The sequence below is a fragment of the Oreochromis niloticus genome, linkage group LG9 (assembly GCF_001858045.2).
Source record: "Oreochromis niloticus isolate F11D_XX linkage group LG9, O_niloticus_UMD_NMBU, whole genome shotgun sequence".
In the NCBI taxonomy this organism is placed as follows: domain Eukaryota; kingdom Metazoa; phylum Chordata; class Actinopteri; order Cichliformes; family Cichlidae; genus Oreochromis; species Oreochromis niloticus.
In genome coordinates this window covers 10,946,398-11,485,909 of record NC_031974.2, presented here as the reverse complement: position 1 = coordinate 11,485,909, position 539,512 = coordinate 10,946,398, and the positions used below count along the sequence as shown (strand labels likewise).

General features: G+C 39.1%; 6 protein-coding genes and 5 long non-coding RNA genes across 18 annotated transcripts; 5 read left to right on the top strand and 6 right to left on the bottom strand.

Annotated features, from left to right (window-relative positions):
* The first annotated feature begins 2,259 nt into the window (after positions 1-2,259).
* On the top strand, positions 2,260-30,781 carry LOC109203647 (uncharacterized). Its single transcript, XM_019363294.2, has 20 exons — positions 2,260-2,920; positions 7,152-7,246; positions 7,454-7,779; positions 9,312-9,570; positions 10,746-10,796; positions 11,171-11,212; positions 21,846-21,896; positions 21,977-22,041; positions 23,787-23,882; positions 23,981-24,018; positions 24,105-24,223; positions 26,375-26,486; positions 26,565-26,623; positions 26,711-26,758; positions 27,006-27,073; positions 27,270-27,301; positions 28,102-28,135; positions 28,237-28,271; positions 28,419-28,765; positions 29,367-30,781. Exons 1-19 carry the CDS (start codon positions 2,901-2,903, stop codon positions 28,549-28,551), a joined length of 1,683 nt encoding a protein of 560 aa, XP_019218839.1. The 5' UTR covers positions 2,260-2,900; the 3' UTR covers positions 28,552-28,765; positions 29,367-30,781.
* LOC112847923 (uncharacterized) lies at positions 7,032-9,122 on the bottom strand. The gene is made up of 3 exons (XR_003221761.1): positions 8,865-9,122; positions 7,612-7,740; positions 7,032-7,253 (listed from the first exon to the last, which is right to left on the bottom strand). It is a non-coding gene; the product is annotated as an uncharacterized LOC112847923 (long non-coding RNA).
* A 9-nt stretch (positions 30,782-30,790) lies between the features above and the next one.
* On the top strand, positions 30,791-45,864 carry adgrg2a (adhesion G protein-coupled receptor G2a). Of its 2 annotated transcripts, XM_025910524.1 has the most exons (15): positions 30,791-37,387; positions 37,497-37,594; positions 37,689-37,816; positions 37,920-38,076; positions 38,231-38,386; positions 38,528-38,650; positions 38,784-38,829; positions 38,915-39,018; positions 39,149-39,273; positions 39,360-39,628; positions 39,737-39,836; positions 41,612-41,898; positions 42,042-42,143; positions 43,544-43,663; positions 43,750-45,864. In XM_025910524.1, exons 1-15 carry the CDS (start codon positions 30,820-30,822, stop codon positions 43,851-43,853), a joined length of 8,487 nt encoding a protein of 2,828 aa, XP_025766309.1. In that variant the 5' UTR covers positions 30,791-30,819; the 3' UTR covers positions 43,854-45,864. The 2 variants fall into 2 exon arrangements, with proteins under 2 accessions (XP_025766309.1, XP_019218840.2); XM_019363295.2 differs by lacking the exon at positions 30,791-37,387 and having other exon boundaries at positions 37,411-37,594.
* Positions 45,865-78,047: 32,183 nt separating this feature from the next.
* On the bottom strand, positions 78,048-84,363 carry LOC106098882 (uncharacterized). Its single transcript, XR_002063260.2, has 3 exons — positions 84,174-84,363; positions 78,243-78,487; positions 78,048-78,155 (listed from the first exon to the last, which is right to left on the bottom strand). It is a non-coding gene; the product is annotated as an uncharacterized LOC106098882 (long non-coding RNA).
* Positions 84,364-151,933: 67,570 nt separating this feature from the next.
* Positions 151,934-400,901, top strand: dpp6a (dipeptidyl-peptidase 6a). 6 transcript variants are annotated; one of them, XM_005449089.3, is made up of 27 exons: positions 151,934-152,267; positions 152,361-152,428; positions 324,391-324,505; positions 341,865-341,963; positions 361,049-361,143; positions 361,591-361,665; positions 363,723-363,775; positions 366,035-366,116; positions 371,548-371,668; positions 381,884-382,038; positions 382,188-382,285; positions 383,766-383,889; positions 383,977-384,015; positions 384,311-384,418; positions 384,742-384,833; positions 386,551-386,598; positions 386,712-386,830; positions 389,693-389,764; positions 391,401-391,508; positions 392,658-392,727; positions 393,208-393,402; positions 393,779-393,833; positions 393,938-394,037; positions 394,754-394,812; positions 394,893-394,965; positions 395,056-395,129; positions 398,089-400,901. In XM_005449089.3, exons 2-27 carry the CDS (start codon positions 152,372-152,374, stop codon positions 398,236-398,238), a joined length of 2,436 nt encoding a protein of 811 aa, XP_005449146.1. In that variant the 5' UTR covers positions 151,934-152,267; positions 152,361-152,371; the 3' UTR covers positions 398,239-400,901. The 6 variants fall into 6 exon arrangements, with proteins under 6 accessions (XP_005449146.1, XP_005449147.1, XP_019218544.1 ...); XM_005449090.4 differs by lacking the exons at positions 151,934-152,267; positions 152,361-152,428 and adding an exon at positions 176,060-176,322; XM_019362999.2 differs by lacking the exons at positions 151,934-152,267; positions 152,361-152,428 and adding an exon at positions 209,459-210,004.
* On the bottom strand, positions 204,817-214,065 carry LOC109203543 (uncharacterized). The gene is made up of 3 exons (XR_002063274.2): positions 213,902-214,065; positions 205,588-205,707; positions 204,817-205,099 (listed from the first exon to the last, which is right to left on the bottom strand). It is a non-coding gene; the product is annotated as an uncharacterized LOC109203543 (long non-coding RNA).
* Positions 400,902-401,611: 710 nt separating the features above from the next.
* ggh (gamma-glutamyl hydrolase (conjugase, folylpolygammaglutamyl hydrolase)) lies at positions 401,612-406,001 on the bottom strand. The gene is made up of 9 exons (XM_005449091.4): positions 405,754-406,001; positions 405,444-405,552; positions 405,257-405,307; positions 404,436-404,520; positions 403,375-403,513; positions 402,867-402,970; positions 402,667-402,757; positions 402,434-402,568; positions 401,612-402,332 (listed from the first exon to the last, which is right to left on the bottom strand). Exons 1-9 carry the CDS (start codon positions 405,887-405,889, stop codon positions 402,214-402,216), a joined length of 969 nt encoding a protein of 322 aa, XP_005449148.1. The 5' UTR covers positions 405,890-406,001; the 3' UTR covers positions 401,612-402,213.
* A 547-nt stretch (positions 406,002-406,548) lies between these two features.
* LOC100693849 (apolipoprotein D) lies at positions 406,549-407,921 on the bottom strand. Its single transcript, XM_003439176.5, has 5 exons — positions 407,769-407,921; positions 407,582-407,686; positions 407,257-407,378; positions 407,034-407,122; positions 406,549-406,934 (listed from the first exon to the last, which is right to left on the bottom strand). Exons 1-5 carry the CDS (start codon positions 407,781-407,783, stop codon positions 406,693-406,695), a joined length of 573 nt encoding a protein of 190 aa, XP_003439224.1. The 5' UTR covers positions 407,784-407,921; the 3' UTR covers positions 406,549-406,692.
* Positions 407,922-408,631: 710 nt separating this feature from the next.
* Positions 408,632-471,906, bottom strand: LOC100694123 (collagen alpha-1(XVIII) chain). 2 transcript variants are annotated; one of them, XM_013277039.3, is made up of 44 exons: positions 471,617-471,906; positions 471,443-471,525; positions 438,066-438,313; positions 437,809-437,979; positions 436,997-437,128; positions 429,807-429,881; positions 428,490-428,576; positions 426,872-426,995; positions 426,452-426,495; positions 425,838-426,017; positions 425,622-425,648; positions 425,453-425,506; positions 425,229-425,309; positions 424,657-424,704; positions 424,409-424,543; positions 422,223-422,276; positions 421,801-421,836; positions 418,701-418,835; positions 418,302-418,361; positions 418,048-418,083; positions 417,801-417,845; positions 417,390-417,452; positions 416,968-417,003; positions 416,788-416,871; positions 416,630-416,695; positions 416,309-416,371; positions 416,093-416,182; positions 415,943-415,978; positions 415,789-415,842; positions 415,406-415,462; positions 415,183-415,242; positions 415,050-415,091; positions 414,338-414,365; positions 414,118-414,186; positions 413,905-413,930; positions 412,705-412,794; positions 412,472-412,625; positions 412,259-412,341; positions 412,018-412,146; positions 411,033-411,080; positions 410,870-410,932; positions 410,568-410,765; positions 410,348-410,463; positions 408,632-410,261 (listed from the first exon to the last, which is right to left on the bottom strand). In XM_013277039.3, the coding sequence occupies exons 1-44, from the start codon at positions 471,625-471,627 to the stop codon at positions 410,060-410,062; spliced, it is 3,723 nt and encodes a 1,240-aa protein (XP_013132493.1). In that variant the 5' UTR covers positions 471,628-471,906; the 3' UTR covers positions 408,632-410,059. The 2 variants fall into 2 exon arrangements, with proteins under 2 accessions (XP_013132493.1, XP_005449149.1); XM_005449092.4 differs by having other exon boundaries at positions 425,838-426,008.
* Positions 447,308-450,024, top strand: LOC109203542 (uncharacterized). Its single transcript, XR_003221511.1, has 2 exons — positions 447,308-447,925; positions 448,269-450,024. It is a non-coding gene; the product is annotated as an uncharacterized LOC109203542 (long non-coding RNA).
* A 45,530-nt stretch (positions 471,907-517,436) lies between the features above and the next one.
* On the top strand, positions 517,437-533,267 carry LOC112847762 (uncharacterized). Its single transcript, XR_003221524.1, has 3 exons — positions 517,437-517,694; positions 531,960-532,024; positions 532,305-533,267. It is a non-coding gene; the product is annotated as an uncharacterized LOC112847762 (long non-coding RNA).
* The last annotated feature ends 6,245 nt before the right edge of the window (positions 533,268-539,512 follow it).

The following is a 539,512-nucleotide window of genomic DNA, read 5'->3' as shown; positions in this document are numbered from 1 at the left end:
AATAGTTCAGACACCGTATACCCTGCCCTAATTTTATCTTCCAGCCTCCGGGCAAGGCTTTGTTGTCGAGCTATCAGCCATAAAACATCTTCCGTGCCTTCACTGCCTGTTGCAGTAGACTGGCTGGTATTGTTTTCACTTTGTGAGGGTATGTGTGAGTGTGCAAAATGGACCTGACTGTAGGGGCTTCCACCACAAAGTCATTTTTTTCTACAGACAGATTAGTGAAAATGATAGGGTTGCAAATTTGCAAGACAGAAAACTTTACAGCCACGTTACTTTAAAAATGAAGCAAGAGTTCGTAGATGGGTGAGTCAAACGTGAATTAAATGAACGTTGCATCTATCATATTTACTGAACTTGCATATGTTTATGGACTCTCACACAAAAAGCTTGCTAGCTGGAGCCATCAGCATCGTTTGACTCTGCAACAATACCTGTAAAATCAAAAAGTACTAACCTAGAAGCAAGGATAAGGACTAAATTCAATTCCATCTTCTTTTCAAAAGCAACACAGATAAAGTTATTAACTTTCCAAGAAGCTCTTATTATTAAAAAGAATATAAGTTAATTCAGTCAATTTGGTATTTCTGCTTCATGACCAACTCTGTGAGACTAATGCTAAGTAAATTATAGGTGGAAGGCTCTCAGCGAGGGAGATTTTCCAGAACATTCAGGTACATCTGAAACAAGGCGGGTGCATGGGTGTGTCTCACTGCTGACTGTAGCCTGCTACTGGAGACAGGCACAGGCATATGATATTATCATTATATATCCTCCAACATAGAGAATAATGTAGGTAATTTAACCTCAAGGCAGGAGATATGCCATCAATAAACTGAAGGGAGAATCTCAAAGTTTCTGTTCCTTTTGACTTAGTATTATGAACATTTAAGCATAAATATGTCATTTTTGGACGCTGGCTGAATTCTCCGATGCCTCACATGATCAATAATATCCATCACTTGCATAAAGGTGGAGTTGCTATGTTGTGGGTGGAAGGTGAAACATGTGTAATGTCACATCAAATTCAGATCAGATGGTGCCGACACTACAATTGAATTTTGCACTAAGATTGCAAAATTACAGGAAAGGGCTGATAACATTCAGCAGAACAACATGTAAAGTTTCTCCGGCGTGTGGGGAGGAAAACATGATGCAAAGTTTATGTTCGACTGGCTTGCATTCACGACCAGTCGAATTTCCTGACACAGACACAAAACACATATTTGCATCTTTTCGTATGACTTACACTTCCAAATGCTTTCATTAACACGGAATAAAGACAAAAAATCAGCTTAGACTGTGATATTACTAGAGAATAATTAAACGTTGTTGTTTTCTTCAGTATTAAAGTCATCTTGTGACTTCTCTGTGCATCCATGCCTCTGTTGCAGTCAGGAGCTTCTAATAGTTTGTTCAATATATTTAAAATGACATTATTAAGGCAAAAATCCCAAATAGCTTTTATGATGAATTATCTTCTGCTGGCTTGCATCCTTCTTTTTATCATCAAATTCATTCTCAAACAGTTTTATTTTGTGGGTGTTTGTATCTCACAATAAAGTAGCCAAAAAGGTAAATTTTTACCATGATATAACATTGATTACCTTGGCTGAATATAAATTACAGCAACTACCTAGAGAAGCAGCGGTGTTGGAGTTTGAATATTTGCTGGGGGATTAAAACATTGCCCAGAAGCATGCTCATTATTGAGCAGCTCAGGTGATGTTCCAAGTATGAGCATGTATTGTCTTTGAAGAGGTAAAGAAATGGAATCGATTTAGTGTAGCAGAAGATGAAAACAGAAGAGCTTGCTGGTGGGATTCAGATTCAGTCAAGCCTGAAGTCTGTGCTCACACTCACGTTTGCAACTAGCTTGCCTAAAAATGCCGTGTCACTGAAGACGAGCAGCAGCATGCTGCAGTCATGCTCTGCTCCACTGATCCGATACCGTTTTGTTACCGGTCAGTAAAAATGAACAAAAGCTGACACTTGATCCACTGTGGAAAATAAAGTCGTGGTTGTCTTCATTGCTCTCCTGTGGTCAACGGGTAGCTGCGTTACAGCAGATTCCTCCTCACACTGCAGACCAGGAAAGAACACACTGAGATTTGAAGAACGGTGTCGCCCTGAGGCTGCTCTTGTCTTGTTTGGATTTATTTTACGGCTGACGCCAGATGCCAGTGCTCAAGTTCAAAGCCCCGCCATCATTGTGTGTTTGTGTGTGTGTGAGAGAGAGAGATGTTTGACCGGTTTGTCAACCTGCCCAGCATATAATTTTTGACTGTTGTTGCAATTTTTTGCTCACCTCACGCACTTTGCATTGGCAAATAGAAACATGTGTGCATGCACACAAACACACAAATACACACGCATACCAGATAAAGGATAATACTCTTTGCAGGAACTGTCTGACCCCATATCCTGTATTCCCAGCTGTTACCCAAGAGTCACGCAGAGACAAAGAAATAGACAGATAGATAGAGCTTCACTCCTCCTCCTCTGTGGGGGTGTGTCAAAATTGTGTCTATTACATCCCAGAGGCAGACCTTGCATTTCAGAATTTCTGATTTCCTGAATGCACCTTACCACACGCACATACTGAAACACAAACACACCGGCAAACTATGCCATCTGATGCCATAGATGATGCTCCTGTATAAGAAACAGGTTGCTACTGGAGGAACAACAGAGAGAAACTGAGGACAGAAAGGAAAGAGAAACAACAAGTTGTGAAATAGATGGTAACTGTGGCAATTTTTGGACTTATGAAAGATGGATGAATGAGAATATGGGAATAAGGAAGAAACATGTGCAGAGCAGAATGAAGAGGACAAGTCTCCATAGGACCCTAGGATACATATATAATTGCGCACAAGCGTAAAAAGACTCTACAGATGCTTTTGAGAAGCATCAGGTAAGCCATTTAAAGTTCAAAAAACTTATTTAATGAATCTAAAATATAATGTAAAATGCCCTGTGTAATGCTTGTAAAGGATGCACACAATGTGAATAACAGCACTGTAAATTCTTAAATGAAAGACGAGAAGAATGTGTCATATTTTGATTTCGAGGAAAGCCAGAATGGGGGAAAAGGCAGGCGCAGCCTCTGGGCTTTAGGAAGGATCGTTTCTTTTCCACAAATGACAAATGAGCAAAGATTACAAATATGTGGGGTTTTTAAAGCAAAGAATAGTGCTGTTGGCATTCTTCAGACAGACAAAAAGTGATGATGATTTTATTTGTGCTCCATCTACATGTATAATTTATTCAAACACTCCAGTTGACATTCTGCATATTTCATGCAGCAAACCCCGTAGATTAACTTTTATTTCATCAGATTCGGTCTTATAATGAGACACAGTAAGGTGTAATGACTTACATTTGTGAACTGATTACAGAAGTTTTACTGGAAACATGTAGCTGCATGTCTTTATCCACTGAGGCCTAGTTTGAAATTTTAAAGGAATAACTCACTCATAGTTGCTTTTGTCTAATATATGTTAACAATTAAAAAAAAAAAAAAAAAATATATATATATATATATCCATTTATTTTTTATTTTTAATCTAACATGGTCATTATCCTTAACTTTTCTGTTTGACATTGCAGCTTTAATGTTCCCATTTCCAGAATTAAATAGAAATACCACAGATAAGCTGTTAAACACCTTTAATGGGTTTTCAGAATGGACATCAAGCAGAAAAGTTTGGGTTAGTTTTAGGGAAGAGTCAGGGTTCCGGTAAAATAATAACCGTTAATATAAAGGAATAGTTGTTTGGATGGTTGCAATAATAGAAAGAGTGGCTACAATAAAAGAAAGTGCAAAATCACTAACAATATATACTATTGTGTAAAGAAGGAAAAGTGTCTCGTCAGCCTATTTTCACTAGCAAAGAAAATATATTTTCAAATTGGAAATTAGGTTTTTGCAAAAATCAATGTCTCCCTTTGCTTTAGCAATCATTAGGCAGTAAATTGTAGTAATAGGTGACTGGATGAAACAGCCTAAAAGAAATGATAACAGTGCATATTTTCAGATAAATAATGGGTAACACCGACATCGCTACCTGACTTTGGATAAATGATGGGGGAGGTTTTCCAATGTTATTTGTTATTTCACTTGAATAAATGTAAATACTGTCTTTTGTCAAGTAATTAATATATATATATATATATGATTAATAATGTAAACCCTTCTCTTGTATCTCTGAAATGCTGGGATGCAGTTGTGTTACTTAAGTGCTCGATTATTACATAAGGCTTTTCATGTACAGGTAAAGATTTGTACTTTTTGAGCATACTGAGCAATTATCATTGAGCATTAATTGTTGATGAGGCAGATGGCACATTTAAAAACTACAGGCGTTGGAAACATTTGAGAATAAAACCTGCATATGACTTGAAAAAGCAGAATTAGATGAGTTGATAGTTTGTTTTGCATATTTGCTCCAGCAAGTAGAAGACAGTCATTTTCTATCAGCTATTCTTCACTAAAATGTTCCGTGTCTAGTCTACACTGCATGTAGCTCAAAAGGATTTGATTTTGTATTATGTTTGGGGGGAAATACTTCTATTTTGCATTTTATTAAAGACTAAAAAATTCATTATTCATTCATTATGAATACAAAGAATATGCATATTTTTTTATTTGAGGAGACACACATCACCAATATCAGATAATTTTGCAGTTTGTCAGTTTTTGTGTACCACATCCCTGATAGCAAGAATAGATTGAATTAATTTTGATTTTTCATCTGAATCATCATTATGATCAAGATTGAAATCTCAATGCTAAATAAATGTTGAACCAATACAAAAATACTAACTGATGAATAAAGGTGGATTTATAGTTGACTGGGAAATTAAAGCTATTAATTCCATCACACCCTTCTTTTGCAGTGGTCCACCCCATTTGTTCAGTAGTCATTGATTTATATTTGACCGGGATATTATATTTAAAATCGTGAATTTATGGTTTGATATCACTGCACCCCAGAGAATACATCAGGTAAGCATTCAGTTATTTTCTAATATTTCAATTGTACCAAATGTGTTCTTAACCACTTATATTTATATTTATATATATATATATATATATATATTGCTGAACACTCACTACAGTGATACATATTCTAGATGTTTGACTGTCAAAAAGGTAATCAGCTGAAATTAGCTTAACGTAACTGATTACTTAGATGATCAGATTTTGTTAGCTAAGATGAATTAGAGGATAGAGATATCTTGAGTAGAAAACATCAAATCTAAAGAAAGTATGCTCTTTCCTTATTTTTTTCATTTGCTTTATTCAGTTTTTGGTTTTGTTTTCTTGTGTAGATTGGGCGACTCAACAAATGGAGGAAGTGACAGTCTGTGAGTTCTCCTTTATCTACAGGCAGTTCACAGTTACAGTCAAGACCGGGGCAGGACATCATTCACTGCACGAGAGAATTCACCAAAACTAATTGTGATTCAATAGATTAATTAAAAAAATTTTTTTAATTGATGTGAAGTTGTCTGTTGTCATTTATATGTTAAAGCCTAGTGTTTAATGGTACAGTTAAATTGTTTTAATCAACATCATTGCATCATTTATCATAACATTAGATAAGTAAATTACATTATGCTGATGTATTTTAAGTAATTTTTTTAACATCAGTTGAAATTCCACTTCATGTCCTCTTGATCTTTAGTTGATCATCATCTCAATATTGTTTCAATATAAACTGAGGTGTAAAAATGACCAAGAATTAATGTCAGAATCCAATGTTAAGTCAATGAAATTTAGGTTGACAGTAAAACATTGATTTAACATTCTTTTAGTTATTGTTTTCTGTCTGTGCTGCAGATTGTATTAAGTAATCTGTAACTCCTGGTAGGTGTACAAATGATTTAAATCCTTTTCTGCATTTAAAGAAAATTAGACTGCAGCAGGGTAAAAAAAACAAAAGGTAGTATTTACCAATGAGATGTGGTCTTATTTCTTATTTTGGGCTGACATAATAAATTAACCAGGAATTAAAATGCAGCTTAGCAACCATAAAAATCACATGATCTATCCACTAAAGACTAATCTTGTTAGCATTATCTGACTATAATCAAAAGGAATGGTAATTTAATAGTTGTTAAGGTCAAATTTTGTGCTACATGAAAGACCAGTTATGGTACATTTCTGCTTTAGTTTTTTTTTCTTGGATTAATTCACTATATTTCATATTTGCTCTTTATTGACAGCTGTTCACTAGCGGGACATTGGATCATTTTGTTACTGACTCAACCTGTCAGTTTTACAACAAATAAACAAGTTTAATCAGAGGTTGGTGAGTGAGGGTAAATAAGATTTAGACGAGCAACCTCTTGTTTATCAATGACAGAGAAACCAAAACATTATACAACATTAAAAATACCCCCAACACAAGGATCAGCAGTACTTCTGTGGCTCAAATCAGAGGTAAAAGAGAATTTAATTCACCAGGTTGTGGCGAACAGATTAGAATAGCCTGCTAAATGCTACAAGCATTACACTGCAGCTTCACAAACTCACTTGACATCAGTTTTATAACGTGACAATATGGCACTGTTTTTTTCAGTCTGTCCCACCTTTATACTATGAACATGGCCATGCAAACAAAAAGCAAAACAAAAAAGTCAATAGAGAAGTACAAGAGTGCCACATTAGTATGTTGTTTGGATGTGCTAAATTTGCAGAAGCACTGTGAACTGAAATTTAGCCACAAAATGACTCACACAAATATAACCTATAGGGTTCTTTTAAAGGTGTGAATGTAGTAAGGTGTAACCCAATCTCTATGTGTCCACCCTTGCCCCATTGTCAACCTTTCAGTGCACACAAAGGCACATATAATACAAGATCGTTTCAGTTTACGAGGAGAGGAAAAGAAAGGAGAAATTGAATGTAATCCGACAACTGGAACAAAAACTGACACGAATCTACATTTAGAGAGACACAGATGCAGTGTATTACATAAATACAGTAAGAGGAAGCTGGCAAGCAAGTTGTTCTTGTTTAAAAAAAGTTTGATATTTACTTTGAATAACATGATTGACATATAGAAATTTGCAAAACAAAATAAAAAGGAGAAACGGACGAATAACTGACTGTGGAGTGTGTTGCCTCTTATTCCCAGGAGGATGAATGACCTTTGCTTAGAGGGGAGGTGGAGATGGAAACCTTATTTTCTTCTCACCATCTTGCTTTTGTTGCTGAGAGCTGCTCCTACAGGTAATGACTTACTCACATAAGGACAAAAAAAGGAAATACAGATTTTTATTTAATGGAATATTTTACACCATAACATACTGCTGACTTAAAATAGCACACTTAATTTGAAGTTATTTGGCTCTAAGCCACCACTGAGATTTTATCTGTCTCCACTGTGTTGAAGCGCAATTAAAACTTTTTGCCTGGATTTCTTTTACCCATTTGCAGCACTTGGCTATTTCCTGGGAGACACTAAAGCAGTATTAAATGGTTGTAAAGACCACTGGACCCTGCAAGACAGGGCAGCCGTGCCCCTCCTTTATGAGATGACCATATGTGTGGACATTCGTGTGGTCCTCCCTGGTGCTTGGGTGGCCTTCTCTTACCACTCAGTCTTCGCACCCAGGCCCGAGTTAGGCCTGGAGGGAGATGAAAGGGCACTGTACGGATGGCTACTAGGAGTGCGACACCAATTTCCTCTCCAGCTGTCCCCAACGCATTGGCACAGAGTGTGTCTAAGGAGGGATGTAAAGGGCAACACTTTTAGTCTGGAGGTAACACTGAAAAGTGCTTGACAAAGCATTCAGATATTTTACTTGCATAAAAAGTAATAATGCAACATTGTAAAATCACCCAATATTATTCCAAATTGATGTATTTTGTATGTATATGTGTGTAATTTATTTAGTAGTTACAATAAGAAGCAGCACAAAATGTTACCACAAACCCAAAACAAACAGTGTTTGTAAAAAAAGAAAAACTGTTACATAACTGAAACTTGCAAAAACACTGCACATAATAAGTGGAATGTGAAATAAAATACAAAACAAAATTGGCAGGTACTGATTAGACAAACACAGTTACAGTTTTGCAAGTCTATGTTTAGCCTGCACAGTGGTATGAAAATAGATTCCAAAGAACTGATAAGGTAAATATGTATTTGCTTGGTTATTTTAGGCCAGGTAATGCTAATGACTGCAATCCCTGGCTGTCTCAGTCCTTTTTTTGTAGATACACTGTAATAGTTTTTTTAAAACCATAAATAGCAGGTTAAGACTGTAAATATAAAATAAATAAATATAAAATATAATATATATATATATATATATGTGTGTGGCTCAAAAGTTGGGAGTTCGCCTTGTAATCAGAAGGTTGCCGGTTCGAGCCCCAGCTTGGACAGTCTCGGTTGTTGTGTCCTTGGGCAAAACACTTCACCCGTTGCCTACTGGTGGTGGCCAGAGGGCCCGGTGGCGCCAGTGTTCGGCAGTCTCGCCTCTGTCAGTGCGCCCCAGGGTGGCTGTGGCTACATGTAGCTTGCCGTCACCAGTGTGTGAATGTGTGCGTGAATGGGTGGATGACTGGTTGTGTAAAGCACTTTGCAGTCCTTAGGGACTAGTAAAAAAGCGCTATACAAATACAGGCCATTTATATATAAATTCTTTTTAAACTTAGTCACAGCAATTTAAAGGATAACATACCTTTTCCCCCTTACATTTTGGCCATCATTTCTAGTTCTGATAACATTTTCTTTCCAAATAAAGACTTGACTTAGCAAGCCAGCCATGTATATTAGTGGACAGTCTATTTGGTCTAAGTTTAAAATTCAAGTCATTGCTGCTTTGCCTTACATTTTACCTACTGTGTGGCTTGTTGGCCACTAGTGTGGATGTCCTCAGTGTGCTTCAGCTTCATCTTTACGATCTTTGGGTCTCTTGAATGGATAGACTTGTAGTCCATCAGAATATGCATGTGGTTAGGTTAATGATGATAGTAAATTGACCATAGGCGTGGATGTGAGCAAGAATGGTTGTCTGTCTCTCTGTTAGCCTGGCAACACTTTGGCAACCTCTCCAGGGTGTTGTCTTTCACCCAATGACAGCTGGGATAGGCAACGGTCCCCCCATGACCCTGAATCAGATAAGTGAAAAAAGAACATAAAATCGGTCTGGTTATGGTTATGTGACTAAATTTGGTCTAGTTTTTTTTTTTTTTTTTAAGTTTGCCTGCTTTCAGATCTAAGCAAAAACTAGAAGAACAAAGACAATAAAGACAGACACAGAAACATCCAACTCCTTAATTGTTCCAGGTTGATGGGGACATTATAGCAGAGAGGACCGCCATCGCTCAGGCCATCCCCTCCAACGGCTCTCTGTGGCTGGGCTGTCGTCCCAGAGATCCACCCCCAGGACCTAATCTCGGAAATGTGGAGCTGTACTTGTTCCGCATGTGGGCAGACTTTGGTGCTCATGGGCCCTGCGAGGATGGCACTGTGATTGGCTGGAATGCCAAATACTGGGGAGTGACCAGTCCCAGCGCAAGGCAAATAGACCCCAGCCTTATGTGTGGTGAGCCAGATATGAAAGAATACGTTGTCACGGGTCCTAATTGTTCTAGAGTAGATGTATTAATATTAACCATGAATGGACTGCCAAACTAACAATGGCTGCATTTATAAGAAAATGCAGGGCTGTCTTTTCTGTCACAGAAAAGACCTTAATGTTAGCCAAACCATAGCACAGCATGTTTGAAATATGTTGTAAGCATGTTATTAAGCATTTATCTGCCTCACTAGTTGCTACAGCTTTGCTTTCAGTTTTTTCGTTTAGAAAAAGAGTTTAATACGAGAGATTTTACACCAGAAATTAATTTTCAAGTCTTCCTTAAAGAGTTGAAAAAAAAATACAAGAACTAAAAGTGATTATTGAAAACTGGAAGGCTTTCTTCATTGTTTTACATTTTCAAAATAATTTTTAATCATAAAAAAAGCAGAGCAAACATTTAGACTTATGAATCCAATTAACTTTCAACAATAAGCAACCCAATAAGCAAGGAGTGGCAGTTGAGCCTTTGCACTACTGAGTTTTATGCCTGCAAATTCAAGCTGCCACAATAATCTAAAACTGTTGGACTGTTGGTTTTGTCTGATTCAGTACGCGAATCAGACAAAACATTTCCTGCGAATATTTTAATATTAGTATATCAGTATTATTTGTTAAGCATGCCGATATCTCCAAAAGTTGAATCTGTTCATCTGGACGTAGCGTTTTGTGGGAGAAACGTTTCGTCACTCATCCAAGTGACTTCTTCAGTCTCAGCTGACTGCAGGTTTCCCCAAACCTTATAAATAGTACATTTGCATAATGACTGAAACCAGCCCACTGAAGGAACAATGGGCTGTGAGGTCAGTTCCTTAATCAGTCATTATGCAAATGTACTGTTTATAAGGTTTGGGGAAACCTGCAGTCAGCTGAGACTGAAGAAGTCACTTGGATGAGTGACGAAACGTTTCTCCCACAAAACGCTACGTCCAGATGAACAGATTCAACTTTTGGAGATTTACTTTCCTGGATGATTGAGAATGCATCAAGACATGCCGATATCATTTGCTTAAAATCATAACAGTGCATGCAAAACTTGTTTCTGTTATCTTTATGCCTAGCACTTGTTTCCATACCACTGCAGTGCATGTTTTCCAAGCATGTTGAATGTTGAATGTTGCATGTTTTTATGTGTCTTGTAGACCACAAACAGTTGAAACGTGGGGCTCGTGCTTACAGAAGCATTACTGATGGTGTGTATCCATGCAACTAGTGTGACTTAGACACCAGTATGCATGCTGTGTTTATTTGTCTAAATGTATGAATATAAAAGACTAAATATGTATTTGTCCATTAGAGGATATTTCTATTGTTCGTTTAAGACTGTGTAATTGTGGGTTCTCACCTAAAAACATAAAAATATTATATTATTTTAGTTTTACATAACCAGAGGGCCTATTTTTATGTAAATATGCTTTTCAGGAATGCTATTGCACTGTAATAAATAGGAGTACCTTAACACAAACTGTAACACAATAGTGCAGAAACAACAAAGAAAGAGACTAGAATCTACCTTGCTTTTACAGTGCAAAAGAGAAAAGTTTAAAGAATTCATTCACATTTACAGCAACTATACCGGGAGCTGGCCGGTCCCTGCTGCCTTCATCTGGTAAGCATGACCCTGACAAGAGTACTAAAATATACTTTAATAACAACCCACAGAAACTTCTTGGTGATGATTACTTTGCATATCTTTTCCAACTATCTGTATAGATTCCATTATTTTGGATTAGAGATGGACCGATCCGATATTACGTATCAGTATCGGTCCGATACTGACGTAAATTACTGGATCGGATATCGGAGAGTAATAAAAAATGTAATCCGATCCATTAAATATCAAAAAAGCACCTCGCAAAAATTGCGACAAGGCGCAAGTTTTACGGTCATAACTGTAGCACGTTGGAGCAGTGTGCTCATGTGATAGAGTGGCTGTAACCGGCATTTCATCTCCGAGGAAGTTATCCAAGAGAGAAGTAAAGCAAGTGTGTAAGTTCATCTCTGAATGTTTGTAAAGCATTCCCACGTTAAGCTTAACAACCGATATATGGAGCGACTGCCTCTTCTCTCCCCCTCCCTCTCCTGCTGCTACTTCAATCGTGAAACTGATCAATGATCAGCTGATCGGCTTTTCTGTTGTGAGTCCGTCTCTCTTCTTTGTTTTTGGCCCACTTTGCACCAGAAAGAGGAAACCAGCAGCTGAACAACAGCAGCACGTTTAACCTTGGTAAGCTGTCGTTAGAATTTATTTAATATTACTTTCTAGACCAGGATCCTTTTCCACGTAGCTGACGGCTGGTAACTGTGCAGGGGCGGATCTAGCAAAGTTTAGCCAGGGGGCCCGATAGGGCATTAACAGGGAAAAGGGGGGCACAAAGACATACTTTTCTTTCTTATTCTCATTTAAAATGTCTAGCTTTTAATAAATAATTATCTGAATCTTACACCCAAAGTTTTAATCTGATGTAAAATGTATAGAAGTCCATTACTGTATATAGTAACTGTTAAGTCTAATATATCCTAGTAAGCTATAGTACTTTTTCCTTTGGGAAGATACCATCTGTGCAGTCTGCAATTCTGTTGAAGAAAGATGTTGAATCTATTTAATTATTCTTGAAAAATAATTTATTTCTGTGCATTATTTTTTCACACTGCATCAAATTAAAGTTGATTACGTCGATTAAGCATCATGAGGTGGAGGGTGGGGGGTGGTTCCCTATTTTTTTTGCTGGGAGTTTGCAACCCTATTAGTTAGGTTGCTTAATATTTCTGCTAAGTACTCTTTAAAATACCAGAATAGGAAGGATGGAGTAGGTTTAAGTTTATTAGATTGATCAGTTTTGCTGAACTATGAAATATTTTGGGTGCAGTGTATTTTTTTGCATACAGGTATAACAGAATAGCTTTAGTGTTGTTGCTTATTTAAACTTGAGTATGAACTTGTACAAAATGCAGCAAGATATTAAAAAAAACAGTTTTATTGATTAAAAACACACTATATCGGATTCATATCGGTATCGGCAGATATCCAAATTTATGATATCGGTATCGGACATAAAAAAGTGGTATCGTGCCATCTCTACTACTGATATACTTCAACTACAAGTTACATTAAGTCATACAATTTGGGAAAAACCCACATAATCAGCCATGTAACTGATAAGTTTTTGCAGTCTAATCATGTAGTGCTTCTACAGCAATCATTGTAACTAGCAGCACAGAGGAGGACACTCACTGAGTGGATGTGCCTGTGCAGATCAGACTTGGGGAAGCACCCCTCATGTCTCTTTGAAACTAAAAAAAAGGTTCATAGCTTGTGCAGCTACTTTTAAAGCATGGCCCTACTAGAAAATTGAAAAAAACAAATAGAAATATTTTGAAGATATTGTGACCTCGCAGTCAACTGGCCAAATGTGTGGTGAGGTCATTGGTAGTCTTTTGCACCTAGAGTTAATTTCTCTCATCTCTGTCATCTGATTTGTCATCATGTTATTTGAATTTGGCTCAAGAACCAACTGTCAAACTTGGTTGCCCATCCAATTCATCTTCTCTGGTGCTGACCCTGCACTAGCCACATCAGTTAATAAAAGGCTGAGTGCACCAGATTTATTACACTAGATTCCCCTCTATCTGCGTGTCAGAGCAGAATCTGAGATTCATCACATCAGGCACCCAGACCGCCCTCTCCCAAACCACCTCCTCCAGCATTTTCTACCGGGTCTGCCCCGGGGCGTCCTCCCAGTGGAACATGCTCAGAACACCTCCCCCATGCAGCATCACTGTCAGAGGCCTGAACCACCACAACTGGGTACTTTCAATGTGGAGGATGCAGCTATATTCTGAGCCCTTCTTGGATGGCTGAACTCCTCACCTTATCTCTAAGGGAGAGGCCAGCTACCCTTCAGAGAATGCAAATTTCCCCCGCTTGTATCTGCAATCTTATTCTTTCAATCACTATCCAAAGCTCGTGACCATAAGTGAGGGTAGGGACATAGATCGACCAATAAGTCGAGAACTTGGCTTTTCCATTCAGCTCTCTCTTTGCGGACCAGTACGGCATCTGCATCACTGTAGCTGCAGCACCAATCCGTCTTTGAAATTCTAGAAAAGCGTTATTGGTGGAATGAAGTCAGATGGGTCATCAAGAGATTAGTGCATGTGGTAGTTTACCATCATGTGATACTTCTTTAGAGGGGAGGGAAAAACAAAAGTAGGTTCTTCTTTGGAGTCATCACTTTCATGCTGTTCTCACACTACTAGCATCATTCTCTCAACTCTTAATGTACTTCTGGAAACAGTTCTCCTAACACAGACCCATATGCGCAAAAGACACTAAAATAATTCTTGAAACTCTTTTTGCACACTTCCAGTCTGGCGGGTCATGTGATGGCTGTGTAGGGTAATTGCTCCCGACCTTATTACCTTTTCCCCCCAATTTATCTAACTCGAAACTTAAAAAGCTTGGATTGATAGTGTGGGGTTTTTGTGTTTGGAATAAAAATGCCCAGGAAATTTAAGAAAAAGGACGTAAGAGAACGTAGTGAAGTGGAAGAAGATGCTTCTTCGCAAGCTAGTAGTAATATGGAAGAAGACCAGCAACCCGATGCTAATGCTAGTGCAAAAGACTACCCAGCTACGATGGATATGATATTAAAAGAATTGCGTGCTTTCAGAAAAGACACAAATGAGCAGTTTAATGCCATAAGGGAGAATGTGGACGGCATTGGTAAAAGACTCGAAGAAGCAGAGGGACGCATAGATGTTGTGGAGTCCCGAATTCAGGTTTCAGATGAGCTGCTAATGGAACTAGCAAATCTTCAGTTGCGAAGCGAAACTAAGTTACTGGATTTAGAGGGACAGTCACATCGCAAGAATCTCAGAATATATGGCGTGAAGGAAGGGGAAGAGGACAAATTCCCATCTGTTGTAAACTTTGTAGAGGTTTTATTTGAAAAGACAATGTGTCTCTCTTCTCCCACCGCGTTGGGAATGGAAAGAGCACACCGAGCCGGTGCTGTGAAACCCCCTGAAGGAGCCCCTCCACGCTCAATTGTTGTCAAACTCGCAAGTTACCGTATCAAAGAAGACATTAACAAGAAGGCCTGGCAGGCTAGGGGGTTTGACTTTCAGGACACTAGGATATATGTGGACAATGATTATACAACGAAGAAGAAAAGAATATGCGGCAGCAAAGAAGGTGCTTAAGGAGAATGACATTCGCTTCCAGACGCCTTTCCCAGCCAAGCTAAGAGTGTACTACAGGGATGGAACCGCGATGTACAACACGGCACATGAAGCGACTGTCGACATGGTGAAGAGAGGATTATCGGTAGACGTTGTGAAAGACAGGGATACACTTTTGGATCAAATAAAACAGCAAACTTGGCAAACAAGTACGAAGAAGAAACGTGGAAACACGATCCAAAAGCAGGGTTTCAAGGAGCGCCTCCAGGTATTTAGGCACCAAGAGGACTGTGGATAACCAGGCTGTTTGTGACGGAGCATCATATTAGAGGTAAACTCAAGAGTATAGAGACTTAAAATGAACTGAGACTACGAACTTTATTTTGATAAAGATGTTCTTGTTATATAATTAGGTAATTCCATAAAGCGGGCACATAAAAGTACATTAAAGTCGGGTCATTTATACGCATAGTAAGCTGGACCCTACAGACCACTGGGCTTCCGGCCTGCGTGCCGAAGAGGGCACTCTTCCACAAGTGGACAGAAGAGTTTTTCCCTCACCAATTACAGCTAATATAGCGTTTATGTTTCTGGACTTCAACATGATTGTATGTTTTTGTTGTACAATGTTTTTTTCTATAATGATGGTTTTTTTTGTTGTTGTTGTTGTTTATTTTGTTTTGTTTTCTTGGTTTTTTTTTTTCTCTCCATCGGGATGTACTTTTCGACTTTTGGTTATGTGCAGAGATTAGTTACCTTACAAGGCATTATTGTACGACCTTATTTAAAGTAGTGTCATTTAATGTAAATGGCTTGGGGAATCATATTAAAAGAAGCAAAATTATGTCAAAAATAAAAAGAGAAGGAATAGAAGTTGCCTTTCTACAGGAATCTCACTTATCACAGTTTGAGCATGAAAAACTTAGGAAATGGAAATTCAACCAGTATTCTTCTTCTTGTCCTCAGAGTTCAAAAAGGGGTGTGGTAATTTTAATTTCAAGTAGGTTAAATTTTGAATGCATTCAAGAAATAGGAGATAAGGAGGGGAGGTTTGTGTTAGTAAAGGGGTATCTGGAGGGGATACTGACTACTCTTATAAATGTGTATGCTCCCCCAGGATCAGAGTTAAAATTTTTTAAACAGGTCTTTGAAATGATTGTTGTAGAGGCACAAGGTATTCTAATTTTGGGAGGAGATTTGAATGCTCGACTCAATCCGTCTTTAGACTCATCAAATCCACACGCCCCAGGATTAAATAAAATAACCAAAAATATTAAATTAATTTTAAAGGATTTAGGGCTTATAGATGTTTGGAGAGAGTTAAACCCCATAAAAAAGGACTATACCTTTTTTTCTCACCCACATTCATTTTATTCTAGATTGGACTATTTCTTTATGTTTCAAAAAGACTTTAACAGTGTGGTCAGTTGCAGGATAGGAGTGATGGATTTAGCGGATCATGCCCCACTGTATCTGGAAGTAGTGCTAGGGGACGAAAGAAGAGATACATCTTGGAGATTAAATACAAGTATTCTATGTCCGTTGAAAGAGCAAATTAGCCAAGATATAATAGATTATGTAGCTGAAAATCATAATGAAGAAGTCTCTCCGAGTATTTTATGGGATGCCCTAAAAGCGGTTATACGAGGAAAACTTATAGGCTACAGTAGAGCTGGGCGATATGACCCAAAATTCATATCTCGATATTTTTTAGCTGGATGGCGATATAAGATATATATCTCGATATTTTTTTAAAGCCATAAAGTAAGAACAAAAAGAGAGTTCTTAGTCAAAGCTGTGTCCCAGATGTCACACAGGCACTTTTATTAACATATAGCATAGATGTACATGAAAAAAAAACTACTCAAAAATAAATTATGAGCATTTATTAAATAATGATGCTCTATAAATAAAAGAAAACTATGTTGTTTTGTGCATAACAAAAAGCTCACAATTGTGCAGTTAAAATGTAAACTAAAAGACGCTGAGCATAATAACAAAGACAGATTTCACAGCTGCTCTGTTCCCAACTTCTACTGCGTGACTGACAGCCTGGAGTTTGAAATCCGCTTCGTAACCATGTCTCTGAACAGGTGCCATTTATGGTCCTTATACACACACAATACGGTAATATTACGTTGAAGCACAGTACGTATCACTCCGCGAGGCTCCTCGGTAGCCGTAATGCTCCGACAATCCATCAAGCGGTGCAGCTCCGTAGCTTGCCAAAGTCGAACTAAAACATTTTTTGACAGATTGCTGAGCGCTGTGTATCACATAAAATCGGTTCGCGGTCATCAAGCACAACCAGAATTCATACAAAAGGCGCACAGTCAACTTTTGAGAAAATGAAAGGATTTCAGGCCGTGCATGGCGTTAGCGTGGCTAGCTCGTTAGCGTGGTTAGCTCGTTAACACGTTGACGCCGTCCAGCCCCACGCACAGGGCGATGCGCAGTAACTCATTAACGGAGATTTGCCGTGTCCATCTTGTTGCTGCCTGCAGGTGAAGCGATGGGGGAGGAGGGGGAGTTGTGTTCAGTGAAGGAGAGGCGAGGTGGAGTAACGTTGCGTAAAGACAAAAGTGGACGAAAGAGAGGCAAACTTGCGGCTCCGCAACTATAATTATAACGTAACATAGACTATATCGATATAAAGGATATTGTCACATCTTATATCTCGTATAAAAATATATCGATATTTTTAAAAAACTCGATATATCGTCCAGCTCTAGGCTACAGCACCAACTTAAAAAAAGAAGAGAAATGAGCATTTAAGAAAACTCCAGGTGCAATTACAATATCTTGAAGGTGCCCATAAAATAAGCGCAGACATAAATTTGAAATTAGAAATACAAAAGAAGAAAAATGAAATTGATGAAAGTTTTTCATGTGAAATACAAAAAAATATGGCTTTTTTACAACAAAGATACTATGAGGTAGGAGGCAAATCCACAAAATTATTGGCCTATAAACTAAAAAAACAACAATTAGAAAATATAATTCACAAAATAAAGGATCCTCAAACAAATAATATCGTGTACAAATTGGAAGACATTCAGCTAGCTTTTCTAAAATTCTACAAAGAACTATACTCACAACCTAGAGTGGATGATAAAGGTATGATATCCTTCCTGGACTCACTTTGCTTACCAAAGCTGACTGAAAACCAAAATATAACCTTAATCAAGGACATAACTGAAATTGAAATTAAAAAAGCTATTTCAAAATTAAAACCCAATAAATCTCCAGGCCCGGATGGATATCCATCAGATTGGTATAAGGAAATGAAAGAGTTATTGATCCCTTTGATGAAAACAACATTCAATTATATTTTAAAGACGGGAGTAATTCCCCCATCTTGGAATGAGGCATCTATGTCTTTAATAGCTAAAGAAGGAAAGGACAGGCTTGACTGTGGAAATTACTGCCCTATTAGTGTTCTTAATCAGGACTATAAGATATTTACATACATCCTTGCCAAAAAAATTGAAAATATTCTTGGTCAGATAATTAGCTTGGATCAGACTGGTTTTATTAAGCAGAGACAAACGCAAGATAATGTTCGCCGAACATTACATGTTATTGATTATGTAGTTAAAAATAAAATTCAGATGGTCCTTATGAGCTTAGATGCTGAAAAGGCTTTCGATCGGGTTAATTGGGAATTTCTATACAAAGTTATGGGTAAGTTTGGATTTCATCAATCGTTTATCATGATCATTCAAGCATTATATAAATCACCAAGGGCAAGAATCAAAGTCAACGGGGCGCTTTCTAATGTTTTCAATCTACAGAGAGGGACACGCCAGGGTTGCCCATTTAGCCCTTCACTCTTTGCCCTTTTCATAGAGGCCCTTAGTCAAAGTGTTATACAAAGCATTAATATTACTGGAGTCAAGATCATGGGCCGAGAACATAAGATTTCCTTGTTTGCTGATGATATTTTGATTTACTTGACAAATCCAAATATTACTTTCCCCAAGCTGTTATCACTTCTGGAGACCTTTAGCTCACTATCAGGTTATAAACTAAATATATCGAAGACTCAGATATGAACCTTTAATTATAAGCCAAATCAGGAAATTAAGTCTAAAGTTAATTTGAATTGGGAGTTGGAGCAAATGAAGTATCTTGGAGTAAATATCACTAAAGATCTCTCTAAAATATACCATGCAAATTTTAAACCTTTGTGTTATAAAATAAATGAGGATATTAAAAGATGGAACTTAATACCAATTTTAAATTTTGAGTCACGTATCGATACAGTCAAAATGAACATCTTGCCTAGGATGCTTTATCTGTTCCTAAGACTCCCAGTTGAAATAACTGATAAACAATTTCAGGAGTGGGACAAAATAATCTCTAGGTTCATATGGCAGGGGAAAAGACCACGGATTAAGTACCAAACTATCCAGTTGGCTAAAGATAAAGGGGGGTTGGGGTTCCCATGCTTGAAAGATTACTATATTTCAACTCAACTGAGGATCCTAGTGTGCTGGTGCAATGTAGACTACCAAGCAAGATGGAAAGAAATAGAAACAGTTGCCTCAAGAGATTTTCCGATTCAGGCAAGCTTAGGGGACGTGACACTTATTAAAAAACAAATTAATCAAGGGAACCAATGGATTAACTTACCATTAAAACTCTGGTTACAATTTCTTAATAAGAATGATTGGAATGAAGAGGCCAGGATCTTAAGATGGTGCGCTCATGATCATGATTTCTTACCCAATAAGTTAGATGCAAGATATAAAAAATGGGCAGGGCAAGGCTTAACGGCATATTGTATGTTTTATGATAAGGGAACTCTTAGGGACTTCCAATCAGTAAAAGATCAATACCAGTAAAGCAATTCGGATTTTTTCAGGTTTCTTCAAACCGGGCATCATCTATATAACTTTATACCTAAGAGAACAGATCTTTTCTCTCTTCCCGTTTTGAATATATTTGTCAAGGCTTACCATGCAGATCCTGGCCTCAAGGTCATTTCTAGATTGTACCAGGGTCTACAAGAGGTTAAGAAGTTGAATACTATCTACATTAAACAAAAATGGGAAAGGGAAACAAATATGGTAATTTCAAATGACATCTGGTATCAGCAGTGTGCCTTTCAGTGGAGAATTTCTAGTTCTAATATATGGAGATGTTTTGGTTGGAAGAGTGTCTGTAGGTTTTTTATTACACCTGCACAAAGTAAACACTATTCTAATCACTTTAGCTGCTGGAGAAACTGTGGGGCCCAAGGAATAAAACATTTCCACTTGTTTTGGTCTTGCCCATTGATCAACACTTTTTGGGTATTGATTCACTCTGAGTTACAAACCATTTTTAATATGCAACTCCCCTTTAATTGGGATGAACTTTTGTTTGGATATTTATACTCCGTGAATGTAGATAAAATGTCCAAGCTGTTATATGGTATTCTGAGTCTGGCTGCCCGAAAGACTATTACTAAGAAATGGCTAAGTGTGAAAATTCCATCACTAAATGACTGGCATGAGACTGTTTATGAGGTGTTTAAAATGGAAAGAATTACCTTCTCTAACAGATTTCAATATGGTATATTTATTGAGATTTGGGATAAATGGAAACATTACATTTTGACAAGGAGATCCGATTTTGTTTGAATCTCTGTAATTCTGTATGCCATATTTTTGAACTGCTATGTGCTGTGTATATATGTGTGTATGCATGTATGTATAGGCGTATATATATGTATGTAGGTATGTGTATGTATGTATATATGTGTGTGTATATATATGTGTGTGTGTATATATATATATATATATATATATATATATATATATATATATACACATATATATATATATATATATATATATATATATATATATATATAACTAGATGGTACACCCGTTTGTTTAAGTTCGATTACTTGTTTATTTCGGTTTATTTGTGTTTTTATAGGTTGTTTTGTATTACGTTCCTTATTTAAATTTAAAAAAAAAGTAAATGTAAAAAACGAAACAAAATAAAGGAGTAGAAAGTGTAAAAAAAGAAAGAAACTCTTTTTGCATATATCAAAACATGTGAAGTCTTTAAGACACCTAATGCTTTTAAACTTTAACGGAAGTACAAAAATGTTGGCATTCAGAGACAAAAAAAGAAATGTGAAGGATTTACTCTACAGTTTACTCAGTATGACTGCTAAAACGGAAAAAAAGTAAGATCATACACGCGAAACTATCTTCATCTTCTTATTCTATATTCGGCCGTTCCATTTTGGGGTCGCCACAGCCGACCATCAGCCTCCACTTCCGGCTCTGTCTCCTGTTTTTTTGACTATGCCACTGTCTCCAAACCCTACAAGATAGGAGGTCTCTAAATCTTCCCTTTCACTTTTGCTGCTATCCTTCTTCACAAATCACTCCAGTAAAATATATAAAACATAGAACGCAGCACCAACTACTCTTTGCTACAGTGAAGTCACATATATAATTACAGTATGTGCTTGTGTGTAATTAGCAGTTACATGACATGCACTTGTCTTGATGCAAGACTGAGAACATGTGTTTATCGTTGCTCTCAGTTGACGCATGATTTCACTACTACTACTGACAGCGTGTGACTGGCCTTACTCTTTCTTACATATTAGAAAAAAAAGAGTTTGCTTTGATTTGATGGCAAATGCTAATGCAATGATGGAGAGTATTCAGGTAAGTCAGAGATCTGTAGTTCTGTTTGACAGAGGTGTAACATTTAGATGGCAAATGCATCAACATGTGCAAACAAAATGTGGGTGGGAAAATGCATTCCTGATGTGAAAACTGTATCAAAGCTATCAACAAAACCTAAAAAATGACAGATACTGTCTAAAAACACCCAAAAAGCTAAACCCCCACAAACAACTAATGGGACCAAATAATGGAATGGAGGGTATTCTACATGACAAAAATTAAAACTTGGCACCTGAATATTTGTTATATTTCAGTTTCCTCCATCATGCTCTCAACAAATAGTCTTTCAGCCCCAGCACCAGTTTTGCCTGTCATTACTAATGAGAAGGAACAATTTGTAAAGTTGACATTTTCTTTCAGGATCCACCAGATTAGTTCATTGTGATGTCCGCCAACTCTGTTCCAATAACAGTAAGCAAATATTCACTTCTTGTCCTTTCCTATTTCCTTTTTGCATTTGCATGGCCTCACAGATGTAATGCTTTCTGCAGGTGCTTACTATTGGATGCCCATAAGTGTAGAGGGCAACAAGACTGAAGAAGAGGTCCAAAATTTGGTGAGAATGACAAATTTCACTAGTCCATCCCGTTACGTTTCTCATAAATCTTTCAGTTAACACCCCATCATTGACACATGCTTTTACAAACAAGCCTTGTAAGCACAATGTAAGTTTATGGGAGCAGCGTATTCCAACCCTGTGAATCACCTGAAAATAATTTAGATTTTTTTACGCCAAATATTTGTTGCTTTATTACCACTTTGACCTTTTACAAATGTTGCTCCCACTGTGTTATAAGTATGTTTCTTTAAACGCCTTTTTTTTTTTTGCTTTCTTCAGTGTCTTCTCTTCTCCTTTCCCATCATTCCTAACTTAAATGAACACTTCCTACATAATATTCTTACTGACACTTGATGTGCAGTTCTCAGCCTATGTCAGATAGACCTTTCTACGTTAAGACCATGATTATTAGCTGTCTCTGGTACCTATCTTTGCATTGTAAAGCTAATGATAAAACAAATGTAATAATCAAATAAAATGTAATGGCAACAGCAGTAATAGATATACAAATTATTAGACATTGTAGATATATTCACAGTTATTTCGACTAGTCATTTCCTCCCAATAACCCTTTTTGCTTTGTTGTTTGGTAATGAGTTTCTTTCTGCAAAGCTGAAGGAGAGGAGAAAAAAGGTACAAAGTTATGTGATCAAGATATTGTCCACTATGTTTCTACCCATAAAAGCAACAACCTTACCTGATTTAAATATATACAATGTCCAGTTATGATTCTTTAACCCTTCCTGTCCACTTCCACCTTTGTTTTGAGATTATACTATACGGTGCCATAGTCCCAGCTTCCTTTGATCATTTTTTAAATTATTGTTATGATTATTAATATATATTACTGAAGGAAAAATTGGACATAACCATTACAATTCTCAACACGGATCATAAAGCAATCCTGCTATATTCAGTCTTTGGTTCACTTTTAATGCTTGATCATTTTGACACAAATCTAGTCATATTTTTAAGGTCGATTGCAAGGAAATAGCATGTAAGCAAAGGTTGTTCAGTGAATTCTCATGCAAGGCTGTCTAATAGTGCTGTCTTGATGCACTGACAGCTCAGAGATAAAAGTCTCGGCTCTGAAGTTTTTGTTGCCCAGGAGAGTATGAGTTGTGTCCCACTTGGAACAAAATAACATCCCGGGAATAGCAGTGGGTTGTGTCTTTCTTTTCCCATAAGTTTTTGTCCAGGAAGTAATACACTGTTTACCACAACTGAGCTGACAAATCATCATTTCAAGGCAGAGGAAACCCAATACACAAAGCTACTATAAATTATTCAGTATCCTTAGTTTGCCCATGTGCTTAACATATCTAGAATGCATCAGTAAACATATGAGTCAATATCCAAATTGTATCCTACTGAAGCCACTATATGTAACTGTGGCATTTGTAATCCGATCGATCAAAAAACAAAAAACAGTTTCCATGGGATATTTCGTTATACATCATGGAAACTTTGTGTCAACTTGTACTAATGGCTTAAATTCCTGTATTTACAAACTATAATTTGACTGAAATAAACTATGGTTTCATAATATGTATATAAAAGAACAAAATTCTTTTACAATTAAACCTGAGTGGTCTTTTTAGCTCTCATCCTGACATCTAAGACTGCAGAAACTAACAAAACATGTGCTACTTTCCTTAAACTTAAACTTTATACGTCAAACTCCCATCACCTCTCTCAAAGATCTCTATCTGTCTGCCTCCCTCTCTCCGTCTATCACTCAGGTGTCAAAAGCATTTGGTTGTCACAATGACAGTGTTGGTGCAGCAGAAGGAAAAACAGGCTCTTTAAATTTCTGTCAGGGTGACAGACAACTTCAGGTCAGTACAGAAAACGACAACACCTTATATACTTTACAGAATCAAATTTCTCCTGTAAGCCTGGCTCATGGCTTTAACTCTCCTTTCTCTCTTTGCAGGTAGTTGAAGTGTCCTGTAGTGCAAAAAGGAACATAAGGTAAAAAGGATATGAAGAGCTGCTTTGTACAGCTGTTACATGTGCAGCAGATTGTGCGTCCTCACATGAAACACTTTTGTTTCCAGCCAAACTGCCTGCAATGTGGTGCTGCTGCTCAACCATGCTGTCTCAGTGTGTGAACTTCAACAAGCTGGAGACGCTGCACTGCAGCAAGCGAGAATCATAGGGGAGATGGAGAGAGTCGGTGAGCGCTTGTTTCCTTGCCTTTGCCTTCACTCTGTTTTGTCTGTGAATTAGTTCCCCGGTCTTCTTTGTCCATCTTCCTGTTTTACTTTGGCAACTGCTCTTTCTTGTGTGCTGCTTCCTTCCTTGTTCCCTGACTGCAGTAAAATAGTTAAAAATATGACCTCCTATCTTCTTGATAGAAATCATCATGGTGTCAAGGAAAAGTGTGAAAAGGAAAAGAGGACCACAGTACCCAGGGTATCTGATTGCACTTATTCAGTGCTTGCACAAAGCTCCTGATAATGCTGCTGATGTGGCTTTGTTGTGTTGACAACAGCAGTGTCCTGAAGATGGATTATAAAAAGCTCATCTTAGATGCTTTGCCCAGTGTGTTCTTACAAAGTTGTTTCATGCTGGTCATGTAAAAGAGAACAACTAGTTAAAAATATACTGCCCAGCCAAAAAAAAAAAAAAAAAAGTTTAAAAAACATACAAATTTTAAAATTAATGCTCTTACACTATTTACTTAGGTAAATCCAGGTGGTGACTTAAGTTAATATGTATAAGTTCATTACTAAAAATCAATAAATAGTATCAAATCATAGGGGTGACACATTGAGATATGTGCTCTAATTTTCTCTCCCTGTTAAAGAGATGATCCCTTGTTAATACTTGTGTGACTTAAGTAAAATTTATGCTTGATAATACCTGAGGCTGAAAATACAGCAATAGACCTAGCTAATGAAAAGTGAATTATGGTAAAAGAGGCCTTCCCACCTAACAGATTGAGAGATGTGGTACACTGTGGACAAAAAAGTCTGTCACATGGCTAACATGTGACAGACATTCACACTCACATTCAGACCTACGACCAGTTTAGAAACTATTTGCACATGCAAATTCCACACAGAAAGGCTCCAGTTTCAAGGCTTCAAGTCCAGGACCTTCTAGCTGTGAATCATCAGTGCCACCACTATCCTGTCCCCAAAACTTAATCATATCAAAACAAATATTTAACTCATTAAATGGAATCATGTGAACCATCCTAAAAGTCACTACCAATAATATAACTATTTTTTTTCTAAGTTTCTAAGTTTTTTTTTTCCAGACATGCAGCCTGCATTCATTTTTGAATTAAATGTACACATGGAAATACATATGCAAAGCACCACCATGAATGCACACATACTCATTATGCATAGTTGAGACTTCTTGTCTGAAATACTGTTGGGATTTTAGGCCTGTTGTAATCAGTCAACTTACACAGTGATATTACAGCAAACAGGAGTAGGCTGACAGACCTCTCAGAATCCACTAATCGTCACTGGACTTTTTGACTCTCTTCACACTGTTCACTCACCCACCAAAGATACATTTATCTTCATCTCTGTGTTTTCATAGCTATTCAGGCATACCTGTTCAACTTTACTTACCGATATTTATCAAGATTAACAGAATTGTCATAACCACAGGTACACCTTAGGTACCATAGGTACACCTAGTACTTGGTCGGAGCCCTTTTTGGCTCAGAACGGCCTTAATTCTTTGTGGCACAGATTCAACAAGGTGCTGAAAAGATTCTTCAGAGATTTTGATCCATATTGGCATGATGCCATCATACAGCATCACTCAGCAACTATGTGAATCTCCTGTTCCAAGACATTGTGATTGGTTTTGCCTTCTTATCATCTTGAAATAGTCTGGCTCAATGGATGTTTTCTTTATTATTTTTTTTCAAATTGAAATGATCTGTGAGTGAAAATCCCATTAGATTAGTCATTTCTCAAATACTCACACTAGCCTGTCTGGCACCGACAACCATGCCACATCACAGGGGCCTAAATAAACTTTCTTCCCCATTCTGATGCTCAGATTGAACTCCAGCAGGTTGTCTTGATCATGGCAACGTGCTTTAATTTGTTGGGTTTCTGCCGTGCTATTGGCTGTTTAGATTTTGTTGTTAACAAGCAGATGAACAGGTGTACCTAACAGGTATGTCAGTAAATAGGATTTATGATAATATCTGTGCCTGTCATAGAAAATTTGCATTGTCTGCGTGTGTGATATTTTCAACTCTCTTTTGAAAAAAGTATATTAAATAACCAAAATAAGTGTAAAATCAGACATTGACCGATGCAGTACTCAGCTCTTTGGATTTTCTCCACTTCAGGTCGAAATCTGTGTAAGGATGCAGAGCCCTCTAGTGGCGGTTTTGTGAGATGCAATTCCACGTCTTCTCTTGACGATATCTGTCAGTCAAATAAATCCTCTCCACTAACATGGTGAGCAACACACTTTTTTTTAATGTCCACTGTATGTGTGTCTGTACACCCTATAACTTATACATGTTTAATCTCCAGCTTCCTCTTAGAGTCCAACTCCAACCCGGCTCCTAAATTGAAGAATGACTCTTGTAGCAGTGAGTATCACAAACACAGATGCTTTTTATATTCACCCCTGTTCATCAAGGGTTTTGCTGCTGTAACCATGTTTGTCTGATCCTCAGGGGAAATGCCTCGCTACTGTGATTGCACAGCTTTCTGTAATTCTACACGTAAGAAAAATAATCACAATATTGCACTGACATTTTTAGAATCCAGGCTGCTGCTGCAATATGTGATGAGTGAATGCACCATTTTTATTCAAATTTAAAGAAAATATTTAGGCTTTTGGAAAACATAACGTTGCTTCTATGAAGCAAGCTATCTGAGAAGAGAACTTCTCAGTTAATAAGTATTTTTATGGTGTCTCAGAAACTCCACCCACATACTAACCATCCCTTTTCTTTATCGCTTTCTCAGGCCAATTTTATGCTTTTAGAATCAATGTTACTAGTGAAGCTGTTAACATTCAGTCCCTAAAAAGCTTGGTATGTACCACACTGTATGCTTAAAGTATGACTCATTAATATATAATTAATATACATATATATATACAGTGGCTTGCAAAAGTATTCGTATAATGTGACAAAATGTGGGGCCGAATACTTTTGCAAGCCACTGTATATATATACATATACGTATATATTTTATGCAACTTTGTAACTTTGTAACCCTATTTGACAGTTACTAAGTCCTGCATGTCCCACAAATTCACAGTAAGTCTTGATCCAGTTACATTACATACAGTAAGTGTGGATTGTGTTGATATTTACTATGCATTTGTTAGTATCAGTATGTTGGTCACAACAGCAGACAAAGCAACAGTAAGCAGTAAAAAGTTCTGCTGTTAAACTAAACTGTCCTGGTTCCCATATGGAAAAGAAATAGTAAAAACTTATATGATTTACTCATGAAAGTGGCCACTTTCATGAGTAAATCATATAAGGCTTACATGATTTACTCATGAAAGTGGCCACTTTCTCATTACTTTCATATATTGTTTTAGTAAGTATCCAAAACATACAAGTTTCATTTATATAATTTTTCAAGGGATCTTATATCTGTTTTCACTCTTGTATGCTTTTCATACAAGTTTCACACAAGACAGATACAAACTTTATAAGATTTATATATATCTTTTCCATATGGGTTTTCTGTCTCAGTCATGCAGGCTTAGAAACCCCCTGCCAACCTCTGGTTGATAGGGAAAAATCTATATTGCCCAACCAGTGGTTGCCAGTCCTGGTGACTGTCAGTCACCTCAAGAAGCCACTCACCAACCATTTGGGAAATACACATGTTGCCATGGCAAAAACAACCGGTTGTTGCCATGGCATTGGTCTTTGGGCCTGTGTAACTAAGGCCTACCTGGGAAACATGGTTCTGGGTTTGTCTGTCTGTTTTTACAATAGAGAGAATAAGAATTGTCATTTAAAGGTCTCCAGGATGTTAAATGTGATTGCTTTTATCAAAATCTGATTATAATTTACACATATTAAAAATTCTTTCTTACCAGGTGCAGTAATTATAATATTACAAAGCAATATCAGGTAAATCTTACTGTAAACTTGTATAATGATTACTCGTGTAGCTCTATAATTATTGATCATACTTCTATAATGTGAATCATGTTTTCACTTTCATCACTCAGGGTGCTCATATAGAATGTCATGGGACAAACCAGAGGTAATCATGTTTTGTTTTGGGTTTTTTTTCCTTTTTTGCATTTTACCTGCACGTATGCTAATGGAAGAAAGAAAAAAAATTTTCACTGACAGAGTGTAATGTCAATCCAACTTTTTCCTCTTTACCCTGTTGTCTTTTGGTCTCTAGGTTGTACAGCTGTATGGTGATATTGGAGATGTCTGGACCCGTCAATGTTTGCTCCTTAAAAAACCTTATGCAAAAGATCATTGCGAGGAACAATTTATTTACAGCCGAAAGTTCGCTTACTCGCCTGAGTTAGTTTGCATGCTTATTTTGTTATTTTCCTACCATGCAAACTGCTTTATATGATATAATAATTTGTCACTGTTACTCATGGTACTCTGTGCTTTGTCAGTGGTGTGTGGTGCTCCTGGTTTGCCTGTCCAGAGACTGTTGGAATCCAACCTGACCTGGGTTGCCAGTGACCTGCGGAGCTCAGATGTTTGTCAACCTGACCCTACACTACTTGCATGGTAACAAGAGTATAAAATATAGGCGTATATAAAATACAGCCTTTGAAAATTATACTCACATGGCTTCATAGTCATGTACATTAACTGTAAGTAGGAAATTTAAGAGTGTTTTTTTCATATTTTCTGTAAATACACAAAAAAGTGCAAGGTTATTGGAGATATACTCTGTTTCTTCAACATGACATAACAAATACAACATAACCAAACCATTGTATGTTTATGATAATAATAGGAAGTAATACATTTTTTGTTTCAACAACATTTACACTTTTACATGAGTTTATTTTTATTTTGTCATTCTTCATTTACAAGTTTGCTGAATTACTTTTATTACTCTCCTTCAGTATTAGATTTCTTTCCTATCTACTATTATTTTTTATTTTATTTATTTATTTTTTTGTTTAAGACAGAAGAGCTCTGTGTAAGAAAGTGTTTTATATATATATATATGTTGATGTCACTTACTATATTGTGAAAGTTGTTCATTTTTCCCAAAATTGTTATATCGGGTACAATCTGTTAGAGGAGATGTGTTTTATGTCCAGTAGACTCTAATAGGATATAATTTATAACTTATTTATCATATTTTTTTTTTCCACAGTCAAGCAAGTGAGACACTTGCTGTTCTTCTGACTGACAGCTGCCCTTCAGACACTTCAGCTGTTCCAACCACAACACAACTTTCAACTCTGGCCAACGGCATTACTACAGCTATGCAATCTTTGACTGATACCACCAAATCGTTGACCAATACGAGTGGAGATATTTATGCAACAATTGAAAATACAGTGCAAAAAAAAGAAAACACAACATTTTTTCAAACAACTGCCAGTGCAAAGTCCCCAACACCACAACCTGTTCTTCAGAATAGCTCACAAATAGTTCCTTCAACTGTGTTTAATAAAACAACAGTACAAAATACTTTACCTAATGAAACCCAACTAACCAACACCATAACCAGTGCTTTCATAGCAGTACAAAACACCACAACTGTTATGCCTGATTCAGTGCTTAAGAGTACTACACTCTCTAAAATAACAAATGCATCTACAACATCTCCTAATCAAACTGTACACAATGCAACTACAACAGCAACATCTCCAGATCTCACAACAATATACAATGTAACTACAGCCACGGCATATGCCAAAAATTATACAATAAAAACCAATGTAGTTGCAGTTACACCCTCTCCCATCAACAATGTAACATCTCCAGATCTTGCATACAATGCATATACCAAAAATTATACAACAAAGTTGCAGTTAGTTGCAGTTACACCATTTCCCACTGACAATTTAACATCTCAAGATCCTGCAGCCAATGCATATACTGACAATTATGTAACAAAGACCAATATAGATACAGTTACACCATTTCCCACTGACAATATAACATCTCCAGGTCTTCCAACAGTTACACCATCTCCCAGTGGCACGACAGTGTACAATGTAACCACAACTGGAGCATTTACTCCCACTGGCAAACACACATTTGTTAACAATGTAACCACATCTGACAGTAATGACACAACAGGGACTCTAAACAATGTGTATAATGTAACCACAGAAAGCAACAACAAGGCAGTATATAATAGTTCAGAAACTTCAGCTAGCAGTACTACAATGTACATTTCAAATGCAGTTGCTTACAATAAAACTGCAACCAGCAACATTTACACAACAGCCTACAATTCAGTTGTATCAGGCAATAATTACAATACAACTACAGCTAAAAATAATTCTACAACAGTGTACAGTGAAACCACAGCTGGTAACAGTTACAGAGAAACTGGCAATAGTTACAGTACAACTACAACAAACAACAATTACACAACAGTGCACAGTACAAATACAACTGCCAAAAATGTAACTAAAGCAAACAATACAACTACAGTAAACAATAATTACACAACAGTGAGCCCATTTTTAACATCTCTGAACAATACATTACCATACAATTCAATTACACCCGGCACCAGTGACGGAGAAACTGGCAACAGTTACAACGCAACTACAAACATCAATAATTCTACAACATTGTACAACACAGCTATGTCCAACAATAATTTTACAACAGCGTACAATGCAACTACAGCCAGAAACAATTATACAACAGTCAACAGCGCAACCATAACAGGTGAGAGTCACACAACATACAATACAACTACAACTGGCGACAGTTATTCAACAGCATACAATCAAACTACAACAAGCAAAAATGACAGTACAGCGTATAATACAACTATAGCTGGTAGAAATTACACAACACTGTACAGTGAAACCACAGCTGGTAACAGTTACAGAGAAACTGGCAATATTTCCAATACAACTACAGCCAGCAACAATTACACAACAGTGCACAGTGCAAATACAACTGCCAAAGATTTATCAACAGGATATAATGCAACTTCAGCAAAAAACAATTACCCAACAGTGAGCCCATTTCTAACAACTCTGGACAATACAACAGTGTACAGTTCAATTACATCTGGCACCAATGACAGACAACCTGGCAACAGTTACAACACAGCCACAGCCAACAATAATTCTACAACAGTTTACAGTGCAACTACAGAGAGAAAAACATATACAACAGTCAATACCACAACCACAGCTGGTAACAATTACAAAATACCACAAAAAACAACTATGGGTAGCAATAATTATACAACAGCACACAATGCAACTACAGCCAGCAACATTTACGCAACAACCTACAATTCAGCTATGTCAGACAACAATTACAACACAACTACAAACATCAATAATTCTACAACATTGTACAACACAGCTATGTCCAACAATAATTTTACAACAGCGTACAATGCAACTACAGCCAGAAACAATTATACAACAGTCAACAGCGCAACCATAACAGGTGAGAGTCACACAACATACAATACAACTACAACTGGCGACAGTTATTCAACAGCATACAATCAAACTACAACAAGCAAAAATGACAGTACAGCGTATAATACAACTATAGCTGGTAGAAATTACACAACACTGTACAGTGAAACCACAGCTGGTAACAGTTACAGAGAAACTGGCAATATTTCCAATACAACTACAGCCAGCAACAATTACACAACAGTGCACAGTGCAAATACAACTGCCAAAGATTTATCAACAGGATATAATGCAACTTCAGCAAAAAACAATTACCCAACAGTGAGCCCATTTCTAACAACTCTGGACAATACAACAGTGTACAGTTCAATTACATCTGGCACCAATGACAGACAACCTGGCAACAGTTACAACACAGCCACAGCCAACAATAATTCTACAACAGTTTACAGTGCAACTACAGAGAGAAAAACATATACAACAGTCAATACCACAACCACAGCTGGTAACAATTACAAAATACCACAAAAAACAACTATGGGTAGCAATAATTATACAACAGCACACAATGCAACTACAGCCAGCAACATTTACGCAACAGCCTACAATTCAGCTATATCGGACAACAATTACAACACAACTACAGCCATCAATAATTCTACAACAGTAAGCCCATTTCTAACAACTCTGAACAGTACAACAGTGTACAATTCAGTTACTTCTGGCAATAATGAGAGACAGACTGGCAACAGTTACAATACAACTACAGCTATCAACAATTCTACAAAACTGTACAATACAGCTATGTCCAGCAATAATTTTACAACATCGTACAATGCAACTACAGCCAGAAACAATTATACAACAGTCAACAGTGCAACAACAAGTGGTGACAATTACACAACATACAATACAACTATAGCTGCCGACAGTTATCCAACAGCATACACTCAAACTACAACAAGCAAAAATGACAGTACAGTGTATAATGTAACTATAGCTGGTAGCAATTACACAACAGTGTACAGTGAAACCACAGCTGATAACAGTTATAGAGAAACTGGTAATATTTCCATTACAACTAAAGCCAGCGACAATTATACAACAGTGCTCAGTGCAAATACAAGTGTCAAAAATGTAACAACAGGTTACAGTACAACTACAACAAACAACAATTACACAACAGTGAGCCCATTTCTAACAACTCTGAACAGTACAACAGTGTACAATTCAGTTACTTCTGGCAATAATGAGAAACAAACTGGCAACAGTTACAACACAACTACAGCTATCAACAATTCAACAAAGTTGTACAATACAGCTATGTCCGGGAATAATTTTACAACAGCGTACAATGCAACTACAGCCAGAAACAATTATACAACACTCAACAGCGCAACAACAACTGGTGACAATTACACAACATACAATACAACTTTAGCTGCCGACAGTTATCCAACAGCATACACTCAAACTACAACAAGCAAAAATGACAGTGCAGTGTATAATGCAACTATAGCTGGTAGCAATTACACAACAGTGTACAGTGAAACCACAGCTGGTAACAGTTACAGAGAAACTGGTAATATTTCCATTACAACTACAGCCAGCGACAATTATACAACAGTGCTCAGTGCAAATACAAGTGCCAAAAATTCAGCAACAGCATACAATACAACTACAGCAAACAACAATTACACAACAGTGAGCCCATTTTCAACAACTCTGAACAGTACAACAGTGTACAATTCAATTACCTCTGGCAACAATGACAGAGAAACTGACAACATTTACAACACAACTACAACCAACATTACTTCTACAACAGTGTACAATACAGCTGTGTCCAACAACAATTATACAACAGCGTACAATGCAACTATGTCAGACAACATTTACAACACAACTACAGCCATCAATAATTCTACAACATTGTACAATACAACTATGTCCAGCAATAACCTTAAAACAGCATACAATGCAACTACAGTCAGAAACAATTATACAACAGTCAACAGTGCAACAACAACTGGTGACAATTACACAACATACAATACAACTTTACCTGCCGACAGTTATCCAACAGCATACACTCAAACTACAACAAGCAAAAATGACAGTACAGTGTATAATGCAACTATAGCTGGTAGCAATTACACAACAGTGTACAGTGAAACCACAGCTGATAACAGTTATAGAGAAACTGGTAATATTTCCATTACAACTAAAGCCAGCGACAATTATACAACAGTGCTCAGTGCAAATACAAGTGTCAAAAATGTAACAACAGGTTACAGTACAACTACAACAAACAACAATTACACAACAGTGAGCCCATTTCTAACAACTCTGAACAGTACAACAGTGTACAATTCAGTTACTTCTGGCAATAATGAGAGACAAACTGGCAACAGTTACAACACAACTACAGCTATCAACAATTCAACAAAGTTGTACAATACAGCTATGTCCGGCAATAATTTTACAACAGCGTACAATGCAACTACAGCCAGAAACAATTATACAACAGTCAACAGCGCAACAACAACTGGTGACAATTACACAACATACAATACAACTTTAGCTGCCGACAGTTATCCAACAGCATACACTCAAACTACAACAAGCAAAAACAGTGAAACCACAGCTGGTAACAGTTATAGAGAAACTGGTAATATTTCCATTACAACTAAAGCCAGCGACAATTATACAACAGTGCTCAGTGCAAATACAAGTGTCAAAAATGTAACAACAGGTTACAGTACAACTACAGCAAACAACAATTACACAACAGTGAGCCCATTTCTAACAACTCTGAACAGTACAACAGTGTACAGTTCAATTACATCTGGCACCAATGACAGACAACCTGGCAACAGTTACAACACAGCCACAGCCAACAATAATTCTACAACAGTTCACAGTGCAACTACAGAGAGAAAAACATATACAACAGTCGACAGCACAACCACAGCTGGTAACAATTACAAAATACCACAAAATACAACTACGGGTAGCAATAAATATACAACAGCGCACAATGCAAATACAGCCAGCAACATTTACGCAACAACCTACAATTCAGCTATGTCGGACAACAATTACAACACAACTACAGCCATCAATAATTCTACAACAGTGAGCCCATTTCTAACAACTCTAAACAGTACAACAGTGTACAATTCAGTTACTTCTGGCAATAATGAGAGACAGACTGGCATCAGTTACAACGCAACTACAGCGATCAACAATTCTACAAAACTGTCTAACTTTCTAACAACTCTGAACAATACAACAGTGTACAATTCAGTTACTTCTGGCAATAATGACAGACAAACTAGCAACAGTTACAATACAACTACAGCCAACAATAATTCTACAACACTGTACAATACAGCTATGTCCAGCAATAATTTTACAACAGCGTACAATGCAACTACAGTCAGAAACAATTATACAACAGTCAACAGCGCAACAACAACTGGTGACAATTACACAACATACAATACAACTATAGCTGCCGACAGTTATCCAACAGCATACACTCAAACTACAACAAGCAAAAATGACAGTACAGTGTATAATGTAACTATAGCTGGTAGCAATTACACAACAGTGTACAGTGAAACCACAGCTGGTAACAGTTATAGAGAAACTGGTAATATTTCCATTACAACTACAGCCAGTGACAATTATACAACAGTGCTCAGTGCAAATACAAGTGCCAAAAATTCAACAGCAGCATACAATACAACTACAGCAAACAACAATTACACAACACTTAGCCCATTTCTAACAACTCTGAACAATACAACAGTGTACAATTCAGTTACTTCTGGCAATAATGACAGACAAACTAGCAACATTTACAACACAACTACAGCCAACAATAATTCTACAACACTGTACAATACAGCTATGTCCAGCAATAATTTTACAACAGCGTACAATGCAACTACAGTCAGAAACAATTATACAACAGTCAACAGCGCAACAACAACTGGTGACAATTACACAACATACAATACAACTTTAGCTGCCGACAGTTATCCAACAGCATACACTCAAACTACAACAAGCAAAAATGACAGTACAGTGTATAATGCAACTATAGCTGGTAGCAATTACACAACAGTGTACAGTGAAACCACAGCTGGTAATAGTTACAGAGAAATTGGCTATAGTTACAATACAACTACAGCCAATGACAATTATACAACAGTGCACAGTGCAAATACAAGTGCCAAAAATTCAACAACAACATACAGTACAAGTACAGCAAACAACAATTACACAACAGTGAGCCCATTTTTAACAGCTCTGAACAGTACAACAGTGTACAGTTCAATTACATCTGGCACCAATGACAGACAACCTGGCAACAATTACAACGCAACCACACCCAACAATAATTCTACAACAGTTCACAGTGCAACTATAGAGAGAAACAATTATACAACAGTTGATGGCACAACCATAGCTGGTAACAATTACATAATACCACAAAATACAACTACGGGTAGCAATAAATATACAACAGCGCACAATGCAACTAGAACTAACAAAAATGACTCAGAAGTATATAATGGAATTATATCTGACAGCAATTACATAACAGCGTACAACGCAACTACAGCCAGCAACATTAACACAACAGCCTACAATTCAGCTATGTCACACAACAATTACAACACAATTATAGCCAACAATAATTCTACAGCATTTTACAGTACCACTATGTCCAACAATAATTATACAACAGTATACAATACAACTACAGGCGGGCACAGTTACACAAAGGATTACAATGCAACCACAGTGAACAACAGTGACACAGTAGTTCATAATGCCACTACATCTGGGACCAATTTAAATGAAAATACAACTAACCAAAATTACACAACCCTTAATTATGCAACTACACCTGGCAGTAATTCCACATTAGTGTCCAACAACGTTAGTACAGCTACAACTATGAATAGTCCCACAGCAACTACACCTGGTAATAATTATACAACAATGTATAATGCATCCACAGCTGTCATTAATTATACAGTAGTGTATAATGCGATTACATCTGGCAACAATTTTAATATAACTGCAACTAACAACAACTACACAATAGTTTATAATGCAACTGGATCTGGTAGTAATTACACTCTTGTGTATGCTGCAACCACAGCTGACAACAATTACACAGCAATGTACAATGTAACAACAGCTGGCACAACTTTACACAATGGTGTGGCAACAACCAGTAACAGAACAGTTAGTACAACAACAATATCTCCCAACTACACAATGATAACGAGCACAACTACAGCCTCTAACAATTACACAACACCAGTGATCATTACTCCGACTACTCTATCTCAAAATAAAACAACTGCAATTATTGGAACCACAGAGAAAAGCACAACTGCTGCAGTGTCTCACAGTACTAAACCTACTTCAGCTCCACTGAAGAACCAGACTGCAAAATTCACCACAGTGAGTTTGACTCATGTCACAACAATAAACAAAAATGAAACCATGTCCACCACAACTGCCAGCACTGTCCAAACAAATGACACACCAGAGGCCGGTTTAACGACAACAACAACAACAACAACGACAACAACAACAGAAAATGCCTCTCTTGTTATTACCTCACCCCCAACCACTGCAACTACTATAACAGGTCATGGTTCACAAGATTTAAATGGCAACTCTGCTGAGGTTTCTTTGACACCGCTCACCAAAACTACTACAACCACCACAGTGGCTGGTACGTAGATTCTGTAGTTTAACTTTTTTTTTTTTTTAATTATTACTATCCAGTTTTAAGCTACAGAACAAGAAAATAGATCTACTGATTTGTTGATTTGCTGCTGTAGAGAACACAGGAACTTCCACAACTGATGTACAAACAACTGATGAAGCAATCTACCTGTTGAATCAAACACAGGCTGTATCTCTGCTCAACGCCTCTCAAGTAAATGTCACTCTGCTACTCTGTTGTACAACTAACATTTAAATGGATAACGACTGTGTTTGTTTATTTTAATGTCTCATTTGGGAATTTTAAGGTGTCGCAGTTGGTTGAGACACTGGAGAAACATCTGGACAGTCCCTCTGTTTTACCATCAGTGGTAATCAAAGTTGTCAGTAACTTGATGGACAGTAACCCTGAGGCACTCTCTGAATCTGCAAACAGGTTCAACACACACGTCTGTCTTAAAACAAACAAAGAAAATAACATATGCACATGCAAATGTGATTTTTTCCCCTGATGTTTGTGTTGTATTTCTTGGCGACAGGCTGATTCACTTGGTGGATAATCTGGGTGTTAAACTGGCTGTCACTGGTGGCGATGGAATTCTGTCAACCAGTTCCTTAGTTGTTGCTGTGAAGACAGTGAATGGGAGCAACTTCACAACAATCCTTTTTGATGTTTTTAACACTGATCATGTCCAGGTAGTCATCTGCTCATCAAGAGACATTGGTCCTCACATGAGAGCCTTTTTTTATAAACATATCAATCTTAGTATCTAAGACACGTAAGGGCTCAACCACACCTAAACCTAAACCAAACCTACCACTTATTTATTTATTTATTGCATGTTTTCAGTTCAGTGGCCCAAACAGGACCATGTTGAAAAGCTCCGAGCCTGCTGTGGCGTCTGTATACTTGCCTGCCTCCCTCACATCTGGTATCAGCCCTGAAGAGCAGAAGCAGGCCAACAGCGTCCAGTTTACTTTCTATGCAAAAAATTCATTCTTTAAGGTGCTTTCTCACTGTCATATCAGAATGTGTTTATTTATTTTCTGTTTTATGTAATGATTATGACCTATATGAAAGGGGTTAAATATGAAGCGAATCTCATTCTCCTGTAACTGACCTCTGTATATTTCTTCATTTTTGCAGGATGCATCATTAGATAACAAAACTCTTGTCAGCGCAGTTCTAGGCTCAAGTGTGGCTAATCTGTCAATTAGCAACCTGAGTGAAAACATTGAGTTCACCATACGAAACAGCCACCCAGTTCATGTGAGTGTCATGTGCAGCACGTTAGTAGTTTTGTATTGTTCACTTATGATCATAACATTATATCACTGCAATTATAAACAATATACGCTCACAAAAAGATAAACTGTAATAACAAATTGTTTTTGGTTTGTAGGAAAACTACACAGCCAAGTGTGCATTTTGGGATTTCACGCTGAATAGTGAGTTTACACATTTCAAACAGTGTCTGTGAAGAGCCAGAAAGGCCCAGGTGTAAATATTCCTGCCCTTGATGTTATTTTTCAGGTGATGGAGGAGGCTGGAGCTCTGTTGGCTGCTTTGTGGTCAACAGCACCCCTGAATATACAATCTGCAGCTGCAGCCATCTTACATCCTTTGCAGTACTGCTGGTTAGTGTGAATTTGTGCACCTGTTTCTGTTTCATTTATAATTTAGAATTTATAACAACCGGCAACGGAAACAAATTGTCTCGGTTTGTGTTCACTGTCTGTTTGTTGTGTATGCCACTTCTCCATGCAGGATTTGTCCAGACAGGAACTTCCTGACCCGAAGAACGCACAAATTCTTACTTTCATCACCTACATCGGCTGTGGAATCTCTGCTATTTTTCTTGCTATCACATTGCTGACGTATCTTTCTTTTCCGTAAGGATCCATTTTGGTGCACATCAATCATTACTGTTTAGTCTCATAAATTTCTTAAAGTTCTTTAATAAACTCTGTCTTTGTAGAAAATTGCTAAGGGATATACCAGCCAAGATCTTGGTCCAACTCTGTTCATCCCTGCTCTTCCTGAACTTGGTGTTCCTGCTGGACAGCTGGCTGGCGAGCCACAACAATACAGGCCTCTGTATTTGTACTGCCTTCTTCCTGCACTACTTCCTGCTGACATCATTTACATGGGCGGGGCTTGAGGCCCTGCATATGTATCTCAGCATTGTGCGAGTTTTTACACCCTACCTGAGCCAGTACATGCTGAAGTTCACTCTGATGGGTTGGGGTAGGAATCTTCAAACTTTTACTTGATGATCAATTATCAATTTTTCATTATATCAATATTTGAAACATGTTCATAAATTTCCTTTGATTAACCTTGGGTTTTTTGCAGGTATTCCTCTTGTCATTGTAATTATTGTGATATCCGTGGACAAAAACAACTATGGTGTGATTAATTATGGAAAACACACAAATGGCACTTCAGATAACTTGTGAGTTATTTTTTAATTTTTTTTTTGTATGTCAAAGATTTAGATCCATTTTCTTGATTAAACTCACTTTAACTTTAAGAAGCTATGGCTAAGTACTGTAGATAGAACACTTACTTGGGCAAGATACTGAATTCCGATTGTGTATGTGAATAGTAAATAAGATGAATAAGGCTTGTAGTGTAAAATATTTTGAATGGTTAATAACATTTTGGAAAGTGCAGTCTGTGATTTTCCTAAACGGCATTTAAGAGTAAGCAGCATTCCCATAATGTTGGTCAAAAAGCTTTAAACATATTTCTTGAAAAAATATAATAAAGGTTATCTATTTAAATACCACACGATTTTACACAGTGGCATTATTTAACCAGAATTAAGCCAAAATGTACAAGCACCGTGTGAAAAACTAAGTATACCATTACTGCTTCCATTAGAATTAAGAGGGTAAACAGGAGCCTGGTTCTCTTAATAAAATACACTGAATTAACTAATCATCAGCAAGTGTTGTCAGTTTGCTGCTCTGGAGCATTCAGGTGTGTGTTAACACAATGCCAAGCAGAAAAGACATCTGCAGCAATCATAGAGAAGTCAGCCGTAACATATTAAATGTTGAAGTTCATTAAAGTACAATTAGAAAAAGACTGAGAAAATATAGCTTATTTGGAAGGGCTGCCAGGAGAAAACCTGTTCACTTCAAAAGGACATGGCAGCATGGCTTATATTTGCAAAATTACATCTGAAAAAAACCACAAGAATTCTAGAACAATTCCCTTTGGACAGAGGAGACCAAGGCAGAGATCTTTGGACAAAATGCACAGCTCTATTTTTGGTAAAAACCTAAAACAGTTTGTATGCAGTGTTTATGCTGTTAAACTGTCAAGCACAGTGATTAAAGGCTGATGATTTAGGCTTGTTTTTAAACCATAGGACCTACTAGTATTCTAAAGGCAAATATGTGTCCATCAGTCCCACAGCTAAACCTTGATGAAAATCCCAAAGATCCCAAAAACAGCAGCAAAGGAAAGAATTAAGGTGCTGAACTGACCCAGTCAAAGTCCAGTCCTCATCCCCACTGAAATGTTCTGGTGGGACCTTAAGAGTGTAGTGCATAAATTCATCTGTGCAAACCTCAATGAACTGAAGGAACTTTATAAAGAAGAAAAATCCACATTAGTGCTGAACATTAAAAGTTTTAGCATTTTTTAACCACCCAATGGAACTTTTTTATGCAATGTCAGGAAATCAGCCATTTCCATTTTTCAGAGTATGAAACTGTGCAACAACCAGTTAAACTAATGTCACCTTTCCTAAACAAAAGTATTTCCCAGGAGTGGCAACTGTGGAAAAATGTCTTAACTTGACTCTCCCAGCACTGATCAGAGATTATGATTTAAAAACACTATGCAACTGCTAGGATTTTCACATTCCATGAGGCTGCTTTATGGCATGGATTATTGACGCTGATGCATATATTGAAACAGAGCCATTATGAATGAGCCATTTTAGAGTGATTTTTCCAAGTGAGGAGTCAAAATATCCCTGTGGGAAAAGTCTGTTCAGCTACACTAAGTGGATTTCACAATACACATCAACAAATTAGATGGTCCAGCCACCTTAGCAAAGAACTTAACCTTTGATTAATCACACTGCTTTAGTTTTGTTGCCACAGCATCTAATAATTTCGAAGCAACCTAAATGAAGAGAAAGAAAACAAGTTATCACTGTTTTGAAGCTAAAATGTTCCCTTGGTCATTTCTCCTTTTTTTTTCTTTCTGTAGCTGCTGGCTGAGTAATAACATAGCCTTCTATGTGGGTGTGGTGGCCTATTTCCTCCTGATCTTTATCCTGTGCATGCTGGCCTTCATCGTTGTTATGGTACAGCTTTCACGGATCAAGAAGCAAAACCCCCACAACCAGTCTCCCAAAAGAAGTGTTATGACTGATCTGCGCAGTGTCACTGGCCTAGTCATCATCCTCGGCCTCACCTGGGGGTTTGCTCTGTTTGCATGGGGACCCCTCTACTTACCCTTTGTTTACCTTTTCTCTATATTCAACTCTCTGCAAGGTGAGATATGTATAAACACCCTGAATTTCAAAATAGGATTGATTTTTTTTTATCATAATAACACTAATATATAATAACACAATAATAACACTATAGATGTATGGATGTATACAATAACCTACTTCCTTACTGTTCCTGTGTAGGTTTCTTTGTCTTTGTTTTCCACTGTGCTATAAAGGAGAATGTCCGCAGGCAGTGGAGAACTTATCTTTGCTGTGGAAAACTGCGACTGGCTGAGAACTCAGGTGAAATTCTTAAATGTTCCCGAAAATTTCTTTAAAAGCACTTTATAGTAGTTCAGTTGGTCACAACAGAGTAAACAGTAGTTACTTTAGAACCTTTGTCTTCAAATTTTGGTCTTAATTTCCACCAAAATAAGAACCCCTTTTTAATAATAACTTAAAGTAATCTAAACAAAGATATGATATACATATGTATGGATGCAGTATGCCATTCACATCCATGTGTGAATAGAGCTCAGGTTTAAATCCAAAGCTAAACTTGTTAAATCCACATATTTTGCTGCTTATCATAAACCAGCTAATTACAGTGGAATTCTCTGTCTTTCTGAAACTAACACCCAGACTAATGGGTTGAACTTGCCTCTCACCAACTGCTGAACTCTAGAATTGACATAAAACTAGTAGACCACTCCTACAGTACTTCACAGTACTTGGTTTGTTTTCTTGTTTTCTGGGAAGGCTGTCAGAATTTTTGAGGATTGACTGCTTCAAAGCCAAAAAACATTTGTTAAATATTAGCTAGATACCTGATAGATACCTGCTAATTAGTGCTAATGTTCTAGTACTTTTTTTAAGAAACAAATGCTCGAAAAAGTACCACAACCACAAGGTAGGCTAAGGGCTCCAGTTTTTAGGTAAGGTAAGGCTAGCACCCTTCTAGTGCTTGTATTGCCCTGGCCATCAAACAGTAATACATAACTTAAATGTTGTGTATATTAAAGTTATATTAAAAGAAAAAAAAAAGGCTATTGAAAACAAAATCATTTTTTGTACCCACTTGTAAATATGCTCATAAATTAGGCTATTTAACATATGTATCCTACTTTTAAGCCACCCTCAAGTGGCCATTTAAGGAACTGCAGTTTTTGATACTTCCATGCTAGCTTCAGTTTTCTTTTTTTGTTTAAACTGATGGCTAAGCATCATTGAAAAATACTTTCAAAATAAAAGGTGTCAAGATCCACAACGACTATTCAAGGTAGCTACTTCTTAAAAATTGCCTCTTTGTTAGACTTTCTAGCAAGACAAAGTTTGTGCTCAAGAATTGTTTTCTACTATGTCTTTATTAATCAGAGTAAAGCTAAATAAAATATTCTCAACAGAAATAAAAAAAAGTCACAAGTTGTATTCTGAGGTTTATGATGCTGACACTGTCAACATAGTGACAATAGTTGAAAGAGTCTGACGGCCTTTAGATAAGCATAAATGTGAATGGCTTGAAAGTGTTGCTGGGTTGCTTTGACCTAACAAGAGATTTGGCAGAGATTTTAAAGAATGTGACAGGAAAATCAGAGTGAAATCTTGTCGTATTACCCTGCCTTTTCAAAAAGCAGATAGTTTGAAAGCAAACAAATGTGTCAATTTTCAGCCTATTTTTGGTTAAAAAGTCATGTATTCTACAGATTGGAGTCGGACCTTCACACAAACCAAGAAGAATATCTCTCGCTCCAGTGCAACTACCTTGGATCAAAAGTTCACTTCTCGAAGCTCCTCTGGTGTCAGTTATGGCACCAATAGCAGTGGTATGTGATGCAGTGGCAGATAGTCCTTTTCAAACATCGTATATTTGTATATATTCTTTATAACACATGGTTCTCATTGCCCGCAGGCTCTGTGTTCGCGGACAGCGGAATATCTGACGGCTCCAACAATGATGTCGTTCTCAACGAGATTCACAGGGGAAATCTGACACAAGGCAAAACCACCAAGTGACTCTGCCTGAGCTTTCTTTTGTGATTACAGCCAGTTCCAAGAAAGGATCTCTGGGAGTTTACAAGATGCAAATTGGAGGAGTAGTTTTCCTTTAGAAAGCCTTAATGTTACAAAAATGAAGGTTTGATAAAGGACTAAAGAGGAACAGGGACAAAGGAGACCTTTGTCTAAATACCTTTAGAGAAGAAGAGATCAAAAAGTGGAGAATGTTTTCAATTCTACACTAATAGTATAAATAATGGAAGAGTCTTGTTAGCAGAGATAAGGTGTTTTTATGACTGATAATATGATTAGTTTTATCGTTACAGCTCTGACTCAGTGTTAGTGCTTACTCTCATTGCAAAGCTACTACTGAAACTAAAACATTTCATTGAACTGCATTTACTTGGTAGCCGAGAACAGATGCTGTCAGCATTGTATAGATTAATATCTGGCTATTTCTTTGGGGCTATATTCATTTCTTGAACAGACAAATGAAGGAATTTCCAGTCTTAACTCTACATTTCAGTGCCTTTGCCAAATTCTAAGTTTATTCTGGCAGTGTCAAATAGCACTTTGGGATGGGTTAGCTACCTACAGAGACAAGGTCGATTGATGCAAAATGTGCACATGCCAAACTCAACTGCTTTATCATATCTGATAAAAGATGATATCTGCAAGATTATTTAAGGGTGCAGTTCTGTTTTAAATATTGTATTATTCACTACATTATACATTAGTTTTTTATTCAGTTCAGACATGCTTTTTATGAAAAAAAAAGATGTAAAATATTTTCATGTGGCGAACTGAAGCACAATCAAAATATGGAATTTATGTCCTGTCCTTTTTAACAAGGACACATTTTGCTAAATGTCCTTGGAAGGCCATTTGTATGCAATGAAAGATGAAATAAAAGAGAAAAAACTAACTTCAACTTGTCACCTGCCCAGCTGCTCTCTCTTTTTTTTGCATCAGACTTTCACATCTATTCCACATCTTTACGTCTGTAATCAAATCCTTTCAACAGGAGGGGGAAAAAAACTACAATTATGATCCCAGCAGACAACCCTCTCATCACCGTGTTGAGTAACCTTCAGCAGAGCATCTCACGCCCACCCAGCGCCAGTTCAATCGCAGCCTGTCAAGGTCAGCCTCAGAGGTCGGCAGCAGTTAGCTATTAAAAGTTTTACATGATTTCCAACCTCAGAACAGGGAGACCTCTAATGTGAAGCCCATGAGTGAGAAATGCTGGGAGAAAAATGAAGAGCTGGAGGCACAGATGTTACACCGATGAGCATGAATACCATAAATTAAATTTAATCCTGAATGCCCAATGCCAATCAATCCTAATTCTGCAGTTTAAACAGTCTTTATTTGTGGTATTGGCAGTCATGTTATGCAATGCCATTATACCTTATCACCTTTGTTTTACCTGTTTATGTTTTAATTTTTGACTTTGTGACCCCACTGCGGTCTTAAAGATCCTTGATGTCATATCTTTTGTCTCTGTTTAACCCTCACATGCAGAAATCTCCAAATTGGAGCTTAGGAGTTAATGCCTCCCGCTTCACATGGAATGAGGCAAAAAAGGCTGTCATGCACACTGCCATGCTTTACTGCCAAACAAAATGTATATGTATTTGTGCACATATAACTCATTAAATAAATTAAACAGTTTATATTTTGATATTTTCTATATTAATGGCATTTGTAATTGATAATGGTAACGTAGTTATGGTACCATTTGGGTACTTGGTAAGATTTGTGTTATGGTGCAAAGCTATCTTAGTATCGTAGTTTCAATAATTATTCACATATTGTGGTGTAAAGCACTTTTATTAAGCCTTATGAACCCTGGCTATAATGGATAAAAGTAAAAAATAATAGGGTGTGTGTTCTCACAATGTTCTACAGAGAGTAAAGCTTTTATTTTAAAGCACTTAGATGGGCAAATTTCAGTTTCATTAAATTTCATTAAATCAGATCTGTTTATGTAACTTTTTCTATACACCCACCCACTTGTGCTCTTCAGCCTCAGGCAGTCATCTTGTTTGCATTGACAGTATTAAATGTAAATAAAGACAAATGAAAATCAGTTGGTGTTAAGAGTCATTCAAGCATCTTCTGGGAGCTTGTTTTCCATAAAAACTCTCCAAGCTCTACCATCTTCCACCAGATGTCAGTATAATCCCATCACTTTGCACTACCTTTAAATCTGATATGATGGCCTGTTGGCAAGTGTGCAGTTTTATTACAGCTATTTGGCATATTATTATTACCGAGGCAAATCTTAATTATAGCTTCTAAGTGAAATAAAAATCCCCCAGCTTTAACCAGGATAATATTACAGTTTCAATCCTGTTAAAACCACTATAAAACAATACAATTTCTGAATGACAAAAATTCAGCAAGGACCTCCAAGAACCCTTAAATTCTCATTTCCCGTCATATTATTCATGTATGCACGAGAATCCTTTCTGTCTGGCTGATGTAATTCTGCCAAATTCTGTATTCTGCTTTGCTAAAAAGGTGCCATGGATGCAAAATAAAAGTGGCAGGTTCACTCTGCTAATTTGTTTGCAGATTTAACAAACTAATCACACATCAGCCAAGGGGGCAGTTTTTTCCCCTCATCTGAAGTTTTAATTAGATTTGAAGGTTAATTTTTACTGCTGCTGTGCAAGCATGGCCTACGTGCTTTCACAAACACACTAACAGTAGCAATGTGGGAAAAAGTAAAGGGAGAAGTAAAACTGCTAACACTGATACAACATTTCATTTCTAATTGGATGTTTTATTGTTAATTTCAGGGAAAATATACACAAATCCAATTAATCTACAAAGGCCATCCATATTTCACCCAGCTGAAGAAAGGCCCATGCCTCTCTTACGGTGGCAGCTTGACACTGTAACAGCATTTTCATTCATTCCATACCTGCATTGCTTCATTTGCAGGTATAAAAGCCTACAAGAATGTGAAAATTAAATATAATATAAGAACTGAGACAGCCTGCTTGTGTTTAATAGTGAATAGTTAATCTTTTTGCAGTTTAGGAGATGTAATTCACTCTGATTTTTGGGCTAATGTGAGGGTTCACTCCTTACAAAACTGTACTCTATGCAGCAACTTTCTTTCCCGTCTTTTGCTGTGGTCTTTTGCCCTCAGTGAACAGGTGTAAATGGAGCTAAACCTGCTTATGATGCTTATCAGCAGATAACTAAACATTAGCAACAGAGTTAACAGGAGGGCAAACCTGCATAAAAGAAGCAGCTCATGAGCCCAAAATTGAATTCACTCATGGTACTCGGACATCCTCGTTACTAGCAGAAAGGTATGTTACTACGATTTAAACCTGCAAAAACAAAACCACTCATAGTTCATAATTCACAGGTTATTGCTGCAAAATGACAGATTTGGCCTTGAGCACAGTTTGGGTGAAGCCCTATTAGGTGATGACTGTTTGCAAGTTTCACTAAAGCGGAGGAGGAGTGATTCCAGTGAATTGTGGATGGATGGATGATGGCTGGCTCACCATGGCATGAGCTTATCGGCCCTTTGGCTGAATGAACTACAAATAGAACTGTATGTATTATCTCTGTTCTCTTAAGCCCTCTATCCCTTTCTTTAATTGTACTTTCAAACATGGGAGAGGTGTGCATTACTTTTCACATTTGTAGCTTTTAACTTGACTAACATTGGTCAATCTGAAATGTTGCAGCCTGCAGACTTTAGATTGCAATATCTCAGCTTGCATCACACTTTTCACCTCATACATTGAGATATACAGTGAGATACCCTGAGTTAAGTATTGATTAACATAGCTGTAAATGTCGTAGGGTATATCAATTTTTCCAACTTTGTACCAAATTCAGGTATCCTTGAACCTAAAGTCCTGTATCTGTAAGGCAGTGGGTATTTGGGATGACTGGAAGAAGGCAGATCAAAGTGAAAACCTGGCTGTACCAAAATGGCTGTATTCAACCATTCCTATAATCTGAAAGTACTCCTAATGTTCGATGATAGGATAATTTTCTTCAGGATTTTCAGAAAGTAGCGAAGAATAATACCTTTTTTTAAGTAGTAATGAACATACCTATTAGGGTACAAACTTAAGGTATGGTAAAATGTAAACATACTGCAACAGACTTGACTTATATCTATTTTTTTTCCAGTGATGGCTTGAGCAAATAAATAGAACTATTAAATGTTTTCTGTAGGTGTGGTGAAGATGCAGTTTAAGATAAGAAAACATTCCTCCACAAAGCCCGAGAATTGATTTTTTTTTTTTCATTTAGCGCTAACAGTTACAGCTATAGCAAAACTTAACAAGCCATTGATATTATCAACCTGTATGACTTGTTATACAACTAAAAGGCTTTCTTATAACAAATGTGCTATTTAAAAAAAACACTCTCAGATATTTATGAAAATTTGTACAGCACTCGCTGTCTCAAGAGAGCACGCAGCATCCTACGGGACTGTACACACCCAGGACACCGGGTGTTTAAGCTGCTGCCGTCTGGCAGGAGGTTCAGGCTGCTGAGGTCCCGAACAAATAGACTCAAGGACAGCTTTTACAACAGGGCAATAGCCCTGATCAATGCAAATAGCTGACCTGACTGGCTACCTACCTGGACTTTTTGGGAGGGGAGGTAACAATGGTAAAAACAGTAACAATAATAATATTTATATTTATAACAAGGTGCAATAATAATTAATGTGCAATAATAACAGTGTGCAATACAAATACACTTATTCTTCTTTTTTATTACTAAGTTATTATACTGTGTTGTGTTGTTTGTGTTGCGTTGTGATGTGTCGTATCGTGTCGTGTTGTGTTATATGTAGTGCCGACGTAGGACAGTTTTCCAATTTCATTGTACTATTAATAATAATAATAATGCATTGGATTTATATAGCGCTTTTCAAGGCACCCAAAGCGCTTTACAATGACATTATTCATTCACTCTCACAGTCACACACTGGTGGAGGCAAGTTACGGTTGTAGCCACAGCTGCCCTGGGGCAGACTGACAGAAGCGAGGCTGCCATATCGCGCCATCGGCCCTCTGGCCAACACCAGTAGGCGGTAGGGTAAAGTGTCCTGCCCAAGGACACAACGACCAGGACAGAGAGGCCGGGGATCGAACCGGCGACCTTCCGGTTACAGGTGCCTTTCCCAACCCCCTGAGCCACGGTCGCCCCCTATTGTACTATGTATGACTGTGCAATGACAATAGTTATCTTATCTTATCTTATTTCCACACACTTCAGTGAACAGAAGCAACATTGTAAAGAAGAGTGGGCCAAAATTCCTCCACAAGGACATTGGAGACTGATAAAGTCAAACAGAAAATGAATTCTTCAAACTATTGCTGCTAGAGGCGGTTGTACAAGCTACTGAATCATGGAAGGCACTTAAGGATTGCATAGAGTCCTGTGAATACTGAATTAAAAGGTCAACAATACAACGCAACTGCACTAATAGTATTTTTTGGGGGGGAGTTAAAATAAATGGTGGCTGCAGGAAGCAACATATTTAGTCAATTTTTCCAATTTCTTTTAGTACACTTAGCCATAACAAGAAGTTTTAAAGGGATTTTTAGAACAAAAAAAATCTAAATGTTAGAAGCAGTTTTCCAAAAAGAACCAAAATGCTGCAGATTCTACTGTTTGAAAAACAAACCAACAAACAAAAACATTTCTTATTGTGATTTAAGCACTTTGCGCTTTAACTAATTAAACTGAACTCTAAGTTTAGTGTCTACCAACAGATGCCACTATGCTGAATACAGCACGAATTAATGGTAAAAGTTTGTGTGTGTGTGCAGGGAAATATCTATGATCTAAATAAACATCAAATGGCACATTAAAATGATAAAAATATCATCCTTGTTATTGAAAACGTAGCTGAAAGTAATAATGTGACCTTGATAAAAAGTGGTTCTGATTTCCCAAGCATGTCTTATTATCAAATGTGTGGACACTATCTAAGCATAATAATGGGATATTTGTGTCTGAACTACTGGCTGAGGACTAATCTGAAACTATGTGACCATGGAGGGCAGTAAAACACCAGAATCTGCAGGCTCCAGCAGCTCTCTGTGGGTTTGTGACTCTTTATGCATCCATATATATATATTTTTATACACACACACACACACACACATTTATTATATATATATATATATATATGTATGTCTATATATATATATATATATATATATATCGCTAAAGAGCTCAGGGCCAGCCACAAACAAGCAGTGTCAGTATTACTGTGCTTCATAAGATGCACACTAATATTATAACTGGCACTGTTCCTCGTTTGCATGATGTAAATACAAAATAATATGGACTCTAATCCAGCTTTCATGAGCAGTATTGCTGTATTTGAAAGCAAATATCACCAAAAGCACTCCCCTCAGCATCAGCACAATATAAAAGCCTCCTCGAGGAACCATCAGATCAATGAGGCAAAACTTTCAATCAAATGTTGATTGAGGGAGGTAGCTGAATCTGCAGGATTTTTGCTATTTAGCAAATTGGTGAATTTCAGGCTGTGCTTATTGGCTTTATTGTCCTCCATTTATTAGAAAATAATTCATATTTTAATGTGTGGCAACATTTATTTGGTTTCATTTCCCTTGATGCAGCTGTCAGCGATGTGAAGCAGTTGTAGAGAGTACCAGTCAACTCATTCTTTATTACGAGTAACTGAGTACTGGCATAGCTGAATTCTCTTTTAACCTTTCTAGAAATTCACATCTAGGATGCTGAAAGAGCTACAAAGAAAGACACAGTAGAGTAAGAAAATGTAGTTACACAATATATTATGACACAGGTATTGAATCAACCCTCTCCTGAGGTCTAAGCAACATTTTTCTTCTTTGTCTAGCTTGCATCCAGCATAGGGAAAATGTTCGATCATCACTACACGATTGATGGTTTGCTTCACTTTATTAAGTATGTATTGTTGTGACTTCATATGACCAGAGCAATAAGGATGGATCTGAGTAGTGTGTTTGCTGTATGTCCAGTAAAAGAAGGCTCAAAGAGACCATTATTAGAGTTGGAGGTTTATTTGGTGGTTATTAGCAAGATAAGTCATATTACATTGGTTTCAAGCTGTCTTGTTAATCATGCCTAATCCAGATTAAGCAAACAGCTTCACATTTGCATATGAAAGACTGAATCATGTAAGCAGTGTAAAAAACATGGATATTTAGCCAGACATACAATCTGTTTAAAAAGTACCATCCTATTTCATGTCTTCGGGCAGGAACTGGTATCAGCCCATTTCTAGTGACCAGCCAGTCAGCCTGTCATAGGTAAAGGTAAATAGTCGTGCATACACTTGCAGCCACATACTAACATGTCTTTTGCATGGAAACTCATTTTATAATGACATACTAAAGTGGACATTTTAAATAAACTTACAAAGGCAAAGAGGTGAAAGCTAAAGAGCTCAGAGCCAGCCACAAGCAAGCAGCCTCAGTATGAGCCTCGGTATATGCAATGAAAAGATCAAAGCATGGGAAAATAATGAAGAGAAAAAGATTGATATCCTATTTTGCACTGAATAAAGGTTGATATTTGTTTGGATATGCTGCCTGTTATAGTTCTTAGAAAGAAAACTGGAAAACACAAGACAGAGTCAGCCAAGAAAATTACAAAATACCAAAGCTTTCCGTAAGCTGCAAAAATTAGTCCTGCATTCTTACAATTCTTGTAAAAAAGACCAATTGATTTTTTAATATTTTTTTAATAGGAGATATTTTACTAAATCACCTATTCAGTAAATAGTTTCTTGGTTTTCTTTGCTGATGCCATGACTCATTGAGGAATTCCCACTTATTGACAATGCTGGATGCATCTTTCGTTCAAAATGGTTGTAATATATTTTTCAAGTTCACACATTAGGCTACCAGACTCAACCTAAGCAGAGGCCCAGGATGGGCCATAAGTGAATACCTAATGCAAAACTTCTCAGATGATTTTTACCATTATTTCAGTCTCTCTGCATTCATATGGCTTCCTCAGTTCTCATCATATTATATTATTATAGGAAATGTTGCCATAGCCGTCCTTTTTATAATCTTATTTGCTTCAGATATTTCATAAGAGGGAATTCTGCTTCTTACAAGATTTTTTCCCCTCAGTGGAAATTATTTTTGTCATGAATAAAGAAGCAATATTGGGCAATAAGCAAATACCAAGTTGTTTGCATCTGGCATTCCTCACATACCCCAAAACAACTTCAATATCAGATTTAACATATTGTCTCTGTCTTGTCTCATACATACAAATATAAACAAACATTGTACACATCTGGGTATCCGAAGGCCCCTTTGACCGCTGAACATTATCTCCATTTTTCTCACTACTTCTTCATCCTGTCACCCTCAAGGCACCTGTGACAATAGGGTCCCTTAGGCCTTTGAGTGTCATACCTCTGTTTTGCACTACTTCCATATGTGGTTGCATTCATATTAACACAAACGAACATTAAACAACAAAAACAATAGCAAAACTGCTCTGCAACAACAGTAGATACCCTAGGGCCTCACCCAGCACAAGACTCAACACACACTTGAAGAATGTGTCTACCTGTTTATTTCTGTAACCTGTTGACTCAAATCGCTTCATATAAAAAAAGAGCATAACAAAAAAAACAACAAAAATTTTTACCCTTTGCATGAAGAGATGATAACTGCAGTGGCAGTATTCATTGTTTGGAAGCAAAAGCTATTTCACTTTATGTTGTGGACACACATTCTCAGTAGGCATTGGTTTCAAATTTATCAATAGCTTTATTCACACAAACACAGGGAGTGTGGGGATAATGTGCAGGACATGACAGCTTGCTCCAAGAGACCAGATCCTTTCATACTGTTTGTGGCAATTTCTTTTTATCCTTGAAAATTTCCCAGAATAAGCACTGCTAAGGATATCTTTTTTATCTAAAGCTCCATAAGTCTAAACAAAGGTAGGCATCTTGTTTCTCCACCAAAAACAGGACATACTCAGATGTCCTCACAGTCGTGAAACATGACCATAAAATCGTGCATGAAGTATAGGCATAAAACATACTAAAATTAAGTTGAGTGAATGTAAGTAAATATGAAGTTGCAACTTGTTTGTGAAGAAGTACTCCACTTGAGTTGCAAATGAGAACAAACATCAGGATTTACTATGTATAAAGCCTTATGTGGTTTTACTCTTTCATGTGTAGTTTTGGTGATAAAGAAGGACAAAGCAGCTTTGCTGCAGTTTTTCAAATGTCACTCAGACCTTGTGATGCAGCTAAGGAGATAAATTTAAATTTTTTCCAAGTGTCTTTTATCTATGTTCCAAGGCTGAGGAGCTCTTACCGACATTCTCTGTTTAGCCTCATGTTCAGGGGGTTAAAGTTGCAACCCTTACGATTTTCATTCAAATTTATCCGCAGCAGGTTTTTTCTTAAGTGTGTATTCGGATCTCAGTGGGACTTGTTACCCTTTTCTTCATTTCTCTGAATACTTGGCTGCCAAAGGTACTTCATTGTTTCACTGATTTCTTTAAGTGGGCTTCTTCACCATGAACGAAGACAAAGCAGAGTGCTCTTGTTAAAGACATGTACATGTTCTGGCTAAACACTATTTGAGTAGTAATTAAGCATAGCTTAGATCTGGTGGGCTCTGTGGGTCAAGTTCAGCCAAGAGTCCAAGCAGATCAGCTGATTACCACCAGGTTGCCATGGTGCATCTCTTGCACAGTGAATGCTATAACTGACTCAAAGATACTGCAACTTTCTAGCATCCTGTTACAGTATATCAAACTTAAAACACCCATCAATTCTAAGATTTTTTTTCCAAGGAGCCAGACTTTTTACTTGTACTCTTTTAAAGTGGTCTTGAACAATAGTTCCCTTGGCTTTCTGAAGAACTTCTGAAGTTTTCTTTGGACATTGGCTAATTTTTCACTAATTTTTTTATGCCCATGACCTGACCTAAGAATATTTCCAGCATTAAAAAAGGTATCTAACTCAAAGGCTATACCAGTCGTGTTTATGCGTAATAGACAACTTAGAAACATGTGTTTTTGCAACAGGCCTAAAGAATCAAGTCCCTAAAGATGGAATTTAAAATTGGTTCTTTGCCAAGTTGTTAAATAATGTCAAAGATACCACAGTCTGACAGGTATTAAATAGTATTTTTACACCAACAATGGGACAATGTCCTTGAAAAAAATTCTAATGAAACTGAAGAAGTAAAGGAGAAAAGAAGAGGATGCTGGCCTAAAATCTACAGCAGATGAACAGTATCTGAAAATCACATCCTTCAGAAATATGAAGAAAAAAAAATCCAGTAAAGACCCGAAGACACTCGTTGTTGTACCTCTCTACTGACCTCCTCAGTACATCCTGGTGACAATTTGAATCAAAAATTTTAAATTAGATTCATCACTCCATCAGACCTGCAGCCAATTTTCACTCCAGTTCTTGTGTAATCTGGCATACCTCAGCTGTTTCTCCCTGTTTCCTTTGCTTAAGAATGGCTTCTTGTCAGTCGCCCTTCCACTGAGACCATTTCTGATGAGGCTTCAAAGACCAGTAGCTGAATCAACTAAAGGGACTTATGCATCTCTTAGAGTCCTTGTCAGCCATCTGTAAAATACAATGAAGCATTTGTTGTAGTTTGGGGGTTCATTTCAGCCAGTGCTGTTGGGGAAGTTGTCAAAATCGATGGAAATATGAAGACAGAAAAGTACACTCAGATTTTGATAACTTATGCAATACTATCTGGAAAGCATCTGATTAGGATTGGCTTTTTTTTTTTTTCCAACATGACAATGGTTCTAGATATACTGCCAATGCAGCTGAAGCATACCTGGATAGCAAAACATACAGAAAAACTATTAGTAAGATTGGTTTTTAGTGCTGGTTGTGATTAGAATTGTTTTTCCAGGCACTAGAATACCCGTTCTTCTATATCTGCTTCTCAGTCACCATTCTCACTTCGTCTTGTGTTGGCCAACATACTAGAAGTCACTTGCTACAGCCCAATGTCATACATTATAAATTCTAATGTTAACTAAAGCTATCAACAGAATGTGGAGAAACAACATCTTAATCTTCCAAGGATTTGCATAGTAGGTAAACTACTTTTAAACACAGACATGTTAGTTAGTATTTTTAAGAAGGCTTCGCTATTTTGTGAGTTTTACTAATAGTAGTAGGGGAGATTCACTATTCCAGCATAACTTGGTGTTATGGAACAAAATAATTATATTGGAGATGTTTTGACACTAAAAGGGTACAAATAGCTTTTCCTGTGAATCAGAGCTGAAGTATTCATACTGTTGAGCCACACTGCAAAATGATATGTCCTTTGGTAATTTATGTTATAAATAGTCATGTTTTTGTCTTTTCTACCAGCTGATAAGAGAGAGTCTGAGCTGCAGTGTTTACATGTCTATGAAAACAAGATGCTGAAGTTTTCTAATCACACAGTTGGAGGCCCTTCATGTTTAGTCTCAAGTTAAAAAGCTCCAACTCTTTTCTTCACTAAATGTGACAGTTTCTCAAGCCAAGACACTACAAATAAGGCACACAAAGTGGGACAGCTGGCTGATTGGCACTCCTTGGAAAAGTGCAAACTAATAATCAGAGGACGGTATTTGAATCAAGCAAACAGAAAAGCTGAGTGAGAAAATGCAACCCTCAAAAACAGAAACTGTTACATCATGTATGGGAAGTATTTTTTTTTTTTTTTAATTTTCAAGTGAATTCTTCAGATATACTTCCATCATCTCTAATCTCTTTTTAGATCTCTTTGATAAGATGTGTTTTGAAAGTAGATATCATTTCAAAACAGGCAAACCAATTCGACTGCATGCCGGAAAAGGTCACATGAGTATCTGTAATGGACAAACCACCTTAGCCATTTCAACAAACGATCTTAATTCTCAAACATAAACCTTGTCTTTGCAATAAAGAAAACAAAAATGCATCTTTGCTGGTGATTTGTCAGCGTTTATGTTGTAAACTCAACTGAAATTGCATAATGCACGCTTGAAAGCTTAAAAAAAAATTGTTTACATGAAGGCTAAAGGAAAGAGGCCATTTGTGAAGCATCTACACTAACACATCACTTCTTAGCTGCAGTTTAATACAAATAACTAATCAGCCAATCAAATTACAGCAACTCAATGCATTTAGACATGTGAAGACAACCCAATGAAGTTTAAATCGAGCATTAGAATGGCAAAGAAAGATGATTATTGAGACTCTGAAAGTGGCATGGTTGTTAGTGCCCGGATGGAAATTTCTGAACTTCTTGGACTTTTGCCACACAACCATCTCTAGGGTGACTATACAAATACCTCATTGATACCAGAGGTCAGAGTCGAATGGCCAGACTGCAACCAAGGTATGCAGAATAGTTCCTTCAACACAAAACACATCAAAAAGCAGATGGGCTACAGCAGCAGCAGAAGAAGCCACCAGTTGCCACTTCTGTTAACTAAGAACAGGAAATTGAGGCTGCAAGTCACACAGGCTCACCAAAAGTGGACAACAGAAAACAGGAAAAACTTTGTCTGAACTTGCGAGTCTTGAGTAGCATGTAAGTAGTATGAAAGTAGCAAGTACCATACAAATTTTATTCTTTCTTTATTTTATTTTATACATTCTAATGAACGTACACAGTTCATTAGAACTTAGAACAGTTCAACATCTGCTGTGTGAAGAGATGACGCAAATTGAATAAAAATAAAAGCTCTACAATGTAGGCAACAGTCTACATTGTAGATGGGTGACATCACACCTAAAAGAAAATTAGTATAGTCATGGGTTAATGTGGTATTCAGCAGGCAGCCCTAAAAATCACTAAGAAATAAGTCAGAATAATTTGTAGTGTTACCGCTCTTTTTGGATTTAGCCAAACAAATTCAACAAGATACAAGTAGATGTTATATGAACTTTCATGACTGATTTGGTGACAGTAAAAGGTAGAATTTAGTGAAGAACTATTACACACACACACACACACACACTCACACTATTATATTTTTCTTACAAGTTTTTCGATCTCTGACTGAAGTTATGTCAAATTCTTTTAATCCCTGAGAAATAAAGCAGCTGTACTTTAGCTCACAGACACATTATGTGACAAACTGCTCATGAACAGTTTGTTTGCTGACATTTGTTGAACTATTTGAAACCTTTCATTTGAAATTATCAAAGTATTTGTACTTCGTTGCTTCTCACCTTAAAAAAAAATCTGTAAAATTTTCTGTTCCTTGGGTTATATACAGAAATTACTATAAAGTTAAACTCAATCTTAACTCTTTACTTTCAGCCTTTCAAGACCAAGTCGTTCCTTATTTTTTCCCAATTGGCCCCTCTTCAGTTCTCCTGCTAATCACCCAGCCTGCGCCTCCCTGCACATCTGCCCCTCATTACCTCATCAAGCCACACTTGTTTTTCATCAAGCAACTGTGTATAAATTCAAGCCACTTGCATCACTCCTAAAAACTTGCATTGGTTTTTTCTGTTTCTGACTGCTTTTTTTTTTTTTAATAAAATCTTTGTCCCTCCAATTATTTTTGTTTGCATTTCATCGCTCCCTTCTGTTAACTAGCGTTATACTTTCTATAGTCTCTAGTAAGATGAATTTAATTCGACCTGCTTTGGCTGACTGGCTTGATTTGCTTCTTTTCCTCAAGTTACTTTGCAGCTTATAGCTAGGAACTAAATCATTCTTGCTTGCACCCTTACCAGCACTCTTTTCATATTAGTTTTGCTTAATACTTAATCTGAAATCCAAAAAAATGAAAGAAGGGATTTTTATTCAATTGACACTTTTTAAAATGCATCTTGTTTTCTGACAAGCCAACACTTTTAAGCTTGTACTGGAGATGAAGGAAATTACATCCCTCTTAGGGTTGGCTTTCAGCTGTCCTGGCGATGTGATAAAGAGATATTTGAAATGCAGATATTAAATTGACATCAAATGGCCGTGCAAGAAGCATGTAGTTGCTTGTTTTTGCATTGATCAGCCTTAGAGATCTATGGGATGGTAGCATCTACTGACACCACAGTTTTGACACAGTGGGATGTGTTTTGTGTGCATAACACTACACTGCGAATGCGCTTCAGTAAACAGAACCAGTGGGGTTCCATGAAGGCAAAATTATTAGTTTGTTTGGTGGAGAAGCTGCAGAAAAAGTGATTAAACTTTATCCATTTAAATGTCTAGTAGCCTCCAAAAATTCTGGGGTCAATAATTGGGTGATTGACTGAGTGGGTTGTATATTTTATAAATATTTATTTAAAAAGAGCCTCCAGTGAGGTGGGAAAAACTAAACCATGGCATCCAGAAAAGGACAAGGTGGTTCTAATTTGGAAAAATATGTTTTCTGTTTACGTCCTCAAGCATGAATATATTGGATTAGCTGAATATTCATGTGTTCATGGAAATGTTTTCTCCAACAAAATTCCAAGTGGTTAGAAATATAGATTTAAGATAATTGTACTTTCAGATGTTTCTTAAACTTACATTTCAACAGTAATCCTTTTTAATTCAGTAAAAAATAAGGACCTTTTGTGTTTTGGTTAATTAATTAAAAAAGAAATTGTGGTAACAATTCTTCTTGGCAAGTATTATTTTGTTGGAATGCCTGTTTATTTCCCCTATAAGTACCACATTTGTAAAGAAAATGCATTTGTGGGTTTTAAATGTAGGTTGCACCGATTTAAAAACTTTAAAAATACTACTGACTTTTGTTTCTTCAGAACTAAATCCAATAAATGGCACCAAAGAAGACGTATTGGTAATTTGACAATTTAATAATTTAACAAACAGGTGTAGGAACATCTATAGGAACCATATGTGGCGGGGGCTCCATCAAGCTGAATGGAAGTGTGACAAATTGGTACAAACTGTACGGAGGGAAGAAAGCCGTTTTTTTTTTGCCTTAGACTCTGCAGACAAGGGACTCTGCCAGTAGCCCTTGGTTAAATCCAGTGTCGTGAAAAATTGTGCTGTACCAACCAACCTGTCCAGGAGCTCGTTGACCCAGGGCATGGGGTAGGCGTCAAACCGTGACACTTCATTCACCTTGCGATAGTCTACACAGAACTGTATAGACCCAACTTTCTTCACTACAAGAACTATGGGGCTACGCCAGGCACTGTGTGACTCTTCTATTACTCCCATTTTTCAGCATTACAGTCAATTCGCTCTGAACAATTTTACTTTTATGTTCAGGTAGCCTGTAGGGCCATGAACACACCGTCACGCCAGGCTGCATTTCAAAATGGTCTAAGGAGCTTGGAAAGAAAAGCGTCTGGGCTTCTTTAGGTTGCTTGAAGACGTTTCATCTCTCACCCGAGAAGCTTCTTCAGTTCTAGGGTCAAATGGTGGCGAGTCCCAGATTTAAACCCCGTGGGAGTATCCCCCCACAGAGGGACAAAAGGACCCCCTGATGATCCTCTACCTAATCACATGCGCCAAGGTGTGAAAACGGGTGTGGGTCCCAATCAGCCAGGGTTTCGGGTGAGCTCATTGTGAAACCTAGCCCCACCTTGTCATGTGATTTCCTGAGGTCAGGTGGCCCAGGGTGTGAGTGGGTGTTAAGGCATCTGGGAAGGGATCTCAAAAACTGGATTATAGATGGCAGACAGTTGGTGTTGTAAGCCACCGCCTCTGTTCAAAGATGGTCACTCACAGTGGACATAGATGGCTTCTTTCACTCCTCTTTCAAACCATCTGTCCTCTCTGTCCAAAATGTGAACATCGGCTCGTTGAAAGAGTGACCTTTATCCTTTATATGCAGATGGACTGCTGAGTCTTGTCCCATGGAGGTGGCTCTTCTATGTTGTGCCATGCGCTTGTGAAGTGGCTGTTTGGTCTCTCCGATGTAGAGGTCTGGGCATTCCTCGCTGCACTGTACAGCATACACCACATTGTTAAGTTTGTGTTTTTGGAGTTTTGTCTTTCGGGTGAACCAGTTTTTGTCTGAGTGTGTTGCTGGGTCTGAAATGCACTGGGATGTCGTGCTTGGAGAAAACTCTCCTGAGTTTCTCTGATGCACCGGCTACATAGGGGATGACAATGTTGTAGCGTCTGTCTTTCTTATCCTCCCTAGCTGGTGTCTGAACTTCTTTTCTGTGCATCTTTGCTGACTTTATAAAAGCCCAATTAGGATAACTGCATGTTTTAAGTGCTTCCTTTACATGTGTGTGTGTTCCTTCTTTTTCCCTTCAGGCTTAGAGGCAACATGTTCTGTTGGTGGTGAGAGGTGAAACGTCTTCAAGCAACCTAAAGAAGTCCAGACGCTTTTCTTTCCAAGCTCCTTAGACTATGATGACCTGGATGACTGAGAACCTTCACAGACACATTTCAAAATGGTGCTCAATGAGAGTAATACAGCCAGTAAGGGGGAGAGAACAGCACTATTGCAATGTGGCAACATCTGCTCTCTGGGCCTGTGTGAGATGGCCGTTACAATGGAGGGAGGCAGGAATGGTGGAATTTGGCACCTCCGGCTCCAACTCATCTCTCTCCTTTACCAGATTCACCAGAGAAATGGTTTCAGCCTCTCTACATGCTTTCAGGAAGTATAGGTGATAAATCTGCATAGCCCCTCCCCTGTCTGACCATACAACCCCATAGTCAATGTCCCTCACTCGCCGTGTGCCATGAAGGGCCCTTGCCACTTGGTAAGTAACTTGGAGCTAAAAGAAGGGAGTAATACAAGCACTGTGTCTCCCAGTGAAAATTGCCCCTCTGTTATACAGGCATTGCTGATGCTGCTGAACCTGGAGCAAATTCTCCCGTGACAACCTTCCCAAAGTATGGCGTTTTGCTCTGAGGTCCAGCACATACTGAATCTAATTCTTTGCGGGGCTCGGGCCTTTCTCCCAGTTTTCTTTCATGAGGTCGAGCACCCCACACTGTTTCCTGCTGAATAGCAGTTCAAAGGGAGAAAATCCTGTGGAGGCCTGGGACACCTCCCAAACTGCAAATAACAGAGGGTCTAGCCAGCGATCCCAACTGCGTTCGTCCTCGTGTATGAACTTCCGAATCATGGAAGTCACAAAAGTCTTATTCACCCACTCCACCAGCCCGTCAGTCTGAGGGTGGTAGATGCTGGTCCGAACAGACTTAATGCCCAATAATTCATACAGTTCATTCAGTTTGCATAACACGAGCAACGTGCCCTGGTCAGTCAGTATTTCTTTCAGAATACAAACTTGGGAAATGACCTGAAACAGCACTTGCGCCACACTCTTTGCAGAAATGGTGCGCAGCGGCACTGCTTCCGGGTATTGCGTAGCATAATCCAACAGAACTAATACAAAGCGATAACCGCGTGCACTCTGGTGAAACAGAACGATGAGGTCCATGCCGATGCGCTCAAACGGGACCTCTATTAACGGGAACGGAGCTTTTGGTATGGCCGGCTGATTAACAAGCTGGCACTCCGGGCAACTTGTCGGATGCCCTACCAATAAAATCGGGCCATTATTCACTCCAGAGTCTTGTCATATCCCACATGCCCTGCGATGGGGTTGTAATGAACCGCCTGGAAAATCATTTCCCGGTGGCTTTAGGCTCAAACAACTGGATGTTTGTCTCCTCTATGCGACAGGTGTGGGCTTGATTCCATGTGTTTTGCCCTTGTATTTTAATATCAGCAGTACTATTGGATACTTGTGAGTATCACCATGAACACACTTCACCTCCGCCCACTCTGCTTTGAGCAATGCCCCGGGGTGAACCAAGCTTTGTGGCTGGCTGACTCTCTCCACCCCCTCTGCCCTGGAAGGCAGATGGTCTTCTGCAAGCGTGACTGCAGACTCGCAGGCCGATGGCAATAGACCCATCGCGCCATTTCCACCGCCAGCCGCTCCATGAATTGCTCTAGCACAATTTTGTCCAGGATGGAGCCTCGACCATTGAGGGTCCCGGCCGTAGCCATCTTACTGCTGCCCCTCCCTGAGCTTTATATTAGGAGCACACAGAGAGAAGAAGAAGAAAGTTCTAAATATAGTCCTATACTTAAAAATAGCAAGAATGACAAAGCTAGAGACTCTGACAACCATAGTCAAATGTATTCCAGTAAACTGTAAGGACAAGCATAGATTTAGTAAAAACATACCTGCTGCTCAGTCTTAGAGATGACACGATACCACTTTTTTATGTACGATACCGATACCATAAATTTGGATATCTACCGATATGAATCAAAAATAGTCTATTTAACTGTTTTTGTTTTGTTTGGTTTGTTTTTTTTCAAATTTATTTAATGTCTTGCTAAAGCTATTCTATTATATGCAAGAAATACACTGCACCCAAAATATGGCTCAGTTCAGCAATACTGACTTTTTTATTTAAACTTTAGCACCGTGTAGCTGTCACCAGTATCCAAACATCCATCCTGAAAGTTTATGCAGAACTTTACATCTGAATTTTAAAAGTAATAGTCACGTAATTAAAAGTGCAAATTTCAAAAACCCTTTGGTTCTGAAAAAACAAATGAAGTGCAATATTAGCAGACAAAGCAGTAGCTGCCCAAACCCTAAAAAAAAAACAAACAAAAAAAATGAAACAACATTCTCGTAATAACGCATTTGTTATTGTACAATACCATTGTACAGTCAGACTTAGCAATGACACGGACAAACGTCAGAGCTCCAGATATCAGTTGTTAAGCTTAACGTGGGAATGCTTTCCAAACATTGAGAGATGAACTAACACACCTGCTTGTACTTTTCTGGGATAGCTTGCTCAGAGATGAAATGCCGTTTGGCAGCACGTAGTGAGGCTACAAATGCTCAATTAAGCGTTGAAAACCCACATTTTTCATAACAGAAAGGGGTTTGTTATCAAGCACAACAAATTCAACAATTTTACCCGTTATCAGCTTTGCTTTATTGCTTTCTGGAGGGAGTCTGAATGGTTTCCAAAAGCATTTGTTGATACGGTACACTTTTCTTCTTAACATTGGAGACCTGGATAAATTCTGTGTACTCCTTTCCTTGGTTTTATCTGTTTGTGGTGTTAAAGTTCCCAACACTGCTACCACCTCGCGAAATACTTGCATTGCATAAGTTACATTCAGCAGTCTGGCTTTTTTCTTCTTTCAGTCTGAAGTTAACTCCACAACGCTGACATGACCGCTGACAGATCTCGCACTCGATAAGCGCTCTATCACGTGACGCATACTGCTCTGACGTGCTAAGGTCATGACCTGGGTTATACCATGTTGCAAATTTTGTTAGGTGCTTTTGTGATAAATTATGGATCGGGTTACATATTTTTTTTTTTTTATTTCTCCCCGATATCCGATCCAGTAATTTAGGTCCATCCCTACTCAGACTTAGTGATCAATGCATTGTTGTTGTTCTTGTTTGTTTTTTTTTCTTAATCATTTCTCTTGTTGCTGGGTTTCAAAAATGGCGGTTTTTATTTTCGTGAACGAGATGCTGTAATGACTCATTGAGTGATGCCAGTGACCAGCTAATAGATGACATGCAGTCTGACATTAGGTTTTCGGATTGCTTGGAACCCTGGTGGAGTAGGTACTAAAAAATTACCTGTTACCAGCTACAATGACCTAAACCCTGAAAACCGTGGCGAGCCAACCCAAGTAGGTCCTAATGGAAAAAGGGCTAATATATATCAAGAGTAAAAAGAGGGGCACAAATGGAGAAACAAATCCAAAAGCAGCCTGATTCTAAAGCAGCATAACTATAATAAGGGATCGTCTTGATGCATTCTCAATCATCCAGGAAAGTAAATCTCCAAAAGTTGAACAGATTCAACTTTTGGAGATATAATAAGGGATGGCTCAGGGTCACCTAATCCAGCCCTAACTATGAGTTATATTTTAAAAAAGAAAGCTTTAAACCTTATCTTAAAAGTGGAAAGGGTGTCTGTCTCCTTAACACAAACTCTGTAAGCTGCTTCCACAGCAGCCAGGACTAATAGCTGAGGGCTGTGCCTACCACAAGTAAGCCTGCAACCTTAGAGCACAGCATTGATTTATAATATGGTATTACAAGGTATAATGAGGGAGCTGAATCATTCAGGACAATGTTTATAGAAGAATGCTATTTAGAATAGTAATTTTGCACTAACAAGGTTATTCCCAAAGGACTATTAACTGAAAATTTGGCATATCTTAGCATGATGTGCAGTGTGTTCTTAAAAAAATCAGAGGAAATTAAACAAATGGAGGACATAAAATTTGCAGGCCTGGGGGAAAAAAAAATTCTCTAACCGATGAAACCTATCTGACAGTGATGTCCTTAAGAAATAGGAGGGGAAAACAGACCTGAGAAATGCAAGTGGCCATTCACCTGATCAAACTGCTGTTTACTGAAACCTCATTACAAATGGTCTCAGTGGAGGGAGAAAAGGCTGAAGTATGCCAAACTACACAAGAACTGGACTGAAAATCATTGGCAAGCTGTATGGTGTGTTGAATCCAAATTTGAAAATGTTGCTTCAGTGTTACTAACCACACTGCCAATGCAGTAAAAGCACACCTGGATAGAGAAACATACAATGCAATAGTCACGGACTGGCCTCCCTAAAGATACCAGACCTAAACATGAGGGGAAAATCTTGACAGAGAACAAAAGGCAGCAAACGTTCAAACAAGAGCTTTGAATGTCCCTCAAGGAACCTGGAGAACTTTCTGAAGACTACTCAAAGAAAAGTTTCCTAAGAATTCAGGCTGTGTTGAGAAATAAAGGTGATCAGAACAAACATCATACAATTCTACTCTGTTTTTGTTCCCACATATACTCTATTTTCATTTGTTTGCATATTTTGCTGCGCCTATTTCCTTTTTTTCCTTTTTTGCAAAATATAAAGCAAGGAGGTTGGCTCAATACTTTTTCACAGCACTGTAATTTTTAAATGTTTGAAATGTATAGTTCCATCTGCTACTCCATAATTTTAATGATTTCATTTAAGGAGCAATATGAAAGGTGAAGATCTATATAATCGTAATAGACATTTCTCACCATTTTCCAAAGGCTCACACGCCTGACACAATTTACTGATTTAACTGAGAAAATAAAATAATCAGCAGATTTATCCATAATGTTAATAAGATAACATTAACAAAATGAGCTCAGAGTAAAATGCTGCTTATACTAAATGAGTCAAAAGTAATCTAGTGAGGGATACTGAGTACTTTAAGTTCTCCAGTTTCTATACTTTAATGTTACATTTCCAAAGCAGGACTCTCACATGAAGTATTCAGATCTGTCCTTGACAAATATTCATGGATGTTGATAGCAAACCTGTCACAGTCCTCTCTCAGCATAACTTCCATCCCCACTTAGTTGAAAAGAGCCTCGCTCTGTCATTGCACTGACATCCCAGCCCTGCTGTGAAGGCTTATAAATATTTGACCTGCTCCTTTGGACACCCGGTGTGCTCTTTTTGGAAAACAGAGGGTCATATGAGCCTCAACCTAGGAAAGTTAAGTCTTTCATTCCCAAACTTTATCTATCCATCTTTAGATAGAGATTAGATATAGAGATATCTAATCTCTATCTCTAATTCTAATCTCTATATCTGAAAGAAGAGAAAAAATCTATCCATTTATAATTTTAGAAGAAACATCTTGCATCTAATTTAGGTCTAAAGAAATGTTAATCTCTGCATACAGTGCAGACTTATTCTTCTTGTTTCAAAAAGGAAAAATCAATAAAAGAAGCTCTAAAACATACATGTGGGTGAACCATCTTAGAAGATTTATTGACGTTGCAATAATGAACTGCAGGCAGCTGAGCAGTTCCATTATGACTTCTAACCAAACCATGTCCAAGATACACCAAAGATAACATAAATAAATACATGAAGCTTGCTCAAATCACTTCTATGGCAAACAGCAGCTTTATCTGTCCAATGAAAGGCTTACCAATGAAAGGCAAGGCTTTAAAAAAACTGGACACTATCCCTTCCCTTGCGCTTTTGCGTTTGGGTTATATACAGCCCATCAATTTGACTTGGTTGTCAGTTAGCAGCAGATGTCTTAGTTTTTAACGCAGGGACAGACTGAGCAACAGACAGAGGAAGAAGGAAAAACTGTCCCAAGAAGAGGGTTAATGTTACATTTCTGACTGAAACAAATCCTCTTGTGTAAGGCTGAAGTTGCATCTCCTTATGTAAGCTCCACTCATTCCGACACTAGCTTAAAAAAAAAACAAAAAAAACTGTTCTCACATTTTACTTCTGAACAGACTACACCTTTTGTACTGACAGACACTAAAATATTCTTACAGCTCTGCGCTACAAAGAGTTTTAATATGCATAACACTCATTATTTTCCAAAGAAGAGAGCCTGATGTGACAGACTAAACTCCTGTCTTGAGATGATGCAAGAGTTACATTCTCCTTCCACTCCCTCTTGTGCCATGTTGTGATCCAGTTGGTTTCCCCTGACAACTGCAAGCGCCGTCAAGAAATCAGACTGATGCATTGATTTATTCTCTTCAATCAGCCAAATCTATGCCAAGAATAATGGGGAGCTGTGTCCTTATTGGGGTTATAACACTTCTAATTAAGAAAAAATCAATATGTTAACAGTCAGATTCATAATTATAACTAATGGCATTTTCAGAACACAGAAAAAGGTCATCATTTCAGGTCAGTGTTGCCCCAATAAAATCCACACCTGACAGTCTGCAAGAAACTTTTAATCAATGTCAGAAACGGTAATGAATATAAAATTGGCTGGCGCTCTATTGATTAAGAGCAATTTCTCTTCAGCCCGAAGCCTATTCAAATATTCCATTTCATTAACTCTAGTGGTAAATTACTGTAGTTTCCTAGGTGCCGAAGTGAAGCTGTCATAATACAGCCTGTACAGTAATAGAAAGTCTTGATATTTTGTTCCCTGGAGCAGCTCTTGCAACATCAGCAGGATGTTGCATTGGAAGAGAGCCGGTGATGTGCAGAGAAGTCATGGCTCTGGCTTTAGAAAAAAAAATCAAGCTCTGTGTGACAACGAGGTGGCTTTAATGAGTGCTCTTTTATGCAGAGGACACTGTTATTTACTGCATATTATTGGCCCAAGGCCACAGAAAATATCTTTGACCCTCACATCTCTTCATTTGAACACAGTCTCGCAGCAGTTTGGAATCACTCATGAAATTTAATATATTAATTTGTGTTCCAGGGCACAGCTTTCTTCCTCTTTTATGTGTTCCAGATTTAAAGAGCATAAATGCCACATTTGAAGTTTTGGTGAAGAAAAGGGGAGGAACTATTCAGTCACAGTTAGGAAAAATATGATTTGAGTTCAAATACAATAGTTGTCACCATTTTTAATTCAAAGCTGTGTTTTCTGGATTGTCATGTTGAGCCATCCCCTTAGTAGTCTTTTGCAGTAGCAAGACATTCTTTTGAAGTGCATTTTTTTTCTAAGCCGCACTGTCTGTACATGAAAACATAGCGCTAATAAATTGTATTTTTGTGACCATTTTTAATATTTTGTTATCAGACTAGGCTAACAGTCATGTCACACGAGCCACATGGGGATAGCTGCCAGATAAATGCCAATAGTGTGATCAGTGGGGTATAATAATGCTGAATGTGTTTGATCTTGGCTGTAGCCAGTAACTAACACAGGTATATTACGGCCAACAGGCATGAGAGGAATTGAATGAGCGGTTATGCCTGCTGACAAGAATGGATCCCCCAACGAGGTTCAAAAGAGAATTCGTTTAGGATTTATTATTGTCCTTTTATTATTATTCCAAAATGAAAACACAATGCACACAAATCCTGGCACTTCAAATGAAAATTATGACTGAATTCAACAAGTCTGAAGTTACTGGATAGATTGTAAACAATATTTGATTTTTTTTTTTTTTTTTTTTCAAAAGATAAAATAAGTAAATTAGTAATTGTTGGGCTGGCTCTCAAACTGTGTGTGTGTGTGTGTGTGTGTGTGTGTGTGTGTGTGTGTGTGTGTGTGTGTGTGTGTGTGTGTTTTCTCTTTGCCTACCAGGAACCTTCATACACGGAACATGCAGGGCCAGAGTACTTAGCTCATGGCCACAGCAAACTGCATTTTCACATCCAATACAAATAACAAACATTAACCATATAAAATTGCTTTTGTCATTGATATACTATGTCTTTGTCTTTTGTATTTTAGTTTGCTGCCGTTCCATATGCCAGGTGTAATGTCACCAAAGTCCAGTATCCACTAACAATTTTCAGGCATAACATTATGTGCACTGACAGCTAAAGTGAATAATACTGATTATCTCTTCATCATGGCACTTGTAACTGGGTGGGCTATATTAGGGAGAACTTTTTGTCCTCAAGGTCCATGTGTTAGAAGCAAGAAAATGGATAAGTGTAAGGATTTAAGCAAGTTTGACAAGCGCCAAATTGTGATGGATAGATGACTGGTTCAGAGTATCTCCAAATATGCAGATTTTGTGGGATGTTCCCAGTCTGCATTGGTCAGTATCTCACAAAAGCTGTTCAAAGAAAGAACAGTGGTGAACCAGCGACAAGGTCATGGGTAGCCAAGGCTCATTGATGTACATGGGCTACTGTACTGCAATGAGCTAATGTATCTCAAATTGTTATTGCCGGTTCTGATAGAAAACTGTCAGAGTAAACAGCACATCAGTTTGTTGCATATCGGGCTGCAGAGCAGCCAGGGTGCCCATGTTGAACCCTGGCTACTCCCAAAAGCACCAATAAAAGGACACATGACCAACAAAATATAAACCAGGAGAAATGGAAGATTGTGGTCTGATTTGATGAATCATGTTTTCTTTTATATTACCTGGCTGGCCAAGTGTTTGTACATCGCTTACCTGGGGAACACTTGGCACCACAATGCACTATGAGAAAAAGGTAAGCCAACAGACGCAGTGTGATGCTTTGGGCAATGTTCTGCTGGGAAATCTTGGGTCTTGTTCCCATGTGGATGATACTTTGACCTGTACCAGCTTCCTTCAGACCACACATTGTTTCAGACCACATACATCCTGTGGCTTCTTTCAGCAGGATAATGCGACCTGCCACAAAGCAAAAATGGTTCAAAAGTGGTTTGAGGAGCAAAAAGAGTTTGAGGTACTGATTTGTCTTCCAGATTCCCCAGATATCAATCCAATTGAGCAACTGTGGGATGTGCTGGACAAACACATCAGATTCATGGAGGTCCTAACTTGCAACTTAGAAAACATAAAGGATCTGTTGCTACCATCTTGTTGTCAGATACCAAGACATACCTTCAGGATTGTATGGAGTCCACATCTTGACAGGTCAGGACTGTGACCAAAATAATATTTGTTTTCGTGCCATTGGGACAGACATCTCAGTGTATTCCTATTATTATTTTAGTATACTTTATTTTTCTGTTGTCCTTTTATCTATTGTCCCTTTTGTTTGCACTGGCTGAATCTGTAAAGCACTTTGCTCAACTACAGTTGTTTTAAGTGTGCTATACAATTAAAATAAAGTTGAAATTGGAAATACCTTTGCATCTTAAGATCATAAACCAACTTCTCTCTTCTTCTTCTCACTCTTTCAAGTGAGAACAGCAACAAAGATTATTTTATTGGTGATAAAATAATTTAGACCTTTTCTTACACTCAGCGTTACCTCATTACTTGTTTGATTTTTAGGAACCAAAGAGTTTTTAAACATAAGTTTATTCTTTTATTTATATAAACATGTACAACAGTTATCATATACAATATATTCTTTGACAATGTTTTTATTGGTTAGGTTAGTGGGATAAGTTGTGGTGTTGATTAAGAAGTTTTGAGTAAAAATCCCAAGGTGGAGCATATTAGTACTTTTATTTCTTGTAGTTCTCTTCCCATAGAGCTCCTGCTTTCTACAAAAAACATGAAGGAACTCCAGCTTATATTCATATTCCTTAAGTAGATCCAAAACTTTCACTTTACACTTTTAGTAAGTAATGAATGAACAATGAATGAAAAATAGTGTAAAAGTATACACTTTTAGTAAGTATCAGTTTCAATTTGTTTGAGTTATTTAGAAACTTCTCCCTGTCCTTTTTTGCTATCATATTTGATGTTGCTACGCTTGCATCTTGCTGACCAACTTGTAAAACACTCTGTACATACAGTCTATGTTCTTTGTACTCTTTTTACAGAAGGGTCTAGTACGCTGATCCAGAGTTATAGGAGCCCCCTCAGGGTGCTGATTTACCCTGCAGGGGCCTTATTAGAGCTAAGACTTTTGGCTTTCAGAGGCGTCAGAACTGGATGTCTTTTTCTAAGCTGGAAAAAAGGAGAGTACACATAGGCAGAGGTGAGTGATACTGCAAGGAGGCAATCCATTAATGTCCGTTCATGTTTCGGCTTGTCTGTAGGAGATGACCAAGGTCAGCAAACTGCCAGATTCCATCCTGGACTTTCCTTTAGTACTCCCTCTCACTCTGCAACCTTTTACTTTTGGGTTGCCACACTTGTTATGCAATCACTTCAATCTTGATTTCCCTGGGCACAAAATACTCTTGATGCAAGATGGTAAGATAGGGACACACATGCTTTATGATAAAGGGTTCATCAGTCACACGACAAGAAACATATCAAGACTTATAATCTGAACATGAACAAAAAAACACTGCTGGAGCGATTATCTGGATATGTATGATAATACTCAGGACGGTAAATTAGGTCATCAAAATGTTCATTAACAGTAATTATCTCATCACTGGCTGATTATGACATTACATTGTAGTTGTTTTGTTATCAAGGGGTTCACTAGAGTCCATTATCTGTCTTTCAGCCTGTTAATGCAACTAGTTATGTTTGATTCTGACATCTTACCTCAAAATATTTTAGAAAAGAGAGTCAGTCATCCAAATTAATATTTTTTTTTTTATTTTAACATAAATACCCAAACCTGTATTTATCATGTTGATGAGCAGACTTCTTCCGAAAAGTAGATATTGCAGCATTGGTTATTTCCACACTTTGTATCATACAATATAAGCAGTATCTCTCCTCTTTAATCATTCCTCAAAGATAGATTTAGTGTTTGGTATTATTGCAACTCACCTTGAACACATTTACATTTGAGTTTTACTCCAAACCTCATCAGTCTTAAAGCTACAGTTAAGTGTTTTTCTTCTAACACCAAACACTGATAGTAGTAGATTTATTCTCTTCCAGGTTCCTTATTTCAGACTAAAAAAAAAAAAAGCCTGGAGCTGATGGATGTTGGTAGTAGGTTTCAAAAGTGTCTACTAATGTCTACTCTAAACCTCCCTCTTCAACATATCTGGAAAGAATTATGGATGATGTCCTAAAAGACCATGAAGGCACAATTATAATCGAAAGATGAACAATCACCTGACCTGCTTCTGGCAGATGTCATTGATTACCTTGCAGGCGAAGGGAAAGAACTTGCTAGTTTTATGTAACACATTGACAAAGGAGTGTCAGCTTTTTCTATTAAGAGCAGCACCAAAAAGACAAAGCTCATGGCCAACAATGCTCAAAGCATCAAGTGTGAAATCAGAGTTGGCAGGAAAAGACTGAAAACAGTGAAAACTATAAAGTACTTTGATTCTATCATATCAGATCATGACTTAAAATGTGAAATCTTGCCAACTATAGCACAGATAACAGTGCTTTGAAGAAGAATTGTGGGAACACAGATAAGATGTAACAAAAAGTTCTTGAGGCACTTCATACACTGAACATGTGACAAATGAAGAGTTTAGCAGTAAGATGCAAAGAGTAACTGGACCCTAATTTCCTTATAGCTGTCAAAAAAATGAAGCAAAGATGCAATAGCCAAGTCTCCCATGTATGAGAGAGAATCAAATGGGAAGCCATTATCTGAGAATGGATAGCCACGAACCAGATGCTAACTAGCAAGGTAATTAGGCTAACATTAGTTCCATAATTCACTGACACACAGCAGCAGGGTGGCGCAATAATTAGCACTGTTCATAACAAGAAGGTCCTGATTTCATCTCTACCATATTACCAAAGCATTTCTGTGTGGAGTTTACATGTTTTCCTCATGTTTGTGTGGGTTGTCTTCAGGTACTCCAACTTCCTACCAAAGTCCAAAGTTAGTGGGGTTAGGTTAATTGGTGATTCTAAATTGCCTATAGGTGTGAATCTGAGTGAGAATGGCAATTTTATGGCTGTTAAATGGTCATAGCATCTTCTTGGCTTTAACACATTAGATTTGTTTGTCTTTAATTTTACTTTATGTACCTGCAAACCCATTTAAACATTACTGACATGGTAATGTCTGCAGCAAACTTCAAGGCATACAAACTTTTGTTGTATTGGTTTTTTTGTATGAGTTTGAAGAGTTGATAAAGATCTCCTTAGGTCTGGGTGTAGGTTTACTACAATCACATGTGCACTGTTTCAATGAATGTATTTCAGCAACTTCAAAATAACCAGGCTTTCTTTATGTTAGCTGGTTTGAGAAAACCTAAAAACCAACTCAAATCAGATTACACCGGCCTTCTACTTCAGTGTTTGTTCTTCATTTTACTTGTTGTTTCCATTATACAACAAGTAAAATGGAAAAAGACAATAATGACTGAAGGAAATCATTATGGCTTCCTTGACACCACAGCAGGTAGCTCTACATGTTTGATGTGGGGGAGTTTTACATCAGATGCGCTTCCTGATGCAACCCTTAACAGGACTGGTGTCTCTAGTCATACCAGTGACCTTAAATTCAACGCAAATCGTGTAAACCATTATCCTGTGAAGCCATAGTCGGTGCCACTGTTTAATGGCGGCATGATTTCTATGGTATTTATTTCATTCAGCTCTGCCATTACACCATCCATAGCCTCATGACAGAGATGTGGAAATCATTTTAGTTTTTGGCCAAATCAAAGTGAAACTAATTAAATTTTTTTGAATAGTAAACTGCAAAAAGACTGATCAATTTTAAACTGTTTTCTGATTAGCCTCAATCCCTGTGTAAACTATACTTAGTAACTAGGACCAGGCATAAAACATATTTCTACATTTTTTTGTATCACCATCTAAATTTGTGCAAATATTCATAGCAATGAGTCGCACAATTTACAATGCTGTAACATATGGCTCAAGGGGTTGCATGTATAAAATGTATTCCGTTAGGGGCAGCTCTTTCAATGAAAATATGCTGCTTACAGCCAATTTTCAACTGAAGCTCTGAATATAATCAGCAGTTATGTCTTCAGGCATAAATGACTATGCTGATCCAGGCAAAATAAGCGAAACCTTTGTGACACTGAAAACCCTTATTTCAAGCTTAATACATCTTTCTTTATAGTAAATCCTTCTTTTTCTCCAATAGCAATAAGATAAAACAAGTTGCATCTTCAAGAAAAACAAATGTTTTCTTGTATTTTGAAATCAAAATACAACAATAATCCCAAATTAAAACTTGCATTACAATAGACAGCAGACACATTTGGTTATATTTGAATAATAACTTGCATTCTTCTTTCAGATTCTGATGCTTGCAACATAATGACAAAATAAATGAATTTTAAGAACTGTGCAATTGCATGAACCTCTCATGCTTGGTACTGAATAGGCTGGGAATGAGGTGCACTGGCCACACAAAAAGCAAAGAAGTTTTCCAATGATTGTTGTGTTTGAAGGTCAGTACAAAACCTCTTTGAATATTATCATCATGGTCACCTTCCCAGTTAATCAGTTAATAAATGCTTAATTTCAAACCAGCTTCTATTCAGTTCTCAGCTCTGCAAGCTACACACTCACCTTCTATTTCCCCTTTTCCTCACAACACATCACACACCCCTTTTATTTGTAGCCTCAAATCCCCCGTGAGATTTGCCAAACATTGCTGTCTGCTCCATCTTTTTAATCCACAGTAATGAAATATTGTGCTCTATGACAAAGGAAGGAGAAAGCGGTAAAAGGCCTGCCATTGATTAGACTACAGTCACTGTCTGTGCCATCTCTGCTGCATGTTCAATAACAATGGAGCGTTTCAAATGTGATCCCAAGGTCATTTGGATGGCTCTATAAGTTCAAAGTCTGTCTCATGTTTGATTTGGTGTGAGGTTACAAACAGGGTTCTATATCATCCAGATTGGCTTTCATTTCTAATCTGATCAGTACTATCTGAAATATTTAAACGCATGTTCAAAAGGTCTCTCCATCTTTGTTCTCTGAATCCTTCGCCAAAGGTGTCCTTTTCATTCGAAGTACAATAGTATTCTAGCTGTGTCCTCAAATAATATCTACCTCACACACTAAAAACTGTAACTGAGGTAGGTTTGCCAAGTTCATTCTAATGTTTTCCTTTGTAGTTTTACATGTTGACATTTGTTGACATTTAAACTAAGGGTGTGGATTTGCCTACCCATGTTTTTCATTCTAGGAGCCACCATGTTAGCCCACACATCACCGTAAAGCCCACTAGCTGGGTGTGCTTCAATATATTCTAACTTCTTTGCACAGTTTGCTCTAGTGGTTGGAGTATTTTTATGTATTTTTTTTGTTAATACAAAGTTTTGTGCAAGACTGAAGTTAATGAAACTTCCTAAAAGCAATGTTTACTTCATAATCCCATCTATTTTTTTCAATAAATTAAATTGCATTTTATTTATACAGCACTGATTCACAGAACCAGAAAAACACAGGAAGGAACCTCCAGCAAAACCAGGCTCAGGGAAGGCAGCCATCTGCTTTGAGCAGCTGGGGTAAAGAAAGAGAGACTGGGAGAAAAGGACATGAAGAGACCACAAACTATAAGCAATGTGCACTGAGTTTGGCAGGACTGTCACAGCAGATCAGGAACATGCTGTATCAGAGCAATAGATACCTGTATCTTATGGCGTTATTTTAGTGCTCAGAATAGAAGCACTAAAATAACGCCATATTATCTCTCTGTATCCCATTTATTGAATATTTAAAACTGGCATAAAAAATGTGACCTCATTTTTAAATATGTGATTCAAATAAAAAAAAAAATTGAAATACAGAGCTTACATTTTAATAAACCAGTTGACTTTGACGTTTTTTCCTATTGCTTAGTTTTTCATTGGACATTTTTAAGTCCTCGTTGGTAGGCGGGTTATTGTGTCCCTTCCGATGCTGAGACCAAACTGGTTTCCTTAACTCTTCAGTCCACTAGTCCTTTGAGGTTAATCTTCACATGTACCAAAACCAAAGGATCATCTCTAAAGCTGAACAATAAAGCCAGCACAAAAGCTGCAGTTTCTCTAAGTGCCCCTTGAGGCATGCTCCAAATGGTAGTCAATCCCCATACACTTCCATATTAAAATACCCAACTTTACAGCATAAAAATGTATATATATTTATGGCCCCGTAAAAAGAAATTGTTTGACCTCTTTCCTCCTTCACAACAACTCTGTGAATTTATGATTGATTGACAGGTTTCCTGACAGAGTCAGCTGTCATGCCTGCCAGGTCACCTGCATCAACATGAATACTGATGTCAGAAAATGATACCTGGTTTCTGTTGTTTATAGTAATAATAAGCATTTTTTTTTAGAACATTACAACCTTGAAAAAAGCCTATGAGCATTAGCAACTGAAAAAATATTAAACTGCCATAAACAATGTTTGAAATCAGAACCACATATTATATTATGTGTATACTAACAGATAATTGCCATGGTGGGAATAAAACAAATGGTTTGTGAGTACATTCTGTACATCGCTGACTAGATTCTTAATGTATATTAATAGAAGGGTACTTATTAGACCGAATACATAAGACTCCTTTCAGGTCAACAGCCTTGGAGATATCAGCCTCCGGTAACACCTTCACTCCTGAAAGGATGAAACTTGTTCTGTACAGGCACTACACAAACAGCTCCCACTTAAAGCAGTAGCTTTCATTTAAAAAAAAAAAATAAAATAAATAAATAATAAATAAATATATATATATATATATATATATGTATATATATATATATATATATATATATATGTATGTGTGTGTGTGTGTGTGTGTGTGTGTGTGTGTGTGTGTGTGTATATTTATATAATATACTTTTTTTTCATTTGGCAATGCTGTCCATCTGTGTCTACCTGTGGGTTTTTGCTTAAATGTTTGCCTGTCTACTCTGCACTTGCACTTGTTATGAAGGCTGACAAATGAAAGGATAAACGAGGCTCACGGCTCTGTTATTCTATGTGGACTTTTAGTCAGAAAGAGAAAATCAGTGCAGATTAAATGAGCCACGGTTTTATATTAATAAGAAATATTATTTAGCAAAGGGATAGCATCTGTAAATTATTTTCCCTACCTGATTCATAATTTAAACTGGCTTCATTTTTACCCTGGTTTTTAGTGCCCCACATTAAGTGAATCTATGTCCTCCAGTTTGATAAAAAATTTGTACAGGCATATACACACTTTGTGATTTTAACACTAATAATTTCATTGCAAACCACACCGGGCAACATAGATCTAAAAAACCTGAGTAAGACATTAAATTTGTAAACTGTACAAAGCTGAATTCCTAGTGATTGGTTAGTGGATATAAGTTGCAGCTTCCCAACAGCAACAACCAACTCTCTCACTGTCTTTCATCCCGTCTCATTAAATTATATAGGACTACTTTATCCTATGATGAAACATTTCAATCCTGATAAGAATTCCACCTAAGGTGAGAATGCCCCAGCAACTGGAAAGAGGTGTCAGTGATTCATTAAATAAGTTAGAAAATGATGTGAGCCACACAAAATGGCCTTTACAGCAAAGAGATCTGTGTTAAGAGAGTGTCTGAAGATTTATTTATTTATTTTTTTGTTAAGCAGCATGTTATACCACCATAATCAAAATTTCAAATGAGGGAATAAGCGCTACAAGGATGTTGTTCAATCCTTTCACTGAACTTGCAGAGACCAGAACAAGTTCCAAGCAGCAGTGAAGCTGCTGTGACAGTGCATGGTGGCCCAACCCCTTATCTAGGCACTTTGTCAGTTTTTCTTCTGGGAATGGGGACCCATCACTTTCCCCTCTAAATGTCAGTGAGCCTGTTTGGCATTTTTGAGAAAGACATATGAGGATCTTTGAAGTGAAGGACAAATATATCCTATTTCCAAAGAGATAATTTAGGTTAATTACGGTTTAATGAAGCCAGTGTGTACTAATCATATAGACCTTGCCACTGGCTATAATTTGATTTTGCATGCACAAACAGCTACATAATCTATAGTTTCTTCAGTGCGTTCATTCAATATGTCCTGGAGGTTGAAAACTTTCCCCCAAAGAGCTGTGTTTGCGATTGTGGCTCTTGTATTATACATGATTACTAATGGATTCAGCTCCTGGATGAGCACTCAGCCTGAAATTTGAAGAGGAATTCAGTCTGAGTTAGTTGCTTAGTAAAGAGGTTTGCGTTATATATAGTTGTATAAAGTATGTGTGTCTTAAGTAAGTAAAATTTTATCTATATAGCATCTTTTTTAAATGAATATCGTAGAGTGCATCATAACAGAACATGAAGTTAAAAAAATAAAGTGAAAAAGTTCATGTTTTAAAAATCTCTTGTTGGCTCCTTTTTTAAACGTAACAGTCAGCCTCAGGTGGAGAGAGTCTGGGGGCCACTGTGGCAAAAGCTCTGTCTCCTTTAGTTCTCAGCCTTATATGTTGCACAGCCAGAAGTCCCTAATCACAAGACCTCAGGAACCTGATGGGGATGTATGGATGTAAAATTTGACTGTTGTACACCAGCGCTTGCCCATGCAAAGCTCTAAAAGTCAAACCCAGAATTTGCTCTGAAGTTGATGGGGAGTCAGTCCAACTGAATTAGCAAAGGTGTGACATAAGAGTACTTAATTCGAATCCTCGCCATTCCATTCTGAACAACTTGAAGACATCCCAAGGAGGTTTTGTTAAGATGAGTGAAAAAAGAATATTAAAAATCCAGACAAGATGAAATCGATGTAACAACAATCATTTCTAACTCAGAGTGTATTACTAGGAGAAGAGTGAATCAAAATTTTAACATGATCATCTTAAATCTGAGGCAGAAGTTACCCCGAGATTCCTGATAGTCCCCTTTCAACATCTGCTAAAATCTTCTAAGAGTTTCCATCCCCTTAGGCACCAGTTTGTCAGGGGCACAAACAAGGACCTCTGTTTTCTCTTCATTATACCTGAAAGTCAACGGGGCCCGCAGGCCAGTACGAGACGTGGACCCAAATGCAGAACCAGACACAGACAGCCAAACTCCAAAACCAACAAAATTTTATCGTCGGAATCACTGAAGTATTTACAACTAATAAAAAGGCACAGGGAGTTCTCAGGTGCACAGGGGAAGCCCGTGATAAGTGGAGCTCTGGAACAGAGGGAGATAAGTGTTAAAAGATGCACTGGGAGCTGGTGACGGGAACGAATCTGAACAGTCTGAGCAGATATGACTTACTTTTACAGACGAGAGGTAGTCAGCATGGGAGGGTAGCTGCGGAAGGCCAGGTGAGTGACCGGTGCAAAGTTGGGTGAGCCGGGAGTCCAGATCCAGAGAGCGCTCTGCAGTCTGAGACAGCGTGGGCAGAGGGGCAGGCAGGTGGTGAATGGTGAGCCAGTGCACACAGCCAGTGAGCATAAAATCCAGAATTCTCATGAGGAGGAATCCAACTGCACGACGTGAGTTTGATGGATCCAAAGGTACTGCAAGGAACACAAGAAGAAACACTGGTAAGCATAAACTAGGATAAGCAAGGATAAGCAACTGAGGAGGCCTGTATGACCAACTGGCCAAGGACAGTTGATGACGCAGGTGTTCACGTCAGGTGAACTGCAGAGGAACCTGCCCAGAGGCGGTGCCATGACCAAACATGGTGAGACTCAACCGACCTGACAGAAAGGGTGCCTATTTCACTGTATAGCTCCACAGAGATGTCTTTTATACTCTGCCTAACAAGGCCAACATCATCTCAGAGTTAATAACACTGTCTTCAATGTATTAGTGCTAAGTTTACAAACATTTTCAGGTTATAATACTGTATAAAAGCAAAGTTGCCAAGTGCTCATGTAATTTTGCAGTAAAAGCTTAATCCTGCAGCAACAATGAAAACTTTTGCTTTTATAAAGTTCTTGTTCTGAACTTTGTAAGTGGTTAATGTGAACTTCTGTGTACGTAGATGTTGGCAGATTTGCACTTTTCATCTTTTTTTTTGTTTTTATAGTTAGTCTGCTATCAGTTTGAGACTGAATGGGGCATTGTCACCAACTACATGCAATCTGTTTATGATATAGTTGACTACATTCAGCAGCTGACTGTCTTGTTGCTGTTTTATTACTGGCCTGATGCACGAAAGTCAATTTGAAGATGGCAACTGACCGCAAGTGGTCAAACACCTGATCTTCAAAGCAACCATTTTAAAGGCAATACGACTATAATTTCTCTGCATATAGTCTTATAGTTTTTGCATATAGTCACTGAAATGTGGTCATGTCCAACCCCTTTGTGATTGTAGCATACACCAGCTACATTAGTACAGGGTTGTAACTCATTGGCTGTGCTTTAAAAGGGTTTAAACTTTTCCTGGCTGATCAAATTAATTTAGTTAACTAGATTAAGTTTGATTAACTCATTATATTACACCCCTTTAATTTTGGACATTAAAGGTACTAATTAGTTATCAGTCTGTGGGGCTACTTAATTGTTCAGACATGCTTTCTTTTACTTTTGAGTATTTGAAAAGGAAGAAGAAATAAACTAAACTGTATTGACTGCTTTCTTCTCTTAATAAGTGTTATTAAACTTGGGTATTCATAAAATCCTAAGGTGACGAAATATGTTGAATGCTTATCCCCAGTTTGCCCCTAAAAGAGTTGTTTATGAAGGTATTACTGCTATGGAAATTTTTTTCTTTCCTACTCTTTCAAATGGCTTATTTTGCACATTTCTAGACACAACGGGGATCATCTTTTGTTTGTGTGTTTGCTTTTGAATCTGTCCCATTTCTACTGTCAATCCGTCCATCTCTTTCAGCTTTTATCATTATCTCTTTGCATATCTATTTCTTTCTCCTTTTGTACTGAATAAACCGCTGAAAGAATGAGAAGGTTTGAGTAAGACCTTGTGTGAAATGCAGAGAATCCTGAGAATCAAGTATCCTCAGTCCCTGAGGGAGGCTGCAGGTGACAGCCGCAGGACTGATAGGACAAATGTGAAAGAGGTCAGTGAGAGATAAAAGAAGAGTTCAGGTTTAAATTCCATATGTGTTGTGGAACGTGACAAAACACAAGACAATACAACAAAGCAAAGGTGGAGGCTGAATTATTAAAATCATCCAAAATTTAGTGAAGACGTTTTATAAATAATTATTTGACAGCATCTTATCTCACTGCTTTTTGCTATTTAATTCATTCATTCATTCATTCATTCATTTATTTTTGTTCTACTTGCTTTAATTGAGAAGGATTCTAATGCAGAAGCTTTTAAATCTGGTGGAGGACCTTTGCAATTTTTGTTGTTGTTTTTTTTGTTTGTTTGTTTCATTTTTTTGGGGTGTATGCATATCTGCATATCTTTCATTCAAATAAATAAGGTACCACTTTGTAGCCCAGTATTAAATTCTCTTTAATCGAAGCCATGATCTCTGCAATTAATAACCCAGACAGCACGTAACCCTCTTATAAAGGCATAGCTTGTCACTTACACACTGTGATTTTGCATGTGAATTTCTCTTTTAGGTTGCTGGTACACCTGTTTCAGTTGTTTCAATTGTTAACACCTCATTAGCTCAGTTATTAGTAGTTATCACTCTTATAGTTAATAGTGCCCTCCCACTCTTTTTAAAAATATTTTATCACCTTTATTAATGTGGATGATGCTGTGTTATGGGAATGACACGTGGGATTTTGAGAAAATGAACATTAGGAAACAGATAATCTTTATTAACAGATATGAATATGTAGAAGCTGTAATAAAGGGAAAAGAGTTCTGGAATCTTCTTCTAGAAGTTCTTTTGCTCCCCATTGTTAGTTCAAGTAGTACTAACTAGTTAAATTGGGAGGCTGGATGTGGTACATGACACATTGTACCCATAGGCTATGAACTTATCCATCCACAAGCATATTATATCAATTGCACACTGGGCGGTGCCTTATCCATGCACTCATTCAAAAAAGTACTACAGTTAGCTCATTAACCTGCAAGTACATGTTGTCTTTATTTTCCTTTCAATTGTGTACAGACATCACAGTTGACTTGCTTTTGTCAGCGAAGCCACTTTGAAATGCATTGGGTAAAAAGATGCCCAAAGGAGACTTCCTGCTGGCCTCTTTAAACAGACAACATTAACACTTTGGCTTCCATATTAAAAAGGCCGTTGTAATTCGTCATAGAGAATAGCATCACATTATTTGAAATAGTGACCATTCTTCTTATGGTTTAGCCACGCTGTAGGTAAAGGTCCTCTTTAAGGTATCTCTTTGATTGGCAGTTAAGCTTCGCCTTTTGCCGAGCTGCGTAATCATATGCAAATTAGGGGAAATCGCTGTCAGTTGAACTCATAGGAAGATTGATGATGACTTACAAGATTGGAGTTGGCTATTAATATCCCCCAGACCTGATACTGTGGCAGTTCAATTTCATAGTAAATCAACTAGTAAGTATAAAACTTTTAATAGTCTTCAAGTGACTGACTGTTAAATTCATATCAAGACTACACTTAAAATTGTAGCAGTTTTGAAAATGTACCTAAGGCAATGTTAGCATAATTGCTGGCATATGCTCTAAAAACCAGGAATAGGCTGACTTTCCCCTTTCATTCATGGTGTCAAGTTCATACAAATGCTTGTTGCAAAAGAAATCCCACAAACAGATAAATCTATAGGAGCTATTTCTCATCCATTATTTATGGTCTTTCTATAGGTGTCAGACCAAAGGCCAGCCCATACATATTTAAGTTTCCATCTGCTTGATCTGTCAGACTCTTGATGCATGACTGGAGACAAACACCCCACCCCCCTTGCTTGTTGTATTTTTTTTCTTTTCAGCTGAAAACCCTTGAATCTATTAAGCTGTCATCAGAGAGTTGAAGCATACTTAATGGGGACTGTCTGGCTGTAAAGTTGATAACCTTGAGATCTTAAAAAGGAAATGAAAGAGTTATGAAAAGACACAATATTGACCCAGACAGTTCAGTTCAGCATTTTTCCCCCAGTTCAGAGACATGTTAGTCTTTGTACCACTTTTAGTTTCCATTTTAGAGTTTTGAACACACTGCATGTCAGAAAAGCTGGCAATAACCCAGGTTTTACTATGGTGATTGATTTTTAAGATTGAGGAGTCTCAGCACTGGCTGGTGGAAAGTAGGGCAGGTCACCACGGGCAGTAAACATAAGTTAGAAGTGGAGTGCGTAGGGGTTTCAGCTAATTTAGACACCTGAAGATTTAAACCTATAAGGACTAGCAAACCACACCAGCATACAGTGATTGCCTTGGTTTTGACGGTCAGAAAAACTAACATACGGGATGAGTGAACTCTAACATGATTGATGGCACACTAAATAACAGGTAGATAATAGTCATCGCTAAGCAACATTTCAAATACCAAGAAACCAGTAACTGTGGCATATGATTGTATGGAACAGGAATAGACACCTAAATAATTATGGCTTCTCTTGCTCCAACGCCTTCAATTTGAACAGAAATAACACAGAAAAAGCCAAAAGTATCATGAATCATACACTGAATAGTAAGATGAAACTGAAAAAATCTTAACTCAAACAAAACTTCAGCCAAGCTGGATGAGTTGACCTATAAAATAATTCGCAGAGCATAGAGCGATATTTTTCTGTATGCCTCCCCGCAGAGTTATGTAGATTTTTAGTGTTAAAAGTGGAAACAGCAGACTTCAATAATTTTAGGGGTGACGCAGCTCCCTGCAAAGTAAATGGAGAGACAAGCCGGCATGGGTAGAAACGAAGTTAATGTTTCTACTTTAGTTGAAACTTCATGTCTCCTGGGGCTAAATAACTCAACTTCATTAACATGCTGACAGAAAAGTAAAAAATGAGAGAGAACTGAAAGAAAGCACAAAATAAACACAAACAGCACAAAATGCATCGCAGTCTGCCAGCCTGTTTATGACCAAGTCAAATTGTGGCATCACCACGTTCCCAATGCATGCTTTAGGCTTAAGCAACATAAGATAACAAGTCACTTTTTAGTTTAGCTATTTACCAGGGTATCTATTACATGTCCCTGCCTCTGCTAAATTGTTATTATATTATTATAGTGAAAACTACCATTAACTAAATAAAAGAACCTAATTTAAAGCATCCACTTATCTGACAACGGAATTCTCCACAAAGACGACTTTACTTTACTTTAATTTATTTTATTGATTTATATAGCACTCTTCACAGGATAAAAACCACAAGGTGCTTCACAATAATATAAAACAGATAACATAAAACAGCACAATCAAACATACAACACAAATCTAGTTAAAAGCTAGTCTAAATGAATGAGTCTTAAGATGATGTTTAAAAGAATAAAAACAATCCAGGCAATGTAAAGATGGAGGGAGAGAATTCTGGCAGCCACCGCTCTAAAAGATCTATTACCTCTGGTTTTAAAACAGGTTCGGGGGACTACCAACAGCCTTTGATTAGATGATCTCAGGCTGCGAGAGGGAGCGTGAGGTTCTAAAAGATCAGAAATATAGACAGGAGCGTCACGATTCAAAGCTTTAAAAGTCAGTACTAAGATTTTAAAATGAATTCTAAAATGTACTGGAAGCCAGTGTAATGAGTGTAAAAGTGGTGTAATGTGCTCTCTTTTTCGTGTCTTTGTTAAAAGCCTTGCTGCAGCATTCTGGATTGACTGGAGACGGTCAAGACTCTTTTTGCTCAAACAAAGAAAAAAACTGTTAATCTAAGCGAGAAGAAATAAAAGCATGAATAATCATTTCTAACTCAGATTTAGACAACAAAGTTCGCAGTTTGGAGATATTTCTTAGTTGAAAAAGGTTGTGCAGTTTCTTCTTTCAACTTGTTAATTTGCAGCTATGCACTAGGGCTGCTGTCTAAGACATTATGTTGTTATGAAGGGCATCTCTAAAGGCATTTATGCACATAGTTGGCTTTGGCATATGGCAGAGCTGCTATAATGAGCCGATAGAGAGGAGATTAGCCATAATTTGACCATCATTCACTAAATATTTATTGGGTTTTTTGACTGGATTTTGTGCTGTTGGAAATTGACATTAATTAATAATAAAGTTAAATTGCACAGCTCATCTAACGGAGAACATGGGAAAGGGATTTAAACTGTACTGTTATGTTTGATTGGATAACCTGTGTCTGAAGAGGAAAATGTGAGATGAAGTGTTCTTACCCTTTAAGGATTTGTAAGTTTCTGCAGGTTCCTCTCTTGACTGGTTGAGCCATATGGGGTGACCTTGACATTACAGCTACTGATTGGTCCTCATCACCATCTAGTCATTTCAAAAGCCCTGACTTCAGCAGTTGCTACCAAGTGAGCAACTGGCAGCAACTGGCAGCAACTGACAGCAGCAGCATTTGCAGATCCTGTCCTCAGTCTCCAAACTTTTGCTAGTTCTTTATGTGTGCTTTCCTGAGAGTAACCTGGATTTTATATAGTGTTGCAAATAGCACAGTCCACCCACTGTGTAAATATCTCTGAAGCAGGAAGGGTGAATTTCCTACTTATTTTTGTACAGTTTTGTCTTGTGTTTTGTTGAGGTAGGGAGTTAGGGATAGCACTGGTATTTTGTTTGGTTTTGTTTCACATATTGTTTAGGTTGCACTTTCGCCTGAAAAAAAATGGTTTTGTTTTTTACTTTGGTCTTGGCTTATCTCAGAACCTATACTTTCAGGTTTGGTCTAGTCCTTTCGGAAAAGAGTAGTAATAAACTTCATCTTTAACTGTGAATTACTTCTGGTTTTGCGGACTGAGGAGGGGACACTCTCTTAACCCTTAAATATCTCTAGACAGGGGTATAACAGCATGACTCTGAGGATACTACACACATTAAGCACTTTTTGGTGGATAAACCTGACAAGAGAAAAAAAATCATGTGGAAACAAAATGTACCTTGGTTAAAAAACGTCTGTGATGTACTACATCGCCACCACACCAACCTACTAATGCTGACTTTCTTTGTTATCACTTGGCATCCATTGTTGTTCTGGCTGGTCCATTAGATCATGAGTCCCAAAGGAAACCTTGTGAATATCTTTAAGATGCCACCAGCTTTGACAAAACTGGCACACTGTGTTGAAAACTTGATGAATCCACACAATTAACACCTTTTAAAAATAAATAATTACATTTTGGGAGTAGTGATTTTATAGTGGCATGATTACTAATTGTATGTTTAATAGCTCTTGAAGATTCCAGTGTCATGAAGAAACAAAGATAATCTAAGAGATGATACAACACAAAAAACCAGACAAAAGATTAAATGAAAAGGAATGGAGAACTGACAGCATAAAGAACAAACAAGCAGCTCAAAATTTGTAATAAGCCCTTATTCCTTTTAGTCTGGCCCTCAGCTTTGGATGTTAGGTGTTTTTTTTGTTTTTCTCCCTACTGAGTAATACACAGCTTTAATTTGTTAAAGTGCCCAGTCATGTCATCATCCCACGAATCTGGACTACTTACTTTGATGTCTGAAGTCTGTTTTTAATTTCACTCTTGACTTTTTCTTTTTTCATTTCAGCCTGTCAGTTGAAAAGGTTGACCCACGAGTGGCCTAATTATCAGCTCGCTGTGATTTGGAGCATCCAGTCAACAATTCTAAGTTTGGCAAGAAGCTCCTCAAAAATTGAATCTGTCTATCCAATTTATTTTGTCTGCTGTTCAGTTTCTGAGGGGCTATAACAGAAAGGTAATCAAACCCTCTAATGTGGGTTTACAAAAACACTGATTGTTTAAATGATGAAGTACCAACATGATGGGGCATTTCTGGCTTCACTGCTCCCTGTTTCACTTACTTTGCATCAATAGAGCCTCAACAGAAGCGGTTTGACTGCTTAACATAAAGGCAGCAACTGACTTAAAAGACATTATCCTGTATTTTCATTCTGTCATCATATTATGTTAGTTCAATTAAATTCCACACCTGTGTTAAAATATATTTCCTTTGCTGTTTGTGACAAACAATTACCAAAATCCTTTGAATAAGAACAAAGTAACAGCTTTAAAGGGACATGCTAATTGCATTGTCTGAGGCTGTTCAGTGATACTCTCTGTCGAAGTCAACATTTCTCCACAAAGCTGCAGAAAACAAATCTCTACATATCCTTTCTTTATGGATGAATGAACTAAGAAAGAAAGTGGATAACAAAGAAGCAAGTATTTCTTCCTCAGTGATGTCCTTAAGCTGAAGTTTGCATTTTCTTACAGAAGTACCCACACACTGACTTAATGGACTGCTATAATGGATGTTCATTATCCCCAGAGGCTAAATCTTTTGAACTTTTTATCCCCACTCTTTTTATCTGATACAATCAGAAAGTTAACATTTTGATTCTGCTGTTAACTACTGGATTCGAGGGCTTTTGCATTTCCTTGACAACCATGTTTTCTATCACGACAGTGGTATACCATTTGTTCTATTCATAACACTATTCAATAAGTCCACATGTGTCCACTTGTGAGATATACAGCAAGTCTTGTACTCTTACACCACCCTCCTCTCAGATTTAAATTTATTACTTATTATTAACATGACTCATAAGGACAGTGGGGTTTATCAAAAACATTAAAAGATTACATTTACACAGATAGTCATGTCATTAGGTACACCTTGCTTATAGCAGATTGGACCCATTTTGCTTTCAGAGCCGTCTAATGGATTCCTGAGAGATTTTTCTCTATATTGACACTATAACATTTGATGATGATAGATAGCAAGGTACTGTCCCTACATACTGCTCCCCGGGCACCCCATGGCTGCCCACTGCTTCACTGAGTGAATGGGTTAAAAGCAGAGAGGAATTTCCCCACAGGGATCAATGAGGTATACATTATTATTATTATTATTATTATTATTATTATTATTACCAGTGTTTAAATGATGCTCATTTGGTACTAAGGGCCCCAAAGTATACAAAGAAAATATTCTCAACATCATCACACCACCAAAACAAGGATGAAATGCTCTATCATACTTTGAACAGCTTTCATGTTGTTTATACCGAATTCTGACCCTACCATCCAAACGGCACAGCAGATATTGAGATACACCAGCCCAATGGTTTTCCAGTCTTACTGCTGTCCAACTTTGATGTCCCTGTGAAAAGTGCAGCTTCAGTTTTCTGTTCTTAGCTGAGAGGATTGACACCCAGTGTGGTCTTCTGCTGCTGTAGACCATTTAATCTTAGGTTCGACATAATTCATAATCTTATGCATTCCTTGGTTGTAACAACAGCTATCACTGTTGCCTTCCTATCAACTCAAAGCAGTCTGGGCACTCTCTTTTGGCCTCTGGCATCGACAGCGAGATTCTGAATACTGTACATTGTCTCTTTGGACCAAAATCTATAAACCCTAAACATGGTTGTTTTGGAAAATCCAGTAGATCAGCGGTTTCTGAACAAATCAAACCAATTCATCTGGTACTAACTGGTACTAACATTCAAGCCACGAAAGGTGGCTTGAATGAACTGTAAAATTTATCATGATTTAATTTCAGTTTAACATGTTAGTCATTTTCCTCTGTCGTACTTATCATCAGTTAAAATGTTGTCATTAGTTTTGCAAGTATACCAACATAAACAGTTTGCATAATTATATTGTTGAACTACTTTGCTTTGACTTTCCATTAAAACAGTTTTAATTATGGGACTGGTGAAACCCAGTACTAACTGTAAAAGCTACTGTCTTGTGAGGGTATTCTAACAAATCCATAAAAAATAATATTAGTGGTTTGATTTCATGAAAGATTAAAGGCTCCTTTTTCAATTTGGAGATGTGTTTAACTTCAGTCAGTTATGGGTTCAGAACTGCACTTACCTTGGGCTATATGGATAAGAGAGACTTGAGAATTTTTTTAAAGCATTATGCATCACCAACTAGAGTGTTTTTGGGGGGAAAAGGGAAAAAAAAGTAAGTTGTAAATGATATCTTTAAATGTTATGGGACCTGTTCTGGAAATTGTCAACTTCAACTACACAGACAGAAATGCAACAGCAAAAAAGGGCACATGCTGCATTTATTTTAAAAATGCTTAGCGGGTGGTCTCTTCACTGAATGAGTCACACTCTGCAACCTTTCTCCAGTTGTGTCAGGTTGTGTTTATTTAATGACAGCCTGTTTCCTGTAAATGGAAATTAAATGTGAACACCAAAGTTGGACAGCTTTATTCGGTAGGAACCTTGAACACTGAATCGTCCCATAAATCTTTAAATGTTCAAGTCTCAGGTGTGCATGACTCACACCCAGATCAGGGCTAAGAGTTCCCATCATCTTAAAAGTCCATTTTTATTCAACTTTGTATCTGGGGAAACACATCAACGTGGAACAGTTGAATGAGCAGCTGTGTGATGTTAATTATAATGTATATAAAAGCTTACAGTTTCAAAAAGACAAACTGCCAGTGCACAGGTTTGCTTCTTTAAACTGCTGCAGGATTCAACACGCCATTTCACAATACAAAACCACTGACTGAATGTCACTGGCAACTGCTTTGCGATTCCATGATATGTTCTTGTTTTCCAGACGGTCTTGCTAATTTTATTTCTTCTGCATAATCCATTTCTAAAGTGGGCTAAATGAATTTTCATGAGATTATAGCTCCCTTCCCAAGTGTGTTTAACTCTGTGATACCCCGTTCTCTATGTACTGTTTGCAAATGTGCCTTGTGCCATCACTCATTTCTTATTAATGCCTATTAAGATGGTAATCACAAGCCTCATTATCTGTGTAAAAAAAACAGTGCTGGGCTCCGAAGTGATTCACTGGAGTCTAACGATAAACAACAGACCACAGTTTGAACCAATATTTGACCAATCAAGGCAGTTTGACTCACGCTGAAAGATAAACGGGTCAAAAATGTTAGAAAGAAATTTCCATAATAGCTTCCTAAAAAAAAATATGTCAAGGTCTTTTGAAAGGCAGTCACAACATTTAATGTTTAATTCATGTGGAAAGTTTATTGTGAATGGTTAGCTAGAAACTCAGCAGCTATTACTGTTAAAATGCTATAACTTCTGTATTTTTATTGATGTTACTCTATAGTGTTTGTGACACAAATAATGAGTGCTACTTACCTTTTCTGGGCAGCTTTCTGTGTCGTGTTTAGACTAGAATTAGAATTAATGAAGCAAAATGTGAAGTGTGTTCAAATCGCTGGACCTTCACTGACTTTTGGTCCATTTTGATGTTAGGAATTATAAAAGCATGTGCGTGATACACTCAACATAGTGAAGTGGGAACAGGACACATGTACAGTTCTTAAGCTATCTCCTACATGTCAGTAATATGCAATAATATGATAGCCATTGGCCTGGGCCTTGCTTTCCTTATTGATTGTGCCTTTCAATCTCTCCCAGATAATTGGTGGGTGGAGATGGTCTAGTTAAGGATGCAGCACACCTGGGCAGGTTTGGCTCAGGGCCACAGTTGTTATAGTTCTGTGTCTGTTTCTAATTGGTTTTTATGTTTATGTTTATTTTTCTTTTGACTTTTTGCTTTAGTTTCAGTGTTAGGTTTAGTCTTTTAAAATATTATTCTCTTATTGTTATTCAATTTAATCTTATTTAATTATGATTGTTTTGGCATGTGTTAGAGGCAAGATTAAGGAAAATCAGTACATGTATTGCAATAGAACCACTGTGCATTATAAAAGCAGTTGACTAGACATTCAGTCTCAATAAACACAACAATCAATGCCTCATCAGGCAAAGTTTAATCAAATTTGATATTGCTGATATTTCCTCAGTGTTTTTCTCTTGTTTTAGTTTTTCAAGTTTTCAGTTTTCATCTTGTTCAAAAGATTTCTTTATTTTATTTGAGTTAATTAAATTGTTTTTTCACACCGAGCACCTAAAACTGTCTTTTAAAGATTAATTTAATGAAAATCATCATAATCTATTAGATTCTTCTGAGATGTGATATTCATAAATCTGTTAACTTACACAGTCAGTGTTTTTGTCAGTCCTTCTTTCTTTAAATAGGCTAAACTTTATTAAAATAGCAGCTCTGTTTTGGTCTTTTTGACCAAATGGCTTAAAGAGCACACTTTTAATACGATATTACCGCTCTACAGCACTTTCCCTCCCACACACACACACACACACACACTCTGATTTCTGTTTCTATTTCCACTGAATTATCTGCAGCAGCAGTGTTACACTCTTTGTTCAAGATTTATTAGCTAGTAGCAAACTATTATTAGCTTAAAGCGCCTTGAGGCAACTGTTGTTGTGAGTTGCCGCTATATAAATAAAAAAAACTCTCCTGTATATGGTGTGTTTAATCAATTCATATTTTTCATACGGTAGACTTTCAACTTCCTTTAAAAAATAAGCCCCTCTGTTGCCAAGAGATTTATCCATAATGGTGACTGGTGATTGAAAGATACGATGGGTATGTTGAATTCATAGTGCAGGCCTCTGCATGCAAATTAAACGTAAACAACGACATCGCCTGTAATGGTGTAAGTGCTACTAAGATTTACATGTTGATTACACATTGGTCTGTATTAACCCTGTGATGATAACCTGTCAGTGTGTACCCCGCGTACCACACCACCATATTTCAGTGAAGACAGAGGTGCCTTGGCTGATGCACTATTGCAAAAGGAAAAGCGTTTCAGCTTATGTGAAGATTTGCACTAGCTGTAGAGAAGTATCTACAACCAATTTCATGTGAATTTCAATTCAGTATGTGCCAAAGTGGTCATACATGGAGCCAAGGCATTTATGTGCCTAAAACACCCATAAAAACACCAAGTATCTTGTCAAGAAAATGTTTTACAGCTTTGTTTTACATTAATGTCTGCAACATGCACCAAAAAACACCAAGGGAAATTTAGTTTTGCAGCTTCTTGAGATGCTTTTTAAAGCAATTTCAGAAAAGTTCTGAGCACAAAATGCAATGTTCCAATTGAAAATACATTATAAATAGCTTTGGAGTTTCCCTTTAATGGCTTTATGAAGACGAATGTGCCAATGAAGCTGTCTCTGGTATCATAAAGCGGTCAGGCCTCTTATAGAAAAGCAGTTGGAGTGAAATAGATCCAGCAGCCAGAGTCATGGAAGAGAAAATGAAACGTATTGAACTGAACTCGGGAACTTCGGTCAGCTCCCCTGCTGAACTCCCCTCTTGCATTATTTTTTTCACACATGATCAGTTTACAATAATGTAAGTAATGTAATTGCTCCTCTCCGGGCTACGATATCTATCGCAGTGTTCAATTCTCCCCCACAGCAGTGAGACAGGAGGCGACATTTGCATTTCCTGCAGTATGGATTAGTAAATGAGCAGGGCCCAGTGGCTTAAAAGCTCAGCATTTTCCGATACATCAAGCCCAAGCTATTTAATTACTGAGACCACAATTATCTTTGGGTTCTATATGTTTCCTCCTTTGTTTTAAATAAAGACTGCCGCCTTGGGCTCCGTGCACAGCAGCAGCAGCATTAAGAGCAGGTTAGTTACAGTTGAACTCTATGTGGAGATTTTTCTTGTCTCTTGTAGTGAACTTACAGTAAGGAAATGTATTTTATAATAAACTTGGAAGTTGTGTGTCTGTACAACTTGAACTCTGCTCTTCTTAGTGAGCGCACCAACTGGCACGAGCTGAAGTTGACATGGAAGACCCCCTGACTCAAGCTCACCTTTATGCCTTTAAATAAAAGTTGTCTCTTGGATGGATTGCCTTGACATTTGATACTGACATTCACTCTGGATGATTTGTAATCAGCATCATCAGGTCAACATTTTAATGTGTTCAATACTTTGCTTTATGACTGAATTACAGAAGAACAAACGACATTTTCATCAGCCTGTATTTGGTTTTGAATTTTAAGTAGTTAGTTAGAAAATTTGGCATGCAGACTACTGGTGTTTAAAAAAATGTCATGATTGTTACATATCTGAACGCACAAACATTTAATCCTCTTTGATAGGACCAAAAGATAAGATTAGTGATAGGTGGGAAATTACTAAATTACTGCTAAATTATAAATATATTGAAATATAGGGTTCCACAATTAGTCAAAGTTTAACCTTGATCATGAAATTTTGGCTTCTTACTAAGAAAACATGAAAGAAAAATGCACCGACAGAACATAAAACAAAAGCAAATCATGCTCCCTAAATCACCACGTAACTACATGCCTGCCTCCACCAATCACTGCTTTTTCCTGAACAGCGCAGCTTTAAGTTTTTTGGGCTACTACAACAGATGTGATGTCAACCAAGAAAATCAGACAGTGCTCTATATTTGTATATCCAGCCACAAAGCAAAGCAGCTGAAAACACACCACAAACTGCAGTATAACTAATGCATGAAGGCTAACCCTCAAGAACATGAGCCCTGCTCTTGGAGCAACTGTGACCATATAATTTCCTCTGGAATTACAGTATTCTGATTCTGAAATCATTCACACAATCACATTCCACTGTGAATAAGAACATCGTCTGGAAAACGGCTAAATAAATGGACAAAAGGTATGATATCCTCTTCTGCAATTATTTTTCTAAAGTGGGAAAAACAGTGCTGTATGGAAACCATTGCAGGGGATTTAACAGCTGTTGATTACTTTGCTAAAAGTTGTCTTCACATCCAATGTGCAGCTACAATAATGAAGCGAATCAATTTATATATGAGGAAAAGCACTCCTCAGGTGTATCAACATTTTTCTGCAAACTGTTTTAATTAAAAGGAAGAACAGTTTAAATGTGAAAGCAGTGACCTGTTGATTGACCTGTATTAATTTATCCTGCAGCTCTAATTAAACACACTGTTAATTTGTGGAAAATGTATAATCTGTGCATACACTCTCCACCAGTCTCTTTATTAGTTGACATCCTGTCGCAAGATTTTAAAGCCATTCAAATCGAAGCATTGAGAAGCCTGTTCCACAATTATCCATTTGTTCTTTTTGAGGCACTCCTCCTTCAGCTTCCAGTTTAACTTCAACTGTTTAACAGATATCTGGCAAGCTACCCAGTCCCTTATGCAGCAAAACTATTAAGTTTCCACCACCGTACATTACACTTGGTATGCGGTACTTCTGAAACCTCTTTCCAATATGGAAATCTCATTCTTGATGATCTGCACATTTGATTTTGCAAACCTCTCCATTTAACTGGGCTTGTAACCAGCACTGAGAGTCCACGAGCTTTTGAGCCCCTGTGGCTGCATTTCTGGCAGACCTCTGCAAATCATATTTGTTGATCTGATTCTAGATGCATGCATTTTCTAATATAAATGCAGGAATGATCTGTAGATCCTGTGATAAATGTGTATCTTTTTGCTCTTCGGCTCCATTCGCTGGCAGTCAGTTGTGGAGATGTATTGATGTTGATTGAGATGATTTGCAAGTCACTCTAAGGAAAAATATAAAAACACTTTTGGAAAGATATAAACTCTTCCTGTGTTGAAGATTGATAGAAGTTATTTATGAATCTTAAAAAGCAGCTTTAGTGCTGCCTAACATTTCTCTTTTACAATATTGCTTGGTAGAGACTGAGGTGTACACTTACTCTTCAAATAAACATTAATTTATGAAATGAATAACCTAATTCATTGTTTAGAATGTTCAGTATGCCATTATAGAGTACGCATCACCTACCCTTATTAATCCAGGCATATTTGTTTGGCTACAAAAACTTTGGTATAGAACTGAAGATGCTCTCTTAAATTAGATTGTGTCTGCTGTGCTGAAAACACTAAACAGCATGGCTTTTCCATTTGTCACATATCTCCACAGTGTTTTACTGATAATCTGAAGGAATTGCTGTGCAATAAACACCCCCAGCATTGAAACGATGGGTAAAACAAGCTTGCATTGATCAACCAAAGTGATAATGCCTGCAGAACACATATTTGGATTTTATTTTTATTTTTTTTGTATCGTGGGTAAAAGAGCTCTCTGTTGAGAACAGATTATGATATGTTAATGCCATAAACAACATTTCAGCACAGAGAACTGTGAAATTGCTTCATCTATCCAGGAAACAGTATTCACTCTGTTATTTATTGTTTTCTTGGCACCTAAGATCAGTATCAGTTTCTGGAAGTCAAGGCTTGTGGATAAATTTAAACCTTCCTGAACATTTCAAATGTTTTCTCTTCATGTAAATTCATCTCTCTTCAAGCTGCACTGAAGAAACCCCAAACTGCTGCTGCTCTGTGAAGTACGACTGTTATCCGTTAATTCGTTCAGTGGCATGCTGAGAACGCTCCTACCATAAGATTATTGTTCTTTTATATTGTTTCAAAAAAAACATCCTTGATTTTCTTGCTGCATCTGTTTTTTGAGACCAAAGAAACTTCACTGTTGGACAAATTTGATTTGCATAAGCTTCTGTTTCCTGCTGTTCTGCTGTTTAGATTTTTGCTTCTAACTACAGCCTGGGAGTCTCAAACAATCCAACAGCACCAAGTGGATCACTAAAAAAATATTTATGAAAGATATTACAATACTGTTCATGGAGTGGGGGCTAAAAGTGTAGTAAATATGAGGGCAGCTGTGGCTCAGGATGCAGATTGAGTTGCCCAATAATAACAAGCTAACTAATTAAGATCCACATTGTGTTTTGGGGTAGGGAAACCTAAAAAACTCACCCTGATTTTTCATTGAGTTAAAGGTGCGAGAAAAAATGCTTTCTGTATACTGTAAAAACCTAATAGAAAAGTGCTGTATACTCTACATGAGGTCCATTTATTATTTACATTACTACCATGTTGTGATGGACCAATGGACCTACCTGTCTTCTGGACTAGAACCCCTAGTTCAACGTACAAGTACCAAGAAATATGATGATGCAGAGTTAAGAAACCTACAATTTATAATAACTGCATCTACATCTCCTATTTTGAAACATCATGACTGCTGCTGCATAATATCAAATGGCACCAACCCACAGAAACATGGGCTGTTCTAGTGCCTCTAACTGACCCTGGCACGCAACCACAGAGTTTTCTGGCTGAAAAGTGGAACACTGATTTCCGTAGCAATAGAAGGGGCTACAGCAAGAAACTAACAAATTCTTTGTTTGAAAAGGCACCAAGGTAAAACAGGTGCCATACCAATACCGATAATTAATAATAAACAACAATGAAGAGGTATATGGGGCAATGCTATGGGGTATCACTTACCAGGTGGTTTGCTGTAGATGCTTCAAGAAGTGTACATTTTACTCAGAGTTACAGCAGTTCAAACATCTTCTTGCACATCCCCAACACCGTGTTGCCCGTCCATGATGATGATTTCTTGGTTCAGCATTGGTAGTTATTCAGCCTCAATCTGACACAGTTCACTGGTCTTAACAATTTAGCCCTTGTCAGAGTTGCTCAGGTTTTTATGCCTGTCCATTTCTCCCACCTTCAAATTACTGACATGGAGAAATGACTATTCACTTAGTCTAACATATAGCAATCCCTTTCCTGCATGAGTGTTGTTTACTTCACTGGATAGTGTTCACAATTCCTTAGTACTTTGTTGATCAGCATTGTATCTACATTACAAGGTCTCAGAATTTTTGAATATAATTTGTGGGCTTATTTGATTACACTACACAAAAGAAGGCAGCTGTCAAAGCTATGGCAGAATGAAAACTTTTGCCCTTAAAGATTTACAACTCAATTAAATTTTTTTTAAATTTAATTTCATTTATATAGCACCAAATCAAAAGAACAGTTGCCTCAAGGTGCTTTTAATTGTAAGATACCCTACAAAAACTACAGAGAAAGATAAGACACGTCCTGATTATTCAAGAATTTGTATGTGAGGAGCAGGATTTTAAATTTAATTGTGGATTTGACAGGGGCCCAATGAAGGGAAGCAAGTTTAGGAGAAATGCGCTCTCTTTCTAGTCCTTGTCAGTACTCTTGCTGCAGCATTTCGGATCAACCAATAGATTTTCAGGGAGTTTTTAGGACATCCTGATATTAAAATGAAATGCAGTAGTCCAGCCTAGAAGTAATAAATCCATGAATTAGTTTTTTCAGCGTCACTCTGAGACAGAATATTTCTAATTTTAGAGATATTGCGCAAATGGAAGAAAGCAGTCCTACATATTTGTTTAATATGTGCATTGAAGGACACGTCCTGGTCAAAAATGACTCCAAGATTCCTCACAGTGTTACTGGAGACTAATGTAGTGCTATTCACAGTAAGTATCTGGCTAGATACTGCATTTCTAAGACATTTAGGGCTGAGCACAATAACCTCAGTTTTATCTGAATTTCGAAGCAGAAAATTTGAGGTCATCCAGGTCTTTAAGACAAGAAAAAGCTTACAAGAAGCCTGGAGTTGCAAAAACACACAGTGAGGTAAAAGCAGAGCCAGAGTGACATCTTTTCTGAGTTAAAATGGTGTGACTGCCTTGTTAAAACACCATTTCTTATTTTGTGGCCATGAGGGGATTTTTTTTTTCCCAGACTATGCCATGCTCCACTAAGCTTTTTCCACTTTAGCGCAGCACATTTTTTTCTAATTAGAAAATTGCCCACTAAAAGCCAATTGGTGTAAAGTTAATCTAAGATTTTATGTTGCAGTATTGTTCACAACTTAATTAATTGTAAAACTTTAGTGAAGTGGCTGAAAATTTGCTCCCTCAGCTAAGCTTTAGATTTGGATGCTGCAGTACAATACACAGTTGTCCAAAGATTAGAGGTGAACATGTTGACAAAAGATTTACTTTATAGCCCGTCAAGGAGATTAAGATCCCACCGGCTCATCTGCATCCCAGAGTAGAACAAAAGATTTAACATCCATCCTTTTTATGATGGTGTTACATTCTCTAGTATGTACAATGCAGCATAGTCATAGGCTGGTGTGTCGGTTGTTATTGACAACATAGAAAAAAGCCGTTTCGGTGGGGGCAATGTATTTCATTCATATTCTGTATTAGTGGTAGCTAGACTAGCTCAAAATATTAATGGTAGCTGATTTTTAATAAAAAAAAAAAAAATCAATATGTAAGACTAGGGTGGCAAGAGAATTTTTTTATGGTGGTACATACCACTCCATGCTACCACAGTAGATCTGCCCTGAATGAAGTAATTGTAATGCTTGAAATTTGCCATAGGTTTTGTATGTGTTGAGAAGAAAAGAGGAAGTGCAGTAGAGCACTGTTCAGATTGATTGTGAGACCCAGAAAAGTACTGTATATATTAAAAGTAGGAAAGTGTGAGTGTGTGTGACATCCAGAGGTCAGGCAGTGTGAACCAGGAACACCCCTTTGAATCTAATACTTGGCCCCTTTAAACAGAGAGCCGGGCCAGACTTCCTGTACTAGGGGTAAATGGTCGATCCACAAGCCACGTGCTATCAGTTCATAGTATGTAGTGTGCTTATGTGTTAAGAGAGAACAAAAAGATTAGGTCCATGGTTCATACACCCACAAAGATGCAGAACCAGCTGATAGAAAACTGCCATGGTGGCCAGGCCCCAGCTTTCTTGTCTGTTTTTCTCCTGCTTTCCCAGCGTATTTCGTTTCCCTCTAATCTGATTTCTCTCTGTTTGTCTCTTTCTTTCCTCATATACAGCTGAAGTTGATTCTGAAGTGACCTGCCCCTTGCCTGGAAACAGTGTCTTTCCTGCTGTCTGTGATTCAGCCATCACTACTGGTCATCATTACTGCTGTGGATGTCAAAGATGCACTGTCACCTCCATACACAGGCCGGTTGTTAACACTGGTGTGTTTCTACTCCAGCTAGTGATATGGTAAACCCTTGGTAAAAATCTTAAACTGAAGGAAACACTTACCTGGAAAGGCTCTCACCACATCTTACCTGACATCCTTGGCTCTCTGCTTCAACTACAAATTGATAATTCAGCCCGCCAGTTCCACTCACTTACCTGCCCACTCTCTCCACCCGTGGACATGCCTACTTGGACTTTCCTCAGCTTCCTCACAAATTACACATCAAAACATCTTTCCCATCATATTAAGATATTCACTATGAGGAAGATGCCCATGCTGTGGCAACCCCCGTGACAAGAAGGCAACTTCAGTATTTGAAAGTAGCTTTACTAGTAACCTGTAGTTTTCTCACCAGATTGATGGTGGAAACCGTGGCCCAGCTGTTGGAATTCACTCCGTGTTTAAGTTGCTTATCTTTGAATACCCTTTTGCTACAATTGAGAGTTTTGTACATGTCTTATTTTCTGGGTACTGTATTTCAATTCACCCATTCTAGCAGTGCTGACATTTTAGTGTAAGTTAAATGGAGGTCTTGAGGCTCTTGCATCTTGAATGCTCTTCACTGCTAATTTAGAGTTTGATGTGTAATGTATGTCAGTGTGATGGGGAAACTGCACAATCCAGACGAATGGATGGTTCACTCACTGTCTTCTTAATCTAGGTCACACTTTCTACTGCATTTTCTTTGGGGTGAGGTCTCCAGTGTTTATATAAGGGGTTAACTAACAAGGACAACGCTGAAAAAACATATGGCAAATGCTGATGATGTAAGGTAGGACATAAACTATGGCCTCAAGTGACAATTAACTTAAAGCACACAGTGTATTTCTTATTGTAACCATCTTGAAAGGTACCTAAACAAATGATAAATCCTTTTCTATGTGTTTTCCCTGCATCTTCAGCCTAAAATGGTTTCTTGATTTTTTACCTGTACATGTGGCTATGTTTCCTAACAAGAGGGGTTTTATTTACCTCCAGGCACCCATGGAGAAAATTACTAAAAGTAATTAAAAAAAAAAACATCCACAACACAGCAACACAAACACTCCAATAAGACAAGGCTATATTATCCATTGTAAAATGTATTATTAACTAACAAGAAGTCGATGATAAATTAATTATCCAGTTAGATTGTGTATAATCTAATAGTACATAATTAACCCTGTCTCCTTGAGGTGTTTTTGCAATAAATAATATATTAAATAGTGACACTGTTAATCAGCAAGTCAAAAACTGAGAACATAGTATTAAAATGTGTGACTGTGTATTACCCTTTTGTTTAAATTTCCATTCTTACAGTGTAACTGACATGTTTACTGGTGTATTCAGGCACTTGGTTGGGGTTAAGGAAAGGTCGCTGTTCTCCATTTGCTTATTAATTCAAGGTTACACATAAATCAGCAGCTTGTAGAGGTGGAAGATTCAAATATAAGACTACCTTGGAGTACATGCACGTTTCCTGTTTTCATGTCATGAGATGAAGACTGTGCAAACATGGCAGCATATTAAACAAGAAAAATGATATTACAACCCATTATTATTTTCTCCAAAGATTAAGTTCAGCGTAGGGCATGAGTGATTTCCATCACGATATGTCACGGTCCTTCCATCCTCTTAGTTCGGACATGCCTTCTCTCTGTTCTTTCTTTTTTGTGGTATTAACTCTGCTTGACTCATCTACCATTTCCAGCAGTATATAACCCAGGTTCGCCTCTCAATTCTTTGCGGGACTGTTAAACTACTAAGTGTGTTAGAGTAATTTAGGCCTCCTAGTATGATACCTTGTCTGCTTGCTAACCTGTTGACCCATGCTCTGTATTAGCCTGACCTGACTTCCTCCATCAACTTTAGTAACACATGAAAAGATGCAAATTCTTGCCTGCTGTGAATTCAAATGCAATAATTAAAGTGTTTTCCAGCACATCCAGCTTTTGCACTCACTGTCACATCATAGAGTTGTATTTAATCAGACCGTCTCGGGCTTTAAAATCTTTAAAAGAAAACATTCAGAAAACATTTGGGTGCTAATGATAGAAACGAGAAGGGTTTTTTTGCCATGAGTCAGTGAGGTTTTATTTACAGGACAGCATCTGCAACTTCCACACCTTCATTCTGACTTGCGTTTCCCGGACAAACTCAGCCCAGACTGCTCCTAATATAGCTTCAAACCTTACTCATAAGCACTGCTGGGAGATCCATTGTCTGCAGTCTGGGAAGAATAAAGTGTGTGAAATGAATCAAAGTCTCTTTTTTTTTTGCATGGGTAAAAATATACTGTTATCTGAGTTCTCTGTTGCAGTCTTTGACCTGTGGGATATTTACACTTCAAACACATCTACTTTCCAACAGCCGTTATTCCTGGTGGGGGTAGGTCTTCTGAGCACCTGCTAGACCCTTAAGGAAAATAAGGCAGATCTGTTCGGATCATCCCTCCTCTCTCTAGATGCCTGTTCTGCCAAATAGCCTATCTAAGGTTGGTATTCACATGGTACTTAGGAAAGGTAATTACAGCAGCTGGCAGGCCTTTTAGTTACTGTAATCTAACCAAACACATTTAGCTGCTCACTCAGGAAAAAGTTGAGATTATCCACATTATCTCAACCATGCCTTACAGGTGAGATGTTATTTCTACAGGAATCCTATTCAGACAGAACTCTTTGCAGTGCCTGAAATGTCAGTCCAGGTTCTATAAGTAACAGAGAGATGATAGTATTAGCAGTTGACTGCCCATCTTGGATGCCATTATTGCTCTCAGAGGAGCCATTACTGGATGCAGGGAGAAACAGCAACGGAGGGAAAGACTGCCATTACTCACCTTGTGCAGCAGTAAGTGAAGACCATCAATTACACTGACACAGGTTCAGTTGTCTCAGTGTAATTCAAATAGCTGGGTAACAGGGATGAAATGTTTGCCTATTTGAGACTATTAATGGAAATGAGCTTCACCTTAAAGGGTGTACAATGTAAAAAAGAAAAAGCACATCCTCCTAAAATCCCTGTTTTCCTGTTCTCAACTAGACACATTCGTGTGCTACTAAGGCTTTTTGAGCATTATTCATGCACTAAGCAGTTAGTTCAGTTCACTGGGGACAGTAGCCTAGAAATGTGAAGCATAAAAGTGCTTGTGAAGAGAAGTTTAGCAGCCTGAATCCCAAATTGGCTGTTTAATTTGAATAAGAACCACTGTGACTGCCCCTTAAATGCACTGTAAAACTCATTTTTAGATATTAATTCAGCAAATATGAATGTGTGTCAAACTCTACAAAAAAGTTAAACTTGGAATAGTTTGGTTCAAGTTGGCAGCTTTACTGTAAGTTAACTGTGGGTGGTTGCTGCGAATGGAGTAATGCATTTGTATCAAATTAAAATACATTGCAATAGTCTAAAAGTATGTCGAGAAATTAAATAACTATATCTTTTTTATATAACAATATCTTGACATAAACGCTGACACATTTGCATTTGGTTTCAGTGAAGAAGTGATTCAGACAGAACTATTAACTTCTATGGTAAATGGCCTGTATTTATATAGCGCTTTTCTAGTCCCTAAGGACCCCAAAGCGCTTTACATATCCAGTCATTCACCCATTCACACACACATTCACACACTGGTGATGGCAAGCTACGTTGTAGCCACAGCCACCCTGGGGCGCACTGACAGAGGCGAGGCTGCCGGACACTGGCACCACCAGGCCCTCTGACCACCACCAGTAGGCAACGGGTGAAGTGTCTTGCCCAAGGACACAACGACCGAGACTGTCGGAGCCGGGGCTCGAACCGGTAACCTTCCGATTACAAGGCGAACTCCCAACTCTTGAGCCATGATCGCTCTATGTATATTTTGTATATTTTCCAGCATCTCTGACAACCTTCTAAACTGGCCATAGGTGTGTATGTGAGTGTGAATGGTTGTCTGTCTGTGAATGGTTGAAGGGTGGTAGTAGTAACAACAGGCTATGTATTACACCAACAGTGTCTCCTAGAAATTAATATATAGCACAATTATGACTCCATGTGAAACAAACAGCCAACTTTATGACAGAAAATATACATTTTAAAACTAGCTTTAACATGATTGGGTTATTTTATTGCTCTTTATTATTATTTTTTTATATATTTATCCAAATCAACATTTGGCATTATACACAGTCTCATTTTTTTCTTCTTCTTTATATCAACTTAACTTTTAATTTGGCCTCATCATTTGGCTTTTGTTTCAAATCATGTTTTTGCCTGACTTTTTAAACTGTTTTAAATTGATCGTCTTAAGCACACAGAACACGTGTGTTCCCAGCAAGTAACAAATCATAAACCATAATGTGTTTTACTTGTTATTTATTGCCAAAGTATCCATCGAAGTGATTCAATTTGCTTGTACTCAACTACATTGTGTGACTTGTGATGTAATTGGTCACCATGAATCAAAAACTCTCCTGGGTACTCTCCAGCCTGATAACCTGTTTGCATTTTGTACACAGTACAAGCCACAGAACAAGTCACCAGCCATAACCCACTACGTATCAACCAAACTGTAATGAGCGAAGTGCAAAGAGAGATAAGACTGACCATTACAAGGAGACTGCACATAAACTTGTTTCAAATGTGAAACAATGCGATCCTGAGTAGCCAAGCTACTATAGAAATTTGTGTTTAAAATGTGATTTGCTTGCCTTGACAAGCTGGTTTCACACTATGATGAAATATTAGGGACACATCAACCTTCCTCTTGTGTTAAGCTTGACCCGTTTTTAGGTTTTAAATGCATAAAAGTGCCTTTTAAATTTGTTTATTGCATCAAGGCTTTTTAACTTTGTCAGAAATCTCTATTTAAACAAAACAAAAAAAAATAGCATTTCCCTAAATTATAAAACTATGACCTTTGTGTTTTTGGGATCGGTTTCAACCCTACCACTTTTTCTTGCTCTCCACCTTGGCTCTCTCTCTCTGTCTTGTGTGGGGGTGTGTGTGATAACTGCACCGTACCTTTCAGAGGTGGGAACCTCTTGGTGGCGGTAATCAACTCACCTGGCTCCTCATTTTGTGATCAGTCAACTCCCTTCAAATACTGAGAACATTCCTTCAGTCTGACATTCACATCGCTGCAAATAAATTCACGAAACTGCATTCTGCAGTCCTTCATGCTCTCTGAGCCATAAATGAACTAAGCTGACTCAACTCTGTTTTCCTTGATGTGAGACACGAAGCTCTGCTGCTCGATGTATCAACAAAACAGGACACATTAACCTAGCCATATGCTTCGCTTCAGTGTTCTGCAATGGATGACCAATCATGTGGCCCTCAGTTTGGAAAGAGTTTTGCTCCCCGCTGGCAGCCCAGGTTAGTCCTTGTTCTGGGTTGGACAGACTAACGGCCACGCGGAGAGGACAATCCAGGAGCTGGAGGCCTCTCTTCAGTGCATGGTGTCCATGAATCTATCCACCTGGAACTCCCAGCTAGCATGGGTAGAGCATGTCCTTAACTCCCTGTTATTTTTAGATTAAACTCTAAATAGTATTTTGATTAAAAAAGTCAAAATGTGGAGATTAGAGTTGTCGTTTCAAGTCAAACAACTACCACGGCTCCTATAATCACTACAAAATGCCTTGTGTAGATGACTTATTGAAACAAATTGATGATCTGTCTTATTGTGTCTTGTGATAAAACATACATCGTCTTTATTGCACTAGGCCCTTGGGTATAAACATTGGTATCCTTCCATCTGTCCATTGCCAGTGATTTCACTTTGTACAAACCTGGCCAACTCTTCCAAGTTTGTGTTTTCTTTCTTAGACTTTTTTCTCAAAATAGTATGTCAACTTTTTTTTCAAAATTATATTTAGATTTTATTCCTAAAATGCAGAGGTGGAAAGTAACGAATTACATTTAGTTGCGTTACTGAAATTGAGTAGTTTTTTTGTGTATTTGTACTTTTTAAAGTCATTTTTCAAGTCTGTAATTTTACTTTTACTTAAGTATATTTTTTTTAAAGTATTGTAGTTCGCTACGTTTTCAATCACACCCGTTACTGAGTAAATTAAAAAAACATTGCGCTTCGGAAATACTGCAGGGAATGATGGGTAGTAGAACAAATTGGCGCTAAGGTCACGTTAAAGATGGAGTCTGACATCGGTGTTACGGATCCAGTGAAAAAAGAAGCCCCGTCGAATTCTGCTGACCCTGAACTCGAAGAAACGGATGTGAACCCCTGGCAGTATTTAAGGGACCATTTCGGCTTCAAGTGCAAGAAAGGCAACAGCTTTATTATGCAGTGTAAGCTGTGTTTGCCCAGAGAGACCGAGTTAGCAGCTTTTAAAAATTCCACATCAAACCTGCGCAAGCATGTAGAGGTAAGTTAAATACAACCCGTACCGTCATGGTAGCAAAAAGGCTGTGCTCAAATTAATCACATTAAGTTAAGACATCTGTGAAGAACACAGCTAACGTTGATTGGTACTAGCAACTTGCTGATACGGCTCTCCATCACTAACAACAGACGGATTATGGACTCAAATGTCATGTTTTTCACCGAAACATGGTTGAACAACAGCTGGACAATGCTATCGAGTTAGCAGGACGCCACACACACCGAGCCGACAGGCTAGCAGATGACTCCGGCAAGACCAGAGGTGGAGGTTTGTGCATTTATATTAACAATGCTTGGTGCATGAACTCCACTACTACTGAGAGTCACTGCTCACCTAATGCGGAGTTTTTAATGGTCAAATGCAGACCTTATTATCTCCCCAGAGAACTCACTTCGATCATACTCACTGCCGTGTATATACCCCCTGACGCTAATGCTAGGTTGGCCATGAAAGAACTTTCTGCAGCCATTAACAAACACCAGAATAAACACCCCGAGGCTGCTTTTATTGTTGCTGGCGACTTCAACCACACCAACTTAAAGACAGTCCTCCCCAGATTCCACCAACATGTCTCCTGCCACACCAGAGGAGACAAGACTTTAGACCATGACTTTAGACTCACTTCCGGCGCCCCCCGTGTGCGGCAGCCTGTTACAGCAGCTCTGCTCATTCTGAGTTTCTTTCCTTCTTATCTTTTTTCTTCTAGTAATTTTTATAACTAACGTATTAGTAATTAGACTCTGCAACCATGTTCTACCGTTTTGTGCTAGTTCTGGTTGTTTTTCTTAGTTTTTTTCTATTTTTTTCACCCGTGTCTGGGGACCCAGAGCAGGGATCCTTTGTTTACAGTAGGGATCAGCTGTTAGCGCTGCGTCCCGCAGCGGTACTGCCGGCGGACAGACTCGACATTCCCAGTGAACTGAGGAAGAAAAGACGGGGGTGTCGTGCTGGGAAGGAGCGCCGTCGCCCGAGAAGGAGACGTTATCGACCATCTCTTCCTTCTGTAATTATTGGAAATGTAAGATCTTTGCCCAATAAGATGGATGAGCTAACGTCGCTAACCTGGTCACAGAGGGAGTACCGGCAATGTAGCATCATGATGCTAACGGAGTCGTGGCTAACACCGCTAACTCCGGACACGAGCGTGACACTACCGGGATTCCAGATGCTGCGAGCGGACAGGACGAGAGAGAGCGGTAAGAGGAAAGGAGGGGGACTGGCAGTGTTTGTGAATGACAGATGGTGTAACCCTGGGCACATCACTGTAAAAGAACAACTCTGCAGCAGAGACATTGAGCTGTTAGCCGTTAGCATGCGTCCATACTACCTGCCCCGGGAATTCTCGCATGTTATCGCGATAACAGCGTATGTCCCCCCCTTGGCCAACGCGGATGCAGCCTGTGACTCTCTCCACTCTGTGGTCAGCAGACTGCAAACACAATCTCCGAGAGCCCTTCTCATAATATCAGGGGACTTCAATCATGCCTCACTGGACTCCGCACTGCCCACCTTCACCCAGTATGTGACCTGCCCAACCAGAGATAATAAAACACTGGACTTACTGTATGCCAATGCTGAAGAGGCATACAGTTCATCACCTCTCCCTCCCCTAGGCAGATCTGATCACAACCTGGTGCACCTTGTCCCTGTGTATGAGCCCTTAGTGCGCAGGGAGCCACCAGCCACCCGCACAGTGCAGAGATGGTCGGAGGAGAGCGAGGAGGCTCTTAAGGATTGTTTTGAGTCGACTGTGTGGGAGGTGATCTGTGACGACCACGGAGATGACATCGACAGCCTTACTACATGCATTACTGACTATATTAATTTCTGTGTGGATAACACCGTACCTACCAGGACTGTACGGTGTTTCTCCAACAACAAACCCTGGATTACTTCAGAAATTAAAGCTGTCCTCAAGCAGAAGAGGAGGGCCTTCAAATCCAGAGACAAAGAGGAGTTGAAAAGGGTGCAGAGAGAGCTTAGGGGACTGATAAGGAATGGGAAGGACAGCTACAGGCAGAAGATGGAGAACCAGCTTCAGCAAAACAATGTTGGTGAAGTCTGGAGAGGCCTCAGAACCATCTCAGGCCACAAACATCAGAACTCTCTGCCTGGGAGGGATGTGAGGTGGGCAAATGAACTGAATCATTTCTTCAACAGATTTGATTCAGCCATGAGGCAGTCTCCAACATCGGCTGCAGACTCACCCACCCCCACTGCTGCTGTTCCACCTCTGACACCTCAGACACTTCACACCTCCTCTATTCACCCTGCTCACTCCTCCCCACCCCCAACAACAGCATCCAATACACACTCAACACAAGGCTCCAGCCTGTCTCTCTCAACCACCCAGGTTCGGAGGGAACTGAGGAGGATTAAAGCCAAGAAGGCAGCGGGTCCAGATGGCATCAGCTCGAGGGTCGTCAGGTCCTGCGCGGACCAACTGTGTGGTGTGATGGAGCACCTCTTCAACCTGAGCCTGAGGCTGGGAAGAGTCCCACAGCTCTGGAAAACTTCCTGTGTTGTTCCAGTGCCAAAGACTTCACGCCCCAAGGACCTCAACAGCTACAGGCCGGTGGCTCTGACATCCCACCTGATGAAGACCCTGGAGCGGCTGGTCCTGGCTCAGCTTCGGCGCCTTGTGAGCTCATCACTGGACCCACTTCAGTTTGCCTACCAGCCTGGCATTGGAGCGGATGATGCCATCATTCACCTCCTACATCGTTCCCTCGCTCACCTGGAGACCGCTGGGAGCACTGTGAGAATCATGTTCTTTGATTTCTCCAGTGCCTTCAACACCATTCTTCCCTCGGTTCTGAAGGACAAGCTGGAGAACTCTGGAGTGGACCATCACCTCACTACCTGGATTTTGGACTACCTCACCGACCGACCACAGTATGTGAGGACTCAGGGCTGTGTGTCGGACAGGGTCGTCTGCAGTACGGGGGCCCCACAGGGAACGGTTCTGGCTCCGTTCCTCTTCACCATCTACACTGCAGACTTCTCCCACAACTCCACCCAGTGCTTCCTGCAGAAGTTCTCTGATGACTCTGCAATAGTCGGCCTCATCACTGATGGGGACGACAAGGAGTACAGAGGACTGACTCAAGACTTTGTGGACTGGTGCCAGCTGAACTACCTCCAGATCAACGCCAGTAAAACCAAGGAGCTGGTGGTACACTTCCGCAGGCACAAGCATCCTCCACTGCAACCACTGAACATCCAAGGTATGGACATCGAGGCTGTGGACAGCTACAGGTACCTTGGTGTTCATCTGAACAACAAACTGGACTGGACTCATAACTCAGACGCCCTCTACAGGAAAGGGCAGAGCAGGCTGTACCTGCTTCGGAGACTCAGGTCGTTTGGAGTGGAGGGCCCACTCCTGAAGACCTTCTATGACTCTGTGGTGGCCTCAGCCATCTTTTATGGTGTGGTCTGCTGGGGGGGAAGCATCTCTGCTGGGGACAGGAAGAGACTGAACAGGCTGATCCGAAGGGCCAGCTCTGTTCTAGGATGCCCTCTGGACCCAGTGGAGGTGGTGAGTGACAGGAGAATGGTGGCTAAGCTGTCATCCCTGTTGGACAACATCTCCCACCCCATGCATGAGACTGTGACAGCACTGAGCAGCTCCTTCAGTGGGAGACTGCGGCACCCACGGTGTGGGACGGTGAGATTTCGCAGGTCTTTCCTCCCCACTGCTGTCAGACTCTACAATAAAGACTTTTGCAGCTGATCAAACACACAAACCCACACATGTGCAATAAGACTGCTATACGTGCAATTCTTCTTCTGACGAAGTTGTGTTTTTGTATTTTCCTACTCAGTTGTATATAGTATTTGTATTTCTATTTTATTCTATTGTATATATTATTCTATTCTATTTTATTCTATTGTATATAGTATTTTATTTTATTTTATTGTATTTTATTGCATTCCAGTGTTTTCTAATTTCTGCTACATAACTTTGCACTTTTGCTGTAACAAAACACATTTCCCACCTGTGGGACTAATAAAGGCCATCTTATCTTATCTTATCTTATGTTTATTCCAACCTGGCTGGAGCCTACAAAGCAACACCCCTCCCCCACATTGGACAATCGGACCATCTCTCCCTGTTCCTCACACCTCGGTATTCACCACTCATCCAACGTGTGAAACCTGCTGTGAGGACAATTAAAGTGTGGCCAGAGGGGACAGACGCAGTGCTCCAGGACAGATTTAAAAACACAGACTGGAATATGTTCACCAACACAGACCTGGACCAGTACGCCTCATCTGTACTGGATTACATCTCCAAAACCACAGACAGTGTCACCACCCAGAAACGGATCACCATGTACCCCAACCAGAAGCCTTGGATGAACCGGGATGTTCGTCTCCTTCTGAAGGCCCGCAACACCGCCTTTAGGTCAGGAGATGCACACGCCTACAGTACAGCCAGGGCTAATCTAAAGAAGGGCATCAAAAAAGCCAAACACCATTACAAAAAGAAGGTAGAAGAACACTTCTCCAACTCCAACCCCCGACGCATGTGGCAAGGACTCCAGACCATCACAGACTACAGGACCACCAAACCCTCCCCCGCATCCTCTGATGTCTCCTTCCTCAACGAGCTCAACAACTTTTTTGCTCGTTTTGAGCGAGGGAACCCCACAACCACAACCAAAGCAGATGTGACGCCAGACCACCAACCTCTGACTCTCTCCCCCACCGATGTAGGAGCGGTGCTGAGCAGGATCAATGTCCACAAGGCTGCAGGTCCTGATGGCATCCCCGGTCGTGTTCTCAGAGCGTGTTCTGGGGAGCTTGCAGGAGTGCTGACAGACATATTCAACCTGTCCTTGGCCCACGCTGTGGTACCGGCCTGCTTCAAATCCACCTCCATCGTCCCGATACCCAAAAACTCCAACCCATCTTGCCTCAATGACTACCGCCCAGTAGCACTCACCCCCATCATCACTAAGTGCTTAGAGCAGCTGGTCCTAGCACACTTCAAATCCTGTCTTCCCCCCACCATGGACCCCCACCAATTCGCATACCGCCAGAACAGGAGCACAGAGGATGCAGTCTCCATCGCACTGCACTCTGTCCTCTCACACCTGGACAACAACAACACCTACGCCAGAATGCTGTTTATAGACTTCAGTTCAGCGTTCAATACAATCCACCCCTCACAACTCATCAGGAAACTGACAGACCTGGGCATCAGTTCCCTCATCTGCAAATGGTTACTGGACTTCCTGACCAACCGCCCCCAACATGTCCGGCTGGATAACCGCTGCTCATCAACAATCACAATGAACACCGGTGTACCACAAGGCTGTGTGATGAGCCCTTTCCTCTACTCCCTCTTCACCCACGACTGCAGACCTGCTGATGGTTCCAACACCATCATTAAGTTTGCAGATGACACCACGGTGATTGGCCTCATCAGTGACAACGATGAGGCCGCCTACAGGGAGGAGGTGGATCGTCTGGCTGAGTGGTGCGACACAAACAACCTGCTGCTTAACACCGAGAAGACCAAGGAGCTCATCGTGGACTACAGGAGGAATGCTGACCCACATCCACCCATCCACATTAAGGGGACGGCTGTGGAGCGTGTGAGCAGCTTCAAGTTCCTGGGAGTCCACATCTCCGAGGATCTCACCTGGACGACCAACTGCTCCAAGCTGGTCAAGAAGGCTCACCAGCGCCTCTTCTTCTTGAGGACTCTGAGGAAGAACCACCTTTCCTCAGACATCCTGGTGAACTTCTATCGCTGCACCATCGAGAGCATCCTGACCAACTGTATAACAGTCTGGTACGGGAACTGCTCTACCTCGGACCGGAAGGCGTTGCAGAGGGTCGTGAAAACTGCCCAGCGCATCGCCGGAGCACCACTTCCTGCCATAAAAGACATCTACAGGAAGCGGTGTCTGAAAAGGGCTGGGAAAATCATCAGAGACCCCAGTCATCCATCACATGGACTCTTCACCCTCCTGCCCTCTGGGAGGCGCTACAGGAGCCTCCGGACTAAGACCACCAGGTACCGGAACAGCTTCTTCCCCACAGCTGTCAGACTCCTGAACTCTGCCTCCTGACATCTGACAGCCTCTGTAGAAATTATCCACACCCTCACTTATCTTAACTGCACTACTGTATAGCTCTGTGTAAATAATCATTCTGTACATACAATAATTTTTAACCTTACAACTGTTTACAGAAATATGAGATATACAGTTATACAGAAATGGGAACTATGCAAGTTGTAAAGTTATTTATTTCATATTCTGTATAGTTTTTCATATTTATATCCTGTTCATAGCCTGTACATAGCTTGTACTCACTACAGCCTGTACATACCTATAGTTATAGAATATTCACAACATACTTCATACCGTGTACATTATAACATACCACAATAGACCCATTTCTGTATTATTGCTAATATATATTGTAATATATCTATATCACTAAAGCACTTCTGGATGGATGCAAACTGCATTTCGTTGCCCTGTACCTGTGCATGTGCAATGACAATAAAGTTGAATTCTATTCTATTCTAATCGGGCACGTTGTTGTCCACGCAACTTACATTTTTTTTACTGGGTTGGTAAATTGCCAAAAGAAAATGTGTTTACCTACGTTTTTCCTGTTTGTTAATAATAATAATAATTTATTTTAAAAAAAATAGTTAAATTAAAGACAGAAGCGGCTACTTTCTTACTTAACCCACATATGTTCACACTGCAGGCAAAAGAATAACAGAGCGCTCACTTACCTTAGATTAGTCAAAGACAGCTGACTTCTGTTACTTGTTAATTAGCACTTGCAACCTCCTGTTAACTAGCCTGTTACTGTCCAATAAAAAAAAAAAACACGAGGAATATTGGTATAATTTACCAGCGGTAGCTATGTAATGCATTGATGTCTTATTAGGGACGTCAAAAACCTTCTCTCAAACTTAACACTGGCCTGCCTGCCTCAGCTGCCTTCGAGCGTCTCTTTAGCTGTGCTGGACTACTGTTCACTGCAAAGCGAGCAAGGATGAACTCTACTAACTTTGAAAATCAACTGCTCCTCAAAATTAACAGGAAGTTCAGAGAGTAACACTCTAGGATGGACACAAAGGAACTTTAATCTAGAGGTACAGTAGGGCAGGGCCAAGTTTAAAAAATTAAAAAACATTTTTAAAGCAGCTGCCGTTCAGTTCAGTACTTGTTCTCTTATTTGACAGTTTAGAACACATTCTCATGTGAAAGAATGGTTTTGTATTGAAAACACTGTGATACCTGACAGTTTGGTTGATTGGTTTGGTGACCATTATCCATTTTCATGTATAGACTTGCAGTTTAACTGCCACTGCATTTTAATTTGTAAAGTTTTTCTTTTCATTAAAAAAGAACTACTTTGAGATTTATATCCCACTGTCTTTTTTTGCACTACTCAGAAGAGGCTGTCCTCCTGCTGACAGAAAAGTAACTATGTAACTTTTACTCTGAGTACATTTTAAATGAGCTACTTTTTACTTTTACTTGAGTAAATTTTTAGACAGGTAATTTTACTTGTACTTGAGTAAAATTTCAGCAAAGTAATAGTACTTTTACTTGAGTAAAATATTTTAGTACTCTTTCCACCTCTGCTAAAATGCTTTTTTGACTTTAAAGTCATTCAAAATTTCAACTTTATTTTCAAAATGATCAATATTTTAATGATCAATACTGTTTTACTCGCATATAGCTTATTCATGTAGTTTTGGAGGTCCGTAAGCCTCCAGGTCTTTTCTCTATGGAACACCCAAAGGAGTACTTGTTACTTTAATGGACAGAGCTGCAATAGTGCAGAGACCAGATCCACCAGATCCCTGTCTGGTGTTCAGTAGCCTTCAGCAGGTTCCTTCAATAACACACCCAAGGACAAACTGGGCATGGAGGAGTCATGTTTCGTGCTATAAAATATAAAATAATTCTCTAGTAGCAAGTACAAAAGGTTGGCTTTGGGTAGATTTTTTTTTTTTTTTTTTTTTTTTTGTCAGGGGAGCACCCTTGGGAATTTACGCAAAAGCTTTCATCCATGTACGGAGGCACCAAGTGAGTATCAAGAGAGGTGAAAGGAAAATGAGAACTAAAGGAAGGGGAATCTCAAAGTTTTATTGTGGAATAAGGTGCAGTCCAAATTCGGGAGGTCATTCTTTTTTAATCAAAGGATTGTGTTCATCTGCTATCTGTAGTTCTTGGTGTTTTCATTTATCTGTGTGTCTGTGTGGGAGGTGACTCTTTGATACTGAATAGATCTGAAGCAAGGCTCTCGTAATGCCAAGCCTCCATCGTCCGCAGAGCAGAAGACCCTTGACATTATCACATCAGTCACATTAAAGTCATCATCATCAGAACGAAATGTCAAACTGGAAAAAGCAACAATCCCTGTAAAAATGTGTAACCTTTATGCTGTGCGTACTCTGTGTTCTCTCCGAGTCCCCGCTGAGCCTTTTTCTCTGCAGTCCTTCGGTCACACAGGCACAGTATTGCAAATTTTCCTGACATTTATGAAAGGCGATTAGGTGGGATTTTTGCCATCCGTGCCAAAGATACCTCTAAATCACATTACCCATGACAGCAAACAAGCCTCAATGTTAAACCTGAAGATCAGCATTCGAAAAGAACACTAATGTCTTTTGATGTCCACATCTCACCTGGTTTATTTTTTTCTTTGCAGAAAGTGACAAAGTAGAAAATCAGTCCTTGTTTCTAAAGTGGCCTGCAGTAAACAAATCAGATTGCTCTGAGATTCACACTCTCGCCTCCTTTTGATCAGAGAGACACAATATCAAAGACCACAAGTACTGATGTGCACCACAGTTTAAATAAGACTTGAAAAGAATTCATAAAGTTCAAAGGCAGTGTTCTGAATGTTTTCTTCCCCCCTACTGAAAGCTGTATTTTTGTGGAACCCCAACTTTACCATGCTATAGTTGGTATTCCTATAATTAGACTTAGCCTGCCACTGTTAAACAGAGTAAGGTGTATTTTTGTGCAAATTTAAACCAAATCAAAAGAAATTAAACGGAATTGTCACAGAAGCATAGTTCATTTTGAGCAAGGGAAGGGCAGCTCAGATTATCCACAAATAGGATCACTAATGACAGATGAAGAGATGACTAAATGGATAAATAAAGAAAGAAAAAAAGAAGTAATTAATGTCGGTAATGAAAACGGCCCATTTTTGTTTTATATGCAAGACAAGTCGGCCCAAACCTGAGGAGACAAAAACTTGTTAACTGAAGTCCAGATGTGTATTGGCATTGTTTCCTCTGTGATCCATGTTATTGACAAAGAGTCCACATAAGCCTCTGATGAACTGATCAATTGTTTCCCAGATGAACTAATTAAGAGCTCCCTTTATTCACATATTTACTGCAACAGATGCCAAATTTATTCTAAAGAATCATTGCAGAATAGGATAAAACTGCATACAGGCCCGTGACTACTTCTAGTACACAAGTATAGATTTTTACCCTGTCAGCCCACCACTTACACAATGATACAGTTGCATTGTATGTATATGTAAAAGTCACTTGATTTCTTCATAGCTTGCTTGGAAAATGGGAAACAGCTGCAGCAATTTATTGAAACATGCAAACGAATTTGATACTTGAAATGACCATTTTTTTTCTTTATTCAACACAGCCTGAAGTCACTTAGACAAGCTTTCTTTCTGAGGTGGCATTTAATAATAGCTTTTCAGGCTTTTTGAAGCCCTTCTTTGGATGTTGGATGCCTTTTGTTCAAGGACTGGACCTTTGCACAGTTCAGTATATCAATTAATTTAGTTTTCTGCTCAAAATATACATTTATGTAAAATGCAGTACTGTGCCATAACCACAGATGGATTCCATCAATAAAGGGCATATAAAGAATTGAATGATTTAACATCCATGTTTCATGCATATGTATTTGCCCAGCAGAGAATTGATACTGCACTTCAAACGTGCTGTAAGTGAAAGAAAGAGATTTTGTGAATTTAAACTAAAACTCGGAACATAACATGTTCCTAACCAGGTTATGTGACCAGCTTAAGTTACCACAGGGATTTAGCATGATAAAAAGAGAGCCACAGAAATGGTAAATGGACTGATTCTTATATATCGCTTTTTTACTCTCTCGGAGCACTCAAAGCACTTTATGTAACATGCCACATTTACACACGCACTTTCTTCTATGCTTTTCAGTGCTTCCTAGCTAACATTCACACACCAATGGATGCATCGGAGAGCAACTTCCCACTAACCTTACCTGATTGTAAGGTTAGTGGATCAAACCACTAACCTTACAATCAGGAGATGGCCTGCTCTACCTCCTGAGCTACAGCCACCCCAGGTGACTTTAAGCCATTAATGTGGCTTCATAGTAGAGCCCTTAGCACATGGCAATACCAGTGGCAATAGTGAAAACAGTCATCTTCTTTTCAAGGGTCATACAAAGCAGCTAATTTTAGAGAAAACTGGATTGTTACAGCTGTATCCCACATAGCTAAGTAAAACCCTAAATCAAGCCCTATAAGCAAAACTACAAATACTGATAACACCCTATTATAGCTCGTGTCGATCCCTTTGAGATTTGTAATTTTGGAAAACGGCTCCATTTTTTAGTTTTAAAGTTAGTGATGAACATCTAATTTCTTTGCTCATATTCCTTCTTGATTAAAAGGACTTTAAACCGCATTAGTAGACTTGTTTGCTAGCAACACAACTGCAAACCACTACCATCATATCTTATTCAGAGAATAGATGTGTGAGGTATTAACATTTACAACACGACTTTTGCATTTTAGACCAGTGCACCAACAAGCCAAACGCAGTGTTTTCCATGGCAATGCAGTTTAGACAGTTTTGTATACGTGTATATGTATCATATTAAAGTGATTATAAAATATGCACTAAATATAAAATGTTGAGTCAGACTCCACCTACTCCCGTCTCTTTCAGTCAAGGCTGCAGGTGACGACATGGTTAAATATCGTGGCTGTTTGCTTTAGGAGTATTACAATGATAGCCTCCAAACAGTGTTAGTGTGTATCCTATATATAAAACATGCCCAGCACAGTGAGAAGCCACAGAGCCCAATGAATATATTCCATTTGATATTCTCTGGGCTGCTTGATCTTGATCCTCTGCCTGTTTTCCTCTGCTATGAATATATTACAAGGACACAAAAGAAAATAAATTTATTTGGGGGTGAAAAACACAGGGCTGTATGGAAAGGGAGGGTTGGATAAAAATTGCTGAGGAAGGCCACAGCATTATCAAAGAGTACTTTTCATAAGTAGTTTTTATTGAAAAAAAGTGAAAGTAGGGCACAGTTTTATCATTTTGTGACTAAGCTGGCGGCTGTGACAGCAGTTACTGTTAGTTATCAAGCCAGTGGCAGCTCAATACATATTTGTCCATATTTTCACTGTTGTTTGTGCATATAATGAGCTCGCACAGGAAGCAGGCATCGCCTTGCATCACGTGTCCGTGAGGAGGTGTATGAGGTATTTGTGTAAACATTTAATTTAAGCTCCTACATGTCAGTGAAGACACATCCCTCACACAAGAGTACAATATCTAAAATGGAGTTTTCCACATTCCCTGCCCACAGCTGTACGCTAATCCTATCAAAGTGACTGTGACAAAGGATGTTTTCATGGTGATTAAGGCCATATGAACACAGAAGCTGTCGACAGTAGCTCAGAGGGACAGTCACTGTTACAGTACTGACCAGAAACTCATCAGGGATGGTACTTTATATTCTCATTTTTCTATTTCTCCTAGATGTTATGTGTATATTTGTCTTTCACACTCAGCTAATTAGAATAAAGACTTGTGAAAATATAAATTGTTTGCTGTTTTTCATGCCCTGTGTGTAATCGTCTTAACTGATTTTTCAAGCAACCAATTAATGTGGTTTAATTTAAGAGATTTTAATAATCTAATCTGCCTAAAAGTTTGCCCTTTTTCTTCTTCCTTTTTTTCCTAACATAAAACAAAGTAAAACTGAGTGCTTGCATAACATAATTTAAGACAGACACGTGCAGCAATGGTGGGTTTATTTCAGAATGCTTTATGGAGGTGTTGATTTGACTGTACGTTGATTTTGGTGCTGATGTGTTTGCAATGTCCATATGCAGGGAGCAATGTGAAACAAGGTTATTTAGTTTAAAGGACAAAATATTGTGAATTAACTACTTTCTCTAAATAAATCATCAACCGTTATTTTAAAGAAGAAAGAAACAACACGGCAGATGTGGTCACTTCTCGAACCATTTAGGTTAGGCAGCTTGGCTAAAGGAGACCAAAAGAGTCTAAAGAGACTCTGTTTTGTAAAATCAAAAAGATATAGAACTAGACAAATGTTTGGCATAGGGTATGGCACTGTGGTACACTGGCTGACAGTTTCATCTGACTGAAACAAGCTGCCATTGGTCGAATCTGCTGGTCAGCTTTGTCTTTCTGTGCAGAGTCATTATGTTCTCAGACGTGCATGACAGGTTGATTAGTCAATTTAATTAATTTGGTCATGGAAATAAGCAAATAAAGTGCTTAAAATGCATAGAATAAAGCACCATATGTTGTAGTATAAAGTGGTGTCATTGCTAGAAAGGCTAGAAATGTCAAACTATGGAGAGCGTTGAGGCTGGACCCAATTGTAGAGGCAGAGTTCAGAACAAAAATTGAGCTGTTTATGCACAGACTGATTCAACGTCCACAGACAACAAAATTAAAAAAAATAGGATGATAACAGATATCCAAAATAGGTTCTGTTAGCAGTATAATGCAGTTGTTTCTGCCCTGGCCCTCTGCTTGCATATGATTCTGCTTAATGTTCAAGTAAGGGGCAGACTTTCTTCCTAGAACCTGAACTACTGGGAACCACCAGTTCTTATAGAAAACGGGCTACCATCGCCACATTGCAGTCAACAAAAAATGGTTCAGACATTTTTCAACACAGACATGCATAAAGACAGACATTCAAACAGGCACGCCAAAAGATAAACTACACTCAATAAAACTCAATACACATAAACAGTGGATGTAGAGGAGAGTAAAAGCACTAGATGACAATTGCAAACACCGACTAGATTTTTTATTTAAAAGTAACAGGAAAACAACTCAGAGATGAATCACACCAAAAACAAAGAACCGATGCTACAAAACTCAAAGCCCTGGGCTCAAGAAATGTCCTCCACAAATACCAGTGAATTTCCACTTAATTGTGAGGGACAAGATAACTGACATTTTTTATCTTTAAAAATTCTCCTTTAGAATTCTATTGAAGATGTTCTGAATGCTAACTCTCTCCCTTATGTCTCTGGTATAAATATATAAGTTTAAATAAACAGTGTAGTTAAGGATATGGGTAAAAACATAAAACTGGAAACAAACCTTGTTCTGTGGTTTGTTGACCCATGCATCCTCCTGGACCTCATTCCTATTAGAACTTTGTCTGTGGGTAATACAAAGCTTTAGGCAGTACTTTACAAATATAACAGATAATGAGGTATTATTTTCAAATGCGTGTAGCGTTTCTTCTTAACCAAAAAACCTGCCTTTTTTCCCCAATTCATGTAAACCTCACAACCTTGTTAAAGCCATCCTCTGATATGAGAGATTTGGATTAAAATGCCTGCAGCTCTACAATAATACACAGGATCCTGAGACACTGAAATATCCTATTCTGTTTGGGTGCACTCGGTCACACAGTTTTATGAATAGACTATACCTTCAGTGTTGTAAAATATTCAGAGAAGTGACCTCAAACAGACTCTACTCACAAAGAGAACAGGACCTTTGCAAAATTACATGAAAAACATGGCATAAGTTTGTTTTGCTAAATCAACAAAGGAAATGAGCAAACAAGCAACAACAACAAAGTGTATGTTGAATAAAAGATCCTCAGCTGGTCTGCCTGTGAATTTTTACCATATAATAACAAAAAGATGCATCACATACATTTTAATCTTCATGCAAGGAGAAAGCCTGGCGAGTTATTTCGTTTTTTCAGTGTGTATTGTGTTGATGTTTATTAAAGGTGCAAACACAAGTTGTGCTCAAATAGTCTTTTTTTTATTTATCTCTAATCTGTGGTGTGTTAATTAAAGAATTTTCTTATACAGGTTTGTCAAAAAACTTTTTGTTCTGGAAAAATGTAAAAAGCTTCAACAGCCATTTCACTGGGTTTCTACAGTGAAATTGAAAGTTAAATAACTTTCATAACCAATGAACCTTGAAGTGTGTAACGTTCCCAGAAGTCTCTTTCTGGTGCTCAATGGGGTGGTACTGAGACAAACTGGCATCAGCACATCCAATTTTCTTTACGCACTGATGACTTTAAGGCAATTAAATTTTGGGGGGGGGGAACAGGAAACAAAAATAATTTTGTACATTTGCTTTACAGTAACAAAACTCTAGGTAGTTTTTCCACTATTAGACAGTTAACTAGCATGATAAAGCTTATTGTACCTTGCACAACCTTTTAATGGCAGGTTAACTGTACAGACCCATAAACATTTTTATGCATGTTTACCTTAACTATTCTAGCCAATCAAGTTAACCAGGTAACTTTTAAAATGGCATGCTACAACTTTGAATGTTATATAGACAAGTTGTAAAGCTTTCAGTTTACAACTGCACATACACCTGATCAATCCCACATACCTCATTCTCAGCTTTTCAAAATAAAGATGACCTCATGTTTTTTCATGAACATTTCTAAAGTTTCCTTAAGCTTGTCCTTTTCCTAGAGTAAATCTTATGTTACCTAGTTTGTTTAGCTAACTGTGTCCATATTAGGACTGGGCGATTTGCTCCACGTCCGTGTGTTTGCATCATTGCCATGGTGAGGTTAACATAGCAATGTCAGCAAAATAACAATTACAGTTCCACCCTCTTGCATCAAAGAAGAAAATAAAAAGAGAAACGGTGCACAAGTGAGAGAGAAACACACATACTTGGAGGTTTTTTTTTTTCCTCTTTTCCAGCATGAAGAGATTTTTAAAAGTTGACAGTGAACCCCTTTGAACCAGTGAACACCCAGACACGTGTTGCAAGTGTTGATTGTTTGTGACATTAAACTATAGGATTAAAGATTCATTTTATCATTAATGTTATATTCATTTAGGCATCTGCAGGGGAAATCCTACTATTCTACTTTAAAAACATGAAAAGGTAGAAATGGAGATTACAAGTCTGGTTGCTTTTGTTACCTGCTGAAGATCAGGCTCTGGCTGCTGGGCTGGGGTCGGCATTGAAGCATTAATTAACCGCAGGACTGTTTTGAGCACTATTGTAGGAACGGGATCAAATAGACACATTGATGGTTTGGAGGCAGAAATTACTGAAATTAACTCCGAAAAATGAATTGGTGAGAAACAGTCTAAATAATTACCAGTATTGAAAGTAGCTGTACATAATGATATGTCTGTGAGATGGTTATGAATCATTTGTCTGTAATGGTTAACATTTTAACTGAAGAACCTTTGAAACATAAGTAATGGCACAACTGTAACTGTAATTTAATTCCTGAATTTAGTGCAGAAACCCTTTACATTCCTGTATTACTCAGAAATTGTCGAAGGGCTGCGGAGGCAGACCTTATATTATTTAAATGGACCCAAAAGCAGACAACACGAGGAGACACGAACTTGGTTAAACAAAGGGTGAGCCATTTATTCAGGCTGAAACATGAAGGTACAAAAATGGAGAAACAAAAACCAAGGATTAAACCTAAACTGGGAAAGAACTAAACTAAACAGCGAAGCACTTGGACCATACAAAAACTAGGAACCGGAAACATTTGGGAGACCAACAGACACGGGTAGACAAGCAGATGACCCGACAACGAATGACAGAAAACTCACACACTAAATACACAGAGAGGAGGCAAGGGGAGTGGAAACACATGGGGAACACAGCTGATACAAATAAACGTGACGCCACAGGGAAAGCAAACTAAACAAACTGAACATGGACCATGAGACTATAAAAATAAAATGGGAAACACAGAGATGTAGACTGACAAGCAAGCTCGACACTGGTGGAAAGGCAGATGAGAGAGGGAGCGAGGCAACACGAGAGAGAGAGACATGACGGGCTGGGGAATGGCTGTATCTGCATTCACTTGTCAATCAAACTGGGCTACACCCTAAACAGCTGATCGGATCGGCAAAGTGTGTTTGTGGAATATTATGTTTTTGTTCCTGCAAGCGCTTTTTATGCAATTTTTGCAAAGCTATATGTGGAAGGAAACCGTGACCTAGGGCAAGCTGATGGCATAAGATAGGAGGAGCTTGCCAGGGTGCGGTCAGCCTTTGTCTGGAGGGTAACAACAGAAATCCTCACACAGCTCCTTGAGGCCCTCGTATGTGACACTGTCTTAAATGAGTTGGAGAAAGAATCAATACTGGAGAAGAACCTAGCCAGAGCAGACAAGGCACGCAGCTTCATTGACACAGTGAGGAAAAAAGGAGACACAGCCTGCAAGATAACAATCAAACATCTTCAGATCAAAGATCCTTCTCTTCTCTCTCAGCTGCGTTTATACTCTGATCCATCTGCTCAACAAGGCTCCAGTCTGCTGGAGGATCCTCCAGCAGCCACCAGGCCCAGGATCCTCCAACAACTAAGGAGCTTTTTTTGGTGAGTCGCCACTAACTACTACTTCAGAAATGGGGCCTAAGAAAACACCGACCACTGAGGAAATTGAGGACATTAAAAAGTCACTGGACTTTTTAACTGAAGAAACATCAGCTATCAAGCTACAGCAGAGATATATCCTGGACATTGTCGAGGAGAAAAGGTCGCTTCGCAATCAGAATGCAGAGAAGGAGAAACGGATTGTCTATCTGGAGAGCAGGGTCGCGGACCTGGAGCAATACACCAGAATGAACGATGTGATCATCACAGGGCTACACATAAAACCTCGGTCATATGCTCGGGCTGTGAATGCTGACAGCAAAGAGGAGCATGGAGAACTGGATGTTAGCTCTGCAGAGCAACAGGTGGCTGGTTTCTTGCAGTCAAAAGGGATCGACCTGGACTGTAATAACATCGAGGCATGCCACCCTCTGCCCAGGAGAAACGCTAGTGATAAACCAGCTGTCATCATAAGATTTGTAAACAGGAAACAAGAATGCACTGCTGAAGCAGGGGAGAAAACTAAAGGGATCGAACGTCTACATGAATGACCATCTAACCAAATACAACGCTGACATGGCTAAGAAAGCACGACACCTAAAGAAACTGGGTAAAATTCAAAATACCTGGGCCCGTATCCCTAAAGATTCTGAGAATCCTCTCAGAGAGCTCCTAACTTAACCTAAAAATTCCTTGCCAGGAGTTTTAGCTTAGAAGTGATTCCAGAACATTTTCAGTGAACTCTGAGCAAGGAATGGATGGAAAATCCTATCTTAGTGAGGAGGTGTGGTTGACCCTGTTGCTAGGTATGAGTCATCATTTCAAAAGCCGTGATTGGTTGATCCTACAAGTTTGATGGAAATGAGCTTTTGGTGAGAATGAGCAAAGGATGTACCCTCAAATCAATAAACATAATTATACACTCTAATCTTATGCTGACTGTAATTGTAAATAATATTTCACATTCAAGAAAATATCTGGAAAATGAATAGTAAGCTGTAGGGGTTATAGCCTAACATTAGAATCTAAAATATGTGAAAACTTAAACTCATTACACCCTGTTCAAATAATGATTCGTGTCTTATTTGCTCATATCAATATCCTAGCTGGCATATTTTGTACTTTCACTCCCATATGGACCCCATTGAAAACAAGATGGCCTATCTCAAGGGGCTGTCCCTAATGAAGTAGAAATCACAACGTTACAAGTCCAGTGTGGTCTTAACGAGGGTAACACGGCTCAGCTTTTATCAATGTCTGTGATTGCTGGCTGGTCTATTTATAAAGGCTTGTTAACAAATATCCTACAAACACAGAAAATGGAGGAAAAAAAGGACTCGCAAGCCGAACTGGACTGAGGAGCAAGGTTTGTTGCTGGCCCAGTTGGTGAACGAACATAAAGGTATCTCTCCTGCCTCTTCTGTTGGCCATTTTGTGCAGCTGCTTAGGGGAACTCCTAAGCCACTAAAAGTCCTCTTCCCTGCTCTTAGCAGATCTCGCCTTAGGAGCCCTTTTAAGCGCTAGGAATCTTGAGGAATAGCTTTTATATTAACTGGGATTATCGTGTCACTTTTAGGGGAAATTCTAAGAAAACGTCATGACTCTGAGAATTTTCTTAGAATTTGGCCGCTAGGAGCCACTTTTTGCACAAAGATTCTTTAGGGATACGGGCCCTGGACTGCAAACTGTAAAATATTTATTAAACTCAACGGCACACCGGAGGAAGCCAAAGTGCTGGTCATCAAACACATCCAGGATCTGGAAAAATATTAACAAACCAAATGGACCACAAATGCAAGGAGCTGAACAAACAATCTACACTCATCAAAGCAGGTAACGGAAGTTAACTACGGAAGCTAAAGCACAACATATTAAATCATGAGACAATCAACTAATTTAACATCTGGGAATTATACACTGCTATCACAGAGGATTGCTAATCATGAGAATCTGGAGTTAAATTCACCACAAAACACGGAATACAATACACACTTCACATAGCAGGACATTGATCCAGAATTGAACTTTTTTAACATCAGTAACACCTGCTGTTATTATACTGAAGAACAATTCAATAAAACTGTCAAGGCTGACTGCAAAATGTCCATAATCTACTTTAATAGTAGAAGTTTATATGCCAACTTTCACAACATAAGAGAATATTTAAGCAAATTTACACATCCATTCAGTGTGATTGCAGTATCTGAGACGTGGATTAATATGGAGAAAGGAGTGGACTTTGAAATAGATGGATATGAACTCAATTTTATGAACAGAAAGAATAAGAATGGTGGGGGTGTGGCTTTGTTTGTGGACAAAAATTTAAAATACAGGGTGGTGGAAAAAATGACGGTGGTGGTGGACAACATATTAGAGTGTGTAACAATAGAAATTAGTATGGAAAAAAAGAAAAAAATGTCATTGTAAGTTGTATATATAGAACACCAGGTTCTAATATTGAAATATTTAAGGAGTGGGTAGATAAAACATTTATTAGGACAAATCAAAAAGTTATGTTCATTTGTGGGGGATTTCAACATAGACCTATTAAATCCAAACAAACATAGTATGACAGATGAGTTTATTAATAGAATGTATAGCATGGGACTCTGTCCAGTGGTCACTAAACCCAGCAGGATTACAGCACAGTCGGCAACCTTAATAGACAATATATTTGCTAACGAAATAGAAAACAGATCTATAAGTGGTCTCCTAATTAATGACATCAGTGATCATCTACCTGTTTTTGTAGTGTATGACAGCAATTACAGGAAGGTCAAACAGGAAAATACAACAAAATACAAACGAGTGAGAACAGAGGAGTCCATAAATGCATTTAAAAGTGATTTACGTAAGCAAGAATGGGAGATGCTGTATAAGGAAAAAAATATTGATAAAGCTTATCAGACTTATGTGTAGGTCGTGTCTTGTTATATCCTGTATGTTACCTAAATGTTGTGCATCTGCACTTTATTGTTGTCTATGTCTACGCATGGGACAGTGTGAAACATAATTTCAATTCCTTTGTATGGCAAGTACATCTGAAGAAATTGACAAATAAAACTGACTTTGACTTTTTTAAGGAACATTTAAACTGTTATATGATAGCCGTTATCCAGTAAAGAAATATAGCAAAAAACAAAAATATGCAGCGTCCCCATGGATCACGAGAGGATTACAAAATGCATGTAAAAAGAAAAATACCTTATATAGAGAATTTATAAAGAACAGAAGTACAGAAGCTGAAAATAAATACAAGACATATAAAAATAAATTAACTAGTATTTTGAGGTCATGTAAAAAGGAATATTATGAGAAATTATTAAATATGAATAAAAATAACATTAAAGGGAATTGGAAAACATTAAATACCATCATTAAAATGGTTCTAGGCAGTTAAATTATCCTTCATATTTCACTAATAATGATAGAAATATTAGTAACATGAGTGATGTGGTTAATGAGTTCAATAAATTCTTTGTAAGTGTTGGGCCAGACTTGGCTGATACAATTCCTGATATAACAAATTCTGCAGAGAAAGAAACTAAACTCATTGACCGTAATCCTCATTCAATGTTTTTAACGGTGGTAGAAGAAAAGGAAATAATTGATATTGTTGGAAAATCACAAACAAAAAATTCTACAGACTTTGATGACATTGATATGGAAATCGTTAAGAAAGTGATCGATGGCATCGCCAAACCCTTAACATACATTTGCAATTTGTCTCTTGTTACGACCCGGCTCGAGGCCGCAACATAAAAAAAGGAGACGAATAGCAGGGTGTAGGTGAGAAGAGGTTTTATCTTAAAATGGCATAGGAGGTTGGCTAAAATGGCTGGTGCCACCAAGGCAAAAGCAAGTGAGCTCCCCGGAAGCTTGCCTCAGGTATGGTTTTATCCACACCTGACTAGATGTGGCCAATTAGCACCAGCTGAACACATTAAGATGATTAGGGGCTGCAGAGGGACGTAACACCCTACAAACTGGTGCATTCCCAACACAAACACACAAAAATACTGGAAAAAGTTTTCATTAATAGACTTGACAAATTTATAGATAAACATAAAATAATAATGGACAGTCAGTATGGTTTCAGACCAAATAGATCAACATCTATGGCATTAATGGAACTAATTGAAAATATCACCAACAATATAGATCAAAGACAATACACAGTTGGTGTTTTCATTGACCTAAAAAAAAAAAGCCTTTGACACAATTAATCATGAAATATTACTTGATAAACTGGAGTACTATGGCATTAGAGGAGTGGTGCTAGAGTGGGTAAGGAGTTACTTGAGAGACAGGCAACAATTTGTGAAGATTGGTGAATATCAATCAGAGTGCCTGGACATTGTTTGTGGAGTTCCACAGGGGTCAGTATTGGGACCAAAGCTGTTTATCCTGTACATCAATGATATATGTAAAACATCTGATATATTACAGTTTATTTTATTTGCAGATGATACAAATATTTTTTGTGCTGGAGAGAATTCACAGCAGCTTCTGGAAATTGTCACACAAGAAATGATTAAACTGAAAACATGGTTTGACAGAAACAAGTTATCACTAAATTTGAAAAAAACTACATTTATGTTATTTGGAAATTGTAAAAAAGATGCTGGAGCAAAATTGTTAATAAATAATGTTGAAGTAGAGCAAGTTTCTCATACAAAATTTCTGGGTGTTATAATAGATAACAAAATCTGCTGGAAACCTCACATAAAGCATATACAAGCTAAACTGTCAAGAAGCATCTCTGTACTGAGTAAAGCTAAACATTTTTTGCCTTCCAAATCACTCCGGGTACTTTACTGTTCAATTATATTGCCATATTTGGAATACTGTGTGGAAATCTGGGGAAATACATACAAAACTTCACTTCAACCATTATGTAAAATTCAGAAAAAAAGCAATCAGGATGATTACTAAAGCAGGATTTAGAGACCACACTAACATCATGTTCTTGAAATTAAAAATTCTGAAGTTTATGGATCTTATAAAATATAAAACTGCAAAAATTATGTACAAAGCCAGATACAATATGTTACCAGGAAATGTACAGAGGATGTTTTTTGACAGAGAAGGGGACTATGAATTGAGGGGAAAATTAAATCTGAAGACTCTAAAAGCACGGACAAAGGTTAAAACCTTTTGTATTACTATTTGTGGGGTAAAACTGTGGACCTACAGCAAAGTTCAGGCATTAGTCAGTTCATAAAGATGTTTCGAAAACTACGAAACTGATAAAGTTGATCACCCATTGTATATATAACTATGCTAAATTGTATCTAAATTATATCTATCACTGTAGCTGTGTTTATACATGTCCTCCTTGTTTATTGTGTGGGGTAAGTGATGATGGGAATTAGGGGTAACAATGAATGGTGGGATTCAATAGAATGTTGAGCATGGGGTAGGGATTAATAAGTATGTTATACTTCTTCCTACTCCATTTCAGACTTAATAATTGTCATTTCATGTCATTTAGACTGTTTTATTTTATTTGTTTTCTTTTTTTTTTTTTTATCTGAGCACATACGTGTGTGTGTGTGTGTGTGTGTGTGTGTGTGTGTGTGTGTGTGTGTGTGTGTGTGTGTGTGTATTTACATATATATTCGTATTTGTAAATGAAAGTATGTGTACTTGTGTATATATTGTTTTTTTTTTCTGTATATGTCTGAAATAAAGATACAATAATAATAATAAAAAAAAATAAATAAAATTAAATGATTAATTAAATTATACCCTGCATAGCCTTTAAGAGGAAAACTATCCCTACAGACCAAAGCTGGTTTTGTTCCAAGCTCCTGGGGATTTAAACATGAGTGTCTGTGGGGAATGCCATGTTTTTGGAGTCCGCCTCGAGTTGGGTTCACTTACAGAAGAGGTGATTAAACATAAAATCATTATTTGACTTTTATCACCCAGTCTGAAAAAGTTAATTACATGAAGATGGGGGAAAAGTGATTGAGCTACTTGGATCACTTTGCAGATATAAATGGATTTGACTTTAGTAGCTTCTGCCAAATGTTGTTAAACTACATGTTGATTTAAACATAGCTAACTCAAACACATCAGGAATCACTGACAATAATTAAGGTGAATTTGCTGGGCTCATATCTACCGTTACTGTAAAGGCAGGGACTAAAATTCCAAAATGAGATGAATTGTCAAGTGGGTCATGAGAAGTTCCCAGAAAGGCAATAAAGCAACTTTTCTACACTCACAGTCATAATCTGCTGACAGAACAAACTCTGGGATTGATGGCATCATTTGGCATAATTTCGCTTCACTGCACAGATAGAAAACAGCTGAAGAAAGGCATTATCATCCTCTTGAAATCTTCTGTAGTGGATGTATTGCCGGTCTTCAACAGGAAATCTTTTTGGGAAACATCCTCCAATCATTATAGAGACAAATACATCTGATTGCCAGTCTCTGACATTTCATTTTCTCTATTTCTACACATTTTATGAATGTTTTTTAAGGATTGTCTCTTGTCTGTTGTCTTTATATAAGAGATGTGTAATCAAGTTCATCATTGTGGTTTGCTAATAAAGTGGTCACCATGGTAACGACTAAATTGGAGCATGTAGCGATTCATCTTACTGGAAAAGTTATTTAATTTAACCCACTGTTTAGTAGAGAGCTTACCAAACAGAATTCATCACTATTACACTGCACATGACACTGTGACAGGATTTTTCATCAATATCAGAGGTAGCAAAAGCACACACATTCATCACTTAAGCAGAACTACACATACAAAAAATACTCTGGTAAAAGTTGAATTACTGATTCAACTTCTTCACTAATGTAAAAAAAAAAAAAAGAAATATTCCCTTAAGGGAATAATGTGAAATGTACTCAAAGTATAAAAGTTAAAAAACAAATTGTACAAGATAACTGGTAGAAATATTCCTCCAAAGAACAAAGTTAACTGAACCTCATTATTACTAAAAACACAGCCTGGTTGGAAGCAGGAAGTAGGCGGGGCCACGATGGTCCAATTTTATAACCAGCTCCATTCACGCTTCAACCAAAAAGCAGAGAAAATTAACAATCCAACCCTCAGGAGCGGAGGCGCGAAAACACTACACAAAATTATGACCTGGATCATAACAAATTCTACTTCTGATAAATGTACTCAGCTTGAACATCTTTTATTTAGAACACAATGAGAGAAAAAACAAAGGGAATAGAGAAAAAAAACTAGGTCTATATACTGTTGCCTACACAGTGGAAGGGTGACTTTGCTTCCACACCTAAACAGAAAAATCAGTACAGTCAGGGATTAAAGTGGGATTTGGCAGGTGAGGTAACCCTAAGGTCAGCTGAAGTGGTGGAGCAAATCAAAAAGAAAGAAAATCACTTATAAATAAGTCACAATAATTTCAATTGTGAGCACAAGTAGATTTAGTATGCATCTGTGATCAGCTCACCTGTGCTTCTTTCTAGATTTAGCCAGCTGAGTAGAACAACATATAAGCAGACGCTACACGAGCTATCATGGCTTATTTCCCACCCCTCCACAGTACAAAGTATGTATAAAGGTTGAATTCAGTGAGTGAATCATCCTCATGTGCTTTAATTTGAATTAATGTATATTTCCCTGTTACACTGACCATGAACACTACAGCCGTGCTTCACCAGTCCAACATAACGCATTACTGTAAGCTTCATCACAACCCTGCAAACTACTCTCAACTGCACTTAACTGAGTATTTTCATGCAACCTTTGAATAAATTTCACTAAGCAGCCCTTACCTTTAAACATAATCTCTTTTCTCTTCTTCTGTCCTGTCTTTCTTACATCTTTCTCCATCTCCGAGTGGTGTTGTCTCCTTGGAAATACAACAACTGTCCATTGTGAGAGAAAGTGTTTGTGTGTTTGCTGATATTTGTTGGCCTATTAGGAATCTTACATTACCTGACACTTAAAAAAATGAAACTCCCTTTATGCTTGCTTCTCTCCTGAAGAACTAGCAATATGTGGATATATCAGGACCATGATTTATGGGCATCTGCACCAAAAACACAATTCCAGATGTCATGGCCCACTTTAATCTCTGAGTATAGTACAATAAATGAGGCATAGATTATCTGTTTTTCGCCTTTATTCTTCCATTGTGTATGATAAGCTCCAGTGATGGATACTCCAATAGGATTATCTTTTATCTGTTATAATTCCCTCCATTTAGGTTCAAATCGGTTTGGTGTTTGAAGCCTCTCAGTAATGGTAAATAATAAATCACGTCAAAAAATCTTAAACCTGAGGTAGCAAGCCTGTTTTGAAAATGTGAGGATTAGAAAAAGATGTGTGTGTAATAATGTAGAGAGTAAAAGTTATCAAAAAAATAAGTACCAAGTACAGATACATGAAGTACTGTACAGTAACACAGTTACAGCGCAGTATTTGTGCTTGTTAACTTCCCATCTTTGATCAATATAATACATGAGAGCTGCTGAGCCATTACAATGTAATGATAAGACATTCCACAGCTGGAGGGGTGGGGGGGATGGAGAAGGAGGAAGTGCTGTCTTTATCTTCTATATAAGGCTCTGATAAAAAGCTGGCTGGATTTTTGAAGCTCCTCTTCTAAGAAGAATAAGTAGTAGTCTAATTAACTTTATTTTCAATTCTGTCAATTTGATAGAAAACAAATCCTTTCTGTCTGTGTGGTCAGATCATATTTTTTGTCTTGTGTAAACTTTTCTTAGTCAGTGTTCTGAAAGAAAGCACAAAAGACTCCCTTATAATAAAAGCTTTTCTTTTTCTTAAGTAATGTGGAATAAAGCAGACACTCTTCAGTCTCCCCTGTCTCCTCTCCCTCTCTCAACATCTTTAAAGCTGTTATCAAAAGTCCTTCTGTCTCATCTCTGCTAATATAAACCACAGGGAAAAAGCTTTTACTGCCCCCACAGCAGCACATCACACACTTACCACATTCGAGGAGTCAAGTGCTATATGTGCTGTTATCCAGGTTAAATTCACATGATTATGTGTTTGGCGTTATGAGGTTACAGTTGAACTATTTATTGAAACATTATTCATACAATTGTTACTAAAACAAATTTTCTGATCCAAGACTTGCTTATCTTGAGGGGTGGGTGTAAAAACTGATTCAAAAGCAAGACACATAGTCATTGCAATGCTCTGTACTGTATTACTGGATGAAAAGGGTTGTAGCTTATTTTGAATTTCAACTTATTTCTTTAATAGCTATCTAAGCATGTCGGCTAGTTTATTAACATAATAAAGATCCAAGACTGGTTAAAAGGTTTCTACTCTACGGACAATGCATGTGTGATAAAAAATAAAATAAATGAAATGAAATTAAAGCATTAAGGCTTTAAATGTTTGTTGTTTTTTTTGTTTTTTTAATCATTGGCCCAGCGACCGGCCCAAGTGCGCTTTAAATGATTGTAAATGATGGTTTTAGATAGAAGAAGAGAACACAAGCTTTACGGGAATAATCGATATATTACAGTAGCATAAACCATTTACAAGATAGTGCTGTCTCAACATTGACAGAAAAATCAGCACCTAGAGTTTAACCATGTGCACTTCACGTTCTCGTTATTCCTCAACCATTTTCGGCTACAGAAAAAAAATCAGTTTGGCATTTATTATTCCCTTTTGTTTTCAGGATTGCAATATTAGATTAATTTGGGAAAATAACAATGCATCAGTGAGCTAGAAAGCTAAAGTACGGATGAACTGCTATAAATGTATCAAGAGCTCAGCACGTTCCAGACATGCTAGCAGGTTTACCTGTTAGCTTTGAAGGTACAAGCCAGAAGCCACGGTGTCCTTCAGCTCATGGAAACACTTTTCAGAGATTAACTTGTTAATCTTGTTCATCTAATTCTAATCAACATTAGAATTGTATGTTTAATAGTAAAATTAAGAGGACTCCCACATGTAAAATTCAAATAGAACACAAAAGACTGACTAAATATCTGAAAGGCTAATCAGATAAAAAGGCTACAGTTTGCTAGTACTGAGTATATAGATTGGATTTTATACGTATGTGGTCTGGGTCTAGATTTGCCCAAGTCCAGAGTGAGGGGTGCGTCAGGGTAAGAGGGACAGAAGAAGTAATGCACCCGTCAAGCTTAGAGCTTACCATACATAAGGCAGGCTCTAATCTTATCAAATGTGGGAATAGTGTTATGATCTAGGTTCAGTAACGTTATGTACCTAAATAATGAGATCAGATGACTCCCAGGAGTCACTGGGTCAAATTTTGAAGTGTGGTTAATGGAGACACTATTTTCACACATGAACTTGCCAGCCAAGAGTTCTTGAACTCCACTGAGAATCTTTGGGATGTGCTGAGGAAGACTTTATGCAGTAGACCGACTCTCCCATCATCAGTACAATACCCTGGTGAAAAATGAATCCAACATTGGATGGAAATAAATGTTGTGATATTCTTCCCCTGAAAATATTAGACTATGTGATTTTTATTTATTTATTTATGGGTTTTTGGACAGTATAGTTTTTAAGAGGCTCGTTTTTGGGAACACTGCCATTGCTGGCATGTCCTACATATTTGCCTATATGTGGGCAGCTTTTTCAGAACAAGGAACATTTTTCAAGAAATTCAGGGTGTGTTGCTTGTAGTTATTTTGCTCTTTTTTCCACTTTAATCATATGCTGCTTCAAACCTTTGCTTTTCAGGGGAGAGGTGTTAAAGTAAAAACCTGGAAGCCAAACACACTCCCTCTTCCCCTTTGATTTCCCTCCTACATAACATACAACACATACCTCTAAATCACAGAATACCCACTCACAAAATCCAGTTACTTCTCAGCAAAAAACAGATCAGGGCTTCCTCCACACAGACATGGCTGTCAACGATAGATGATGAAATGTGTTTTGTTAAATATGTGCCTTTGTGTGCATGCAGATTCATCATCAAAACCCTGCAGGGCCTCAGACCAGCTAGGACAAAAGTGGGCTCACATAGCTAGGCGATACACAAAGACCTCTCAACAGTTTCAATTTGAGGAATGTGGTATTTACTCCAGTATTTCTGAGTTCTGTGAACTCGGTGTTACATGCTGCTGAATTTTAAGTCGGAATACTGTGTATGATTTGCAATAGCATAATCAATTATAACAATGACGTTTCTTATCAATGTACCAGTTAGAAGTTACATTTGAAAATATAGTTTTATAGTTTTCCACAAGGTACATTTATAGATTCACAGTGCACGACTTTTACCGTCTTACTTTACACTTTTAGTTAAACAAAAAATTGGTATTAGTAACAGCAGTTACAGCATGCAACACTATCTTTGTTCTAAGGCCTGTCCTTCTACAGGGTGATTATCCCACAGACAATTGGTTGAGTTTATTTTTGATTAGCAGTTTTTTAGGGTTTTTTGCATGTTTTTCATCCTTAAACTTTTCAAATTCAGTCGTCTTTCTCTCTGAGAATTCACCTCAGTAAACAAGTGTGTTATAAAGCACAAATCTGTAATAATGTTAAGCCTTTCTCCATAGGAAGAATTGTTAAATGAAGCCACCTTGAGATTTTCCATTGATTTGTGAAGTACCATTTTGAAGCCGTGGGCCTTTCCACCACTGATGTTCTGAAACTGGATGTGTTAAGGAAAGGTTGGATTTGACTGTGAAGCTACATCCTTGTCTAATGCGAGATGTTAGCCACTAAGCATATTATTACAAAATCTTTTTGTCTGACACTTAGTCCCTTGTTTGGGTGAAGAATATGTAATCAGTTCTGTATACCCATCTGTCTGTATGTCTGTTTGTTAGCAGTCTAGCATTCAGTTTTCAAGATATCATGTTAAAAATAATGTGTGATGGTAGATCCCAATAACAGCTTGAGCTGATTTAATTTTGGTAAAAGTCACACCAAAAGTGAAAATCAGTAAAAACTTTATAGCACCCACAACTCTTTTTATGGATCATCATTAAACTTCACAACAATATACTAGCCCTACTAGGACATGAGTACCTAGGTTGGCTAATGATTTGACCTTGACCTATCTTGTTGGTGCCGAAGGTCAAAGTTGACCTGGAAAAAAACTTTCTAGAACCCATATCAAGTCATATATCATATGTAAGGGCATGGAGAGAGCTGTCCAACAAAATTTTAATTTTTCCAATACGACACCCTACAGCGTCATAAGGTTTTATATAATCACACATTACATACATTTTTATAAGTCAAGTTTTTACAGTTTATAGAAGCCAATCCTCCAATCGTTTGGGTAAAAATAATAAAATACATCACTGTAGTATTTAACACATACACGGTCATAGGTAAAAGGTCTGACATAAAAGGTTATAAAAGCAGGCCGGCCTCAGCATATTGCAATAAAAACAACATAAAACATCAAAGTTTTAGGAAAGGCTGTGCCCTTCAGTGGGCGTTCCACTCTGAGTGCTTCTGTTACAACAATGACTTAATCGCTTACTTAATATGATCTAAAATAAATGTCTGACTTCAGTGCAGAAGACCATTCTTTCATCAAATTCTTGTATTAAGGTAGAGATTGTCCACAGAGAATTATGCAGATGACTGAAAACTGTCTTAGGAACAAAGCACCGGTGTCAAAGTCTCCATTTATAACAACTTTCTGAGCTAACGAGCTTTCCTCGATCCTATGCTAAGTGAGCTAGATGCGTGTTACTAGTTATTCTCCAAAAATACTGTGCACACACACACACACACACACACACACACACACACACACACACACACACCTCAACTGGTGGTGGCTCATTGGACACTTTTGACATATCAAAAATCCGTACCAGAAAGTTTGTCTTCCTTCAGATAAGGTTATTTCTACTCTTTATCAACAGCTCGTCCTTCTGACCTTCATGTTTCTGCATACAAAGTAGACACTAGATAGGCAGCTTCACAGAATACGTTCTGAGGCCACCAGCAGAGTCCATTCGTCACTTCACACAGTCGGGGTTCTAGACTTGACACCTCAGGGCCTTCAAAAGGAAGTTCTAACATAAAACTCCTTCTAACACTATCTTAAATAATAAATATCACCCCAAAACTGACTTCTACTGTATGTCATGTTTTTGTGCTTTTTGACAACAAAATGGTAACTATAAAGTAAGATAACTGTAACACTACCAATGCACTGACTTTAGTTTAATAATGATCTGCATAAGAATGCAATTTGTTTCCATTTTTCCTTCTTTTATTTGAGCCTGCCAGCTGGAAATGTTACTGATGAAGCAGAGGAGGAGGAGGCCTGACAGCTCAGCTGGTAGCAGTTTCTTAGTTAAAGTGCAAGACAAGTGCAAAGTAAACTTGAAAAAAAAAAACCAGATATTATGAGTGTTCCTGCTGCTGACACTGCCGGGGCATCATAAAAACTTCTCTGCTTTGACATGTTGTTGTGAATAACTCAACAACACATGAAATGTCATGCTGGCTCCACAGGTTCTCCCCTCTACAGAACAGAGGATTTGACTACCAAGAGTTTTCTTGAAATCACTCATCAAATCTTGTGGTTTGATATCAGAAAACAAGTTAACCTGTCAAAAATCAGCTGAGGAATCCTAAAAACATAAAGGGCAAATATTCACACCATGTAGTTGTAAAGCAACACACATAACAAATAATGACACACTGTCTTATGACATCGCATGTGTCAACGCACTGATAACAAATACAAGCTACTATTTATTTACATCATATTTATTCTGACTTGACCTCAATACCATGGATTTATCTGTGCACGACAAACTGAGGCTTTTGCTAATGCAATGTTGTGTCACATATGCGCAATTTCTGGTGAATGGGGCTGAAAGATAAATGAGACCTCAAAAGAAAAATGTAGAAAATTTTTATGCAAATGGCTGTAATGAAATTGGATTAGCTCTCAGTGAAATCTGAGCTTGTCTGCTTTTGTATGCACATACTGTACCCACATAGAACACAAACACATCTTTCAGCCGCACCCTTTGTTTTGTTGTTGTTTTTTTTGTTTGTTTTTGTTTTTTGTTTTTTTTAAACATAGAAAGACCCACAAAAACTAACCATTCATTTTATTCTCTTGGAAGCAGCTTTTTCTCATTGAACAATTTAGTATTTTCACTCAGGTGCAGCACAAATTAGGTTTGTTGTTCCTATTAAAATCATTTAGAAAACGGATTTCAGAACTTATGCTAGAGGTGCAAAGTGAGGGCAGCTGTAAATATTTAAAGACCCTTACCTGCTGTAACTTGTGCACCATAAGCCAATAGACCGCTAAATGAAATCTATACCAGCCTCTCCTACTCCGTTAAACAGTATTTTATCTTCTTTTGGGTTAGGTTGTTATTTATTTTCCCCACTCAAGTCAGTCAATACACTGTTTGAAAGCTTCCAGGCCATCTTCTACTTCAGGGCAGCATAATTTATCTTCCCCGTGAATACATTTTGTAAAAACAGCCAGACATCAGTTGACTTTGAGGACTAATTGAATCATTTAATGTTGGTATTCCTGCATAGAGCTTAGTGGTTCTATTAAATGGTTAATCGAACCACTAACCTACAGTGGTGGTGGTGTTCTGATCCTAGCAGAGCATCTCCTCCTCTCTTCTCGTGCTGGTTGAGTTAAAGTGTTTCAAAACATCTCAAAACCATTTGTTTTAAAATAACTGCTTGAATAATACAAAATGTACACTCAGTGGACATATTATGGGATACCCCCTTCTGATCCTGTGATCCAAATTGCGCAGTAGAAATCAACACACATTGGACCAGGCAACCTTTTTCTAATCTTCATTGTAGTGAGGTAGGTGGATTGTACTCCCAGTTTCCTCTACCTAGTTGACAGGAGTGGCAGCTGTTATGGTCTTCCACTGCTGTAACCTGTCTGCTTCGAGGCATGGTCTTCTGCATACCTCGGTTGTAACAACTGATTATTTCAGTTTCCGTTGCCTTCTTATTGGTTCAAAGCACCCTAGCTATTCTCCTTTGACCTCTGATTTCTGCAAGTCATTTTCTCCCTGAGAATTTCAGCTTACTGAACATTTTATCTTTTTTTGGGCCATTCTCTGCAACCGTCTCTAGGGTTCATCATGTAAAATCCCAGTAGATCAACAGTGTCAATGTTACAGTGTTACAGAATTTAGTAGAGTAATACGTTACGGCATAACGGTTTTTCAGTTATCTGCATGCCGAGTGGATAGAATGAAGAACGATATCAAACAAGCATGCTTTTTTTTCCCCTGTGCACTTCCACTGCAATTATGTGGCAATGCATTGCAGGTCATTTTAAGAAGTAGCACCAAACTAATGTAAGAAATTAGTTTCTCCAGTGAGTAATTAAGTAACATAATGTATTACTTTTAAGAAGTAATGAGTAGTGTGCCACACATTACTTTACTATATTGCTAGCTGTTGCGCTGTGATTGACTGATTAGATATTTTTGTTAGCAAGCGTTTAAACAGATGTACCTAACGAAGTGGCTAGTGAATGTATATCTTCTGAACGTAGAGCGTTTACAACATAAGCTAACATCTTAAAGAAACACTTGTGAGTTATTGAAGTCCGGGAGTTTATAATTTAATAGAAATTTGTTCATCACTGACACTAAACAGGTGCCACTTGCACATTTAATAACAAGACTGGAAACAGAAAAGGGGCATAGGAGTTAATCATGCCTTCATGTTTGAGCAGGGATAAACGAGAGAAAATATCTACAGGACAATAAAAATATTAAAATATCAAATGCCATAAATACTTGGACTTTCAGTGTGTTAAATTCACCTCTCTCTTTTTCCTTTAAATAAAGAAAATTCCAGCATAAAGTATTTCATTCCTTCATATCATATATTAATATGATATATTTAGAGACCCCTCCCACACACAGCACATTCATTCTATTTTTATTTCTCCTAACCTCTAACACATTTGTGGTAAAATTCCACATTAGTTCGAGCAGTATTTCCCCATTTAGCACAATGAGACCAATTTAAAGTCACATGTAAATTTGCATTTGCAATCACAGTGTCATAATGACTGGAGCAAACGGACTTACAAGCAGAACTCAGATGCACATTTTAAGAGCTTTTATTTTAACAGGATTCATAAGCAGAGAAGCTGGTAAGTTAAATGCAGCTAAGGTTTTTTTTTTTTTTTCAGCACAGGGACTGAGCAGGCGGCCACCAGGGAACTGCCAGGCAGGAGAGGATTGGTAAAATTGGCAGCTCAGGGCTGAATTGGATTGACTTCAAACTTTAGTAATGTTTTCCTTGTGACTGTCATGTGGGGGAAGCAGACAAAGGTTCCAGAAAGCAATGCCGGTGGAGAGTGGGGCAGGCATTTGAGCATTCCAGGAAAGTTTGAATGAGAAGAGGAGACCAGCTTGGCTTCTGGGAAAGTCCTATCTTAATAGGTTAACAGGGAGATCCTTGAGAGCAAATGGAGTCCAGCCAAAGAGAGAACTAGGAGCAGAGAGAACAAAACAGAGGGAAGTAACAGAATGTGCAAGCAAACCTCACTCATGAGTTGAGAGCCAAGTTACCACCACAATGACAACAGCGACAACCTGGCAAAGAATGAAGCGCTCAGCTGGTCTTTTATCCACAGAAGATAATAAGCGGATGAGAGACAGGTGTGCTGGCTGGCCTGAGGGCAGGAACTCCCCACCCCATGGGGTGGGATTAAGCACCAAAGCCTGCACCTACTCCATCTGAGAGCAACAAAGAAAGCAAGAGAACAGAGAGAGAACGAAACAAGAAGAAAAGGAGCAGGCCTGCCGGGACGACGACATAACAATTTATAACTCGCTTGAAACAATATAATTCAACAGCTGTATAAAATACAGGGAGTGCAGAATTATTAGGCAAATGAGTATTTTGTCCACATCATCCTCTTCATGCATGTTGTCTTACTCCAAGCTGTATAGGCTTGAAAGCCTACTACCAATTAAGCATATTAGGTGATGTGCATCTCTGTAATGAGAAGGGGTGTGGTCTAATGACATCAACACCCTATATCAGGTGTGCATAATTATTAGGCAACTTCCTTTCCTTTGGCAAAATGGGTCAAAAGAAGGACTTGACAGGCTCAGAAAAGTCAAAAATAGTGAGATATCTTGCAGAGGGATGCAGCAGTTTTAAAATTGCAAAGCTTCTGAAGCGTGATCATCGAACAATCAAGCGTTTCATTCAAAATAGTCAACAGGGTCGCAAGAAGCGTGTGGAAAAACCAAGGCGCAAAATAACTGCCCATGAACTGACAAAAGTCAAGATGCCACTTGCCACCAGTTTGGCCATATTTCAGAGCTGCAACATCACTGGAGTGCCCAAAAGCACAAGGTGTGCAATACTCAGAGACATGGCCGAGGTAAGAAAGGCTGAAAGACGACCACCACTGAACAAGACACACAAGCTGAAACGTCAAGACTGGGCCAAGAAATATCTCAAGACTGATTTTTCTAAGGTTTTATGGACTGATGAAATGAGAGTGAGTCTTGATGGGCCAGATGGATGGGCCCGTGGCTGGATTGGTAAAGGGCAGAGAGCTCCAGTCCCACTCAGACGCCAGCAAGGTGGAGGTGGAGTACTGGTTTGGGCTGGTATCATCAAAGATGAGCTTGTGGGGCCTTTTCGGGTTGAGGATGGAGTCAAGCTCAACTCCCAGTCCTACTGCCAGTTTCTGGAAGACACCTTCTTCAAGCAGTGGTACAGGAAGAAGTCTGCATCCTTCAAGAAAAACATGATTTTCATGCAGGACAATGCTCCATCACACGCGTCCAAGTACTCCACAGCGTGGCTGGCAGGAAAGGGTATAAAAGAAGAAAAACTAATGACATGGCCTCCTTGTTCACCTGATCTGAACCCCATTGAGAACCTGTGGTCCATCATCAAATGTGAGATTTACAAGGAGGGAAAACAGTACACCTCTCTGAACAGTGTCTGGGAGGCTGTGGTTGCTGCTGCACGCTGTCAAAACACTGACAGAATCCATGGATGGCAGGCTTTTGAGTGTCCTTGCAAAGAAAGGTGGCTATATTGGTCGCTGATTTGTTTTTGTTTTGTTTTTGAATGTCAGAAATGTATATTTGTGAATGTGGAGATGTTATATTGGTTTCACTGGTAAAAATAAATAATTGAAATGGGTATATATTTGTTTTTTGTTAAGTTGCCTAATAATTATGCACAGTAATAGTCACCTGCACACACAGATATCCCCCTAAAATAGCTAAAACTAAAAACAAACTAAAAACTACTTCCAAAAACATTCAGCTTTGATATTAATGAGTTTTTTGGGTTCATTGAGAACATGGTTGTTGTTCAATAATAAAATTATTCCTCAAAAATACAACTTGCCTAATAATTCTGCTTTTCATGGTCAAATTTGATAGCAGCAGCCTTAACAAGATGCTATGCTTCATTTATTCTTAAGCAGCAATTGCACTACTTGATCAGTAATTTTAACTTTGCTTGCAGGTATGTCGTCGAGTGTTTCAATAATTTCCAACTATGATTGGCCGACAGCATCAGCTTCTGCGTGATATTAAGAGGAGGGACACAAGGAAACTTTAATTTGCAGCAATGTTACAAAATCCCTGGGTGAAATTTTAAATATTGCTTCCCATCCATCCTAATGTCATTCCGCTCCGTCAGCCACTTCAGTGTGAAGGTGGTTATCACCAATAATGTGCCTTTGTGTGTTGACAATTCACGAGATGTCCCATCAATGGAAATGAAAAGGATGACTGATCTCGAGTAATAACTAACCTTTCGCAGATTGATGGTGCCGATATCGGTGTGTCATGGAGTGGAAAAGCAAATTATGACTCTCAGCATATTGGGGGAAATTGGTGAATCTGCACCTGGATGTGAGTGTCGTATGATGATGACGGTGGGAACGCAGTCTGAAATGAGATGGCTGTTACAATTCTGGTTAGCAATGCCACCTTCACACTTTAACAGCTTCACTTTCATGCTAATGGAATAAGTGTTGGATGTGTGCTATATTCTGCATTAATTTAACTCGGTGCCACAGCTTGTCTATAAGCAGTGGCAGTTTCACTAATGGAGGAACAGCTCAGAGAGTAAAATTGGATCTGCAGTTTATCCGAACAGCACGATCCCAGAAATGTCCCCTTCCCTGCCAAAAAAAATTAATTAAATAAATCTTTCATCTTTTCAGTTGCAAACCACAACAGCGGGGTATGGTGCTAGATGTCTCACGAAAAATAAGAAAAAAATACCACATTCATAATATGAATGTATGCCAACAGGGCTCTTTGAATATTGAGTATCTATATTATGGTTTATGGGGTTATGTGTATATATGAAATATTCAAAACATAACCACACTACTATTTGAGGATTGAGAAAACTGGACTTTTTGGATTGGTAAAAAAGCTGACAGGTGACATTTTAATTGTGTTTTCCAACTGTAACAAGTTTATATTTGTAGAATGAGAGTCAGCTCAACCTAAACTTGATGATCTTTCATTGGACGCTTGAATAGTAAATGGAATTACAGGGAATGAACTCCTTGTTCCTTCCAAACACCCATTACTAGGAGTCTGGGCTGTAGGCATAATGACTAGAAATAATCGACAAACTTGATTATTTTGGGCTCACTCTTGCCACAAACCCACCACTCGCTTATAGGAAACAGCAGTAAAAATCATTTTTCCACCTGAGAGAACGGAATCATCTGCTCCTGCATACTGGGGCCATAATCAAAATAAGATCACACTGCTCATTTTCACATGTTATGGTGGATGGGCTTTGGCCTTTTAAATCTCTCACTTCTCTGCTTTACTCCACACACAGCTGTGTATACTCACTTAACACAATGTAGCTGCAGAACGTGCAACTACTGAAATATCTGAATTTCTGGGTCAGACAGTACTGTAATCCTTATTAGTTATTCATTTTACAAATGTTATTTCACAGATATTTCAGAGACTGAGGATAAGAAGAGAATGAGAAAAACCTGAACAACATGCAAGTACTAAAAATTTTAATTTGTGCTATTCCTGTTTACAAGACACACACTTATCAATTACACACTGTTGGTGTTCATAACACAGCATATAGTTGTTGCACACAATGGCTGATTATACAATACTGCAGGCCATGAAAATGCAATCACCGTTCTCTACACACAGCAGGTAACTTAATGCAGAAATTCCTAATTGGCTGAAAACAGAATTTATTTGAATTTCAACAATGCATTTGCATTAAATTTTAAAGTCAATGCCTCAATTAGACGCAAATTAGCTGCTCAAATTTGGCTAGTATCCAGTCTGTGAACATTCCTCCTGACAGGAAAACCTACACAGTTAATTTCCAGTCATGAGGGAGTGGAAAACCTGCTGTACAGAAAGTGGCCTAGAATTAATTGGCATCCAACATGTTGCTAAGCAGCTGGAGGTGTGTTAGCAGGCGCTAGTGCAGGCAGCAGATGTGGACTGGGATTCACTCAGGCAGCAGCTGCTCTAATCCCTGAATTTATGGGGTGACCTTTCTTTCCTCTGCAATCATTTCAAAGTCAAAATCAAACATTCATATTTCCAGAACTTTTTTAAAAAAAAAAATCTTCTGTTGACCTGTTTAAACTAAAATTCACCCAATACAGCATTTAATTAAAAAACATTAAGGAAGTAACCTGCATTTTATTTTAGCATCTCTATAGAGATGAATAGTCCAACCTACACTGTAGGTTGTGATACCTGTTTAAAAATAATAAATCCCTTTCATGCCTCAGTGACCCCCGAGAGCTATATCCAGTTTCGCAAAGGTTGAAGGAAAAAAGCCAGGCAGATGGCCCTAACCTAGTCCTCCAAGCTGGAGGTTGGGTATAGAGTTATCACCCCCATCATGTAAAGAACATCCATTTGCTACAGAAACACTGATTCCTGCATGAGACAACCAACCCAACCAATGATCTATTTCAGAAAAAAACAGGCTTTGGTATCGCAGCTTAACTTAACTATTTGCAAGTATATTTTAAAATATTTGAACAGCTTCAGATCTATAAACAGATGCATAAACTGCTGTTAAAATGTGCTGGGCTGTGTTAGTTCTTTTAGAGAGAGGCTTAATCATGCCTGTAAGGTAGCCAAAGATGTATTAATGGTTTCTCAATCTAAAATGAAAGCTCACTTTGGTAAAGATGCTATTAAAAGAAGTCTTTATGTGTTTTAATGTTCACAAGAGACTCATTTAAGGCAAACACGTTGGTCAGGGTAAAGTACGTCCAGTCAAGATAACTGCCATTGTAGAGTTCCCTATTCCTACAACTGAACCAAACATGAAGTACAGTATGATGTTCTCTTTGTCTGACAGGCTATTATAGAATCTTCAGTCACACCTGAAATGTGTTATGGTGAGCTGTATGTGGCAGGCAGAGTTGCAAACCCAATATGTAGACTCACAAGCACTCAAAACAGTTTTATTGCTAAACTTGCAAAAAACAGGTGAACTGAGCATGAACTATGAACTAAGCAGAAACCTGGAAATACTGACTGCAGAATGATGCAGGAAATTTCTAAACAGAAAAGACACACAGCTAGTGGGAGATTGTAATACTGGACAGAAGGAGATGCAGACATTATATGCACAAGAGGGAATCAGGGCAGAGAGGAAACACCTGGGGAACACGGCTGGACATAATCTACAGGGGGGAAGCAAAATTGAACATGATGCACACAGGATGAGAGACTGTCAGAAATAAAACAGGAAATACGGGAAACACACACTGAGACTCAGACTGACTAAATACAGAGAACAAGGGAGAGAGCAAGCGACTCAGACAGAGAGAGATAGAGGGAGAATAGAGTAAACAGAAAGGCAAATAAGCATGGAGACAAAACTGACATCACATGGCATCTACTGACATGGACAACACAGAAAACTACACACAAAAGGACAGGGAACGCAGAGAGATGAAATCCTCTAACCTAAACTTACTCAAAGCATAAGGTAAATAAAACCATGAAACCCAAAAAAATGGAATAGCCAACCATTATAGACCACTGGGTCAATGACCCAGAGACAAAAAGACGTTGGTTTGGTAATCAGAGTGCGAACAGGCTGTTCAAACTATAAAAGTCTTCGTTTGTAATTCCTCAGTGCTGGATACAAAGTTTCCCATACCATTCAAGTTGGATGCCGATGCTTGTGGTACTGGAGTGGGTGCTGTTTTGCAACAAGAAGATTCCTCTGGCATTGAGCACCCACAATAAAAAAAAAAGGAGGTCCTCATCATGCTCTGGGTCCTTCAGCATTTTGAGGCTTACGTCAGTTCAATTCCGCAGCTAGTGACAGTAGATAGAGATCACAACCCCTTATATTTCCTAATCAGATGTATAACAGCAATAAATTACTATTGTGCAGGGCTCTCATACCCAAAACAATATAGAATTGCAGAGAGGTCACGACAGTACTGTGGCCGATGCCGTTTCACATGTGGCTTAGGATGACACCAGTATGGCTATTAATCTTAAGGGGCAGGGTGTTACAGGTAACTCTCACTCCTGTTGTCTCCTAGTTTATGTGTGTTGGTATGGGTTTGATTTGTGTCTGGAAGTTCTGTGGTTTTTCCCTTAATGACAGACACAGGATACCTCCTCAGTTTACAAGCTCTCTGGCTCTCTTGCCCTCTCTCACCACCAAGAATTCATATTGGACCCTATATTATTAATATTGTTTATAAAAGATGTTAATTGTGTTCCTCCCTGATAGATGGAAATATAATCTGCTTTTTTCCCTTTCTTTTTTTTTTCTTGTTTACATTAATCCAGAAGTTCTGAAAATGTAGGTAACATTAAAAAACTAATACAATGAAAATTTGGGGCATTTGTGTCAGTTTCTCTGACCAATGCTTGAGACATGGAATGTCAAAACGTGTAACAAAGTTTGGCTGCTAGTCTGTTCTTGACATCACTTCCACTCTTGCACATTCTCAGATCAGTGTTGACATTATTGCTCTGGTCCAATCGTTTCCTTGCCCACCTTCTCTGAGCCAATCAGCCTTCATTCTGTGGACTTTAAATCTCAGTGCTCTTCTGTCTTTCTGCCTCCTCCCCATCACCGCCTCACCGTGGCCACTCAGAGACCCATTTAAGCCTCCATCTTTCATTGAGTGTAATCACCATGTAGCTTAATTCAATTCTGTTCAAATGATCTCTCCTCATTGAACTATCAGCAGAAATACAAGAGTATAATATCACCCAACTTGGATCTGGTGTGATCAGATAGACGCAATCCAGACAGAAGACTGACAGGCTGATGAGTGAAGAGATGCTGTTTTAATAAGGACATGTAGATGATGTCGTGTATACAGAAAGTGTAGAACTATTAAAACTGGCACAAACAAGCACTGTTAGCCTGGTAGTCCCTTGGACCAAGAATTATTACCCCGGCCTATAGAACCAAGAAAAAGAAAATCATGCTGAACACCATTCTGTGCTAAACATCACCAGTTGTTCATTTATACCCTTAGGGTAAAAAAAAGCTAAAAGAAAAACGAAAACAACCTCTTAACACTGAGGGAAAATCTTGTCTGATCTCAAGTTTTCATTCTAATTCAGATATCTGATGGAGCTGAAAGCAAAGACAGGGTGGATTGGAACTGATTTGTTTTGATCTTGAATGAGGTAATTACATCTTACGCCCTCGTGCCTCAGTTTCCAGGTTGAATGGGTCACTTACCATCTGCTTACACTCAGAAGACTCTCTGCAAAGAACAAAATCTCCTGTTTCGGGAGACAGTGATGCACACTTAGCCAAAAAAAGAAGAAATTTGGGCCAACTGAGGTGTTTTGAATTTCTAAGTCACTGTCTGTGTTAGGTTCAGATTTAACACATTGTGCAGCAACAACATTGCTATTTTAGATATATTTAATTATTTCGTGTGTTCTCATGTGTCTCTGTGTGTCTACAGGAACCCACAGTCACTCTATCATCGCTTCTGGCTAAATATTAAGCACACCTTGACTTTATGGTTCTGTCAGCTTATATTTTAGAATACAGAGTGAGTGAAGCAAGTTTTTTTGCTTTTCTTTTCTTTTTTTTATAGCTGCTTCAATGTGCTACTATTGAAATTAGGGGGTGGGTGGTGGGGAAAAAAAATTGTGTAACATTTAAAAAGGAACCTACATTCACTCATATTTTGTTAAATTTGTGGAAAGAAGATAGCGATTGTCAAACTTCCTCAGGAATGTAAAACTTTGAAGTTGAGACTTAAATGATGCCTTACCTAAGCCCCAAAATAAAGACAAAAAGAAATGAATAAATTGAAAATTAAAAAAAAGAAGAAATTATGCTTAAATGTTCCTACTGCACTCTATCACATTCAAATCAAATATATGTAACATTTCTCTGTGAAGCACCTGCAAAGCAGCTATTGCACAGTTTGGAGACCTAAACCTAAAAAAGTGTCTTTAATAATATTGGGATGCTATCAGGGGGAAAAAAGAGAAGCAGCCTCTAAAATGAGATTATCCCCACCCAAACATTATTATGCATAAGTCCATTATCTTGTTACAGCCACACAGAAAGCAGCGCTGCACATTAACATTCACCAAATACAGTAGGAATGAGAAGCACAGACATAAATCTTTTGAGCACCTGCATAACAAAAGGTTAGCAAATCAGGGTAATCTGTACTATACTGAAGAAGGGGCTCAGGAGAAAAATAAGATTTATGTATTTAAGCCTGGCAATGAATTCTAACTCTTGACATTTAAGACTTTCCTGAAAGGTAATATTTACTACTCAAGAGCTTCCCTGTGCTGCAATATGTTGTTTGTTGGATTCGAATTGTTTTCTGCACAAAATACATCAAGGTGAATACATCAGTCTCTCCAGTGGATCAAGGGAGCTTTGTGATATTTTTAAAAATACATTTAGTGTAGCTTTAGACTATAACTTCTCTGTCTAGACAAAAAAAAACTGGCTCTACTCTGAGGCCCTCCTGAATGACTGAGCACCTCACTCTATCTTCAAAGTTAAGCCCAGACTCTCTTTGCTTGTATCTGTAACTTTTTATTCTTTTGGTCTGTACCCAGAGTTCACGGCTGTAGGTGAAGGTAGGACTGGATATTGTGTGGTAAATCTACAGCATCCCTTTCATGCTCAGCTCTCTCTTCCACACAACAAATCAGTACAGTGTCTGCAGAACCTGTGAGTCGGTCTCACACTCCCTCCTACCCTAACTCATAAATAAGATCCTGAGGTACTTGAACTCCACTACTACCCCTGTTATAATGTATAATACACTCCTGTAGTACCCACTACATTTGTTCGGATTTAAGAACCAATCCTAACGTGGTGGATTTTCTATAAAGACAGTAAAACTGAGGAAGACAGAAGGAGACAAAGGTGTCTTGCTCAGTGAACAATTTGGAAAAGTGGACTTTAAGGCTTTAAGACTTTTGGTGGTCTTTGTGAGACACAGAAAAGGTGAATTTATGGCAGTTGTGATACATGAAAGAAGAGCTGTGATGGTGTGGAGAGGCTTTACTGGGGACAATGTTAGAATTTTTTCAGAAACCAAGGCAATGGGCATGGGCTGCGAAGACTTATTTATACCTGTGGGGACTGAAAGCTGGCCTATGTGGTCTGATTCAACAGACGAGCTACTGTACCTAAAACTGCTGAAAAAGTTAAAGCTGGTTCTGATAGAAAGGTTTCAAAATACACAGTGCAGTGTGATTTGTTACATATGGTGCTGCATAGCTACAGACAAGTCAGGGTGCCCATGCTGATCCTGTCCGCCACTGAAAGCACCAACAATGCACACATGAGCATCAGAGCTGAACCACAGAGCAGTAGAAGAAAGTGCCTGTGATGCTGCTCTGAACATGTTTTCTCTCACATTTCGTGTACCTGGGGCACACCTGGCACCAGGATGCATTATGGGAAGAAGGCAAACCAGCAGAGTCAGTGTGATGCTTTTGGGCAATGTTCTGCTGGTCCTGCCATCCATGTGGATGTCATTTCAACATGTACCACCTAGCTAAACATTGTTGCTGACCATGTACACCCTTTCATGGAAACTGTATTCCCTGATGTATGTCGCCTGTTTCAGCAGGCCGTGCCACAAAGCCAGTCCAACTGAGCATCCATGGGATGAGCTGGACAAACAAGTCCAATCCACCTGGCAACTTACAGGACTTAAAGAAAGCTGTTGCTAACATCTTGGTGCGAGATATTACGCTACACCATCAGAGCTCTAGTGGCCTTGATGTTTAAGGGCTGTTTTGGCAGCAACCAACACAACATTAGGCAGGTGGACATAATGTTATGCCTGATCAGTTTATATGTATAAAGGAATTTGTTCAAGACTGTTGGAAAATTTCCAGATTAAGACCTTTGAGAGTGGCTTGAAGACAGACTTCAAAAAAGTTGTAAACTTCAAAATGCAACTTTTTGTGTGACAGCTCAGACTGAAATTATGCATCAGAAAAGATGCCCTCTTCTTTTTCTTTCTTATTTTCTGTGCTACTTGCACTTTCATGACGCAGTCCTACAATTTTGATAGAATTGAGATTTCTGTTCCCCACGTTTAAACATCAACAGTCTCTTCAGGTCCAGTCTAAAAGCACTTTAGAAGCCAAACTTCTAACTTCTTCAAACATTCACTGAATGCTGATTGAACGTTAACCATACAGCTCTGCTGAAGATTACCCCAAACTGCCAGAAGATATTTTTGAACTGATGAAAATGTCTACTGCCCCAAACTGGTTATTAAATTCAACCTCTGGACCAGCTTGTGAATGCTTTTTATTCTTTGCATTGTTCCTGAGCGCCTGAAGATTGAATATTTTAAGTCCTCATTTCTTTGCAAGCACTACGATTATTCATGATTATGACTAACCTTTTGAATATAGAACATTTTTTGACTGTCTAGATTCACTGGCCTTTCTTACATACATCAAGTCATGCACAATCAGTGTGTTTAATGAGTCCATTTGATTTCAAAGTGTCTTCAAAGCGTCTGTGATAGAACTACACTGCAAGGCATGGAAGTGTCCGTGAACAGACTGGCCTTTAATTAAATGCACTTACTTCAAGCAGCAACTGCTAATTTTGCTCTGAAATCCACATATAGGAAAATATCATGAGCTCTCCAATCAATAAAGATCCCACTCACTGCAGCGAACGGGAATACCAGGCAGGCAAACTATTCTAAGTCAGCACTTGTGCCAAATGGAGCACAAGCACACAGTTAAACACAAAAAAGTGCAGCTTGAAGTTGAGCCACGACAAAACTCTATTAATTCACACTCCATTTAGTAAATGTTGCAGTTTGCATCTCTCAGTCTGAGCCCCTGTAGGAGAGGTTGGAGCTGAAACAAAGGGATGTAAAGCTGAGGTCTCCCTCAAAGATGAGCTAAAGGTCAGAGATTACCTTGGAAGTGAAAGCACAGCTCAAGCATGGGGTTAACCTAAGTGTGTTCTTACTTGTTAGAGTGCATTAGCAGTGTCGACATACCGACAGCCAGACTTCAGTACTGACTGATGGTCTGCTGATAGATTCTGTCAACAGGCTGATTTAAACAAGGGAGAGAAGTGTGCTGTAATCAGGAGAATATAAGTCTGAGAAGCCTGCAGCCACCTATTAAAAGCTAAGTATCTTACTGAAGTATACTTGAAACCCATCCAATAACCTGGTGTCATATTATTTCAGCTCAGCTATAATCTTAGACAGCATGTGGGATAATGAAAATAAAACCACATGCATGCATGAAAGACTCAGCTCATCAGTGTTACGTGGCATATAAATAAATCAACTGCATGTAGCCTTGATTTTATTCTAAAGTACAAAAAGCTTGGCCCAGTATATGGTTAACAGCTACTTTCTTTTAACACCCTATGGTCCCTTAAAGAAACCTTACACTGATCCATATTTTTCAAAAGTTTTAGATAAATTTCTGAACTTTTTATCTAAAGTTGTAGATTTTTTCCCCAACCTTTAGCCTTTCATGAGGACATCTTTCAGAAATGTTAGTCAAATTTCAGTTTTAGAGCTTCACACAACACAGGAAGTGCCCTCCTTGAGGTAACTGGTGACCTCCTTTTAGCAGTTGACAGGGTTGCAAGAGCAGTTTCACCTCTTTTGGACATGAGTTTCATGGATTGCATCAATGATGCTCACTTGAATGATTTATTCTTAGCTTTCAGAAAATTCTCTGGATCTCACTTTAGCTGTGGTAAACCACAAGGTTCGAATTAATTTATTCTCTATTTATATGGTAAATGGACAGTCCATTACAAAGTGCTTTTCTATGTTAATTGAGGGCATTAGATGACAAGTGAGGATCAGTAATGTTCCCAAGGATATCAAACCATCAACCTTCCAGTTCAAAAACAACCAACTATACCTCCCAACCCATAGCTGCTCCTCACATGCTTCTACCTAACCAAATTATCCAACATGTTTTTCATTGCTTGACAGATGATACACATGAGACTTTCCAATGATGGTAAGATCTGAAAAACAAACAAAAAAACATTTACATTTTTCAAGGCTTGACTACTTCAACTCCTTCCTATCTGGTATAAGCTAAAAGTGACTCTCTCACCTCCAGCTGCTTCAGAACCTGAGCTTCTGACTGGTTTTAGTAGACAGCACCATATCACACCAGTACTGGCTTTCTTAGGTTTAAGGTTTTACTTGTAACTTTTAAAATATGTCTGGCCCCAAGCTACATAGCCGATACGATGACCCGATAAAAGCTAGTTTACAAACTTATATCCTGTGGTGCAGCCCTGCTGGTTTTCCAAAGTCAAGACTTTACTTTACCTGGACTGTTTCCATAATACAGAAAATATTTGCTAATAAGTCACCATGTTGGTTTTAGTTTGAAATCTGAGATCAGACACCCTTGGCAGGAAGTTAGAGGAAGGGGAAATCATGCCAGTCAGTCTAGTTGATTGACTGTTACTGTAAGGGTCCAACGCTGGAAAAAAAAAAAGGCACCTTGTGCACAATAATCATCACAGTAGTACGCCCAAGGTGTTCTTTTGTGTCACGGCCACAAGCTGTGTGCATATAAGTTAGCTTGCTGCTTGTGTTTTTGGTGTGTGGTAAACTTAGATCTGCTCCTTGTCTGCTGCCTGCCATGCTCTGCTCAGTGCCTCCACTCTTTCCAAACTCCTATCTCTAACTTGCTATACTTACATGCCGCACTCTCCTGCTTCACCTGCCACCTGTTCTCTGTCACCAAGCAGTCAGCTCACCACGCCACACTCACTCCTGAAACCCCCTCACCTGCATTCCTGCTTATCTGTGTGCCTCCCCAGCCTTCTAGCTGTCAGCTCATTTCTCTTTGTGCCACACCATCCACACATCAACAACCTGAGTATTTGCAAATAACAATTTGTTAACCGTGGCCAGCCTGTTCTGCCTTTTCTGAACCAGTCTTCATTCGCTGTAAGGGACTAGTGAAATCCACTTTAGAGTAAATGGGTATCCCTAAAGGCCTTAGGGATATAAGTTACTAATCCACCCTTGCCTCACTTAAGTGTCTTTATCATTAAATTCCAAAAGATCAATTTCCACATTTGAATGATGTAATGTATGCTACAACAATCCAACAATAAGATTTTATATCTTCATGCAACTGGTGAAAGAAAACCACTCATCTGACTAAACTGTCTGGATTGGTGGTGCATCATCAAACTGTATTTAGAAACCCAGACTGTCATTGTTCTGTTGAAGGGAGCCTCGGGTTTGCTATACTGATGCAAGCATTGCTTCTTCACAGCATTTCCGTCATCATTTATGTGTCATTTTTGCTGAGCTGCATGAAACAAGATGTTTGATCATTTATTAACAATTCATATTTCAGATTAAGACAAACCGGCCACAAGTGGTGAGGGGGGGGGTACTGCAGTGTACTTCTTGTGCCAGTCCCAAGCCTGGATTAATGAGGAGGGTCAGGAAGAGCATCCGGGGTAAAATATCTGCCAAATCAAAATTTCTGATCATTAAGAAAGGGATTTCCATGCTGGACTGGTTGGGGGCCCTGCCAAACAATGACCATATCCAGTGCTGTTGGCCAACACAGTGCTGGTGGAAAACTGTGCTATTGTTGGCTGAACACAAAAGATGTGGAAAGAGGGAAGGTGCATTCAGAAGCAGTGAGAGAGGAGTGAAGGCATGAGTTTGGTGGTAGTCCCATAATATGGGACTATGACTGATAAAGGGAGAGAAATGGTTGATATGATGGAGAGAATGAAGGAAGCCAGACCAGAAGCTGCTGAGGTGGAATTAAAATGTTCTACCTTAGGAGGTGAAAAAAATCAGTGTAGACATGATCAAGCTGGAATGATGAAGCTGGAAATGAAAGGTTTGGTGCTGCAAGTTGTTGGTGCATACATCCCACAGGTTGGATGTCAGTTAGAGAAAGACGAATTCTGAAGCAATTTCACGAGAATTACACCTCCTGATATCGCATTATTGATGTCACTCACTTATAAACAACAATCAGAAAATCAGCAACCACTGTGCTTTTTCTAAAAACACATCAACATATATTTTAAGGATAACTTCAGTTTTTTTTAAGCTGACTTTTCTTTTAGTGGGACACCCGTCAGTATTAAGTGCATTTCAGTCAGTGAAGCCAACAAGCCATGCATTTCTGTTAATTCCTTTCCATCCTGCAAAGCCTTGTGAAAGTGAGTGACAGCAACTTTGTCACAGCTCAGCACCAACCTGTCCAGCTAATTGCCACACTTCAGTGTAAGCTTGCCCTCTTAACATTAATTTATTATGCTATAATTGAAACTAAACAAATCCACTTCCTCAAGCAGAGATAATGATTGAAATAGTCACAGACAATTTCTCACTTTTGGTCGTTGGTGTCAGTCATGTTATTTAAATTTGACAGAGGTCATTCAGAGTTGACTTTTGCCTGCCTCGAAGAGAATTACACAAATCAACCTCCAAGAATGTTTTTTTGTTGTTGTTGTTTTTCAGAAAGGAGATCAAATACAGGGAAAGCTCGTATACGGCACGGACGCGCAGTATCAGGAGTTTTTGTTGGTTTTAGCAAACACATTATCATAGTGCGGTATTACATACGGTTCCTCATGATACATAATTACAGTGTACCCTGCAGTCCCTGCTGCCTGCTGCTCTAGAGTGGGCGAGCAGTGTTGACAGGCTCCTTCTTCAACCCCATGTAGTCAAGCTGTCAGTGGAGATGCGCTTGCGCAATTGCTGGGCGAACACATACACATACACGCACACACAGAGGCGCGTTTCCGTCAGTTTGTGCAGGTCTGATTCAAAATCATCCTGAGAGCTCGAATATAGAGACCAACTTATATTACAAAAAAAAATGTAAGTGGATTTAAAGCAGCCAGTTTTACTGGTTGATTTGGTGTGAAACTTCCCAGCGGATTTACACTCGACTGCGTGATAATCAGCATCACTTTGTCCTGGAACAGCAAGCAGGAGAGCTCATTAAATTCTCTGGACTACATCGGGGGAAATATTTCGAAAATTTAGTGTAAGTCAGAACACCAAGCGCGGTTCTTTTTCAACGAGGACCGACAGCCAGGGCAATCCAGCGCACCAGGTATTTAAAAAAAACAAAAAAAAAACACACAGATTTCTGTGTCCGCCTGCTTGAAATTGACTCCAACTTTCAGCTTGTTCTTTACTTTTGCAGAGGTTTTCGCCATGAACCAAACAGCGGGAGCCACAAATGCGTATCGCAGATGCTCCAAGGGAGGAAAGGTAAGAAAGACTTACGTATGAAGAAGTTAAGATTTAAGAGTCTCCTTCCAGCGTCCATTTATGGCGCAGCGCTGGAAGGAGCATGCCAGTGATACTGGATGTTTGTTTGCAAGCTTACAAAAAGCTGTAGACGCAGTTTTCATCATGCTGGGTTATTGCGCGTCTGTGCGCTTTGGAGATGTTGAAAGATGAGCGCAGATAGAATTTCTTGTGGAGAGAAAAAAAAATCAGTTTCAATGAAGGGAAGGGTGTTGGTGAGCAGTTTATGTTAAAGCTTTTGGAAAGAAGAAAAGCGGGGCTGGTTTGTGTACACTGCAAAAATTCTAAAGAAAAAAAAAGAAGCAGATGATGACGATGATGCTCACTTGCAGTTTTTTCCACACTGATGGGATTTCCTTCTCAGATCTCTTCTGCAATAACTTGACAGGCACCTGCTGTCTCATATCCAAGATGATGACATACTGTACCACAGCTGTTTTACCAAGCTTGTGACCCACATAATAAGGCTGCTTCTGCTGATGTGGGAGGAAAGAGATGGAAAGGAGCGAGGAGGAGCAGGAATAGAGGGCTTTCCAGGCTCTGGTGTGTGTGTGTGTGTGTGTGTGTGTGTGTGTGCACGCGCATTGAAGGATGAAACCTTATTCATCACCAGCAGCAGTAACACATGCAGACTTCTAAGTGTTTACAAATATTGCTTATTAGATACAAATATTTGGGTTGATGGATTGATGCATACTGATTAGAGAGGTCCCTGTCCACTCACAGAGGTGTTGAGAAAGATCTTGTAAATGAGTTTCGATGGGTGTGGACACATATTAATACACACGGATGCTTTGTGTTTGTTATCACTCTCAGTTTAATTGAGAGAGGCTGGTTTGTTTTTCTTCTCAGCGTGAAGGTGCAGGCCCACTCACACTGGGAATCAAGGGACTTCGGAATGAAACACTTGAGTCGAACGCATGCCGCGAGCCTGCAAATTCCATACATTTTTAATATAGAAGCAAAGGCCAAATGATGGAAAAATACTGTCACACATGGAAAAAAAATGAGGCATTAAGGAGCTTAATTTATTTTTTTTAATGTATGATGAGTGATTGTTAATGGAAGTTCTTTTCAGGTGACTCCTAAATTTCGCACTGGGGCTCACCTATTATGATTTTTTAAATAATAGTTCTGGTTAAAAGTAAAGAACAGCTGGAAAGACTGTAAAAAAAAATACTGTTTTTGCAGTCTTATGCAGTAACATGTACATGATGCAGATGGATGGCTCGGATATCTTAGATTACTGTGAATGACTGAAAATGTGTTTTCTAAAGAGCAGTTTAAGTAAAGGAAAAAATAACCATTTATAGCCCTCAGCTATAATCTCTGAACCCACTCCGTTCATAACAGACATGATGGTTAAAATATCTGCATGCACTTAGGAACATTGTCAGTAACAGTTAGTCTTTGATTCCTAAACCAAAGTTAAAATTTAACCACCAAAGATGAAGAAAAAAAGCATACAGACATGATTCAGAAATGCAGCTCCTGCCTCTGGTTCAAAGTTTATGTAACTAAGAGGAAAGTAGAAAACCTCCTTTTATTTTGACTAATTAAAGCATCCTGGATGGTATCTGTAACGTTACAGATACCACTGTATGGGGAACTTGATCATATGAAAAAGTTCCATTAATGCAGAAGATGTACAGTAGTTTTAGAGCAGCATCAACACCAAAGCAACACTAGATGAGGAGTTTCTTGGGAAAGGTCTTGCTTATTTCAGCAAGACAATGCCAAACCACATTTAGCCCATATTACATCAGTAAAAGAATCAGGGTTGAAAAGGTAAAATCCTCTATTAAACAAAAATGGGAGAATAGTTTCCTTCTCCAGAGACGCTTACAGAGCAGGTGATGCAATACAAGGTAAACATGGTCCTGTCCCAGCTGTTTTGAAGCATGCTCCTGGCTTCAAATTTAAAATGAGCTTATTTGTTTAAAAAAATCCTTAATTCTTCAGTGTCAGCATTATATAGGTTTCATTTGCAACATAATTTATGATGAGGATGATTTGCAGATAATATGATTTAGTTTTATTTTGACTTTATTTTGAACTTTTCTGAAAACAGGATTATATTATATACAACACAGTAGGCAGATGTACCAAATATATGGATAAAATGATGAACTCAAATGGCTTACTGGTTTAAATACCTGGAGTCAACCATCCAAATCAATTGGCAGTGTACAACAGAAGTGAAAAAGAGAGTGAAGTCAGGGTGGAGTGGGTGGAGACGAGTGTCAAGGGTGATTTGAGACAGACGGTCAGCAGCAAGAGTGAAAATGAAGGTTTACATAATGGTAGTGAAACCAGTTATGGTTTGGAGACAGTTGCACTGACATAAAGACAGGAGGCTGAGTTGTAGGTGGCAGAGTTGAAGTTAGCAAGGCTGAGATGGTTTGGACATGTGCAGAGGACGGATAGTGGATATATTGAGCAAAGGATGTCGAATATGGAGCTGCCAACAGGAGGAAAATAGGAAAATCATAGAGGAGATTCATGGATGCAGCGAAGGAGGACATGTAGAGGGTTGATGTGACGGAAAAGGATGCTAGGGACAGTGTGAGATGGAGGGAGATGATTCGCTGTGGCGACCCCTAAAGGGAGCAGCTGGAAGAAGTCGTCAAAATGACCGGGATTCATGTACTTTGTGTCTGGAGCATAAATGCTAACTTCTAAACATGTCTGTTAAGCTGTATAAAAAGACACTGCTATGTCCTGTCTTCCTCCCATCACTGCCAACTGGTCACAGCACATGGTTGCCCCTCCCTAAACCTGGTTCTGCTGAAAGTTTCTTCTTGTTAAAAGGGAGTTTTTTCTTCCTACTGTCACCAACCCCTTGCTCATGGGGTCTTTTGATTATGGTAAAATTGGCTAGATTAACTGTCGTAGATGAAAGGTGGCTGTGTTCATCCAACAGGTTGGGATCCTCTGCCACAGTAGACTCTCTGCCTGTCATATGAGTCGTTTATTTATTGTTGACTTGTGTTTAAACATTTTGCCCTCATTTCTGCAGTGGGCTTGTCTGTGTCTTTTTTTTGTTTTTTTTCCCATCACGTTGATATTATTGTGCATTAAATATTAATGATGTCCTTTCACTCACTGCTTGTTCTAATTCTGGGATCTTTCATCTCCTCTTACCCGTCAACTTTGTGAGAGAAAATAGAATCAGACTAAACAGCTCTCTAGACACCAGTGTCCGTTTCATTTTCTGTCCCGTGGCCACTTTTAGCCCACCAGCAGGACGTGCTGCGATTTCAAACCATTTTGTTTTTGGGTTTGTCTTTTGTTTTTTTTGGTCCTGTGCAAATCCTTAACGCTGCAGAAAAGTTCTCTTTGATGAGTCGCCTCTCTCTTTCTGTGGAGTTTCTATTTATAGTCTTGTTGACAGCCATCCCATGAGACTTTTCCTCATAGATTAATGACACACCGATTAGGTTTGCATGGTTCTGCAGGCGTCCCAATGGTATAAAGCACATGGTCACATGGTCATGCTTATCAGTTCGAGCGAAGATGTGACATGTTTATAAACACCTGAGATGAATGGACAGCAGGTGTGCTGCGACTATTTTAGGATACTTTGGTATTCCATTGAAACCAGTAGGGAAAATAAGCCTGTGCTGAAGATGTTTCCTACACCGATGTCATTGGTGGATTTCTGTCATTCCCACAGCTAAATGGAGGCGATGGGATATCACAAACGGCTTTATAGTACTTTGATTGTGTTATCTGTAACACCAACAGTACCTCCCATCGTCCTTATCACAGATCAGCAGCTCGGGGGTGGGGGGAAGCTCAGGGGTGCTGTTAGAAATCTCTAAACCATCATAATGTGCAAGAACATCTGAGGGAATTCGTGGGGGCAGAGAAGTCTTCTTCTTCTAGCTGTCTTTCTTTATTATTACCCGTACTGATGTTACGATTGTGCTCTGTTTCCACATGATCCTCCTGCAGGGGTGCAGCAAAAAAGAGGAAGTCCCTTTAATGTGTTTATCCAAAAGCATTCTGGGAAATGTAGGACATTATGTTTAGGGATGGCTCATTCAACCCTCGAGTGTGGACACATGGTTCCCTTTTCTCAGTCTGTTTTTGATGTGTGTAGAATTTAATTTCAGAATTTTGGAGTCTTCAAAGTGTGTTGGATATTTGGCAGATATAATAATATAATATGGGATTATTAGAATATTATATTATAATAATGTCAATCAAATAACATTTTAGTGGAAATAACTGTTAGTTGTAGCACCAATAATCTAGTTTTATGTTATTTATTATTTCTATTATTCTGTTATTAAGTTTGTAAATGTGTAAATGTCATCTTAAGACATTATTTTGCCCCCTCTAGCGTGGGTCAGGTCATTTTAACCTTGTTTCTAGCTGGACTGTTTAACCTATCTGTGGTTACACTGAGCATACTGTGTTTCATAGCCATATTTAGAGCATGCCACCTTGGTGTATAAGTAGAAATAGAAGTTACAGTTGATAGCTATTTTTGATGTCATCGTGTTGGATTAATATACCACATATTGGTGTAAAAACAAGCATGTGATGTGGGAAATTGCAGCAAATACATGATGAAAATGGTCAAATGGTCACTAGAGGGCAGTGTTGTACTACAATTTATGAAGCTGTGAGGGGGTCTTGCATTTGCTTGGTGGGATATACACTGATTGGACACTTTGTTGGGAATAAAGTGTTCACATCATGCAGTTGAATGCAAAGTAATAGAGCAGCTCTGCCATTTATGCTACAGCTATGCTCCTAAAACTCAAAAGCTCCCTCCCTGTCATGCATGTTAACTGGATGGACTGATAATTATTACAGCAGAGCTTTTTAATTGGATTGCACGAGGTAGGCAGTGCTTGATAAGTGGAAGATCTTTTCTTGCTAGAAGCTTTTTGATTACATGATTTATCACGTAGTCAAAGAGCTCCTCTTTAGTTAACATTTTTCTATGATTCCAGCTACACTGTGTGATTTTTGTTCAAGATTTGACTCGCATATTTAATAAATCTAGGATTTTTTTTTTCTTTTTGCGGCGTGTAAGTTTCCCACTGCTCTGATATCAATTCAGAGCTTAACTTTTGCCTCTACGTTTCACGCTGCTCCTTTCTTTTCCCTCGCCTCGGTCACAGCAGGCTAGCTCGATTATCTTGGCCCTTGACAGCCCCGCGGCCCTGCGCGCACACTAAATCCCAATTAACTCCCTGAGTTTTAAACCATTTGCAACTTTTGCTAATCTCTGCATCAGCAATGCCCAGAAACCACCCCCCTCCACTCCCCAATTCTTCTGATTACAGATTCATAACAAGGCTGTGAAAGTTTAACGAAACTAAACTGATTGTCTCGTGCAATGAATATGCATTAACTGCTGCTGCCCAAATGGAAACTGATCACTTGACTAAATCTGCTATTAAGAAATATTGGACTGTTGTCTTGGCATATAATTTAAATTCCCCTGAGGCTTATTTGTGCGTCTTATTACTGCATGGATTGTTTGGGGTGTTTTTAAAGTAAAAGTCATTTGTTTCTACAAATATTGAACTTGCATCAGAGGAAACACAGCAAACGGATCCTTGCAGCACTCAGGAGCTAAGCTGAAAGGTATTTGGATTGAGGGGAGACTCCTTAATTACCGCAGCTTTTTTGGCCAACAGCAGGGCAAACACCAGCATGAATGCGCCAAGTATTGATCCCTGCTCTCATTATACATGGGGTCCATTGTAATGCACAGTTATCACTCTGACTCCCTCACTGGAGTCTATGGAAATCATGATTGATTTTCTTCCCCTTCCTTTTTTTCCCCCCCGCCTAGTAAACTAGCATCAGAAGGCCTATCTCAATCATGTTTGCACTTTGAATTCCTGTACTCAAGACCCTCTCTCGCTCATTAGCACCAGTAATCTTTTTCTCATTCTGCTGACTCTGGGGGAAACGGAACGACGTCCTCGGTCAAACTGAGCTCATTCGTGTTTATGGCACAACCTTTGCTTTTGAAGATGCTCCTTCTTGCAATTCTCCAACATATAAAAGCTGCTACCTGGTGGCAATTTGATCAAGTCTGTCTTCACAGTGTCTGTAAAAAAAAAAAAAAAAAAAAAATGCATCTTGTGCCTCTGTATTTGTATGGAAACTTGTTTACAGTGTACACAAAGAAATGGGATTTGGATCCGCTTCTTAGAGCTCTGCCTCTGTGAAATGAATAATGCAACACACACACACACACACACACACACACACACACACACACACATACACATACAGTGAGAGAATAGATTTTCTCACTTTTAAAACCACCAGGTGACATTTTTTGTTCTTCGGGGTTTTTTGTATTTTTTTTCTTAAATGGATTGCAGATTGCTAATTCTGCTGCAGTGGCATTGCTGTTTGTAACAACCCACTGGTGTGTGCACTTAATCATCAGGTGCTGCAGCAGTGCTCCCCTGCCTGAGCTGATGCTACACACAGGAAATCCTTGAGGAAACAGGAGCTTTATTACAGTATGTCAGCCTGGGGGAGGGAAAAAAATGCAAACTCAATGTGATGCTTACGTGGAATTCAAAGTCACCGCAGTGTTGGTGTCGCTCGGTTGCAGCAAGTGTGTTTTCCAGGGGATGACTGACACCGCAGGGACTGTAATTGCATGAATCCCTGAGACCTCCCTGGCCTTTTGAGTGAGTGGCTGCTTGGCGAAATGCTTGGGTCATGACAACCCATCTGGTGGCGTTTCACAAGCAGTCAACAAGGCCCGACGAGACAAATGGCTCCACAGCACTAAACAGCAGCCGTCGCTTGGAAGACAGACACTTGAGCCATATCTAAAATCACAAACACATCCATTGTGTGGCTCCAGAGGCCTCAGTACCCATCAAAACCGGCTGGAGTTACTGCATCCAGCATGTTTCATCCTGCCAGAGCCTGTCCCAGCGGACTGTACCATCAGTTTTTCCACTTTTACAGCCATCTAATGCAAATGAGTCTGCAAAAAGAGAAGTACCAAACAATTTCAATGTGCTGACGCCTGCACATCAGGCTTAAGTTTGCCCTCTGCTGGATGAAAGAGTCCATGAGCTTGAGCGGAGAAAGTCCCATATTTCACCCCCACAAAGTGGAGTTTGTGTATAATGAGGCTTCTGAAATGATGAAACCATTAAATTAATGGTTTCTTAATGGTGAGACTTAAATGGAGTGGTTTGCATTATATAGAGTTTGGTTTCCAATTGCACAAATGCTGATAGCAAAAAATTATTAAAATAGTCTAGAAACTGCAGTTTGCTTTGTGAAGAGACAGTCTAGCATCATGCTGCTGTTTAATAGAAAGGCAGTGGGACTTTTCATCCCATCATGTAAAACAGTGGGATATCAGTTACTCTAAATAAGCCATCATTTTATTCATATTGATTTTTTATGAAAGGGAATATACCGTAGAAGTGAAGACTAAAAAAAGCTTTGTGCGTTGCTGGTGTGTTTGATCCTCGAGTTGTAACATCGAAATTGGAGAAGAAAAAGAGAGGTCACTTTCTGCTCCAGTCACTGTTTATTCTTATATATCATAAACCCACACAACAGGACCCAGGGCAAATCTATGCGTTTAATGGCCGTGGTCAGATTTCCAGAGAGATGTTCATATAAATAGCAAATAGTTTTTCATGGGTTTGCTCTACCTGTGCTCTCTCTATGCTGCAGATATTTTCTCAGCAGGAATAGAAAATGTAGAAAAATTAAACAGAAGCCATTCTACTTTATTAGCATTTATGAAATACTTTGTGAATGTCTGTATACTTAAAAATTAAAGTGTGCTGGACATATTTAAAGGGAAGCTCCCCTCCCTTTAAGCGAGCTTTGTTCTGATTGGCTGCTTCGTGCAAACACAAAGTTTAAGGTGGGTGTGGCTTCTAGGGCAAAAAAATAAAAAAAATAAAACCAAGTGTTTAGAGCGGTCTGCTCCAATTGAGCTTAATGTCTAAACTTTGAATGAATGCTCATAATAAAAAAAATATGACCAATGTATGGACAGATTTGAAATTAATGGTCAGTTGCATTAATGCAAAGAAGGTTGTCAGTGATGAGTTGTGACCATGTTATCCCAGGATATCGAGCAGCAGTTTCAGTTTTTTATCAGTTTTTCAGATCTGACTTTGAAGTGTCTGTTAAATACCTTCTTGATCACAGTGAAGTGCAGTGCAGGGTTTTCTTTTAAAAAATTCATTAGTAGTTTGTGAAACACTAGTTAACACTGTTTTTAAACTGTGCTCTGTTTTCCACTTTTACTAACCCTTCATTTGCTCTTGCTTGGGTACTTATTATCAGTGAATGTGATTAAACAATTAAGTGGTGTGTTTGTGGCTGGTGACATGTTTCCTAATGTGAAAACAGACCCCGCTTTCCCCAAAACTGGCTTTGTTCCACCCTTTTTTGAGCTGTTATTTCTTCTCGTGCCCAGCCTAAGCAGTAGGATATCTTAAAACCAGAAAATGTTTTAGGGATTTGAAGATTTGATTTGTGACCAAAAACTTTAAGTATAAATGAGTTTAGATATTTTCTTGCAGTTTTATGGAGTAATTATTTTCAATACTCAAAGGCAAGAATTTGTTTTAAAGGAGTTTTCCTATAGTCAGTTGATCCTAAAGAAAGACCCAAAATCAACAATTTTAACAAGTATCCCAAACCTAACTTGCAAGTTCCTCTGTGCCATAGAGCTCCATTATCGTCCAAAAACCATTATAATCACATCTCTCAGGCTCATTGGTGCACCCAGTGGTCTGTTTATTGGAAAATTCATGGGAAGAATTCCAGAAACAGCTCTGTAATACGATAAACACTTGAACTCTGCAATTCCCAACTCGCTTACCGTTCTTTCAAGTTTACTTGAAAACTACAGTTTGTGTTACAAATTGAACTTGATCAAATGATGCTACAATGTATCTGCTTAATAAATCTCACATTAAATGGTAAATGGCCTGTATTTATATAGCGCTTTACTAGTCCCTAAGGACCCCAAAGCGCTCTACATATCCAGACATCCACCTATTCACACACACATTCACACACTGGTGATGGCAAGCTACATAGTAGCCACAGTCACCCTGGGGCGCACTGACAGAGGCGAGGCTGCCGAACACTGGCGCCACCGGGCCCTCTGACCACCACCAGTAGGCAACGGGTGAAGTGTCTTGCCCAAGGACACAACGACCGAGACTGTCCAAGCTGGGGCTCGAACCGGCAACCTTCCGATTACAAGGCGAACTCCCAACTCTTGAGCCACGATCGCCCCATTAAGCCTCAGGCACACAGGCCTAGATAACAGTCAGCAATCACTGCTAGGGAAAAATGTGTATTCCATTACCAGCTTTTGAGTGGGTGCTGGTTTTTGTTAGGTCAGTCTAGTAAAAGAGGGTGCTGCACCAAAAACCTCCTTGTGATTGCTTTGGTTGCTAACAGGTTGTCCAGGTTGTCATGGTTGCCTGTATTTTGCATGGAAGATGCCAACTTGTCTTCAAACAGTTGGCAACTACTTCCTGAGCAGTTCTAAAACTCAAAGAACCTGTTGGTTTCACAACTTTTACTTCAAAGGTAGACATTCTCCATTTCCAGTTTTTGTTCCACATTTCATAGTTTCATTACCACTTGGCAAGTAGTTCGCAGGTGTTCGCAGATAAGTCGGTGTCTGTTGGTGTCAACAGGTACCTCTTTGTCACCAGTCTCACCTCGTGACTGCCAGCGACCTCCAGCAAACACTGACTGCTCTCTTTTTCTGTGTGCATGAATTACCATGTTTCTGTCATTTTTACACTGAAAACACTACATGACAATCTGTAGCAGGATTCACTTATCAGTCTGTTCCTGCTCAATGTGTTTCAATGCTTTCAGCTATATTTAGCAGTACACATGGAAGCCCATTACTTTGAACTGTTGGAAGTTACACTGTACATTGGTTGTGGTGTTATTGTGTAATCAGTGTAGTTACTAACATTTTGAAATGATAAAATAACTGTTGAAATAACTGTTGTTTGAAGTATATTAGAAAATGCTTTTGTTGTCCAGAACTGGCACTTGCTGACTCATGAAATATAACTCTTTATCTCACTGAATCAATGCCTAATTTATTGTTTGTGCACCACTTGGAAAAAGTTTGTCCCAGAATTCCAAAATTCTCCAGCTGTAGATATTAGATTAAAGTGATTTTGCTTTTAGAGGGTGAATTTCTTCTTTTAATACTCAGGTTAGAATGGCTGAAGCTGTGTGCTTTTGGTTAGTAACCACATGTATATCATATCATCAGATAATTAAGAAATCTCATGTGAAATGTCCGTTATGCAAAATGTTTATTTTAAAGTTCACATCAAGAGGCCTGACTCGGTATTAAAAACCTGGCCATGTAACCACATTATCAGATGTGGCATTTGAAGTTGAGTCTGTGTTGTTTCATATTCTTATTTTCTGATTTGATCAGGGAAAATTTAGCCTATAAATCTTTTTAGGATGCAAGCGCTGACTTTTACAAGCTTCTGATGTTGTTGTGGTCGAGGCAAAAGAAATAGAGCCAATTTCTTTCCAGTGCAGCTATTATTTTGCACTTCCAACTCAAGTTCAGATCTGTTTCTGAGAAGCCTAGTGCGTCTTCGAAAGGAGCCACAAGGGCACTTTATGGTGCAAAACCCTTTTCACACTGGCCTGTTGTATGGAACCAGTGGTTCCATAATTCAGCTTCTTTTCATTATAGTAAGTGTGTTCCAGGGAATATCTCAGTCTGTGAAATCCTTTTTTTATATCCATCTCCTTAGCTGCCTTTCAGCAGTGCACTCTCGAGAATCTTATATTCGCTCCTGGCTGCCCATGCGTGTTTCTGCATGCTGACACTGAGCAATACAGAGACCTCCCGGTCAGATGCATTAATTAGAATCACTTTACTTGATAACAGGTTAAAGTATATTAGCTGTGTACCTGCTTTGAATGTGATCAAATAGTTTTACAGCAGCAGTTTTAGTTTCTTTAGTTTCTGGCAAAGTTATAGTTCCTTTCTGTGGTTTGAAAACTCAAAAGTTTCCTGTTTTTAGGCTATTGGTCACTCTTTTTTGTTTTTTTTCTTTTGTAAATCTTGATACATCTTTTTGTTACCCTGTAAGTTAAACTGTCAATGTACATTGTGTTTGGAGCACATTTTGCATCACCACAGGCATTTAAATTGCCACTTAAATAGTGCAGGGATTTTCATTACCGCCTTTAAAAGGGAATTTAAACTCTCACATAATCATTTGAACCAAGACAGTCATTTGGCCCTATTTGGCCTGATTGCTTGGCACACTGCTGGCTTGGCCGTGACTTTACATATTGTTTTCTCGAGCTCTGTCCTTGTCTCGCTGCACTTCCAATCTGCCGCCTTTATTGAAATGTATAGCATGGCCCTGCCACGGCCCATTTTCATATAACTGGTAGAGGCAATTTTATTGACTTATTGCGAAAAAGCTGGTGTATTGCGCATCGCACAAGCCTCATCTGTCCCCCGCATCCCTGGCAGTTAAAAAGGAATGATTTGTTGTGTTAACTCCCATGGTGCTCTACATTGCCCTAAAACAAGATGCTGCTCCCCTTGACAATGAACACTCACTGCCTGAACATAAACAACAGTTTTATTGTGCTCCAGTCTGCGAGCTTCCAAATCAATGCTTTGTAAATCATCCTCAGGAGGCATGCAAACACAGATCCACTATGTGTTGCCAAAACATCTATGGACACACTGGCACATTAATACAGATGGATGAAGAGCACGGGGCCAATGCCGTGTACTGTCAGCCAATAATAATGAGTGCTTTTGTGGCAAAATAGCAGGGATTCTGAAAGATGAAGGGATCGGTGAAGCCATCAACTATCGTTTCAGCTCACTTCTAAACTTGAGCCATCATTAAAGTGTAACAAAAGCATAATACTTTCTGATATTCTGCAACTGCTGAACCTCACCCTTGCTGCCTGTTTATATTAGTTTCACTTAATGGGTTTTGTGCCTCCAGAGATGGTAAAATCTAAAAGGAGCAGCAAGCTGTACACAACAGCAGAAAGTGGGACAGATATACAGGTGCAATGTGGGGGAAAAAAAAAAAAAAAAAAACTCCTACTCAGCCCAGCCTGGTTTAGCCTATAGATGTAGTGCTTACAAGTGAGCAGTCTGTTGCATGGCAGAGCCTCAGGGATAAATCTTTGTGCCTCATTATCTCTTCTCTTAATGATAAAGTTAATATATGTCTTAATGACTGCAGGGTGGGACAATTACTCTGGAGCTTAAACCTATAGCCTACTCATAAAGACTTTGATTATGTCAAATAACATCAGTGATAACATTTGTGAGCATTTTTTTTTTAGCATGCACTATGTTTGTGGTGTGTAACTGGCATTTCAACATAGGTTTTTTCATCCTTAGAAACTGCAGTGCTTGCAGATGGTGGTAGTGATGCAGAAGGTGAAACTGGGACATCTACAGTGCTATGAAAAAGTATTTTCTCCTTCCTGATTTCTCTTTTTTTGCATATTTGTCATATTTACATGTTTCATGTCATCAAACAAATTCTAATATTAGACACAGATAACAAAGATAAAAACAAATGCAGTTTTCAGTGATGATTTCTTTTATCAAGTGCAAAAAAGCTATCTAACCCTACCTGGGCCTGTGTAAAAAAAACAAAAAAGTAATTGCCCCCTAAATTTCACATTATTTTGCTGTGGAGGAAATTTGACTCACTCATCTTTAGAGAATTGTTTTAATTCAGCCACAATAGATGGTTTTCGAGCATGAGTGGCATCTTTACGGTCATGCCAAATGTCATGATTTGATGGTGTGTTTGCTTTTTTATTAGTTTCATGATCTGAAACATGTAAGTGTGACAAATTTCAAATACTGTAGCAGTTTGTTCTATGTGGAAGAAAAAGCTGATGTATTACCTTGCTGCTAATGGTAATGCTAGTCTTTTTTATTAAAACATTTTGATGTGCCTAGTTTTGATATTTTGCACAACACAAAGGAAACTTCTTTCATATTTTTACTATAATTTAGATTAGGTGATAGCACTCTCATTTCTGATTTGTACATTCGTAGCTAAATAATATAAGGGGAAATTTTTGTAATTAAAATGATTGTGTCATTAAATGATCCAACGTTACCTACCTTTATAGGTCCTTTAAAAATGGTTACGTGTAGATTGTTGGAGACCAGGAGAATACTACGTTGATATATTACATGAACATTTGGCAGACTGATACTAAACCCATCAGCCGGAGTAGCTCACTACCAAAGAGACAAAGAGGAGGAATTAGCCAAGCTTTGTCCAAAGGTAACAAAAGTCTACCTACCAGCATCTCTTACTGTCACACATTACACGTTTTATCTTTTTTTTATATTATCTGTATAAAAAATTGTGAATGTGTTTTTCCCAGGAGTTACACAATGGACTATTTCTTGGTCTAGCACAGTTCCTAATGTCTGCGGAGTAGATGCATCCCATTAGGTTTAAAAATAGCAGGCCTTGGATCCACTCATACTGACATAGAAGTTTGCTGCATAAATGCTTGCAAACTGCAGGTAAAAGTGATCAACACTTGTCAAAAGGGAACATATTGGCTTATTTCAGGGATGGTTGCATTCAGCTTCTTTTGATGCACTGCAGCACAAATAGGAAAAAAAGGCAACCCACATCCAAATCATCTATAATTTTCACATTATGAGGTGAATTTTAAAATGGGAATAAATACTGTGGTTTCCATTCAATAAGAACTTTTAGACTTTTATTATTATACACCACTGTGTGCTGACAGACCATGTTGATGCAACTGTTGTATTTGTGTGGTGATGTATTCTCTTTCTCTATAATGTGCGTTCACATTTTTTTCTGCTTAATAAAAGTTCCTGTGTGATGCATTGTCTCCGTGGAAAGCACACACACACACACACACACACACACACACACACACACACACACACACAAACGCACATTGCACTTAGATGCAGCTTTCCACTGTTATTTAACAGATGTTTTCTAGTTTTTCTGGCATGTACACACAGGCTGTGTGTGAAATGTGACACTAATTTGCATGCTGACAACGATTTCCAGTAAGATTACATCCCGCTGATTGATGGCCACGCTGTTGCCCCAGAAACCACCTTGGGTATGTGATATGACTCTCCCGTTATCAGACATTAAAGCATATTCCTGTAGTTAATCTTCCCAAATGGGCGCTCACAGAAAATATCTGGCATCCGTGGGCCTTGACTGGGAATGAAAGACGGCCATTTCCAGAGGTAATGTATGAATGCAGTTCATTTCAAAGCAGCAAAAATTACAAAGAAAGAAAGTTTCATTATTCATTGATAAAGTGAAGAAACTACAAGATTTTAGTGTGGCTGTATGATGGCAGAGAGCAGCGCTTTGTTAAAGTGAACAAGCTCTTTTGATAAATCACAGTGTCTGATGGCTCAAGACGGCGTATGGCTGCATAAAAGAACCCATGGTTTATGCCTCTACAGTCAAACCTGCCAACACACTGCTGTCCAATTATCAGCCCCTATGCATCATACCCAGGTCTACAGAGAAACCCTATTTGCTTTGATAAAACTTGAATGCCCTCATGTATAGACCTGACTTCAGGCCAATCCATATCTTTTAGCAAATTTCAGGCTTAAATCGAGGCTTTTTGTGTCTCTTTTTGATTGATACTAATTTTGATGCTTTTCATGTTACATAGAAAGAACTTTGAATTGCACTTGTACTTGAAATGTGCCTTTCCTTAAAAATGAACTGGACTGCTGATTTCGGGGCCTTATGACCCAAAATGATTGTTAAACCTACAGGAGCAATTATCTGCACCCAACCTCTAGAGAACGGTAACAAAATGCACTGGTGCATTTGTGTACTTTTATCTCTGTGCTGTAGAGACAAAATATATTTTGCACTTAGATGTGTGCTAGATTCGCTTACTTGAAACATGCAGGGCAGCTATTAGCACTACATCTGAAGGTATACTTTATGAAATTAATCAAAGAAATGGGGGAAATGTGCTGTAAAATTCAGTGGGCTGTATCTGTCTGATAGATAAATGAGCCACAATGGTTGCTAGCATTGCAGAGTAACCAGTTCTAATCATTTAGCGGCCTGATGACAGTTAAAAGGGACCAACATGTAAATACTGATTGAGCTGCCGAGGATCTTATAAAAAAAGGAGAATATGTTTTTATTTTGTGTGGGAAGTGACAGGTGTGTTATTTTCCCGTCAACTTACGGAGTCTACCTAAGAGAAGTGGATGAACCATAAAAAGCAATAATTTGCTCAATCTTCTTTCTAAAGTGTGACTATCCAGTCATACTTTAGCAACTGCAGGTGGGTATGACAGAAGATAGCCATATTTACTAACATTTGCTAACTTTCACTACCAACGATTATAGAATTGTTGAGGCCAAAAGCATTAAATAAACTGACTATATTAGTGTGCTGAGATTCGGGTTATTTGCTGGCACAAACTGGGGCAAAAGCAGCATATCATAGCCAAATAATGCAGTTATGGTGGAGGACTTGAAAGCAAGACCAAAAACTGACAGTATGCAGTTTGAACGATTTATTGATATGTAATTTTTGTTAATACAAAAATAGGGATGCAAATAGGGATTTACTAGGGGTCTTGGGGGCACGACACTGGAGGTCAATTCTGCCAGAAAACAAAAAAGTGCTAGTCTGAGTGGTCTGAGGAGAGGAAACGTTCATATTCAGATCAAATTGGTTTCATATTTGGATTTTCCAGAAGAAAGGCCACAGAAGGAGCAACTGGCTGGAGTTCCTCAGGTAGCAGGAGATTGAGGAGGGTAAACAGACAGGTGAGTCTCACTGGTGAGTATTTAGTAATTCCTTTCCAGAGAATGTGCACCAGCTTTGAGAAAATAGGTGAGTCTTACCCGAGGGGAATGAGCCCTTCAGCACTGATTCTCATCAGACCATCAGTGACCTACTGGTTTAAGGACAAGTTCAAGCTTCCACTCATCACCTTACTTAGGATTTGGCCATTGGCTACATCCTTATTTCTGTCTCTCAGAAATTCTCCCACATTGGCTGAAGGACTTATTCCATAGAACTTCTTCCTACAAGATACTTTGGCCATTAAAGGATGGGATACCAGCAGGCAGAACCTAGGGTAGGACCTGCCCACCTCCACTTGAGAGCAAAACATTAGCAAAGACAAATAGGAGGAGCTTCTAACCAGCCCAGGACCATGACACAGGTCTATCCTCTAATAGACAGCAAATTTGGCAAATCCTAAAAGTCTTAATATAGACTTTGAAATTATTGTTTTTGTCTCAAGTTAAATACTGAAAATGTGCACAAAACACATTCTAAGCATAAAACATGTTTATCTTTAATCCTTTTTATGTCTGCATCCTCTACATGGTTGATTGACTAATAAGGATGCAGTTCAAATCTATGCACAATTTTCATATATTAGTCAAACTGAAATATGACATATCCTTTAAAGAATTAAAAAAGGTATTAAAACACTAAAAACCTCCATGACGCTAATGCTAGGTTAATTAGCTAACTAGCTAGCTTCTTAACATTTTAGCCACCAAAATCATGAAAATAAGATCTAGTCAAATTCTTCATCTAATCCAATTCAGGATAAGTAGTGTTGGAGTTTATAGGCCAAAAAGCAGGGTACACCCTGGACAGATGACCAGTCTATAGTTGTGTTCACACACAATTTAAAATCACGAGTTAACCTAATAAGCAGGTCCATCAAGATCTTGCTGTCAAGTCCTAAAAATCTGGGAGTTTTGCTGGACTAAGGGAGAAAGCCTGAGTACCTGATAAGAACCCACACAGTCACTGGGAGAAAATACAAACTCCACTCTCTTTTCTTTGCACTTATACAACATCATAGTGGAACACTTGAATGGTTTAACAGCAGCAGCAATAATTAAGAAGGTACTAATGATGATTGTTGCAATTTTTATTAAATTGTTCTTATCTGTCGACTTAATTACCGTATAATGACCCTATGATTTTCTGTCAGGTGTCAGTGCAAAACCAAAGACTGCAGTAGAGTGGATCATTGAATACCTGATAGTGCATCACGTTTAAAGATCCTTTGCATGTCATATTGGCTAATTTTGAGCTTTTTGCTCATTTCAAATAAAACTTTGTCAAACTTTAAAGAAATCCTCCTTTATTTATGTGACAAAAAAACATTGGAGGCCATGGGTTAGGTGATACACAAATTCCGTAACAGTCAGAAGATTATTGCTGGTCCCACAGAGTCATTCTGTAATTGCTGTGTTTTGCTCAAATTCATTTCTGAAAGGATGCTGGGTATTTGGTCAAACCTACTGGTTTTTATTAAAATTACAATCAAGGTTAGATAATGTCCACACTGATGCCTGTAAAAATGCAAATGTGCCTTCCTGTTGAGAACCTGATGAGTTATATAAATCAGAGAGGAGAAAACGTGGAGAAATTATGCAATATTATTTAAAAATAATACATGCTGACATTGATTTTTCCTTTCTTGTACTTTTACCCAACGCTCCATCCTGTTGAACTGTTCAAGTGTGGGTAGTGAATCTGAAGCCAGCTGCTGTGCTGCGGGAACTCCTCATCCATCCCCGAGCAGGTTAAAGTGATGAATCTGATCCAAGTTCCTGACAAACGCCTGCTGTTCAAGGCAACTGTTTCATTAATATTCAGATGTGCTTACCGGCTCCATCATGTTGTGGAGGGAGGCACAAGTCTCCTTAAGTTGGAAGATAATCATCAGAACTTTACACTTTCTGTTGTTAACTGGTAGAAGTGACTTTGGGCATCTGTATATTACATTAGTAGTATTTGAACTACAGAAATATTAAAACCTTTATGTTACCTTTTTCAAGCCTAACACCACGTTAGTGCACCATATTTTTTGCTCTGTATTTATACACCATTTTTCTGGCCTTTGAGTTCATTAGAGATGGTAACGATCTGTTGCCTTGACAGTCCGGGGCAGGGAAGGTCATCACAAACCTCTTATCTAGATTATGAAGCTCCCCACCAGCGGAGAAGTGAGGTGAGCATTTTTTTTCTCTTTTTTTTTTTTAGAGAAAGGTGTTTGAGATGCAAATCACTTGATAGTGTGTGGACTGGGATAGTTGCTTCCTGCTGCTCAGTAATGGCCTTCAAATGCAGCTATCTCTAGTTCACTTTTCACTCTTAACCTGTAGCTAAAATGAGCCACATTTAAAAGCAAACTTACCTTTACCCAGAACCTCTCCACCCTACCCTCCTTCGAGTTTCACAAAATGATAAACATCAGTTGGAGACAAGCTTATTGTTTCAGGAAAGGTTTCACTGGTCATCTCATTTACGATTTACGTAGACTTAATTTAGTTTGAGGCTGATATTGCTAATTCTAGTCTTCTTTGAGGCAAGTTCAGTATCTCTCTGGCTGCCATTACAACAGCAAAAAACCACAGTGACAACAGTGTAGAAGATACCATGGTATCAAGCAATTAAGTTGATAATGAAACCATCGATTTGTCCTGTGAAGATCTCAGTTAAGTTTATTGTGCTGGATGACTGCCATTATCAGAATGAAGCTTTGTTTTCTGGACTCACTCCACTGGGGATCCAGGCCAATCAATCCAGGATTTGAGCACGTTTTAATCATTTTTTTGTCTAAAAGGGGTTTCTGGCTCTTCTAGGAGGCTTGACTTGGAATGCACCCAGTCCCAAAAACAGAGCTATAAATACTGACAAAGACATGTGGAGTTACACTGTAGTCCCTGCATGATATAATGCAGAGGTTATTAAGAAGAATGTCTTGTCTAGTCTTAAGCGTTTGGGACTTTTCCGGATGTAGCCAAGAACACCGTGCAGAGTCATCTTTGTGCAAAATGAATACAGTAAATATTAAATGTGTGCAAATTTGTGTATATAAATACCTCTTTGTTGTTTCACTGCAGGAAACTAAGAATCTTTTGAGGAACTGTGCTTCCATTTTTGGCCTCTGAAACCTGGTACTGGATGTAATCCTTCTACGGTTGGGCAAAAAGGCATAAACAAAAGCCCTCCTTGCTACAGAAGTATTTTCTAACTATTGGACCAGAGTTTTAAGGGATTACTGTTGTTTATTGATCAAAGACAGATCCTGTAGCTGCTGTGCAAACTAGTGTAAAGTTATAAATGATAGTGGTAGTAGCCACATTTCTGGCTTTCACCCTCTTGGCTTGCTGTTGCCTGACATAACCGTATTTGGATAAGATGTTGGTTATCAGCTAATACTAGGAACACGCTTCTATAGCATGCGTTCATTGCACAGACGCAGTTCCCTGAAAATTAGGGCATACTTACATAATTGACATGCTACTACAGTGCCATTCACCAGAACATAAACTCAGCACAGAATTAACTCCATGTTTTTTATTTTGTCCATTTTCTCCTAAAATTCAAAGTTGGTATTTGCACTTAACTATTAAATTATTTGTATCAAATTATAATTATGCAGAAATATGGCAACAGGTAACACTGCAATGTGGAAAGCTTGCAATCTGCATAATGTTACATAAAATTGTGATGACACACAAACAAAATGTATTATTTGGAGTGTTTGTTTGCTGCGGGTTTCATGAAAGTGACCTTTTACCGAATCAAATGTACCGTGGTAAGCTGTGTTGTTTCATTATTTAAAGACTGACTTCACCGAATTCACTAAAACTGACGATGTTCTCAAAAACCTCAGGTGGGTGGCTATTTATCCACCCGTGGGTGGGGTTGAAAAGGTTCCTAAATCCTAATGTCACTTTGGACACCAAAATTGTTTGTGTAGGCTTTCATTTATCCAGGTTATGGTAGTCTTCAGAGCTTGAATAAAGAAGGCAACTGAAGTTCTTTTGGTTTGTGAAGCCATTTTATAGTGTTCTTCAGTTCCCAGGTATGTAACCCCTAGTGAGGTTTGTCACCTTTGGAGGTGATCCTGAGGGTTGTTGGCCCACTATTTATCGTGTGGTCGTCACATGAGGTGTGAGAAAATGTATCTCCATCATGACACATACTGAGGTCTCTTATTGTGGCAAGATGTCAGTAGGGGTTGAAGTGCCTGGAAAGGTATACGAAGACTGTATTGTAGGTAGCTGATAGCTGGTGTTACCATCTCTATTCAATCATGGCTGTTCACAGCGGACATAAATGCCGTCTTTGACTCCTCTTTCAACCCATCTCTCTTCTCGGTCCAAATTGTGAACATTGGAAGGGCAGATGCATAGCCAAGTCTTGCCCCTGTTGAGGTGGTTCTTCTATGGTCTTGGCCTTGCTTTAAAGTTACAAAGCTATTTTCAGCTGCTCCCTGACCGACCAGGGGTCACCACAGTAGGTAGCTTGTTGCAGACTTTATGCCAGAAGGTTTACCAAAAGGCATTTGTGTTTTCTTGTTTGACTGAACCAGGGATCTTTCACTTGTTAGAATTGTGTCCCTTGTTTTGTTTGTTTTCTTCTTTGTCTTCTGTTTTTGTTTTTGTCAGAGCTAGGATGTGGACGCTGAGTCCTGGGGTTTTTCCTGCCTAACCCTAATCATAGATGAACCAGCGTTAGTTTTCCATAACCACGAAATTGTCACCTTTACCAGACTGTAGTTACTATTTGTGGATATCTTATTATTTAATGTAATTGATTATGTGGAATCTTTTTTTTTTTATTTTCTGATAACACAACAGTATATAAGATTGAAAAGATTTTCAGTTTTTTGTGCACTGTGCATGTTGCCAGCACTTTGATCCTGCCAGCCATGCACTGTCTCTCTCTACACTGGAGTCAGACAGCAGCAATCAACACTCCAGCAGATTTTCTCTCACCAGCAGAGCTTCCACGCAGCTCGCTAGCTTTGGCAGCTGTCTGGTTCGTGGCATTCAACTGCCTTTTTTTGTCAAGCTTTACAGTATAGTAGTAGCACTTAGCCATCCCTGGCCAGCCATTTTCTCTGAGAGTCTTAACATCAGGCAGCTGCTCTCTGCTTCTGCACAGCCAACATTGTTGTTACAGATGTCCTTGGCCGACACACCTGTATGTGATGTACTCTGGCTTGGCCCGCTATGTTTAGCACGGAAATAAACAACATGGTGAATTCAATCTTGCATGTGTGCCGCAGCCAGCTTCGGGGTGGGGGCTGAAAGGAGTTCATGTGTCATGTTTGATACATACTCCCTGATTAAATGTGAACCTATCAACAAGGCATAAAGCACCAATTTATAAGCGCTTGGTGCCAGGAGTTATAAATTATAAGTTATGAAGGTTATGCTTTAAGCATGCATTTGACAGAACTCCATGGAGCTGTTATGAAGGAAATCAGTAAAAAATGCAGACACAGTAATGAAGCAGCACAGCCTGCAACCTATCTCTGCGTTCTCCCTCTGTCAGCAGTCCAGCTGCTGGCGAGGGAGCCCAAAGCCCCCATTAGGTTGTTTTGACAGCCTTATCCACGGTAATTAATACCAGGCACTTTTAAATGAGATTTACGTGAGACATGCTGTTTGCACTTCCCAGTTGAGGGAACCTGCTCTTGGTGAACTGCTGCTGTGAGTTTAGAACTCTCAGCTTCCCAGTGGATCATCAGTATACAGTATTTTATTCAGTATAGTAAACACTCTGAGTCAAGATTCAGAGGATTTCAGGCTGATATTGATTTATTAAGATCATGAGCTGGAGAACTAAAGCTGCCTCCATCTTGAAAGCTGACAATACACATAACTGAAATGGTTTATATATTGTATGTAACTGACAAATGGTGTTGAGAATAATCCATGAGCTACATGTACGTTATTCAGTTTCTTTTTCTCTTGATCATCTACTTCTTTTTTTTTCAGCTGCTGGGTCTGTCACCATCTCACCCTGGCTTTAGTATCCTTCCTGTCACACCAGCCCTCTTCATCTCCTTCTCTTCATTCACGTTTTAATCTCTTGCGTGATATTTGCTGATTCCAGTAAAAGAAATCAATATGAAACAAATGGCTTTGCTCCATTTCAAGAAGACATTGTCTTGTTGTTTAAACTGCCAGTGAAAGAATGGTGTATGTGCTCTTCTCTTTAAGCTTTTTCATGTTCCTGTTTTCTCATCACATGACATTGAAGCTTCTGTGCAGAGAAGAAGTCAATAGTCTGAGTGGTAATTAAGTGGCTATTGAGTTTAAATACAGAGCTACACGCACCATGTGTTGCAAATTGTGCTACCTTTATGGTTTTAATAGAGGCATTAGAGCGATCTAAAGCTTGTGTTTTTTTCTTTTGGGCTTCCTGAAACTTTCTGAAAACTGTTTGTTAAAATACCTTTTTAAGCAAGTGACTAACAGGTAATTATCACACAAGGATCCACAATTATCTCCACTGTCCAAAGTCACTGCAATGGAAATACAGTCTGTAGAGGCTGAAATCAGAATGTGTTTGACTAAACATTAAATAAAACATGGGCACATAAATTCACGTAAAAAGTGGGCGATCTGTGCTAGTGTTCTGAAAAATTGTAACAGACTTGCCAGCACAGTGAGTCAATTGTGGAGTCCAAAAAAATGAACAAACAAAAAAAAACCTAAATATTATTATTATGATTATCATATATCAATATTAAACAGGGAAACTTTACCTCAGAACTAATTCTCACAGCAATTATGGCAAGCTGGTTTCCTTTCTCTCAGAATAACCCAAATTAGTTATTAAAATGTAATGATTTAATTAAGGTATTAATATTTTATAATTTAAATCTTTAACGCTTGGGTCTCATGTAGATTTCTATGCATGTTATACTAAATATACTGTATAAAAAGCTTTTCCTTCCAGGCCAATAACATGAATGCATATAAGTTTAAAAGCTTATGAAAATTTTATATTTTTATCCCCCTATTTCTTTCCTATCCTGTTGATAAGTGCCCGTCACATTTATTATTCCCTCAGGGTGGGAACCATGTATGTAAAGACACAACAGGAGTCATGATATTGTCAGACTACGTGTATGACATTTTAGTACCATGACCCGCTCTCTCGACACACACTTACACACACACCTCCCCGCCTCCTTGTAATTCAGGTCATTATAACTGACTGTAAGAAGCAATAGGAAGTCTGGCTTTAGGTAAGGGTTACTGAAAGGGGCAAAAATGTACACCATATGACAAAAGCACAGGAAGTTCATCATAAATCCTCACAGGCGTCATTTTGCCTCAGTCATGACCTTTAAGGATTTCAATTTTTGCGGAATGTAAAGTAATTGTGACAGATAGACGTGGCAAATAAGTGCATGTCGGCGATCGTAATATGTGTCAACCGTACAGTTGATTACAGCTGATGTCAGTTTACTCTGAAGGGTATATCTGACAGCGACGATCACCTGCATCTGGCCATCCCATTAAATCTGTGCAGCTTCTGAAACAAACAAAACAACACGGTGTCAGTTTCCCTGTTCCACAGGAAATGGGATTTTCTGTTGCCTCTCTCTCTTCTCGCGCCTCTTCCAAACAGAAAAAAAAAAAAAAAATCAGTGATCTCACTCAAACTTATATTTATTTTTCACCGTGTGGTTTGCTGTTTGTGTGTGTGAGGAAGGACAGCTTGGCCAATACAAATATTCAGCAGTACACCGAAGAGACCACGTTGTTTTCCTTCGTTCCCGTTAGGTTGTAAGCCCACCCACTTATTAACTGTCTCACTATGTAAGGGTCTGGCTGGGAAGCGGCGGGGAAGGAGAGCTGACAGAAGCTGTCCAAAAGTCCACATATCCAATCTTTTAGAAGCGGCTCGGAGGGGCGACGGGAGGAAAAATGAAGGAAAAGAGTCTGATCGAGACTGCAAAAATGCAGGGCAACGTACTGGTAAGGCGGCTTTTTGACTCGTACGTAGTGTATGACGCCGATTTCGTTCCTTTCCCCTCATCTGTTAGTTCCCGTTTTCCATAGCCTATGCGCTTTGACGCGCGTCGGATGTTTTGGAAATGTATATAATTAATGTCTACCTTTTTTGCGCCCGTTATAACCATGTGAGGTGATTTCTAATAGTTAACGCCCTTTTTTTTATTTCACGTGTCCTTCCCTGCTTGCAAGTACAGCCGATCTAATGGAGCCAGGAGGGACATGAATCATAGTTAAAGGAGTTTGAAAGTTTTGTCCTGCTTTTATGGGGCCATTCATAATGACTGCTGAGTTTTGGCTTTGTCTCTTTTGCCTCGTGATGCTTCTGAGGGCAGAGGTAACCTTTTGCCCAAGGAGGGTCCCATTAATATTTTATTGCATCTAAAGCTGTGAGGTGCAGGATATATGACTCTGGCTGTCCTTGTGCAGGGAGCTGAAGGCAGCTATATGATTGTATGTATGAGGAGAGTGAATACTAAGTGTCCTTTGGGGCTCTTTCGGATATTAAAGGCCACTATCTTGCCTATTACAGGCTTTTGAGCCTTTAAATTTTTGATTTTGGGAATATTATAGTTCATTCTGCATTATCATATTATTTCATGCCTTATGATCCTTTGCTGATGTTGCTTGAGCGCTTGCTGAAATTCTCATCCAACCAACCAAGGTAAAAAAAAAATAATTTTTTTTGATTCCTCCCCATGATTTCTTTATTTATAGCTGAATAAGCCGAGCTCTGCAAACACTCAAGGCCATTTTGGAAGATGTGGGGCACAGCTGTGTGGAGTCAGGCTTTTCCAAATGGTTCCTTGACTGAAGATCGTCTTTTTCTGCCCATGGCCTTAAGTTGTGAGGGGATGTGCTGAGTGTGTTTATCTCTTTGATCCCTGCGTAATGAAAAGTAAACATGGGTGTTTATCATGAGGATTTTGGTCAACTTCCAAATCAGAAATGCGCTTGCACTGAATGAGATGTAAAGTGAAAGTGATTTTAATTTTAGTTGCACGTCTAAAGGGAAAAGAAAAACTGCCTATCAGCATCTCTAAAGCCCACTAATTAACACTTAACTTTGGGGCAAAAACAAGAAGTTGAATTTTTCTTGGGAATGAGTGCAAGACTTGGCTCATATATTACCCCCCTGAAAACCAGTGGTTTTAGAGTTAGTCTTTCACTAAATGACACAATAAAGAGTCCTGCCAATGGCTTTATGCCTTTCTGATCTACAGGTGGCACTAAAATGACAAGGAGTGCTGCAGTGAGCTGGAAAAATGCAAGAAGACAACCCATAATGACAGCCTTGCAAACATTTTTGTTTGGAAGAAAAGCTTGTTAAAGTTCATAATTTCACACAGTGTAAGGCAGAAGGCTGTTTATTCAGTAGGTATTCCCTATGGGTTATTTTTAAAAACCTAGCTTATTTAAAGGAAAGCGCATGTCCCAGAAAGGCAGACTATTGTTTTCAGCTACAACTCGAGCACGCTACAGTACCCCTACATGAATCATTTATTCTTCTGAAAGTGGAAAAATATTTCAGGTTTTCCATCAGCATGACCCTTGTAAGTGAATTTAAACATCTCCTGTGATATCTGAAACCTGCAAGCAGGTCTTTATTGGATGGATTTACATTTAAGCAAATGGTTAATATTTCAATCGTTTTAAATTGACCTTATTTTAACTTTAAAAAAGAGAACCCTTACACACCCAGATGTAAGAGAGGGCTACACTAAGTTTCTATTTTCTTGCCTGATTCCTAACTACTAACTAGCCTTTACTGTGAGCACCAACTCTACAATGACGATTGAAGGCCGAGAGACAGCACTGTCTTTTTTATGGGCCAGTGATAGACAACATTTGGATCACTGTTACACTGAATGCTGGGCCCTATCTAGACACTTTATGGCAGATTTCAATAACTTAATCACTGCTGCTGGCTCCACTTCACAGTGGCGGCAGCATTTTCACACACAAGTGGAGAGTCCCTCACTTCACACAACAAAACACAATTAAGCCATCCTTTTAAAGGGGATGGATCTGCTGGCAAACTACTGCCACAGTTCCTGTATTATGATGGTTTTGTACTTTTATTCAGCTACAAAAAAAGCTTTTTAAATTAAAGTACAGAGCTATGGTCATAAGCTCGAGCCAAAAACTCAGACTTCAGAGTACTCCAAACATTTAGAGTCCACTAATTTTTTCTACATGATGTGGTAGGTTTGGCACAAGTTAGTTTAAAGGAAGAAGTGATAAAATATTTTTTTTTCAGACACAAGACAAACTGAGGGTCTGCAGCAAGGCTCAGTATAAGATAAATAATGATTATTTTAAACTGTGAATCATGCAAATAATGAGGTCAGTGTATGTACAAGTAATCCCTGTACAGTACTTGAAAAGCTCAGGATTCAGACTACTCCAAAACTCTTTTTGCAGTCATTTCAGGCACACAGTTTTGTCTGGAGGACAGAGACCCCTCCCACCTGTGATTCGAACATTTAGTATGTTTCAGAAAGTTTTGCCTAAAGGGAACACAGGACAAACTGAGTGCCTGTGACAAGGTGCAGTGTGAGATAAATAAGGATTATTTTGATCTGTGAATCATGCAAAGCTACTCTAGCACCATAAACAGAGAGGCTGGAAATGAATTGGGCATCACACTGTATCGCATCATGCATTGCTGTTTTTCTGAAGCATTTTCTGAAGTTTTTTACCCATTTCTCACAGTCCTAATGGCAACAAAGCAGATAATGTACTTTTACTTGACAGGTTTATTATCCCAAGTGATTGCTTCTTGCACAGTAAGCACATACTCATGAGACTGAGACTAACTGTAGTGCCTCAGTGGGAAGTCTTCTCAGTAACTGGGAGAAAACTGCACAGCATGATTTCTGACCACCAAGCATAATAGTTGGATAGTTGTTGTTGGCCGTTTGGGATTCTGTGTGCAAGCGAAGCACATAGTACTTTAAAATGGGTGGTGAGAACCCCCAAGGTGTTGTGCCTGCACAGGAAATTGCAGCTCATCAAGTCTGCATCCAGATGCCTAAAGGGGTAATGACAGTGAAGACGTTACCATGGGATACATCGGCTATTATCTCACTCGTTCGCTTGCAGTACAGCGTGTGTGGAGCTCAGTATGCTTGATGTCAGCAAATGTATGAGCTTCTGGCCTAAGTGTGACACTGTTCAGAAACCGCTCAGACGCTTGTTCTCCAGCTTTCACTCTGTTTATGTCTAATTGTTCTCTGGCATGGCAAACATCCTCCTTCAAGGGCACAGACGGCTCTGTTGTTGAACAACTAATGATTTGTTTCCCTCGGCTGAAATTGGGGGGGGAAAAAAAAGGAAAAGGAATAATGGACTGAGAGATTTTTCTCTAGCAGAGGAGACGCATTCAAAAGACTAACCAGAAAGAGTCCCTGTTGTCATGGTAATATCTTAGACTGTTTTGAGTTCTCAGTTTAAGTAAACATTGGCGCTCCTCCAGTGAGTGCTTCTGTTGTCTCATTAACTTCAAAGAGCGTGGCTGCGTGATGCAAAGATTCACTTCAGTTCACCTTGACTTTACGTGTATTTTAGGGTTACTGCTGGGGGATTTAGGTTTAATATATCTAAAATATTTTTCTTTTGAAAGCGTCTGCCAAAGTAAATTTCTCTTATTTAGATGTCGTACATCATCCTGAATTTAGTCAACATAATTCTGCAAGTCATATAAGAACTGAGGTTGACTCAGATCTATGATACAAATTGTAGAATTATAGCCACATATAATGTACAGTAAGATTCTTGTTCTCTGGTGGACAAAGTTTGGGCTGAGAGACATGGTCCAAAGTGACTAAACCTAGTCCTGGCTCCAGAGGTGGCACACGTATAGACTTAATTCAGTTCAATTCAATTGAATTCAAATCCCAACAGTTTCCTCAAGGTGCTTTATCTTGTTAGGTAAACACCCTTTAATAATACAGCGAAAAGCTGAACAATCAGATGACCCTCTATGGTCAAGCACTTGGGAATAGTAGGATAAACTCTCTAACAGGAAGAAACCTCCAGCAGAACCAGGCTCAGGGGGGCAGCCATCCATCTGGAAGAGATTAATAATAAACTAATGATTAAATGCAGAGTGGTGTCTAAACACAGTGAGTGAAAAAGGTGAGTGAAGAAGAAACACTCAGTGCATCATGGGAAGCCCCCAGCAGGCTAGACTTATTGCACCATAATTATGGGAGGATTCAAGGTCAACTTATCCAGCTCTAACAATATACTTTATCAAAAAGTTTTAAGCCTAATCTTAAAAGTCAAGAGGGTGTCTGTCTCCCAAATCCAAAGTGTGTGTTGGTTCTACAGAAGAGGGGCCTGAAAGCTGAAGGTTCTGCCTCCCATTCTACGAACCACGAGTAAGCCTGCAGTCTGAGAGCAAAGATCTCTGCTGGGATGATACGGCACTATGAGGTCTTTAAGATAAGATAAGGGAGCTGATTATTCAAGACCTTGTATGTGAGGAGAAGGGTTTTAAAATTTGATTCTCGATTTAACAATGAAGAGAAGGCAGTGTGGGGGAAATATAATATCTCTCTTTATTCCTCTTAGAACACGTAATGATGCTTTTTTTTAAAAAACTCCTCTGGTGAAAGTTGAAGTACTGGTGAAACCTCTGTAAAATGTTGTAAAAAGTATAAAAGTAAAAAGTAGCTCTTTGGAGGACTTTTCCATGAGCAATTTTTATTTATTTTTTGCAAAGGAAACTCAACTTCATATTATATTAATACAATAGCAAAACAATATTAATTCAAAGGAATACAAATATTATTTCAGCCTAAATTCTATTTCTAATAAATGTGCTCAGCTTGAACATCTGTTATGTAGAACACAAGCAGAGAAAAACAAAGGGAATATAAAAAACAGAAAAAAACAACTCTCTCTGTTGGCTGTTGCCCGCAGTGTACTTTGCTTCCACACCTAAACAGAAAAATTAGGTTAAAATGGGATTTGACAGATGTAGGAACCCTAAGATCAGCTGTAGTGGTGCAGCGTGGGGAAAAGAATTGCTAAGAAATGAGTCACATTAATTTCTGTTGTGAGCGGCGCAAGTAGATATTGTGTGCAGGCTGTGTTCAGCTCTGACCCGTGTTGCTGGCGCTCTAAGATTTACTGCTCTTAGTGGATTTACCCGGCTGAATTCAACATGATCTACGCAGATGTTACATGAGCTATCACGGCTGATTTCCTAAATGCTACAAGGTATAAAGCTGGTATAACGGTGGAAGTCAGTGACTGAATCTAATCAGCATCATCAGCTTAGATTCAAATTAGAGTCTGCTCCTGTTGTAACCTAACACTGACCATAGCTTCTCTGCACCAAACATAGTGCAGTATTGCAAACTAACCACTTTAACACTACTGAATAGATCCAGCATCTATTCAAAAACCTGAATAATGAATTCCTTATATTTCCAGTTTCAAATGTCACTGAGCAGTCCTTATCTTTAATCATAATCTCTCTTCTTCCTCCCCTGTCCTCTCTTTTCTACATCTTTGCCATTTTCTGGGTGAAGTTATTTCTCATTCTTTTCTCTCCCTGGAAAACACAGCAGCTGTATCTTTTAGCTAGCTGACACGTTTGGTGATCACAACTGCATACAAACAGTTGTGATATTTGAGCTGATAGAAAGTTGCATTTAAATTGAACTGCAACTTAAAAAACATGAAACCCCCTGTGTGCGTTTCTCTTCTGTAGCTACTAAGATGCTGAAGTACAAGGCTGTTAGCTCGGTGATGGATACACCAATAGGTTTGTCTTTTATGTGTTACTGTTTCCTCCATTTAGGTTCAAATTGGGTTCACGTCCGGAAGGTGTGCAGTGATGCAGTGATGTGAAATTAATTCCCTTAAATGTCTTCAAGCGAAAGTAACGGGCCCGTTATGAAAATGTAGAGTAAACTGAAGAAAATATAAGTTGAAATACTTATGTGGAAATGTAGGGAGTAAAAGTTCAAAGTTGTTATATAAATAAATAGTAAAATACAGACCTGAAAATTTTATTTAAAGGTATTGAAGTAATGTTCTTTGTTACTTCCCCCCCTCTGCCAAGCTGTCTATTTGTCCAAATAGCTAATTATTTCATTGGGATTTTTTTTTTTTTTTCCATTTAGAGGGATGTGACAACTATAGATTATCGCACATGTAAACAGCTTTGGACTATAGTGCTCCAAACTGAACTGTAATTGATGGCATACACAAATATTTTTTTGGAACTTTTCTTTTGTTTTTTTTAATAACAATCCAACTCATACATGTCTCAGGTCTGTGATGCTTTGCATTTACGCCTCCAAAATTCTGTTTAACTGTGTTGAGCTTCTTCATGTACTTCAAAAAATACCAGCTAATAAATGAAACTGTTGGATTGATCGGTGAGGATACATGGATTGGTAGCGCCATGAAAACAAGGAAAACTCAATACCCAGTGCATATTTTCCACTGAGCTACTACACAATTACATTTTTCAGCTCTCTGGGTCGAACCGGAAAACCTGGATTCTTCCAGCTGCCCGCTTATTCATGAGGGGTCACCACAGCAGATGGAACTGCATGTTTGATTTGGCAGAGTTTTACACCAGATGCCCTTCCTGATGCAACCCTTGCAGGGTTTGTGCCTCCTCCTGGTCTCAAACAAGGAATCGTTCTTGTGTTTTGGCAAATGCATGAACTACTGAAAACTAACAGCCTGTAATGTCTGCACTAGAGTTGCAGTCTGGACTTCAGGAAGTTTTGTTGCAAGTTTTATGTACCTGCTTTTTAAATAAATAGACATGCAATACCTTCCAATGTATCATGATTAGGTGGAAGATTTTGATAAGTTATTTTTTAAAGAAAATCAATATTTAAATCAATACAAAACTCCACACCTATGTAGAAATGCAAGATACTTTCCTTTACTTAAGTGATTTTTAAATTTTCTTTCTTTTTTATTTTCAACTTTGTTGAACTGTAAATGCATATTTCTTTCGAATTCAATATCACTTTATGATCACATTGACACAATTCTGCATTATATTACTGAATTATTTTCAAGAAACCCTTTAAAAACTTCCAAATCAATATCTATAAAAGCTCCAACAAAGCCTGACTCTTGGAGAACATCTGACATTTAAAGATAAGCTTATTCCATCCGACAATGGCAATAAGCTCAATGTACAAACTGTCCCCGTTATTGAAGATCAGCCTAATTTGCTTCCCGTTATGTTTTCCCAGAGCGCAGACTGAAAGCAGCTGTTTACTTGTACCTCAAACCGCCTGTTAGGCGTATTCCAGCTGCTCGTTTGCCTTCAGGCTGATGGGTGCATTTTGATTGAGGGGCCAGTGCGCATGATTTGCTGCTCCACTACACAGTTAATGCCTTTTCAATCCAAACTTTATTGCCGGAGGATAACTTGTAGGTGTTATGTCAATAGCTCACTTCACTTGCTTTCATGCCCGGTTGTTTCAAACCACATGAAGAAGAATTGAAATCACAGCGTTGTTTGACCACCTCCGCATGCATGCTGCTTTATTGATTGCTGTGCAATGCCTGCTGCACCCTGCACCGTGATTTTCCAGACATCTGGTATCTGTGCACCTGTTACTCAGTGTCATGTAGTGAGTGAGTCAGCATTTCTATCGCAACTCCGAGGCTTTTAAAAATATCAAGCTGGATTTGGGGAGAAAAAAGGTGTTAGATATTATAGTATGGTGAGGCTGTCTTTAACTGTAATTAATGACTGATTTAATTATCAAATCATTATTATGATTGTTATGATTAATTAACCGTTGTGTAATCTGTAAATTGTCCATCACCAGCTTGTAAATCCCATCGGTGATGAGTGTAAATTACTCATTGAGCCTAATCTACAGTGGGAAGGCCGATTTATAATGTCATAAAACATCTAATCATAAATACATTCAACGATGTAAAAGCAAAATCCCATCATAAATTGCTGTCAGAAAGCAAAGTTGCAAAATGAAAGTCATTTTATGCTATATGTGCATGCTTGTGGACATATTTATGCACTTGATTGGGGTCAGAAACGCAACAGTCTGGGAGTGAGGGACTTGATTTATAGTGACCTTTACGCAGGCCGCAGTTTGTCAGCGGTGGCGGTGCACAACAGCAGCATTTCATTAAGCATACTGGAATCCGTCATGCTGAGTGTTTTCCCCCTCGGCTACATTTGTTTGTCAAGCAATCAAGCGAAGCTGGCAGATGGCTGGAGTTATCATCTTTTCCAGCATAGCAGATGAAATCCTATGACAAGGGTAGTTAGTTTTATTTTGTCTCTCGTGAAGTCTTCTTGCCCTCAGTGTTTTTGTTTTCTCTTATTTAGTGGTGTCTTCATCATTTCGAGCTGCTCTTTGGAGAGAAAAGTTAAATAAGCTCAAAAATAATGGTAATTTGACTTTGATGGAAGGGCTGATCAATAACAGTGATTAAGGATGACTTTGTCTAACATGAAAATTCTATCTTGAAAAATTCACTTTCGTGCCTATAATCAGTTTTGCAACAAAAAACAGCCATCTTTCTTGTCATCCATTCTGCTCAGCAAGCAGTGGCTTTGCTACTGCAGTATTCCGTAACAGTATTCAACAAAAAATGTATTTTGGTTTGAAACAGTTTAGTTTTCAGACGAAAATTACTAGTGAAAACTTCATTTTACCACTATCTACCATGCCGCCAACGTAGATGCATCTGTCTATTCTACAGCGTTTTATCTGCATTGGCATTTATTTGAGTCAGTTAGGCTTAAGTACTAGGCCCCGGGCCTAGAGAGTAGTAAGTGATGGACTGGCAACCATCAGTTGCTAGGGAAAATGTGTATTCCTCAGCCAGTTGGTGAGTTGTTGCTGCAGATTGCTGGCAGTGACTATGTGATATTGGTTACAAACAGGTATATGGTGCTGCAATGAAACCTTGCATGCTTTGATCACTAGCAAATTCCCCTGTTCGCCCCTAGTTGGGATGATATTTGGAACCTGCCAACATGTCTGAACACACTCGCCATCTACTTGCTAAGCTGTAGTGAAAGTATAAAAGTTGTGACATAAACTGGGAATAGAGCATATGCCTTTAAAATAAAAGTTGTGAGTGTTTGCAGACAAGTTGCCAACCACTACAACCTGCTGGTGACCAAAGCAATCACAAGGAGTTTTTTGGTGCTTGACCTTCTTTGCAGCTGTTTTCACCATGCTCTTCCAGTGATCATCCACCACGTGGTCATATTCTTCCCTAGTGACCTGTGGTTGCCTCTGGGCCTGTGTGACTGAGGCCCTACAGAAAAACATGAAACTCACAGATCATTTAGCTTATTAGTCTGTGATTTTTTTTTTTTTGACCTGTTTCAAAACTCAAAGTGTAAATATGTTTGTTTTTGCCAGATCAACTACCTCTTGCCATTATATTCGTTGTCAAGCTAACTAGATTTAAGCTGTGTTATATTCACGAGAGAGCTTGAGCTTCTCACACACTGAATCTACACAGGAATTTTAGTATGACCAGCATGTTAGCAGAGCTGTAGCAGCTTCAGTCCTCCATCTGTGTCTACACAGGAGGTGTTCTGGCAGAGCAGTATTTGAAGGCCATTCAGGTTCTGCTAACTCTCTGAGCTCAACTCAGAATCACTGCAGGCTGTTAAGTGTTACTACAGGACATTTCATGGTGGGATCACACCGGCCACAATGCCCCTCAACATAAAGCTATGTGAAGCTACAAGCAGTTAGCTAAGCTTACTCTAAAGACTTGTACTATATATCTTGCTCCTAGCACCTCTAAGATGTGATATCTCACATAAGAGTGTGTGAGTTTCCCATTTGACACTGTGTCTACACAGGAGCTGTTGCATGAACAGCGTGTTAGTAGAGCTGCAGGAGCTCCTGTCCTCCATCTGTGTCTACACAGGTGATGTTCAGATATAAAGTGACGCTGTGTGTTGGTCATTCAAGTTTTGGCAGTCCTCGGAGCTTGACACACAATTACTGTAGCTACTTATGCAACTAGTAAACATGTTGACACTCAAAGCTATATTTAAAATGGGCTTGATTTGATTTTAACTAGACAACTTTTAACTGTAACACTGCAGTATTGACAAAATAGCACTTACAGTACTTAAACATCCCTTTATCGCATTTACTGGTTCTATTGCTGTTTCCAAGATCACATTTTGCCATGATGACACACACTCACAAGGTGAAAACAATACCCCCTGCGCTTTAGATCGCATTCATGAGCTTATAGTGCAAGGCGTTATGTGGCCAGTGGACAGCAGCGCTGATTAAAATAGAATTGAGATGGAGGACTGAAAAATACAACTGAAACACTTTCTGTGTAAGCTGTAACACAGTTAATTTCTCAAAATGTTGAACTCAACCTTTTAATCTGTGGATTTGGGGAAAAAAAAAAGTATCATAGTCTGTGTGCTCAATTGAGTTCACAAAGGTGGATCAATAGCTTCTTGTGATATCTTTAGTCCATTTTCCAAGCTATTCTGTTTCCTAATGTAGCTTGTGTGAACCCTTCTTTAGGAAACTGAACACAGAAATCTTTTCAACGCAGCTTCTGATTATTTTCTTAGATATTAAGTTTTAAAGAGTTACAAAATGAATGTGATGTTCTGAAGTCTGAGGCAGTGCCTTTAAATTTCGTTTTTTTGTTTGATGAGCTGTCCAAAACGCCAAAAATATTAGGTGTACTAGAAGGGCACCAAGAGAGTGTAGCCTAGCCCAAAGCCTTACTTTACAGCTTTCATCATCATCATCATCATCATCATCATCCTTCTATTCATTCTTTTTTGCTTATCCTTGTCAAGGTCACTGGAGGGCTGGAGCCTATCCCAGCTACCATAGGGTGAGAGGCGGGGTACACCCTGGATAGGTCACCAGCCTACAGTAGGGTTAACACAATATAGGATGGAATAATATGCCAAAGAAAATCAGCAAATCATCATCTGATATACTGTACTAGTAGCAGGGAATATTTAAATAATTAAATAAATTATCGGTATCAGTTATTAACAGTCGCCAACAACTGCAATAGAAGGTATGGGTCCTGGAGGAATCTCTGTGACCACAGCTAACTGAGACAGACTGCACTGAAATAGTGCTTAATTTCCACATTTGTGTTTTGTGTGAGCATTTATTCACCAATAAAAGGCAGCAATACATCCCAAGTGATTCATCTTGTTTTGAATAGCAGCTAATAATAAATCCATTTTTGAATTGGCGTGCCTGCCAATGGTAAGATGACGGGACAAACAATGAACAGTGGTATTATTTTGGCTTGAAAAATACAGAGAATCGAAAACATTGAAGATCTATTCAACATCTTACTGCCAATAAAAATCCATATTGGTAGAAACCCATTTGAATTGTTGGCCCTTTTCTCTTATTCACACCAATGATTTAATTGGATTTCTTAAATCCGCTGCAGTGGCATCACACTGTGGGCTGTCTTGTTTTTACTGCCTCATGCATGGAAATGTCCCACATAAAATCCTTGAGATATTCACAAGCGTTTTGTGCAGTATGTGTCGTCTCTGTCTGTTGCACCCTCTTCTGGCCTTGAGCAATCAATCATCACTTAGCCAGACTGCACCATGCCGAGTGCCTCAGCGAAATAATGAGCATACAGTAGGTGAATATTTCATAGAGCCCGCCCCATCCATCCCTACATTGTTTGCATCTTGAGATTGAGGACCCGTGCTAGTTAAAGTGTGATTGCAGTGATGTTCTTCTTTTATGAGGAGATGCCATAATTGGGCTCGCTCAAGTAGCCGTGTTGATTTCTTTCTTCTCTGTTTTTATGAGTAGTTATTCATCATAATGAAATCAAAATACTCCTCGTCTCTTTAGTGAACACTCATAAAGTAAGTGAGGGACACATACTCCTTTCATGAAGTACATTGAGGAGGTGAATCCAGGTACAAGTCATTATCCCATACTGATTTATATAATACTTTGTCTCAAAGGAGAAGATGGTAATGTAAAGAATCATAAAGATTACAGAAATATATTAATAAACCCTACTTCTCTATGTACACTTTACATAACCACTGACCGCAGACTTGTATTGGCAGACACTGGTTTCCAGTCAGTTTTTCTTGTGGTATTAAAAAAAAAACCTCTCAATGTATTTGCACAATTCCATCTCCTTCTTTGATACCTGACAAGGCCACCACTGATGGGTAGATCACCCAAAGTGAAGGAAATCCAAGTCGTTGTCCTAATTAGATGAGTGACACCATATGTCAAGATTTTCTTTTCTTTTTTTTGTGATTGTGCAGCATTTACACTATTGGTAATGGTAACAAGGATCTTTACTTTTTCCTAATAGAAGCCTGTGAGCCTGAGCTTGTAGGTGTTTTTAGCTAATTTGTAATATCAGCATATGAACTCAAAATGGCAATGTTGACTTTCAGGAGCAATGTTAACCATGTTTCCTCTCTTATGCCTCAGACACAAAAGGCCTAAAGACCAGTTGGCAACCCCCTGGCAATCTCTGATTGTGAGGGGATAAATGTGTATTCCCAACCACTTGAACTGTTTATTCAAGTGGTTGTTGGAGCTTTTTGGCTGTCACCAAGTAAAAATCGTTGCAAAGAGGCTTCTGCTCTATAAACCTTATTGTGATTTCTTTGGTCACTAGCAGATTGCTGTTGTTAGACATAATTTGCATGGGAGTTATGCCTGTATGCTGCTGCAGCCAGCACATTTCAAAAGGTGCAACTTTTGCTTTAAAGGCAAATTGCCTCCTCTATTTTTGGTTTGCATCACACTTTTCTCAGTTTGACTACAGCTCGGGGGTTATTTGTGACTGTTTGCAGACAAGTTTGCAAGGTGTGTTCCATTGGCAATGACTTGTCCATAGTCTTTGGACCAAAATAAAAAAACAAAATAATTTACCAATACAGCATTTATCCAGTGAAGAGGTATTTGCCCCACCAACGTGTCCATGAGGTCACACATCATTACATAAAAACAAAAGCCAATCGTCATACGAACAGTCAAACATGATGGTGAATGTGTAATAGTCTTTGGCTACTTTGCTGCTTCAGAACCTAGACATTGCTGTAATTGATGGAACCATGAATTCTGCTTGCTGCCAAAAAAAACCCCCTGAAGGGTTTGTCTGGCCATCAGTTCAAGCTCACTTGGGTTATGCAGAAGGACAATGAGCAAGTCCACCTCTGAATGGCTCTAAGAAAACCAAATAAATGTTTTGGAGTTGCCTTGTCAAAATCCAAGCTGATTGAGATTTTTTGGTACTACTTTAAACAAGTCATTCAAGCTTGTAACACTCCAGTGTGGCTGAATTAAGACAATTCTGCATAGAAAAGTGGGTACAACTCAAACCACAGTTGAAAGACTGTAAAAGAGCCATTGCCAGTTATCACAATTGCTTGATTGTGGATTTTGCTGCCAAGGATGGTGCAACCAGTTAATAGGTTTAGAGGACAATTGGTTTTTCAGATATGGCAGGTAGGTTTGGTTAGCTTTTTTCAGGTAATAAATGACATCATCATTGGTAATTTACTGAAGTTATCTTTAAACAAATTGTAATATTAGACAATCTAAAACACGTATGTATGACAAAAATGAAAAAAAAAAAACCCTAAGAAATCAGGAAGAGGACAAAGAATTTTTCATGGCACTGTATAGGCACATTCAAAGCTGTTGTCAGAGATTTCAAAATAAAGCACATGATTTTAAAAAGCAAAAAGGAAAATGTAGCTTTGTCAGGTTTAAAATTGTTGTTTTCCCCAACTTTTCCCAACAGGTTCGTTCTTCAGAGTTGCATTACTAAATAACCTTGAAAAAGAATAAAAGTAAAGAACAATGAGTGTGATGGATTACCCATCTCAGGCAAGCAGGTGTTTTCAAGTTAATTTTCATAAAGTGCAGTGAAATTAATGTAAACACCCCTCGAGAAAGAAAATTAATCTAAAAGTATGTGGTAAACTTCAGAAAGTGGACATCAAATACTGTGTATGAAAGAGGTAAACCAACCAAATTCTGAAAATAGGAAGGTTTTTAGTAGCCGTTTTACACTTTAAGGCTGATGTAGTGATCCCCCCACCCTTTGTTTTTAAAGAGGTAATATTCTCATGGGATCCGGACGAGCAGAGGTATCATTCTAAAAGCACAGTGTTGTAATTAGAGGCTAATTTGGCAGTCTGCTGTATGGTGCCAGAAGCAGATCTGTGTGTATATATTGCACGTCATAATGCCTGCTGTTTCTCTTACTATGATTATTCCAGCCAATGAGAAGGAGGGCTTTTATGGATATGAATACGAAGATGAGTCTTTTGGTTTGTCTCATGAAGGCCTGTTTCCTTTCTCTCACGGACCGACTTTATCTTTGTGCTCGGCGTTAATCATGATTTCCCTCAGTAACACTCGTTAAGGCTCTGACATGATAAGCTGGTTTCCACCACTTACTCATGGCATTGAGTGTAATTGCATTTCACGGGCAGACTGGGTGCACAGAATGAGTAAGTGGATGACCCGACAGCTCAATTTATCTGAAATCACTGTCTCCCTGCATCACTACAGTGTTTTCCTGCTATCTTATATGTGTGGGTATATAATGCACGTGTTTTCTATATTTATGTCAAAGGTAAGGTTGGTAAACAAGATGTAAACAGTGTATTTTTTTTAGTGTGTGAAACAAGGTAATAAACATGAAGAGGATTAAGGTTAATGGCAGAGACAGTGCAAGTAAGGCTGGCTGACAGATCGAGGGGCAGATGGAGAGGGAAAGAAAAAGTACAATGCCAAGTTTTTGACTTTCAAATTGGACCACACAGCCGAGAATGATGATGGCGTTTGGAGACCTATTAAAAACTAAGCTCTGCAAAAATTAGAAAAAAACACAAAAAAATCAGCCAAGATTAGCCACATTCCATCAAACTGGGCACAAGAGCATCGGTCTCACTCGGACTGACTGGGATCAAGTAAAAGGTAGCAGAATTAGCCAAGATAGGAGTATTGAAGTCATACGCAAAGCAGAGTTGAGATGAAAAATCATTCTGTCATGAATTTGCACATTGGACTCTTTCAGCTGGTTTGTGTTTGGGATATTAATTTGACATTAACCTTCAAATGACATTCAATTTAGTTACTTTTACCTTTGTATTGCTGCAGCTGTGCTGTGTCATTTCAGGGCTTGGTTATTCATTATTTACACTATTGATAAATCTGGCTTGTTTATGTGTTATTTGAAATGTCAGGAGTGAAACATCAAGAGAAATGCCAATGACAACTTCAAAAAGGCCAAGTAAATCTTTAGTTGTGTTTTTGTTGTTGTTGTCATCAGATTAATATCCCCAAGCTTCTCAAATTGCAACAATATCAAGTAAAGTTGCACAACGTCCTGTTTGGGAAGCAAAACCAGAAAATGTTTGACATGATTGATCACTTCTTAATTGCTGACGAACAAAGGTAAATAGTTTACTTTTGAGCTTCAATTTGTAATGAAATTATAAAACACTCCAGCACCTCTTTTTTTAAATTTGTTTGTGAGAGAGTCGAATCCATCTGAAAACGTGCTAGATTCAAACACCTCTTTAAATTCACAGTAAGTTGTTCATGAGGGGCAGTTGTGTTCGTTGGTGCTTTAGAAGTCTTTTGTAGAAGCTTTATGATCAGCCTGTAGAACCATTTTCCTTCCTCCTCCATTGCCATCAGGAAAGCTGTGATTAATTTGTGCCATTTGATTCTTGGCAGTAGAAGTTGGGGAAACTGCCTGCTAGAATTCTGGGTAATGATGTACAACTCAGTCTAACAGGGTTCTTAGCTTGCCTCTCCAGCCTCAGTGTAGCAGGGAGGGCTTTGTGCACGCACGTACACGAGGAATTCAATTAGCCTTTTTTTTTTCCTTTCTTTTCTTTCCCTGGTACGCTCTCAGAGTCGTGTCCATCTTGTAAGTAAGCAGCTTCTGTTACAACTGTGACATCAGACAGATGCCCGGCCTCCCTGTTCAGCACTGTTGTTGCACTCCCTGTCGTGTGGCGGAGGTGCCATAGGCGGTTTCCCGGTTAGAGTGGCTGTCTAATGAGATCATTAAAGCTAGCCAGACAGAAAATGAAAAAGCACCTGTTGTAAAGGGGAATGTTGTGTATTCCCTAAACATTAGCAGAATATTACCTCGCGGTGCACTGGGAGGACGCTCAAGAATGCTGGGAGAATTGCTAAATTAACTTTTGTGCAGGCATGCCTTGTGCAGCTGATATATTATTAATTATGATATGGATGTTAGGGATTTATTTCAATTAATTGGAGGCACCCTGAATGCCTCATGGATGTAACATTAAAGGCGCAGCCATGGTATGCACACTCATACTGTTTTGTTTCACAGCTCTAGAGATTTTTTTGTTTAATTTCTTCAAAGACATCACAACATGATGTCTGCGACTCAGCTGTCTGATTCATTACGAGTAAAATCTCAAACCCACAACAACAGCAAAAAAGGACCTTAAATGTGTTCAAACGGCATAAGCAAGACAAACATTTTGCATCCGATAAACGGCAGTTCACCAAGCTGGTGAAAGCTGGAGTAATGAAACAAAGCAAGAGAGAACAAGATGAGGTGAAATGCCTTCTCGATGTAGGCAGGAACATTTGTTTCAAGGTGTGTTATTTATTATTATACTGCTGCCAGAGTGTGTAGCTGTGCAGGGTTGAGGTTGAGGTTATCTAAACTGTGCACATGCAAGAGACACAGTGAATCTGTGAAAATTAGGTTTGCATAGTTTGGTTTACTGTGATTCGGGAGGATTTACAGTTGGCAGGGAAAAAAAACACATAATAAGATTTAACTAATTAAATTTGGTAATGAGGCTCAGCAATCAATACCTGTATGCAGGTGTCAAAAGCAGTTAAATTATTACAGTTCTGCTTAAAGTCTGCAGTATGTATGAGGTAGAGTACAGTGATGTAGTGCCTCATACTGTATGGAAAGCTCAGTGAAGCTGACTTAATTGATTACAGTAGTATCCTGGGCTCATTTGCCAGACCCTACTGATTGGGCAGATGCTCACTGGCAGGTATCCACACCAGCAGTACAGAATGGACCTTGTGGCACATGGTGTGTCTGTATGAGTTTGTGTAAAGATGCACCAAAGGTCTATTAAAGAGGGTGTTATAGAACAAGAATGAAGATTTACAGTGACTAGGTTAGAGCTGGGCACACCACCAAAATGTCTGTGCTAATGTCAAGGATCTCTCATCAAACCATTTGGCTTGGGCAATATGTGCTTTACTTATGAAGAGTGGGTTATTATTTGTTTCTTGACTCACCCCATTTTGCTTTGCAGTCAAATGTATTACTTGGCCGTATTTAGAAGTTATCATCCAAAGTGAAGTCCATCCATCCATTTTCTTTACCGCGTATTCAACTTAGGGTCAAGGTGGGGGTGTATAATGTATCTGTCAGCTCATCCCAGCTGACACGGGCAAAGAAGGAAGTAGAGGGATGGTACTCCATGGACACATTGGCAGTCCATCACTATTAAGTTTTTGGTTTTTTGGTTTTTTAGCTTTAGAAGAAAAAAAAAACATTATCTGTATCAAACTGTAAAAATATACTGCAAATCCATGACACCTCAAATGGTCAGTAGGTGGAACTGCATCTTTTGACATCTCATTTTTCAGCCACAGTGGTTGCTATTGCTATAAAGGTAAATTAGAGAAGTTTAATTTGCGATTGCTGCTAAAATACTAGCATTTGCTCACTTTTGGTTTTAAGTGTGATATTCATCCATCTATTACAATCCTGGTTTTGACATCCATAACAGCTCCTCTTGGAAAACTAGCACACATTGGGATGTTAGAGTACAATTGCTGAAAGTAGCTGCTTTTGTGTCCTTAAATGACACTGGGAAAGTGGTACAGCTTAGTATACATGGAGTGTTATGAGCTAGAAAACCAAAATCTGTAAAGCTAAAAACAAATGCAGTGCTCTTTGCAACAAGTTGCACATTTCACTTGAGAGAAGTCTTGATGCTTCACTGTTAAGAAGCTGTATAAAAGTTGCCCGTGCTACTATGATTGTAGAGTAATTTTAATCACTTTTGTTATAAATAACTTGCTGAAATGCCTCAGACTAAAAGGTGTCTGTGGTTTTTCTTTGCATCTCCGTCTGTCTTGTCTGGGCAATTGTAAACCAAAGCTGGCCTCAGCAGCCATTTTGTCATCACGTATTGATTGTAAGGGAAATACCTAGAGTCTGACATGGCCAATTTGTCATGAACAGTAGAGGCGCACACCCAATGCCACTATACAGGCCTAATTCATCACACTGTATTGACTCGCCTCAGCTTCTTCCTGGCCATCAATTATAATCTTTGGTAAAGGCATCAGCGCAGTGCTTAGAAGATTCCTTAGAAGCTATAGGAGTAGTTTGGGCTTGTAGTTATAGACTGATCTGTATTTAGAGCTTCTTTTCTCTGTTCTGATTTACAGCAATTGCACTGAGCAATGCACCACATCTAAAGTGTACCATCCTCTTCTTCTCCATCCTTTTTCTTCCTCTCTTAACCCCAAAACTCACCCTCTGTTATTCCGTGTTTAGCTTGTGACACTTCCCTTTCCGTGACATCTTCCTCTTGGCGTACTTCTCTTCTACAAACCCACTGGCATTTAATTTTTCCCAGAGAACAAGGAGAAAAAAAAGCTCCCCTCTAGACTGATAGATTTGGGACATAATGAGAAGGCTCTGACTCGTGGGCTGTCAGGTGAGGGTGTATCTCAGCGCCCCCTGGAGCCTCGGAAAGGTCAATGTGCCTCTTAATCAAACATCAGGCAGGCCAGCCTCACTGTCAGCTGGACGTTGCTGCTCTCTCCCCGCTGAGTTTAAAGTTCACTCCCATCTGCTCCCTGAAACTTACCCCGAGCCACAAAATGGCGGCAGTTATGCTCTCATAAAGCTGTCGTGAGGTAGATTTGATAGCCGCTTATGGTGGAGCCAGGTGATGAAGAGGCTTTATGTTCTGAAAACGAGCCTATCTCAGCTACACTGGATAGTGCGTGTCGAAGTATTCATCCTCAAAAAGGTTTTCCTTTTATTGACTTTCACAAGGTATGCTTTATTTATAAGGTTGTCATTGCACATTAAAGATGATTTTAATGCAACAGTGTGAAATGTGAATATGATATCTACAGCTCATCACTTTACTCTGAAACCTTGAGAGGAAATTCCTGTGATCGGAAGGGTGTTTTTTCTGGGGATAGTAAAACATTTGGTCTTCTTCTTTTCCTCAACTGAGCACCAAACTATGTTCCTACCTTTTCAAAAAGCATTTTCAGAGATTAAAAAAATGTTACTTGTAAGAACACGATGTGCTGTCTTAAACTAAATAGCTGTAGCCTCAGAAGTGTTTTTTTTTTTTTTTTTTTTTGAGAATCAAACCTGAAAATCTTGTCTTGGAAATATCTCAACAGCCTTGAATGAACATGTGGAACTCATTACTCATTTATTTTTTTGACACCTTCTTCTCTGGCAGACTGAACCTCCTCAAAGAGATTTTTGAAAATGAGTCCACTCCAGTTTCTAGCCCTTCCCAGATAGAGTACTTAAAATGAAGACAAGTCGTTCATCTACAAAGCCTTGGCCAGGAGGAGTGATACATTACTATGAGGCCTAATCAAGTTTGGTGTGGCTCATTGGTCCTCTGTGGGCTGCAGCACATTCAAGCACCACTATTTTCCGAAGGCAAATTGGTCGTGGGGATGATGTCCCCCTAATGATTGTTTCTAATGTAAAGCTAATGTAGTGGTGATCAAAGCTTGCCTCTGGAATTTAAATAGTGTGCGTGTGTGTGTATGTACGTGAGAGAGAGTGTGTGTATATGTGTGAGGTGGAAAGAAGAAGATAATTGCCTCTCAAAAAGTTTACCAGAAAGTAATTAGAAGGAAAAGTTAAAAATTCACAGATGTGTAGAATATTAGCCGCGCTGATGACAATGGATATATAGCTGGAGTGAAAGACTAGTGTTTAATACTTGGGTCACTTTCATTACAAGTGAATGACTACTTCGAGCTAGCTTTAAAAGCGAGTTAATGCCTGTAGACTTTCTATAGCTGATTTACCATTTCATTATAACTTTAGGCGTGTGGCTGCTTTGTCAGAAAACAAGGATGTCGATACAGGTCCTGTAGCTGTTAGCGGTTTGCTAGCTCAATTCCTGATTTGGACCTTAAATGATATTCGTAGTGTTTGTGCATTTTTTAACACAATTTTTGGACAAATAATAACTTCCTGAGTGACTACTTGCACTGGCGTATTGTTAATGAAACCTCTGCTCTAATCTAATTCTAATATTTCGTGGCTTTATATTTTTGCTAACCAAAAATCCTACAGCATTAGCTTCTCACTCCACCCTCTCCTCCAAATATGATCAGCTCACTCATAAAAACTCAAAATGTCCACAGCCTAAATGCTAAATTCAAGGCTATTAACAGTATTTTAAAAGTAAATAAATGTATATAAATTTATAATTGTACATACTTCTGAGTGATTTCAAACTGAATTTCTGTTTACTGTGGGCCACCTGCAGTACCTTTGCAGACTCAGGCCACTTTTTTGGAACAATTGCATCCACTTTGCGCTTATTTGAAGTCAGATCGCAGTTGCAGCAGGCTAAGCAGAGTATTCCAGACATCCTCCACAACGACACCTTCAGGTTACTTCTACACTAATTCGGATAAATTTGAAAACAGCGTTTTTGTCTAAAAATGCTCCACGTCCAGACTATTGTTTTCAGTCGTTTTCATCCACACTGAAAACACTGCGTTCCTGCACTGCGCATGCGTGAAACGTAAGACTGTTGACCTGCGTCATCTCTGTCTGCCGTCCGGCTCTTTGAAAAGTCGTGTAAAAAGTTGAGGAAATGTGTTGAGTTTCACCTGGAGCATGTACAAAAAGACATTAATTATTAATAGGGCTGTCAAAATTGAGAGCAAACAAAACAACTACTGTAAAATGCTCTCCGCCATCTTAGTTGAATTGGTCACATGACTGCATCATATGACTAAAACACATCATCGTTTTCGAAATTCTCTATTTTCGCAGTCCACACTGCGTTTTCAAATGTATCCACTTTGGAGAGTGTTTTCAAAAAGCTCAGTTTTCTATCCTCAGTGTGGACGGAAGGCCAAAATGGGGAGAAAAAGAAAACGTATTAGTGTGGACATGGCCTCAAATTCCTCCTGGAGGATCCCAAGGTGGATAAATGCTACAGATGGATCATTTTAGCCTGTCATAATATCTGATATAGATAAGAACATTTGGGAGGCCAACATATACTTGTGTGCCATTTTTAGTCAATCAACTCCGGTCCATGTAGGAGGGGTTTGCGAGCAAATTTTGTGTACTATAGTAAGATTATTTGTGGATAAAGTCGTTGGGGATGAATTTGGATTTCTAGATACACGTGCACGCACACACACACACACACACACACACACACACACATAGAGGGTACTCAAAGGAAGCGATGCAGCATGCAATCCAGGGTTAGTCTTTGTTGTGTCACCCACAGCTGCATAATTGCTGGGTTTAATGTGTGCTTACAGAATGCTGTACCAGTATGTAAACCGTTTATTTTGAAAGAGTCACAGAAGACAGTGTTTTTGGCATAGAGGTTGGCATTCGTCCTTTTGGGAGATACATTTAAAAAAATATTAAGGAAAAATGAAACAAAACTGAACACATCAACAACTTCTCAGCAAGACACTAGTATATCCTCAGAAAGTAAAGACTAAAGATATTGTGGGTATTGAGGGTGTGCTTTTGCGTTGCTTTCTTCAATGATCTGATTTGTCCTTTTAAAATAGAGATGCTACTTGAATAATTACACAGTAATGTCCCAGCCTCTTATTCCCATGAAGGTAGGTGATAAAAACACGCAAATCTCGTGTTTTTGAAGAAGCACAAGATTTGTTTTAAACTTGTGAAATATTATAATGTCAGCATAACTTATATGTGTTTGTGTGTGTTTCTCTGAGTCAAAGTCAAAGTGACTAGTGCCAGGGACAGCAGCCATATTTCTCAGCTGGCACTCTGGCTGCAGTCAAACAAGTCAGTGCCAAGTTTTCTAGTCTCTTTCTCTCCCTCTCTCTCCCTGACTGTCTGTCTGTCTCATGTCCTCGTCTTGACCACATCCCCCCACAGCCAAGTTCGACTTTGTAAGGAGGGCCTTTTACCCCTCGTTTCTCCCTCGATTTCTGCCCGCCTATTCCATGTTTTCCACTTTGCAAATGCTGCTTAGAGTGGCAGGACAATTAATCACGTGTAATCGTATAGCTGCAAACTGCAGTGGTCACATTTAAATGGATGTGCAACTCTCCAATATCCACTCTTTGGCCAGAAGTGTGTGGATTCCCCTGTTGTACTCGGGTTGGACCGGCCCCGATTCTAATTAGAGAAAATCTGTCCTGTAACACCCTTTTTGTTCAGTACGTCATTTTCTCCCAAAACATAAAAATAAAGCAAAATGGGGGATAACAGTAGATGTGCCCCGCCCACAAAGCAGGACGCTGCTCAGAAAGAAGCCGGCATGCACAGCTGGCTCCTCATAGATAAGCAAAGGTTAAGAAGAACCCATAACACTGTGGTTTGTTTGTCTCAAAATCTCAATATGGCTCAAATAAATAGAGTTATTGTATTACTGTTGCTAACTGTGCAGCCAATTATGGAAGCCCAGGCAACAACTGAGATAATGCAAGGAGCTAAGTAAACAAAATTAATTAAAAAAGAGAAACATATGCATTTAGTGTAGAACTTTAATAAATCCCAATATTAATAAAAATCAATTATTTGGAGTTTGATGGACATTTGAACGCATATAAATTTTTCTTTTTTTTCCTTTTCTCATTAAACATGTACACAACCAGTCCTCATGCTGGTGTGTGAGCTGAGTTTAGCCTCTGCTGTGGGGGTCCCAGGCCAATCAGCTGCACTGCATTTATTGGAAAACACCTCTTACTGCAACAGAACAACTTCCCTCAAAGTCGCTGACATTTCAGGAGACATACGATAGCAAACGCGGGGCAAAAAAAGTTTCCTTTTTCGCTTTGGAAAAAAGTTTAACTCAATAAACACAAAGTCTATGTAATATTTCAGTGTAATGAACTTATCTTTGATGAATTTTATAATTAGAATATGCAAATGGGAGTTTTCTGTCAGTGTCTGTCAGCGTTTGATGGGTTTTTATGTGCTAAATAGCTCGGCACTCAAGATTAAATTTCAAATTTTTATTTCCCTTGATTTACTCCACGCATACTCTACTGTCAAATGGGGCAAAAAAAGGAAAGCATCCAAACTTAGCTAAGTTGTTAATTAGAAGTCTGTTGTACATGTTTCCTGAAACTATGGACCTGCTCAACACACGGTCCTTTAAACATCTGTCACTGTAAGAAGTGAATCCTTTGCAGCTAAATCTCCACTTTAGTGTATAGTGCACTAATTGCATCCCTATTTAGACTGCAGCGTGATTGCAGAATTAGCTCTTATTTCCATGTAGATACCACTGTAACTAAGGCGCTCATTGAAATTCACAGTGTGGAAAGGCAATATTGGGACTGTGTTGCTTCATCGCTAAATTGAGCAAAATGTGTTCTCTGAAAGGGTTTTTGCAGTAGAGAAAGCCACACTGTCCCCGGGGAAATATATCAACATTTCTGTGGTGCTCCTGCTAAAATGACTATGTAGCCACAGGCGTCCGTGCGCAGTCTCTCTACGGCTCTGTTGTGGAATCCACGCCGAGATAATGGCGTCTAGACAAATTTGTCACTGACATTTTGCATGTCTCTCTCAAACAGAAAGGAATACAAATGAACGATGGCCCTGTGAGGGTGGCGTTTGTTCTGTGGTGTCTAAGGTGTTCATCTTACTATGCCAGCTCTCGGTTATCATTAGGGGAAGGTTCTGTGCGCTTTCGGTTTATTGTGTGTATTTATTACTGAGATATATTGACACCTAGAGTGAGGGATCATGTTAAAACTCTGAAATATTATTTCAGTAGCGTGTTTATTCAGTTATCAAAGCTTGCGAAGGTGTATTGAGGCTTGAATGAATGCAGAAGGAGGAATCTTTTGCAAAACATTCGCCTTGTTTATGGCAGCTTACACTGTGCTTGATATTAACCATTAACAAAATACTGCAGATCTGAGCAGTGGAACGCAAACCTCCAGGGAAGGAAGATAGAAATTCAAAATCACCAGGTTTATCTGATGCATAATCCTTTGATAAGGCGGGAGCATCGGCGGGGCCCGCTGCGGCGGTGCTGTGGCAGTTAATAAATGGGGGGAGACAGCAGTTACCTCTGCAAACTTTGTTAGAGCTTCACAAACAATAACAAATAAGCATATGTCTTCATGGCCTGGTACAGTCGCAAATAGCTTGTCAGAAGTGTGAACAGAGCAGTTGCCCTTTATTGCTTTCACTGGTGTTATGGTGCCTTTGAGTCTCTCTCCCATTCCACAATAAACGAAGAGCTGCTTGCTTACTCAGACCACGTTTACCTTGGGGGCCTGTGTGACTGAAATGCCCCTTTCATCTAGGAGGGATATGTCTGTCTCAATATCCCCATGGTGCTTAGGGCACTGTGCACACAGAAGAGGAGGAGGGCGCGAAGAGATAGAGGGTACTGCTATTTCTTTGTCGACCACAGCACATCCCCGTTTGTGTACCCTCTCGCACCCATCTTCCAATCTCTGGGGAAAAGTGTGGAGAATGCAATCAGGGCAGGTGGGGGGACATCTGGATCTGTCTACAAGGCAACGAGGGGATGGTTGACTGGCAGCCCCTCCAACCCTCCTCTGTGTGCACCAACACCCCTCCCCCCTTTCCTTCCACTTGTACCTGTCAGCGGTGCAGTGGTTGAGATCTCCAAGGTTCGCTGGTGCTTTTCGCTCACTGCTCACACAATATCTCTTTATCCTTCGCCCCAGTGGCCCCCTCCAAGATCGAACTCACAGAGCGGAGCCACATTTGATATGCTACGTCAACACTTTCTGTGTTCTCAAAGGCTCAACTGTTAAGTTCTGACATTGTTTAACTTGTAGGCAATTTTCTAAAACACACTTGATGAGCGTGGAAGTCTAGCTGATAACAACGTAAAGGACAAGTCCACCTAAAAAGACAAAAATGCAGCGGCATAGTGAGGTACTAGTGATTCTGTTTAGCCTTGCCAGTATGCATAAATGTGACCTTAGATGGGCTTTCTTTAGCACGATCATTAAGTGTTAATTGTAGCTTCAGCTGATGGTAGCAGTTTCCGTGGTTTACTTGTTGCTCACTTTTGCACACAGAGATGTCACCTGTTAAACACAAGCAGGAAATCACCAAATTAAGCAGAAGAGGGCTGGATGTGTGGTAGACACCAAAAGGAAATCAATCATTGCTCATGGTGCATGAAGTATGTGAGGAAGGAACTTGACTTGACTGCTCTTCATTTACGATGTATAGCGATTGCTGCCAGAAGAGAAGATAGTCGTGAAAGCTTCTCAGGGTTTATGATATAAGGTGATGGTTACCGGGCAAAAGTAGCAAAATGAAATTAACGGTGTGAGCAAGTGAACAGTGACACATCTCCAGAGAAATTTTCTCACACTTTTCAAAATGTAGTTCAGTTGTGTCCACTTTCAGTCTTTTGAAAAGAGCAGACAATAGTTACATTCGTTGAGTAGCATTCATAAACCAACTAATAATAGAATTGAAATTGTGATACAAACGTTCATAGTTTCATGTTACTTTTACATCAGTGATGGTTTTAGTCATTATCATGCTATGACCATGTTTTTTTATTCCTTTTTAAAATTATTAATCTAAAACAAGCAAAAAAGCCCCAAAACCCAGAGCTTCTTACATATTTTTCTTCTATGTTGGAGAGAAGCTGCAAGTTGGAGTTAGTTTTTTGGAAAAAAGTGTTGAGATGTGATCCAATCTTACCATTTAACTTTTTCATACATGTTTGTCCAGCAAAAGAATACAGCCCATTAGAACATTTTCACATAAGGAGTAGTCAGTCCAGTCTGTCTTGACACTCTTGACATTAAACCTGCTGTGCAAACTAAATTTTTGGGAGGTATAACATTGTTTTTAATCTTTTAAGTTTGGGTGAGATCCATTTATGTGCTGTGCAAGCGTTCAGAAGGTGAAGCAGAGCACATGCAGGAAACCACATCAGCAGGTAGCGTCTGACATTGCTGAGGGAAATTACATTCCCCTCCTGCTCCTCCTGTCATTTACCTTGAGTCGCAGTATGACGAGCCTTTACATTATTAAACACGGTGCACATGCTCCTCCATCTGTCACCGTATTGGCCTCTCCTGCCTGCGCTACCCGATTGGCTCAGCTTGTCATCAATCATAAGCTTTTGGATTGGCCTGGCGTTGAGATCAATGGTCAGACTGAAGAGTCGTTCTGACCTTGGACTCATCGCTCCCATTCAAAACAAACTCCATCCAAGACGGAGGGAGCAATTCGACTTCAAAACTAACAGATGAGTATTTACGAGGGCTGCAAAGCCCTCGACCTAAAGCACTTACTCTCTGCCCATCCCTGTCTCTCCTCACTATGGCATGAAATTAACTATATACCCACGGAGTGGGCTTTTCTCCCTCCAATTTCACTTCTGACAAGCTGAGGCTAATGGAGGCGGTGCCTTGGATTAATGCCTCAGCATTTTGGTTAAAACACCCTCTCATCTCATCTGAGTGAGGTGTTGAGCTGTTTGTTGGTGTCAGTGAATCACTTTGCCCTTCTGCATCAGGCACAAGTCACTTTAAAAGGCAATTAGTCACAAGGAGCTTCTGTTCTGCCCAAGACAGATTGTTTTATTGCGAACAGTACGGAGGTGTGTTAATCTGTTTTCACAGACGTCTCATTAAATTAATATTTGGGCACCGCTGAGACTTTTGTTGCTTAACAGTAGCTTAATCTGTCTCTAAGGGTTTACTTTGAGAAATCCAAGAAACGGAGAGTTCTTTAGGCTCTTCAGAGTTAGAATATTAGTGTTTATCATGGCTTTCAAAAGCTCTTATAATACAAACTCTTCAGGAATAGAAGATGCTGCTCCCTGCAATGGAACACTGATGAAAATCTGTTGGTATTCAAAATGAGTGAAATTATATTACAACTTCTTACATTTCTACTTCTTACATTGGGCCTTGAACGCAACTTACAGATCTTTGGATCTGTGCCAAACTAGTAGCGTGAAATTTTTCTCAAAACCCCAGTTGTGCATGCGATGTGATCTGTGAGTATCAGGCGATTCATCCACATGCATTTAAGGTTTTGTACGTGAGGGATGTTAGGTGTAGTTTTAGACATCTGTATGCACAGAAAGCTTTTTGAAAGAGAAAAGTATTCGATTTATGATGTTGAATTGAATAAATTGTGCGTAAATGATCAGTATTTATTCAAGTTTGGATGTACTCATTTGTAAAATAGTTTTGCGTGCAGTGAAATAACTTGTACATATTTATGTGTGGATTGAATGATGCATTTGTGAGGGCTCAATAGTTACACACAAGCTTTGTAAATCTTCATTTAAGCTTGTGGATCATAATGTGCGCATTTGTAACATTTTGAGACAAATTTCTCTCCATAGCACACTGCTAAAACAATGTTGAGGTCTGGATACTGGGGAGGCCAATCCATGACTGATAGTGTTTCACTCTGTGCATGTGTTCTATTCAGTCATGGTGTTACTACATTAGCAGTGTGTTTAAGACCTTTATCATGGTGACAAATGAAACTGTTTCCAATCAGACACTTTCCAGATGGTATTACATGGTGGTTAAAAATCTGGAGGTACTCCTCTGCATTAATAATTCTAGATATTTTGACAGCATTCACAACACCACTGGCTGAAATACAGCGCCAAACCATGAGAGAGCTTTCGCCATGTACTTAATCTATCACAAAGTTCATTCTTTGGACTGTACCATATTTCATGGCATTCAGTTCAATAATTCTGTGCGCAAAAGCATTTTCACAGCTGGTCTTGAGGTGACACAGTCCTATTTACCTAAATTGCAATGAACTGCGTCTTCTCATAGCACAAAGCTTAACATCTTTGTGTGAACAGAAAAATCAATGAAAACATATAAGTCTAACCAATATTGCTCCATCTGAAACTTTCTGCTGAAAATAAGTCAAAGGTGAAAATGAATTATTGCTTGCAGTAAAACAAGAGTGGTCAAAAGAATAGACTGAATCACGTCTTTCTGCCTTTAAAAACAGAGAGAGCTTTATGTGTTGAAAGAGGCCGTTGCTCTCCAGGCATGATTGATTGAGGTGCGCCATGACACTTGAGCGCTTTTTTTTTTTTTTAGACTCAGCACAGCGTGAAATGTAGGTTGAGCTTTGGCATATTGTGATGTTACTTTGTGTTTGGGGACTCTGTTGCTTTCTGAAGTGTCAGTCATTGTCCTCCACGTATTAAATATGAAAAATTTCCTTGAGCGTTCCCACATCAGCTCCTCTTTAGTGTGTACTTTACTGACTCTGTTCTCCTCTAAACCGCCTCTATAGTAATTGAGATGAGCCACAAGAGAGAAGAAACTTGGAGCCAAGTCAAAACTTTCATCTTTTATTCACAAGCCACCGCATGAATGCCATTTCAGTCTTTTTCATCTTCTCGAATCCTCCCTGAAGATTCTTCTTCTTCTTTTTTACTCCGTGGTATCCCGACACATGGACCTGGCATTATATTCTGATAGTCCTATTATTAACAATTCCAATAAAATATAACAGCAGCGAATCATTTAGACATGGGTTTTATTATGAGCAATGGGGCAATTTGGCATGTGGGTGTTCAAAGAAGTCCCATCACTTATCTAAATAGCACAGAGTCATATGCAGAATGTCAAGTTATTAACTATGGCTGTAATACAAATTCAATTCAGGGGCCAGATTAAATTAGGAAAATGCTGAACTGCTTGCTAATCAAAAAAATGGAAAGCTATTTTGAAATGGATTTGTACTGCATCACGGTCATTTTTCATCTGCATGATTTCGAGCAATATGTTTGCTTCCTGTTTGTTCTCAGAATCATGCTTAGATTAAATTTTCCAGTTGGGCATTTTCCTCATTTAAAGCTTTTGCAAGAGCCTAGAGTGCATATTTTTTTTAAATTCTTGTCATTTTTTTTTTAACTGATTATGGTTTTCATTTTATGTCTGACTCTTCTCTTAAGCAGAGTAGCCTTACCTGGCTCACTCTGGCTCCATCCAGCCTCATTCTCCAAGACAATATATTGGAATTGCCTTCAGTGCTTCTTCAGACCTCAGGGACTTTTTTCATTTTGTCTCCTCACTCCTTTCTTGTAATCTGAGGGGATTGAAAAGTCAGGGCTCAATAATGGAATTAATGGGTTTAAAGGGATCAGGTGGAGGACAGTGCCCTTATCCAGGTGTTAGTTAACAGGCAAGGCTTATGGCTGATACTGTCAACCATCGGCTCCACTTGTTATAATATTTAACAAGTTTTGATGGATCTTTAACTGTTTTTGTCACACAGACACATGTCACAATCGTCTTATACTAGTGAAACAATAATTAATATTTCTGATTAAGCTTTTGAATAAGCAGATGTGATGTTTATAGCTCCCTTTAAGCATTAACACAAATAAAAAGAGTTTAAATTTGTGTACTGATTGGATTTTTGTCTGTTTACAAGGCAACAAAGGAGTTTGGGCAGCTCGTCAAACGCGTTTAAGGCATTTCTTCACCCAGTTTGGTTATTCATCAATTCGATACATGATAATTCAACCAGGAACTCAATTGAACAAGTTAATTTTGTTACTTTAGCTTTCACGATTGGAATGCAACTAATCACATGGTCTGGTGAATCTGTAAACTATAAAATATTAGCAATCTAAATCCAAATGTGGCATGCCGAGCAAATGCTGTTTTTTTTTTATTATTGTTTATTTATTTTCCTTTGCAGCTGCGGTGACTTTTTCTGTGCAATGAAACATCAACATCAGACATCAAGATGAAAAATTTGTCTCTGTAGGTGAACGAGGACCTTCTTATGTTTTAACAGCATGATATTCTTAAATATCTCTGAAATTGTTGAAGAGTTGGTTTTACTCCTGAATATCAAGACTATTTCCCATAAATTCTGAAATGAGGCTCAGGGCATTTATTTACCTCAGCTGAATAGAAAACTGCTCCTTTATTAGATGCCTTGGTATACAATGTTCCTTTTTCTTTGTTGCGTGCATTTTTTCCTAGAGGCTCCCCTGTTCCCTCTTGTTTACAGTCCACTTTGCTTCGGTTGCTTTTGTTATTGTGAACCTGTAAACACTTTCTGCACAGAATATAAAAAGCCTTTCAGCAGTTAAATGTGCTTTATATCTGCAATTTCCTGGGAGGCATGTCCAAAAGAATGAGGAGGAAAAAAGAAATTAAATTATCGAAAATTATGAGTAAAACGTAAAAAAATAACAGAAATTCTTTTTAACCACCAACTATTCTTTTATTTTTTTCCCCCAGAATGGAGAATCTAGTCACACTTACCATCTAAAATGTGAAAGCTTCTCTTTTGTGTGTTTTTGAACTCTTCTGGTAATTATTAATTCAGGTAGAAATAAAGGTGTGAAGTGTGTATGTCATAAGTCAAAAGTGTAAAATGTCCTCACAAGGAAGTAGTGTTTCTCATGCTTTAATATTCTCATATAGCATGATTCTTGCGTTCCTCTGTGTGCAGAATTAAACAGACACCAGGGAGTAACAGCTTCTCTACTGCAGGGCAACTGCTGTTGAGGTTACCTGTTGGTAACCTGACTTCTGTCAGTCGGAGGGGGTGCTGAACCACAGGAGGAACCATCCCTGTTATGACCGATCACTTGCAAAGCAGTGATGTACATGACCTCCTTGATTGGCAGCTTCAACTAACTGTGACAGACTAAGTTAAACTGTGGAAACAACCACAGCCTAAGCTATATGCTTGATCTGGTAGGTGGCTCTGGTTGTACTGACAGTTATCCCAGTATTACGTCTTTTAAAGCGCTTCTGCTCCTGTTCTATTATGCAAGGATTATACTTGGTTGCAGACATGGACACAGTTGGCTGCCTAGAAGTAGTTATTCCTGACTACTTTGAAATCCACCTGAACTGCACATACGTAGTTGTTGCATTGTAGAGTCGCAGAAGAAAAGTGTGTGCCGTCAGAAAATGTTAGCAGGCAAATGGGCATCCGCGTGGAGCCTTGAGCTCATCATCGAATCTTGAAATATAACTCAATTAAACATAAGCAGATCCTCCCATACTCATGGATTTTGGTGTACATTGTGAACACCCTTTTAGCCACCTCACAAAATCGGTGGCGAAGGCCTACTAATAGAACTGGAAAACTACTAGTATTTACTGTTTTTTGGAGTCTGTTTCACCACAATTGGCATATTTTACTAGCACAACCCCTACAGTAAAGCAAACTTTGTCTTAACTTTTTTTGCTGTTAAAAATAAGGTTTATTTTTTGATCAGTCAAAGGTTACATAGAAAGTAAACCATTACCACCGATCAGTCACAGCAGATGGCTGCCCCAGCACCTCGTAATGCCAACTTCATTATGGGGTTTAGGGTTCAGTGATCCTGAGAGTTCTCACCTGTCCAGGGTGTAGCCTGCCTCCTACCCCACGAAAGGTCATAAAGGCCTTCTGGACTTAAAGTTGAATAAGTGTTTAAGGGGATGGATGGATAGATGGATGGATGGATGGATGGGTTCTCTTAAATTCTAGACAAGGTAGTGTACAAATTTTAAATCAGGGGAAATGGTATTGAATCATTTGTCTGTTTTTGGCAGATGCTCAGAAGTGGTCTTAATATGCCTTGCAGGAGGGGAAAAGATGGATTGGAGCATCCCTGTTAGACGTTCACTGAGACCTGTTCTAATAATGACATCAATAGCTGTTATTTGAGTAACTGATTGTATTTGTGAATGTATGTTTTACTTTCTGAATTCTTTTTTTTCTTCGTGTATCTGTTGGAACAAAACCAACAAGAGGTCGTCTTACTTGCATTTCTGTCAATATCCGAATGGTTTTCGTCAGCAGCAGCCAGTTTGTTTGTTCCTGTACTTTTGTAGACTGAATAAAGTTGACCTTCAAAGTTTACAGGGTCTGACCAATATCGTGTAAGCAAATGAAACTCAACTGAAAACTTCCAGAAGTTTCTTATCACAAAACTTTGTTCTGCCCTGGGGTAGAACATTCAGCCTTTTCCAATCCAGGCTCAGTGCCACTCTGGTGTTCTTTCACTGCTTCTCATTTAGTACCTTTTGCCCTTGCTACTGTTGGGCATGTGTACGACCGGTCGTTCTACTTTCCCACTTTGGCTTACCACGCTGTAGCTATAAACGCTACATAAATTTAGATTGCGTTGTGCCCAAGACCAATCTTCCAAAGAGGTGGCGATAATTTATGAGGTTCAATTCATGGCACGAATACATCACCGCCACTTTATTACAACCTAACACAGGGACTGATTAAATTGATCTGCAGATTGGTGGACAGCAGCAGACACCTCATTCATCGAGGGAAAACACAAACTCGGTCAAAAGTTCCTTTGACGCCAGGTATGATGCAATAACTCCAGCCATTCAAACATCAGATGGCAACTTTCATACATGCATTAGCTTCTGTTTGGTGCATTATGGTGCATTCCCTGTATTTATTTTAGCAGCACAGACATTTTTTTTGCCTCCCGTCTGTTCTTGTGTTTTCCCTCACCCTCCCTTCTTTTCTTTCTGTCTCTTTACCCACCTGCCAACTCAGACACACACAAACGCACACACACACACACCTTTGCCTCACTAAAGCAGCAATGAAGATGTAAAAGAATGATCTTTGGCTGTGTTTGCTGGCAGATGTCTCTCTCTCATAGCCAGACCAAAAGATTATGTTAAAACCTCCAATTTAGTTCAGGTGTTGAACCCGCCAAAAAAGAAAAAAAAAAATAGCCAGCCTCTTGTGGGGAAGAGCTTAGTAGGGAGGGAGAAAGGTAGGGATAAGACTGAGAATGAATCAGGGGAGGGGAGAGAGTAGCCGAATGCACAGACTGTGTGCAGCTACTACTAGTGAGAGTTCGAGAAGACGACTTGTCTTGGAGAGACAAAGACTGATAAACCCCATAAAGGAGCAGAGTCAATGAGAAAGATCGAGAGGCTGAGAAAAGTCAGAGAGGGATAGCCAGAGTGCTGTGGAAGAGAAAGGGGAGAAGTGTGTTTGTGTGCGATGTGTGTTTGAGGAGGGGGGTAAGCGCGACAGCCGGAGCGAGTGAAGCCGAGGAGCACACATTTCCAAAAGAACCCATCCTGGCAAATGGATCACAGTGCATCAGACAGCATCCATGCAGCTATGTGATTGATTGGCTAAGGTGGAAGTGAGCCTGGAGTGTGCCAGTCAGCTGACAGAAGGGTCTCAGGCTCGGGGAAGGGGGCTTCACTAATCCTCCCACTTTAGGTGAATTCTCCCACTCATTCGGCACTTGTCCAGAGGACTTTTTTCTGTACTGGAGAAAAGGAGAGCAGAGGAGCAGAGCGCAGGACGAGGTTTCAGTGTCACTTCAGTCATGTCAATGCTAATTGTCACCCAGCAGATCGATACCACCACCTCCAAAATGGTAAGGCTGAAGCTGCACTCATGCTGTAGTGTGCATACTGAAGAACTGTTGAGCTGGATCACTGAATGCGGCTGCAGCTTAGCATTTCTGAGCCCATGCCGCTTCTTTATTACTGTTATTTAAGCCCATGTGGTTTGCATGATGCTGTTTCACTAATCAGACTTTCAGACTTCCTGCTCTTTTGTCATTTTTTTAGCTTTGAATTGTTGCCAGTTTTCTGTCATTCAAAAAAAAAAGGAAAAAAGAAAGATCACATTTAAAAGCATACTCACGGGCATGGCTCTCATTTTAATGAAAATATTAATCATTCTCTGGATTTCAAGCATGAATCTGGTCCGTTGTGTCAGTCGACATGAGCAGCCCACTGGGTCAGACCACTGGACTGTGAGTGTTATATTGTCTGGGCACAATGACAGGATGACTGCATCATTGATGGCTAGTGCTGCCCCCCCAGGGCTCCCCTTCATAACTCACTCACCATATTTCAAGGCTCTGGGGTTAAGGTGGAAGTTAAATCAGGCTCTCCGCCTGTCTCATAGCATCCACATTTCTCCACTCATGTGTTATCCTCGTCACGTGCATATTCGGCCCCCTGATTTCAACCCATAAAACTTGTGAAAGTTCAGTCATTTCAGTGGGCTCAATTGAACATGATTCAAATACAAGGTGAGACATTTAAGGGTTGGCCACTTGTTTGGGAATAAAATGTATGCTGCAGCAACACACTTGTAAAGTGACCCTGGGTTCAGTGGCTGTAACAACATTTTTTTCATGGGTTTAGGTGGATTGCTGCACTCAGACAATCAACAGTACCTGTAGCCACTAAATGCTTACATGCACTGTAGAGCGACACAAAAATCCAATAAACTGAGGAGAAGCTACAGTAATATGTGGCTCCGATAGATGTTTTTTTAGACCGCTAAAGACACCTCCAGTGGTGTGTGAGCAACTGTGGTCAAGTTGCAAATCTTTAATTAGTTTGAATAAAATATTAGTTTTCAGGAGCTGACATTTGAAATGTTCACTAAATAATCTTACAACATGCACTCTTTATTTAAAGTGCATGGCAAGAAAGATGATGTGCTATAAAAAAAGAAAGAAAAAGCATTTGTAAGAGAACGTCAATTGGTCTGGGTCACTTGTTAAATTCCTACAACTTACAACAGCAGCTTTTTTTTTAAATCCCATATTTTTTCCCATATTCAGCGATTTATAGACAACACCATATTGGAAAAGCCATTAAAGTCCATTTTTACAAAGGATTCTGCAAACCAGAATCACCAGACTGACTCAGAGTGTGATGTACATCACAGCTGGAGTGTCTCCTCTGACTCATAATAATGCAAATAAATAGCAAATGAATACACAACTATGTATAGCAGCTAGCAAGAAACAGCTCTTCCAGGGCTCCATTGCTAAAAAAGCATTTACAAAAGTAGGATTTTTAGATTATGGTTACAGAAAACAAACACAAAAAACAACAACTTTATGTCAGATTTGTGCATTTATTTCCCACTGGTCCTTTTATATAATTAGCTCTAACTGTAGGTGTTAGACCTACACCTTAACTGTAGGTGTAGGTTTTTGGTTTATATTAAACTTTTTGCCAGCCCAAAGCAGCAAAGTAGATGCTTTTCTGAATTTTTGCTCATTTTGACCATGGAAAAGTATTTTATTTTCAGTTTGAAAAAATGTGAAGAAACCCATCAATCTTTTCCTTCAGGCTTCATCCTGATTCATATCTTGACAGGTCTCCCTCCCCATCCCATCCTCTCTCTGTCCTCTTAGACTCTGAATCCGCAGGTCTCAATGTGTTTCATCAACTAGTCACCACTAGCACACTTTAACATCGATGTGCTGAATCCAGTGCTCACCTTCCCCATGTCCCAGAGCCTGGCGGGGTCCAGCCCTTTGATACGTGCAGATCAGATGATTTACAGCCCGTGAGCCTCAGCCAGGCCTGTCTGAGAGTTTTGATGTGCCAGATTTTAATACAGAGCTCCCTCATACCTCCCGAGGCAGACAACACATATCACTACTTCATGTGAAGATGTCTCATTTGCCAGCTAATGCGTCTAATTCCAATCACTTTTTTTTTACACTAAAATGGTTCCTATGAACTATTATCCCAAATGGAAATTTCTCACTTTAAAAGGCAGAAATGCTTCACTTGCTAAGTAAGAAGCAGGGGGAGGGATGAGTGTGCAGGAGAGTGTGCTGTAATGACATTTTGGTAGAAATATATAAATGTTATTAGAAAACACTTTTTGTGGTATGTGGCAGATTAGTTCTGTAAAAACGTGGGATATATTAGAAGAAAAGTGAGACTTGGTATTGATTCTTTTGGAAATGACAGATGATTGACTGCAACGCAGCAAAGGCTGAAATATGAATAAGCGATTTTCTCTGTGGACATTTGTCTCAGACGCAGCTCCTCTGTGGCATTTAAACCCTACTTCTCCTCAAACAAATCAATAATTACTTTAAATCCACTGGTTTTCTATATGTTTTTTTTAGTCATTCACACAACCTTTTCACTTTCTGAGCCAGAATACCTAACAAAAAAAGCTGAGTGGAGAAATGACTAATGTGGAATTGAATGTATTGATTTTTCTCTGCTAATTGAAGTCATGGTTAATGCATTCTGGCCAGTTCACTTGGCCTCTAGTCAAAATTGTGACTGAAATCCTCTAGTAAAACAAATTAAAAAGCCATCAGATAATGACAGCAGGTTGTTGTAGTAATAACAAAGCTTTTTCACGATCATGGATTTGAGGTTTGTGTGTGTGTGCGTGTGTGTGCGTGTCTACTGTACGTGTGCGGCAAGTTCAAATGCCAAAAGTCTAGTTGGGGCATATTTATTAGAACTTTTCATTCTTTCAGACCCTTTTTTTTAATCAAACCTTTCTTTCTTTCTTTCTTTTCTATTTGCACCATCCATTTTTATCCTATTTCTAAGCATGTTTCTGGCTTCTGTACACCTCATGCAGATATAATTTGAGGGACATCTGGAGGTACAAATTAACAGAGGGCTGGGGCGTATGCTGTGCTGCAATAAGCAGTGCTTGCAGCAAAACAAAGAAAACAGGGAAGTCGAGTAGCTAGACGCCTCACTTCTTACTGTAGATTAATAATGTTCATCTGGTAACACTTCTGTGGAAGCAACTGGTACAGTATTAAATTAAATTAATAAGCTCCAGCCCACACAGTGAACAGCTGAGCATTGTTAACAGAATTAAAATTGTACTGGAGATAACCAAAGTTTTATAATACGTATATGCCAGACAGAATTTGGACGAAAGAATGAAAATGTGTTTTTGTCATACATAAAATTCATCCAAAAAATTTATTTTGGAGCCACTTATTGCACATAACTGTTTAAAAATAGGTTTTAGCAATTATGACTTTATCTTAAAAACGTCTATATATAGCGTTGAAGAGACATCAGCTGAAGTTGAACTAGGGCTATGCTGTACTTTCGTGTAATACCAGTTTGTACCACATGATGGTGCAGTGAATTAATGCAACCTTTATTAAACCTGTTCAGTAAAAACTTTTCCCTGTATACAATGAAGATTTACAGTAAACAAGCTTTTTGAGGAAATTGGGATAAAAGCACACATCTATAAACAGTTCAACACATGCGAAACACTGCCCTCTGCTGTTGAGATCTTATTGAAAAATAAATCATGGTATCTAATTGGACATAATTACTGTTGTTACAATTTATGACTATTTCTTTTTTACACATTATCACATATTGTCACACATTGTCACCATGAAGAAACTGTGGTCTACTGTATAAATTATAAAACATACAGAAAATAGGAAAAATTGAGTTAAACATAGCTTCTCAGTCAGGAGACCAGTGTTTGTGTCTCATTTGAGTGTTTCTACCTTTGTTTGGAGCCCTCCATGTTGAAAAATAACATTTAAGTATTCTCAGTCTGTTTAAATGGGATCCAAAGAAGTTGAGACCACATGTCCATATGGGATGAGTTCAGAGGGATGCCCATCTCACAAAACACCATGCATGCAGATAACAACTGTGTGGCAGGGCGTGGCCTGTGGCGCTGCTGCGGGGGAGGTGGACACACCTGAGCGGCATCAGCTCATCACACCTCCACTACATTTAGGTATGGACTGGGTCCTGAGTGAGGTTGTTGGTGTTTGTATGGGGCTGACAGCTTAGAAGCTGCAGCTGAGTTGGAAACGACAACCGAAATAAAAAAAGGAAAACTCCCTTTTAACAGGAAGAAACCTCCAGCAGAACCAGGCTCAGGGAGGAGCAACCATCTGTTGCCACCAATGTGTATAAACACAGAGAAACACACAATAGAGTTCTTCTCTAATTATTATCCCACAACTTCAGTGGTGATGGAGTAAAAATCATAGGTCAATAGGACTTCTCTTTCTTGAATCACAAATACATGTGCTCCAAATAACTCATTCTTGAACCCAAATGGCAGCCAGTAACTCATCTAAAACTGTGACTTAACATAACACACTCAGTTTTATACATCACATAGCTTTAGCATCTAGATAACATCTAAAAAAAATTGTAATTATAACACACACCTTGACATTTTTCTTTCTGGAATGGGTTTCTTTTTTGAAATGATAACAAAAGACATGCTAAGTATCCTGGGAGTTGTAGGCTTAACACTGAAGCTGATGAAATGAGAAAAATCTAATCTAGACAAAAAAGTTTTATTCACATTTAATTTCAGTCAGTACTGAAAGTACTGTTAGATAACATAGTAATTGTTAATTAGCGTTATGAACTGACTCAGATGTTAAGAGGCAACTTCAGTTGAAAAGCAGCCCAATGCTCTGATCCGTTATTGAAACAGTCATACTAATAACACCTTTATAAATCTTTTCAGTGTTACTGTAATCTTTTAAAGCTTCTGTACATATTAGCTCTGTGGGTGGCTTGAGTATAGGACCTTGAAAAATTACAGTTTACAGTTACATTTCCTTCTATTCTTGAAAATGTAAGTACGTATTTAAAAAATAAATAGTTTGAATGACGAAATTGTACTTACTAGCCCTTTAAGCAGCACAAAACAGACACACTGTATTATAATGGTGATGGAAAGTTTTTAGGTTTTAATTAATTATAGATATTGTTTAGAATAATACTTCTTCAAAAAGAGCCATGGATCATACAGTAGCTAGCAACAAATCCAGTACCGAGGCCTGGTACTGGATTTGTTTGGTTATTGCTGAGCTGCCAGAAAGATAAATCAGCCCTCAGCACACAGACTCTCTCTACTTGGACCACCATCTCCACCATACGTGAAATGATTCTGCTGGTCCTATTTGGGAAATGGGATCCAAGTCAACAGTGAAGCCTGAGATAACAAATGCATTTTCCCCCCCTCTTCCTCTCCAGCCCTGCATTTGCAGATTACCTTTGTGCCTCTTACACTTGATAGGCACTCATGTTTCACCCATCGTTACGGCTCACACCCGCTCACAGCTCCTGGCTCTTTTCTATTTCCCCCCCACTTCAGCACCTCCTTCCTGCTCATGCTGTCCCTCTAAATTTCCTGGGGACTTTATCTTGCCCATTTCAAATAGGATTTCGACTCAATTTGCCATGCTTCATGTCACTTTCCTGGCAAATCCACAGTTGATATAGACACATCATAAAAACTGCCGCATGAGCAAAATATGATTTGTCAAAACTTTTTTTTTCTCCCCCCCTTCTCGTGTTATTTGTCATTTCCGAGATTTGTTTCTCCTTCCCAATGCTCCGATTCGTCATGAGAGATCACCGCCCTGGCGCTGGGGCAGATGGGGAGTGTCGATCAAAGAGCGATGTTGCCTTCGGATTGGTGTTGAGGCGAGTAGGTGGTTTCACAGCAGCAAGTGACAGCACCTATTAATTTGGCCATTTAATTTTAAGTCCAACAGCGTCAGGCTCCACCACCTTCAATCTTCCCCTGTCATTCAAAACAAGCCTCAAGCCAACAGCCACAAACACGCACACATATACACACATTCCTCAACGAGCATGGAGAACACAAAAAAGGTTTTTAATCTGAAGCTGAAACTTCTCTGAGAATCCAAGAACCCAAGAAGAAGCCTTTAAATCAATCAGGCTTATAACCTACCGCATTTTAAACTGCAGCTGCTACATCTCGGAGATACTTAGTGTGGGGTGTGTCAGGCGACTGCATTTTCAAATTGGGTTCCCTCATCATCAGCTAGAGGTCCAACAGACCCGAATATCCCGGGTAATGACTATACTGATCCTCCCTCTGTGAAGCTCAGGATTGGAGGTGGAGCTTTATGACAGTATCCTCAGTGAGAAATGGACTGCAACAGTGAAATGTGACACCACCGTATAAATTCATGAGTTCTTGCTCTTTCTTTCTTCTGCACCTGAACTTTTGCTCCTGCTGTGAATGCCTGCTCCCGTCACATCGTCAGCTGGGGGATTTTCTTCTCTTCTGACAAGGTCAAATGTGTCTTTTATATGATACATACTTGGAAGACCTCGCCTTCTCTGTTTCAACTTTTCCAGCTAGATTGATTGCTCCAGTGCCATATATGTGAATGTAATGAGGGCAGCACTGTATGACTCTACTCATTCTCATTCTCTTTTAAGTTCATCTTATCCTAATTTGTGCAAGTTGTGAGATTCAGTTTTTAGAATGGATTCTTATCTAAGAAAGTCTCCCTAAGGCCCCCTTATCCCTAATGGATTGTCATTCTTATGGGTTCCTAGGGCAAAATTTTGAGGGTTAAACTTCACCTTTTAAATCATGAACTTTTAATACCTTCGACATTTATTCCCTTAGCATAAAAAAATTGATCTTTTGTATAATTCATGTTGCTTAAAGCTTGTCAGAATGATCGACCGCCTCCCTTGGCACACATTAATTGCTGTCTGGCAGTCCAGCAGCTGAAGATGTGCTGGCAATGACACAGCTTTTGAAAATACTGTGGACGGCGACCCAACAACTCCCTCTGCCACCTTTACTGTGGCAGCTGCTTCTGCACTGCCTTCATTTTTATGATGGAGGAAAGGATTTAGAGAGTGCAGCCCTCCAGAGTAGTTCCAGTCCAGGGAGAGACATGTGGCCTGATAAGTATGGCTCTTGCACAGCAGCATGAAATGAGAAACTATCCATCATAAATCATGGGGGCTGCTTGACAGAATGGGATGCTCCGGCAAATGAACTTGTGAGTGTGCTTGCAGTTTTTGAATGAAAGCAAAATTGTCATATTGATGTTTTTTTCCTTAGGTAGCTGAGTGGCATTTATTTACTTAAAAAAAATATAGGAATAAATATTTTGAAATGAAGTTGCTCTTAGCCACTAGACAGTAGTGAATTCTTGGCACAGAACTGAAAGAATCACCCCAACACTTACACATCTGGGAAGGTTGCATTTGTGATTGCTCTATATAATTTGTAGGTCTAATTTAAAAAGAAACAGAAGCAGCTAAGTTGGGTTATCGGCCAATATCACTTGGAAAGGTGTATTTTTCAGTATAGCTGACTTTTTTTTTTAGCTTCTCTCATCCTTTTAAAATCTTCAGTGTCCCGCTCAGCTGATGTCAGCCAGTCTTTGCCCACAAACAAAATACTCTGACTGGGATTAGAACATGCAACTCTGCCCTCTGCTGCCCAGATTTAGCGCTGATCTGCTCACAGCACTGCTGCGTTTTGCTCCACATCCACCAATGGGGAGGCCCAGAAATAATCCAATTCTGTCCATGTATGATCTCAGTCAGTAAGTTAATCGGATGCGAGAAAATGGCAGAAAGTCTAAGTCAAACTACAATGCCAGTCTGGAAAGTTTCTTTCCTTTCTTAATTTTATTAATAATCATGCTGAGGATGTTACTCAGCCCACCTTAACATTAACTGCATCAGTACTCTCAGGATTTCCCGCTGTTTGACATATCTTGCTTCACAGGCTTTTTTCTCTTTTTCTTCTCCTTCTGCTTAATTGCATCAAAGTATCTAAAAATTGAATTCCATTTCTGGGTTATCTGCCACAGTCTGAGATGGATTTGATGGGTTGAAACACATTTTTTGGGGGGTGGGGGCATGAGTCAGTACTGTGCAAGTTGGGAGCTGTGGCAGTGTGTGTCTGTCAAATCTTTTTTTTAGGAAGTCATCTTAATTAAAGGGTAAATCTAAACAGATGTGGGCTGTTATATGCGCGGGATGTTTGCAATTCATGTGGCGTTAAGCTTCTCCTTGAGGACTCAAGAACTTGAGAGGTAGTTGGGCTGTGGTGAGTGGATGAGTTAGTCTGTGTTTGGCAGAAATCCCAGCATGCTGAGCTTGTTGAATACACAGAGGGAGGTGTTCTGTATCCTGTGACTACTCACAAAATCAAATTAGATGACAGATTCCGGGTCTGTTGTATAAAATGAGTCTCCTCGTGCTGGCACAGCAAAAAAAAGAAGTGTGTCTTAGAGGCCAGTCAGCATCACAAAGAAACAGTTTTGATTGCCTTTAGATGTTTTCCTTCTTGAAATATAAAGTGTGTAATCTTTTACTTTAGCAAGTGTAAAGGTGGCTCTTTTCTTCATTTCAAAACATCCAAAGTTGTTTTGTTTGAACAGATACACAGATAATTAATTTAAAGCTCTTTTAATAATCAAGCAATCATTTAATTCAGTTGTTATGTAAAAAAAAAAGCCAAACATTTATCAGATACAGCATCTCAGATGTGACTGAGGGTTTTATGCTTTTTATTCTCATATGATATAAGAAAGTAATAAACAAGACAGTGAGTGTCCTTAGGATTTGGATGGCTGCTGAGATGACAGCACACAATTCGAAGAGGTCCCTTTGGGCTCCTCGAAATTATACATCATTATTCTGTTAAAACAGGAAACCAACAGGCAGATGAGTCAGTAATAGAAATAATTAGCTTGATGTGTGATTTAATGGAGCTGCAGGCTTAAAATGCAAGTTTATTCTGTCTTAAAGGCAGTGACTCGTCTCATCTCTGTTTGCAGCTTGCATTTTGCAAGAAAACAGCATATTTTTGTTGTTTAATAGGAAAGCAAATAAGGGTCTCTTGTCACCTGTCGCCTAAAACACGGAGGGTATAGACTAATATGGAAGATTGGAACCGCGGGAAATCTCACTGAGTGATATCAGAGAAACCAATCTTCCTATTTTATGCTCTATGAAAACCTGTCTCCTTGAAAATGTGTCATGCCTGTCTGGGTGTTCTGCGCCGTCGTCCACATGAGGGCACTCTTGCTCTCTGCAAAGCGGGTCTGTAACCCAAATGGAGGCAAAGATTAAAAACAAAACAAACAACAACAAAAAAAACAACTATTAGATATACTACAACCTGATCTATGTGCCAAGTCAAGGACCGCAAGTTTTCGCCGCAAAACCTGCACTTTAATGTGTTAAGGTTGCTTTGTGTCGTTCGCAGCTGTTTTGCACACCACCTGGTGTCTGCGAATACTTGTAAGGCAAAGCCCCATCACTCCCTGGACGTTTATCAGCCGTCACCTTCTTTTCTACCACAAGGGAGGGAAAGAGAAGCGGGATATCAACCAGCCGAGGCTGGCTTCTCCCCTTTTTTCGGGTCCGTCCGGGGTGCTCGATTCAGCCTCCTTGTATTTGCATCAGTTCGGGATCAAGTTGGGAAAGTGTGGGAACTGCGTTGCTGCAGGATCGTTGAGACCCGACCGGCGAGCCTGAAAATACGTGCCATGCATCCTGAACACAGAGTGATATATTTTTTTTCTTTCTTTCAACTGAACCAGAGCGTCATCTAATCGAATCACTCCAGCCATAGCGGATCGACCTGCTCGAACTTTTTGTATATGTGTGTGTGCGCGCGCGCATTTATTGATTGAGAGCAGAGCCAAGTTATCCCTTCTTTATTTTATGACAAGCAGTCGACATGGCGTCACTGTATCAGAGATTCACCGGCAAGATCAACACGAACAAATCCTTCCCCAACCCTCCAGAGGCGAGCCACCTCCTCGGGCAAAGTGTGGAAGGGGAGAGTGCGGCGCAGAGCCAACGAACCCGGTTTCAGCAGCACCGCCGGCGCTGCGAGGACGAGGATGTAAGAAACTTAAACTGTAGTCACCTTTACTTGTCCGAATGCATTTTCTGACCACTTTCAGATAGTTACAGTGCCCTCTAAGACACACTTAACGAGTTGGATATTGGCGTAATATGTGGAATTTTGGCGCTCATAAATCTCTCAGTCTGTTTAATGCCCTTCTGCTTGCTCTCCCCTTTTAAAGGCAGACTTGTCAAATTTACGTCATTCCCTCAATGGTTGGCTTATCTGTCAATAAATGACGCATCACTTACGTCTCTTGAAAAGCAACGTGCGCTCTCTGGCGCCTTCTGGTAACTTTATAAATCTTACAAATGGCTTCTTGGTGCTTTGACACCTCCGTTAGAGGTTGTCGACTGTTGCCTTATTTGTCTAGCGATGCTATTGTAAACCAAGTGTGCCTTACAATTAGATTGGAACTAATGTTTAAATCGTGACTTACAACAACACCCCCGCCCCCTCCCCCTAAGCCTCCCTGCTGATTGGTTTTATTGGGATCTGCGCTAATCATTATTTGTCTCCTAGCGGTTCTTCCTCCCCCCTCCAAACACGTTCGCATTTTTTTTATTGGCGTTAAAAATCTTCAGTTCTGAAACTGCATTTGTTTACTTAAGCTTATTTATTTGTGGGAGGGTTTGTACAGACTCGATTAGGTCGTCCAGGTTTTTTAAAATCTACTTTTGACCATTTAAAGCGCCACTCTGAGCCTGACGTGTTGCCAAACATGAAAGTGGTGCTGTCCGTGGTGCTGAAACTTGACCTTCCACTCGCTGCTGCCGCTCTCCGCAGTGCTGAAGGAATAAATCCACAGAGCAGGTTTAATGGGGCCACTTAGGTTTGTTTGTGGTAGATTTATTAAAAAAAACAAAACAAACAAAAACCCACTATTTTTGCATTCCCGTAAACACATTTTTTTTTTAAAATCTTTACATTTAAAATTATACATTTAACCGTGAACTGAGGTGGACCACATCACCGTTAAACCGATACCAAACATATAGTATGAAAATTATTAGACAAATTTTAGAAATTTTTTTTTTCTTGATTTAAAAATATAATTGTTTTTACATGAAACAAGTAAACAAAATGAACAAACAGGGGCACAAATATACTGCAAGTGGGTCAGTTTATTTAAAAAACAAATAAAGTTTTGTAAAACAAATATTCCCATTTAATAAAGGAGCTCATCTACTGTCACAAAAGGATGGGGTTAAAAAATGGCACTTTCTTGCTAATTTTCTAAACCACGTATTTGTCTCATACCCCATTAGAATAAGAATTAAAATAAAGCAGCTGCTGTCAGGTGGCAAAAGTAAAGCTGTTGATGGAGAATCAACAATTTGTCAAAAAGCAATTTGTCAGAAGATGAAAATGAATCAATTAAAAGACAAAGAAGGAAATACTTTAGTCTAGAGTTGTGAATGGTTTGACGATCTTCAGACTTTGAAATCAAGGTTACTCCAGATTTTGAAGTCAAATCTTATGTTTGCTTTAATGGCTGAAATCTTGACAACTTTGTTTGTTTGTTTGTTTGTTTGTTTTTAATTAAACTTAGGGAAAACAATTTTGCATTTTTTCTTTTAGTGATACTTTCTTGCCTCATAAATTTCTAGTTATTTCCCCTGTCTAACTGTATGTCAACTGCAGGATACAGCTCATACACCATCATAAGCCAAAGTTTGGAATATGGCTGCATTAGAGTTAGTGGTGCTATAATCTATTTTAAAAAACAGAACTTTTCTGTTTTCTTTTCTTTCAACAAATCTGTCTGGCCTGTGTAGTCATCTCTCAACCCTGGTATTTGAAAGGCATTAACTTAATCAATGTTGAGGTGGTAAAACATGCAACTACACTTTGTGATTTTTAAAAATTTATTTATTTATTTTTACTCTATGGTGACAATAAAGAAGCATGCCTTTAATCCCTATGTATTTGAGATATGGCTAATTTTGAAGATGGAGAGATTTGGTCTGTTAAACAATGAAACCAACTAAGTGCCTCTTAGGTTTTGGTATATTTAGTTTTGGAGCTTTCACATTAGAATTATACAAATGCATGTACAGATTGGTGACAAAGAGTATAAGTTATGTTAGTAAGGTGCTGGGTTGTAACGTGCCACCAGAACAGCTTCATTGCCCCTCAGCATTGATTCTAAAAGTCTCTGAAAGTACAAGAGAGAAACTCATTCGGCGTTTTGAAGTTGCTGAATAAGTTGGTACCAATCTGCATATGATCCATGTCATGTTCATGCTGATCAAATCATTTAGTGACCCCTTATTTCCTCTGGATAGAGAGCGATACTGTCATCCTGGGTAAGATCACTTCACTCAGGGCAGAAATATTTATTATAAGTGATTAATCCGAATGTCCAACTAACCTTCCCACTACAATATAGAGCCACTGGTTCCAGATCCACTTCATGCAGGGGTCTGGATCAAGTTTTTTTTTTTAGGTTTCAGTGGTCTGTTTCTAGTGTTTTTCAGTTATATCCTGCTAGCTGTCTTGCTGCAGACTCTAATGTTGTACAGGTGCAGCAAGAGGTGTAGAGGTAAAACGGTGGTTGAGCTGTGCATGAATATAACATGAGGTTGATTTATTGACTGGTGGTCATGTCTTTATGTTTGTTGGTGCAGGGAACTCGAACATGATCTGAAATCAATATAAACAGTGATGTATAGTCCATATATATCCACCTGAGAGCATGGTGTGTGATACTGCAGAAGAAAGAGTTTTGAATACAGGCCTGTTCAGTGATCGTGGCAGGGGAAAAAAACACAGTGTTTTCACTGGTTCAGTTTTTAAGTGCTCTTACTATTTAAACTCATATCTAAACAGTACTCTTATATCGCTTCTGACTAGAGCACATTTTGAATGTCAGTCCAAGCTTTGGCGTCTCTCCAGCTGCGTGGCCTTAATAAGTGAGTCTGGTGGAGGTGACATTTACATCATGCTGTGTGGATGAGAACTAAAGCCCACTGGGATGAAGAGCTCATCCAGTGACTCGGGCTTCCCACAGCGCCACCACACAGCTCAGCCCTGCCACTTCAAAACTTTACCCAGCATTTTCTCCTCCTCTGCTGCTCCACCCTTACACTGCACTTTCTGTGTGACTCTTTTTATACTGGCTTAAATTTGAGCCCAGTACCTACGAGGGGAGCCTTACATTGTGGAATTTGCATGTTCTCCTCATGCTTGTGTGGCTTCTTTCCTGGGTAATTTCATTTTTTCCCACAGTCCAAAGACAGACTGGCAACCTGTCCATGCTGTACCCCATGTTTCACATTATGACAGCCGGATTATGCTCCAACCTCACTGCTCATCCTGAATTGGATAAGTGAAGGAAAATGGATGGATAAAATTTTTCATCAGACTTCTAAGTCAGTTCTGCTGCAGTGCCTGTCTCCTTTTGTTGTGCTTCCTTTTTGTCTGATTGGTTTTTTTTGCTTGGTTATGGATAGATTGTCAACTTCAGAGCCAGTCAGACAGAGCAAGGGTGGAAAAAGGGTAGAACAGATCATTGTACCCATAAATAACAAAACATAATGAGTACAATGAAGAATACCTATTTTGGTAGGTGTTGATTTCAGACCCCAGAGGACATTAAAAGGCTAAGAAATAAGATTAAAAAATTAAAATGTGGTTATTTTACATACATTTGCATTAATGGTATTAAGTCTTAACTAATATTTGCTTTTGTGTAACATGCTGGATATTTTTAGAACCATCTGGGAGGTTTAGAGAGCCGAGTCTTTCAGGTGGGCCTTTTAGAAAGTCAGACAACTCCAAATTTGACTAAGGGCTCCAACATGTGAAAAAGGTTGGCGGCTGCTTGTTTAATCCTTTATTAATGTAGCTGTCACATAAATGCAGTGGATTAAAATAAACAAGGCACTTTAAAAGTAGCATCCAATAAATTAAGCACCATATCCTGTGCAGTATTTTAGAACTAATATATCTGGTTGTCTTGCTCCACTATGATGAAATTTTTTAGCTACTTTGGTGTTATAATGTGAGAAGATATAGTTTTACATGCTGCAAGATAGATTATAGATAGGCAGATACTGTATAAATGACACACGCTAGATTTATCGCAGAATTAGTTCATAGTTGTGGTACTACAGCCACTAATTAGTACCAACAGAATTATTGAATTACAATATTATCATATTAGATTGCTTATATAAACTCCTAGTTGTATAATAAGTTGCTGATCAGTGTTTGTTCTCACTATGAGGACTCCATACAAAGGAATTAGTCTCCCTCAAAGAGACAATGCATTTAAACAACTCATTATCGCTTTTGTTTGGCATGAGCTTGACTTATTCTCTACTGTGGGCTAAATCCTTCTCTGTCAATATATTTGATAGTGATCTTAGTCTGAAATCCCCTCTGATAACGATTGCAGGCTGGTGGAACAACTCATTACAATCTAATCAAACATGTTTGGGGGTTTTTTCTCTTCCCAAAGCTTTCTCTGTACAAGCCTATGCTATCTGCAATATGCTTTCGGGATATATACGGGGGATCAATTTTAATGTTGAAGCAACTTCCACTGTCATCTGCTAACACTAAGCAGATCTCAACTATGGAAAAGCAGAAATATGAAAAGTTCAGTCTTCCAGTATTATGTAGCCTTTCACCCTCTGTTAGTCCAGTGGAAGCCTGATTACATGCAAAGCCTTTGGGTTCCCACTTGAGCCTATTTCAGCCTCATTATTTAGATATGTCCTCGAATGGCATGTAAACCTGCAAAAAGTAGAAATGGATCTTTGTTTTTTTCTATCAAACTCTCATCCCTGTGGTGTGATTTTGTTTTTTTCCTCAGCAGGCCCCATTACATGAGTAGACACCTCGTCTTTGTTTGTCCGTGTCCACTACAATCAGCACAATCGTAACGAGACTCGAGAGAGATCTGGCGAAGATTCAGACCTCTAGCAAACAGAGACGTGCGAGCGTTTTTGTGTGATATATGTGTGAGTGTTGGGAGGCACACAGTCCCACAGTTCTACTTTTTTTTACCCTCTCCTAACTCATCTCACTTGTTCTGCCTTCTAATGGCTTCGCGCCTGCACTTTGCATTAAAAAGGATGAGGAGGGGGGAGAAGGGATAAATCCACAACTGCACATTAATGCTCACACACACACCAGTTCTCTCCCCCTTTCTTTATCTCTCTGTAAAACACACACACACACGCACATGCGGACAAAATGAGGATATTTTTCAGGGTATGGATTATGAGACAGCCGAGCCCTGAAATGCCCTTTTAATAAGCTGGCCAATATCAGATTTCATTTTTACGATAACACGAATAATAATGATGAAAAACAGTAAAAAATGAAGCAGTAAATGTACTCTGTATCAAAGAATGTGCTTCTTATATCTTTTTTTTCACTGTGTCAGCAGACGCGGAGGTTACTTTGGAGTATAATAGTTCTCTAAATAAGTCATGGGAATCATTTTTTCCTCACACTGGGCAAACAGAATTCAGCTTATTTTTTTACACTACCATCCTCATAATTGTAATCTTTTCTATATTGCTTTGAATTCAGCATATTCATGACTGTGACTAGGCTTCTCTCATGTTATCTAAATCCCTTGCCTACTATGCTAAAACCTGCAACATATCATATTTTTGACTATCTTGTCTTCATACTATGATGACACTGTTTACTGTATATTAAATGAATAATTTGAACAAACAAAATCCTATATGAGGTGTTTGAGTTGATATTCTTTGTTTGGTTTTCACCAAATCTCCCACTATGCATTATGTCTATTTTGTCTGTCCAAAGGACATTGTTACTAGATTCTTGTGGTTTGTCCCCATGTAATTTGCAAACCTTAGCCATGCTCTCGTGTCCTTTTTAAAAAGAAGAGGCTACTACTGGCAACCTTTCCAAACAAGGCATACATGTTCAGTCTTGTACTGTCATGAACCTTAACATTTAACATGCCAACTGAGGTTTGTAGAGTCTGAGGTGTTGTTCTTCGATTTCTTGCAGTTTCTGTGAGTTTGCATGATGAGATCTTAGGTTGAATTTGGGACAACTTGCTGAGAAGACTGGCATTGTGGTTAACACATATTTCAACGTTCCAGACCAGCAAACTGCCAAAATGTCTGCCTCTATAGAGAGAGTATTTGATTAGCATTGTACCCCCACAGAGTGAAATGGTGGAAATGTGAACATTAGATATAGCATAAAGGGCAGATGTAGCTTGTCAATCACTAGCCATTAGCCGATGAGCACACCCTGGATAATCCTCCATTCTGAAATTTAGAAAGGAAAAGTATCCAGTATGACCAAAATTTACAAAACATATTTAATATGTTATTTAGTATGACCCTACATGAGTGATTTCAAGAAAGTGATTATGAAGATCAAACCTGTCAAGGCTTCTTAATGTCTTTTTTGCAACCACAAAGATCACAACCTGGTGGCTCTTACAAGAATGTAGGAGCCTCTCTGGAACTCATAACTTATTTTCAGTTCATAGTTGTAACATGAAGTAAACTGCAACAGTCTGGACTGTGGTTAATTTGATAAAGAGAACAGTACATGTAAGTAGCTATGGCCAAGTGGTAACCTCTTAAATGTAAGCGTATAAAGGTAGCAACTGTCTTGTATTCCCAGAGAACTGGTCTTAATTAGTTTAGAATAATGAACTACGGCTAGCCTCATTCCGTCTCATTACAGAAACGGTGTTTGGCAGGGTTTGCCTTCTTTTGTGTTGATTAGTTAACAGTCAGTGAGTGATCAATAATGGCACTTGAAGGATAGAGTCATCAGTCTACACACTCGATTCATGGTGGCATCTGGAGATCTTTGTGCGTGTGTGCATTTGTAATGTGACTCAGTCAGAATGTTTACAGTTTCTGAGTGCTTTTTAGATTCCTGCAGTATATCCTCGCAAAGACAAATGATAGAATGAAAGATGGGGAAACACCTGTCACAAATCCTTGTCCAGTCAGAAAAAAGCACATTTAATTGTTCCTGCTTGTCTACAGTCAACAATTGCTTTTCTTGATTACTGTCAAGTCTAAATATCAGTGACAAGCCCCTTTGACCTCCAGCTCTGTTTTCTCATCTAGCTAATTTCTCTTTCATCAGCAAGTCCTCAAACACTTATTGTTGAGCAAACATGACAGAAGCATGTGCACCATTTTCCCCAATGATAAATTATGCAGCCAGCGGAGTGGAAAATGGTAGTATGGTTTATTTATTGTTCAGAAGCCCTTGATAAGCAATCAGGTACACATTATAGTGGTGGCCTTGGGGGGGTATTTGTTGTAATTCTTCGGGAAACATGTTAGACTGTATATAAAAGATAGATTTAGCCACCCTGATGTCACCCTTAATATTGAGTGTCTGTGTGTGTGTGTGTGTGTGTGTGTGTGTGTGTGTGTGTCTGTCTGTCTGTCTGTCTGTCTGTGTCATGGACAAGAGTGAGGAGGCTAAATTATCAGCTAACATTAGCATGGTTAGTGATTAGTAATGGTCATGCATGTACTATGTATGCATTACACAGACAGCTAGTTTGTTATTTGTGCTAACATACAGAGCAAATTGTAGACCTCCGCGGGAAAACTACAGTAGATAGTTGGATATGCTGTTAATGCTGTTAATTTTCAAATAATTGCATTAAAATTGGTGATCCTTAGTAGATAGTCTGGGTATATACTCCATGTAGTATCCACCTATCACCTGCCTAACAACGCAAACAAAAGAACTTAAATTGGTGAGTTATAGGGGTGGGCGATATAAACGATATAAATTTGGCCAACGATAGAGATTTTAACTATATCGCTCTATCGCGATAGCGCATGTCGATGATGTCATCAAGCTGTGCCTGTTTTGGTCGAAAGCATCGCAGCGGCTACAACCTTTATCATCTGCAAATTATGCCGGGCGACAGTCATAGCAAAGAGATGAAGCACTTTTGACATATGGGGAAAGCCAAAAACTGCGCTTCCTCCACTTCTGTAACATTGATTCATTAATGTTGAATTCTCTCGCAGCTGTTCTATTCCCATGTGGTTGCAGTATATTAATAACTGACCTTGTATTGTGGATGAATAATCTCAGTTGTTCTTATGACTGAAGTTTGGCCCGTGTATAGCATCCTGCTATGCGATTGCATTTGTCCCTAACCACCAGAATCCCTCACGTTAACGTTTATCGAGTGGGAAAAAAAGTTGGCGTTCATCCTCCAGCTTCACTCTGCTAATGTTATGCTAACATAGCTGTGTCGCTAGCAATCACGTAGCACAACATTATATACCAGGTAGTCCAACTTCAGTAACCCTGCAAACGCCACTGCTGTTTAGTTTCCTGTCTTGGAAAGTGGAAGTGATAGCAGAGCTGAACGTTTTAATTAGTTTCAAAAATCTCTCAGTCAGAACATGGTATGTCATGTTTAGGTGGAAACTAGCGAGCTAACTTCCTGTTAACTTCTAACTCCGTTAAATGTAATAAATTCTGTTTTCATGGATGCCTGGATGTTAAACTTAACTGTTACACCTGGTAAAGCAGCAACGCTGATGATTTTATTAAAGATGGAAGAATTTAGACTGTTTTTAACTCTCAGTGTTCGTTTCACTTTGGGACCTGAAGCGGACGGAGTTTTGGACTCAGATTACTCCGCGAAGCTCCTCACCACGGCAGCCATAATGCTCTGACATAAAAAAAATTTTTTAACAGATTTCTGCACGCCAAAATCTGTTCGAGGTCAGTAAGCACAACCAGAATTCATACATAAGGCACACGGTCGATTTTTGAGAAAATTAAAGGATTTTAAGTGTGCCTTATAGTGTGGAAAATAGGTTATACAGAAGAAAAGAATATATCGCGATATATATCGTTATCGCACGTGCTTCAAATTATATCGCGATACGGATTTTAGGCCATATCGCCCAGCCCTAGTGAGTTATATAAAATTCACAACAGCTTTGCAGTCATGTTGAAAAAGTAAGTGCACCCTATTATTTCAGTAGCTTGTAAAGGCACCATTAGCAGCAATAACATGAATTAATTAGTTTCTGTATGACTTCATCAGTCTTTTACACCAGTGTGGAGGCGCTTCGGGATGTTTTTCTTTGCAATGTTGGTTCAATTTTTCCAGGTTGTCAGACATTTGTTGTACAGCTCTCTTACTGCTGCATCTGGATGAGGTCTGGGCTTTGACTGGGTCATTGCAACACCTTGATTCTTTTCTTTTTCAGTAATTCTGTTTTAGATTTGTTGCTCTTATAGGGATCATTGTCCTGTTAAATGACCCACTTTCAGCCAAGCTTTAGCCGTCAGACAGATGGCTTCACGTTTGACACTAGAATACTTTGATATATAGAGAAGTTCATGGTCGAGTGATTGAATGCAGGTCCTGTGGCTGTAAAACCACACAAAATCATCACCCCTCCATTACCGTGCTTGACAGTTGATATGAGGTGTCTGTGCTGATATGCTGTGTTTGGTTATCACTGTGCATTATAGTCAAATATCTCTACTTTGGTCTTGTCTGTCCAAAAAACATTGTTCCAGAAGTCTTGTGGTTTGTTCAGATGCAAGTTTCCAAACCAAAGCCATGCTGCAATGTTTTTTTTGTTGTTGTTTTTTTTCAGAGCGAAAAGGCTTTTGGTCCTCATCAGTTAATCAAGTGCATTTGATTAGCAGCACTACTGAAGCAATGAGGATGTTCCTTGGATCCTTTCGAATCCCCATTAGAAAGAAATGCAGTTTAATTTTCAGTCCTATAGGTTGCGGCTTGTGCATAAGCGAACATGGTGAGCAGTTTAAAATTGGAAGTAAACCTTTATGAATTGCTATACATAAACACTGGTATATACATTTGTGCGTATGTATGTATAGCAAAGCACACAAATGATTATGCGAACAGGTAAAATGTAAGAAAAAGCAGAAAAGCTGAATCCCTCAGCTTTCTCTTTAAACCTCTAACAGAGATTAAACATGCACAGAGGAAGGGCAACAACATGAGATAATCCTGTACAACTCACTGAAGGGCAAAATAATGTCAGAATCAAATTTGTCCTTTTTGAAAGCTAAGCTGCTGCCCAAAAATAATAGCAATCCTTGAACCAGGGGGAAAAAAATCTGCTGTCTTCCCTATCACTGCTAGGCTTTTGTCACCTCTGTCCAAAGCTGTATTTTGGGGGGAATAGAGAAGCTCCCACTCAGTAAACAGGGTATAGATGACTCTGAAAAGGGCTGTTCATCAATAGCAAGGTGGCACCATGTGTCTCACTGTTGACGTCTGCAACTCTCCAGCTGGTGCTGCATTTCTCTTTGTGTTGCCCCTGCTTGTCTGGCAGCTAGCTGACGATAACAGATGGTGGGCATTACTAAATTACTGACTTCATCTCAGTGTAAAATGAATTCATATCCGGCCTCTTCACGAGGCATTTTCACTGTGGGGAGAGACAGGCACAAGGGTGAGGAGGAGGAAGAGGAAAAAGGCAGGGAGGCATTCAACAAAATGTTTCTCCACTGGGCTTCAAGCAGAACTCCTTCCCGCCCTATCCATCTCTCTGACACATACACAAAGCTCTGCACAAATGCACACACAAACATACAAGCATAGGAGCTACACTGCGTTTCACTTTTATGGGTCAGAAAACTGGAGTGCTGATTTAGTCATTATTTATGACTGGACACAGTATTTCTAAGATTAGGGAGGAAACAGCAGAGAGGCACATAGCTCTGCAGCAATCTGCAAACAGCAAGCATGTTAACGAGTGACTGATGTTGGACATCAAACTCATCTCCATGTGGGACTTTCCTGTTATATGATGCCATTTGTCCACTCTTATTTGCTTAGAAGTTTGCTCCCAGAAGTGTTTGCACCGCACATCTATATTTAGCCGAACGTGTTTACCTCTGCAGGTTTGGTTAAGCGATTAGATGTGGTCCTAATGTGTATTGATGTGTCTGTTTTATGTGATTTAATGCAAAATACTATAAGTTACAGAACACTGTGAATCAAAGCAATCTGTAGAGCATATTTTTATATTGTTTTTTTATAGTGTCAGCTTCTTTAACAAACCATGAGGTAAATGATAAGAGCGTCTATGGATCTGAATGTGTCAGTGTCTCTCTGCCTTTGAGCTTTGTAAAGAAAAGGTAAGATGAAGTTGAAGTACCCTTGATGCACCACTAGAGGCTGTCCTGTTCCTATCTAGGAATGAGATGTGCAATATCTTAGGCAAAGGCTGAAATGTTCTGAAAGCGGGCTCTGCAGGGACTGAAGGCCAGTTATACAAAGTGAGGTTAAATCAATGATACCGAGGATGAAGGATGATGAAAAGAAAGTACAGAGACAGAGGGACAGAGAGAGGAATGCAGAGCCACAGACAAGATAAAGCATTTTGCCTTAAAGGCAAAGAGGCCAAAAGAGAAAGACTTGATCAGAACCAGAGGTGGATAATTGACGAGTATGTTATGTAATAAAAGATGAATAGCGTTCCCAGGAGACAATGAAGGGAGCATATGACCCAGCCTACTCAAGAGAGGCCTGATAAGTACAGCTGAACTGACAGACTCTCTACTTTTTGATGATTGGTTCTGTTTAAGGTTTACTGTTACTGCTAATGTTTGCTCTCATCATTGTGCAAAAGCTATGGCAACTTGGCCCTTTAAAAAAAAAATTTCATTCACTGCTAATATTCAGGTTTATATTCATCAAATGTGTGTTTTGTATGTGTCAGTCCCTTAACATTTTACATCTGTGTTATGCTGATTGCATAACAAAATTGCTTAACCCACTTAGTCACAGAGTGGCTGGAGCCAATCCCAGCTGACACAGGGTGACATTCTGAGGCAATAGGATGTACTTTCCTGTTTGCTGTAAATCCACACCACAGTTAGTACCCTGTCATATACAAAGTCTTAAGGCCAATGTGTGACCCACCTGCCACTGGGACCCAAACGTCAATACAAAACCAGTACATTTCAGAAAAAAATATTAAATCATAAATATTAACTCAATTTTTACATAAATAAATATATTTATACAAATATGTAACTGTAATTACTTGTGAGTAATTTCAAACAGAATTTCTGTTATTAGTGCAGCCCATCTGCATTGCCTTCCCGGCCCACCAGGGTTCACCTCAACAAATTTTTGGAATCAATGCTTTAACCGATTTGTCATTGAGCTTAAAGAAACTTAAAGTCTTCCAGAATTCCAGCAGACATGAAAAAAATGATTATGCAGAAATCTACACTGAGAGGTAAATGGACTAGCACTATTATAGGTACTATTATAGCTTTCTAGTTAATTTCAACACTCAAAGCACTTTCAGCTGAAAGTCATGTTAACGTAACCTCACACAGATATTCACACAAAGCTTTTATCCATACCTAATATTTTTTATTTAACATTTACACACAAACAATCCAATGATTGCATAAGAGGCAAGTCATTGCCCAAGGATTCTTTGAGATGTGGACTGGTAGAGTAGGGATCCATCCACCAACCTTCTGATTGATTTTTAACATAAGATGGCTTTATTTATCTAGCATGGAAAGGGAATAAATGACTTAAATGTTTATCTCATTGGCTACTAACCATATCTTTCCTTTAGACATTGATACTGGTATCCACACATCTCTGTTGTTGACATCTTTGACTTTACAGTGCTGCAAAGCCATAGACAGTATAAAAATCGCTATAACTTTAGCTAATGAGCCCATCATGGATAATCTTTCTTTATGCCTAAGACTGACTCAAATTAGCAAAATGAATTTAATATTTTATTCACTTTTACCCAAAACAAAAGATTGAATCCATAAAGTCATCAGTAAAGTGTTTATGAGGTCAGTAAACATACATACACTTCTATAAGACCAAAAATCTTTTTTGTAAACACGGCTGGCCATTAAAAAGAAGCTAGCTTTAAGGCTTTAACCTGAAACTATGCTCATCTTTTATGTCTATGCTTATAACTAGAGTAATGTTGCTGAAAGCCATTCTGGGAAATGTGCGATAGGAAAAGAATAAAATTCAACTGATTAACTACTGGCAGTAGATAAAAATGGATTATTTTGATAAGTGCATTTTTATGTTTGTGACAAGCTGTTCATTTTCAAATAAGCAAAAATACCAGCACTTATCTGGCTTCAGCTTCTGAGATGTTTCCTTATCAAATATGATGGCATTGGATTAAGGTTCATCACATATGCATAACAGATGCACGCACAAAATCATTGGCAGAATAATGCATAATAAAATTGTGGTTGGTTGCAGATTGATATCAGCAAAGCAAAATGATACTAAAGTGCTTTGGAAATTCTAACTGGATGCTGAGGTCTCATACTATGAAAAGAGCCTTTGGTTGTTTAGTGTTATAGGTTTTGAGACCTGACTAATCACATTTCACAATCATATAACTCATCTGTCTGGATGTCTTTCTGCAACATGACACTGATGAGCTGCAGAATCTAGTTTACAGCACTGGTTTATGCTTGGTGTGTGTTCAGATTAAGGTAATAAGGTGGCAAATTGTCAGTAAATGCCTAGTTTGTCATTTTATCACAGTTAACATTTTAAAAAAAGCTGATAATAACACAAGAAGATAAAAATTATTTTCCAAGGCTGGTTTTTGAGCTGTCACTGAAAAGCCTCAACATTATGCTCGCAACCCATTGCACCCAAAAGACCGTCACTATCAACCCAGTAGACAAAGTCGTCATCCATTTCAAAGAATGGAATGAGATCCTTTCTCATGATGCCTATAAAAAGAAAAGTTGCTCCCAGCAGGTTTTTCTCAGTGAGCCTACATCCAAGCAACTCAGCCGCTTCCTTTGGCAGATCCAAATGTTATACTGAGTCATTTAAATCTAGCTGAGTGAATAAGTGGTTGACAGATGAGGTACTAGAAGAAGGATCTTCAAAATCCCCATCACTAAAATGGTGTGCATGTGGAAACAAAACGTCATCAGACTCTTTCTTCCATCCCCTAATTTACTTAAACTGAATATGATATACTGTAGGTCTCACTGCTGATGACAGATTAGGGTAATCAATCATTTATTTTTGGAACTGTATCCATAAATATTGACTCAACAGAAGTAGCATTCATAAAAGTGTTTCTGTGCCTCCTTCTGTACTACTGGAACACCAAAACCCAGGCTCCTTTTCTTTTCCCTTAAATCATGCTTACAGTTGCCTCTTGTGAGAAAAAACGTGACGCGATAGAACAAAACGGGTGGTGTTTTTGAAATCAGTGACTCAAAATTAGTAAAGAATTAGAATTAGTGTTAGATGTCATACAGCAAATGTGATGCAGGGCGGTTTAATCAGCACATAAACGGATCATTACTGCACAAGGCGCACTATAAAGGGCAGAGTTTCTTTGTAATGACTGGTGACAGAAACACAGGTTTACACATCAAGACAACACAACCACCCACAACTCAACAAAGCATGTCTCTGTGCTGCTGTTATTTCTGCACATTCCACAGAAAAAAGAAGAAAAAAAATCTTGTTCCTGTTGTCTCTTCTAAACTTTGCTTTTTCAGTTGGATCCACTTTGCACGATGTTTCCGGCTGAAGCGCTTTTAACCACCCCAACCATAAGCACTGAAATCTCACGGGGTGTTCTGACATATTGTTCTTTGATGTAACAAAAAAAAAAAAAAATCGTGGAGAAGGGCTGCAGTTTATCTCTCAGTTCAGAGGTGGGTTGGGAATAGGAAATGACATGTCTCTGATTGTTGGGTTGCTCTGAGTTGAACATGGCAGCTCTGCGTTCATCTGTGAGAGGGAAGAGCGATTGTGCATTATTAATGCGGGCCGTCTGAAGAGACAAAATGTCGAGATTATATACAGACAGGGAACAATTTAAACTGTCACTGATGAGGGTGCAAGGCGTTGTGAAAAGGGTTGTATGCTGCACAGTTATTTCCATATGGTCCAAATTTTGCATTTCAAATTCCCTTATTTGAATTTTCACATTGTTATCCTTCCCTCTGTGATGAACAGGACTGTTGCAATCAGCTTTGTGCCCCCAGTCTTTCTATTTTTATAGATTCATTTTTGTTGTCAAGGACAAATTTTAGTTGTCATAATCAACCATTTAAATTTGACTCATCTGCTGCATTTCATTCAGTACTTTGAGTAGATTTCTCAATATTTTACACACATGCTTCTGAATCTGAAATAATAGCCAACGCCCAGCGGTGAGAGGACTTGAGCTCAAAAATAATACTACCATCATTTAGTCAGATTTTAAAACAGCCTTTCCTCATGTTGTTTTCAAAATGATGGTCTACTACAAAGAAAAAAAAGAAGGAAAAAGTCCCACTGACATGTAGTGTTAGTTAACAAACTAAGTTTCTGCTCATCCAGGTTATATTTGTCCTTTGATCCATTACAGTGCCAGGGTTGTTTCCAGAGTTCATCACAAACTGAAATTGCTTTCCTTTCCTTTCCACTGACCTGTTGAGATTTCCTGAATAGAACTGAGCCCCCAATCACCATCATACCTTCCTTTCTTCCTCCCCTGATCTATTTCCTTCTTTTCTTCTTCTCCCCGCTCGCCTTTTTGACCCGTTGTCCTGTTGAATGGCTTTGGCCAGCTGAAGCGTAACATTACATCAGCAACCTTGCCTCTTGTGTGAGACACGGGCTCGGGTCACGGCTGTGCAGACCGAGCTGAAATGAGTTGCATTGACTAGGATGTCTGTGTTTCAACCTTGTTATGCTCAGAAGCCAGGCTCTTGGTCTTCACCTGAAGGGCCTATTATCTTTATGGTTTAAAATCTTTTCAGTAGCCTCGTTATTTGTCTAAGAAGCGTAATTACTTACTAGAAACACAAAGCTACACAGCCCCACATCCCTACAAATTAGTTTACCAGCAGACATCTAATGCCAAAGTAGAAAGCTGTATCCACCTAAGGTGAAGAAATACGGTTGAGAAGTTTCCGATACTGAATTCATTTCCATTTTTCTTACCCACAAGTTAGTAAGGTAAAGTGAAAGCTGGAGAGAAGGCAGCATAAACACTGTTACAACAGATTAAATATAAACAACACAAACAAGCTAAGACAACTGTGCACATTACACAAGAGTATAAACAATATGCAGCATAAACTGGGAAGAGTTTCAAAACAAGTACGAACAAGTACGAACAGTACTTGTTTTGGAGGCAGACATATTTATCAAGACTGCCACTGTACAGGTTTCCTAAACTGATTTAAATTTACCACATGTAATGGGCTCTGACTGCTGTCAAGTTTTATAAAGCAGGAAGCGGCAGTGAAATTTAGAAGTTTTAGTCATAACTCAGGAAAATGCTATACAGTGTTTGCTGATTTCTGCTCATAGATAGTATAAAAAGTTTAATTGTGGCAAATTTCTGTAAACTTAAGCATTTTAGTTTGTTGGTTGCATAACTTAGAACATACATTGTATAAACTCTGACACATTTTTTTTTAGGCTCTAGTTCTGGAAGTTAATTTCATCTTAATTTTCTCAATTGATGTTTAAGAAAATCCTTACATGAAGAGTTTAAAGTCATGACCATAAATATTTACATCAAAATAATATATATAAATATATATATAATATAAGAGGAATGGGGGGTATAAGACTGCGTGCATAATTGATTTAAATTGTGAAGGAACTGCTCATCCCATAACTAATTCAAAATCCCAGATTTCACAGCAAATGGCTTCCAAGTTTAGCCAATTTAATCATTTTCATTATCATAGTGATAATGGTGGCCTAATGTTTATGGGTTTAAGTCTTCCAACAAATTTGTTGCCGCCCCATCTTGAATATAGGGGCCAAGATGTGCATTGCTATTCCACCTATATCATTTACATTGATATATGTTCATTAATATGCACTTTGCTTTTTAAAGGAATAAATTCATCTTGTTTTATATATGTGGCTAGAGAGCGGCCGCATATGTAGTATGCCTTATAAGTTACTTTTGATTTAAAGATCACGAATAGCACCTTCAAATTATAAATGACAATTTAACATTAGTACATTAGTATGTATATTTTTATCATTTCCTTTTCATTATCCTGCATCAAAATGCTGATATATTCCTGATATTGTAGCAATTACTTATTGTCCGCAGATTGGACATGCAATTCTTCTGTCTCTTGACATTGACAATGAGTCAGCTAAACAAGAGGAACAGTTGGTTATAAGCTGACATTACACCAGCTGATGTTAGGCTTGAGTGTACTAAAAGTCACACTCTCCCTACGATAAACATTTTGACATTCTCTCATTTTGTGTGCGTTTCTTCATTAAGTCCAACAATTTTAGATCCACTTCAAAGAAAGTTCCAGTTATGTCAGCTAACGGAGGCTAACTACAGCTAACAGAGGCTAACTGCAGCAGAAACAGCAGCTCTTATGGTCAGAAAAGTTCAGGATATGCTCAGCAACTCACCTCAGAATCTCAAAATAAGTAAGAACGTATCCGATGACAGAAGTGATACAGGAGTGAGTTTCAGTGATCCATCTTCTTATATTTGACTATTTTCAGTGAGTTTTACAACCTCCTCCACAATAAACGCATGTGAACAGCCAGCATATTGACAGATGAGGTAAACAACAGACTGACAGCCTACACTCACTACAGGTGAATGGCGACCAGAATTGTTTGTCCTCTAGTGGCCAGCGTAGCTAGAATCATACACTTGAATTGGAGGGGGGGGGGAATAAAACTGAATTCAGCTGACTGCAATATGCAACCTACTGGCATCTATTACTGGAATTTTAGATGCTGTACCTATAACCTAATTAAAACTGCAACCTTACAGATGTAGTTGTTAATATTGCAGAACTAAGTGTAAGAGAAAAAGACAATTTTATTTTTTAAAGAGTTATAAACTAAAAACACCCGAATGCATAGTTATGCTCTTGGGCGGGTTTCCCCAAATGCCCTCCTTTGTGGTTTGACAAATCAGAGAAGCTTGAAAAGAGATTTTAAAAACAAAGCATGTCGGTGGAGAAAATGCCCCTGAATTTTATTAGATTTCATCCGAATAACAAAAACACATCCTGCAATAGTATTACTCATATTGGCATAAAGACACACACACAATGATGTTGTATTTTGCTCACATTTTTCCCAGTCATAGATCTTGCATTTCTTTTTTTATCAAAAATTGATTTTTTTTCCCCCTAGGTTTCGCTTTCGCTCTCTCTTTCTCTCTCTTTCTCTCACTCACTTTGAAATCTATTAATATAACTTTATTTACACCTACTGGCACTCAGCTCATATCTGTGCTTACATGTGGCATGCAGACGGCAAGGACACACATTATGACTCATAGTCTGTAACAAATGACCTCAGCTCTTTTTATTTGTTTTGAATCCATACAGCCTTTACTGCACATTGTGAGGCCGTGACTTGGCTCATGATAAATTCACCTCCCTGTACGTGTGTGAAGAATTGCTCTCAGATATGAACCGAAGGTGATGGAAAAAATGCTGGTTTTTATTTTCAACCACGAATATTGCTTTTCTGTGGCTCCAGAGATGTATGGGCTTAAAGGGGAGCTGCCTGGGGAAAAAAATTGAATAAAAGAAATAGAAATAATTTCCAGGAAGGATTCCCTGATGCTGTTTGTGAAAAGACTGATGCAGATAGATTACTACATTGCTTGATAAACTGTCCGAAACATGTTATGGAGCACGGTTCTGCTGGGAAACTTTGGATACTGGCTTTCATGTTTATATTACTTTGACACGTACCACTCACCTAAATATTCTGCAGATGCCCACATGGAAACCACATTCCCTGCCTGTAGTGGCCTTCTGCAGCAAGACTGTGTCTCCTTCCTTCCTCCCCAAACTACAAAAAAACCACACAGGTGTTGACCTGTCCTCTGAATTCTCCAGGTTCCAATCTGATCAAGTATGAAGGCTGTGGGTCTCAAAGGATCCAGTGCCAATTTCCCAGCACCAGATGGCCATGTCCATGCACACCAGAGGTCAGAGCTGTTTTGGCAGAACAAGGAGGATGTCACATTAGGGTTGGGCGATATTTTATTTATTTATGTCAGTTGAACAACTGTGAGTTCATCTTTTTTTTTAACTGACAGTGGCATTTGGCAGCTTTTAACATATCAGCAGAAGTTCCAACCTGTGTATAATAATTAGATTTTTTAATGGGACAGTACTGTCATCATGTTCTAGCCCATAAAAGTAACAGATCCTTGGAGTCTATTTTTCCAACATTTAATGCAAAAATGTAGCAATTCACCAAGTGCACAGATCATTAAGGGGAGAGACATTATTGGTACCATTAATGATTGTGGTTGGCAACTATATCTGACTGCTGGAACTACTTGGTTAGGTGCATTACTAGTGTAAGCAGGTAGGGACTCTGCCACCAACTTAAGCTGGTTTCTGGCACTTCCGACTAGGAATAGTAATACCCCTTGGGAATAGGAACTTGGACCCTTTAAATTAGGATTTGGTCAAGACAAGACTGTACAGGCATAGGTAGGATCTGACAATTCACTCAGCGCTATCATGCTCTTAGGCCACTTTAGGTTTCCTTTTTCCGTTTTGCTTTTTCATGTTTTTCTGTGTTTTTAGGAATGTTCCTAACTAAGTAAAGTGACCCATAACCATCTATGTAATGGCCATAATGACAGCTGTTCAAGTTCTTTAAATTCTAAGGAAAGTGCTTCCTTGATTACCTCCTTTAGGAGAGGATAGTCTGGACCTCCCTTTGTGAAAGGAATGGTAATAATGCCATCCTACAGTTCCACAGTGCCACAATCTGTTTTGAATTTTTTAGAGCGGCCTGTTAAACCAACAGCTGTAATCAAATTGGCTTTTTGTCCAGATGTTGTCTCTCCAAATCAAGATTAAGACACTCTGGAATATTAATGTTAGGAGTTGTATTGCCACAGTTTCGGATCATCCTTCATTAATTATTACTTCAGATCAGCTGGGATCGACTCCAGCCACCACACTCCTAAAGCTGGATAACTGAATAAGTAAATAAGTGATGGTCGCAAAAAGCTTTAGCAAGAAGGAGTAAAAAAATTACACTGGATCCTGTCATTAGCATTAATATTTTTCACTCAATATGGTCATTTATATGACCGTCATTAAATAACATTAGAACACTCTGGAGTGAAGCAAGATTTTGGAGTCCATATTTAGGGCATAGTAGTTTCAATATTAAGGACACCTGCCTCCTGATTGTTAAGGAGTTTAGTGTAAGTGCAGTCTCTGCAAACTGCAGTGCCCTCTACCTAAGTTCTTATAGATTTTCCTTAACATCTTTCTTTGACCTCGTGAAGTCTGCTGTTGAGGTCGTGGAAAAGTCATTAGGTGCAGGAGGTGGGAGGTAATTTCCTGGACTATTCAGCTGTACCCTGTCTTCCTTGCTTTCCTTCTTGCCTACCACATTTGCTTTGTTTGCATTGCTTTGTTTTCTTATTTTGTTAATTAGTTAGTTTTCCTCCCACTAGCTTGTAGCAGTTTTTAATGTACTGTTTAAAATCCTTTTATTTAACTTCCTGCTTTCAGTCCTTTCTTCATGTCAGCCATTGGTTGCATATAAGAACTTTGTGACATATGTGACTTTTACACTCAGGGGTCATACTAATAACAGTCTCTGTTACAGCCTGTGTACAACTCCCCAAGTTTAGCTCAACACAATATGCAAACTAAACCAACAAAACACACAAAAAAGCCTAAAGGCTGATGTAGCTTTCTTTTGCCCAACACCTGTTCACATATTTTGACAGAGCAGCCTGACAGCTTTCTTGTCCATTTTCCTCTGAGACTGTCTAGAATGGCCACTGTTGGAGTGTATTTTGCTGTTAAAATGTTAGTCATGCAAGTTTAATCCTGTCAATAAATACATACTTATCACTGCCCTCAAGGAAAATTGCAAGTTGATGGCCAGACTGTGGCATTTTTAATATTAGAAATTAACAAATGTAAACTCTTCTTTTCACATTGTGTGATTACGTTTGAGCTCCGGGGTGACATTTTCCAAAATCAGGATGCATAAATGCTTCTTACAGTGCTCGTTAGCATCTGACTCTAAAATGTTGGATGTCAGAGCGTCCTTGAACACAGCACCAAGGAGAGTTGGCAGAATGGCTCCTTCTGGCAAGAGTATTACTACACTAGTATAAGATAATCAAGGCAATAAAAAAAGGCAGGATTAAATTGTCCTACTAAATTAAATGCAAGCCAATTTCAGTCTAGAATGTCAAAATAATTATACAAAGGTGTGTTTTGGATAATGCTTGGCATTAATACAAAGCATATCCACGGGATGGTGTAACCAAGGAATAAGATTAGGCAGATAAGAGAGCTATTCTCTTGTGCTCTAAGGGTTTGGTTCTCTGCAAAGGTCAAATTAGTGGCGTGATATTGCATTTAAATCCTTTGCCGTGGAGTCTTAAAATTAGACAGTTATTAACTAGTTATGGTGTCCTCTATGTGTGGTACAAGTGGTTTCAGGGGACTTTGATTTGTAAATGAGCTTTGTGCAGCCTGAGTCTGCAGGAGTTGGATCATTACACTGCTGACCCTCCCATGTGACAGGCGTTTGGCTTGTGTCAGCACAATTTCTGAAGCAATGAATGAAAGCATGAAACACACAGGGACAAAGAGGCACATGTGCAACTTTGACATTTTTTTTTTTTCATGCAAACACACTTTGAAGTTTAAATCTCTCTCATCGCCTCTGATCTCTGACAGGAAATAAAATGTAGACATTAATGACAATTTATGAGTGCTGCAGTGGTTGGATTCCTTCTTAAGCATCATTTTATTACCATAAGTCCCATCTAACAGAATGGTAGGGTAAACTACCTTACCACTTCTATCCCAGTGGTTTTCTCCCCAAGGGCTACTAAGCTGAGCATTCACTTTACAGCGATGAGTCTTTCAAAAGTGTCACTTTCCTATTGTTTCCTATTCATTTCCCCTCCTCTTCCCCTCTCTGTTGCTCTCTTCTTGCTCTGCCCCTCCCTGCCTGTCTTTCTGTGCCCTGTATCCTCTCTCTCTCTCTCTCACTAAAGCCCTATCTTTATTTTCCCTCTCCCTCATTCTCTCTTGTCAAACAGACAAGTAGAGGCCTCCCTAGTGTTCTCCCCTCCATGCAGTAGTTTGTCTTTTTGGCTCCATCTAATCCATTAGTAATCCATTTCAGGGGCTGTCAGCCACATAGAAGCTGCAGAATGCAGCCTGCATGGTTTATCTGACACAGTTTGTCAGACCTGCACTGACCGGTGAAGGCCTTGAATGGAGCTCCAGCAGCAGTTGGAAAAAGTCTGAAATATACACACTGCTGATGAATACTGTAATGTCCTATATGTCAATGTAAAGAAGATAGAAGAGGCATCTGTTGGGGGTGGGGTTGTTCCAAGCAAAAATGTACTGAAGGTGTTTTTGGGTTAGGGGAAAAGGAACATTTTCTTCTTTGCAGCCACGTGTTCTGTGATTTTCACATTTACTTTGTGAGTTTTTAGTTCTTGTTTATTTTATTTTTTTCTATTTCTCTCTCTAGTAGCTAAAAGTAGCTGCTTTGGCTGCTAAGGTACAAAGGTTCAGAGATACACAAGTAACATGCTTCCTATGCAGTAGATCCGGAAAGGACAAGATAACTTAAAAAGCAAGCAAAACAAACAAACCAAAAAAGTTTCCTTGTTGAAATCATAAACTATCAAACACAATTTTCCAACTCATTAAACCCATGGTTTTCTCTACTGCTGCCTTCATTTGATACAGCCACTTTTGCTTATGGTGACTGTCAGCCAGCGCCTGCTAGCTTGCTACAGTTGGCTGCAACTGACAATGCACTCTGTGAGACGACTGCATGGCTTTTCTTTACTTGCTGCCACTGTTTCACTGCAGTTTAGAAAGTCAGCGACATGCATGGTGGTGTCCTTAAGGCAACTGACTCGAGAGAATGAAGACAAATTCAATGAGCCATTATCCAGTAATTGCAGCAAGAGTGACTCCTGCTCAGCCAAACGTTGCGTAGCTTTGCTGTAAAGTTTCACTGAAGGTGAACCAATGCTTCCCTATTATTCATTGTAAATGGTAAATTAACTGCATTCATATGGCATGTCTCTATTCTCATTGAGTCCTCAAAGTTTACTCACTCACACACACATTCATTCTCTATCTTATTCAAACAAATCAGGCAGCATTTTAGACCACAGGCACTAAAAGAAGTTTTTGAATATATACTCTTTGTTTTTCACCTATAAAACAATGTTAGCACTCATCCGTTTGGGATCCAGCCTTTATACACAGACTAATCCCAGCTGTTCTAACATGTAAGCTTGCTTGGTAAGCAGAGGTTTGTGAAGCTTTAGATTCCAGGTTGTAATCCTAACTGAGTCAATTTAGCATACAGCTTATTATAAATTACAGGCTGTTTCTTGCAAAAAGCTGACATTCAGTCATATATTTCTCGCTGTTCTGTTTTGCATTTACAGTGCTTCCCAAAATGAATGCCGCTAAGCTCCACAGGCCACATTTTGCATAAGTTGTTTTGTGGCAGACTTTGGGCGTAAGCTGAAAAGCATATTTTCTGTTCTTCTTGACTGGGACAGCATTTGTATTATAGACGGCATTCGGTTTGCATAAGTGTGTTTACTGCTGTTTGAAGGATTTTAATAAATATTGCAAACTGATTAAAGTGTGCTTTGTTGGTGTCACAATTAGCCTCAAGAGAGCCACTTATAAAAATTCAAAATTCAAATCAAAATCTGAAGTGTTAACACAGCTACTTGCAATACATTATTAATATCTGGGCTCTCCAATATCAGCTGCTTAAGCTTTAATGATGACTGTTATTGTTTTAAACATTTGCTCATGTGTAGGCAGGTGATGCAAATCTGATTGCTTTGAGTGAATGTGTGGGGGGTTTCATTAATGACTATGATCAAGTAGTTCCCAAGCGGGCAACTATTGCAGTTGTGCACACACCCACTCGTCCACACATAATTTCTGTCTCATCATTTAATGTAGTTGAGGGGCACAAGCAGTTATCCTGCAAAAGCGAGCATCTCCTCGGCTCACAGAGAATGAGAAGAGCCTCACCTCTTATGGATGCAGGCAATTTAATGATGACTGCAAAGGACATCAAAAGAAGATTTATCATATTTTATTGGCTCTGCCATTGTGAGAGATGAGTTCCTGACAAGGCTAAAATTATTATTATTATTATTATATAAGCTTCTGCTAAGATTAATCACGTCTGCAGCATCTGGAAAAAGTTATGAGAGAGCAAAACACATTGTAATGCTAAAATTATTTATTTTTTGTTGATTTTATCCATTATTTGACGTCACTGAAGTTTGGCGTTAATAGTTTGGAAATCTAGTTTTTGTCAGTTATGTTTATTTGATTGTGACGTTTTTTGTATGCAGTTAGAGCAATTGCTTGAAATTCTTTGAACAAACCAGATTTGGTTGAATACACCCTCTGTACTGAAACGTTTCTCTGTCACTGGCTTTTATTTGAAAATGAAATTAGAATTAGAACATTTTAATATGCTTGGATAAGACTTTAATAGTTTAATAAAGTATTTGAACAAACATTTGTGGAAATGCTCATTTAGGTTTGGGGATGTGTCTACATGTATTCTTATGACGTTTGAAAGCAGATGAGTCCCTGAAATGCCTCCTACACTTTTGACAAATGTACAGTTTCTCTAAAGCGTGGATTCGCTGATGTGTCTTCAGTTGTGATGACTGACTGAATCCCTTGTCACATTCATCACAATAGTATGGCTTCTCTCCTGTGTGGATCCGCTTAGGTCTCTTCAGATGTGATGACATACTGAAACCCTTTCCACACTGATCCCAGGAGTAGGGCTTTTCTTCAGTGTGGGTATGCTCATGTACCTTCAAACTATATTAGTGAGTAAAGCTCTTGTTACACTCATAACAGAAGTAGGTTTTCTCTCCTCTGTGAATACGCTGATGACGCTTCAAATTTGATGACTGACTGAAGTGCTTGTCACACTCATTGCAGGAGTTGAAATAAACTAACAAAACCCTAAACTGGGGAAAGCTAAACATAGGAACACAAGATACTTAGAAAAAGCAATATAGAAACCTGAAGGAACCTGGGACTTGGAAACCACGAGGAGAGAAGCAGATGAAGCAACAAGGAACAAAGGAAAACACACACAATATAGGGTAACGAGGGAATACACAACAGGAGGGACACACAGCTGAACCTAATCTGACATGACGAGACAAAAGGGAAGCAAAACTCAAAACACTGAAGATGGGACGCAAGAATGTCAAAGTAAAACAGGAACCAAGAGACATTCACAAAGCTGCAAACTTGACACTGTGACATGGAGACATGACTGACTAGGGGGAACAGAGAGAACGTGACACACGGCGACAAGCGTAACTAAATGTTGAACACAGAGAAGGCACAGTGACAGGAAACTAGGAACTATAAATATAACACAAGCAGATAACAATAAAGAGAACCAAAACCATGACAAACAACAAATCAAAGAATATAACTTAAACCAGAATTACACATATTGGGTCACAGAATCAGTACCATGGCAAACATTTTTGATTTGATATACTTCCTAATTACAAAGAATGAAGTGTCGTGAAGAAAGTGAAATGGTTTCCCCTTAGACAGCATGCTCATTACCTCAACAATATTTTGCATATTAAGTGTGCATATTTTTAAAACCATTTACATGTGAGTTAAACAAGCTAGTTACAAGAAAAACAAAAACAACACAATCCCATTCACATGACCCTAAATGCATATGTGAACCGAATATTTTATATATATATATATATATACACATATACATATATGCTGAATGCCACATTAACTGGTCCCCTTGCCCCTTTCGGTTATACCACTGCGAAGTTGACCTTTGACCTTCACGTTAAAGGATTTGGTAGACATAATTAGTGTATGAATTCTAGAGTAATGGGTGATAAAGAGAGTGTTTGGCTTCAACTCTAATGTGTTTCTCCTTGTCAAATTTCATTCAAGCCTATTACTCTGTATCACACATGAGTACACTAACATGTCTTCTTCTAGTGTAAAGCAGGTTATTATATGACAAAAGTAATGGCTGGACTGCAAACAAAAGCCAGAAATGTAAAGTCAAAGAAAACAGAGCATGTTACACAGCTTCAAATACAGATGTCAGCATATGTAGAAGTAATCTCTGTGAGTTCAGTAGCCTTTTTGGAACAAATTCAGGCAGTTATTTCACAGCTTTGACTTACAGTAAATAAATGGGGAGAGCGCAATGACTACGTTTAGATGATGACTGGGACATAAAAACTGCTTGTATTAAATCATTGAATCTGATTGAAATCAGTTGAACCTTATGAATACAAAAACAAAGACTACATTAATCTAAATGTTTACTTTTAATAATGAGTAAACATGACTGGCAAAGCACACAGCTCAAACTGCCATAAATCTCTCCTGTGAAGCAGAGTTCATATGTTTTGCCTGTGTATTGGCTCTTTGGGGTTAGGGCTTGGCCAGCTGCCATCTTTACTCTATTTCCCTATAGGTTTATATTCGGCTTTCTGGGAATGCATGTCTCCTCCTTATCTAATATAACAGGTCAAAGGGACTTTCCTCTGCCAGTGTCAGCATTTGCTGCTGGTGCTCATCTTCCACAAATTCCTCCATCAGTGAATCAGCTCTGACAAACATAAAGATAACAAGTTAGAGAAAATGATTCAATTACTGCCATAAAACAACACCGATGTTAGAACTTATCACTCAGGTACATGAATGAATAACCACATATTAACCTTTAAATATTAACTTGAAAATAAGAAGAAATATTTTTAAGTAGCAATAAGAAAGATAATTTCAAATTTACAGACTTTTCATCTTAAGGCTGTGCAGTTTTTAAAGAAAAACTGGATGTGAAACATGAATTTAATTTAAATTAAAATAAAGAGAAGTGCAAAACACTGTGAATGTCCTTTGATTTACTAGAACTACTACTAACCATAAGTTACAAATTAAACAAGTGAAGAAAGTTTGTCTTTTCTTACCGCTGGGATGTAAATGAAGTTTGATTCAGTCCTGTTTAATGGTCGTCTTCACAAAGTTCACAGAGCTCTGAAAGATGCACTGATGGTTCCCATGGTAACCAAAGTTGACTTCACTTCAAAAGGTCCCAGAAGTGAATTAAAAAAAAAAAAAAAAAAAAAAAAAAGCATGAAAATGAAACAACTGGAGTCCAAGCTCTGTTCTACAAAGTACAGACCAGGTTGTCAGTGTTATGAAGGTTCACTTCTTACCTGCAGACCTAATCTGCTCTGGAGCCTGAAATGTTTAAGATAAGAGATTAGCATTAGCACAATTACTGCCTGCTGACCAATCAAATCTTTAGAAATACTGTTGCCATTGCAGTACACGGTCTTTTCAGTACTAGTTTCACACGTTTCGCACGTTTTGAGATGTGAGAGATTTGTGACTTTAGCGTGTTTGGAGTGTGTAGTTAGTGTGTAGTGTAGTCGATAGTTTTGTTTTGTTTGTCAGAACAATGAGGTGACAGCTGAATGTCGCAATTGCTGCCAAAAAGCCACCAAAGGCAGATTGCAATGGAAATGCCGTCTCCAGGTGGAAAACAGGAGTGATACACCTCCTGCTGTCAGACCTGCAGGTATCAGGCTTGTGATGTTCTCCTTTATCTTATAGTGGACAGAAATTATTTTTTGAAGTGGCACAAATAATTTGTGTGACTTCGTATTTGATGCAGATTGTTCTGTAAATAGTTTGAAATGTTTATACAAAAAAACCCTGCCTTGGCTGCATTTTTAGGTAAACAGCCGCACTTAACTTTGTTGTTTGTAAAACTTGTGCACAGGTTTTTACATTTTACAATTTATATTTGGATTTCAAGTTATTAAAATGATTCATTAAACATGTTTGTGGTTGTTACAGTAAAAAATATAACTTCTACTCAGATTGTATGTTTTTTTTGTCAGATTTTAGATCAATTGTGTTAATACAGTATTTGAAAAAATAACTGTAAATTCAATACATGTGAGGCTGTGCTGAAAAGAATGATACCAAACAAGACAAGATAAATAGTATATAAAGGTGAAATGTAGAGGTAAAATAAAAAAGTAGTCAAAAACAGCCAATTATACCCTGGACCCCAGAGGGTAAACTTTTCAATGAGTAAACTGACTGGGAAGCTATTGCAGTGCTTGTATCTGTATTTAGACTAGAGATGGCACGATACCACTTTTTTATGTCCGATACCGATATCATAAATTTGGATATCTGCCGATACCGATATGAATCCGATATAGTGTGTTTTTAATCAATAAAACTGTTTTTTTTTAAATATCTTGCTGCATTTTGTATAAGTTCATACTCAAGTTTAAATAAACAACAGCACTAAAGCTATTCTGTTATACCTGTATGCAAAAAATACACTGCACCCAAAATATTTCATAGTTCAGCAAAACTGATCAATCTAATAAACTTAAACCTACTCCATCCTTCCTATTCTGGTATTTTAAAGAGTTCTTAGCAGAAATATTAAGCAACCTAACTAATAGGGTTGCAAACTCCCAGCAAAAAAAATAGGGAACCACCCCCCACCCTCCACCTCACGATGCTTAATCAACGTAATCAACTTTAATTTGATGCAGTGTGAAAAAAAAATGCACAGAAATAAATTATTTTTCAAGAATAATTAAATAGATTCAACATCTTTCTTCAACAGAATTGCAGACTGCACAGATGGTACTTTCCCAAAGGAAAAAGTACTATAGCTTACTAGGGTATATTAGACTTAACAGTTACTATATACAGTAATGGACTTCTGTATATTTTACATAAGATTAAAACTTTGGGTGTAAGATTCAGATAATTATTTATTAAAAACTAGACATTTTAAATGAGAATAAGAAAGAAAAGTATGTCTTTGTGCCCCCTTTTCCCTGTTAATGCCCTATCGGCCCCCCTGGCTAAACTTTGCTAGATCCGCCCCTGCACAGTTACCAGCCGTCAGCTACGTAGAAAAAGATCCTGGTGTAGAAAGTAATATTAAATAAATTCTAACAACAGCTTATCAAGCTTAAACGTGCTGCTGTTGTTCAGCCGCTGGTTTCCTCTTTCTGGTGCAAAGTGGGCCAAAAACAAAGAAGAGAGACGGACTCGCGACAGAAAAGCCGATCAGCTGATCATTGATCAGTTTCATGATTGAAGTAGCAGCAGGAGAGGGAGGGGGAGAGAGAGAGAGAGGCAGTCCCTCCATATATCGGTTGTTAAGCTTAACGCGGGAATGCTTTACAAACATTCAGAGATGAACTTACACACTTGCTTTACTTCTCTCTGGGATAACTTCCTCGGAGATGAAATGCCGGATTGGTAGCGAGGCTACAAATACACACAGCCGCTCTATCACATGACGCATACTGCTCCTACGTGCTATGGTTATGAGCTGAGTTACGCCATGTCGCAAGTTTTGTGAGGTGCTTTTTTGATATTTAATGGATCGGATTACATTTTTTATTTCTCTCCGATATCCGATCCAGTAATTTACGTCAGTATCAGACCGATACCGATATGTAATATCGGATCGGTCCATCTCTAATTTAGACTCTTATAAAAGAAGGCTAACCCAATCCACAATGCCAATATTAGTCTCCCTAAGATGACATTTACCAGGGATCATGGCTGATGTTCACCAATTTTGCAGTCATTAAATCTAAAAAAAGAAAAGAAAAGAAAACAGAAAAAATGCAATAATATCTAATATTGGAGGTAGACACACTGGTTTCTGGACTGTTGTTTTGAACCTGCTGTCAACCTTGAACCTGATGTCTCAGAGATGTCCTGTTTTATATAAAACAAAAAGAAAAAATCCAGTATATACAATTTTGCCAAAAAGGGAAAACAGCTATAGAAACCATATTTTTGTAGCAGGGTGTCTTTATGTTTATTTCTGTTGTAAAGTTGGCCATTTTGCCTTTGAACTCTAAAGGGATTGACTCACTTTTGGAGTCAGCCTCAATGGCTGCTAAACGTACTGATGGTTTTTTGTTTGTTTGTTTTATGTTTTTTTTGCATTTTTCATCCTCAGAGGATGCTGCCTGTTATAAACATCTGTTTCAGAATCAGCCTGCACATTCATTATCACTTCTTCCCAGTAAATGCAAAATACAAAAAAAAAAAAAAGAAAGAAAAGAAAACATACTGACTCAGCCCAGCTGAGTGCTGGCGTTATGCACACACCTATACTCTCAGCTGCAGTCTTAAGATCTAAAATCAGGTACTTACTTATCAGGACACCCCACTATGCTTTAGCACTAATGGTTGAATAAACAATTTAGCACTGATTGTTCCCTCAGCAGCATCTCGTACAGAGGTGTCGAATTACCTCAGTTCACCCTCCATCACCCCACTACACTCCCGCATCATCTATATCTCCAAACTCCTCTCACTCATTAGCTTAAGCTCTCTAATCGTACTGATAAGGGTTAGCATCATGAAATTTAAATAAGTTAATTTGCTGCTCATAAAGACTCTCCTGGCGTAGGTTGCCTCTGAGCAGACAGTGAAAGCTAAACTTGGCCTGCGAATTTCCCTGGCCTCCATTAGGTCCTGTTAATGTGCGGGCCATTCCGCAGTGTTTGGAGACAGAGGGACTTAAGGTTGTTTTTGTTTACATGCAGTTGCTGGGAAGTACGGATTGTAATGGCTCTGGGTGTGGCAGCTGCTTCATAAATGGAAAAGGCTGGTGGGCTGTCTAGGCAGACAGTGGTTTGCTGGTGGAGCAGCTGTACTGTCTGTGATAGAGAAAACGTCAAGCTCAGCAGCCACCGAACAGCTAACTAGCTGCCACGGGCTACCTCAAAAATGATGTTCGAACATCCGATGGGGCCAGCGCTGGGCCTTCACAGGAAACCCTCAAGGGTGGAAACGGCCAAGAGATTCTGGAGGGTGAGTGATGAAAATGAGTGTTTGTGTATGGAAGTGAGTCTGTATGCCGTGTAAAAGAATGCAGCCGGGTAGAGGATATAAAGTGCATCGCTGTTGAAGAGAATTTTGCAATCGATTGTAGAGTTGTGCAAGAAGCCTTTGGAACAGCTGGAGCAGCAGATCTGCATCCTACTAACTGAAATATTGAAACTATGCATGCTGCTGCTTTGAAGAGATTAAAAGAGATCTATGTCTGCTCTTTGTGTACATCATCCGTTTTCTACGTTATCATTTGAGAGGGGAAGGACGGGTTACTGGAGTTTCAAAGAAAAATCACTGCTGTGCATGTTCCTTAAATATCTCTATGTCTCCTTAAAAAGCTTTATTGTTGTCTAGAGAGCCATCCCGTCTCCCTGATAAAGACTTGTCTTTATCGCTCCCAGCAAATCAGTCTAATGAGCCTGTAAAAGACCAACTTCTGGTCCCTTTGAAAAGCTGCCTTCAGAAAAAGAAAAGTATCCCTCAGATCAAGCTCAGCCAGCCTCAAAGTTTGTCCATTTCTTTAAAGGTTATCCCAGGAGAGGTGGAAACCTAATGAAACTCGATCTCGTCTGGAGGTTGGATCAAAATGCTACATAGGGTGTTTGGAGCACCCGCTGGAGCCAGTCAATATTGCATTCCCTCAGGATGATGGCTTTAAAAGGGTAAAGAGAGACTCTTTCTGCTCAAAGTAGAGTGCTGAATACAGATTCATGTAGTTTAGGAAACTTAACTGGCTGCCACGTTAGAATGGACTTAAATCAGGAGTGTGTCTTTATCCTCATCATCTCCCTTGCTTTGCTTTCGTTTCTCTCCAGCCCACATCAATCTTGCCTTCTTCCAATACCCAGAGGCTTTCCCTTCAATTTAATCTCTATCACTCATCGTGTGCGCAAGCTCAACTCTCTCCATCACACACTGCCGACCTTTACTCTCCACTATTTGATTTGCACTATGTCGTGCTCCACCCCACTTGACTCCACTCTGTTGAGTGTCAATCAAGACAGGTCTGCATGGACAACAGGCTGTGCACTCCAGCTCAGACCTCTTTAGTGTTTTTGTAATGCGCACAGTTAGCGTTCTTGCAAATTCTTTTCATTTTCAACTGAGTGCTTTTCAGCCCGCAAGAGGGACAGGTACCCTCGCAACCTGCTGAGCAATATTTTGTGATGCTATGTTGAAAATTCCCACCCTGTACCACATTTCACCTTTCTTTACAAAACCATAAAAATTCCTGTTTTCCTTCCCAAAATTAAACTTTGCCAATGTCTATAGAACACAAAATGGGGTCTGAAACAAATCTTTTATCAGCACGTGGTGAACTCTGTATTACATTAAGCATTTTCTTTACCTTTTCATTTATTGTCCATATACTTTTTTGTTACACCTTTCTCATGTTTACAAGTAAAGTTCAGCATGACTCCTAAAAAGTCCATCTTCAGTTTTCTTTTTTTTAAAGCTGCCCTAATCAATATTTTTCTGAAATCTGATGCTTGTTGCTTGTAGTGAGAAAAGCCACAGAGAATTATTGCCCTGCTCAGCACTTACCCTCAGCTGCAGAGTGCTTGTTCATGTCTTTTAGCTCATTGTCTTTGTTTTCTGGTCAACACCTCTGCTATTTGGCTTCATTCTCTCAATATGATGTGTGTTGTTGCCGCCTGCCGTGTCTGGATAGCTGACCACTAGTTGATCATTTTGGTGCTGAATTCTCTGATTATATTTGGTGGAGACCAACAAAACGCTGGTAAAGTCAGCCTGAAGTGTTCTGAGTTGCAAAAAATGTAGGGCCTTGACCCAAAAACATCAAAAAACAGTCAAACAAAGTCATCTTCTTCAAATCTGCCAACAACAAACATCATTATCCATTCCAGACTGACCCAGTTTTGATGTGGAGGATTATCGCTGGTGATGAGAGATGATAAAGCAATGACCCAGAGACTAAAACAAGTTCAAGTTGAAGACTTTCAAAACCAGAAAGCGGTGCATTATTTAAGGAGTATGCACGTTGCATGGCATTTTGTTTTACAACACAATACACTGAAAATAGAGCGTTTTGCACAGTCAATAAAATTGTCTCTGATCACCAGCCCCACACATTAGATTTACCACCTGCTATCCTCCTTGGGTGAGATCCAGCACTTATCACAGATGCACAAGCAGAAATGAAGGAAGCAGCCAAATCACTGTGAGGTGATGATCTTAAAGTTCGAGATCAGACAAATTTCCACAATTTGTCTGTGATACATGAGTTGTATGTGTGGTCTGCCTTACAGAGATTTTGGTTTGTTTCTTTGACTACAAAAGCCAAAAATCCAATTTATGATTTTGTTTTTCCTTCAATGCGGTTGGTGCAGTTTTATTGATCATTCCACTTGGTTCAGGGTCTTAGCTTCTTAAATAGCCAGTTATTTAGTTGAAAGTCCATGTCAATAAAGATGAATAAAAGTCTTCAAGTTCCATTTGTAGTTCTAAATAGATTCCTGGTACTTTGTGCAATACGGTGAAATGTCCGTCGCACATTACAGCAAAGTGTGAAATGTGGTGAATCATAAGCCGGATGAGTTATTACGTCACTGACGTTCTGGTTTTAGGAAAGCAGCAGCTTATGTAGTCTTTTCAGTCTATTCATCACAGCACACTTTTATTATCTTGAGACATTTCTCTTCCACTGGTATCTAGGTATCGTCATAGGCAAATTAATAATCAATGGTTAATACCACAGTGATTTTTACAGTGACTACCATATCCGAAGGCGTATGTTTGTTCATTTTTGACATGTCAGCATGAATTTAGACACATGAACTCTCATATATTGCTGTTCTAGCAAGCTTCTTTGTCCCTCTTAGGGAAAAAAAAGTCGGTGCATAGAATCCCAGTCATGTCAGGGTCAGTTGAGTAATCCGCACATACCAGTTTCACCCACTCCTTTCTACAGCACCAGCTAAAAACAGTTTAGTATCTAAAAGATAATTTTCCATTACCTTTGGTTATACTGAAAGTTTCTAAGGCAAAGTGCAAGGCATTCCATGGTCATCCGAGTTCTCTTTTCCTTTTCTATTGAACTTAACGTTTGAAGAAGTTTCGTTTATGTGTGCAGTTTGCAGAGCTTCTCGTCAGGCTTCCAGCAGAAAATATAAACAGAAGAGTTCAGTCTGTACAATACATCAGATTTCTGAGTCTTCTGTAGCCTTGAATGTGTCAACTAACAACTTAAAAAATAATGTTTTCTAGTATGTATAGACGGCTGCAGGGTGGTTGTGTGTGTAGATGTACCATAACCAGGAGGTTACATGTTAAGTCCTCACTAGACGGTCTCTGTCAATCAAGAGTTTTAAAGCTTTTGAAAAACACTTTCTCCTTTTCTTTTTTTGTTTTAAGATTAAAATTTAGATGCTGCCAATGTATCATTTTGCATCGTCTAGTCAGAAAGTTACAAAATCCACTGGGTTCCTGAGTAGCTCATGCATTGAACAGATTTGGTTTCATGTCATTAACACTGTGGTATTATTGTGAACTCTGCTGCAGTGGATTTTGCATCTCAATTTGTCCTTGGTGTATTTCGTCCTCTACACCTTTCAGTCAGCTCTTTTGTTGCATAGTCAACATCCGTTTCCTTTTTGAGCCTTTCCCCCACTTTATATGTGATTTCTGATTATTGTATCTGCCCCAAGAAACCATTGTTACCTTGGAAGAGAAACAGGAGCTCTGTCTGATGATGTCTGGATGTTGTGATTTTCTGCAAACTTGGCATTGTTCCTACCTACCCTGATGAACTGAACTACAGGAGTAAAAACACTGCAAAGTTTGAAAAGTCCAAACTTTCTAAATGATGTACAGTGTGTCTGAGTTCAATGTAGAATGACAGTGTACTGTAAGCTATGTTTGGGCAAGAGAAGCTGGTAGAGAAACCAGAGCGAGTGTGCTCAGTCAGCCTGTTCGGTAAGTCAATTAAATGTGGCATCAGATCTCTCACCCACTCTCGGCTTGTTACAGGAGACTGGTCAACTCACTTTAAGTGATGTGTATGTCATAGCGTGGTGGACTGAAAATTGAAAATGGGAAAATTTGAAACTGTGGCCTGAACAGGGTTCAGAATTTCCAGCTTTCTAAAAAAGCAAAGCAAGCACTGTTTTTATCACAGTGTACAGACTAATATTCTCTCAGATAGCATTCAGCAGATGATCTGAGACATACTGATTTGCAATTCCAACTTGTTTTTCACCATTTTTGTCCCCAGACATATGCATTTTATGCGTGTCTGCTCCCTGTAATTTGACTGTGGCAGAGTCTGCCTTGTACCTTGTCTCGTGTTTTTTCATCAGCTCATAAAACAGGAACAATGCATTTCTCCTCATTTATCAATGCCTCCACTCCCCCTTCCTTCTTTTTCCTGCTCTTTCTTCTCTTTTGTTGGAGTGTTTGAGCTGACAGGATGGTATTGTGTGTCTGATTGCGGCAAATCTGTGGCAAATGTCATTTTATTATGTCACTGGTTTCCTCCTGTTCCTATACAGAAGCAAAAAAACCTCATGGTGGTTAAATGAAAGCATGTGCATCACTTGTACCTTTATAAAAATAACTTGAAATGAATATACTCCTGCAACAATTAGTCAATTAATTAAACATTCAAACAGCGGAAAATTAGCAGCTTTTTAATTGGGAGATTGATTAGTCGTTTAATGAGGCACTTGAGAGATTCTGCACATAATAAGCATAATTTGCAGATCATGGAGTGTACTTTTGTGTCTTTTGATTAGAGCTTGATTCTCACAAAAAATTAGAGTATCTCACTTTGATTTATTTGTAGTCATTCTTTGTTAAAAATACTGCAAGCAGATGGATGGATGGAATCAACCTGAACTGTGTTCGGGTACATTCAGTTAGTGAGTAATTAAATCTGATAGGCAGTTTAATACAAAATACTGTCAAGCAAGATCATTTTTCCTGTGCTGCCATGGAGACAGTAAGTACAAGGTCCAGCCTGCACACATCCTTTTTCCCTTTTCATCCCCGTGATGCCCTCATGCATGCAGATGTCAGTTAAGTTGCAACTGCCATACTTCAACATCTAGCTAGCTTTACAGCACAACAAATATTAGCAAAACAAAAACACTGTTTCGGTCCAGTTTGGCACACGATGCGTCTGCTAGCTAAATGTACAGTTGTTGTATTTACAGGTGACATTTGATAAACCAAACATTTTAGCTTCTTTTTCTTTTTTTTATTAATGTTCCTGCGTTTATCGTGCTCTACTGAGGTTATCTGGTTATTTCATACAGAGAAATCACAACAAGGGTAATTTACTGTTATTCGGCAGCTAGGTTAGTAAATCCAGTCTTAACTGAGTGATTTTCAGTACTGTGGTAGAGTTTGCAGATATGCTTCACTGATGCAGGCAAACTTTGGCGTCCATGATCACTGCTAGGTTAGGTTCAGGGTTGCAGAATAGACATTTTATATATGAAAGATTGCACTGAAAGAATTCTGAATTTAAAATGAAGAAAATGGTGGTATTTGTATAACTTCCAGGGGGAAAAGCTTTTAAAGTGTTACTTGTGGACAAAGATGAGAAACTTTAAGTTTATTTATGTGGTTTTGTCCTGTTAACCACTGAAATGAAAGATAATTTTGATGATGCTTAAAACTAATGCCCCAAATAAGTGCCCAGGTGCAAATGACAGCTGAGTGACAGAACTTGCTTTTAGGTTTGGTACAAGTTATTAGTTTAAAATTAAACTCAGCAAACCACAGCTTGTCCACAAAGAAAAGATAATTTTGGAGTAATTTTTTGACTGCAAGATGTAGGTGCAAGATTATTTACATATAGATTATTTATAGAACTATACATTGGGCCACCATTACAGGCTACACAAGAAATTCAAGGGTAAACAACCACATCACGAACCCATGTGTACATAATTGCAAGCATAATTGTGTAGTGTGCTCGCACTACACAGAAATGTAAACAAGTGCAAGCAGTAGCTGTCTTAAATAGCACAGTATGCAAAGCGAGAGAGACATTTTCTCAAGGTGCACAGCTGCATTAACTAACTAAGAACACACACAGACACACACAGACACACACACACACATACTGAGAAAGTGTGTGCAGAATATTCTCAACACATTTGCAATTTTCCAGAGATAATATTTTAACATTAGAACTGCCAAGGGGGTCATTTTGACCCCTTTGGATTTTACGAATACTGGAACGCCGATAAATTAAAACCCCATCATCTCAAATTTCATGACTTTCCTAAAGTTGGATCATTGGTCATATAGTGAATTTGGAAGTGTGTGGGGGGTGAAGAGAAAAAAAACAGACCACTTATGTCATTACAGCCATTTTGAAAAATTAATTTAAAATAACCATTGTCCCATGTTGCCTAGCAACACATATTATTTACACACATTTTGACATGAAGGCTGCTATAACTTGAGCCAAAGCCAGCTACTGTAGATGTGATCGATATATAAATATATACAGGACTTGAGCTTGATAAAAGATGAATAATTACTGCAGGCTTGTACAGTCTTCCTCCCACCCCCAACAGCTCTACTGTTAACCCTAACTACATAAGCTCAAAGAGGCATGGGGGTGCCGGTCTTCTCCAAAATCATGTCAGTTTCCATCATCTGGGGTCATGGTAGTTACATCTGCTTCTGTTATTACCAGGATCATTGGTAAGGACCCCCAGGGCCTGCCCATTAATGGTGCTTACATATTTACATCACTGTGTAGTCAGTGCATGCTCTATTACCTTGGTGTTTAGCTACCAAACCTTACCCTGTGGAGCTATTGTAGCTTCCTCACAGCTAAAACATTCATCATGTATTAGCTGTAAGGGTTGCAGGATGGTGTTGTCCTTTTTCCCCCATTTGAGCCACAGGCCCATAACTCAGCTGATATCAGTCTGAGAATTAATGTGTACATGTAATTTATGACCCACTTAGACGGAGTTGGTGCTTTACAGCTTCATACAGTATTTATACACATTGTATATTCAACCTCACTCTCAGCATATGGTCAGATAAGGAAGCCTTATACAGCAGTGTCTTTGAGTATTGATGGAGATATAAGGAGATGGCAGACCTTGTAAAACTTTTGGCTGCTCTGTAGAAAACCTTTTTTAAGGGTGGAACGCAGAGAAGACAAGCAAAGACCAATTTGTTCACTTTTTCTTTTGGTATTAAAGGGTACAATGGGAGATGAAATTGAGCACAATGTGAAGTACACTGCATCAAGTTAAGATTTTAGCCAGTATTTAGGCTATTTATCAACTTAGGAATACCTGTTCTTCCCAACACCCCAACACAAATCATGTCATGCTCACCTCATTCAAATCACTTCAACTTTTTTTTTTTTTTTTAATAATTAAATAAGGTGTCAAAATTGCTGCTCCCTTAAAAAAAGGAGGGGGGGGGGATAAATGTACTTCATGCATGGGGCACATTTTTTGACACCAGAAACTTTCTGGTTTTAGTCAGATTTGAGCTTGGTGTGGCTGGTTGCAGGTAAATGGCCCATATGGAGAGTGAAAGAGGAAAGCATCAGGTGAAATGCTGTCTGAAAATCTTCAGCTGAATCATCAGATAACACTGTAGCCAATTCTTCACCCGACTAAGTGGGGAAACGTTAATTATGACTTTTAAGTGAACCAAATGATTTCTAATGTGCACGATGTGGTCAGTTCCACTGAAATTAATCTGGAAGCACATCAACTGTTGTGTTCTAGGCCAAACCCCGTTCCTGTTACAAGTGCCGGTCATGGCTTACAAAAAGCTAAATCAGAGTCAAACAATAGCCGATGATTTCTATATTGCATCTGATCAAATCTGATCCTTATGCACTTGAAAGGGACTCTTTATTTGCATGCAACCAAAGCCTGCTCAAACACTGTTCTATAGGACTGTAAACATTAATATAAGCCTGGGTGTGTGTGCAGGACAAGTAAAGCCTCCGACAGTATTGAATCGTTTAGCTTCCTTGCTTTATACCTCTATCACCGTGCTTTGTCTTCCTGCATCTATGACTTTATAAACTCACCAGAGAAGAAGACTCGGTCCTTTAAAGTAAATGAATTTGCAGTCACTTAGCCTTGCAAGTGACACCTTAATGAAAACTAATTTAGATGTGACTCTAATGTGCAGCGTGCAGGTCTGAGACACAGCTTCTGCTGGTGTGCTCTTTTGAGAGTGATATTGCAGTGTCAAATGGTAGATGAGGTGGATGTCTGAGTGAAAAATAGGATCAGTGCATCCCCTTTATTATTCATGAGCAGGAGACTTTGGCCACTGCAGAGAAATTTATTAGAGGGCAACTCTTTCAACCTTTAAGCAGAGCACCACAGTCATTCAGGCTGTGAATCGTGCCTGGATTTCTTTCAGCAAAAATGAAAGTCTGGCTTTGGTTTTTTTTTGTTTTTGTTTTTTTTAACTACAGATAGTAAGGGCAGTTCTTCGAAACTAATATTAGCGTTTGATCATAACTTATATCTCTCTGATTATGAACTTTAAAAGGTTTGGGTAAATCAAAAGAGCCTTTTGTTTTTCACTGTCTAGGACAGAAACAGGAAGATCTCACAACAGGGGACGTAAAGGGGGATATAAAGAATAAGTGAACAATGTCTATCACAAATTCTAAAGTCTTGAATCTGTCCATTGTTTTTCCCCCACCTTATCCAGTTGCTGTCATGAGGCAAGAGAGGTACATCCTGGACAGTTTGCCAGTCTGTTGCTGGGATTATACACAGAGCCAGACTAGCATTTAGGGTCATTACACCTGAAACTAATTTAACCTAACATTCACATATTTTGTCTCTGATATAAAGGTGCAAATTCTGATTTTTTTTTTTTATTTTAGTTCATGTACTAACAAAGTGGCTGGTCAGAAATATGCTGTTGTTATATTAATCAGTAGACTGGCTATATCCAGTTGATTTGAAATTCACACAATTTAAAGAAAATCATAGTTTAATATGATCTAAACCACACATTTTTTACTTTATTTGAACCTCTTCTAGCTTCTCTTGGCTTGATCTGGTGTAACTAACACTAATATGTAATTAAAATGTAACTAATATGCAATGAGCAAATAGGTGTAATTAAGGGTGAATGGGGTGCAATTAAGGTGTAATAAAATTTAACTAGGGCATGATTGAGGGATAAGTCAGAGTTCTGGTTTGCACATATCTGTGCAATGATGTGGGTAGGCTTTAAGCGACCACCACCAAAAAGATACAAGTTGTTTGAAAGATTAAATTATCCTTGAAGTTTTCAATACCTGTATGGATTATTTTTCTTTCAAAGGGCTAACAAGATTTTTTTTTCATGAGCATCCTCAGTTAATGATTTCCATTCTTCTTCTGGCTACTTTGATCATTTTCAAAAATCAAATTTGCTCGAGCAAGAGCACTTCTGAGATCATGATGTTCTCATCAGTGTGTACTGGATTTCTTTGTGAATATGTAACACACAGTCTCAGCAAGATCTGCACAAAATGTGGATATCAGAAATTGATGAATCCTTCTCAATTCTGCTGTTAGGCCCTCATTAGGCACTGTGCAGGAGCACAGATTTCAAGGATCTATACCACAGTAATCAGTGCAGATTAGAAGATTTAGCAAAAGCATTGTTAATATTTAATGAAGACCAAAGAACATATTGGTTTTATGCTGATCTAAAATGATTTGAGCCACTGTGGTGTATAGCCACACTAAGACTTAAAGACCTCTTTGTATGCACGGTCAGGCAAACTTACAAGGGAGACCTTTTATGTTGTAATCAAATATTTATATTATAATGGTCTGGATGACAAGGCCTCTTTCTTTCTCCAATGTTAATGGCATATTTGTCTGTTCCCCAACTTCTGTTATATGAAAATTAGACAAGCTGTAGAAAGTTGCAAAGCATATTGTGGGCAATAGCATGACACTTCAAAATGTCTAGTTTACAATAGCAGCATGGCTCTTTGATGGGGACAATATTATGAAAGGAGTTTTAGGAGAGTGGTGAGAAACAGCACTGCCTGTCATGATCGCCTTTAAACCTCAGAGCATTTGGTGTAGTCGGTTCTGTTTTCATAATAATACACCGCAGGCTCCTCGTGTCCACATCACGGCTCTGTCATTTAATGTCAGCGTCAGCTGGGTGGTAGGAATAAATCGAAGCTCTGGAGAAGTTTGATTTGGAGTAATATGAGCTCACTCTGAGGGATGTGGGGGGAAATGTGTGTGCAAATGTTTTGACTGAATTAAAGAAATATTTCATTAAAAATAACTCAGTCATAACTAGTAGGGGATTTTTTCATTTTCATTTTGCTTTTCCCTTGTAAAATACAAATATCTGCACTTTTAAGACCACAGGACGAATAAGATTATTGTGACCATTTGAGAATGAACTTGCAATTTCATTGTCTTTGAGATAGTTGCTTCGAAGTTGGGGACCAGGTCGGCTCAAAGTGACTTGGTTGTGAGAGATGGCAATAAAAGGTCAATAGGATTGATTCACTCTATCATTTTGTGATTAAATGGAGTCAAGTTGACATTTCAACTGCAAAATGACACAAGTGCTAGCCACTTTGCTTTTATATAGGAAGATAACCAGACTGACTATGACTGATTGCAATGTGTTGGCAATCTGTCTGTGTTTAATCTGTCTGCCTGTCCAAGTCAGATGATAACTGTTTGGAGACAAGTTGCCACCCAGCAGGCATCCTGTACAATCTCTTTGTGATCAAAAGTGCCTGCCCAGCGGTTGAGGGTGTTGCAGGCTCAACCTCTTGGCTGCTGCAGCTCTCTTGTAATCTCTAAATGCGAAAAAAAATTCAGTCCAGTCTCTGGGTAACCACTGATTGTTGCTCTAGTGTGACTGAGCGATTATACAGGCTGAACTGAAAGAATTGAAAGTCATTAATGTCAAAAAACAATTGGTATGAATTGAAGCATCCTAGATGTGATGCCAGGAGTGTGCTTCTGTTTTAAATTTGTTCATTTTTAACATGACTTTTTCCAAAATTATTTTATGGTCAAAAAAAATAATGGTATCACACTTTGCCTCTCCTTATAATTAGTTCAAATTAAAATCTAATAAATAGTCATTTAATTGCAACAAAATGTTAAAGTTCAAAATTTGAAAAAGAAAAAAAACCTCATATAGCATAATATAATGGAAATATTTTAGTTTTCTTTCTTATTTAAAAAGACCTTTGTTTAATAGTACCCCTACCCTAAGAACTGTGCACATGAACAGTCAGTTATCATGACAGTAAATCCACTAACACATTTGACTCCATTCAACTTTGATCCTTTAGCACAGCTGCAGTCTAAAAATTGACGGTGTAATATGTATGACTGGCTCAAAGCCTCCCAACAACGCCATTATGCACTCTTTCTTTGGCACCAGTGGCCACTAATTATTGCTGCAGCGCTGCAGCTTTGAATCCATTTGATGGAAAGGGGAGAGAGCAAGTGGGTGGTGGACTTCATGTCTCTGTGGTGTAACTGAATCAACCTGCAAACTCTGGCTGATCATTTCCTCTCAAACCTACACTTGCCTTTAGTTGCAGAAGGCTTCTTTTCCCTTTATAAGCTCTAGATCACAGCTGCATGATGGCATTTCCACAATTACATAAATTATAAGTTGTTGTTGTCAATCAAGAAGTGTCAAGTGTTTACGGTTAGGCTTGGGGAGAGTGGCGTCCTATTGTGTTAGAACATGCATTTTCTTTTTTTATGTGATAAACAACATGCTGCTTCAGGCACATTTGCTGTTAATATCTACATTTTCATTTCGCTGCGTTTTACAGGAAACAGGAGTTATTTGGTCAAACCAACACACCACCACCACGTCTGCTCATCAGTCCCTGCACCCTGTACCAGATTTGCTTTTTCTGCTACTTTGTCATCTCTCCCAAAGTAAAATTCAAGCTGAAGTGTGACTGGTTTTACATACTGGAGGGATGCATTGTGAATCATAGATGAAAACTGGTCAGAGCGGTACTAGGAAGGAAACACATCTGCAGTACTGGAAATGCCTCACATGTGCACAAGGAGAAAGGGTTAAAGGACAAATTTACACTGTGTATTTAGATTCTTTTTTTAAACTAATGCTAAAACTGTTCTAACTATACTTATATATTTGATATTTTTGCTCATTGTTTGAATTGATTAGAGAAGGCAATAATAAGCACAGCAGCATCAAATCTATATCCTCCAAACAATAAATAGAACACAAAGGACTGCCTCATCCATTTTCCATCTCCTCTCTTGCAATTGTTGTATATTAGTAATGAGAAGCATTTACCTTATCTGAAAGTCTAGCTATTCTCCCCAGATGCTAGCATCTTCACTCCAAACAGCTTGTATTTCTACTCAGCAGGAACCAGCAAAGTCTCACAGGTCCTCATTGACACTTTGATCAGCCGAGCATGTGTTTGTTTCTATTTTCTTGTGATTTGACAGTCTGGGTGCACCGTCCCCCCCGTGGAAGCTCAGCATGCTTACTGACACGCAAGATGCATTGGCATTTCCAAAGTGTCCATCTTATCAGACTGAAGTTGTCATTTTACTTCCAAATACTAGTTGCTGATTTATGACCAACATTATGAGCATTATTTGGTTTTTTTGTGTTTGTTTGTTTTTTTAACCTCCTCAAAGCTCAAACCGACCAAACTGTGATTTGACCCATGATGTGTTTTTCTGTCAACAACCCAGGCACACACAGCAGGAAGTGTTAGAAAAAGTGCTGGAAACTAATTGCTTGTTTTGTTGTGCTAATTCAACCAAGGCAGAATATTAACTTTTCTGTTTGTCTTTACATTAACAACATTTTGCTTTTTAAAGAAATATTTTCACTTGTCTCTGTTCCACTGAGGAAACACTCCAAATCTATTATATCTGAAATATGGACGTATGTTTTTAGTCCTACTAGTGTCAGCTATTACAGCCACGAGCATACCATAAGAACCTATCTACAATAATACTGGTCTTCCTGGTTCAGCTTAAGCCTTAAATTTCTATTTAATTTAATTATAATTAACAATTATAAACCACAAACTTTTGTGGCAACAGTCTAATGAAGACCTACTGTGTGACAGTTCCCTTGGAATAACTTCCAATTCTGCACCAGTCCTTGTTGTCAGACATTACCAATGTGTTTGCACCCATGCTCAGAGTCTTGTGAAAAACCTTTTCTGTGGAGTGCAGGCTGTTCTCGCAGAGTATCGATGGCAATAGCTTTTAGCAAAACACATGAGTCCAATTGCTGTGTCCATATCCCTTCAACACCTGTTGTATTTTTCTCCTTAGGGTTAATTGTAGTACTTTGTCTTTTTAAATGCTTGACTCATAAATTTACAGTGGCCCAGAAGGACTGAAATGTCTTCTATAGTTTGGATTGAGGAGAAGTTTGTAAAACAAAAGCATTGCTTCATCTGTATCAATTGTATTTTTATGGGCCTTATGTGGGACCATAAACTGCCTTTGTCCTAATTGAAAAGTCTGCCCGTGCCCTCAAATCATGTTCTGTTACTTTAGAAAGTTTGATAACAGTGTATTGGCTACAAGGAGCTTTCACTATTTTTATTCCTGTCTTGTTAAATGCTTTTCATTCGTTCCTCTGCACCCTGATGTCAGCCTTTGCTTTCCTGTCCTTAGCAGACCAGTCCTGTGCTCCGCGGAGCTCTACCTGCCGCGCCTGATATTTGTCGCAGAATGCATTTGCTCACGTATCCATTTCAAGTAAATTAGTGAGGCAGGTCTGGCCCTGGATGATCGGAAATCCTTCAGCAGCTCATGTCCCTTGCTGGGGAACAGTGGAAGGTCATGTCATCCACCTCAGGCAATCGAGCAGCTGGCCTGTTGCTTGATAGTAGAACTACTTCTAGAGAGAGAGAGAGAGATAGAAAGAGCCAGCTCCAGGCAGTCAGAGATCCACTCTCTTTTGCCTTGCACCTCCCCTGTGATCTCTCTTGCTGCAAACAAAGCAGGTCATTATGTTTAGTTATACTGGGCAATGACTCAGCAATTAACCATTACAGCAAACATAATTTAACACAATTTTTCTCCAGCAGTCTGTAGCGCCTAGCTAAACGTATGGTAATAAATAACTCCTACACAAAAGCTTGAAATCAAAAGAAGACTTTTAGTTTCACATTAACATGTTATGTTGGCTTGACCCAAAGGCCATTTATCGCTGTCTAAGAGTGATAACGCACAGTAGAAAATACTGACATAAAAAATGTATAAGCATTAAATTAAACATGTGGGATGAAAAGCTTGGCTGAAGTTGTTATTTAGTTCAACTACAGTTGGAGCCAATGGGATTGGTGCTTCTTTTTTTCCCCTTTTTGCCTCTCATTTGTTTCTCAATGGCCTTAACATTCTTTGAAATGGATGCTTTAATAACACATTTCATGTAGACCTGTGGTGTTTTACTTTCTGGCCTAAGTCTTTAAAAAGCTGCTGTTATGGCAGACCTGTGGCTGACTGTTCTCTCTTGCTTTCTAGCAGTGCTTTGCATTTGTATTCCCCAAACTTTATAAACTTGAGGAAATAAAGTTACATTAAACTAAATATCTCCAAATATTGTCTCAAATTGGTTTCTTTAACAATCTGAGACTTGTAAAATCCTGCATTGTTCTACTAGAAGCAGGAATGGGATGAGGGGTAGTGCTGCCACGATTAGTTGACTAGTCACGATTACGTCGACTATCAAAATCGTCGACGACTAATTAAATAGTTGACGCGTCGTTTGAAGCTTTGTAAGATCCTGAAAGATGCAGGAATAAGCAGTAGGATTTAAGAGTGTAATAATAGACTGAAACAGAAGATGGCAGCAGTGCACGTACAAGGATGCCAGCTGCCGTTAAACCCCAAAGAAGAAGAAGCAGTCTCCGGTATTGTAGCTGTGTACTTCAGGGGCCGCATCCTTCGGATGCTGCATTTGTAAGCCAATTATGTTACAGCGACGTAACATATTTTCAGGCAAGAATGTTGCTGTGTAAACTTCAAATATCTGCTCGGTTTATCAAGACATCACATATTTCCATAAGTGCTCCGACTTTTTCGGACCCACTAGCTCGATAGCTGACCAGGGTTCAAGGCTCACTAGAGCTGGCGATAACACGGAAATCCCCGGCACATCGTTTTCAGATCCCCGCTGTCTTTTGCTACTCATCTTAAACATGATATATAAGTCACTTAGATAACTTACAAATGTTATTGTTTGGCTTTTTTCAGTGTTTTATTTGTTCCTGAGTAAATCAGTTTTGCTGAGATTAAAGTTATAGTTTTCACACAGCTGAATAAGCGCCAAACAGAAAACTGATTAAACAGAAGTGTGAGATGGTAGAGAATTTACTCCAGTGTCCTGTTATATTTTAGATAGCAAAGAGCAGACAGCTGAGTTTATTAAACTCCACTGAGACAATCTGTAAATTCCATTAAAAGCTTAATAAACTATCATCTTGTCTTCATTTTTAGTTAGCACATACGTTTAACACTTCAAGTTGTAAGCTAATGATAGTTATATAAGAGCAGATGCATGCTGGTGCAATAAGCTGTGCGTTTTACGTCCAATGCACGCACGATCTGATTAGTCAACTAATCACAAAAATAATCGGTGACTAGTCGACTATCAAAATAATCATTTGTGGCAGCCCTAATGAGGGGTATTCTGTGATCAAAGTGGGATGAACGATGAACGGCATTTAAATGATGGTTATCTGCTACCACAGGGTCCGAAGAGTGCTAAGGAAATATCCCCCACACAGTTTTACCACCAGAACCATCACCCTGAACCTTTGACACAAGGCTGGTTGCTATCAGGTATTTACATCAAATTCAGATCATACCGTTCAAATGTGACAGCAAAAATCAACTCATCCAACCAGCCAACATTTTCTGATCTTCTGCAGCCCAATTTTGCTGAACCTTTGTCAAATGTAGAGTGGTACCCGGTGTGGTCTTCTGCTGCTGTAGCCCATCTGCCTCAAGGTTTGATGTGTTGTGCATTCAGAAATGCTCTTGTGCTTATCTTGGTTGTAATGAGTGGTTATTTGAAATACAATTCCCATGAACTAGTTTGGCCATTCTTCCCTCACCTCTAGCATTAACTCACTGGATGTTAGCTCACTGGATGTTTTCTGTTTTTTCAACAATTGTCTGTAAATCCTAGAGATAGTTCTGCATGAAAATCCCAGTAGACCAGTTTCTGACATACACAGAACAGCCCATCTGGCAAACCATGCCACATTCGAAGTGTCTCTGTCCTGTCTTTTTTTACTGTACACAGATATAGTTAGTAATAGTACCTTTTTATCGCTTAATTTTACCCAAATTTAGTGAGTTATTATTTATTTGTAATTTCTAGTCTTATATCTCTTGGAGAGATATTTTTTTATATTCTTTAAATGCACCATGGGTGGCTTGGGGTGAAACGGCATTTCGGTATGCTGTATCCTGTGTATATTGTTGTACTGACAATAAAGACCTTGAATCTTGAATCTTGCACTTTGAAGCCACTTTAATGACCTTTCATCTCTATTCTAATGTTTTGTTCAAACTTGAGCAGCTCAGCCTAATCATGTCTACATGCCTCAAAGCATTGAGTTGCTGCATTATTGTGCAGTTGTACAACTGAACCTAACAAAGTGGCCATTAGAATGATAGGGCTCCCTCAGCTAGCTTGCTAAATAAAAAACTAAACAGTTAATCAGGCCAAAAAAAAGAGTGTATAGCAAGCTAAATACATAAATTATCATCTAGCTGGATTTTTGGGCTTATTTTCTTTTCACTTTGTTTTCTCCCTCTTACATTACCAAATGTGCAAGCAAAATTGTAAGTTGTTGTAAAGTTAGAAAAAGACAAAAAACCAAGCAGAATTCTCAGAGGTTTTAAATGAATGCCACTTTTATGTAAATGTAAACTCGTCTATCTCTCTCTATTTTTTTCTATTTTTTTTTTTCTTTCTTCAATTTCATAACCCTGAAATTAGTTCCCGTATATTCTATGTGCAGTCTGTATGCATTGGTCTTCACCGGTATTCTGTTCAGGATCAACAACTACAGCACAGAGTACTCTATTGGAAAAAGTCATTTTGAATATGCCTGCACGTACAAACTCTGTACTTTATAATCAACTCTATTCAGGCAAAATCCTTGTTATTAAAATCCCGTCATTACTGATATGCAGGGGGATTTGACATTGAATCAGAAAAGCTCGATAAAAAGGGTGATTTTGATAACGAATCTCTGCCGTCGAGGTTATTTGGTTTGTCTTTGTCGGAACCCGCCCTTCTCACCCAGTTGCTTATCTTCTGTCTTAGGAGACGAGAAGTTTTAATGAGTTATTTTATTGCCTGCTTCAAGGAAGTATCCCCCTGCTAGCAATCTCACCTTTAATATTTCAAATCATCCTCAGCTCACCCTCACACAAAAGAATACTCTGTGGGTATAAGCAGCTTATCGGGACTACCTTTACTTCTATAATTACCTCTTAAATCAGCTTGTGATCTAGGCTGATCTGTCCCATCTTCAAAACTTCAGGCGAAATGGCTGACTTTTAAATTTAATGGTATAGATCTGTTTTGACTCTTGCTTCTGGGATGCAGACAGAAATGTGTTTGCTCACTTTACTTTTTCCATTCTCTTATGTTTTCTTTTTTCTTTTTTTTTCTTTTTTGAGGCTGGCTGTTGTTGCTGCTCGGAGGGATTTGTCAAGTAGAGTATGATTGCCAACACCTATAAAAGAAGATCCAGTTCCAGCGTTACCCTCCCTGGGCATCAGCGAGCCCACCTCCGGGTCTTAAACTTTCATTGTTGTTCACTTTTTATTTGTCTCTTTACAGCACTGGCGCACACTATACATATGTCAAATACCTCTTCAGTATGTGGCGTATGTTCATAAAACTCTCTGTATTTAAATTTCCCCTGTGGCACAAGTGCGCTACCTGTCAAAAAATCCTTTTTTTAGCATAACCATCTATTCTTCTTCTGGCTGGGTAAGAGAGCACCCCACCAAGCTTCACTTCTATCTCAGCGCCACCATGCACCACTGGTCCTATTAGAAACCCAAGGGCATGGCTAACAGAGCACAGAGGCACGGGCAGTGACAAATTCACAACAAAGCTTTTCTGTGAGGAATGAAACAAGCATGGAGGTTGAAGGAATGAGGGGCGAGTGAGGGAGAAAAAGAGAGAGACCTGGTGTGATGAAAGGACATGTGGCCCACTGTGACAAATGTTCTCCCAACTTGTGATTTATCATGGTCTAGAGACTAAGAGAGCAACTCAGGCAGCAGCTACAGCTCAACCACTGCAGTTACAAATAACTTCTCTGTATTTTTTTTTTTTTTTTGCTTTTGGTTGCTCTTTTTTACTAATTTATTTATTTATCTGAGTATATAAAATGTTTTTTATCATCACATTTTAACATGGGTCACTCTTTTTCTTAAAGCCTTGAGCTATTTTGGGGGAAACTTTATATTATCGTAATGCCCCTCTGGGACAAAAGCATTGTTTAGATTATTTTGGAGTCACAGCTCTATTTCTCATTCAGGCAGAAAGTGCTGAAGCGCACAGTTCGCTAGCTTATTGTTTATTGAATAAGCTTTAATAGAGCACACTGACATAGCACTTCAGAAGTTTCAGAGGCAGGCTCCGTATGCATGTGTGAGAAAGGCTTTTTTTCAGAAAAATGTGCCACTTTGTCCAATTTTTTTCTAGCCTTAATGGCTTTATGGCCCAAAACTGAAGCAGTTATGAGCATATTTGTGTTCCTTAAGAATGGTTAAACCAAAAAGGTGTTGCATTTCCTTTGATTATTAGTGTTTTTCAGAGTAGATCTGTTACTATTATTCAGAAGGGAAAAGAGTGGTAATTGAAAAATGTGAAGAGAAAAATCAATTTGGTATAGCAGAAACATTTTTTTCTTTTTTTTCCTTTTTCTTTTTTTTACCTTTCATGATTTCTTGTTTGAGTCCGAATCCAAATGTTGGAAACGTTTACAGTAAATATCAGACCCTATTGGGCTTCAATTTGGTTTGTGGTGTCACTGAGGGTGTATTTTTCTATAAAATTCTCAGAAATATTATTTCATTTAGAGGAAAAGAAGATCCAGCTTTAGTAGGAATAATGTTTTTGTAGCACAAATGAATTAAAAGGCACTGTAATTATTATATGCCTATACATGAGTCAGAATGACTCGCTCTTTCAAGAGAGTCATGTCCTTTTTTATGTCTCTAGCTTTTGCTTTCTTCTTCGTGTTCAGTTAGTTTATCATGGAGAACAACATGTTCCATCTGAGGAAAATTACAGGGTGTACTGAGGTCATTGCTGATTACTCCAATTTCTCTGCTACCCTCCACACACTTTGCACAAAAGCTAGTCCATCTAAAAACAATGTCCATTTCATAGCAAAACTGCATTTATTCTGTGAGTTATTGTACTGAAGAAAAACCAAAGATCCACCCGTGTTTGACTTGAATATCTAATTTATGCTTGTTTGCATTCCACAAAATACAATCAAATATTTCTTCAGGATGACAACCACCCCATGCGTACAGCCAAGTTATAAGTCATTTAATCAGTCGGAGATTACATGGAGACACAAAAGATAATGAGACAGCCTAAATCCACAGAAGACCCTGAATGAGTTCTTCGCAATGCTTGGAACAGCGTTCCTGCCAATAATCTTGAAAACTGTACACAGTCATGAATTCTAATTAGTAAGACTTAAATAAGACTTAAAAAAAAATGTGTGCAGAAAATAACTGAATTTTGTTCTAAAAAGTGCTCAAGGTAGTATACGATAGAGCCCAACGCATGTTGGATTTTTAAGTTTGATACTGATATTTAGTGAAATGAAATTCCAACATATATCAGCCGATACTTTTGTGTCTTTCAGATGCATGAATTATAAACCGATTCACCTAATGTGTTTATTGGAGTTATTTATCCACTCATTTATGTTCCATCAGTCTTTGATCAGCTCAGCTGGTTGTTGCGTTTGTGGACAAACTGCAACATTAACAATTACAATGTGGTTTAATGCATTTGTGCTGTTTCATCTTTACTTTTAATTTTCATTCATTGGTCTTTATAAATCCTGATACCTGTACAGCAAATAGTTAATCAGCCAGCCTGTAGTACGCTTACAATTAAGATAAGGTACTCCTATCCTGCTTCATACAACTAAATAACTTCAAGTGAAATATAATCTGTGTGTATTCTAAGTGGCACATTTATCGACTTTTATTATTTACTTTGTTCTCTTTGTTTTGGTGAAATGTTTTTATAAAAGTGTTGCCAATTAGAATGTTGCCTGTGTTGAGGGTAAGTGTAATAAGTTAAAGCTTCCAAGCTTTTCGGTCAATAGTTTGTGTTCTTTCTGTTTAATTTAGTTCTTTGTTAATTGATTGTTTTCATGTGTATTTTCGGTTGTTTTTGCCAAAAAGAAAAATTAATAAGAAGAATAAAAAAAACCTACATCTTCATTCTGCAACAAATGACATTTCTTTTTCTTCATTTCTTAAAACTGTGATTCACACCAACAATACTTTGCTCACAAGCAATGATGTCTGCACAAGCTGCCATTGGCACATTTAATAAATCTCAGTTTTATTTATATAGCGCAAAATCAACAACAACTGGCTCAAGGCACTCAAGAAAACAGAGAAAACCTGAACAATCATATGATTCCCTTTGAGCAAGCACTTTGGTGACAGTGGGAAGGAAAAACTCCCTTTTAACAGAAAGAAACCTCCAGCAGAACCAGGTCAGGGAGGGATGGCCGTCTGCTGCGACCAGTTGGGGGTGAGGGGAAAGTGTTATTGTTAGGTTGAAATTGTTAAATGTTGCCATTGTAGTACTTAAATTTATAAATCGTGCCTTAAACTGCATGGTTAGATATTCTTCTGTTCCTCACCTACACATCTATGATGCTGGAGGAGGTAATTGATTGTAGATGTCCACTCCCGGCCATTTAGGGGCTCGCCTATGCTTGCATATGGTGAACTATTAAAGTTAAGCCGTATACGGGTGTGGGGAGATGACCTTTGGATAACTAGGAAATGTGGTTAAACAGTTGTAAGCATATATTGTGTGGCAGGAAGTCATGTACACACACACACACACACACTGTTTTAACCGTTTGTGACCATATGGGTGTTACAGTGGGTGGTACTTGTATTCACTGAATAAAAGGCTGCAGGGAAGGCTGTTTCTTTGAAGTTGGCTAGGAGACAGGTGAGGAGCGTTCAGCTCCAGGAGCCTGGTTCCGACCAGCTTTCTCTTGCTAGCAAGTAAAACCCGGTTACGTTGTTGTCTTGCTTTCTTTATGGGTGATAAGTCTCTGAACTAGCGGGCCTGCTGCAGCGCAGACCCAACAGTTATACTTTCATGCATGCTAAAACAAAAAGCAGAAATCAGATTGTGTCGCTTGAAACAATTTTAAAAGTGCATACGAAGAAAAGCTAATACATTTTTAAAGGCACACAAAATATGTGTTATATGTTGTCAAGTAACTTAATACTTGACAATTGATAAATAGGAGTGCAATTTCTTCCGAAAGTGTCTCCATTTACTTCAAAAACTTTTACACAATTTTAGTTTCTTTACTCCCTTCTTTGCTTTTGAAAACTGTCACCCAGTAGTCCATGAAACAGTTCAGTGCTGCAATTGCAAATAATGAGGTGTAATTTTAAAGGAACTGTCATGCAAGAATGAATCCTTTCCAGTCAAATCAATTTATAATAATGATAGGACACTGATGACATTTGATGCTTGTTCAAGATCATTTCCTCAAAGGCTGGAGCTCTAACTTCTCTGGAAAAAAAGAAGAAAGCTATTGTGCTGGTATTTTTCTCTCCAGGTTCCCACTTCCTGGAGAAAGGAGTCCTGGATGTGGCTGTGAAATGCGCTGTCGGAGCTGTCCATTAAGTGGTGCTGAAATCTATTTCAGCACATCGAGGCTTTTGATGGCGTCTGGATCAGTACTGGGAGCTGTCCTTTTGCCTGGTGCTGAAATGTGTTATAGTGTGGTGGCTTTTTTTTAACAGAGCTCTAAATGTGTTAGCAGGTGCTGGTAGTGTGTTGTTACTCTGCGTGTAGCAGAAAGTGTTGGTTCTTGAAAAAATGAAACGATGTGCTGCTGAAGAAGCAGATAGATAGATAGATAGATAGATAGATAGAGATACATATGTATGTATGTTAGAAAGTTATTCAGAGTCAGATTAGTTTTCCAATCATGCAAAACACAAGGCACTGATTTAAAGCAATCCTGAGCGAGCCCATTCTAATGCATTAGGAAACCGCTGCTTTCATGACAGTGCAGGCTTTCAAAAACAAGATGATGTCCATGCTGCACCTGTTAGAATATGCTATTACCATATATTAGCTCTGTGTAGAAAAGACAGGACAGTGAAGTAGAGTAACTTTAACAAGGACATAAAAATGCCATTGAATGGCCAAGGATGAAACTAATGAAAGCCCTCTTTATTATTACAGTGCAGGCACAGAAAAGTATTTTCCTGAACCTCTGACCTTTGGCCTGACCTGGAAAAGAAGTGCATAATAGTTTGGCAGGTTTGGTTATGGCAATAAAAAAATGTTAATTGTGCTGTCTCTGGAGTGATTTTCAGTAAGCTTTGTGCTAAGGTTAGATGCAGGTTAACAAGTGCCACAGCTTCTAACATTTGTGATCCCTTCTCAAGGTGGTTGAGCCAGTAGACCTGGCATCATTTAAAGGTTTTATGTGGCTCCAAAAATAAAGTAAGGATTGGATGAAACATGCTCAAATGTACTCACTTGAAATAATTGCTTTAAATAAGGTTGCTGATTGACAGGGGATTTTTAAAAATGTCTAGCTAAAGTCTAATCTGCTTATTTTATTTTATCCACATCAGCAGCAGACTAATAAAAGACAGCTGAAACCTCTGTGTTCAGCAGTGTTTCAATTGATTTTCTCATATGTTCTTTCTTGGTTCTGGACCTCATCTCTGCCTCAAGCAATCCAGCCACTTCTTCACTTTAGCTGCATATTTACATGTGCAGTTTCTCAGTGTGGTTGTGTGTAGTTTATTTATACAGGAAGTGGTCCATTGGTGTCAAAAGGATGAAGTTGTTTTAAATATCTTTTAAAACAACATTATAGGCTCTGATTATTCTGTAAGTTTCCACATCTCAGTACTACAATGTTTCAGAGTCAACTATTAATAGCAGACCTGTAGTAGATTTACTGCTTCAGGAGCCTTGAGGTAGATACACTTATTGCCCAAAGTGATGATATAAGCAGCTCATCTGAAGTAGATGAGCTGGAATCAGGCAGTGAATATCATAAATGATCCCACTCTGTAATTTTAGTTGCTGATATAGCTTGGTCTGTCACCTGAGGGGTTAAAAAAAAAGTGATAATGAAAAGTGAAGATGATGCCGCATGAAGACCCGCATGGTTTCTTGCCTTATTTTAGCAGCAGACAGAATGTACTGTACACAGCAAGTATGCTGATAAGAAAAAGGCTAGAAAAACTCATTCACCACTACAGACGTGCTCATCAGCCCGATGCTGGAAACAGAGGCATGGTTGTGGAATCTGGCTCTGTTGACATTTCACGCCTGAGTGCTGTGAAGGCTGATGAGTCACACCTGGCATAACTGAATCCTGATGCAGGGCCTCTCCGTCAGGATGATGGGTCCGAGCTATATTTATGTAAGACCTCACATAGGCTCTTTACAGGGAGACTGAGAAGGAGGGGGAAAGATGGAAAAGCAATTACTTATTTCCAGTATCCCAATGCTCACTGTCATGTGTCAGCCAAATAAGAGTGGAAAAATTGAGGCACACACTCATATCATTCACCACCTGCTGGGAGGCTGAGTGTGAGTCCCAGATCTCTGGTCTCGCTCTTTGTCAGTGGCGGAGTAATCACTTTGCCACACTATCCTCGACCTCTTTCTGGACTGAAGCTGGTCTTATTTTGTGAGAAATACTATGCATGATTTTTGCAAGATCAAAATTTACCTCCAAGAAAGAATACTGGAGTCTACAAGGAAACTGATAACTCCCTAATCAAAACAGGTCATGGTGCATTATGAAGCTGGAAAACCTTTGTTTTTCAACTTTTGTATTGTGCTGGTCTATTAGGAAATAAAATAACACTGACAGATGGTTTTGGTTATATGCACTGACAGAATATGTTCTGGAAGACTGAAACAGGCTATAAGTAGTTTATTTTATTTTTTTAGATTTGATTTTCTTCACAGATTGGTGTGTTGGGACACATTTTATGCATGTGGATTTCTGATGTGGGTACGCGTAAAATTCGAACCAATTGGAAACTAAATTTTCAGCATGAGAGTGTGGACACAGCACACCTGGTTTAATTAATCACATGGTTATTTTGCTACAGTATCGGTTATATTCCAGCAAACATGTTGATGTTGTCTGACCGTTTATTCAAGACAGCCTCAGTTGCAGTGTCTTTCATAAATGTTACCTGAACTTCTTTTATGGGCTCTTTAGTGTATTTTTAATACTATCATTTTATCAGCTAGGATAAGACTAATAAAAACATGTCAGCACTCCCTCAGAAATTACAGTCTTACCATTGGGATGCAAATTAAGGAAATGAATGAACTTTATATGAGTCTTTGGATTTCAGTTCAGGGACTTTTAAGACAATTGAGCTTGGTTCTGTTGAATCACTGCACAGGCACTCAGTGAGATTTATGTGGAATTTAGCAGGTGGGGAAATCCTTAGATTCAGTGTAGCAGGGGCAAGCGACTAACCTGTTTTCTTTGTGGCCAAGCCTGTGCGATCAGCTGACCTCTGCTGCTCTGAGCGTTATTTTTTGTGACAAGTGAAGCTAAAGAGCATCAACAAAATCAAATGGCTCACTGCCATCTTTGACCTAACCTAACAGTGAGGATTGAAGGTAGATACTATGCCATAGCAGTAAACTATCATAACAGAGGGCCTGCTCTTCTTTACCCTGGTGGGTTATTCACACACAGCCTTGGAATAACACAAAAAATCCCCAATGAATTTATTGTTAAATTCACATTGTGAATTAAGCAGGAAAGTTCAACAATACATAATCTAGCCTGCCGGGAATTCTAAAATGAATGGCATTGTACAAACTTTTAATTTCTTCCAGTTTCTCAAATTCATTTCCTAAGCATCACCCTTCATGTACTGCCACCTCTTTCCATGTGAATGCTCTCATTGATATTAGTGTAGTTATCATATATGTGCTGACTGCAAAAATCCAAATTCTGTACCAGAACCTTGCAAGGCAGATGGCAAAGTTTCATGATGAAAACCATTTCAAGCAACACAGTTCATCTTCCTCTACTTCTGTAGTGCTAGCTAGATGCGGAGGGTAGTCTGAGTATCATGATAACGAGCTTTTCCACGTGTGCACACGTCAAAAAGTGGAGGGAGTGTTGTTGACTGTGGGATGCCACTTTATTAGCTTTATTATGAACAAAACTAACAGATTTAGTACTTGTTTCAGGATCGTTCCAGTCCATTATGTGTATGGGTAATTGAAAAAGTTCCAGTTGCCTATATAATGATGTGTCCTACATGATCACAGCCTAACCAGACACCTATTTTCATGTTTTTTTGGGGCATTTCCTGGGTAGAACCAGGACAACACAGTCTCAGGGCAGTTCATGAAATAGTCATAATTTTCAATTTATTGGTGTTTTTGGACCCCAATTTGCAAAGTTTCACACAATTTACCACAAAGTGAGTGTTTTACACCCTCAAAGGGCCAGAAAGTCCATATTTGGAGGATGGGCAGCGCTGGTGGTGAAGTGAAACATTTCACCGTAAATGTGGCACACTTTTTCACTTCAGTTATACTATTTTTCAAAAGTTATTGATGTCTAATTTTAGAAACTACTTGTTTGGTTTAGAGACTAAAAACTATTGAATTAGATTTAGAAAAATGTCATGATTAGTATATTTGTTTAGATTTAAATACATTAGTATTTAAAAAAATTAAAGTCTTATCATTTCATAACTTTATGCTAGATTGAGAGAAATTCAATATATATATTAGCTGAAACCATTTAAATACTAAGCTATTTCTTTCTGAGCAGCCAAATAATATGTGAGAGAAGATATAAACAGGCAACACACTTGTGAACTCATAAGGTCATGCGATCATTTAATAGGAGAGTGATCATGAACTCAGAAGGTTAAAGTGAGAGTAAAAGTAACACACGACCTCTCTCACCTCTCATTTTATCCTCCTGAGCTGAACCAGCTAACACTCTAATCATTAGTGCGCCATGGGGTTATATTGCTGACATGGACAGGGCAGAGGAAGGATCATTATAGACCCATATGTTTCATCACAATAATGGTGTATGTGATCATTTTTTGGCCATAGGGACTCTTCAGCCTTTCAAGCCTTTTCTTAGCACACATTGAACTATTTTCTTTCAACAAAAGACGTAATCGGAAACAAAGCAGATTTCCATGAAATGTGCATGATGCCTCTCATGCCCACTGGTGTTACCAGGGATTTAATGCTTTAATTCTCCAAATATCTCCATCTTTAAAAAGCTGTACAGCCAAAGTACTCAAGAAAAACAGAACAAGATAAATAAAAACTGTTTGCTTTACTAAAGGCTTTGGACAGAGTTTGCCTTGGTCTCTGTTTCTGAAATTAAACTGAAAAAAGAAAGCTGAAATTGAATTCAATTTGTGCAACAATTTTTGGAGGCTTTTTTAAAAAATTACAATCGATTGTTCTTGCCCTTGCAGACTGTTCTGAAAAAATGCACATACAATTACAGAATGACGGACTAGAAGTTTGCAGGGTAAACTGGAAAAGCTTCTCTAATAATAGCAGTTATTATCTATATAATCATTCAGTAGCCATTTTTTCTCTAATATTACAAAGTTAGAGTCAGGGTGAAAATAATGCATCAATGTATAGTATTTAAAGGTTGTGGCAAGTATTGATTACTCTGAGGTTTTAATTAGGCAAAGCACTTTCACTTCATCAGGTTGGCTGCTGGCTTTCCATTGGCAGTGAAATGATGAGGCAGAAGTGAGCGGATGGCTCCATTTGTTTAGACAGGTTGGCACTGTCAGTCAGTTAATTCCTAACTTTTCAGGAATGTGTATTTAAACAGAGCCACCCACCCCCCCAGGAGCATTCATCACCGCCGTCTGGTGTCCATTTGTCAACATCGGAGACATGAGGTTTGTACGCTCGCTCCTTAACACAGCCACAGCGAGGTAGTTATTGTGTTCTTGGCCACAGCGGTACAACGACACAGCATCCGTCATCGGCCAATGGGGCTTTGGCCAAAAGTGGCCGTCATTAGTCTGGAGCTGATTGATTGGCTGTTGAGAAGTTGTTTTGGTTTCATACATCATCCTGTTGATGGTAAGCACAGGCTGAGTTGCCGGGGAAGGCTTCTAATGTGGTTTGAAGCCACAAGTGGATGAAGCTGTGAACACTGGGTGGCTTTCATTCTTGTTCATGTGTCAGAATTCTGCACACAACCATTAGGTTTTTGTAGCTTTAAAACCAACAAATTTGAAATGTTTTAAAATTTTCAAAATGCTGCCAGCTATGAGAGAGTACATAGTGTAGTGCAAATTTTTAGCACTGCACATCTACCTTCATGGCCTACTTTACACAGCCAGAGGAATGTTGGCCTCTTTCTTTTTTTGTTTGGTCTACCACTCTAATCCAGACTGAAGTGTAGTTTTTAAATTAGTTAATTTTCTTTTTAATAAGTTTTAGTTACTCTAAATGATGTTTCGAAATTGCATATAGATGGCATGCTACTTCTAGGAGATTTTGTATGTTCGCGTCATGTATATTCAGTTTTCCTCATGTCATCCCAGTTATTATCGCAACTAAAATGCTGGAAAACATGCATTGTAAAAACACACAAAATGACTTACCTCAAGGGGAATTTGAAAATACATGACCCTGTGTAAAATATTAATGAATAAGAATGCAATGATTGAAAATTGTTCACGACGTTATATTATTTTAAACTTAGAAGTTTGTCTTTTTTTAAATTAGAAGCTTTTTAATTGTCATTCCAGCAACACATTTAATAAATGATAGGACAGCAAAAAAAGACTGGGAAAGACTGCATGGGCTAATAGTGAAATAGTTTTAGAATAATGTTTCTCAGTATAAGATTGCAAAGAATTTGTGGATTTCATCATGCAGTACGCAGGATTATTTAAAAGATTCTGAGAGTCCAAAAAGGGATCCAAGGGACCTGGCTTAAAACTAATATTAAATCTTTGTGCTCTCAGGCAACGCTGAAATAAAAACAGATCCATTGCTCTGGGTGTTTGACTTATTGTGACACAAAAGATATGACAAAAGAGGCACCAAACTGTTGAGCAGCTAAAATCCTATATGAAGCAAGAATAGGCTTTGCAAAGCACAGCAATTGATCTCCTCTGTTAACAAACACTTTGAGAGTTTTAAAGAAAAGGTGATGCAACAGAGTGGGAAACATCACCCTCACATCACCCTTCAGAAACTGCTGATCTACTGGAATTTTCCCACAAAACCATCTCTAGGGTTTACAGAGTTCTCTCGGTAAAAGTGCCTTATTGATGCCAGAGGTCATCGGAAAATGACCAGACTGCTTTGAGCAAAGATTCATTGCAACCAAATTATGCAGAAAGGCATCTCTGAACACATAAAACCTTGGAGCAAATGTGTTATAGCAGCAGAAGAACACATTGATTATCACTCTTGTCAGTGAAGAACAGGAAACTGAGACATTTTGTGGAGGTTTACAAAAAAATTGGACAATAGAAGATTGGGAAAAGATTACCATGAGTCTTTATTTTAGCTGCTACATTTGGATGGTAGGTTTTAAATTTGTCATAAAGAACATCCTGCCTTGTATCAGTGGGTCAGGCTGGTGGTGATGTAAAGGTGTGGGGGATATTTATTTTTTGGCTCATGACCATTATTTACACATGACACCTGCCTACCCGCGCATTGTTGCTCGTCATGTAGCCATCTTCTGATGTTGGATGACGTCCCATATCGCAAAGCTCAAATCATCTCTAAACTGGTTTCTTGAACATGGCACTGAGTTGATTGTACACACACACACAGTATGGACCAAAATCTCTGAGGAATGTTTCCATGAGATGGAGAGACCAAAATTGAGCTGTTTAGCATCAGTCCATTTGCTGTTTTTGTAGAGAAAAGAATCCTCAATATGAAGCACATTAAGGACATGGAGCTGCTTAACCAGTCTCTTAACTATCCGAGAACTAACCCATCACAGGTGGTAAGCCTAACCCTGTATTTTAGAGCAAGGCCAAACTGACGTTTTGGGGGAAATTGTGTTCACAAATCAAAAATACATATTCAGATTGGGTTAGAGTTAGGGTTTTCACCAGTGATGACTTAGACCTCAGAATGTTAATCACGCCGGTAGCTTTGGACTCTTTGCAAAAAGCAAGAAATGTCTAATGGCTGTGCTTGCCAACAATGGTTACTCCACCAGGTAGTAAATAACGTGTTCCAAGGGGATAAAATATTTCATTAGCTCTCGAAACAAACCTACCATTGACATATAGACATCACATTTTTGTGAGTGAATCGAATTATGAAATCAACACCAGGTGAAATACTTCCTATATTATTTCCTCTCTTTTAGATCGGCCCACAGAGAGAAACCCATTTCTTTGGGGAATGCTCAAGTTGTTATTTGTCAATGATAACATAAGATAACATAAGTCAGCATGACTGAAAATAGAAAATAGCAATTTTGCAGAAAACATTGCAGTGATATCACATGCAGGGATATTTTAAAGGTTTTCTTTCTTTCTTTTTTATTTGAGGCTATCTCTTTTAGAACAACAAGGCTTTTTTTCAGTGTCCTGTGCACTGCTGGTCACAAAAAGCAACACTGCAGATTTTCATTTGGGATTTCAAAGGTAATTGACTTCACCCAGTTGCCACCTGATTTTAATTAACAGTGCAGCACACTCGGTTGCAAACCTGCAATATAAAGAGTCAAACTGGAGACTAAGGTATTAATTAACATTAAGTACATCTAGGAGCAAATCAAAGTAAGTCATTTCCTGACGGTGTTTAATAGAGATTGTACATGATTTCTTGGAGATGTAATTAACTGAACAAGCCCATGAAAAAAGTCTTAGTTCTTATCATGAAATGCAGACAGCAAAATTGGTTCCTTTCTGTTTTACTGCAGTGTAAACTTTTTTTCCCTCCTCTTGCTTCAGTCTTAAAGATTCAGTTTAACTCTCAGACTGGCAAAACTGTTTTAAATGCAGTTTTTGCCCGCGCACTAACAAGTCCCACTTTATTGCAGGCTTCTCCATCCTCTGGGTCATAACTTTTTACAGCCACTCATGTCTTGAGCATAATTTCAAACATTCTCACTACTGAATGTGATTACTTTATTACTGCTGCTGCTCCCGAATAACATTTAATCCTGTTACATTACATTCAGGCTACTTAGTGTTTCAGTGCCATTACTAATGCATCAGTGCAGCAAGGCATTGAATTTCCTTTTTTTTCATAATTACAACAAGAAAGTTATTCAGTGCAAAAATTGTTGTATGAAAATGCTGCAGGCATACCGAAGAAAATCAAAGACTGATTTCCCATCGCAAAGTTTACCCGGCAGCTTTACCACAGCACTGCCTCTGAGAAATAAACAAATGTGGGAATGGACTTAATGAGATGGCGAGCTGGCTTTATTTTTGCAATGAAGAAATCTAAATAAGGCGACGAGACTTTATGATAATGACTGTTGGTGTTTAAAATGGGAGCGTTTGACTGTCCCCATGAATCTAAACGAATATTTTACAAACTTGTATTCCTCGCGAGTTCTGAATTAAAGTTTGAGCCGCGTGATTTCAACGTGCATCTTTAATTGCAATCCACTCAGTCTGCATCACTTGCAAGTCAAGCGTTTTGTGCGCACGCAGAGTCCCGCACGGAGCGTTTAAAGAAGAAATGCGTGACTCTCTCTCTCTCTCTCCCTCCCTCTCTGCTGTCTCCTCCTCCTCTCCTCTTTGGCTTCCACTGAAAATCTTTTTTTCTTGTCTTTGCCGTTTCTCTTCCCGAGCAGCGCGTCCTTATACCACTTGTTATCTCACACCTTGGTCGGTGCACACGAAGCTTGTGGGCGCCGTAAAAAGACCGTTTTCCTTTTTCTTCTTTTTTTTGACCTACTGGTTCTGCACCGGTGTGTGTGTGCGTCTGTGTGTGTGTGCGTGTGTTTCTGTATTTGCATTTTTCCCTTCCTCCTGCCGGGGAAACAACAGTTTCTCCCAGCTTTAGGGAATCATGACCACTGCAAAGGAAGGCAATGCACCGTCGAAAGCGGCTCAACAGCAAGATCAGGTACGGATGAGCTTTCCTGTCACCTCCTCGCATATTAATTACACCGTTAACCCGTGTTGCCCCCCCGCTTTGCTTGGCCAACACGGGGTTTATTTGCATGACACGCTGCAGCGACTTTTCTCACAGACTGAAATGGTGTGCGGAGGGCAGAAACGTGTATAATTTGGTACTCTGAGCTCGTTTAAAGCGGTTGAACAGGGAGTCATTCGTGGAAGTGAAAGGCTAGCCGGTGCTGTCAGATCATCACGGCCGGTGGATTTATTTTACAGCCTCCGTTGTAATCGTCTTTATTATTCAGCAGTAATTATTGTGACTTTACGCACGGGAGACAAGGAGCAGCTTGTGTTGTCCATTGCGTCCAGTGCGCTTCACCTTGCAGAAGCAGAGCACGCAAATGAGCCCAATTAACCCAACTTGAATCGCGTTGGAAGGCCTGCAAAAGTGCGACTAATGATTATATCAACAGTTTTAAATCATCACGTCATCTTCACTCATCTTCTGACCTTTTTCCCCCCAGACGTGCTCGGGTTTTTTTGTGCTCTCTTCAGTCTGCAGGCTGAGAACACTGTTGCATTTTTTTGATGTGGTGGTGCAGGGTGGCTCTGTTCTGTTTTTATTCGCTACCTCCATCACTCAGTAATGATGGAGCATCTGCTGACCCTCCTCCACTGAGGTACCACAGCCGGCGGACACTACAGGGAAAATCATTTCAAGCACGAATGTTTCGTGTTGTGATAACAAAGAGCACTTTTTATTGTGCCATGATAATGTCAAGGTTAACAAATAATGTGCCTCCACCTACAGCACAGAGCCCTTGAATTTGAGTAGTGATGCAAATTGATTGCTTCTTACCTACAAACGTTTAACATTTTTGAAAGTTTTTGCATTTGTAGCAAAATAAAATTAAGAAATTCTTAAATTCCGTGGTGCCATTACAAATATGCTCTAACAGATGTTAGTTTGGACATCCAGATCCACTAATCCTGTTGTTCTGTGTTCAGTCTGTTGCATACAGCCACATTCAAGACTGTTTTAGGTGAATCCCTATATATCACATCTCACCCCCTCCAGCCAGTCTGTCAACTTAAACTTTAACATTAGATGGCATCTGTCACTGTTGTCCTCCACCTGTGTGCCACACCTGTCTAATAATGACAGAAAAGGTGAGAGGGACACTTGATTTTATCCTGCCAAGCAGACAATCTCCCCCATGCTGTGATTTAGCAGCAGACTGTCGCTCACACCCTTGGAGGCAGTCAAAGGTCTCCATGTAGCACCCTGTGCACTGTGCACGTGCATTACAGACTGTGCAGGCAGAAACATCAACATAACCAAGCAGTAGATTAGACTGTCCTGAAATTAACTGTGCAAATCGATGGAAAATGGTTCTGGAGAAACGGTGAGGATTTTTGTTTTCTCGTGTCTTGTGCCATGGCAATTTAAATATGTTAGGTTGTTCTGGAGTGTAGGTAAGACAAAAGAAGAAATGTAAAGACATCCCCTCAGGCACTAATTAGATGTGTGGATTTCTGTCTTTTGAAAGGATGAAATAGAGCTGCAACACTTATTTTCATAATTATTTTTTCCCCCCAACAAATCGATGAGTTGAGTTTCCAGAAAATGGCAAAAGCCCCGTCTCACAAGTTTCAAGATCCCATGGTGACAACCTCAGAATATTAGTTTGGTCTGAACAACAGCGCTGAATACAAAGCCATTTCATTTTCAGCAGTACAACAAAGAGCTGAGAAACAGCTCATCATTCAAAAACTTGGAATGGATGTTTTTGCTTAATAAAGGATTGAGTTGATACATCTTCTGGCTTATCAAATAATCAAGTTTTATTCTTTTGTTTGTTTGGGGTTTTTTTTTCCCAACTCAAAAGTGTTTTTTACTTATCAGCTGGCTCTTTCAGATAGATGGTCCATCTGCTCACAAGATCAGCTGAGACCTGGGTGGTGGTGTTGGTTCCAGTGCCCTTTGTGATAATTACCAAAAAGACAAGTGACTTGGTCCTTCTCAAATATCAGCAGATGGCAGTTTGTGACTTTCAGTGGACTTTCCTGAGGCTTAAACAGGGTAATCAAACAATGGTCTCAATCATATTATTTTTTTAAACCTCCAGTCTAACAAAGATGTGTGTTTTGGCAAACACTTTACATGAGGAGACATGGCCACTGTGATTACATGTGCTCCTGCAGTGATCCGCTGATTGATGGTCTGCTAGCAGGGCTTGTGGTCCAGGGACAGAGGATGGAGATAGAGGGCAGCTCACTAGAGATAACAGCAGCAGCTCTTCAGTAATCACCTAGCTGCAGCAGCACAGAGTCACATTGCTAACCCTCATTACTGAAACAAGGTAGAGGTTCTGAAGGTGTGAGAGGTCGAGATGAGGCAGGGGAGGCAATGCATTTGCAGAGGTGTGAGACACTGGATTAATTGAAAGCTGTTGTCAAAATACGCATATCTTTGGTGTTTCATCGCTGTCTGGTTAATGACCAGAGGGCTGTGATTGGGAACCTGTAGATTTGACACACGGCAGTTGTTGAAATTAAAATCTGCTGCTTGATATGGACAACAGGGGCGAGATAGTTGTGTTTAAAGGGAAGAACAAACCCTGCTGGCTTGGTAAACACGCCTGCGCTGTGAACGATTGCATTATACAGATTTCAGTTATTTTTCTCGCAGCCATTCGAAGCTCAGTGCGGCTTTAAAGCAGAGATCACAGCACCCAGCTTTTAATGGGTGAGACTTCTGCGGATTCACCTCCACCCTTCATTCTAATAATCAGGCCTTTTTTTTCCACACTCTTTGGAAACCATAGTAGGTAACACAGCCTAAAGAGAGAGACTTAGATGTGGTGAGAGATGAGTTGAAAAGCAAAGTCTTCCCACTTAGACTTGAATTTGTGCAGTCTCGTACTTGCAGAACAGAAAAGGGCTTTTTTTTTTTTTTTTTTTGGTGGTGGGGGGTGGGGGATTCAATGCCAAAAACTCAGATCATGCCATTGCGGCAGCTTGAGCAACAGCTGAGTGGAGCAGGCTGTGGGTGTTGAAGAGGATAGACATCTAAGGGCCAAAGAAAGAATCAAGCCATCGCATGGGTAGGATGCAAGGGCTATGATCTTACTCACTTTGCAGCTTTTTCTTTTTGGAGCGCTCTCTCTGTCTTTTTTATATATAGATATATATATGTACCCGTGTGTGTATGTGTGTGTGTGTGTGTGTGTGTGTGTGTATGTATGTATGTATGTATGTGTGTATATATATATATATATATATATATATATATATATATATATATATATATATATACATGTATACACACACACACACATAGAAAATATCATTTTGGTGTTCTGAATTAGTTATAAAAAGGACTGGCCGTCGAATAGCATGTGTTTCTTCTAAGAGAGGCTGCTTACTTAGTATCGTGATAGTATTCAGCGTCATGTCGATCTTAAGTGAGGTTTCTGAAGGGGTGCTGTTCTCAAATATTGATAAGCTGTTGTTCACTTGAAATGGAGCCTGTCTGCCACGAGCTGATAAATTCAAACATAAAACCTGAAGATGCTCACTTGAAAGTCAAACCGAAATATTGATGTGACGAAGTCAGACGGGAACAGGCTCTTTTTAGGATGGTGAAAGGTTCAGAAATTGTGAAATGGGTGATATTTCATTTTAGCATGCTTCCTGTTATATTGCAAAGATAAGCGTGGCTTTAATCAGCCCATGCTTTTTGTTTTATTCACCTCGCTGTGGTGGAGCTGCTGCCTCGGTAGCCTGCCGATGAAGAGCACGCGTGACAAGTGCTCAAACAGATGTTGATTCAAGTAGCAACTTGCACACAAGACACAGTGGGGCTAGAGTGGGATCATCTGCACTGCACCTGTATTGACATTTGTGCTTTTGCATGAACTTTCCTGCAGAATGTGATTTGAACATTGTCATTGTAATGCGTATTATGTTGATTTTTCTACTTTTTAACAACTGTCACAGGTTAAGTATTCATTTGTCAGCATGACTAAAATGTGCCAGATTAGCTAACAGTGAATGTAGACCCTGACATGTGTTTAAAACAGCACAATTACACGGCAAAATAAATTAATTTCAATGCGGTTATCAGTGGATTAGCTTGCTTGGGAGCTGGCAGTGAGGCTCAGTGTGGGGGATTGGATGGAGAATGCTAATGTAGCTTATTAGCTCTGTTTTGTTTTTGTTTTTCAGTCAAATTTTATGCAAGCTTCTATTATGGAGAAGAAAATACTTTTTAAAAAGTTTCCAGGCGGTTATGAGACTGAGCTAAATCTCAGTAGTATGTCTTAAAAAAAAAAAAAAAAACTGTCTCAATGTTACAGGTGTAACCAGTCTCCAAATTCATTATACCTTGATTTTTGGGCCACAGTTCAGTTCATTCAATCCAAGTTTTTATTTAGCAGGATTGTGGGGAAAAAAGACTGTATCACGTGCATCATCACTTGAATGATGAGTGGAACGTGTGCTAAAAATAAACTCCATCATTCTGATGAGTTGCAGCTCACTCTTTAGCTGGAAGATTTTTAAACATTACAGCTTTCCGCAGATGAGCACGCTTTTACCATCACTGACAGCCCTACAGTGATCACTAGCAAAAGCAATGTAGGCACAACACTTTATGGCTTATTCACATTTTTAAAAGCTTTTATTACATTTCTCATATATTTACGCTGCTATTTCTGGCTTCTCGATGCATATGGGGGTCTCGTAAGGTGTCAATTTTCATCACAGTTTTGATAGAAGGCACTGAGATAATAAATGCAATTTACTTACTTTTAATTACATTTTTTAACGACTTTCAGTAAGTATTATGGACGGCAAGTTAAGGGATCTGCCATGCTGTTTTAGGCAAAAAAGTAAAGAATTTCTAGAAGCAGCCACATCATATCAGTGACTTTCAACCTTTGCAACAGCTGCTAATGTCTAGTAAATCATCAAGGGAGCGCATCCTGTTGTAAATCCTTAGCCAGACAGTCAACCTGCATTTGCAGAATGCTTGTTTTTTGTGTAAAGTCATGTTCCCTGTCAGAAGCATTGTTTTTATTTCAGCTCAGCTGCATTATCAATACTGTGTTTGTGAAAACTAAAATGATAATGTGGACAGTTTGTTTTATTTTTTTTGTCTTAAACCAAGTGTAAATGGCCATTTTAGCAATTAGGCCCCATTAATTCTGGTTATTTGAAGAATATCTCACAAGTACTCCCTGGCAAGATATGAAGCTGCTATGCCCCAGCTGATTTGCAGTCAACACCTGTACACTGGGATTAATAGGAAATTGAACGGACCTCTAGATTATTTCTGTAGCATCCTTCTGTTTCTCTGCCATGGGAGTCACCTAATCCTGCTGATATGTCTTTGTCATCTAATTACAACACAGAGGCAACCACAGAGAATGTGTTTTCCTACAAGTGGCTCAGCTAATCGGCTTGCTACAGAGAAAATAGAAGAGAAGATCAGTGGAACTATGTGACTAACTGGTGATATCTTAGCTACAGTCATAGGTTATTTTCTGAAAGTAGTTACGAGGCTCATCCAATGTATGTTGGAGAGTGGACTGTGAGACTGACAGACAGGTTGTTGTCAGTTTAATGTCAATTTACATGTAGCTCATACCCTCAACTATGGGCAGGAGCTCTGGGCAGTGACAGAAAGATTGAGACTGTGGATATAAACATTGGAAATGATCTTCTTTCGAGGGGTAAGGTGAGGAGCTTGGACATTCAGGAGGGGCTCAGAGATGCACCCCTTCACGCTGAAAGAGGCTAGCTGAGTTGATTCGGGCATCTAACTAAGATGCTTTCTAGGCATCTCCTAGGGTAGGTATTTCGTGAATGTCATATCAGGAAGAGGCCTTAGGGCAGACCCAGGACATGCTGGAGAGATTAGTCTCAGCTGGCTTTGGAGCACTTCAGTGTCTGCTGCTTCAGTAGTTGGACAGATGGAGTTACCAAGCTTCAGGGAAGAGATCTGACCACCACCTTGCTTCCTCAGTGTGATACAGTGAGAAGTTCTGTATAGGAAAAATGCAAAGTGCTGAAAACAGAACTTTTATCCACCTTCTGGCAGGCTATTTAAACAGATATTTATGAGGTTCTTCTGAAGTCCCTACTCTACATTTTCTATATGATAGACTTTCCAGCTTTGAGTGACTTTGCTTCCAACTAGGATTGACATACTAGAGTACATTTCCTTCAGGAAATGCACAGACTTCTTTTAAAACCACACAACTGCAAATTTGGCATGGGACTTTGCTCACTTCCACATAGATTTCTCCTGTAGTGATAAACCAACTAGCAAACATGCTGTCATAGTCAGTTTTATCACATACACTTTTCCCCCCTTTTTCTTTCTTCTCACTTTGTTGAATCTTTTTAGGGTAGCCACTTTTTAATAAGAGAGATAAGCAGAATAGCTGAAATAGATTCGGGAAAAGTAAGAGTGACAAGATTATTCAGTTTTGGAATGCTAATAGATGATAGGCCAGTTCCTCCTGTTTACTGAGTGCCCTTGACTGATAAGAAGGAATGGAAGATGGATTTAGAGGAGAATTGGATGTCCCTAATGTTTGTGCCATAGTTCATCTAAAGGGCAATTATGAACAATTGAGCTGTAATGTTGGGGTCTGAAGTGGAGATTAGAGGCGAGATTGCCAGGCAGCTAGCATGGCAATTCATCATGATTGTTGTCATGATTTAAATGTTCTTTGCCGAAATGGCTTATAAAGCATGGGAGTGGGGGATGGGAGGGGGGCTTTAATACAGCAATAAATATTCAGTGTTTGGAGCAACGGTCAAACTAAATGTCATGACAATCCTCCATCTCACTAATAGTCAGTGTAGACAACGTGTGTGTGTGTGTGTGTGTGTGTGTCTGTGTCTGTGGCTTTATGAAAACACCTCAGGAGGAGTTTCCAAATAGTGTGTAAAACTGCCTCATTTAGGAAAAGTTCAGCAATTCTTTCTGTCAGGTGTTGAGGAAAAAATATGTTTTTGCTCCTTTGTTGCATTCTAATTGTGTCTCTAAGCTACGCGAGTCAGCACAGAATATGCATAGAGATGCTATTAAACAATGTTCCGCTTTTTCCTTTATGAACCTGAGCGGTCATATTTCCATAAATGAACCAACTGGCCCAGAAGTCTAAGTCATGCCTTTTTCTCCTCGCCCTCTTTCAAATTGAGATAAATAAGGTAAAGGTATTTAGAATATTATTATATCTAATCTAATGTATGTTTTATAAATGAACTGCAAACGCGTTTTGAATTAGAACTTTTCAGATTTAATGGCCTACATGGAGCCTAATCTTCTGGTTAGTCATTTTTAAAAGCCCAATGGGAATAAAAATGAGAAATGTAAAACACCTTAATCAGCGGGGGAAAAAGGAAAAAAAAATATATAAAAAATGTAGTTGTGGGACCCAATACAAGTAGAATTTCACAATTCTTGATACCAAAGCAAAATGATTATATGATGTACGTAAACTTGAACTTGTTAATTCAAAAGCAGTTGTACATCACTGGTATGGTGGTAGAAGACTAATGTCGGATTTTTAAGACCATTACTCACACTGAAGTTTGGCGACTTAAAAATCTGATATTAGCCATTATTTATTTTCTTTCAGACACATGGGATATAAACAGATTTCCCTAAAATTTGTTATGTGTAGTTATTTTTTATTCTTTATAGCATGAAAGCACAGTAAAAAAAATAATAATCCTATTTTATTGTTACAACAGGTCTTACATTACTCTGACTCTGCTTGGATCAGCTGATCATCTTTGTAGGGGTAACATCAATGTTCATAACATAATTGAAGAGTGTTTCTCCCATCACTTCTTTGTTTTTTTTCAATTTTCTTTATCAGCCACTATGAATGTCAATCACGATGTAGCTGCAAGAATTTACCATCCAATATTTCAGTCCCGCTCTACTTTTTATTTAAAATCTTAACAATACGTCAACAGAACACAGAATAATGAAATGTTAAGATGGTTGCTGATTAGTCTACTAACATTACTATGAGGTATTGTGTTAGTTAAAGGATTTATATAATGTTAGCCATTGCAAACTTTGAGCAGTGTTTTAGTTTTACAGTGGCATTGCCTGCTGTCAAAAACAAAATAGTTCCATAAGAAGGAAAATACTCAGGATGTTGTTGGATGCTGAGCTTAAACTCATTCAGCTTGCATTCTTTAAATAGATGCTGGTGTTTTAGGTGTTACATAAAAAAGGAAGCACGAGAACATAGTTTGCATACTGAATTTTGCGACTTTTGCGAATGCCTTGTGGCAGAGCTATTACAACATTTAGTTGTCTTCCAGATTTAGTTTTTCCTGTGCTTGTGGCAGTACTTCTTCTTCAGCATGCACTAGGGTAGACTAGACCTGGTAGAGGTGTGCTGTATGTCTGGAAAAATTGCATCCTTAGTACATCCACTGCCTACAGTACCTACAGTATGACAAAAAACACCTAAATAATATCACGTTTTTATAATTTTCACATTGAAAGGTATATAAAGTATCGGTTCTTGTGACATACCTAAACCATGTCAAACTGGAGGAAATTTCATTGGTTGTCAGAGCAGTGAAATAAACCTTCTGCTCATAAGAAAAATTCTACCACTTTCACTGTTTAAGCATTTGCTTTCCTCTGCTGTGTGCTCTTTCTGAACATGTCTGCTGTGTTGAAGCAACTTAAAAAAAGGCAGCCATTCATCTATGGCGAGTTTATTTTTAACACCATCAGTTTTAGAGTAACACAATAACAGCTATTGTGCTGAACACGATATGTGCACGCCTTTAGGGAGCTGATGAAGACATGAAGAAATGAGATAGATACTGAGGAAGGTAAACGCAGGAAATACTCATCGCTTTTGTGCTGTTCATCCGTGCATGTAAAACCAGACAGTATTAAATCAGATTTGGAGAAAAGACCTCGACCCAAAAGCTTAAACCAGAATAATTTAGATCAAAATGAAAGAAAATATGTGCACAGAAGTGCAGCCAGTGATTGTGTCTGCATTTTGTATGCACCATGAAGTCAGATTAATCATCCATCAGACTGTCAGCAGTTTATCTCCATGTGCCTTGTGTGTCTGTACCATATAAAGCATGTGTGTTTCGGCGGGCAAGTTGATATGTCTTTGTATTCTCGTCTTCGTTTGTGTTTATCTGTGCCTTGCCTCAGTCCATTGGAGCTGTGTTTCCTGGGCTTATCGACCTGCTGTAATTAGGGGCCTAGAGCTGCAGAGCAGGAAGGCGATCAGGAGCCACCGTGTTCCGCCGAGCCTCTAATTGAAACGTTGAGCGTTTCCAGGTTCACCGTCGGCCCCCCTCGGGTCCCCGCTGTCATCTCGGCGCCACCTCCACGCCTGTGACAAACATTCAGAAGAGAGAGTGCTAGTCACGAATGATAAGCAGGTAATTGCCTGTAGGCTCAGATGCGAATTAGGAGACGCTCGTGCTCCAGCTTCATTGGACATGCTGCCAGGGGTTGTTTGTGCCACTGTTGTGTGTGTGTGTGTGTGTGTGACACCTCAAAATGATACACAGAGATGAGGTGAGCTTATCAAGTCGGAAGGCTTGTCTTATTTAGGCTCTAGTTTCTGAGTTTACCCTTAATGTCATGGTATAGTTTGTTAAAAAAAATCCTCACTTAGACACTAATGAATAACAAATTTCTCTCCACTTCCCTGCAAATTGCCTGATGAGGCAGCACACAGAGCCCACTCAGTAGCCTGCAGGGGGCTGAAGGCCCATAATTTGGCATCTGGGTGCTCAGCCAGGCACAGACCTTTAAGAATGGGCTTTCTTTTCAAAGCCCAGGCCAGCCTTCCAACCAGTGTTCCTGCTGACATTTATCGCCTCAAACCTTTAGCGTTATTGTTATGAGTGCAATAATTCTTGCCGTAGGGGAATACTCACAGCGCTCCAAATTGACCAACTTGAGGATTTTAATGTGACAGCTCATCACATTATAGTGTGAAAGTAGGCGGCCCAATGCAATATCATCTTTCTCTACTTGAGAAGCATGCGCCTGTGTCATCTGTCTGACGGTCATGTTGTCAGCTCCATCCTGGACTGCCTATCGGCTGGCATGCATCCCACTCTTGCTTCCGCCAGCTATAAAAACATAAGTCTGAGTAGAAGGGAGGTGGTCAGAGGCGACAGTGTCAACCCCCTGCTGTTTTCCCATGCTCAAAATATTGGCAGCCATTACATGTCTCCTCAGTGGCGTTTAGTGCCCATTGCTGAATTACTGACTTTCATCATGACATTTTCTGGGCACGCTCCAAATGCCCAGCAGCAGCCTGGTTTCTATGGAGATGCGGTTGCTCAATATGCAGCTTTGCACAAAGAAAACACACACACACACACAGATAAAAACAGACAAAGTGAGTAGGGGAAATGAATATTGGTCATTAATTGCATTGCTGTCTTGTTTTATGCTATTCCTTTGATTTAGTTTCCGTCGCTAGTTAAACAAACGCTCGGCTAATATGCATCTCATTCCGGCAAATGAGCATGCGGCCCTGATTTCAGTGTTACTGCAAATGAGCACCCAACTTTGTTCGAACATCAAACACGACAGGATGCGTGATTGGCGCTTTTGATTTGGTTATTGTTCTCCTGATATGAAAATGTGGTACAGCGGCACTTGGCTTGAATTGGCATTGCACACAGGGTGCTAATTACCACAGAGTCAGTGTTTTCATAGGCTTTTCAATCCCTGTGAATTCAGCTTATAGTTTGGTAGAACGTGTATGCAGATGAGAATTTTTTGTGTTGCTACATTTTGCTTGTTTGTTACTGAAATGTTTTAGTGGCCTACTTACTTAATCGCCCCTGGCACGATTTATCGTTCATCTGCTTTATATGACCAAGAAGAGATACTAAAATACTTTAAGTGGCACTTACACAGTCTGATTGAATCTTCCATCTTTACCATTTTCGAGATTAGAAGTCCACATAGTTCCACACAGGGTTTTCACTGTGGAGTTTATTATCTCATTTCAGTGATCCTCAGGGTGCTGTCAATTGCCTCTGAATTATAAGCTTTATCCCTGCTTATATCAGTGAAATACAGGTTCTCCCACACTCAGTCATTTGTTATCTTTTTAGAGGAGAAAAAAAACTACACTCCTGGGTATTCTCTGGGTCTGTATGAAGCTTAGAAAGCTCTCCAGTGAGTTTTTATCACCAATTTTATATCAGCTGTCACTGACCCTTGAATTTGCTTCAGGACAGTAAGATATCAAAATTAACAGTTATTGTTATACTTATCTGATTGCACTATGAGTAGAGAACACTTTCTTTTTGAAGTTTTCTGGCCTTTCAGACCTTAGGGTCCCAAATGTAATACCTTTTACTTGTTATCGCCTTCAGTACATAATTATCATGTGAAACTTTTGAAACGGAGGGTTATCTTTAACAACTTAAATTGGAAAAAGAACATCAATCATTAGCAGGCAAATAATGTACATAAAACACAAGGGAGCCAACTTCAAACACAGCAAACCAAAATTGAAAAAGATTACTAGTTAGTAGATTTTGAAACTTGTGTGGAGTCTTTTCCCCTTAGTGCCTGAGTCACACAGGCCCAGAGACTTTGAATAGTAAGTTGCATCAGCTGAGGTTCAGAATGTGGGATGTGTCTAAATAGACCTTTCACAGCTTCACTGCACTTGGCAATTAGTTAGTGTTTGTGTTTGTGGACAAATTGGTGTCTTCCATGTAAACTATGGGCTACTGTGGCAAAGTGTTAGTGACCAAAGCAATCATAAGGAGACCTGTCATAGGGTAGCCACACCTTAAAGCCAGCAAGTTGTTGCTGAAGGCTTATGTGGGAGGCTTAAGTTCAGTTCAGTTCTATTTTATTCATACAGTGTCAAATCACAATAACACTCGCCTCAAGGTGCTTTATATTTGTAAGGTAGACCCTACAATAATACATAGAGAGAAAAACCCAACAATCATATGACCCACTTTGGCGACAGTGGGAAGGAAAAACTCCCTTTTACAGGAAGAAAACTCTGGTTGGGGTGAAAGGAGAAGGAAGATAGGACAAAAGACACCGTGGAAGAGAGTCAGAGAGGTCTATTAACACATAGTGAGTGAGAAAGGTGACTGAAGAAGATATTCTCAATGCATCATGGGGATCCCCCATCAGCCTACACCTATTGCAGCATACCTAAGGGAGAATTCAGAGTCACCTGATCCAGGCCTAACTATATGCAAGTGAAATTAACTGCAAAACACCCATTCACACGGGCCTAGAAACCCTCCTGATGAGCTCTGGTCACATGGGAAAAGTGTGCAATCTGTGACCACTGGGGGTATTGGCATGACATTTGTCACAAAGAGGTATCAAGGATTTTTATAGACCCATGACCACTAACCACATAATCCAATATGGCAGACATGTGCACATAACGTGATGTCATGTGCACATGACATCACGTGAGAAACCTTAACAGAGTACTGCACCAAAAACCTTCTTGCAGTTGCTTTAGTTGGTAGTAGGTTCTGTGGTCTTCCACGGAAGATGCCAAATTATCTTCAAACATTTGAATAGTTACAACTTGTACCATGCACACTTCATAGTAGAGATGGCACGATACCACTTTTTTATGTCCGATACCGATATCATAAATTTGGATATCTGCCGATACCGATATGAATCCGATATAGTGTGTTTTTTAATCAATAAAACTGTTTTTTTTTTTAAAATATCTTGCTGCATTTTGTATAAGTTCATACTCAGTTTAAATAAACAACAACACTAAAGCTATTCTGTTATACCTGTATGTAAAAAATACACTGCACCCAAAATATTTCATAGTTCAGCAACACTGATCAATCTAATAAACTTAAACCTACTCCATCCTTCCTATTCTGGTATTTTAAAGAGTACTTAGCAGAAATATTAAGCAACCTAACTAATAGGGTTGCAAACTCCCAGCAAAAAAAATAGGGAACCACCCCCCACCCTCCACCTCATCATGCTTAATCAACGTAATCAACTTTAATTTGATGCAGGGTGAAAAAAAAAAAAAAATGCACAGAAATAAATTATTTTTCAAGAATAATTAAATAGATTCAACATCTTTCTTCTACAGAATTGCAGACTGCACAGATGGTATCTTCCCAAAGGAAAAAGTACTATAGCTTACTAGGGTATATTAGACTTAACAGTTACTATATACAGTAATGGACTTCTATGCATTTTACATCAGATTAAAACTTTGGGTGTAAGATTCAGATAATTATTTATTAAAAACTAGACATTTTAAATGAGAATAAGAAAGAAAAGTATGTCTTTGTGCCCCCTTTTCCCTGTTAATGCCCTATCGGCCCCCCTGGCTAAACTTTGCTACATCCGCCCCTGCACAGTTACCAGCCGTCAGCTACGTAGAAAAGGATCCTGGTGTAGAAAGTAATATTAAATAAATTCTAACGACAGCTTATCAAGCTTAAACGTGCTGCTGTTGTTCAGCCGCTGGTTTCCTCTTTCTGGTGCAAAGTGGACCAAAAACAAAGAAGAGAGACGCTGATCATTGATCAGTTTCATGATTGAAGTAGCAGCAGGAGAGGGAGAGAGGCAGTCGCTCCATATATCGGTTGTTAAGTCTGTGAAGGTTCTCAGTCATCCAGGTCATCGTAGTCAAAGGAGTTTGCAAAGAAAAGCGTCTGGACTTCTTTAAGTTGCTTGAAGATGTTTCACCTCTCATCCGAGAAGCTTCTTCAGTTCTAAGGTTCTAAGTTCTAAGATTAGAGGATCACCAGGGGGTCCTTTGTCCCTCCTTGGGGGGATTCTCCCACTGGGTTTAAATCTGGGACTCTCGACCATTTGACCTTAGAACTGAAGAAGCTTCTCGGATGAGAGGTGAAACGTCTTCAAGCAACTTAAAGAAGTCCAGACGCTTTTCTTTGCAAACTCCTTTGACTATCGGTTGTTAAGCTTAACGCGGGAATGCTTTACAAACATTCAGAGATGAACTTACACACTTGCTTTACTTCTCTCTGGGATAACTTCCTCGGAGATGAAATGCCGGATTGCTAGCGAGGCTACAAATACACACAGCCGCTCTATCACGTGACGCACACTGCTCCGACATGCTACAGTTATGAGCCGAGTTACGCCGTGTCGCAAGTTTTGTGAGGTACTTTTTTGATATTTAATGGATCGGATTACATTTTTTATTTCTCTCCGATATCCGATCCAGTAATTTATGTCAGTATCGGACCAATACCGATACGTAATATCGGATCGGTCCATCTCTACTTCATAGTACAAGTTGGAACTTTTAAAATATGTTTTTTTGCAGTGATCATGCACAACATTTACTGTCAAAGTTGTCATTCTCCATATACAGTTTGTGCCGCACCTTTTCCAGTTTCACAGCAGCTCTAAGTGTCTGCAGACACAGACACAAATTACTGGGAACTGTGGCAGTGTGCTAGTGACTAAAGCAGTCATGAGGTTTGTGGAGCTCCTCCCTCTTTGCAATACGTTTCACCTGGCAACAGCCAGAAACCTATTGCGTCGTCAGGGAACCAGGTTGCCAGTTGGGTCACCAACCACTCTCTTGGTCTCTGTGACTGAGAAATATCCTGGGTTAGGTTAGATTTTTTTTTTTTTTTTTTTTTTTTTTTTTTTTTTTAGGATTTTTTAATCCTGTTACAGTGACTTAAAAATGTGTTGCACTCTGATCTGTGCATTTTTACCTGATCCCCTTGTGTACTACAGATTAAGTTTTTTATTTTTTATTTTTTAAGCTGTAAGGGGGAAACTTGCTACACAGAAAGCTTGGCGGTGGTGGAACTTTTCTGTTTGGATGTACTGGGGGTAACATAACAACATGTGTTCTTATGTTGTTGTTGTTAGATTTGGATTAAGGCTTCACTCTTATGAGAGCACAATCGGCTTCAGTAAATGACATGAAATGTGTTTTTCACCGATGGGGGATAAAAACATGTTGGAAATCAATTTCATCACACCAAGAACCTTTATGCTGATGTCTGCTTTGTGGCAACACAGTCCATTAGAGAAGCATGAGTCTATCAAGACCACTGAACGGGAGCTTTCAACATGACTGGACACACAAAGAGGCCATGCCAACAATTTTCAAAGAAGCTTAAAAACATGTTTCTTGTGGTTTTAATGAGTGTTTACATGGTTTTATTTTGACCAAAGTAGGATTGTGACAAGGTGGTGAAAAGGATTTATTCCATTATGGATTATTTGTCCCCTCAATTTTTCTCAAATTCTAATTTCTTTTGCATTACTGCTATCATTACGTCTGTCATTCAAAATGTGTCATGGGGACACGCTTTAACCTGATTCCTTAGTGTATTACAGATAAAAGAAAAAAAGCGTATGCAATTATAAATATATCTTAAGTAATGCTAAACTTAAAATTTCAATCAGTGATTTATGTGATATATATCAGAGGTGGTTTTAATATTTGAGTATTTGTTAACTTGAATTTACATTTGTGTAAATTTAAGGTCAAGGTTCAGTAAAAATTTGTTTAAGGTCAAATTTAGATTAAACTAGTGAAATGATTGATTTACTATACATTAAATATTTTGAAGCACTAAGGGGAAACTTACTACACAGTGGTGGAACTCCTTTAATTTGGATGTAGTGGAGGTAACATAGAAACATGTGTTCTTATGTTGTTAGGTTTGGATTAAGACCTTGCTCTTGTGCAGTCACAATTGGTTTTAATAAATGACATGAAATGTGTTTTTTGCCAACGGGGAACAAAAGAACACATTGAAAATCAATTTCATCACACCGAGAACCTTTATGCTGATGTCTGCTTTGTGGCAGTCCACACAGTCCATTAGAGAAGCATGGGTGTATCAAAACCACTGAACAGAAGCTTTCAACATGACTGGACGCACAAAGAGGTCATGCCAGCAATCTTTTAAAGGAGCTTATAAAAACATTTTTCTTGCGGTATGAGCGAGTGTTTCTATTCTGACCAAAGCAGGATGGTAATGAGGTGGTGCAAATGATTTATTTAATTATGTATGTGTTATTTTCCCCCTTCCATTTTCCCCAAACTCCCATTTCTTTTCCATTACTGCTTCGTTAGGCAAATGAGGGGGTTGTCATTCAAAATGTGTCACTGGGTCAAATGTGATCGAAACCACAAAAGAAATGGCTGCCTCCAGTTTGGACTTTCCTAGAAAATTGAGGTGCTTAGCTAATCTAGCTGAAAAAAATTAATATTATGAACAGTCAGTCAGAACGACTTACAGTTGAGGTCAGAAGTTTACACTCATCATGGCTGTGAATGTCATGTTAATTGGGGGTTTTAAATGATTTCTTTGAAATGTTCTTTTGCCAGGGTGGAACGATTATACAGCATATGTCTTTAATGACTTTAAAAAACAAGAATCAGGTGCACAAGTTTGAATTTATCTTGGGTGTTTTTCTAATCCACATAGGGTCAAAGGTTTACATCCACACTCACATATATACATACACTCAAATCTTTTAATAAGTGATGCTCTACGGTGTCTTTTATAAACTATTTATTAACTTCTCATTAGCAATCATGACTAGGGATGGGTACCGGCACCGGTTCTGACATAAACGGTAGTAACCAGACCGAAAAGCAGCGCACATTTCGGTGCTTTTTTTTACTGAGATGTCATACACTTTGGATTCTAGCCAATCATTTTACCTTTGCAAGCGTAGTAGGCGGGCCCAGGTACATACGTTCTTTTAGAGCAGAGCTACAGATTGAAAATGCTCAAGGCGAAGCAGTCAAAAGTCTGGCTGTACTTCACAGCAAAAGATGCAAACTCAGCAGCCTGCAACAGGTGCTTTAAGCTGATACTGTGCAAAGGAGGTAACTCCTCAAATCTGATGAAACACCTGGCGACGCATAGCGTTTTTTTTAAAAGCCGAGAAATGCACCGTATTTGATAGCTTGCTGCGAGACCTCACACCGTGCACATCTACTGCGGGTGGGTTGCCTGTTATCGGACCCTGAGTTAACAACATCCCCCAAGAACCTGAAGAGTAGAGTCCTGGCCCCTAGCCCTGTCAGCGTAGCAGAAATGATGGCGGATGATGATGGCAGCAGCAGCCGTTCTTCTCTGGGTCAGTAGCTTAATGTTGTTCGTGTGTAATTAACGTTGAGTACGCTAACCACGTTATTACATTAATGCATGTAAGGTGAACTAGCAAACACCGTCGTAGTTACATGCGGCTGTCTTCTTGTTTGATGGCAGATACTCCCTTCACCCTGGCCAAAAAGGCTAAAATGACCAAAGAAAAAGTGGGGAAACAGCTAAACATGAGAGGTTTTTGGACAAAGTTTGTGTTTTCCCATTGTTTAAGCACTGCTTCCAGCCAAGAGTGAGACCATATATGCCCTATAGCTGCAAAAAAGGCTAACATTGTTATCTTTTTACAAAAAAACAGCTAAACATGAGAGGTTTTTGGACAAAGTGTGTGTTCTTCATTCTTTAAGCACCGGTTCAAGCACCGTTTAAGCACCGGCACCGTTTCAAAAGTACCGGTTTGGTACTGGTATCGGATAAAACCTAAACGATACCCATCCCTAATCATGACTGAATACAATTGGTAGTTCTTCTTTGCCATCCTAAAAAGGATTGTATGGCAACACTCACTGGATTGACCAATACACACAACAACTGGAAAGTCCAAGCAATTCAGTGAAGATCTAAGAAGGAGAATTGTGTAGATTTATGTTGGGAAAGTCTCTAGCTTTTGCCTAAAGAAGAGCAAGCCAGAGTAATGGCAATCACAACAAACAGCAGAGCATGAGTCATAACTGTTTATGCCAAGATTTAATGATATCATTCGGTTAGGGTGCTGGAGGCAACATGGAGCATGACAATTTCCCAACACCAACTGTGGAAAAACTTGGTGTTTGGTCCACGGTGATAAACACTTACCTTTATGTTCATCAGCCTGTTTCCCTCGGCCCTGCTGACACAGCTACAAAGCTGCCTGTGACAGCCAGGTCCCAAGTTTGATTTAAACACGATTATCAAATACCAAAAATTCAGTCTCTTTAGGAAACGGAGATCAATAGGATGAAAGACATACAGCTGACTTTTCACCACACCTACACATGGAAAGTGACGTAATTTTAAAGGATATTTGGCATTTTGAAAGACTTATTGATGTTTGCTCAGAGGTTCCACTCAAATGCCATTCCAGCTCACATCTGCTGGTGTAAGCTTTCTTCCCTTTCCACATATAGGTTTTAAATTCTGATTGAATTGGTATTAAATATTTTTGAAGTAGTGATGCAGACAAACTTTATTGGTCTGCCAATTGATGTTTTATTTAAAAGCAGACTTGTGCAGTCACCATGTCACACATCTTATTCTTGCATTTTTAAAACTTTTTTATTTTGTTTTGCCCCTTTGACCCATGCCACATAGTATAAATAATAAATTTCTATGTTAAGAAAAACACGATTCTTTGGCTTAATTTTTTAATTATTGACTTTCTGTTGCCTCAGAGATCTTTTAGACCACTTTGAGGTCAAGGGGCCAGTCTGCTTCGGCAAAACCACACGAAGCTCAACCATAGCTTGAGAAAGTCTCCCTGATAAAGCTTTCAAACTCTTGGTTGATTCAGTGAAAATCACACTTGGCATGAATCTTCAGACGACCTGAGCTACATTTTAATGTCGCTGAACTTCAGAAGTTGCTAGAGAAGCAATGGAAGTGCTCACTGCTTTTAAATTCAAAGTTGTAAAGAAATGGTCTGTAGTTGATGTAGAAAATATGCCGTGTTTATGGCAATGCAGCCAATACTTTCTAACCTGCTGGTGCATCGATATTTTTCAACAAATCAGTTATTTTCCATGTCCGAGGTACTCTCTGCTAGGCAGTGCAATGAATAAGTATGGCCGTTTCTCAAAAAGGAAGGACTGAAGCTTTGCAGTTGAAGCAATATAGAGTATAACCTTATCGAGATTCCCAGCCATATTGCAGCTCATGTTAACCCAGAAAAGGAACCGAGCCAGCCCTGTAATTCCCATTTGATGATAAGCCCCAGCAGTGCAGAAAGTCAGAATCTCTCCGTCCACCCAACATATCAGGACAGGGTCACTATTTTACTGCCTGGGGATTCTTATTGGACAATAATAGTGCCTGAGATACCCAGCAGGTGCCTGAATAAACCCTCTAATAGAGCAATTATTCTCAAACAAAAGGTCACCTCAGGCATGACGACAGGCCCGGAAATCAATAAAGCTCGCAATTACGACCGAAGCAGTGGGCCTATATTTGGTCTGCGGCTGCCAGCCATCCTGGAGAAGATCAGATTTCAGGGAACCCTCATTCCCCCAGTACGTCTTTGTGATTAAGTTACCAAAATTTATTTTAGGAGTCGCTGCCATGCCACCTTTAAAAATGCATAAATGATTCAGGGCCTTATGAATTGGTCTCCTTTTGAAAGCTGATCCCTACAGAGTCCTGCAGCCGTTTCTTAGCTCACTTAAAAGATTAAAATTTTTCTTCAACAGAAATGTTTAATCCTTTTCAGTCAGCATGAGAGTGATCCCAGAAGAGAAGTCTCCTGGTTGAAACTTCTGAATTTTTGTGACACTGCCATTTCTACTGCCTTCTAATGTGGATTTAAAATAGAAAAACATTTAGAAAGTCTTACTTGGGTGGTTTCAGGCGACAGGAACAGATGACCTGTATGCTGTTTAGTTGCAGGTGGTTGTTGCTTTTGTGTGTTTATCTTGTTTCATTTGGACAGCACATTTGAAAACTGGTTAGCAACTCTCCAATACTGTAAGTAGTCTGCGTGATCACAAAGAATAGTAGAGCAGATTTAAAAGTTCAGTTTAATAATCCACATTTTTTGAAGACACTGTTCAAGCAGTCCTTCAGGGTTTTTTTTTATAACTGCCTGCTCACCAGCCTCAACAGGATTAACAGAAGGCACCGTATTTTATAACAGTTTATACTGTAGTGCTAATATGGTGGCACTATAAATGTAAATGTCGATTTTTATCTGACTGTACCTAAGGAAACCTACTGTGAATGAAGATGTGATGGTATTTTTCCCCATTATTGACCATATACTTCTATTACAGTATTATTTGCTCATTTGTTAGAGCTAATCTATATTGTCAACCATATTTACTAGCTGGCTTGGCACATGTTTTAACAGATAATAGCTTGCATTAAGAAAAGTTTCTAATCATTGTACTTGAATGTAAGTTAACCAAAAGGTAATTGAATCCCAAGTAGTTGTAAATTCTAACAAGTCAACATACTTAATTACAGCTCCTCTGTTTAAAATTTGCTGTGGAGGCATAAGTAGATGACAAATTGACTAAGCAGCATCGATGACTTCACCCTCAAGTAATTGGCATACACTATTGACTCCAGTGCAAGAAGCATTATGCATGAACAAAAATCTTGTTAACTATGTTTTTTTTTCTTTGCATATTGACATCGGCAATATGCATGACTGCATATAACTCCCAAAATGAATGTAATTGAACACCATGCACAAAAAGGCTATCTCAAGCTCTCTCTGCTACTTGCTTTTCTCTTTTACCTCCCTCCTGCCCTGCACTTTAATTCTTAACCTACCTTTCAATTCTCCTCTCTACTTCTGCTGCACTCTATATTGTAGGGAAGGGAGAGAGGAGAGTCATACAGCCCAACCCAATGACAGGCAACTCAGATTTCCGAAAACATTCTTGAGGCTGCAGTGCAGTATTTGCCTCCTATCTCAGACAGTAAGATGTGGTTATATGCAACATGAGCTTTTCTCCACATTTCTTCCATGTTTATGCCAATAGTTTGAGGAAATAATTAGCACAGCAGATTATGTACTGAAGATGCTACACCAGTATTGCACGAGTATACATAAATATTGTTATACTTACCAGCTAAAACATTAAAGCTGCTGACAGATGAAGAGAATATTGATTTTCTACCTACGACTGCACTTGTCAGTTGGTGAGCTTTATTAGACATCTAGTAAAAAGTCAATTCATGAAGTTGATGTGTTGCAAGCAAGAAAAGTGTAGGCGCAAAGATCTGAATGACTTTGACACAGCTCATCTTCAGCTTGGTAGATGGCTGGATTGGAGTACGTCTTGAAAACAGCGAGCCTTGCAGGGTTAATACCTACTGGAAGATTTCTGTGGAGCCAGAGACGAGGGAATCGGTGTCAAAGTCTCACTGAGGTGAATCGGGAGCAAAAGCTGGCCCATGTCATCCAGTCTCACAGAAGAGCTACTGTAGCACAAATTGCCAAAAACCTTATGATGGATGGGTGTCTCACTTATTATTGCATGACTCAACCAAGTCAGCATGCTCATGCTGAGGCCTCTACCCACCCAGCAGTAAGATTATTAAGATCTTTTTTTATCCAGGTAAATAGAGAAAAGCTAGATAAAGTGACACATGTTTTTATGCCCTCTAAGTTGGATTCTTGTGATTCATTTACACAAGCTATTGCTTGTACTATAGCTATATAGTGTGAAGAAAGAGAACACATCATTGGTTACCCTTGATTATTAATTTTAAAATTGATTCTAAGATTATCTAAAAATCTTCTAAAAAGGTCCTCAGCCAAGGCTCTGCTCGCAAACCCACAATCTCGGATGAGGACCAGGTGTGATTGGGCTTTTTTCGTCAGGACACCCACTCTTTGGAACAGAGATCAGACTGGCAAGCTTCTTCTCATCTTTTAAACCCCTCTTAAACAAGCCGTTGAACAGGTATACCTAACTGAGTGGCCAATGAGTATACACCTCATTATTGCAATGCTTAAAGCTGATGGAAATGGACTGATGGACTGCAAAATATTGCAGCACGGCAAGAGCATGGCTAGGCAGCAATTATGTAAGCATGAAGATAAACATATAGGTGAATTCTGTGGTTAAGCCTCCCAATTAAGAAATCAATTGAAGTACTTTAATTTTTACAGGTGATGTTAGCTTAAGAAGATGTGGAGAGTGTCTCTGATGACAGAGACACTCTCCACAGATGTACTGACTGAATAAATATACAGTTAGAACAAATGGCTTCCTATAGAAGTCTATTTTCAGTCTTGAGCCTAAACCAAACAAACAACCTCTCAGCTTGAGCTTTGCAAACGCTGCATATTAGTGGGAGTAGTACTAAACTATTTATGGTAAAACTCATTGTTTTTTGTTTTGTTGTTTGCCATCATCAGTCTTCTACAGTGGGGAAAAAACACAGCTCGTTTTGCAGACGGACACGTTGTCTTCTTTGTAGAGAGACTGACCACCGTTTCTGTCTCTCCGTTTAGATGTGATGTACTCGCGGACGCTAATGCACACATTTCTCTTCTCTCCGACATTCTCGCTGGAGACACTCATCGACCTTTCTTTCCACTGTAGCTTGACAGGAGAGCAAGCTGCTCGCCACTTTTCAGAGACGAGAGCACTTTCTCTGGGCTATTTTCAGGTAAAGGCAGCAGCAAGGTAGACTGTAGAGGGAGGAGGGGGGGAGAAAAAGGAGGGCAGAGAATGAATGTTTTCTTCGTTATTGAAAAATATATTTATCTGCGATAGTGCTTCAATTGGATTACTCATTATATTGTACATTTAAAAAATGCACTTATAAAATATTTCATTTCTGGTGGTTTATTTGTGCTTTGTGTTTATGATAGATTGTGCAACCAAGAATCTTTCAATACATGTTTATAATTCCAAATTGTAGATGTGACCCTTTCAAAATATAATTTTCCTGGACTTGAAAAGGAAAATTGAAAAGAAGCTGAACTTAAAGCACAAATATATTTGAATGTGGCTGTTGTTTCACTCAGACTTTCCTCTCACTGCATCTGGTCAAGTCTACAGCCTCGCAGCGAATCCTCAAGTCTCTGCATCAGGGCTCATTAGCTGCAGCCCACTAAGCATATCTGTTAAAGCCTGCTGCTTCCTCCATGTCTTGCATTGCCACCACAGTTCTGGCATACCTATTTTTTTTTTTCTCAATGAGTGCTTCAGTGGTGGGTCTTGGTGGAGAATTATCCTTATTTCAGTGCATTCTCCTCTGCAGTAATAGTCTGCTAGACAACTGAAGTGCCCGCCTCAAACTAAAATGTCAAGCTGTGTATCTGAAAAGACGGTGTGAATAAAGTCTTTGGAGAAGGGTTGAGCTGTATTGACGGGGATGGCTCAGCTACTAAAGTAGTGAAGGCTTGTCATTATGTTAACTGGCAAAGAAATTGGCCTCATGATTGTTTTTCAGGTCTTTTTGTTTTTTACCTTTTAATTTCTTTCTCGCTGTCCAAATCAGAATTTTACTTTCCTCCAGAATTTATACATTCTTTGATTTTACAGTTTTCTTTAATGCATGTGGTGCTCCTTACCCATGGTTCACTTCATCAAAAAGACAGGTTTTTATAAATATTTTCTGTTCTGTAACTTGACGCCAAGGAAGCCAATGTTCACGTCTGTTGTAAAATTTAAAAAACCACAACGACATGTGTTCATTTACAGAAAGTGTTAGTCAGCGTTGTCTGTTTAAACCCTGGCTATTTGTTTGCATATGGATGACAGAGAGGAAAGTGTTTCCTTTCAGTGGACTCATTTGAAATGAGCCTTTTTAATTGTTGTGTTTCATAAATTCCTGCTGACCATAAATTATTCATAAGCTTGCAAATCAAAGGCAAAACCAACATAAAGAGTCTTAGTAAGGTGTTAGCCGCCGCGTGCTGCCAGAAGAGCTTCAAAGCTCCTTGGTGTTCACTTTGCAAGTTTTCACAGAATAACGGAGCCTCTGCATCCCCTCAAGGCTTCAGGTTTCTCTTTTAGTTTGCCACCCGTGTTGTTGTTGTTTTTTTTGTTTTGTTTTTTTAATCACTGTAGAAAAATGAGCACCAAAGTACAGTTTATGTAGTGGTATGTAGTTAGCGGTTCCCTTCTGCTGTGATTTAAAAAAAAAATTTTAAATAAAGTTTTAATTTGTCATGTTCTCTTATACCTACCAATTTAGTAGAAATATTGATAAATGGACTTTATTTATGCGAGGCTTTTCTAGTGTTGTCACCCAATCAAAGCACTACATTACATTGTGGAGGGTTGTGCTTCATTTACTTAATATTTCTATCGCTCTCCTTTATCACCTTCTATTCTCCCTTCAACTATTACTAACTTTTATGTTGTTCTTCTTCTTCCTTTCCCAGGTAGTTTCCTTGGCTATTTTTGGTTATTCTATCATGTGGCCTCGCAGTTAATCAGGGAATGCTATAGGGTGATGGAAGTGATGTTGTTCTGACTGCATATTTGCACAATAATTTTCCTTTGAGATTGCCACCCAGTGGGTTAAATACTTGCATAGTGAAAGCAAGACTCAAACCAAAACAATCTTGACATGAGTGGTAATCACTGTGTTGCCACCACATTGCACAATCAACATTCCTTTAATAATAATAATAGAGTGAAGGAAAATAGTTGCCTGTTGCGTGTTTAATCACAAAGGATTGACACAGGGAGCAGTCCTTCTGCTGTTTAATCAGGATGTTATTCAGGTTCCCGCAGCTGAAAACATTTTGGGAGTTGCCCAGTGCAGCTTTCATTTCTACTGACTGCACCGAGCAGTAAGCTGAATACAGCGGGGTTAAATGCCTTACTCCCTTCGTTGTTGGTAGTATTGTTTAAGGTCATGAGGTCATTTTCAGTGTACTGTCTGTACCCGGTCTTTTTTTTTTTGGCAATCTAGGTTTGAGGCAGCAAATTGTCGGTTTGATACTGAGGAGTAGTTTGCTCATATTGCCCAGGCATTGTCAAGAAGACCAAGATCAAAACACACCCACACATTCCAGATGAGTTTCTTCTGAGCATGAAGCTCATAAGAAGTGATTCAAATTATTTCCAGACATGGTTTTTTGGTGTGGTTTTGAAATTGATGTTTCTTTTGGGAGTGTTCTTTGTTTTGTTTTGTTGTAGAAAAGTATTTTTTGAAAGTTGCTTTGAAATGAATCTCCACATCATGGTACTGTGTATGAACTCTTGCACTGCACCACCCAAAAGGCATTGCGGTATAATTGGCATGTTAGTTATCTGCTTTTATTTGCCTTCAAGGTATTATGGGTAACGTGGCTGCAAAAATGTGCCTCAAGCTATACATTTTTACATTTTATTAACATATGTCAAAATTTCTCAATGTTTTTTTTTTCAGTCTTTAACCTGAAACTAATGGTGGTCTTAAAATTAATTACAATTTCATATTAGTGCATACACATCATGCTGTGGCACTGCTCAGATTTTCTTTACTTGGTCTCCTGAGTATATGTGCTCTGCTCGTTCACAGCTTACTGATTGGCTTCTAAGTACCCGCCTTTATATATCTCCTGTAAACAAACCACCCAGCACAAAACAGCGGATTACTACTACTACTAGATTCAATATCAACCTTTTTCAGACCTTGACAAAGCAAGGGTACATTTTCTTAACAGAACGTACAATGTCAGCATGGCTGGTTGGTGCAGCAATCTCTCTCTGCTGTTAGATGAATATGTTGGTCTGAGACAGAGGCAGTGTGTATTTATTTTTTTGGAAGGAAAAGTGCAGTGGCTTGCACCATACCGATCACAAAGACAGAGCATTGGATTATGCCATTGGAGTGGTTTGTTGTTAGTCTGTTCAGTTTTTATTTATTTAATTTTTTTTACCATTTTCCTTCTTTCCGCGGTTGTAAATCCACACTGACTGCACACTTTGTTCTCTGTGTAGAGGCAAATTATAGAATTCGCACTGACTCATTTTGAGTCTGCTACAAGTAAATATTTTATTCTCACAATGGGAATGTCTTTCCAGTACAAGAAAGCCCTTTTTTTTGTTGGGTTTTTGTTGGGTTTTTTTTTTTTTTTTACATTTTTGATTCCAGAGCGATCAAAGAAGCTTTTTTCTAATCTTGTAGTAAAGAACTGCTGACCATATAAAATACTACATCTATATTCTATAGATTTATTCAACAGAAACATCAGTAGAAGTAATATTCTGGGGAATAGTACAGCCTTGGCTTTAGCAGTCTCTTCTTGTAGGATTTTCCAGAGCTGTTCTGCATTGGTCAAAAACTGCAGCAATCCAATCTTCAATGCAAAAGTCCTTCATCGAAGGCTTTTTGAGACTTTCCATGAATTTACTGGCCTTTTAAGTTATCCACACTATTTTGGTAAGTTGTAAATTTGGGTTTTGACTTTGCCATTTTTCTTTCTAGCTTTGTGTTTAGTTGACTTGCTGATGTGCTTAAGCTTATTATCCTGGTAAAAGGTCCTGTTACACCTCAAGTTTTGGACAGATTCTTTGGGCTAGTTCAAGCACTTTTGCTGAATTTGGTATTCTTCTCCTGAAAAGCTCTTTGGTTTGCACCAAATGGCTATTTTTTGGATTTGAAAAATAAGTGCATGCGTTCCTGACACCTGGTGGGCATTTTTCTTTTTCTTTCTTTATTTTCTTTTATTTTTTTAGTGCTACATGTCATTGGCTTTCTTTAGAGCCAAATGGTTTATTTCAGATCATTTTGAGACCTTCCAGACTTGGCGATCTTTGAGAGGTCTTATTTATTTGAATGATAGGCGCTGTCACTCCCTAATAAGAAGCTAATTATTCATACCTAAGTAGCTCCTGATCGATATAGGTTTTCATAACTTATATTTGGTGATTTAAAAATCTGATATTGTAATGCATTGCTTGATTATTATCCCTTTTTTTTAAAAAATTTTGTTTTTAGACATACAAAACAAAGAGATCTGCCTAGCATTTTTTTTATGTGTAATTATTTACTCTCCTTGGATTAGCTACTTGTTGTGTTTGTGTTCCAAACACTTACATTGTCAATAGTGAAGTTGCAAAGTGCCCTCTGGTGGACAAACTGTGTAACATTTTTACTAATATGGTTTGAAGGGTGTTTCTCCCATTTCTTTACCTTTTTTAAGACCTTTTCATTCAGTCATTAGCCATTATAAATAAATTGGTCTACACCTAGTTTGAAACTTTATTTAATGTACCAAGTTGCTTGTGATAAAAATATTCTTAAAAAGCCAAATAATTTTATTTGCACGTTCTTTTTTTATGTGTGAAAACAACAATAGACTACGCAACTTTTTACCCTGTGGCAGGATTAAGAGTACTGATAGTCCTGCTCTCCCATGACTATGGTCAAGTTCATGCCCTGACAGCTCGATGAGCTTGCTACCTTCAAACAGCATGCATCCTGACATGGAGTGAGCCTGCATCTATAAAAACTCTGCAGGCACTGAGGATTGCTGGGTGGTGATTTTTTTCCCCCCCTTGATTACATCTGAAGAAAACTGTAGTTTTAGTGTGTACACAAAAAATTCAGCATGGCTCGTTAATCTGACTTTGTCTTTGTAAATATTTAAATTAAACATTTTCTATATGTGCATTCTCTCTCCCACTTTTCCAGACAAAATAATAATGTCTTGAATTGGATGTTGTACTCTGCCTTTCGCTTAATAATTAAAGACATGCTGCCTAAAAAGATACAGATATGGAATCTCACACACCAAAAGTGCCATTAGCCCAGTTTAGCCACCAGCCATGTTGTTATTAGCCAATCCTTTTTTCTCACATTTTGTAACAGTCAGCATCTCTTGGATAGGACCATTGGTGCCAGCAGTGGTTAATGTAATGGATAGTATGTCCTGGAAGGCTTTCATTTGCTGACTCTCATTTTGTTTTTCATGGGTGCCCTCTGTTGCATCACTGACAGTGACAGGCGGTAAGTAAACAGATTTAGGTTGTCTTGCCGTTTCCACCACTTACTGTTAGCAGATTTTAATTCCCATAACTTAATAACTTTTAAACTTTAAATCCGAGGCCATGCTATACATATAATTGGAAGTACAAATATGTTTTTTAATATATACTGTTCTACTAATATGCTATATACTATACTATATATGCTATATACTAATATATACTTTCCTAAAGAAGTAATAATGTAATACTTGAAAACTGCTGTTCACACTCAAGTTATTGAATGCTGAATAACAGAAAATTAATAAAACATTATAAGATGTCATATATTTAGTGTGTTGATGATGAACAAGGCAGAATGCTGAAAAATTTACTTTAATTGGATTGTCCATGGGGTTTGTCCATAAACAGTTGGTGTAGTGGTCCTAATAATCAGATCTTTTTTTGTCAAAAGAAGCATATTTACGTTGGCACTTTAGTTTAGTTCCTCACTCTGCTTACAAAGATGTATGAGCTACATAACAGTTGTTTCACACATATGATAATTCTGTGCTTTAGTTGAAAGCGTAATAAGACTGTTAACTTAATTGTAAAACCTCCATTCTGAATATCATGTGATACCTTAGTAGCACACACGCCAGCTGTATTCTGTTAACCGTTTATGACAAAATTGTCACTAAATTGAAAACTACAATAAGCATTTTCTGAGGACAGCTGATATTGGCTGTGAATTATTGATGTATCTGACTAGGGTGAACCTGTGGATCATCAGACAAGTTAAAAATGAAATGTTTAAAATACACATTTGTCTGTATTTGACTCCACTCTGCCTGTTAGACATTTATGCAAATTAGTGCATATTTAGTCACCTCTTTTGCATATCTAGAAATTTCAGGACACTTCATCTTCTTAATGTATTAATGGGAAAGTGTTTTTGTGAAATCTTTTTCAAATAATGAGTTTTCCCTGTCAGCCAGATATCCTCACGTCAGTATCAGTTATGTACACCAAAATTTCATTTTTACTCCTTTCCATATTCTAAAGGTTTTTGCAGAGGTGTTGTTTGTATTATTCGAGTCTGATTTGTGCAACACTTATATCTTCAAAAACAAAACAAAACATATTGTTTACAAAACACATATTTTTTGGATGTTGGCAGTAATTCCTGATTAAGTTAGTGATAAAAATCCCTGCTGTCAAAACCTATGACTCAAGTGTGCCAACAAAATCAAACAAGAAGTTTAAGCCTTACAGTTCATTACACTTGCAGCACAGACATGCTCCATTGTATTGAATAAGGACTTATGTAATATTTAGCTATATGATGAATGTTGAGTGCACATACACTGACCAGTAATTATGAAACAAATGGTCTCATAACCCTGTTAAATCATTCAGTGGCCACGCTTACATGCAAAGCATGCTCTTCCATTCTCAGCTGAGTAGCATGAACAACTGGGTTGCGGTAATAACAACAGGTGGCCAGATGGAGGGTAAGCAATGAATTATTTTTAAACTTTGACAGAGTCACCACGGAAACACAACACAAGGGAACGCAAACAAACTAGACAGATTCAAATGCACTATGTGGTTGTGTGGGATTCATGACAGCCTCACAAACCTGTTAAAATATATTATTTTGAATGAGATTTATTTATTTTTTGCTGTTTTATTGAGGCCTATATGTAGAACTCACTGTGTGCGCTTGAACATGCTGGTTGCTGGTACATGATCATACCCATCATTGTTGCCCTCTCTCACCCAGAGAAACACTGTCTGTGTTTGCAAGTGAAGAAGCTCTCCCAATCAGATATTTTAGCAAGAAGAGAGGTGAATGCAGGTTATTTTATTTTTTCTTCCAAAAAAGACGACCACACTTGAGCATGAGACATTCTTCATCATGAGAACACTTCAGCCAAACATTATGCCAATAAAGGAGGAAGGAAGTCTATTCTTTCTACATGAATGTTCATATTTTACTTTGCAAACTGATAATAAAAAAAAAAAAAACAGCAGGCCAGAATACATTAGCCTGGGTAAACATCAACAAAGCAGCAGCCTCTTTTTATTAGACCCCTACGCCTGGAAGCAGTGGGTTGAGGGGCATTTCATTTCGAGGAAGCGAGCGCGTCTGTCGGTGCATATTGTTTCCATGATGGCAATTTATTTTGCCAGAGTAGCAGGACAAGTGTGCATTATAGAATGAAGGCTGATAGATAAGAACAATAGAAAAGATACTTTTCAATTCTTAATGTTGTTGAGAGATGCACTGGCTGTGCTGCCTGGTTGCACTGAATACTAATCTTTCTGGGTGTGGGCTGAGGGGACAAGCAGTGTTCTGCAGTGAAACCTTCCCATCCAGCTTTCTTTTTTCTTCCCTTCCTCTGTTTTTCTGTATTCTGCACTAACCTCCTTCCGCACAGCAGCTCAGATGATTTTGTAGTTACTTTGCAGCTGGGAGCATTCCATGCAAAACACTTAAGCGAGCCTGAGCAACAAAACTGCATCTCATAAAACTCGAGTTGCTGCTGAACAGGCACAGAGTGTGGCAGACCTCTGTATGGAGTTGCTTGTTTTCCTGTAGAATAGCATATTATTGATGAAAAGAAGAACACAGTGTAACATTAGAAAGCTTGTACCGTCACTGGTTCCTTTGAAATATGGTGCTTTCTCTGTAGAACGACAACAAGCCACTTCTTGTGGACTGCGGGCCATAAAAGTGACCATCAGGAACGCAGCTACCAGAAGTCATAGAAAACCGATGTTATTCACCAACTTCAAGAGACAAAGGAATGAAGTTTCAGGTATCAGGTAACTTTGGAGCAAGTGATTGAGGTGACTACCAATAAAAGTGAAGGACATTGCTGATTGACATGTGACAAGGTGGTAAATGTTACAAAGGCAACAAGAACCTAGAATGTTTTCTGTCAGCTGACCATCAGTTACCATGCAAAGCTCAACAAGTGAATGACCTTTGTGCACAGATCTTGACCGTAACCAAGTAGTTATAGTTGCCAAAAATCTTATCAAACCTTGAAATGTAAGGTATTCACTACTTAAATACTCTTCAAAGACCATCCCCACACAGTCCATCTGGGCAAGCAAGACAGGCAGTGCCAAGTGGACAGTCAGTGTAGAGTCCAGTGAAGTCTAACAAGAGACATCATTTAAAACCTACAAAAGTTCATCACAGTTATAGTTTTGTCACATGAAAGATTCTGTTTTGCTTTCATCCATCATTTACATTACCACCATCTTGTAATCAGCTCCAGATGACAGGAAAAATGCTGTAAATAGTGTATATAGTAGAAAAGGAGTTCTGCTCTGTGTCCCTAGCCATTAGGATACATGCTTTCATTTAGACATTTATTCCATGTGCTGTAACCTTTTGAAGAATGTGTGTCTTCCCTACAGGATAACTAAAAAGACAAAGAACTAGTCTACCCAGTGTTCGTGTGTGTGTGTGTGTGTGTGTGTGTGTGTGTGGCATATATAGGCTTTTATTCGATCTGTGACACATGGGCCTTTTTAAAATAAACTCTTTATAGCAGTAACATGTTTTAAATACACATTAACTGGGATTCGCTTTTATTTAACACATGAGGCTTGCTGTCTCAAATGTAATGAGGCTAACAAAATAAAGATAATAGAAGGAAGTCAGCTGCACGGCTTATTTCGGAGTTTGTCACTGATAATCCATACAGATCCAATTTACCTCAGAAGTCTGGGAGTCAGCACATCACACATTTGCACACAAGGGTGCAGCTTCCTTCACATACTTGGCTAATGATATGCTGGAACATTTCCCAGGAGTAGCTTTGAATAGGCAACAGTCATTAAAGCAGCAGTAACATAGGATTTTGGAAAAATGACCACAATGCCCAATTTTCTACTATTAGAATAGTCAGGACAGATTTTTTTTTTCCTCCACTGAAATTCATTTATCTTTGGCATGTACTTGTGGCACTGCTGAAGTTAAGAGATGAAGGTAAACCTTTTCATTCGGCAGGTACATTTTGCCTCCCCTGACAGATGTGTAGACACATGCTGCCACAGGAAAAAGTGATGAAATGAGGAGAAACTCTGCTTGTGTTCTTTGTTGTTCTTGTTTCCTAAAGAAGACTGTGCATTGAGACTGACAAATAGACTTTTGCCCTCATGCATTATATATGAGAGGCAAGCAAGAAGGGCTATTCCCTCATGTGTGTGGCTCATCACTTGTTTAGCCATGTCATGATGTGTGTTTACTATGCAGAGGAGCTTTAGCTATAGGGATAATAACCTGATTCACTTGTACTCTGTTTCCATGGCGATGAGGAAAATATTACGGAATAGATGCAAGTAATTGCTTCTTCAGAATCTGCACTTGCATGTTAAAGGGACATTTTGTCTATGGCTGCAGCAGAAATCATATTTTAAAACACGTGTATGAGTTCCAGGGTATGGCTGGCGAACTGAATGAGATTTCAAATGAGGAGTATTCACGTTCCTTTTCAAATGAAGCCAATGCGTAGGTGCCCTTGGCCACTTCATAAACAGATCAATCACTGAAATAACCAACTATACAGCAGAACAACATATTTACAGTTTGGTTCAGAAAAGGTTTTGGTCTATATGGCCAATTCTCTTTTCTTAACAGCTGTTAAGAGCGTATGTACCAGGTATCCATGTTTTATTGAAATATCTGTGGATTAGCTGATAAATTAGCATTCTTAACCTCTTATCCAAATATGGTCAGACCAAAATGCTGAAGTTGAAGCTTGAGAATATACCTTCACAAAACCACAGATACAGTCATGGAGACCGAACCGATCTTATATATACAGTCTATGTATTTTCACATTTTTATAGCAGCCCTATGTCATATACACTGACTCGTCCTGCGGCAGTGTGTTTCTGTGTTATTCTACAGAGATGTGATTTAAAGCAAACTCTGCAGAGAGAGGTCAGCTGGCAGTGGCGCCCTCCCAGCATCTCTTTAATGGACTGGAAGAGATTCACTCGCAAATCAAACAAACCAGGCGGAAGAAGCTCAAGAAGAACATACACACACACATGCTAGCCAGCTGAAAATTTGTTCTCCTGGCCTGAGTAACAAAAAAGACAGCTTGTTTATTTACAGCCCTATCGCTGCACCTCACTTTATGACAACAAGAAGATTGTCCAAATGTGTTTGGGTGCAGTTGCATGGCTGCTCTTTGACCTGTGAAGCACAGAGCTGGAAGAGGTGCACCATTTGGAATCTTTTATTCAAAGATTAAATGTCTGATTGAAAAAGGCCTAAGAGAAAATCCATCTGTACTTAAAGCCACTTAAACAATGGAAGAGGATTTGAACTTGAGACTAATCTGCTCACATTTCTGCCAAAATGAAGTCTGTTTGAGGAAGATGAAAGGAGGAGAGATTCAGAATCCCTCTATTTGAAGTTTAAATCATGCCTCAGCACTATGAAACGCACTGAAATGACACCTTTTAGTCTTTGTTTGCATGAAAAAAATTTGGTTTATGAAATAAATTGAAACAACTATCTGATAATCATAAAGCAAGGAAAAATTACAAAATAATCTACATTAATGTCCTTTACTTTGTGCTGCATTATGCGATTATATGGTTTTATTAGCGCATGTAATTATGACCTAATCTAATCCATTTCTTTCTGTGCTTTCTGACCTTAATCTCCATCACTCGCAGTCAACGCTGTGGCACATAACCTGTGCTGCAGTTTTATTTAATCAAAGCCCAAAATGTTTCCTGTCAACCCTGTTGTCACTGCACCACCTGACTAACTTTACTGTAGAACTAATCATCTTATAAATGGCTAGAAACTTCTTATTTTTGTTTATGTTTTGGTCTTTTCAGCTAATTTCCCACCTTGTCCGCTGTGACAACTGTAGAGATGTGAATAGCTCACTTACTTATATTGTGTTAAGGCTCAATATTATGCATTCTTTGGACTGTGTGCAATGTAAATGACAGATTGTTGGCATGCTACACATCCCCCCCAGCTAATTCATGGTACCTTATTACTGTGTTGTTTTATTTATTTTTTTAAAATGCATCAAAGCAAACTGGAACATTTATCCAATGTTTTTCTTTTCTTTTTTTTTTTTTGTTAAATCCTGGACAAACCCCCAATGTTATGTTCCCCAAAATGCACTAAGGGAACGCAAAAAGAAAACTTGAAGACGGTATTGCAGCATTTTCAGTGCAATTATCTGAGCAAGGGTCTTGAGTTTAATTTGAGTGATAGTCTTTCCAGGAAGTCTGCACTTCTGCTTTAGTGAGTGAAATTCTCAAATTTCATGTGAATTGCATTACATGGATACAGACACCTGGATACAGTCTCCATATAAGCTAAGTACTGACTGTCTCAATCCTGATTAACTTATCACAGCATCATGCTGTACTTTTAAGTTTTAGCCACAACCATCTCTAAGACTATCTGTACATGGGCTCAAAGGGACTCAAGGACTTCTTTTCCCATGGTGTTATAAGTGATCCAAGATCCATGCTGAAAGATGATGTGGTATTCTGGTATCCCAATTAATTTTCTTGTAACTATTGTGTTGCAATAAACATCTGAATTAAAATACAGAAACTGTGCATGCAGCAATAGCAGTACACAGGACTTTGGTTAACAGATACTCTCCTGCACGTCACTGTGTTTGTTCAGAATCAGAATTAATTAACTATACTGTCACTAATGCTGGAGGCATTATGATTTTGTCCTGAGGGAGAATACATGTAGCGATGCCCAATACAATATAGTTAGAGCTATTAAAGCAGCAAAAGGAGATGAGCCAAATCGTCTGGCATAGCATCAAATGAATTGAGCAATTTCTCATTATTTAGAACATTTTTAATGGTCTGTTCTTTTTTAGATGATTGCTGGTTTGGGCATTATGTCTATTAATTTAGAAACACTGAAAGTGTTGACAAAAAGTCAATATGGAAACTAACCTGAAAGATGCTCTTAAAAAAAGCCAGGTTTGTTGTAAAACTCAAATGAGCTCAACGGAAGTTGATGTCTTGTGACTAAAGAGCTCTTCATCCAAATTGCCAATAGGAGCAGTTATTTTCATTTCCAGCTGAGTAAATTTTTATTGTAGGAGCCAGTAGATTAGCTTTGTATAGTTCATTTATGCAGTTTATTTTTTATAGAGCAAGCAGTATTCTTTCCCTCCCATTAAACCAACTTTTTTTTGTGATTGGCTGTTACTCGGATAAAAGGCGGTGGGTGGAGCTTATTAAGGATACCCCCACTTGACACGGTCACCAACAATACGCACGCCAGAAAAATATTCCCCTTGCACCATTACACCACCACCAGTCTTAACCACTGGTACAACGCCGGTTGGAACCAGACTTTCATGTTGTTTACCATTCTGCAATTCAAATATTGCAGATTAAATCAAGACTGATCAGCCCAGGCAACATTTTTCCAGTCTATTGTCAAATTTTGGTGAGTCTATGGAAATTGTAGCCCTGTTTCCTGTTTTTAGCTTTAGGATTGGTACACAGTATTCTCTTCTGCTGCTGTAGCCCATCTGCTTCAAAATTTGAGGCATTGTGCATTGAAAGAGAGACTTCTGCATGTCTTGGTTGTAATGAGTGGTTATTTGTGTTATTAGCTCAAAGCAGTCTTGTCATTCTGTTTTGATCTTGTGCATCAACAAAAGATTTTCAAAGAGAACTGCTACTCAATGGATATTTTTGTCTTTTTCAGACTTCTCTTTAAACCCTAGAGATTATTGTGTGGAAAAGTCCCAGTAGCTCAGCAGTTTCCGAATTACTTGGACCAGCCGTGTGGCACAAATTCTTACAGATTCAAAGTTACTTAAATCACCTTTCTTCCTCATTCTGATGCTTAGTTTGAACGTCAGAATGTTGTGTTGACCATGTCTACGTACTTAAATGCACTGAGTTGCTGCAATTTGGTGATTAGATATAAGGTGGAGGTATACCTGACAAAGAGATATATATTTATTGATTTATTATTATTTATTTGAGCATATTTTTACCGTGTTGGAGTGAAATGAATAAAGTTTTTACCCTAATTCAAACTGGGTAGAGTTTGAATTAGAAACAAGCAATAAATGTATTTTAACCAGTGAAAATGGAGTTGCAGTTATATAGCCAGTTGGTACATTTGACTGAAATAGAAGGCATAGTTCCTTGGAGGCTTGTTTGGAGACTGATATCTGGATTTACATAAAGTTCAAAATTATCGGTAATACTGTAAATCTTAGCATCCTGCCTCGTCAGTGGTCCTGAAGGTTTAGGACTTCATACCGCATGCCACTACTTTCAATAGTGAGAAAAGGAAAAGCAGCTAAATGTATCTTATTTTGCCTTTTCAAGCATACTTCAAATCGAATAGTTGTTCATTTTGTGACTGCTCAAAAGCTATGTAGATTTTTCCGTTTGTTTACTTCAAGGAACATTGACATAGTGTTGTGTTATGCACTCTCGGGGTTGACTCAACACTGATAATGTCTGTGCATGCTCTGCCAATTCAAACATGACAGTTACAGAGGACTAGAACACATCAGGATTCTGTTTTTATTCGAGTTTGGACCTGGATCCCTCCACAGCATCTCTCTGTCATGTTTTGGTCACGCTTCAAGCTTTTCTGTCAGTGAACTCTCTCCCGTAGCCTCCCAGCATTTTATTTATTTACTTTTCCTGCAAGCTCTGATGCCTGTCTCCTAGCTGTGCATTTCATACCTCATCTCTCTCTCCCCCACTCTTCTCGCTATTACTTCAGCACATAAGGCCTAGGTAATTAGTCCAATCATTATGATAATTACAGATCACAGAGGCCTGATCGGGAAGGTTAGACAAGGTTTTGTCCTGTGTCTGCACCCTGAATAAGTGATTACCATTATTCCCTCTGAGCACGGAAAGAGCAAAAAAAAATTGACACAAATTCCCAGTGAGGTTTCTGTCCTTGCTCTTTTTGGCTTAATCATGTGTTCTTTGATTATTACTCTGCTTCACCCCAAGCAAGTTCCAGTCCAGTTCAATACAAGAATACTGCTTTCTCACAGTTAGCTTTGTTAGCAAGATTTTGCTCTCGTTGATGCTTGCATTGTTTTCAATGTCATTCCCATAGGTATGTCGATCTATATGGAAATACTGGTTGAGTCATTAGTCATTGTAACAGTTATTTCGGCTGCTGCATGCTTCAAGATTCCTGTTTTGGCTCTTAGCTTGTGCTGTCGTACTAGAAGTGAACATTTGCTGTTACTGGACAGCTTGCTGAACTTGCTTAATCTTGACAGTGGTGAAGATACAAACACCGACTGTCAATCTTGGACTTGGAACTAAAGTTGACATAGTGATAAAACTTGATAAAACTTTTCCTACCACCACACTTGGAAAGGCTGAGTGAGTTTGAATATAAACTTTACACCTGAAAATGAGTTATTGGTCAAAGATACACTGTGACATTTGATGCTTCTCTGAGCAGCAGCTGTACTGATCCTTGTAGAAGAGATAACAGAACTGCATGGACATTTAGATGAGCCCTTTACCTTTTCCAAATCGCTTTGGCTACAGAGCTACAGAGAGTGAGTCACGCCGTAGCCCTTTCAGCAAGCGATCCACTTCAGGTTAGGTTGCCCTCCAGGCTGGATTTCTGTAAATGCTTACAGTCACGCACATAGATAAAGCTGTTAATGCTGTGATGGAATCATTCCCAGCTTTAGATTGCTTTATCTACACTGCCGAACCATTTGCATATAACACATAATAAACAGTTATTGCTTAGCAATGCATGAGGATTTGTCTTTTCCTTTAATGTGCATTACACAGATTGAGGGCTCTGCTGTGTTCGCTTTACATTCCATTATTGCATGTGAGTGGTTGCTCTCTATAGAGCAATTTTCCTTCAATTTTGTCACCATATTGTAAATCGTACTCAGTCACATGCTGTATCGACCACAAAAATCAGCAGTGGGCTTTGTGCCACTCTTGTAAAATCTCCAATAGGATTTTCATTTCTGCTGAAAAAATAGATTGTTTGAGAGAGGTGGCTCAGTGCTGAATTAGACAAAATAAATCAGACTGTAAACTGTCAGCTCGCAGCCCACAGCATTATGCTCATCGCTGGATATCTGAAATAATCTCTCCACAACAAAACCAACTGAGCTCATGACTGGGCATGTTTGTTGGTTCTGTTTGTTGAAAGAAAAAATGCTTCCAGTCACCTTTGTCGCTCCACAGATTCACTGAAGTTGTGTCTACATTAGACGATCAGCTTTCATCTGTCACCCTACCGTTTCGCTGCTGCTTCTCTAATGCAGAAGCTCTGTTGCTGCTCAGATTCTAAGCACTCCAAATGTCTGTGAATTTCTACTGTAAATAGTGAAGACTTTGGCATAGGTGACTGGAGCTTGAAGTGTCATTTATTCTTTCTTGATTTCAAGACATGTCTTATATGCATACATGTAAGCTATAAGGGTTAACTCTTTATTGTGTTAGTTATTATTCTTCAATCTCAGCATTCATTTTATTGTCAACTACAGACCTTTAAAGTATCTTAAACCACCTTTGTGGTAGTTCCTGCAGAGTAGGCAGATCCAGAACTTCAATTACCATTACCAATTTACTTCTACCATGACTGGTAGTCAATCCAGCAACCAAAAGTTGGTCATTTTCAGTTTCTTAAATCTATATCCTCTATGTTTAATCTCACTAAATGAATACAAACTAAAAGTCCTGATAGACATAACATTAGCAGAGCAATGTGTGGGAGATTTAAAGCTTTAAGAACTTTTTTACTTGAATCTGTTTCAGGTCTTCTTCCTTGTGGCCATCAAATGGCCATGCAGCTAACTAACTGGTTCCTTGTTTTAATGAATGTGGGTAATGGGAAGTGTGGTAAATAGCTCTGATTGCTCTTATCTGCAGGCTAATGATGTCTTGGGCTCTTTTCAATTAAGGTGGGAACGAGGTCACTAAAAGGTTTTTTTCATAGCTCAGCCATTCAGCTTCATTAAAGCCCTTTCGCATGTATTCATTAAGGCTGCAGCCACAGGTGCCCAAAGCACATGCTCTGCTTCCCTCTTTTATCCTCTATAAACTAATTAAGAACTTATTAATCCTCCATCAGTAGTTTTGGGCTTTGGACCCTTCCTGCAGAGTCCCTCTTGGCTGTGGTTTTGGCACTGGTCTATCTATGTGCTAGCCAGACCATTCAGTGCTGATGTGTGAAACTTGGGCTTAAAAGTCATTCACCCATATGTTTTTTTTTTCTTTCCAGATGCTTTAATTTCTAAATTGCCTTAGTTTCTTTCTCCAACATGTTTGAGTTCACACAAAATGTAACAGACAAAATGTGTCACACTTAAATAGTTCAGATTATTAAAGAGATTTTTATACCAGGCAAAGATAACCCAAGGAAATTTTTTAATTTACTTTTTTTAAATGATCATTTCATTTATTTCAATTAAGGGAAAAAACATGATCTAAACCTACCTGGTCCAGTGTGAAAAATTCTTGTCAAAACTTAACAACTGATTGCAGTTCTTGCTGCCAAGGGTGACACAATCTACAATTAATGTTAACTGGCAGTGAGTCTTTCACATTACTATGTAGGATTTTCTTTCCCCAAATCTTCCTTAAAGAATTATTTTAATTTGACCAAACTGAATGATTTTTGAGCATAATTGGTCTGTTTAAGGCCATGTCAAACCATCTAAATCAGATTTAAGTTCTTACTTTGACTAAGCCAATGAGCCACTCAGAGTTGGACTTTCTGGTGTGTTTTGGGACATTGTCCTGCTGCATAACTTGAGCTTCAGGGCACAAGATGATGGCCAGACATTCTTTTTCAGGGTTTACTTGTGAGCAGAATTCATAGTTTGATCAGTTACCACAAGGTAACTGACGGGACTATAATCAGGTTATGAGGCCGCTCAGCAGTCCATTTCACCATACCACTACCATGATTGACTGTTGATAGCATAATGCTGTGTTAGCATTATGCCAGATGTAAACCTTCCAAAAATGTTTAACTCCTGTTTTGTCAGTCCACAGATTTTAATTTTTTTTTTCAGAAGTCTTATTGGTCAGCAGTGGTTTTTGTCTTTTTCATTGTTAAATCAGGAACACTCAGTTTAAATGAAGGAAATGAAGCCTTACGTTCTTTAGATGCTCCTCTAGATTCTTTTGTCACCTTGTGGATGGGTCAGTCAATCTTGGGAAGGATCATCACTGTTTCAAGTTTTCTCCATTTGTCCCAAAGCCTTAGAAATCGGTTTGCAACCTCGTAGATGTCAATGACTTTGTTTCTTTAGATTGTAGCATGAAGTGTTGCTTTTCAGATCCTTTAGCCTGCTTCACTTTGCCAGACAGATTCGATTTATTCGTTCTTTATTTTACACGTCTGGCAGTTATCAGGCTCGGGAAACTGACCTCAGCTTTCGAAAAAAAAAAAAAATTAATGGGGAAGGGGGAAAAATACAAAATTTAAAAAACAGGAGGTTGAGAAGTATGTTATGCTAATTAGGCATGGATTTATGTAGTTTATGCCATGTGGCACTTAATTCAAGGATGCTAGTCTGGGAAAAGCTGTACTGTTCAAAGATTGCTCTGGGAATGTATCAGAACAATGTAGTTTATTTTTAGTTAGTGATCCACTCATGATATACCAATCATACCAAGTATGTGCTTCCTGAAACACATTCCTGAATCCGGATTCCTGGGATGTGATGGAGTATTGGTGGTTAAAATGGTTGCATTTTCCCCACAGTGGGCTTTTATAGCGTAAGAATGAGTTTACAAAAAAAAATTGACCTTGAAGCACTGTACAAGAATACGTTAACCTCTTTATTAAAATTGAATAAATAAAGTTGGGCAGTATTCTCAGTCTCATGCTTTCTTTTGTAGACACATGGGATGCAATCAAAGGTAGCAATACAAAGTGATAACTGCTATTTTTAACATGCCAGAAATAAATCCCTCTTTCACACAGCGTCATTCTGCCAGGCCTGCCAACTTCAATATTTAACAAGAAATAATCTCAAAATGCAACAGCACAATTTTCTGCCAGCCAACTAAATAAATAAATGAATAGTCAGATGCAGTATATTCCTACTGGTCAGACCAAAAAAGCAGTGTGCTTTGATGATAGACTTCTGAGCTTCATTTTCTGCCTTTCTGTGGAGGGTTCGTCTGCAGTCCACTGCCCCTCTTTTACCCACATCTCTGCAAATCTTCAGATGGGAAAAGAGGCGACCCTTGGTCCATTTATTGAGATGGACAGCAGACTCTTGGACTTCAAGAGAAAAATGTGTGGAAAGAGTCAATAAATATCTGAAAATAACTGCCGTGTTTAACAGCATCACAGATCGAAAGTTCTACGTTCAGACAGCGAGTGATGGTCAGGCTAGGGTTGATCTTTCTTATTTTGATTTCTTACTTTCTGGCTGGTCCTCTTCTGTTTCTGCTATTATTATTTTTTTGCTATATGTGGCTACCTGCTGCACATGACTATGTGTCAAATGAATTTCACATTGTTTGCTCATTATTGCATCTGGGAAAGGACACAAAGCCTAGAGCAGCTTTGCCTGTGTTATTTTCTTTTTATATCCTGCAGTGATACTTTATATGGAGCCATAGTAATTCCTTAGAATTTGGCTTTCACTCAGTTCAGTAGCATTAAAAATATCTTTGTTTCTGGATTTGTAGGTCAAACAAAACTGAGAAGGTGAAAAAGGGGAAAAATTACCTCAAGGTTGCTCGTAACTCAGACTCCTTTTCCCAACCCCAAAGCCTCTCTCTGTGCAATTGTCGAGCATGCAATTCGCCAACGTGTCATGGGCTCCATTTTTATCTGTCACATTCGTTTGCGCGTGATGGCCGCTGATGCTCGGCTCATTAAGAATTCTCCCCCCCTCCTCTTCCTACTGCTGCTGTTGCTGCTGCGGCTCTCCTTGAGATCCGAGAGGCTGCGACTCTGACTCACGTTCGTCCTTGACTAACACCCCCATCCTTTATTTCCGCGAGTTTGCCTTTTATACTTCTCTGATTCTTTTCTTTTCCTAGGTGCTTCTTATCTAGTGTTTCCTTCTTTCTCATATTGTTCTTTTTGATTTTACTTTTGTTATGTTCCCAACCTGTGTTCATAAACTGTGCTCTGAATCCCTCCTAGAATAGTCTTTATCCTGACCATTTATTCTCTCTGTCTGTCTCTGTAGGAGCTGGTGGGCAGTAACCCTCCGCAGAGGAACTGGAAGGGAATAGCGATCGCCCTTCTTGTCATTCTGGTCATCTGTTCGCTGATCGTCACCTCCGTCATCCTGTTGACACCAGGTACACGGCGCAGGATGGAAGGGGGAGGGACACCATACACTACATATCCCTGTGTTTACAAGGCTATTATTATGCACCAACATGCTCATTAAGCTTTCACAATCAATCTCACCACAAACAATGCAAAGAATAAAGTGTGAGTGTCAGTATCTCGGTCCTTGTGTGCTCCAGGCTTTCATGCCGAGTTTGCAGTGTCACTCGCCCTTAGCATCCACATGGGCACTCTTGCTGAAAAGGCTACATTTAGTGAAGGTCAGGAAACCTAATTGAAGTCAGTTTACGCAACATTGGTTTCTTCCTAAACATAGTTGCCATATGTCTTTATAATGTTGCACACACACACACACACACACACACACACACACACACACTTTGAATGCCGTTTTTTCCCCTTAGTTATTTTAAGGCAGTTTCAATTTCTGGGTGACCTTCAGGATTTCTGTTTGGAAATTTTGATTAAAGTTAAATCAATAGACCATCTGTTTATAGTCAGGCTCATAAAGCTGCTTGACGTGCTTTTATGCACTGCCAGAGTCAAATCAGTCAATACAACTGGTAGTGTGTGTGAACTATAATTCAGCTCCAAAGACAGTAATCACTGTGCACTTGTTTGTGATTTTTCTGTCACAGGGAATTGTAGGTAATGTCCACAGCCCAGAGTGGGGTCAACTTTTATTAAAGAAATTCAGTGTTGCTTTTTTTTTCTGTAGTGTTTCTAGAGATGTATACCGATGTAAGAGCAAAAATATCACCGGGGTAGACTGCGGCACGACGGCAGGTGTCAAATCAGCATGACCTAAACCTCCTCGTCACCTCCTGGCTGCAGTCTCTTCCTGTCCTGGGGCATTTGTTGTGGATTTGGATTAAATTGAGCTGCTTTACGTGGCAGTACAAAACACGTCAGGCCAACAGGAGTCAGGCAGAAAGTGGACACCAGGCAGGTGGTGTCTCCAGCTTGTACTTTGTTCTAATCTGTCCCCTCCCTGTGTTGATTTCTGTGTGTTCAAGCAGAACTACTGCTCTGCTCCGAGGCTTGACACATGCAATCGTTTACCCTTCGTTTTGGTCTCAAACAGACATTAAACTACTTAGGTAAGCAGATTTTAGAAACCTTTGGATATTAAAATATGTTTTGACCTCATGAAATCCAATTCTGCAAGTTTGTGCGATCTAATTAGATGTCATGAGCAACTGAGTTGAGCTTCAAAGACATTTTATTTTACTTTATTTTACTCTTTGAGATACTAGTATTTACTATGCGCAATTAATTGAATCGCTGGATTCTGCAAAGTCAAATATTTTATCTGCTTGGAGAGTTAGAAAAAAGTTCTAACTGTACAAGTAGTTCTTTGAACTGGGATGTTTGTCAAAAAAATAAGCAGCAAATTCCGTGAAAATATTTTTTTGTGAGGTTTGAGTGATTAGTCTTTCAAAGAGTAAGCACAGTTGCCGCCTAAGAATTTTCTAACCTAACTCTTGGTACTGCAGATTCTGTATTTTAATCTATAGCTGTTTAAAGTTTGTGTTAGGTACCTTAGTTGTGTTGGATACTTTTGATACCATTTGTATGCCTGTAAATTCTGAAAAGCTTATGTATGCTTAGCTTAAAGCCCAAAAGCTGAGTAAATGGCTAGACTGACTCAGAGTATAAGGACTTCTAAAGGTCTCTGTGAATTATGTTTACAAAATCAGAAATGTCAAAAGAGTAAGTTTTGCTTTTGGAAAAAGCCAGGCAGTCTGCCAAAGGACCTATGGAGATTGTATTTAGCCAACAAATAGTCTGTAAAATTTTAACCTTGTACTAATGCTGTGTGTGTATGTGTTAACTATTTAAACGTCATTTCCAACTTTCACTCACCATCTTCATAACTCAATGTGCTCCGCTGTTTCCCAGTATACACTGTCCTCTGGTGCTGTTTTGACCTCATTTGGGGAAAGGACCAAGGACCATGGTGAGGCATCCATTGTCCGTCTGTCCACAATTCACAAGAATCAGTACAAACGTGCACACATTGATCCCCTAATGGTCTTCGTACAAATTGTGCTCAGGATCAATGTCTTATTTGTCATTTTACAGGCATTTTTCCAGTTTCATAGGAACTGCCACTCTGATTAGGGGAGCAGCCTTTACATTCTTGTTGTGGCGTACTGCATCTCCACTAGCAGTGGGCATTTAAAAGCAAAGATACTGTTTGGTAATCACTATTTTACTACTCTTTAGCAGTTCTCCTCACACAGCGGTGCTTGTCAAATAAATTCTAAATATCGTTTAATCCCAACCCAAGTTAAAGTAGTAAAGAAATCACTCTCCTTTCATGTCAAATAGCATTCTGTTATAAAGCTTCTCACTTTTTTGGTAATTAATTAAAGGATACATGTAAACTGTGAATCTATTAATTTTATGGGTTTGTCTGTGTCCCATTTAAAATGGATGGACCTTATCAAGCTGTGAGACTAGTTTTGGTTTTTTTTGCACATGCAGATTGTGGCTAAGATAAACCTTGCTGTTAGGATCTGTGCATTTGTAGAAACAGCTAGCATTAGCAAGTAAACAAGTGATTTATCACTTTTAACATATAACCTTAAGATGTGGAGGAGTTGCGTTGCGGTGTTAAAAAGATTCATCACATACGAAAAGAAAACCTTGATGATGAAGAGTGGCTATGAACTCCTGTCATCTCTAGTTTAAAAAAACAGGCAAGTTGAACAGGTGAAGCTCTACCAACATTTTTAGATTTAGCCTCTCCAAGAAACAACTCATTTTGTCACTAACTTTAACCAACTGCTTTACTAATGCACCATCATTTTCCTTTATATTTTTAAAGGTCACCACATCCCACTCTCCACACATGACCCTATAGGTCATATAAAAAAGGTTAAAAACAAGAGAAAATGTACTGTACAAAATAGTTTGATAGTTTTCTTTTTTAAAAGAATGACTATTTGAATAATCGAAAATCATAGATAGGTAGGTAGATTGATCCCACAAGGGAAATTATTTTGTTATAGCAGCAGGATAAAAGGATAAAAACAGTACAATTTCCAGTAATTAAACAAACTAGTAAAAGTACCACAGGTGTATAGTGATGGCCTTATACTGTAAAATTTTAAATATACATAAACAACAAAGAAAATCAAAATGAGGTTAAGTTAAAGATGAAAATAAAAATAAGACTGAAACTGAAATGGAGAGAGACTGAGACAGAGTGGTGCAAATGCATTAACAAATAATGTGTACGCTATAAATCTAAGAAACAGCTGTAAGAGGGTAATACACACACATTTCTGCGTGTGAAATCTTATACCTGTCAGATGTGTTCATCTGTCAGAGAAGGAAGAGTAATTGTACACTTACAAAGAGAATGATAGGAATGACTTTCTGAAGCATTTTTTATGGCAGCAGGGTTGAGTAAGTCTGAGGGAGAATGAACTCTGCTGCCTCACTAGTTTAGAATGGAGTGGGTAACAGGGGTTATCCATGATGGAGAGCATGTTGTTCAGTGACCCCATGTCCCTCATGGACTCAAACGCCTCCAGACTCTGGCAATGATGGTTCAACCCCTGTGAATCGGTTGGTTGATCTTGACCCCACCAACAAACCGACAAGAGCAAAGATCAGATGAAAATCATACTTTGACTATTTCTAAATACCCCTATATACCATAATATACCACCATCCAAGCATATATAAGTGCTTCTGCTGGTTGTGAATCATCACGATTGCCAAGATATCTGTTAATAATCAGGAATATTATTCCTAATTATTATCGGGTTCTCACCCCAACCAGTCGTGGCAGATAACTGCCCCTCCATGAGCCTGGTCCTGTCGGAGGTTTCTTCCTGTTAAAAGGGAGTTTTTCCTTCCCACTGTTGCCAAAGTGCTTGCTTGTAGGGTTTTTTTCTCTCAATGTGTTATTGTAGGGTCTACCTTACAATATAAATTAAATAATGCTGAAACATCAACATTGAACTTTTCAAGCTGTTTTTTTTATATTTTTTTTTATTTCTGTACAGCTTTGCACAAAATGTCAAGCTTGCTAACCAACCCCCCTCAATCAGTCCGACTCAGCGCCCTACCGTACCCCCCTGTACACACATGACTGTACACCAACCCACTCAACCAAGTATGCCGATGACACCACAGTGGTTGGGCTCATCTCTGATGGAGATGACGCAGCATACGGAGCAGAGGTAGCGATTTTGTCCCGTTGGTGCTGAGAAAACAACCTGAAGCTGAACGTACTTAAAAGAAAAGAACTACATGTACTCATTATAATCAGAGAACAGGTGGAATCCATCTCCACCTTCAGGTTTCTGGGCACCCACATCTTTGCTGATCTTACATGGACCCACAACACAAATGCCATGGTTAAGAAGGCCCATCAGTAGTTGTACTTCCTCTGTGTCCTCAGGAACAATAACCTGGACCAGAATCTGCTGCTGAACTTCTACCAATTCTCAGTGGAGAGCGTGCTCTCCTACTGCCTGGGTGTTTGGTACGCAGAGGGTAATTAACAATGCCCCCATAAAATCATTAGCTGCCCTCTGCTACCCCTGGAGGCCATCGCCAGATCCTCCTGTCTCAGGAAAAACCAGGGCCATCACAGGTGACCCCTTGCACCCCACCCGCCACCTGTTTGACCTGCTGCCCACTGGTCGATGACTCAGGTTAATCAGGTCCCAAACCTCCAGACTCACAAATAGCTTTTCTCCCCTGGGCCATTCAGACTGTCAACAAACACTGCCCCCCACACAACCCAACCCTGCCCACTCACCTCACCATTCTGAGCCATGATCTGAGTAACCCTCATCACTCAGGTCACTCACATACACTTTCACTATATACCAGACCTCAGTTGTGCTACCTCTTAATTGTGTATATATATTTCTCCTGTTTGTTATTTATTCCTGCTGTCATACTATTTATATTTTACTCCTGCACAGTTGGCATTGAGCACCCATAATCTTGTTGTACATGTACAATGTCAATAAAGGTCTATTCTATTCTATTCTGTTAATGTATTTCGGAAGTCTTCTTTTTATGACGTGTAGCATCTTCATACTATCCAGATCCCAGTTGTGATTGTGCAAACTTAATAATTTAACTCATAATCAATGCTGGATTTCATTTAATGTACTTAAAATCTGAACAAGCAAGAAGCTACACTAACATTTTTTTTACCTAAGAAGTAGTGTTTGTGGAAGGACAACAATGTTGTGGTTTGCCTTAGTTTGATATTCACATTACATACAACGACCAAAAATGGTATTGTATTTCATTCACTGCTGATGATGATCTCCAAAGGTGCACTGGTATTCCATTATAGATGCCACTGTGGTCTATTCAGGCTTCTGTCTGTAGAGAACTTGTTCTCTCCATCTTAAGATAAATCCCTTCCTCCATGACTGAAAACAAAATTGTTGGCATTGTAAGAAATCCTTGATTCTCAGTTACAAAGATAAAAAACTACCAGTTTAAATCCTGCTCCATCTGTTTGAATAGGAAGAATTTACACTGGAAAAATGAAATCCTATCAAGGCAGTTGTCTGTCATTTAAACATAAAAAGCTCCCTTTTTGTAAATGAAAAAGAAACTTACCACACTCGCGAAGGGGGAAAAAATAGCACCACATAGACTATGATAGATGTTGAAAATAAAGACAGATTGCATTACCAGAATCCGGACTAAGCAACAGCGTATCAAACAATGAATTTTGCAAATTCTTTTAAGAAGAAAGTAAGAAAATAAGACTTTAACGGATTAATTAAAGATTAAAACATTTAGTAAAAAGATGTTTTGATGTGGTTTAAATAAGCCCACGGGTGGAAGATTCATCACTGACATTCTTTTAGCACTCTTAAAATGCTTTAGGGACGATTGTCCTGTGAAAATACTAAATCCAGTCTTCATTCAGAACAATTTATTTTGGATTTTGGGAGCAAACATACCCCGCTGAGTTGTAAACTGTAGCACGGCAGGTCTGGAGTTATGAGATAGCATTTTGTTTCCTCTCACTTAGGAGGGTCGGTTGATGGATGTTTCCCTTTCAGACAGGGCAACCAGTTTCTAACTGCACCTGACAACCACTTGAGTCACACAAACACACACTTGCACAAACATTCAGCACACACACAGAGTTTTGGAATTCTTCTGTTTCCTCTTCTGACAAGCTGCATCTGCTTTAACTGATGGCTTCGTATTACTAAGAGGCTGCTCTGTTTCCTACGTCAGTACAACTAGGTCAGATGTTCACTATTGGCATCTGGGTATTCTACAGACTGAGGGATGTCTGGCTGACTGACAGCTGTGACAGCTAGCTGAAACTGTGGGAGGATCACATGCAACGTTAATTTAGTGCAGCTGAAAGCGAGCAGTCACACAGATTATTGCATGAAACCAAGTCTCAAATTATACCCTAACAGGCAACAACAAGGGCTGATGCTTCAGTGGCATTCAGTAATATTTTCCTCACATACTGTATTTGCTGATGATTTTATGTGATGTCTATTGTTACTGTTTCTGTCATTTATACATTATTCTAACATAATATAGATGTCTAAAAATCTCAGCAATTGTATTAAGACTGCTGTATCAACTAACCAAACTGAGAATGATACTTAAATTTGTTAAACTCTGCTACTACTGTAAGACCAAAAAAGTTAAAACCAGAAATGACTAAGGTAAATCTTGACCCCGGAATTTTGGAAAAATGACTCAGATTCGTATAAAAATTTATTTTTTAGTTTAATTTAGCTTAGTTATTGTTTCTGTGTTATTTCACAACATGATACAACATCTGGTGCTGGTCTTGCTTGTTGTGCTCTTAATAGAGTCAGTATAGATTTTTGTGAATCAAGGTGAAATAACACTGCTGTGATTCGAATGTAATCCTTCTCTATATAGACCTTCTTCTGAATTCTAAATTGCTAGATAATGAAAAAGGGTGCAATATTATTATACCATAAGTTAAACAGATGCGAAGATGGGTGTACTATGAATAAATATCTTGTAAATTGTAGACATTTAGATATGAACTTGTTATATCATACACTAAAATCCATGAGAAAAAGTACATTTTATCTCAGAACCAGACAGCTTCTAAAAAATTGTTGGTGAGAGACTTTATTAGTTTGCCTGTTACACCTGCCAAATCAGCAATAGAAAGCACCTTAATGAAGGATTTAAAAAAGAAGGTGGTGGAAAAATCAAATGGCTAACCTAGTGTGGGATCCATGATAGATGGCTCTGAAAGTGTTGACATGACAAAACAGGCATCCATGTAGGTCTTTTGCCTTCATCAACCAAACAATGCCCAGTCTTAAAAAAAAAAAACCAATGCTGTTTCTAATTTGTATTTATGTACAACTTTTTCCCACAGTTCAATAAAATGAAAAGGAAAAATGGATCACTTTGTGGTGATTGTTATTCTGGCTCAAATCCATCTGCCATCTCCTTTTAGCACATGTTAATAGCTGTGTTTTACAAGGTAATTAGCAACAGGTTCTACATAAGCATGCAGTTAATCCAAGTTTGGATACGGGCAATCATCAACCGGCTGCCCTCAAGCCCAGTCATGAACAGCTCCTCTTCACTGGCAAGCTATCATGCTATGAATTCAGGACTGACATAAAAGTGATCAATCCTGATCCTGCAGATGGTAGCTTTGCACCATTGGCTCCTCAGCCAAGCACATCCACCAAATGTCTGAGCCTGATGTACTCTGGTATCTTGTACGAACAAGATTACCATTGTAGCAACACATCATCAGTTAAGGTAAAACTAACCTGTCTGACAATGGTGCAATGGTGGTGTGTAAACACTGTAAAAGTAAAAGACTTGTGACCTGCATGGTTGGCTCCAGTGTCATAGATTAATACGACAGGTAAGGTCATTAGAGAGTAAACAAGTTCATGTTTAAACTTCTCAAAATCAAGTTAAACGTTCAACAAATGATTCGATTATTTATTTTACCATGAACATCTACTCAGTGCAGCTGAAAAATACACTGTGGAAGCAATACACCTTAATGAAACTAGTGAGATTTCAGGCTGTACAACCAAAACGGTGAGCTGAACAATACTTTGTAATGCTGCATACCTGTATTTGGCTGATAATGTTCATTGTATTCATTGTGTTCTGCATGTACTAATTTGGATGATTAAGAATAATCATTAAAACCTTTTATCCATGTTTATGAAATGAGGGTGTGATGTTTATGCGTTCTAACTTTGTTGTCTACATTAAAGACTTGTTTCAGTCAACTCAATCAAATGTGCCACTTAAATTTTAGCTCCCTCTGACACTCTATTGTACCGAGAAGAGGTTGTGTAACATTAGCATATAAACTGTTCATTTAAGCTGACCCTGATGTGGCTGCTTTTTTCAACTAATTTCCACCAACAATCACAGCGCACTGTGAGAGTGAGATAAAGACATACTTACTAGAGAAAATGGATTTGCCTCTAAGGGACTGTCATTTATATAAAAATGTAAATTTAAATGTAAACTTTCACATGTACGCCTCCATCTTTGCAGTGACTGCCTGTGTGCTCATGCCGTAAATCTAGCAGTCAGACCTCATTATAAATTCCATATTTATCCCCTCTTAACTTAACCATCTGACAGGAGGCTTCAACTTATGTGCATTATTATGTTTTCCTGCTGCATATTCACAGTCTGGTGACTCTGATGATAAAATATAAAACTCGACTGAAGCATCAAGCAGATGCCTTCAAAGGTGTTGTTGTCCCCCATGATGAAATCAGGGCGGAACTGAGGATCAGTCGCAGTCTGTCCATCTGTTCAGCACAATATGCCACACACGTACACACAGCTGATGTACAAGTTTGGTGGATGATGCAAGTCATTGTGGTGTTCTTGCAATATAAAACCTCTGACTGGTGAAAACTGGGAAGTCAGGTTTTGTTTACTTGCTGGAATTTGCTAACAACACATGGAAACTCTCTTTGCACACCCCTGAGTCTCATACCCTGCTGATTAAATATTGGTTTGCAGTGCAATGCAGGCCTTAAGAGTTATGCCATAAAGTAAGGTGACAGTTCACAATTACCACTGAGATTAGACTCTAAAAGGGAAAATAGCTGCATAGAGACAATTCTAGGTACACTGCAGAGAACCTTGGACTGTTATATGTTCTATTCAAGCAAAACCAGGACAAAGACTTGACTTTCTTCTGAGTTTAAAAAAAAATCAGAAATATATATAGTTCATACATTTTTAGAAAATAACACTGTACTATAGTTTTGCCTCTGTAAACCACAGTAGATATTAAACCAAGCAGTCAAAATGTGATTCAAGTGCAAATCTTTAATTTTATTATTGCATTAACGTAGTTAACTTGAATTAACTAGGCTTTGGATCATTATCTATTTGCGCTCTGACCCACTTTCCAGTTTGTCTTGCAGCATTTGTTTAAATGTGAGCAAAATGTAGCCCTGTACACTTTAGAATTCATCCTGCTACTTCTATCAGTAATCACACCATACATAAACACTAAAGTGATCTGCCTCAACTGGCAGGCATTACAGATGATGCAGTGTGCTTTGGGACTCTTTTGGGTTTGCACCTTTTAGGCATTTGACAATGATATGTCTACCTTCTCAAGAGTGTTCTTGACATGGTTAAATGTTGTCAGGAGTCTTTTTTTAACCAAGGAAACAATTCTGCGCTCATTCAGCTTAGTTGTCTTTTGTGGTCTTTTGGGGCTTCTGGTGTTGCTGACCTGCATTTTTTTTTTTTTTTATTTCTAAATGTATCCGACTGTTTGTTTTTTTTAGCCACTTCTGATGTTCTTGTTGTCCCACTGATTGCTTTATTTTGGGGGTTTTTATTTAAGTCTAGCAGTCCCCTCCTTCACTTCCATCAGTATCTCTTTGGACCTCATATTTAGAATTGTAGTGTAATACCAAAAGCAAGTTCAACACTTAAAAAAAAAGATTTTTATCTGGTTAATTTGTAATCGAATAATGAGACCATGAAACTGATTGCAAGCCAACTGCTACACACAATACCTACCTACTCAGATTATTTACCATGTAGTGCTGTCACACCATCTCTGCTGAAAGGCTTAAATGTCGATTGGGCATGTGTTGCTCTGTAAAATATTCAGTGTAAAACAGTAGACTTCCAGGTCATTCAACTGCACATGAACTCAAAGTTTGTTGAAAGTATTAAAAAAGACTTTCATTTTCATTTGTGAAAATACATCTATAATCGCTAACTAATAAAAAAATCTTTTTTTCAAAACATTTTCATATTTGTAACTGCATGCAACTGCAAAATGAACTTACCTGAAAAGGTAAAAATCAATTTAAGAACAAACTGCTCAAAACTCAGAAATGAACACACCGTGATGAGGTACAGCAGAGGTTCCACTGGAAACTAAAATTACCTGGATACATCATTCATTATTTTCTAACTTGTAAAATTTGTGGATTTACTACTTTTTAAGGTTTTATTTCAGGACATTACAGTTGGCTCTTTTCTGCTTTTTCTTTTCTTATTCTGCTCTGTCTGTCTATTTTCTCCGTCTTATCTGGCTCAAGATCAGAATGGCAGCACTAAAAGCAGATACAGCCAGACTTCCCTCTCTCAGTCCACCTCCTCCAACTCTTCTGTGGTGACACCGAGAGACATAATCTCTCTAGCGTGTCCTGATTCTGCCCCAGGGCCTCCTCCCAGTGGGACGTGCCCGAAACATCTCACCTCCAGGTGTCCAAGAGGCATCCTAATCAGATGCCTGAACCACCTCAGTTGGCTCCCTTTGATGTGGAGGAGTAGCGGCTCAACTCTGAGTACCTCCCAAATGGCCGAGCTCAATCTCTAACAGAGAGCCTTTCAGAGGAAACTCATTTCCACTGCTTATATCCATGATCTTATTCTTTTCGTCACTACCCACAGCTTCTGGCTGTAGCTGAGGGTAGGAGCATACTAATTAAAGCTCTACTTGCTGTGAAAATGTTAGACTCTAATGCATAAGATTGAAAGCTGTGGTTTCAAGAGAATCATATGTGGATCACCACATATTCTCTATGCTGTTGTAAATAATTTAGATACTCTTTCGATGTTTGGCTGTCATTGAAGTGTGGATTTTGCACTTTGGAGTTTTCTCTCTGACATATAATCCTTGTGATCACATGCAGTTATAGACCTCATGTCCTTCTCCACGCAAGAGGTCTATAACTGCCCTTTTTTCAGCAATGTGCAGTGTGATGACCATATGGTTTTTTGGGGAGGTTGTTTTTTGTGTCTGTTTTTTCACCAGCCTGTCTGGACTTCCCTGTTAATAACTTATGTTCCCATCATTTTGAATCTAGGGCATGTGCGTAAAAATACGGGTATTTGTTTTTAACACCACAGCTCAAAGTGTAAAACACTTTAGTAAGTAGTAAGTACAGACTTGCTCCTCACATTTCTGTCTGTTATGAGCTGTTCATTTATCAGTTTAACTAACAGAGGGCACATGGTTAATTGTAGAAGGAGGACCCCTGTACCACCTCCTGCAGTTCACCTTAGTCCTACTAGCCTCCCCAATGGTGGACTGTTTTTCTTTTATCTATTTTTTTGTGGAATCTTTAGCTTTTATTGCAATAGGACAGTAGAAAACAGACATGAAAGCTGTGAGAAAGATCAGGGGAAAAAACACTTAAAATGGTCTTGTGGCAGAGTCAAATCCAGGTCTCTGCATTACCCTTACACCATATGGGTTGTCTGGTCTACCCAGTGATCTAAAATACTTTCCCTTCAGTGGACTGTTTAAAAATGTATTGGGAGTAAGAGGTGTTGTCATTTCCATGATCTTTCTTGCTGTTTTGCCCAGATTAAAAATGTTAGCTTCAGGTTTGACAGGTTTCCTAGGTTTACAAAACACCAACAGACCTTCTGTAATGTATGCTTTGAAATTTGTGGAACTAAGAAAAAGACATGAGGGAGAGCTGGAGGTGGCAGAGCTAGCAATGCTAAGATTTTCACTGGGAGTGACCAAAATAGATCGGATTTGAAATGAGTATATCAGAGGGACAGCTCAGGTTTAGGTTTAGTTTGGAAACAAAGTTAGAAAGGCAAGGCTGAAGTAAAGGTGCAGAAGATAGTAGATATACTGGACAAAGCACATTGAATATGCAGCTGCCAGGCAGGAGGAAAAGAGGAAAATGAAAGAGAAGGTTCAGGGATGTAGCGAAGGAGAACATTGTTGTGGCTGAAGAGGATGCTGGAGGTAGGGTGAGATGTCACAAGATTATCCACTGTGGCAAGGCCTAAGGGGACTAACCAAAAGATAAAGAAGAAGAAGATATGATAGATTTTTAAAGCAGCTGCCAGCAACGTAAGATTGACTCTGTAGTTGTGCCATAAAAAGTTGAAGACACCAAAACTGAGTCTCTGGAGGAAGTGGACATGGATTCTCACACAAACACTTTCCACGGACCATGTGTTTCTGTTACGTATTCACATAATTATTCATCATCTTATATTAAAAGGTACCACATTTCTATCAATCTATGATGTTTTTTGTGGATATTTCACAAAAGATATTTTAGGATGATGTTTTGCAATTTAGCTCATTGTACTCCACTACAGAAGTAAGACCTCACAGAGATTTTCAAATAAACCGAACATAGCTTGTAAGGGTGTTTTATTATTTTTATTATCATTATTATCATTATTATTTATCACACTACTGCATTACCAGGTGTGCAACAAGCAAACCTGTTTTTGATTTTGGTATCATGATGGAAATTAAATGTTTATGTGAGGCTATCTTTATGTTCCTCAATTTATCTTAAACTGAACTTAAATCAGATGTTTAAACACACTGTGTAAGAGGCCACATTTCAGACATATTACAAAGCAGTGAGGTAGTTGCATTTCAGCACTGATCTCTGAAAGTTGAACATGCCAATCATAAATACAAGTGAAGTAAAACCACGAGCTGCAGTGAAAACTGGAATCAAGAACCTGTTTGACTCTGTAGATTGATTTTCTTTTAGTTTCTTTTACCTGTGAGCAGTAGGTAATTCTATTTTATGAATCTTTAAACTTAAAAGCATTTTTTGTTATTTTGGGTTTAACTAGAAAGATATAGTGTCACATACAGTAATGGCCTCCTACTTGATGCGCAGGATATTTGAACCTGCAACAAAGGAAAGTGCCAGAAGAAACCCCTGTTGCTGGTTATCTTTTTGACATTTAAAGGTCCCATATTTAACAGCTGTCTGAGGTGAAAAACATCCTTACTTGTCTTTTGTCTTCATGGCTTTTCCTATCCTCTCTGCAGTCACTGTTTATAGCCTCCTTATACACCTTTTAGCACAGCTAGGCGCACAGCTGAACATAATGAAGTGTGTGTGTGTGTGTGTGTGTGTGTGTGTGTGTGTGTGTGTGTGTGTGTGTGTGTGTGTGTTTCTGCTGAAGACAGCCGAAGAAGAGGTGTGATGACCTTAAAAAAATACTTGCAGCCAAAAATGTTACCTCATAGAAAATGACAGCCACAACATGAGCATAGACAGGCTTAGCAGTGGGATTAAACATCACTTACGAAAGACTGTCCTGCAGCTAAAATATCACTGCTTTGATCCCCATAGAAACCAATATGTCCATCAAGTGCCGTGTCTCGGTGAAGGGTCCTCGTGCTGAAGTCTGAATCTCTCGAACTATTGTTGACTGAAATTCACCGAAACAAAACTTCAGAGTGAGAGCACTCTGGCTAGAAACAAAGAAGCTCAACACATATTGCTTTTTCCACATTCTTTTTTTCTATCCTCCCACCATGCGCATGGATGTGAAATGAGTCATATAATGGGACAGAAGATGATATGATGAGCATCAACTGAGAATTGCAGGAGGCATCTGCTGTAAATATGCACGTCTGGTCTGATGATCAGAAGCCACACTAGTCCTAATCAAAGGCCTGAGGGAGCTTAGATGATGCTTTGGTTTATTATTATGCTTGTTTTTTTTCCTCCATCTCCAATAAGCTCTTTATTCTTTGAAAGGTGAACACTTGCAGCCGCCAGGAAAATCTTGTTAAGATTCAGTTTGAGATCAGAATGTGTCAAAAAGACATTATGTATTCCTTCAGTTTTTGTTGTCAGAAGTACAAAGAAAATCATTTTTATCTATTTCAGACTTATGTTCCTGTTTGTATTTCAACTGTTATTTTTTTTCTAAATTGTATTTAAAATGCATTTCTTCCCCCTCTACACAGCAATTCAAACATTGTTAATGCTCCTATAACCGAAGTCTCATAAAATGATGGTTTGTTTTGATTTGAATATCATTCATATTGATGCCTGGCCTCTCTGATTGTTGAATAACCCATTCACTATTATCATACTTTAATCAAAAATTGTTTTGTTAGCCTTCCCATTTTTTTCCTTCCCATTTTCTTCCTTCTGGCCTCCTTAGCTGTTCTTCTGTTATCTTACTTCTATACCTTCTATTATCTCCTGTGATATAGTTCTAATTTTCATTTAATCTACTGACAGATAAGACACTGTCACTCAGGGCAGCGTGGCATTGTGTAGTGGTCAGTTCTTGAAACAGTGCCACCAGAAGCAAAGGATGGGAGGAAATTAGCTTTCAACCCTTCATGTGTTTAAACTGTGTCATAAAAAACAAGCCCAACTATCATTGCTGGTGCTAAAATGTTTTTGTGTGAAGTTCTTACACTGTTAGCACTGTGTACTACTTTGTATTTTAATTTTGGGACTCCACTAGAGTAGCTTTGCATGATTAACAGTTCAAAATAATCCTTAAGTTTCTAATAGAAGTTTCTTGCATGACATCATGTGCACATTGCTTGTGAGTTGTCTGACATATTGGATGTGATTCAACCACAGGTCACGAGAGAATTATGTGTGTATTCCCCTGTCAGTTGGTGAGTCGTTGCCGGAGATTGCTGGTTGTCACTAGGTGAAATCGGATGCAAAAAGGACGCTGCACAAAAAATATCCTAGCTTTTTGCTAGCTTTGGTCGCTAGCAGATTACCATGGTCACCTTTAGTTTTCTTTGGAAGACATTAGCTTGTCCGCACACATTTGCTAAGTACTAGTTGAGGTGTAGTAAAACTTAAAAAAGTGCAACGCAAACCAGAAATGGAAAATATTCACCTTCAAAATAAAATGTGTGCCTAGACACTACAGCTAACACATTTTAAAAAGTAAAACTTGTCATTTGAAGATGAATGTCACACAGTCACCATTCTCAATATCGTATTTTCACAACCACTCGAAGAGAAGCAGGCAAGAGTTTGCGGATAAGGTGGCTTGTTCTGTGCAAACTACGGGCAACCGCAGCAATCTTTTAGCAACTACAGCAGTTGCAAGCAGGTTTTCGCCAACCAGCTTGCCTACAGACCTTTTTTGAGGGGGACAACCGCTCACCAACTGGTTGGGGAATACAGATTATTCTCTGTGGTTAGTGGCTGGTGATTGCCAGGCTGTCACTGACTGAACTTTAGACCTTGGTGACTAGGCCCCTATTCACTTGACCCTACACAGTCACATGTCCAAAGTGACAGACTAGTTAGTAACACATTGTTAGCGGTCACTGGCCTCTGAAACTTCATATTCTGCTGTAAAGTAACTCCACAGATCATCCTCTAAAACAAGATCAGTTTCAGCTTGCTTTTACGATTGCCTGCCCCTCACTTTGAACAGCAGGTGGGTGGAGTTTCTTGGCTCAGCCAGAGCTATATGGATTATTATTATTACCTTTATTTAACCGAGAAGTACCACTGAGATTGAATCTATTTTACAAATGAGACCTGGCCAAGGTAGGAGCCGTACAAACTCAAAAACCCAAGAAGTGCAACATAAAATATATAGTCTAAATACAATATAGAAACACCCTCAACATTAAAGGTTAGTGGCTTCCAAAAAAAACAAAACAATGCTCAATGCTTGAGGTGACCAAATTAGTGTTCTCCTCTTCCACAGAAGTTATACAGAGCCAACTCTGAAGCTTGAGTTTTTGGCTCACAGGGACTACTTTCACATGCACTGACCCCATTATTACTTTAGCCAAGTTTAATATCATCATCTTACATTGTAACAGTATATATGACAGAAAGTAAGTCAAGCGCAATAGCTCCACTTTAACATTTCCACTTACAATATTATGCAATGGATGATAAAAGTCAATCTTGTTTACTAGTTTGCTGTTATTAATGAATTTTTGCAGTTTATTCTGGATTGCATGAACAGTTATGAACAGTTATTCAGAGTCAGACTTTCTTTAATTTGTCCATATGTCGTCAGGTAAGCTCAAGCTGATTGCTGAATCTGATCTAATATATTAATCAATTATTGTTAGAATAGAATAGAATAGAATAGAATAATCCTTTAATTGTCCCACAAGGGGAAATTTGGTTGTAACTGCAGCAAGAAAACACATATACAAACAGAACAGGACACAGAACAGAAACACACACAATTTTTACATATTTACATCGTGGACAATAGTTACCAAAACAGAGTACTGTACAGTTATTAAAATTTGGAGTACAGATAAGTGGCAAACCCAGGTTGTAATGTGCAAACAGAGCAGGATACTGAACGATGTTTAAATAGTTAAGAATATTTAGAATAATTTGCAAAGTGCAGATTGTGTGTTGTACCCTGTGCATTAAAAAGTAGACATGTAACTTCCAATAAGTTAGTATATATAAACTGAGAAAAGTAATGTGCAAGTTATAACAGTAGAAGTTACATTGTTATATTGTTGTTATATTGTTATATTATAGGTCATTATTGTTTTTTGTTGTTATATATAGGCTTATGGTTGGACATGTGTTTTGTTATGTTGTTCATTCACGTCTGTGAGGTATCCTTCCTTAGTTAGAGTTGACCCCTCTATTATGGTGAGTTGGCCTTAAAAGATCAGGCCTGATAAGGTCTTTTTGGAATATAATGACTGACTGTGTCCTATTATGTATCTACAGTGGTCTCAAGGACAGCTGTTGTTTAGTTTGGAGAAATTGCAAATTTCATTGCGTTCGCTTATATGGAGGAAGGAGTAAAAGATATAAAGAAAACTCGCCATGGAAGGATAAAAATCAGAATGTGTGCTCGTCTTTTTCTTTTTCTTTATCAACTACTTCCACAATAAGTCAATGTTTTGTACTACAGCCCTCACAAAATACCTATAACAGCTGTTATGACTTATTCAATGCATTTACCTTTAATAACTTCCCTCGCAGCCAGCTGAGTCAACTTTCATTTTCTGTCGGTTCCAAGACAAAGCAGGCTACTGATGCAATTGCTGTGTGTTTGTTATTACTAAGCACAGGCATGCATGTGAGCCCTTTATAGCTGATGATGTGGTTGTTTTCTCTACAGGTGAGGATGACCGTCTGGCTCTGAAGGGCAAGGTGTCAGTTGGAGACCTCTTTAGGAAGGAATTCAAGGTTCATGACCCAAACGCCAAATGGATAAGCAGTAAGTATCTGTATTAAAAATGAGACAAGGTTGCATGGTTGTTTTTAGAATTTGTATTTTTATTCACACATCACTACCTAAAGCTGCTGTTGGTGATATTTTTGTTACCACAATTGTGTCAGTGGAAACATAACTGTAGTCCGGAAAGCTTTAACTTTGAGCTTATTGTTTAGGTTCACTGATCCTTGAGATTGGGTACTAGCGAGTCTCACTGGCTTACACAATATGATTGTTCATTTATTGTCAATATCCACGTTGCTTCTTTTCTACTTTGAGCTTTAGGAAGCAAAAGTGGATTAGGGCTATTTTTTAGATAGTTAGTTAATGGGTTTGAAAGACCAGATGTTATGTAGCACAGATAAAGTGAAAAATAAGCCCCACTACATTAAGAAACACTGGGAAGAGATGTATAAAAACATCCATCCTTTTTCTACCACTTCTCTGTGTAAGCAGATATGTGTGGACCTCCATCTCCCCAGCCACTACCTTCGCCTCATCCGGGGAATACAGAGGTGTTCCTAACGCAGCTGAGAGATGCAATATCTCCAGCATGTCTGGGGTCTGCCCCGGGGTCTCCTCCCAGTTAGACATGCCCGAAAAAATCTCACCTAGGAGGCATCCAGAAGGCATCCTAGTCAGATGCGCAAACCTCAAACAGGTTCTGATTGGTTCTGACAGAAGAAAGGGAGACAACCACAGCACTGAGTCCCCTGGTTCTAAACTGGATGTCTTATTATTTTTGTTCCTATTTTTAAAGGAACCTCTTACTAAACCATGTCCTTTTCCTCTGTCCTATCAGTTTTGCCTCACAGAGAGAAAGTTTATAGTGTAGTTGTTGCAAAAAACAGTTTGCCAGCTTGAGATGATATTGTGAAAGATTTGTTGGTCCCACTTCAAAGCTGGTGTTGCTCTACAACCGTTCAGTTTACTGATTTGAAACATTGCACCATCCAGTCTGTCTCAGTAAAACAAACGCCTGCAGCAGTGGGATAAACTGTGTACTGGTCACTGTTACCAGAGAGATACTTAGAATAGAGGAATAAAGATCAGACATTCAGCTTTAAGAAAACAGTACCAGCTGTCAAGCATGGTAGCGATAGCATCATCCTACCACTATCGTTGAGGATTAAGCTAAAACTTGGAAATAAATGAGTAGTTACACAGGACAGTGATGCCCAAAGACGCATGAAAGCTGCTTGTAGAATTAATAAAGCATGAAGCTTTTGGAGCAGACCTTTTAAAGTCTGGACCTTGAACCCATCAAACTTACTGTGGACCATGCTTAAAATTTAAGTGTGTGAAAGAAAAAAAACGTTTAACTTCACCAAACCCACCTGGAAAAGGGGTTAAATATTCAGCCAGAAGCTTGCTGAAGTATTGTCCGTTTGTGGTTCTTAATACAGAACTTAAGGGTTTGAATCCAAATTCTGCTTTTAATTGTTCCTGACAGTTTTACCTCCACACTGATGTGGTGACTGCATGAACTGCTGTATATCTCAGTAGGTCCGATGAATAATTAGAAATGTGAAAGTCTCTGGTTCACAGCTTAACCAACATACTTATCTCTTTTCTTTACATTTGGTACATTTTTGAGGGTTTTTGCATAATTTTCTTTTCGAGGGGGACAGTGAGTGAAGTTCACCGGCTGTGAACATCGGAATGAATTCTGGATGAGCAGGAATTATTTTTTGCAAAGGCAAAGCAATCAGAGAGCTCAGCTGGTTAAAGAGACTTTTATCTCAGAGGTTCTGGGTTCAAATCCAGCTTGAAGAAGGAAATTGTGCTTTTATTACTTTCACAGTAGCTGACAATTGTACGTTCAAAATGATGTAGTGTTCGAGCAAGCTGCTGCACAGCTCAGTAGGTCAAACGATGTGTTAGAAAACTGAAGAGTTTGGGTTAAGTTTCACTTTGGGGAACAGTGCTGTTGCACTTCAGCTGCTTCTCTTGAGGTGAGCTATACATTTTTCCTCATAACATTACAGTGAATGACGTTGCTCCCTTCCATCTGCTTCATTAGCTCAGCAGGTTTATTGTAATGTTTGAGTTCAATCTCAGTCTTCGATTGATGTGCAGGTGTGGATGAATATGTAAGTTTGGGTTCAACTTTCTGTTTCTCACACAACAAACTGTAGATTTTATCCATGTTTCTGCTTTATTCATCTGTTTATTTACGTTGATCAGTTCTGTAACATGGGAGAGAATAAATCATTGAAAACCTGAGTTGGTTCACTGAAGTTATTACATTTATCCTTGATAACTGAACAGCTGGATTTTCTCTATCAGATCTTTGGAGATGAAGAGTTAAACAGGCCACAGCTTCAGTCACATTTCTACACCTTTGACTGGTTGGATTAAAATGTGGAAAAAACTTCTTCTCCGTAGAAACTGCAGAAGAAACAAGTATGGAGTGGAGTCTCTGCCGATGCACAAAGAAAGAATTGCAGTCCCACAAATGTGGATAAACTCTAAAATGAAGATCTTCCTTTAAGCTCCAGCTCTGATCCACACTGTAGGAAACAAATCAGAGCATCAGTGAGACCGAAACAGTCAAATCAAACAGCTTTTCAATTGGCTCATTTTGAAGCAAAGCTACTGCTGAGCTTCTCCCCCTTTATCTCTGAGCCTGAGCCCAGACACCCCTCTGAGGAATCTCATTACTGCTGCTTGTATCCACATTCTTATTATTTTGGTCACTGCCCGGAGTTCATGGCTATAAGGGAGGGCAGGAACGCAGATGGACTGGTGAATCGACAAATTCGCCTTCACGCACAACTGTCTCTTCACTAAAACAGATTGGTACAGAATCTGCAATGCTGCAGATGCTTCACCAGTCTGCCTGTCAATCCCACGCTCTATTTCTGTTCCACTCTTGAACTCCTCCGCTGGACACAATAACTCATCCTCAACTTGTAGCTGTAGCAGTCCACCCTTTTCTTGGTCAGAACCATGGTGTCAGACATGTAGAAGCTAATTCACATCCATGCCACCTCTCACTTTGGTTCCAAATCCCCTCAGTCCGACCTGGAGGTCACTGCTGGATGAACCCAGCAAGAGCATATTATCCTCAAAAATCAGAAACAAAATCTGGGGTATAAAATATATGTGTAATAAATAACCCCTCATGAGACTGTTAACCATTTCATACAGCCTAATTAGTCTGACATAATTAATTATACAAAGAATAATATGTGTAATGCTTTTTCTTTTTATTGTTATTACAAAAGACTGTGCAAGAGCATCACGCTGCATTTTAGTAAATATTAGATGTGCAATCAAAGTGATCAGCATTGTTTGTTTGTAGGCTTTTGCATTTGCACGTGCACTGTTGTGCGTGTGTGCTCACTGCTTGAAATTCCTCCAAAGAATTTATTCCATATGCACCAACAGCGAACCAATTACCTGAAACCTCAACCCTCATTTTTCTTTGATCAGTGACAGTGTGCTGATGTTGCCTTTGTTACAATTCATCACCACCAATTTCTGACGCTTGTTTTTTAATAGCGACGCTGTGACAGCATAAACACTGACAGCACCTCGGGGAGGCAATGAGAGAAAATTATATACTTTATTTTGCATCAAGGTAAAACGGCGACTTGATGCAGCCCCACACGTCTTAGTTTGGCATTGAAGAGAGCGATCACAGCTCGAAGATGTGAGGGATCCGTGCAGCTGAAGGATTAATGAGGTGGATTTTGTCTTCTCTTGTGCCCAGCGAAGCTGTCTCCCTCAATCAAAACATCTAAGATGGCTCCTACAAAGGACACAGCTGTTAAATCTCCTCTCAAATCCCGAATTTGCAAAGCCTTCTCCTCTGTGATTGGCTGTAATTAGAAAGCTGAAAACCCATATTTATTATATTAGTGACAGGAAGATGCCGTTCCTCTGGATCTCAGATGACAAGCTGAATAAATTTCTGTTGGATTTGTCTGTTTGTTTTAGCCGCAGTTCCCCATATGTGCTTAAGGATGAGCCGTCTCTCATGTGGCTGATTTGTTGTCGTTACTAGCTGTGACCCAGAAGTTGTAAACAAATGGATCATGCTTGAGTGAATCATGATGGATATCACAATCTGCAGTAGTGCTGTACACATCTGGAAGCAAACATCTGTTCTTGGATGTTTTCAGCAAAGGTTCAAACTGTGGCAGAAGAGGTGTGGTTGAATGAAGACCAGTATGATTGATGAAAATTAATAGTGCTCATTTTCTGCTTCTCTTAACCTTTTTTTTAGCACGAAGTCAAAGAAGAGTAGTGCTTTACAGAAAAGAAGATTTGCAAGAATCCATACACACCACAGCATTCACCAAGAAGCTTTAGGCTTATCATTAGAAAAAAGTTCACTCTTTCATCCTCTCCCTTTTTTTGTGCTGTTGACAGTTTGATCCTTGATCTCGAGGTATATTCAGTATACCATTAGATACACCTCACAAGGAGCAGGGAGGGAGGCAGACAGACCCAGAAGCTGTATTTTTTCTTTGTTAGTGTGCCATTTTAGTAGATGGAGTGCTCATCCAACTTGCATGCTTTCAGGGCTGTTTCGAGGAATTTACAATAATGGCTTCCTTTGTTGGAGGCTGAAATGGATTTTTTAAAAACCTAATTTAGCTCAGTTTTATGTTTTGCCCCCGGTCTCCATCTATCAATCAATTCCCTGGAGATAGACTAAATATAACCTTGAGAATCCATAATGATTGTATATTAGGCTGTTTTTATGAGGCCATAATGCTTCCTCATATCTTGTCCAATAGCATTAGCTTAAATATATGCTATACTTAAGCCTCATTAGGGGCTCTTATCTGCTTCTAACAAAGGTTGCAGAGATTGTGATTCTTTCTTCATTTTGATGCTTTTTCTTAAGTTTATCACAATTTGGGTCATTAGTGCCTTTGGCTATTGTTCCCATCTTTATTTTATTTAGCTTACCAAGTGATTGCCGAAATCTGAGTATGTAGGAAAATTGTCAAAACAGAAGGCAGACAGCATGAAAGACAAGCCGTTAAACAGTCATACAGGTTTTAAACAAACCTCCAAGTTAGCAGGTTTTATGTTTTTATAATTAAAAGCTCATTGCTGTGGGCATTGTGTTGTTGCTTCAGGTTGAAGTATCCAAATGAAATACAATCCATGATGGTTATTTAGCAAAAACAGCCGGCACTGTTTTTACATCTATTGAGATTGCCGTGAGTTATTTTATCTTCTGTTGCAGCAATCATTCAAACAGTAAAAAATATCCTGCTCTACTTTACAAAGAAATCTGTCAGGGATGTACACCTGAAAGCTTTTCATTTGCCAGTGCAGCTAGGTTAAACTTTCTTAGGTATTTTTTTGTCTTTGCTGGGGCTCTGTGCTGTCAGCTCTGCTGTGCCAGCACAGTGGGAGTGCCGTCATGCTGTTACTTGTCAGAACATGGCTCTAACTAAACATATTCAGAAATAAAAACAAAGGCAAATAGAAAATTTATCTTTTGAACTATGTGAATGGTAAACATCCATTTTGTTCCCCCGGCAAACTATCTGGTTTTATTATGAATAAGTTTCCTCACTTTCAGTTTTATTGCAAAATAAATTGGCTTTATAAGCTTGCTGACTGGGCTCATTTACGTGCTGTCCGCTGATCTCTTCAACATATACCTTTACTGTAGTTATCTTTCTACATCTTATCAACAGGAACAGTGGCCAAGTTATAATCAACTTAAATTATCCTCAAGTTTTGTGATATATCTCATTTAAACACTATAAACTCCTTTACCCTGCCCTCTTCATCAATATTCTAATCATGCCATAAGGCCATCACTGTCTCCCTGGTTAGGTAATTGCACAGTTAGCACTGATCTCTCACATATGCCTCTTTTTTTACCACTCCATCTGAATCAAACAGGCATGGCATCAACATCATTCTCGCACCATCAAGGTGAAGCCAGCCCTGTGGGATGCGACGCAAGCGCTCACAGCAGCTGTTTGCCATTTTAATGGCCACGTTCCTCTTGTTTGCCGCTCCAGGATACCTCTTGTCTCACTGATGTTTGTTAAATATGGTTAAAGGGGAGCCATTTGTAAAGAGGCCAACCAGTCAGGGCTTCACAAAAGGGATATCGCCGTGACTTTGAGAGGGGCTCGTGACTGTGATTTCGATATGGGTGACGCGTACTGGTGTTTGTTTCGTCACTGTGTGGGCTTTTAATGCATGCACAACAGCCTTGTTTCAAGTGATGCACAGTATTTATGTAAAGGGTTCACATTGGGAAAAAGAGTAGACAGTTGCTTCAGTCCCTTTATGATCTTTCATTAGTGTGCTCCCATGACACAACGTGAGGAATGGAGTTCTGCAATGGGCCTCTTTCCTACAACTGAGATATATAAAATTAGCCCATATAGTCAGTGTACGTATCCAGTTGTTATTCAATGTCACAGAAAATCAGCTTTTTTTAGAATGCTACCAATACGAGAACGAGCAGGTGTACGTTTCTCCCTTTGAGCTTCTCTAATTTTACCATATGTTTGATGCGTAATTGGAAAGGATGTGTTTGCACAGACTGAAGTTCAATCTTTCATGCTTTTCAACCTTGAGACAGCAGTGAAGGGTGGTACAACAACTAGTTGCTTGACAGAAACAAGCTGTAAAATATACTGATGTGTTTTTAATTTCTAGGGAAAAACAAAACAAAAAAAACATGCAAGTAAAAAGAAAGCATCTGATACAGAAACAGACTTTGGAATTTATATAGTTGCTTCTGTGTGTCTCATGACAGATTCATCAGTCTCTTAACACCGTAGCTGCCTAACGTCAAGGCAACTTCTGAACAGTTGGATGTCATCTTTGATCCAACTTTCAAGCAACAAAAAAACTGAAAGGCAGATCTTCCACTCTTGGTTTGTGCAACTTTGGAATCATCCTAAAAATAAGTTGCACAGATACATGTTTCTATGATTCTCCTTTGAATACAGTTTTGTATTTCTTGTTTTAAAAATAAAGCAGAGAAAAGAGCCTGTGATATAAAAATTCTCACATAAACCAGTGATCAAATCTTTAAAAAAGGGATTCATTTGCACTCAACAGCCCTTGACTTTAGTTTTAAAATTCTGTTTTACTGAGGTCAAATCTTAGTACTGCAATTTTTATCAGCCAGAGCCCAGCCTCAGGGGAAGAGGCAAGGTCTTAAACTGACAAGGACTACAGTGTTTTGAAATGCTCTGTCTGCAGGTTTAAACTTTCTACGTGGTTGTGGAACCTTGTGGATTGGTGACACTATGACAAGCTCTGGGCGGTAGCAAAAAAATTTTCATTCTCCAACCAGTTGGCAAGTGCTGGTTTTAGAGAGTGCTGGCAGTCATTAGGTGAAATTGGTCACTAAGAGGGCACTGCTCCAGAAACCTCCTTGTGATTGCTTTGGTTGCCATTCCCCATTATTTTTTTTGGAAGAAGCCACCTGTAAGCAAACATTTGCCAACTACTCCCTAAGGGGTAGACAAACTTGACAAACTTCAAAATCCAAGATTAGAAGTTGTGCCTTACCGCTGCACCCAACATATATCAAAAGGCATTCATTATGCTTTAACAGTAAATGCTTTTCTTTCCATTTTGAGTTGCACTTTTCACTCTTTCACTATTGCTCAGTAAATAGCTGGCAAGTGTTTGCACAGTCTATGGAAACCCACTTTGATCTATAGGAGACTAAAGCACAAGGAAGTTTGTCACTGCAGCACTATTCACTTTCTTAGAATGAGTTTCACTTAACAACTACCAGCAACCTCTAGCAACCAGTCAGGGAATACACATTTTTCCCTAGCAAACGGTATTTGCCAGAGAGTCAGCAGCCAGTTGCTAGTACTATACAACTGAGGCCTAAGACAGACAAAATCTAATCAATAAGACCCTGTAGTTACAGTGCTACTACTGTAACCCTCAAATTGAACTGGGTTTTGAACCACCACATTTAACCAAAGTTCTTTTGTACATGAAGAAATAGTAATTGTTTTCTTTCACAAAAGTCAAGTTTTATGTTACAATATTAATTTAATAGAATCATTATGAAAACAACTTGATTAATTTTTAGATTTTTATTTTTTATTTTAAAAAATATCTTTCAGTACATGTTTAAAAGTGTGTGTGTGTATATATATGTGTGTGTATATATGTATATATATATATATATATATATGTGTGTGTGTGTGTGTGTGTGTGTGTGTGTATATATATGTGTGTGTGTGTGTATATGTGTATATGTGTGTGTGTGTGTATATGTATATGTGTATGTGTGTGTATATGTATATATATATATATAGCACTCAGTGAAGCAGTGGGCAGCCACCAGTGCAGCGCCTGGGGAGCAGTGTGTGGGGATGGTATTTTGCTCAGGGGTACCTCAGGGTAGCCATTCAGGGGATTCGAACCCCTGACCTTCCGATCAAGGTGCAACCGCTTTACCTACTGAGCTATCCCTGCCCCGTAGGTAGCCGATTATCGGAGTTGCAGAAAGGCACAATGAAGAAGGTGCCTAAGAAGTACAGGTAGCTGTCCATATCTGAGGCCTTGGAAACTGCCAAGCAACAACACAACCTTGGCCAGCCGCTTGAAGAGGTACACCAGAGAGATAGAAGGCAGGAGAATAAACCAGCTGTTCTCCACGGAACCAGTCAAGGTGTACTCTCAGTGGCAGGGGAACAATATGAGAACAGGAGACAGAACAATACTGGAAGAGGATATGGGAGAAGGACGCAACCCATAACAGCAATGCTCAGTGGCTAGTGGATTTGAGGGCAGACCACAGCGACCTCCCTGAACAGGGTCCAGTAATCATCACAGTGGCAGATATGTATGCAGATATGATAGTATGAAGAGTTGGACAGCACCAGGCCCTGATATGGTTCACGCCTACTGGCTGAAGAAGCTGACTGCACTCCACGAGCGCCTGCAGCACAAATGAACCAGCTTCTAGTTGACGAGAGACACCCAGAATGGCTAACCGAAGGCCGGACAGTCCTGATCCTCAAGGACCCCCAGACCGACCAATAACCTGCCTCAGCACCACGTGGAAGCTCCTGTCAGGAGCCATCATAGTGGCTAAGATGTACAGGCACATGGGTCAATACATGAGCGGGGCACAGAAAGGTATGGGCAAGAATACCAGAGGCGCAAAACACCAGCTACTGGTAAACTGAGCAGCCGAGACTGCAAGACCAGACTGACCAACCTGTGCACTGCCTGGATCCTGGAATGCCTAGAATTGTACAAGATCAACAGGACCCTGAGAGCCTTCATCGGGAACTCAATGGGTATGTGGTGTACAACACTAGAGGCCAACTCAAAGCCCATAGCACAAGTCACCATCAAGTGCGGGATCTACCAAGGAGATGCCCTGTCCCCACTGCTGCTCTGCATAGGCCTGAACCCCCTCAGTGCGATCATTGACAAGACTGGCTACAGATACCGACTACGGAATGGAGCAGTTGTCAGCCACCTCCTGTACATGGATGACATCAAGCTGTATGCCAAGAGTGAACGAGACATCGATTCACTGATCCACACCACCAGGATATACAGCAATGACATCGGGATGTCGTTCGGATTGGAGAAGTGTAGTCGGATGGTAACAAAGAGAGGGAAGGTAGGTAACCATGTAGAGGCCGCTAGGAAAGCTGAAACCACCAAGTACCTGCAGAGGGTCAGGCAAGTCCTGAGGAGTCAGCTGAACGGTAAGAACAAGATCCGGGCCATCAACACCTACGCCCTGCCCGTGATCAGGTACCCTGCTGGGGTAATAGGCTGGCCAAAGGAGGAGATAGAAGCCACTGACATAAAGACAAGAAAACTCCTTACCATGCATGGAGGGTTTCACCCGAAGTCCAGCATCCTGAGGCTGTATGATAAGCGGAAGGAAGGAGGCCGGGGACTGGTGAGTGTCAGCACCACAGTCCAGGATGAGACAAGAAACATCCACGAATACATCACGAAGATGGCCCCAACTGACAGCGTGCTCAGTGAATACCTCAGGCAGCAGAAACCCAAGAAAGAGGAGGAAGGCGAGGAACCATCATGGAAGGACAGGCCCCTGCACGGTATGTACCACCGGCAGATAGAGGAGGTGGCTGATATCCAGAAATCCTACCAGTGGCTGGACAAAGCTGGACTGAAAGACAGCACAGAGGCACTAATCATGGCAGCACAAGAACAAGCTCTGAGCACAAGATCCATAGAGGCTGGGGTCTATCACACCAGGCAAGACCCCAGGTGCAGGCTGTGTAAAGATGCCCCAGAGACAATCCAGCACATAACAGCAGGGTGCAAGATGCTAGCAGGCAAGGCATACATGGAACGCCATAACCAAGTGGCCGGCATAGTGTACAGGAACATCTGTGCCGAGTATAACCTGGAAGTCCCGAGGTCAAAATGGGAGATGCCCCCAAGGGTGATGGAGAATGACCGAGCTAAGATCCTGTGGATCTTATCATCTCTGATGATTCCAGATACAGACGGACAAAATGGTGGTCGCTAACCAACCGGACATAGTGGTGGTAGACAAACAGAAGAAGACGGCCGTAGTGATCGATCTAGCAGTTCCGAATGTCAGCAACATCAGAAAGAAGGAACACGAGAAGCTGGAGAAATACCAAGGGCTCAGAGAAGAGCTCGAGAAGATGTGGAGGGTGAAGGTAACGGTGGTCCCCGTGGTAATCGGAGCACTAGGTGCAGTGACTCCCAAGCTAGGCGAGTGGCTCCAGCAGATCCCGGGAACAACATCGGAGATCTCTGTCCAGAAGAGCGCAGTCCTGGGAACAGCTAAGATACTGCGCAGGAGCCTCAAGCTCCCAGGCCTCTGGTAGAGGACCCGAGCTTGAAGGATAAACCGCCCGCAGGGGCGAGTGGGGAATTTTTTTTTTTTTATATATATATATATATCTAGTTATGAATTAACAGGCTTCTGAAGATAGCTTAATCAGCTAGTTACCTGATTCAGCTAGCTGCATCACATTTAGTCTTTTTGCCTTTTTGATGTTTCCAGCTGTCTGACTCAGTTAAGCTGCTTTCACATGCTGTTTCTTCTTGTTTTTACAGCCGTTCTTAATTTTAAAAAATACTTTTAACAGTCTAGTCCCTCAGCACCACATTGCTGCATGATAATAATGAGCAAATGTGCTTGAAAAACACCAGTTGTGCTGCCTGCTTCTTGTTGCAGAAGACAGAATTGATGTTAATTAACAGAAGTACACATAACGTCATTATAAAATAACACGTCAGAATTTGTTTTCACTCTCTTCAGCAGCTACAACTACGACTAATTACTTCATATAGACTTTGTTTATGGTATTCTCATGATTTTATAGTTACATATGCTTAATCATTGTGTATGCAGTTAGAATACATAACCTTATACAGATTACAATAATCCTTATAATACTTATTGCACATGGTGTACAATTATAATCATTTAAATCAGCAGCTTCATATCTGCCATATCATTGAGGATTCTAGCCTAGCTGTGTTTGTATTACATTGATAAAACACTGTGAGCATCCCCCAGCAGCTAGAAGCCTGTCGGATAATTGTGTTCAAACACAGTTATTTATGCTTGGAGCATTTTTTTTTCTAATGAATCCACATGCAATTATTATGTACTTGTCAACATTCGGATTCAAACGGTTGTATGATTTACTTTGTGAATAATGAATAAGTGTTTATTTGAACAGTGAGGTGTCTAACTGTAATATCTTTTTAAACAAGACCGGCTGATCACTGCTGTGTTTTGTGTCATTAATAGTTTGTTTAGAATTTGCCCCCCCCAAAATGATTTTAATTATTATGAGCATATGCATTTTTTTTTAATTTTCTATCCAAGTTCAGTAATTTGTTTGCAAGCACAAAGAAACACAGCAGTGCTGCACTATAACACACATTGAAGGCTAAAGCGCATTGAAGCCGTGCAAATCAAACAGCGACAGAGTGTATGGGTTTATGAGGTGTACATGAGCAGCTGGAACTGATGAAATGACTGTCACTTCTTTGGCAGTGAGGTAAATCAATAATAGTACTGAAGGGTTCATTTCAAATTGAGTTGATAGGCAACAAAAAGCAATAAGGTCTAAGTGGATGGAGGTGCCCTGAAAACACTTTTAAAAGCCTGTGGGAGTCATCTTGAAGGGAATATGGAGTTAGGTGAGGGGAGAGTTTTTGAGGACTTCATGTTTTGCAAATTCTCAACTCCACTTCTCTCACTTCTGTTTTTATTAAATGTGTGTTGGCTGTCTAAACAATATCAAATCTCAAATAGTTTGTTTTATTTAAACTGCTGTTGTGCTTACATTTACTGCACATCTACAAGCCACTTTGCAGCACACCTTGTGAAAAGGTGTGTTTCAAAGTGGTTTGCAGCAACAGCTTGAAACGGAAGACTTGGGGTGGTCTAATCACTGCAAAAGGGAAAGAAACTGGGTTTGCCTATAGCAGGTCTGACTGACACTAACTTGCCTTGTCTAAAGTAAGAGTGCTCTCTGCGGGATCCTGATGTAAACGGTCTATTCAGTGTTTAGTTCTTTAAACATAGCGCTGATTTCTCTGATCTGTAGATTCCTTTTTTTATTTTTTTACCGCCCCCCCTACTGCCTTGATATACTCAAGGTCCAAGTAAATCAGATAATTACAAAGAAAGACTTTCTCTTTATCCCTAATGTTAAACAGCGTGAAGCAGAAATAAATTGGCATGTGTTTTTTTTTTTTGTTTGTTTGTTTTTTTTTTCCAATGCTGGTGGTAGATTGAGAAGCTGAAGTGTCAGTGAGTAATGAGGCCAACAGGCAAGACTGATTGGCATTCCTGATAAACATAAATGACTTCCACTGTGAAAACTGGCCAAAAGCAGGTTGGCTGTAGCCGTGGGTGGTTTCATGTGTTCTCAGCGAGTTCATATTTGAGGTTTTTGCTCATTTGTTTGCCCTGCCATTCATTTGGTAGCACACTCATTTATCAAGTAAGTCAAAAATAGAATTTGAATTCCATGGTGCTGCTTGTCCTGCTTTACAGCAGTGGAGATAAATAAACACATTTATTATGGGGAATACCCTTTGAAGAGCCATAGATGAAAGAAGCCAAATTACTAGAAATATAAAGGGCGATTTTTAATTAAAATTCCTGTTGAATTTTTTATTAACCTATATTTTACTGCACATCTAAGCTTTAGGGCTGTATTTCTGTATTGGAGACTTCATTTTAGTTAGCCACTGACAGACACTATAATTTTCCCCAGCAGCTTGTGTCACTTTCAAACCAGTCATCATGCACAGCCTTGGGCATGGACAAATGACCTGGAACTGACAAGAAAAATCCCATTTCATCCAGAACTTAACACTGCAACCCTGGCTCACCTCAGGGCTTATAATATAGCCCAAAGAAACTACCCGTTTCACTGCGGTTTTTAATCACATGGTGATGTATTATGTGGAGGGAACTGTTCAAGGTTAGGGCCATTAAAGCACTATATATTTCTATTCCCTTTTGTGATGTATAAATTATTTCTTTATATGTATTGCTTTTATGCTCAGGATGAGAGGACAGTTGAGAATAATCTGTGCTCACACTTCATGGTTAGGGTAAGGAGTAGTTACAACAGTAACTGAATTATGTCTTTTTTTTTCCTTTTTTGTTGGTTTACTTATACAACTTTGGTGACTTCTTACCTTCTACCTTCCTGTTATAAAATCCAAGACAAGGCCTTCCAGTGCTTTCATGGATTTGTTGTACTATATTGTGTTGTATTCTTGTGTGATTTACAGCCTCGACAATCTTGAGCAACTGTTACAGCACGATCCCCCTGCTGGGATTAATAAAGCTTTTGTGGTTTTGTTTCTGATAACATGCTTGTTAAAGACTCTGCTCACCCAGGAACACGCTCAGGAGAACAGTGAATGCAGTGAATGAAGTGTTATGTCTTCTCGAAAAATCTCAAGTCGGATAAAGATCTCAGACAAGCAGAAAAATGAGCAGCATTGTATTAAAAAAAATCTTAACACCGAACTGTTACAGTGTTGTTACTTTTTTTGTAATGTCTATGTATGATGTCACGTTATTTCAGACAGCCTGACCACTCACAGAGCTACTGTAACATTTAAATATGGAGCTGAAAATGAGCATTATGGATTGCCTTTAACTTTGAGAGACTACTAGAGTCAATTTTCCTTGAAGTAGTATTAACTAGTCTTCCCTAATTTGTCATTCTAATTAACCTGTCATTCTGCACATGAACCATAAAGTTTGAATGGAATTTTAATGAGTACAGTGAAGCTACTGAAGTGTCAGGACAGGTGGATGGATAATTTGGTACAATGCGAGTCTTGTTTGCATAGGTTAGGCCATCAGTCATATTGATAATGATGATGAGCTTGTACTTACCAGGTGAGGTGCTAAAAACTAGGATTGCAACAACAAATGCTGAAAATTAAAATGGATAGAAACATCTTTTAGCCATTTTGCTGTAGTGTATATTGTGGACACTAGTGAACTTATGAGGTACAAAAGGTGAGGCAGCAGCACACGTTGGAGAATGCTTTGAAACAAATCTGGCTGCTCCAGCTCACAACTGAGAGGACGTAAGGGCTTTGGCTTGTTTACCTTGTCTCTCACTGTCTGAGCCTCCAGCAATGTTTCTGTCTAATCAGAACTCAAGCAATTATGCAACCAATTTTCAGCCTTAATTTCAGTAGATTAACACAACTGTTGACAAAAAATAAATAAATGGCCTGAGATGCACCCCCTCTTGATGCACCCCCTCTTAACACACGTCCCTAAATTTAAAAGGAACTCTTGATGGCTGCGTGTTTGTTGCGCAGCTGTTTGTCATCTACCATTTTATCAAACATGAGAGTAGAAGTTTACACTTCATTTTGAGAAGTAAAGAGGCTACCATGGAAATTAAGGTTTTCATAATGTGTCTCAAAAAGCAAAAATCTATTGTAGGAATATTAAAGACTATGGATTGGCAAGAAACAGCATTTTACTACTGAATTAAAGCAGTAATGCAAAAATAAATTTAAAAAAATGGCAAATGAGCTGGTAGATGAAGAGGCACAGGTCTTGTGAAGGAGCAGAAATCCATGCATACTGCAAGCTTAATGACTGCACAGCCACTCAAGAATGCTCCTCAGGACTTACACGGACATGTTTCCTTGCCAACAATCAATACTTCATGACCGTAACATCAGAGGATTAGCTACAAGATGCAAACCCCTGAAAAACTTCAAAAACAGAAAGGCCAGGTTGCAAAGGCATATTTAAGGAACCTGTAGAATTTTTGAACAAAGTTTTATGCGCTCATGAAACAAACATCAGCCTTGGAAAAAAAAATGATAGTAAGAGCAAATTATGGAGCGAAAAGGGAGCTATTCATGAACCAACCATAACAAGCTCATCTGTTAAAAGTGATGGCAGAGCATCATTAGGGTTGGATGTCTTTGATGGATGTCTATAGATTGAGAGTTCATCTTTTTCTAGATTTCCATAAATTATTAGATAATATGACTTCGTTTGCTGGGTTGGCATCTGATCTGGGTGCTTCCTGGTGTTTTAGAACTGTCCAACTGTGAGGAGGCCCCAGAAAAGACCCTGGAGAGGCTGGAGAGATTATCTCTCCTAACCACCTTCGGAATGTTTCACTGACCTCTCTGAAGTATTGGAAGAGGTGTCAAGAGAACGAGGTGTCTAGTGATGTTCGCTTAGACTTAGTAAAATGCCTTAGTAAGGTATTGGACCAGCAGAATAATTCATTGTAATGATATTGACTGGTATTGATTCTGTAAGCCTCTAATACTCTACTGGAGGGTTGGAACAGTATTATTCCACTAGATATTCCCTCATTTAGTGTTTTAATGATGTTGGAAAGTACTGTCTGTACAAAATCTCCTAGATGTGAAGAGCGGGATTAGGATTTAGTGACCACAAAGGCCATTATTCAGTTCTGAATAATATACAGTGGTTGTTGGCTAAGGCTTAGGAGGAGCTTAGAGTAGGTTGTCTACTAATCGGAAGGTTGGTGGTTTGATCCCTGGCTGCTCCACTCTGCATGCCCCAATATCGTTGGGCAAGATACTGAACCGCGAGTTGCTACTTTGTTCATCGGAGTGTAAAAGTTAGCAAGACAGCATGCAGATACAGAAAAAAGTCCTTCTGTGAATGGGTGAATGAGGCTTGTGGCATAAAGCGCGTTGAGGAGAAAAGCTCTGTGTAAGAACCGATCCATTCTTCATACTCATCAAACCTCATCAATGAAGGCATGGTCATCCTGGAAGGGACCACTTCCATCAAGATAATTTGATCACTGAACAAATTGAGTTCAGTTTTAATTTGTGTAATTTGTTTAATTTGTCATCTGTTTGTTCATCTTTTTGTATTAATGTTAATCTGCTCAATTCGGCGAGCCTCAATTAGTAGCTGTTACTTTATTTTTCAAATGAATATGCAGAAACCTGTGCAAACATTAGGATGTGGACTGGAGGACAGTCCACACACCCCGCCCAAATTTAAAAAACATACAAGAAAGGATGTCCATAAAGCTCATATGCAAACTTTATGTAAATCTGTGGCCTTCTTTCTGTCTGCCTCACTAAAGTTTTGTTGCCTTGCGTCTCTGCCTCTCTCTCTCCCACCTTCTTGCCGCTCCCTCTGACTCCCTGGAGTGAGGCTGGGTTAGGGCTGTGCCCAGGGCAGCAGGCTGTTTTAATAAGACATACTGCCATGGAAAGGTATAGATCAGAGGAGAAAACAGCGCTCTGGGCTAATGCACAGCAAGTCAAGGCAGAGAGGAAAGTAAGAGAGAGAATGTCAGGGGAAGAGAGAGAGCTAGAAAGAGGTAGATTGAAGGGAAGACATAATGCCTAGGGTCCTGTGAAAGAATAGATGGCTTTGTGTCTTTGAAAGAGCACAAAACAAAGAGCAGGAGAGGTGAAGGAGTGATGATAAGGTCTAAAATGATGAACTCCGCAGGAGGGCTTATATAAGGGCGGTGATGGGAAGGATTTGAGAGATCTGTGGTATCTGTGAAGTGTCTCGAGGCGTGTGGTTAACGGAGATCAGTAGTTTGGTGAGAAATAAAGATGAAAAAGGTGCCTTAAAGAGATGCGGGTCTCTGAATTTAAGCCTAAGCCCAACTGTGAAAACAAAGTGTGTCACAAAGCAAAATAAAGTCCTGTCAATCTCCCTGGCATCTGATTTAATAACCATTTTGCCTTTTTTACTCATTCAAGCCGCGATCTTCAGCAATTACCATTTCATATACGAAAGTAGACCTTTAACAAGATGTCAAACAAAGTCAAACTAAAATAATGACTCATGATGGGGGGAAAAAACAGCATCTTTTTATTTATCACCATGATTTCCATGAAGGAGTCCATTTTCTACCCTTGTTAGTATGCCAATGGTTTTTAACAAGGAGACAAAAGCTGTTGAGGGGGCGTTCGGCTATGCCTATCTAAAAATGTCTGAAACCGCTTTCCCAAGCACGTTCTGAATTAAAGCCATTGTGATGGTAATTTTGTCACCTCTAATGGACAATTAGATATGCTAGCAGATAGAGAGCACTCTGCATAACAATCTCTGGGTTCTAATTACCTCACCAAATGGCGTGGTTGCTCATGTGCCTATGGATCACTAAAGCAATAAGACAGGGGAGCGGAGATAGATTGAAGGTGAAAGGGGGCAGTAGCTGTATTAAAGTTATCCTTCCCTGGCTGCCTAAAATTAAGAATAAAAAAAAATCAAGGTGAACTATTAATTAGCAGCTGAAATTGTTAACACCATGAATTAAATTGAATTGTTAGGCATGCATAATGGAGAAAAACTTTAATATTGGTGAATATCTGTTAAATGGATTAGCAGCTGGCAGGGCATGAATGGAGGAAATAGTAAGTCAATAGTTATAAATAAACAGAGATAGTTTGCTAAAATTGGAAAAAGTGGTAGCCATGAAATAGTTCGGAGTAAGTTTAGCTTAGTTTATACAATTTAAGATCAACTTCAAATGTAATGTAAAGATGAAAAAAACTTAATTTTAAGTGTAAACGTATTTCAATAATACATTTGGAAATTCTAGATGAAAAAGGTCTAAAAAATATTTTAAAAAAGAAAAAAGTTCTGATTGATACTATAATTCATACAGTAGGTGGGCGTGTCTACACTGGGCAAAGCACTAATCAGGACTGAGCAATATTTGAATTAAAATCTGATGCTGTGTTAATCAAATCTGAGCAGTAAATAAGGTGAGGTAAAAAGATAAAAGCTGCTCTTTAGTCCGTGTCATTAAAAATGTTTTATCACACTGTAATGACTGAAACTGGCATTGTACCAAACAGACATTTTAAGTCTTGTTTCAAATTAACGTTAACGTTAATGTTAAAATGCGAGTAGTTGGTGGTTTGTGAAAGCTAAAAATAAGGCAGCTTGCACTCTTCATTAAAATGCATACATTCACACTGGATTTTAATCCTGTAAAAATCACACTGTGAAACAAAGGCCTGATGCCAGACAGTTTATTATTGAGGACGGAGCTCTTCATTTGGCCAGAAAAACATAACAAGGCATAGTCTGACAAATTGTTGGCATCAGAATTGCGATCACAGTCATGACACAGACAACTGGGCAGCCCTGCTGTCTTTGCCTTTACTGCACATCTTTGCTCTGCTTCACTTTTGAAGCACAAGCATTCGTGCCATTAAGTGACCTGTTAATAATTGTTATACTGGTTGATTACAAAAAAAAAGGAAGTTCTTTTTGGCTGCTGATGGAACTCAAACAAGTCTAATTCAATATCCCTTTGATATTAAAAATCTAATAAGTGGAAGCATCCTCTGAAATTTAATTATGTTGTCAGTGTCCCTGACAGGTAACAACTCCATTAACACAAAAAAATGAAGGCTGTTTTTTCTGCTATCATGTCTGCTTTTACTTAATTTTTAGAAGGGAAATATTTTTTTGAACCCAGACTTTTAATTTGCAGAACTTGTGACAGAATATAGGGGCTAATTTCTGGCTTTATCAATATGTCTATAATTTCCTTAAGTTCTTAGCGATGTCTAACTTTTTTCTTCCTGTCTTCTGTCTCATCATCCAGGTAATGAGCTGTTGTACCGCAATCAGGACGGCGACGTCGTCAAGTTCAACGTTGACACCAACGAGCAAACCATCTTGGTGCATAACAAGAAATTTGTAAGTCTTTTCATCTTACAATCAAAGCACTGAAGGGCTGACCATGATTGCCTATGAGTTCAATTCAAACATTTCAAACAATAGTGTCAACAAATCAAAGAACCCAAAGCTTTTTTTGTTGTTGCTTTTTTCCCCCCACAAATTATCCATTTTCGGAGTGAAATGTGAGCTGCATATTTAACACTTGGTGAAACGTCAAAATGGAGATGTAGCATCAGTGTCGCAGCAGCTTGGGTGACAACACGCAACATTATGTCTGCCATCAAATCACCAAGCCCTAGTGCAAAGACTAATGCAGCTCCCATTTGCTTTAGGAACCAAGCAATCTGTCAAACGCAGTCAGTTAAGGACCAGTTTAATGAAAAACTGCCATGCGTGATTGGAGGTCTCTTCTTTTTATTGTATGCATTTTTTTTCTTCTTCTAACATCCTTCTTTTGACTCCTAGGAAATGTACAAAGCCAGCAAGTATGAGGTGTCTCCTGACCTGAAGCATGTGCTGCTGGCCTACAATGTTGCACCGGTGAGCATCTCATTTGTTTGCTTGTTTTTTGAATTAGCAACCTGACAGCCAAATATGTCAGCCACTTCTGCTGAGGGGTGGGGTGTAGGCCTGCAATGAAGCATAGGCAGTGGGGGGGGAGAAAGTAATCATGGCGGGGTGTGAAGGCCTGTCGCACATCGCTGCCTGTCAGCGAGGGTGGCGGGGGCTAGCACAGCCAAGCAGAACTGTACTGAGAGAGGCACAAACACAAACAAACCCCTCGGTGCTACACGGCCTCGCGGAGAGGGAGATGAGATCAACAGCAGCACCATCATATGCATCAAAGCATTTGAGCTCCTGATACAGGTGGATCAAATATATTGATCCATTTAGTTGGATGATAGTTCCCTGTTTACTACTGCGTCACCACTTAGTCACTGTAGAGAGAACTGGTTCCTATTGTTAGTTTATGAAGGATGCTGGCAGAAACACTGTATAACCTTGTGTTATTGCCTGAGATGAATTGAAGATATTACAGCACACTCGAGTGTGGTGGAATGTACGTGTTCGCATTTACTATCCAACTAGACCGCCATCACCTTGATAGATGACAGTCATTCCTGCTATATGCTCATAGTAGCACAGTCGGCGCACATTCATGCACTATGAGATGCGGGATGGGTCGTGTTTTTATTAAATACCCCACTTGTATTATAAAACATGGACAACCGCTCTTCCTGAAGATGTCTGGTCTCTACTGGGTAATGTTCATGGATACATAATGTCTGACTGCTGAGTGCCGACTGTAACAAAAACTGTTGTCATTTAAAAACTAAAAGGTTAGGATTTCAAAGACACATCATAGCCGTCGTTAATCTGGTCAGCATAAATGTGGTGTGATCTGCCGATTAAATCCAAAATCAGCTGGTTTAAATTAGGTCGATCTATCCTTCAGGGTTATGTTGTTGTGGTCCTTTTCACCATTTCTAGTGCCGCTGCTATTTTTTGATCACTCCCTGGAAGTCACAGGTCGGGTCGTTTGCACCGAATGTCCACCCTGCAGTGCCTCGGGGCTTTACAGTAGCACTTTACACTGACAGTCAGACCTTGGGGGACAAATTCAAGTAACAACCTTGCTCCTGGTTGCACTCCTGATCTCATGCACTGCCTTCAGGCTTTGGACAGTGAGGACTTTTCGACTTGAAACTCCTGCTTGGCGTCTTGGTACACAGCTCTCATTACCAGCAATGATCTTCGACATGAAAGTCGGGCCAATTCGACACAGAAGTTAATGTTCTCGCTCTGGGCAAATTTGAGCTCCGTGGTGAAATCCCAAACTCCGACCGCGAGTGGTCAGAATGGGACTTCCAGCCACCGATCTAAAAATAGCAGCAGTGCTGGAAGTGGCCCAGAGGTGCACAATGTCACACACGTACTGTTTTCTGACAGCACACACGTAGAAAAATAAGTATATCGCAACAACAAAATGGTAAATTGGGCTCCATATTGACTATTCTGACTGAAGAATCCTTTTTCTGTTTTTTTTCCCCTCCTCAAACTGCACCTAGTATCAGAGATGCCGCTGGATGCGGCCAGAAATGTGTGACTGAATTGCAGCCTTACTGAGGTGTCACAGTGTATTGACCCAGTGTTGAGTATACAACATCACTGCAGCAAGATAAGACATTAAACCCTTGAATTTCCAGGGGATGGTGGGTTACTGTCAGCCTTTGGTACTGATATGAAAAATACTGTCATATTGATATGGAGCATTGTGGCTTTGGGACAAGGCCATTCTTCTTTTTCTTCTTCTTCTTTTTTAATTTAGGAGGAAACTATTGAGATTTTATGGCAGCACTTCACAGTGTTTCCTCAAAAGTACCTGCTTTAAAATAAAAAGGGTCCTTGTTAAGTTCAAAGGATTGATTGTCATCGGTCCTAATGCAGTTTTTGCTTTCTTTACTTTCAAAGAAGACACTGTTTTACTTAATATAAGTAAACAGGGCAATTATGATGTCTTAATTGATTCTGCTATGAGAACAAAGAATTGGCATGAATTAAAAGGTCAAGGTTAAATATCCTACATCTCATTCCAGGTGTACCAGTATTCCTACACGGCCTTCTACATCATCTGCAGTCTGGAAACGCCGTAAGTACACATCAGGGCTGAGTCACTCCATTAAAATTGTGTTTTTCTTATATTATCTCACCTGACCTTTCTGCCTGTGAAAATGTGAAAGAAACTCATTTACACCTGTTTTGCCAACTACCTCCCACAAAGCACCTCTGACATCAACCACACTGTTTACTTCCAAACCTGCACTTGTGCCTCTGCAAAGCGAAACGGTGCTATCAGATAATCTGCAGCCTCAAATCGCAGCTGTAGTCAGCCATAGCCACAACATAGGCAGATGTTTATCCTCATTTGCCCTGTCCTGAGTTAGCTCTGCGACGACAGACCTCAAATTAAGAAGCGCTCAAAAACAGAAGGTAAATTACCAGGGCAAGGATTAGATTCAGCATGCACCTGTCAAAATGAGCTACAGTTCACAGAAGAAAGTTACACTAATAGCACTGCTTTGGGTTGAAAATGAGCCTTTTTCTGCAATGTCAAGAGATCTTGCAGATCTCTCGTCCTTCAACGTTAAGCTGTTAAAAACAGCTAAAGAAAGGAACACGTAACAATGAAAAATTTGCTCTCACTGCTGCGGTTAAACCTGCCGTGTTCATGTTTCTGTGTGTTCTCGGCTTTTTATTATAACTAGAAACGTGACAGAGGAAAACCAATTAAACCTTTTTTCTTAACATTTACTTAGATAGGATCACAATGGTACTGTTTGTTATTCTGAAACATATTTCATTATGTTACTTAGTCGCTGCCAGAAGAAAGTATCTTCTTGTACCACTCTTTACATTACTTTTGCATTATTCTGCAACATGGCCTCTGATGCATTGTCACGTAATTACAAGTTAACAGTATAAACCTCAGGCTACAGTTTCACAGACTGACACAAATCTCTATCCTAATGAGACCGCGCACAAGATCTTTCTGCTGCTGTTTAAGTATTAATTCAAAGCCGACAGCAAAGTTGGTGAAAACCGTCCCAAAGTGCACTTCACAGCAATTTTCACAGTGATTCTGCTAGAGAAACAGGTGCACGCAGAATTCAAGGTTACAAAGCTACAAACCTGCTCATCACTGCTTTTTTTATCCATTAAAAATGAAACGTTGGCAGCTTGGATGCGGTCAGCATGCCCTAAGTTTTTGGGTTCCTGTTTCTTGCTACCGGTGTAGTATCTTTGCAGGTCCAGTCGATAGTTGTTTCTGGGCTGGGCACAGTTAGCACTGTACCCTCTGTGTGTCCCGATCGCCACGTATGCTCAACAGGAACTGATATCAGCTCATTGTGGCACAAATGTGTACAAAAATTTGAGGTACATTCGCCCCCCTGGTATTCACGAGGGTTAGGGACCACTTCACTGAAAACACTTGTAACTGCATATTTTAATAGTTCAAACACCAAATATACCTTAACCTGTCATCCTAATGAAAATAATTAGCAAATATTTTAGATGTGCTCTATGAAAAAAAATCAGCATATAGGCAAATTTTCCTCGAATAATTTGAAGTTAAGTTCCACAGTAAAATCCGTGAATACTGAACCGCGAATAGGCGGGTGTTCACTGTATTTGATTATTTTGTCATATCTGCCTGTCATGCAAATAATTGAAGACCATTAGAAGAGTGCGATGTGAAAACAAGACATACAGGAAATCCAGTTTAGAAGCATCAGTTTACCAGATGATGAATGTAACTGTGAGCAAACCCACGCAGGTACACTGAGCAGGTTCAAACCTAGAACCTTGTTGCCATTCAGTGACAGAAAAGAGCAAACCTACTGCCAGTTAATCAAGTGCTACAAACATCTAGCTAAAAAGCCTCCCCTGCCAAGTCATATTAGAGGCGTTTTTGTGCTGTGACTATCCACCTTACTTATTTCCCTTTTAAATTACTTCCACACCAGGTCACAGTATGACAGCACTGTCAGCACCTCTCCTGCTTAAATCTATTTACATGCTGCCACCCAGTGGTGCCGCGTCAAAAAACACCTGCGCTGATGTCCTCATTCATTCTGAGTTCCAGACAAAGACACAGAGGCAGTGGCACCTCTAATTCTGCAGCCTGCACTGCGCAGCACTTTTCCCAATAAGGAGAGGTGACACTGTTATAGAGCGGTGGTATTTATGGATACACTTAAAGCTTTGTTCTCAGATGTTGTACACTTGTTCCTCTGCCACTGCATCGCTGGGAGCAGACAGTCATTGTGTTTATGTGTCTTCACTTTTGTCTGATAGTGTTCCCCCCCCCCCCCCCCCCCCCCCCCCCCCCCGTGTCTGTGCACCCCAGGGAAACGTGGAACCTGAACCCTCCAGAGGTGCGAAACGCTCAGCTTCAGTATGCAGGCTGGGGACCCCAGGATCAGCAACTGGTACGAGCTGCATGAATCCCCTCTTTCATATCTGCTTTCAAACTAATTAATTTTTCATTCAGTTTCAGTAAAAAAAAAAAAAAAAGGAAAAAAAAACCATAAATAAAAAAAATCTGGAAAGGTCCATCTGAGAGGTTTAGAAACTTGCCCTTGGTGTACAAAAAAGTGCAAAAAACCCTAACTTTGCAGCACACAGACGGAAAGCTAAGTTAAGTTTTCACACCCTGTGTCCTTCGCTGCCTGTTTTTAATTTTAATAGGTGATGGAATTAATTATATTTGAAGGTGCGCTTCGACCAGAGGGACCTAATATTTCACCACCCGATGGGAGGAGTTACAGTGAGTGAGTGGAATTCTGGGTTCTGTTTGTGCCCTTGGTTTAAACCTGCTTTAATCAATTGTTGTGGCCACCTGAGCGCAGCGAGCTGCAAACCCAACACTGGCAGATCATTACTTTTTAAATAACAAGCATATGGCAAATATTAGCTTAGATAAATTAGCGAATGCAGAGTGGCACTAATTAGCAGTTTAACTGCTATTTGTGGTTGCATATGAATGTCCAACTGCAAATACAAATCTGGGTGCACCCTGGTGAGACCAGCGCAGGTAAATGTGCAGATAAACAGGTAGGTGTCCTGTGCGTGGCCTTCTGCAATTTGTACTCCGAGTATTCTCATTAGTAAGACACATGTGAGAAAGGGCAACTTCAGACACTGTGCTGACCCAGTTCTCAGTGTCTATATGTGTGAAAATGGTTAGTTTGCCAGTTGTGGGGTTTTTTTTGGTGTAAACCTTAAAACAGCTAATCTTGATAGGATCATGAGAATACAGTGAACTAAGAAAGTGGCACAGTGGTGTAGTGTTTAGCACTGTTATGTCACACCAGGAAAGTCAGAGGAAAGAATCCAGTTTCTGCCTTTCTGCTTTTTGTGTGGACTTTGCATCTTCTCTCCAGGCTTCCTCCCACAGTCCAAAGACATGCATGAGGTTAGCTAATTAGTGATTCTAAATTGGCTGCAGGTGCAAGTGTGAATGGTTGTCTGGGATAGGCTCCACCCCCCATCCCAACAACTCTGGATTGCATTAGCAGAAGATGACTATCCCCCAAACAATGTTTGAATGTTAAAAATGCTGGCTTTGCATTGTAGTGTGCGTGGTCAAAATTAAACTTTGTGGAAACAGTGTTAAATAAGTGCAGCATTTTTGTGCCCAGAAGACAAATCAACAAACCAAACACAATAGCAGAGAGCTGCCACAAAAATGAAAACAGTATTTGGTGTGGCTTGTATTATTTTATAGCCTCTAGTGTGGGGAGTTCTCAAAGTTTTGATGACTGAGTGCCAGTTTAGGTGCCAGCACAGGCTTGAGGGCTGCACTGGAGAAATGAAAACTTGTAGATGCTGTTTTATGTTGGTAATTCTCATTTTTGTGCTTGTTTTTTTACCATTAGTCAGGAGGCCGTTATATTTCTTTACACCAGCTGTATTTGTCAAAGTTAGGAAGGTTGAGTCTGCTACAAAGGATACAACAGAGGACCTGCAGATGAAGAGAAATGCTCTCTATCTGTGCTGCTCTATCATACCATGAGATGAACTATGGATGAATAGTAGTGCATTTTGTTATGGTCACATAAAATGTTACAAGGAGCCATCACCGGTCTGCACAGTGCACTTTAAGAACCTTGGTTACTAAGTTGCTTTTCATTGATCCACTTTATCTGATAGATTCAGCAGTAATTGATGACACCTTATTACACCATAATTAAGGTGTCATGACCTTTATTACCCTTAAATTTGGTCCAAGTAAGGCCTGTATTCTGAATCGGTTTGGTCTCATTGGTGAGGTATGACAATTACCGCTCCAAGAGCATGGTCCCAGAATTGGGGCACGGCTAATCTTTGTCTTTCAAATGCCACATTTTCCTCCAGTTGTTGATATGGTGTAAGTTATAATCCTTGAAAACAAACAGTTTTGTCCCTCGGGGTTTGAATCATCCCGATGAGTCGCTGATATTTCCCAGTAAACACATTTGAAATTAAACACTGCTGTTTGAATCACAAGAAGCAATGGTCCTTTGCAACTGTTCTGAGATGAAACACCCCCCCACACACATACACCTTCTTCCTTCATCACACAATCAGACTTGTCAGGGTATTAATGAAGTTCAGTGTGTTGGTTTGCAGGGCAGTCAGACTGTGTGATTACATCCTGCAGCACAATGCTATTAATTACCTGTTATCTCGTCACTGGATTAATTAACGCTCTTGCTAGATTGATATAGCCTCAAGTTTCCCACCATTAGTCATGAAGCTGTATTACTTTCAGCTGCTGAGTTTTGTTAGCATGAAACTGAGCAGCTGGTATCCCTGAAGGTTCAGGTGCCCTCTTGTCAAGGAGGTTGCGGTTGCGAGAGACGTCCATCAACTGAAACAAGCCGACACAGACTTCGAGCCAAGGCATGTGTTGTGATATCTGCACTTCTAATATACGTAAATCAGCCCACCTGTTATCCTTTTCCCAAATCCCTTATGCACATGATTAAATCTCCTTTACGTTCCCATAGAAACTGCTCACATACATGCCCGTGCAAAAACACAGCTGTCCAGACACATGTTTAGCAATTTGTTAGGCTAAAAAGTCAGTGTAAGTGGATAAATAAGGGTCATTGTGTTTTCTCTGCAACAAAAGCAGGTCGAGGAGTTTGCTTATATACTCTTTAACATGTGGTCCACAAATATTCAAGCAGATTTGGGTGTGTTACATTAACTCCTTTCTATCTGTCTGAGCTCCTTCACAGTCACACACCTGTAAGAGCTCTGGGGTCATGTCAACAGCTGCTCTTACACAAGCTTAAAACCTAATTAAAAAAGAGACGCGATCAAGCTTTGCAGCAACAGTACCGGATCTATGGAATAATCTACATATCTGCACACAGATTTAAACTCATACATTCTCCTTGCTATTTGGCTCCAGTGTGACATTCTTGTTTTATTTTATTTTGTTTTGTATTTATTTCATATTGTCCTATTTTGATGTATGCTGTCCACAGCATTTCTGCATTTTAATGTTGATTTTCTCTGAGCTGTATATTTTTATCATACAGCACTATGGTCAACTCTGTGGTTTTAAATGTGCTTTATAAACACATTTGACTTTGACCTTGACAATACGCTACAGTCACATTAGGGAAAACTGGTTGACAACGGTGACATGAACATATTTATCGTGACCATAGTGCAGTGAACTTCTGATGTTGTTGCCTTTGAAATGGCTGCATCAAAGATGAGGGACCAGGTCTGCAATCATAGTCAGCTGCTGTCTCCAAAGCAACGTTGGTGCATTAAGATGGTAATAAAATGGTAATAAGACAGAGTCAATTTGATATTGAATGGTGTCAAGTTGGCAATTGCATGTAAACTGTTTGTGATAATCGGGTTATTAACCATGATAAATTGGCAACAATTGGAAATCTGTTGCCATCTACACAAATTAAATGGAAATTCATGTTAAATACTTCCGTCCTGAGTCCAGCCAGAACTTCATTTAGCCAGTTGAGTCAAGTTCCCTACTCCATAAACCTTCTCTCATCAGAGAATGACTAAAGTCAGGTTGCCTCCTACCAGGAGACCTGAGTGCGTGACCAGGTTGAAGTGTGTTGTACGCTCAATCTGTCTGTGACTGGCTTGTTGCCACAACTGTATGCAATCAGTTGCTAAAGTAAATGCAACAAAACCAAAAAAACACCAATAAAAATTCTGAGCAACCACAAGAAGGTTGGGAGGTTTTACTGCAGTGTGACTGAGCCATTAGAGACTTTGTGTTTGCATATGACAGTGAGACCGAGAAAGGGAAACTGCAATACAGTTTTCATTGAAATCACACTACATACAGGAGTACAATGTGTGTGACAAATAATTCAAGGCTTATTAAGTATTAAAAGTCCTCCTGCCTCCTTGGAGAATTACAAGGGAAATCCTTACTAAGAGCGAAAAGTCAAAACCCTGGAACCTACGCTTCCCATGACCATTTGACTGTCCTGACCTGGCCTAAACATTTTTCTCATCCAGCTCTATGCAATTATACACTTGGCCTCAGAATGATTAAAAGCTCCCAATACCACGTTCACACTCGGGTTAAACAAGCATAACATGTAATAACATGCCCCATTTTAGTTTAGAAAATTTAGTATGATAACATTAATTACCACTTAGATTAACTTGATTAAATATGTTGTTAAAACCTAACCTGCCCTACTCTGTGCTGGAGTGACTGGTCCAACCAGACCAAAGTATCCAGAGACTGTTCCAGATACTCTCACTGACTGCCATCAATGGTAGAATTTTACCTTCCTTCAGAGAACGGGGCCAGGTCTTCTCTCTGTGCTGTGGCCTAGATTAGCTTCTAAACAGGGACTCCATCTGTACCAGTGTGACACCAAAACACACGGGCCCACGGCTTACGTCTCCTCAGGAGAAAGTAATTGTGACACACACTGTATTACTTTTAAAGAGGGTCTGTTTGCTTAAGAAACTTTTAGCTAGCATTTTTTTTTTTTTTTTTTTGCTTTACTGTCATGTTGTTTAAACACAGCTGTCTTAGATTTCTACAGGAGATTTTCCTGTGTAGTATTTGACCCTTTTTGCACTGTTGTAAGAAGTATTTAATCAGCAAGCAGCAATCTCTAGCTCCCTGAATGGTTTCATCATTCATACAGCTCAGAGGGAATATTTGTTGGAGAATCATTCACAAGCTGATACCATGATACCTGCTTGAGGCCAAGAGATTCCAAATCCTTGAGATACCGAGCGAGCCCTTTTCTGTAATAGCCTGAGATTGATTTCAGCATGGCATTAAGGATGTAACATTTTAAAATTCCAGCCCCAAGAGCAGCCCCGCCTTACCACATTCGCTGTGGGTGCTGATGATCTATTATTCTCTGTAATGAAAGAGTTGACCTTCAGTTATCTTGAAAGCCCCGCAGGCCTGTGGAGGAGAGCGTCAAAGTCAAAATCTGGTCCCAAGGTTTGCTGTCTTATCAGAAATTGAAAAGACTTATTTTCTTGTCTTTTTACTTTTGGGGATGCTGGTTTCTCTCTAATCAAAAGGTGCTTTTGCAAATGTGTGCAGTGATGTCTTGTGTGTGAAAAGAGTGTGTTTCTGACCCTACGGTTGATGTACGGTTGATCTTATTCTTCAGTTTAAATACAACACAGTCCTCAGATTTTCTGTTTTGTGTTGTTATTGATAAAAATCGTAAGGTAAGACCTCATTCACTTTTAGGACATTTACATTTTTAGGAAAGCTGGTGTCAGTTTCATTGACACATCAATATCTGAGCTCAAGGATCTTGAGGACATGTACTTCTCTAGATGTTTTGTCAATTTTTTCATTCAAATTTTTGACTGTTTCTCTTTTATTTCTAACTCTTCCAGATCTTCATTTTTGAAAACAACATCTACTATCGGTCTAAGGTGGAGAGCCGTTCTATTCGTCTGGTATCTACTGGCAAAGAAGGTGTCATCTTCAATGGGCTCAGTGATTGGTTATATGAGGGTAAGGCAAAAGATTTTCTTGCTGCTCAAATACTATACATACAATGGTAGCATAGTAGTTGAGGAGAAGTAGACTCTTATTGCCTCCATAGGAATTATGAGCATATATGTACTTGATCCTCAGCAACTGTGAGCATTCAGGAGTGTGTTAACACAATCTTTCCAAGCATAGATGTCCTAGCAAATTAGCAAATTTGGACTATGCAATGCTCAGAGAAACTGCAGGAAACCCAAGTGCTAAGTGTTTGGAAGGTTTGCCAGAAGAAAGTGTCTCTCTAAAGAAAAAAGAACATGACAACACAGCTTAGGTTTGTCAGGTTGCTTCTGAAAAAACCACAAGACTTTTAGAACAATGTCCTTTGGACAGACGAGCAAAATGGAGATGTATGTGTCATTTAACAAAAAAACAAACGCAGCATATTGGCACAAACATTTTATACCAATTTTCAGGATGATGATTTGGGTTTGTTTTGCAGCCACAGGACCTGGGCACCTTGCAGTCATTGAATTGACCACAAATTCCCCTCCATATCAGTGTGATTAGAGTTAAATGTGAGGGAATCTATCCGAGAGATGAAGCTTATCCAAATTTGGGTCTTGCAATCAGACAATGATCCCAAGCACAACAGCTAATTTACAGCAGACTAGCTTAAAAAGGAAATGGCAGAATTAAAGTCCAGACTTTGGCCAGATTAAAATGTGGTGGTTTGACCGCAAGATAGCTGTGCATAAAAAAATGCTTACAAACTTCAAAGAACTGAAGCAATATTGTGAAGAAGACTGATAAAGTTTTGATGTGACCGTATGTATGTAACAAGGCATTATGTTTAATGGTTCTCTCTCCTCTCTACTTTCGTAAGCTAAGCTACCCATTACAGGCTGTAGTCTTACGTTTACCATACAGACATAAGATTGACATGCATTTTCTCATCTAACTCTTTCCATGAAAGAAAATAAGTGTGTTAGTTCTGATAACAATTAGGGAAAACATGTAGTAAACCTCTTTCGTCCTGTGTATTCTCCTTGTATTACATTTTTCTAATTTGAACACTCTGCAGCAGCTCAGGTATTTAGAAGTAATGACATGAGACAGCATGACTCCCAAGTGTCTGTAGCCACATTAGTATTTTTTGCATGTAGCGCTTGATTTCCTGCAGGTAAATTAAAAAATGGATATCCTGTCAATTTGCTTCTGCTTTACACAGCCCTGAAAACGAATGAATGTTCTACATCAGTTGATGTGCATTAACTCGGCGGCTGTGTGTGTGTTGTGCATTAAGATATAGATGTCAAAGTGCTCTCCGAGCGTCAACACCACCGATCAAAGCTCACCTGTACGCCTCACAGTATAAACCGTGACAGGGACTGTGTTAGCATTCAACTAATGAATTTATATCTGCTGCGCTGGGTGAACACTCTGCTCCAGTGGAACGGTGTTTTAATAACGGAGCAGGAGGGAGATGGGGAGCAGCAGACTCACAGATACAGAGATAGCAGAAATGGAGACAGCCAGTGATACACAACAAGCTGTTAATCTTGGAGTAACGCTAAACATCACATATATGTTTGAAAGTGTGAGGCTGCCACCAAGGAGATGTCAGGGTTTAGATGCTGTGGCAGAGAGGTTATCTGAGGTCACCGGTGCATCAGGATTAGAGCCCGTTGGCTGCCTTTCCTGCACACTTCATCTGTTTTTATTTAATGTTGTCCACCCACAGCCCTCTTATCTCCGCATTAACCAAGCTGATATTTGAAAGCAAGTCCATTCTTCAAGAGCAATATCCATTCTGAGCCATTTAAACATTAATCAGAGTGATATTGCAGTGTCTGACCCCATATTTATGGGTTGCTGAAGGCCTGATAATTTACACTCCTCATTTATTGACCAGATAAATCTTTCACTCAGAGATAAAAGATAGAATCTGCTTCATAATGTTGAGATAAAAGTGAATCATAGGACTATACAATTGGTTTTGTGTGCTTTGAGTGCACAGTGTGATGTGGTAAAGTGTTTTAGTTTGAGAAAAAAATGGGCTATTTTATTATCTCAACACAACACATTTGAAAGCCTGTCATCAGAATTATGTTTATTCAATAATGGAGGGATTTTTCAAAGACAACAAAACAGGCTTGTTGTGTTTTTTTATGGTTGGAAAACATTGGCTAGAGACCATTATTATGACCAAGAATGATTTTGTTGGATCAGGTGCGTGACCACTCACAGTCAGTTTCTGTCTTCAAAGTGACTTTTTGTGCATCAAAACAGCAATAAAAAGACAAGACAGAGTCTGCACTTGAATGAGGTCAGGTTGGCTGCTGTTTGTCATAAATTGGCAATCATGAAGCTCTTGCAGTCTACATACACAAATATCCATGTTAAACAGAAATTCACATTACATTCATAATCTCGCCAGAGCCTCATTGATTTGAAACAGAAATTCCTCCACAATTAGTGATGTATTTGCTGAAGGACAGTGATTTAACTGTAAACTGACATAGGCACTCATCAGTTTACAGTTATACACCAGAATACGACCAGGTGTCCTCTATTTCAAAGAGATGTATCACAGATGAGTAGCGCACATGGGAGCAGACTGGCGCAGATTGATTGCAACATGTTGGCTGTCTTTCTGCCTTTATAAATTAGAAAGGAGTTATTTGAAAACTTGTCAGAGTGCAGTTGCAGTCAGTCCAAGCCAGAACGTGATTGTTTGCCATCAGACAACCTGTGCAGTCAACTTGACTGTGCTTGCCCACAGGTTGAAGGGGTTGCACGCGTAATTGTTGCAATGACTTTTAATCTGTAATGCAGTCCCTCAGCAGCTCCTGATTTTCTCATTTTTTTTCGTAGTGGCAGGGAATTTCCCTCTTATTTTTAGGCTAGTGCAACTAAGCTATTAGTTAATTTTCTTTCAGTTCACTCTTTTCCCCAGAGAAGGTGGATAGGGTTGTGCTGGTAATGACTATGATTGTATAAAGATACCCCTGACATCATACAAAAAACCCCCCAAAACTCTGGCATTCAGAGTAGCCTGAAATTGAAGCATTTGTTTAATATGAGCCTCCACGATTCTAACAGTATATACAGGGGTTAATATAAAATAATGAAAAGGATAATAACTCTTCTTTACTGCTGTATTTTATGCGGTATCATTTTGAACAAAACTGTGCCTCAAGCTTTGTGGCAACAGTTTGGCTAAATCTCTTTCTTGTTTCAGCGTGACCCTTGGCCCATGTCATAGAGCCAGGTCCTCAAGTCACCACTTCAACCCCATCTACCATCTTTGCGTCTGTAAGCCAGACCCTAACACCCAACATTGGTGTTGGAACTCACCAGCGCTCACATGGCCAAGTGAAACCAAATATCTGCAGCCAATTTGCAAAGTCTGGTAGAAAGCCTGAAGCCAGAAGAGTGGAGGGAGTGAAAACTGGGCAATAATGGCAATGGATATGGAATGAGGCTTTTATTAAGTTCATATTGGATGTAAATCTATGCCAAAATGTCTTGGAACCAGCTGATTTTGATGGCCTCATTATGCCAGGTTTTATTTTTTTATTTATCTTCCTTTGAGAATGCACTAAAAGTCCTTTTCATTCCCATTAATAATAAATCTCTTTTGAAAAACTTGTATTTGTAAGCCTGTAAATAGATTTGGCATTAGCCCAGATATGATGCAAGCATTTGCAGGCAAGCTTAGAAGCCTCGCAAGCTTAGAAGCCTCGCCAGCTTGTGTAATGTTTACATTCATCAGCAAGACTGCAAGGCAGAAGACTTTCCATGCTAATGACTCAGGCCATCCTCCAGCCAAGGTCAAACTGAGGGTCACACTGCTGCTGAGGAGAAATGAGGTCTTAAGCTGTGCCTGTCGCTGTGCAGCAGATTTGATGCTAACGGGTGAAAAGGTTGGCAAATAATCTCCCAGGGCTTGAATATCCTCTTGCTTGCAATGTTGTCTTAATCCGTAAATGTGTGTGTGTGTGTGTGTGTGTGTGCTAGTAATGTGCAGACAGCAGAAATGGAGAGAGAAGGGAGAAAAGAAGAAAAGCAAAATTAAAAAAGAGGAAATGCAGCCAAGAGCGCCATTGGGCTGTGTGTAATAGTCATGTGTTCTGTCATCTGTTGGCTGTCTGATTATTGAGGCTGTACTGATACTGACACATCCTGCAGTGTGACACAGCCCAAGGAAATGGCTGTTTATTAGGCTCTGGTGTGCCCAGATAAAAACCCGCTGTTGCTTTGATTTTACTTGTGTTTGCCCCTTAGATATTTGGCTAGATGAATGTTTGCATCGAGAGGCTTGTTTGTAGGGGTTGTTTCTGTTTATCAGTCTGTTTGTGTCAGACTCTGCAGGAGATAGAGTAACCACATAATCAACACTTGTGCACTGGAAAGAGAAAGATTAATAAAGGGAGTGAAAATATGGGCTTTAGTTTGTTGAGAGTACAGTCTGAAACAGACGGGAGAAATAGTTTTGTAGAACTTTCTCAGTGGATGTGAGTCGTGCTGTTTGAAGATTATCAGACAAAATAAGGTCTGTATTGTCCAGCCTTCTTGGCACAAGAGAAACAGTGATTGTGTAATTTCTTTTTTAATTTGATCTTTGTAGTGATTTGGAGTTGCCAGTAAACACAACTGGCAATTCTTTTGTCACTTCAGAAACATCTGAAGTGTTTAGGACTAGACTGACAACTTGTAATTGGACCTTCTACTTCTCAGTTTTACCAATTGTGGTAGTAGAGAACTGTTTTAATTCAGATCATTTTTAACACATTTCTAAGTGAATTTCAATAGTGTAGAGTTACCTGAAATCGAACATCCATCAGTCCAACCATCCATTGTCTTCCACTTATCCCAAGTTGGGTCATGGTGGCAGCAGGCTAAGCAGGATATTACAGATGTCCTTCTTCCCATCCACACTTTTCTGTTCCTCCTGGGGAATTCCAAGGCATCCCCAATCCAGATGAGATATATATTTGGGTGTACCTCACCTCCTCCCAGTTGGGCATGCCCAGAAGACCTCCAAAAGAAGCCACTCAGGAGGCCACCTAGCCAGATGTCCAAACCACCTCAACTGGCTTGTTTCGACATACAGGAACAGCACGTCTACTCCAAGATCCCTCCAAAAGTCTGAGATCCTCGTCCTATTTCTAAGGCTGAGACACCCTTTAGTTGCTTGTATCCGTGACCTTACTCTTTCGGTCATCACTCATATTTCATGACCATGCAGAGGGTGATGGTTGGGACACAGTAGACGGACTGGTAAATTTAAAGCTTCAATTTTCAGCTTTGCTCTCTTTTCACTACAACAGTCTGGTACAACACCTGCAGTACTTCTAGTGCCCCATCAGCATCAGCAGTACTGCCCCAGCTCGCACAACTATCACTTGAATTAGACACTTGAATTACCTTGCTTGAAGCCTCTCTCCCCCAATCCAGAGGAAGCATTCCCCCTGTTTTCTGACAGAAAACCATACCCTCAGGTTAGAAGGTGCTCACTTTTATCCCAGCCATTTCACACTTGGCTGGAAACCAGTTCAGTGCATAGTGAAGGTCACGCTCTGATGAAGCCAACATAACCACATCATCCGCAAAAAGTAAGGATCCTATTCTGAGGTTCTCATAGCAGACACCCTCCTCACCCTGTCTACACCTTGAGATGTGACAAGGGGTAGCCTAACACTGACTGAAAATGTGCAATCACTGTGGTTAGACATGAACCTGAAGTCCAGAACAGTGGAGTCTAATTGTGGTTTCCATTGTAATCTCTATGGTAAACCTGGGACAAATACCAGACATTTTACAGTCATCAAAATAACAAATACTGACAGTGAAGCTAATAAAAACTAATAATTAGTTTTGGTCATTCATGAGTGCATCTTCTTGTTGGTGCTCAGAGGTACTAGTATATGAAGTTTAGTGTTTTCTGTTGATTCAGTGAAACATTTTTACGTTTAGGTCCAACTTCAAGCTGCCCCTGTGTATAACACTGAACTGACTGTATTTACTTCTAGTGCCCTGACAAAGGCTCTGTTCCAAAGCACGTATTTCTCTTTTGATGTGAGACAGATTGTATTTTGTTCTCGCTGACTAGGACGTTTGAGGTGTGGTATTTTTTCTTTTTCTTTACCTTCTCCTACATTTTGTGGGGAGTGTAACATTAAAGTGGTACTCGTAAGAGACCAAAGAAGTTAAAAAATTGAAGAGGTTTAAGCTCAAAATTGCTGGACCTTATGTTTTGCAGACTCCAGTTCAGTAAGTGTCTGCTATAGGCAGCAGAAGCCATAATGTTATGTCTGGACTGGACACTGTTCAACTTTCTGAAAAAAGTCACTATCCTTATGAGGTTTGAGGTCTATATTTCAAAGTAAATTGGCTTGCACCATATAACTAGAAAAACTAAATGCCAACTTTACAAAGCGTGTTTGAGGAAAGAATAAAAACATGGGTCAGTTTAACCTTGTAAACCCACAAATGCTGTTTTCTGTAGTCATCCCTCTATTTTTAAACACTGTAACATGTTCACATCGCATCTTTTTGTTAATGTGCAAAATGCTGGGCTTATGTTGAAGCTACTTATCAAGTTCTTGGTTAGAGGAAACTCTTTACCTTATCATGTAAAGTGTCCTGCTCTGACTTGTGTTGCCAGTTGATGCTAGATAAATATAACTGAACTGAAATTACAGGAAGTGAACTGTTGCAAGATCTGTAGATGTAAAGTGGCTAAATCCTCTTGTACCTTTTTAAAATCTTCTTTCTGAATATAAACCTGCAAAACCAATGCCCTGTAATACAGTGTTCATCCTTCGGTTTCCTAAGCCAGAACTACAAACAGATTATTTGCAGGCTTTGTAGATGCTCTGCAAAATCTCACTTCTTCTGTCATGTGCTTCTCTGCTAATGCTTAATTATCGCTTGCAACACATCCTCAATCTGCACACTGATAGTTGTGCTGTATTTATAGTATCAGCACCTTTATTGGCATATTTTTGTGGCGCTTTGGCTGGAAGACTAGATTGTCATGCCATCGAACCAGTTTGGTTGTCGGCAAGCCAGAATGAAGGGCTAGCAGGACTTGACCATGCCAGGTATATGTAGTTGTATTCAATTCTGTGCTCTGTGGTTAAAATTCACTTAATTGGACGTGTAATATTTGAACTGTGTAGTTTTTTGTTTGTTTGTTTGTTTTGGCAGAGGTGACTGGGGGGTTAATTCAAATGTTTTAGCTCGTATTGGTACAAATGTCAAAAACCCAACTCATCTCAAAGAGAAAAATAGCTGGACTCCAAAACAGAGGAGCAGTGACCTAGAAGTATGCACCAGACACTAAAGACAAAGGCAGGCTTTCCTTCTGTGCTGCATTGCTTCTTCACCTTGTGTTTAGCATGTATCTCTGCTGCCCTCTGTTGGATGCATGTGGTCATTTTTTTTCTAAATACTCAGAAGGATTCGTGGTGTGATTGTGCCACAGTTTACGGAATATTTGCAGCATTTTTATATATTTTTTTGTATCCTGTTAATGTTTTTTTTTAAAACAACTATTTGCAACCTTGGATGTCTGATCTTTTTTTCTTGTTAGCTCAGCTTTGCTGAATCTGTCACCTTGCACTCATTATTTCCCAATGGCCACTTGACTTATGGCATCTCATGCATTAATAATGTCTTTTACTCAGTGTATAATGTAGTCTGCACACCAGGATGGAGAACATGGACAAAGGAGATGAGCCTCCGACAGCTCACCTTCGTAATCGTTACAATGAGGTGGGCTGTAAAAAGACAGGAGATGTGATCTCATTACTTAAGAGAGAAAATGAGAGCTGGCTCATTAAAAGTGGTTCGCTCACAGCCTCTTCTCTTGGTTTCTCTCCCTTTTGTCCCTGCACATTCTTTTGTAATCACACACCTATCAGGACACTTCCAGAGACGTAACTGCTTTCTCCTTGACTGGCCAAGGTGACTGGGCGTCCCCAGCCGAGTGGATCTGACAGCTCGGCGGTTCCACTCCGCGCGGAAAGCCTTTTAAGCTGCCGCCGGTGAAGTTGGCACGCAGCGGTAGAATTGGCCATGCGGGAAATCATTTTTATATTTTATTTTATTTTTCATCATTTACAAATGCAATCCATGCTTTGTTGTGCTGTGCTGCTCTGTTCAGCATCAGACAATGAGATCCAATCATTCCCCACTGAGCACTGCCAGCAGGGTGCAAGTGGGCACACAAGGGAGACTGAGAGACCAAAGACTAATAGGACTAAAAGCTTCCATTAGCCCTTTTCCTTCTAATGTTACTTCCACAGGGATGTATATTGTTTCAGGTTCTTTAAAGGAACCCATTCAGCTCATTTCCAACTCATATTTTCATTTCCAACAACAACAACAACTCTCAACAAGTGTAGCTTTGCATGATGCACAATTCACAATAATTCTTATATAATTTATACCGACCCTTGGTGCAGCTATATTCCCTTCCCTCTCTCTGTATGGCAGGGTTCTTTGATTGGTTGCGTTTGGCAAACAATAGTTTTGAACAGCAGGTGGGTGGGCCTTCTGTTTTGACAGTAACTGAGATTTCCATATTATGGATATCCCCACTCTTTAACTTCATACAGATCCAAGCGTAGAAACAACTGCCTGAAATAGAATGTTTAGAGCACTTCAAATGCTCATTTTAGCTAATTTAAGACAAAATTACTTCTCCATATGCTTGCAATAGATATATATAGATAGATAGATAGATAGATAGATAGATAGATACTGTATGACATATGATAAAATAAGGCAAACCATAGTCTGAAACAGTGAAACACATGAAACAGTGTCCATCAGTAGAAAGTTACAAGCACAACTACTTTTGCAGAACTGCGTAAGAGAACAATGTACATAGGCGTCTGTACCGAAGGTGTTTGACAAATGATGCTGCATATCAAGTAATTCCACCAAGCGATGCGTGGTTAATGAAAATGCTAATTGGTAGTTGATGTTGTTAATTCCCCAAAGCCAGCACCCAGTCCCACAGATAAACAGCATTAATGAAATTTTAATTGCAAAAGTTGATATAAATGTAGCTAGTGGCAGGCTGTAACAATGAGTCGGAGTGTTTTTGATACCGTCTGCATTGTCGCCACAGACTTAGTAATGAAGTAGGATTGTCAAGGCTATGCTTTATGCTGCCAAAAAGTTCCCTCAGTGAGCTTTTATTTGCATAATTTCCTAATGAGACACTCTGTGTTGACAGACGCAATTGTGTGTGTGTGTGTCTGTCTTTGTGTTGCAAAGGAGATGAAGGGCCTAGACTGCTCTCGTTTCCCTGTTATTCTCTCTGTATATGTAAAACAGGAGTGTCTGTGATCGCCATGTTATTTTACGTGGACACGCTTGCACACAGAGGGGCCTCTTGCTGAAAATGGTACACACAGACATGTAGTAATGACCCAGAAAGTTATCTGTGCTGTGGTACCTGGTGAGAAAGTGCTGTTAGGTTTATTTCAAGGAAATGTAGCTGAGTTCTATTTTGGTCAGCATGCTGTGTACTGAGATTAAATGCTGTTGTGATTTATGACTTCAAACTTTTGGGTAGCAAGTGGTTTCACATGTAGGTTTAAGAGAGAGTGAGTGAGTGGGAGATTCCAAATTTAGCAGCTCAGGGACAAAGTATAGTTGTATGTATAGTATGTTACTGAGAGGACAAAGAGAGTATCTTTGAATTTTTTATCTGTTTGACCAAATTAGGGAAAAAGTCAACAGTAGTATTTTTAAAATAATCTTCACTGCTTCTCCTTCCCCTATTCATACAAACACTCACCCACCAATTGTGGCTCAGTGTCCTGGCCAAGGGCACTTTGGCATGTGGAGGATTCAAGAAAAACTTCCTCTTTCACCTGAATAGTTGAGGGATTTTCTACTTTAAGGACGGAGTTATCATACTGTTTATGCTTGACTTTCTTTTTCTTTTGACAAGTCAGGGCTAAGTCCCATATGCTGATCAGTGGGAGAAAGAAAAAAGAGGCAAAACAATACAAATGATGCTAGTAATCATAAAGAGCATTTATAAAATTCAAAATGCAGTTTTTCCCCAGAACACCTGCTCCATTATAATCCCAACAAGTAACAACCATGTGATGCTGTTGGCCTGCAGCTATGTAATTCACTTTTGTCTTTGCTGTTGGATTGTGTTATTCACTATGATTATGATTGATGGTCATTTTCTATTTGCTCTTCCAGAGGAGATTTTCCAGTCCCATATTGCCCACTGGTGGTCTCCAGATGGTGCCAGGTTAGCATACGCCACCATCAATGACACCTTGGTGCCCAGGATGGAGCTGCCAATGTTTACAGGCTCACCCTACCCAATAGGGAAAGAGTACCATTACCCTAAGGTATACTTTTTGCTTCTTTAAACATCTGTACTGATGCGGATAGTTTAAATTATAGAAATTGAATGGTTTAAGCAAAGTGTTTTTATGTTTTGCTTTGTTTTTTATGGGACATTATGCTCAATTACTCACTTTGTTTTCATTCTGATCAGGCTGGAGAGGAAAATCCAGTCATCACTCTTTATGTCGTGAACCTTAACGGCCCTCTGCACACCATTGAAATGAGGAGGCCAGATGATCCCAGGATAGGGTGAGTCATCCAAAACTATCAAACAGTCTACCTCTGTGCTCAGTCAACCGATGAACATTTTACACTTCGTAGATTTGGCTCAGATTTGCAGTCACATAAAACCGATGGAAAAATCATTGGCTTTTTTTGGCATATCTGTACAAACAGTCAAGATGTGATTGCAGGACAGACTTTAAGCTTCAGTTAAAGAGGGTTTATAACTTTTGTAGGATTTAGAGTATTTAGAGTCCGCAGTTCAGAGACTCAAAAGTAATTGGACAATTATAATTGTGCTGTAACTGTATGATTTTCATTAAAGTGCAATATATTTTAAATAATTTGGAGATCTTTCTTCAAACCCTTGCCAGATATAGTATCTACATCCTTTTCTATTTTCTCCTAAATGAGTTAGAAAACTCTTTAGACACCACACACTTGAGAAGCAAAATCCTAGACCTATCAAAGGCTTTAAAAAGACACGTCACTCCCCAATGAGGCTTTATTTAACCAAATGTATAGGTGTACTTACCTTAGTGACATGACTGATATATTTTCATTTATTAAATAATGTAGATTGCAAAAAAGTGACTTTTTAATTTATATTTATTCTTTTTTTACAGTGTGTTTTTTTGTCACATTTGTATATTTACACAGTTTTCTGCATAACAAATATATGCTACCACATTCTTGTCGCATGTCTCAAGTCAGCACAATTCTTACACTAATATGTTTGAATGGGAAGTATATTTTATCTGCAGAGTCACTATAACAATCAAGGAAACGGACCTTTTAAATGTCAGCCTGCATATGTTAACCCAAATCTTAGTCTACTGTTCTAAAGCTAACTAAATGCCTCATCCTAAATATTTTTTTTAATTAATCATTAATTATGTATATTATGTAAATCAGTAAGAACAATAACTTAAAATTTAAAATAAAACAAGGTTAAAGATACCTCTTATCAGGGACTTGTAACTGATGTGTGCAGCTTCCCTGCCGACCCATCCAGTGTCCAAATATGGAGATTTTATCCCTTTCCTGTACAACAATGAAAAATGAAGATGAAAAAAATTTTAATGTCCAGGATCACAAATCTGTAGATCAACAGAAAAGTCCTAAATATTAGTTCTATATGCGTGTGTTATCATAGGTGATGCAAAGCAATATGTATTTTTGGATAATAAAATATTTTTGAATACAGTATATTACAGAGGCATAGTGGGTATTTTTTATTATATGATATGCTGCACAGACTGGGGAATTTTCTGTCCCCAGTGATGCATTTTTCCTTAATAGGGTGTTGTGTGTAGTTCCATTAAGTTTAATGCCTCTATTTAGTCTCTTCATATTTACAGCCTATTTTTTCCACCTCTTTATACGCTGCTTGATTTCTCTGTATTCAGATGCAACCATTTTCTCACTTTTTCCATCATCTTATTTTTACCCATATTGCAGCTGATACCAACAATAATAAATGCTAAATATGCTTTCTGTTTGCCAGTGAGTACTATGTGACCATGGTGAAATGGGCCACCACCACCAAACTAGCCATTAATTGGCTGAACAGAGCACAGAACATCTCAATCCTCACACTGTGTGAGGCTACAACAGGAGTCTGCACTAAGGTGAGCACAGTGTGCATGGTGCATGTGCCGCATGTATGAAAGGCTGTTTCTTTATCCCAACTGAAATCTGTTTATCTGTTTCTACAGAAACACGAAGATGAAAGTGAAGGGTGGCTTCACAGGCAGGTGAGAATGATAATACACACGTGTGTGTAAGGTGGATTTAGAGTATTAAGGCACTGAGGTACTTATCCTTTCTTTTGTAGCAGTCATTAAATTATAGCCACTGTTTACTTGCTTTGTTGCCTGGCATTTCTTGCTTTGTTCCAAGCTGTGTATGCTGTCTTTTTAAATTATAACACGGGAATGCCTTTGTATAATTACTGCATTAAGCAGCCTGCGTATTTAGTTGTCTCTAGCAGTCTTTATTTTATGTCTTGTTAAGTGAAAACACTTAGATCAACCCTCTCTGTGTATTCAGAATGAGAAGCCGCTTTTTTCCAAAGATGGCCTGAAGCTGTTCTTCACACGGGCCATCCCTCAAGGAGGCAGGGGCAAATTCTTTCACATCTCCATGTCCATCTCCCAGGTGAGAGAATATTTGTATGCCAAGTATTTGCATCACTAACTTGAACTTAACTTGGAACTGATGAATATTTCATATCAAACTTTCAAAAAGTCTGGCCCTTATTAATGAAAAATTTTTAAAAGACATTTTGTATACATAATTCCTCCTAGATGATTATTTCCAGTAGTTTCTGTCACCTGTAAATTGCCAAGGTGGTACATCTGGTGTTTCTTGCAGTGACTGTAGTGAAATATTTGTCCTGTTCCTGTCACATACAGAAAATGTCGGTGGCATTGGAGGATAGCTATCATATTTTTGCTGTTTTTGCTTCTCTACACCCACAGCCCAACATTAGTACAGACACACTGCAGTCTATCACATCTGGAGACTGGGATGTCACTCAAGTTCTGGCCTACAACGAGGAGAACCAACTGATGTGAGCATGCACAAACCCCCAAGCCGCCACCAGAGCTCAATCATAGTAAAAAGCATGTTACCACACATTTGCGACTGTTTACATTTACTCTAGGTTAACATATACTCACCACCCACTTTGTTAGGTACACCTGTTCAACTGCACATTAACGCAAACATCTAATTGGGTTATTTAACCTCAAAAATATCTGCAGAAGTTCAAACCAAGCTTTAAATGGTAAAGAAAAAGTATTTAGCTTACTTTGACTGTGGCGTGGTTGTTGGTGCCAAGCAGGTTGATCTGTTGATATTTACCCATACTCTCTTCATCTACATTTCTTTGGGTTTACAGAGAATGGTCAAAAAAAATGAAAAATATCCAGTAAACAATAGCTCCCTGGGTGAAAATGCCTCGTTGATGCCAGTGGTCAGGGTAGAATTCCAAGAGTGCTTTGAGCTGATAGGAAGCCAACAGTAACTCAAGTAACAACTCACTACAACCAAGATATGCAGACGAGGATCTCTGAATGCACAACACATTGAACCTTGATGGGGTACAGCAGCAGAGGACCACACTGAGTGCCACTCCAATAAGCTTAGAATAAACTGACGTTACAATTCACACCAAAATTGGGCAACAGAAGATTGGAAAACCCAAATGGAATTCACGGTCACCAGATCTCGATCCAGGTATCACCTTTGTGATGTGAGGGAACAGGAGATTTGCACTGTGGCGTCTGCAGACAAATCTGCAGCAACTGTGTGATGCTGTCATGTCAATATGGACCAAAATCTCTCAGAATTTTTCCAGCACCTGGATGAATCTATGTCATTAAGAATTGAGACAGGTTTGAAGGCAAAAGGGTGCCCAACCCATTAATAGCAAGGTACGCCTAAAGCTGGGGTGTCGAACTCCAGGCCTCGAGGGCCGGTGTCCTGCAGGTTTTAGATCTCACCCTGGGTCAACACACCTGAATCAAATGATTAGTTCATTACCAGGCCTCTGGAGAACTTCAAGACATGTTGAGGAGGTAATTTAGCCATTTAAATCAGCTGTGTTGGATCAAGGACACATCTAAAACCTGCAGGACACCGGCCCTCGAGGCCTGGAGTTCGACACCTGTGGCCTAAAGAGTCTTATGTGGTCATAATGATAAACAGATAAATGAGTGTAGCAATTCAGCACTATGGACAGAGGCAACCCCATCATTTCAGTGGTTTGACAATAAAATTATTCTTCATTTTTATTATAAAGGTTTATACTGGATATGGTCTTTAGTACTGAAATATTGGGAAATAGATGCTCTATTGTGCCATCTCAAATAATTCCACACAACAAACTGCCCTGAATGCACACACATAAAAACCGCCTTGAGTCTCTATTGCACCCATGAGGAGTGTGACTCATCCCCATCAGTCCCTGATAATTTCACTCCCACTGTGATCTGACTAGCATGACTTCACATATTTACACCCTCATCCAAACATATATAGAAACACAGTTCCTCTTTTTTCCTGAGAGTTGCAGGGATTTGAAAGAATCTCAGCCAAACAGGGGTAAGATTTGTCCCATTTCTGTTCTGGATTCTTTTATAAAACATCTTTTCTAGTCGGGTATTACTGGGGTAGTTCCAAAGCTGACTGGGGAAAATAGCTCTGCTAAAGTCACAGAGTAGACCAAAAATAACAATTATACATAACTGTCATTCCATGTTTGTGTTTTTTATATGTTTACACAGATACTTCTTGAGCACTGAAGATGGTCCAAAGCGAAGGCATTTGTACAGGTAATAGCTGTTCGAACTTATACTGCACTTGAAAAACTAGTGGCTTTGATAGTCGGGAAAATTTGTTTTTTAGTTTCAATGTTAAAAACAAACACTCATATTTATTTTCATAGTGCGGACACATTTGGCTCATTCAACCGTCGCTGTCTGACCTGCGCCTTGTCCAACAGCTGTGGATATATCAGTGGCTCCTTCAGCCACAACATGAGCTACTTCCTGCTCAACTGCCAAGGTAGTAGCATGTTTGAATCCAGCCTCTGTTTAGCTTATCCACTTAAAGATGTCACGCAGGGCTCTCTTTCAACAATGAAGTTGCAAACTGCATGAGTGCAAAATTTTAAAGTGGGCATCCTGCTATTTTTATTACATCACAGTGTGCCATGTGCAAGGAGACAATGCAATTCTGTGATGATAAATCAGCCATCATATAAATGGCCAATCCTCCAGTTTGTATTTCTTATTTGTTTATACTTTCAGGGACAATACACATTAATCAACATTACTACAAGTGTACCAGTGGGTTTAATATATTACCACAGAGTAATTTTTCAACTGTTGACCCCTGGCCAGATGTTAAATTAGCCTTTAAAAGAATAAATGAATATTTAAAAGCCTCAAAACTGTAAAAAGCTATAGAAAGAAGAAGTCAAAAGAGAAGTGCAGGCTGTTAAAATGCAACCACATAATATCCTGTTGTATTACACATGATGAGTATAAGCCAGAGGATACAGATAGATAAAATGTCATATCGTATCATAATGTTAAGCTTTAAAATTTGGTTTGTTTTGAAGTTTATATGATAATAAATTAGCTGCACTTAAGAGAATACACATCCAACACTGCTAGTCGTGTGTGTCCTTTGACTTACTGTAATAATTTAATCAAATAAAAGGGATCGCTTTTGTAGTCATTGCTAAAGGTGTGGATGTTGGTTCAAAGTGGTTTCTCTCAGTAATCTGTAGCTTGGTGTACTTTAATGCACATTTAAGTAATGCTTTTATTAAGCTTCAACATCTGTCTGTTTTATTCTCCCCCTGAAGGAGTATGTAATTGGTTCTGTTTGATTGTCTGTTTGTTAGCAGTCTAGGGTCCACAGGTTTAAAGATATCATTTTCAAATTTTGTTTGATGGTAAATGTCGATAAGCTGATTTAATTTGGGTGAAATCAGGGTCACACCAAATGTGAAAAATCTCCAAGATCAGTTTTTGTAATATGATAAATCAAGTAATATATGATATGAAAGGGCATGGAGAAAGCTGTACGGGCATTTTTAATTTTTTCAATTTGATGGCCTATAACGTTACATCACATACAAAATTATGATATAAACATAATATATATAATATATTATAAAAAATATAATTTCATGTATTTATGTATATTTTTACAGCTTATAGAAGCCAAAGATTTCTGCTCCAGTCATATGGGTAAAGACGATAAAACGCACCATTTTAGTATATAATGCTAACAGGTCAAAGGTCACAGTCACACGGATTAGGAAAAACCTTCCACTGGATCATCTCCAAACTTCAAATCATTGTGGGACATAAGCACTTTCTTTGAGCTCTTTAAAATATTTTTTTCAGTACAACAGTATATGACTTCACAATGACACACAAAAGATTAATATATCACACTAGATTTCCAATACTGGACCACACAAATGATCTGTGAAAACCATGATGTCACGATGGAGATGTCATTATTGAAAATCAATGACATCAGCATAAAATATCAGCGTTTTAGTATAGCCCTTGCCCTTTGGGGGGAGTTGTGCAATAGTGCTCTTGTATTACTTCCTCTTTCTCATTGATGTACAGTAACATGTATACAGATATTAAAACCTGTAATGATATTTTATATACTAATTATATGTTTTGCATGTAAATGTGAGCAACTATAGCTCCAAAGTATAGCAAAGTCTTTGAAATGAGTTGAAGTATAAATAAAACATACAGTACTTAGAAATTACACTGTAGTAAAAATCTTTCTACCAATTTTCTTTTGGTGAGATGTTGTTGCTAAACTGATTTCATATTTCTGTTGTGTTGCTGGTAGGTAGTTCACCGAAAAGTGACAGCACTGTGGCAAAAACAGAGTCTGTGCTCGGATGACTTTACTTGTCACAATGTCAAAAGCTTCTTTCACCAATAAAAAAAGAGATCCCATATCATTGCACTTCTCCTACCTTTGATCCATTTATTCAGTGCTGGTTACTAAAATATCAAAGAAGAGACAATCTTCTCCTGGTGATCAGAGAAATATCAAAATGTCACAGCACTGTTGTCATGCCGCAACAGAAACTGTGTCTCAGTCTGACTTGAAGCCTGTAGCCTCAATATTTAATCACTGATGTAACACTTCAGTGTCAATACTTGCTAACTGATCACCACTGATCTAAGATCAGACTTGAACTGACCAAAATGCAATCACATCCTTTGTGCTCAACCTTAAAAAGTCTCTGACAGTCAATAATCTTGTACCTCATGTATTTGTAATGCAGTTCTCTCCTTCACAGCCTGCCTGTGATCTCATATGATGAGATTATAATATCATAATCAAGAGGAAAGGAGAGTGCAAGGGAGAGAAAAAGGAGCCAGGGAGAGAGCGACTGGTTTGCTCTTCGACAAATACAACCACAGTGTTCCTCTATTTTATTCTCAATTTGCTAAGTGCATCAATCACTTCATTTGCTGCCCCTCCTCCCTGCAGTCTGAGGTTTTAGGGCTTTGCCTCTGGTTGTGGCCTAGATATGGAAAAGCTATTAGAGCTATTGCATTACATAAATTGAATAAGCAAAGATGTGCTTCTTTGTCTGTCAGACAAATGATCTGGTATCTTTCAGGGTTTTGTTTTGTTTTTTTCTTTTTGTGCATTCACTGAAGGACACTGTGGCATCAGTGTGCATTTGTTAAGAAACATACACTTTTCCCTTGCTATAAACAAATAGCAAATACAGCAACCTATGTATTAATATTATGGTGATTTAAAAAGAAAAACATTTTTTTAAACAGTCCATAGTAAGTCAGAGTTTCCAGATGTCATGGTCAAATATAAAGATACATAGTATTTGAACTCTGATCTTCTTTTTAGGGCCGGACATCCCATTTGTGGCTGTTTACAAGACACAGAGAGACACAGAAAGTGAGACACAAGACAGAGAAAGTGAGTATTTCAACCAAGTAGCAGATCTCCATGTCAAGAAGTGTATTTCCTCTAGTGGCTGGCTCCAGAAGCAAGTCATTGCCCATAGTGTCTCATGTTAAAATGTCCAAATTTACAACGTTAAAAAGTATGTTTACAGTCAGGTACTAAAGATGGACTTGGTGATAATAGTTTCCCCCTTAAACCACCTGTAAGTGTCAGTATCTGCTAAGCCTCGAGTCATTAGAGTGTATTTCATTATTTTCTGTGTACTATTGATACCTTTTGGAGTAATTTGATCTCCCAACTCTTGAGCCACGATCAAGAGTTGGGAGTTCGCCTTGTAAGCGGAAGGTTGCCGGTTCGAGCCCCGGCTTGGACAGTCTCGGTCGTTGTGTCCTTGGGCAAGACACTTCACCCGTTGCCTACTGGTGGTGGTCAGAGGGCCCGGTGGCGCCAGTGTCCGGCAGCCTCGCCTCTGTCAGTGCGCCCCAGGGTGGCTGTGGCTACAATGTAGCTTGCCATCACCAGTGTGTGAATGTGTGGATGACTGGTTGTGTAAAGCGCTTTGGGGTCCTTAGGGACTAGTAAAGCGCTATACAAATACAGGCCATTTACCATTTAATTTAATGGAATTATCTAACAAATATTATGGCCGTTTTTTTTCTTCTTTTTCTTTGGCATTTTGACTGCCATGGAGTGACAAGTGCAGTGTGAACAAAGAACATATGCCAACCAACACGCCACATTATAAGAAATGGTTACTTTAAAAATAGTCTAAATGGCACCAAAGCAACCTGTGGCCTTATAAAGAACTCCAGTTTTGGCGCTCCTGCTTCCTTTCAGCCTTGGAAGCTACCTTTTGGCACAAATGAATATTTACAAGCCTGAATGGAATGAAACACAGTACAAATGACCTTCTCTACATTACCATATTTGCTACATTTAACCTGACCTTGTCAAAAGGGGGCAGAAGTGTTTGCAGTGTAGTGCAAAGTGATCACCTTTGCACTGAGTCACTGTTTGTCTACAGGCCAAGTGTGGCATGACAGCAGTAATGACATTACTCCTCACAATGGATGTCCTCATTAGATTATAACCTGCCCAAAAGCACTATCAGCATACTGTTATTTGATTACTACAGTGTGTATGTGTGTGCCAGTCTTTGTCATCTTTAAGTAATGAGATCTCCCCGTCCTGAATATGTTAAAAAGCAACTCTGTAAATTTCATTACCATATATTATTCGATGTATTCACCTCCACAACAGCATTTTTGTAAGTGCAATCCATTTTTTACCTGCCACTCAGTATGCTGCATTTAAAGGTATGTCTTTCTAAGTGACCTGTAGGTCTTTCTAATGTCCTGCTGTAAGCAGTGGTAGAGACGAGGTCACACTAGAATTAGTGTATGAAGTCTTCTCATCTCATACTCTTCCAATTTGGCCGTCTTGATTTGCTGCCTGCTTTTACAACTCCTCTACAACATCTATGTGTAGGTTTCATAGGAAGGGCTTTTTCTTATCGCCTCTAAATTTTTCATGTAGCACACCTGTAAGGAGATTACTCTGTATCCTGCTGCTGTAACAAATCCGTCATTTGAAACATGAGCTGCCTGACAAAAATACTGTAAACTGTTATCTCACATACTCTCTCCAGGTATTGTAGAAGTCTATAAACTGGAGAGCAATGAGAAAGTGAGGCTGACCTTGGAGTCCATGCAGATGCCCATAGTGGAGTACAAGGAGATCAACATGGACGACTACAGTATGTATCAGACCACCAGACTCTTACTGTATAATGGCATATTATTAGGAACTTAATGCTAATGATGGAGTCCTACAGAGCTTATTTCACTTCTTTTTAGATTAAAAAATAGCACAGAGCTGAGGTAAACTGAGCCAAAGAAGATGTTTGACAATCAAAACAATTAACCGATTCCTGATAACAAACCCATAAAGTTTGAAATATATTTTATTTGTAGACTGTATGTAAAAGATGGACATAGCCACCATGATGGCTGTCTTCATGTTTTGAAGCCAGATGTAAGGAATAAGGGGCAGGTCTGCCTGAGAACCAGACGACACTGAATGCTCATATGGTAGCGACTTGTCAATAAGTTACGTGAGCTCTAAAACCTCGCTTTAATATTTGTTTAACGCCCCATGGGATTAAAATCTGGGCCCAAAGTTTTCTGGCACTGTGCCCTAATCCAGCACAGGGCTCACTCTAAATGGAAAATAATAACTCTGGGGAAATATTCCTATAGAAGTGAATGGGAAAATAGCCTTGGACTTGCCCTCTATGAACAGTTTCTTGCCAAGTATATGGTTTTAGTCACTCATTTTCGGTCACACTTTTTTCGTAAATCTCGACCGTATCATGTTTCAAAAAGGATTATCTGTGGCATTTTCCTCTTCGTTGTTAATCACAAGTTCTTACCAAATGAGCAAGCGGTTTGAGAGTCAGACCCATTCTTCTTTGTCACATCAATTTTTCAGCAAGCCATGTAAATGCTCATCTCAAGGCTTAAAACTGGCCTTCAGAAGCCAACGGGTGATGTCACAGTAGCTGTGTCCATAATTTATACTATCTGTGGTTCTTAAGCATATAAAATGGGTTGTTTTCTGTGCTACAGTCATGATCCAGCTTACTTTGAACATACATTGCTAAGCTAGCAACTGAAGCCATAAAGTTTATTACCTCCAAAAAGATAATAAATTAAGGCATTTTCTCATAGACATTCATACAATTTGACTTAATTTCGCAATCAAAAACTGTGGCACTAACACAAAGTTTAGTGCACAGAACCAGGGGTTATGTCCATCTTTAAGATCCAGGCTACTGTTATGTTTTGTGTCTGTGAAAGAGGGCTTAGTTGCTTTTGTGTAACAGTTGTTTGACTTGAATTTGCAGCCTTGTCGATGCAGATCCTGAAACCAGCTGGCTTTGTGGAAACGTCACACTACCCTCTGCTCCTGCTTGTGTATGTATCAACAAAAGTGTGTGCCTATTAGCAATGCAGTCTCCACTCCAAGTTATATGAGGACATATCCGTCCATATCAATGCAAACATGCCAAGCAGATAAATTTCTTTGTCCCTGACACCTGCTGGATAATAATTACACTGTGACAAACTGAACCTCCTCTCCACCACACTCCACTCCTTTCTTCCAGCCTTGAACTATATTTTATTCTCCAGGTCAGATCTAGGTTTCTCACTGTTTTAGGAAAAAAACACACTACTATAATTTATTGTATCGTCATTTTTCTCTGTTTTCTGTTCATCTGCTGTTGCTTTTCTTGCGCAGTGTAGCTCAAATGTTTAATTTAAAAATAGACTGCAGAAAATTGGGACATAAAGTTATGCACTTTATTTCCACATGGACACAAACGTGGGACTGAAATAAGGATCGCATCACTTGTAGTAGCCTCGATTTCACTTCACTGCTCTGCTGTGTTGCAGTGATGGGACACCTGGTGGCCAGATGGTGTCAGAGCAGTTTCATTTGGATTGGGCCACGGTGCTGGTGAGCAGCTTTGGCGCCATCGTGCTGCGTTGTGACGGGCGAGGCAGTGGCTTCCAGGGCACCAACCTGCTGCATCGGATCCAGAAGAAACTGGGCGTGTTTGAGGAGCAGGATCAGAAGGATGCACTTAAGTATGTAGATAAAGTCGTGCTGCTTTATTGAGAAAAACACATTAAACTGTGTAATTTGCAGAAGTCATCTGCCAGATCTTAAAGCCACATTTATTCACACACACATACACACAAATAAATTTACATTATCATCTGTAAATTCTTCTATAGTTACTACTGTGAAAATATATTTTGCACACACTGATAGCAGCTGGTCTGGCAGAACTGAAACGTGCATTTAATGCGCAAGTGTTAAACAAACACTGTGAATTTAATATAGTATAATGGATCGTTTATTGCAAACAGCTGCTAAAACATCTTGTAGGTTAGAGCTACAGCTGCTACTGTGAGACAGTTTTTCTAAAAGTCAAACTGAACCAATCTTTATCTTTGACAGTTTTATTCTAAAGGAGCCCTATGTTGACAAAAACAGAGTTGGAGCATTTGGAAAGGTAAGAATAGTGTCAATATGTGCATTCTGGGTCCAAAGATTGACCAAAATAGTCCATTCTACACTCGAGGATCTCTGTGTTAACATGCAGTTGTTGTACTTCAGGTGTATGGAGGCTATGTGACCAGCCTGTTGGTCAGCGGTGAGGAATCTCCTGTAAAATGCGGCGCTGTCCTCTCACCCATCACAGATTTTGAATTGTATGGTAAGCTGTGTTTGTTTGTAGCTTTTTGCATTTGAAAAATCACCACAGTCTCCGCTACATGTACTAAACAAATGCAGTAACCCTACATAATCAGTCAGGCTCAGGCAGCACTGACAGAATATTCAGAGGAAAAGGGAAGACAGATTGCAAATCTAGCACCTTTAACCCCACAGCGGGGATATCTTTTCAGGGACTGCGTCACGCAAGTAGGCACTCATGAGTATGATGGTGCAGACAAACCTAGAACTCAATCACATCAGCGCCAGACGAAGTTAACAACACCAGCCTCACCTCGGCTACCCGAGGAATAAAATGTGTGAAATGCAGAACTGCTGTGCACCGAGGGAGTGACAGTGCGAGAGACGCAGGGAACAGGGAACGAGACGTGGTGCTGTTGTAGCTGGAGGCGCACCGAGTCAGGAAAGTGCAAATTAAGGAGGAGCTGGGCGTTGCGGTGTGACTGATTTCCCATCTATTTGATTTCTCTCGCTCTGCCAGAGGCGGTGAGAGACGTGCCATGACACTGGAATTGCGGAATTGCAAATGAAGATGGCTGTAACAGCCTCAAAACTAAGGAATATGTAGATGGCTGAATATATTTAGACATGGGGATTAAAAAAAACACCCTCAAACAAAGAGTGATTAATAGAAAGATTTGATTTGATTTTAACAACAAAGCAAATAAAAGTTAACCAAAGCCCATTTTTCCCCTCTAGCTTCTGCATTTTCTGAGAGATACCTTGGACTGCCCAAACCTGACACAAGAGCATACACGGTAAGATTTTATTACTTTTTTTTTCATTTTCTTTTAGTTTTAATAATTATCAAAATAATCTGCTGAAATGTGTTTTTTAGATGGCAAATTTAGCCCACAGAGCATCTCAGTTTATGGATAAGAAGTTTCTGATTATCCATCCTACAGCTGACGGTAGGTCAGGAATTATAATCATCTTCATAACTAAATATGTAAAAAAACAAAACAAAAAAAACAATAATCTGTCTCATTTGGTTCCTTTAGAAAAAGTCCACTTTCAACATACAGCGAAATTCATTGCCCAGCTCATCAGTGAAAAGGCCAACTACACCCTACAGGTATGCAGTCTTTCTTTTCTCTGTTCAGTCCAACCTCTGGGAGCTTTGTGATCCCAGTGGTGGTCTCACAGCAGGCAGAGGATTAGCCCTTCACAATGTCTGCCTCACACATAATGAGATTATAAGACCTCCTTGGGCATCCTGCATTAACACCAGGACTAATCCCTTTATAACACAATGCTCTGCTGGCGAATGTTCATCAAAGCTTATTACTGACCAACAGACACATTAGTGTGCACAGTATTAATATTAGGTCTCTAGTAGTTTATGATGGGTTCAAATAAACACTATCACTTAGTTACTGTTGGTTGAAAAACACTTTGAGCTCTGGTAATATACACTTACTAGATATTTTATAAGCTACAATGTGATAGTACCAAGTTGGAACCTCTTTTGCCTTCAGAACTATCTTAATTCGTCTGGTACAGATTCAAAGATGAGCTGGAAACATTCCTCAGATATTTTGGTCCATATTGACATGATAGCATCACACAGTTGCTGCAGATTTGGTGGCTGCATATCAGTGATGTGAACATCACATTCCACCACAGCTGAAATTTGAGTAACGCGAACTTACTCTCGTGTTCAAGAAACCAGTTTGAGATGATTTGAGCTTTGCGAAATGACGTGTTAATTGGCTGCTATTAGACAGCTAATAGAAGATGGGTACACTGTCATCATAAAGGTAGACTATGACATTTAAACAATACTCAGTCGGTACTAAGGAGCTCAAACTGTGACAAAAAAATATCCTCCATACATTACACAACTGCAACACCCTGAACCATGGATACAAGGCAGGATCCATGCTTTCATATAATTTGTGCTAGTGTATATTGTACAGGGTATATCAAAAAGAATCATCCAATTTCAAAGTGCTTTAATTCTGCAGCCCTACACCGGTAACACACGAAACACGTACTGTTAGAAAGAAGGGATTCATGAGTTTCACATAGTTGCTGGTAGGTAGCAGTGGTTACAGTGAGCCCAAACATGCTCCCAAAAATTTGGGACAAGTTTAACTATCGTATGGACATATGCCATGCGTGTGGAGGGCGACATATTGAGCACTTGTGAACATTGTAAGTTTTGTATGTAAAACTTTATATTCAGCCATGTATTTAAAAATTTACACCAAGCTTCTATGTACATTACTTTCAAAGGTATAGCCTTTTATAATCGGATTATTCTTTTGATAACACCCTGTATATGCCATCCCAGTGTTGCAACAGGAGGACTGAAACCTTCATGTTTTGAACACTTGGTGTGGTCCTTAGCTGCTCTAGGTTGGATGTGTTGCGCATTAAGAGATGCTTTTCTGTATACCTTGGTTATAATCAAATGGTTAATTGAGTTACTATTGCCTTCCTATCAGCTCAAAGTGGATTAGCAATTCTCCTCTAACATCAACAAGGCATTTTCACTCAAAGAACTACCACTCACTTTTCCAACTAGTCTCTTTAAACCATAGAAATGGTCCTGGTAGAGCGGCAGTTTCTAAAATAATCGGACCAGTCTTACTGGCACCAACAATACATTCAAGGTTACTAAAATCATCTTTCTTCCCTATTCCATTGCTTATTTGGAGCATGTCTGCATCCCTAACTGCACTGAACTGCTGTCACGTTATTAGGTATTTGCGTTGACATGCAGCTGAACAGGTATCTAATCGTAAGTGGGCCAGACCAGTGAAACTGCCTTGTCTGTTAGTGATAACAGTTCAACTACACATTTAATCCCTGAGATCCCTAAATGTAAAAAAATCTGAAATTTCAACAACATTTTTCAGTTTTTCTACATAATTAAGAAAGAGTTGTTATTAATGTTATTAATTTATCTATTACTTAATTACTCTGCTATAGTATAAATTGTCATAGGGGAGGTCTTTATATGCAGGAAAACGCTGAAACGTATTAAAATACAATTAAAGGTTCAAAATTTATGCCTTCTTTCACATTTTCCAAAGTCATCCAGTGGGCTGGATTTTGGGCCCGGGCCTTGTGTTTGACACCCCTGGTGTAAATTGTTGTTTTCACTTAGCCAGGATGGTATTACTGTGGGGTCAATACCTTATAATAAAAAGTGCTTTGAGGCAACTGATATTGTGATTTGGCGCTATAAAAATAAAACTGAATTCAATTGATTGTGTGAGGTTCTGATCCACAGTCCATGTAAAATGATAGCTGGCAGCCAACCAGCAGAGAAACTAAACAAAGTAATGCTGTTAGCATGAAAACTGATTTTGGTTACCTGAGATAAATCAGCTTTGTTGTGTTTTCTTGTAGGTGTGCACTATATTTAGACGGCTCTGTCTGGCGAGGAGGTGAAGCAGACTCTATTGACAGAAAGACCAATTTACCTCACAAAACACAGAGCTTTGTAGCCTTGATTGGTCGGTTAGTTTGTGTTATTGGGTAAAACGGATTGTAAAAAACTGCTGTTTTTGTCAACTGAGTCTAGAAAGAGTCACATCTTTCTAAGCATACACCTTAAATAAACTAATCCATTTTCTTAGTTGCTGGAGCCTATCCCTCCTTAGAGCGGGGAAGAGGCAGGGTGCACCCAGCACAGGTTATCAGTCCACCAAACAATGATTTAAGCTCACATCCGTGCCCATGGCCTATTAATCTTAACATAACGCACGAGAAAACCACTGCAATCGAAGAACAAACTCCACAGAGTGAGGCAGCAACGCTAACCACTGCGCCACCCTGCACACTTCTGAAGTGTATTTCATCAGCATCAGAAAAAGATTTTTAAAGACCAAAAATGTATTTTGTATCCAGTTTCTTCAGATATACCATTCAGTAATCATATTAGTAGCATGACTAGCATGAATTCTAGTGCCCTAGAAGTTCAGTAAATGATTTTGTAATTAATTTTGGCTAAATTTAAAAAAATAAAAAATGACTAAACACTTAATTCAAGTGATGTTCTTCCCTCCTTCTTTGTGTTTAAGATCTACCCAGATGAGGGCCACTTCATCCACAGTGAAGCAACGAGGCAGCATCTCAGTCAGTCCTTGGTGAACTTCTTTGAGGAGTGCTTCAGGCTACCAGAAATAGTGTTTGAGGAGGCTCTGGAAGAAGAGATTGAAGACGAGGGTTAGACTGGCCTCATAGGGCCCCTCCTGTGCCCCAGATCCTCCCAACCCATCTGGTCATCTACCTCCCTCCATTCTGTCCCTGGTGTCCACAGTATGCAACTCTCATTTGTCTTTGGTCCATCGTTTTCCTCCCCGTGTCCACACACTACACCTGAGACTGCCTTTTTCCAGCAGAAAACACATTTGCCCCTCCACCCATTCTTACTCCCTTCCCTCCTGCCCCGAGTTGGAATCTAAAAGGCTCGTGAGAGCCAGTAAAGACTGATGACCTGATATGAAGTCTGGGAAAATACTGACGGGAAGCAGTCTTCTCCACCACAGGGAAGGACCAGCTCCTCAAAAGCAGTGGAGAGAACGCATCAGCTCTCACACAGACTTAAAGCTGTGAGGAGAAGGAAAACTTTATAGCACATAACTTGTGGGCTTGTATATTAATGAAAATCAGACCCCTGGTGAAAAACGCTAACTGGCATTGGTCATAAATGGGTGTCTGGAATAGTGGGGATACAGGAAATGTTACTATTTTTAAAGTTGTGAAGAACTTTTCATGTTGGACTGTGATTGTGTCTGTTGTTCTTACAGTATGTAAAATAGCACACAAGCATTCATCCAGCTATAACATGTTTTTCTTTTGGTACTCATGTTTGCCCTGATGTTAATTTTATCTTGTAAATTTCATTTTACGTATTTCAGTGATGCTGACAGAATTCCCTGTTTTGAAAACTATTCAAAGAGAAAAAAATACCTTTATTTATCTGACACAGTTTTATTGTGACGCTCGCGGTTATTCAAATGTTGAAAACAAAAACAAAAAAAAGCATTAACTTGTTTTAGTCACTGTGCCTTACTTTGTCAAAAAACATCCAGCTGTGAGGTTGCATTTCTAGACTGGATTTTTAGGGAATAGTTTAACATGTTGGCAAGATTGGTACCACTTCTGACTGTTAAATATGAAGCTACAAGTATCTACTTAGCTAAGCCTAGCGCAAAGACTGGGAGCTCTGGGAAACCACTATCCTGGGCAGCCTGCCTGTTTCTGGGTCAGCCCCTGTTAGCTAGCCTATGATGTACACTATTGTAGGTTATGGCAGTGTGGACTGTATCCTGGCCAGGAGCAAGGACTTCCTAGAGTCACCAGAGATGCTAGTATATTCATTTTGAAACCTTTTTGATAGAAACAGGCTAGCTGTACATATTTCTCTGCTTCAAATCTTTACGCTACATGAACCTTAAGCTAGCTGTCGTTTCATATTTAACAGATACGTGAGTATTATCAATCTTCTGATAAACTCATAGTAAGTGTATTCCCCTCAATGCCTTGGGAATATTAAAATTGTTTTCTACTTACAGCTTGAAATTGAACTAATTGCAGCAAATTGGCTTTTTCTTTTTTAAACAGACAAATCATTTCAGAAAATATACCCACTGACACCATGACAAAGCTAAAATGTACATAATCTGCATGCACAATTGCTTATAATAAGTATGTGAATGGTAGGTGAAGAAAATGATGGAAAGTGCAATAGTGAAAGTGAAAAGTCGTCCTAGTGTACATCAGCAAATACACTGAGCAAAAGTGTCATGAGAAGCCAAAGGGACCCTGTATCCTGAAAAATTATGCATTTACATAAGAGAGAAAAATCATCTTGGCATATCACCCAAAATAATGACTCCTTGAGGCACAATTTTAATTTAACATCTTTTATTTATTTATTTATTGTTTTGTTTTTTGAATGGCCACTTGTGTTACGCTTCAGTGCATGTTATGAGGTAATTTGCAGCACTATCCCTGATAGCTAAGTTCAACATGGTAATTTTTGACATCTTGAATGTTCCTTACTGGATTGCATAAGTTACATTTCCAGTAGTATTGTGATTGAGATCCCAGTCTCGTCAGCTTGATGTGTAAATGTTATTCAAATATCATTTTATTCTAAAAAACATAAAACAAAAAAAAGAAAGAAAGAAAAGAAAAAAGTATTACCTGAGTGTTATTTATGCATAAAGCATTTTGGAAGTTACATTTGACTATTCATTTCTGTTCTCCTGTTGCTGTCCTTGAATTAAGTTGAAAGTGGACTTTATTTGTTGCCAATGACAACAAAAAACTTTCTTGATGGCTGTTGAGGACTTTTTTTCCCCAGATGCTCAACTTTGTTATCCAAAGCATAGAAGGACATTAATGGCAGACTGTGGCATGAAGGTAAATGTTAGAATAAAAACTGATATTTTATCAGACTTTGTTGTTTTTATCTTCTTATTTTTTGGATTGTTGCATCTTGTGACATGCTTTTTTGTGGATTTTTAAGCTATATTAGGGTTTATGGCGACTTGAGGACAGCAGAACCAAAAACATACTATCCTCTTGTTAAGTGATGATGTAACAGCAACAAGCCTAGACCTCTGCAGATTCTTACTGGCACCATTCATGTGCACTATCCCAAATGTTTGGACACTTCACAAAAGAATAACAGCAGTGCTAAGATGTCAACATGGACATTAAGATTAGGATCAGGAATTTTATGTAGGGACTAGTCCAAACCGCACAGCAGTATGTTTTGTGCTGTTGTGCACGGGGTCATCTTAGGTGTTCTGCTGGCTGAAGTTTATCTCTGCCAATGAGGGAAGTTGACATTTATTTTATTTAAAATAACTTAACCCTCAATCTATATATTTCCTGTACTAATGTGTTTACATTATGCTAACGGTAGCTCTCAAGTTAGTCAGGAGGTAGCAGACATTACATCTGGAGCAGGTGTAGAGAACTCCAGGCCTTGAGAGCCGGTGTCCTGCAGGTTTTAGATATCACCCTGGGTCAACACACCTGAATCACATGATTAGTTCATTACCAGGCCTCTGGAGAGCTTCAAGACATGTTTAGGAGTTAATTTAGCCATTTAAATCAGCTGTGCTGGATCAAGGACACATCTAAAACCTGCAGGACACCGGCTCTCGAGGCCTGGAGTTCCCTACCCCTGATCTGGAGGGTTAAGACTTGCTTATGCTCTGTTGCAGACATAAACACCTGGAGACATGACTGAGTAGTCATTCAGCGCATCCATAGTTGGTTCATCACAGGTTGTGAAATCTGTCAGAGAGGGTGCTGCGGCAAAAACCTTGTTTTAGTCACTAGCATACTGCCATGGTTTCCCATAGTTTGCATAATACTTAATGGTAGCCAAAGAATTTGGACCATTTTCATCTGTTAGTGCTGCTTAAGTGCTTTTTTGCTTTGGAAACTGAAGAAGCACTGTCACCCAGAAATGGCCAGTGACATCGGACTGGATAAACACTGGACAGTGCTCATTGGTTTGTGGACTATAATTCTGAAGGCTTGAGCTTGTTAGTTTGCCATCTTGGTTTTTGGAAACCAGACTTAATGCGCCTGAAAATCAGAGGAAACAGTAGACTAATATATTGAGGAGGTATTCAACAGAAGGTAGCCACCCCCTAAAGCATGTCCTGCTTTATTGTTTGTTCTAATTTACAAGAAACATTTATACAATCTGATTTCTTTTGGCCACCTGCTGATCATTAGATAAAACACATCCTTGAGGCACTTCAGCTCCAACCTAGAAGCTAGGTTAACCTGTCAAATAATTTACAGTTTTTAATCAGAGGCTATCATATTAGATCACATCTAAGTACTTTCTATATGCTCAACTCACGAGCTAACTCTTCACTATTTTGAGGGGAACTGAGCCCTGAGCCCGACAGTGTTGAAATAAAATACAGCAACACAACTGTAAACCCAGCTACAGTATCCACAAAGCACAACATCCATTTAAATCCTGCACTATATCAATATTTATGTTGCCTGCATAAATCTTTCCATTTCAAGTTCAGCTGTAGTTTACACAGATGCACAGAACCACAAATACAAAATCAAACAAGTTAAATTATGTGTAAATATTTTCAAGTCATGATTGAAGCAGCCAATTAGCTGCTGAATAGGAGTGGCACTTAAATTAAAATTCATCAGAAGAAATATGTTTGCTCAAAGGCACTTTTAGTCCCAGTGTAAACAGGATTGTAGTTGTATATCAGCGCTTTGCTCTCCCCCTCCTCAGTTTCAAATTTGTGAAAGTTCTTCCTGGCTGTGGCGAGAGAAAACAATACCAAATTTACACATCACAAGTCACTTGGCATTTTCAGCTACTGACCAGTCTACAAGTAAGCAAAAATGATGCTTTCATACCCTCATTGACAAAGAATTCGGCCATATAGAAGGTGGTCTTGACTGCCGATGGGGAATGGGGAATAGAAGGCCGTGTCCATTCAAAAGCATTTTTCTCTGGATGCCACTGTGTCCCGTAAATAGGATAGTCATATGCTGCCAAGAGGTACAGAAAGAAGAAAAAATATAAATAAAAACAGTTTCCTATTTTGCTAAAAACCTAGTAACATAATGCTGAATTAGACACTCAGTACCTTCCACTGTTGACACAAACTCTACATTTCCATCTGTGTTTACAGAGAGAACTTTGTAAAACTTCTTCAGTTCCTCATTTGTATTGTAAGTCTGAAAGCAACAGACTTGACAGGTTAGTTACACTGAATTCAAGCAACTGCTCCTTTTCATCAAGCTGTTGACTTAGTCTTTTCTCACATAATAGAAATGAATGACATACCAACATTCCCAAGCTCCATTTGTGAGAGTTAACTGTCAGTGGCTCAGAGGCTAGATCTTTCATGAGCTGAGCAGGGAAGCCTTTAAACATCCTGCTGTCTTCAGCTTTTGGGAAGGGAGCATACCTTAATGATTAATCAGCAATTTTACAAACAAATAAACACTCTTTCATTAGCTGTATAAGGTAGTTAATCTAAAGATATGATCCTCAGATAATGTGTGGTTGGTACAGGCTTGACATGAAAACTGATCAAGTTTAAAACACAAAGATGGATTTTTAAAGTCTTTACTATTTCAGTCACCTATAATATTTAGATTAGTCCCTAAAAAACAGTTTTAAGAATCCTTAAAATCTAGTTTCATTCATGTTAAGAAAATAAATCTTTTCCTTTCACAGTTTATACTTTATGCCTGCAATGCTGCAAAAAACACCCCAAGAAAAACAGGTTACTACCATTTCACAAGTGAGAATAAGTAAAATGAAAAATGTTTAGTCACACAAAACATACCATTAGTGAAGTTCAGAGGCAATGCCACGCCGCTGGTATTGGTATATGCCAGTATAGTCTTTTTGCTTGTTAAATACATCAGCTGTTCAAACCCAAGACAGGTACCCCACACAGGAAAATAGTCGCCACGCTTGTTTGCCTGAAAGCATTCACACTCTTTGTTATGACACTTTGTAATGACAGTGTTGGTGTTGCCCTAAAACATGATAATCAGTGTTGATCCAGGGCTGTCACTGAGACTGATCAATCACATTTTTATGATGTAGCATCTCTGCAGTTTGGGTGAAAAGGCCGCACATAGGAGAAGTTAAATTTCAGGGCTTTCTCACAGATAGGCAATACAGATATTGGTGTGCTTCCAACACAAAGCTTTTTTTTTCTTTTTAAACTTAATTAATTTAAATATTTCCATCTTTACTTTTGATTTCGGTTTAGTCTTTATTTTATTCGTTTATGTGGACTTTGTCACTTCATCATACTTCCATGATTTAGCATTTACAATCCTGACCTACAAACCAATGGCATCGCACCAAGGAACTGTTCATTACATTCTAGCAGAATCTGCGCAGATTCTAGCAGTGTCATTGTATGTCGTGATAATATTTAATTATAATATAATTATTATTTTTATTAATAGTGTCTTGCCCGAGTAAGTCTTCATGTACGTTTGCAGTGCTCATTCCTAAATGTCTTTGTATGACCATGTGTAAAGAAAAAATAAAATAAAACCATACAGCCAAAACAATAATCTGTTCTTAATCCTTTACAGACTGCATGTTACGGATTTTCAGTCAGATGCAAAAACAGTATCTTAATATTTACGTAACTTATAATAATATATTTACACCACAATTTAAAATCCAAAGCAGGTATTTGTCTGTTGACCAGTTTAGTGTTGAACAAACCAGCACACCGCCTCGCCCCAGCCATCATTATTTTAGTCTTCCAAACAACATAATATGATGCTATAGCAGCAACACCAACAACCTGCTGTCAGATCCACCCTTATTAATATACAGCATAATCAGCAATGAACAGCTAAAAGTATTTTCAACTTTTACCTCAATAGCGAGCTCATAAAAGATTTTAGCAGCCCTTTCATAGCCAGATGAGACAATGCTGACACCGCCGCCTGGGTAAAGGATCCTGTAAACAAAGAAAACTGAGTCAAAATTAAAGAAGAAAATGAGAAACATGAAATAAGATAAATATACCATAAAATCTGATATGTTGTAATTTTAAATTAGATATATATTTTTTAAGTGGATGCACCAATTATGCAGGCAGTGCTGATCAATTAAAAAATACTAGTAATACTAACAACAATGTATTAAAAATGCATCTATCTAAATGAATGGATAAGGACTGAAAGTCTGTTTACAAATGTAGGGGCTGACAAACCATTATTTCTATAATATTTATTTAATCTATAATTATTGATCTATAACTCACATACCTAGTATGGTAATTAATCACCATCAACTTATGGTAAACTCTTCTTCTTTCAGCTCTTCCCTTTAGGGCTCACGACAGCAGATCACCTGCCTCCAATTGACCTTATCCCTACCATACCCTTACATCAAACTCCTAATGAAAATCCTTGGTTCTCAGCTCAGCGTATTGTCTTTTTGTTAGTGCCAACATCTATAAACCATATATCAACACAGGACACTGCTGCTCACTGATCGTCACCTGTCTTCTTAACCTAGCTTGAACAAGGCTTTCCCATATTTTCATGCAATGACTCAGCATCTTTATCCCTCTGTAGTTACTCCTCCCTACAGTATAGATCCAATCACACCTTTTATTGTTTGTGAAAAACCCTAAATCCACCAAACAGGGCTCCAACTGTCTAACTGTATATGTACTGTAACGTACTGACCCATTGATTGAGTTGAACAGTGTCTTATACTCCTCCAGTGTCTGGTTTATCCTGCAGAAGCAAGAAGTTCAAGCTTTAATGCAAACACACTGGGTTAGAAACACGCCATTACGCAACCTCTCCTCTTATAAAAGCATGACATGCAAATAACATGCAGAGGTAATGTCGGCAGAGGATAACAGCTCACATGACAGGTACAACTCTCGCTCCTGCTGACTCCAGGAACTTCACATAGGAGGCAGCTATGTAAGCTGTTTCGTTAGGCTGGGGTAAATAAACGTCCTGTGCCAGTACACCTGTTGGAACAAAAACACAGCGTACATGTGTCTTTATCTTATAATGCTGGCACTTTCCAGAGTGATACAGAAACAGCAAAAAGTTTACTGTCTTATGGTAAGTTTACGGTAACTGTCGCCCGATGCTTCCCAAGTGTAAGGCTGCAGGTTAGCTTAGATAACAGTTGTAGTAAATATCGTGTTAATAACGCATTAACTTACCTATTATGGGTCTTTCGTTTTGTCTATCAGTCTGGGCTGATAAATAAAATGGCAGACACGAAAGAAAAACGCACAGCAAGAGCAAGAACATGTTTCTGGTTTTGAAAAAGGTCTTCTCAGGTAAAAGAAATGCCATTAAACGGTTACTATGCCAAAAAAAGAGGTCGACAGATACTCAGCGAGCCGCGCGTAGCTACTTAAAGCGATACCGCCCACTTTTTTATACGCATACAGCTACGTAAAAACCGGATTGTCTTCTTCAAAATAAAAGCATCACTCCCGCCTTGAACGATCTGTTAGTAATAACTGGCCGAATAAATAAATAAATGAGTAACGACTTCCTCCAGTGCTCAAGCACTAAATTACGCCATATATATATATATATGTATATATACATATATATATATATATATATATATATATATATATATATATATATATATATATATATGTTTTTAGGGGGGTTTTCTGACAGCCTTCAGCGGCGGGTTTTTCATTTCTCCACATTCTCTCTTTAATTCAGAGTCTAAAACCAAAAATGAATAAAAACAAATAGGATTCATTCTGGCCAGTCATAATTTTGCCACACTAAGTAAAAGTAAAAAATCTAAGTGAATAAACATATTTCACTGCATCCCATTTTGACAGTATTTAAAGTTGCATTCATGCTGTTAGATGGATGATATTCTGTTTCTAGTCAAATTAAACACCTTTGCACAATAAGCTAATACTGAAAAGGTGCAAAAAAGTGAATAAACTTCGCCAGAATGCAAAAAAAAGTCATGCACCTAAGAGTAGCTTAGCTTCTATTAAGTGTTTACATTTTATTTATCATATTCTGTCATTTTATCAGTGTTACGCAACACATTTATATCATAGCTCAAACAGGTAATCAGCACTTTGTAGTTTTTTAGTTCAATTTTTAGAGGTCCTGTCAGGTCAGGTCATAACCATAACACCACAAGCAGTCTGGTTGGAGACTTCAAGGCGATTTACATTGACACCTGCAGCAGTCAGCTTCTCATGTAACTGTTTGATGACATCCTCAGTCAGCGTACGAGTGCGGGCCAGGATCCAGGCAAAGTCAATGTTAAAAACTCCAAAGAAGTCAGAACAGGAGTACACCAAAGAATAGGACTGATAATCTGTGGAGAGCACCCAGTAGGGACTATCTGCAACACCTGGATATAGACACAGATGGGGTTTTTTTTTTTTTTATGTACAGTGGAAAGTACTTTTGATTTTATTTTGACAGTAAAACATACAAGCCATGTAAGTACCTTTAAAGAAGTTGACACTTAGAACCGCAGGCTGAGATGGGTCTTTAACTTTGGCAACTCCCTCAATTGAGTTTATCGTCCCATCAGACCTGTGATTCAGACAAGAGCACAAGGAGTGACACCAATCAATATTTATTTCTTTGCAGGGTAGAGTAGTAGTTTCACCACATTTTTGACCAAAAAAATTTTTTTTTGCAAAGCAGAAGAACAGCTGAAACCTTACAGGAGCTCCGCATTGTGAACTTTGACTGTTCCATCGGACTGAAGACTGTATGTAGCTTGGTTGCATGTTCCTCTTTCAAACACAGCTGGAAGCTTCTCAATTTCGTACCAGGTACCCATATACTAAAGAAAGAAGAACTTTTCTGCTTATTTTATGACCACACAGAGTCCACCAGTAACAGTGTTTTCCTTCAGTAAAACAACTACCTCCAATTAACCTAAAACATAAAATAAACAGAGCTGAACACACTGCACACAGTATCAGGTTAGAAATCAAAGTTCAGCAGAGTGTAGTCATTAATAACACTAATAATTCAATATTATACCTTTGTAACGTTGAAGTCTTCTTGAACAGATGGCTTGGGGCACTTGCCACCATGAAAAGACTGACTGTCAATTGTTGCTGCAGTCAGGAGAAGCGCAAACAGAACCTTTAAATAAAGTTAAAGCAACTGATTAAGCACACTTACACTAAACTTACACAAAAATAAAAGTGTAACAGTGTCACAGTACCTTGAATGCCGTCATGTCCAAAAAACTTGCAAAAGCTGTCAAAGTAAAAATAAGAGCAAACTCTGTTACCCCACAACTACTGCTCTATTATGTGAAGGCAAAGGGGTTTGGCTATTTGGTTAGCTTTTCTCTCCATGCCAGATCTTTGTAACCTTTGTTTGAAGAACCATATTTAGATTGTGTTTGCAAAGCCTTTAACCTCCAGTGCAACACTAACTCAGAGTGACATTCAGTACTGCAAAGGTACTTCATAGCATAACTATTACTGCTAAAGGTATAGAGTGGTAGGGCTGCAGCAAATTAACATTTCTTCTAACCCCAAAATTATTTTATTCAATAATCACACAAGAAGCAAAACATCCATCATGACTTCATATTAGCTGTGTTAAAAAGTGAAGTGCATGAGAGCTTTGTTTTGAAAGTCATGCACTATGTCACAGGTGCAGAAGCGCCTCTTCCTCTTTTCCTCTGTGCGTCATCTGTTTTCCTACTCTTTGTTCCTCTCTATGGTCTGCTGTTTGTTTGTGTGCTCCTGGTCCCTGAACTGCTGCTGTACATAATTGATTCAATATCTGTGTTTAGTATAAGATACTACATACTTTATTTATATCACCAGTCAAGTTGAGAAATCCCCATATTATTGCACCACAAACTGCAAGGTGCTATAAAAAAGACCTTTAAAATCTAATTCACTGACTTGAATTAGCAAACAACATTAAGATCTTTGTTAATTGGCAGGTTGACAGCAGTGATACAAGTGAACCAATGCAGAAAGCCTTTGTGCTATAAAATCAAAACCTTGAAGCAGACCAAACAAACTTAGGATTTCTTTCTCTCTAAAATGAAAATGAAACAAAAACAAGTTATGAAAAGAAAAGTCTTTATTCAACATAAAGCACCAATATCTATACAAAACACATGCTTTCACTTTTGACCTTAGACAGTTTCTAGGGTTTCTTTCCAACATAAAACTGAATCATTTGTTTTAATGGCACTTTTACACTGGATGGAAATTATTTTTGATGTCGCTAATGTTCTCCAGAATTCTCCAAACTTCTTTAAAACAATGAAAAGACAACATATGAAAACCAAAAAGAAAGAAACAGGCAAAAAGTTGGAAGAAATAGTCATTTGACAAACAACACATGATAAATTACATTCTTAAATTTAACCATCTGATTTCTTGTTATGTGCTGTGACAGTATAAATAAATCATTGAATTTAAATTAAATACCCTTAAGAGAAAGAGCTGATAAGATGAAAAAAAAGCTACAAGACAGACACTTTTTAAAGGATGGAAATGTTGAACTAGAAAATATCAAAAATGAAGTACAGTGCATCAAAAGTTACTTTGGTGGCAACACTGGTTGGCTGAGGGACATGTTGGTTGTAGAGAGTTCTGGTCTTAATAGAACTTTTATTTTTCTCCTGAATTGGTTTAACACCCTTTCAAGACCAACTGTAAACATAGAAAAACATATGTAAGTTGCCTTTCACACTTCCATTGGAAAAGTCTTTAGACTGCCACGCTTCAGGGCAGGTGCAGGGTTCCTGCAGCCATCCTCAGTCTTTACTTCCAGTCTCCTGAAGAACTACAAAAAAAGGACCTCTCTCATCCTCAACACACCTGCATGACTGAGGGGAAAACCCATGAGTGTTACTTTATGTATGGTTCTCGTAATATGACACAGATGTGCCTTGTTGCAAATGAGCCCACCTTTCTTGAAAAAAAAAAAAATCTGGGTGCTGCGTGTATCATTTTAATGTGACTAAATGATTACCACATTGCATTTGAGATGTTAGACTAATAAGTACAACGGATGCTAAAAAGATTAGCAGCCCATGTTAGCCTCTGTGCTGCATTTTACAGTATAGTATGTGCCAAGTTGGAAATCTTTTGGATTGCTTTACAACACAAAGGGTCGTTTCTATTCATTGCTTCGCTAAGCAGTTCACAAACTGATTTCAGCTCCAGAGTGTAGCAAAAACCTAATCTTAGCTTACCTTCCAAGGAGATCCCTTGCTGATGTCAGCAGTTTGTTACTGCCTCAAACCCTTTGTGTGATGCCAGTAGGGGGAAGGGTGTCAGAATTAGTAACATTCATGTTGTAAGTGTGAAAGTGGAGTTAAAAAAAAAAGAAGAACACAAAATGCTACACGTAGCACCAAAGATGTGCTGAAAGTGACATCCTTTTCTAAGAGGGGTGCTCAGATCTTTTCCCAGAGGTTTTACCTTCAGTGGAAGCTCGGATGGGTTTCCTCGGAGGAGTGGTATTCAGGGACTGGGCGGTTTACGGGGTTTTGTGGGTCTCAATGCACAAGACAATGTATTCGTTGGAACAGCTACGAGTCTCCTGACCCAGGAGCAGACCTGAGGTCAGGCTTGATGACTGGCCCATGACGGATACATGGTCTGCTCGCCATGTCTCACAGTGCTTGTCTGTTGCGCGGAGCCCCTGGCTGGTAGAGCCGTGCCAAACACTCTTCTGAGGCCTAATAGAAAGAGAACAGAAAATATCACTGCTGTAGACAGATGAACAGACTCCAAGAAACAAATTCAGTAAATGAAGTGTACAAACCAGAAGGGGTCAGCTAAGACATCCCGGCCATCAAAGGAGTAGATGGGTATCCTGGTATTGATCGGCCCCCCATTGCCGGTGAAAATTGAGCGCCAATTCCTAAACATCATGTCTCCCTGTGGTGAGACATAGCGGGTTCGATACATTTTAAAAATACATGCTTCGGACATCTTGAAATTTTGATGCTAGTGGTTGTTTGACAGTAAAAAGCAGCACTCACTCTGAGGTTGGTAACTGGCAGAGTCTGCCGGAAACCTGGATAGACAACATGAACCAGGTCTTGCCTGTGGGAGGAAATGAAGGCACGGTAATTGGGAGCCAAACCCATCGCCTTGGCCTGCTCGAAGCACATCCGGTCAGCCATGTCAAGCCCCATCATGTCCCCTGAGTGAGGCTGGTTCAACGCCACCAGGTTGAGCTTCAGGGAGAAGACGGAACAGATCGGTGTTAATCCGAGGTTGTTCAAGAGACAACTAAAAACAAATCTCTTCACAAGGGCTTCGATGATAATCAAGCACTCACCCTGCCTTTAACAGAGTGTATTCTTTGCATGGTGTCTCCTCTTACATGATGTGAGGCTCGAGGCTAAATGAATCATTGAAAATAAATGTTAGAGAGATGAATACTCTAACACCAAATTCCACAAAGGCATTTTTTTAATATTGAAAGGTTATGCAATAAGTACCTCATCTTGTGGGATAATGTTATTGGAGAGGTAGATCAGGCTGCCAAGCTGTGTGAACAAAACAGAAGTATAAAGTTAGGAAAATATATACCAAAAGTTGATGTATTTGAGTTCATGTTGCCCTTAAATCAATAATAATGATTTGATTCGGTAATATTTTCTGTTTTTTTTTCCCCCTGTTTGCAGCTCATTAATCATTTATTAGTTTAATGGAAAAAAAACCCTTGGACCTCAAAATCTGTTTCCAGCATCTATAAAAGTCCAAATATCAGACTAAAAAGATCAAGTGCCTCTTATTCTGAACTTTCTGCAGTTAAATCACATGTTCCAGTGCATTGACCTTAGCTATTTAGAGAGAGAGGAAGAAAGATGTTATTGATTTTACAAAGGTAATTATTGTCTTACAGCAGGAGGACAAAGAAATCTAAAAAAATAAACAGTGTAGTTAAAGTGGCAGAGGTGCAGAGTGAGAATCTTATAGTGTAAGAAAAAAGTTTAACCAAAAAGTTCACATATACAACGTTGACAAAAACCCCCCCAAAGAAAATAAAAAATAAAAAGAGGTTGAGTTAAAGGAGAGTAAAAAGTAAGACTGATATTGTGCAAGAGAGTAGTGTGAATTGAATTAATAATATGTACACTAGAAATCCAAGAAACTGCTGCAAAAGGGTATAGTACAGAAATATGTGTGTGGAACTTTATGTCTGACAGGTGTGTTCACCCGTCACAGAAGGAAGAGTTACTGTACAGTTTCACATAGAAAGGTAGAAAGGATTTCCTGAAGCGTTATGGGAGAAGGGTTAAATCAGTATGAGTGAGAATGAGCTCTGCCGCCTCATTAGGGTGAAGCTGAGCAGGTGAGATGTGTTATTCATGATCATGATGGAGAGCAGTTTGTTCTGTGACCAGTGTACTAATATGAACATGAAAGTATTTCTGTAAAACGGTTTTACCAAACTGATAAAGCACCATTGTAAATTAGTACCTGGATCTCTTTCCATCCCTGGGAAACTTTAAGGAAGAGACTTCCTGTCGTTGTAACAAATGCCAGAGTGCCCTCTGCATCTTTCACTGTTTGCTGCATCATACTCTCACGAGTCGAAAATGTTTTCAGCTAAGAAGCAAATGTGGAAAAGTACAAAATGTGCAGAAAAAAAATCAGTTAGGAGAATCATGGGTCTGGTGTTATATTAATATATAGCTCAGCCACAAATAAACTGACTTACAGATGCTGTGTTACTTGAAGGACTAGCAGGTCCAGGTGGTCCAGGAGGTCCAGGAGGGCCTGGGGGGCCAGCAATGGTCAGACCTGCAATAACAAAGATCTCAGTATCTTCCATGTAGCATATTGTAAGTGATTGTTTTATTAAATTAGTTACAGTAACTACACATCCTTCAGACGATTATATTTCTTATATTTGCAGTTTAATGAGTTTTACCTGAACCATATCTCAAGGATGACCCAGAGGGCCCTGGAGGTCCTGGTGGCCCAGGAGGTCCAACAAGACCAGGCTTGCCATAGCCTGGTATACCAGGAGGGCCTGGCGGCCCAGGGGGACCAGGGGGACCGACCACTGATTCTCCTTTGGGCCCCTAAAATATATAAAGGACAGAATTACTAACACTTTAAGGTTTATTCTTTCAAAAATATACCATGATGCATAAAACTTACCACTGGTCCTGGTCTTCCAGAGATACCTGAAATCCCTGGGAACCCCGCCTCTCCCTTTTCCCCTTTGATTCCCTGGTCACCATTCATCACCTATTAGTGCATGCACAGGCAAAAACACACACACAGTAACCAACTGCTGAATGAAAAATGATTAAGTGCCAAAAACTACAGTCCTTCAAATGTCTACTTAAAGACTTCGAAAAGTAAATCAATCCATAAAGACTCCCATGTAAAAAGACCAAACTTTAGAGCAGAAATCAAGTCTGGTACAAAACATGGTTGCAGTTTACGCAGCCAACTTTCCCCAACAACTCTACATGGGCTGAAACCATTTTCAGAACTTGTTAATTTTTTATTAAAGTTTAATTCTATCTGGTGTGTGGTTGACTTCACTGACAGGCAGAAGTTGACAAACATGGCTGTAGCCACCAGCTCCCTGCTAGGCTTCATCTCACCAATTTCAAATGCCAGAACTCCTGTTGGTATGTTTCGGAGTATTTTTAATATGAGTCTATAAAATGATTTAAAATTATTTAAAAGGTTGCTGAATAGCATTAACAACCTGTCCAACAAGTTTGTGGTCCAATTTAAGTGAGTGAAATTCTAGTATTTTATTTGAATGTTACTAAGTACTTATTAACAGCTGCCTTTGCCGCCATACAGTCAGAACATGTGGATGAATGTTGTTAATGAAGTTTGCTAAAATTAACTAATAATTTGGCACTCCACTCCCTTTCTTTACATGACATAAGTCTCAACTCATTCATTGTCTTAAACTAATCTAAGTGGTTCCTGACTCAAAAATACTTTCAAGCCATCTTTTTATCCAGTAGTTAAAAAAATGTTGAAAATCCATGATAATGACTTGTGGGATTTTTTCTTTCTTTTTTTTTTTTGTCATCCAGTATAAACTCTGCTTTTCCTTAGAATATATGAGCGAAGGTGCTATGAAATATCTTCCTATATATTTCCAGCTAAACTGTCTCCAACTGGTTTTTCACTAATATTTTCTTTTATGTCTTCTTCACCCTACTTAGCTTTCAGGATATTTTAGACATATTCTTACAACCTGATCATAAATCGACAAAACAAATGGCTATATTCACCTTTTACATACAATTTGTGCTTAAAATTCAAGGACATATTCCATAACAAAAAAAGAGAAAAGAGCAACCTTTGTTTTTCCCTTATAAAACTTACCCAGCCTCCTCTTTGATTATATGACACTAGAGGAGAAACAAAAAAAACCAAAAACACTTTAATTCTTGAATTACAGCAGGTTAAAAGCATAAAAAAACTACATTAATTTGCCCTTTTAAACCTCCTTTATATTAAGATTGATTTTTCTCTCTGATAATTCTTATTATATTTGGTGTTTTTATTTTAATACTAAGGAAGACAATTTTAACTCACTTGGTGGAGCTGGTATCCCTGGAAGTCCCCTCTCTCCCTTCTCCCCTTTTATTCCTGTCTGACAGTTACCTTTGAGACAACAAAATGTACTGTAAATACTGTGCATATTTTGGGTATTTTTATTAAAGGTATTTTTAGTGTAAAGTCAGTCTCTGGCAAACTATTTCCGTAATTAGTTGGTGTTTAATTTACGGGAAACAGATAAGGTGTCCAAACCTACCAGTTGCAATGGTTCCATTTGAATTAAGCTGAAATAACAGAACAAAGGCAGATTAACAACAGGCAGTGACACAATTCCTCAGTCAGTTTACAATACATTAGGGTACTGATACATCTGTTTTGCATGTTAACACCACACTTGATCAGCAAATGCAAAGGCATGCAGATTTTCTTCGGGTGCGACTTTTTAACTACCTCCTTTTGTTTTCTGCAATTAGCCTTCATCTTTACAGACTTGAAATGCAGTATGCAGGAATATTTTGGAACAGCTGTTAAAATGTTCTGAGTGATAAAAGATTCAGTGTTACAATGAAAAACATGCGTGTTATCAGTACACAGAGGGAAAAGCAGAGGATGGTGTGAAAGAGATGGGAGGAGAGGAAAAAAATGGCGTGGTGGCCCACGAAAACAGTGCTGTGCTTTTGTGCACATGAGGTTTGATCAAGATGCACTTCAGAGTCGGCTCAGCATACACTCTAAAGTCCGATGGATCATTTATCTACATGCTGATTTTTATGCAGCCTGTGTCAGAGAAAAATCAAGTATGCACTGCAGATAAGCAGACAGACTTTGTGCAAAATCAATATTCCACAATACAAATATAATTTTACCAGTGGGATTTTACATAAAGCTCTTTAACACAGGCTGTACTAAAGCTGTCGATTTATTATGCTTTATTAGTATACAGTGCAGTTGTACGGTCAGAAACCTACGGGCATTTTGCAGTGTGGTCTGGGGGGTATAGGGAACACTGTCTTTAGGAAGAAAAGGAAACAGTGAGCAAATAAAACACATAATTTAAGGTGACAATTGACAAAAACTGTGTAAAAAATTAAAAGTGTTTACTCCTTTGGGGCAGTTGAACATTCCTGGGCGCCCCGGTGGTCCGGGAGGGCCGGGAGGTCCCTAAGCAGAGTAAAAGAAGAAAAGACAAAACTGAAAAAAACTGAAATGAAACTCTTTGCGAAACTGGCACAAGTGAATCAAAGCAACCTATGCTTCATTTGAAGATTATGATTAAAACCAGCTGCACAATATTAATACATAGAAACCATAATGCGTGACTCACTGGCAGGCCTCGAGAGTCCCCTTTCTCTCCTTTATGTCCCATCAGGCCTGGGCGACCCTGCAGAGATGGAGCGTCGTTATCCAAAAAGCATTTAAGTTTTTAGAAAAGAAAGTTACATTGATTTTAACTTCAACAATTCCCGCAGGGGAATTTGGGAGATTGGATAGTTTGCTGAACAAGTCAGTGTGTGATCAAATTTAACATAAAACTAAATCAAACAGGAGTTTCAACACATGAACTGAGAAAATGAGTTTGGAGAAAGCTAATCATGTCAAATATGCACTGTTTTAGTTCATCTTAATCTTCTAATTTTTGAATCAATGCACAGAAATATCTTAATCTAATCTTAATTAGACAGTGTTTGGAGAGTACATGGTGCTTACTGGTCTTCCAGGGAGCCCAAATTCTCCCTTGTGCCCCGGTGGTCCTATGGGCCCCTGTTGGGAATTAGAGAAAGTGATGAACCTGATGATCTATATCAGTGGAAATAAAACCAGCAATCATTAGCATTTACTTTGGTTTTCTGCAATAACTTACTTGAATTCCAGGGGGCCCTGGTACACCGTTATCTCCCTGCAAGCAAAGCTATATTTATGTACCATCCTGCACTCTTCATACGCATACACAGAAAACTTTACCAGGAAGTTAGGTCTAGAAAGTGAAAATAATCTAGATAGGAAATATAACCTTGACTCCTTTAGGTCCCACTGGCCCAGACAGGCCTGACATCATGGATCCATCTGCTGAGATGACAAATCCTGGCTCACCCTTTTCACCCTGTGTGTACACACAAGTACATTGTGTTAATTTAAAAAAAAAAAAACAACTTACTGATAGTTTTCATTATAGTGTCCATACAGAAAACTCTGAGTACAAATCATGTTGTATGTACATCCCACTTACTTTAAGTCCAGGAGGTCCTTGGAAACCTGGCAACCCAATGTCCCCCTTTGGACCCTTTGGTCCCTGCAAATATTAATGAGATTTAACAATGGAATAATTGATAATCTATGTAATGAAATAAGTCAAAGAGCAAGAGCAGTGGGATGGTTTTCCAGTAGTCTTTTTGTAACCAGAAGAGTTGCCCTGTGGTAGATATTAGAAAGAATGCAAACTGAAGGCACTTGTGCGCTGGCTTCACTTTTCAGACCTACAAGCTATGTCAGTCTTTTATGTACTGTCTGCATTTGGTCTACACTTAATGAATTTTGGTGTGGTACTCACAGCGGGTCCCTGAGCTTCAAAAATCCCTGAGAAGTTAAAGGAACCATCTGTGTCATTCAATAAGAGCTGAAGACAGAGAAAAGGAGTTTTAACAGTAAGATGGAGACTCACTAAACACCATCATGTTTAAACAGTAGAATCAAAGCATCACTACTTACATCCTGGAGGTTGATGATGGTTCCTGGTGGTCCAGGTGGTCCTGGGGGGCCAGGCAAACTAAGCCCATCCTGTCCTGGCTCTCCCTGGAAAAATAAAAATAATTAGTTGACATGTTTACCTTTTAGCACACAGCAGTGCATGTATGCAGTATCTGTCTAGCAACTCATTGATGGTTTCACCTTTTGTCCTTGGTCACCTTTGTCCCCCTTTGGTCCCTACAGACACAGGATTAAACATTAGCTGTAGTTCTCAGTGCCACTTCAATATGTGTCCCTTCTCTCTGACTAGTAAAAATATAGTTTGGGTAAGATCATTAAAAAAAACATAAACAAAAGACACATATATAATTGTTGCATTTTGTAAGTTGGTTAACCTTACTCTCCAGTTGTTGCTGCATCTGCAATCTACTTTGCAACCCAACCCTGCCCAAGCTACGACTTTTTATGCTGTTTTTGAGTTACATCTGTTTTCACTGATGCATGCAAACTACTGCAGACTGAAATAATTTACAGCTTGACTGAACATCATTTATTTAAGTATCAGTCTTTAAAAAAAGCCACACTGCTTGTTAAACAGTGTCAGAATTATTCAGATCACTGACCTCTGTCCCAGTCAGTCCATCTGTACCAGGAATGCCCGGGTGCCCGGGAACACCCTGCTCTCCCTGCAGAAGGAATGAAGAAAAATAATGATAATCATTATGATGTAAAAGGTGACTTAATTTTCTTAAAACAGGATTTTTTTCTTAAAACTGATAAATGACCAAATCAATGATATTGATTGTAATGTTCCAATCTTTAGGGACACAGAGTTGAAGTGAAACACAGTGAGAAGTGCAACAAAGCTGGCTGTGAACCTGTAAGATGACAGAATTTTTACTTTCTAGAGCACCATGCAGCCCAAAGCTGACATCTCTCACCACAAGGCCTTCCAGCAGATTTTCAAGAAGCTTGTTGATTTAATATCTTCAGCATCTTAAGAAGAAAAACAGTTGAGATAACAGCAGACCAACCTTTTGTCCTGGCTTTCCTGGAACACCTTCAAAACCATCTTTACCCTATGAGAAGGATGAAGAGGACATAATAAAGAAATCTAGATTTAAAAAACAAATTTCATTTAGCAAAACCAGCAATTTCTTGTATGCATCATTGAATGCCATCCAAGGCCTTAGACTTTAAATGTTCACCCATCCAACTTAACCTGTTGTGTGGGAGAACATTTTTCAGGGAGAGACATTCACATAGACCCAAATATTTTACCTTGGGTCCTGGAAGTCCTGGGAGTCCTGGAGGTCCCTGTGAAATTCAAACCAAAATAACACTGTCAGAATCTTTATTGTCATTGTGCTTTCGAACAACGAAAATTGTATGCAAACCCGTTCAGTACAAGTGAAAGAAAGGGGACACTTTTAAGAGAAAGAAGTATATATGTACAAGACTGTAGAACCATAGGTAATAACAGCAACTGTTCGTGAAATGCTAAAATTAGACGAAACAACATGCCACATTTGTACCTGTGGACCTCTGGGTAATGTAGCTCCTATAGCGGTCTCTAGCCCCGATCCTTCCAGATCCTAAAAAAGTGCAAAGTCATCTAGAAATGAGCCAACATGTTTTTTGGAAAAGAGGGCTCACATCAAAGTTATGCACAGTTAATGATCAAAAGTTTTGTTATAACACACACGCTGCAACATTCACAGACAATTCATTTGGACTATTTCTGTGCTTACAGGCAGACTGGGTTAAACACTGCATAGATATTATACATTCTGTCATCATGCTCTAGTTCGACACACAAATCACTACTCATATCAGCTAAAGTTCTATATTATTCTTTATGATTTTCTAATGGTAAAAATCACAAAACATTAGATATATTATCCCCATTCATTTAGTAGTGAAACACACTATACCTCAAAGTCTGGGATGAAGTTTCTTCCTGGAGGCCCTGGGGGGCCAGGAGGACCAGGCAGACCCCTAGGACCAGGATGTCCTTCTGGACCATCTGCTCCTGGTAGACCTGGGAATCCTGGTGGGCCCTGATCTCCCTGAAAGAGACAAAATGTTGTGTTTTTAAAAAAAAACTTTTTAAAGTATAAAATATTTTGGCAGGTAATGAGTTGCTTTAACATAGCAAAAGAAACGATTTACCTCAATGTAAGCATAAAAAGTAAGCAGAATTATGATTGCCAATATCGATAATGGTGGTTCATCAATGTATCAAATATAATGAATAGCAAAATAAGCAGATCTTAACCTTTGGCGACCTTTGTAGTATTGCGAGACTAAATGAAAAAAACAAACTAATCCTGCACACATCAATCGACTTCAGCACCGATTAAATGACTTACAGGCAGACATCATCTTTCTACTAATCCTAACTCACTTCTCCACAGTTCCCTGATGCGTTCTCAGCCTGTTACAATTCAAAACAAAGAAGTGTAGCCATATAAATAAGCAAAAAAATAAACTTCACTGTTAGCAACACTATTACAGATTCAGAAGGCAGATTTATAGTATCTGTGTATTGCTAGTTTTTCATTCCTTCCTTTCTTCCTTCTCAGATCATTCTGACACCACGCTTCTAGGAGGAGACTTCAACCTAGTATTTAATCCAGAAATTGACAGGCTCAGTACAGCAGTGAGTCAAAGGAACTGGAAGTCCATCATTCTTAAATAATGCAAGAGTAAATTTGGTCTTTGCGATGCTTGGCGTTCATACAACTCTCACCTTCCTTTCACCAGTACACCACTCACAATCTCGCTTAGACTACTTTTTAGTTAGCAGCTCCATTATGAACAATATCACAGACGATCAGATTCAGAAAAGAGTCACACCACCAATTAGGAGCTGGAGATTTAATACATCATTACTGAAAGAACAAAGCTTCATTAACTATTTCCAAAAGGAATGGGCAACATATTTAGATAATAATGACCTGAAAGGAATATCACCATGTTGTGCAGGGCTTAGTCTGTGACCCAGCGTTTTGAGTTTATTTTGTATTTTTAATGAAAACATGTTAAGTTCTTATGCTGTTATTATTAGTTAGGATTTAGTTGAGTTATATTCTAGTTTTTGTGTCGTCTATGTCTCCTTGGTTGTGTGTCTTTTTTGTTCTCCGTGTAGTCTGTCTTGACACGTGTTCTATGGAAAGCAGGAAATGTAATAATGTGGGGCAAAATATTATCTTACTGTTCATATAAGAAAAAGAAGGAATAAATGATTGTATCAGAACTGGAACAAAACATCAAATTAGAATCGCGCTCATGCTGACATTGCAGAAATTCTTAACAAAATGAATCTACAAAAACTAAATGACGAACATATTATGGTTCTGGATTCACCTCTTTCAATGTATGAATTCCATGAAGACTTACAGCATTTCTCAAACAATAATGCCCCAGGGCCAGAAGGTTTTCCAGCAGGGTTTTACAAAGACTCTTGGCCCATGCTAGCGGCTACCTTTTTCAGAATTTTCATGAAATTGTAATTTTCAAAAAACCACCACCACTACTGACCACTACAGTCAGTTAACATTAGATATCTAGGTATAAGATTTTTCTGCCAAGCTCTCAGAGCTGGTACGGTTGAATTTAATAAAGGAATATGTTCCTTTATTAAAAACAGTAGAGCAGTAGAGCATGATCTCACACGTTAGAGAAGTACCTCTTTACTCATGGAAAGAGGTACCAACATTAAAATGTTGATTCTACCAAAAAAACAAACAAACAAACAAAAAAAAACTACTTATTTACACCGATCCCTATTTAACCCTCTCTTACCCATTTAAATCAATCCAGATATTTATCAGAACAGTACAAAGTTTTTCATCATGTAATGAGAAAGGAATAAAAAAACCTATAACAGTTTTGGCCTCTGGCTGGCTCCCTCCTTGTGTGGGGGTAGTCTACACTCCCACTAGCCACCTCGCAGGACAGCCCATGTTGGGGTGTCCAGTCTGTGCCGGTCTGAGCTTGTGGGTGCCCGTAGACCAATTGGGTGGGGTCTTCAACATCATGGCAAATTTTGGGGAATGGGGGTGCCGACTGAGCCAGTGGTTTTCTGCCCCTCCCTGCTGGTGCTTGTTGGTCCCTGGGTGTATAGCTGGAGGTTGTTGGCCCGCTCCCTTGGTGGCATGGGTTAGCCTGGAAGTCCACCATGTTGGGAAGGGGAGGCGCTGCCAGGTGGTCCTGGGCGCCTCGGGCCCTGGAACCCTGGGACCCTGCTATCGACTCATACCAGGGTGGCCAGCCTCTAGCAGGGTCGGGTGCCCGTTACCTCTGGTTCTCTGGGACTCTCACCCTTTGGCTGTGGGCACCCCATCTGGGGCCTCCCTCCTTCTCCTCCTGGGATAGACAAGCGAGTGTCACAGAGATGTGTGGCCTCAGGCCTTGGGCACTCTTGGGGGTTGTCCTGATTCCATCTCTGTGCGCCGTCAGGCTTCTGGCGGGTTTTGTTGCAGCTTCCCACCCTCATTATCAAGTACATTTGTGACAAAGACTTTCTCACACTCACTGGCTCTCTCTCTCTCTCTCTCTCTGTCTCTCTCACTCGTACACACACACTATAGGAAGATTTGTGGATTTATGTATCTGTGTATTATCAAATTTCTTCTGTTCACATGCTGTATGTTTGTTTTGTTCTGTTTTTTGTTTCTTACAGATGCAGCAATTGGCAATACATTGTGCATTTCTATTTGTTTCTATCATCCCATTTCTACTCCCCATCCCAACCACCACCACTTTTTTCTCTTGCCTGTCTTGACTTAGACATCGTCATATCCATATGTAATATTAATATTTAAAATAACACAAAAATAAATGAATAAATAAGCAGATAAATGATTCACTTGAACAAGAGGTGCCTATACAGATTCTGTATAGCTGTTCTTGCAAAAGCTAAATGTGTTCGGCACCAGCATGCATTCAGATCACAAGTCTGATTGCAAAACCTGCCAGCAGGACAGGATTAAAAAACACAAAAACAAAAACAAAAAAAAACGATCTTACCTTTGGTCCTGGTTGACCGCTCACACCAGGCTCGCCCTGTTAAAACATAATGAAATAGAGTTAGCTTGTGTTTAATGGGGAAAGGTTGTTCTTTCTGGTTTCCATGAAAACAAAAACAGAGTGGCTATTGCAATACAGACTTGTTTACACTCGAGCCCCTTTGGCTTTATTGGTCCATTGGGGCATCTCATTAAGAGGCTCTTTGTGTTAGGCGGTTATAGAGTTTTTGTCTAATTGTTTTTGCTAACAGAGCACTTAGAGGCCTTCTCTAGGGAAATCAGAGAGGACTAAAACAAAAGGTTGTGGGGTGGAAATCACACAAATGAGAGCCAAAACCAGTGAGAGGATTTTTAAAGTGTTGTCTTCTTAAAACCATGTCTTAAATAGTAACAATACAATAATATGTTGATCATTAGCCTTACCTTGTCTCCTTTCTCCCCAGCAGGCCCAGGATTGCCATCTTTTCCACTGACTCCCTGCAATTGTAACAAAACTATTTTTTCCCCTCTAGAATTTACATGCATGTTTGGATTTACCAGAATAACATGTACATGTATTACAGAGTGGCATGGTTTGCTTAATTGCGGCTCTTATTAGGATTTTTGGACAAAAGCAGGCTGCTTGGTGTGAGCTCATAAAAGCGAGCTGTTTGAAATGAGAACATATTAAAGCTCTTGAGCTTCTGGGCTCTGAAGTGAATAAAACTTTCATGAACCAAAGCAGCCTTGCAGTGAATACTCTACGCCTGTAAGTACATCATTCACACTGTTAGTAAGAGCTTCTATAATTTAAAAAAACGAAAAGACACATTTCCCCCAACAGATGCTACAGCTGCAACCAAATTCAAGCACTTGTTGTTCATCACTTTAGCTCCTGCCATAAAAGCTGCGAGGATAATGGAAAGAAAGGTCTGATCCATTTACTGGTTTGTGGGTGCAAATACAAGCTTTTGAAAACGAAAAATGTTCCCAAGCCTCTATGTAGTCTTGTGAAAAACTACATCCCATGATTTAATGAGGTTTGTTTAGGCTCTGAGTTCTGGCCACAGAATTTCAATCAGGTCGAAGTCTGGACTTAACCCAGGCCACTGCAACAACCTAATCCTTCTCTTTTTCAGTAATTATATTGTAGATTTGCTGCTATGCTTGGGATCATTGTCCTGCTGTGTAACACAATTTCAGCCTAGCTTTAGCCATTGGAGAAATGCTTTCAATAAATACTTGAGTATACAGAGGAGTTCATGACTCAGTGACTGCAAGGTGCCCAGGTCCTGTGGCTGCAAAACAAACTCTAATCATTACCGCTCCACCACTGTGCTTAATAGTTGGTATGAGGTGTTTCTGCTAATATGCTGCATTTGGGTTTCATCAAATGTGCTGCTGCGCTTTATGACCAGACTTCTCTACTTTGGTCTTGTCTTTCCAAAAGAAATTGTTCCAGAAGTCTTGATCCTGTTTTACAAACCTAGGCCATGCAGCCATGTTCTTTTTAGAGAAAATGGGTTTTCTCTTGGTGACCCTTCCAAAGAAGCCACACTTGTTCAGCCTTTTTCTAGTTGTACTGTCACAAACTTTAACATCTAATATACTAACTGAGGCTTGTAGAGTCTGAAACGTGGCGCTTGGGTCAGACCTTGTGGTGAAATTGTTGGGACAACCACACTGGGGAAGATTGTGACCTTGTATTAACACACACCTGATTGCACCAGACCCACAAACTACCAACTTCTGCTTTTATAGCAGTGGTCACACTTTCTGATGATCAAATAATCAAGTGCATTTGATTAGCAGCTCCTGGCTGCTGCTTAACCTCTTAAACCTTATAAAAGTAGTAAGTGCATACTTGATTTTTCACAGATTTTCATAAAGTCCTGGGAAAACTTCATTTTTCACATGACTATAAAATGAGGTGGCAGATATGTTTATGTACTATATAATTTAATTAGTGTATGTAATGAATTTCAAAAATGGAACCACTAACTCTTAACTGCAGACACATACAATCTTTGTCCATTCTGTCCATCAAGCAATGGCAGGAAAGCAGTAAATGAACATTTTAAATGGCTTTAGGGGAAATACTGTCTTTTCAGCCCATTGTACCTGACCAGACCCTGACTCTGAATCAGACCCAGAGCCACTAAACCACTCCTCAGTCACCTGAAAACAGAACCCAGGTCGGAAATGAATGTTCTGAAGGCTAAGACTAAAAGAAAGATGAACTTCAAAAATATGTAATCACAGAAATGTTTTATGCAAAATTCTGTTTTTTATAAAAACTACTATTGATTTTAATAAATTCTCTTGTGGGTGTCAGGTGGGTCCTTTGAAAGAGTTTTAATAGAGTTTAACTTAGAGTATACCTCCTGTTTAACTTTTTAGCATAAATTAGCAAATGACAAATGAGTTTGTTATGTGTGAGCAGCTGTGAAATCTACTACAGAAATTACATTTTCAGTGTCTGTCTTGTCCTTCCAAAGAAACCATAATACTGCATAAAGTTGAGCCGCTAGAGTTTACAATATGTAGAAAACATATTGGTTCATTTAGTATTTTTAAGCTGCTGCATTTAGATTGGGGTCTAACTGAAAATGGACCAAGGTAAAACTCACAGGAAGTCCAGGTTCACCCTTTGCTCCATCCCTTCCATCTTTCCCAGGAGTCCCAGGTTGTCCAGAAAAGATGTCCTCAGAAGGAGATCCTGGGGGCCCTGGCAGTCCTGGGGGACCTGGAGGCCCTGGGGGACCCTGATAACACAAGAAAACATTACAGTTATGGGGAGGTAATGTAGAAAAATACTCTGTAAAACAGGTAAACTCTAGTGTCAGTATACAGAGAGAGAGAAAGTAACTTCACTTACCCTAATAATCTCTGTGTCACTGTCAAAGTCTTCAAATCCAGAACCCTCCTGATGAACACAAAGGCAATGACCCCCCATTTAGTCAAAAGGTAAGTCACTTACACTGAATTATTATGGTTGGTTATAACAGAATGATCGTTTTTTTCTCATTCCACAATATAAATATTTTATTTGCAACCTAAAATATTTATTTTCATCCCCAGTAGGAATATCACTGCTGTGTAAAAATGTTGAGGAACATAATTAAAAAGATGGCCGTATCACCAGATCTTTTAAAAGTAACCTCAGCACAAAATATGCCCCATGCTGATTTCTACTGCAACAAACGTGACTTAGCTTTAGCACCACACCAGAAAAAATACAAACCACCAAATTTATATCAACATTTGGAAATAGAATATTGGCAGTGTCTACATGAAAAGTTCACATATATGAAGGTATACAGAATAGAAACAAGGACTTCACAAGGATTTCTTAGGTGAAATATAAACTGGAGCTAAATTTAGTTCCATGCATGAATCAAGCACACCTGATTTTGCTTAAACTAAGAACAAATTGAATAAATGACTGACCAGGAACACAGAGGACTTGCTAGGCTGCCCTGGAGGTCCTGGAGGACCCGGAGGGCCGGGCAGTCCAACACCAGGATCACCCTGAGAGAGACAGAAGAATGTTTGTGTTATTTTCTACATTTCAAGGATTACTTACTTATAAAATTAAATATCTAATTAAAGAAATAAGTCCATGTCAAAATTTCTGTAACCACCCTGAGGGTTTTTAATTAATACTGCTTTACCTTTTCTCCCTTAGGACCAGACTCTCCGGGTAGTCCTGGAAATCCTTTGGCTCCCTGAGAGAGACGACAATCACGGGAGCACACATGAGCTTTCCCCTCTGAGACATTAAATAATAACTTCCACATGAAGGAAACTATATATTTGAAAGACTAGGAGGATTTTACTTACTGGTGAACCAGTTTCCCCTTTGCTTCCCTGGAGAAAAGACAAAAACAGAACACAAATCCATCATGTTTAAATCTGACATGTACGCCTGACATAAACAACACAATAGAGTAAAAAAAAAACCCATGCTGTGCTCCGTAAACGGACGTCTGAATTGTTTAAAAATAGAAGCTTGTGAATGCCTCAAATTCAGTGCACAAACGTGCAGGTTAAACTCACAGGCTGTCCATCTTTCCCTGGAAGTCCAGGTGTGCCTGGGGGTCCCTGTGGTCCTTGTGGGCCCCGTGGTCCAGGCTCCCCTCCTTGTCCCTCTGCTGAGGCTGGTCCTGGAGGGCCCGGAGCTCCCGGGGGACCAGCTGGGCCTGGCTCCCCTTTCTGCCCTGGATAAACCTGGAGGGACTAAGGAGTTAGGATTTTTTTATTATTTTATGTAGACTGCAGTCACACTAATTCAAAAAAATAATAAAAGGAAAAAATAGGGCAGCACCAGCTGTAGTAAGTGGGACAAACTTGCTCTACAGGAAACAGTTTCTGTTTTCTCTCTCTCTCTCTTTAAAAAAAAAAAAAAAAAAAAGCACATTTAAGGTTAACCTCATCAACCACGTCACTTCCAGCCCAACTAGAGTTACAGCAGGGTACCAACCAAACCCCTTTAAAGACCTTTTGCCTGTTTGAACTGCCTTAATTACATAAAAACTGCAATGATCTTAACCCAACCTTCACCCATAGATTGTCAGGTGGTCTGCCAGTGAGCTGGTGGATGTGAAGAGTGCATAATATCTTGGAACAGCCACACTTATGTTATATAAATTCAGAAGATAATTCCGACTTACAGTGTCAGGTGTGGAAACTGCAGCACCTGTCTGGAATGACTTTGCTGTAACATAAAGAGAAAATGGAAAAACCAAACATATTTGAGCACATTAAAAATGGCACTTTGCTTTGGAGTCGATGAATAAAGCACAGATAAAAAGGTTGAGCACTGGATCATAAGAACAAAGGAAAGGAAGCTACACTGTGTCTTCAGCACCATCTGGTGGAAACTCTTGGAAGTGCAACAAAGGAGGAGCTGATTTACTCATGAACTGCAGGACAAGCGTGAAAAATAAAGGGAATCATGAAATAATTTTGCCATATCACTGGTGTAATTCTGAAAATATGTTTTTTTTTTTAAGTGGCAGATAACTGCTGTTTGTCGCCACAGGACAGAGTTCCTCAGACCACATTAAAACGCATACATGAATGCATTTTACCTTGCACCGTGGTCGCCTCCATTTCCTGCCCAGAAGCTTCCTCAAAGTCGTCATCTTCGTCATCGCTTGTTGGCATCTCAGTGGGCGGAGGTGGGATCACAATGTAAGTGGGGGCCAGCTCTGGCTAATAACCACAATGGTAAAATAAAAAAGTCAAAAAAAAAAGTCAGTGTGCATCTTTAGACCAACCTGCAGCACTAAACAATAGTGCCCCGCCTCAGTCTACCAAGAAGCAACCAAGAAGCTGCATATTTTTAATATTTTTAAATGCATAATATTCTGCAATCCGGAAATTACAGCAAACTAATTATAGCTGCGGCTGTGGATTAATTAAGGAGCTTTTTATTTTTTTCATAATTCAACAAAGTCTCTGTATATGTGAACAGACAACCAAACAAGAAAAAGAAAGAAAGCGAAGCCACGGATGGTAGGAAATGTTTGCTCTCAGGTCAGATCCAAATACAGTGTCACACTGACAGCCTCATTCCACGCATTTCTTAGATTATTCCAACATTACGTCTACAAGATCTGCTGCGATCATAAAATGTCATGACCGCACGCCTCAGAAAAGCCCGCTGTCCTGCTCATGAATGATAAATAGAAATGACTGCAGATGGGAAAAAGGCCGTAAATCATTTTCTTTCCTGAAGAGAGTTTTTGATTTTAATCCATCGTCTGACAGGCCTTTGAGTGCCCAAGGGAGACGCTTATTAAGTAGCTCAGACTGCATGGAGAAGAGGTCGCACACATCTGGATTGTGTGTTCATACAAAAGGGACTGAAATACATGTACATCAGTGAAGTCATACTTGGACCACAGATGATGATCTGTGCAATTGAAATCTCTTTTATCTTCACTTTTAGATGGTTTCTTAGTTTCTTGGAAGACAATCACCAAAAACTCAAGTGTCTTTGACTCTGTAGCTTAAAGTTCCCAGAAAATGACTAAAAAAAGTAATTTAATTACTAAAAATTGATTTGTGGACTGAGTCTTAACATTAAGTTAAGTATTTAAAGTTTTAATCAACAGGTTTATTTTAAATCATTATGGGAACATAACTTATCTGTCAGTGTTTTTTATACAATGACACGTTGGCCATCTTCTTGGAGTGCAGTTGGCTATTGGCCTGTACTTATTCTTAAAGCACAATTTGCTGAGAGTAATATGAGAAGACAGAGTGACTGTCGTGTTTGTACGGTATGCATGAAGCCAACAGCTGCTTATTCAAGCTGATTATGAAGACGGGACAAAGCCAATTTCATTTGATTTGGAAGTGCAAAATGAGTTATTTACCCAGAAATCAAACTTAAACTTAATAAGGGGAGTTGGTAGGAGTACCTGGACAGTCATTCTCTGCAGTGGCTCCAGTTTGAAATTCCAGAATTTGGATAGAATGAAGCTTTTCTTTTTTAGTAGCCTTTTTTTAGAAGCCATTTCCTTAAGTATAGTAATGTGATACTATTTGCTATTAGCTATAAATTCATTACAGATTGCACAGAGCTGGCAGCAAATATCATCATGTTGGTGTCTCCACAGGTACTGAGAGGACAGAAGCTTTTTCATTTGTGAAGCGCCGGCTCAGATAAATGAGGTAAAAACAAAAGAACAGTGCACACACCATGGTGAACTCTCTCTCCTCCACAGTCTTCTTCACTTCATCTATACCCTTCAAGTCTTCATCGTCACCGCTTCCGTAGCCAGAGGCCTGGAGTTGAAAAGGAGAGCAGGATAAAAGGAATTAGAAGACAAAACACGGTGAAAGTTGGAAAGGTTCAGCAGACCAAAATTCTACTGAGTTTTTAGCTGCAGGATGTGAAAATTAAATGAGGAAAGAGGCCAAATATACACGTAAGCAAAACAGACTTATTCCAGAGTTTGGTTCCCACGGTTACTGACATGTTACTGATTTTTTTTTCACTGAAACGTATCTTACTAAAGAAAAAAACAAAAACAAACAAACAGTGGATATCAGAAATGATTAATGTTCTAAACAACATTATCAGGACAGACTGACTGTGGCTTGTTCAGGAATGCCAGTGAAGTGTGTGTGTGTGTGTGTGTGTGTGAGAGAGAGAGCTTGTTTATGTTGTAGATTACAGCACCCTGTAAAGGTCATGACTTTTTCTTTTTGCTTTTCCTAAAAATAACCTCTGTCTCACAAGATTACGTATTCCTTCTCAGTATATTTTGCTACCTTGCTAACACAAGAAAGGACAATATTATGGAGGAAAATTTATCTCCCTAGCCGGTAGTGGGCTTGATAATACGTGTAACTTAAGACATTTACTTTAAATGTAGTGCACTTTAAAGATTTTAAAGGCAAGCAAATAGAAGAAAAACTGGGCAGCTCACCAAGATTTAAGAAAAAATTACTAGCAAAATAAATAATTTCAAGCACATATTAAGCTGGACCTTGTATTTATGATTACACCAATCCCTATATGTTGTAACACCACTATAGTTACAAAACAGGTAAATTTATGGCATTTTGAACATTTTCATATTTAAAGTTTTACCTCTAAATGATTAAAAAATATGTGAAATGACTTTTTTTGTCAGTCAAGAATCTCAAACTACCGCCATAAACTATAGTGTGACAGTAGGCCACTTCAAAACCAGTTGTTTCAAGGTGACCCAAAGCACTGAAAATAACCGGCCACTATTTCTGGGAAGCTGTTTGACAAGATTATAAAATCTAGCTGCTTTGACCCGTTGTCACTTTCATTTGCACCAAAGCAGGTAGAATGGATTCATGATGGTTTATGTCTTTAAATGTTTAAATGTAAATGTTTATGTATGCGGGCGTCAGAATTAAATTTTATGCAGTACTGTATGGCTACCAGCAGAGGGAGCCATAGTTCCAAGTTTGCAGTGTTCTAAAGACGTTTGAGGAGCTGAACTTTTCTCAGTTTCGAGTGTTTTCATGCAGACTCACATAAGGATCGTCCTCCTCACACTGGTCATCCGGGGCCGTGGGATCTGCCTTCAACAGCAGCTGCTGGATGGAGCCCTGGAGAGGAGAGTTCGTGTTATATTGCACGCTAATTTAATTCATTCTATGTCATTAAATTTTATAGAAGCTCGGAGGACATTTTCCACACACACACACACACACACACACACACACATTAACTTGGTCTGTCTGCATAACAGTTTATCTGTCTCTCCCTCACTCATTAGCAGGCATAATTTACCGCATACACACTGAACACATTAACACACACATTCAACGCTGCTGCAAACATCTGGCTGGGAAACAGGTGCATTTCTGTCTCTGCTCCAAAAACAATTTTCCCATCAACCTTAAAGCATCAGCCCATAATTTTAATATTTACTTGTGGCAAATTAACAAAGAAGATTAAGCCATTTCAAATCCTTTCTGTATTTATACAATTATTTCTTATAATCCTTCCATCGATTTTCTTTGGCTTAATCAAGGAGGAGGAGAGGCTGGAGACTATCCCAGCTGTGATAGGACGAGAGGCAGGGTACACCCTGGGCAGGGCTATCACTGAGGGACAGATAACCATTGCTCCACCAGGAAGGAAGTTGGAGTGCCCAGAGAGAAACCATGTAGACACAGGGAGAACAGAAAGTATTATATGATGGATTTACATTTCAAAAGGCCTGTGGAAACAAGGTAGGGAATGACTCCCCCAAGACAAGCCAGTCTCTTCCCCTGTGGCCCTGTGAAGTATAAGCATGTATAGCTAATGCTGTGGTATGTCTTAAATTATTGCTCAACTAATGATAATATATAGATCTTGAGCACATTTAGGCAACTGGTGTTGTGATTTTTATGAGAATTGAATTGATCTGAACTGAACTGAACTGAATTGAATTGAACTGAACAGAATTGAACCTGCCCCATGAAGAGACCTGTAACAGCGTTATTAGCTGAGCTATTTTAACTGGGCAACTTTTTCTTTTGCTGCATGTGAGCCCATCCACAGTCTTGGAGGGTGTCCCAGGATACTCTGGAGGACAACAGAGGGAAACTGGAAGGTTGTGAAATAACGCAGCACATTTAAACCATTCTAAAAAGGCTGTTTCCTTTTGGAAGTTCATGAATATTGAATTTTGGTAAGTCTCTTGTATGCAGTCCATACTTGTCAGTAACCTTGAGTCAATATATGGGATGACTTTGAAAGGTAACCTCTAGAGAAGGGTCCCATTCCCAATCCGAACTAAATTTGTTTAATATAAGAAATTTTTGGTGACCAATTTTGTAATTTTATATCATTTTAAAATGCAGGTTATGACTATTTAATGGATGATTTTACACTTACACAGAGATAGCTGCACCTGGTTTCTTATTTTGTAAAGGGGCGCTCTGACAGCAAGGCATCCTTGCAGAACCTTGGAGGTGATGTGTGACATGTTTATGCCCTCCAAGCCCCTCGCTGGACTGTAGAGCTGTCAGCACATATAGTTGTTTTATGCTAGCAGAAACTCAAACTGTCTTTGTTTTATCATGGGAAGGATACATGTCATGCTTTCTTCTGCTGTTAGGCAACGATGATAAATTACGCTTTATTCAGATTGTGTCATTTGTGAGGTGTGCTGTGAATACTTGTCATAAAGGAAGGAATGCAGTTTTAGAATGAACAGAAATTAGAGAACAATATGAAGGCGCACACATGTTCAGTGATTGCAGCTGATGATAAACATGTCATAATTCTGACAAGTTATCACACAGTAAGCCAAATATCTGACGCCATTACCAATGTAAGGAGCAGGAGTATTTCATATTAAAGGTGGTTAAAGGTGGGTTTATTTAGTTCTCAGTCAAGGACCAGTGCACTCATAGTATAACAAAAGGTCATTTAAATCAGAGTCAGTGGTCCTGTCTTCTTATTGCATCTGTAAATACTTGCAAAAGGCAATTTCAGCCAAGTTTGTTGATACTGGGATCAGGCCAGACGACAAACAGCTGTTTTTAATGGAATGAAGGACGGCCTATGAAATTTAATGGCGGCAAAGGAGTGAGAAATAGCGATATAGGGAGAAGCAGAGAGGAAGGAGAAGGAAGGGTGGATTGGAGCTGGGGATAGTGAACCAAATCAGAGACATCTGCTTGGTGCAGTAAACAACACATCTGAAACAAACAAAGAATGTGCCACGCAACCTTTTCCGCCTCCTTTAAATGACTATAACATGTGGATTTGCCCCTACATTAAAGCCACAGCTACATGGATGAATGATTTAGTTGGTTAGTTTGTAAAAACCTTTTTTGATTACGTGAATTTAAACACAGGAAAGCAGTTGGAGAATTTCTCGGCAGGTTTCTGGTTGCATTTTTCAAAGGCTCGCCACCACACACAGTTGTCTGTAGTAGCGACAACTGAACACACAGTTGCACACAAAGCACATCCAACAGGTGAGCTTACAGTTAAAAAAAAAGTTAAAGCACAAGTTAGTTGTTTGCGGCAGAGCGTATAATTATGGTGTAAAAAACAAGCTTTACCTACCAACCAACAAACCCACGAACCAATGAAGAAACCAACCTAAGTACCAGTGTACAAACAAATCAACCAACTGGCCAGCCAACCAAGTGACCGACCAGCCAACCAACTAACCAACCAACCAACCAACCAAAAAATGCTTCTGATGCTACAAAGCTGCACCATTTATACTCTCTGCTTAATTTTTGTCTAATTGCCTTAGCCTTTCATTCCTTTTAATCCAGGTCTGGCAACTAAGTATCACAGGTGTCACCTCAGACTCATCGGAACTTTTGTAGGTCTGGGATAAACATGTGCTGCTCGAAACTTTATAATCAGCTAGTGTTAAATTTCTGTCATAAGTCACCCGTGAAACAAACAGACAACAATAAACAAACATTATTCCGGGCGCAAATTCAAGAAAACACTCCAGAGAGCCTTCACACACGAGAGCTGTCAGTATCGCTAATGGTACACAGCAAAACAAAGCAGTACTAGCAACTTCATTTCTTAAAAATGTAAACAAAATCCATCTAAAAGTGAGCTCAAGATGTTAGTAAATGAGATCGGGTGCATTGAAAATGACCAATGGAAAGAAGGCCAAGTCCTCAACTTGTTTCTACAGTAAATTCACAGAAGTCAGATAATTTCAACAAAAGTATGTTGGTATCAACAGGAGTATGGTCGTGCACTTGGCTGCTTAGTTATACAGACATTAAAACCTGTATTTCTGCTTTTCTTTTGTTTGAACATTTTGTTATTATGCTTTATCACAAGATGACTTCTTATATTTACATTTTAAGTGTATAGAAATAAAAATACCCTGTCTATTGACTGCAAATTAATACAGAAGTGCATCTGCGAGTGAATCACAGTGGAAAAAGTCTGATCAGTTGCTATGGAGATAAATAACTTCATGTAGCTGTTGGCATTGCACTTAATGCTTCCCCATCTATGAGAAACTGCAAACATTGTCTGACTTCTTTTGTTAAACTGTTACTGATGTATCTTCAAAACTTCAGAATAGCTGAAGTATGTTGCAACATATCAGCCTCTAGTTTATGTAGCCGCGGATGCTGGATGACATGCGGCATCGGGACTGTTTATATATATTTTGAAGTCTGGTTATTGCTCACAGACAGACACTGGACTTTTCAGATGCCAGAGATGAGAAACTGTTCTGTGCCTGCAGTTACTGGCAGTCCCTGGACACTATGGCTGCCACAGGCCAAAGCATGTGAGAAGACATCCAAAAGGTCACTTTGCACTACTGTGTTAAAGGCCAACACACATTTTATGTTATGCCCTACATGGCCTGTGGTTCAGTGAAGCCAGTTTAATATATGAGTAACTAGTTCAGCAAGGACAAAGATATTTATTTGTTTTTGTATGTTCATGTAACACTGTGGAGAAGTGCAGTGCTGCAAAGAACCGCTGCTGCATCGAGGCTGTTTTGGAGGAGAATCAGTTTGAAAGTTGAACAGCTGGAAACAGACAGTTACTTCTGCTCCTCTTTTTTCTGAGAGATGAGGAAAGAGGGAGGAGAGGATGCATGAAGAGAGCCAAGAAAGGAGTGAAAGAGTTTATTGGCAAGAGAAAGAACAACTCTGAGCCCCAAGTGGTGATATCATCCAGCTTTATACACGCTACACAGGGCTTAATTTATTCATGCTTAATTTATGCTGCAGCAGTCGTGTACGTTTGCTGAAGTATTTGCTTATGGAGAGGCTATGGAGAGGGGTTTTAACCACCACAAACATGCTCCTGAGCAGTGCACCAAAATCCCAACTGCACAGTGCTCGACATGGATGACACTTTGCGTTCATTTAATGCTGATTGGCTGAGCCCAGACAGGCAACGCAGTGTTAGGAAAGTTCACCTGACACGGGAAAAGAGTGAAAAAATGTCAACGATAGAAAAAAAGTACAGAATGAAAAGTATGGACAGTGGCTATAGTAAACACTTTTTCATTATTTTTAACACTGTTTAAATTAAGCTTTTTGTATGTTACAACTTCAATCCACAGCTGGCTGATTGACCACAACAACAAAAGCAAGAGTAGTCCACAGACGGTTGTACCACATCCTGTATTTCCAATACTGCCCCCATCTGACAACAGGTGCTCTCTGCAGTTAGACAGATTGCCCGAGTACCTGCAGAGAGCTGTACAGTCAGCAATAAAGAGCTGAGGAATATCAACAACAAAAACCCACATGGCACAGACTGTTCATCAAGCAGGGCTCTAACAATAAAGGTAACAACAAAGTTTGTAGCTAGCCAAAGTTCTGATTGGCTAGCAGGTCTTAGCCTCAGTATCCTGATGAGATAAATAAGATAAGATAAGATAAGATAAGATAAGATAAGATAAGATAAGATAAGACTGATCCCACGGTGGGGAAATTTGTGCATTATTTGTGCATTATATTCAAGGTTAAAAGAAGCTTTACTTTCAGACTTCTGTGTTTTGTAATCGTTTGAGTTTTAGCCTAAGAAGCAGCTGCTACAGGGCATTAATTTGCCATTTTCTGATTGTTGCAAAGTTACTCGCATCTTCCCAAAACAATCCAACAGTCCAATCGGAGAGCAAATGTTTAAAACAAATTCTCCACTTCCATGAAACTTCGAATACAGCCATTACTACTTGTCACAATGATGTTAAACTACATTGTTTAAACTAGTTCAGCTTTAGGTAAGTGTGTGATTTGAGGCTGTCTTAGAGGACAAATGACCAACGTGAAAGACTTTTGTCAATATTTTAATGATGGTCCTACATCACAAAGTGACATAGCTTCAAATGTGAGTAACTATAATTTGCTAGCAACCAGTATGCTGATATTAAACAGTGTAGATGTTCAGTATGTGGCCTTAAGTTGAGTAAAATAATAGAACAGAATAGAATAGAAATTGTAGGTACAATGGAATTGTGGCACAAGAAACACTGAAAGCAGAGGAACTTTTTGCTCTTTCTAAAAGTTGTTGTAATGCAGCTACACTGGCATTTTTAGTCAGGATATTACAAAAATATTTTGTTTCCACAAGGCTTTGGCAGGATGCCAGCGGCTATGACTCATGGGACAAAACAGCAGTAATTTAGTCTCAATTAAAATGACACTGAAATTGAATTGCAGGGGAAAGAAGCCTCACATTTCTTGGTCTATAACCCCGCATTGCCCTTAAAGCAACTATAACACCAATATAAGTCCTCCTCTATTAAATACATCACTTTATGGACTTTAGACAGCCTGAAAGGGTTACTGGAAATCATTATTCATAAAATAAACACAGACCAAGATATACAAGATTTGAAATGATGCTACAGTGAGTTGCTTTACATCTAAAATGAAACTGTAGCTCCTGGTGATCTATGTACGTACGTCAGCGTTGGTTTTAAACCACAATAGGTAGGAGAAACCTAACAGATTGTTTCAGCAGTGAAATGAACTCCCCTCAGAGACCAAAAAAATTCCTGAATAAACACACTCTGCCTCCCCGGCTCATTATATTTCTTTGAAACTCTCCTCACGTTTCACAAATAAAATCTTAATGACAGAGAGCCCCCCCAAAAAACAAAAACCCCAAAGCTGCTTTGTGATAAGGATGTCTTTCCACTGTTGTGGAAATGGAACGTCTTGTAGTCTGTCCGTCTCATGAACTTGGATAAAAAAATAAATCACGAGAACAAAAGGTTAAAAAGTGGCAAAGAAGAGGACTATATTTTGTTTTTAAAGTCACAGGTCATGTGTTTTTCTAGTTCAGCCAACGGTCCTGGGTTGATTTATTCGGGAAAAGTACTGTTGGCATGTTTTCTAAAATGAACTTAGGTCTCTTCTTATTAAAATGTAATATTCTGACAGTTCACTGAAGACGTTTCTTGATGACATAACAGATATTTTCTGACCCAGACTAATACAGACTATTTTCCCCATAGATATGCAAAAAATAATGCCTTTACGCTAAGCTGTTTTCTTCATCATATCTGCAGTCGCAGTGTGACGAACAAAGCCAAATTACAAAACAACAAATCATAGATAATGGGGACGAAAGTGCTGAAGCATTCACTGGTTTATTTTCTTTTATAACAGCACTGCTTGCACAGGCCAGCGTTGCACATGGATTTGATTTCTCAGCACTTCTCCATCACACGTACTTGCTATAAATGCACAGGGATATTTTTAACTATTGTGAGGGACTTTAGACTCCACCCTTCAATATTTACTATTGTTTGATTTCTCATCTTTATAGGGAAAGAATTGGCAGCTGTAATCACAGGTGCACTCGGTTTAAATCATTCAAAATGAGACTACTAGCCCTGATGCGCATATGTAAGTAATATACAGCCTGTCATTTAAGAGCTCTCATAGGACAAAGAAGTGCTCATGAGTACACTCGGTCATTCATTTCTCGCCTCCCGTGGCAGTCGTAAAGCTGCCAACGAAGACTATTGTGTTCATGTCTCAGATGTAAAGTCGGCAACTGTCCAAACACCACATTTGTTTCTGCAACTAGCCGTGGATTCAATATTCATTTCAAAGTCATTGATCCAAACCCACTGACGCTGGGGATGAGGAATAAACACAGCAGAAATACAGCTGTTGTACAGAGCAGACAAAAGACAGTGTAGGAAGTATCAAAGCGCTCATGTGGCTAGAAGGGACACAAACACGCACACATCGAGACTTACCACAAACCTCTGCAGGCCCGTACCCCCGGCATTCCCTACAAAGATCCCTGAGCTGGACTCGAAGGTCAGAGGCTGAGCGCTCCTGATGAAGGCAACCCGGTGGTATTCCTCACAGTCCATGTAGAGGCGCACCTACGTGGTGGGACAAGTGCACATGCTTGAGCTTTAAAACCATAAGAAAAAAGGAAAATGTAATTGTATGGAATAGCTAGTCTGTGCAAACATCTTTATTCCGTGCATTTAGGCACACAGTAAGTGTATGTCTGAATTTTGTGACATAATACTCACATGTAAGGTCTGAAAACGAGAAAACTATTTATTTAGCAGCCTGTTGCCATGTTGGTGTTTTAAAACCACATATGACAAGACAGTAGCAACTTGCCAATCACAAGGTAGGCTGACCTAAAGAATATCACGCTTTATCCATTCTTTGACTCTAATGCAGACTATAATTTACAAAAAGAGCATCACACTGTATAAAACAGGACTTTAAACTACAGATTGAGACCACAAACTCAGGAAAGTGTTTCCTGAGGTCACAGATAAAGATGCTGATTGGTCATTTTTCCATAAACTTTTATACCCTCAGACTTTGTTTTAGAAACACGAGTCACCCCTTGCTGGCCATAAGAAATAATGCGGGTTTCAGATGCTTGTGACTCACTTTTCAGACCTTGAAGGTATATCTACCTTTTCCACCACAAAGAAAGCAAGTCGAGGTTATGTTATAAATCAAGTTGCCAAATCCCACTTTAACATAGCATAGAGTACAACAACAGATAATTAGCACATTGAAGCACATCTTTAATCACCTCTGAACCCTGCACAGTGAGTGTAAACCTCGCCCATCTTCCTGTCAGGTCACCCATTTTGAATGAAGCAGCTTCCTGGGTGCGGCCTCTTGTTTCTGCGTCGGTGTAGTACAGTATGACTCTCTGGGAGCCATCCTCCACTTCAGACAAAGCCACACCTAACTGTACAATCTGAAGAACATAAAACATGTAGAGAAGCTTTAATATTTTCCTGGAAGGGAAAAACAAAGAAGAGATAAGGTAAACAGAGTCCTCACTTTCTGATACGCATCTGTGATGGCGAACAGCACGCCGCCTTGCCGGGTGGTTGGTTTGGCTGTGACTGTGATGGCGAAGTCATGATAGAACGGGTCGGGGATGAATGACTTTGTAAGCCGCCCCACGTTGGCCTCCGGGCCGAAGCTGTAAGCGGGGTAACCCTCGAAGCCTGTGACGAAGGAGACGGAGGGAGGGAGGGGAATGCCAATTAACTCTGTCAGGTCCAAGGCTCCCCGAGGACCACGGTCTGCAAAAGACGAGCAGAAAGGAGGAAGAATCTTGTTAGGGGAGGTAAAAAATATAATACTCATCCAAAAAACCCCAAAACAAAACAAGAATTAACACAAACTGATGTCAGGGAATTCAGACCAGGACATTGTCCAAACATTGGACCAAACACTGAGACACTACCTGAGTCTAATTACTTCAGATAGAGGTAAGAGAGATCTGTGAGCAAATAACTGTGTTTATATACAAACACATACAAAAGCTCACAACACTGAAATTCATTCTCTAAACATTCATATACAAACGCTGATCAAAAACACTCACAAACATCACTGGAAATAATAACTGGCCTTTGAGATGAGACACTCCAGCTCTTGGCACCTAGCTCTTGACAAAATAATCAAGCTGCCATGTGTTATTTGGTGTGCTCTGTGTTTTGATGGGTGCTTGAAGGTGATGGAGTACACAGTCCATAGAGGGCAGGGGGCTAGTGGCAGTCTACAGCTCATATTTACTTCTGGGCCCCCTAGTGGGTTAATCCAGCTTGGGGTCAGAGAGAAATGTTGCTCTAGAAATCCAAGCATTCCACAGCTGTGGACAGAGAGTGTAGGTGTGCTGCACTCATCAAGTGTCATCTTTCGGCTGCCGAGACCACTGAAAAGATAAATGTATAAAAATGATAATTGATGTACAGAAAAGTCGTCTGTTTCAAGCTTTCTAACTTCTGTCTTGAAACATTTTGGAACCCATAAAGTTTGAGAAGGAGCTTCCATCCCAGCCATCATTATCATCGCTGCACAGTATGCATGCATGCATGACTCTGCCACAATGTGTGTGGTGACTAACCCCCCTCCCCACCAAATAACATGAAAACCCATTTAGCAAAAGCTCACAACGCTCTCCCTTTGTCACAAATGTGCAGGCCGTCTCCCCCACACCTGGTTCTCTTTAGTAGGAAGACCCTCGGAACAATCGTCTGTTCTTTCAGTGCGTATAGGCAGCGGGATATAGAGCCTGGGCATCTGGAAGGCATTAAGCAAAACTAATACACACATGCTGTGCAGTGGCAGCTCCTGTAAATTGGACGTACCGTGTGGCGTGTGTATGTCTGTGTGCAGGGGAGCGGCAAAGACAAAAGAGGGGGGAAAGAGAAAGAGAGGCCGAGACAGCGAGTGCAAGCATCGAGACTTCCACAAGCATGATGTGTGCGTGCCCGTGTGTGGCCAGTAAATCTCCCCGCTGGAGGCCAGGCACACTTCTTCCCCCTCCTTCATTAATTGGATTGAAACTGCTACAGACTGTGGCAATTAAAAAATAACAGTGAAGAGGAACCCACACCACGCTCCTGTGTAATGCCCACTGCAGCCAAGCTCTGTAATTTCACTACCAGGTTAGAGTTACTTTTACTGAAATGGGATACAAAAGGTGGTCTCCTCTTTTTTCCACCATTTCCTCAGAGATCTTTATCTGCACTGACAAGTCAAAATATGCCATTCCAGATTTTCTTGACTTTGTGTGAGTCAAAGATTGCAAAACTTAGCCGATTTTTCATACAATAGTGACATGTAAATCCCAAGCTATGCCCTAAAATATAACCTGCTTTATCATTATTGTACACTGGAGTTGTCATTAGGCAACCAGAAGACTAATGTCCATCTTTCATATACAGTCTATGATGTCATTGTAGTTTTATCATTACTAGATTCCTACACCAGCAAAGCCAAAAGGCATCCATCTAAGTAATCTGATTGCATTGTAATGTAAGATTGTTTGGAAGTGGAAGTGACGTACAAGAAGTGCATCCAAACTCACTAAACAATGTCAGCGTGTACAGCAGAGTAACTTAGTTGTAATGTTTTTTAAGAGGACTTTAACTCGGGAAGCTGTAATTATTAAGGTGATACATTTTAATTCAAGAAAGCTTAAACAAGCACTGAGAAATGTTTTCCAAGTATTCTTTGACCCATTTCTGATTCCAAAAAGATCCTTGGAATCAGAAAATCGGTGACTGGATTGTTGGCTGCTTCATCTCCAGACGTGAACATTGCTCTATATCTTCTCTCTGTTGTCAGCGGTTAAAGTTCGCCAAAGAACTGCTGCCAAAATTCCCACAGAGCTGCCTGTCACTCGCTGCGTCTTTTGCCCGAGAGTGACTTCACTGCAGATGTTCCTCCACTAGGTCAGACAGCTGGACAGATCACCATGGAAATGTGACTGCACTCGCTGTGTTAGCTCTAGTTCTCATGATGCAGCAGGACCCTGTGATTGTACTGTGTCATGCATGATCCCAGTGCCACATTTGTAAGCCGGCAGCGGATCGTGTCAAAGGAATATTCATATCTTACCACTGTGAATAAGGAAAGTAGAGCAGTGAAAATTTAAAACATCCCAGAGCAAAAAAAGATGTCAGCTACGAGAACCTTGTGACTAATTCCGGTCAGGGTGTGACTCTTCTCAGACTAATCTGCTTTGGCTCAGTCTGAGCACCATCTGCACTGGAACAGGGCACGAGAACGAGAGCAGAGGAAGGCTCAGGAGATACAGTGCAAGTCCTCCAGCTAGCTAGCATTCACAGTAATAACTTCAAGGTGTATAAATGAACTACAGTGCTGCCACATGACTGAGTCACTGAGGAATAGTACTGGATTTAGTCAGGTGAACTCCCTTTTCTTAAGAAAAAGGGAGGGAAGGAATTAGGAAGAAAATGAAAAGCAAAGCAAATGTTGCTAATTTCATAAGATACTGTTTGCTCACAGTGCTTCTAAACAACTGGGTTTAAATGTAAATAAAGTGACAGACTTTATATTATATTTCTAGTTTAGGATTTGTAAGGAGGCAGCACAGTGGTGTGGTGTTTAGCACTATTGCCTTACAACAAGAAGTTCTTGGGTTTGAATCCAGATGAACACATGGATGGATGTCAGCAACAAGCAAATGCTTTTCTCTTCTATATGAAGAAAATTCATTACATTGAAAATCGTCTACAGATGGCTCGACTAATGGCAGCTTCAGAAGGCAGAAGGAATGGGAAAGGCTTCAATACTAAAGAAATCACTGTTTCAAGTGGAGGAAGCAAGGCTGAGGGACAGTGTGAATTACAACTCTCCAGTGTAGCCATACATTGTAAAACTAAAGTGTTCTTTCACAAGGAAATGAATGTGTAATCAAACGTGTGTGTTTGATGTGTGTGTATCTTTTCTGTGTGTTTACAGAGAAGCTTGTGTTTGACATGTCTGCTTTCTGTCCAAATGAGCAACACTCTATCCAAACACTGCTATCTCTGCAAGACAGAGAATGAGTCTGTCTCTGAATAGAAGAAAGTGTCTTAAAGAGTGACTTCAAATTCATGAGAAATGTTGGCATTTTCCACAGAATTATGGCCTGGATAGCAATGTCACATCGCTGGTGCAAGCCATACTTGCAAGGCAGCTGATTGTGTCTGATTTTTCTGCCATTTCAATGATATATCAACCTGACACAGATTATATTGAGGGAAATGTTGCAACACTTTCTGGAAAAACTGAAGAATTCTGATTTCTTTGTTCTGGATTTTGGCTTCTTCTCCTACACCAGTGCTGATGTGGAGGTTCTGGGTGCAGTGCTGGTATACATGGTACAGAGCTTTGGTGCATAACAGTGATGCCACCAATGGATGTCCTTGTGGCGTGTTTGCAAAGGGGGAAAAAAAGGATGCATCCATTCTTTCATAACTTATAACTTGACTTATAAGTAACAAATCAATAACCAGCTACCCATCCATGGGTGACTCCAACTTCACCATCTTAAACAAGTTAACTAACTATTAGACACACATGAACGAGGTCTCCACTTGCTACAGGCTTTGGTTGGTGCATGCTTGCAGCAGATCTCCAGAGCAGGTGGAGGACTACTGTTGCCAGTTGCATTGCATGATTGTAAAGTGGCAATATGTCTGTGGCAAAAGAAACAAAAAAAGATAAGACATATGACTTCTTCCTCATAATTGTGTTTTAAGACACAGAACTCATAATAATCAGTAAGACAGTACCAAATTTCACAGGCTGAAAATGAAAATAAAGGCAACCCTACATGCATCTGTGCAACTAGTTTTCTTATTAGAGAAAAGCTCTCCCCATATTGGACCCAAAATAGAGCAATGCTTTAATAAATCACTTGAGTGTATATGTGGTTAGCTTGTCCATGTCCATGGTGATTGTTTTTGGTGTGTAAGAGATTAGAGGATGAAATATAATGGTTAAAAGGCCTTAGCTGATTTTCATACCAAATGTATAATCTGTATTTCAAAAGATAAAACTATTTATTATTGGCAGTTTATTTTATACGATCAGGAAAGTGGACAGTACATTAAAACAGAAAAATGGGGAGATAAGTGTTCATTTTAGCAAACATTTTTACATTAATAATGTTAAAATAATATAGTCTCTTATCCTAAGTCAATTTGCTGCTTGAATTGAAATATCCATGTCATGTCATGGAGATTTTAATATTTTAATATAGGGGCAGCATGGTGGCGCCGTGGTTAGCACCGTTGCCTCACAGCAAGAAATTCCTGGGGTCAAATCCACCATCTGGCCTGTGTGGAGTCTGCATCTTCTCCTTGTGTCTGCATTGGTTTGCTCGGCTGCTCCGGCTTCCTCCCACAGTCCAATGACATGCATGGGGTTAGGTTAATCGGTGATTATGAATTTGCCATAGTGCGAGTGAGTGAATGGTTGTCTGTCTCTAAATCTTAGCCATGCGACAAGCAGGTGACCTGTCCACAACGAACCCCGCCTGTCACCCTACGGCAGCTATGGCCAGCCTATCCCCCGTGACCCTGAACTGGATAAGTGGAAGAAAATGGACTGATGGATGGAAATCAAAATATGCAAATAGGAGTCCATCTGAGTAAAAACAGATGAAATTAAAACACAGATCTCCGCAAAAGTGAGTGAAACACTCCAAGTAATGCTTTGTGCTTCTTTTTTTCTTAAACTGATGCCATCTGTTTAATAAACCACACATTTACACACAGACTCACATAATTATGTACAAATTCACATAAAGCCTGCTTTCACACCCCTTCTTTAATATAACGGGGTCAGGACACTTCCATCACCCACAGCTAGACAAAAAACACTGGAATACTCTCACACTGACAAAATACATTGTATGTCTGGTGGGTGTATGCACCTTCAAATGGATCTTTTTATTTTCTTAGGAGTCACAAAAATTTGGTGATGATGGATAAAGTCTGAATGATGCCAGTCAAAGTTACTCAGCTGTCAGTTAGTCTGCAGCAGTTTGAAATGAGCTGTCACATCTGATCCAGGACTTTAGAATCTAATCAAACCATCAAACCACTCAAATCTTTTCACATACTATGTCAGGAACCTCACCAGATCAGACACATATTATATATGTGCACACAATCTTCTCTCAGCACAATAATCCCATGACAAATGACTCGAGCTTTATGCAACTATTTAGAGATGAAAGGCATTGCTGTTACACAGCAACTTCTCTGTGGCTTGGAGTCACACCACATCTCACAAAACACTCATCTCTCCCGGACTCGCCTTGAAATCATTTTAACCCTTCACTTTTCCCAGACACCTTTTAGCTTTAATGAGTCGCACTGTTACTCAGAGAAAGGCTCACACAATCCCAGCGAGAGTCCTCTCTCGCCAGTAGAGTTTTAAACATTAAATATCTGATTTTCCTCTAAATGAAAGGAAGACAGCTGCTAACAATTTTGTCACCAGGCAACAAAAAATCTAGAGCCAAAAAATTATTAAAGTGAATGACGGCTAATTCAAAAGATATGAAATCAATTGCAGATATGCATGACTGGTAATTGTTGTAAAAGTTTGTCATATTTCCAGCTTTAGTGCTTGGGTTTGATTTAATGCTCAGATCAGATTTTACTGCTCACATTGATTTGTGGTCATTGTCAGATTCCTGTGTTAACCAGTAACGGTCCTGAACTGACCAACACGAGCAGCAAGACAACTATTCAGGCTTTATGCTGTTGTACAGACATAAATACACAGGTTACTGAAGCTTCAGTCAAAAAAAAGCTTCCAGTTGATGTCCAGCAGAAGCCATGGCAGAGAGGACGAGGATAGAGAAAGACAACCCTTTAATGAAGGCTTTTTTATGGAGCAATGGCTGCTTCTTCTGGATGGGTGTATGTGTGGATGCAGAGGGAGAAGCCAGGAGGGTTTGGATCATGATCTGATTGGCTTTGCTGAAACTGATTTCATCCAAAATTTAAGGATGTGAAGGAGCACTTAACTACATCTGTCTACATAAGTCTCCTGGCAAAGCTGTTTGGATAAGCGAGTGACATAAAAGTCAAATGAATTCTGATTTTCAGATTTAAAAAACATTTTGAAAAAGTGTCACATATAAGGATCAAATTCAAGCCCTAGAGAAACATTCTCTCTTTCTTTTTTATGGAATGTGACAGTTATTTAAAAACTTTTTAATTTGGAAAAGGGGTATATAAAATCCCCAGATAAACATGAATTCCCATTATTTTTCCACATACACTACAAGTGGTTGGGCCTCCTAGGTATAATGACGACCACCCACATGTAATGGATTTATATTCAGTTTCAGACAACTCGATCAGTTTCCTATGGGACAATCCTCACAATCTCATTTTGAAACGATGAGATGTTGATGAGAGCCAGTTAGCTCTGGTTGTTCCCGTCTTGTGTTTCCTTACAAGCAGGCTGCTCGGGATGTTGTGGTGGTCCTTGATAAAACCTAGATATCAGCTGTCAGCTGGTCTTTGTTTTTTCTGGCTATCCAATCCGACTGTAGCTGAAGGGCAACTCTAACCAAAGACTGAAAAAAGTGCAGATCTGTTACCATGACACTGAGTTCACTGATGCTGCTAAACACAACAAGGAGTACTATCACCGGACAGACAGCTGGAGCTCGTCAGAGGGAGTAGGAGCTTATTGGGGAGGTGGCTGATTGCTGATCCATCACTCATTGTCACAAATATAAAGTGCGGTTTGGCCACCTTTTTAGTCATGATTTCCCTCTCTGTCTTGCTAGATAAAAAAGTCAAATCTCACATCCTTTCATTCAAAAGTGTCACAATTTTTAAATGATGTCAGCCATGCTGTGAGCAATACAACATTTCTGAGACTACACAACACTGCCAGGTGTGAGACTAGGTCAGTGTCACTATTAAGAAAAACGCAGCAGAAATGAGAGTCAGTAGATCTTGTTTAGGGTGGTGTTGGAAATAAAGACACTTCTCACTCCTTTATCAACATCTGACACAGAGAATAGGCCTGCATGTGTGTGGAAGCGTGCCTCTCTTGATTTTAGACATTGCACTTTGCTTCTTGTAACATTTATGTTTGTTATCCTCACATCCTGTTGTTAATTCCACCAAATCTAATTGTCATGTTCGAATTATTTATTTTTAAAAGCTTTGTGACCTCCACATTCTCCCTCAAATCCCTTGAACGACACGCTCATGTTCTTGAGGGTTTATGCAACATAACTCTAAAGAATGAGGCAGAAAGTGATAAGCGTGTCGTGGACATATGGCTGTCGTGTTCAAGGAGAAATGTGAGGTTCGTATGTCTCAGGAATGAAGTGGCACCTGCATGTGTGGCTCTCCTGTATGTTAGGAATGTGATGCTCAGAAAAAAGGAGGCCTGTGTGCACAGGAACAGACTAACGCACAAAGAATGCCTCAAAGTCAGCAAGCTACCAGATTTGCTCAATTCGGTGCGGCATTTCAGAGGAGGTTTATCCGAAACAGACAGCTTGTGGTCGATACTGCATCTTTATTTATTGATCCCAGAGGGGAAACAGATTACACGGTGTTGCAAGCACCTCGCTGCAGCAACCGAACCACAAGCCACACATGGAGACAATACTGTGAAGATTATGATTTGTATGGGAAAACGTCTCCTACTGTTTAAAGTCTGGATTCACCCAAATATTGGGAAAAGGCTTTCAAATCCTATTTAGCCACAAAGATATAGGTTTGGTTTCTGTCTATTGTAGAGCCAAACCGAATCTTGTTTGATGTGCTAAAACGAAGAAATGTGTTTCAGATTCAGTGTTCTGTAATCCCGTTTTCCTTCTGTACATTACTGCAGGTATAAAGTCAGGATTGCAACAGAGTACTGTAAATTTCCCCTAGATAAACCATGAGGGAGCACAGTTACAATAGAGTCCTTCATATATTCAGAAAGGCAAACAGACATCACAGCCAAACGTGGTTTCCAAAGGGGGAATTTACCTCTTACAGCTTTAATGTACAGCAGAAGCATGAAAGGAGCTTGTTCCCAGCCCCCCCAAAATGTCAGGCTGACCAGGGAGTTTTCTTCATTTAAAGAGACTTTTGCAAAAGTTACCAACCTTTGCAAAAGACGAAATCACACAACATGAAAACTACTGAAAATGTGTAATATGTAATGTTTTGACTTTTTTCCAAGTTATGATGACAAGCAGTCGGCTCCAGCAGTCCTCAAAGTGGCAAGATATTTTCCACAATAAAGCCAACAAACAATGAGTTCATGCTCTAATAGCCCCTGAAAAAAGGACATCAACAGCACAGCTGATTATCCTATAAAATGGAAAGAGCTTTTACAGCCATTTAAATTTCAGCAGCTTGTAAGACGAACCAGATGGTTTACAGGAATCGGAATAAATCGTGGCATCCACGCTCATGGAAAGGAGCCATGTGTGTATCTACTGGTATTTTAATTATATATGAAAAAACCTTTACACCGTTGCTTCCCTTATTAAGACTCCATTTGATCACTCTTATTACAGTTTTTCTCCATTGGTTTGGCTCATTTCGTGAAACAGAAATGACATTCTCAAAATAACATGGACAAACCTCCAAACCTCTTGGCAAATGTTCACAACAGAATGGCATTTCTCATTCATTTTATCAAATGGCAAATGCCTTAGTACATGTCTCAATTGTCTCAGTGCATCTTTGCAAATGATTAAGTACAAGTAGCCTACAGTTATACAGGTAGCCCACATTTAGCACATTTTCCAAATGAATAGATCCTGTAGATCTAAACTGATTAGTTGATTCTCAGTCTAATGATCATTCTCTCCAAAACATGTCAGCATGATTTCATTGTATAAGTACTCACATGCACAACTGTCTGTTCAATCGTCAAAATTGGTCAAGAACATAATACCATGAATGCCATATATGAATTTCTTTGAATATTTGATAAATTGATGACAGTCATTGACAGTCAGGTGAAACTAGACTAACGAAGGGGGAGTGTCACACACAGGTGTGTTCCATGATTGTGTGCTGCCAAACACAGATATATAGAGCTTGACCAGTGCCAGTCCGATCTCTGAACATGGATAGACAAGGCCAAGCAAACGGACAAGGGGAAGTTCTCCCTCAAGGAGGAGGAGGAGGAAGAAGAAGAAGAGGAGGAGGAGGACTGAGAATGCGTGGTGGAGGAAGAGGCCGAGGTGCGCGAAGACACTGTGCTGTCCCAAATGAAGTTCGGGCCACAATTATAGACCATGTCATAAACCATGGCCTCACAATGGCAGAGGCAGGTCGTCGAGTGCAGCCTAATGTGCCTCACTCTACAGTCTCCTCCATCATCCAAACCTTTCACAGGGAAAACCGGTATGTACTCTATGTAATCTATGATGGAATTATATGTTGTATAGGACAGGGCACTGTGCGTGAGGCAAAAAATGTATAACTTACTGTAGAGATTTTGTGTGCATCTGCCTACAGTAGTAGGTCTATACTAGCAGGTGGAGAGGACTAGTGGAATGTTTTGATACTAAATATGACAAGAAAGATATTGAACAAATTACTGTAAACTATGGAATTACATAATTCATACAGTTTAGAGTAGTATTCCAGTCACTACAATGTTGCATTAGGATTGTGGTGAAGTTACTGTGAGTAAAACAATAATACAATTACACTGGTAACTTACTGTATTCTGTTCTATGTGTAGGATTGGATGACAACCTCGCGTGGGTGGCAGAGGAAAACTGCTCAATGAACAACAGGAAAGAGAGATTTGTAACATGGTGTTGGTAAATAATGCCATCACACTGAGACAGATCCGTGATGCCATCCTTCAGGACAATCATATATTCCAGAATATAAACACAATAAGCATCTCCACAATAGACCGGGTTTTGAAGAAGCATCAGATGACAATGAAACAAATCTACAGGGTAGCATTTGAGAGGAACTCTGACAGAGCGAAGGAGCTGCGCTACCAGTATGTGAATGTAAGTCAGTTACTGGTTGTCTCTCATTATAACCTTACCTGTAATCACAGTAAGCAGTAGTTCACTTATTTGGTTTCAATACCTCCTTTACCTGATTTCAGAATCAGTATTTGCTGCATCTGACTTCAACAATTTCAACAGAAAACTGCAGTTTACTGTATGATACAAATCTCATAATCCTTATTTTGTTGTCTCCCAATCAAATCTATCTAATACTGTAGGTTTTACTGTAACATCTCAGTGAGTCATCAGTGTTTCCCACTCCCCTTTCTCTCAAATACCCCTGCAGTACTTCCTCATAGGCCTATCACTAGTTTAGAACCACTGGAGTAGTGGCCTGTAGTATATTGAACCTGTGGGGGAGAACATGTAATTGTCTAACTGTAGTATATGACTCTTCTGTATGACTGATTTTATGTTCTTTACTCTATTTTAGAGAATAATGGCATTGGAAGGACATGAGACCCCTCACATCCTGGTGTTCGTGGATGAAGCTGGCTTCAACCTGGCCAAGGGCCGAAGACGTGGCCGTAATATTGGCCACTGGGCCACAGTGGATGTCCCAGGTCAGCGAGGGGGCAATTTAACTGTGTGCTGCCATTTCTGAAAATGGTGTGGCCACTCACATCCCCAGTCTTGGCCCATACAACACACAAGCTCCTCATCTTCTTGGATCGCCTTTATACCGATTTTATCCCTGAAAATGAGAGAGGTCTCATATGGCCTCACCTACCCATTTATGTAATTGTGTGGGACAATGTCAATTTCCACCATAGCCCACTCATCAGGGGCTGGTTTGCAACGCATCCAAGGATGGTCATGGGGTTCCTACCACCTTACTCTCCTTTCCTCAATCCGATAGAGGAGTTTTTCTCTGCTTGGAGGTGGAGAGTGTATGAGCATCATGCTCAGGATCAGCCGTCCCTGCTCCATGCTATGGACGCAGCGTGTGACGACATTACAGGAGATCAACGCAGGGGATGGTTGCGGCATGCACGCCGTTTCTTCCCTCGTTGCATCGCAAGAGAAACTATCCGCTGTGATGTGGACGAGAATCTGTGGCCAGACGGACAACAGCGTGTAAATAATCAGGAGGGTGAAGACAGTGGACAAGAGCGGGAGAGTGAGTACAGCGACCACTGAATAAGTCCTTGTTTTTTGATTTTGTGTTCATACAATTTACTACTGTAATGTACATTTTCTTTTTACATATGTATGAAACTTTCTTTGCGTGTGAATATAAAATGGTTATAATTTCCTTGGTAGTGTGAGTGCAATCTGTGATGTCAAACCTTGGAGGCTACTCTTTTCTGTTGTATATTGTTGGTCCTCTGCCATAGTGACAAAACATCTAAACATTTTGTATGGCAGTACTCACACAATGCCAAAGGGACGATGCATTTTGGGGGCACTGACTATTCAGATTAGCAAGAAATGTAGTTTTGACACATGAGTGAACTGTTTTAGGAGAGAGATGAGCTTTTGCAGGTGGACCATGTTGTTGTAATCAACCATCCAGGTTTATTTTGACAAAAGCACCAAGAATGATGAGAATGTCCGATCTGTGTCGAGAAATGAGCCAAAGCTATTGAGAAGGATCTTTGCCATTTTGGAGACACTGACTGTTTAGATGAGAAAGGGATTTAGATTGAAGCCTGAGTGAACAGTTTTGGAAGAAATGAGCTTTTGCAGGTGAGCTATAGTGTTGTGCTAAACTGTAAGAGTATTTTGCCAAATGATCTTAGAGTTTTGAGAATGTAATTTCTCATTCAAGAAATAAGTCAAACCAATGGAGAAAAACTAACATACAGGACTATATAGTGGAGCCAGCCTCCAACAGACAAGTGAGAGAATCAGACAACAAAATTATTAAGTAATTTCCTGTTCAAACTTTTGGAAACTTTTGAAATAACAGAGGAAACAGAATGCAACACGCGTTTCCTGATATTGAGTAAATGAGCTGCAATTCCCTATCAATGGCTGATTACATGCACAAAGTACTCATGTTGCAGCTGTGCAGGAAATAAACTTCAGTAATCCAGCTGGAGAAGGGGGGGGAAAAAAAAGGACCTGCCTACACAAATTTACTGTTACCAGTAATGTCACCGGCAATCACATCCAAATATTGTGTGCAGGATTTCATAACAAATCAGTTTTCCATGACCCATTATCTTCTTGGCTCAGCATCCAAAACAAAACCTCTGCCCACATCCTCAGATAAGTCCTGCTCAGAGCTTTGGTCATCACTGGTACTTCGGTTTTGTCTGAACGGTCTCGGTATGCAGGCATAAGCTGCTAGTTCCCTTGAGTGATAAATCCAGCCTCCTGTTTTTTTTTTTCTGCTTATCCAATTCAGGATCATGGTTGGCTGGAGCCTATACCAGCTGTCATAGGGCAAGAGATACGTCCTGGACAGGTCGTCAGTCTATTGAGGGACTAACACAGAGACGGATAACCATTCAAATTCACACCTTTGGCTGATTTAGAATTACTGATTAACATAACATGAATGTTTTTGGACTATGGGAGGAAGCCAGAACCCACGCAAACATGGGGAGAAAACACAAACACCACACAGAAAGGCCCCGGCCTTCCAGTAAATTCAAACGCAACACTGTGCCATTAAAGGATAAATAAAAGAAAATGCAATTAGTTCATTCGGCAAAGGACAATGAACCCTAAACCAGAAATGTTTTCAAGGAAATTCCACAGTAGTCAAACATAATATAATACTGCCAGGGGGGAAATAGGCTGGATGGAGAGCTAATGATAAGTGGATTTTGTCACATACAGTAATACAGATCGTTAATTTCAGTTTAGTTAGTTTCAGGAGACTGGAAACACAGTGTTTTAGAAACAGTTTTGTTTGTTCAGTGATGATGACTGTTGTTGAGTGCAGGGGCAGCTTCATCTGAAAATCTACAGTAAACAATTCCAAAACTGACAACTCTTTTTAACACATTTATCTAGCCACAGTTAGTATAATGCAACCTTGAAATTAACTGAAAAGTGTTGCAGTTTTGTTTGAAAAACGTTGTTTTTGTTGCCAGTGAACAAAAATTTGCGATCCAAGAAATGACTCGCTGTACCTACCGCAGCAAAATTAGGCAACACGTTCTCTCTGAACCCTGTTGATGCCATCTGCAGTATTAAAACCACCAAGCTGCGATTCATTATTACAGAGACTACACACCATGATGCTTTTCCGCTTGCCTGAAAGCTTTATGAAGACAATTGTCAGCGCAGGTGAAAAGTGTCCAGTTTGTGGACCTCACCTCAGTTTTACACAGAGTTTAAAATGAGAAAATAAGCTGCGACAGTGAATGCATTACTAGAGTGAAATCTTGTTTTAACAAGTTTTTTAAAAAAGCCCACACTTTGCACATGGATACAACAGGAGCCTTATGTCTGTTTGGTAAAGTGAGGTCTGGAGTCAGCGTAAAAGGCGCTGAGGAGTGAGCGGAGCGCATTCTTGTGTTTCATCCAAAATTCATCTCGGGGAGCAGGGCATTGAGGCAGACCAGCTTCTCCTCGGCCGGTGGTCTTTGTGGACTATGGCCCACTTAATATATGTTAATGTATACAGCGGAAAGCTGTTAAAGATGCACTGACTTAGGTTTTTTGATCACCTCTTTGATCAACGCACCACCCGTAAATTGCTCAGTTTGTACGCCGTTTGCATTAGCATAAAACTGCAGAGGATGTGGACCTGAGTCAAATGGGTTATGCACATTACAAAGTAACCACCGGATCCATTAAATATTCACAAAGCACACAAATAGCTGGCTGTTAGGATGCATTACGGAAGCTAAAGTGCAAATTTTTTGCCCTTTAGTCTCCCCAAAAGAAAGCAATAATTAAAAATCACGTCAACATCCGTCCAGAAGAAGCTGTGCTGCAGACTGGCCGATGCTTAAGTGGAGTTTAGTGGAAACACTGCTGCATGTTTTACAAAAGGTTAAAAGGTCCAAGTGTGACTAAACAAGACTGTGGAAGAGGTGCATGCAGTGCTTTCTTAATGAAAACAGGGTAAAGCATCTTGGAGGAGGGGGGGTCATGAAGGTTAAAGCAGAATGTGCTTACAAGGTCACGATTCATGAGATTTTAGACTTTAAAAACCTTGTTTTTCTATAAAAATGTTAAATTAACCAACATTAGAGTTGAAAGCTAAGAAACCTATTTGGCTCTGTAATACAAGAATTGAGAGTGTCCTGCAGATCGGGACCTGTTTTGGTCAGAGTATGAACCAGTGACTCAAAGCTCTGGAGTGTTCCCTTTTTAAGTCAAAAGACATGACAGGAGCTGGGTCACTGATAAGGGTCTTTTTTCTCCATGCCTGTACAAGCTGGCAGATCCGGGGCTGAAGAGAGCCAAAAGACAAATAGTTGAGCCAGTCAGGTTAGCAGTGCCAAGTACTCCCTGTCTCAGCTGTAACACACATGCATGCAAAAACTCTGCGGCCACCTCCCTGCTGCTTCAGAGTTTTTTTTTTATCTTAAATCTCAACATGGGGCACCAACTTGGCAGCACTGGCAAGAGAACAGTATCAGCTTTGTAAAGTGAAATATTTCATGAATTTCTCCTTTTTCACTTAAAGCCCCGGAGGTCAGGTCAGTTTTTAGTGAAACGCCAGGGTTACATGCTGTGTTGAGAAGCATGTTTTTGTTTTAAAAGACACGAAAAGTTCAAATTTGACTTCCTAGAGAAAAAATCATCACTCCTTATTCAATGTAAAAAAAGCCTTTGTGTGAGTGATATTCAAGTACTGTTCACAACAGTCAAATTCATTACCCTCTCTTTACATATTTGTCTGACTGAAAATGCCAAAAACAGCCAGGAGAGAGATAATGTTCCCGACAAGCAGTCTTGCCAAATTTTAAGGTTGCTTATTTAAGAAAATGTTCTGAATCATTAAAAATCCTCAATAGCTGGAATGATATTTTATGCTGATAACACATGGTGGCAAATAAATTCTATGAGAAATAAAAACCTATCACAATATTGGGAGTGAGACAGGAGGACCAAATACAACAGAACCTCGTCTGGCTTTTTCCACACACGGCATTGATATCCACCTGAATGACATGAAGGCATTTAGACTTCATTAAAAGTTGACGTAGCACATAGCAACACTGCAATCAAAGAAAGCTTGACTTGAGTATTAAACTTTTGTCTTGTCCTGTCTTTGCTTCACGAAGAAATTTGGTAGGAATAGACTTACATCGGCTTTAAGTTAATTAGAGCAACTACAGTCTGATGTTAAAAGCGGATGTCTGCAGGGTTCAGATGTCACGGGGCTCCGTGTAAATGGCATGTTGTTTCGGCTTACCCCAAGCTGTGTTTAACCAGCTGTAGAAACTGCACTCTGACCAACGTGTCAGAAGAATGATGGGCCAACTAAAATAATAAAATAAAGTGTCAATTTTTGGCAGCTTTCCCCCAAATTGTCTACTCTTCAGTGCAAGGATTACCTTTGGAGAGACTTTCCAAAGTATCACACATCATGAATAAAGCAGGAAGAATTATGTATTAGTTGTTTCTCAAATGAAATTTGAATGAAGGAGCAAAAGCAGGAGAAAGAAAAATACGAATGAAGACAGGGAGTGATAAGAATGGATAAGATGGAGGTGATCGATCATCAGTTCAAAGAAACCAAAGAGAAGCTAAAAGGCTTCTTTCCCACTTAATCACCTGCAGCCTATTGCCATGGCTGTGGTTTGTCTTGCCTCCTGTCAGAAGAGAAAAGCAAGAATTGGACACAAGGAATGGAAAAATGCTTGCTGGTTAAGCGACTGCGATGGAAATACCGAGTAAGACATACTACAAACTCAGAAGGATCAACATCTGCAACTGAACACAGCCCTGTGACCTTTTCATCTTCATCCATATCAGCTCCTCAAGCCATAAAGAAATCCCTTAAGAAGCCTTTTCCTTGTTTTCCAGGGATGAAGGCCAAGGCTCTGTAGGCAGGCTAAGGTTTGTATTCATCACACAGGAGACACTCATGTAGCTTATCCAAAGTGTTCCTGCAGAGGGAGGATGTCGGGGGGTTGGGAGGTCTGAGCGATACCATCTGCTTTAGCTCTGCAGCGTGAGTTGTTCGCTACAGTTTGAAGAACGGGCCGTCGGCCAATCCACTTGTAGTCGAGTCCATTCACTGACATAAGTGTGGCTGTATCCAGCGGCGCCAGTGGACTGTCACAGTTTAAAGACTCTTGACCATCCCAGCGACCCTGATGACCTTGTGTTTATTCAGTTATTTACACTCCATTCACAGACTTGCAGAGCTGCAGTTTTAGTAAGCAGAACCCTTAAGAGGTTCCTGTTTGTCATACAAACAAGGGCAAAAAAAGACAGTGTTTGTCATGCAAAAGGCTTTGTATATGACATAAAGAATAAATAGATAATAATAATAAATAATTTTTGGACTTCATGGGTGCTGCTGGATTTAGCATCTGCCAGGAGAGTATAACCTGTCTGAATGAATGGGCATCTGTGAAAGAGGTGTATGTGAGCAACCCACAAACCTTGGTCTCGGGGTGTTTATTTGTGAACTCAAGGTCCTAGCATGGTACAACACAGATAGCTTGTAGGTTCTACGCAGAGCTTTGCAGACCCACGTTTATATATTGTAGCCATTTACTGTCATCTCAAGGCTGTATCAAAAATGCAGACTAGTCTTTCAGGTTAGGTCCTGCCTACTCCTTTGTAAACCCCGCAACTTCTTTTTAATCAATTTGAACACATGCTTTTTGGAGGGCTGAATGCAAGTGTCTCTCTCTAGCTTCTGAGTGGTTCTTAGTTCCCATATGGCTTCTCTCTGCATTACCAATGAGCTAAGATCCCCTGTAAACAGACACAAAGTGAATCCGCAGTCAGTTAAGGGAATTGTGGTTTATCAGCATGTACAGATATGGTCACTTTAGCAAGGTCCTCACAGAAATGATTTTCCTAGTTTGTTGTAAAGAAATCTGACTGGTCTCAGCCAACACCTTTAAAATGAACTGGAGGACGTCATCAATGAGTCCCCTTCTGGGTCAAGAGTTGATTTATTGCATGAAACCCTTTTTATTTCCACATTACTGTGACTAGTTTAGCTTGGTTCTTCCACAGCTCTCCCTCAGAAATCTGCAAAGTTTTCAAAGTTATTGTGTTTGATTTGAGGATTTGCAATTATTCCACTAATTTGTAGCCAATGTTTCAATGTGTGCAACAAATTCTCAGACAAAGCTATTCAGGTGGATCTTTCCTCTTTGCTCAGTTGCTAATCTCTTATTAACTCTACAGTAGAAAGCACCACACCAAAGATGTACTGTGGATCAAAAGAAGGGTTTCAGAGCAAACAACTATGCAGCTGTTTTGCATCCCAACAGTTGCTAAATTGGGTCAAAATGCAGTCCAGGTTCATCCTGGGGAGGAAGTGACCCCAATCCTTGACCCCAGTGTCTTATAATAACCGAGAACACTCAGCAGCTGTTAGCATCATTTGTCAGGTCAAAAGCAGGTCGAGCTCATTGGCTTGTTATTTTAGTGTATTTCCACTTTTCTCCTAAATGTTAAGGGTTTCTGAGGGCAGGATGAGACAAAGAGTGAATAACATGTGAGTAAAAGGTGTAGAAATAAGGCTTCAATCTTGCAGTTTTGTTCCCCTTATTTCCCAGGTTTGAAAGAATGAACAACAGATTGCCTGCTCTTCTTCACCTTTGATACTGTGTATGTAAGAGAACACAGATTTTGTCATGTTTCGCTGTGTGGCAGGCAGGGATTGGACCCAAACGCAAACTCACGGGGACTGAACTTGAACTCAAAAGCACAGCTTTATTGCTGGAAACAGATCACAAACAATACAAAACTAAACTGGGAAAACTAATCATAATGCATACCAGGAGACACGGGGAGAATCACACACAGCATGAGGGAGAACGCAACACCGAACTGAGGGAGACGCAGACCTAAATACACAGAGGGTTAACGAGGGAAGTGGGAGCACACGAGGAACACAGGTGACGCTGATAATCATAACAAGACAAGGCAGGAGTAAACGCAACACTGACGGGAGACTGTCAAAGTAAAATAGGAAGTACAGAGGTTCAGACAGGAGGAGAGAGAGCACGGGGAGAGCACAGACATAACGGGCTGGGGAAAACATGGAATAAAACACAAGGAGAGACGAGGGCTCACAGATACACAGAGGGGCACACAGGGGGTAAGAGTCACAAGGGGGAAAACACTTAAGGAACAACGTAACAGGGCAGGAACCATGGCCTAAATACAGAACAACATACCAAAAATACAAGAGAACCAAGAATGCTGGGCCAACATGGCCCAGGATCATGACAGATTTGGGATTTTGTGTAAAATAAGCTCATAACCACTGTCCCAGCACTGCAGGTGCAACCAGTGGCTACACTAAATCAGTCAAGCTCCTGAAATACCCGAGAGCCTGTACCGCATCTGCTTCAGCTGATCGTCAGCAAGATGGATACATTGGCTCTGTTTTTACAGCCAAGGCTATAGCTTTGGACACATTTTATGTTCCATATTATCAGTGTGTCCATGATAATCCACTGAGACCTTCGGTATCTCAATAAGGTCTCAATAAAAAAAGAAGAAGAAGAAAAAGAAAAAAACCTGACAGATTTAAAGAGAATACAATGGATGCTAATGCAACAGATGGAAAGACTAATGTAGATCAGAGCCATGACATCTTCACCTAACCCTTTTGACAGTTTTAGGATAAAAAGGGAAAAAAGGAGAACAAAAGGTTTTAATTTTACATTGAAAACCTGTAAATCCATTTTATGAAATGAAATTAGCATATATTCTTTTTTCAAATAAACTTAAATCTTATAATGAATATTTGGTAAAACATTTATAATGACTAGCTTTCTACCTGCTAGAGAGTTTGGAAAAAAATACAGTGCACATATTTTACCATATGGGGACTTTTTTGTCTTGAAAGGGAAATCAAATCCCCAAAATGTAACTTTGTGTCCCTAAAACAACTATTTCACCTCTCTAATAAAGAGTCTTAGACTTGCCAGATGAATCCAGTTGACTTACGGAGCCATTGTTAAAGTAACCTAATCCAAAAGCAAATGTTACAACTGAGTCTTAGTTCAGCAAAGCTGTGTGTGCTAACTGTGTGTACTTTTGCATGGGTGTAAAGCTTTCCAGAATTAGAAACTGGCCTCTCTCCTTACTGACAGTCACTCTATAACAGAGGAGGTTGCACATAGCTGTTAAAAGCCAGAAAAATCCTCAAGTGCTCGCTGGCCCTCTGACAAGGTCTTTAATCCTAACATCTGACCTGGACGTGACTTCCTCATCCAAGACTAACTGACAGCATGACGATGTTGTGTGATTTGCACATACAGAGTCTTGAAAAAAACAAATCTTCAGGATTTCAGGCTTTATGTTGTGATTCATCATGGAATGGGACTTTGCAATGTCAGTGTTTGACATATTGGAAGATTAAGTTGTCAACTTTGTTTTGATTTTACCGCCAGCCATTGCTATAAATAATCACAGGTGTATTTCTCCCTAGATTCCAAGTGCAAGGCAAAATGAAGGTGAAAATAAATATTCAATGCCTTTTGTTTGTCAGCAAGCTTATGCAAAAACTAAATAGCCATAATTTGTGAGATTTGTTCGAGATGTGGAACATGGGCAAAGGAAGAAACCGTTTAATTTTGGTGTGGATCCAGATTGCTTTGTTTAAAACTGACAGGATATGGCATTAGCTTTGGCAGAGGATGACAACTCTGAGTGCCCTTCAAACTGCTTCAGTCTTTCATGGAGCAGTTTACTCCATGAAATGTATATAAATATAGGTTAGTAAAGCAAATTGGTTTCAGCCCCTCTGTCTTGTACTGACGCTACATACAAATTGCTAACAAATGTTGAAAATCCAAAACACCTGTCAGGATAGTTTGGGATGAGCAGCGGCCATATGAAATCACGAAGAATTTGCTGCTATGTGACTATACAGCTCTTATTATGGGATGCTTTTATGAGATGCTTTGATGTAGTTCTTTTGTTCTTCCAGTCAGAACAAAAAAGGAACGAGAGTTTTAAATAGGTTTGATCTGATGAGAAAGCTCTCAGTGATAATAAAAGAGTGTATGAAACAACTGTAGCCATTTATTATTATTATTTCATCCATTCTTATCAGTTAGCTGTGACTAAACAATCCATCATGTATCTCTGATGCCCTATGATTGTCCAAGAGAAAGACTAGCCTAAAAAAATGTTCTGTGATCTCTCTCTGCCTGGCTATGAACAATAAAATTGTCAAGTAACCCTCAAGTACACAAAAGAAGACTTCATATATTAGGATAGGGGCTCAGTATGAGTTGCCAGACTTGAGACCTTGGTATGAGGAAAGCAAGGAGAATGAAAGGAAACTTAAATTTCTTATGGCTGAAATATATGGTGTGATATTTCCAGAGCCTGAAAAGAGCCAAGACCTTGTCCTTTGGATCAAATAGTTGATTTCCAAGCAGAAGCTTTGAAAAATTGTGTTTTTGATTACAGTTCAGTCAGAACAATGCGAAGGATTTTACTTCCTCTTTGAAACATTGGAGAAAGACATATTTGCTCAATCTCTACAGAATGAGAGGAAATCAGAAAAATAACTTTATGCTAGCTACACAGCTGATTTGGATTAAAAATTACAGCATAATAGAATCATCTAGTTAAAAACTATGTAACTTCCTACCAGACAGACCACTAGGTTTGCCTGACAAACCACAGGCACAATTTACCAGCATTTCACTGTTGCAGTTAATTTAAGGCTCTGCTTGCCAGATACATCCTGCTAACAACCATGATTCTTCCAGTAAAACCATTGCCTGTAACTTCCCCACATTCCCAAGTTTCATTGTGCTTTCATGGGTAAAGACGTCACAATGGAAGGAGGTCCATTTGGGCAGACAGATTACTTCATGCCATGACTATTAATGCTGAGTAAACAGAAAAACACAGCTTATTATCTCATTAAAATATGGTGAAAGCAGTTCCAGTATCGATATAAACTGAGTTTACTGCTCATTAAATTTTTTTTAAAATAAAAGCATTAAAAATTATCCAACACATATTCTGCAAAATGGTGACTCTCCCTAAAAAACCCCCACATTTGGGCGTTGTGGCCCGTTCTGACTTAAAATTGAAGGAAATACAAAAGAAGGTGGTGAAACATCGAGGAAATGGCATTGTTTTGTAGGAACAAAGAACAACATAGTAACTAATGATTGCTTAAATTTATGTGGAACGGCCGGATCTGCTTTGCTGTTTTTCTCCACACTTTGCTATGAGAGGCTGTTGAAATGTTTGGGAGCGACACAATGGAAGGCTTATGGCACTGACAAAACTGGTCTGTCTGACCCGAAATTTGATAAGTAATCTCATGACCCCAATTAAGTTGTCATCTCTGGTTTCTTGTTGATCTAAAAGCTTGGCCAATTATACTTAATAGGTAGACATTTTCAATTAAGTGCAGTGAAAACATCAAGACTGTTCTCTGGGGCTGAACTTGCTCTTGAGTTAGAAACCTTTTTAGAAGATTGATCTGTTTTTCTTTCTACTCTGGTCAAAAGAAGCTGTTGAAAGCTTTAGGGGTCTGGGCACCAGCCTGGGATGTCTGATGTTGCCTGAGGCATTGAGTGATGACAGCATTGTTCAACCAAGACCTGAAGAAGAAGAAAAACAAACGTCTCCAAAGTCACCTAGAGAAGTATTTGAAGTTTCTGTCCAAGCCTATTTGCTACTATATTACAAGCAATGTGACTGTATCCTTGTATTTTACTTCTTGACCTAACACTGAGGATAATCAGAATGTGATAGCAAAGCTAAAAAGCTTTAAGGTTAAATAAAACTACTTTTAGTTAATGAACATATTCATTTTAGCTTTTGGATTGCATTGCTTGACAGCAGAAAATATATTTTGCATTTTCAAACTGGGATGCTACAAGTACGAATAAATGCAATTTTATCAAAAGTGGACAAACACATCTAAAACACATTGGTTGGTGGAGAAATAATCAAACAAACACTTCTCTGCTCAGACTAAAATGGGGTCATCTTAAATGTTTCAGAACTGAGGGCAGCATTGTGCTACAGAATCGTGGGTAATCTAGCAGTGGTGAGGATGACAGAGCACACAGAAATGGAGAACACCCAAGTGCTCGTCCTCATCAACACTCGAGCATTTTGTATGGATATTTAGAAGCCCCGTGGGAGTATCAGAAAATGTTCTGACCATTTCAGATGTTTTGTAATTGCACTTGATTGACAAAAATTGCAGAGAACGCAATAAGTATGGACACGCCTTGAGCTTAAATGACGCCGGACACAAGAAAAACAAATTCCATCTTTCAATACATTTCAACCAGAGACATACAAAACAAATGTGACTCATTACAAGCCCAAGACTTCAAGTCAGAGCTGGAACAACTGAAGAAATCAGATTCTAGATGTTTGACTTGATTTGTATGAGCACACAGGCTTGGGGTTATGTTTACTGCCCTCTAAAGCAGCCCACTTAAAACCCACAACCAAGCTCCAGTCAAACACTTTTTCTTTGTAAATGGTAGTGGAAATGATCCTTAAGCTTGCATATCCATTGTTCATTGTATCTTACCTGCTCTTAAACCACCTCATATGCTGCAACAAAACAGATTTACTGTCACATATTTATTTATTCATTTATTTTTGATGGAAAATGATGGAAGGTGCTTATGGTTTTAGCGAGGCATGAAAGAAATAGTGTAGCATGTGCACCAACATAGGCAAATAGACAAATTAACATTAAAGGAGAGAAATGGCATGAAACACTCAAGAAGAGAGGGCCTGAAGCTGAGACAGATGTTTGTTGATGTTTACTTGCCAGTGGTGGTGATACAATAGAGGTAAATTGATACCAAACCATCAGCTAGGTTTGTGTTGGGATTTTCAGGAAGTGAATCGACAGCGTGCTCGCAAACATCCCAGCTGCAGACCAGCTGAGTGCACACAGACACCGCCGCTAATCCCACCACCCACTGTGAAATAATCGAGATCCTCCCAACAGATTCTCTCCGGGAAATACGTCTTCTACGACTTCTCACCATTGCCTGTGTTTATACTGATCTCACAATGTTACACTTCAGGGTTGCAAAGAGAAACACCCATCCTGCTCTAATTTCAGTGAAATTCATCAAAAAAGGCATCATGCAGGCCTCCTTTTAGGAATCAAGCAGGTGGCGTTTACATGGAGTAAACACAAGAACAAGCAAAAAAAGTTAAAGCATTCAAAGTTCAGGTTTCTGTGGTGACGAGTTTAAACATGAGAAGTTCTTTGAAGTCTGTTTTTTTTGTTGTGCTGATGACCACATGCCATCTATCAGCTAGACAGGAGGCAAGAGCCATGGGGGTTCAAGGCTGGGACAGTATACCAGTGCAACAGCTGAACTGTGACTCAGTACACCCTACTTAAAGTCTGCCGAGTGTGAGCAAAGATAAGAAAAATTTAAAGAAACAAAACAAATTGGATTACACAGCCAAACATATGTAGACACCATATGTATACCATACCTCCGTCCTGCATAACACAGAGATAATTGATGATTTGGTGTGAAAGAATTCAATAGCTTGCACAAAGCACCACTTCAATCACACACCTTTGGGATGAATTGCAACAGCATCGCGCTTTATCGCCCATCATCAAAGGCCAACTTTACTTTTGTTCTTTTGTGTCAGAATGAGAGAGGATCCCTGCAGCCAAAATCCTGCATGAAGCCTTTGCAGAAGAGTGAAGGCGGTCCCAGCAGCAGATAAATGTCGGTCACTTTGGAGTGAACGGAAACATACTACCTTTTCAACAATTGTGGATGATTAGTTAAAGATTAGATGTTAAAGTGCCACCTTCAGTCCCCTTGGCTGAAGGAACAAAATAGCTCAGAATGAATGAACAACACATTCTTATCTTCACTAACACCATCATCCTGGTTTAAAGCAGGAAACAAGCTCAAGGGTAAAGGTGGTCTTTTTTTAGAGCAAAGGAAAGGAAAACTGGAAAGGAAAGGATGCCTCATAAATCTATCCTCACTGATGACTGCTCTGTCATTACAAATGCCCTCCTCCTGCAGCACACACGGTAACAATGTGCTGCATACCTATACAACAACGTGCACTTATACAGACAAGTATGCACTACTAAACAAAAACCCCATAATTTTCTCATTGTTATCCATACAGAAAAAGCACTGTGGTGCATTAATGACACCAGCAACCCTCACATGCAAGCATGTTTTTGAGACACAATGCAGTTGTTCACTCCATGACTTCATCACAGACTCAGATGCTCCTTTGCACTATGACAGGGCATGCCCTCTCGCTCTGTGGTCCCCACACAGCTGAACAGACACCTGCTTGTTTCGACTGTATCTTTCCGGCCTGACGGACAATTTCCATACTGTTAGAAATTCCATGTTTTCACCCATCGGCCTTCTGTAGTGCAAAAGCCAGGAAGCTGGCCTCTCCCAGAAAAATAAACATGCCGATTCAGACCACATTACATTAACATTAATTGGAGTTTTGATTCACCTCTAAGCCCTTCTGACGACAGCCTTTCATCATCCCATTGCCTACAAGAACACGGCAAGACTTACAGATTTAGATTCTGAGTCATACTTTATACAACATACACAAACACATAATGTATTGTGGTTCAGCAACATATGTTTATAGCTATAACCATATTTAAGTACTGTGATGTTCCAGTACTTACTGCAGAGAAGGCTTTTCTCTCTGGTCTTTGCCATTAAACTGCTCTTCAAGGACACACAGCAAATGGTCTTTCTCAAAGGTACTTCAATAACAGGGGTTTTCATAAAAGAAGATTTTTACTTAATATTTTTTCAGTTACCTTCCAATCAAAAAATTTGTCCCAGGTGTAGCATCTACAGCAGAAGTGATGTACAACAACTTAAGATTTGGCCACAGTTAAAAAAGTACATTTAACACACTTCTTTGTTGGGTCCTACAGTAGCTACTTTGAGTGCATGTGTGTTCACAGCTTAGACTGTATAAAAAATAGACACAGCCACAGTGACATCTTTGGTCTTGCTGGTTTTTTGAAGCCAGACATTACCATATTGGGGTTTCTTGTGTGATGTCATGTGCACATAGCTTGGTAGTGGTCTAGCAACCAAAGCAATCACAAGGAGGTTTTTGCCATCTGGTTGGGGAATACATGTCTGTGAAGGTTCTCAGTCATCCAGTTGGGGAATACACATTTTCCCCTCAATGATTGGCCGTCTGTAGGCCTGGGGCTTTGGAAATTATTTTCCCAGGACTGCCATCAACCTCTAGCAACCAATCACAACCGGTCTGGGAATACTCATTTTTCCCCACATGACTGGTGGTTGTCAGCTGGTTAAGGACCAGTCTCTAGGCCTGTGTGACTGGTGTCTTACTCACTTGATCCTACATGGTCAATGTGATTGTCACACATTCAGAATGGCTAACAAGTTAATGTCATACGGTCAGTGGTCTTATATCTGCAAAACATAAAAAAGGTACAGTTTTTGTATCTCCTTGTTGGCTTCATGGCTACATGTGCCTGTATATTATAGACACAAAAGTCCAAAAGCAGCAAAAGGCTAGAGACCAACAACTAAATTTCAGCTGGTAGGGAAGATACATAGCTAATGTTCATGGTGATACCACTTCTAGCTAGCTATCAACTTTGTTTAGCTGTTTTTTGGTTTATATGCATTTTATCTTCAACATCCAAGATAAATCTGTGCTAAAGTAATACTACAGTAATCTGTAGTATCTGTAGCATAAATAATAGTAAACCTTTCTAAAATAAGTTAAACAGCATGGCAATCATGGTTAAATGCTTCAGTCATAATGTGACTTTGTGCACAACTTGTGTGATCTCGGGCAGCACTATATTGTCAACATTTACCCAGTACACTAGTAGTGTACTACATAGAAGTATATTAATGCAAGTCTCTGATTGAGATATGCTGCCAAAAAAGGGGGTTAATGGGAATCTATGGCAGTGGTGGGACATTTTGACCCAACAGAGAATTCATACCAAGTGATGCAAAAATTCCAAAAATTCAGCCAAATCTTGAGGAATTTCCCAAACAAAACCACATGTCAGAATAATTTTGGGCAAAAATATTGTCATGGGATTAATTGTGTGAGCACAAGGACTGTCTGTGGCAGATTTTCATGCACATCTATCTAGAGACTTTACAGAGATTTCACATGGAAAAAGGAAGGACTTTGACCTGCTAGTAGCACTATAAAGACAAACTCCTGGGATTAATAGAATTCATCACTAAGGGCCAAGCTGAACAAATTGTCATGGCAAAGTACGGACGTCTTTAATCTGTATTTTTCTTTTTTCTCTCTCTCTCTTAAAGGTCATTAAGAAAAAAATCTATTATATGTAGAATAAGAGTATTGATATCTTCCAGACATAAACAGCAGCGGCAGCCGGTAAAGGAGTCAAAGCGCAGAGCTGTTTGATCCTCTTCATCCAGCGCTAGATTAAAGACCAGGAAAAAGAAAACAGTTGACAACATCCAACAAAGTGCTTGGAGCTCCAGTATTTAGGATAAAGAAAAACCCCTTTGATGGCCAAGGCTTTGATTTAAAGGAGCGACAATGGATGTTCAGATAAGAATTAATGAGAGGTTTAGTAAAGATAAGTTATCTTAGGAATTTGAACTTGCCAACATGCTCCATCAATTTCCAAAAGAAGACTTTAAAAAAAAAAAGGGGAGGTCAAAGTGACATTAGCGATCACACCTTTATCTTCCCACACAGAAACTTGCTATACTTAACACATCCTGTGTTTATTGTCAGGTTTCATGCCTTGAAGACGGTCATCCATCTCATCCCACACAGACTGCCACTTAAAATAGTGGCTTGTTTTGTCCGGGACAAATTTAGCTATTCCTGTTTACCCTCCAGGAGAATGCACGTGTTTTTAGTTAAGGGTTTCTTTTGGATCATTTGCAGAGGCCCCAATACAGGCTGTATTGCAGCTTTCCTCAAAGTGTTATTGTCAGCAGCACACAGCCAGTGTCTTTGTAGCTGCGTTTTCATGGTCTCGTGTTCATTTTGAAAGATTTTAATGAGAATATTAGAAAAAGAAATCAAAAAAGACAAGATCAAGACCACATGACAATCAGTCACAAGTGATGAATGAAATACAATCCAGATGAAGACAGCAGTTGGTACAGTGGACCAAATATAGAAGTTGGAAGTAAACAGTAATAACCTGGGCTGCAGACACTGCAACAAAAACAAGCCACAGTACATCTTGAATCAGTTTGAGCTTGCTGACATATGAAAGTGTAAACAGCCACAAGAATGGTTCAACTCATTTATCTCAAGAAGAGACACATTAGGTCACATATTCTCATGCCTAAATGACTGTAAAAGAGGGTGAATAGGTCCATTTTCCAGTGTCTAGGTGTTTAGGATACCTCCTGGGCGTCTACTAGGTGAGAAGTTTCAGGCATATCCTGCTGGGAGGAAACCCCAAAGTGAAGAAATTACATCTCTAGGCTGAGCTAGAAATACCTTGAAGACCCCCTGGAAGAGCTGGAGGAGGTGGCTGGAGAAATGGATGTTTGGGTATCTCTGCTTGGACTGCTGCCCCTGTGACTCACACTCAGATAAGTGACAGATGACAAATTGATAGGCTGATACATGTAATAGTTTGCAGAAACAACTTCTAGAAGTGCAGATTTAAAGTGTGAAAAGTACAGAAATTGGTAGGTGACACCACAGTGGCTACAGCCATCTTTAATATGCAGTTTGTGGTTAGATTGGTGTTTTGTCACTAGTGAGCATATTTGGTCTTTTTCATAACCTGCACAACCATGGTGTGAATTCTGTGGATATGCATCTTCTCTTTTTACTCTATAGTACTGGAAACAATGTAATGTTTGCCTTTTATAACAGATTGAAAGGGCTCTCTCAACTGAAAGAAACTAGTTCAGGAATTCTGATGTGATTTGCTAAACGTTTCCTGAGCCAAAACCAAAAGGTATACAAGACGAAGTGCATTAGCAAGCTAAAGCAAACTTTTGATTTGTTATGGTCGTGCTTCCAACAGTTAATTAATTTTCATGTGAGTTGAACATCTCGGAGGAAAACACGTGTCAGTTACAGCATAAAATAGCAAAGGCAGCAATATTTATACTGTGTAACCTCGTACGGCCCATTGGCAAATTTGTCACAGTTTATAAACACGTGGATGTGGTCAAAGAAACAGCTGGCCTCTCTTAACATTCGGTGGTAGTCAGAGTGATATCACTTGATTGTTTCCTTTTTGGTGACAGCTTTTGTGCTCGGACCTCACTGTTGTGATGTTTCCCAAGAAATACAAGCTCAGTATTTTATGAGTTGACTCACTTGTCTGCTATGTCATCTTGTGGATGGAAACTGGACATTTATTATTTTAATAGGAAAATGTTACAGACTTTTAAAGCCCCAAATGTTGTATGCAAGTTTTTGGGGTTTTTTTTGCTTAGCTATGAAATCACAGTTGGACAGGGCTGAGAATCTCCCTATGAAGTAGTTAGAATAACAGTCTTAATCAAAAGCTGACATGTTACCTCTGTTCAAGCCTACAATCCAGATGACCCACATCAAAACTGGAGCCAAACCAGGATCTCATCAAGTCAGACCAAGTCCAAATGGATGTGGAAAGATTACATATTGCTTCCTTATAGTCAGTGTCAGCATGCTGTATTATTAAAACTACGATTAAGTCTGAATCTACAGGTTTTAATGTTATATAATGCAGTGAATTTCACCAGCTACTCATGAAACCAAAGCTTTTGGATTAATAAGAGTTCTACTCAGATCTTCCTCTTTTTATTGGCTAATGCAGCATTAATCCAGTGGCTTCCAGCTAAAATTAGGAGCTGGTATTTCCACAAAGATTTATTTCCATTTCCATTGTTTTCATCACACTTGAAGTCTTCATCTGACACTGACAAAGCATGACACCACCCCAGGAAATATATCCAGCACTGTGCAGCTAAGCATCTTTGGTGGTTTAACTCCAAAGTAGTTTTTGGAGAAAGGTTGACATTTCAGTGAGTTAAATCAACTCTTTTATACTTGCGTGACCTATATTGAATCTATCGTTTGGTTCTTTTGCCAGTGGTAATCTTGAGGTCAGTAAAGTCGCTTGGTTTATGGCACACAGATTGTCAGAGTGATGCAAGTCTAACCCTCATTACCCTGATGACCTTCACAGAGCAAATATGAGATAAACAGAAAACAGGCCTGTGTTTACTAGGAGAAAAAAAAATGCTGTGCTTTGGTGTGAGAATCAATCTCTTTTAAACTGTATGACATTCTGTTTTATTTTGCAACACATTTATATATTTAAACTTGAGGTTTTCTTCTGGCTCAACATTTTCTCATTCAAAACAGCTTCATACAAAAGTCAAATATGGGTCATGTGTGCAAACCACAGTCATTCCCCACCCTATTTTTTCTTATATCGGTAATATACTTCTAACAACACCCTTCAACCTCTCTAAAGACTTGCATCATGACAATAATCTTGTGATAATCATCGCCACCATTGTCCTCATCATAATCACCCTGATCACTATAATTACCTTCAGCACCAAGTTCAGTGTAATCACCGTGACCACATTCTCTTACACTCACATCATCAGCCACATTGTCTTTGCATCCTTCATTGTTCACTGTCCTGGACTTTTATTTTGTTTCAGATAATTAAAACCATTATCATTGGACAATAATTACCATATGGACACCAGCTGGAGAGCTTTGCATGCGTGTACTCATTTTGTCGCATATAAGCCTATGCAAGCATGTGCAAGTGCACATACAGAGTTGCTGCTCAATATATGGAGTTTGTTAAATGCATATGCACTCATTAGTGAAAATTGAAAACAGGGAGTACCCTGGGAGGTATTCATTTATTATTCTTTCGGATATGAAAACAAAAGGGCTATAGACTATAGAACAAGGCTATTTGGATCCTTCTCATCTTGGACCAAAGTGGTTTTACAATTTATTTTTGTCTGTAAAGAGTTTCTTTACTTATTAATGGGATTTTCAAAATGGTGTTCTCAACATATTTAACTTCAAATTTAAAAGAAAATCTATACGTCTACACATTCAACACAATGTCCCATTTTTAAAACCCTGAGCATGTGTGGCCTTCCACATCTTGGGTTTTTGGATCCTTGAAGTGACCACTACAAGTTATCAGCTCATGTCATGAAGCTGCGTTAGGAAGATTCATCCCACAGGCACATATCAAACATCTTTAACCAGCGATTACCACAATTACCTGCACAGCAATCATTTTGTGAAATCATTGTGCTACAAGAAAGCCTTGAAAGATAACAAAATCTTTAAAAGGCTTTAAAAGAGTGACCATTGTACATTCATCTCTCTCACAAATGTTATGAAAGATGGTAATTAGCGATATATTGTACACTAAAGCTGTTTTATATATAAACTTTTGCTGCAGACCTGGACATGATAACATGGGAGTCTGAAAACTGACTCACTTTTGGGGCTAGCTTAAATTAGCCATTCAAAGAGCTGCAGTTTTTGGCACTGCTATATTGGCTTAACTTTTTAGCCCTGGGGGCTGCCACTTGGTTAGTTCAAATGACTCATGTAACTCTTTAATACATAACTCATTTATTCATTCACTGACAGACGCTGTAATGTTCCAGTCATGGAATTTCTCTTTGTGTTTCCAGCTTTTAGTTCTGATGCTTCCAGCTAAAAACCATCCTCACACATTAGTAACAGACATAGCTAAGAAAAGCAGTTTGCACTATTTCACACTAAGAGAAAGGATTATATCATTTTCTCCTGTTTGAAATCATGCACAGAAACGTGAATGTTGCCACAGCGACAGCTCTGTTTAAGGATATTTACAACATGCAGCTTGGAAATATGTGTCCCTGGTGCTCTCTCGGGCAAGTGAGCCAGCGTGCGCAAGCACACTCTGCTTTTTTTCCCGTCTTGAAAAAGTGAATCATGGCAGAGGATTATAAATATGGCAAACACACAAACAGCCTGAGAATGGAGCCTCTGGCTCACCCAACATCTGCAGGATCTACAGTAGAGGAAACTGGACCATGACATTTTAGAAAATTTGTTTTAGCGCCACCCACCTCCTCACACACATCAACACCAGTTCGGCTTGGATGCAGAGCACATTTAAAGCTTGTTTTCATTCCCACGCGATTATATTCCATTTATCTCTTAAGAGGACAGGCTTATTAAAAGTGGTCACACTTTTTTAAGCCAGCAGGAGCATAGGTTGTGTTTAATTCCTAATATCAGCAAGACCACTAAGCTCCATAAGGGCCACATCAGGTAACGAGACCCTGTAATCATTTAGCTAAGCCTGGACAATGCTGCTTTTGTGACATGAGGGTCTTTGTGGTTTACACAGGTCAAGATATCCTTACAGATAACCGCAAATGCTAATCTGGATTCCAGCACACTGACGAAAGCAGTGATGGTATATTGGCCTGTCTGTCTGAAGCGTAGCATGAAAACTAATAAAGTGAGGCTCTCAGAGATAATTGGCAATGACCGTCATCTATGACATGCACCTTCCAATGCTCAGCATTGCATCATTTTCACTCCCTTAATTATGCAGTGCTACTGAGTGCAGAGCTTGTCTGTCAATAAGCACATTGTGAGGTTTTACTGGTATCCAGTTGCAATGGAAAAGAAAATCTGCAAGTCTTCCAGCACTAATTGGAAATATGTTAAAGTGTCCTGAGTGATGTATTAATCACTACAAAGAAAATCTAGGTTTAAGCTGTGAAAACAGTCTCCAGAAACAGCAAAGCACTGCACAGGGGTTCAGAGAAACAAGTCAGCCAAGAAATAACTCAAGAAATAATATGGAACAGAAGCCTAGAGGAATCTCCCTCGTTTGCATCAATGCTATAAATTTAAAAGCACTGGTTTGCCAAAGAGTTTGGGAATGCCAGTTTGTGTCCACATCCATCCATCGCACCTCCACCTCATCCTCCCTAAATTTGCATTATAATCAGTGTTGTGTAAGGTGACTCTAGAACCATCCCAAGTGAACTTAGGCACCAGATGTTCTGATGATCAGCTGGTCTGTGATCACATTAACTTCAATTGGTTTTTTATGGATAGGTCTGCAGGTGGGCTGAACTGGCCTAAAATATATCCCAGTAGAGAATAAACTTTAGAAAGTGGTGACAATTATGTCACACCAATGGTAACCCTGTTCTCCTCAGTGTAGGGCAGTATATGTTTCTTCATTAGACATTTAAGGCTCCCTAATGTATCTCCTGCTCAAGTGAACCTGGTCTTATAACACCAATATAAAACATCACCTAGGATGTCAAACTGGGGCCTCATTTTGAACACCACTTCAAAAAACAGGCTCAAATTCTCTCAAGACATCTCCAGGGTCTTTGCTACATTATGCACTTTAATTATCACCAACATGTGAGTAAAGAGCCTAGAAGATTTGTAGTGAAAGGGAGAAACAACAGCCAGAGACTTAAAAGAAATCTTACGCTGTCTTTTTAAATGTGGTCAAATATACAACCTTGAAAGCTGAAACATCAACATTTCTATTACTTGAACATTAATTAAATCCAAAATGTCCTAAGCTACTCAGCTAACCACATTATCAACAGAGTAATATTTACACACACTTTTTTAGGTAACAGAAACTCCCTTTCAGGAGTAGAGTGCAACTGCTCCATCATTCATATTCAACAGCTGAAAAACCTCTGAACCAGCAGAAAGTTTGCCAACAGCAGGAAAAAAACTCTTCCAACAAGAAAAAAAACAAAAAAAACAGTCAACAGCCACATACCGTCCAGCAGCTGATAGGCAGACGAGCAATGGCAGCAGAACCGGAGGGCAAGGAGAAATAATCCAAAGAGCCAGGGAGGAATGCTGCACAAAAAACACAACTTAGGAATAAGAAAACTTGCTAAAAGTTCAACAATTCAACTTCTTTACAGAAAACACAGTGGGTTTCATTTACCGTGGAGACATCTTTAGTGTTGGTGAGTTTAAGTCCACGCTAAAGTTGCCCTGTTTATATATGGTGCTGATAGAGACAGTGAGAGAGAGAGAGAGAGAGATGGAGCTCACTCTGCCTCGCTCTCATTCACTCCAAACTAAAAACTGCTCTTTCCTCCTCCTCTCTCTTGCCCCCTGATTCTCTCTCTCTCGCTCGCTCTCTGGTTCTCAGTCAAACAAAGGCAGCTTCAGTGAATCGGGACTCAAGGGGCCCTCGTAAAGCTGAAATCTGACTCCCAGCGTCTCCTCTATGGACCACCGCTTTCTAATCCAGCCCTCCCCTCAGACATCTCAACTCCAGATACAAATTAACACACTCCAGTTAAACCACCCCCCCTCCACCAGAGACACACACCAACTTTTCTCCTGCTCCATCTCATTGGTGTGGTTTCTCTCACTTTCTCAGTGCTTGGGAGCACTTTTCATGTGTGGCCTTGACTTGCTGGGGTAAGACACTGTAACATCTGCAGCATTCAAAGCTTTCTTTAAGCAAGACAAGAAGCTCTGTCAGGGTCAAAGCAAATATTCAGACAGCTTAGACCAGAGCTTCCATTATTTGTTGGCATCACTTCAGTGCGTTCTCTTTGTCAGGTTCAGCCCACCAAAAGCAGAATCCCCTAATCCACAGCAGCACCTGAATTATTAGAAGTCTGGTTATCCTTCCAAATAAAAACTGGCACTGAAAAGCAGAATTTTTTCTTGTCATTTTGAATTGAATTTAGTTTCTAACATCCATCTTTTATTTTGACTTCCAAATCACTGCTTTGTCCTCCCTAGACACACCTTTTCAGGTCTTCCCGCTGCAGGTCATCGTGGGCCATGTTAGGAGTTTTGTCTCCCCAGCCTCTTGCAGGTCTTTCCTGGGTTCTACCCTTTGAACATGCCTGGATGCGCCCAGAAGGAAACCTGATCAGACACTTAAAAGCATCAACTTTAAGCCTCACATACGTTCAAACTTTTTACCGTCTCCTCAAACCGTCTCCTCAAGGGTGAGCTAAAACCCCCTATGAAGAAAAGCTCAGCCGTTTGCATGAAATATAAAGATATCACACCTCATCTTACACATCCTATATTTTCAAGGCACAGAGGCACTTCATCACATTGAATCACTCATTAGCTGAATGTTGTTCCAGATTCTTTAACCCTACTTTAAACCCTGGTGACTCCTAAAGTTTCCAAAAGAGTTCTGGTTATATATGAATCTCATAATCTTGGATCAGTAGTTTCAGGTCATATTGAATACAATATAAGGTTAATTTAGGGTTAGGGGGTTAGGATTGGGGGTTAGGGTAAGGGTTTGTATGCATGAGTGAATCATAATTGTTGCTTACCATAAAAGTCCTCATATTTGGAGCTGCCTTCTTGATACAAAGTTTTTTTTACTTTCAGTCCACCCCTGATCTGCCAGTGCATTCACTGTCTAGGGCATCAAATAGTGCTGTCTTGCCAGAGTTGTGATTTGGCATTTGTGCAGGCGGCAGATGACGAGAGCTAAGTCCTGTTTTAAGAGACGTCTGGATTCTATTCCACCCCAAGCCAGCTACTACATCTTTTTCCTGCTTTCTCTTTTTTCTATATTCAATATTTTTTTTAAAAAAAAGGCATGAAGCCAAAAACAAATCCAAAAAATAACAACATTCAGCACATTTCTCAACTTAGAGATTTTTTGTGAACTTCACTTCTGTGTTTTCACTCGCTATTTAGTCAGTTTTAGGCACCAGAGCTTCTTGACTAGGTTTATGAAAAGGGGTAAACATTATTCCTACACTTTGAAAAACAGCACTTAAGGGTTTCCATTGACTCCAAGAACCAGTATATGTCTCATCTCTCCATTGGCATGACTAGGTGCATCTCACCACTGACACTAAAGGACACCTGACATGCCAGCTGCTTTGATAAAATTGCAGTATTTAACCGCTCACAGGCTGACTGCTAGCCCTCAAAGTGTGATTTAACTACAATAACTAAACTCACCAAACAGTAAACTCATCAGATCCTGAGATTGCTAAAATCCACATTTTTGGGTGTCCTATGATATATAAAAAAAAGTCAGAATAGCAGACAATGTGGCACACACCACAAAGGAATTTTGTGATAATAGGTTAATCATTTCTGCTTGTGATAACACCTCTGGTGACTCATCAGACCCAATGTCTGGACTGAAGAGCACTTCACACGGGAGCAAAATGGAATCTGCTTTAAACAAACGCATGCAAACCCCCGCCGGTCTGTCTGCAGGAGCCAATGTGGTCGAGGGGAGGACAGATAAGGATGTGTTCAGACCTTGCTTCTGACGGCTCAGACAGATAAGAGCCATCATGGACTGTGAGTGATGCTATTAGTGAGGCAGCAACTATGATAAGCTTTCTTCACATAACTGACATCATACTGACTGACCAGTGCTTTCATGAGATGCTGAGGGTCTTTTTTCCCATATCTTTCCTTCTTTATGCGATCTGTTATGCTAGATCATTTGTTAATGAGGATTTATTCTATTAAAATAAAAAGCCGTCTTGGATGTGAAGTTGCAGTTGTCCAGCTGTAAAAGGGCAAGAGGCAGGTCACAGGTCACCCGTGCATAACAAAGCTACAGAGAGACAGATTCATAATTAAATTCACACCTATGGCCGATTCAGAATCACCAGAATCACGACAGTCTTTGGACTTTGGAAGGAAGCTGGAGTACCCAGAGAGAACCCATAGAGACACAGGGAGAACATGCAAACTATAAAGCCTAAAATCCAGTAAAGAAACAGGATATCAATAAGTACATCTACAACAAACCGCAAAACTTTCCCTAACCTAATGCTAAACCGAAAACATCTCAAACAACAGATATAAATGAGTTACTGTTATCAAAGTTTCACGAGGGGAATCCATAACCATAGCCCTAAAAGAGATCTGACCAAATATAGGCTACGTGTCCAACCTTCTCCACTACAACAATCTATTGCCAGTGACAGTAATATGGGCTGAAATTACATTTACTCCAACATGTATTTCCCAGTGCAAGGTAATCCCTGTTTGTTCTTTGAACATACTGTTTTCAATGAGAACAGTCATAAAAGAAAACAGTTATATGGCCTATTAAAGTCTGGTGGTCATGTGGATACTGATGCTGTGCAAATAAGCCCCTCCTTGTACACAAACTACAAATTTCCAAATGACAGCTGAAACAAAAGTGGTGAAGATTCGATTTATAAACTTGTCAGGAAAGCTCTTTTTTTAAATTAATGTTTGTTCCTGGCAAAATCCTAACTGAAAAATACACTGACCGACTTTCTGTGCTGCCAAGATTACTTATTACGCCCCCTCTCCACCCACGAGCACCTAAGATTTTTCAGAACTCTCCATAGTAGTCTGTGTATTTTGAAATAAACAGAGTGAAGGGAGAATTCTTTGTGATGTTAGAGACACAAAGAGCAATAGACCGGCGTTTCTATGCAAAGAAAACAGTAACAGAGAGAAAGGGATTTCAGTCTCTGGGTGGCAGCAGCTTAAAAGGGGTCCAGTCTGAGGTTTTGCTGGTATGAGTCAGTAAGATACCAGATCATCATCGCTCTTAAGCTAACAGCTCTGAGAAAGCAGGCCGAGCTGCCCCAGATGACATCAAAAAACACCAAAAGAAAACACATCTGCTAACAGCGCCTGGCTTTCAGTTTGTAAAGAATAGTCTTTTTTTTTTAAGGGAATTTCCATGTTCAGACTTAACTGTCTGTGGTTTGAAACAGACTGCAGTGCTGCTGAAAAACAGTCAGGGATTTTTAATAAGACAAAACCACCAAGAGTCTGAATAGATTGTGATATGAAACAGTCAATAAATCTGCCTTTACTTTGATGACATTCGAGCTGCCCTCAATCGATGTAGAGAGATCTGATAACAGAATGAGTGTTGTAGAATAAAGCAGGAGGACGCCCTGAGAGCTGATAAATGTTGAACAAATGTGGAATGGGCTGAAAAAGATGCTCGCAATTTCAGTATTTCTTATCTTACCCCCCCTAACCTTCAGATAACAGCAGTGAGGACAGTGGTGATAAATGCTACTAGAAGAAAAACAGATCCCTTCAGATCTCTCTGAAGGGATCCTCATTGTCACCAATATGATTCTTTTAACTGCCTTTTCTTTTATAAAACAAAAATTTAACGGAAAGGTTTTCACAAGCAAGCAATTCCAGTCACACTGGCCAAGTTGGAGACTGTGCACACCAATGGACGTTAATCTTTCCCACACATTTTGTACATGCAGAACAATTAAAGTGTTTTGAGATGATAGACCCTCACCAACCGCTTTATTACTTATACCTTTCTTCTACTGACTGGGCCCCTTTTGCATTGAGAAGTGCTTTAATTCTTTGTGGTAAAGATTCAACAATTTGACAACACCATCCATGATGTAAATCTCCACCACATCCCACAGATGCTTGACTGGGTTGTGATCTGGTGACTGTCGAGTCCATTTGAGTGCAGTGAACGTTGAAGATGGGCTCATTGTTGTCATAAAGAAATTGAGACGGTTAGTAACAATCCTCAAGTAATCTGTAATCATGCACAGTTGGTACCAAGTAACCCAAAGTGCCAAGAAAACATCCTTACACCACCAGCAATGTCAACCATTGAGTCAAGGTGGGATAGATCCACCAAATTTTGACTCTACCATCTGAATGGTGCAGCAGAAATAAACCAGTTGTCCAATTCTGGCAAACTGTAGTCTCAGTTTCTCATTCTTGCTGCTGTAGACCCCTGCTTTAAAGTTTAACATGCTCTGAGATGCTCTTCTGCATAATTCGGTTGTAATGGTAGTTATTTGAGTTGCTATTCTTTTTGTAAGTTTAAAGCAGTCTGGCAATTCTCCTCTGGCATTAACAAGTGATTGCATCTATCAACCATGTATTTGATAAGCACCTCCTCAGAGCTGTGGATGCTGAGGAGGTGCACCAGATTGGTCAAGACAGACGACTCTGTCTGGTGGTTTTTCAATATCTCGCCTAAAGGTTCAGAGTTCAGGCTACTCCTTTTTGCATGCTACCCAGCGTACAGATAATCTGCAAGAATTTCATCAAATTCTACTCCTACACAGATGATACCTATATTGCCAATAAACTCTCTAGCTGAATTCCTCCTAAACAACAACTTCAGTTTCTTCTGTCTGAAGTCTTCATATTCTTGTGATAGCAAAGTGTCCAAAACCAAACTACCACATGCTTTCTACTGGAATTCACTTGACTTTATTCATGACATTTGACTTTTTCAGCTTTTTTCATATTTTTAATTTTTGAAGTCAGTCATAGGAAGGGAACACTCACAAAATAACTTTTATAAAAAATTAGTGTTCAACCTTCCAAATGTTTGCTTTTTCAGAGGAGGGACAAAAAGAACTTCTTGTATTTTACTCGGTCTCAAAAGGTCTGAAAAAGCAAGTCTTACCAGTGTTTCTTTTGGTGATGCCATGTTCTTTTTAAATGAAAGAAAATCAATAAAAACTTGCAGAAACCTTTTCAGTAATCTTTAACGCAAAACACATCCAGTGGGTGTAAATCAGACCAAAATAAGGTGGCTTCTTTGCGTTTTCAGACATTCAGCATTCATCATCTCCTGTTTTTCAGCTTTTCACCGTGTCTCTCTGACATGGCTGACATGGTCTGCACAGCTCACAGGGTTGGGAACAGAAGTTTCTTGCATTATGAAGCCTGATCACAATTATTTGTATTGAGGGTTCAAAGGTTGCACTTGGTTTCTGAGGTGAGATGACGGTGGAGCGGCAGAATGTGCTTGTGCGTGTCTCAGGTCAACACAGAAAAAATGCTTCTGATGTTCTTTAAGCTGAAATTCAGAACGCTGTATTAACAAAAGGGGCCCTGCTAGTGAAAACAAGCAACTGGCTCTCTATTCAGTTTCAGAGTGATTGACAGGGACAAGGTCAAACTGCTTTCTCAAAAAGAAAGATGGGTTTTAAATATATTTAGACCCTGCCTAGCCAACAGACAAGGCAAAAAGAAATATATTTATTAATTTAGAACTGGCCAAGAAAAAAATAAGTTTTGGCTCTGGATCAAGCAGCATATAAAAATGAAAAATAGGCTGTACATTAGGGTTAAAAACACTATAAAAGGCACTGGTACCTAAAATTTTAGACCTTTCTTTCTTTGTTTTCCGATCATAAACTATAATAAGATTGGGATAAGGAACAAAGCTGGAGTTTGTCTCTGAAATAAATAAATAAAATGTAAGCATGACAGGGTTTATTTTATGTCCATCTATCCACTTTCTGCCACTTATTTCGCTCCAGTGGCAGGACCCAGACTAAGCTTCATATACAATATATAACTTAAGTAGAGCATCTTCATCTAAAGTGAAGATGCCCTCCAGTGCGCACTCTAATAAACAGCTAAAACTCCTCCTGATCTACCCCAAAAAACCAAGGGACAGAAATTCGCTTACATCATTTAGCTCCACTTCAGGGTTTCCTCTCCACTCCTGTTACTTTGTAGGAATGCACTTACAGGTGTTTAACCTGCCGGTGAGCGAGCCAACCAGCAAGACATGCCAGAATTGTCAAGTTACATTTAAAATTGCATTTATCTTTAGATTTACTGCTACAATGCGGAGGTAATTATTGCCTCCTGGTGTAATCATCCTCACTGGTTCTCCTGGCTACAAGTGCCAAACTCAAGTGCTTCCACTGTGAAATGCCAAAAGTCTGACCTCTGAGCTGGCCGTGTGCGACACTTCAATCTCCTTGCAAACACACTGACGGCATGCACATTGGAGAAAATGAGGCTGCAGAGTGCATGGCAATTATGAGGTTAAATTGTCATACTGTGTTTGCATTTTGCTTGGAATTTGAAGTATAAATAAAAGTAGCCTGAACGTAATGGAACGTCAGTCAGAGAGGATTCAGTAGCAGCAGCAGCCAGATATTGTTCATTCATCCTGTGCTTGGCTGCAGCTGCAGCTCAGAGGGGAAAACAGGCAGAAAAATGAGACGTGCTTAACACGGGTGGTGTTTCGATTTCAGGCTGGAACTTTGTAGTTTCTTACTGTATGCGGTTGTTAGCAACGTCATATCCATCATAAATATACTATCCACTATTTCATTTTCTTACTGTGGTAAAATAGTTCATTTCGGGGATGAGAATCTTGGTGTTAAAACATACTCACATTTTACCCCTGTGATTCATTTGTGTGGCCTTCTGTTTATTGTGGATACCACCGGGCATTTAAACCTTGTTTTTGTTTCCAGCTACTTTCCACATTTGATGCCCAGACAGCTCACTCATCAGTGAAACGACATTTTCTGTGCACAGGTCATATTAAAGTTATAAGCAGTGTCTTCTTTGCCTTCTCTGTATGTAGTTGTCTGATATATAAGGTACGAGAACACAGAGCACGACACTAGAATAACACTGAAATGAATAACATCTGGATGTAATTTGATATGTTAAACGCAAAATTTTAGAAGGCTCTCAGCTTAAAGTGTGGGATGATTCATAAGCAGAGGGAGACATGGATTTCTGTGAGCTCAAACCCACATGAGCAGCAGAAACAATCAGGCACATTCCAGCCCCCACCTTTCAGGGTCCTAGGAAATCATCTTCACTAATAATGGTATAACAGTTTTATAAGATGTTTTTTTTTCTTTGTTTTTTTTTGTCTTTTTACAAGTCATTTGGTGGGTTTACCCATGTTTGACTTGATTTACTAGTTAATTACTTGTTATTGACAATAAGCACCCATTTAGCAAGAGTACAATACACCCTGGGCAAGTCGCCTGTCACAGGGCCTGTGATATTTAAAAACCACATAAGCGTACTGTGTCAGTAATTCTTAACTTAAAACTCTATATAGGTCATAGGAGTAAAGTTTCAGCTTTATCATCAGAGGAAAATATTTCAGTGAAGCTTGTTAGGTGATGTCAGAACCCCCAAATGATCTCCTAATTTCACACATTAAGAGACAGTTATCAGTAGAAGAGTTTGCAGAGAGAAGCTAAAAAGTAAGTGTTTTAAGCCTGCATTTGTTTTAATAGTATTCCTACTTCATACTATATTAATACTGAGTGTATTTTCTAAATTCTAAGACTCAGAAAGGAGAATTTTCCAGGGTATGCCCATCAGGGTGGGTTTTGCCACTGACGTCTTTTTTTAGGCTATGGACTGAATTAACTACTACCAAGAGAAGTAGGCTTACAAAGTTCTTGCTACTTTAATAAAGACTAAAGTTGCAGCTGTTACACCTTTGTGTCTGGGTCATTTTCAAGTTGAGACAGGAGTTGAGAAAGTAGCAAAAATGTAAAACTTTAGAGTGCGTGTGCAGCTGTTTGCTTTGGCTGCCTAGCTAGCAAAAAGCTCATTTAATCAAACCAACACATGCAAATCCCACAGCTTAGCACTAATACTATATAAACCAATCACACTGTTTAGCATTAGTTCTACAGCACAAGACTAACAATTTTTGACAACTCAAACTGTGGCTCTGACATGGGGTAACACAGCTCATTACTTATGATAGTAAAGGCATCAGGAGGACAAACATTTGAAGGCATGTGCACAAGTACTGACTCTTGCAGCCGCTTCAGTGTCCATTTATTCCAGTGATGCTCAGGTAAACGTGGCTGATAAACACAGATGGAGTTAGGCCTGCAGCTTCTTGTCTGGTCCAGCCTGTCCTGTGGACAGGACAAAACACTCGCTGGCTTCTCTCACTTACTGTCAACTGTCTGCCAAAAAGGTTAGCATATATCTTCTATTTCTTTTCTTACTCTTGAACAGTAGAGCTGATCCATTCTGATTTCATCTTCCTGGATTCCAGGCGTGAGAAAAAGGGTCAAGAAGTTTATGGAAACGTCTTTAAATTTACCTGCATTTATATTTCTCAGCTTCCTGTGCTTACATTATGTTCTCTACAAGATAATGTGCAAATCAAACAGACTTGTTCGACAATATCTCAAGATCGCTGTTTGCTTATAGTTTATTTCTGCACAGTAAACACTGTGATTAGTAAGGTGGGGCTGCTGAGATTTCTCTTACTTATGAACATATACACACTGCAATCAAAGAGTTTACGCAGAGGTTCATTTTCTCACGCCCCAAACTAAAGAAAAAGCAGAGTTCAAAACAACAACCACATCCAATACAGCAAAAGAAATAAACTTTAGATTACAAAATGCCTTCCTCACAATAGTTTGTCTTTTTACCATCAAAGCACTTGAGTGAAACATAATGAATCAATCGCTTTATATACTGAGATGTCTTTGGGAGGAAAGATATCCTTGTGCACACAATCTGGAAGTTGTTCATAAAACAAAAGACAGACTGCTGCAGACATTTGTTCAGGTTAGGAATTGCCTTCGGGGAACTTTTACATCATGGCTAGCATGCAATGAGGAGTGCTGGGAGCTATCTTGTCCAAAAGTCTGGTATTAACATCTGACTGGGACACTCCAGCTTCTTCTCATCAGGGTTGCAGCTCTGAAGCAAACCCCTCAGAGCATAACTAATCTCCATCGCTCAGTCCAGTATTTCCAGTCAGACCTCTGACAACTGATGTCTCAGCTGTGCGCCGATTGCATTTTTGAGTTTCAATCAAAAGTCACTTTTCCAGATGGAGAGGTAAATTTTAGAAAAACAATAATTCTTACTCTCTTCACTAAATCGTATATGCTCTTTTCTCTCATGTTACTGAAAATATTGCTTTGTTTGGGCCAAACTTAAAGGTCGACTTGAACTTCACGCAGTGATGTGTGAAATGAAGCTGGGAGGAAATACAAGTTACTGAATGAGCCAAGATCTCTAACTTGTCTCTTAGATGAGATTTAGTTTGAAATGTATCTGGAACTTAGTTTTTTGAGTTTGTGGCCTGTTTTGGGGGCATCATTTGCTTCACAGATTAATTAAATTTAAAAGAAAAAACATGAAATCAATAAATGAAATGAAAATGTGTGTCTGGAAATATATTAGCAGGTTTTTCTGGACTTTTGTAACACATTATGGTAATCGTTAACTTTGCTAAGCTACCAACTGCTAACAACAAACCTTTGACAATAAACACAAGTTCAATAAAAGTCCTCAGAGCTTAGATTTACCACACCAAATGATCTTTTTGGTTTGCATGTTTATAGCTTTGTTTTTAAAGTGCATTTGTTAATAGTTTTATCCATCTTGAAATGATGATTCAAATTGTCTGGTTAGCCTGTTTCCATTCCCAGGGACATTTCATACACTTGCATTCTCCCTAAACTGCTGGTGTCCCCTAGATAAGCAAAAGTACCATTCGATGATCCACCAGGTTATGATCATCGAATGGCATCGAATGGCACTTACACACTGGGTAAGTTTTAGGTTTTAAAATGCAGAGTGAATGGGGTCATTTTAACCAAAGCCACAGTTGTTTCTATGCCTAACCCTAACCAGCAAGTGAAAGCAAAAGTAAAAAGTGAATGCAAACAAGACTAATCAGTGAGTAATGAAAGGTGAAGGTCCTTAAAGGGACACAACAGTGAGACAAATATGTTACTAACTCCCTTTAACCCCCCAGATGCTGACTCTGTCACTTAATAAATGAACAATAACTCTTGGCAACCAGAATTGGCACAGCCAGTGCATCAAAGAACCAACGCCCATCTGTGCAGTGATATTTGACACCCTGGGATAAAAACACATTGGTCTGCTTTGTCATTACCAGGCAAAGCAGGCAAAGGCATACATCTCCGTATGTCGTCCGAAGGGAAATCCATACACAGACGGACACATTGCACTTTACAAAAAGGCTAACATGGGATTCTTTGAACTATGGCCACCAACCAAGCAGTTTTCAGGTTTCTGGACTGTGACACACCTATAGGTCCATGAGAGCAAGGGGGAAAAGAGAAAGTGAAGAAATCATGACAATGAAGGCACTAAACAGCTGTGGTTGTTGTCTAGCAAAGTGTTTCAGATCAGAAAATATTTGGAACTGACTGAGACAAGGCATTGGAAAATGGTCAAGCATCTGGATGAACCAACTACTTCATCCCTGGGCACTCATCGGGGCCATGGCATATTTCCGAGATCTTTCCTTTGTGATGTAAGGAGCTGCTTTAAGTCAGTCAATCCACAATTTTGCCAATCCACACCCTGTACCTCACGCAACACTGAGATGACGTCAATTCTGGATTTTTGACTGGAAAGATATAAACTACAAGCCTTCCCTGCATTTGTGTAACTGCACAGGTATTGCCAGTTTTGTTCCTGATTTAATTTAATCAAACACTGACAACTTGTGAGGCATAAAAGATCTCTTTTAAAGGCAGAGATGTCTAATGAACAACAGCACCGCAGAATCTGAGGTCATCTTTAAAGTCTGACCCACATATTATCTCCAGATCTAAGTCTGCGGTTAGTTTTCATTGCTGGGAAAGGATTCTACAGTCATGCTAAAAAAAATTGGCAAGAGCCCAAATGACTGTCCTTGCTAACCCAGGGTGGCTGCAAACAATTCTTTATTGGTCAAATTCTTTGATTAATCAGCATCATTATTCAAACTGTTGCAGGTCTGATGGGACTTCCCTGGTAATCTTTTGAATTTTTGTGGGCTCTTTTTAATTGAAACCAAATTCTATGACTACGATGGTGAGACATAAATTAAAACAAGTTTGCTCGAAGAAATGGTTATACTCAGGCTGGACAGTGATCACACTTGAAGGGTTTGTCCTACATGAGCTTGCTTAAGTGTCTACGTATGTACAAAAGCTCCACATTCATCTGTGTTGAACGGTGATGGCCAACAGACTAAGTAAGTGAAAGGCCACACATTGACCAACTGGATAGAAATATGACACACACGATGTTGAGACTTGTTAAAACCCATACATTTAGGTAGACATGACAGATGCTTTACAATAATCTCGAGTTACTGTTTCGAATACCAAGAACTTTGTTAGAAAATACTGAGTTTTCTGCCACATACTTTAAATTTTGGCTCTAAGCCTGGATAAATGGGAAGTTCTGAGCCAGAACGTGTATCTTGTGTAAAATCTTTGCAAATGTGCAAATCACCAATAAGATTTCTACATCATAAACCAGGATGGCCACTGGTGCTGTTGATCAGAAGGATGGTGGAAGGGTATAAAGTTCAAAAATCCAAAATAAATTCCAAAAGTATAAATTGGGTTTTGTTTTGGATTTTGTGATTTTTTTTTAATTCCAACTTTATCTTCCTTTATCTTTAAACCTCGGGTCGTCTACCAGATGCACAGAAGCTTGAGGGTCCTGCACAGTACCTTTGCTGTTCCTCTTCTGAACAGGAATCTCAGATGTTGGATCTGCTGGGGCCACTCCCCAAGTTTGGGGTCACTGCCCTGAGTGCTCTGATTACTATGGGAACCACTGCTGCCTTCACTCTCCACACCTTCTCGAGCTCCTCTCTTAGCCCTTAGAGCTTCTCTTGTTGCTTTTATCTAAAGTTGGTAGAACTACAGTTATCACTAAAGCCAACATACTCTGCTTGTCCACCAGCAGGGTGCTTTATTACAATATACTGCAAACAGAGCACCATAAAGGGATTTTTGGGGGGTAAAGAAAGCATCTTCTAGTAATAGCTATAACTTCCAAAAACAGAATATTTATATGTTTAAATATTTGTAGGAAAGAAAAAAGTAACACAACAGAACATGCAGGAATAGTGGTGCCAGACAACTTATAAACTGATGCATTATTCCTGATATACTGCAATAAAGTCACCAAGGGTTTAAAAAGTGGTTTCCCAAAGGCTGCACACAAAACCTATAATGGTTTTTTGTGGTTTCATTGGGATATGTAAACACCAGTGTTTATAGACATCATCTAGCCATGAGAATATAATGGCATACAGCACAAGAACTGACTCAATGAAAATTAGCAACTTGATATATGTAAAGCAATTTAAGTCAGTGCAAATACATTCAGCATTTGACTGTTCCAAGTTTTAAAATGCGAGAACTGGCAACTTTTTTTTCTCCTTGATTATAGCAAAACAACCATCTTTGGGTTTTAGATTCAAAGCATAATGCTATCACCCTGTGCACCAAAATACTGTAATGACAGAAGCTACAACTTACATTTCTTTTAGCCACAGTGGTATTAAATGTAAATGAAAAACAGCTCACAAATGCTTGGTAAATTTTCCCAGCCAACACTTGGTGTAAGGAGAGTTGTGTCCTACGTAAGTTTCCAGTCTATGGCTGGAACTTTTTCCGTCTACTTTTTTAATACTGACATTTCTAAGGGAATTTTTGAGCAGAAAATACTTATGAAATAAGTTGGCAATACTGACACTTGACCATGCAGTGCACATCCTGAATTATGAAACTATTCACTACAGAGAAATGCTCTCACTCCCACCACCATCAGCTCCCTGGGAGGTCAGAGATAGCTGGAATGTAAAGCGTGACCTGGAATCCCCCATGTATCAGCTAAAAGAGATAAAACGCAATTAAACTACTGCCAAAGTTGGCCTTCACAGCATGATTCTAGTTGCTGCACTTTCATTCTGAGTCAGACATGAAAAAAAAGCCTTCATTACAGGAAATGCTTCTGGAAATGTGCCTTGTTTGTGATGAAGGGTATTTTTTAAAGTCACGAGCTCTGATTCAGTTCTGCAGTTTTCCATTGTGAGAAGGATGTTTGCTTTAAGGAGTGTTTTGCAAAAAGCATTTTCCCCTTGAGGTGATTTGGATATTTTTTAGACCTATTGATACGAACACAAAGAAACACACAAACTCAGAGTCAACAGAAAACACACATATCATTGTTTGCATGGTCTCTCGTCTTACTTTTGCTTGGCTTTCCTGTGACAAACCTCCATTCATCAACACAGAGGTTATGGGGTGTCAATAGAAAATTGTACTTAGTAGTCAGTATAATCTTTTAATAATATAAGTTTGCATATGATAGAATACTGCATGATGACCTCTTTATAACTCAGACTGTTTTTAATTCACTGTGACCCGTTATCATGCAGGGAAGGAGCAGTACCTGCTAGATAAGAGCTTAATAAGCAGTTTCACTTTGTACCAGGTAGAGGAGCCTCTCCTGGCACACGCACACACACACACACACACATATCCGCACATGCTCGCGCATCAACATTCCACTGAACAAACGTATTCACTGTTGTATTACTCTACTTGTATATAAATAAAGACCAGGGCAGTGGCAGAGTGCGAGTCCCGGAGCCCTCACTCCAAGTGCAGGTGCTCTGTAACTGCCCTTGCATGCAAGTAAAACTGTGTGTTTCTCCTCTCTGATTATCAGCTGAAGAAGTGTCTTAGAGTACATCTCTTGACATGGGGTAAATTCATCGCATTTAAAATTTTTAAAAACTGCAATTTTGGCCTTTAATTATCTCATTATCTGAAGACAGAGATAATCATTGTGCTCACTCTTTTTACTTTTCAGTTCATCCGTTTCCTTCACTTCTTTTAAATTCATGATTTGAGGTTTCGTTCTGTTCAAATGTATTCTGTTTTCCACTTGAATTATAACTGAAGTCAAAGAATATCCACTTGAATAAAATACTATTTTTTTAAAGAGTCTATTAAATCACTTATTTGTCCAAATTTTGAGTAATGTCTCAAATAGGAAATGTGCGTAATCCACTGCACAGGCCAAATTACGATTGGTTGAAAAGTTGGCTTGGACAAGCGAAGGGAACAAATTAAACACTGACCACTAAAAGGAAGAAGCCTTAAAAGCAAAGTTCAATGAAGCAATGATGAAAAGGTCGAGCAAAGGCTGCGTGGACAATTTCAAATGTTTTTAGCCCCCATTTTCACTCCACTACAGAGACGTTTTTGTACAAGATGAGTTCTCTCTACATATTTCGGAAGCAGACAGCCAAAACACAGAGACGTAAGTCTGCAAAGTTCTGCAGCAGCATCATTCTCAAGTCATAAGTAGCCTGTTCTTTCCTCAGTGACCACAAAATAAACTGCCTCTCTGAATTTCCATCACACACACACACACACACACACACACACACACACACACACACACACACACACACACACACACACACACACACAGGCAGGATATGGAAATAAGAATGAATGAGTCAGTGAACATCATTCTTGGGTTTAATAGTCTAATTTGATTCATCTAATTAGATTCAAGGAGTCAAAAATGTTTATAAAGAATCTTTTAGTTTATGTGTTTATGGTAAATGTCTGAGGGTTTAAGTTTAACGTGATGAAACACGATGCCTTTGTATGGTGTGGACATAAACTTTGGCATTACTTAAAAGCGGATGTACTTTATGACCTCTGTAATATGAAGAATACACTCTTGAGCACTCTTTTTGGAATCAGGGCGCAAAATTAATATTTCAAACTGGGAGATTTTCCCTGAATTAAAGACACTTTGAAAAGGGTGAAATCCAGCCTGCTGCATTAGAGTCAGAAGTTAGAACAAGTTGCCAGCCTGGGTGAGACAAAGAGAAGTCAGCTATAGTAAGCTCAAGATTGCTGGCTTGAATCCTTGTTTAGAAAATAGCATGTCTCAATGACTGTTTTTGTGCATGATCTTTAATTGTTAAAAATGGCCATAATAGACAAAAATGCTGACCAGACAATACTAATTTCTTCTAGGCCTGTAGCAGCTCTGTGATGACTGACAGGCTGAATAACAAGAATTACTGCAGGAATCAACATCTATATTCTGCTCTGTAAGAGTAACAAAGAGCACAGTTAACACACACAGACACAGAAAATGTTTTCTGAATAAAAATGTTTTCAAAGAGGGGTTGATTCCTAATTTCAAGTGGTTTTATAAGAAAGACCCTGCAGGAGACGACAACCATCCATTCTTTTTTTAGTGGCCATAAAATGTGTTTTTTACCAGTCGGGAATGCTCTGCAGACCCAGTCGTATTTTTTGTTTTTTTGCACAGAAATATACAGTACAGCATTAGAAGGAAAGTTTAGGCACCAAATTCATGCCAACAAACTCTTTCAGCTGCTTTCAAACACTGATTCATTCTGTTGTATCTTTATTTGGCATCTGACACTGTGCATTTTAAACTGAACAGTGCTTCAAGAGTAGAAACTCAAGAGCAAAGGTTTTTTTATGGGATGTGCAAGTAGTTGTTTTATTTTTCCATGTTTCCTAAATACTACATCTTGGCAATCTTTGTGTGTGTGAGTATATTAAATTTTTAAATTCTTCATTTTATTATCAATCATCAATCCATCACATGAAGGTAGGACTGGAGTGCTGAAGCTCTCAAGAGGGTTTGGAGCAGGGATAAACCTCTCGGTCATCAGTTGTGTCCTCCACCTTTCTGTCTTCATGTTGAGCCCTTTTCCATAGAGGCCCCACCTTGGACTGAGCTGTCTGCACTGAACCCCAGGTTTGGGATTTGACAGGGTGTATATTTTCCAGAGGATCATAATCAATCCACCCTACTGTTTTGCCAGACATTATGCATTTGCCAGGAGTTATGTAAATGTATTTCCATGAAACCTCTGAGTTGCAATGATTTGGATTCAGTGTGTGTTTTCTCAAGGGACGAGGGGGACGTACGCCTCTGTGCTGGCAGGTATTTCTGTTTTTTGGCAAATTCATTTCAACCAAACCTCAGTTTCCAGTTTTGGGATCATTTGTCAGCTTGCAATAGGAGGGGCCCCTGTGTTGCCAGGTCTGAAGCTTAACTAGCACGCCTCTTTCCACAGGAACCCCCGACGCTTTGTTTCTGCGCTGATCAAACGACGTGCCTGTGGCTGCCGATGTTTGACATGGAACACACATGGGCTCACTTAGTGAATAGCAATCCACACGGGCTCATAAAAAAAAAGTACAATCAATGACTTCTGGCTTTCATTTATTTAAAATTTTCCTGTCCGGTCTAGAGTAACACCAAAGCAGATGTTAACTGGTGTAAAGGTTGCTTGCTTACAGTCATCACTTAAACTTTCTGTTTCGGTCTGCTCACCTGGAAAGTTTTTATTTCCTCTGAGTGGTACTTCAGTGAGGCAATTGTTCAGTAGGTTTCTGATTATGGTTAATTTGACTGCATCTCATTGATGTATTGAGTGAAAATCCAGTTTGCACTTTCAAAACAGCCTTGAGTGTGTTATAAAAAATGTGACTTTGATCATCTAATGCTCTTCAAGTGGAAAGAGATGTAAAACGTAATTAATTCAATTTGAAGGGAGACTTTAGTTGAGTCAGCGATACAGATGGTAAATCACTACAGTACAGTGATTGTTTCTGGTGTGACCCAGACTTTCCACTACTTTAACAATAACAGAGTCATTAATCTCTTGTATCCCTTCTTATCTCTCACACCAGTGACTAGAAGCTAATACCTCGGTGTATGTGTCACTGTCCACATCCTGTTGTGTGTATGTGCAAAGGGAAAGATGGGGAATAGTCTGTGTCTGCTATTGTAGCTGCAGCCTATTTATCTACATTAGAAAACAGTGATATCATCAGATACTGTTATCTTCATTCTGGGACGGGTATTTTGCACAACCTGTTCACATAATCTATGTTTATGCTATGATAATCTAATGTTTAAGCTGATAAAAAGAAATTTTGCTTCTCAAAGGTGAAAAAACTGAATATGAGCTGGAAAACAAGAGGCCTATTTTCTGAAGGACACTCAGTACAGTTTATTAGTCTTTTTTACACTGATGATCTACCTCTTAAGGAGTCACATCATCACTGATCTCCACCTTACAAATTTCAAATGTTTAACATATACAGTGGTGTGAAAAAGTGTCTGACAAGCTAAGAGATCTCAAAAAGCAACTATGATCCAAAGAAACCAGTCACTGACATCTGTCAATCTGGAAAAGGTTACAAAGCCATTTCTAAGGGTTTGGGACTCCAGTGAAGCACATATGGAGAAAACCTGGTACAGTGATGAACTATCCCAGGAACAGGACCAAATTCACTCCAAGAGTGCATCGACGACTCATCCAGGAGGTCACAGGAGAACCCAGAACATCATCCAAAGAACTGCAGGCCTGACTTGCCTCAGTTAAGGTCAGTGTTCATGACTTCACCATAAGAAAGAGACTGGGCAAAAATGGCCTGCATGGCAGAGTTACAAGAGGAAAACCACTGCTGAGCAAAAGGAACAGCCGGTCCCAGTTTTGCTGTTTGAACACCTGGAAGACTTGCTGTTGTAAATGAAACGATGAATTCTGCAGTCGACCAAAACATTCGGAAGGAGAATGTCCAGCCATCCGTTCGTGACCTCAAGCTGAAGCACACTTGGGTTCTGCAGCAGGACAATGATCCAAAACACATCAGTAAGTCCATTTCTGAATGGCTTAAGAAAAATCAAAATGAAGACTTCAGAGTTGCCTAGTGAAAGTCCTGACACGAATCCAATTGACATACTGTGACATGACATTAAAAAGGTGGTTTATGCTTAAAAACGCTCCAGTGTAGCCAAATTAATACAAATCTGCACAGATGAGTGGGCCATAATTCCACCATAGTGCTGTGAGAGACTCATTGCCAGTCTTGCAAATGCTTGATTGCAGTTGTTGCTGCAAACATAAAACAAAATAGGAAATCAGGAAACAGGCAAGCACTTTTTCACACTACTGCAAAAAATAGAGGACTGTTCTTATATTTTCCTATATAATTAATGTCTGAAACCTATTACTGTATCTAATTACAGGTACAAATGGTAGGTGGAAATGTGGTTGTACCAGATGACACATCTGTGGAGGTGTGGACATGTCCAGGAAAATGTGCTGGTACTGACTTAGAAGAATGAGGTTTATGTGCAGAGCTGTGGTAACTACATGAGTGATGACGCTACGAAGAATGAAGACATGGGAAAGAGCTGTTGGAGCAATGTTAAATAGAGAGAAGGCACAATCAGTGAGTGTCAGCATTGCTTTATGCCGAGAAAGATCACTACAGAGCCAGTGTGAGCCAGAGTGTTAACAGAAGTATAGGGAAAGTCAGGAGGAGTTGTGTGTCTTTGTGGATATAAGGAAAGCATGATAGGCCAAAGTGGAAGTCACGAGTGGCAGAGAGGAATGTGAAGGTGGTGCATGTATGACGACAGCAAGAAAGTGATGAGATGTGGAGTGGCTGATGGGTTCAAGGTAGAGTGTTACATCAGGGGTCTGCTCTTAACCCTTCTTCATTTGCAGTGGTGAAGGAGAGGTTGACAGATGAGATCAGGCAGGAGTCATTGTGATCTGTAGTGAGAGTAGGGAGCAGGTGGAAGAGAGCCTGGAGAGGTTGAGGTATGCTCTGGAGAGAAGAGAAATGAAAGTCATAGAAGCGAGACAGAATACAGTGTGTGAATGACAAAGAGACAGGTAAAACAGTACAGATGTCACAGCTCTGACTTCCCAAGTGGTCATTCCAACTTGAACAGGGATCAGCTGACAATTCCAAGTGGGGACTCAGTTTTCCGACTTTCTACTTCAAATGTATATCGCCCTTTGGGTTTTGCAGTCAGATCCACCCCTTGCTCAAGATGGTGACAACAAGGGACTTCATAAATAAAGACAATGAGTACAATATTGATGGGAAATCAGATATACTAATACACTCTCCTGAACAAAACTACACTGTATGGACAAAAGTTCTAGGCCACCTACACATTACACCTACAGGTGCTGCTTGGCCATGGAAATCCATGCCATGAAGCTCCCAGCACATAATTGTTGTGCTGGTGTTAATGCCAGAACAAGCTGGGAACTTTGCAGCATTTGAGTCAGCAAATCATTGGGGACTTCAGCATTCGATAACCCCGCCCTGTAACTGTATGTGATCAGAGTTGCTGTGTTGCTTCTTAAATGCTTCCAGTTTGCAGTAACACCCCTTAAAGTTGATTGTAGAACATTTAGGAGGGAAGAAATTTCACCCGCCCTGGGTTCTTGGGCCCTGTCTATGTGGAGTTTTACTGTTAAGGTATTAGTTAATTTAAAAAATTCCCGATTTCTTTTGAAAAACAGTACAGTAGATGGTCAGGATTTCCCTTGGGTTTCTCCACATTTCAGTGCCACAAAATGCAAAAAATAATAAAGAGCCATGAGAACACCAGTGGCAAACCAGAAGTAAAGTAGAAGCTGAGAACAGGAAAATTACAACTATGAGAAAAATGACTAACCCTATAAAATTAGCAACACAGATCAGATTATTTTTGTTCCCATGGCCTTTAATTTGACAGTCATTCACCATTCACCCCTCACTGCAGGCTACATTTGCTGCTTTGGTGGCAGGATTACCCATAATGCTTCACCTCCCCATTCCCCTGGAGACCTAAAGCAGGCAACTATTTACTACTGTTTAATATTTAAAAGAAAAGACACAAAATCTGCTCCTTGGGGACTTTTACCCACTCTGTGCAGCTTAAAGATTCATTGGATTGTTCATAAAGTATGCAAGATGCACAGAGGGTTTATACAGCAGTTGCTCCTGGGTTTAGAAAAGTCAACTGCCAAAGATTTCAAATACAGTACCAATGTGAGTTTTTCACTGCTTGTAGCACAAACTCATGAGGAAAAAGTACAAGCTAATACACCCAAAGATAAAGCCGAAGCATCTCCAATGCATTTTATTAACTCTGCTTGAGTGACCAGACCAATAGAAGAAGAAATACTGAAAAAAAGCAAGACAATTATACCCATTCCAAATATCCAAGCTTGGTTTTACATTCCTTTGGACTGTGGGAAAGAGCCACTAAGATTATTTAAAATACTTTAATAAGATGGACTTAGATGGATTGATTAAAACATAGTGACTGGCTTACACCACTGGATCTCGCTGTCTTGTTTGTTTTGTTGTTTTGTGTGTGCGAGATGTGTAGTCTGTGTGACGGCCAGCATACAAACCATAAACAATATAAAAGAATGACGAAGATTTTGATTTGAAAAGTGAAGCTTAGTCTACCAAGATCTGAAAACAGAGTATATTTCAGGGCTACGCAGAGGTCCCTGTACCTCAGCAGATGCTTGTTTCACCTCCAGAAAACGTCTGGAAGAAGTCCTACATGGGAGGTTCCTACTTTGGGAACACACAGAAAGGTGTGGACCACCACAAAACCATCTCATAGTTCTTGCAATGAAAAACAGTAAAACAATGCATAGTTTTTACTTGATGTCACAACTCTGTAGGAATGCCCAGATGGAAACAAAGCAGGTCTTCATTCAGATGTCCGTCAGTTTTGACCAGGTGTGTGTGTGTGTGTAAGAGAGAAAAAGCCAAAGAGTTGCTCAGTGGCATGCCATTCAGCTAGCCACTCAGTTTGTGCACACTTTCAAGCAAAGCATGGAATATGCTGCATGCAACTGCAATGGGTGTGGCAGCCCAGTTTGTGGCTGGTGGATTTGAAAGTGAAACTGGTAACACACAGTGTGGACATGTCCTAAGATGCTGCTTTAATCTAACCAAATACATTACAGTCCCAAACAACTGTATCAAGAGCAGGTAGTTAGCTAGAGTTATCTATTTTGCACACATCTTTGATTTGAATGAAATATTTTTTTTACATCAAAAATATACAACTGTCTGTACTTTGTATGGCTGTTTCTGACTCCTCACAAACATGGATATGTAAGCATTGCCTAGAAAGAGGCCTCGCAGGGACTTTGCTGTTTTTACAGTGATTGAAATGCTGCAGCTTATGCTCTATATGGATTATATGCAACCAGGTTTGTAAATTTGAAAGTAATGTGAAACATTTTAAGTATGCTCCACAAAGTAATCAAATACAACTACTTGAAAGTGGAATAAAAAAAAATAATGAATGTACATTGTGAAGTTACTCCCTGTCCAAAGCTCGTGTCTGTCATTTTCCATAAATCTTTTTTTCCCCCTCCCTCATACAGTCCTAAAAATATGAAGTAATCCGCTTTATGTTCACCATTCATGTGTCTCAAGTTGTCACCTTTAGGAGTTAAAAGAGGAGACCCGTTTGCCAGTTGTGATATCAAAGACAATTTGAGCACCAGTGATTATTAATTCGTCACTAGTTACCTCAAAAGTCACGATTCCCCTTCACTTCTCCTGTCCGTTATCTTGCCCTTGCAAAATGCTGGCAGACGCGCATATCCACTCACACAAGAATGCAAGCTTTACAGGCATAATAAATCCCTGCACATACAGTCGTATGTAGGACGCCACTGGTGCCAACTGTCATTTGAAAGCCTTGAGCTTTTCCAGATTGAAAGCATTCCTCTGGACTGAAGACAGCTGAGGCCTCTTTCCTTCTATCTTCAAGGTATCGCTGCATTTCATATCACTGCGCTTTAAATTTGGTGCGTGTGTGTGTAAAATGTGAAGAAAGCTGTCTGTGTGCACAGAAAAAAGTGCCACCTCAGTGGGAGTGTTTTAAGAAGCTGCTACATGAACAAACACGCTCGCCTCAGGTGAGAACAGCGGGGGATCTGCACACACACACCTTTGTGTAAGGCCGGCAATTGTGGTGGCAACACAGATGTGAACCAGACCTCAGCTGGTAAAGCAGGGGGAGGGAGCTAAACGAGAGTCGACTGTGTGAGCGTTTCACTTGATTTCTCATTATATTTAAAAGAAAGTCTGAACAAGTCTGAAAATTAAGAAGGGAAAGCAAATATAGATGGTAAACTGGACATTTGATAACTTAATGACTATTTAAATATTTTTTTTATTTTCTTTTTTTCCCCTGACAGTTGAGTAAGTGTAAATAAAATCAGCTGCTTCTTCAGTGAGTTTGTGATCTGAGTTTCTCTAAGTGAGCTCGATGTCCCAACCTCTGGTTCGACTAGCCCATCAGCTCGCAGCAAATGAGCTACCACAACCAGCTGGAGTCCAAGACAGTGATGTTGGACTGTGTGATAAAATCCTCTGTGGGGAAGCAGCTGAAGTGCAGCCTAGCCTTTAAATCAGCCTTAGGAGAAGGCCCTGTTTTCAAAATAAGAGTGAACTGCACTCTAGTAAACTGATCACATAGTTAGCATTCTTTTTATTTTGTTTAACAGAGGTCAGAATCCAGCTTCCAGGTGCATTACTGCAACATACACCCTGCTAGACTTCAGGAAAAAAAATCCTCACATAAAATTATGCTTTTTTTTAAAATAAAAAACTAGCGACTGCTGAAATTTTTTTTTTTTAAATCATGCCTATACCAACTGTGAACCCCATTATTGTTCAGAGATTTTATAGCATTCATGTGAGCAGATATTAGAGGAGAGCAGGGAAACAGGCAGACTCACACGTAGCTGAAATGAAATATATGCACTTAGCAACACATTATTAGTTCCTTAATAACATTGTCAAGTTGAAGGTTCATATCGTCTCATATAGCAGCTTTTATGTTATCCCCACCTGGCAAGTTTTACAGGTTAGGTTTGTAGTGGTGGGGATAGCACTGTTAGTGTTAAGGAGACAATTGGCTCAGTGGAGAAAATGCCACAGTAGTTTTGTCACCACACTTCACCATCCATTGTTTTTATATATCAAAAACACCTGGTCATGTTTATTACCCATAGGGGATTTCACTGGAAGGAAAACACAGACTCATCCTGGAAACAATGTGTATTACTCAGCAGTAATGAGGGAATTCCCTGTTCCTGTCCTGAATCCGCTGAACTTTGACTCTCTGTATCAGGCTGTGTGTTTAATCCCCTTTTTTAATCAACAACTGATTACTAATAATGTAGCAGAAATCAGTTTGGTGCTTTCAAGTACACTCTAAAGTGCATTTAAGTACCACATTTGGTCCTTTTTACAGATTAAAAAGGGGTTATATATAATTGGTAACAGAGGAGAGCAAAGCAGACAACAGCCACCCTTTTTCTACTCCACAAGAATGATACTGAGACTGAGTCAAGGTCTAGATAACTTGTCAGATCAAGGGATTGAAATGAAAATCCAAAAATTCTGACTGGGAAAAAAAAAATGTATGCCAGTTGAGGGCATTCGATTTTATTGGGGACACTGTTAAAGCGAAAAAAGGGAGACTGATTTTTTTTTTCACTTAAGGAGGGATGGAAATCTCGACATCTTTATGTGCTATTAATTTAGCTGTAAAACAATGGTAAATGACTGGCAGTGATACTAATTACATGGTTTAATGGTGTCCAAAGACTGTCACTTCCATTTGGCTGAGTGTAAAACTGATCTGTCATCGTTTCTGCGGATCAGTAATTGTCAAACAATGAGTCAAAGCCACAAACTGCCCTCAATACAGTCGCAACACAGGGTTTGATTGTGGGAAAACCTTAACCTCAAAGCAACTTCTCTCTATATATAAAAACTCCCATATATGACTGTGAATAGATCCCATCCACAATGAGAAAGTAAAACTGAATGAAGACTCTGCTGTGGTGGATTTAGCTTTGATTTTAGTTCAGACCTTAGGAGCACTAATGCCCCATTTCAGACATTTCAAATACACAGCTGACTGACTTAGGAAGTGCTTATACACAAACAAGCATCTAAGCAGCGCCTAATTATGCCTGTTATTATTTTTAGTATATAAATCGTCTCAGATGTGATCTTCAGAGAAAACCACTGCAGCTGGTTTCACTTGAAATCAAGGCCAACTCTATCAAACAAGAGTAATGCGCTCTAATAGAAACCTGTGCTGGCTGCCACGTTATCTGCCTGGGAGTCCCTGTTTTGTTTCTGCAGGATTTTTTCCAAATCCACCTCTTAGAGGAAACAGCCGCAGGAAAATCAGGAGCTGCAGCCGACAGGGACGGACTGGGACGACACAGGTGGCCTTTCCATTTGAGTGGGGGTGGAAATACACGCGCACGCACCAAAGCACACAGAGTTCATCCTAAATGTGACACAATCTTACCTACAACAAAGTAAAATCATTAACTAGTCATATATTTTTGCAAGAATTCTTGTCTGACACATTGTTTATACAGCATGTTCAATCATGTAAAATACAGGATATTTCTCGCTGTTTCTGTACATTAACTACATCCATCCATCCATTTTCTGACACTTATCCAGGGCCAGGTCATAACGGCTTCGCTTTCACGCTGAGATTTCTGATCGTCACGACAACCCGGTGCAGCATCCACTTTAAATCCATAAGCTGAATATAAGAGATGGTCTGTGGCATCGTGTTTTGGCACCTTGATTTGGACACATTAGCAGTTTCCATCTTGCTTTGTTGAAACATGAATCAAGGCTTGTGAATCCTGAGAAAGACCTTAGCTCATTGGGATATTGTGTAATGAGGTCGTTTTCCCTCATGAATCATGCAGCTTCTTTTTGCAACCAAGGGAGTCGCCCATTGTTGGCTATTAGAAAGACTGCAGGTTTAAGAAACAAGACCCAAAAAACTGTGTCTTTAATAAAGTCTGTGACAAAACCTTAACCTAATAGCTCTTTCTTGCTTCCCACATTGGTGGACATCATTACACAGCCAGTTATATTCGCCGTTAATACACTCTTTGTCCATTTGCAATCTTCTCCTGCACGGTTGCAGAGACTCCATCTATGAGTTCTGAGTTCTTATTCACACAGTCTTACCTCAAGTTAGTCCAGTTTGAAAATTGCTGCAGCAGCAACAGCAAATGTGAGAAAATTGGGAGGTGGAGCTAGTGTGGTGTGGTGCCATTCACGAGGGCAAGAACAAGGGGTAAGGCCTCAGTCACACAGTTCTAGTGATCAGTCAGCGATCCCCTAAAACCTCCAGTTACTAAGGTAATCCTGCACTGGTTAGTATGTAGTTGCTTAAGGTTGCTGGCATTTACTGAGTGAAATTGATGGCAAAGACAAGGTGCAGCACCAAAAACCTGTTTGTGATTGCTTTGGTTGCCCTTGGTTTGCACGGAAGATGCAGCTTGTCTGCAAGCCACTGCCTGGCAACCATCGGTTGTCAACCGGCCTCTAAACATGTGTGTCTGGGATCATTTTAACATGTGGGAAAAATACACTACAGATTTCACTTAGCTCATTTAAAGTGGGCCCATTTTGCAAAGTTAAATAAGAAATAAATCATTTATACCTGAATGAAATACCTGCTAAATGCAAATAAGGGATGCAAAGCGCCTTAACAAACCACAGCTTTCCTCTGACATGTTGTTATTTAGCGCTCTGCATAACAGATTCATGGTGGGTTGAAAATAATCTGGTGTTTTTACTTTCCTCTCTGTGCCTCTGCCCTGTCTCACAGAGCCACAGAACAGATGCCAGTGTTGGCTGTAGTCTTTAGCTTGTGGAGAGATCCCATTATGAAAATGTTTTTTGCCTAAACTATGAGTCTCCTTGCATTTTACATGCATCTTTAAATCAGCATGTTGTATAGATAAGAGGAATATTTTGTCTGTGTGTGAGTCCAAAAATCAAAACATAAAAGCCTGCAGTGTGTGTGTGTGTGTTTGTGTGTGTTTCAGTGTGAGTTTGTAGCTGCTGGTATGACTAAGCCTCTTGTCTTTTTTGTTTGTTCCTGTTTACTCTCCAAGCAGCTCCAAGATGAGGACTCTTAAAGCACACAAAGCACATAAAATTGTCATCTAGCAAATACACAACAGTGGTCTGATACCTTTAAAGGAAGAAGCAGCTGGATTTTGAGCCAGCATTGGTCGGATGCACTCCTTTTGTGGCAGATGTACATATAAATTCTGCACTAAATGCTGTTTGTTTTGTAATCTTAATAAGTTAAGTGCATCCAACATCCAAAGTAAGAGCACGCCCTGGGTCACAGAAGTTAATGAAGCAGCTAGCTCCATATAATTTCTGGATTTGAGGCTTCTATAGAAAACTTAGTATTTCATTTTGGAGCAGCCTTTAGCAGCCGAGTGATTTATTTGCCCCAGGGCATCTCATTCAGCACAGTGTGCTCTGCTGAAAAGACCACATATTGTAGCATTATAGATTTAACATTTTTCACAAAAGCCAAACAGTGACTTTCAGCTTTGTGTTGACCCGGCATAACCCGTAAATTCAAATGGAAAAACTGCACTTTTACTTACTTGTGTTCTTTGCCAGCTATCTACCATGTTTATCTTCTTTTCTGTGACTAGACTTCTGAAAAGCTGCCATGTTTAGCCAACTTTGAATTGAAGACAGTGGTCCTTCCACTCTAAACACACTGCGTCTGCCACTGAACTGATCCTCTGAATCGAGTTTGCTTCTCCTGCTGCTTTCTTAGGCCTCTGAAATACATAAGAAGGAGGAATGTGTGGAGGGGGGAAAGCAATTACAGCTAAATACACTATAAGCTTTAATGAGTGGAATCAGGAAGCTCATTTGTGGGTGTTTTGCTTGAAGAGTGACAGAGGAGGAAAAAGCCAGGAAATGTTGCGTCGTTGGAGCCATTTACATCCTGTTACATGTCAATAACCTACCCGCCTGTGTTGACATATTTAGAAAGGGCATTGTTCAACCTGAATGCAATTTAAAAAAAAGTTGTTAATGTATTTTTGAAAGTGTTTTTGGATGACAGAGAAAGTGATGGCACTCTTTCTTCTTCCCCTCTTTTTCTTTATTGATATGACAAAGTTGTGGCTTGTCGTGTTCACCTCGCTGAAACATTCGCCAAGCTTGAAGTGCTCTCCCATAAACTCCCACTTCACAATAAATCAAGCTGAAAGCATGAAAGAAGCAGAAGCCTTCAAGGCGGACCATTACCAAAGCTGGCCTGATTTTTGGAGGAGAGACTAATGAAGCAGATGGCTGTGATCCATAGTTTCTAAAACTCCAGGAGTCAGGAGGTAATGATGACCTCTTTTCTCTTATCTCTCGATTTCTAATACATGCATTTTCAGAGAGGATAATAATAAGTTGAAGTCATTTGGCTGGTTCGAAATGCGGGGGAACCACTTAAGAAAACTCACATCTTTCCTTTGCTGTCTTCATGAAAATGTTGTGACTCTGTAATGATGAACACTTACCAGCAGAACCTGTTGGTCTGCATGGCTCCTCTGTTCAGATTCAGGGGCTATCACTTACAGGTAATGAATGCTCCCCCTACCTTCCAAAAACCTCATCACAAACTTTTACTGCCTTTCCCACAGGGATTACCGTGTCTCTGTGTGTGTGATATTCGTGTGGCTGTCTGTGTGTGCATGCAAGGCTGAGTTATCTCCAAGGTAACAGTGAAGGACTTGTGGAAAACAGAGAGGGGAATGAAGTGTGGCAGCTGACTCAAGCAACATTATCAACTGTGCGAGATGTGAAATATCCCAAATAAAATGTGCTGCATCGCCAGTGCTGATATTTTATTCGCCACTGCAAGTTTGCAAATTGGTGGTTGGAGGTAACTTTCCTCCTCTTTCTTCATTTTGAGCTCAAGCTGACTGCAGACATCAGCTGCAAAAAGTACATTAACAAAGCAGCGAGGTTCACTTTGAGCCATTAGAGCATAAATGCTAAGTAGGTATAGCAGAGAGGTCAGTGTAAGTGGAGGTAGTCAGTGCTATGACTAAAACAGGCCCATTAGTGACTATTAACCTTCAGCTTAGTGACTGGGGCCATTTGGGACCACAGCTGTATGTTTATATGTGCTATTCTGATATTTGATTACTCGTGTTTTTCACACTTTTTAAGGGTCCTCAGCAGAGGATACAATACACTAACTTGACTGCTTGTTGGTTGCTAGTCGAAAGTCCAGATTTCAGTTGCCTAGGTAATCCTATATAGATATATACATATATATACTGGCCTATATGTTTACTGGTCATGTCATATGTCAACAGAAGTGTCCTTCACTCTCACTGGTTGTCACTTCAGTCGCTCAAAGTTGAGATTAAATTAGATTAACTCAGGATGATGACCAGTCCACTCTGTGTTGCCAGTGGTTATTTAAACGTGTCTGTACTTGTAGTTGGTGATTGTCATTGACTTTCTCTCTGTGGTTGCTACGTCATTGTTTGTCAGATCTTGTCTGGCTTAGACAGTCATTTGTTCTCTCTGTTAGTCAACTTTGGTTTAAAGCAAATAAACCTCAGCAGCTTGTTTATGATGCCCAGGACGACTCTGGAGAGATCTCGAGTAGAAAGACTTACTGCCATGAGGTAGATATGTAATACCTAAAGTGACTATGAAAACAGTTCATCCAGTTGTTCATTGTCTTCAACTCCTTGCTGACTATGTTATTAAGTAAAACTATAGTCTGCAGTGTATTGCAGTGTATTTATTCTCCCTAATTCTGTGAACTGAATAAGCAGAAACAACTGAAAAGTGAAGCGGTGAAGAGGAAAAGACTGCATTCACATGTTAATTAAGCATAATTTCAGGCATTTGTACAATTTCACTTGCAGGGACCACACCTTAAATACGATTAGACAATGTTTATAGAAAGAGAATGGTGGGAGGAGTGATCAAAGATCAAAGATCTGGGCCTAGTTTCGGGAAAACATCAGTGAGGATTGGGGAGGTGAGAACTAAATGGGCAGCGATGGTGGAGCATGGAAGTGAGAATAAACCGACATGTACGACAGAAAGGCGTTTATAGATGAACAGTCAGAGGGGAAGTGTGTGAGGTGTGGTCCGCTGGTGAAATTCAAATAAATTATCTGCAGTTAACTCCCTTTATAGATGTCATGCAGGGTGAAGTTTGATATAGAATCCAAGTATTATGTAAATATGTTTATTTCTCTTATAAAGTTGGGCATGATCATGGGAGTGTGTGGAGACTGACTTGCATTTGAATCCAGCCTAAAGTTGGAGGAACAGCAGGCTTTAGCATATGGCTGTCATCAATCCGTGTGGCTGCTGCTTGGTTAAATAATGTGTCCAGCTGGTGATTGCTACCCAACATTTGGTGTCTGATCAGTAAACTTTTGCTTCATAGGAGGTACTGTAGCCTGGCTAGCTGGATAATCTGACCCAGTACCCCAAAGATTTGTGAAAACCCATCTGGTCATTTTTACCTTTGAGTTTTTGAATGAATTAAACAAGAAAAAAAATGATTTTTTTTTTCTGCTAAGCGAAGCTGAGGTAGACTCTTTCTGGCTCATATTTATTAGATATACATAAAACTGGTATTGACTGCCTTGAAAGTACTTTGTGTGATTATTGACATGGTTGGTCGGTGAACTGTGATGCAGCTAAAAACCACTTTACTCTTCTGAACCATTAGAATCCGTCTTTGTCTCTTTGTCTTTTTTGTCTTTCTGTTTTTTAACTTTGGCAAGGTAATATATGCACATATTATATTCTGCTGTCACTGAGATCAACATGTGAGCTCCCAAACAGGAAATACATAGCTGGCACTTGCTAGCTGCTAACTGTAATCCAAAGAACGTAAAACATACTAAAACAAACACTTTGTCAATATTATGCATTGAAGTCAAGCGTGCCAAGAAACCTGCGGGGGCTCGCTCCTGGCTCAGATGACATGTGGGTGCTTTTTACTCCACCAGACATAAATTGACGTCTTCTGCAGCGATTAATGACATCAACAGGGGATCACCCACTGGTGTTACTCTACTCGAGTTCCATCATCTGGATTTTAAATGTCTGACTATACGTCCAGTGAATGTGGGGGAGTAAAACAATCAAGTCTGTAGAAGAAATCAAAGTACCTGACCAACAATCACTGCCTAATTATGAAACTGAGTCAGAATATAATGATATGATAGGTCTGTATCATTTTTAGCAATGTTAGCATAACTACAGGTATATTTAAGGTTAGACAGTCATTTGTTCTCTCTGTTAGTCGACTTTGGTTTAAAGCATATAAACCTCAACAGCTAGTTCATGACTTGTGCAGCAGCTCAAACATACATGTCAGAGTTTTCATTTATCCTGTAAAATGTATTAACTTTTCGTGGATGAATAAAAAGACATTTCTTTCTGTTTGAGCTATCTAGATTTACATTTATGGTCTAGAGTGAAATGTGTTGATGACGAACCCGGAGACATTCTTAAATCATGGTGGCATAAATGCCAGACATATAGGCAGTGTAAAAGATGGATACCACATCACCTTGATGTCATCCACTGGTTTTGAACTACACCTTTTTGTTAGCATTATGGCTGCTTTGATACTGTTCTTTTGGAGCCATATACCAAACTGTATCCATATACTGTACCGGTGCAATGCACAGACACAAATTAAACTTGTTACGGCTAAATAGACTAAAAACTCAATCAAAACTCAAATCACTTATTATTTATCAATAATGAATTATAAATAATTATCCAGAAGGCACAGATGGAAAAAAACAAACTCAAGGTTCAGTTCAGCAACTTCAGTCAGTTGAGATCAGGCCAAGTCAACACGGGTGAAATGCTAAAGGCTTCATCTGTCACTCAAATCATGCCATGGCTCTAACTCCATAAGAGTCAGTTACAAAAAAACAATAAATAAATAAGATACCCATAAAGTGATTATGAAGGTGAAAATGAACCATAGTGGTGCAAAGAAAATGTTCAAGCCTCTAAACATGCTTTTTTAATACTCTAAAGTTGGATATTTTAACCTTGGAATCAATAGGAACAGACTTGCTATTGGAATCAGCCTCAAGTGGCCATTAGAAAAACTACAGTTTTGCAGATTAATGCACTTTTAACTCAGATGTCAGAGCTGGAGAGTGACATAATACCTGAGTTGACTAGCTTCTAAGTACTAGTAAATGGAAAAACGGGCTTTGTTTTGCTCCCTAGCAAGGTAGAGCCATTAAGCCATAACTAGTAATCTGTAAGTCTAATGCAGTGCCTTTTTTTTGCTCTTAAAGCATGTCCTAATTTTCCACTGCAGCACATTTCCAAACATAGCCTTTGTGTTTAGCTTATTTTGTGAGTCACAAAAACACAACAGTGGTAGTACAGACATCTGCAGTTTTGCTACCGTTTATGTCCCTTGTTGCCATCTTGGATTGAAAAGTCAGGTCTGACCTGAGGGGGCGTTCCAGTTAGAAATCCTGACTGGGAACTCACAATTTCCAGCTTTCGATTTGAAATGGAATCCAGCATTAGCAGTGACATTTTAGCAACGATTCTACTTAAACAACCACTGTACCCAACTAAACTTTCACAGACACTTTAGCGTGGATAACATGCAGTCTTTTCAAACTGACTCTAATCTTTCACCTTGATTTTTAGCCATTCAGTATTGTAACTACATGTAACTAATTTGTTTCAGGGTGGGAAAAAGTAAACCATGATGGTACATTCACATCTCTCAGTACACTGAACACCTCTGGAAAACAACCATGAATGAGATATTTTGTTGCTCAGTGCGCTCTGCTCTGTTGGCTCCTTTGTGCCAGTGAAAGATGTTTTTTCCTGCTCTGCATTGCTTTTTGTTAGCATTATTATACATGCAAATTACATTTCATGCGGGTGGTTGGCTTAAGCTGAATAATGGATTCCAATCTTTGCTCAATGGCTCACTAGAAGATTGTTTCCTTTGTTTTCTTGTTTTTAAACCAGATGTGGTGTGTGTAATTTTGCAATATGTTTAAATTTCAAGGTGGCTCAAAAATAAATCCTTTAAATAAGATTTGGTCTCAAAATTACTGACAATGTAGGAAATATAAATGGAACAAACGACAGAAGGAGTTTATATTTATTTTAAGTTGTGCATCATTTATACTTAACTATGAACTCTGCCCTTTGAAGATCAGGAACCTTTAAAGAAGTGGATATTTGAGGCACTGCAGAAACACAGCACAACACTGGTCCACGCTTCCTTCCCGAGGCTTGCTTTGCAGAAAGAGAAGACAAGCCTTCCATTTAAAACACCAAGGTCCACAGAGAGAGGCCAGGCTCAGGAACATCCTCTGTGCCCCAAAGGCCAATATCCTGATTTACTAGTGTTTCTTCTTAATGTTGCTCCTTGGGAGCTGGGGAGGCTTCTGAAACTGTACTGAGACCTTTATGACAGCAACAAAATTCCTTCAAAAGGCCAAAAATCAGTCAAATCAAGGAGACTACTGTGTCATCTCATCATGGTGCTCCTCTTCACCCAACTCTTAATACAATGTAAAACAGTGGGCAGCTTAGTTATTATTATTATTATTATTATTATTATTATTATTATTATTATTATTATACAACTTGTGAAAGCATTACTACAAGAAAATCTGGATCACCGAAGACCACACAGAGAGTAGATTTGAATTCATGTGTAACAGAATATTCATTTTTAAGTACTAGTTATTGCAGTCACCTGACTGTACAGTGTTTTTTTTTGGAAGTTCAGCAGTTTCAAGGTCTTTCATATTCCAGTCTCGAGACTCTTGCATTGCATGGTTCAATTTTTTCCTCTGTTGCATTTAGAGTTACAGCTGTTAACAAAAAAAATGGTTAAGGGAAAGATTGTGGTTTGGGTTAACACAACAGTAACCCTGCTTACTGACAAATGATGCATCAGAAATGACAGATTACTCTTATTCATGCATCACATCACAAACGCCAAAGGACTCTTTATAATAGTGGCTTTGGCAAAGCTGCACCCACTGAAGATGTGAGGATGTAAATGTGCTGGTAATGCAGACACATAGGCAGGCAAAGCTGACACGGCACACAGAGCACAAACAGAAAAGGGAAAGACAGGTCTTCATAGACACATGTCGGTCGTAACTGGTGATGAGACATGGGTGGGAATGAGTGGCGGGTGGAAGTAATGAAACACTGAGGAATCACAAAGGAGGGAAAAGAACAAAGGCAGGAAGTAAAACCATAATGAGATGAATGAGAAAACCTAGGCTTCAGACTGTTAGCACTAGCACTTAGACATGAATAATATTAAAGATAATGACAGAGACAGAGAACATGGAGGGCAGGGGGATAAAATGGCATTAGGAATCTAATGGATACAACAGGGACCACAACAGTCACAGTTTGATTCAAAAAGCTGCATCAAACTTTCTGTCTTGTGCCTCCCCCTCTTTCTTTCTGGCTCCCTTTTACCTTCTCCCCCCTCCTTCACCCTGCATCCTCTCACTGGGGAAACAACCTCAACAAGCCAAGTCTTGTGAAGTTTTTCATTACATCTCATCCTGTGCTCCTGCATCGATTTCCACAGGTCCTCTGGTTTGAATTTGGTTGTTATCGCTTTGAACGGGCCTTCAGGGCAAAATAAACATTGCACCTTTTTGACCAAAAATGGTCATTTCAGCTCCCGAGAGAGGCATTTCGAAACCATATCAAGCCTACGAAGAGGTGGACTCTTGCCAGCATTGTCCTGATGGTTTTCACATATGATTCACAGTTTGTTTGAGCTGTTCCTTCTTAATATGCTTCAGGAATCAGGCCTGTTCTGCGGGGGAGAAGATGTAAGAACAATGGTATTTAGATTAAGTGACACAATCCTCCCACGGACTGTACAATGAGTAAGCGGCTTCCTGTGGATGTCATGCCAGCAACATAAGAAATATATAACTGAGAAACAAACATCTAATTTGTTCTTTTCCAGCTTGGAGAGGATGAGACTCATTCAGAAACACAGATTCCAGCTTAATATTGTTTCCAAGTTTTTACAACTATTAATTGAAAAATCTCACTGGGTCAGTCATTGGGTTTTAAGCTATAGCGTTATGGATAGAAATAACATTCAAATGAAGAGACATGAAAATCAAACACATGGGACTAAAATCACTAAATACACTCGATACACTATTTCCATGTCATAATATGTGTGATATCACTGCTGGCAAGAGGTTCAGCCTTATCTGAGTGTAAGGTTTTATTCCAGTGCTGTAATGGCATACAGCATGAGGCATGTGGTAAACTTGAAATAAACCACAGCACCTCTTGGATTACACATGTAATGGCTCAGTAATATATAGTAAGCTTGCAGCCAAATCCACATTAGAAATGGGTGTAAATGTCTTATTAGTCAATAACAAACTCAAGTAAACTGGGAGAACTGAGAACTGCCTCTATCCTTCTTCTACGCCTCATTTTAACAGTAGCACCTGAAAATCCTGTTTTTTAAATATTTTGCGTACACGTAATTTGCTGTTTTTATGAACTCATGCTGTTTAAACTAAATGTCTTAATGTCACTTTTTAAAAATTGCTGTAATTTAATTTTATGGGAAACAACCAGCAAAGCGGTTTTGCAGCATGTTTTTTTTTCTTTTTTTTGGCTGATTTAACTAAACTACCTAATTGAATTAGTTGTGACTTACAAATGTGGAGACTTTTACAATCTCTGAAAACTTCAGCTGTGGGTAAGTTCTGGTTTGGAAGGAATGAAAAAACTAAATTGTGCAGCAACCAAAGGGAAATTTAGGGCTGAATTTTTTTAAAAGCTAAAATTGGAAGTTGAGCTTGTAATTTATGCTTGGTTCACTCTGATGGTAGCAGGTCTTTCTTTTGAAGGAGTATCATCCTTTGTATATACTTTATGTGTGAGATAGCTATGAGACTACTAAATTTGTCAGTCATTATGGAAACTGGTTATTTAAAAATAAAAAGCCCAATGCCATGCACCGTGCAACACTCACCTTTGCACATTTGGCGAAGGCTAAACTCGCTCACTAATTAAAAGAGATGAGCAATCATTCAAGCGCTTTCACACGTCTTCCACCACACAGAACATTTCATGTGGTGGAACTCATCTCTATAATAACCCAATCTCAAGCCTTTAATCTGTTTCCCAGACTTTTCATTCCACTTTTCACATGTACATTTGTTTCCTCTTGTGACTTTGTCTCAGTTTTTCACATACTTACTGTGTTTTGGCAACTCCCGTTCGCTTATGGAGTCTGGAATCTTATAAGTAAGCGCGAGGCATGTTCATTGGTGATAATTGGGCATTTTTCAATTTGGCTGTATTGTCTGAGAGAGGTGCTCAAATTTGAGACCTATTTAAGCCAACAAGGGGGCTGGTGGGTTGATCAGTGAACAAGAGACTCTGATAGGCTACCTTACAAACAGATTACGCTGACATTGGGTTTGGTTAGTAGATGAGTGCAGCATTACCAACTGGTGACATTATGACTTTGTTGCTCTATGGTTACAAAATAATGAAACCACACAGAGACTTTTATTTGGTAACATTATAGATGAATAAAAAGTATATTATATGTAACTATACCAAAAGTTGAGATAATATCATGTTACATTATCAAATGTAATGTTTTTAGAACTTTATATTTAATAGAAATAATAACAATCATAATCATAATAGTCTATGTTTATAGACACAAATTTTTCCCCTTTTTTGTACCAACGTGACTTTGAAACTAATGTATTTAAACAGGAAGTTCTGCAGCATGTATGATATCATGACAAAGCAGGGATGTGACATCACGGCAATTAGTAAAACAGGTTAAAAAAAAATCATAATCTCTCTATTTTAACCCAAACTGTCATATCTTTCTAAACATAACCAATTTTTCTAAATATGATTTATAATATAGTTCTAAAAATATATATAAAAAAATAAAAGGTAAAAATGTGCAAGACTGGAGCATGGACGAGTGGATGGATACCAATCAGTGCATCTGAGACTAAAATCAAAAATTACATTCAGGCACATGAAAAGAGACGTATCATTCATGTCTTAAGTAATATATCAGAGCACATTCTTCACGTTTTTACTTTTGTATTGTGGAATGTTCTGCAGCATGTATGATCACCTGACAAGGCCAAGTCCAAGAGATTAATAGAGTATGTTGTGAGTATCCTACTCCAACCAAGTTTTGTTTGTATGGTTCCTCTCTGTTATGATGCAGTTTAGGCCCTGAGAGAGGTGACCAGCAACTTCAAAGAGTAATTTTGTCCAATCACTACAAACACGTTCTATAACTTTGAGAGAAAGGGCCAGAAGAAAGAGGCCACAGCTGGGGGGAAAATGATTTCATCCCTTTTCAGGATAATGCACCAGCACAGAGTTCCTAGTGAAGCAGTTTTTGGCTGAGAGATGCATTGCAGTACTTGAGTCGCCTCCCTCCTGTTCAAATTCTGATCTACAGCCAACCAACTTTCTTTTTTGTACTCAACGGGACTCAGTTTAAATGAAGTAAAGAAGGAAATTACCCACTGCACAACTCTGATCAGGGGAAGATTGGAGTGCAGCGGTGTTTAGTTGCAGAAGAGGAATATTCTGAAGGGAAAAGGAACTGAACAAAAGCCTTAGTCTTGACATTTAATGACCACACCTCATACATGTTTGTAGATCTATTCTCAGTTTATACCACCTGTCTTTAGATGAATGTGAACAAAGGAATATAGTAATATGGAGTAAAATAATATAAAGAATAATATAAATAATATAGAATGGCTTGTGAAAAATGTATATCATACTAATGCTTTACATGCAAAGCTGTCTGTGCTGGTTTATTTGGGTGGAGCGTGAAAACTACCAATATTCAGTGAACATGAAAATAAAAAGTCTCTCATGACTGCATGTGTCAGATAAGGTCAGTGGAAGAGAATGGTCAGTTCCATGTTGGTGGATTTTTTTTTAAATTCTTCACTTCTCACATAGATTGCCAGAGGAGAGTGAAGCTGAACCAATCGCAGGAAATAACACAACCGTGTACAGGGGGGGCTTTCCAATGTTGCTATGATACCAATCACCACAAATAAACTTTGACCTCTGAGAAGTGAGTGGGTGATGGAGAAAATAACTCATTAAACATGAGTTGTTTCCAAACTGGTGACTGGCTAAACAAGTTTTTTTATCTGCAATTTTCTAGTGTTTGTACTTGTATATTTCTCTGTTTGTCATGTGTAGCTTTGTTGTCCCCACCCAGCTGAATCAGCAGTTTCCCACAAGGAGAGCTGTAAGGAAGGAACAGTCAGGGGTATGCAGTTTGCAGGATAACTAAGCAGCAAACCAGTCAGTCAATTAAAGATGAAGAATTTTCTTATCTATAATATATTTTTGAAATTTTAGCCATTTAATGGGGGTCCAATATAAGGCAAATGGAAAAGAAATGAAGCACAGAAGTCAGCAATGTCAGCAGTTTGAGCAGTAAATCAATGTGCGTCATATGTGCTGTGAAGGTTGAGACATTTGCCAGTTTTTTCATAGCATCCCCAGGTGAGCTGCATTAGCTGATGACGATTCTATGTCTCATGTCCCATGTTAGATAGAGTGCCTTAAGTGCACAGAATAAAGTGCTGTATTAATTTATGGCTAAATGTGACCTGTAGCCTAAAGCACTTTGAGTGGTCAGTAAGACTGAAAAAGCTACATAAATGGCGTCCCAAGGTCTACCAAGGTGGTTTAAGAAGGCGGGGGCAATGGAACACATACATGCATGTCTGCAACTTGAATTAATAAAAAGAAACAAACTAGAGGAAACTCAAACAAAAAACATTAATGACAGCAAACAGCTTATTCTCATCCCAGACAGAAGATTAAAAACCGCAGGTTTCTAAAACTGCTGACATCTCACAGACATGCATACGATGTCTGATGGTGCCATCCCATACTTGGTGATGGAAATAGTGAGAGTAGGAGTTTTTTGTGCCCAGACTTAATGAAGTAATAATTGAAGGTTTAAAAACAGCTAAAAAGGGAATGAGTCAGCTAGTAATAAGCTTAAACCAAAGTTTTTAAAACCATGATCTTTTGGCTAACACTCCAAGAAGCAACAGCCTAATGCAGACTTTATCATCCTTTAGCATCCCGAGACACTGTGTACTCAAAGGAGAAGACAAGATTTTTGGCTTTTCGTCATCTCAGACTTCAATGTGATCAAAGTCTTGTATACTTTATTAAAAACAGAGTTTATTATATTATGTTGTAAAATATATTTTTTTGTTAAAATTGATGCTTGGTTGCACTTAGCAGGCCTATATAATTCCAAGTAAGAAGAGATTAAAAATGCACCCCAAACAAGATCGGAGGCTCAGAAAGTTAAGAGAGGACCATGGTCTCTCATATTCTATTGCACCAGTGCCAAAGACCAGTTCAGCCTGAGATTAAAAGCTTCTGGGAAGGTTTGCATTTTTTTAAATAATAAAAAGAACATAAAACAAAACATGCTTTTTCATTTAAAATGGTTTTTAAAGCGACTTTGGGAATGAACATGGTTAGCAGTCTGTAACCATGGTAGCAGCTCTTCGAGTTTAATGCTAGCTGGACAGAACAGAGAAGACGGTGTTGGGCAATATAACGTTTAATAGCTAGCATGCTATCACTAGCTTATTAATTCTCAAAATTAAATCAGTCATTTTTTACGATAATTATAACTGAAAAACTGACCTAATATTAGAATTGGATCAAAAGTCAGGAGTTAAATAAAATCATTACAATTTTGCCCAATGAAAGTGCACGTTAAAGGAAATCCACACATTTAGCCTCGTGCTGGCATTAAATCAAGCAAAGTAACTTGAATGCAGGCTACAAATTTTACTTGGCTCTATGATATTTCAATCTGGACCTAATTGGTGGACCAGCGTAGCCAAACCAGCAAACTAGTAGGACAAAAATGCAGCGACTGCAAAGCTAGCCTCAAGCTACTGCACAGCAGCTTTTCCTGAAATCAAGTCCATATCTTTGTGTTTCTATTATTTATCTTCACTTTTCACGTGGAAGATGGCGTGCCCTCACTGATGATTCTTTCTGTTAAAACCGAGTTCTTCCTCACCAAGTGCTCCTCATAAGAGATTGAAAAGATGGTTGTTTTGAACTGGCGCTATATAAATCATAGTGAAACGAAATGAATATGACAGCATTTATTAATCCAGGGCCGAGCATCACACTGTGCCAGCACATGCTCTAAGTAGCCACGCAAAGGGTGTAAAACTGACAGCCGACGCACGCCAGAAATAGAGATTATCTGCTTAGAAATGCAGAACAAGTCATGCATAACTGAATACTGAAATAACAGTAACATGCTCGAAATTTACTGTCCCACTCAGGAGCCCTCCAACATCAGCCATCTGCAGTAACAGTAAGGACCTCACAGCATGTTGTCACTGTGCTGTCGATTCTCTCTGTGCCGTTGCCGGGATTGTGTATTTGTGGAAAATGTGAGCCAGACCACAGCAGATCTCCAAGCCACATGATAAGAGCCTCCGCCAGAGGAACAAGCTCGCAGCAAAAGCTCATGTGGGAGTCACAGCTGGCCATGCTGCATGATGCAGATGAAAGACATGCTTAGTTCACTGTACTCACTGTTTTTCTTTTTTCTTTCTTTTTGCATTGTTATTGATAACATGTAACCAGGACAGCATTTTTTTGCTGAAGATTGTGTTTCTTAAATTTAACTTCCTGAAGGTGAACAACACTCTAGCTTCACCTGGAGCCACTCTAGGTGAAGCTGCGCACCCAAAGAGCATACAAGAACGTTTCCCATAGATAAATAGTTAAAGTTCTAAATTTAATCTATACAAAACAGTACATTCCTAAGTGTGCTTACAGACAAGTGTCTGTTGAAATGAGTCCATATCTTTGTTGCTATGGTGAAGTAGTCCATTTCAAGCTGGTAGCTTAAATGAAACTAGACTAAGAGTTTGCTGCCAGAAAGGGAAAGAGTCTATATTCTTGGGTGGCTTTCAATGCTCTGCAAACACTTAGCAGTTACATTTGATGCCCTGGCCGTTTGAAGACGACACTGAGGCACTTGCAAATGGATGAAGAGGGTTGGATTGCAAACAGAAACAAGAGATGAGAATTCAAAAATAGAATAAGAATAAATACAAAGTAAAGTGCTAAAGGTTCATTTTTTATTGTTTGGTCCTGCTCATTCAGGAAGGGTAAAATAGCTATTGTACACAAAAACAGAAAAACTATAATTTTCTCATATTAAATTCATTATAAGCTTGAGATTCAACCATTTAGGACAAAGCAACATAGTATGAAGTTCAAATTTAATTATCATACATTTGATTCACCTGTTAATTTGGGCAGAACTTCTTATTTTTTAAATATTATATACCTTTATTTTCCATAAAGTTCCAGTCAAATCAAAAGGCTTTGATAAAAAAAAAGGCTTGGCTGAGCCACACAAACTAGAAATATATTTAAAATGCAACAAATACAAGAATTTATTAGGTACAGCTATTCAACTGCTAGGTAATCCAAATATTTAATCAGCCAATCACATGACAACAACTCACTTCATTTTGGCATGTCAGTAATCATGGTCTAGACAACCTGCTGAAGTTCAAACCATGCACCAAAATAAGGAAGAAATCCGAGTTAAGTGACTTTGAATGTGGCATGGTTGTTGGTGCCTGACGGTCTGAATATTTCAGAAACTGCTGATCTACTGGGATTTTCCCCACACGACCATCTCTAGTGTTTACAGAAACTGGTCTGAAAAACAGAATAATCCAGTGAGAGACAGTTGTCTGCACAAAAATGTCTTCTTGAGACCTCAGAGGAGAATTGGCCAGACTGCTTTGAGCTGATGGGTAGGCAAAAGTAAGTCAAACAAACACTTGTTAGTATGCAGAAGAGCATCTCTGAACACACAAGATGTCAAACACTGAAGCAGATGGGGTACAGCAGAAGACCACAAGGTGTCACTCCTGTCAGCAAAGATAAGGAAACTGAGGCTACAATTCATACAGGTTTACTAAAGTTAAACAATAGAAGACTGGAAAAACATTGTCTGGTCTAATGAGTCTCAGTTGCTGCTGTAATATTTAGATGGTAGGGTCATAATTTGGTATAAATAATATAAAAGCACCATCCATCCTGCCTTGTATCAATGGTTCAGGTTGGTGGTGGTGTAATGGTGTATCGCTTAAGCACCACAGCCTACCTGAGTATGGCTGCTGATCATGTCTATATCCATATGACCACAGCGTCTGATGGCTTCTTAATGCACCATGTCACAAAGCTCAAATCATTTCAAGCTGGTTTCTTGAGCATGACAAGATCTCAGTTCAGCAGAGCACCTTTGGGGATTGGTGGAAGATCTGGGGATGTGAAGCCAACAGATCTGCAGCAAATGTGACGCTACCATGTCAGTGTGGACCAAAATCTCTGAGGAATGCTACCAGAAAAATTACGGCAACTCTGAAGAAACAAAATAGGAGGTTTGTCTTTACTCTGAGCTTTAAAATAATGCAATTAAACACCAGTTTGCAATGCTGTGCAGTGTTTGGGCATCACTAAGTGAGCACAGCCATTGCTCATTATTTAAAATTACTCGCCATGGCATTAAGCATTTTACAGCATGAACCATTAATCCTGAACAAAGTGCTGTAATTTTCTGTCCTGTGTGCTAATTCTGTTCACAAGCTGTGAGTTGGAGCATCTGGATTTATCTGCACGACATCAGCTATTCGCACATACCAGCATCAACACCGATGCACACCGAGGGGAAAAAATAACACAGGAGAGTGGAGGATGAGTCACAGGCTGGAGAGAATGAGAGGAAGGTGAGGAACAGCTTTGGCAGCACTGTGGAAGAGACATCTCAAAAAGGAGTAAAGGCAGGAAATAAAGACAGAAACTCGGAGTGTGCTTGTATCGATGAGTCAGATTCAATATCTGATGAAATATCTGAGGAAGGGAGAAGAAGATGGGTCCAATAGCAAGGCAGAAGAATTGATGGCAAGCAGTCAAAGCATTGAAAAGTAAGTGAAGTTGAAAGGAAGGTATGGGAAAAGACCAAAAGTGGAAGTGAAAAAAAGCAAGAAAAGGAGGAGAAGCGGAAAAGGGACATTAAAGATGAGCCTTAGGTTAAAAAAAAGAAAAGATAAATGAGTTGAAAGTCGATCATTTGCTAGTCAAAGCACAGAAATCAAGAGAATGAGAAAAGATGGAAAATTAATGAAGGAGAAAATAAAGATCTGGGAGAAATGATAAGACAGAGCAGAGATGAAGAGATCAAAGCTGCCAAATGAAACCTATTAATACTCAGGTATTGGTGTGGTTTGGAGCCCACAGTAAATGATGCACAAACATATCACTTTATGTTAGTGCTGTTAATACATCTTCCAAGGTCTTCACTGAACTTTAAATTGTTTGCTGGGTAATGGAAGCCAACAGACAAAGTTGGGTGTTAAACACCAACAGTAGGGGACAAACTGGTTCTCCACAGGGAGGAGAAGAAGAAATGTCCTTTTGCAGATGGTGTGGTTAACAGCAGAGAAAGTTTCTGTGTCTTGATGCTGGAAAGACTGCATTTAAAATGTCCCAGCATCTACATTCAATGTAAACTTCTGTATCAGCGTTGGGGCATGTTGTTCTTGTGTCCTAATATGAAACTCCACCTCCCTCTACTGGCTGCAAACACACCCACTTCTGCACACATGATGCATGTGGGAGCAGAACTATTCAGGGAGACACACTAAACACATTTCTGGTTTAGTTTAACACTTGCCAGACATGCAAAGATATATTACTGGACAGCAACTTTACATCTTTAAGAAAAACAATGAACCAATAAGTGAATTCAATTTACAAAAGCTTTGATTCTCAGATTAGTTAGATCACAGTGAATGATGAAGATATTTTCTTATTATTTTATTTTTACTTAATTCAGGTGCAAGTAGGTAGCGTTAACCAATGCAACACAGCATACAGCATTTATAGCCTAAACTAATGCAAAGCAACACAAAACTCAGCACTGAGCAAGAAAACACAGCCAGAAGCAGTGAGGCAATGTCCATCAGGGCAACTGAGACATTTCATGTGTCATTTTGGTCTGCTGTGAATTGGAACAGTGATATTATAAAAGTTTAGCGTTGAGGTCAGGCCTTTGGGAAGCTTAATGTTAGCCTTATTTATCCATTCTAAAGCTAGTTCTGATGTGTGTTTAGGATCATCGTTCTGTTGGAACAGCAAGTTGTGTCCAAGTTTGAACCATTTAGCTTTTGATTTAAGGTAAGTTGAAGGAGGAGGCAGTCCTTCTTTATTATTATTCCATCGAGTTTGTCCAATGAATCAGACTTCCTTGGAATTTCTTATTGTTCTTAGTATTGGTCAATCAATCAAAGTACTCCGGCTTCCTCCCACAGTCCAAAGACATGCAGATAGTGGGGTTAGGTTAACTGATAATTCTACACAGAATTCTACACAATTCTACACTATGGGCAACTTAAGTGTGACTGGTTGTCTGTCTCTGTGTGTTAGCTCTGTGACAGACTGGCAACCTGTCCGGGGTGTACCCCACCTCTCACCCTAAGACAGCTGGGATAAGCGCCCCCGTGACCCTGAATTGGATAAGCAGAATAAGCTCCCAGTTGCATCACAGAGATTTGATAGTGAGCATAAAAGCCCAACACATCTTCTCTTCAAACCTTCTGTTTTAAGGGAGTCAGCCAACAAGAATAAAGTTGGCTTAAAGGGAAAGGAAGTAAAGTACAGTTGGTGAGCTGAAGGGCTGTACAAGGCCAAAAAATAAATAAATAAAAATTTAGAGCTGTGAGTCAAGCAAAGCTGCTCTAACAAAGTCTAGAAAATACAAATAATAATACCAGAATGCAAAAATTAAGGTAGCTATCATTAATATTTTTAACTGACAGTTTGCTAACATAAAGCCACAGAATTCAGTGTCTTATCATGTTGTTACCTATCAGTACAGCAGGCAGATGCTTTTCAGGTATACCTGCCCATCAGCTGTCTGATCTACAGAGTGGAGTTTTTAAATCAGCCACATTCTGATCTGGCATACACCAGAAGTAAAAAAAGACTGTGGATGCTGTACTTGCGCTATACAACAGATGGGTAAATAAACTGCATACATACAGGATATTAATACCATAGTGTTGCTTACACTGTACATTTAAATTGTATTAAAATGGCAAACAAAGAGGGGGAAAGAGTCATTGCAGGTTCAACACCACAGGTTTAGTTCAGCAAATTTAGAGTTTTACGAGTTTATATACAGTCTGCTATATGGTGGTCAGATTTTCCTGCACATTAGATAAGTGTCAGATTTCTGACTGCTGCTCATCTACAGACTGAAAATGGCCTCTGTGGAGAGGTGATGCAACATGTTTTTTAACTGAACATGATTTCTCCTACTGTACCACTTTCTTCAGACCTGTTCTTTGGTTTTTAAAAGATATCATCAAATGTATTACTAGTGATTTATGCAGACAACACCCAGGGACCCGTTTTATGTTTAGCACTCTGAACACAGTCCTTACGTAAGAGTAATTTATCATGTAGCAATTAAAGTTGCACTGTTACTTGGTTTTATTCAAAGGTGTTGTTGTAGGAAGAAAACCACTTTTGACCTACTTCAGGACTATGTGTTGTTACTGAAATGTTATATAGCTTCTGTGTGAGACACAGGCTTTATATTTAATCAAATATACATTCACTTTATGGCACTATCTGGTCTGTTAGTGCTTTTTAAAATATATTTTTAAACAACATTGATGTTTGCTTTGATGTTGATATTTAACACTTAACATGTAATGCTAACTTTATCCACATGGTGGAGCTGCAAATCTGTGATATCTCCAGTTGGTACTTCTGAAATCAACAAAAGGAATGGGGATGTGTTTTTTTAAGAAAAAAGAAAAAATTAAATCCTGTTTTTGTTTATTGGGTTTTTTAAAATGTGGGTTTAAAAATGGTTACTAAAGGTTTTAAGGACAGTTGCTTTATTTTAATCGCTGATTACTGTTTACTGACTTTAACAGAAAAGCTCTGTGACAAACTATTTGCCCTTTTTGAGTTTTTTTCTTCTCTCTCTCTTTTTAAATACATATTTTGCACACGTTTCATGTCAAACAAAGTTTCATATTAGACAGATAACCAGAATAAATACAGGATTCAAATAATTATTTGATTTATTAGGGGGAAAAAGGTATGAAACTTACTTGGTTCCGTCTGAAATTGTAACTGACCCCCGTGTTAACCTCATTTGTTAGAAAGTTGAGTTCAGTTTCACTTGCTACACCCAGTCCTGAGTACTGCTAGACCTAATGACTCATGAAATCACTTGAATAGAAAGTGAAACAGACTAAAAGATTTTTAAAAACAAAACGTCAAGGCATGATCTAAAGAAACAGCTGAGAAACGATGTGACTGACATCTATAAAAATATCACTGACGTCTATTAATCTGGAAAGGGTTACAAAGCCTCTTGTAAGGCACCGAGACTCCAGTTAACCACAGTGAGAGACATTACGAACAAATGGAGAAAACTTGGAAGCGTGGTGAACCTTCCCAGGAGTGAGTGGCCTACCAAAATGACCCCAAGACCACGTCATCCAGGAGGTCACAAAAGAACACAGAACAACATCTACAGAACTGCAGCCCTCACTTTCCTCATTTAAGGTCAGTGTTCACAGTTCAACAGTAAAAAATAAATAAAATAAAAAGAGAGAGAGACTGGACAAAAACGGAGTAGATGGGAGAGTACAAGCGCAAGAACCGCTGCTGACCAAAAAGAACCCAATGGTTCGTCTCACATTTGGCAAAAATTGATACCCAAGATTCTGTGGACTGATGAGGCAAAAGTGCGAGTTTTTGCGAGGTTTGTGTCCTGGTATATCTGGTGTAACACTAACACATTATTTCAAAAAAAGACTGTGATAGCAACAGTCAACCATGGCGGTGGTAGTGTGATGGACTAAGGCTGCTTTGCTGCTTCAGGACCTGGACGAATTGTCATAAGTGACTGAACCATGAATGAATTCTGCAGAAAATCTTGAAGGAGAATGTCCGGTCATTAGTTCATACCCTGCAGGAGTGATCCAACAATGATTCGAAACACACCAACAAGTCCACATCTGAATGGCTCCAAAAAAGATGGAAAAAATAGAAGATTTTAAGGTCTAAAATGTTTGGCACGATCTTAAACAAACCCTCCAATTTGGCTGAATTTAAATATTTCTCAAGAGAAGAATGGGCCAAAATTCTTCCACAGTGATTGAAAAAACTCTTGCCAGTTGCAGTTCATGCTGACAAGATCATACAACCAATTGTTAGTTTAGCGAGCAATTCCTTTCTCACACAGGATAAAAATTTTACCCTTAACTGAAATCATAATTTAAAAGCTACACTTTGTAATCAGTCCAGTTATCTCTGTCTAGTGTTAACATTTGCTTGAAGATTTAAAACATGCAAGTATGAAAAATGTACAAAAATAAATAAATAGGCAAACACTTTTTTCACAGCACTGTAGCTTTCAGAGGACATCCACACTGGATTTGTTTAAGCAACAGCTAACGAAAATGTGAATGAGGTTTATTAGTGCTTTGTGTTTCCCTGTGTGTCTGTCTTTAAGCCTGGGCCTCTAATCACACCTATTAAGGCATTTATTGGGTGACCTGGTGTGATAATATGAGGTCACCAGAGTTCATTCTCAGTTTCTGTGCAGCCCTGCCATTGGTCAGTACCCCCGACAGTGTGTACCAGTATATGATTAGCCTTCAGGCCGAGACTGTCTCAGTGCACATACGGTGGCCTAAGATTAGTGTTAAGTAGTTTGTGAAGACAGCGCTTAGACTGGAAGCGGCTACATATGCTGAACAACAGAAGTTCTTATGTATGATGTCATTATTTTTGTTTTTGTGCAGCACAACACCGTACGTATGCTTATGCCCTGTATACACTTCTTATAGCCACTGTTAAAAAGACTATTTATAGCATACTGTCCTTTATTAACTTGTGATTTTCACCTTCACTGACACTGTTGGCACCAAAAATCTCTTTAAATCCTCTGTAAAGAAAGTATTTAAGTAAAAGTTACTTGTGAAAACACAACCTCCCACAAAAATCACATCTTTTTAAAAAAAAAAAAATCACGTCCTTAGCTTTACATTTCTTGGATTATTAAAACGCACAGAGAGCAGTCCTGATACCATCAAATGCTCAGTAGTAAACATGAGACAGTTTATCAAAATAAATATTTCTTTCAAGTGAAACTATTTTCGGAAAACAATCTCTTTGAAGCTCAACACCCGATTAGATGACTCAGCCTGGCATTTTTATTTTTTTAATTTTTTCCAGTGCGGGGAATGTGTTCAGCTTCTCGGTATATCACACTGGCTGTGAGGCTCAAACTATTGAGACGTAGAACAAAGATGAGAGGCTGATGGAGACACTCCGCTGTAGTGGCTCTACAGCAGTGAATAGGAAGTTGGATGAATAGGATTTGGAGGGGTGACAAATCGAACGGGGGATTAGGTGTCTGTGTTTGTGTGTGTATGGTGTGAGTGTGGGCTCCACCAGCTGGTTGAGTCCTCCTTCCCATTAACTGAGGAGGTGTGTGTGTGTGTGTGTGTGTGTGAGACATGAATCTCATGTGTTTGCACTAAGCCCACTCTGGAAGATCCCATGTAGGTTTCAGAAGTTATTATATACTTACAAATATGCAAGCTGTTAAAACCATGTGGAGTCAACATGCATATTAAAAAGGAGCTCCGTGTGACCTCAGGAAACCAGTAATGATGCCTGTGGCCCTCAAGTGAACTCTAGTCTTACATTTTTAGTATGCTAGCTTGCATTAACCAGACAATGATGAGATGTAAATAGCAAATACAGCACCATTCTACTTAGGTGAGCACTCAAAGTGCTTTCGCTCAGTCACACACTCATTCATACAGCACTTTTACCTTTCATCTAACATTCTCTCTCTCTCACACACACACACACACACACACACACACACACACACACACACGCGCATACATTTTAGCATGCAGACTGGAAGAGTTGAGGACTAATCCACCAATCTTCGGGCTGGAAGACGCATCACTCTGTTTAAAGTTGCCACACGATGTACGTCATGTGTAAAATGATACTAACTTATTTATCAAATGAATAAGTTAGCATCATGGATCATGTTAGTAAAATTAAAGTAATGGCAAGCTAGCAATCTAGCTATATCCACTCAGGTAGGATTTAGGCATTGATAACGTTAGCAATGCATGAAACCCAAATCTGAGACCCAGCAAACCTCTCAGAAAAAAAATGTTCATCCCAAAGACAAAAACACCCAAACCCAAGTTAAAGAATATAGCATGGCGAAACGCAGTGAGGAATGTTTTAAGAGAGAACAAGCAAAGGAGAGCTACCTCATGACTTTAATATTAATTTTTACCAACAAAGGTTTACTTTCTAGTTTCCATTAAAAAGTGCTCATGAAACCTGGGGACTGGGACCTGAGGCAGTAGTTTTTAAACTGAAAGAACAGGTGGTGAACTGCTGGCCAATCATAAGCCTGCAATAATAACAGAATGCACTGATAACCGGTGTTCTGACAAACCATCCTACTTTGGCAAAACGTCCTACAGTAAGTAGTTTATGCACATTTCTGCTGTCACAGAGTAATTCCAGCACAAATTTAAGTAGGTATGACGGTTAGCCACCTAACTTTGCCCATCAGAGTATGCTTGTAGCTCATATTCATAAAGCCTGGACGATTTGCCACTTCATTTTAGCTGTTAAAGTATGCCTGTAGGTCACATTCACAAAGGTAGCATTGTTTGGCACTTCATTTTACCCGTCAGAGTATTTTTCTAGCTCTTATTAACAAAGGTAGGATAATTTGCCACTTAATTTTAGCCGTTAAAGTATGCTTGTAGCTCATGTTCACAAAGGTAGAACGATTTGCCACTAAATTTTAGCTGTTAAAGTATGCTTGTAGCTCATATTAACAAAGGTAGGATGGTTCGCCGCTGAATTTTAGCTGTTAAAGTATGCTTCTAGCTCAGATTAACAAAGGTAGGACGATTTGCCACTAAATTTTAGCTGTTAAAGTATGATTGTAGGTCACATTCACAAAGGTAGGATGGTTTGGCACTTAATTTTACCTGTCAGAGTATTTTTCTAGCTAATATTCATAAAGATAGGATGGTTCGCCACTTAATTTCGTGTTGTGCGCATGCGCAGAAACAATGGGTAGGATGGTTTGTCAGGTAGGATGGATTCCCAGAACACCGGACCTCAGGAGACACTTTTCTAATGAGTTTATGGGCTGAGTGACTTAAAGTTTTATTAGATGTTACCTGAATTAAGTTCATTTTCTAAATTTTAATCAAGCAAGTTTCCAAAGGGGAGAATATCTGCTTTCAGGACACCAAGAAGATGATGGTAGAAAAACATGCTAGTTTTAGCCAACATTAGCTTCTCTGCAGACATGGACAAATTTCCTCATATAACTTATCTAAATGTAGAAGTAAACTTCCTGACCTTAGCTTGCTTGCTTTTTTTTCATTATGTATAGTTTGTGCTGGAGCTCTGGTGCTGGGAGTCTTGTTTGTTGTTTGTTGACTTTTATGACTCAGTTTCCAAGCTACTGTTAGCATAGCATCACATCCTTTGGTCTTTTACAGAAAATCTAACCTGAATCTTTAGAAATCTCTTTTTAAGACAGTCCAATAAAAAAGGTATTAAATACTTTAATATAGGAATAAACCTAAAGTCAGTATTTTAGATATTTTTACCCATTCATCCATTTTTCTTCCTTCAGTAATAACCTCAGCTATGTCTAGCTTGTTCAGTTTTACATTAATTGAGAAATCTGAGTTCCGCTGCTTAATTAAAAGACTAAACTAAATAGGTTAACATTCATGTATGTTCACTTTTCTGTCTATACATATTGCTATTTCCAGCAGGCACCAAAAGAAAAAAAAAAATCCTAGTGGGCGCTGTCATGATTGCAGGCTATGGTACACACATGATGTTGAGGCTCTGCTGCCAAATGATGTGGGCGGAAGTGAGTAAAGCAAACTTTCTGTCTCCACAAATAGATTTACACCCTTTAAAACCACGAGGCTTTATTTTAGAATTTGGCTTGTAAAACGTGTGTAAAGGCCGTCATGCATCCAGGCTCTTGCTGTCAGTCGCAATCTAAGAAGACACTTTATCACAACATTTCACAGCAGACATTCTGACATGTTAGAGCAGAAAATTGATAACATTAGTGAAGGCTGCTACCAAATTAGTTTTGTCTTGTATGGCTCATTGCAGCGGCTTAGTCGGACACTTAAATGGAACAGAGCTGTCGTTAAAGTTATTAGTTCCACCTGTGCCGCTCCTCCAAGTCAAGATTTCATTTTCTATTTCTGTTTTGTGCCTTTATTTGACAGTCGTAGCCTGAGAGGATGTGCAGAGACAGACACACACATACCAGTTATACATACCATACATACCAGACATGTAGAAATGCGTATAGGAACAATGTGTACTGTATGCTTGCAGAGAGATTAAAATATTTGGGGGATTACGTGTGAAAAAGAAGGAAATGAGTCTGTATCCAGAAGAACACAGTTATATTAAAATTGGAAGAAAAGAAAAAAAAACAAAAAAAAAAAAACACGTCACTGAACCATTATTGAACATTATTAAATGTCAAAATTATAGATAATAGGATTCATGCTACATGTTACACACTGAACCATAGTTGATGGTGCAAAACACAACTTTACAGATCGTCACTTACATGTTGTTGTTGCTGTTTACTATCATCAGTGAGCAGCGTCACAAACAACCAACCCCGTGGGCTACTCTTGCTTGTGTTGCTGTTGCCTGCTACAGAGAAAAATTAAAGTTATAATAAAGTTATAACATAAAAAGTGTCTAAGTGAAAGTGACAGTTAAAAGCAATTAAAAGATATTTTTATGAACTTCTCCATTTTATAGTTAACTCCTTTTTCACTCCCTTCCCGTTTTGGTCAACTGTCAAACCATTCAGTATTCGACCCGTGTACCGTGCCATCCATGTTGACCTATGTGCTGTTGGTTTTTGTTTTTGGAGGCCTGCACAGATGCAAGCTTGTATGTGTTGCATACCTGTCTTTTACAAATTTTTGGTATTATTATTTTTTTTGAATAGCTGCATTTGCCAGTAAGTGCTGAACATAATCTTACTGAGACATCTATTAATGGTATGAATTTCTGAAGATGCTAATTGCAAGGTGCCGTTTCTCAAACCTGCTACTCTGACAAAATTAAGTGATCCTTCAGCAGCCGCAGGTGTGATGTGACTCCACATGGAGGTAAATTAATCCTGGAATTGGGCAGTGCAGGAGTCGGATTGGAATTGAGCCCAAGTGTAATGGTAACTTCGGACAGTGAAAGACAGGCTTTAAAATAAAATGTGCTTACTGGAGAAATGACACAAAGACACTTAAGGGACATCCAAACAGGAAGCAATAACCACAGATTGTCAGTGACACATAACAACAGGCATAAGGCACATTAGCATAGCAGTGTCTCTCTTTTCTCATGCTTGACACAAGTGATCAGGATTTTTTTCTTAAGTATTTTTATTAATCTTTTCAAGCCTAAAGATGAATAAAAATACTTGAGAAAAAATCCTGATTGAGGTTGTCATAATTCATGCACGACAGCGTTAAATAACAATAATTACAATGAAACACGTCATACATCTATAGTAGCATTAAACGAGGTGGGTGGCAGGGTATGAAGTGACACATCAGTGTCCAATGTAGTGGTTTATGTACAAGTATACCATCAACACTGACACCAATACAAGAAAACAGCCTTTGAATATCTGCTCACTGTAGTGACCACTATGTGTGAAAGGGTTAAAGCGCCAAGCAATGACAGCGAAGAATATCATACCAACCAGGGACGCTGCATTTTTGTGGAGTGCATCTGTAACAGTAACCTACCATGTCAGCCCTGTCTCTTGGGGGAAAAACAAGGATTGTAAGCCTTTAAGAGGTTATTAATTAATTTCCACCACTTAATTAGAAGTTTTTAAAAATGGATATTGATAGCAGATCATTCATCTTATTTCCAATCAGCTGGTTACCTGTCTAAGCTGATCAATGCAACTGAAGCCAACCAGCCACCCTTAATGCTGCCATCTGACTTCTTTTAGAATAGCAAGGTTATGGCTGTCTACTTTTAATATTGTGCTACAAGTTTGAAGGTAAATCTAGCAAAAGCAGGAAGTAAACGTCAACTTCAACTGAAAATGGTCACTGTGGACTTCTACCCATTGCACACTGAATGTGGTCTTCACTGGAAACGCTCCTTTTTTCCCAGAATCCAGCAACAGTCCTCAAAAAGCATTTTTTTCAATCTGCAGCAAGAATGAAAATAAAGGGAACATTACGAGTCATGCATTCTTGGAAAGCAGTAGGCTTCACTAATGGATCCAAATCAACAAGCCAATTATCTGTGGTGTAATTATCTCCGACAGGCAGCACGCAAAGACTCGGCCTGTCATTAACTGGCTGCTGGATTCGCCCTTGTAAGAAATTGCTTTTCAAAAATTCCTCTTTTGTTCGCCTGCATTGGTTTTCAAGGAAGGTAGGGGAAGTCAATAACACATCTAAAGTTTTACCACCGTTAATTTAAACTGAGGTCCAAGGCTTGATGATGTGGTCATTCTAACCTTGCCATTTTTATTACCGATTACTAGTAAGTAGCGCATTCAACTAAGGCTGGCAGCTAAAAAGCGAAATAACCAGCATATTACACTGGTTTACGTCAACTTCTGCTTCAAGGTTTGATGGCTGTGTGTTCAGAGAGACTCTTCTGCATACACTGGTTGCAATAAGTGATATAAAGGTGTCATTCAGAGATGCCCAGTTTGAACTTTAGCATGCCATCTTGAGCACGTCTACATGCCTAAATGCACTGAGTTGCTGTCTTGTGGTAGGTTAGTTAGGCTACGTTCACACTGCAGGTCTTAATGCTCAATTCCGATTTTTTGATCAAATCCGATTTTTTTGTCTGCTTGTTCATACTACAAATAAAATGTGACAGCAAATGCGCTCTAGTGTGAACCCTCAAAGCGGCCCGCATGCGCAAAAGAAGACGTCACACACAACGCGCTCTGTTTAGACCCTGACCAAACAATATTGTTTGACTGATGGCCCTTAATATAAAGACTTGTTTCGGACTTTACGTTTCCCAAATTTTGCTTCAAGTTATAAAGTTATTTTGTTATTTACATATGGCCTAATAATGATCCTTATTGCTGTTTTAGAGATGAGCGGTGCTTCGAAGGATAGTTGCAGATTTCTGTCAGAATCTGCAGATTATATAGTACAAATAAAATGTTCACGTATCTCCAACGTTGTCTTCCAAACAGTTTCACTGACATCTACACTCGATGGCCAGGAAGCGTTCGCGATGTCTTCTCGGGCGCTTCTCCGGCGCTGATAATTGGCGTCTGTCTTGTGTCAGTGACGTAAAAGACTGATTTAATGCGACATGACCATTCAAACAGCAGTCGCTTTCTAAAACATCAGATATGTATCGGATTCAGTACCACATACAAAAGTGACCCAGATCGGATTTGAAAATATCGGATTTGTGCTGTTCACACAGTCATACCATGATCGGATATGGGTCGCATAGGGTCAAAAAAATCGGATTTGATGCGCCTTCGCCTGCAACTGTGAACACCTGTGAACGTAGCCTTAGATATTGGAGTTTATAAGCAGTTGAAATGATTAAAGTGAGTGCATGGAGCTAAGTAAGTTGTGTTTTCTTTTTTGTTAACATTTAAAGAAAGAAGTATTTGACTGCTATAGCACAACAGCTCATATGTTCAGCTATGTTCAGCTTTCATGTGTTAAAATATTTTCACACTCTCCGCATCTATTCGCATGAATTTGCAGCATTAATTTTCTGGATCAAGTTAGATTTTTCCAGTTTTTCACATTTGAATAATCATATCTGACTAATCAGACCACTGCGTTTGGCAACAACAGTGCTTGTAGCTTAAAACACGCACCGGTACTGAATAGACAATGATATGGAAATAGTAAAATAATACAGTTTTACATCAACACACAGCTAAATGCTGTTCCAGGTCAGTCGGCTCTCTGAAATTATTTCTCTGCTGCCAACTTTACCAAAGAGCTCAATCTGCTCCCCTGACATCCTGAAATATGTACCAAAGCTGTTGTGATAAAACTTCAACTCCTGGATCAAACCTGTTTTGTTTTTTTCCCCACAACACACTTTGTGAAAAAGACAAAATAGCCTAACGTGATTAGCTCTAGCAGCTGGCTAAGGAATTCAAAGGTTACAGCTCAATAAAAATCAATATTTGTGCTTATTACCTTATGTTTTTACTTTCAACATTAGAACTATCTTGTGAGCAATGCCGTGTCTTGTACATGAGCTCATCAATCAAAAAAGACATTTCATCAACTCATAGAGGTGATGTTAGGTTTATTAGCTGCCAACAATATTATAGTTGACAGTATGTGCAGTTACTCCTATAATTTAGATGTTTGCATTTGTCTACATCTGTTTCAAATAAAGGCCTTGTTATTAGTCTCCTATATGTTATCTGGTACTACCTAAAGCACTAAATTGACAACCTAAACGTATGAGTGAAATTCAGTTGTGTTTTTTTTGGTTTTCCACCATGAATTACCTGGCAGAACCTACCCATGTGAACGTCTTTGTGAGCTAATAAACACACATGCACACTGTTGCAAATCCACACACAAACACACACACTTAATAACCATCCCCCGCCTCCCTTTGACTGGCCTTAAGAAGTGTTCTGTTGCTGGTTAATGAAGAGGAGGGAGGTGGCGAGGCAGGTGCTGCTGCAGGGGAACAGTGGGCCACTTGTGGTTCCTTTGAGGGACTCTCCACACTTGGCCATCTCTCTCTGCCCCCCTCCTGCACGTTCACTTTGTCTCATGCTGTTTCAGCCCCACCACCATCACAGAAAAGTGTGATTCCTTGCCTCCTTGCCTGTCATTTCTCCCACTCTTAATCATTTCTTTTCTCTTATCCTTCTCCTTTCCTTACACTGGATGAAGATAAAACAAACAACAAAAACAAAACAAAAATCCTAAATCCAACAAGAGTGTATTTCCTGGACAAATAGATATGTCAAATCCTAAGATGTGGAACCCTATGTTTGACTCAACCCATGTTTAAATTACATCTTTTATCTAACCAGCCAAATTTGTGTACCTACTGAAGCTTGTCTGGTTGCTGGGATAAGACACAGAAAGAAAGCAACTTTTAACATGTTTGTGAGTCATTGTTTTCGTCCTTGAAATACACAAAGATTCAGTACAGATCAAGTATTCAACAAAGCACATTGTCAAACAGGATTCTTTTAAGTAACTTTTTTTTTTCCTCTTTGAATTGAATTTTGCACCATCAATATGAACAACACCTGCACTGCAGATGAGTCTCCCACCACAATGACAATTCTCTCAAGGGTAATGGGCTCTGAAAGAGGCAATGAACTATTAAGAAGTGATCAAACTCCCATTTAGGACATCAGTACAACTCATTTTTCTGTGCTTCGTCTCACCACAGACGGCTAGCTCTGCAAAAACAAAACCTATAGAAACCTCAGATTCCAACTCAGTATGAAGTCTGGAAGTCTTCTCTACTCTGATAGTCTGACACATTAAAATCAATACTGCACCGATTTAGACTCTGCTTAAACTGCTTTCCAGATTTTAATGAACGCTAAAAAGGCCTGTGTGCCATTTATTTGGGAATCATCTTTTATTTAATTTACAGCCATCAATGACAGGTGCAGAAGCATGACAGTAACTTTGCAACCACTGTTATCGCCACCTGGTGGCCGTAAAAAAATAATCTTTTTTTTTTTTTTTTAAATGCTGGTTTTAAGCACTTCCATGTTGACTTAAACCCATAACCAGTTTTGCAGATTCTGTGACATCTTGATTAGCCAGTACTAAATATCTCCCACATCATTACTTCAGCAGCATCAGCCTGAATTAAGAGATGTTCTTCTGCAGACCTTAGTCGCAATGATTTGCTATTTGAGTTCCTGTTGCATTCCAGTAATTAAATTCAACTTTCTGACTGAAAACTTTCTGACTCAGTTAAGGTCAGTGTTGATGACGCCACCATAATTATGAGACTGGGCAAAAATGGCGTGTTTGGCACAGTTCCAAGACAAAATCCACTGCTGAGCAAAAGGATTGAATAAAGGCTCATTTCAGTTTTGCCAGAAAACATCTTGATGATCCCCAAGAATTTGGGGAAAATACTCTGTGGACTGACAAGACAATCCAATTACATGTGGTGTAAAAGTAACGCAGCGTTTCAGAAAATCATACCAACAGTAAAATATGGTGGTTGTATTGTGTTGACCTGGGGCTGTTTTGCTGCCTCAGGAGCTGGAAGGCTGTGGTAAATGGAACCATGAATTCTGCTGCCTACCAAAACATCCTGAAGGAGAATGTCCAGCCATCTATTCATGACCTCAAGCTGAAGCGCACTTGGGTTCGGAGTGGAAATCAAGAAAATCAAAAGAAAGACTTCGGAGTGGCCTAGTTAAAGTCCTGACCTGAATCCGATTGAGATGCTGTGGCATGACCAAAAACCCTCCAGTGTGGCTGAATTACAACAATTCTGCAAAGATGAGTGGGCCAAAATTCCTCCACAGTGCTGTAAAAAATTCATTCCTGGCTGTCACAAAGGCTTGATTGAAATTGTTGCTGTTAAGGCTGGATGCTAAAAACTTGATGACAAGAAGATATGGAAAAAAAAAAAAGGAAGAAGAATTTGAAGAAAAAACCCGGGGGGGCAAAGACACAACCACAGAGAGAAGACATGGGAACTGAGAAAGAAAAAAAAGCAAATAAAACTAAAACCTCAAACACCAATGTGTCCATTAGTAAATAGATGTATGTCATAAGAGATTGTTTTTTCACTCTGTGGCTGGCCAAGAGAAGAGCTCTGAGAAAAACATAAAATAAACATCTTTGAGATGCCCCCCCCCCCCGAAAAGCCTTGTTACCTTAATGATCATCCAAATTGTTAAGTAAGAAATGTAATGGGCTAATGGGTTTTTAGAAGGAGTACATTTCTACATAATTAAAAAAAAAAACTACATCAGTATAATACTGTTAGATACTGCTAAAAAGCTCAAGATTAAAGAATACATTAATACATTAGAAACAATCATCCATTTGTGATTTACAGTTTAGATCCTCCAAAGCACCATTAACCGATGCAAAACCTGCCTCTGTTGTGTTTTCACATGGTTAAACTCGAGGTGAGGATCAGCTTAATATGAGGAGACATTACCGGTTTGACATAAGGGAAAAATAAGTGTTTCAACACTGCCCTGAACAACTGAAGGAGCTCACACACAGAGCAGCCATGAATCAAATGCCCTCTCATCTCAAGCGACCAGGCGCAATCTATTTCTCATTCTCTTCTTATTGTTGACACACTGTCATTGCTGGGTCTCGCTGCCTAGCAACAAAATCCGGGCAGGCGTTTTTCCAATCTTCTGTCAGGGAGAAGCTCCGCCCCTCACCGTTCCTGGAGGAATGATTGAAAGGTCACTTCACTCCTCGCCTCGTCTCAGAGCAAAGATTGTCTTTTCTGAAAACTATGAAGAGGGTGTGTGTGTGTGTGTGTGTGTGTGTGTGTGTGTGTGTGTGTGTGTGAGTGAGAGAGAGAGAGAGAGACCGGGGGAGGACACTTGAGTGTTGGTGCAAAACATTCGGTGATGAGTGGGCAGAGCAGCAGCTCCACAGACCTGGTGATCGAAGTTGTAAAGGGGGAGGTTTTGCTGCCAGATCAATAATCCGACACTTACCTCATCGCACGCTGAATGTTACCCTATCGGATTGCTCCATTGTTATTCTTCAATAGGTCAAAGGCCCTGTGGAGCGCTATCAAAGGAAAAGTGTTTCATTTTATTTATTTTTTTTTACAAACTGGGTCATTGTATTGTATTTTTAGTTGTCTTTTGTATCCATTAGGGCACATTTTACACACCCTATCCACGCTGAAATGCTGGAACAAGCTACTGAAGAGCGTCATAGAAAAGTATTGTTGGCAAATATAGGTTAGCTTTTGCTTTATGTTCAAATAATTTAGACTTGTGGATTTTCATTAGCCCAGAAATTGCATTTTATTAAACAGACATGGATAGCCAAAGCCAGCAAAGCCTTGTGTTGTGAGCATTTGTAGAGCTGCTTTGCAGAATTATGATTGTTCATTTCAGGGTCTCAAATACTGGACTTCTGACAGATCCTGATGGGATAGCTGAATGTTACTTGCATCTAAATGGACCAGCACATTTAAAGTGTCTGTTTTTTAAATCAACTACCAAAGTGTCTAGTGGTCTTCACAGACCACTAGACATAAACCATAGACCGTCAAAGGTCAGTGATAGTCTGCCAATTCAAGTGACAATGGAGAAAACAAAACATCCAATGGTGACACGAAATGGGCAGGTTCCAGGTTGATGTGACTACTAATGTGATTAAGGGATATTGCAGGGAGACGTAAGACAAGATGGCAATTACATTAGAGGGTTACCTATGCAGCCGAAGCCTGGAATGTCTGCTAGGAACCAAAGCGATGTGGGTTGAGCTAATTGCTTCCTGTGTTTATGCTGCTTTAGTGCTGATTAGCTGTGGCGGCTGGCCCATCTGCATATGAAGCCAGAGGAAGTGTAGCAGTTGCGGGGCAGCATTGGCTTTTTGTTTTACCAAAACTCTTTTTCAAGATTTGTTTATTAATTTTTAATTGAGATGGGAGTTACCAGCAGTCTTGATTTCATAATCTGGTGGTGCTCTACATAGCTGGCTTAGAGCCTTCTCTCCCTCTTCATTTGTTTTTGCCCAGGCTTGGTTCTCTGTGATTTTTTTTCCGTCTATTTAAGTCAGCATTTTTGCACGATTAAAAAAAAAAAACAATCTTTTAACTCCAACAACACTGTGGCCTATTAAATATTGTCTTTAAGCCATGGACTTGATCTCTCACTTAGGGTGGAAGCAGTTCCATGTCCGAATCGCAGACAAGCCCCAAAATGCATTTTGGTCCGCAAATCCATAGCTCAAAGCAACCCACGCCATCAGATTCAGACCCGTCTCACCTCCTCCCCACCTCAACCTGGCCATATAGAGAAAGGGTTTAAGTCTCCCCCTGCTTGATCTTTATCAGTGTCTACAGTCCTGGGGGTCCTGTCCTACTTCTTATCATTGTTGGACACTGCTTTTCTATGTAACAGAGTCTAAATGCCAGATATTGTGTCTCATTTCACTAGCCAGGGCAGTACTGGACAATGAGAGGCAAGTCCCTCTTAATAAATTTTGCATTAGAAGGTTGGAGAGGTGTTAGTACTGTAGATCATAATGTTGACAGCTTGGAGATGGGGGGTTGTGTTTTGTGAATCGTTTTTACTGCCTTTTTGGGTCCTAAAAACTACTCAGATTTAAGAAAATATAGAAATTCAGGTTAAAATATGACACAACACAGAGTCCACGCTGAAAAACTGTGCATAGAGAATGTGTTTCAATATGATCCGAAGCATCCATGTGTGACAATTTGGGAGTGACAGACCATAGCAAAACCTGGTGCTTCATGGCATGAACACCAAAGGACACCTTGTACATGTCTTTGAAATAGAGTTTGACACCCTGAGAAATGAACAGGCTGGCACAGAAAGCAAAGGCAAATTGATCCCTGCACAGATTATCAGTGTGCTGAAAGGAAAATGAGTTTATCCTCGTTTTGTGACATTTCAACCATATGCTTGATGATTCCTATAAGTTACAAATAATGGACAAATTGTTAATTATGTTAGTTTTCAGATGTGCACGACTTGAAAATTATATTTCTGTCTTTTATTTACAGCTACCCGCTCTGTGGTACTCAGCCATCAGGCACCCAAGTCTGTGTGGATTTCTGTTGTGTTGTGTGTAAGTATTCATTGATTCTCAATTTAAAGCAATGGCTGAACAATTTGAAACAATGACTGTCAGTTGCTTGCAGTCAAGCGATTAGTGAGTCGTATAGAATTTGATCAACTCATCATCAACAAACTGCAGTGTGAAGACAAGAAACCCTTTCCAGCCTGACAAATGTCAGCGTACAAAACACCCCACACAACAACACATTCTTCACGACTGGATAAATGCATTACTTAAGAATTCATAATTGTTAAAGAAGAAAATATTTGTCATATTCTACCCACATCAGCTGGACCATTAAAACCACTGACAGGTGAAATGGATACCACACTGATGGAAAACCTTGGGTTTTGGCAATTATCTGCATGACAAGCCCCATAATTGCCAGACAATGCACCCTGCCACACTACAAAAACTGCTCAGGAACGACAAAGAGCCCAAAGGCTTGAACCGGCCCCTAAACTCCCCAGCAACAACAACTGGAACAAACCAGATCCACAGACACTCCACGCTGCAACGCCGAGTGGATACATGTTCCTAATGCCAGAGGACACCCCAAGAGCTTCTGGTAGCACAAGTGGGACCTACACAGTAATAACTTTGTTTTGGGTGTTTTTTCAATTGTTTAGTTACATATGATAATGTGGTACAAAATATGTTAAAACCCGTCTGATTAACTGACCGCACATTGCAATTGTTGTGAAAGGAACAGAATAATACATTTCAATTAAAAGTGTTCAACAGGAAGTTATGCCAAGACCCCAATTACATATTCTCAGAAGAAGAGTGAAATTACATTTTTATTACAAAAAGGAGAAAAAAAGAGTGAAAGCTATGAGGTGGAAATTAAAACAAATTGACATGCATATTTCATTCTGATGAATGTGACAGACCCCATTAACTGCACTGCAGTGGTGGTTTTTGGGGTTTTTTTTTTTATTTTTCTGAGGTGAATGTAGCTGAGGGTTGTGATGAAAAGAGAATGAAAATGGGAGCATGGAGGGGGACTGAGGTGGAGAGCTACGTTTATGGAGCTGAATGAATTTAGTCCCATCTCTATGTGAGGAGACGTGACGTGACTACATTGCAAAATAAATGGTCTCTCATTCACAGCAGATTGATAATCTATGGGTCTCTCGTTGAACTGTAAGCATGGACTGTAACTTCAAGAAGCTTCGATTCAGATGTTTTCGAGCAGCAAGACCATTACATCAGACCAATCAATGCTGACCAAAATCTTTTGAACTGTGCGTTTGCACGGTTGCCCGACACAGATCACTAAAAATCAAATGTGAAAGTAGAGCAGAGAGTTTAGTTCAGTTTAACTTTAAAATAAAAACGTGGTTTTGAGACTTGTTCATACTCTTCTATCTCAACCCTCTGAGGTCTACGTCACAGATGACAACACTAACCCTAGTAAGAAATGTGAATACTTTTCGATATGCATCAGTTAGATTGATTATTTTTTCCTTGTTCCCTGATTGCCAAGACTTGAGAAAACTATTTTAAAAATACAAAAGAAAATCACACACTGTGATTGCCAAGGATTAGAGCTGGGCTTATGCTAGAGCTGAGGTTCTCATCAATGTTAATTTGGACCTCTGAAAGATTTTATAAAGACTTAACAACAATGAGATTTGACCTGACCTTAAAAAAAATTCAATCAACAGTGCAGTGATTAATTCAATATGGAATGTTCAAGGCTATGCAACACTGTTAAAGGGTAGTTAATGGAAAACTGTTTGCATCCCTTCAAACTTTAGGCCTCAAATTACTTCAGATTTAAGTACTCAGTACTTGTCTAACACTAAGACCTGTTTCTGTCAGGCAGACCTGACATAAGGGTCAGCAACAATGTGGCAACCAGAAACTGTACAATTGAAATAAAATTTAATGGTTATAATGGGAGAAATAACCATGGCAAAGACCATTTTCAGAGGAATATTTTTGTTTGTTTGTTAAGCAACTTAACAATGACCTTTGACTCAATTGAGAAATTAAGAAAACGATCTCAAGGAATGAACCGGTGTTGTATCCACACAAAACACAGTTTAGCAAAGATTTAGTCTTTAGGCACTTTGTTACTAGCAGTCCGTGAGAGGAACACACAATTTGTTCCAGTTTCTTTATTTGAATCCATGAAAAATGCCAAAGATAACACAGTTTGACAGGCATAAAATAGCATTTTTGCACCAACAAGGTCATTCCCAAAGAGTTATTGGCTGAAAACTCTCAGCATGGTGTGCAGTGTGTTCTGAAATGATTTGACAAAACTGAACAAGTAGAGAACAAAAGAAGTGTCATGCCAAAAAAAACCCCCAGATAAACCATATAAATGATCATATCAGATAAACCATATAAAGTCATGTCTTTAAGAAACAGGATCAAAATCCAGCAAAGACCTGGTACAGGACATGCAAGATGCACAGAACATTCAGGTGATCCATCAAGTTTTTATTGAAGCCTCATCAGATCTAGTCTCAGTGGAAGGCTGGCTTTTCTTAAGGAGGAGAAACAGGGAGAAAAGCCTGATGTATGCCAAACTACACAAGAGCTTAACTGAACTGGCAACAGGTCTTATAAAGTGATGAATCCAAATTTGAAAGTTTTGGTGCAAGTTGTCTTCCAAATGTATAAAGATCAGGAAACAGGTACAACAGCGAGTTTCTATAACCATCTGTAAAACAGATTGTTTGGGGCTCCATTTCAGCCAGTGGTGTTGGGGATCTTGTCAAAAGAAGAAGTGTACCATCAGAATATGATCTACCATGCAATACAAGTTATCTGTAAAGCATCTGATTGGGAAAGCTTAATTTTTCCGCATGAAATAACTCTCCCAGTGCAGTAAAAGCATACTTCGATAGAATGGACATTGGAACTTGATCAGTCATGAACTTGAGACTGGTTAACGAAATTACAAGAAAACTCACCTAAGAGAGTTCAGGCTGAAAAACTTGTCTGAAATTATTCTAGCTCTGTTAACTTAGACTTAAAACTTGACATGGGCTTAACATTTTGAAACACAGCTATTAGAAACATTAACAAGTTGCATTTCTTCCTGCATTTTACTTCAGACTTGGTTCGGACTTGAGTTTAACAACTAAAGCAACGCTAAAGATTACTTGAACTTGTCTTCAGCTGTTAACTCACTTGTGCTTTAAAGCTGTAAAACTGCTTTTTCTCAGTTATCACTATTTATTTTCTCTAGGAAAATATAATTAAAAGCCCATGCCCCTGGTTTAATACTCATACTGCCTCGCCACACAACAAGGTTGAATTTCAAAGGCTGAACATGCGATTGTAGATAAACTTCAAACACGATACAAAGCCAGCATCCATAGTGTTAAAAACTTCCATTCAAGCCACTTTCATCTGGTTTTTCCTTCCATCTAAAAAGCCACTCCTGTGGTCGGATCAATACCGTTTCAAATTTTTATCAGACAGAGAACAACACAGACACGGCTATAGGCAACCTTCAAAGCTAAGTCCCCTGGATTCATAATGGAAGAAAACTAACAAGCCCATCTCTCATTAACATTCCCCCACAGTCACCTTCAACAATGCATTTGCCTTTCTGCGAGTGGCAGCACTCAGTGGGGAGATGGATTTCTCTGTTCTCGTGTTGGAATATTTTAATGTGTCATCAAAGTGGCAGCTCATTCCTGGCACAGCGAAACACTAAGCCCGAGCCAAACACTGGAACAAGAAGTCTGTCTGAGGGATAATATTAGCATACAGCCTCTGTGGTTTGATACGAGAACGAATTCAGACAAGACTTTATTGACGCTGAGGGAGCCTGAATGGCGCAGTGATTGTAGACCTTTGTGCCACTGGCATGAAACAAGAGATTGCAGTATAGGCTGTGGAGGCATGTAGTGTCTGCATGAGTGTGTGTGTTTGAGGGTAGCTTCTTTTCTCCGACTCGAGCAAAGCACCGTGAAAGGTCTTTTACAATTTTCTTTAAATCTTCCTTGGCTTTTCAGGCCTGAAGAGCAACCAAATACAACCTCTCTCTCACATTTCAACCTGTTCATGGAAACTGAAAATCAGGTGCAGTCAAAGGTTCACAGTTTGACAGGAGCAAAAGCAAAAGCAGCAGTGTGAAGCGCTTCTTTAATGTAAAGTTAGATGTTGGAACAGTATCATTTACATTGTACCAAAATTCTCAAAACAGATAGCCACAATATCCTGTCATGGTCTTGCTGCAGCATGACACCACAGACAGTAAAAAGATGGACCTAGGCCTCGCAATGTTGGCTTTATTAAAAAACAATCTTTGAACTTCTGGGTGGAGAATTTCACTCACCAAAACCGAAGCATAAAGGTTTTAGATGGCTTGTTCACCAGCTCATATTATTTCCCAGCTCGTTCCATTGAAATACTTCAAAGTTAGCAAGGGCACAAACACTCACTGGTTAGCAGTCAGGTGAGGCCTGATGGACACTGATCAGTTACAGCTGGCTCTGCTATTAATGCCTAGTTGAAGCATGGTAATCCGGTGAAAGCTGTAATGTTCTAGGAGGAAATGGAGCTGATAATGTTAAGATTTTCTTTGGGAGTGACCAGGATGAACAAGATTAGAAATGAGAACATCAGAGGTCCAGCTCAAGTTGAAAAAGAATGAGTGGCAAGGTTGAGATGGTTCGGACACGTGCAGAGGAAGACCTCAGAGAAGATTCGTGGTTGTAGTGAAGGAGGACATGCAGACAGTTGGTCTGGATGGAGGCAGATGATCCACTGTTCTGACCCCTAAAGGAGGCACCTGACAGAAGACGAAAATGATTGAAGACATGTTGAATCAACTTGAGAGAAAATGGAATAAAAGGCAGCCAACATCTAAAGAAGAGCTTTGAATGTCTTTCAAAACGTATGGAGAACTATTCCTTAAGACTACTTAAGGAAATTACAAGAAAACATACCTAAGACAGTTCAGGCTGTGTTGAATAATAAAGGTGGTTACACCAAATACTGATTTTCAAGTTTTTTTTAAATTGTGCAAACTCTGTTTAAGTATTATATTCTGTCTTTCTACATATGCTTGCACATTTTAAAAGATCACAGCACCTATTCCCCATCTCCCTACCAAAATACAAAGCAATGATGTGTAGTTTGAGACTATTGCACAGTACTGTAAATACAGAAAGCAATTAATGGATGAATGCAGAAAGATGGAAATAGCCTAAATATGTTGTTTTAGAAATGTAGAAACTGTCTGTAACCATATAACCACCATCAAACTGTAAAATAAATAACATAAGATTTATATATGGAGAAGACTCTGGCCGCCTTTTCTAGCATGGGTAATAATGATGAAGTCAGTGAAGCGGTTTCTTTAGTGCTGCAGAGGTGCTCAGTCTAAGGTTCACAGCATTCAGAATGAAACCATCTCTTGTGTGGTTAAGAGCGTCCACACGCAGCTCTTCACACTCTAGTTCCTCTGAACCACTGTTAGAAAGACAGCTCTTGTACTTTGCTGCACTTTGCCGTCCACAGCCTGTGTGAGTCATTTAATCTTCAGAGGGTCTGAGCACTTCAGCCGCGGTTCAAGAAACTGCAGCGAGAAGAGAGGCTCACAGCACTGGGATCAGTATTTTTAACCACCACAGAGCGGGGAAAACAAACTCCCCACATCTAACGCTGCTTGGTTGTTAAACTGAGGATTCAAATCCTGACATCCTCGTTCCTGCTAGTAATTAGGCGTGCGTGTCATTTTGTGCTCTCGGTTACTTGGAAAGTGGGGTCACCTTTCACAGAGCCAGACCGTCAGTCACCACCACATGAACCCCTGCCTCCGGCTTTACACCTGTTGTCTGCTGGGAGACAGAAAAAGTGTGAGCAGTGTTAGCAGGCCCGGCCCTGCACCCTGATGGGGATATCTGATCCAGGGGTGGCCAACAGCTGCAAAGTGCTGTCAGCACTGTGACGCCAATCACCCCTTCAGATCTCACTTGCCCATGATGTGCTATGACTGTAGAGGAATTTGGCAGAAAACAAAATGTGTGAGGAAACTGTAAATTTGAAACTTCTGAGAATGCAGCGTGAGAAGATGAATTACTCAACCCTCTGTAAAAAACAAAACAAAACAAAAAATGGTCACCTTGCACATGGTTTACTCCCTTAAATACTAAATTACTCCTGAAAAAGCAGCTGCAGACTGGTGCACATAAGTCACCATGGGGTGGTGGTGGTGGTTGTGGGGGGTGTGCAGTGAATTTAATGGGGAAAAAAATCAAGATATGAGCTACAGTTGCAGCTATTCACCCCCTGATGACACTGGTGATTTATTTCAGACCTGATGAGAAAAACAACTTTATTTCAAGTCTGCATCACAAGAAACCAAGAAGAAAAAAAAATGCTTGCTGTAGTAATGAGGAGAAATGTGGCGGGGTTAACGCCCACCTTGCATATTGTGCACTGGGCCAGTTGTCTCACTGTTGAATGATTTCAATTCCGCAACTGAGTAATCTGTGACTGAATAATGCTGGCAGCGCTCCAGCGCAGCTAAATTGAAAAACTTGGGAGTAATTTGGCCCGTGATGAGAAAGAGATATCTACACTGCTGAGTTTCTACGCTGGATTTGTGTTGTTTTATTCATGCTCGAACGCTGATAAAGAGCCAACTGTAAATAAAGGAAGGGGCGCTGAGTCGACTGAAGCTGCTGCAGACAGTTTTCGTTTCTGCACCAGCGAGATGTATTCTTATTTCTTTGGTGAGATTTGAAGGTGATATTTCCCCTTCTTTGCCTTCTTGCTAAAGGTTAGATGAGAAGATTAAATGTGTGGCTGAGGTATCAGCTTAGCATGAAAACAGGAAACAGCTAGATATGCTCTGCACAAAGGTAACTAGAGACCATGCTGCAAAGTGACCCACCATAGATGATATAAAACAAGGACATAGCCACTGTGTTATCACCCACTGCTTTGTGAACTACTATTTTGAAGCTTTTCAATTCAGTTTTATTTATATACTGCCAGTTCACAGCAAGTCATTTAAGTGGTCTTTATAGAGTCTATGATATTAGAGAGAGAACCCCAACAGAAGCACTTGGTGACAGTGGGGAAGACGAACTCCTCTTTAACAGGAAGAAACCTGCAGTTAACTGCCAGGATATAAGCTTTATTAAAAAAAAATCTTAAAAACAGAGATGGTGTCTCCCAGATGTCTCAAGTTTAGCATTTTGAACCCTTTTTTTCAGTTAGAAGGGACCATAATTGGAAAGGATGGTGGATCACTATCAGTTAGTGATATACAGCTGTGTTAAGATGTCCCCGTTTCATATAATTTACCAAACAAAGCTGGAGCTCAGCTTGGATAATTACCACTCAGCAGGCCCGATGATTTATCCATCCATCTCTTTTCTACCATTGATCCGGGTTTGGGTAGAGGAGGCAGCAGTCCAGGCACCTCTTTCAACGCATCCGGGGGAGTTTTTAAAAGCTAGCTAAAAGATATGGATCTCTCTCGTGATTCCTCAGTCTGCCCCAGGACCTCCTCCT

Excerpts from the sequence above, each read along its gene's own strand:
- LOC109203647 (XM_019363294.2), top strand. The coding sequence starts at position 2,901 with ATGCTTTTGAGAAGCATCAG. Across the intron at positions 2,921-7,151 it reads ATGCTTTTGAGAAGCATCAG|GAGGATGAATGACCTTTGCT; the intron begins GTAAGCCATTTA and ends TCTTATTCCCAG. Across the intron at positions 28,136-28,236 it reads ATATTACAAAGCAATATCAG|GGTGCTCATATAGAATGTCA; the intron begins GTAAATCTTACT and ends TTCATCACTCAG.
- adgrg2a (XM_025910524.1), top strand. The coding sequence starts at position 30,820 with ATGTCCAACAATAATTTTACAACAGCGTACAATGCAACTACAGCCAGA. Across the intron at positions 37,388-37,496 it reads TACAACCACCACAGTGGCTG|AGAACACAGGAACTTCCACA; the intron begins GTACGTAGATTC and ends TTGCTGCTGTAG. Across the intron at positions 39,274-39,359 it reads CTGACGTATCTTTCTTTTCC|AAAATTGCTAAGGGATATAC; the intron begins GTAAGGATCCAT and ends CTGTCTTTGTAG.
- dpp6a (XM_005449086.4), top strand. The coding sequence starts at position 219,904 with ATGGCGTCACTGTATCAGAGATTCACCGGCAAGATCAACACGAACAAA. Across the intron at positions 386,831-389,692 it reads CTTCCTGCTCAACTGCCAAG|GGCCGGACATCCCATTTGTG; the intron begins GTAGTAGCATGT and ends TCTTCTTTTTAG. Across the intron at positions 393,834-393,937 it reads GAGTTGGAGCATTTGGAAAG|GTGTATGGAGGCTATGTGAC; the intron begins GTAAGAATAGTG and ends GTTGTACTTCAG.
- ggh (XM_005449091.4), bottom strand. The coding sequence starts at position 405,889 with ATGGCATTTCTTTTACCTGAGAAGACCTTTTTCAAAACCAGAAACATG. Across the intron at positions 403,514-404,435 it reads TTTATGAGCTCGCTATTGAG|GCAAACAAGCGTGGCGACTA; the intron begins GTAAAAGTTGAA and ends GAATGCTTTCAG. Across the intron at positions 402,333-402,433 it reads CGAATTCTTTGTCAATGAGG|CCAGGAAGAACTTTCACAAA; the intron begins GTATGAAAGCAT and ends CTCTCGCCACAG.
- LOC100693849 (XM_003439176.5), bottom strand. Across the intron at positions 407,123-407,256 it reads GTTCACAATGCGGAGCTCCT|GTCTGATGGGACGATAAACT; the intron begins GTAAGGTTTCAG and ends TCTGAATCACAG. Across the intron at positions 406,935-407,033 it reads AAGTGTCAACTTCTTTAAAG|GTGTTGCAGATAGTCCCTAC; the intron begins GTACTTACATGG and ends GTCTATATCCAG.
- LOC100694123 (XM_013277039.3), bottom strand. Across the intron at positions 426,018-426,451 it reads CAGTTTCCACACCTGACACT|TCCCTCCAGGTTTATCCAGG; the intron begins GTAAGTCGGAAT and ends CTAACTCCTTAG. Across the intron at positions 414,366-415,049 it reads GACCACACTGCAAAATGCCC|CTTAATTCAAATGGAACCAT; the intron begins GTAGGTTTCTGA and ends CTGTTATTTCAG.